The sequence below is a fragment of the Panthera onca genome, chromosome A1 (genome assembly GCF_046562875.1).
Source record: "Panthera onca isolate mPanOnc1 chromosome A1, mPanOnc1 haplotype 2, whole genome shotgun sequence".
NCBI classification, from domain to species: domain Eukaryota; kingdom Metazoa; phylum Chordata; class Mammalia; order Carnivora; family Felidae; genus Panthera; species Panthera onca.
The window spans coordinates 115,272,655-115,849,370 of NC_138339.1; the positions used below are offsets into that span (position 1 = coordinate 115,272,655).

Sequence of the window (576,716 nt, forward strand, 5' to 3'; positions counted from 1 at the left end):
AGTGAGAGTGCCACCCCAACATTTTTCAAACCAGTTTTCCTTGTTGTCCGTGGGATTCAAGCACGTGACGACAGTACAGAACACTAGCCAGAAGGGCCTGTGTAAAGAGACTGATAATGGGAGGTCAGCCCTTTCCTATGTGACCTCTGGAAGTGTAAAGACTGCAGGAGATGGCGTTCCTCGTCCTCGATGCCTTTAAACGTCAGGGAAGCATCCCACACAGGAACCAACAGCAGGCGGCAGAGGAGACAAGATTTGCGCATCTTGACCGCCCCACCTCCTAAAGCCGGGAGTGGGGCTGGGCTCTGCGGCGAAAGGCGCGTTGGCTCTCGCAGAGGCCTCTGGGAGTTGTAGTCCTCAGGGGCGGGAAGTTTGGCAGAGGCGCCTGGCTCAGTGCGCTCAGAACTCCATCCCCCGCCGGTCCCCGCGGCCGAGGCTGTTGTCTCTTCCTGTCCGGGGGAGGAGAACCCCTCCTGCCTCAAGTTGAGTGGATTTAGGAAAGGGTCTCCGTTTTCTCGCCCATTTTTCCCAGATTGAGGGCTTGGCCGGTGCAGGTAGGCCTTGTTCCCTAGTTTTTCAAAATCACCCCTCGGGAGGGGGCGGGGAGTGGGGGGGTGGGAGGAACAGAGGGGAAGCGGCGGGAACCGCTGAGCTTGCTGAGGAGCCGGCTGTCACCGGGGAAGTTCTTTGGTGAAATGCGCCCAAACAGTTGCTTCTTGGGGGAGCGTTGAGGCCAAAGTCGGGACAGAGGAGACCACCCCGGAGGGGAGACGCGCGCTCCTCTCTGGGCTCTGGTGACTCCCATCCGATGGGGGCTGAGAGAATTCGAGGGGCTGTGGGGAGTCGGTGCCTGCTTGAGCCTTAAGGCAAGGCTCAAGCCTGTAGGTAAACACCCGGGTGAGGGGGAGAATTGGGGTTATTGCGGCAGTGGGAAAGCCTTTCCCTGTCCCGAGTAGGGAAGAGTTGGAGAAAGCAGATCAGGGAAGAAACACCCTTGTGCCTTGAGCGAGGACCACAAATGGGTTGAGGGCCGAAACAGTTAAATCCTTGCCACACTTTTCCTCGGCTCAAATGTGAGACACGGTGTCTTGATAGTAGGTGGCTTGACATCTTAGCTGTCTTAGAATAATAGAGCTGGAAGAGGCCTTTTAGAGTATCTAGTCAAACAGGTTCTCCTCACTCTACAGATGAGGAAACTAAGGTCCATCAAGTTGGAGGAACTGCCTCCCTTATCACCAAATAGCCAATTAATGGCCAACTTGACTAAAACCTAATTTTCAGGACTGTCAAGCAGTGCTTTAATCTATTGCTGAGATCAGTAGATCAGCAAATTGTAACCTGTTGCTTCTCCTTTTTTCTTTTTAATGCTGACATATGCAAAATAACAAGAAATCCCTGAAGGGAACATTTTGAAACTTCTCAATAGGTCAAAGAAACCCTTGTCTGAAGTTGAAGAAAAATCTCTACAAACTTAATAGTAATATAAAAGGTTGGTAGTAAATTAAGATGTCACCTTTCCTTTCTCAATGTATGCCCACTTGAGCTCTGAGAACTGTAGCCTTAGATTTTTTCTTTCTATCTTAAATGCTGAATATCTCAGTCATATAAAAATAGTATGCTAATTGACAATACCCTAAATGTTTACAGTAAAGGGTAAACAGCATGGGAATACCAACCTGAATTACAAAATAAAATAATAATTTATAGTATTTTTTTGAAAAGGAGATATCATAAAACTTAAAAAAAATCATTAGGAGGATAAAAACTTCTACTAGGACTGCATTTTATAATACACTTAAATTTCACTTCTCCATCAGCGTTCTTTCTTATTGCCTAAACATAACTTGAAAGCATTTAGTGTTCCCATTGCGGGTTCTTTGGTGCAATTGCATTGCTCTGGCTCTGGCTGCTAATTTCTTTTATTAGACTACATTGCCCTCCAGCACTGTCAAATTTAACACCTTTTGAAGCATTTATCGATCAGTTTGGAAACATGTTTCAATAGTCACATCAGAATTGAAGCATTACAGTTCTTATTGACTGACCATTAACTGATTCATACAGAAGAAGTTTAGATAAGTTTGTTACTGGACTTTATAGCAGGTACAGACTTACATAGAAGAAAACACATATACACAAAATAACTTCTTTAACCAGGCTGCTTTTTTTATGATATGGTTCCATTGGCTTTTATATTGGCAATACAGAGGTGGGTAAACTATAAGCATTGCTATGACCATTGCCGCCAGATGTATTTATTTTTTATAAAGTTTTATTAGAACACAGCCATGCTCACTCATTTGTATATTGTCTTCCGTGCAAAAGGACATAGTTGAGTACCTGCTGAGATCATGTGGCTCAGAAAACCTAAAATGTTATCTGGCCTCTTACAGAAAAAAAAATTTTCAATGCTTGCTCTGTTAAACTGAAATGTAATTACAGTATCTGAAACTACCATATGCAGAGGTAATAGTACTAATTTTCAGTCTCTGAGGAGGAACATATAAATACTTGTATAGTGAGTGGGTCCACAATACGATTGACTCTTTTTTTTTTTTAATTTTTTTCTTTAACGTTTATTTATTTTTGAGACAGAGAGAGACAGAGCATGAACAGGGGAGGGGCAGAGAGAGAGGGAGACACAGAATCTGAAACAGGCTCCAGGCTCTGAGCTGTCGGCACAGAGCCAGACGCGGGGCTCGAACTCACGGACCGCGAGATCATGACCTGAGCCGAAGTCGGACGCTTAACCCACCGAGCCACCCAGGCGCCCCGTGATTGACTCTTAAATAACACAGGTTTGAACTGTACAGGTCCACTCAGACATGAATTTTTTACAGTATAATACTATAAGTGTATTTTCCTTAAGATTTTCTTAATAACATTTTGTTTTCTCTAGCTTATTTTATTGTAAGAATACAGTATATAATACATACAACATACAAAATATGTGTTAACTATGTTATCAGTAAGGCTTCCAGTCAAAAGGAGTTATTAGTAAAGTTTTGGGGGAGTCACAAGTTACATGTGCATTTTCAACTAGGGGCGGGAGGGAAGTCGGTGTCAGCAGCCCAACACCTGCTTTATTCAGGGGTCACCTCTACATTTCTTTGGGCAAAAATGAGTGGGTACTATTACAGATTGATCCTAGCCTCTTGGCCAGATACTATAGCCATCCTTTTGCAAAGAATTGTGAAAGGACATTTCTGAGCCTAGTGTGGAAAAAGCTGACATCCTTTGAAATGTACTGATATAGTCAATACCTTTTGAAAATAGTGTCATATAAACTTTCTTTGGTTACTTCCTATGTCCTTTTTATGGAGAAAAGTACTTTTCAGCACAGGCATCAGCAAGCAGGTCAGTAAACTGTTATTTTCCTATTGAGACCCCATACTGAAACCAATTTTAAAGTCCATGATTAGGGACTCATTATTAAATGACTTAGCTTTGACATTAATAGCCTTTCTTCTGGGACTTTGTTTTATTTTATTTTCTTTTTAAGTTTATTTATTTTGAGAGAGAGGGAGAGAGAGTGCACATGCTGGGGAGGGGTAGAGAGGGAGAATGCATGGTCAGGATAGAGTCTGACCTTGCTGGAACTTCCAAAACTGAGATCATGACGTGAGCCAAAATCAAGAGCTGGACAGTGTAACTGACTGAGTCACACAGGCACTCCTGGAACCTTGTTTTCAAACTCAGAGGACTGAGTGAGATACTGGAAGTGAATATATCTGTATATGTCATTTTGCATGTTTCGCTCCCTATTATCAGTGTTAGGTCTATGGCAAATTGATGGTATAGAGCTTTTTAACATTTCAGTTAATCATTGATAGCACTATTCTGTGTTATTATAATATTAGCTGTGGATTGCTAATTTACCTCTCAACCTAATTTATCAAACTTCAGATTACCTAGTAGTTCTACTTATCAAGACTTTCAAAAAGGCATTACATTTCCTTTGAAATAGCATTGTTGGGATATTTGAAGTTCAAGCTAATTGACTAATTGAGGCAACTGAAAATTACCAATTTCCTTACAATTCTTGGTATTTACTTGAATGTTATTAAATCTTTTATTGAAAAGCACTAGGGACTAGATCATTAAGATATCAATTTTCTGCTTGTTTGGAATAAAGAGCTGATTTGACAATGCCACAAAATTTCAGATTTGTTTAGAACAAATAGACGTAAGTGATTAAACTGGAACCTTTATATCAAATCTTGTATGCCCCTTGTGTGTTCCTTAACTTTGATTTTCTTTTTTTGGTAAGACTGACTGAAGTTGAAGGATCTTTCTAGATTTTTCTCATTCTGGAGGCGCTTGGGTGGCTCAGTCGGTTGAGTATCTGATTTTGGCCCAGGTCATGATCTCACGGTTCCTGAGTTGGAGACCCACATCAGGCTCTTTGCTAACAGCTCAGACCCTGGATCCTGCTTCTGATTCTGTCTCTGTCTCTCTCTCTCTCTCTGCCCCTCCCCCACCTCAAAAATAAATAAACATTAGATTTTTCTCATTCTGGGTTTCCTAACATTTAATCTTAGCAAAAGTATTATCTCCAGGAGTTACTAGAATCCTCTCTTCCTAAACTCAACTTCATTCTCAGTTTAGCATAGGAACCAATACCGCAGAAAGTATTGGTTAAAAACATTAAGTTGAGGGGCACCTAGGTGGCTCAGTTGGTTAAGTGACCAATTCTTGATTACATCTCATGTCATGAGCCTGCAGTTAGTGAGTTCGAGCCCCTCTTTGGTTTCTATTCTGGCAGCACAGAGCCTGCTTGGAATTCTTTCTCTCTCCCTCCCTCCCTCTCTCTCTCTCCCTCCCTCCCTACCCCATTCATGCTCTCTCTCTCAAAATAAATAAACTTTAAAAACAAAAAACATTAAGTTCAGGCAGACATTGCAATATACTGGAAATAACATATGGGACCAAAGTAACCTGGTTTCCATCCCAGCTATGGCTTCATTAGCCAAGTAATACAGTACAAGTTATTTCTGAGCTTCAGTTTCTTTTTTTTATAATTTGAAGGTTATATATACATCTTCCCAAATTCTAAGGATTAGTTGCATTTAAACATTTAAAACTTAGGCCAGTAGTAGGTGTTCAGTAAATAAAGGTTAGTTCCAACTCCCATTACTTATTTATTGGTGTGTCTTTTTCTCAGTTTTTCTCCAAAGTGACACCTAGTTTTCTTCTTCAGAAATTAATTATTTCCTTTAGGTCTGTTCTCTTTGTGACAGTTCAGTAATCCTTCGAAGCTCAACTTCTTTATCTTTCTTACCTTACTGAGTTTACTTACTGTATACTAAAGGCATGTAGATATGTCAGCTGATTTTATTCAGGCCACTAAGTTAAGCCAAGATATAATTTTGAATTTTGTTAGTTACTTTTAAAAAGCCAAAAAATAAAATGATAGTTATATTTCTTGAATACTCATTGTGAGCAAGGTGCGTTACCTACATTATCTCATTAAATCTCCAACTCTGTAAGACTAGTACTTTTATTATCCCCCACACCAGTGAGGAATTTAAATAAGTTGCCCAATCTTAGAAGAGCCAAGATTCAAATCCAGGGAGTATGACATGAGCTTTCAACTACCACACTTTACTTAATAAATCAGAGTAGGCCATGCCCCAAATTAACCATTGTATATAATTCAAATAAAGGAATACCCTGGCAATGCTTTCTGAAGATAATTTTATCAGTTTTTGGAGATTGAGGAGCAATAAGGTTATGTTTCCTTATCAATATTAAATTTTTGTCTCTAGCATTTCTTAGCAATTCTATTGATCACTTTTCTCCCACTGTATACAGATTTCATTAAGCTTAGTTTTATTAAGTTCAGAAATAACAGCAAATTTCTGTACAGAGTTAAGCAGTGCCTGGCATGCTTCTAAATGTTTACACAAATGAATTTATAGATTTTTAGAAAAATTTTTATGTGCCTTAGATTTTCTTGAATGAATTTCCCCGTTTTTTGTTTGTTTAGAGAGAGAGACCACAAGCAGGGGAGAGGGGCAGAAAGAGAATTTTTAGCAAATTTCGTGCTCAGCGTGGAGCCCAACATGGGGTGTGTTTTTCTCAGTTTTAAAACTGATCCCATGACCCTGGCTTCATGACCTGAGCTGAAATCAAGATGCTCAGCTGACTGAGCCATCCAGACACCCCCACCCCCAGTTCTTATATTCTTTTTAATAAAAGGATACTAGTTGTCTGACAGTCATCTTTTCAATTCCTAAAATATTTAATTTTTGAAATTTGAGAGAATGTTTTAAAAGTTCTGTAAAGCTAATAACTTGGTTTTTTTCAGGAGGCAAATTAATGCTGTGACTGAGATTGTATCTGACAGGGGTTTGTTTAAGATAGATTCACTGTGGGAATTTCACAAGCCAATAGTATACAGGATAATGTCTCTTAATAAGCCAATAAAGAAATTACATACTCCAAATCAATGATAGACTATCACCCTGTTGTTCAGGACAAGGGGGGCATGAAAGGAATAAAGTCCAAATTTAGTTAAGGTATATGCTTTGGAGTTGGTACTTGGGAAAGACAGCTTAGTCAACCAGAGCTAATGTCCTTCTGCCTGCGCAAAAGTTAAAGTCTCCTGTTAAGGCGCATTGCTAAAGAGGGTCATTGTCCCTGTTAATGGGAAAGATGATTTTCAGCACTGCTGTACCAGGCTTTTGCCACTACAGATAAAAGTGGCCTTTACCTCAGCAGGAGCTAATTGCCCCCAGGTGTTTGGAGAGCTCTTTTAGATCAGCAAAGGGCTGCCTTGCCTACAGGGAACATTCTGATAGTCCTTACATACTTGCTATTTACAGTACAGATGTCCCCATGCCATAGTTGCTTCCTCATAGGTTTTTATTGATAAGCAGCTGAGCTAATGAGTTCTTACCAGTGAAAACAGACAAGATGATGACATCCTGACACAATTACTTCATTCTTCTATCAAAATGACTTTACTTCTAAAACTTTTTTTTTCTTTGTCATAAAGGGATGGATTAAAACAAGTTTACTTAGATTGTAAATGCGTAGATTTGAAATCATATCAAACCAATACACGACATAACTTCTCTACAATAGCTTTATTTCTTTCCCAAGTTTTTAATACCTATGTCCACCTTAATTCAGTATGTATTCTTCATTGATACATTATATAGAATATCTTCTGTCTATATCCAGGGAACAACTTTTTCAAGTTAATTTGTCACTGCAGTTTTAAATTAAGGAAATTTGTTAGGACTATTACTCCTAGTTTTATAATTAGTAGTTCAAAATAATCTTGAAAACTACTGCTTATTAGTTTTAAAATTTTAAACCAAACAAGTCAATTGAATTATTAATTAGTTTTATTATGTAAAGGAAGGAACTGAAAGATTAAGTTTGTGTTTTTGCTTCTCAACTAACTCTGTTTTGGTAAAATTACTTTGTCTCAGTTACTTTTATCTTAATGAAATTTTAATAACAATTACCATTGAATAATGTACACTTGATATTCAGGATCATTTCTGATGCTTCACATCCAAATATGTAAATTGTGAATCTGTGTTTTTGCCATAAAAAAAAATATTGCACTGATCTATTGCAAAGCTAATTTGGGAGCTAAGACCAACAATTGGTGTAGATTTTAATTAGAAGTGAAATGATGAACTGCAGGGTGCCTATGTGGCTCAGTTGGTTAAGAATCCAACTCTTTGTTTCAGCTCAGGTCATGATCTCATTGGTTTGTGGGTTCAAGTCCTGCGTTGGGCCCCATGCTAACAATGCGGAACCTTCTTGGGATTCTCTCTCTCCCTCTCTCTCTCTGCCCCTCCCCTCCTTGCTCTCTATCCCCCTCTCTCTCAAAATAAATAAATAAATAAACATTTTTTACAAATCTTGCACTGATATATTACAAAGCTAATTTGGAAGCTAGGACCAGCAATTGGTATAGATTTTAATTAGAAGTGAAATGATGAACTGAAAATCAGAATGGTAATTAACATCTTACTAGGTTTTATTATGTAAGTGATTTAGGATAAGATGCCTAATTTCTAGACTTCTATTGGGCTGGATAATATTTTTTAAGTTTATTGAGGATGGGAACCATGAGTTAAAATTTAGGGGCGCCAGGGTAGCTCAGTCCATTGTGTCTGACTTTGGCTCCGGGCATGGTTTCACAGTTTGTGAGTTCAAGCCCCACATCAGGCTCTGTGCTGACAGCTCAGAGCCTGGAACCTGCTTCATATTCTGTCTCCTTCTCCCTCTGCTCTTCCCCTGCTCGTTCTCTGTATTTATCTCTCTCAAAAATAAATCGTTTTAAAAAATTAAAAATTTTTGGGGCGCCTGGGTGGCTCAGTCGGTTAAGCATCCGACTTCAGCTCAGGTCATGATCTCACAGTCTGTGAGTTCAATCCCCGTGTCAGGCTCTGTGCTGACAGCTCAGAGCCTGGAGCTTGCTTCAGATTCTGTGTCTCCCTCTCTCTCTGCCCCTCCCCTGCTCATGCTCTGTCTCTCTCTGTCTCAAAAATAAATAAAAAACTTTAAAAAAATATTAAAAAAAAAAAATTAAAAAAATTTTTTCCCTTGGTACCTAAGTACATTGTAGAGGCTCACTGAGAAGTTTTGAATGCATATATTGTTCAGAGTTTGCCATTACTCAGTATTTTAGTTGTCTCATCTTAAAATAATCATTTTTACTTGTGTACTCTGTATAGGAAGATACAGAAATAAAGTCTTTTATGACTGGAGATGGTAGTATTTTGATTTCTCTTTTTTTTGAAAAACCACCATTATGTAAGGTACTTCTTTAACATTATTTGTTTGTCTCTAGTAAGACTAATAAGTTAATGAGAGCTTTGTCTTAAATGCTGGGCAGGAGAGCAGAAAAGAGAAATGGAAAGAAAAGACAGAGGAAAGAAAATGCACATATTCTGGGAATAGAATATGTTGCCAACATCCATGTCAAACTTATTAGTAGCATTTGACAACATTTGCCTACTTCTCTCTACCTCATTACTGCAGAATTTTTCACTTAGAAAAAAGAAGAAAACCTCAAGAGGCTGCATATGTAAAAACACAAGTTTTGTCATTTGTTTTCAGAGAGGAATAATAATGTGTTGGAACATTTAGTTTCCCATTACAAAGTATTAAGTATAATATTCATTAGTTCATGTAGTTTTCAACCACACTAGTGAGGTAGATGTTATTGTTTCAGTTTTACACATGAGAAAATAGATTCATGGCAGTTAAATGGTTAATCTTAAATTACATAGATAGTGAGTGACAGGTAAGGATTGCTTACTCAAAAACCATGTTTTCTTTCTACTCTGTCATATATATATATATTTAGAAAAATAACAACAGCAGACATAGGACCATTAAACAACTACAGCACCAATAAAACTTTACTTGTTAAGTCATCTGGTAATAAGAAACAGAAGAAAATGAAAGAAGACAGAGAAAGGGCAAAGAACAAGAAAGAAGCACAGCATAGTGACAAAGAGTACAGGCTCTGAGCTTACACTGCCTGGGTTTGAATTCTAACTCTTCCCCCTACCTATTAATTTTGTAATTGGTTAACTTCTCTGTGCCTTGTATCCTTATTTATAAAGTGAGAATAATCATAATAACTTATAGTTGAGGAATAAAGGTAAAGCACATGCCTTTAAATGTTAAAGCCTATTTATTTCACTTTACGGAGTTTGCTGTTGTGTGTGTGTGCTTTGTGAAATATAGCATCCGTACAGAAAAGTGCTTAATACATGTCTAATTGTAGAGCAGATGGCCATATAACCAGAATCAAGTTGAACAATAGGATTTGCCATCACCATATAAGGTCCCCTATAGTCCCTCCCTATCACAACCTCTTCTTTTACCCCCCAGAGCAGGATTTCTCAACGTCAGAACTATCGACATTTTGGGCTGGATAATTCTTTATTGTAGGAGGTATCTTGTTCATTGTAGGATGTTCAGCATCCCAAATTTACCCACTTGGTCTGATAGCACTTCCCCCAGTGATAAAAACCAGTTGGGTGAGATCAAATGCCTTAGTGTATCACTCTACAACTCTCCCTTCTATGTACAGAGACTCTAAAGGGATAAGGGTAGAAGCAGGGAGCTCCATTAGGAAACTGTTGTAGAAATCTTGGTAACAAATGATGGTGGTCAGATCCTGGATATACTTGAAGAGAGAACCAACACTATTTTCCTAATAGATTGAATGTACACTGAGAAAAGAAGTCATGGGAAATTTGAAGGATTTTGGCCTGATTAACTGGAAGAATGGAGATGCCATCAATTGAAATCAGGAAAACAATGGGTGGGGTAGTTTTTTGGGAAAAAATTAAAAGTTCAGTTTTGGACATACTGGTTGTCTGTATATCCAAATAAAGATGTTAAGAAGTATGTATACATATATCAAATCATTGTTATTCATCTAAAACTAATACAGTGTTGTCAATTATATTAATTTTTAAAAAGCCTGTTAAGTAGGAAGTTAGATATACAAGTCTGATATACAAGGAGAGAAATTCTGTTTAGAAATGTTAACATGGAAGTGGTCATTGTCTAGATCAATAGAACTTTGTACAATGATGGAAATGTTTTATAGCTACACTGTGCAATACGGTAGCCACTAGCCACATGTGACTATTGAGCACTTCAAATGTGGTTAGTGTAACTCAGATACTGAATTTTTAAAAATTTAATTGTAATAAAAAATTAATTGTAATTAATATAAATCTACATTACTATAAATTAATATTAATAATACTAATATTAATAACCATTTAAATTAATATAAATAGCTACAAGTGACTAGTGGCTGCTGTATTATATGACATAAATGATGTTACATGAGATTGGGTAACTACCTGTAAACTGAAGGCATACAGAGAAGAAAACCTTGGGACTCTGCAGTTTTAAGAATTCTGGGACATAAGAAGCAAATAGTAAATGAGACAGAAGGAGGAGGGACCAGTGAGATATAGAGAAAACCTGGAGCCCTAGTGAATCTAGTTTATTAAGGAGGAGAGTGATCCCTTATGGGACTTATTTCTGATAGGGCAAGTAAATTAAAGACTAACAAAATGACCAGTGGGTATAGGTCATTGGTACTGTAGAACACTTTCTGTGTAATGATGGGGAAGATAGCCTGATTAGCATGGGTTTAAGAAAGAATGGGAAGATCTTACCTACTTTATGTTTTCTACTTGTCCTACCTCTTTTATGTTTTTCTTCTTTCTTGCCTTTGTTTAGGTCTGCAATTTTTTTTTATCATTCTCTTTTCCTACTCTACTAGATTTTAAGTTATATACTGTTTTCTATTTTAGTAGTTACCTTTAAAATTACAACATGCATTCAAAGTACAGTGTTGATCCGGACAATACAAGGACCTTAGAACACTGTGAGACCACTTGACTTTTTTTCCCTTTGGTCTGGAATTTTAATTCTTTTTTTCCCAGTCTTATGATAAGATTGTTTATGAATTCTGCATGGGATTTGTTAAATTTCTTGTTATCTTTTATGAATTCTGGAAAATTCTGAGCCTTTATCTCTTCAAATATTACCTCTGTTATCTCCTTTCTCTCTGTTTCTCCAATTTCATGCATGTTAGACCTTCTTATTCTTTCTCACATGTCTCTTAACCCATCTTCCACATTTTCTGTCTGTTTTTTTCTCTCTCTGCCCTTCTGGATAGTTTCTTCCGATTTATCTTCTAGTTCATTAGTTTTGAACTTTTTTTTTAATGATTATTTTTGAGATAGGGAGAGTGAATGGGGGAGGGGCAAAGAGAGAGGGGGGCACAGAATCCGAAGCAGGCTCCATCCCAGCTCTGAGCTGTCAGCACAGAGCCTGATGCAGGACTGGAACTCACGAATGGTGAGATCAAGTCAAGTCAGATGCTTAACCGACTGAGCCACCCAGGCACCCCTTAAATAAAAAATTCTTAATAGCAAGTTGACAATAGAAGGAAGAAACCCTCTTGAATTTAGTTTCTATGATGAGGAAGACATTGTGCTTACAATCTTTTTTTCTTTGTTTTACTTTATTTTATTGTTTATTTTTAAATTTTAATTCCAGTATAGTTAACTTACAGCATTGTATTAGTTTTAGTTGTACAATATAGTGATTCAACAATTTCGTATTTAACTCAATGCTCATTAAGATAAATATACTCTTTAATTCCCATCACCTGTTTCACCCATCCTCTTGCCCACCTCCCCTCTGGTAACCATCTGTTTGTTGTCTACAGTTGAGTCAGCTGGGGCAACTGGGTGTGTCAGTCACTTAAGCCTCTGACTCTTGATTGTGGCTCAGGTCATGATCTCACAGCTCCTGAGATGGAGCCCTGCCTCGTTCGGGCTCTTATGCTAAGTGTGGGAACTTCTTGGGATTTTCGCTCTTCCTCTCTCTCTACCTCTTTCTCTCTCTCTACCTCTCCATCTCTCAAAAGTAAATAAATTTTTAAAAAAGGAGGTTTTTTGTTTTGTCACTTTTTTCCCTTTGTTTGCTATTTTGTTTCTTAAATTGCACATATGAGTGATAGTGTAAAATATTTGTCTTCCTCAGACTGACTTATATTGCTTAACATTACTCTCTGTAGATCCAACCATGTGGTTGCAAATGGCAAGATTTCATTTCTGGGGGGCTGAGTAATATTCCACTGTATGTATATCTACTTTGTCTTATATATAAAAATAGGTAGCATAATTGTTTTCTGATCTTGTTTTCATAACCCCTAAAGTTGAAGTCTTTATGAATCTATGCTGTTGTTTCTTCTGGTTCTTATGAATAGTACTTTATTTCTTTGCATACTAGGTTATTTTTGACTGTGTGCTGTTCATTGTCTTTGAAAGATTATTAGCAGGTCTTCTTTGAGGCATACGATTAAGTTGTGTCCTCTCAGAAAAGATTTACATTTGTTTCTAGCAGTTACTTAGAAGCCCAATTAGGCAGGTTAACTTTAAATTATATTCACAGCTTTAAGTGTTTTGACCTCCTTGCAAATCCACATAAAGCACAGTTTGTGGTATATAACACTTCCCCCTCTGAAGATGCATGCTTGTGCGTGTGCACATACACACTGCCTGTGGCAGTGTCAAGAAATCTTGTTTGTAGTTCCATTGTGAGGGAGTGAGACACTATTACCGCTTGTTAATCCCTAATTTGATGGTAAAGCTCTTTGTACTCCCAGCTGTGTTATTGGAAATAGAGGGGATGGTGTCTTACTATATCATTCCTTACTTTGGGTGAATCATAGGTTTTATCTTCTATTTCTCTAATACTTCACATGGCCTTGAAAACCTCAGTCCCTTTTCTCCTGGTACAACAAATACTCTCTGGACAGAAGCATTTTCTTGAGCTGTTTTTCATCATTATTTTTGATGCTTTTCAAAAGAGGTTTTCTGTATTTTATGCAATAATTTAAATAGCTTTCTGCAGGAAAATGGGCCCAAATAGGCTACTCTGTTTTATTACCGGAAATGGATTGTTCCACTTATTTTTAGTTAATCTGAAAAATAAACAGTAACTCCATTTCAACTTAGCAAATTTCTGATAAAATATTTTAGGCATATACCTCATTAAGTAAGGTATCATCAGCAAACTCCTATATTTTTCCAGTATCTTTATACATGCAAATGTATTACTAGTAGCAAAATAATTTTTAATTTTTTATCCATTCTGATTTATATAGGACTGACTTCATCCGTGCTTAGAGACTAAGAAAAATGGCAAATATGGATAGTGATTCTAGGCATCTTCTCATCCCTGAAGTAGATCATGAAATAAATCCTGGACCTATGAATATCCAGTTTGATTCATCAGATCTAAGATCCAAAAGGTAAGTGTTTAAAATAAAACATTTATTTCATAATTAAGGTTTTATTAAACTAGATCCAATTATATAACAAAAATGTATAGCTTTGAATATAAAATATCCAGTCCTTTGAATATAAAATATCCAGTTTCTTAATAGCATCTGTATGTTTGTATGTGGGAGAGAAAAAATGTGAATACTATTTCCTCTTTTGTATCCGATTTTTTTTGACTCAGCTTACCATCTATGTTGTGGGAGGGGTTGGAGTAAGATTTACAGTGAGATGCATTTATGTAACAAATATATTTTGATTACCTGCTTTGTACAAGGTAATATGCTAGGTGCTGAAGATAAAACAGTAAAATTAAATAGTCTTTATCTTCACTGAGTTTAAATTCCAGCAGATAGTTTAAGATAATTTGAGTTTAAATTTTGTTTCATTGCATACCTTGAAAGCCCAAAAGAATTCACTGAAAAATTATTATAAATAGAGAATTCAGTAAAGTGGCTGTTTACAAAATAGGCAAAGATGATGAATAGTATTCTAGTAAGAAAATGTAATAGAAGAAAAGAAAAAATATATGAGTAACATTTACATGTGCAAAATTTGCATGATAGGAACTTTAAAATACTACTGAGGGATCTAAAGTAAGATTCAGAGTATTTTTTTCAAATCTGACATGCTGATTATGAGTTGAACTGTTCTTTTTTTTTGGTAATACAATACTAAGATAAACTGCTACCAGTACATCAGATGTAATAGTCTCTTAGGACTGAGAATGTTTTTTTTTTAATTTACTGAAAGAACTCTTGAGCTTATTTTTTTATTTTTGGTTATTTTATCATCTATCTCTTATGCAATTATAAAAATGAAAATATAAGCAAAATGTATCAGTTAAGATATTACTAATGCTTCACATTTCGAATCTGATTCTTTGCGATCAGTTTTATAATTTGGTGTCGTCAGAATTGGTTTTTTCCCCTCCCACACACAATTGTCCTTTGTACCATTAAGAACATTAATAATGTCGGGGCGCCTGGGTGGCTCAGTCGGTTGAGCGTCCGACTTTGGCTCAGGTCATGATCTCACGGTCCCTGCGTTCCAGCCCCGCATCGGCCTCTGTGCTGATGGCTCAGAGCCTGGAGCCTGTTTCAGATTCTGTGTCTCCCTCTCTCTCTGCCCCTCCCCTGTTCATGCTCTGTCTCTCTCTGTCTCAAAAGTAAATAAACGTTTAAAAGAAAAAAAAAAAAAAAAAAGAACATTAATAATGTAGTATTTGTTGAAAGAATTTTGTTTCAAATCACTGACACCTTCTTTTAGTTTTGATGCTTGCACTTTCCTGATCTTACCAGAAGGTGTCACCAAAGGTTTTCTGGCAATATCATGGCTTATATTTCTTCTTAAATGGTCCTTAAATGGTTTGATGAGTGAAGTGACCAGGAATTACAGTTACCTGTCATACCATCAGGAATAATTACTTTTATGACTGCCACCTGGCTGACAGTGATTAAAAGGTCTATGGGATTATGAGATGCATTCGTATTTTAGAAATGTATATATGTTAGAATTGGTAAAATATGACATATAATGAAAAAGCATAATTTGCACTCAGTGGAAGGATTCTAAAATACATTGTCATGCTCTTTAATTTTAGTCCATAATTTAGTGTTTCCCCCAGCCCCAAAATGCCAGCAGCCAATTCCAAAGTTTATATGGCCCAGGAATTTCACTACTTGTAAGCATGAACTCACGATGTCAAATAATATATGTACAAGGTTGTTTAATGCATTATTTTATAATAATAGTAAAAGATTTAAAACCATCAAAATGTCTTTTTTTACAGGACTGAATAAATAAATTTTGGCATATTGATACAATGGAATATTTTCCCCCATTAAAAAGAAAGAAGTGGCTTTATTACATATTAAAATGGAACAAGTCTTCAACTTTGTTAAATCAAAAAAATGAAGAATAGTGTGTATAGAGTACCATCGTTTGGGTAAAAATAAATTTAAAAAACTGTATATGATACAATATGTATAAGTGACTCTGGAAGAGTAAGTAGTAAACTGTAAAGAGAGGTTGCCTCCTCAGAGAGAGAGTTAGGAGGTGGGCGGTGTGGCAGATAGACCGAACAACTATTCAACCACCCTACCTATTCCTTGCCAACAGGATTTTAATTTCGTTGACTGTGGCAATAGGTTCCAATCCAGGAGATGTAGGAGGATTGGTTTAAACTAGTCTTGATAATCCTATTTCTATTATCCAGACACTTAGTTTTTCAGTCTTTCTTGAAACTAGAGATGGCAATGTGAAAATTGTCTTATGAGAAATATAGTAGCCATCAGAGAAGATAATGAAACGAGTCTTACAATTTTCACTTGTTTATTCCAACATCAAGTGAATACAAGAACTCATGAATGCTTATTGAATGCTCAAGATGTTCTTAAAACCTCTAAATTCTATGATAATTGACCACTGTGACAATAGAACATAGGTCATTAAAGTGCATTCCATTGCAATAAGTTGGCAGGAATTCAGACAGTTCTGTGAGAATTTGTTTAACTGTGTAGATTAAATGGAAATATATTTTCTGTAATAAAACTTGTCAAAATGAGAAAGAATCAACTATTGACAATCATGGGATAACTACATAGGTAAGCATGTTTTAAGGAAGGCAAATATTTATAGAGACTTAGCAGTAATGAATGATAATTTCCCTGTGAAATAATTTCTCTTTAAAAAAAACAAACTATTATTTGATGAGAAAAAAAGTAGGAGTACCTAAAAACTTTGTTATTTCTATAAAAAGATTACTTATATGCATAAAAAATACTCATACTGAGGGAAGTTATCTTCTATCAGAAGAACCAACTTAGACAACTATTTCTAAAACATTGGTCATTTTTGAGTCACTGTATAGTTTTGATGGTGTCCCATTATAGTATTACCTGTGTAATATAATTTAGATATATTTTAAAAATCTATACTTTTTAAAATTAGGCTTAATTTACCCTCATCTTTGCATGTTTGTGAAATCATGTGTTTTAAGTATTGTTTATACTTTATTCTAACGTGCATTGTGGTAAATATTAAGTAGTTAAGATAGCATTCATCCTTGTGCCACCTAAAAATCCTTACATGTAGCCACCCTTTGGGAAACTATGTTAGGCTGTCAGAGTATAGCAAACAACTATTGGATACTTTTAGATTACTTAGCCTCAGTTCAGCTTGTGATTAATTTTATCTCCACTAGGTGGCAAGCAAAATCATGTATCAGTTCAAAAGAGTTCTTAAAACCGTTTCACCAATCACATTGGTGGAAGTGGGATCTAAGTAGTCAGATGGCCGAGGAAGCATGTCACCATAGAGTAGGAATACATGACATTACCATTTGGATCATTTGAGGAACGTCTGCAGACTACAGACTACATGTGTACACCTTTCTCTCTACACACCTCTCCTCCCCCTTCAGTTTCCACCTGGTTTGGGGTGGAGTTAGGAATGTGGGTGGAGGGACAGAAAGGTTTAGAAATCTCCTATGCCATATGTGATATATTCCATTGGCAATCACTCATCTAAGAGATTGTTTTCCTGCTTTTCCCAGACTTTCTGGAACCCAAGATAGAGCTGGTATTCAGGATTGCTTCATACTGTGCTGCGACTCTGGGATTATGCCCTTTGGGAGTTGAACAGTCCAGCCAGCCTGAAACCAAATTGTGAAGTGGTTAATTTGTTTTGAGCTCTCCTTTTTCAGTTTTTTTCTACCAATATTTCCTTTTCCATTTTTCCTAGGGCCTAGAGCTTTCATGCTCTTCTCTGTATGCCCTGTGTTCCCCAGAGCAAGAATTCACTCAGGAGTTTTCTTTTAGGCAATGCTTGGTAAACCATACTTTTCCTTAGCCCTTTTTACCAGTACTTATCTGTCCTGTTCTTGTAGGGATCTGTTCTCTGTTTGGTGTTTTAATGGAAAGCAATCTAATGTGTCAGAGATTTAGTCTATTATCTTTCTATGGCTATTTGCATTTTAATATGGTAAACCTGGAAATACAAAAGCATAACCTAAAAGTTAGATTTTTGTAATTGATAACATTGCAAGAGGTCTGGTAAGCCAGTGGAGTAGAAGTAGATATTTAAAATAAGCAGCATTCTAGGGCATCTGGGTGGCTCAGTCATTTAAGCGTCCAACTATAGCTCAGGTCATGATCCCGCAGTTCACTGGTTGAAGCCCTGTGTGGGGCTCTGTGCTGATAGCTCGGAGCATGGAGCTTGTTTCAGATTCTGTGTCTCCTTTTCTCTGTGCCCCTCCCCTGCTCAAGCTCGCTCTCTCTCTCTCTCTCTCTCTCTCTCTCAAAAATTAAAATATAAAAACATTTTAAAAATTAAAAAAATAAAACAAAATAAGCAACATTCCTGATGTCTTACAATACATGTTGCTATGGCCCCTGGATTTTTAGAATGTGAACTAGTTTGCACACATGTAAGCTAGCCTCTTTCTGTTTCATCTGTCAATAATACTGAATAGCAATAATTGTGGTTTTAGGGGAGAGAAGGACTGACAAAGCAAAGTGAGGAGTTTATTTGTAAGGGTAGATCCTGGCCCAATAATAGTGATTGGAAGTGGTTACTGAGCCTTAGTAGTTTCATAGTTTGGGATTATGGAGATGTACAACAAAAGGTAGAAAAGTAGTTTTCCCAGGAAGATTGGTTTCCAGACCTGCATAAATTACATTTTGAGGAACGTGCCGTCTGTGTTAAGTAGATGAGACGAGGGATTTAGCAGAAGCATAGAGCAGATGGCCACCATGCTGGTTGTAGCACTACTTTCTATACTCTCCCTCTCTTCCTTCTTTTTCCTCCTACTCTCTTCCCTCTGCTTTCCCTCTTCAGTCCACTTCTCTCACCCTTCGCCCTATGTTCCACTATTTTTTTTCCCCACTGGAACACTTTTTTGCTAAATGCTTAAAGAGAATGCTTTTTAAGCTAGAAATGCTTTAAATGGGATCTTATTTCAGGGCGCCTGGGTGGCTCAGTCGGTTAAGCGCCCGACTTCGGCTCAGGTCACGATCTCACGGTCCGTGAGTTCGAGCCCCGCGTCGGGCTCTGTGCTGATGGTCAGAGGCTGGAGCCTGTTTCAGATTCTGTGTCTCCCTCTCTCTGACCCTCCCCCGTTCATGCTCTGTCTCTCTCTGTCTCAAAAATAAATAAACATTAAAAAAAATTTTAAAATAAATAAATAAATAAATGGGATCTTATTTCTAGTCCCATTGGAATCCTTTTATTCTCTGAAATATTTGTTCTTATATATTTTTTCCTCCTTCCTCTTTTTCCAAATGTCTGTTTGCTCAACTTCTCTGTTGTATCCCTATCTGCTTACATGATTTGCTTCCACTTCTTTTCCTAGATCTTTCTGTTTTCCCTAGATCTATCTGTTATATCTGATCTTGCTGTTTGTTGCCTTGGAGTTAGTTCTGCTTTATTTTCTTCCCTTCCTCCCTCATTAACGTTATTTGGAGAAGCCTGAAGAAAGAAGTATCCCAGTTGGTTTGACTGGTGCTCATTAGGGTCAAGTCCAAGTAGGTCTTATTGGGAGGAAAGGGTGTGAAGAATTGGATTGGCATCTTTCTCTGTCTACTCAGTATTTTTAACATATCCAAGTATATGGTCAAAAGGCATTTAGTGCAATAGTATAATTACTGCAAAAGTGATGAAACCAATTGCAGGTATACAACTAGAGAATTGTTAACAGACTTAACAAACAGACTTAAAACCAGATTCCCCACATTCCTAATCTTTCTTTGTTGAAGTTACTCACCATGTTCCCTTTGGGTCTGCTTTTTCTAGGTAGAAGAAAGGATGGAGTGTGGTGGTGTTACTGTTTTACTTCAACCTAGAGAAAAATTGAAGAACTATATATTAGTATTTATATACAAGTGCTTCTAACTTGAAATTTTTTAAAATTCTTTTAGCCTCAATTCAGTGCTGATACTAAAAACAAACAAAAACCCTCACATTGCTGTTACTGCTCATTTTGTGGCCCTAAAAGAATTGTTTTTAGGACAGTAGAATTAAAACAATTTACAGATTCTCTTAAACCAAAATGTGAAAGCTTGAATTGCATTGAATTCAAGAATTTTGAAATTCATTCTTAGCAGAACCATATTTAATTAAGATACACAGGCCTGAGAACTAATATTCAGGTGAAGTTCTGTGTCCGTATGGTATTGATGAAGTTCTTACAGCTAAATAAAGCTTAGAATGCTAAAATAAGGAACCCATAACTTTCAACCAGGGGTTAATTAACATTTACTTTTTTCATCATACCACCCTTATCAGTTAAAAAATAAAATAATCTAAAAATAATGGGACTGAATATGTGTATGTGTGTACATATGTGTGGGTATTCATTTGCAAAGTATGTACTTATACTTCTGAACGTTATTATGTACATTATAAAACAAAATAGAAATTATAAGATATAATCTTGATAATTAAATTTTATTTATGAACAGTATATTAAAACTTATGTGTATTATCAATAATAAGTGAATGTGCTCTATTACTTTAAAATATTTTATAGTATTTTGCTACACAGTAATTCAAACTGATTTGAAGTTTATTTGTGTCTCATCCAGCAATTATGTGGAAGTTTTTGTTGAAATTTACTTGGTAGATTTCATCCTCCCTGATGTCACTCAGTTCTTACATTGAGTGATTGCAGTGCTGTTTTGTATATTCTAGTATCCCATGCTATTTTTAAAGTCCAAAATACTAGTGTTTTTTTAATACTGTTAATTTGAAAACAACCAGTACTTTTGTTCCCCTTTTTTGGTTCCCTCTCCAAATTATCCCCCACTCTCTCCTCCTTCATTTCTTACATCATTCTAGCTCTACTTTCTGCTCAGTTCTAGCATTTACTCCCCAACATATACGCACCTGGAGAAGGTGGGGGAAAGACAGTTGCATCTTCAGAGGTGGCTAATCTCTCTGCTGGGGAAGGGGAGAACTTAATAGACAGAACTGTCCCTACCAAGTTAACTGTGGGAGAAATCAAAACTGCTACAACTCCGTAGCTTCCGGCCAGAGTGGAGGAGCTGCCCACCTAGTCTGAACACTCCACTTAAGGGACACTAAATATTTGAGGAAGGTCTTGAAGTTCTTCTGGATCAGTTTTTTCAGAAGTGTCAGTTTGGAAAGTAACCAGGGTAGAAGGAAGCAAAGGGGAAAGAAACATTAGATATAGTCTTATCTAATAATTTATTTTAGAATTATAACTTTTTTAAATGTTTATTAAAAAGTTTATCAACTTTTATAGCTTTTTATAAAGCTTATAAAAAAGATTTCATATAAAAAAACCCGACTCGGTCGTTCACTCGGTTAAGTGTCTGACTTCGGTTCAGGTCATGATCTCACGGTTTGTGAGTTCGAGCCCTGCATCAGGCTCTCTGCTGTCAGCAAAGAGCTTGCTTTGGATCCTCTGTCCCCCTCTCTTTCTGCCACTCCTCCACTTGTTCTCTCTCTCTCTTTCAAAATAAATAAATAAACTTAAAAAAAAAGTTTTATAAACTTATTTTTTATTTGAAGATTTATATTTGCAAATTTCCATATTTGAAATATTTTGAATGTTTAACTTCACTGATTTTTAAACATTTTGTACTCTATAAACACTTTTTAGTGAAAATACTGATTGATACTTGTATTACATGAAATACAAAGATACTAACTAGTGTTGTCATTTGCTCCATTAAAATTATTATTTTGACTTTTTTATATTTAATAACAGACTTAAAGACCATTTACATACTTTGGAAGTTTTTAAATATTAAAAAATTTTCATCCATGTATGCAAAATTACAGGTATGAATTTTTATTGGTGACAGACATCATTTTCAGCAATAGAATCATGTAACAAATGGAAAAATTTCTAAACATCCATTATCAGAATATTCTGTGTTCAATGTGAATTTTTAAAAAGCAAAACTACTTTCTCAGTCATTGTCAAAATATCATCTGTGCCTTGAAGGGAGATAGATTAAGTATGTGAGGGCTTTTTGGTTTTTAAAATTTTTTTAATGTTTATCTATTTTTGAGAGAGAGACAGAGTGTGAGTAGGGGAAGGGCAAAGAAAGAGGGAGACACAGAATTTGAAGCAGGCCCCAAGCTCTCAGCTGTTAGCACAGAGCCGGATGTGGGGCTCCAGCTCACAAACCACGAGGTCATGACCTGAACCAAAGTCAGATGCTTAACTGATCGAGCCACCCAAGCATCACAAGGCCTTTTTGGTTTTTAATATATGCTCTGTACCTATGTAGCATGCTGTTGATAGCAACTTACCATCACAATAGGAATTAACAAATTTGGCACAGTTGACTTTTTTTTTTTAATTATGAAATTTATTGTCAAATTGGTTTCCATACAACACCCAGTGCTCATCCCAACAGGTGCCCTCAATACCCATCACCCACCCACCCCTCCCTCCCACCCCCCATAAACCCTCAATTTGTTCTTAGTTTTTAGGAGTCTATTATGTTTTGGCTCCCTCCCTCTCTAACCATTTTTTTTCTTCCCCTCCCCCATGGTCTTCTGTTAAGTTTCTCAGGATCCACATAGGAGTGAAAACATACGGAATCTGTCCTTCTCTGTATGACTTATTTCACTTAGCATAACACTGTCCAGTTCCATCCATGTTGCTACCAAGGGCCATATTTCATTCTTTCTCATTGCCATGTAGTATTCCATTGTGTATATAAACCATAATTTCTTTATCCATCCATCAGTTGAGGGACATTTAGGCTCTTTCCATAATTTAGCTATTGTTTTTTTTTATTATATGAAATTTATTGTCAAATTAGCTTCCATACAACACCCAGTGCTCATCCCAAAAGATGCCCTCTTCACTGCCCATCACCTACCCTCCCATCCCTCCCACCCCCCATCAACCCTCAGTTTGTTCTCAGTTTTTAAGAGTCTCTTATGCTTTGGCTCTCTCTCCCACTCTAACCTCTTTTTTTTCTTTTTTTTCCTTCCCCTCCCCCATGGGTTTCTGTTAAGTTTCTCAGGACCCACATGAGAGTGAAAACATATGGTATTTGTCTTTCTCTGTATGGCTTATTTCACTTAGCATCACACTCTCCAGTTCCATCCACGTTGCTACAAAAGGCCATATTTCATTCTTTCTTATTGCCACGTAGTACTCCATTGTGTATATAAACGACAATTTCTTTATCCATTCATCAGTTGATGGACATTTAGGCTTTTTCCACAATTTGGCTATTGTTGAGAGTGCTGCTATAAACATTGGGGTAAAAGTGTCCCTATGCATCAGTACTCCTGTATCCCTTGGGTAAATTCCTAGCAGTGCTACTGCTGGGTCATAGGGTAGGTCTATTTTTAATTTTTTGAGGAACCTCCACACTGTTTTCCAGAGAGGCTACACCAGTTTGCATTCCCACCAACAGTGCAAGAGGGTTCCCGTTTCTCCACATCCTCTCCAGCATGTATAGTCTCCTGATTTGTTCATTTTGGCCATTCTGACTGGCGTGAGGTGATATCTGAGTGTAGTTTTGATTTGTATTTCCCTGATGAGGAGCGACGTTGAGCATCTTTTCATGTGCATGTTGGCCATCTGGATGTCTTCTTGAGAGAAGTGTCTATTCATGTTTTCTGCCCATTTCTTCACTGGATTATTTGTTTTTCGGGTGTGGAGTTTGATGAGCTCTTTATAGATTTTGGATACTAGCCCTTTGTCTGATATGTCATTTGCAAATATCTTTTCCCATTCCGTTGGTTGTCTTTTAGTTCTGTTGATTGTTTCCTTTGCTGTGCAGAAGCTCTTTATCTTCATGAGGTCCCAATAGTTCATTTTTGCTTTTAATTCCCTTGCCTTTGGGAATGTGTCAAGTAAGAAATTGCTACGGCTGAGGTCAGAGAGGTCTTTTCCTGCTTTCTCCTCTAGGGTTTTGATGGTTTCTTGCCTCACATTCAGGACCTTTATCCATTTTGAGTTTATTTTTGTGAATGGTATAAGAAAGTGGTCCAGGTTCATTCTTCTGCATGTTGCTGTCCAGTTCTCCCAGCACCATTTGTTAAAGAGACTGTCTTTTTTCCATTGGATATTCTTTCCTGCTTTGTCAAAGATTAGTTGGTCATACTTTTGTGGGTCTAGTTCTGGGGTTTCTATTCTGTCATTGGTCTATGTTGTTTTTGTGCCAATACCATGCTGTCTTGATGATTACAGCTTTGTAGTAGAGGCTAAAGTCTGGGATTGTGATGCCTCCTGCTTTGGTCTTCTTGTTCAACATTACTTTGGCTATTCGGGGTCTTTTGTGGTTCCATATGAATTTTAGGATTGCTTGTTCTAGCTTTGAGAACTAGAAGCTATTTTGATTGGGATTGCATTGAATGTATAGATAGTTTTGGGTAGTATTGACATTTTAACAATATTTATTCTTCCAATCCATGAGCATGGAATGTTTTTCCATTTCTTTATATGTTCTTCAATTTCCTTCATAAGCTTTCTATAGTTTTCAGCATACAGATCTTTTACATCTTTGGTTAGGTTTATTCCTAGGTATTTAATGATTCTTGATGCAATTGTGAATGAGATCTGTTTCTTTATTCTGTTGCTTCATTATTAGTGTATAAGAATGCAACTGATTTCTCTACATTAATTTTGTATCCTGCAACTTTGCTGAATTCATGTATCAGTTCTAGCAGACTTTTGGTGGAGTCTATTGGGTTTTCCATGTATAATATCATGTCATCTGCAAAAAGTGAAAGCTTGACTTCATCTTTGCCAATTTTGATACCTTTGATTTCCATTCATTGTCTGATTGCTGATGCTAGAACCTCCAACACTATGTTAAACAACAGCAGTGAGAGTGTACATCCCTTTTGTGTTCCTGATCTCAGGGAGAAAGCTCTGTTTTTCCCCATTGAGGATGATATTAGCTGTGGGCTTCTTATAAATGGCTTTTATGATGTTTAAGTATGTTCCTTCTATCCCAACTTTCTCGAGGGTTTTTATTAAGAAAGGATGCTGAAGTTTGTCAAACGCTTTTTGTGCATCGATGGACAGGATCATATGGTTCTTATCTTTTCTTTTATTAATGTGATGTATCACGTTGATTGATTTGCGAATGTTGAACCAGCCCTGTAGCCCAGGAATGAATCCCACTTGATCATGGTGAATAATTCTTTTTATATGCTGTTGAATTCGATTTGCTAGTATCTTATTGAGAATTTTTGCATCCATATTCATCAGGGATGTTGGCCTGTAGTTCTCTTTTTTTACTGGGTCTTTGTCTGGTTTAGGAATCAAACTAATTCTGGCTTCATAGAATGAGTCTGGAAGTTTTCCTTCCCTTTCTATTTTTTGGAATAGCTTGAGAAGGATAGGTATTATCTCTGCTTTAAATGTCTGGTAGAATTCCCCTGGGAAGCTATCTGGGACTTGACTCTTATTTGTTGGGAGATTTTTGATAACCAATTCAATTTCTTCGCTGGTTATAGGTCTGTTCAAGCTTTCTATTTCTTCCTGTTTGGGTTTTGGAAGTGTGTGGGTGTTTAGGAATTTGTCCATTTCTTCTAGGTTGTCCAGTTTGTTGGCGTATAATTTTTCATAGTATTCCCTGATTATTTCTGAGGGATTGGTTGTAATAATTCCATTTTCATTCATGATTTTATCTATTTGGGTCATCTCCCTTTTCTTTTTGAGAAGCCTGGCTAGAGGTTTATCAATTTTGTTTATTTTTTCAAAAAACCAACTCTTGGTTTCATTGATCTGCTCTACAGTTTTTTTAGATTCTATATTGTTTATTTCTGCTCTGATCTTTATTATTTCTCTTCTTCTGCTGGATTTGGGGTGTCTTTGCTGTTTTGCTTCTGTTTCCTTTAGGTGTGCTGTTAGATTTTGTATTTGGGATTTTTCTTGTTTCTTGAGATAGGTCTGGATTGCAATGTATCTTCCTCTCAGGACTGCCTTTGCTGCATCCCAAAACGTTTGGATTGTTGTATTTTCATTTTCATTTGTTTCCATATATTTTTTAATTTCTTCTCTAATTGCCTGGTTGACCCATTCATTCTTTAGTAGGGTGTTTTTTAACCTCGATGGTTTTGGAGGTTTTCCAGACTTTTTCCTGTGGTTGATTTCAAGCTTCATCACATTGTGGTCTGAAAGTATGCATGGTATGATCTCAATTCTTGTATACTTATGAAGGGCTGTTTTGTGACCCAGTATGTGATCTATCTTGGAGAAGGTTCCGTGTGCACTCGAGAAGAAAGTACATCTGTTGCTTTGGGATGCAGAGTTCTAAATATATCTGTCAAGTCCATCTGATCCAGTGTATCATTCAGGGCCCTTGTTTCTTTATTGATCCTGTGTCTAGATGATCTATCCAATGTTGTAAGTGGAGTATTAAAGTCCCCTGCAATTACCACATTCTTATCAATAAGGTTGCTTATGTTTGTGATTAATTGTTTTATATATTTGGGGGCTCCCGTATTCGGCACATAGACATTTATAATTGTTAGCTCATCCTGATGGATAGACCCTGTAATTATTATATAATGCCCTTCTTCATCTCTTGTTACAGCCTTTAATTTGAAGTCTAGTTTGTCTGATATAAGTATGGCTAGTCCAGCATTCTTTTGACTTTCAGTAGCATGATAGATAGTTCTCCATCCCCTCACTTTCAATCTGAAGGTGTCCTCAGGTCTAAAATGAGTCTCTTGTAGACAGCAAATAGATAGGTCTTGTTTTTTTTTTCCATTCTGATATCCTATGTCTTTTGGTTGGCGCATTTAGTCCATTTACATTCAGTGTTATTATTGAAAGATATGGGTTTAGAGTCATTGTGATGTCTGTAGGTTTCATGCTTGCAGTGATGTCTCTGGTACTTTGTCTCACAGGATCCCCTCTAGGATCTCTTGTAGGGCTGGTTTAGTGGTGATGAATTCCTTCAGTTTTTGTTTGTTTGGGAAGACCTTTATCTCTCCTTCTATTCTAAATGACCGACTTGTTGGATAAAAGATTCTCGGCTGCATATTTTTTCTGTTCATCACATTGAAGATTTCCTGCCATTCCTTTCTGGCCTGCCAAATTTCAGTAGACATATCCGTCATGAGTCTTATCAATCTCCCTTTAAATGTTAGAGCATGTTTATCCCTAGCTGTTTTCAGAATTTTCTCTTTATCCTTGTATTTTGCCGGTTTCACTATGATATGTCGTGCAAAAAATCAATTCAGGTTGCATCTGAAGGGAGTTCTCTGTGCCTCTTGGATTTCAATGCCTTTTTCCTTCCCCAGATCAGGGAAGTTCTCAGCTATGATTTCTTCAAGTACACCTTAAGCACCTTTCCCTCTCTCTTCCTCCTCTGGAATCCCAATTATGCATACATTATTTCGCTTAATTATGTCACTTAGTTCTCTAAGTCTCCCCTCATACTCCTGGATTTTTTTATCTCTCTTTCTCTCAGCTTCTTCTTTTTCCATAATTTTATCTTCTAATTCACCTATTTTCTCCTCTGCCTCTTCAATCCGAGCTGTGGTCACCTCCATTTTATTTTGCAGCTCATTTATAGCATTTTTTAGCTCCTCCTGTTTCTTAGTCCCTTGATCTCTGTAGCAATAGATTCTCTGCTGTCATTTTCTGTTATATTGCTTAAATCGTTTTTGATCAATTCGTTAGCTGTTGCTACTTCCTGGAGTTTCTTTTGAGGAGAATTCCTCCGTTTCGTCATTTTGGATAGTCCCTGGAGTGGCGTGGAACTGCAGGGCTCTTCCTCTGTGCTGTCTGGAGTAACTTGTGTTGGTGGGCGGGGCCGCAGTCAGTCCTGATGTCTGCCCCCAGCCCACTGCTGGGGCCACACTCAGACTGGTGTGTACCTTATCTTCCCCTCTCCCAGGGGCAGGACTCACTGTGGAGTGGTGTGGCCTCTGTTCGGGCTACTTGCACACTACCAGTCTTGTGGTGCTGTTTCAATGGGATCTGGCGTATTAGCAGGGGTGGATCTACAAGGCGCACAGGGGCTGGAGGGGTAGGCTCAGCTCACTTTGCCTTTGGTGGTCCGCTTAGGGAGGGACCCTGTGGCACCGGGAGGGAGGCAGACCCATTGGAGGGATGGATCCGCAGAAACACAGCGTTGGGTGTTTGCATGGTGCAAGCAAGTTCCGTGACAGGAACTGGCTTCCTTTGGGATTTTGGCTGGGGGAAGGGCGAGGGAGATGGCGCTTCCCAGTGCCTTTGTTCCCCACCAAGCTGAGCCCCGTCCTCCTGGGCTCAACAACTCTCCCTCCAGCTCTCCGAGAAGAGCTGTTGACTTATAACGTTCCAGGTGTTAAGTCCCACTGGTTGTCAGAACACACTCCGTCCAGTCCCTCCACTTTTGCAAGCCAGACTTGGGGGCTCTGCCTTGCCGGGTGTGCTGGCTGCCCCTCCACTGCCCTGGCTCCCTCCCCCCAGTCTGTGTAGTGCGCATCGCCTCTCTGCCCTTCCTACCCCCTTCCGTGGGCCTCTCGGTCTACACTTGGCTCCAGAGAGTCCGTTCTGCTAGTCTTCTGGTGGTTATCGGGGTAAATTAGGCAGATGTGGGTGGAATCTAAGCGATCAGCAGGACGCGGTGAGCCTAGCATCGTCCTTTGCCGCCATCTTCCTGCCCTCTTCCACAGTTGACTTTTTATAGCAAAAAGTAGATAACTTGTATTTAAGTTTGACACTCTTTAAGGTATTTTGCCAAAAGATAACCAATAAATTTCTTTTTGTGTGTGTGTGTTTAATTATTTATTTTTGAGAGGGAGACAGAGAATCCTAAGTAGTCTCCGTGCTAGCAGCACAGGACCTGATGCGGGGCTCAAACTCACGAACCGTGAGATCATGACCTGAGTCCAAATCAAGACTCAGATACTTAACCAACTGAACCACCTAGGCACTCCTATAACCAGTAAATTTCTGTATGATACAGAAGATGTTATGGTCCCTTTTGATCTCATTACTAAATTTTGAAAAAATGTGTTAAAGGCCTGTTTTTAAAGTCTTTAATCACATATGTGTACAGAAGACTGTATAGCTCTTAAGTACAATTTTAAAGATAATTATAAAGCCAATACCTGTACAACCAACACCAAGGTCTAGATATAACAGCACCTCATATGTTCCTCATATGTCTTTCACCAAACACTCTTCCTTCCTCTGTAGGTAAACACTCTTCTCCCATTTGTGTGACCATTTCCCTACTTTTCATTATTTATTGTCTCTGTATCCCTAAAATACTGAAACCAGTTTTACATTTTTGTAGACTTCATGTAAATGAGATCATACTGTATGTATTATTTTGGAATTTTTGTTTATAATTTTCACCCAAGTTGTGTGTAACAATAGTTCTTTCCAGTGCTTTCTGGCATTTCATTCTATGAGTATCTGCAGTTTATGTATACATTCTACTGTTGTTGGACATTTGAGTTGTCTCCAGTGTGGAGATCTTACAAATAGCATTCCTATAAACATTAGTCTATGTGTATTTAGCATACATGTGCAAGAACTTCTCTAGGATAAATTCCTGGGAGTGCACTTGCTTGGTAGTGGTGTGTGTGTATATTCAACTTAACTGGATAATGCCAAACTCTTTTCTACAGGAATTCTATCAGTTTACATTTCCACTATATTGTATAACAGTTTCCATTATCTCCTACTAGTGCTTGGTATTGTCAGATTTTAAAATTATAGCAATTTATAATTTTAAAATTATAGCAATGGAATCTCATGTTTTCTTACAAGAGAATGAAGCCATTCATGGGATTACAGGTGATTGTGTTTGTTATGCTTTTTTTATACTTTGTAGACTATTTACACATACCTCTTTAGCTACCACTCCATTTCTTTTGTTCCTTTTTACAGAAGACTCTTTGCAAGGATTATTTATACTCATCGTATCCAGTTTTTCTCTTGATCCCAATTCAGACAGGCTTTTGCCCTTACTACTCCACTGAGACTACTCATATCAAAGTCACTGGTGGTCATTTCATTGATCAGTTCCCATCTCATTTGTCTTTGCAGTAGCACTTGACACAATCATTCTGCCTGAAAAATTTTTAATTGGTTTGAGGATAACTCAAATTAACCAGATTAACACCCTAAGTTGATTTTTATACAGGTTGCTTCTCATTTTGTACAGTATTTGATACTTTGATTACTCCCTCCATCATTTCTCCCCCCAAGTTTTATTTTAAATACTTTAAATGTACAGAAAAGTTGAAAGAATTATCCCCATAATTTTTCATTCACTTTTTTTCTGATTATAAAGGTAATACAAGTTTCAATGGTTGTAGTATGGTTATATAAGATGTCATTGTAGAACCTGAGTGGAGTGTTAATGGGAATACTTTCTGTACTATATTTCTAACTTCTATATGACTCTAATTTATTTCAAAATAATGGGGCATTTGGCTGGCTCAGTTGGTAAGTGTGCGACTCTTGATGTTGGAATCATGAGTTTGAGCCCCACGTTGGGGATAGTTTACTTGAAAAAATTATTTCAAAATAAACTTTTTTGTAAAGTGTTACACCATACTTTACTCATCGTATTCTAATGAGCTTTTAATTTTTTTTTAATAGTTGTGTATTTTTTGAGGCAGAGAGACAGAGAGACAGAGTGTGAGTGGAGGAGGGGCAGAGAGAGAGAGGAAGACACAGAATCCGAAGCAGGCTCTAGGGTCTGAGCTGTCAGCACAGAGCCCAACGTGGGGCTCGAACCCACAAGCTGTGAGATCATGAGAGCCACCCAGGTGCCCTGTAATGAGCTTTCACAATATGCCATGTACTATTCTGTGCCCTGAGAATATAAGAGTGACCAAATTGACTAAAGTCCCTCCTCTTGTAGATCTTAATTTACTGGAGGCAATAAAATATATTTACCAATAATAAATAAATATATATTGTGTTGGGGAGTATAAATGCTAAGGAGATCTTGTAAAGCAGAGAAGATCTATGAAATGACAAGGGTAAAGAACTGGGTTGAAATTTTAGCTATGCTGTCAAGGGTAGCTAAATACCTTACTCCACAAGTGAGGAAAGACCTGAAAGAAGAAGCCATGCAGGTATTTAGGGAAAGGCCTTCAGAGGCTTTGTTTTTACCTGAAATTACTAACAAAGATCCTGGAGCAGGTGTTTGTTTATAGTGTTTCAGGAACTGTGAAGAGGCTGGTGTGATTAGTATGGTAAGCATTGAAGTCTAAGAGATGCAATGGGTGGGAGAGTTTGGCTAAGTCAGTTGAGTGTCTGACTCTTAATTTTGGCTCAGTTCATGATCCCAGAGTAATGGGATCAAGCCCTGCTTGATTCTGCTTAAGATTTTCTCTCTCTCTCTCTCTCTCTGTCTCTGTCTCTCTCTCTCTGTCTCTCTCACTCTCTGACTCTCTGCTCCACTCATGCTTCCTCTCTCTCTCAAAAAAAAAAAAAAAAAAAATTCAGACTGGAGATAGTTTGAGTGCCATCAGCCTATGCATGATATTTAAATTTATGTGACTAGATGAGACCACCAAGACCATGACTCTAGATAGAGAAGAAAAAATGCCACTGGATTAAACTCTGGGTTACTCTGATATTTGAGGGTTGGAATTAGAGAAGGAATCAGCAGAAGAGTCTGAGACTGGGGGTTCTTCCCTTTTGGATCATATCCTTCATTGGCATGTGAGGTCTTCTGTGTCCTGGCCCATGTTTGCCTTATATATTACCACTTTTCCCACTACTTACAGTTTTCAAAAACACATCATGCTCTCTCTCCTTGTTCTTTCTACGTGTTCTTACATATTTTTTGGAAACACTATTTCTTTCCTACTTTTTCCCATATCTGTCTACCTCTGTATCTTTTAGGATTCACCTCAGGTGTTACTTCCTTAGTGGTCTGCCAGACATGGGTTAGCTTCTCCTTCTGTTTGATCACACAGTACACTGCACGTACCCAACACCACACAAGTCTGTCCACTCTTTCTTGCTCCCACTGTTTTTCATGAGCACTCACTCTCTTTTTCTATTTTTCCCCCTGGACTGGGATTGCTTACTTACCTGTCTCCTCCAGCAGATTATGATCCTTCAGTTTCTATGTCTTAGTTATTATTAAATGTTTAGAACTATGCTTAACTATGCTTGGTTGGCACTTAAATAATATTTAATAAATTTTGAAAACCAGTACAAAATAATTAACCATAGTAGAGAAGATCCTTAGGCTCAGCCTTTGGTAATATTGAGTGAAACTGGAATGTAGAGCAGGATTTTTGTGGAAAAGGATGTTGTATAAGCACCAGGGAAAGCGAGAAACACATCAGCAAGTTGGAGGTTACCAATATTTTTGTTGTAGCAGCAAGAAATTTCTAGGTACAGTGACTTGATTAACTTCTTTTCTGTCTTCATTGAAAATCTGCCTGTCAGACATAGCATTTTACCAAGGAGGAAGAAACAAGTACTGTGGGTTCATTATTTTGAATGTTTATTTGCTTGAGATTTTTAAATACTTGATTCCCTTTTCATTTTTTAACAAACTACCCCAATTTGGCAGGTGTTGGAAGGCTTCAGCTTTCATGGAGATGTGAATAAAGGAACAAACAGCTTTATGTCATAGGTCTTCACATTGAGTATGAACCTTAAAAGTCAAGGAATTGTTATTAACTTTCAGAGGAGTATAACTGGTCAGTAGAAGGGTGGAGACAGATTTAAAAGCCAAAAGTTTTTAAGGAATGTAAGGAGTGGAACCTAGAAAAGGTGTTAGGTAGAAATAACATTTCTCTGTTTATAAGTTTGTTAAATGAATATATGGGATTTTGAGTCACATTTCTAAATATTTTAAAAATTTTGCTGAATGTTTAAGGTACTTTTTTTCTGTAGCATAACCATAAATATTTATAAGGTAAAACAAATATAACTTCTACATGAAATGTCATAATTTATTTTCGCTGTGATACAGTTGAGCTACACTTCAAATGGGAAGTAATACTGATAGGGAGCAATCATGTGAAACTGTGTTCAAAAGAAAAAACCCAAATTTCAAAAGTATTTAATTCTTAATACTGTTCTCTGTATAATACTAATTTTAAAAATGTTTTCAGATCCAACTAAAGTTCAATTTAGAAATGTAATGTATATTTTTTGCTCTCAGATGAAGCTTTAACATATGTTTCTAATAATTTAGTTAAGATATGCTGAGTTGGATATTTTTAAAGAGAATCTGTTTTGAAAAGATTCCAAAATATTTGTTTGAACAGGCACTCAGCATCTCGATGAAAACTGTTGGAAAAGAAAAACTTTCAGAGTCATTCTGCTCTCAGAGTACCCAAGCCAACTAAACTGGTACAGTTAACACTTTTGTTAGATGCCAGAAGCCAAAAAATGTAGCACTTCCTGGACTGCTTTTCAGCAAGGCCTTCAAGCCAATTTAGTGGTTGATATTAATACCATTGAATTTTCAGAGTAAGAAGCTACAAGTAGAATATTTATACTTTTCTATCACTACCATTCTTGTTAGTTTCTTTTAGTAATCCTTGATTAGTTGCATTCTCTCCTTTATGTTGACTTTAAGCTATAGTTCTTTCTTGAACTTTGCGGGATATCATTCTTACAAAACAAGAAATGAATGCTCTGTAGATTGTGACCCCAGGTATGATTAAACTGTTTCCTGGACATAAATATTTTACATTGCTTTTTAGTACTACTGATGCAGTAGATATGCAAATTATATAAAATACCATAGTGCTTTGGGAGGATTGGTAGTTACCTCAGACTACCAAGTAGGGATAGTTTATTCAGCCTTTGACTGTTTCATTTTCTTTATATCCCCTTCATATTTATTGACATCGCTTAGTTCACTTAGTAATGATATGCTTAGTGTAGATATAATGTCACGTTGATCTCCATATCCATATTATTTGCTCTAGTAAGTGCTCTTCTTTAAGATATTTGGTGTATTGAATTGGAGAGTACCTGTCCTACTTAGGTGCTGTGGTGGAGAATAAATAGCAAAAGGAAGATTCAGAGATTCTGTATACTAACTAGAGAGACAAGATTAAATTTAACATCTATACTACGATTTCTCTTATAGCTAGTAGTTGGAAAAAATAGCAGAAACTAAAATTTCAGTCACTTGGTTTTTCAGGTGATTCCACAGGACCAGATTAACTGTCTCCACAAATGACTAGCATAAATTTTAAGCTTCTTTCAGAACTATAAATATAGAAGAGTTATATGGAACCAGAGAAATCTAGTTTTTTTTTCCTTCATTACTTGGATCTGTATGTAATCTGAAATAGCATATTACATGCAGTTTGGGGCACAGTATCATTTGTGACTTTGAGGGATCTGAGAGTCAGTGGAGGAAAGCAGTCCTTTTCATGCTACTCTGCCTGGTCTTTCTGTTTTGGAGTCCATTACTGGAAGCTTAGAAAGCAAATGAAAGGAGTTTTGTTAGGAACTGGCAGGGTTAATGACTGAAAATGATGATTGAAAACCAGAATCTACAGTTAATTGGGACACAGTTATGGGAAGGGAGTATACACATAAATAATAACATAATAGGATTTGTTACCGAAATCCAAGAGAAGTAGAATGAGGCAAAATATCTCTGGTGTCTTGATGTTCCATTTGACAGTACTTTGGATAAGTTTCACAAGGGAGATGGTTGAGATCACTTATCTGTATTTTATTTGTCATAGGAAGTAACATTGGCCCGCAAAGAAGGAATAGAGACTGTTGAGTAGAAGAACATTTATGTCAGTAATTTCTCTGATTTAGTGCCAAAAGCCTTTTGAGAGAATATTCAAAGTTGTGTGGATCTAAATTTCATTGTTGAAAACTGACAGCTGCTATATTTATTTTTAATAATTGATTGAAGCTCTTTCTGTTATGTCTCCTCTATTGCTAAATTCCTAAAGACTAGAAAAGAGTGTTTATGATAGTATTAGGAGACAAAAGCTTTATTCTGTGGATTGGATAATGCTTCTTTTGTAAAATTTTCTTTTCCCACCAAAAGTGAGAAGTGAATGTCTTGCGGTGGTGCATCTCATTTCTAATGGAGGACAAGAAGTTATTTTCTTCAATGGCTGACTTCCAGAATTTCTGCCTGAATGTTCTTTGTCAAGTGTATATTCCCTTCTCTAGGCCTTTCTATATAGAGCCCACAAACATCGTCAATGTGAATGATGTCATTCAGAGGGTTAGCGACCATGCCTCTGCCATGAACAAGAGGATTCATTACTACAGCCGGCTCACCGCTCCTGCAGACAAGGCACTGGTAAGGGGAAAAACATGGCTAATTGTCTAAGGTTACATTGAAATGAACAGTGAACAGCATAAGCCAGGGGAACTCCCAGTGATTGAATTTTTTGCTGGCCATATTCCAAGGATGGCATCATGGAAAGTCAAGATAGTAATTAACACATGTCTTACATCTCAGGCTAGTTCATTCTTATCTAGCATAACTTAGAGATTTGGAACAACCTCTCTATGTTGACAATAGCCTAAGAGATTTGTTGGATTAAATTCTGCTAGTCCCCAGTCCTAAGAGCTCTTTGGAGGACAAACTACTTCTGAAATACTTGACGTTATTGATTAAAAACATAAATAATAACAAGTCTGGTTGGTCTGTTCAGTTTTTAAGTTTGAAGCTACGAGGGAAAGATGTTTTTAGAAATTTTCTGCAGGAATGGGAAACTGAAATACATGCAAACGTATAATATTTTTACTATTTAGCACTGTCCTTTTGTAGATAAAATACATAGGTCAAAGAGCAGATTTTAAACATTTTAGGCTTTGTGGGCCCCATACAGTTACATATTCTTCACTTTTATTTTATGACCATTATAAATATAAAAACCATTCTTAGCAAAGGGGCTGCAAAAAATTGGTTTGAAGGCCAGATTTGACCCATGGACTATAGTTGTTGACTCTTGATCTTCTAAAATCTATATTATTTTAGGATCAGAAACATATTGGAAATAATTTGTTTGCTTATAAGAATTATCATATATGAGATATTCGGAATCTTAAAGCTTAAAGAAAAATGGAAATTTTAGATATTTACTAAAGGGCAATGAGGGGCGCCTGGGTGGCTCAGTCAGTTGAGCGTCTGACTCTTGATTTCGGCTCAGGTCATGATCTCACAGTTTGTGGGTTCGAGCCCCATGTCGGGCTCTGTGCTGACAGCACGGGTCCTGCTTGGGATTCTCTCCCTCCATCTCTCTCTCTCTCTCTGTTCCTCGGCTTGCTTTCTCTCTCTCTTCCAATCTCAAAATAAATAAACATTTAAAAAATAAATAAATAAAAATAAAGGGCAATGATTAGGATATCACTTGAACATAGATATCTCACTAAAGCCTTCTGAGGTATTACGATCTCCTTTTGTATAGCCAAAATAAGGACATCCCACATATTCTGAGTGGTGTCATTTTTTTTCCCCAATTTTTTCACTTTTTCCTCCCCCAGGCATTTATATCAGTAGTTACAGTAAAGTCTTAGTTCTATAACAGAATTATCTCAGCCCTCTGTGGAGTAGAAGTAATCTGGTATCTCTGGGTCTAATTCAGACCTCCTAGGGGTTCTGCTTGTGGAAGCAAAGTTCAGAGATACTGACTGGGCCAGTCTAGGCCTGAATGGACATTGCTTGCCTGGAAATTAAGTCAGCATTGTACACCAAATTGAATACCTTTTGTTAACTGACAGTGAAATAACTCTAAATCAAAGTATATAAACAGCGGTCAACAGAGATTAAAAGGTAACAGTGTGATATGACCATTTTTAATGAATATATGTATACATCCATGCTCATTTTCTGAGAATTCCAAAATTATTTTTCTTAAAAGATTTTTAAGGGCAAAACAATGTGAAGCCGTAAGTGTCAGGATTTTATAGAATTAAACCTTTTATTTCTGAAAATTTCCTCATTTACCTTAATATTTTTATTCTAAAATCAGGAAGAGAAGAAAATTGTTTGGCTGCCAACATCTCCTAGATCCTTGTTAATAAAAGCAGGGCCTGCACAAGCCAGCAGTATTGGCATCACTGAGAATTTACTAAAAATACAGAATCTATTCTTTACTCCAGACTTACTGAATCATAATCTGTGCTTAACAATATCCCTGTGTCAATCACAGGAAAATTCAAGTTTGAAAAGCACTGCCCTAGATTACTCTCAGAGTGTGGGATCCAATTCTCCATTTTTTCTGTAATTCCTAAGAGTTGGGAACTTCTTTTTTTTTTTTTTTTTTAATGTTTATTTATTTTTGAGGGAGAGAGAGAGACATATAACATGAGTAGGGGAGGGGCAGAGAGGGGAGACGCAGAATCCCATGCAGGCTGCAAGCTGCAGGCTCCAGGCTCCAGGCTCTGAGCTGTTAGCATGACTTGACCTGAAGTCAGATGCTTAACTGACTGAGTCACCCAGGGACCCCAAGAATTTGCAACTTCTTAACTTCTCTAGCGTGTAATCCTGCCCCCTATAACTTTTGATTTTCACTTTTTCTGACCTTTGCTCATGGTTTATCTCCTGACTGATGCAAGCATGGCCCTTCCCCTTTTTCTTTTTTATTCCCAGGAGGAATGAGGATAAAAGAGAAGGCAACAAACCCATTTCCATATATGCCTTTTCATTCTTAAGTAGGCTTAATACTCAGTGTAGAGCCAAATGCAGGGCTTGAACTCATGACCCTCAGATTAAGAGTTGGATGCTTAACAGACTGAGCCACCCAGGTGCCCCTCCATAAATGCCTTTTTATTTCTCAGAAGTAGTTGTTTCCAAAGCCACACCAGGCATAACATTTGAGACATTCTTTTCCTACAAGATACCACGAATCATATGCATAAATAGAGAATGATTCGACACTTTCTTTTTGCACCAGTCCATATCTTGTCTTACTACTGAGGCCCAGTGTTCCATCACTTCCTTGACATCTTCCCCAACTATTCTAGTCCCCGTTAATTTTTTGTCATTCCTTCCATATAGTATCCCACACTTAATTTTTTTTTTTTTATCTCTGATAGCTTTATCTGATTGCTTCATGTATCTTCCAGCTGGAATTTAAGCTTCTTAAAGTTGTGGACTGTATTTTTTTTCTTGAACACTAAACTTAGCACAAAGTTGTAAATTTACTTACTAGGTGCTGAATATAAAAGATTGTTGATTTATGCCAGACAGCTCCTATGTCTTTAACTACTGTACTACTATATATAGGACTGCATATTCTCAAGAGCTATTCTCAGGGAGATGGGCATAGTTATACCAGAGTACTGTAATATCTTCCCTCCATAGGGAGGTAGAATTCAGAATATGTATGAGGGGGCAAGGTGGGAGCTATGTGTATAGGAAATATATTATCTGTTCAGTCGTCTGTGTGCTTTCAAACTCTCTTAGCTCCTTCCCTCTTGCTTACATACTCCATCTTTAAGAATTCTTGCTTTGCCTTTCCTTAGGCTGTGTTAGCTCACCTTTTTTTTCTTCTGCTTTTTAAATGCTTTAGTAAGCATTTAAAAGAATGGTCTATATTTATTTTTCCATTGTTTATCTTCTATTGACTCTCAATTCTTTTTTTTTTTTAATTCAAGGTAGTTAACATACAGTATAGTCTTGACTTCATAAGTAGAACCCAGTGATTGATCTCTTACATATGACAACCAATGCTCATCCCAACAAGTGCCCTTCTTAATGTCCATCACCCATTCACCCCATCCTCCCATCCACTTCCTCTCCAGCAACCCTCAGTTTGTTCTCTGTATTTAAGAGTCTTTTATGGTTTGCCTCCCTCTCTATTTTTATCTTATTTTTCCTTCCCTTCCCCATGATTATCTATTGTGTTTCTCAAATTTCACATAGGAGTAAAATCATACAACATCTGTCTATGATTGACTTATTTCGCTTAGCATACTCTCTAGTCCCATCCACATTGTTGCAAATGGCAAGATTTCATTCTTTTTTTATCACAGAGTAGTATTCCAGTGTGTGTGTGTGTGTGTATACACCGCCTCTTTAATCCATTCATCAGTCACTGGACATTTGGGCCCTTTTCGTAATTTGGCTATTGTTGATAGCACTGCTATAAACGTTGGGGTGCACATGCCCCTCAAATCAGCAGTTTTGTATCCTTTGGATAAATACCTAATAGTGCAATTGCTGGGTCATAGGGTAGTTCTGTTTTTAATTTTTTGGCTTTCAATTCTTTATAATTTGAGTTCCCTACCTACCTCTTTGGTAAAACCAGTCTCACAGAGGAGTTCAGTGGCCACTTGACTCTTGAAATTCCCCTAACCTAAGGTCCAAATCTCCTCTATCTAGAATTCTTTAATCTCAGTCTTTGCTGACTCTTCTTTATTTCTCATGAAAATAAATAGAAAAATATTTTGGCAGTTGTGTATTTTTAAGAATTCATTCTCATTTCACATGAACGGTTTATTATATTCTTGAAACTCTTTTCCTTTAGATCTACTATATTTGGAAAGGATTTTTTATGTTAATAAATCAGAAATACGTGTTTATTTGTTCATGATACTTAGAAATGTGTCTAGAGTCAGGTAATCTGATGTATAGAAAATATCCTGTTTTGCACATTTACTGGTTCTAACATTTCTCTGTGTTTCTTCTCTTACTAGATTGCTCCAGATCATGTAGTTCCAGCTCCAGAAGAGTGCTATGTATATAGTCCATTGGGTTCTGCTTATAAACTCCAAAGTTACACTGAAGGATATGGTAAAAACACCAGTTTAGTAACCATGTGAGTAAACTTAATTTTTGGAGCATTACTTAAACTATAAATAAATGAAAATTACTGGTTATTTTAATTTTTGTCTTAATTAAGATATTTGAATAGTTAAACTCCTTATTTTTACTGCTGTTACTCTGTGTTTTCAGTTTTATGATTTGGAATACCATGATGGGAACATCTATACTAAGTATTCCTTGGGGCATGAAACAGGTAATATAATTTTTCAGCATGCTTTTTGCCTGAATTTTTTTCTCTTCATATTGTAAGCTTTATAATAAAGGTTTTAATAAATCTACGTAAAATTTATTAAAGAAAATAGGTAATTATACTTAATTTTACATTGTCAGGTTTTTATCATAATTGTTTAAAGTAACATAATATGGTTGCATATGAATTTATTCTAACATGATATATGTTCTTTTTGTGTTTTTAAACAGGCTGGCTTTACTACTGGAATGTGTGTCATCATGCTGATGGGCATTTTAACACTTTATTGCTGCTATAGAGTAGTGAAATCACGAGCTATGATATGTAAGAGTTTGCCATGATAAAAATAGAGTAGCTATTTGGGTATTAATAAGTATTTCCTGTTACAGTAGATCATTAATGTGTACATTCCATGTGTGTGTTAACTATTTTGTGCCTAAAGATTTACTTGTCTTATTCATAGCATTCAGCTGAACTGATAAGTCAGTGAATTAGTGACTGCCTTTAAATTCAGAGAGGTTTGTAATTCTTTGCAGAATGCATTTACTTTGGTGCTAATTTCCTCATAAGAATAATTTTAAAGGTCATCTTTTAAAAATAAAGTCTTTTTCAGAACTAAATTGAGAATTCTATGATTCTTAACAGTTAATGGTAACTTTTGATCTATCCCTACCAAGAGATCTAAATGTTGGAATTCCTTAAAACTAGAAAATGTAACTAGAAAAATATGAAAATATGAACGTGTCCTTTGTAGTGAATTTGCAAAGTTTATTTATACGTTGCCTCTATTCATCTATAAATTCTGGATCAGAGAAATACCATTTTACATTGTTTTAAAATAGTTTAGGACTGAAATAGACATATATTGTTTCAGTGAATCTTAGCAATTCTAAGTCAAGAGACCAGATTTTGCCTTCAATTTTTTTTGGTGGGGAGGGGGTCTCTTAAGCACTGGTATATTTTCTCTTAATTTTATTTATTTATCCCAATCCCATTTATCCACAAGTCTCTTGGTGTTCTTATAGATCTGCTAAGTGCTATATATGACGTAAGCGTTAGCCTTTTGGCTGTTATTTCATGTCAATTTCTTTTCCATTCAACAATTTAATGGCTTTAGTGTTATATGAGTTTGTTTATATCTGCCTGTCTTTTCCATTGTAATTTCTTTCTTCATTTGATAGAAAAGGGTAACCTTTCAGTGTCTGTTTTTACATTGTCTTCTAACTTTTCTGTTATTTAATTTTTTAATTCTTAGCTCAATTGTCTGAAATTATCATGTGGTATAAAGTATGACTCAGGAAAATTTTATTCCATACTGTTATTTAAGTATGACAAATATTACTAGATAATATCTTCTGACTCTCACTGATGATTTTGTCTAGCCTTGATTTATCATTTGTTTTTATTAATTATATGATACTATAATCTATTTCTTATATTATCTATACTGTTTCATTGATCTATATTTCTTTTTTATGTGTTCTGTAGTTTTTTAAGTTTTTTATATGTTTTATTTATTTTTGAGAGAGTGAGAGGCAGAGCATGAGCAGGGGAGGGGCAGAAAGAGAGGAAGACACAGAATCCAAAGCAGGTACCAGGCTCTGAGCTGTCACCACAGAGCCTGATGTGGGGCTTAAACTCATGAACTGCATGATCATGACTTGAGCTGAGGTCAGACGCTCAACCAACTGAACCACTCAGGCGCCCCTTAATTTTTTTTTTAATGTTTATTTATTTTTGAGAGGGAGAGTGAGAGAGAGAGCATGCACGAGTGGGGGAAGGGCAGAGAAGAGTCAGAGGATCCAAAGCGGGCTCTGTACTGGCAGACAGAGCTCAGTATGGGGCTCAAACACACAAAGCGTGAGATCATGACCTGAGCTGAAGTTGGATGCTTAACTGACTAAGCCATCCAGGTGCCCCTGTTCTATAATGTTTTTATATGATTTAATATCTAATATTTGGTGGTGGAATATTCTTAATATTTTGTTAAATATTTTGAGTTAATTGAGGGAACACAAATTATGATTATGGGATGTATGATTAACATCTAATTTTATTCTTTCTTTTATGTTTATCTAGCATCAGTGGATACCACTACCTGGGAATATCCAGATGTCTGCAGATATTATTTTGGCTCCTTTGGACAGTGGTCAAGTCTCCTTTTCTCTTTGGTGTCTCTTATTGGAGCAATGATAGTTTATTGGGTGCTTATGTCTAATTTTCTTTTTAATACTGGAAAGTTTATTTTTAGTAAGTATCTATATCTTTAACATTAGTTACTTTTAGATACAGTAACTACTGAAATGTTTTAGTTTCAGCCTTAAATTCTGGACTTGGGATAAATAAAGCAAAAAGTCATTTTGTAATTCTGAAAAATATAGTTGATTCAGTTTGTTTTAATATCACAGATATACTTTTTATCCATTTATGAACTGTATATATATTTGTGCTTTCTATGTAAAAAGGATAAGGGATCTTTTTTGCCCCCTAGGTACAAATTTTTTCCCCCTTGGGAGCAATATTATTTCCACTGAAAAAACATGATCTATGCTTATATCCACTCTGCACCCCAATTAATTACTATCTTATATACAATTCTCTTTTTTACATAGAATTTAAATTCATAGAAACACGTAAATCTTAGCCGTATAATTTTGACAAATGAGTACATCCATGTAACCCACACCCCCTTCATGAAACCATTCCATCTTCCTAGAAAGTAGTGATAATATTTTTTTATTATAAAAATTCAAGTTATTTGTTGCTATTATAAAAGAACATAACTAATTTTTAGATGTTTATCTTGAATCTAGCAGATGTGTTGAACTCTTACTGATGCTAATTTTGTAGATTCACTTTGGATTTTCTGTTAAGATAGTTACCTCCTCCATGAGTAATGAAAACTTCCTAGCCAGTTATTACTTTCTAAGTGATTCATATGTGTATACATACATTTGTATTTATGTATGCCATACCCTTATATTTATATATGTATATACATACAAACACATACAACATATATATGTGTATATATATGTATATACACATATATATAGACATGCTTATCTTTTTCAAAGTATAAAGTTGTATAGATGCAGTGCTGGTAGACATCCTTATATTGTTCCTGTGGAAATCTTTCTGATGTCTCACCATTAAATATTATGTTTGTTGTGGGATATTGGTTACACCCTTTAGCAACTTAAAGATATTGCTGCCTATTATTTTCTTAAGCAGTTTTATTCATGTGTGTTGGATTTTATCAGATGCTCAATAATCTTGAGATGATCATAAAACTCTTCTTTAAATTGTTAATATGGTGAATTAAATGAATACATTTTGTAGTATTTAAGTCATTCTTAATATTCTGTTATAAACTTAGTTTAACAGTCATGATGTATATTTTTTAATTGCTTACTGGATTCAGTTTACTTTTGAAAGGAGTGTGGCTACTGTTTTATTTAGGACCTTTGTGTCTTTTCACAAGAGGTATTACCCTGTGTGTGTGTGTGCCTGTGTGTGTGTGTGTGTGTGTGTATTTTTTTTTTTTTTCTTTTCTCACACTGTCCTTGTTGAGACTTAGGGCTGCTGTAAAAATTACCGTGAACTTTTTGGCTTAAAACAAGAGAAATTTATTCTCTCAGAGTCCTGGCAACCAGAAGTCCAAAATTGAAGTGTCACTAGGGCTCCACTCCCTTTGAAGCCTTTAGGGAAAGCTCCTTCCTTGCCTCTCCTAGCTTCTGGTGAAGAAGCCATAAAATTCATTTATGGCTTACCCTAACCAATACAACCTTATCATCACTTGATTATATCTGCAAAGACCCTGTTTCCAAATAAGATCACATTCTAAGGTTCTTATGGGCATGGATTTGGGGGGAGACTCTTCAACCTAGTATACTCGGTATCAGGGTTTTACTAGCCTTATTTAAGTCTTTGGCATCACGATGTATATAAAGATTGATAACTTCCAATCTTATCACTAATAACCCTTGAAGATCGCATAAAAACCTAGAGCACTAAACTCCTCCTTTTATCTTGAGAAGCATACAGTGGAAGTGAAGATGAATAATTCACATACTTTACTTTATGACCTGAAAATCTAATCCAACATTTTTATCATCACTTTTTAATGCTTATTAAGATTATAAAAAATTAATATCAAACAGAATAAAGTAACAAGAAAACACATTCTTTACCCATTCTCTCATTAACTATAGAATAATATGAATGCTCAGATATCTGCATATGCTTTTGACTTTGCTACTTCCTTTGGTGTAATTTAGTGGTTCTTGTGAGTAATAATTACTGTATAACCGTCAGTCTATAAAAGCATGTAGTATACTTTCTAAAAACTTTAAGTGGTTCTCCTGATAATCTTGGCTATTATAAGTGTTGGTTTTCCCCTTCTTTATATAAGGTGTAACTATACTTACATATAAATTAGTGTGGGTAAAAGAAAACAGTTGTACAGTTTGATTCCAGGGCTTTAACTAAATTCTGATTTGTGGCTAGATTTTTTTTTTTTTTTTAATCCTCAATCGTGAAAATTTTCCATAGTGAGAACTCTGAAGTCAATGGCATCATTACTGTAAGTACAGAAAGCTGACAAAGGCGAAGCTGTGTTAACAATGAAGCAGTCTTGGTTCCTTGTACTAGGTATATTACCCCATGCTAGATCTTAAAAGATTTTTATAGATCAAAGATTTTAGAGGGTGATTGGTTTAACAGCTTTTATTTGGTATTAAAATGTATTTTTTTCTCTAATTTTTAGATTTTATTCATCACATTAATGACACAGATGCTGTACTGAGTACCAATGATAGCAACCCGGGTAAGTAGCTTAGAATTTGAAGCTTAGCTTGTTTTTGTTTTGTTTTGTTTTGTTTTTAATGTTTGTTTATTTTTGATTGAGAGAGTAACAGAGAAAAAGAGGGAAAGTACATGCATGAGTAAGGGAGGGGCAGAGAAAAAAGGGGACAGATGATCTGAAGTGGCTCCGACCTGACAGCAGAGAGCCTGATGTGGTGCTCAAACTCATGAACCGCTGCCAGATCATGGCCTGAGCTTAACCAGCTGAGCCACCCATGTGCCCCTGTTTTGTTGTTTTAAGTTTATTTATTTATTTTGAGAGTGAGAGGGAGTAGGGGAAGGGGAGAGAGAATCCCAAACAGGTTCCATGCTCAGCGTGGATCCCAACATGAGGCTTGAGATCACAACTGTGAGATCATGACCTGAACCAGTACCAAGAGTCAGATGCTTAACCGACTGAGCCACCCAGGCGCCCCTTAGCTTGTTTTGTTTTGTTTTGTTTTTAATTTTCTACTTCACTTCAAAACGGATTTAAGGTAGAATATATTGCTTTATCTTAGGTAAATAATTAATGTAATATCATTATCATTATGTTAACTGAGCCACTATTAAATTTTCAGCAACTGGTGTCTTTATAAAAAAACACACTCCATAAAACGTTGTGTTAATGTAAGCTAAACAAGGTTGAGTTCATATTATGCAATTCACAATTGTAACTAACATCTATAAAATCCATATTTGCCTATAAATAGTCAATACTTGTTTTTAAGAGCCTCTATCTCTGCTAATTGTTTCAGAAGTCTAAAAGCATAGTTCTCAGTTTGTTAACTTTTTTAGATGTTTATTGTATTAGTTACTAATATTTAAGATACACAAAACTGTATGCTACAGAATAATTAATTTCCTGATGAACAAAGGTTAGTAAATACAGAAAAATAAACTGAAGGCTTAGCAAAAATATCTTAATTTCTTGGAAAAGTTTCCTTCAATTAATTTATTTACAATAAATCTTTGTAGCATGTGGATTTATCCATGATGGCAGTCACAGGGAAGGTGAATAACAAAGCTATGATAACCTTGTTAACGGTCTCACTGTTAAACTTGTACATCACCTAAGGCTTTTATGTATTTAGATTTCAGAGATACCAAATTGATATAATTTTTTTAAAGTTTTTATTTATTTTGAGAGAGAGAGAGAGAGAGAGAGGAAGAAAGAGAGAATCTTAAGCAGGCTCCATGCTGTCAGCACAGGGCTCGAACTCACAAACTGTGAGATCATGACCTAAGCAAAATCCAGAGATGGATGCTTAACTGACTGATCCACCCAGGAGCCCCCAAGATGATAACATTTTGATGGATGAATGCATTGATCTCTGAGAAGACAGTTCATTCAATATATATTTTTTAAGCCTGTGTCAGGAACTGTTCTAGACTTTGGGGATGTAGGAGACAGGCAAAAGTCTCTCTCATGAAGCAACCATTTCAGTATTTACTATTCAGTATCTTACTTTGCTCTTTAATTAAACCTATTAACCTGTATTTTGTTAACACTAGCAAATGAGTGAGTGAAGTACCAGCTTTTTTCTGGACACGCACACACACCTTTGAATAATTATCCTAAAATATTTTGGTATAATTTTAAAATCTCTTCATACACTGATGATTTCAAGAACACCATCAGCAAAGTCAATTTACTTTGCATAGTGGTATGTTGATACTAGCACTTGCTGATTCATCTGCTTATTTTGAAGAATGTATTAAATAGTAAGAGTATGAAATAGTCCATCTCAGTTAATATAAAATTACAGCTGGCATTTTTGGATACTTACTGTGTAGCAAGCATTAGTCTAAATGTTGTACAGTACCTCTTTGCTTCACTCTCTAGATGCAGAAACCAAGGAAGGCACAGAGAAACTAATGACTTGCCCAAGGTTACATAAGTATTAAGTGACAGAGTCACGGTTCATTATTTAGTCAATTTATCTCCATAGCCTGTGCTTTTTACCACTGTAATTACTAGCACAAGAAAAATTCAAGTTAATTTACTTCTGTCCAGACATAACAGAGAAAAATACATGTTGAAATGCTAAGTAGGGACAATGGGTGCCTCAGCAGTTGAGCATCCAACTTTGGCTCAGGTAATGATCTCACAGTTCATGAGTTTGAGCCCCACATTGGGCTCCCTGCTGTCAGCACAGAGTCTGCTTCGGATCCTTTGTCCCCCTCTCTAGGCCTCTCCCCAGCTGTGCTGTTCCTCTCTCTCTCAAAAATAAAATAAACATTAAAAAAAAATAAAAATGCTGACTAAGCAAGAAAACTAAGTGGCTTTGTGGCATGCCAAGAAACAGATAGAGAATAAAATTAAAAACAGAACTTAAAATGAACGTATCGTTTTCTCTTTGACTAGTAATGAGTATGAATGTTGCTCAGTAGGAGTATTTTTCACCAGCATTAAGAGTTCTTTTAAAAAGAGCTGATTATTAAGAAAAGTACTATTGTGAAAATAGAAACACAGAATGATGTGTATTGCCTCTCCTTAACAAAAGAAATTACCATTTGAAGATCAGTGTTAGGAAAAATGTTTTACTCAATTCCCACTTCTCTGGATATCATCTAGGCTCTTAGGCTGCTGTAAAATGTGATAAACTTACGGAAGAATTATCCCAGATTGCTGGAATTCAAGGATTCTTAAGCCATAACCAACAATTCAGTGTTGGAAATACTGTGTCAGCTGTTTCAATGATGTCCACTTTTTATTCCAACCCGATAGATTTTGTTAAAAGAAACCTGCTCTTTGGCCTTTGTGTGGGTTATTAACATAAAAGTAACAAATCACCCTGAATATTTCTTACATCATTGTATAAATGAGATCAAATACCATTCATCCCAAAATTTTCTCTCTGGCAATGGAACCAAAGGATAGTTGGTGGGATATTTTATAGCTTCCCATAAAAATTAAGGATATACCTCAGAATTGTCTAAGATTCTACCACCTTTAATTGTTTGCAGATAAAAGAGTCCTATCCTATATCTAAATATAACCCTCCATTTTTTCCAGAAAGGGGAAACTTAATATTCATGAGACAAGTTGAGGTTGGTAGAACAAGTGTCAGTCTTTTGGGATACTCATTGTCTGTTCTTTGTGGTCTTCTCTTATCTGATGCTTTCCTGTTGCAGTGATTTGTCCAAGTGCTGGGAGTGGTGGCCACCCTGACAATGGCTCTATGATTTTCTATGCCAATGACACGGGACTGCAGCAGTTTGAAAAGTGGTGGAATAAGTCTAAGACAGTGCCCTTTTACCTCATAGGGCTCCTGCTGCCACTGCTCAATTTCAAATCTCCTTCATTTTTTTCAAAATTTAATATCCTAGGTAAGCCAAGGCATTGTGTTATAGAGCTTCTGTGTAGTGGAGTACATGTTGGATTCTGTGGATGCAGTCTGGCTGGGGAGTTACCCACCAGGCCTGTTCATCTATGTTCAATTTGTTCATTTGTATGTTACCCTGCTTTTTGGTTTTCTTTGTGGAGTTTGGCACAGAGGAAAATGTAGATGACCATTTTAAGTCTATGTTCTTTTTTTTAAAGAAGAGTTACTGGATTTCCTGTTCTATCCTTACTGAAACACTATTCCTCGTTTCTTCTGTGGGTACAATTAGAGGAAACATTAAGATTTCAGGAGGAGAGATCCATACTGGATATTATAGGAATTCTCAATCCTAAGGATTGGAATCATTAGAACTTACTAAGGGAGGTTATGGAATATTTTTTTCCTACAGTTTCTATTTAAGAGTATAGCACAGAATTACCACCTTCCGACCTGGGATATCATTTTTTATCTAACTCAACCTGCCCAGCTTTATTCTGCTTTTGCCATCCTCCTCAGTGCTTTCTCTCTACTGGAGAGAAAAGGCCTCTTTAAAGGAAGAGACTTCTTACTGTGAGCCCTGTTTTACGGAAATTTCTGAAATCACTGAAGAAATTTCAGAAATTTTAGCATCGTTAAAGGAATGTTTTCACTTTTTTTTTTTTTTTTTGGCAGCACTTTTGCAACACTGAGCTTTTAGACGGCGAAAGGAACCCCTAATGAAAGCTTAGATCTGGTTAGCTAAAGACAAGGATAACATTCATAAAAAATTGATAACCCCAAATAAACCATAGGATTTCACCTCCTCCCTATAGATCTGATCTCCTGGTAGGCCCTAGAGTATAAAATAATTAGATTACTCATCACATCAAGGAGCTAGCTTTTTGAGTTTCAGAAAACCAAAGTAGGAGGTAAGGGTATTTTTCTATACCTCTCTGTCTCACAATAGGATTCACTGCAAGACTGCCATAGACACCCACAGAGAATGAAAAGTTGTGGTTATATAAGCTTTGGCCTCTTGTTTTTATTCTTTCTGAGTCAGCTAATCTGCAAACCCAGAGTAGCTCATTTGTGGTTTCCTGATTTGCTTGCCGACTTTCCTATGGAACAGATCTTTAAAAGTTGGCATATAAATTTATAGAAATATTTGCTAAACAATCACAAAACTTGTAACCAGGTTGATTATTTTCCACCTCCTTAAGGATATTTTGCTTTTGCCCTTTTTCTTGATACTCTCCCTTTTAAAACTGTAGCTTCTTTACAGAAATTTTTATCTAATTCTTAAAGAAAGAAACCTACTTGAATTTCCTGACTCTACTCCATAATGACTGGATTTAACTCCTTAAAGGAATAATTCTTTAACTTCTAGATTACCAGAAGCTGTGAATGTCCACCTCACCCTGTGTATAAATACCTATGAGTAGAATCTGTAATCTTTTCATCTAATAGGTAGTACTGCCTAGTTGAAACCTTATCCAGATACGACATCAGAGTGTTCATGGATTATTTGGCTTATCACCTTTCTCAAATAGGTTTATAATCCACAGTCACTACTTTTCTTTCTCTACTTTCTTACCATCTTTCAGTAAATACTGTGGCAGACTTTTCCTGCTTATTGACTATCTCTGATATTTCCAATACAAAGAATAAGAGTCAGTTTGATGTTGGTTTTTTCTCCTATGTAACCATACAGTTTTGTAATGAATTCTTTGCATGTATCCTCTACTTAACTCATAAATAAATTAGACAGTCTTGGCTTCTTCAGTATATGAGCTACCTTCATCTAGTTCTTAGGCCCACTATATAATGTTTTGCTTTGTTTTCTGAAAACTCACATAGCTTGTTTCTGTTCTTTAGATCACACCTGGGTTTTAGTGGGCATAATCCATGAAGGTAATAATTTTCCAAACTTTGCTGAGAATATAGAAACAAAGCTTAATTTTAAAATAGTCTGTAAAATACACAAAAATGATCAATGGTTTCTGAATTTTTTCTCACAGGCACAGTATCTGTTCTCTATTTGATTTTCCTTGTCACCTTGAAGGCCATTCGCTTGGGATTTCATTTGGAATTTCATTGGTTTATGCAAACAGAATATTTTGTACCAGGTGAGCTGTTTTGGTCAAATAAAGAATCAGTAAATTACAAAAAAATGTGACCTTTAGTTACCTATTGTTAAAGTATTGCTATCATAAAACAAATAGTGGTATTTTTTGAACAAGCACTGTTTATCAATGCTTAATATTAAGCTAAAAACAGGGGTACAGTTGAAATATCTCTGCTTTTCTTTCAGTTAGGAGTAACCAGGGTCTGTTGTCCTTTCTGCTTTAGAATTGAAGTTCACTGAAGTTATAATGCAATTGAAAAATCAAGAACTCATTTTCTAGACTTTTCTGTGAAAGTACACCCTTAGAATTTCAGAGATTTAGAACCTGGTCAGTGTTAATATATGTAGATAATACTCTTCATTAACATCATTGTTCTCCTCATGGTTTTTTTTAAATTGTTTTTCAGGCTAATTGAGATGATAATTTTAAGTGTTCCCTCCCTCCTTTTTTCTCTCATGGTTATAAATTGGGAATTTCTTAAGTCACTCAAATTTAGAGGATTAGGAAGCAATGAATGGATAATGCTAAATGAGAGAACAGATTAAAAAATAGAAGTGAGTATTATACTAGTCTCCTGGAAACTAATGAAGAGAAAGTAGTACAAAATCCCCTTGTTTAGGGGCACCTGGGTGGCTCAGTCGGTTAAGCAGCTGACTTCGGCTCAGGTCATGATCTCACGGTCCGTGAGTTCGAGCCCCGCGTCGGGCTCTGTGCTGACTGCTCAGAGCCTGGAGCCTGTTTCAGATTCTGTGTCTCCCTCTCTCTCTGCCCCTCCCCTGTTCATGCTCTGTCTCTCTCTGTCTCAAAAATAAATAAATGTTAAAAAAAAAAAAAATCCCCTTGTTTAGAGAGACTGCTTTCTTTCCATTCTTCACCTGTTAATTCAGGCAGTCTAGAATTCAAATTTATTTAGTATCTGATGTTACTCTCTAAAGTCAGCAATTATAATTGTCTACCACTCATTCTATTTCTCTTGCTACAACATTCCTGGGTTTCCAGGTGTATTGAGTTGGTATTTGTTGAAAGTTGTTTGTTATGGTTACTTGTTTTCAGATCATCTTGGTGCATTAGCTTTGATTTTTTTATTTCTATAAGAAGTTCATAAGTCAGTGTCAATTTGGGATAAAGGAAATATTGGATCTTGAAAGGCATCCTTCTCTTTCAGTTTGTATTTAAAATTGAACACAGATGAAAATGGCAACATTAAGCTAGTGCTTCCATTCATTGATAAAAATAGTCCAGGATGTTTTTTTCTAAAATTAGATCCATACTGATTTATAGTAAGAGTCTTAGTGATAAATGTTTCTGCTAATGATAGGACATGAGAGAAATATGAATGAAAAAAAGAGAGTATAAATATTTAGAAGATGAAAAGGAGAACATATTTAAAAAGAGGTTAAGCCATTTATTTCACTTTTTTTTTTTTTTTTTTGAGAGAGAGAGAGAGAGAGAGAGAGAGAATGAATGGGGAGAGGGAGAGAGAGAAAGAATCTCAAGCAGGTTCCACACTCAGTGTAGAGCGTGACCCAGGGCTCTATCCCACAACCCTGGGATCGTGACCCAAGCCAAATCAAGAGTCGGACACGTAACCAACTGAGCCACCCAGACATCCCTCACTTAATTTCACTTTTAAATGCTATGAAGGGAGAATCATGAGGATTAAAGAGGCTTGTGTTAATATTTATGGTCCTGAAACTGGTTACTTTATCATGATTGAAGAATTTCTTAGGAATGAAAATATAGCATAAATCTTTTTCAGTAAATCCTAATTTAATTAAGAGTCAGGGAACTTTGGAGGGTATGACTCTTTACTGTCCTGATGAAGAATTCACATAAACTTGTATTCTGATTGAATCTTTATTTATATACTTTTGTTACTTAAAATTCCTTTCTTAATTTAGTGGATCCCATTACTCTTCTTCCTAGGTAATTAGAAAATAATGAGAAAAAAAAAATCTCCTTATGTATTTCATCCCATCCTGCCTGCCTCCAAGACTTTATTTCTGTAGTTATCCCTTCTGTCTTTTTAATCGTATCATCAAAATTTTCCTTTACTCAATTATTCCTATCAGAATATAAATCTGTCTTTCAGTCTAAAAACAAAAGCTCATACGACCCTGCATTCCCCTCTAGCTGTTGTTTCCCTTTAAAGAAAAACTCTTTGAAAGAGTTTTCTGTGCTGTTTCTACTTCTCCTTCCATTTTGCCTTGAACTCATGTCTGTTAGGCTTTTGCCCCAGTCACTCCACTGACAACCAATAACTCCTTCTCTTCCTGCTCAACCTATCAGTAGCATGGGCACATTTGGTCACTGCTTCCATCTTGAAACGTTTTCTATACTTAACCTCTAAAACCCCATTTTCTCTTGATTCTTCTACATGACCACTCTTTCTCATATTTCTGACCGGTGAATTACAGAGTTATCCAGGGTTTTACTCAAGCCTCTTTTATCTCTACTCTTATTCTCTAAGTAATAGCATGTAGTCACCTGGCTTTATATATTGTCTATATGATGACTAGTCCCAATTTTATATCTCTAGCCCAGATCTCTCCCCTGAGATCCATACTCAAATACCTACTTGCCCCTTCTACATCTCCCCTTGGATGTCCACTGGGTATCTCAAATTGAAATTTATGAAAAACAAATACTTGTTTTATTCCTCATCCACCCCCATCCCTCCAACCTGATTAATCTGCTCTCCCTGGTTTCTGTATTTCAGAAAGTTGTAGCTCCAGTTTTCCACTTGCTCAGGCCCAAAACTTTGGAGTCATACTTGACTGTTCTTTTTTTTTCCCCACCCTACATGTCTGCAAAGCATGTCAGCTGTACTTTTAAAATAAATCGAGGGCGCCTGGGTGGCTCAGTCGATTAAGCGGCCGACTTTGGCTCAGGTCATGATCTTGCGGTCTGTGAGTTCGAGCCCCGCGTCGGGCTCTTTGCTGACAGCTCAGAGCCTGGAGCCTGTTTCACATTCTGTGTCTCCCTCTGTCTGACTCTCCCCCGTTCATGCTCTGTGTCTCTCTGTCTCAAAAATAAATAAACGTTAAAAAATAAAATAAAATAAATCGAGAATCTGACTACTTCTTTTTTTTTTTTAACGTTTATTCCTTTTTGAGAGACAGAGACGGAATGTGAGGGAGGAGGGGCAGAGAGAGAGAGACAGAGACAGAATCTGAAGCAGGCTCCAGGCTCCGAGCTGTCAGCACAGCTGTGCGGGGCTCGAGCCCACAAATTGTGAGACCATGACCTGAGCCAAAGTCGGACGCCCAACCAACTGAGCCATCCAGGTGCCCCGGAGAATCTAACTACTTCTTACCCTTTCCACCAAAAAGAATTGTGTCAAGATGCTAATTTCTCATCTGGATTTTTATAGTAGCCTCTTAACTAGTCTCACCCTTTCTACTCTGTCTCCCCTTCAGTAGTTTTGTTCTCCCCCTAGCAGCCAGAGTGATGTTTTTAAAACACAACGTCCATAAGCCTCTAACGGTTTCCCTTCTCATTCAGAATAAAGCAAGTCTTTATCATAGTCTTGGTCCTATATGATCTGACTCCTGGCTTTCTCTCTGCTATCATTCCCTACTACTCTCCTACTTATTTAGTCTACTCCAGCCACACTGTCTTCCCTGCTGTTCCACAAGAATGGCAAGCATGCTTGTGTCCCCAAGTCCTTGCACTGTTAACTGTGTACACAATGCCCTTGTCTTTTCGCAGGTATCCATATGGTTAGTATCATTAGAGAGGCCTTCCATGGCTTCCTGCCCACTCCCACCTCTACCAAATCTTATATGCAAATATTCCTGGTCATCTATATCTTTTAAGTTCTTAATTCTGATACTGAATTGGCATATTAAGGGGTATCTGTTTTTCTAATCTATTTGGGTCCTGAGTTTCAGATAGAAAGTAGCGGAAGTTAAGATAACAAACATTTCTAAAAATGTTTCCAAATTTATTTGTTTCTTAAATTCAGAGATTGAAAGTTCACTTGGTAAGGAATACCTGTTTTTTTTTTTAACCTGTGTATCTGTCTCCCTTAAGAAGAATATTAGCTCCTGAGAAAATAAATGTTTCTTTGTTTTTGTTTTCTATAATTCTCTATTACTATTGTACCCCCAAGGCCTATAATAATTCCAAGGGCATAGTGAGTAGTCACTAAACAATGTTGAGTGAATAAATGTGTTTATCCCTACTCCTCCCTAAATGTCATTAAAACAACAGTAAAGAAGTAACAAACAAAGGGGACTGTAGAAGAGACAACAGCAGGCAAGAGATAGCAACAGATTGTTAGATGCTGGCAAACTGGAAGATGGTTAGACTGACAGCAAAGTAGACAAAGCTGAAATGTAAGTATCTATAGAGAGGGATTCCACTACAGAGGAAGCCATTTTGAGCTACACATTGAAACCCTCAGTGTTTGAAGGTTTTTGGGTCACTCACAAAGCAAGAGTAAGGAAAAGGGCCTAAAATGGATAGAATTCCCTGAAAGTTTACATCAGGAGTAGTTGTATTATAAACCCCTTTCCTCCTCAACCTAGCAAGAAATGGAAGACTGAATAGTCAGGCTCAGAACTCAGTCCCTCCAAATACAACAAAGGGTGGAAAAAAGGCTCTAGTCTGAAAACAGGGACTAAGCGAAAGTGTATATGCTGAATGGTGAGAAGGTCCTGCCTCCCTGTACCCCTCCAATTCTCTTCTCTTTACTCTTTGGCTCCCAGAATGCTGACAACATAGAATAACAAAGGATTCTCCTCTGTAGAAACTGACAAACCCAAGAGGAAAGACCTAGAGTCTTGGATATTTGGGTTCTCCCAAAGAAATGGCAAGTACCTTGCTTGTATCAGACCATTTAGATGTTTACTAAGTATACATTTTTTTAGTGCTTCACTTTTAAATATTAAAAAATAGACAAAGATCACTAGATATTTGTGGAAAACCTCTTACATGAAAACAAAACTGGGGCAAGAGGGAGGACCTTGAAGGGACAAGAAGAATAAGTGGGAACAAAAGAAAAAACTTTCAAAAAATTACCTTCTCAAAGTGACACAAGACAGTGATATATCCATGAAATAGTATTTGGATGCCAAGGAAGGAAAAAAAGAAGGAGGTACCTTGGTCTTAGAAACCAAAAATATAGTAGATGGGGCGCCTGGGTGGTTCAGTCAGTTAAGTGTCAGACTCTTGATTTTGGCTCAGGTCATGAACTCATGGTCCTGAGATTAAGCCTTGTGTTAGGCTCTGACCTGAGTGTAGAGCATACCTAAGATTCTGTCTCCTTCTCCCTTTGCCTCTACCCCACTCTTGTGTGCGTATACACACACACACACACTCTCTCTCTCTCTCTCTCTCTCTCTCTCAATCTCTCTCTCTCTCTCTCTCAAAAAAAAAAGAAAAGAAAAGAAAAAGAAACCAAAAATATAATGGAAATTAAGAATGCAAAGAAAATTTGGAAGATAAAGCTAACTTCCCAAAATTATATTAGAAATCATGGATGTATGGGAGGAAAAAAGGGAGAGAAGAAGGAGGGAAGGAAGCAAGGAAGGAAAGGAAAGAAGGAAGGAAGGAAGGAAAAACAGAAAAGATAAGAAAATTAGAGCATTAATCCAGGTAGCCCAATAATGAAAAATAGTTCCAAGAAACAAAGAATATGAAGGGGGAAGAAATTATCAAAGAAATAATTAAACTTTCCTGCAAACCAAAAAACATGAGTTTCTAGATGTACAGGACCCAAAGTGCCCAGCACTGTGAATGAAACCCATACCAGAGCATATCATCATAAGATTTTAGAACACCACAGATAAAGAGAAGACCCTGAAAGCTTCTATGGATGAAGGATAGGTCTGTAAAAAAGGTCTGGGTTCAGAATAGTATCAGACTTTAATAACTCCAAAAGCTAGAAAAGCGTCATGAAGGTCTCAGAATAAATTATTTTAACCTAAAATTTCAAATCCTACCATACCCTCACTGAAGTTGTAGAGTACAATAAAGCTATTTTCAGAAAATAAAGTCTCACAAAATTTTACCTTCCAGGAACTCTTTCTCACAAAAAACTGCAAAATGTGCTCCACCAAAAAGCAGTAAATTGCAAACTCCTCTGAGTGGCAGTGAAGGGATAGCCTAGGAAACAGCTGTACAGCAGGCCTAGCGAGCACCCTGCCCAGACCACAGCAGCAGACAGAGCACCCCTGGAAGCAATTTTTCCAAAAGGAAAATGAAATGGAAAAGATTGTTTGATGTGTTGTATGGATAGAGTGGGTAAAGTTTTACCATTCTTCTGGAGAGTTTGGGGAAAAATTAGTGTTAACTAGACAGGCAACCAAAAAGTAAAAACCTCCATATCTCCATAAAAACAGGCCAACAAAAGTATTTTTATATAAGAAAACATAATAATAACTGAATAGTACAGAATAACCATGAAAATTAAAACACTGAATATTGATTTTGTAAAATCAAAATTTGAATTGTGATTTTATGGAGGGGTTAGAGATGGGAAAATGTGAGTGATGGTAGTAATAGAAAAGGACTAAAGTCTTCAGGTAGAAAAGCAATGGATTATGTCTAAAATTTAAAAAATAAGGGAAAAGGAATATAAGCATATTAAAGATAAGAAGTTATAATTAGTTCCCTCTAGGAAACAGGATTTAGGATGGGAGGTATGAAGCAAGAGAATACTGTTATTTTGTTGGGAGCCCTGTAATACTATTTAACTTTTAACAATTAGCACACATTTAAGACTGCTGTTAAGAATACATTTTAACAATGAAAACCTATTAAATGCTTTGGAACTGATTTCACAAAGATTTCAGACACTGATATTCAAGGATTATGGGGTGATTGTCCATTTGATAGCAGCATTGTGTTCATATGCAACCAGAAAAAAATAATTTTCTAACTACATATGATTTAAGTAGTTTTGTTATTAATGTTATTAGAAGCAGACTGCATTCTACTGTGCATTCATCGATGCTTAATAATGTCTCCAAACATAATGGAATTTTTCTTTTCATATTTTTAATGTGTAGGCCTTACCATTTTTTTGTTTTTGCTTTTGAACTTTTTATTGAAGCATAACATCCACATATAAAAGTGCACAACTCATAAGTATTCATCACAAAGAACATACTAGATACCTAGCACCAGATAAAAAACTAGCACTCCAGAAGTCCCATTCAGTATGCCTACCAGCCACTGTCTCCCTACAGTGATAACCACTGTTCTAACTTCTAGCCCTAAAGGAGGTTGTCGGTTGTTTTTTTAACATCACGTAAAAGGAATATAGAACATACATTCTTTTGTGTCTGGCTTCTTCCAATCAACATTATACTGTGATACTGATCCATATTATGTCTGTTTGTAGTTCATTCATTCTCACTGGCATCTTACTATATAACTATACATACCCACAATTTGTTTTATCTTTTACTGTTAAGGGACATTTGTCTCCAGTTGTTTAGTATTATGTTTATTGCAGTACTCTATTCTCCTACATATCTTTGATGAAAATATGCCAGCTTTCTCTTGAGTATTAACCTAGGAGTGGAATTGTGAGGTCAGAGGGTATGCGTATACTCTGCTTTGGTAGATATTACCAAATGGCTTTCCAAAATGGTTGTACACTTAAATGGGTGAAGTGCATATGAATTATGTATCAGTAAAACTGTTGAAAAGAATTTCAGCGTTTTTTTCAAATGTTTATTTTAGAGAGAGACAGACAGGATGAGCAGGGGAGGGCCAGAGAGAGGGAAACACAGAATCTGAAGCAGGATCCAGGCTCTGAGCTGTCAGCACAGAGCCTGACACCGGGTTTAAACTCACGGAATGCAAGATCATGACCTGGTACAAAGTTGGACCCTTAACCGACTGAGCCACCCAGGTGCCCCTCAGGTTTTTAGGAAGGATGCTCAAAAAGAGTTTTTGTTGGCTAATTGGAAAAAGCTGGATATTTATTCTAATTTGACAAACAACACTGGTATCACCTGACATAGTTAGAAAAGGATCAACTAACAAGTTGCTTCAGGAAGCATTTAATGGTAATAGGGGTTGACTGCTTTGAAAAACAGGAAAGATTAGCTATACTGAAGAGAGCTTATTGAAAACTAATAGATCTTAGCAAAAAGCAAAATCAGTTTGAAGAACAATTTGAAATCAAATTTTGACCACTGATAACAGCTGAAGTCCTTTATTCTGAATAGAAATTAATACCTCTGATTATGAGTCATACATTGTCAAAAAAGACATGGCTCACCGCCCTCCAGGAGCTTACAGTTGAGCAGTAAGACCAGTTTGTGAATTAATGATCATAATGCAGAGATATATAAAAAAGACGTAATAATATAGAGAAATTTCATGTAAATAAGAATTAGAAATCAGGGGCACCTGAGGGTGGCTCAGTCAGTTGAGCATCTGATTTTTGAGTTTGGCCTAGGCCATGATCCAGGGTCGTGGGATCAAGCCCCGAGTCATGCTTTGCTCTCTCTTTCTCCCTCTGCCCCTCTCCCCCACTTGCTCTCTCTCTCTAATAATAATAATAATAATAAAGAATTAGAAATTAGATATGGGTTCTAAACAGAGAATGTTTTAAGGGCCAAGGAGTTCTTTAAATGAAGAATTGGAGGACGGGGTGTGTTCCACATCAACAGAACAATATGTTTAAGCAATAGCTAAGGCCTGAGATAACATGACCCATTTAGGAAATTACAAGAATTTGGGAGGCTGCAGTGAAAGAATACTTGTTGGGGAAGTGACTCGAGATAAGGATAAAGAGGCAAAGCCCAATTATGAAGAGCTTTCTATTTAACTTAAAAATAACTTTAGTGGGGGCGCCTAGGTGGCTCAGTCGGTTAAGCAGCCGACTTCGGCTCAGGTCACGATCTCGTGGTCTGTGAGTTCAAGCCCCGCGTCGGGCTCTGTGCTGACTGCTCAGAGCCTGGAGCCTGTTTCACATTCTGTGTCTCCCTCTCTCTCTAACACTCCCCCGTTCATGCTCTGTCTCTCTCTGTCTCAAAAATAAATAAACATTAAAAAATAAATAAATAACTTTAGTGGCTCAAACCATCTTTCTGTTTTATTTAAGGTTGGCTGAAGTAGGAGATAGTCCTCTATGTCTCCAGGAGGTCAGTAAGGTAGAGGAAAAGTAGTCATATAATTCCCTGCCTAAACATAGGATTCATAATGGAGCTGCTCCAGTCAAATTACTACTACTATTAATAATAATAATAATAATTAAAGCTGAGGTCAGAGGTGCTAAAGCCTCATTTATTCCCTCTCTCTGAATCAACAATATGTAGAAAAGCAGTGTTAATGAAAACACTGTCAGAACCTGGGGATATAGCTAAAGTACTGCTGAGGTGATAATTCACAGCTGGGTGATGAGTGATCTAGTTTGTATATTGTTGGCTCCTTTGACATAAATGAATTGACCATAAATGTGTGGATATACTTCTGGGGACTCTTTTCTGTTCCATTGATCTCTTTGTCTCTTTTTTGCCAGTACCATACTGTTTTGATTACTATAGCTTTGTCCTGTAGTTTGAATCTGAGATTGTGATGCCTTCAGCTTTATTTTTCCTCAAGACTGCTTTGGCTTGGGGGTCTTTTGTGGTGTCATATACATTTTAGGATTGTTTGTTCTATTTCTGTGAATAATGCCATTGGAATTTTAATAGGGATTACACTGAATTGCTTTAGGTGGCATGCATATTTTAACAATAATAATTCTTCAAATACATGGAGATGGCATATCTTTCTATTTCCATTTGTGTCTTCTTCAATTTCTTTCATTACTCTCAGTTTTACCTTATAGGCCTTTCACCTCTTTGGTTAAATTTATTCTTAAGTACTTTATTCTTTTTTGATGCTATTGTAAATGTGATTGTTTTCTTAATTTCTCTTTCTAATGGTTCATTGTTAGTGTATAGAAGTACAACAGGGGTGCCTGGGTGGCTCAGAGTGCGACTTCAGCTCAAGGCATGATCTCGTGGTTCATGAGTTTGAGCCCCACATCGGGCTCTGCATTGCACTAACAGTGTGAAACCTGCTTAGGATTCTCTGTATCCCTCTCTCTCTGCCCCTCTCCCACTCGCACTGTCTTTCTTAAAAATAAAGAAATATAAGCTTAAGAAAAAAAGAAATGCAAGAGGTTTTTGTGTGTTGATTTTGTATCCTGAAATTTTACTGAATTTATTTCTTAGTTCTAACAGTTCTTTAGTGGAGTCTTGAGAGTATTCTATAGGCAATATACTGTCATCTGCAAATAGGGACACTTTTACTTCTTCCTTCCTGATTTGGGTGCCTTTTATTTCTTTTTCTTGTTTAATTGCTGTGGCTAGGATTTCTGGTACTATGCTGAATAAGAATGGTGAGACTGAGCATCCTTGTCTTGTTCCTAATCTTGGTGAGCAAGATTTCAGCTTTTCATTGTTGAGTATGATGTTGGTCATGCCCTTTATTACATTGATGTACATTCCCTCCATACCCAGTTTGTTGAGAGTGTTTATCATAAATGGATGTTGAAATTTGTAAAATGCTTCTTCTGCATCCATTGAGATGACCGTATGATTTTTTATCCCTTGTTTTATTAATGTGGGGTATTAACTGATTGATTTGTAGATGTTGAACTCTCCTTGCATCCCTCAAATAAATCCCACTTAATCATGCTGTATTATTCTTTTAATGTATTACTGAAAACAGTTTGCTAATGTTTTGTTGAGGATTTTTGCATCTGTGTTCATCATGGAAACTGGCCTGTAATTTTCTTGTAGTGTCCTTGTCTGGATTTGATATCAGGGTAATATTGCCCTCATAAAGTGAGTTTACAAGTGTTCCCTCCTCTTTTATTTTTTGGAAGAGTTTAAAAAGGATTAATATTAATTCTTCTTCAAATATTTGGTAGAAATCACCAGTGAAGACATCTGGTCCTGCCTAGACTTACTTGTCTTTATTGAGAGATTTTTTATTACTGATTCAATCTCCTCAGTAGAAACTGGTGTGTTCATATTTTCTATTTATGATTCAGTTTTGGTAGTTTGTATGTTTCTAATAATGTATTAATTTCTTCTAAATTGTCTAATTTGTTGGTGTGTATTTGTTTACAGTAGTCTTTTATAGATTTTTATTACTGTAGTATCACTTGTGAAGTCTTCTCTTTCATTTATGTTTTTTTAATTTTTAAATTTTATTTTTGGAGAGAGAGAGAGAGAGACAGCACATGAATGGGAGAGAGGGGCAAAGGGAGAGAAAGAGAGAGAATCCCAAGTGGGCTCCACACCCAATTTAGGGCTCAATCCCTAAATCCCATGACCCCGAGATTATGACCTGAGCCAAAATCAAAAGTCAGACAGTCAGCTGACTGAGCCCCCCAGGTGCCCCTATTTATAATTTAAGTCCTCTCTCTTTTTTCTTGTTTAATACAGCTAAAGGTGTGTCTGTTTTGTTTATCTTTAAAAAAAAAACAGCTCTTAATTTTATTGATCTTTTCTGTTGTCTGTTTAGTGTCCATTTCATTTATCTCTGCTCTCCTCTCATTTCTACCCTCTTGTTATTTTTACTTTCTTCTACTACTTGAGGTTAATTTGTTCTTTTTTCTTATTATTACTTGAGGTATAAAGTTGGTTGTTTATTTGAGCTCTTGTTTTCTAATGTAGATGTTTATTACTATAATTTTCCCTCTTAGAACTGTTTTTGCTTCATTTTTTAAGTTTTGATATATTGTGTTTCCATTTTCATTTGTCTCAAGATATTGATATCTCTTTTGATTCCTTCTTTGGCTCATTGGTTGTTCAGTAACATGTTATTTAATCTCCACATTTGTGAATTTTCCATTTTTTTTTCCTGTAATTGATTTCTAGTTTCATACCATCATTGGAAAAGATGCTTGGTATGATTTCAAGCCTCTTAAATTTGAGATATGTTTTATAGGCTAACATGTGATGTATCCTGGAGATGTTCCATGTGCACTTGAGAAGAATGTGTATTCTGTTATTGGATGGAATGTTCTGGAAATGTCTGTTAAGTACATCTGGTGTAATGTGTCATTTAAATCCAATATTTCCGGGGCACCTGGGTGGCTCAGTCGGTTAAGCGTCCGACTTCGGCTCAGGTCACGATCTCGCGGTCCGTGAGTTCGAGCCCCGCGTCGGGCTCTGGGCTGATGGCTCAGAGCCTGGAGCCTGCTTCCAATTCTGTGTCTCCCTCTCTCTCTTCCCCTCCCCCATTCATGCTCTGTCTTTCTCTCTCTCAAAAATAAATAAAACGTTAAAAAAAATTTTTTTTAATTAAAAAAAATAAATAAATAAATCCAATATTTCCTTTTTGATTTTCTCTCTGGATTATCTATTCAATGTTGAAAGTGTAGTATTGAAATCTTACACTTTTATTGTATTATTATCTATTTCTCCCATCAGATCTGTTCATATTTCCTTTATACGTTTAGGTGTTTTTATGTTGGGAGCATAAATATTTGCAAATGTTATACCTTCTTGATGAGTTGATCCCTTTATTATTATATAATGACCTTCTTTGTTTCTTATTACAGTCTTAGATTTAAAGTCTATTTTGTCAGATATACATATAGCCCTGCTTTCTTTTGGTTTACATTTGCATGGAATATCTTTTTCCATCCCATCACTTTCATTCTATTTGTATGCTTAGTGCTGAAGTGAGTCTCTTGGAGGCAGCATCTGGTTGGGTCTTATTTTATCCATTCAGCCACTCTGTGTCTTTTGGTTGGAGAATTTAATCCATTTACATTTAAAATAATTATTGATAGGTGTAGACTTAATACTGCCATTTTACTAATCGATTTCTGGTTGTTTTGTAATTTCTTTGTTTCTTTCTCTTTTGCTCTCTTCCTTTGTGATTTGATGACTTTGAATTTTTACCGAAGAGTTTTTCTATTGTTTCTCTGCAAAGAATATGGTCATGTGAATAATATTTTATCATCTTTCTAAAAATGGTACCTCTGTTACTATTACATAAATATAATGCTGACTATTGATCTGAAGTGATGATGTTATCCTTGAATGCACAATTTATTAAGAGTTGATTTTGGGGGAGGGTGCCTGGCTGGTTAAGTCAATAGGGTGTGCAACTCTTGATCTCCGTGTTGTAAGTTCGAGCTCCACGTTGAGTGTAGACTACTTAAAAATCTAAAAAACTTTTTTAAAAAGCTGATTTTTTTAAAGCAGAAGTTGGAGTTACCTCCACATTTTATTTTATTGGTTACATGTAAAAAATTTTAAAGATTACAGGCAGTAAAGGGGAGAATTTTCTTAAGAAAAATATACTTGGAATTGTTTCCACAAATAAAAATTCAGATAAAAGATAACAGACCAACAAAAACTTAATAGAAAACTAAAGTGTATAATTTTTAATATCTTACATCTTGATTTCTTTTAGAAGCTAGTGCTTAATTCTTATTTTCTTTGCTAAAATATTATGGCAAAAAGTCAGTAGACTTTCTTTTTTTGTTTCTACTTTTTACACAAGGAATCTCCCCAAGATGACTTGTTCTCCACTTTGTCATCTACTCTGTCCAGATCTAGCACTGTTTTCATGTAAATCAAGGCCTTATTCCCCCTTACAGTATTTTTTTTTTCATTTTTGTGTTAGTAGACCTCAAAGACAGAAAATAACAATGCTTTTGAAATATTGTCTTATTATTCTTATTTAATCGTAACTTTGGACTTATTGTAGAAAATTAAGAGAATATAGGTAAGTGTTTAATTTAACATAAATTCCACTAGTCATGGGGTGGCTCAGTTGGTTGGGCATCCGACTCTTGATTTCACCTCAAGTCACGATCTCATGGTTCGTGAGTTCAAGCCCCATGTTGGGCCATGTGCTGACAGCATGGAGCCTGCTTGGGATTGTCTCTCTCCCTCTCTTTATGTCCCTCTGCCACTTGTGCTCTCTGTCTCTCTCTCTCTCTCAAAGTAAATAAATATTTAAAAAATAAAATAAATCCCATTAGTCAGAAGTAACCACTATTTAAATCTTTGTGATTATCTCTCCATTTTTTTTCTATGCATATATATATACATATATATGCACAGAAAATATTTTAAATAAATGTAAAATCATACTATGCATGCTACTTAAATCATGTACATTTGCCTTGGTGTTAAATAATTATCTAGAACATAATTCATACATACTGTATACCATTGAGCAACTGTATCATAGTTTAACCATTCCCCTCTCTGTAGACATTTAAATTATTTCTAGTATTTTTAAGAAATGCTTTTTTAGATTAGCCTTTGAAAAATTTTAGATGACTAATTCTCCCTTTTCTGATTCATTTTCTAAAAGTGTTTTTCTGACAGATTCAAATATTAGAAGAGGAAGACCTTTAGAGTTAGACCTAAAATTGAATCCTGCTTCACCACACATTAGTTGTGTGACCTCAAACAGGAATATCTGATATAAAGTACCCTCACAGAGTAGTCTTCTCTTGATTCCTTTTTTGTTTTGTCTTGTTTTCAAGTACTTTGCTCAAGTATAATGCTAGACTTGAGGAACTTTGTAAAGGCATTTTAATGTTATTATTCCCTGGATAAAGCAAAGACAACTAATTTTTCATAATCAACTTTTGGCCACTAACATTCATTTTCTACTTGTCAGTTTTAATGTGAGGTTTTTTCACTCTCTTTTTCTCCTAGAGATAAGATTTCAGTTTCCACAGCTGACTGGAGTGCTTACCCTTGCTTTCTTTATTCATAATTGTATTATCACACTCTTGAAGAACAACAAGAATCAAGAAAATAATGTGAGTAATTGTCAGAGGAATTACATTTTGTTATTGGATCTTTATTCTTAAATTTAAACCATAGAGCAGTGGTCTGAGCAAACTTTTTCTGTAAATGTTTTGATGGTAAATATGTTAGGCCTTGTGGGCCATACAGTCTTTGTTACAACTACCTAACCCTGCTGCTATGTCATGAAAGTAACCACAAACAATATTTAAGCAAATGGATGGTGGCTGTGTTTCAAGAAAACTTTATTTACAAAAACAAACAGTGGGCCAGATTTCATCATGGACCATAGTCTGTCAACTCCTGCTGTAGAGTAATTACTAAAAAAATAAAGAGGCATGCTAATAGCCAACAGTGGTGATAAGTCTTTTTTATCTAAAAGATCATGGAAAAAATGAAACAAAGAATAGGTGGGACAAATGGAAAACAAATAGCAAGATAATAGATTTAAACCCAGCCATGTTGGCAATAACTTTAAATATAAATGGTGTAAATGCTGCAATTAACGGATAACAGACTGGGGATGCCTAGGTGGCTCAGTCACTTAAGCATCTAACCTTTGATTTCAGGTCAGGTCACGATCTCATGGTTCATGAGTTCAAGCTCCACATTGGGCTCTGTGCCGACAGCGCAGACCCTGCTTGGGACTCTGTCTCTGCCTTTCTCTCTCAGTCTCATAATAAGTAAAAACTTAAATATACATACATACATATATATGTGTGTGTGTATAATATATGTGTGTGTGTGTGTGTGTGTGTGTGTGTGTGTGTGTGTGTGTGTGTGTATGTATATATATTACACCAAACTGATTAAAATACAAGACCTAACTACAGTTGACCTTGAACGGGGGTTAAATAAAGAGTGCTGATAGCTACACCCTCCACCGCCATAGTCATAAACTTGTATATAACTTTTCCCCAGAGCTTAATTGCTAATAGCCTACTGTTGACCAGAAACTTCATTGATAACATAGTTGATAAACACATATTTTATATGTATTATGTATTTTATACTGTATTCTTATAATAAAGTAAGCTAGAGAGAGGAAAATGTTACTAAGAAAATCATAAGGAAGAGAAAATACATTTATGTTACTGAACTGAAACTGTTGGAAAGAATCTACATATAAGTGGACGTATGTAGTTCAAACCCCTGTTCCATGGTCAACTGTATGTGTTGTCTGGAAGAAACTTAGTTTAAATATAAAGATATGCCATGCAGACACTAGACATAAAAAAGGCAGGGTAACTGTTTTAATATCAGACAAAGTCAACTTTAGAACAAGGAGTATTGCTGGAGATAAAGAGCAACATTACATAATGATCTTTAGGGATCAGTTCATCAAGAAAACATAGTAATCATAAATATGTATGCACCCAGTGACAGAGCCTCCAAATAAATGGAGCAACTGTCAAAACAGAAAGAAGTAGACAAATCCGCAATTATAATTGGAGATTTCATTACCCCTCCCTTAATAATTGATAGAATAGAAAATAAATAAGGATATAAAAAGCCAAAACAGTATTAACCTACTTGATGTAATTAGCATTTTTAAAGGTCTTCTCTCAAGCAACAACTCAATGCACATTCGTTTCAAATGTTCATGGAACATACAACATAGACTATATGCTAGGAAATTGAATAAATCTCAATAAATTTAAAAGGATTGAAATCATACCAAGTAAGTTCTTTGACCACATTGAAGTGAATTTAAAAATCACTAACAGAAAGAAATTTCGAAAATTGACTAAATACATGGAGGAAATTAAATAACAGCTTCCTAAGTAAGCAATGAGTCAAAGAAGAAATCACAAGGAAAATTGGAAAGTACTTTGAGATTACTGAAAATGAAGGTACAACATAGCAAAACTAATGGGATGCAGCCAAAGCAGTGCTTAAAGGGAAATTTATAGCTATAAATATCTACATTAAACAAGAAGAAAGATCTCAAATCAATAACCTAATCTCTACCTTAAGATAGTGAAGAAGAGCGAACTGAACCCAAAGTAAGCAGAAGTTAAGGAGTTACTTGTGGCCTTGTCTGCAGATTCTGAACTCAGTTTGATGGCTTCTAACCATGTAAATGAAAACCATGGTGAAGCTCTATTAGAGGCCTATATAATTGTTACTGAAATAAAAAGGAAGAAGAGTTCACTGTGCCTGGGAATTCTGAGAAGGCTTCAAGTAATGTTTGGCAGAGTCATTTTGAAGCAAAAATCTAAGTAGAAGGAAGTTAGTTCTCAAATTAGAGCAAAAATATAAGTCAGGGTCTCCCATTTTCATGTTTACTATTAACTGGTAACACATCTGGCATATTGCCTGTAAATGGGATTGAGTAAATCTAGATTTTCCAAACTTTCTAATTTGGTGACCTTCAATTTGTTTTGATATGTAAAAATAGTATTATGTGATACCTGCCTCTCAGGGTTTTAATCACAAACATTATAAAATAGGAAAAGTATTTAACATGCTGTGGTGTACAGTAGGAGCTAGAAATTTTTTGTTTCTGTGCCCCTCCTTCTTTTTCTCCTGACATTACATACCGTGGATCTCTCAGCTAACAGGGGAAAGTATTTTCCCATGCAGAGTCTTTCCAGTACTTTAAAACTTGTTTTGTAATGAGAACATATTAATTCTTCCTATAATGTTAATAGGGTAGATCCCCAGAAAAAATATATAATCGAACCATGTCAATTCGTTCTTTATCTATTCTCTCATCACTGAACCAGATTTTAATTTTAAAACTGGCTTTTCACCAAGGGTTCATAGTAATACAAGAAAGTCATGTGTAGAATGTTGCTTCATTGTTTAATAAGAACCATAATTGGGATATTCTTTATTAAATTGCTTACCATCTTTCATGCACGGGCTGTAGAGAATTATTTCTTTGTGTTCAAGACTAGGAAAAGTTTCTCCTAATGAACTCATTATTTGACAAGGATCATATAACTACTCTTGTTTCTGTTTTTGCCATGACTTCTGGAAAACTTAAGAATTATCATTTGGTATACCTTTTCTTAGACACAACTTTTAGAGTTTTTATCTTTCCTCTCACATTAGATTTAGTTTTTATCTTGAAAATGTTTAGTCTCATTATACTTATACTTTTGTCATAAACAGTTTTAAATCTTCCAAGGGAATAGGAAAAATAATCTTATTTATCCTAAGTAAGTATTTGGAACTTTAGGATATAAGGGGAAATTGAATATATATTTTTAAAGTTCTCTACTTTTAAATCCCTTCCTTCTTCTTCACAAGTTCCCAGACTAATTGCCACTTGAACAAAGCTACCTACTCCAAGTTTTAGGAAGTTTATAAATATATGTGTAAAATATCTGCTTCAACTCTGCAGGAAATCTGTATATCTCATTAACAGTATGTTCCTTGGTGCTCACTAAGTCACGTATCTATACTAATCAACTCTTCTCACACCAACTTAGACCAAGTGCCCTAGAAACCCACTTGGTGAGGTGTAGAATTCTCATGTATTGGATCATTCTATCCATAAGGCTGTGCTTCTCAAACTTTACCACTAAAGTCTCCTAATGACAGAGAATACCTTGTATACCTGGGAATCTGTAGGTGAAGAACACAACTTCGACAAATTCTCATGTTTAATTTTAAGCATGCATGTACATTTTTATTGTACTCTAAATTATTTTGTCTTACTAGAAAAGTCTTAAAATCATGAGTTAAGTTATAAACAGACCTCACTTTACACACTTCCTATATGCATGACTTATAGTTACTTTGGTTTAGTTAAATTACCTCAGTCCCCCTAACAACATGGTTCAAATTCCAATTACCACAGGATTTGAACTATGAATACTTACATAAACTAGTAGCTACCTGCCTTTCAGTTCACAAATCACTACTGAAATAACAGGCATATGTCATGATTCATTACCATTCACATCACTTCTTTCAGAGTCTGTCAGAGATTGGTCACCACACATCTCTAATTCACTTTACACACAGACTGCCAAGCGGATGGTTGAGTTGCCCCCTTGTAACCTGGTCGTAAATCCAGATAATATTTTACAAAAATGGAAAATTGAGAGAGGGAATTGGCCAAAAAAGGTGAAAGTGCAATAATGAACACAAAGTGATAATACTGGAAATACAATTTGAATGAAACATAGATGGAGTCATAAAGGAAACATCTGCTTGTGGAAAGGTAGACACTGCTGCCATTTGAGACCCTCCAGATGGGCAGTCACAGGAACTTGGGGAAGATGAACCTCTCAATGTGAATGAAGGAAATGGTTGTGATGAGAAGAACGAAGTTGTTCCCGAGGAAGTGACACCAGCAGAAAACTTCACACTGAAAGAATTCTGAGATACTTCACAACTTTGAAAGCACAAAAGATGAAATGGTGGAAAGCAATGCAACCTTAGAAGGAAGGAATATGACAATTCACTAAGGTGTGGAAAAGATGGTTGTTGTAGATTGTAATTATACTATGAGAAGGAGGAAACAGTTCAAACTGTCCTTGGTAAGTTTTTACAAATAAATAAAACACTTTAATTCTCATTGTTTCTGAGGTTTTAAAATAGTATATTAAATAAATAGTACTTTTACTATCTTTTTCATTTCCTTTTAAATTTGTAACCAATGGAGTTTTTAATGTTTTGACAAAAGTTGTTAAAGATCATGGAACAATCATAATTTTTCTCATATATTATTGTGATCGCAGTGCACATTTTTTTTTAACATCTGATAATTTATTTCTTTATTTTTTATGTTTTATTTTTATTTTTGAGAGAGAGAGTGAGAGGGCAAGTGAGCAAGAGGCAGAGAGAAGGAGAGAGAGAGAGAGAATCCCACAATGGGGGGGGGGGGGGGCGGTATGGAGAGGGAGAGAGAGAAGCGGGGCTCACCCAAAGCAGGGCTTGACCTCACCTAATGTGGGACTTGAGATCATGACCTGAGCCACTGTCAGATGCTTAATGACTAAGCCACTCAGGTGCCCCAACAACTGATAATTTATTGAAATCATTGGTGTCAGTATCTATAATAGTGACTTTGACCACTTGATATTTAATAGTATCTGAAGGGCTAAATAATCTCTGAAGGACTGTGCAAGTCAGTGAGTGGCTTATGGATCCTCGTCTGGAAACGACTTTGGAAAATCTTAGGAATCTTAGTACCTTCTGCCCAAGGAGTTTTTCTTGTAGTGACTCTCAGAGTCCTGGTAGGCCTCTAAACTGGTTCTTTGATATTCTTTTCCTTTGTGCCTCAGATTGAGTCAGCATGAAGCTTCCCCAGGGAATATACATTGTGGCTGATTAGGGTAATTCATATTCGATTAATTCCCACCTCAGGTTTTTTGGGAGTCTTTCCAGTGTCTGTAAGCCATGGCTGCAGTGCACAACTTTCGGACTACTTGTTCCTGGGTGAGAGCGAACAGTGGTAAGACAGGAGCAGGTGGACCTCAGCTGTGCTGCAGCTGCCACCACATCTTCCTCAAAAAGGTGTCCAGGCAGATTTAGTCTCATCCTACTGTGAAAAGACAGGACAGCCTATACTTAGCTTTGCATTTCCTAAAACTCTTATGTAGAATTGCGTTTCTGGAAATGCACACCAGTGTATCTAGAGGTGAGCATTCCCCAGTGGGAGAAACTCAGCACTGCTCAGAGAGATAGACTCAGTTCATGGTTTCCCAAGGATTATAGAAGAGTTTCTGCCTTTCCTAGTGGAACACTCAGTGGACCTCAAAAATCTGTTTTTTTATGTAAATACCATAAAATGAGTTCTTGTTTCTGCTGAGTTTTGGGACTAGCACTTTGTAGAACTAGTATGTGAGGTTCAGCTGATAATATTTGACTCAAGTTTTATCCTTTGTAGGAAATATTTTAAAAAGTAAAAGCTTAAAAGTTTAAATGGTCGATGGTTTCTTACTGTCTTAATTGAAACTATGGTATGAAATGTGGTCTAGCTTTCAAAAAATCAGACTTCATGTTAACTTCTTAAAATGTTAGTAACTACTAACGATAAACATTTGTGAAGCACTTGGTGCCAACAAAATTCTAAACACTTTAAATACATGTAAATATATATACTCTCGTTTTGATTATACTGAAATTAGCTTATATACTTGCATAAGCTAAGCTAAATGGGTACTATGTTCTGAGAAAAAATTGGTCATTTGGTTTATTTAATGACTATACTTTTCAGTGGGTTTCAGTAAGGAATTTAACTCATAGAAGTCCTGTTAATATTATGATTTATTTTCTTGAGATTTAAGCCAGAAAATGTGAAGCTTGTCAGGGACTCTGACTTGTTAATATTAATATTATGTTAGTCATTCAGAGCTCAGTAAACAAAGGGTTGAAAGTAGAGAAGAAGGGGACGCTTGGGTGGCTTGGTTGGTTGAGCATCTGACTTCGGCTCAGGTGATGATCTAACCATTCCCAAGTTTGAGACCTGTGTAGGGCTCTATGCTGACAGCTCAGAGCCTGGAGCCTATTTCAGATTCTGTATCTCCCTCTCTGTCTCTGTCCCCTCCCCCGCTCATGCTCTGTCTCTCTCTCTCTCTCAAATAATAAACATTAAAAAAATTTTTTTAATAAAAGAAAGAGAAGAAGGCAAAAGAATAAAAGGGCCTCATTTTGTTCTGTATAAACTACAGTCGGACTTGGATGCAAAGACATTTGTGAAGGAGAGCAATGAGGCTCCTAAACAGGTGTAATGATCAGATTTTTCAGGTTTGTTAAGTTTGATTTAATTTCATGGTTTTTTTTTTTCACTAAACATAATTTTTTTTTATGTGTAGCTAAATGGGATATAATTTCTATTCTTTAGTAAGGCATTCCTTACCAAAAGAAAACCAAAAAAGTTGTAGAGTTGAAGATCATCCAACTCATTCTTTTTCTTTCTTTTTTTTTTTTTAAAGTGTATTTATTTTGAGGGAGCAAGAGTGGGAGATGGGCAGAGAGGGAGAGAGAGAGAGAATCCCAAGCAGGCTCCACACTGTCCACGCAGAGCCCAACTCAGGGCTCAACCCCGTGAACCATGAGATCCATGACCTGAGCAGAAATCAAGAGTCAGACGCTTAACAGACTGAGCCACATAGGCACCCCTCAACTCACTCTTTTTCATCAGAATATGTCGTCTCTGTAACCATCCGGAAAATGATCCTGGATTTGTGGACTAATCTCTTGGTATTTCCTTATGATGTTTGAATTAGAACGTACACAGTGCTTTTTGTTTGTTTGTTTTGCCTGTCTTTATTTAGTTTCACACCCTGCTAGTTCTTTAAAAATAATTTGAGATGGTTTCTATCTTAATTTGTTATTTACTTTTTGCTTCTTCATATTAATCTGTGTAGTTTACTTAACACTACGTCATCAGAAGTTTTGATGTAAACGTCTGGGGTAGGTCTGTGTGGTCAGTTTCTGTCATTTTTGTTAGTAAATGCTCCACTGGATAGTATTTTCACTATGAACAGTATGTGGAACAAATTATAAACCATAATTTGAGAAGCAGAATGTGCTTCCAGCACCACTTGTGCCTCCTTGTAAAGCTGGTCCTCATTCTGAGGTGGCGTTCTTCCCATCATTAATTAGTTCCCTACCATTGCCCTGCCAGCCATTGCTCATTCATGAGGCAGAGTAGGTTACCTAATTAATGTGTAGGATTCGTACTGTCATTTGTACCTCTTTTTAAACCTATTTTTTACTTTGAGACTTGCCTAACAGATAGCTTTTTTCTACCCTTTTCCAATAAATGGGCTTTTAAGAGGCTATATCTCCAGGCCAAGTACAGTGATGGCTTGTATTCAAGCCAAAGAATAACAAAACCCACATGTGTGCATGGTATTCATAGGTGGCATGTTTCCCAGGATCGTGCTAAACCTCAGCTGCTTTCATATTAAAACATCTTTTCTGTTCTTTAGAGTAGTTTCAGATGAAAACAGATATGCAACTCTTGACCTAGTTCTATTGAATGTACATTTCAACTACTATAAAATGGACTTTTCTGATTTTAATATTTCTCTTGCATCTCTGTGTATTCAGTTGTGTCCTTTGTTACTCATAACTTGTTACCTCTTTATCTTTGTTCTCTGTATTATTTACTAACTACGACACAAATGCATTCAAGACTGATCATTTCTCCATTGCAGTAGTAAGGGCATGCAATTTGGAGCTATAACATCTTTGATTTGAATGCTGACTTCACCAGCTACTTTCTTTGTAACCATGAACAAGTTTTGTAACCTTGCTGCACTAGTTTACTCATCTATAAAATGAAGAAATGTATCATACTTACATTTAATGAGATAATACATATAAAGGGCTTAGTGCATAGTGTAACACCTAGCCAATGTAATAACTGCCTAATAACTATAACCAGCTTAGTTATTATTTTTTCTGTACATTTACTAGGTTCTACCTGTGTGCCTCGTATTGTCCTGGGCATTGAGGATATAAAGACGAAAAAGACACAGTCCTTGTCCTCAGGGATCTCATAATCTAGTAATATGGAACAACTTATACATAGAAAAATTAACATAACAACATAATACAAGAACCATTAACCTTGGCTACTTTTTGGGTGTTGAGGGACATTTTGTTTCCACTTAAGATCTTTCATATTGTGAACATATATTACTTTTATAATAAAAACTAATGACAACTGCAATACACTCTAAAAGGTGCTGCATTTCAGATATGTATTCAGTGCTATAAGAACAGGAAAGCAGGGGGCACCTGGGTGGCTCCGTGAGTTAAGAGTCTGACTTCAGCTTAGGTCATGATTTCACAGTTGGTGGGTCCAAACCTTGCACTGGACCATGTGCTGATAGCTCAGAACCTGGAGCCTACTTTGGATTCTGTGTCCCCCTCTCTCTCTGCTCCTTCCCCACTCATGCTATCTCTGTATCTCTCAAAAATAAACATTAAAAATGAAAATTAAAATAATAATAATAAAAAGAACAGGAAAGCAGAAGGAAAAACTATCTGTTTAGGAAGCTCTTGCATCTTAGACTTTTCATCTTCATCAGACTGTCCCCAGAGTCTACTAAGGTACACATCTTTTTAGAAAGCCTGGCCAAAATAATGTGGCAATTAGGTGCTATTATATAGGCTGAAGACTGTATAGCTGTCTCTGACACAGCCATCTTGGCCTCCCGAGATTTTGCATTTTATAAGACTACCTCTGTTTTTGACTGGTGTTGAGTAGGTTGAAAGTAGGACTTTTTTTTCTTTTAAGTTTACTTATTTATTTAGAGAGAGAGCACGCAAACATGCAGGAGGAGCAGAGAGGGAGAGAGAAGATCCCAAGCAGGCTCCATGCTGTCAGCACAGAGCCCGATGTGGTGCTCAAACTCATGAACCACGAGATTGTGACCTAAACTGAAACCAGGAGTCAATCACTTAACTGACTGAGCCTTCTGGGTGCCCCAGTGGTAGAAGGACTTTTAAACATCATAACAGGAGACTACTACCCTTTGCTATGAAAGTTAGAGTTGCCAGATTCATTTCTGTTCATCTTATACAAGACCATGAGACAACCTTAGGAGTGACTGAAGGCTAGCCTGAAATGGGCCCTAGGCTTCGTGAACTTTAAAGAGGAAAGACTCTGAAAGCCCCCTGGAGTTTTGGTAAGCCACTCCTTCCGCAACCCTAAACAGTTAGAAGCTTTTTGAGAATGCTAGAATCATCCTGCATAGTCTAAGCTCCTGTAGCTTCTTAGGCCTGTCCACCATGTAGTTCAGGGTAGAGAATCCTGGTTTGTTTTCAAGTTGACTGTCTACTTAGACCTAACATTAGGATTTCTCATAGTTTGTTACTTGCTTTTAAGTGAATTTATCAACATTCAAGTTTATAAGTTTCTACTATTGCTCAACCCATTTAAGGAAAGAGTCATCCAAAAGATCAGTAATGTTCCTTAATGCCAAATGTTCACTTTTCTTATAGTGTTATCAAACTAAAGTAAAATTGTATATAATTTTTTTCTTATCTGTTTTCTTAGCTTTCAAAGCAATTTGTGTTTAAAATGAAAAATGAATAGGCTTCTTGCCATAATTTAGTTGTGCTGAATTGTTTGGCTGTAACTTTAGTGGTGATGGAGACCAGATTCGTGAGCTGTGGGATCTGTTCTGTTTGGATCTGACAGCTGGCTGCGTTAAATATCTTGGAGCTTTTTACTTCATATGGGGGTAGGAGGTCAGGAGGGTAGGAGCAGCAGTGGAAGAAAGCAACCCACTTGATTTAATATGCTGCATTTGTTTACTGCTTCCAATAATAACATTGTGCAGCTGTTTGAACAGCTGCCTTTTGATTTCCTTTTGTTTACTGTTTAGGTTTATTAAGCTTGTCTTTGATACCTGCTTACTGTCTGCTCTTTAACTAGCATTTCTTCTTTATTAAATATATTTTTTAATGTGTACCAGTTTCTTTCAGCCTAGGCATGCTTTGATGGTTTAACACAGTCATTTTACTAAAAGAAGGAATTTTAATTCTGTCGGTCATACTGAAGATGGCTTATTTTGCTTTCTTATTGTCCCTTAGCTTTATTATTTTTAGTGAAATGTTTTTATAATTAGGTAAATAAATTACCTTAGAAATTAGTCATAATGTTCTGTTGAGTCACCACTTATGTTAATTTACTAAATCTGCCAACTTGTAGCTTAATCTGCATACTCCAAAATAGTAAAAAAAAAAAAAAAAGTCAGGTTAATTGTAAAGTATGTGAATTTTGTTTTATTTAGTTTCTGTGAACAGATTGGATACCTGGAAGGCACATACACACAAACACACATAGCAAAAAGATAAATCTTGTATTTATTTGTCAGTTTTCTTATTTAGTCTATTCAGGCAGACTTAACTGCAAATTTATTCAGTATCATGGGAATTTTGTTCTCTTTTTACAGGTGAGAGACTTGTCCATTGCTTATATGCTGGTGACATTAACCTACCTCTATATTGGAGTCCTGGTTTTTGCTTCATTTCCTTCACCACCATTAACCAAAGATTGCATAGAGCAGGTAAGGCACTAGGTACCCTCTCTTTGTGATTGTTTATACATTCATATCTGCAAAGCAGGCAGGGTGAGACAGTAGCAAGATACAATACCAGACAGACCTGGGTTTGAATACCATCTCTACTATTTACTGTACATGTGAGAATTTAGGCACCTTCCCTATCCTTTCCGAACTTCAGTTTTCTATCCCATGAAGCAGTGTAATACATACACCATAGATTTTTAAAGAGATTCTTGAGAAAGCATACTGTATGCTGGCCTCTTTTGGCACTCAAATAGATGATTCCTATTGTGTGCATACTATTATTATTGTTTGGAAAACTGTTACTAGTGCTATTCATGAATTTATAAAACCTCCACTGAGAATACATTCAATCTCCTTATTTTGCAAAGCCCAGATCTGGAAATGTCCTGGATAATCTGATGTCTTTGCTCATCAGTCCCCAATAATAGGTCTAACACTCATTTTGTACTGCATGGCAGCCAGTAAAACAAAGAAAGACTATTTAACCATTAAAAAGAGAGGGAAAGACAGAATGAATAAAAGGAAAAAATTACAAAAAAGTTGCTATAAGTAATACTTTATTTGATTTGGCCTATCATAAATTTAGGAATAGTATAGTTTCTAGTTTAATGTGACTGACTGACAGATTTCTCACAAAAATAGCATTTTACAGATGGCTTTTTTCTAGTCTCCAATTCCTCCAATAAGAAATTCCTCCAATAAGAGTGTTGTGGAATATACAGTGTGATTTATTATGGATGAATTATAAGAGTTATTTCAGCATAATAACATTAATAATGTTCTCATCTTTATAAGAGAAATAAGTTTGAGTTATTACTGTTACGATAGCTTGAAATGTTCTTCTCTTGATTTCCTTGATTCCAGAAGTTCTTTGGCAGGAAGATGCTTGCTGAAAATTCCCCCAATGTGAACAATCCCATATAAAGGTCACTCCCTTGGGAATAGGAATAGCTATGGTATTCTTATTTGAAAATTAAAAAAAAAAAATTCTGATTAACTTTTTTTTAGATGCCAAACTAAAATGGATAAAATCATGACAGGAAATAAAAATAAATCCTTCTTTTAGTTATAGCCTGCAAATAGTAATGATACAAGGTGATCCAGAGCGAAGGGGAAGGTTTCTTTGTCATTTGTTTTAATGTCAAATCAATTGAAGACTGATACTTTTGTAAAACTGAATAAAAATGCGGCAATGTCAAATTTGTATCAAAGTTTCTAAACACTTATTTCAATTTCTGTACTTGGTTCATCGAAGAATAATAGTTAATGTAAACAGTTTGTGGATGAGCAAACCACAATTTGAGTTGCACATATGTTCAACTCAAAATGTCAAAAACAGACATTCCATTATATAAATTTGTATATACTGAATTGATTTTTAACATTACTTCATTATCTTTCTTGGATTAGAATTTTTTAGACAACTTCCCTAGCAGTGACATCCTGTCCTTCATTGCAAGGATATTCCTGCTGTTCCAGATGATGACTGTATACCCACTCCTAGGCTATTTGGCTCGGGTTCAGCTATTGGGCCATGTCTTCGGTGACATTTATCCTAGGTAAGGGCTCCTCTTCTCTTGGCCAGCAAGATGTGCCAAGCAACAAATGACTGTGCAAACAGGTCAGTTTAAAATGTGACTGATCCTTTTGCTATAAAAATTTGCCTAATGAAAATGGTTACTAAAGATAGGTCACTGGTGTTCTTTTCCCTGAAGAGCTTTAAAATTAGAAGCTACTTCCTTGTCCAGATTGATTTAAAGATAATCCCCTTGGGGCACCTGGGTGGCTGGCTCAGTCAGTTAAGCATCTGACTTCAGCTCAGGTCATGATCTCAAGGCTCGAGCCCCACATCAGGCTCTGTGCTGACAGCTCGGAGCCTGGAGCCTGCTTCTGATTCTGTGTCTCCCTCTCTCTCTCTCTGCCCTTCCCCCACTCACACTCTGTCTCTCTCTCTCAAAAATAAATAAACATCAAAAAAAATTTTTTTAATAAATAAATAAAGATAATCCCCTCTAGTTTAGTTATATTAGCTCTGATATCAGTTATGTTTATCTTACGTTTTAGCTGCCAATTTATTTACACATTGCCAGGAAGTTAATAGTATATAGTACCTGTATTGGCAATGTATGGCTAATGAGAAGCAACTCTTTTATTTTAGTTATTGATTATTAATATTTACTCATATATTTATTAACATTCATGCATTAAAAAAATTTTTTTAATGTTTATTCTTGAGACAGAGAGAGAGAGATGGAGCATGAGCCAGGGAGGGGCAGAGAGAGAGGGAGACACAGAATACGAAGCAGCCTCCAGGCCCTGAGATGTTAGCACAGAACCCGACACAGGGCTCAAACTCATGCATGGACCGTGAGATCGTGACCTGAGCTAAAGTCGGATGCTCAAACGACTGAGCCACCAGGTGCCCCTAACATTCATGCATTTTTACATAAATCATAATTGTTTAGAATTGAAGGTGAGATATATAACAAGTTTAAATTCCTATTTGTTCCTGTAACTACTGCTATAGTTTTCAGTCTCTTATTGGTGATAGAGCAGTTTTGAGTCCTTTTGAAAATCTGTTCAAAGCTAATCACCCTCATCCAAGAGAAATTTTCATAAACTGCTTCAGTGTTTCCCTAGAACTTCATGCTGGATTCCTGGTTAAGTCCTGCTAACATTAAGTTTTAGTATAGATTCATCCTCTTAAAAAGTACCTAGTCCTAACCTATTTTACTTGAAATAAATGGTCTTAAATGAAGAAAACTTTCATACAAAAAATTTTGTAATTACATTTACAGTAACCAGCTAAAACAAGTCTTCATCAGTTCTTCTCCAAAGTGAACTAATGCAGTATTTTCCCTCATTCACTAAATAATTAATATAAATATGTTTGTTTAAAAATAAAAAATCTATGAAAGCAAAAGTCCAGAGGTACCAGGTCTCTAGCATTGATAGTAGCAACAGCTACAGTTCTAACATTGCTCATCTTGGATTTCAGTACATACAAGACTCCTATTGTGTTTATACCCTGTGTTGTATTTACATTCACCAGAATAAAATAAATACAATGAAGACATAGATGAAAAAAATTCTAGGTAAATGAATTATTCCTGTTTTCTGCCATTATTTTACATAATGGTGGCTATTAGAATGTTTTTTCTTCTTGGAAATAGTCTGAAATTTCCCTTTCATGTTCACATTGCATTTCTTTCTCTACCACCAGGAACACACTACCATTTATCCTGCAGTTACAAGTCCTCTACAGACTGCATGATTCAGAGCATACTTTTTTGAGCTCAGTACCTCCTTTATACTCTTAAAGTTTATTGAGAACCCCCAGGAACTTTATTTACCTTTTGTGAGTTATATCTATCAATATTTAACATATGAAAAATTAAAACTGAAAAATTTTTAAATATTAATGAATTTATTCAAAAAACATTAGTAGGGTGCCTGGGTGATTCAGTCGGTTGAGCATCCAGCTTCGGCTCAGGTTATGATCTCATACTCCGTGAATTTGAGCCCCACGTCGGGCTCTGTGCTGACAGCTCAGATCCTGGAGCCTGCTTCAGATTCTGTGTCTCCCTCTCTCTACCTCTACACCCCCCAAAAGTAAATAAGCATTAAATAAAATATTTTTAAAAAGCAATAATATAAAACTATTACTTGTTTTAAAATAACATATTTATGAAAAATAATTGTTTCCCAAAAAACTTTTATTTTACATTTTCCAAACTTTTTAAAGTTTTATTTATTTAAGTAATTTCTACACCCCACATGTGGCTTGAATTCACAAGCCTGAGACCAAGAGTCACATGCTCTTCCAACTAAGCCAGCAAGACACCCCACATTTTCAAAACTCTGATTTGCTAGAAGATAATTGGATTCTCCTACCTTCTGCATTCAGTCTGTTAAAATATGTTGTTCTCATTAAAATCTATGAAGAAAATCTAGCCTCACATAGACATGTTGTTGGAAAAGCAATCTTTTAATAGCCTTTTCAGACTATTGTGCATATTCTTCTTTGATACTTTGCCAAATTTTAACAAGTGGTAGTTTCCTATAAGTTAGTCAAATCAGAAATTCAGTTATATTAAAACCCATTGGTCTGTCTTACACTTTGGATCCTTTACCCGTGATGTTTTTGTAACATCATGTTTAGTCACCTGGAAAATATCATTTCACTGATTTCTGCAGATCTTCCAAATGTTGACACACTTCCTTATAATATCAAAACCCACTTTCGTAATATTGCCACCAATTTCATTATAAACCTCTTTAAATATTGAAAAACTGTCAAACTGAGGGTGGCAAGTACAAGCTGTCCAAAATTCTAATTTTTACTTGAAAGCTCAAATTTTATCATTGACAACACATACACATGTTTTCCTTGAAGTGACAAGATCATAAGCTTTCATTTTTAAGAAAATGTCCGTCGGGGCGCCTGGGTGGCTCAGTTGGTTAAGCGGCCGACTTCGGCTCAGGTCATGATCTCGCAGTCCGTGAGTTCGAGCCCTGCGTCAGGCTCTGTGCTGACCGCTCAGAGCCTGGAGCCTGTTTCTGATTCTGTGTCTCCCTCTCTCTCTGACCCTCCCCCATTCATGCTCTGTCTCTCTCTGTCTCAAAAATAAATAAACGTCAAAAAAAAAAAAATTAAAAACAAAGAAAAAGAAAATGTCTGTCTAATATCCGAGTCTGAAGAACCACAGTTTGTCTGCCTTTCAAATAAAAATAGCATTCCTTGGAAAAAACGGCTAGGTTGCTCTCCAGCTCAGTTGCACAAGTACTTTTCCTCAAGACAACCAATATACCTCACCGTGCAGCAGATAAGCTGTATTATGTACTTCCTGTTTAATCACACAGAATAGCAAAAAGGTGTGTGTCGAAAACATGAAAGTTAATAAAACTAATAACTTTTACTTTTTTATGAAGGATTTGCTTGAGAGTGTTTTGCAATAAAGCATACAGTATAGAATACAAAATGGTGCAACTGTCTATCCATGCTAAGGGACCAGCAGTTTTACCTACAATTGCTTTTGCAAAGCAAGTAATGCCTTTTATGATTTGAAATTAATTTTTACCTCAGTGACTTCCTGAAAAGGTATTGGGAACTTCCCTGGGGTTTGTGGTTACACTCAGAACCACTTCTTTGGAAAATACACAACGTTATTTCCTATTATAACACAGAAATAACAAAAGAGCCATTGTCTCAAAGCTCTGGAGCAATTTTTAAAGTTGGAGTTTCTAGATAAATAATAAGATCTGGAAGCCTGAATACCTTTGTAATTCATGAGGATGTAGGACTAACTGCTTATTTGTATAAATATTTTTCCTTATTCTCTATAATCTTTATTGGGTTTTAATTACCTTCTGATAACCTGGGCTCACAAGGTTGCTTTAAGGTATAAATTTGGCTTTTAAGAATCAACTTTTTGGGAAATGGAGTTATTTCTTGAGCATCAAATTTTATGTCCATTCTTTTTCTTTTTCTTTTTCTTTATTTATTTATTTTGAGAGAGAGTGAGAAAGAGCACATGCATGGGAGGGACAGAGAAAAAGGGAGAGAGAGAATCCCAAGCAGGCTCCACGCTGTTAGCACAAACCTGATGTGGGGCTTGAACTCAAGAACTGTGAGATCATCACCTGAGCCAAAATCAAGAGTTGGATGCTTAACCAACTGGGCCATCCAGGCACCCCTACATTATTTTTCTATTCATTATTTTCTATTCACTGAATATCTTTAAGTGACTGAACCTGAAGGATGAAAACCTGCCCGTTTTGCCTTTTCCCTTAAAGTAAATAAATACTTTACAGAAAAACACATAGAAAGTTTGTTAAATACAGAAAAGGGGCAAAATTACTCCAAATCCCAAATCATAACACAATTATTACTGCCTTTTTAGTATATTTCCTTCTGATATCTTTTCAAATGTTTTCAGATTTTCTGTAGTAAAAATCTAGCTAGCTTTTTTCCAAGTTGTCTAGATGACTTTTTACCATCTAGGTAACAATTATAAGTTATTTTGAATACTTTTTAATATATCCCATCAGTTAAATTATTACCTTGCTGTATATCTAGGATACTTCTGGTTTTGCCACAAATATCTTGAAGTTAATGACTTTTTCATATTTTTGTTTATTAAGAAATTCCAAATGCAATTATAGACCAAAGGGTGTGAACTCTGATACATACTAGTTTGTTCTGGCAAATCTTAGCCTATTCATATATTTACACAAAAGGACCAAGGTCACTGTCCTGTCACTATCATTGAGTACTATCATTGCCTTCAATTTTTGCTGCAATTTTATTGTCAAGTTTAAGACATTTTCATTTTAAAAATATTAGTAATGAATTTTATTCTCATATTAATGGTTATAATTTGCCTGTTTTTATTTTTATCTTTTCTTCCAAACTCCTCAACTTCTAGCATTTTCCACGTGCTGATTCTTAATCTAATTATTGTGGGAGCTGGAGTAATCATGGCCTGTTTCTACCCAAACATAGGAGGAATCATAAGGTACAGCCTATAAGGAAACTCTGTCCCTTCATATATTGGCCTTTATTTTTATGGTTTTCCTGTTGATATTGTCATTGTTGTTGTTAATTTAATTATATGAAATTATTGTATTTAAAACTGGTAACATTCAAATGTAGTTCTCTGCTGTCAAAGTGCTCATTATCTTCCATCACTGCTTCTTCCTGATTCTAGAAGCCCCGTTATCCCTTGGGCATCTTTCCCCTTCTCTTTTTCTTTTATACCTTTTTCTCTTTATACAAGATAAAAAATTTTTTATATAAAATCTGTAACTTCTTGGAGTACCTGAAGATCTCTAGTATGTTAAGGCTGTGTTCTAAGTTTTTAAATCCATTTCTATCAAGAACATGTTTCACTGTGAGTTGCAGTCAGAGAGTAAGAGTTGAGATGGGAGTTTAGATCCCATATGGCTCTTTACTTAATATATTTTCTCTAAAAATGTTGTGATGGGTTGAATAGATGGGGAGTGAAGTTGTGACCTCACATTCTCATGGAATACTGGGCTGATTTCTCTTCCTTGACTATAGAAAGCAGGGCTGAGTCACTTTTTTGAAGACCCTTACCTAAGAAAGTAGCAAGAATCAGGAGAGAGCATTGGCCTGATGCTTATTGAATATAATGGATTTTCAAGTTTCTGTTAAGCTAAGGATAGGGTAAAGAAGAAGAAAGTGCGGATCTGACAGTCTTTTGTTGAGGTATTTTTGTTACTATCTTTGATAATTATGCTGAACACCACAGAGATACTCATCTGTTCTCCTTCTCAAGCAGATGCTAGCAGTCCTTCAAAGACTCAGAATGCATAATTAGTTTATAAAAGATCAAAGATAGGAAGCCTGTCTCCAGATGTTTCTGAGGAAGCAGCCACAAACATGGAGACATAGAAGAACTATGGAGATTGGAAAGATGCATAAAAAACTCTGTCAAGCAGATGCTATAAAGATGAACAGGAAATAATATTTTATATTAGCTTAGCAAGTAAAATGTTTTCAACTGACATGCATTATGTCTACAACACTTGAATCAAAAATAATTTTGTTGCCTTATTAGACTAAAGAGGGTTTAAATGGTACTATATTTACCTTAATTGTAAATCAGCAAAAACAAAATGCAAGATTAATATTAATCCAAAAAGTTTTTATTTCACAGGTATTCAGGAGCAGCATGCGGCCTGGCCTTTGTATTCATATACCCATCTCTCACCTATATAATTTCCCTCCACCAAGAAGACCGTCTGACATGGCCGAAATTAATCTTTCACGTTTTCATCATCATTTTGGGCCTGGCTAATTTGATTGTTCAGTTTTTTATGTGAAATACTCAATGTTTTCTCAAGATCTTTTGTGGTATTTTCAACTTTGACAACAATTCCACATAAATTCACTTGTAAATGGTGTTATTGCTGTAATTCTAAATGTTTTCCTAAGATAATTTGGGGGAAAAAAAAAGGAAATGGAGGTCCATTAATAAGTAATTTTGATTAGAGTGGAAAAGGGGGCAATGATCTTTATCTCTTTTCATATTCACCACCTCCTCATTCTCACTGTCTTTTCTGAGTAGAAGCGTAAGCCCTTAGGAAAAATCACGCTGGTTTTTGCTTTTACAGTTTTAAGGTGCATAAGTTTATTTTGACTACAGTAAAGATTCTCAGGGTGTCACAGCAACTATTGCCAGATGCTATTTCTGTTTTATGTTTGAATGTATTCACTTTCATTTTATTACTTGCTAGATCATTTCTGCAGTTTGTCCAAACATTTACTGTTTGGGACAGTAAACCAAATACCTCATTTTTAAAAAGAAATTTCCATGGCATCAGTGTTAATAGAGTGAACTCTTAACTGCATCCTTAATCTCTGTTTAAAAGAGAGAAAGAATGTCAGTATAGGCTTTGTGGTCATGAAATTTACACAAAATAAAAGAACTGGGAGAGTTTATTGCTGTCTGACTCCTTTTGTTTCTAATCTAGTACCAGTGACTTAGGTCAGAATTCTAGTTCCCCCAGCCACATTTTGCATAGGAACCAGTATGGTTGTCTCCATCAACCCAAGAGGACTCTTACTTTTTAGATTTCTGAGCATTGCATAGGATGTCATGACAGGACCAATGGGGAAGAATATAGGAAACCTGGCAAAGAATGTCAGGTGCATGAGTCCTTATAAGAGAGAAAGGAAATGGAGAAGGGACTGGAAAAGTGAGGCTTCCTTCCTAGTGTGTTGGGGATTAATCCAGGAAACAATTAATTCTGTTTGAGGTAAGACTTCCAAGAACTGGTTCCCCAACCACTCCACCGCTTACTTCTTAAATGGCAGAGAAGAGGTTAAATCCCTGAATCTGAGAAAAGGATTAGGGAGTCCGAATTTTTAAAAAAAAAATTTTAATGTTTATTTATTTTTTGAGAAAAAGAGACACAGAGCGTGAATGGGGAAGGGTCAGAGAGATAGGAGGACACAGAATCTGAAGTGGGTTCCTGGCTCTGATCTGTCAGCACAGAGCCCAATGCAGGGCTCAAACTCACAAAGGGTGAGATCAGACCTGAGCCAAAGTCGAATGCTCAACTCACTGAGCTGCCCAGGTGCCCCCTCCTTTTTTTAAAATTCAATTAGTTAACATACAGTGTAGTCTTGTCTTCAGGAGCAGGGCCCAGTAATTCATCTCTTACATATGACACTCACTGCCCATCCCCACAATGCCCTCCTTAATGCCCATCACCCATTCAACCCATCCTCCCACCCACCTCTCCTCCAGCCACCCTCAGTTTGTTCTCTGTATTCAGGAGTCTCTTATGGTTTGCCTCCCTCTCTGTTTCTATCTTACTTTTTCTTCCCTTCCCCTATGTTCATCTGTTGTGTTTCTCAAATTTCACATAGGAGTGAATCATATGTTATCTGTCTTTCCCTGACTGACTTATTTCGCTTAGCAAAATATAATCTAGTTCCATCCATGTTGTTGCAAATGGAAAGATCTCATTCTTTTTCATGGCCGAGTAGTATTCCATTGTATATAGGTACCACATCATCTTCCCCTATTCATCAGTCAATGGACATTTGGGCTGTTTCCATAGTTTGGCTATTGATAGTGCTGCTGTAAACATTGGGGCACATGTGCTCCTTCAAATCAGCATTTTTGTATCCTTTGGATAAATATCTTGTAGTGCAATTGATGGATCATAGGGTAGTTCTATTTTTAATTTTTTGAGGAAACTCCATACTGTTTTCCAGAGTGGCTGCACAGGTTTGCATTCCCACCAACAGTGCCAGAGTTTCCCTTTTCTCCACATCCTCACCAACATCTGTTGTGTCCTGAGTTGTTAATTTTAGTCACACTGACTGGTGTAAGGTGGTATCTCTTTGTGGTTTTGATTTGTATTTCCCTGATGATGAGTGATGTTGGATATCTTTTCCTGTGTCTGTTAGCCATTTGGATATCTTCTTTGGAAAAGTGCCTATTCATGTCTTCTGCCCATTTCTTCGCTGGAGTATTTTTTTTTTTTTTTTTTTTTTGGGGGGTGTTGAGGTTGGTAAGTTCTTTATAGATTTCAGATACTAATCCTTTATTCAAGATGTCATTTGCAAATATCTTCCCTTCTGTCGGTGCCTTTTAGTTTTGTTGATTGTTTCCTTTGCTGTACAGAGGCTTTTTATCTTTATGAGGTCCCAATAACTCATTTTTGCTTTTGTTTCCCTCACTGCTGGAGACATGTCAAGAAGTTGCTGCAGCCTAGGTCAAAGAGGTTGCTGCCTGTTTTCTCCTGTAGGATTTTGATAGTTTCCTATCTCACATTTAGGTCTTTCATGCATTTTGAATTGTTTTTTGTATGGTGTAAGAAAGTGGTCCAGTTTCACTCTTCTGCATGTCGCTGTCCAGTTCTCCCAGCACCATTTGCTGAAGAGACTGTCTTTTTTCCATTGGATACTCTTTCCTGCTTTGTCAAAGACTAGTTGGCCATATCTTTGTGGGTCCATTTCTGGGTTCTGTATTGTGTTCCATTGATTTATGTGTCTGTTTTTGTGCCAATACCATACTGTCTTGATGATTTCAGCTTTGTAATACAGCTTAAAGTCTGGAATTATGCCTCCAGGTTTGGTTTTCTTTTTCAACATGACTTTGGCTATTCAGGGTCTTTTCTGGTTCCATACAAATGTTAGGATTGTTTTTCTAGCTCTGTGAAGAATGCTGGTGTTATTTTGATAGGGATTGCATTGAATGTGTAGATTGCTGTAGGTAGTGTCAACATTTTAACAATAGTCTTCCAATTCATGAGCATGGAATTTTTTTCCATATCTTTGTGTCTTCTTCAACTTCTTTCATAAGCTTTCTATAGTTTTCAGCATACAGATCTTTTACCTCTTTTTACCTGGGTTTTTTCCTAGGTTTCTTATGAGTTTTGGTGCAATTGTAAATGGGATTGATTCCTTGATATCTCTTCTGCTCCATTATTGTTGTATAGAAATGCAACTGATTTCTGTATATTGATTTTATATCCTGCAACTTTGCTGGATTCATATATAAACTCTGGCAGTTTTTTTGTGGAGTCTTTCAGATGTTCCATGTAGAGTATCGTGTCATCTCCGAAGAATGAAAGTTTGACATCTTCCTTGCCAATTTAGAGGCCTTTTACTTCTTTTTGTTGTCTGATTACTAAGGCTAGGACTTCCAACACTATGTTGAATAACAGTGGTGAGAGTGGACATCCCTGTCATGTTCCTGACCATAGGGGAAAAGGTCTCAGTTTTTCCCTGCTGAGGATGATATTAGCAGTGGGTCTTTTGTATATGGCCTATATGATCTTGAGGTATGTTCCTTGTATTCCTACTTTCTTGAGGATTTTTATCAAGAAAGGATGTTGTATTTTGTCAGATGTTTTTTCTGCATCTATTGACAGGATCTTATGGTTCTTATCCTTTCTTTTGTTAATGTGGTGTATCATGTTTATTGATTTGCAAATGTTGAACCAGCCCCACAGCCCAGTAGTAAATCCCACTTGATAATGGTGAATAATTCTTTTCATATACTGTTGAATTCGATTTGCTAGTATCTTGTTGAGAAGTTTTGCATCCATGTTCATCAGGGATCTTAGCCTATAATTCTCCTTTTTAATGGGGTCTTTGTCTAGTTTTGGAATCAAGGTAATGCTGGCTTCAGAGAATGAGTTTCCATTTCTATTTTTTTGGAAAGGTTTGAGGAAAATAGGTATTTAACTCATCTTTAAATGTCTGGTAGAATTCCCCTGGGAAGCTATCTGGCCCAGGACTCTTACTTGTGGGGAGATTTTTTGATAACTGATTCAATTTCTTTGCTGGTTATGGGCTTGTTTAAATTTTCTTCTTTCTTTTTTTTTTTAATGTTTGTTTTATTTTTGAGAGAGAAAGAGAGACACAGCATGAGTGGGGGAGGGGCAGAGAGAGAAGAAGACACAGAATTTGAAGCAGGCTCCAGGCTCGGAGTTGTCAGCACAGAGCCCGATGTGGGGCTCGGACCCATGAACTGCAAGATCATGACCTGAGCTGAAGTCGGATGCCCAACTCACTGAGTCACCCAGGCACCCCTCAAATTTTCTTTCTTTCTGTTTAAGTTTTAGTAGTGTGTGAGTGTCTAGGAATTTGTCCATTTTTTCCAGATTGTCCAGTTTGTTGGCATATAATTTTTCATAGTATTCTCTTGTAATTGTTTGTATTTGTATGGTAATTGTTGTGATCTCTCCTCTTTCATTTATGATTTTATCTATTTTGGTCCTCCCTTTTTTCTTTTTGAGAAGTATGGCCCGGGGTTTATCAATTTTGTTTATTCTTTCAAAAAACCAGCTCTTAGATTCATTGGTCTATTCTATTGGTTTGTTAGTTTTTGGATTCTATATCATTTATTTCTGCTTTAATCTTTATTATTTCCCTTCTTCTACTGGCTTATTTGCTGCTCATTTTCTAGCTTCTTTAAGTATAAAGTTAGATTGTGTATTTGGAACCTTTCTTACTTTCTTAAGATAGGTCTGAATTGCAATGTATTTTCCTCTTAGGATCACATTTGCTGCATCCCAAAGGGTCTGGACTTTTGTCTTTTTATTTTCATTTGCTTCCATTAATTTCTTCTTTAATTTCCTGGTTAACTCATTCATTCTTTAGTAGGATATTCTTTAACCTCCATGTATTTGAGGGCTTTCCAAATTTTTTCTTGTGGTTGATTTCAAGTTTCATAGTGTTGTGATCTAAAAATATGTGTGGTATGATCTCAATCTTTTTGTAGCTATTAAGGGCTGATTTGTGACCCAATATGTGATTTATTCTGGAGAATGTCCCATGTGTATTTGAGAAGAATGTATATTCTGTATGAAATGTTCTGAATGTATCTGTTAAGTCCATCTATTCCAGTTTGTCTTTGAGAGATGTTGTTTCCTTGTTGATTTTCTGCTTAGATGATCTGTCCATTGTTGTAAGTGGGATATTAAAGTCTCCTACAATAATGGTATTATTATCCTTAAGTTTACTTATGTTTGCGACTAATTGATTTATATATGTGGGTGCTTCCAAGTTGAGGGCATAAATATTTGCAATTGTTAAGCTCTTCTTGATGGATAGACCTCTTAATTATGATATAATGCCCTTCTTCATCTCTTGTTACAGCTTTTAATTTAAAGTCTAGTTTGTCTAATGTAAGTATGGCTACTCTGGCTTTCTTTGGCAACCATTAGCATGATAGATGGTTCTCTGTCCCTTCATTTTCAATCTGCAGGTGTCCTCAGGTCTAAAATGAGTTTTTTGTAAGCAGCATTTTGATGGATTTATATTTTTATCTATTCTGATACCCTATGTCTTTTGATTGGAACATTTAGTCCATTTACATTCAGAGTGATTATTGAAAGATATGAAGTTAGTGCCATTGTGTTATTTGAAGATTTTGTGTTTCTGATGATGTTATTGGTCCTTGTAGTCTTTGCTGCTTTCCACTCCGAGAGTCCCCCTTAGAATTTCTTGCAGGGCTGGCTTAGACGTTACAAACTCCTTTAGTTTGTGTTTGTCTATGAAAGTCTTTATCTCTCCTTCTATTCTGAATACCAGCCTCGCTGGATAAAGGATTCTTGGCTGCATATTTTTCCTATTCAGCACATTGAAATTTCCTGCCACTCCCTTCTGGCCAGTCAGGTTTCAGTGGACAGGTCTGCTGCTAACCTTACATGTCTACCCTTTTGGTTAAGGACCTTTTGACCCTCACTGCTTTCAGAATTCTCTCTTTATCTTTGTATTTTGCAAGTTTCACTACGCTATGTTGTGTTTTTGTTGATTTTAAAGGGAGTTCTCTGTCCCTTTGGACTTTGATGCCTGTTTCCTTCCCCAGATTAGGGAAGTTCTCAGATATAATTTGTTCAAATAAACCTTCTGTCCCCTTTTCTCGTTCTTCTTCTGGAACTCATATGATAGGGACATTGCTTCATTTCATGGAATCACTTAGTTCTGTCATTCTCCCCTCATGATCTAGTAGTTTCCTTTCCCATTTTTTTTTCAGCTTCATTATTTTTTGTAATTTTATCTTCTATTTCACCTATTCTTGCCTCTGCTTCTTCTATGTTGTCACTGTATCTAGTTTATTTTGCATCTCAGTTATAGCATTTTTAAATTCATCCTGATAAGTTCTTAGGTCTTTGATCTCTGAAGCAAGTATTTCTCTGGTGTCTTCTGTGCTTTTTTAAGCCCAGCTATTAGTCGTAGGACTGTTATTTCAAATTCTTATTCAGATATAATATTTATACCTCTTTTGAGCAGTTCTCTGGCTGTGATTTCTTCTTGACCTTTATTTTAGGGAGAATTCCTCCATCTTTGTTATTTTGGCTAAGTTTCTATCTTTTGCGTGTTTTAAAAGCATGTTATGTGTTCTGCATCTGAGAGTACTACTGTATTAAAAAGGGGTCATACACTGTCCAGGGCCTGGGACTCCAGGAAGTGTTTCTGCTGCATGCTGCATGCACTCTGTTACTGTATTTTGGCTGCTGTGTCCCACTGGTCAGTCGTCTGCAGAGGTCTTCCTTGCTTGCAGTGGTGGTGTTTAGACCTTTAAGTAGGTGTGCTTTGATTTGTTTGTTGGGGGTGGGGGGGTGGGGAGCCTGATCTCATAAAAAGAGAAAAAGGAAAGGGGAGAAAAGAAAACCAAACAGACAATCAAAAAACTATAAGGCTCATTCCAAGGAAAGGGATAGGAAAGAAAAGGAAGAAAAAAAAGTAGAAGAGAACACACACACACACACACACACACACACATAGGAAATGACAAAAAACAAATCAGAAACTATGAGCCTGATTCCAAAAGAAAAAGGGAGGAAAGAAAGAAAAAAGAAGAAAAACAATTTTTGTCTGTTGTTGCTTGTGGCTATACTGGTCTGGAATAGAATCTGGCTACATTGGGTCAGTCAGTCTTCCTCTAGTAATCAGTTGCCAGGCACTGAGGGACAGGGTTTGGTGTAAGTGGGTCCCACCTCCACTGGGGTCCACTGTGCTGCTCTCTGAAGCCCCAATAGTGTTTTGGGGAAAATGGCATCACCCCAATTTCTCCTCCCCAGACTGGGAATCTCAGCCTGTGCTGTTCAGGCAGCCTTCACAGAATGGCGAGGGTGGTCAGCTTGCCCTGCGCCCCAGTTCTGAGCCTTACCCTTGGTGCTTGGCTGGGATTCAAAACCCAATGTATTAAAGGACTCTGTACCACATCGATCTGTTCCCCTCCTCCAGAATAAAGCCTCTCCACCCTGCTGATGAAAGGCCTTTGGCTGGCACCTGCAGAGTCTTTTGTCCTTGGGGAGGCCATAACCCCTCTTCCCAAAGTACTCCAGGAAGGGGTCTCTCTCTCCTAGTGTGCCCCTGAGATCGCTACACTATGCTCTGCACTCCTGGGCCAGCTCCTTCCTCCGCAGGAGCACGTGCCACAGCTCCACTCTAGAGAGAGAGTTACACACCTCCAAAACCTCCAAGTTTCAGCTCCCAAGGCTGTTTGCAAACACACACACACACACACACACACACACACACACACACACACAAAACAAAACCTGACATCGTCCATAGTTAGTTTCCCAGTCTGTAGTTTAGGGAAGTTTTCCTCTTGTGCTAACTCTGATGCCAGACTTTCACAATCCCTCTCTCTTTCTCTCCCTTTTGTCTTTCCACAGAAAGTGTTCTCTCCCCTCTGTGGGTATGCCATTTTATCTGTGCCAATTCACATACACACCCCTTGGTCCTGCCAAACTGTCTCCCTTCATCTGTAGAGATCCTTCTGCTGCTCCGCAGATTGATTTCCTGGGTGTTCCAAGTGATCTGACCTCAATACAGCTGTGTCTGAGGGCCAAGAAAAATCCTGGTTCCCCTACTTCTCTGTCATCTTAACTCCTCCAGGGAATCTGAATTCTTAAAATTAACACTCTCCTCTTTTTCATTCAAACTAAAATCTAAACCAGAATTCAAACCCATGTCTTCCATGTAATAACAGACTTCATGTTCAAATGCAAAAGTTAGATTTCTCTAATTTTAGGCCAACATTAAAAAGTGCATTTTGTTAATATATATCCCACATTCCAGGAAAGTGTGTAGATCTATGTTACTTCCTTCTTTTGAGAAAGACGGGTAAAATGGTTTTTGAAAGATGGACGAAGTAATCTTTTTTAAGCCTAGTAAGGACCCCAACATTTGAGACCAGCAATACTTTCTTTCATGAAAGTTTACTGTCCCATCGATAGACCCATACCTGTATTGATGAGCTGTATTTCTTAAAATTCTTTTACGTAAAAGTCTCATGAAAATTCTCAAGCATACACAAAAGTAGAGAAAACAGTAAGATAATCCTGCCACATCCCCATCCCCTATATTAATTATAAAACTTATGCTGCATTTGCTTCATCTATCCGCTTTTTTCCTTTTCCACTGTAATATTTTAAAGCCAATATCAGACATGTGATTTCATCTCCACAGACATTAATATGCAGTAATTGCCTTTTGAACTTACCATTACTTTTGTTGATGGAGGCAGTCTGAAAAGTTTTTGCTAGCAGAAACTGCTGGTTGAAGACAGGTTAATTAGAAGATTCTGCGTTAAGTTTCTGTATCCCTATGTTAACCTCTTAGAGTGGAATATTCACATTGAGGAGGTGTCTCAATGCTTGGGATCTTCTGCCTCTTTGTGATTTCTTCACAGAAATCTTCTTCACTTCAGTGTGAAGTCTTCTTCAGTTAGAGACATAGGAATCAAAAGCTACACAGCAACTTGAGACCCACATTTAATCCCTTCTTATCCCTAGTCACCACCCTTGTCTTTGAAAACTTCAGAGACAGAATTTTCTTTTGTCTCTTTTCAGTAATGTACTTGAATATTTTAACACATGGAAAAATGACTTGGTATATTTTTGTCCATGTAATGATCAAAGTGAATATGACAATGAATGCAATATTTACTAAATTAAAAAGCAGTGTGGATATTTGCTTTTTGTTTTCTTTAAAAGACTTGATAATTTAGAGCTTCTAAAATCCTACAGGAAGCTTATGCTGGATAACTTTGCCTTCTTAAATTTCTTTTCATGAAACTGACACCTTTGGCTTGTTATTTAGCTTGGCCAGAATGTTCTTTGTGTGAGTGTGTATGTCCTGGCTCACACATTAGAACAATGAAATATGAATTCATTCAGATCACATTACAATTAATTTTATACTTTCTCTACTGTCATCTTTTTAAGTTTCCTAATTAAACTTATGTTACTTTTTACTCTGATGTGGTTAACCTCAGTTTCTTGGAATTTAGCTTATTTAGCACACAACCGAGAACATTATAAAACTTAAAAAGGCTTGTGTAGAGAAGTCATCCCTAGAACAGTTCTGGATGAAAATATGGTATGCTCATACTAGGCCAGAAAGAACAAAGAAATGTCCTTTGACATTTGATATCTGTGGGTAATCCAAAATCAGTTTCATCATCACACCCAAAAAAATGTATTACAGTAAAGAATAAATTTACCCACAAAAAGGGACTGTGTTAAAGGAAATCAGTCACTTTACTTATATTATGTTTTGCAATCTATATTTTTACTTATTTGTTTCCATAAATAATTGAGTAAACTACCACATTCAGTGCTTTGGAGGAGTCAAAGATGAATAAGATTTCATTCATATTCTAAAAGAACTTTAATCTGGTAAAGAACTATGTGAGTAGTTAACTATAAGGCAAGGGACCATTAGAAAAAAACAAAACCCTTTCCAGCTGGGATTCTCAGAGAGGACTGGTAAAGAAAATGTGGGGTAAAGCAGCAAGAATCCATTTTCAGGTTCCTCCTAATATCTGTCCAAAATGTTATATATTTGATGTATTTTGATACATCATGGGATCATGTAAAATATAATCTCCTCTATTTTGGCAATGATATAGTATTATTATATTATATTGTTATAAAAGTTAAATATATTATTCTAAGAAGTTTTATGAAAAGTGTTTAACTCCTTCTGTATACTAATTATTGTTCTCTTTGCATTCTTCTTTAAATGTTTTATTTATTTTTGAGAGAGAGAGAGAGAACATGAGCAGGGCAGGGGCAGAAAGAGAGGGTGACAGAAGATCCGAAGCAGGCCCTGTGTGACAGCAGAGAGCCCAATGGGGCCTCAAACTCCTGAACTGTGAGATCATGACCTGAGCTGAAGTCATACACTTAACCGACCAAGCCACCTGACTGTTCTCTTTGCGTTTTTAACACTACATTTTTCACTACTTTGAATCTTGGGACAGGAAAGCACAATTGTTTAATAGGAGAAATAAGTAGTAACATATTAGGCAGTACGAACAGAGAGATTCCATAAAATTTTCTCTCCAACTATTAGGATTCAAAATGTCAAATGTTTGAGTTTTTGGATAAAAGCAGAAAACATTGATGCTGTATGTCTCCTTTATTTTATTTTATTTATTTATTTTTTTTGTATGTTTCCTTTAGAAAGCACTGCTTTTTGAATCTGGTGGTGGCAGTTTGTTTTCTTATCCCAATTTGAATGTCAAAAACAAAATCCAAATCTAGTTGACACTTAAACAATAGATTGTTACATTAGTCTGTGATCCAAAGTGAAATGCGCACAAGGCGGCCTGGCTGGCCCCAGTTTCACAGTTGACTGCCGACTTCACTTCAGATTATATAAACACGTATTGCAAAACAGCTCTGACGGGAACCTCATATCCTAAACAGTATTCTCTGAAATGTAATTTGTTTTCTTTTTATATAAAAGAAGAAATTAAGTCAAAATTATTTTGAAGAAAAACAACTCCAGGATTTTGTGTAATTGAATTTCCCAGGAAATGTTATTGCCTAGTAGCACAGACCCCAGGGTAGAAAGAAGCTTGAGTGCCATATTTTGCAGAGTCAAATTTCTCAAGTGACTTGACGTGTGTCAAGGAGCCCTCCTTAGGGCACAAACCTAACCAAAACCTAAAATGATCACCCCTTTTGAACAATAAAGTGTTGTGATCCCTTGCTACCAGAACATTACAAACAGAACATGGCACTTCAGGTAAGTTTAGCCCAGTTTCTGGCAAAGAGCTCCCCGTGTCATAATCTTCCCAAACCATTTAAGGGCAATGAAGAGCTCTATTTTTCTGCCTTTCCTAAGTAAAATTTCTTTTTTTCCCCCAATGTCATTTTTGTATGTTTTCTTACTCTTCTGCAAGAGAAAATAAGGATGTCTTTTTAAAAGATTGCAAACTTCTCCATTCTCCTTATTCATCTCAGGCCATAAGGTAAGGATTACGATTGGGATTGGGACTGAAAAGAATATCAAAATCTCCACATATTTCCTCCTTTGGCCCTCTCTTGATCCCAACTGATCCAATTATGTTTGGTCGTAGCAGACACTTACTATACACTTCAATTAATTAATGAGACAGATTCAACATTAATGGACAACAATAAGTTAATTGCTATTTTCTAAAATTTTGTTCTATCATCATCCCTCCTCAAAAAAAAAAAATCTGAATTGGTTCAGTCAGATTCGGGATTAGTCCCTCAGTCAATGTTTAAGTACTTGACTGAATGCCAGACCCTGTGCTAAGCATAAAGCATACAGTAGTGAACAAACTGGATGTGGCCCTGGAAGTTTAGCATGTTGCCCACCCTCCTGTGTATGAGGCATCTGGTCATTTTCCCTCTGAAATGCCAGGCATTGACCCTTTCCTGCTGCCCGGTCTGCACTGAATGCTGTGATGTAGCCACATCATCCACGTTTTCAAGAGATGAGTATAGGATAGGTGCGATAAATGCAACTTTATGTTGCATGTTTATCAAGATAAAACTTTTTAAGATCCTAGGATAATTATAATCACATAAAATTATGTAAACATATGGACAAAAACTGGAAGGGGCCAGAGGAGAATGAACATGGGTGACCTGTTGAGGTGACAGCATTCCAGGTAAATCATTTGTATTGTCATTTTATTATTTGCATAACCTATTTTCTTCCTTTTTTTAAAAAAAGTTTGTTTTTATTTATTTTGAGAGAGATAGAGAGCAAGATGGGAGAGAGGGAGAGAGAGAGGGAAACAGAACCCCAAGCAGGCTCCACACTGCCAGTGCAGAGCCCAATGCGGGACTTGAACCCAAGAAACGCAAAATCATGACCTGAGCCTAAATCAAGAGTCGCCTAAACTACTGAGCCACCCAGCCACCCTGCATAACATGTTTTCTAAAAGGATGTCTAGGAAAAATCATGCAAAAGAAGGCTTGCAGAAATCAAGCTACATTCAACCCATGAAGTTAAGAGCAAGCCACAAACAACTTTTGGAACAGGTGAGTGAGATCTTTTATTATAGGGGCAGACCCAGGTTTTGTGGGTCCAGAAAATTTTTAAGGAGATACATGCAAAATTAGGAAGGCAACCGGGCAAGTGAGCTGTAACTTTAGCTTCTTTAGCTTTTAGTTAAATCATCCACAACTGCTCCAAGAGTGGGGCATTTAGGAGGCTGAAGGAGGTGTAATGAAGAAAAGGTTTATGTACTCCAATATGGGAAACTGAGTTTCTGTTACATTTAAGAACTCTAACTTCTACCAAGTCTGAGCTTTTATTTCTGAGTCAAACAGGGTTTAGCAAAATAGCATGGGGTACAAATTCATTAATGGTCAACTTGGGTTCAAAATAGGACGTTTTTAAGTTTTAGAGTTTTTACTTGGTGGTGGGTCTCGCAGTGGTATTTTTTGTTGTTTTTATTGTTGTTGCTTTTAATTTTTGCAGAGATAAAGAGTTCAAAGAATGCTGTTTAATTGTCCAATAGCTATTTAATGAATCTTAGGGATGAGGAACTTTTTTTTTTTTTTAGTTGATTTAGTTTTTGAGAGAGAGAGAGCAGGGGAGGGGCAGAAAGAGAGGGAGAAAGAATCCCAAGCATTCTGACAGTGCAGAGCCCAATGTGGGGCTTGAACCCACGAAACACGAGATGATGACCTAAGCTGAAATGAAAAGTCAGACACTTAACCAACTGAGCCGCCCAGGAAGAGGAACTTTTTAAGGGCTCTCGATGAAGAAAACATGCTACCAAGAGCAACATTTATTTATTTACTCTACCATGTTCCAAAAAGGATATATTTCTACTAAGGTAAAATCAGTTTTTAAAGATTAACTTGAACATTTTTTAGAAAATAAATTAGAAATTTATGACACTCCTTATGTACAGGAAACTAAAACAATTCAAATAAATTACTCCTTGGTGCCATATCATAGTTTTTTTTTTTTTTGTATGTAGATGATGCCTAATCCAATGCACTAAACTTTTACTGATTGTCCTAGATTTGGAAATGCAGAGTCAGTCTTCCCAGTGCTGCCAGAATTCTGTATTTAATATGACAGTGATTATGTTCTTCTGTAAAATCATTCAGTGCTCCAATAGAAAAATGGACAAGGGCCTTTGGAGCAGACAGTTCTCAGAAGAAAAACTGCAAATAAACATGAAGAAAAAAAGCTCAGGGTCAAACTAGTGATCCATGCTAATGGATAATCTCAAAAACATAGTGTAAATGAAAGAAGCCAGCTGCCAAACACAAAATATTGTATGGTTTCATGTATGTGAAATGTCTAGAAAGGGCATTTTATAGGAACAGAAAGCAAAACAATGGTTGCCTGGAAATGGGAGTGGAGGCCGGATTAACCTTAAACAGTATGGGGTTGCGGGGGGCGCTTGGGGAGCTCAGTCGGTTAAGCATCAGGCTTCAGCTCAGGTGGTGACCTCAAGGCTCATAAGTTCTATCCCTGCTTAGAGCCTGGAGCCTGCTTTGGATTCTGTGTCTCCCTCTCTCTCTGCCCCTCCCCCACTCACACTCTCTCCCTCCTTCAAAAATAAATGACCATTAAAAAAAATTTTTTTTTTTAAGAAACAGGTATGGCGGAACTTTCTAGGGTGATAAAAATGTTCTTTTAGCCTCTTGAAAACTGAGAACAAACTGAGGGTTGGTGGGGGGGTGGAAGGGAGGGGAAGGTGGGTGATGGGTATTGAGGAGGGCACCTGTTGGAATGAGCACTGGGTGTTGTATGGAAACCAATTTGACAATTTCATATTTAAAAAATAATAATAAAAAAATTTAAAAAAAGAAAAGAAAAAAGAAAAAGGGGACATCAAATTAAGAGTCAAGTAATAGTGTTAGACTGCATTAATACTTTCTCCAAAAATATAATTGAAAGGCTATTTCTTTTTTTTTTTATTTTTTTAATGTTTATTTATTTTTGAGAGAGAGAGAGACAGACAGACAGACAGAACACAAGCAGGGGAGGGGCAGAGAGAGAGAGGGAGACACAGAAACTGAGGCAGGCTCCAGGCTCTGAGCTGTCAGCACAGAGCCTGACACGGGGCTCGAACTCACGAACTGTGACATCATGACCTGAGCTGAAGTCGGACGCTTAACCAACTGAGCCACCCAGGCGCCTTGAAGGGCTATTTCTAATAAAAAACAAGTAAATTAAAAAAAAAAAAAAAAAGTAACTATGTGAAGTTATGTATATGTGAATTAGCTTTGATTATGGTAATCATTTCACAATGCTGACTGTCAAATCAACACATTTTAAACCCTAAATATGTTCAATTTTAATTTGTCAATTATATCTCAAAGCTGAAACAGAATAAATTTTTTAATTGGTCTCAAAAAAAAAAAAGAAATGTTCTTTTAAAAAAATTGTTTTTAATGTTTATTTTTTGAGAGAGAGATTGACAGAGTGTGAGCAGAGGAGGGGCAGAGAGAGAGAAAGACAGAATCTGAAGCAGGCTTCAGGCTCTGAGCTGTCAGCACAGAGCCCGACGTGGGCCTTGAACACACAAACTGTGAGATCATGACCTGAGCCGAAGTTGGACGCTAAACCAACTGAGCCACCCATGCGCCCCTAGAAATGTTCTCAAAGCAGATTGTGGTAATGGCTACACAATAATTTCTAAAATCATTGGATTATACTCCTACATTGGTTGAATTTTATGGTATATATTATCCCTCAAAGCTGTTAAAGAAAAAAAGTTCAACCTTACTAGCAAAAAAAAAAAGAAAAAGGAAGAAAGAAAGAAAGAAAGGAAGAAAGAAAGGAAGAAAGAAAAAAGAAAAGTAGGGACATCTGGGTGGCTCATTCATTTAAGCATCAGACTTCAGCTCAGGTCATGATCTCCAGGTTGGGGGTTTGAGCCCCGCGTTGGGCTCTGTGCTGACAGCTCGGAGTCTGGAGCCTGCTTCAGATTCTGTGTCTCCCTCACTCTCTGCCCCTTCCCCACTCATACTCCCACACGCGCTCTCACTCTCTATCTCTCCCCAAAATAAATATTTTTTAAAGTAATTTTAAATGCTTTCTACTTGGCAAATACTAAAATAATAGTAATATCCTGACAACAGTGTGGAAAATGGACAGTGAAACACACATGGTAGGTTTATAAGTGGGCACAGACTTCCTGTAAGTTATTTGGCAATAGGCACCAAAGCTTCAAAGTGAGCCTTTAACTCACTTCCACAGGTATATCCTAATGAAATAATTGGACAAGTGTTGACATACATACACAGAGATGTTCATCTCTTTATTCTTTCTAGTAGAAAAATTAAAAACAACCTGTTGTCCAACAGTAGGAGATGAATTATGGAATAGCCATCTAACAGAATATTATGTAGCTATTTAAGTGATGATGCAGATATATAAATGTAATGTCAAAAGACATTTATAAATATTAATAGCGATCATAATTCACTATGTATAGAATTAAAAAAATTTATACATATATAAATATATATGCATTTGTATATCTATAAAGGGCTGGAAGTTTATATAAAAAATATGAACATTAGTTATCTCTAGATGTTAGGACTACTTGGTCGTTTTTTTTAATTGTCTTTTCTTTATCTGTATTTTCTAAAGTGGTAAAGTAAAATATATCATGTTTTCTGAAAACAGCAATAAAAGCTGTTTCTTAAACAAATATCTTTCATGGGGTGGCTAGGTGGCTCAGTTGACTAAACATCTGACTCTTGATCTCAGCTCAGGTCTTAATCTCAGGGTCATGAGTTCAAGCCCCATGTTGGGCTCTTTACTTGACATGGAGCCTACTTAGTAAATATCTATCAAGGCGCCTGGGTGACTCTGCCGATTAAGCATCCGACTCTTGATTTCTGCTCAGGTCATAATCTCATGGTTGATGAGATCAAGCCCTGAGATGGGCACTTGCTTCATGGAGCCTACTTTGGATTCTCTCTCTCCCTTGCTCTCTGACCCTCCTCTGCTCATCCTCTGTCTCTCTCTGTCTCTCTCTGTCAAAACAAATAAACTTTTAAAAATAAATTAATTTAAATAAATAAATTAAAATACCTTCACTGCAGTGTCCAGGTATGTTTAATCAAATATCTGAATACCATGGCCTGACCAAGCTGATACACAGTTAACCATCACACTCACCAACCTACAAACCACAGCAGCAGGTAGCACATCATTTCCTCTCCTTTTTCTGCCAGTTTTCCAGGAATTCCCTAAAGCTATGAATATCCAAGGTGCTTCTGAACTTGGGTGTTAGGGAAACAAGATGTCATATAATGGCAGAACCAGCAGATAGCATCTCTGAAACCCTGAGGGATGAGGCCCAACTGGAACAGCTTACACAGACCAGGCAACCCTGGGACCTAGAATGAGGTACATGAATGGATTTCTGGTCAGGCCATTGTTCAAGGCACAGCAGGAACAAAGCAATTCTAACCCCTGTCCATTGGACTCAGCACCTCCCAGGCCTCAAATGAGCCCAAAAGGCAAACTCGTGGGGTCAAGTTTAGGCAACAAATCTCTCATGGGATGCTCAGAGCCTCTCTGATGACAAGTGAGATTGTTTTCTGCACATTTACTGGTCATTGTGAGGTTTCCTTAAATTGTTTATTATGTAAAAGCCAAGTCTAAATCATCTCAGATATCCTCCTACTCTGAATCCTGATTTGTAATCTAGGTAAAGGTATATTGTTGTTTTTCTAGGTCCTTTTTAATATAGCTCTCTTGGTTCCTTTGTTTCTCATGACTTTTTGCCTGATAGCTGGAGTATGAGTAATGTTCTATGGTTAATCAGATTTAGCCTGCTGCAGAAATCATTTCAGTTTATCAAGTTAACTCAAGGAGATTCTCTCAAAAAAATGTTAAGGTTTGGAGGGGTTCCAGTGGTTCTCAACCCTGACCTAGTTTACTCGGCTCAGTAAGGCACCCAGAACAGCCAAACCACCTTCTTTAGTACTCCTCAACTGTGTGGAAATTGCCTATTGTTATAGCTCTCTCCCAGCGAATGGGAGGCAGGTAGGAGCACAAAAAACTGAAAACTTGAATAGATTAATTTTTTTAATGTTTATTTATTTATTTTGAGAGAGAGAGAGGGAGCAGGGGAGTGACAGAGAGAGGGTGGGGCGAGAGAAAATTGCAAGCAGGCTCCATGCTCAGCACAGAGCTCAATGCAGAGCTCGAATTCATGACCATGAGATCACAACTGCAAGATCACAACCTGAGCTGATATCAAGAGTAGGATGCTTAACCAACCGAACCATCCACAGACCCCTAGATTAATATATATTTTTTAAAGTTTTTTTTTTAAGTTTATTTATTTTGAGAGGGAGAGAGAGAAAGCACATGCGAGCAGGACAGGGCAGAGACAGGGAGAGAGAGAATCTCAAGCCAGCTCCACACCGACAGCGTGGAGCCTGATGTGGGGCTCGAACTCATGAACATGAGACCATGACCTGAACCGAAATCAAGAGTCAGATGCTTAACAGGCTGAGCAACCCAGCCGCCCCTTAAAGATTTTATTTTTAAGTAATCTCTACACTCAACATGGGGCTTGAACTCACATCCCCACGATCAAGGGTTGCATGCTCCACTGACTGAGCCAGCCAGGCACTGCTTTAATAGGTTAATATTAAGATATTCTATACAAATAGGTACAGATCAAATATATTTTATTATTTGAAGGGTGTAACCTACATGGAATCCAGCAACACTTTATTTCAGTCATCCATACCATCTGTGAAACAATCATCAGTAACTACAGATAATAAAATCACTTGTATTATGGATACTGCTTTTTATTGGGTTTTGGTTTCCCAAAGGTCCAGAGGGAAAAATAGAATGAAGCACCAACTTTGTCACATACAGCCATGTAATACAAATAAAAATTTCTGACTTAAAATCTTTTCTCTTTCAAAAAACTATCAGTTTAGTTTATAGGGCACCTGGGTGGCTCAGAATGTTAAGTGTCCAACCTTGGCTCAGGTCAGGATCTCGTGGTTTGTGGGTTTGAGCCCCACGTTGGGCTCTGTGCTGACAGCTCAGAGCCTGGAGCCTGCTGTGGATTCTGTGTCTCCCTCTCTCTCTCTACCCTTCCCCAGCTTGTGCTCTCTGTCTTTCTCTCTCTCTCACTCTCAAAAGTGAATAGATAAACATTTAAAAAAATTTTTAAACAAAAAACTATCAGTTTATTCTGAGTAAAATTTAATAGATATTTTATCCTTAGCATGGGCCTCAAAACTGAGAATAATTATAAATCAAGTCAGTTTCAGAATCCTTTTCTTGCGTGCATATGCATTTTTGCGCTCTCCCTCAGTCTCTCTTTTTTTTTTTTTTTTTTTTTTTTTTTTTGCTTGCTAATCATAAGCCACAACGTAAATTTCTGCAAGAGCCAGGATGCCATGCCACAAAAGATCAGTCTGGCTTCAGAGATTCTACTTATTTTCCCTGCGTAGAGTACAGATGTTTTTTTGTTGAATCGGGACCATAATTTGCATCTGGTAGGACAATGGGCCATACATATTCTCTTCTCCTGTCCACACACAGAGCTGCATTGACAATAGCAAGAGTTGCTCAGAGATAGAGGCAGAATTTGACTCTGCCAGTGCAAAATTCAGCCTGATTTTAAAGAGTAAATGGTCCAGTTAACATTTCATGAAGAGCAAAGCAGCTAGTGTATTTGGAAGTTTCCTGTAAAATTTCTTGAAATTTTCCTTTGAAATTTCCAGCCCAGTGTATGAAGTAATTCCAGACCCTAATGAGCTTCAGAGGCCTTTGGGGCTGTAAATAAGAACCAAAATGATTGTCTATATTGGATCCAGGACTTTCTTAGCCAGTGGATAATTTATTGTTATGCTCTATGTCCTGGTTTTCCCTCAGAGATTGATGTGTTCTCTTCTGTTTCCAAAAGGCTTTTCTAGCATTCACCTTTCTTCAAAAGTAACCCTGAAAGATAAGTCAAAAGTTCCATACCTGTTTTCCATATGGGGAAGACTAGGGCCCAGAAAGGTTAGGCAAATTTTTTACTTGTGCAACAAAGGAACTCTGGGTTCTCAAGTGGTTATGGAAATATAGTCAAAATGGAAACGAAACTTCTGCTTCCTTAAGTTATCTTTCCTGTTTGTTTAAAATGGAAATCCTTTCATTTTACCAAATTTATCAGTTCCTAGGAGATTGCTTTTTGACTGATGTATATTTGGAATCCCCTCTAATTGGAACCAGGACATCCTAGTCATTCATGAGGAGCCTCTTCTTAAGCCTCTCTTCCCAGATACAAACACAGCCCTTTTCTGGCTGAGCAGATCACTGCTGATAGATTTTACCAGTATTGTACAGAGAGTTTAGAGAATGATTCATTTAATTGCCAGCTCTGCAGTATATTATCTTTGAAACCCATGCATTCGGGTTTGTTTTTTTTTCTTAATAAGACTTTTGATATCTACCTCCAGAGTTTCCTTATTTGCTTTTAGGCTCCAAGACGTTTTGGTCCTCTGAATTGAGAAATAAAGTAGATTTAACCTTGAGAAGGAGAAAAAGTAGAGGGAGTTATTGGTTTTATGAATTTCCAAGGAAAAAAAAATGAAAAAGGGACAATCTTATTTTTTTAAGTCCACGAAGTCTTGAGCTATATGACATACTTCCCTTTTTAGAAGTAAATTATAAGGAATCATAGAGATTTTTTAGTTCAATCTTCCCATCTTACAGATGAAGAAATTAAATTGAAATGAGTGTGATATGTGTAGAGTTATTTCCATGTCAATATGTACAAATTCATTCTTTTTTAAAAAACTGTGTACCTCTAAGAATGCACCTTAATTTATTTAGCCATTTTTCTTTGGGGATTATTTTTTCTTTGAAGAATATTTTGTTCCAGTTTTTCACTATTAGAAACAATGCTGCAGTGAATGACCTTGTACAATGCGTGAGTATTTTTACCTGATAGATAATCAGAAATGAAGTCAAAAATTTAATAGAAATAGTTCTGTGAAATTGTACCCATGACTGCACATCTTTGCCAACACTGGATGTTATCAGACTTTTAAGTTTTAAAAATCATTTTGGTCTTGAAAAAAAAAACAATAATTTTTATCTTTTACGTTTAGCTCATTAATCTATCTGACATCTATCTGAAATACATGCCTTCATGTATTTTGTGAGGTAGGGGCCTAACTTAATCATTTTGTCAATATTTAATATGAGAGGAGCAGAGCACCTGAAGCATGTGAAGAGTAAGGATGGCAGCCAAACTTAACCACTACATAATCCACTCAGCAAAGTAAACGTCTTGCAACCTACCAGATCTGTCCCCTGTGGCCACTTCTGAAGGCTACATAGGGGCCATGTGCTGTTACATCAGAGTTGGATCAGGTACGCATTCTAGGATTTAACTATACAGGCTTATAACTTTCAGAGGGCCCAGATACTATGGACTTTAGGGCATTTTAAGAGACCTGTAAGTGTAATTTTGCCTACAGTAATTTTTTTTTTCCTTCCATGTCAACAAAAGAACCTAGATTGCCCCACGCCCCGTCCAACAGATACACCTAAGACATGCCTAGAGCAAGCTGCCTTTTGTGTCCCTCACGCACAGTCTCCAAGGATCTTACAAAAATATTCCTTTCAATCACATATATACACATATAGTATGCTTCTGAAAGGACATTGGAAATGCAGTTTTCTCCACTTAATTAGGTTTGGAGTTTTGAAGTTTTCCAATGACTTTTTTTTTTTTTTTTTTTAATACCCCTTATGGATTGGTACCTACCTAATCCATAATCAACCTACTGTTTCTCCCCAAGATTTAGAAATCTCAGTAGAGTGCTCTGGGCAGCCACTACCAATTGATGGGAGTTGACACAGTGGTGGAGTCAGTTTACCATCTCTGGTCTAGGTTTATTTATTTATTTATTTATTTATTTATTTATTTGTAATGTTTATTTTTGAGAGAGAGAGAGAGGGTGTGAATGGGGGAAGGGCAGAGAGTGAGGGAGACACAGAATCTGAAGCAGGCTCCAGGTTCTGAGCTGGCAGCACAGAGTCCAATGCGGGGCTCAAACTCACAGACCATGAGATCATGACCCGAACGGAAGTTGGATGCTTAACCAGCTAAGCCACCCAGATACTCCTAGGTCATTGTTAATAAAAGTCTCATGGTAGTAGTGGGAGATTTTTGTCTTAAGTGTAAACATTTTATTGCCATGATGTCTATCAGTGGCCTTGCCCATAAATGGGAGATGAAGATTACTGGAGGAAGAAAAATAAGATGTGGCTCTTTGGGGAAGAAGGCCCTTCCTTTTTCCTTTAGTGTCTGAGGAATGTCACAGGTCTTCCTACTTTCTATATTGAAGGGAAAAGTCAGTGATATGATTTCGTATCAAGACTTGAGAGGTTGCGGAGGGGGTACAGCAGATGCCTTTGGTGCTCACCCACATCCTCTAGCACTACTTGTTATCATAAAAGCAGGTGGCTTCTGTGGCTCTGCCCGAAGACACTCTGGCTACAGGAGCTCATGTGGCTTATGCACAGGGCTGGTGGCAAGTGCTGGGCGATGGCTTCAGGAGCAGAACTCACTCAGCAACAGATGAGAATTGTCCTGCAACACTCCAAGAGGTAGTCTTTGCAGTCTCCTAGGAGTCTCCCAGCTGCCCCAGTGGTAGTGGGCTCATTTATGCTTCCTCTCTATAGGCTGTTTTTCTTCCCTGTCTCAAATCCCCAGTCCAAATAACCTATTTAACCAAAAAACCTAACAAGATCCCCTTCCAAATAACCTACTCGAACTCCAATTCTTGTATCAGACTCTGCTTCTGGGAGAACCCAAACTAAGAAGGACACATCACCTTTGTAGTGGGGAATGACACAGACTTTTGAGAACTAATATTAGCTAACAAAATATTATAAGGAACCCCTATTAAGTAATACAAAATTTTAGTTCTCCACTCTATAAAGAGAAGCAAAGCCTTCTGGGAAGGGCATCTGTTTTTGCAGAAGCAAGGGAGCTACAAAAGGGAGGAACCCTGTCATACCTGCCATCCAGCTAAAGCGGGAGCATGCTGGGCTTGCTCAGGGAGCTCCCCAGAGCCCAGGGACAGGTGCCAGGCTCAAGCACCAGGAACAGTATCAGAGGCAACAGTGATAAATAAAATACTATGTTGTGATTTCTCCATTTGAAAATAAGTTTATAAATATATCATTTTTTCCAAAAAAATATGTCACTCGTGATTGCCAAATGTCGTTTGAGGGCAAGACTGTCACTGTTCTTAAGAACAGATTTTATCCTTTAATTTAAAAAATTGTTAAAATATTCATGAACAACATGATGAAATGATGTTGATAGAAGATACTATTTTTATATAATATTTTTATTTGGCTGAATTAAAAGCTGCCAACCATTTGCCAGTGCCCCTCTTTTTGGGGGTGGGGGGGTGGGGACGGTTCATGAAACCCTAAAATCTGGGAACCACTGATCACAAATCCAATTGGGTATACATTTTCTGTGATGCAGGGGTTTATACAAACTAGCCATATTGTAAAGCCAGTGTAATGGCTGGTCCCTGACATCATAGGCCAGCCCATCTAATGAATTTTGGGGTGGTAGCAGAGGTACAGATTTCTCACAGAATGTTTTTCTGAAGCTAACTGGCTACTCCCTCATGCTCAGTGGTTGTCCTTGTGTTATTCACATGTCTGCCAGGATTTCTCTGTGATGTTCCTAAGCTTTCCCCAAATAGTATAATTGCTTTACTCTACCTGCCTCTCCCTCAGCACCTAGACATAAGGGAGAATAGAGTCTTCTCGTGTCCTCAGTCAATCCCTAATCTCCTAATGCCCCCTTTAGGGGGCTCTCACTTGGAAAAGAACCTGCTTTAATAGTACAGGCTATTGTTATTGTTGATGATATTGCTTTAACTCCAATGAGGTCAGTCACACTACTGGGAGAAGTTATCTGTATCACTCCATTCTTCAAAGGAATTCCCCCAGTAACAAAGTGCCATGGTTTACCTGCATAAAAATGAAATTCAAGCCACTTCTTAATTTTAAATTGATAGAGACCAAAGGTACCATTAATAAGAAATAAGGAACACAACTTTGTACATAAGAGAAGAGGAGAGTGGCTAAGCTAAGGATGTTCTCACAAAAAGAAAGGCTGGACAATTTTTTAAAGAGATTGAGACAATTATATAAAAAGAGAATCCCTATCTCCATGGGCTCTGGGGAAATGAATTACATGGGGACAGCCTTTTAAACTGAGTAGGATGGAGGTTGGTAGGGAACATCTTCCTCTCTCTATTGATCCCAGCACGGAAGATCAGAGATGTTGCTCTTCAAATTCTTAGATAAACATTCCTGCCTGAGTACTCTTGTTTTCTGTAAATGGTAATTTCATAGTGTATCTCTAGTCTAGGGGGCATTGTGTTTTGGGCAAGAGGGTCAGGAGACCTACCTGACATGGCCATTCTAGAACTAAGATTCCAGGTGTGATAGTTTGCTGGGGCTGCTCTAACAAAGTAGCACAAACTGGGCGGCTTAAACACCAGAAATGTATTATTGTCTCATAGTGGTGGAAGCTAGAAGTCTGAAATCAAAGTGTCAGCAGGATTGTTTCCTCCTGAGGCCATGATCTGTTCACGGCCTCTCTCTTTGGCTTGTAGATGGCCATCTTCCTGTTCACATGCCCTTCTCCCTGAACGTGTCTCTGGGTCCAAATTTCTCCTTCTCCTTAATCCAATATGCCAGGGTGCCAGGCACATTGGATTAAGACCCACCCCAGTGACCTCATTTTAACTTATACCTCTGTAAAAACCCTATCTCCAAATAACGTAACATTCTGAGGTTCTGGGTGTGAATTTTGGGGAGACACAATTCAACCCACCACCAGGCAGCCATTCTGGCTTCAGTTTCTCTGGAGGAGAATTTTGGCCTTAATGTTTTTAAGGGCTCTTTCAATCCCAGCTTTCCAAAATTCAGCCCTTAGGAAGCTGCCAAACCTACCCACCCCCCACTAGCCCTTCATTCACAGGACTATAAATATAAGAATTTTCCTGACCCAGGACTGCCAGGAGGGCGGGAAATGAGTGGGGAAATGCTGCAAGGGTGGAGTTTTCCTTTAACCTTTTGTCATTTGCATGAGTTCTGTAATCAGAGCAACATTCAGGGTGTGGTAAACTGTGGGTCCTGACATCCTAAGGCAAATGAGCAGACTCAATGACATTTGTTCTTTTCCAAATCCAGAGGTCTTCTGTGCTCCAACTATAGATGACAAAATAGTTCCAGGAGAGCTGCAGTGTTTTGTTCTCCCTGCCAATTCATTAGCAACAGAACGGTTGCCAGGCTATAATCCAGCCAGGCTGACATCAGCTCCCCAGTAAAAGGACAGAACTGGAGTTGGGTTGTGAGGCCAACAGGGATCAGGAGGGCTCAGCTGTATTGACGCATGGCGAAAGAAAGAAAGAAAGAAAGAAAGAAAGAAAGAAGAAAGAAAGAGAGAGAGAAGGGAGGAAGGAAGGAAGGAAAGAAGGAAGGAAGGAAGGAAGGAAGGAAAAGAACATAAAAGGATGGAAGGGAGGGAGGGAAAGATGGAGGGAGAGAGGGAAGGAGGAAAGAGAAGAAAGTTGGGAAAGCTTATAGAAATGAAGAGGTCACCCACCTTTTTAAAGGGACTTAGACAGGAAGATAGGATGGAGGGAGCACTAGGCATGGTCATAACACAAGTTAGGGTCTTACCAGGATTGTCTTCAGTGAGCATTTAGAAAAATTAGGTTTTGCTTGACCTGTAAATAAAAACCATGAGTTTTAGAAACCTAAACTGAGAGCCTGGGTGTAAAAAGAAACCTATATAAGGAAGCTGAGCTGGACTGTAGTTATGGGAGGCCCAGGAACAGCCCACTTCCTTTCTTTGTGCCTTTTTTATTCATCTCTAAATGTGGGGATGGTAATACAATTGCACTCCTCTCAACTTAAAAATACTTTTCTTCTGAATCACCTGACAAGGCTTTTTTTACCCCTTCACAGTGCTTATAACCATTACGAGATCTTCCAGAGCCATTTTATCAGTCTAGCAGATCTTGCTGGAAGCTTCTAGCACTCCAGATGCTGAGTGCTCTGTCACTGAACGCTCGCTATCCTGCTTGTCTTAATAAAGTGCCAAAACTTTACATCTAATCTGTGTTTTATTAGGAGCTTCCTGGGCTTTCTTTCCATGGCATTTCTCCATCTCTACTTCTGGACTTTCTTCCCAGGTTTTATGATGTTAGACAGCGAGCTTCGGATGATGCTTTATAGCTGGATGTTATAAGTGTGTCCACATCCTACCTCTGTTTCTACCACATGCAGCAGGGCAGGGGAGGAAAAATAATCATCCTGGTGGCCCCATTCCCAGCTTCGTGGAGGCAGAACGTGTCCCTGATGGGGTAGGCACGTTTCTGGCTCTGCAAGGGTCGGACAAGAGATGTCTGCATGCAGAAAACTAGGACACCAATGAGCTCATCACAAAAGAAAAGTCTGGAGTTAGGTGGATTGAGAACAAATTATAATACATTCAGCAACTTACTGTGCTTCAACCCCATTTTCCAACTGGGTTATCCTTGATTTAAGTATCCCAAAATGCTATGTTCTGCCATCTCTCCCCATCTATATCCTCAGATGTTGACTCTCAGATCCTCCCAATTAAATTGAACTCTTGAATACTAAATGTGGTCCTACTTCTTTAGAAATAATATCCATTTATTTATCCATCCATTCATTTTTTCAGCAGCAAGGGTTGGGTATCTCTCATCCACCAAGCACAGTGCTCAATCAAAACAGTAGGAAAGGCTTCCTACCCTGTAGGAACTCCTAGTCCAAGGTCTCCTCCAATCAATGAAGGTTCTGGATTTGGGTTTTCACTTTGACTTTGACTTTTTGAACTTACAGTACGTGTGCTTCCTTTCCAAGGAGGAACTTGGCTTCCTTGCTAATGCAGAGCATGGATATCTGCCAAGTCCTTGTACTCAACCAGACATCCAGTCTCCATTCCTTCTGGTCCTTCCGGTCTCTCTGAAGCCCAGCATGATAGTCCCTTTTCCTACAGATTCTGCTTGCTTGAGTCCAGAAGTTCTATCCACCTTCTGAAGGTTATACACCAAAGCCTTTGGGCCTATAAAGCCTTTCAGATGTGACTTTTGTAGAAATTCTTCCCTGTTTGTTTCCTCTTGACCTACCACTAGACTATGACAGAGTTCTAAGACCCCAGTGTATCTGGGAGTTCATCTGTGACAATTAAAAGTGAGATCCAAAAGGGAAAGTCTAGCTGTTTCCCTTCTGAACCAAGCCAGTCTGACTGAACTGTCAGAATAGTGTCTGGTGGCAGCTCCCTGCCAGGCGCTTGGGAGCCCAGGCAAATCTGCCCAGCCCAAATTTCTTGGCCACCCTTACAGTTCTGCCTTCTGCTGGGGGTGGGGGGAAGATGGTCATTGTGCAGTGATGTGCAGAGGAAGATAAGTGGACATTGGGCACAGCCCATACCTAAGAGGCAGTCATATCTAGAGGATATTTCTGCCCAAAATGCTGCATGTGCAGCAGTGCAAGGAAGGGAAAAAGGCCATCCTTGTGGTCCCACTGTATCTAATCTAGAGGAGATCATGAGACATCCAAACTGGACATTCTACAAAACAGTCATCCTGGACTCTTCAAAAATACTGACGTCAAGAAAGATGTTTTAAAATGCAAGGGAGCTGTTTTAGATCAAAGAAAGCTAAAGAGACATAACAACTAAATGCAATGCATGATCCTTGATTGAATCCTGAATTGAAAACAATGTAGCCATAAAGGATATTAGTGGGACAATTATGCTGTGTGTGTGTGTGTGTGTGTGTGTAGAAAGAGAAGGAAGGGAAAACAAATATGGTAATCTGCTAACAATTAGTAAGTCTAAGTGAAGGTATGTGGCCATTCGTTGTACTGTCTTCTCAGCTTTGCTGTTGAAATTTTTCAAAATCACAAGTGTAGAATTTGAGTGTAGCCTGATGTGGGGTGAATGACTGTAAGAGGGGAAAAGACGGTTGAGCAGACTTGGCAGGAGCCAGGAGAGGTATGGCAACTCCAGACTGCTTCTGGACCAGATTCCTAGTCCCAGTGAAAATCAGGCAAAATTCTAAGCTGCCAAACTGGCAACAAACATGGGACCTGCAGCTTAGTGCACACCTGGAAGCTTTGGGTCAGCCCTACCATCTGGGGACCAGATGTGGGTGCAGCAGACAAATTCCAGGCCTACTAACAAGCCAAGAACTCCCAATAATGCCACGTGTAGCTTTCAGAGGCTCAGGACTGAGAAATGCTGAATGATCGACGGTTGGCTGTTGTTCCAGAGGCCAGACAGGATCAAGGCCAGCAGGAACTGACACGTCTGCCTGTTGACCAAGGAGGCCAAAAGCCCGCCTGAGGTGAGGGTTGGGGCTCATCAGGAGCTCATCAGGGAATAAATGGTTCTCTTTGCTCTTAACTGGTTAAATTTTACATTGCCAGATTAAGTTACTGATTAAGCTCACAGATGTCACCCTAATTTCCTTTTTTTCCATATCTTTCTTCTATTCTTTATTTGTAATTCTTGCTAGCTGTCCCTGTACCTCTCCTGGTTTTATGCCATTATGATGTATGGAAAACATTAGAAGACTCTCTACAGTGTCTTAAAATGACTGAGTATAAAGATGCAAAACAACAAATAAAAAGCAAAAAACCAAAACAACAACAACAACAAAAACGCCAGCCAAATATCAAAGCTGGTTTTGGACTCAGTAGTGTCCACGTTGTTTCACATGTTGTTTCCAAAGGTCAGGGAGCTAAGTGCTAAAGTGACCCAACATTCAAGCCCTCCCTCTAGCTGTGTCATCTTTTGGCATTTCTGTTAAGTTTATGGCCCTTAAAGGAATGGCTGACTTCTTCTTGACTCTCATGTAATCTCAGCTGTCCTGAGCAGAGCTGCTCAAATTCTGGACAGGACCAGCAGTTCAACTGCCCCCTGTGTGAGGCTCCTGAGTTTTCTTCCCCTCTACGTGGAGATGTACACCATGAGAGGTCAGCCAGGGGTTGGTGGGACAGACCCAGCCAAAGGGCTCTGCTGTTTCCACCATGCAGCTCAGCTCAGTCACAAAGCAGCCATGACAAGCAGTGCCAAGACCATCTGTTGGGATCCAGGAATAGATGAATTCCTGGTGTGAGTAAGGAAAACAGCAACAGAGTCTGCTACAAATGTGATTAACACACAGGATCCAGCCAGGCGAAGCCTCCTCCTGAGAAACCATAACATTTGCAGAAGTAGAGTTAAGCAAACCCCAGTGTATTTCACTCTCACTCTCAATCTCTTTCTCTTTCACTCTCTCGTGCTCTTCCTCTCTTTCTTTGAGAAGCAAATCCCTATGTTCCAATATAAATATTAAACAAGAGCCAATATACAAAAGATTTCGAAACTCAGCCAGTCTGATTGGACCTATGTGGCTCCTCCCGTCACCTCAGGATAATTTCAGGATAGTTAGTGCTCCACCAAATCCACAGTTTGAAAACCATTGCTTCGATCTCTCTTCTCCACACACAGAGGGAAGATGGCGTCTTCTCCAACCATGCCTTCTTGGGTATTTTACAAACACCTCCCCACCACTCCTTGACCTGTTTTTATGCTTCAACACATACCAAGAACAGGTGAGATCTGTTATATTTCTTTCTTAGAAGTCTGGAAACTATTCTTTGATGGAAAAAGAGTCTAATGATAACATATGATTTCTTCAAAAAAGAGCATTAGCCTGAACTTAATGTGTTTCATCCTATTGGAAAAATAGAGGTCTGATCGCATGGTTTCATTTCCATGGGGTTGAAAAGGTAACATTTACGGGAGCATCGGGTCAGTTCAGTCGGTTCAGCATCAGACTTTTGATTTCAGCTCAGGTCATGATCTCACAGTTCATGAGATCGAGCCCCGTATTGGGCTCTGCACTGACAGTGCTGAGCCTGCTTAGGATTCTCTCTCTCCTTCTCTCTCTCTGCCCTTCACCCACTCTCCCCTCCTCTCTAAACAAATAAAAAAAAATCTTTAAAAAAAAGAATAGGTAGGATTTGTGGATTCATCCTTCAGCTTCCTTATGAGATGGGAGAACCCCAGGGTGTGGCTATCCTCACAGGTTCTGTTGCGTTGGTTTTATGTTAACTCAACATCTTTGTATCCAACTGAGGTTGTTCATTTTTGTTTTGTTGTTTTGTTTTGTTTTGTTTTATCATTACACATTGTATTAGCTGCTTACTTTTCCTGCCATTGACCACTAATTACCTTTTCATCTATAACCTCAAATGTCATGAGACAGAACACTGTGGGAAAGTTCACCTCTGAAGCAATGGAAAGTTCCTGAATGTGAGAACAACATAGTAACCTACAATAGGAAAGGCCATTAAACAGTATTATTACATCAGTTATCACAATAACAAAGACTTCTGAAGTGGAAAAAAAATTTATTTTATAGGACTACCTGTCATCCCAAAAGAACGATGTGTTTTTAGTCATTTGTTTCAAAACCATTTGGCTCATTCCTCAGCTACCTAGTTATTTTTTAAATTTTATTTCATTAATGGTTAGACTCTATTGTCCTAAGCCACACCAGCCAAAATGCTATACACTGTCTTAATATACAGATATTGGTGATCCACATGTATCCTGGTCTTTCCTCATCTCTAGTCCCCATCAGTACCCCTTCTGGAAATCACTAGAGAGCATATCACCTGGGCTCACCAGAAAGTTCATGGGCTACCACCTCTGCCTGCTTCTGCCCTGCCCTTCTTCAGTGATGTCAACTGCTTACATCTTCATTACTCATGCAGTTGTGGGAACTTGTCTCACTGCAACCTCCGGTGTCACCAGCCAACCACCCCCTACAGGCCCATTTCCCCCCTCACCACCCCTGAAACACGGGGCCTTCAGTGTACCAATATGGAGATGAATATGCTGGAGGTCGTGAAGTCTCTCTCCCTTTTGTGTAACATTATTTCTATGAGTAGATTACTGAGGCAGTATTACCTTTCATCCATTGTCTTAGAGCTTCTAGTGAAAACAGTTGTCTTAGTCCATTTGGACTGTTACAACAGAAATACCATAGACTGAGTGGCTTATAAGCAACAGGAATTTATCTCACAGTTCTGGAGGCTGGAAGTCCAAGATCAAATCATGTTGGGTTCTAGTAAAGGCCCTCCTCTGGGTGGTACACTGCCGGCTTCTCACTGTGTCCTCACATGGCAGAGGGGGCTAGAGAACTCTATGGGGTTTCTTTTATAATAGCACTAATCCCATTTATGAGGGCTCTACCCTCACAACCTAAGCTCTTTCCAAAGGCCCAGTCTCCTAATATCATCACACTGGGCTTAAGGATTTCAGCAGAGGAATGTGGGGTGGAAGGGACACAAACATGCAAAGCATAGAAGCGATGATTTCAGATTTTATGCACAGAACTTTCTCTCCTGGGACTGAGTTCTGGATAACCTGGAGGCAAGACTAGGGTTTGGGGAATCCTGTGTATTTAGAGCTATGATTCCCTCTAAAGGCTTAATAAACTTTTTTGCTTGAGTCTCTCTTCCCTTAAGTAAATTATCTTTCCTGAGTTTATTGGCCTCTTTTACAAATCAGCTTCTGGCAGCACAGTCCATTGAACAGGCCCAGACACATCTGAATCCCAGCAGGGGATGGTTTAGGCTTAAGCAGAGGCCACTGCTGCATAACTTTCAAATTTAAATTTACTTCAGGCTCTTTACTGAATATGCATGCTTTAAAAAAAAACAAAACAAAACAAAAAACAGATAACTCTGGTTACATCAGTCATTCTTTCCTATGTTAGTCATGGTCTTTTCTTTTGCCTTGTCCTTAGGAGCTCTTAGATGTCAAATGGCAGGTTGGTAAGGTTATTACTGAGTATTTGATTCATACACATTAATCACATGAGTAGAAAGTGTATCATTCCTATTTCTCCAGGTCAGCATTCTGTTTGCCTCAAATAAATTTAAGTCAAATGAATCTTCACTAGGATGTGGAGATATTGGAACCCTCATACACTGCTGGTGGGAATGTAAAATGGTGCAGCCACTTTGGAAATCGGTTTGGAGATTCCTCAAATAGTTACTGAGCAATTTCATGCGACCCATCAATTTCACTCTTAGGTATATAGCTATGAGGATTGAAAACATAGGTATACACAAAAATTTATGCACTAACATTTATAGCAACATCACTCATCATAGCCCCAAAGTAAAAACAACCCAAATGTTTATCAACTGATGAATTTAATAGTGGAAATGGTTGCACAATCTTGTAACTGTACTTAAAAGCACTGAATCACACACCTTAAAGGGATGAATTTTATGGTATGTTAATTATATCTCAATTTTTTATCTTTTCTACATAGTAAGCATTCAGCACAAAAAGAGCCTGCCTTTTTATTATTATTATTAATTAAAATTCAGTCCAGTCTTTATTCAGATTTCTTTAGTTTCTATCTAATGTCCTTTTTCTGTTCCAAGAGGCTTTTTCTTCAAAAAGTAGTCTATGTTTACAACAAAGTGAAGCTTTCTTGTGAAAGGCAAAATCTTTCTAAAGCCCAAGTAGAAAAATGAATGCTTCTTTTATTTATTCATTCAACAAATGTTGAGAACATAGTATGGCAATATGCCAGTCACTGCAGAGATAATGGTGGCCAATGCAGATATATCCCTGCCTGCACAGGGAGATACAGGAAAGTCAATACAATTTGACAGAAGCTGTGCCCACGAAAGCACAGAGCTCTGTGGGGGCACATGGGGGGAACACCCACTCAGTCCTGAGAAGTCACGGAAATCTCTCTGGAGCCCTTTATTTCTAATAGAGACCTGAAGTTGAGCCAGAGTCAGGGTTGCAAAGAGCAGAGGGAGGAAATGTTCCAGAAAAAGGGAACAACATATGCAAAGACCTTGAAGTGGGAGAGAACACAGCATATTCTGGGAAAAATTCAGAATGGCTCTTGAAAAAGAGAGCCAATCTAAACATTTGGTGTGAACAAGTCCAGACTATTGTGTTTAGGATTTCAATACATTTGCCAGGGTTCCAAATTGTTCAAACTTTACTCTATGTGTCTTAGAATGTTTTCAGCTGCAAGAAACAGATATTTTGACTCCCACAGGCATAGTGAGTTAGGGCATTTATTATTTCATATGACAGAGAGAATAGAAGTACGGCAGACTTTAGGAGGTGTGTTCAGTGGTTTGATAATTTCACTAGGAACCCAGGTATCTTCTGTCTTTCTCTCTGCTACCCACCCATTTAGCTTCTTTCTAAGGCAAGTTCTCCACCAGGCCACAAGACCTGAGGCAACAGCTTGACTGTCCCCTTTCATTAGGAGAGACATTTACTTTGCTTTTCTCCAGTAAGCCTTTCCTAGCATCTCACTGGCACAAATTCCTGAATAGAGAGCTGGCAGGGGAGTAAGTCACCATGAGTGGGTCAGATTAATTATTTTCAATGGCTTGAATGTTGGGGCATCACGTGACCACAATGGGGGCCCTAAATACAGGTGGGTGCTTTGGGTTGGCACTGCTTTTACCAGCACCTGCCTTGGACCAAGACTATGTCCAAGTTCAACTTCAGAGTATGATAAGCAATGTGTTTTTTTTTGTTGCCACAGGTTTTATGAAAACTGGCATTCATACTGACAAACTTCCTAAAAATTATCTTTAAGCCTCTTTCTCTTTCCCCAAATTTCCTCTCCGTACCACGGGCACCACATCTCTTTCCCTCTTTTCACCACATCTTCCTCTCCAGACCTCTTTCAGCCAAACCGGTTGTTACCTCTTTTTTCCACTCCTTTTCTTTAAATCATTCAGTGTGCATTTTCCACCCAGCAGAAACCACCCCTCTCTACACGAAGGAAAAGACTTTCATGTCACCTACTCTTCCTCCTGCATTCTCCTGAGGGTCTCCATTTCCCCTGCCAGGAATTCAACAGGGATCTAGAAGTTTGTACTATTGTTTCTACACACAAAAATCTGGATCGTGATGGTTCCAAATGCTTTTATATTTTTTTCTTAATGTTTATTTATTTTTGAGAGAGAGAGAAAAGACAGCGAGTGGGGAGGAACAGAGAGAAAAGGAGTCACAGAATCCAAAGCAGACTCCAGGCTCTGAGCTGTCAGCACAGAGCCTGATGCGGGGCTTAAACTCATGAACCATGAGATCATGACCCGAGCCAAAGTCAGAAGCCTAACCAACTGAGCCACCCAGGTGCCCCCCAAATGCTTTTAATCAACACGCTTATTAATTATCAATCATTATTAAAATTATGCATGGTCACACAGAAATTGTTTTACATGGGAAAAAAATAACTTCAATATGGTTAAAAATACCCAAACTATGAAAAATATAAACTATGTCCGAAAACAAACAAAAAATTGGGAAATGTTTGTAAAATACGTGACAATTTTCTTAGTGTAGATAATTATTTTTACAAATCACTAAGAAAAAGACGAACATCCCAAAGCAAAAGATATGAGCTGTCAGTTGAAAGAGAGATAACATTTATTTTAATTTTTGCCTATCAGATTGGCAAAGATTTTAAAACTTACTAATCCCCAGTGTTGGCAAGAATATGGAGCAATAAACAGTGTTGATGAGAAGGTCATTGGAACAACTTTCCTGGAAGCCAATCTGCATTTGTATCAATATTTTAAAAATATTTCCTTTTGATTGATGAATGCTTCTAGGAATTTATTTTAAGGAAATATTCAAGTAAGTGCACAAAAATTTATGTACAGTATATTTATCATAATTTTTTTAAGATTTTATTTCTATTTATTATTTTTATTTTAGAGAGAGAGTCCATGTGGATGCAAGCTGGGGAGAAGTGTGGGGAGCAGGGAGAGAGAGAGAGAGAGTGAGAATCTTAAGAAGTCTCCACACTCAGCATGGAACGGGACATGGGACTTGATCCGATGACCCTAGGATCATGACCTAAGCTGAAATCAAGAGTCAGACACTCAACCAACTAAGCCACTCAGGTGCCCTTTAAGATTTTATTCTTAAACAATATCTATACTCAATGTGGGGCTCCAACTCACAACCCAGAGATCAAGAGTAGCACGCTCTACCAACTGAGCCACCCAGGCACTCCCATAGTCTTTTATAATAGCAAAATTGAACAACTTTACTGTCCAACTAATTGACTTAATAATGGTAAATTTGTTTTTGCAACGACTTGCTTACCTCTGATTGCATCTCCACAATCTATCTCAGTGTCAGGTCCATATATGAATATTTATTAAATGAATGAACAAATAAATATAGTAGGTATTCTATAGACATTAAGAATGATGATACATATTTACTTTTATTGAAGTTGAAAGCTATCTGTGAGCTATTATTATTATTATTTTTAATAAATGCAGTTTTATTAATATTCATATTTTTTCAAGACACCATGATAGGGTGATCAATAAGAAATGTTCAAACACAGGATAACATTCTCTAGGAGATGGGGAATGAAAATAGAGTTTTCAAGAGGTAAAAAGCTTTTTCCCATTTTTTTTAAAGTTGATATTAGGTATCAAATTAAATCATTCTGTTCTATATACTTTAAGCAGTGAGGTTAGAGTTTCATTTTATTTTTTTTTAATGTTTATTTATTTATGTGGGTTGGGGGGAGCAGAGAGAGAGAGAGAGAGAATCCCAAGCAGGCTCTGCAATGTCAGCACAGAGCCCGATGCAGGGCTCAACCCCACAAACCATTTGATCATAACCTGAGAGTCAGACACCTAACCAACTGAGCCACCCAGGTACCTCGAGTTTCATTTTAATCTATCAATATTTATAATACACAAGAAATAACATAGTTTTCAACTTATTAAATTAAATGAGTAACTACAATGGAGGAATCTGAAGGACAGTATCTTAACCAAGTGACCAAAGTTAACAGACCAACAATGGGATGTGAGATATTATTAAGAGGAAAAGTATATCTGGCGTGCCTGGGTGGCTCAGTCAGTTAAGTGTCCAACTTCGGCTCAGGTCATCATCTCATGGTTTGTTAGTTTGAGCCCCGCATTGGGCTATCTGCTGTCAGTGCAGAGCCTGCTTCAGATCCTGTCTCTCTCTCTCTGCCCCTCCCCCACTCGCTTGTGCGTTCTCTCTCTCTCTCTTTCTCAAAATAAATAAACATTAAAAAAAAAAAAAAGAGGAGAGGCACCTGGGTGGCTCAGTCAGTTAAGCATCTGACTTCGGCTCAGGTCATGATTTCATGGGTTTGTGAGTTCGAGCCTCGTGTCAGGCTCTGTGCTAACAACTCAGAGCCTAGACGCTGTTTCGGATTCTGTGCCTCCCTCTCTCTCTGCCCCTCCCCTACTCTCACTCTGTCTGTCTCTGTCTCTCTCTCTCAAAAATAAATAAAACTTTTCTTAAAAAGGGGGAAAAGCATATCAACAAAAGAAAGGAGAAAAACGATGTGATCATTTCAATAGATGCAGAAAAAGCATTTGACAAAGTACAATATCCATTCATGATAAAAACCCTCAACAAAGTAGGTCTAGAGGGAATATACCTTAACACAATAAAGTCCATACATAAAAAACTCACAGCTAACAGCTTCCTCAATGGTAAAAACCTGGGAGCTTTTCCCCTAAGATCAGGAATGAATAAGACAAGGGTGTCCACTCTCACCACTTTATTCAACATATTACTGGAAGTCCTAGCCATGGCAATCAGACAACAACAACAAAAAAATAAAAGCCATCCAAATTGGTAAGGAAAAAGTAAAAATTTTGCTATTTGCCAATGAAATGATACTATATATAGAAATCTCTACAAACACCACCAAAAAACTACTAGAACTGATAAATTAACTCAGTAAGGTCTCAGGATACAAAATCAATATACAGAAATATGTTGTATTTCAATGCATTAATAATGAAGTAGCAGAAATTGAAATTAAAAAAACAATCCCATTTACAATAGCACCAAAAATAATAAAATATCTAGAATTAAACTTAACCAAGGAGTTGGAAGACCTATACTCTGAAAACTATGAAATACTGATAAAAGAAACTTAAGATGACAGAAACAAATAGAAAGATATTCCATGCTCATGGATTGAAAGAACAAATATTGTTAAGTTGTCCATACTACCCAAAACAGTTTACAGGATAGATGCAGTCCCTATCAATCCATTTAATGCAATCTCTATCAAAATACCAACAGCATTTTTCACAGAACTAGAACAAACAATCCTAAAATTTGTATGCAACAACAAAAGACCCTGAATATCCAAAGCAATCTTGAAAAAGAAGAGCAAAACTGGAGGTATAACAATCCCAGATATCAAGATACACTACAAAGGTATAGAAATCGAAACAGGAGGGTACTGGCACAAAAATAGATCAATGCAACAAAATAGAGAGGCCAGAAACAAACCTGGGATTATATCATCAACTAATCTTTGACAAAGGAGGCAAGAATATGCTTTGGGAAAAAGACAGCCTCTTCAACAAATGGTATTGGGAAAACTGGACAGCTACATGCAAAAGAATGAAACTGAACCACTTCTTTACACTATACACAAGAATAAACTCAAAGTGGATTAAGGACCTAAATATGAGACTTGAAACCATAAAAATCCTAGAAGAAAGTACAGGGAATAATTTCTCTGTCAATGGTCGTAGCAACATTTTTCTAGATATGTCTTCTTGAGGCAAGGGAAACAAAAGCAGAAATGAGCTATTAGGAATATACCAAAAAAAAAAAAAAATCTTCTGCACAGCAAAGGAAACAATCAACAAAACTAAAAGACAACCCACTGAATGGGAGAAGATATTTGCAAAAGATATCTCTGATATCTGATATATATTTTGGATACTAACCCCTCTAATTTTGGGTTAGTATCCAAAATATATAAAGAACTTATACAACACAACACCTAAAACACATATAATAAATAATCCAATTTGAAAATGTTCAGGGGTGCATGGGTAACTCCATCAGTTAAGTGTCTGCCTTCAGATCAGATCATGATCTCATGGTTTGTGAGTTAGAGCCCCATATCAGGCTCTGTACTGTCTGCACAGAGCCCGCTTCACATCCTCTGTTCCCTTCTCTCTCTGCCCCTCCCCACTTGCATGCTCTCTCTCTCTCTAAAAAAAAAAAAAAAAAAACTTAAAAAAAAATGTGCAGAAGACATAAACAGACATTTCTCCAAAGAAGATTTACAGATGGCCAGCAGATACATGAAAAGATGCTTAGTATCACTCATCACCAGGGAAATGCAAATCAAAACCACAGGGAGATATCACCTCACACTTGTCAGAATGGCTAAAATCAATAACACAAGAAACAACAGGTGTTGGTGAGGATGTGGAGAAAAAGGAATCCTCTTGCATTGTTGGTGGGAATGTAAACTACCGCATCCTCTGTGGAAAACAGTATGGAGTTTCTTCAAAAAATTAATAATAGAATTACCACATGATCCAACAATTTCACTATTGGGTATTTACCCCCAAAATGTGTAAACACTGGGGTGCCTGGGTGGCTCAGTCAGTTAAGCGTCCAAATTTGGCTCAGGTAATGATCTCTCAGTTAGTGGGTTCAAGCCCCGCTTGGGGTCTGTGCTGACAGCTCAGAGTAGCCTGAAGACTACTTTGGATTCTGTGTCTCCCTCTCTCTCTGACCCTCCTCCACTTATGCTGTCTCTGTCTCTCTCTCTCAAAAATAAATATATTTTTTTAAGAATATGAAAACACTAACTCAGGAAGACATATGCACCCTTATGTTAATTGCAGTATTATTTGCAATAGCCAAATTATGGAAGCAGCCCAAGTGTTCATCGACAGATGAATGGATAAAGAAGATGTGAGGTATATAGATAGATAGAGATATATATTAGAATATTATTAGATAATGGAATATTATTCCTCCATAAAAAGGAATGAAATCTTGGGGTGCCTGGGTGGCTTAGTTGGTTAAGCGTCCAAATTCGGCTCAAGTCATGATCTCACAGTTCATGGGTTCGAGCCCTGCGTCAGGCTCTGTGCTGACAGTTCAGAGCCTGGAGCCTGTTTCAGATTCTGTGTCTCCCTCTCTCTCTGCCCCTCCCCTGTTCACACTCTGTCTCTGTCTCAAGAATAAATAAACATTAAAAAAAGAAAAGGAATGAAATCTTGCCATTTGCAACAACATGGATGGATCTAGAGAGTGTAATGCTGACTAAGTCAGTCAGAGAAAGACAAATACCACATGATTTCATTCATATGTGTAATTTAAGAAATAAAACAAATGAACAAAGGAAAAAAGAGACAAACCAAAAAACATACTCTTAACTATAGAGAACAAACTGATAGTTACCAGAGGGGAGGTGGGTAGGTGGATGGGTGAAATAGGTGAAGGAGATGAAGAGTATACTCATCATGGGGCGCCTGGGTGGCGCAGTCGGTTAAGCGTCCGACTTCAGCCAGGTCACGATCTCGCGGTCTGTGAGTTCGAGCCCCGCGTCAGGCTCTGGGCTGATGGCTCGGAGCCTGGAGCCTGTTTCAGATTCTGTGTCTCCCTCTCTCTCTGCCCCTCCCCCGTTCATGCTCTGTCTCTCTCTGTCCCAAAAATAAATAAAAAACGTTGGAAAAAAAAAAAAAAAAAAACGTTGAAAGAGTATACTCATCATGATCAGCACCGAATGATGTATAGAATTACTGAATCCCTATATTGTACACCTGAAACTAATATAACGCTGTATGTTAACTATACTGGAATTAAAATAAAATTTTATTTTTTTAAGTAGACTCCATGCCCAATGTGGGGCTTGAACTCACAGTCCTGAGATCAAGAGTCACATGCTGTAACATCTGAACCAGCCAGGCACACCCCCCTCCTTAAAGAAAATTTAAAAAGAAAGAAAGAAAGAAAGAAAGAAAGAAAGAAAGAAAGAAAGAAAGAAAGGCACATTACAAAACTACATGGATAGTGTCAAGTATACTTAAAAAAAAAAACCCACAAATGACACATCATCTCATGTTTGTATAAAAAAGCTTGTGTATGTGTATCCACAGAAAAAAAAGGCTAGGAAGATATATACCAAAATATAAATCGTGGTTCTTTCTAAATGGTGAGATGTTAGGTGTTTTTTGCATTCTTTCTTATTCCTTTAAAGAATGTCCAGATTTTTTTAAATGAGCACTTATTACTTCTTTATGAGAAAAAGAAAATGAATTAAAAAATTTTTTAACAACAACAAACATTGCTCTTTATGAATGTATGTGCTATTGAAACATACATACATGAAAGCATGAACTACTTTGCAGTTTTACACATCTTGCCTGGATAACCTGAAGATGACAAATCCTTGTAGCAACTTGCTGCGAGGAAAACTCAAAGACTTTTCAAAGAAAATACAGACAGAAAAGTCACAGAGAGCAAAGGGAATGAGGAGCCGGCCAGAGTCTGACTTTCTGGTGTCCCCTCATTCCAGTGTGGAACTTGGAGGACTCTGTTACTACTGAATTGGAAGCCAGCCTTCTGGGTCATTATGAAGGTAGGCTTGTAAAGGTAGGAGGATAAAATATGTTATTTACAGTATGTTGGTTTGATTTATAACTTTTAGATATTTAGACACATGGTACGTGGCTCTTCATTTGTATTCTTGCCATGGGTTTCACAAATGTTAGGGACAGGCCTGGAGTCAGAGAACAAAAGTAAAGAGACCAGTTTGTCATCTGACGAACACTAAATGTCATATGCAGGCATCTACAGAACAGTGTAGATGGTACTCTCTAACCTCACGGACAGCTTAGACCTATATCTACATCTACAGCTTCCCATAGGCTCGCTGGTATCATCTGGACTCTCTGTGACTATGTGAAGCAGAGAATCAGTGGTGAAACATCTAGAATATACCCAGTACGTTGGTGGAAGCAACGTTTATTAAGGAGCAATTGACAGGCCATGCACCTCCTCAAAATGGACAAGAGGATTCCCAAGCCCTCAGGGTCTAGAGGCATGGAGATACCTGAGACTTATGTGGAAAAGAAAAACTTCCATCCAGTTTTCTAGAAAAACACTGCTTCCTGGTAGCTCTGGTTTGAGCCTACTCAGAGAGTTCAAGGCAGAGTCAAACATAATAACACAAAAAATTCATAGAAAAGGCAATGTAAATATATTCTAAATATATGAAATATATACATTCATATATGTAAACAGATAGGTAAGCCTATATGTATATAGGTTCACAATAAGAAAAAAATTAAAGTGTGCTTTTCACATGCCCATTATCAAAGATCAAATGATTTGATAATATGCAGCATTAGGTTTGATGTAAGGCAATCATCAAACTCATGCATTTTTGATGGAAGTGTGAAGTGGTACATCCTCTTTGAAGTTATGTTTTGGCAACATTCAGCAAAGAACAAAAAGGACGTTGTCTTTGACACAGCTCTTTCAGTTCAAGAAATTTATCAGATACACACCTGCTTGTATGTGTGTACAAAGAAATTTGCACAATACATATGTGTGTCACAGCAGAAGATTGGAAATAACCTGAAAGTTCATTAATAAGTTACTACTTAAGCAAATTGAGCTATTGGAAATAACCTGAAAGTTTATTAATAAGTTACTACTTAAGTAAATTAGGCCTCATCCATCCAGTAGAAGCTACATGAATCTAACAAAAGAAATACGCTGCTTTACAAATTGCCCCAAAGGTAGTATTGGGACAACTGAAAAAATCTTTATTTGGACTGTGTATTAGATAATAATATTGTATCAATATTAAATTTCCCAAATTTGATCATTGTATCAGGGCTAGGTAAGAGAATGTCCTTGTTCTTAGGAGATACACAAATGAGTATTTAGGGATAAAAATATCTACAACTCACTGTGAAATGGTTCAGCAATCATAATTTTAACAATAACAACAATGATCAAAATTATATACATACAGAGACAGAATGCAGTTATGGCAAAATGTTAATTGATGAATCTAGGTGAAAGGCATACAAAAGTTCATTTTACTATTCTTGGGGTGCCTGGTGGCTCAGTTGGTTAAGTGTCTGACTCTTGATTTCGGTTGTGGGATCAAGCCCCAAGTCTGGCTCTGTGCTGACAACTCAGAGCCTACTTGGGATTCTCTCTCTCTCTCTCTCTTTCTCTCTCTCTCTGACTCTCACTCTCTCAAAATTAATGAATTTTTTTTAAAAAAGAGTTCATTTTACTATTATTGTAACTTTTCTGAATATTTGAACTTTTAAGGAAAGAAACAGTTTAAAAAGAAAGAAACAGAGGTACAGAGCAGTCTAGTGTGTTACCTTTTGGGAAAAATGCATATGCCTTTGGAAGCAAACAGAAGAAACTGATACTACTGGTTGCTCCGGGAAGGGGAGTTCCTCTGGGGGATGTGGTCAGAGGGAGGTTTATTATATTGTGTACCTGACTGTACTACTGGGACTAAATTTTTTTTTTTTTTTTACCTTGTGTACATATCCTCTATACAAAATGGGAGAGAAGAACAAGTTATTTAAAAAGCAAACACAACTACTAACTAAAAGATACTAATTCACTTCCACTGTACAAATGGTTATGGAAACTATCACTTTTCCTAATCCGTTTTAGGCATTTCTATGTACCCTGATCAAAATCAGTCAATATCATTTTTTTTAAATGAAGAGCAGAACAAAAAGCTGCTGCCCAGAGAAAGTCACTGTCAATATTTTCCTGTCACCTTGTAGTCTTTTTCTCCCACACACATTTTTTAACATAGTCAAGATCCTACTTAATATATAATTTTATGATTTCCCTTTGTTTTTGTTTTAATATTGTGTCAAACATCTCATGTCCTTAAAAACTCTTTAGACAACAAGTTTGTTTGTTTTTTAATTTTTTTAATGTTTATTTATTTTTGAGAGAGAGACAGAGTGTGAGTGGGGTAGGAGCAGAGAGAGAAGGAGACACAGAATCTGAAGCAGGCTCCAGGCTCTGAGCTGTCAGCACAGAGCTGGATGTGGGGCTTGAACTCACATCCCTGAGATCAAGAGTTACATGCTCTACTGACTGAGCCAGCCAGGGACCCCACGGACAACAGTTTTGATAGCTGCATAATGTACTAGCCTATGATGCCTTGTAATTTAATGATTCCCTATTGGACCTTCCAGTTGTTTGCCCTTTTTTTTTCTATTATAAGTAAATGTGCAGTGAACATAATTACTTAAAATTCTTCATCTGCATTTCAGTTATTTCCTTAAGCTTGATTTCTATCACAGAAACTACTGGGTTGTGGGATAATAACACATTTAAACACTCTTGAGACATATTATCAAATTCCTTTCTCAAAAGATTGTTCCAGCTGCTTCTTGCAGCGCCAAGGACCTTCTTGAACTTGTGGGGACAGGAGCCTCCCTCACAGCGAACTGGACTAGAAGTCAGGAGAGCTGGTCTATGGTCCCTGCTCTGCCACAAATCACCTTTGTGATCCTGAGAAAGATATTTAAAAAAAAAAAAAAAAAAAAAAAGTTTTTTTAAAAAATATGTGTAGACCTTACTTTTTTTTTTTTTTAAGATTTTATTTTTAAGTAATCTCTACATGTACCATGGGGCTGGAAATCACAAATTCAGATCAAGAGTCACATGCTCTACCAACTGAGTTAGCCAGGCACCCCAATGTGTTTTTTAAATCAGTTTCACATTTCTTTTTAAACCTCACAACCACCTCCCTGAAATAACAGGGAGGTATTATTCCCATTGGAAAGATCAGAAAGCAAGGCTCAAAATGGTTAAGTGATTTTTCCAGGGTCAGACCTGGTAAATGACATGAAATGTACAACTTCTGGTTCCTATTTCAGGATAATTTCCATTATCTCACACTGCCTCTTTCTTTTCAACTTGTCAGGCAATCATTTTGGATCTCAAGGTGGGAATTGTTCTGTGCTTCTCAGATTTCACCTTCCACACAAATTGCCTGAGGAACCTTGTTAAAATGCAGATTCTAATCAATAGATCAGGGTAGTGTCTAAGATTGTACATTACTAACAAACTCCTGGATCATACAGGGCTGCTGGTTTGTGGACCTCGCTTTGTATACGTGCTGCCGAAGCAAGCACTGGACTCGCTTTGAATAGCAAAGTACAAGACAGTCTTTTACACTCCTTTTGGCAAAAATATTGCATATTTGTGTATTTTTCACGTAGGATAAAATTGTATCATATATAAAAGCCATTCATCATATAGAATTCACCAGGTTCCACACTGTATCCATCAGTGGATGAGGATCAATAACTAACTACAGCCTGGATTCCATAATTTTTTTGCAAGTTTCATGTAATAAAGCTTTTAAAAGTTAAGTCTAATAAAGAAGTTCTTCAAAACCAAGAATCTGGATTGCAGGAGCAGTCCAGTACTGAGCATGACATTTGGCTGGAAAAGCAAAAGCTTTCTTGTGTGGATACACAAGAAATTAACTAAGAACTCCAGGGTGCCTGACTAAATACTGGCAAGGGAGAGCATTCCAGGAAGGGGATACAGGCTTGGAAAAGCAAAGGAAATAGGAATGGGTCAAATGTTTTAGGGACAATGACTAGACTCATTTGGGAGGAATGCATAATTTATGAAGGGAGATAAGTGCAACTCCAGGTCAGATTTTTATAGCTTGTAGATAGATGCTTGGTTGAATTTAGATCTTTGTTTAATGGTACAGAGGTAATTGCCACTGAAAGCTTTTGAGTGAAGGAATGATAGAAAAGGTGTTAGAAAGGTACATCTTCAGAGGGCAGTGACTAGAATGTTAAAAGGCCAAGTCCATATTTAGGTGTCAGAGAATGGCAGTGAGAGTGAATATGAGAAGGTACAGATACATTAGATGTTGTGAGAAAAACAATGTATCTTGATTGTATTGGTTAATTACATGTGGCAAGTGGTGGAAGAGTTTTAGGTGAATCTTTGAAGTTCCAAGGCTGGATCATAGGAAAGTAATGGTACCATCAGCAAAAATTGGGATGTCAGGAGATAAGTAAACTACATAAATAACCACAACAACAATTGCCTACACCAACTTTAATATCGTGGCATGGCCCAGAATGCTATGATCGCAATAGCAGAAGAAAGGTTATTTTGAAATAATTTTGCCTGAATCATCTGATTATTAGTTAAAATTCTGGGGTTTTTTTTGGGGGGAGGGGTAATGCTTACTTATTTTTGAGTGGGGGAAGGGGCAGAGAGAGAGGGAGACAAAGGATCTGAAGCCAGCTGTGTGTTGACAGCAGAGAGCCTGACGCGGGGCTAAACTCTCGAACCGTGAGGTCATGACCTGAGCCAAAGTTGGACACCTAACCGACTGAGCCACCCAGGCATCCCAATTAAAATTCTGTATTTTGATGGAAAAGCGCTTATATTTGGTTTTCCAGGAGTGGTGGGTATGCCTAAATTTTTGCCTCCTTGCTACCCATGCTAACAATTGTCACAGTTAACACAGTTGACTAGGAGTAGAAGGAAATTTGTACGCTTGAATCAGGACCAAACTGGGGTTCCAAATCAAAAGGGGGCGGCACCATAAATTCCTGCCTTCTGCCTGCTCTCAGCACAAATCAGTACATAAAGGCACTAATCTAATTCTGATTTTATCCTGATTTAGTGCAGTCCACTGGAAACTTCCTTTCTGGAATCTGAAGTTCTTTATAACTGAGTTCAGCTCACAAATGCACTGGCTTTGTTGCCTTATAGAGGCCTTGATGCCCTCAGAATAGCAGAGTTATTTGTAGCAAAGGGCAGACCTTTGTACTCCATTGGCAGCTTCTGCTCAGTAGAGGTTGTGGGAGCCCGAGAGGAAGAAGCCCAGACATGTATGCAATTTCCTCCCCTGTTCAATTCACTCCATTGTCTTTTTGGTGGTTTGACCTCTTATGACAATTGTAAGGTGTCTTGGAAAATTCTGAGATATAATTCATAGCTCTTGCTGTACAGAGAGAAGATTTTTAATTAAAATGAAAGCAATAATAGAACTGTTTTTTCAAAGAGGTTTGGGTTTTGTTTAAGCTACATGTCTTCATCAAATTCCAACTGGGATAGTCTCGTGTGGATTTTTTTTCTTCTCACTTCTTATCACAGATAATAAGAATTTGTAGGACACCCACTCTGTTTAGAGTGCAATAATATGCCATTGTTTAGAGTTCAAAACAAGATGCTAATTCAACAACCCCAATTAAAGAGGTTTCTTTCCCCCCATTGTAGTGGCCATTTTTATCTGAGAAATTGACTGTATTTCAGTGGTAGAATTATGTGGTATAATATAGCATGATTTATCATAAATTTGCAGTTTACTATGAAATGAGATGGGGCAGTGATCTGCAGCCAACAGAAAAGGGTTTATCTCCATTCCTCCCCTCTCTGGGGTGAGAGATGTTCCAAGCCTGAAGGAAACACAGATGCAACATCACCATCTGGCACGGCAAGGTGTGTGATGTGTTCTCAGGATCATTCTGTTTTTGTCTGGTTGTAAAAACCTGCCCTGTGTTTTTATTACTCAATCACTTCTTGGGCCGGTAAGCCTGGTATAGGTGCAGAAATTAGTTCAGATATGTCTTTAACCACAGGATAGCCTTAGCAAATTAGGCAACTGATTCAGAGTAACTGATTGTTTCAACCACAGTCACACAGCAGAAAGATCACAAAACCAAATAAGTGCCCTCTATCTTGTATAAGAACAAATGCGCACAGAAAGAGAAGATAAATCTCTGCCGGAAACCAGCTAGATTTCATTTGTTACTTCAGCTGTTTGGCAAGATCTTTTCGACACATGCTTTTTAGAAGGTTTTTCGGTTTTTTGTTTTTTTTTTAAATCTATGGAACTGGCTGAGTTTTTTGAAATGTCACTTCATCTTGACATTTGGAATGATGATTAAAGCTTAGCTTACTGGCCGTGTCCAAACACAAGATGAAGGGAAGGATTTCGGTAAAATCTCTGGATGATTTGGGCCAAAAAGAACTCTTGGTAATCTGGGGCCCATTTCTGTTGTGTTTCACTTTCAGTAATGGGGTAACAGGGTCAGAGACTAAACAATGTGTGTCGCTTCAAGCTTTGCATTTACCTTTCGGGATTTTGTCCTAAATCTTTCAGAATATCTGATTTATTAAGTTTTATAGAGTCAAAATATCATTTGAGGGTAACATAGCTTTTACTTACGTTTATAAAGTTAAATCCATTGACATCAAAACCTTAAACTATTAATTTTTACATCCCTAGAAACGTGGTTTAAAATGTTCAGTATGATATGAATATATCCCTATTTGATTTTTTCCTCATCTTGCAGTTAATATAAGGGTATCATAGAAGGTAGTCTCAGCATCAAGAGCAAACTGAAATTTTAATGGAGGTTATTATAAATCCACATGCAGTTGTAAGAAATAATACAGTGAGATCCCTTGTACACTTTTCCCAGGTGCCCCAGTGTTTACAATTTCTTCTTTTTTTTTTTTGTATGTTTTCATTTATTTTTGAGAGAGAGAGAGAGAGCAAGCCAGGGAGGGAAAGAGATAGAGAGAGAGACACAGAATCTGAAGCAGGCTCCAGGCTCTGAGCTGTCAGCACAAAGCCTGATGGGGGCCTGAACTCATGAACCACAAGATCATGACCTGAGCTGAAGTCAGACACTCAACTGACTGAGCCACCCAGGTGCCCCAGTGTTTACAGTTTCTAAAATTGTAGTACAAATTGGGGTATTGGCATTGATACAATCCAGTGACCTTATTTGTATTTCCCTAGTATGTGTGTTTGTGTGCTCATTTACACCACATTATCATCTGTATAGTTTTGGGTACTTAGCACACATACTAAGATATACACAGTGCCATCACCTTAGGGATTCCTTATGTTGCTTTTATTTATTTATTTTTTTAATTTTTTTTTAGCGTTTATTTATTTTTTGAGACAGAGAGAGACAAAGCATGAACAGGGGAGGGTCAGAGAGAGAGAGACACAGAATCTGAAACAGGCTCCAGGCTCTGAGCTGTCAGCACAGAGCCCGACGCGGGCTCGAACTCACAGACCGCGAGATCATGACCTGGGCCGAAGTCGGCAGCTTAACGGACTGAGCCACCCAGGCGCCCCATCCTTGTGTTGCTTTTAAATAACTACACACACTTCCCCTCCACCCATCCAAACTGTATTAGGTTTTAACCCATCAAGTAGTTCTTTACATAGATTGGAAAGCCAGTATATATAATGATTAATACATTAAGTCCCACTGCCTGAGTTTCAATCCTGGCTCTGCCACCACATTAAATAACTTATCTACCTGACCTTATTCAAGCCTCACAAAAGCCCTGTGAGATAGACATTCTTGTCCTATTTTAAATGAGGAGACTGAGCCTTAGAGAAATGAAAGGCAACATAGGGGGTGCCGGGGTGGCTCAGTCGGTTGAGCGACTGACTCTTGATTTGGGATCAAGTCACGACCTCAGGGTTTGTGAAATCGAGCCCCATGATGGACTGTATACTGTCAGTGCAGAGTCTGTTTGGGATTCTCTCTCTCTCTCTCTCTCTCTCTCTCTCTCTCAAAAATGAATAAATAAACATATAAAGAAGAAAAGAAATATATATATATATATATATACACACACATATGTAACGGCAATACAGTATTTGCCTAGAGTAACATACACATTTGAATTAACATTCAAACCCACATCCATCTGACCCCAGAAGCCATGCTTTTTCACAGCAGAAAACGTATTAATTTCAGGTGTTCCAGTTAGACAGTGTGCTGGTTAACCATTTGTTCCAGCCTCAAACTCACACTTCTAGTCCCAGCTTTGTGATGCAAAACACAATTCTCTTTTGCCAAGTTTGTTCTTCATAGGTTCTGCCAATAGGAGATGCTGGGGAACAGGTCACTTGCTCTTTCCTATTTGTTTCCTGTTTGTATCAATGCCACCTTGCAAACAGCTCTTCACCCTGACAATGGCAGTTCCTTCTAGTAGCCACAGTTAATTCCAGTCTGCAGGTGGTCCACATTCCCAGAATTGGCTCCATTGCAGTCCTCAGTGATACCACACCATCCAACCACGACCCCACTTCAGAGATCTGGCTCCCAGTAACTCTGGGAGTTACTGAGGAGCCTCCTTCTAGTTCCAGAGGCATCTTAAATCTTCAGTCTCTGCCCTCTGAGCATCTAAATTTTAGTATTCCAGCCTCTCACTTTGTCCCTCCCCATCCTGAAGTTACTACTTCTATGATTATCTTAATGTTCTCTTCTTGTGTTTCTAGGTCTCCAGCACTTGATAAACAACTCTTTATATTAAATAATGGGTCAATGATTTACTTATTCCAGTTGTTTATTAAATGAATTATTTATTAAAATAATTGGTATCGTTTCTGACTCCTGATTGGGCCCTGGCTGATACAAGTAGCTAGCTCATAATTTGGAAATTCATTTGTGAGATTGACCAAGAGTGTAGCAAGATTATTTGGCAAATAGGGCTTTATAATTTTAACAAAAAATATTTGAAATTTTAAAATATGGTGAAAAGATGACAGTGCATCTGTTATTTCAGTGTCACACCATCATTGTCTAACAGACCTACCCACAGATTATATTCTTCTTTACTGCAGTGCGCCTGTGTTTAACTTACTATTTATTATTGCTTAGAGCCCACATTCTATGAAATTAGACATAAACCTGTAGAAGATTGGTAAGTGGCAAATGTTTTTTCTTTTAAAAAAATATTTTTTAATGTTTACTTTTGAGAGAGAAAGAGTGTGAGCAGGGGAGGGACAGAAAGAGAGGGAGACACAGAATCCGAAGCAGGCTCCTGGCTCTGAGCTATCAACACAGAGCCCAATGCCAGGCTCAAACCCACAAATCATGAGACCATGACCTGAGCCAAAGTAGGACACTTAACCAACTGAGCCACCCAGGCACCCCTGGCAAATTATTTTTCTAGAGTAGAGCTATAAATAATTTCTGTTTGGTGGAAAAAGGAATCTCAAAGGTTATAGTATTTTTAATGTTTATTTATTTTTGAGAGAGAAAGAGAGAAAGAGAGGGGAGAGTGAGGGAGAGGCAGAGAGAGAGAGGGAGAAAGAATCCCAAGCAGGCTCTGTGCTGTTAGCACAGAGGGGCTCAAACCCATGACCTGCGAGACCATGACCTGAGCTAAAACTAAGAATCAGACACTTAAGTGACTGAGCCACCCAGGTGCCCCTCAAAGGTTATAGTTTCATTATCCTACAGGGCATTCAGCGCTTTTTTTTTTTTTTTTAATTAATGGGTTTTACTTTTTTAGCAGTTTTAGATTGACAGATAAGCTGAACAGATAGTACAGACAGTTTAATGTATCCTCTCTCTTTTACTCAACTTCCACTGTTTCCCCTATTAATAATACCATGCTTCATGTGGAAAATTTGTTACAACTGATGAACCAATATTGATCCATTATTATTAACTAGAGCCCATAGTTTACCTTGTGGTTCATTCTTTGTGTTGTACATTCTATGGAATTTAACAATGTGTAGTGTCACTTACCCACCATTCATGTATCATATGGAATGATTTCACTGCCCTACAAGTCTCCTGTGCCTTACCTATTCAACCTGACCACCTCACCTGAATCCCTGCGAACCACTGCTATTTTTTTCTATAATAATATCTAGTAATTTTTATTTGTATTAATTTAATGAGTTTTTCTCCAAAATTATTAAATTAATATGTGTATATCCAAGGCATAACATAATGCAAAAATATGAGAGGCAAAAGTTAATCTGCATCTTCTATTTCTCATTTCTTGTCTTACTCCTCTTCCTGGAGAGAACCATCTATCTCAGGTGTGCATTCTTCCCTAGTTTTCTTCTGGTTTTCACAAAATCCAGCGTGCTTGTGTGTGTAAGAACCACTGATCTTTTGGGGTGCCCAGGTGGCTAAGTCAGTTAAGCATCTGACTTTGGCTCAGGTCACAATCTCACAGTTTGTGAGTTCAAGACCTGCATCGGGCTCTGTGCTGACACCTCAGAGCCTGGAGCCTGCTTTGGATTCTGTGACTCCCTGTTTCTCTACCCCTCCCTCACTCATGCTCTATCTCTCTCTCTCTCTCAAAAATGAGTAAACATTAAAAAAAAAAAAAGAAGAAGAAGAACCACTGATCTTTTTATTGTCTCTACAGTTTGCCTTTTTCCAGAATGCCATATGTTTGGAATCATATAGTATGTAGCCTTTTCAGTATGGCCTCGTTCATTTAGTAAAATGCATTTAAGGTTTCCCCATGTCTTTTTGTGTCATTTCTTTTTAGTGCTAATATTCCCTTGTATGGATATATCACTTTATTTTTCCATTCACCTCTTGAGGGTCATCTTGATTGTTTCCAAGTTTTGGTACTTACAAATGAAGCTGCTGTAAATATTTGTGTGTAGGTTTTTGTGTGGACATGAATTTTCAACTCATTTATGATTGCTGGATCACATGGTAAGGGTACATTTAGCCTTGTGAGAAACTGCCAAACTGTCTTCCAAAGTGGCTGTACTATTTTGCATTCCCATGAAGTTTTAAAAGAAAATCTAATTTAAAAAAAATTAGATGGGGGTCAGGCACCTGGGTGGCTCAGTCAGTTGAGCGCCTGACTTCATCTCAGGTCATGATATCACGGTTGGTGGGTTCGAGCCCCGCATCGGGCTCTGTGCTGACAGCTCAGAGCCTGGAGCCTGCTTCGAATTCTGTGTCTCCCTCTCTCTCTGCTCCTCCTCTGCTCATGCTCTGTCTCTCTCTCTGTCAAAAATAAATGAACATTTAAAAAAAAAAAGTAACAAAACAAAACAAAACCCCAACATTTAACTTGGCAATCTTTCTTTCATAAACCACATATATTCAGTCTCTTGAATTCTCCTATGAACCAGTTTTACCATCTTGATGGTGCCCCAATTAACAAGGTAAATAAATATTCAACATGTGCTCACTTAAATGTTCGTATTAAAGGCCAGTTTTCACCTTTTAAACATTTTACTTTGACAATAAGAGCCAATGATATTTCCTACATGGAAGATGGCCCTACTGATTAACCATAGGAAGAAAACCCTTTCATCTTTTTTCTAAGTTATGGTAATGACCTTCACAGTCACACTCAGATTCCTCAGGGTCAACTCACATGTAAACTGGCTCAGCAACCCTATTAAAGGCTAATATTTTATAAGTGCGAAAGAGTAGCTGGTGAACATTCCAGTGAACTGATCCATAGATTCATTAAAACAAAACAAAAAAAAATGTTTCAACTTGAAAACCAATTACTAGATAAATGCTAAGTCACCCTGGTATAAATCTGATTAAAGTGAATTTTTCAAGTCATGCAGTCTCCATTTTTCTATATATTTTTAATTTGGTGGCTTCTGTTAAAGGAGAAGATTGAAATCAACCCTCTGCAACTAGGTCTTAGACTTATCTTTAAGAAATAGAATCCTCACAGTGTTTTGAGGCCTACTGGCCGAATTCTGACACTGCACAGAACTTCCCCAGGCGTAGAGACAGAGTAGAATTACGAGTCTGGTAGGCAGGGAGGCTAGGGTGTGTGGTTTGAATGTCAAGGGCATTCTCGGGCTTGCTGCAAACCTCATGCTGATTCGTCCATTCTCAGACTTTTGAGCTGAAGCCTACTTCTCTGCAGTCTCAAGTTATTCCAGACCGTGTATAGAATGATTTTCTCTCTTCACCTTCCTCAGATGTGGAGCTCCAGCAGCGGCTGGCACTGTGCACATGTAACCTGCACGCCACACATCCCCCCCTCGGTTAATGTAAAGGCCCCAACATAAACATTAGTTCTCTTGAGTGTTCCAAGGATTTTAAAGGGTTTGGTGTTGTAAAAAAATATTTAGTCAGCTCGTGACAGCTACAATCCTGCTCCTGTTTCAGCTTTTAAAAAAAGAAGGAAGAAATAAAAAAAAGGAAACCATACTCATTTCTTCCTTCCACAGCTCAGTGACGTTCCAAAAAGTAGAAAGAATCCCTTAGCTTGCCTCACTGGTAGAAATGCCTGGTTGGGACATTCCTTTGGCCACTTTAGCTGAAAGCTGCATACCTCGGGGACTGAAGCATCCCTGCTTTAGTCTCCTGTCTGAGAACTGACTGAGAACTGTCTACAAAGATAGGAGAACTCTGTGCAAAACCCCCGGAGAAAGCAACCCCAAACCACACCTGAACCCAGATGGAGGCCGCATTCCCAGAGAGAAAACACAGCCACTGAGATAGTGGAACCACTCAGGATCCCTTTTTATTTTGACTGTTGAACAGGTAATTACTGTCTTAGGAGTGTTTGTTTCCAACATATCGAAGGAAACTCTTTTACCTGGTGAAATGGGGCAGTTGTCATTATGACACACTGTGGTAACCTTCTCCAAGAAGGCATCCTTGCAAGCGAAGGAAACTGCCCTATAGGAAATGGAAAAGTTGGCCTGTCCTTTTTTATCTAAGATACTCATGTTCCTGGCCCTTTTGCTACAGTAGTTTGTGCTTAATTCTTTGTTGTGTTTGGCAATGAGCTGGTGAGAAAAACAAGGGTATTAATAATGATAATAGACATTTGAACTTCCTGGGTACACTATGTGCTTGTACTCAAGTGCTGAATAGAATTTTTTAAAAAGATATTTGTGTGTGTGTGTGCGTGTGTGTGTGTGTGTGTGTGTGTGTGTGTGTGTGTGCGCGCGCGCGCGCGCCATGAGACTAAATTTTGCCACAAACTTAAGTCATTCATTTTCCTTTGTCCCGGAAAAAAACACATTTTTGTCTCTGTGGCATTTGAATCAACTCTCATTTCCTACTTTTGGCATTTGAAAAGGTTTTATGACATAAAGTCATTTTATTTATGTGTTTGGCAACTCATGCCACAAAGCCTTAGGGCCTGCCAATTAAAAACACAGCAGCAAAGGAGTGAAGCAGTTTGATGATTTTCCATAGATGGGAAAATGGTTTTCCATCATCAGCAAGCTCCCTGCAATATGATACTGCTGTTCAGTGACTCAAATGCTATAAATCTGGTTGTCTTTCTGGTTTTGTGGCAAATCCCACCTGCTGTGGTCTTTGTTGGTAACTTGTGGATTTTGGTCTGATTGCCAATTATTGATCCCTCTTCTCTATCCCCCTCTTGTTAGAAAGGTGGAAAATCAAGGAGGAAGAGGAGGAGGAGGAGGAGGAGGAGAAGGAGGAGGAGGAGGAGGAGGAGATAGACAGGAAGAAAGGTGGAAAATCAGCAAGAATTGTAGGTGCTGGGAAAACAGGGGTCCTGGTAGGAGTCCCCTATGGGTGGTACCATTTATGAACTATGATCTATAGAATTCAAATTCTAGGGCAATTGAAGTCTGCTGCAGAAGTTTTCTTGGCATATTAAAATTTCCTGCAAGAGAATTTACCAGAAAAGGCATACTCGAGGTGAAGAACTGGTGTCTACATCTTTGCCTCAGATGGTCAAATTTCTGGGAAAAACTCAGCTGGGAGCTCTTCTGAGAAATAGGCTGACATCACAAGGTTGAGGGACTTATTGCCTCAAGACTCTAATGCTCTATAAATTTGCCAAAGTCACTATTTGTTTAAAATTGACTCTAGGGGTGCCTGGGTGGCTCAGTTGGTTAAGTGTCTGACTCTTGATTTTGGCTCAGGTCATGATCCCAAAGTTGTGGGATCGAGCCCCATGTCAGACTCCATGCTGAGTGTGGAGCCTCCTTAAGATTCTCTCTCTCAGCCAAAGCATAAGAGACTGTTAAAAACTGAGAACAAACTGAGGGTTGATGGGGGGTGGGAGGGAGGGGAGGGTGGGTGATGGGTATTGAGGAGGGCACCTTTTGGGATGAGCACTGGGTGTTGTATGGAAACCAATTTGACAATAAATTTCATATATTGAAAAAAAATAAAATTAAATAAAAAATTTAAAAAAAAATTAAAAAAAAAAAGATTCTCTCTCTCCCTCTCCCCTGCTCACACTCTGTCTCTCTGTAAAATAAAAAAAGAAAAAAGAAAAAAGAAAAAAATTTTACTCTGGCTTGTAATCACATGCATTGATGGTTCCTTACATACAAATGGAGAAGCAGTGCTCCAGGAGTGAATGTCCTGTACTGTGAGGGATTCCAGTGCTAGCAGTTTATATGATTAATACAGTGGTAAGAACACATTTGGTGGAAGCCTCCAGCAAAAGCAATTTATATATTTATCTCTGATGCCTTTTCTCCCATAATTTGGCCTTCTTAAATAACCTGATTCACCAAATTGCACTTTGGGCATTCTGAAAATTCAACATTATCACTGACTAAACAGTAAATTGAAACCAGAAGATGTTTAGGTGTTTAAATGACCTAATCTAATCCTTGACAACTCCTTCTCTAACTCCCTACCTTCTTTCTCTTCCTCTTTTTTTTTTTTTTTATTACAGAAGTGTGGCATTAACATATGGAATAAGAGTTATACATGGAATTATTACAGCACAAAAAATTTTTTTAAATCTCTCATGGTTCTATCAACAATCATTACAGTCATATTATTGTGTTTCCTTCCAGTCTTTTTTCAATACTGAAATTTTATGTATTTTGTATCGTAAATTGCATGTATTATACTATAATGTATTATAAATTGGCATGCTTACCATAAACAATTTATATGCAGAAATGAATAAAGGAGAAGCTAACATTTCCTATGATCCCAACCCACAAGAGTCATAAAAATAATTACTGTGAAAAGTTTGATAAAATTATCTATTACATATATCAAGTTTATATATGCATTCTATATTATGTTATAATATATAAGTTGATATGTAGTATCTAATATGTTATCTATTATATATGCTGACTTGATATTTTTACCAAATGGTTTATACTGTATATTCTGTTCAATAACTTGCTTTTTTTTTCATAACAATACATCTAAACATCTTTCAGAGTCCAAATATGTGTATCTCCTCCATTTAAAAAATGACTATATAGTATTCTGTTGCACGGATGTACCATACCTTATGTAATCCCTACTGATGAAGATTTTTTATTTCTAACTTTTTGCTTTTATAAAGAATACAGTGGTCATTGTATATTTATCTTTGCACACCTGTTTGTGAAGTGGAGTTGTTGGATCAAAGGATATTGTGCATATATTTTAAAATATGATCATAATTACATTGTATGTAATTATGTCTTCCATTTCCACTAAAGATTATATCATTCATGATATCATATTAACTTTGTAAGAATCATTTTAATAGCTGTGTAACATCTCACCAAGCAAACTCATGCTTCTGAGTCATATGAATATTGTACACATGAAACACTTATCCCTCACTGTTTTTAACTATATGAAACACTTACCCCTCACTGTTTTCAACTACTAACACTACTGGCTGGCTTTAACCACATCTTGAGTGGAACTCAATATGACCATAAAACATGTCTTGCTGGAGGTAAATAATAGCTAACCAATTTTTTAAAATTGCATTATGTCTTTGAAGGTAGAAAAAAGACACAACAGAGTCACATTGCCTAATTTCACTAAAAGAATAAACCAATATTTCAAAGATAAAAAATTCCTTTTTTTAAGTTTATTTTTATTTATTTTGAGAGAGAAATAGAGAGCAAGCAGGAGAGGGTCAGAAAGAGGGAGACAGAATTCCAAGCAGACTCTTCACTGTCAGCACAGAGCCCAATGCAGGGCTCGAACTCACGAATTGTAAGATCATGTCCTGAGCCAAAATCAAGAGTCAGACGCCTAAGTGACTGAGCCACCTAGATGCCCCCCCAAAATTATTTTTTGATGGCAAATCCAAGCCACCTAAGGTTTCAGTGAAAAATCTTTTAAAAATAGTCATTAAAAACAAAATAGTCCTGTCAGAGCAAGAAGAAGTTTCTAAAGTTAAAACAGTTCATTAGTATTTAACCTAGGTAATGACATTTTCTGACCACATGATGTTTGTTGACCCTGTTTCTCATCCCCTGGTTTATACATACATTGTTCCTGGCTGATGGCTGTCAGATAGTTTCATACCATCATCAATAAATCCTGTAGGTAATATGCAGACTAATGAGCTTGTTCAGACTTATGTCCCCAATCTGCATTAAATCACACCTCTATGAAGAGCCTACTTCCCAGAAACATCAAACATAGAAGATTCTGCAATTATGGAAACTTTTGTTTGTTCTATGTGAAGAATTGTCCAGAGTCCAGGATTTTCAAAAATGAGTAAGTGAAAGCTTTTTTTTTCCACATAAAATCGTATATGAAACCTAATATGCAAAACATTAAAGAAAAATCTGCTCATGTCCAAGCTAGATCTGTGCTCAGAGCCCCACTTCCTCAGTTCTCTCTTTCCTCCATTATTGTGTGGTTGTTGAGATACCTCCTCAGGTTGCAGCTGGGTCTACAGTAAGAAACAAAACAAAGTAATAGAGAAGATATTAGTAAGTTATGAGAGAGACCAAATATGCAAGAAATGAATCCTATCTTCTGTACACTTGATCTTAGCCAAAAGGCTGAGAAGCAATGAATCCTGTCTTCTATAGATACGTGGTTCTGATATTTAGTGCCTTTTAAACTCTGTGAAATATACACAATTATGGCTAAAGTCTATATGGCCAATCCCAGAACACCTGGGAGGCTCAGTTAGTTGAGCATCTGGCTTCCGCTCAGGTCATGATCTTGAGGTTCATGCATTTGAGCCTCACAGCGGGCTCTTTGCTGACAGCATGGAGCCCGCTTCAGATTCTCTGTCCCCCTCTTTCTGCCCCTCCCCTGCTTGCACTCTCGCTATCAAAAATAAACAAACATGTATTTAAATAAAATAAAATGGCCAATCTCATTATTAACTAAAATCCGATGACAGAGAAAGTTTTCTTTTTAATGCCAAGTTTAATTCAATTTAAACCAGAAAAACAGTATATTCACAGACACTGTTGGACATAATCTGGTTATAAGAATGATACTGAAGTTAATCTATCATGCAGATTTTAGTGATAATGTAAATATAAAGTTTGGTATATTTTTATGTATTAAACAAGTGTGTTTGGAGAATACCCTCATTCTACAGTCCAGCTTGGCATGGCAGGTTTCATTCCACCAGGATGAAAGCAAATTGGAAGATCTAGAAGTTTGGAATTAGGGTGGTCCCATCTTTTAGCACAATTTTAATTTTTTAAATTTGTTTACGTTTGAGAGAGAGAGAAACAGAACATGAGCGGGGGAGGGGCAGGGAGAGAGGGGGACAGAGGATCTGAAGTGGGCTCCACACTGACAGCAGAGAGCCTGACGGAGGGCTCAAGCCCACAAGCCAGGAGATCATGATTTGAGGGGAAGTAGGACATTTAACCGACTGAACCACCCAGGTGCCCAGCACTACTTTAAAAGTGAGTCTAGCAGTGGCTCAGTCGGAAGAGCATGTGACTCTTGATCTTGGGGTTGTGAGTTCTAGCCCCACATGGGGCATAGAGATTAAATAAATAAACTTTTAAAAAAATGAGTCCAAAGACTGTCTACATCAGAATCAAGTTGAGGTGTTAAAAATATACGTTTTTCTACTTTATCTCCAAAGACTCTTATTCACTATCTGGGGAGAAGTCCAAGAATCTGTACTTTTTCAAACCGGCTCCATGTGATTCCAATATGGACTGAGGCAAGAAGCTAGTGATGGGGAGTTCCAGCGAGAGATAATACGAATTTTGATATGTGAATGCACAGAGTTCAGCTGCAAGTAAATATAAAGCAGGTAAACTATAAAACAGGTAGGTGACATCCAAGATGTCTCAGAATGGTCCTGTTAGTCCTGGGTTACCCATTCTCAGATCTATTCTTTCAGCTCTTTGTCCTCTCTGCTCAGCATAGTAGGGTGCCTGGTTCTTGCAGGCTGTTTCCTAGCCCCATTCAGCCTGTCGTTAAGTGGGAATCAGGCACTGGCATAAATCTGAAGGGCAGAAGAGAGAAAGCAGGGCATTTTCCCTGCTTTTCTGTCTTAACCTTCTCTGGCAGCAATCGTATATTCTTCATGATTTCCACTTCCATCAGGCAGGCCCATTGTGGTTCTTGCTCCCATTAGCTGATTCCCACCAATGGGGGCTCTAATCGTATCATTTTCTACCCTTTCTCTCTAGCCTTCAGGTGGTAGTGCCTTCCTTCTGCTGCTGCTAATATCTGGGATACCTGAACATCCCATATTGGCTTCTCAGCTATTTCATCATCCACATAACCAATTCCTTTTATTAGATTATATTTTACATATTCAGAAGTTTCTTTTTTTAACACTTTTTCAAAATGTTTAAAGTTTATTTAGTGTGTGTGTGTGTGAGAGAGAGAGAGAGAGAGAGAGAGAGAGAGAAAGCAGCAGAGGGGCAGAGAGAGAGGGAGAGAAAGAATCCCAAGCAGGTTTCTCACTGTCAGCGCAGAACCCAATGCGGGGCTCGAACTCACGAACTGTGAGATTATGACCTAAGCCAAAACCAAGAGTCAGATGCTCAACAGACTGAGCCACCCAGGTGCCCCAGAACAGCTTTTGTTTCCTTGGTGGATTCTAACTGCTGCAGGGCTCCAGCCACAGAGCTAGCTAGAGTTCAGAACCAGGTTTCCACTTGCTACTGGAACAGGTGGGCAAGAATAAGGCAGAAAGGTCCCAGTCGTGCTGGTGGGGTCATGGGGTGTATGCCTCAGGATTCTCCAAATTATACCCCATTACACATTACAAATGTGTAATGAAGCTTGGTGCCTCCCCAAAGGCTGCATCCTGTGGTCTTCGACAAGGTCACAAGGGTACAATGTCTTCTGGAAGCCATATGACTGGAGTACCTAGCATATAGTAGGTGTTTGATAGATATTTATTGATTGGATGTGTATAGTGTGCAAGGGAAATTATCTGATCAGAATTAGGGGAAAGAATTTGAAAGAGATTCTTTTTAACACAATCCAACAAATATTTCTGGTGTGAAAAGGAAATTATAGGTTGTTTTTCTGAAACTATTTTTATTTTTAAGGCCCCAGAACTTTTTGGTGAACTGAATATTTTATAGGGATTAAGTCAGTGTTTTTTAAAACTAGAAAACCATGCCTATGAACTAAGGTTTTATTTTTATCTACCTGGCAATGAATATTAGTCACTATCTTATTTTTGCAAAAAAAAAATACATGTTATGAGATAAGGAGTTTCAGATGCTTATTATGTTAGATTTCTACCACAGTTTTGTAGCAAAGTGTTATATTCCTAGGAAAGCAAAAATCTAGTATTACTGGAAGAACAATTAAGACTTAGGAGAAAGTAAAATGTACTGAGATTAATAGATTAATTTTTCAATGTAGGTTGGTACATTTAATACTTTTATATTAATAAATGAAATGAAGTCCAAATTTCCATGTAATTGGTCTCACTCAATTACCATGACATGTAATTTTTTTTCAAAGTCAAACATCAAAAGGTCATAAAACATGAATTAAGTATCTTTGTTGTGGGGTATTGAATTATGGTTGACTTTTTTCCCCCTCTGATTCCTTTTTCATTACCCATATATTTCTAAAATGAGTATTCATCCTATTTTAAGTTGAAAAAGAAAACAAATTTAAAAGAAAATAGAAGACAGCTTTTTCTTTGCTTGTTTGTTTTATTTTGTTAAGAAAGGACAGCAAAAATGCTAACCATAAAGGGAGAAATGGGCAAATTGGTTTGGACTATGTTAAAATTAAAAACTTATGCTCATAAAAAGACAACCCACTGATATAGCCATCAAAAAGATTGTTTCCAGGGGCGCCTGGGTGGCTCAATCCGTTGGGCGTCTGACTGGGACTCAGGTCACGATCTCGCGGTGAGTTGGAGCCCTGCATTGGGCTCTATGCTGCCAGATCAGAGCCTGGAGCCTGCTTGGGATTTGGTGTCTCCCTCTCTCTCTTCGCCTCCCCCACTCATGCTCTGTCTCTCTCTGTCTCTCAAAAAAGAATAAACTTTTAAAAAAATTAAAAAAAAAAGATTATTTCCGGAATATAGTAAGGCCTCCTAAAAATCTATAAGAAAAAGACAATTGAATAGAAAAATGCACAAAATGTCTGATAAATGTATACAGAGATGCTCACCTTCATTTGTCATTAGGGAAATGCAAATCTTAACCATAATGAAATACCTCTACACACCTAGCAGAATGTATATAGAGAAAACTATAGGCTATAAAAAAAAAGTATTGGTGAGGATGTGGAATAATTGAAGTTCTCATACATTGCTGGTAAGAATGGTAAACTGACTAATTTTGCTTAGCATAATACCCTCTAGTTCTATCCAAGTAGTTACAAATGGTAAGATTTCGTTCTTTTTGATTGCCGAGTAATACTCCATTGTGTGTATATATATATATATATATATATATATATATATATATATACATATATATATATATATCATATCTAATTTATCCATTCATCCATTGATGGAAATTTGGGCTCTTTCCATACTTTGGCTATTGTTGATAATGCTATAAACATTGTGGTGCATGTGCCCTTTTAAAACAGCATACCCATATCCCTTGGATAAATACCTAGTAGTGCGATTGCTGGGTCGTAGGGTAGTTCTATTTTTAATCTTTTGAGGAACCTCCATACTGTTTTCCAGAGTGGCTGCACCAGTTTTCATTCCCACCAGCAGTGCAAAAGAGATCCCAAGATAGTCTATATTGTTGAGAGTACATACTAGGGGTGCCAGTCGGTTAAGCGACTGACTGTCGATTTCGGCCCAGGTCATGATCTCATGGTTCATGAGTTTGAACCCCACATCAGGATTCATGCTGATGGTGCAGAACATGCTTGTGATTCTCTCTCTCTCCCTCTCTCTCTCTGCCCCTTCAGTGCTCTTTCTCTCTCAAAATAAATAAATAAACTTATCCATTGATATTAAGTTGAAATGTATACAAAATTAATTTATGATGCCAGAAGTTAAAACAGCAATTACTCTTGACATGGGTAATGACTGGAGAGGATATGGGGAGGTTTTCTACAGAGTGGTCAATATCTTGTATCTTTTTCTGGGCACAGGTTACAAGGATGTGTTAGTTTATAAAAAATTTATCCACCTGTACTCTGATAATAAGTGCACTTTTATTTATGGAGATTATATTTCATTGCTTCTTGGTCTTTTGGCTAAGATCAAGTGTGTGGAGATTATACTTCAATAAAAGGTATTTTTTTAGGTTTATTTTTATTTATTTTTGAGAGAGAGAGCATGAGCAGAGGAGAGGCAGACAGAGAGAATCCCAAGCAGACTCCAAGCCACAGCTCAAAGGCTGACACAGGGCTCAAACCCATGAACTATGAGATCACGACTTGAGCAGAAATCAAGAGTTAGATGCTCAAATGACTGAGCCACCCAGGTGCTCCTCAATAAAAAGTTTTAAAGGAAATGCTCTAATGGGTCCTCAGAACAACAATTTGCTTATATGGCATACATGCCTATAGCTCTTGTTACTAAATAAGCATAGTATTTTTTCTGTATTTCCCTCTTTAAACAAATCTGTGGTAAGAAGAATGATGCTCCCCCCAAAAATGTCCATGTCCTAATTATCAGAATCTGCAAATATGTTACTTTATATGGCAAGAAGGACTTTGCAGATGTAATTAATTTAAGAATCTTGACAAGGGGGATTATTCTGGGATACCTGGGACCTAAAATCACATGTGTCTTTAAAATTGAAGAACTTCTGGGGCACCTGGGTGGCTTAGCCGGTTAAGCATCCTCTCTTGATCTTGGCTCAGGTGATGATCTCACTGTTCAGTTCGTGGGTTCGAGCCCTGTGTCGGCGGGCTCTGTGCTGATGGCATGGAGCCTGCTCGGGATTCTGTCTCTCTCTTTCTCTACCCTCCATCCCTCAAAATAAATACATTAATTAATTTTTAAAAGTTGGAGAACTTCTCTCAATGTGGTCAGAGGGAGATGGGACTATGGGAAAATGGTCAGAGAGATGAACTGTTGCTAGCTTTGAAGAGGGAGGAGGGAAACTTTGAGCCAAGGAATGTGAGCAGCCTTTAGAAGCTGAGGAAGGCAAAGAAATGGGTTCTCCTTTACATCTTTCAGAAGGGAGCACAGCCCTGCCAAGATCTTGATTTTAGCCCACTGAGATACATGTTGGATGTGACCCACAGAACTATAAAATAATCAATTTGTTTTGGTTTACACTACTACGTTTGTGGTAATTTGTTAAAGCGGCAACAGAGACTAATATACCATCCTCCTGATTGCTGGAAATGCAAAATTTTTAAAAATCTCATGCTTTTATACCTAATGGGCTGCAACTGTCAGCAGCAGCAAAAGAGACCTGGAATGTCAGGAGTTTGGCAAGATTGAGTTACGAACTATATCGAATCAAACAGATATGCAAAGAGTAAAGGGCACAGGGGACTTATCTGTAGTTCAACCCCTTAGGTGTTCTTGGAGCCTCTGTCATGAAGAAAAGTGCTGTTTCTGCAAGGTGCAAAGGCCAGGGCAATGCTTTTACATAAACATGCTTTTGGTAAAACAACAAAAATAGCTTCATAAACAGGGAAATCATTCCAATAAACACATGACATGCCAGTGATCTTAAAAACCCGTTCAGGCATCTAAGAACTAGTTATACCTCCCTGACCTCCCTGACCATGGGCCAACAAGATGATCTCTCCATGGTTTCCAACAGCAAGAGAATAATACAAGGAAGCAGAGGACTGGATCAGTTGTGATTAGCAAGCCTGCAAACTAATAACCTGAAAATGTGTCCATGATTGGCAACCCACTCTCTCCACCAACATTCTTTGATAGGGACCTTTGGTGGTCTTTTTCCCCATTGTTTTTTAAGTATCATGTAAATATAGCTTCAATACAAGTTTCCTAAACCCTCCTATACAGAAATTTTGGAACCACCACTGGAACTAATATTTGATACATGACATTGGCACATCCTCAGTAGAAAATAGTTTGGCATTACCTTCTCAATTTGTACGTATGCCTACCTGTATTAGTTTCCGGTGTCTGCTGTGGCAAATCACCACAAACTTGAGGACTTAAAACAATAGTAGTTTATTCCCTCACAGTTCTGGAGACCAGAAGTTTAACATCAGTTTCACTGGACTGAAATCAAGGTGTTGGCAAGGTACCTTGCCTTCTCTTCTGTCTGAATTCAAATCTCCTTCTGGCTCCCACTTTATAAGGACAGTTGGATTGCAATTAGGGCTCACTAGGATAATTCAGGATAATTTCCCTATCTCAAGATCTTTAACTTAATTACATTTGCTAAAACTCTTTTTCCAAATAAGGTCATAGGTTTGAAGGATTAGGATGCGGACATATCTTTGGGGGGCATTGTCAGCCTACCCCAATACCCTAGCAATTCCACTCCTATAAAGTGCTCCTTTACACTCCTGCCTAAGTGTATTTTGTAATTTTTTAAAGTTTTGTTTGTTTGTTTCTTTATTTATTTATTCATTTTGAGAGAGAGTGTGAGTGGTGGGGAAGGGGAGAGAAAGAGGGAGAGAGAGAGAATCCCAAGCAGGCTCGCACTCTCAACACAAAGCCCAATGCGGGACTCAAACTCATGAACGGCAAGATCATGACCTGAGCTGAAATCAAGAGTCAGACGCTTAATGGACTGATCCACCCAGGTGCCCCCTAAGGGTATTTTTTGAAATACATTTTAAAACTCTAAAGGAAACCACCAGATGCCTATTGACAGGTGAATGGATAAGTAGAATAGCATATTCACAGAAATGGAAATTTATCCATCAGTGAGAATGATTGATGTAGCAACAGGAAACAACATGAATACACTAGAAATAATGGTGAGTAAAAAAGCAAATCCTCACTAGTGTACATAGTATGATACTGTTTTTATAAAATTCAAAACATATGGGGCTCTTGGGTGGCTCAGTTGGTTAAGCATCTGACTGGCTCAGGCCATGATCTCGTGGTTTGTGAGTTCAAGCCCCACGTTGGGCTCTGTGCTGAGAGCTCAGAGCCTGGCACCCGCTTCAGATTCTGTGTCTCCCCCTCTCTCTGCCCCTCCCATGCTCATACTCTCTCTATCTGTCTCTTAATAATAAATAAACATTAAAAAATTAAAAAAATTAAATTCAAAACATATAAAACACTGACTAGGGACAAATATGTGGTAAAGCCATGATTTTCTTTTAAATAAAGGCAGTGATAAAGGCAAAATGTAGAATGTGGTCACCTCTGTGTTGGAAGGGATGGAAAATGGAGCAGGCTGGGGGTATGGGATTGAGAAGGAATAGCCAGGTAACTTCAATATGGGAGATGTTTTAGTTCTTATGTTGCATGGCAATTCCTTAAGTGTAATGTCACAAGTGTTGCTTTAAATGTATCACGTATTGCATTTTACAAATCCCCAAGGTAATTAGTGGTATTGTATTGGGCATTTTTTGTAGCTAGGTACAGACTCATGCTTGCTAGGGAAAACAAAGATTGATCACAAGGATTCATATGCATAGGAACTGGAAAGCATCTGTGATTTGAAGAAGCCTGAGTACTCTGTCCTCCACTGTTACATGCAGAGGGTAAAGAGACTGCAGCAGGAAGTCTAGTTCAGCAAAAAATAGATTCTCTGACCAATTCTTCACTTGCAGATAGCTTCATCTTTGAGACTGGTATTTCCTCCCTAAATATAAAAATAATCCAGACTTAATGAATCATGATTTCCAAGGAAGACATCAGATCATCTGCATATTTGATAAGCATACTAGGTTATTCTCATTATCAGGGACATTTGGAAAATTTCTGGAGCATGCTTCTCAGATGTGCATGTGCACAGGAATCACTTGGCATCTTGTTGAAGTGCAGATTTTGATTTAGTCATTCTGGAGTGCAGTCTGAGTCTGCCTGAGAAGTCTCAGGGAATGCAGGCATTGCCAGTCAAGGGCAGTTTTTGAGAAGCTAGCTTCTAGAGTTCAGTAGAGTGTTACAGACCCCCTTTGAGAATCTGGGAAGAGCTCTCTATATATCTGTTTCACAGGAGAATGCATGAAGAAAATTTAACATAAAATTGCAAAGGGTTTGGAGGGCCCCTGAACACTATTCATAGGCTAATAGGACACACCATCAACCTGGTTCCGATGAGGAGGTGACAGAAATCTTCAATTAATAATGTCTAACATTTATTGAGTACCTATTATGTGCCTTGGCACTGTGCTAGGTGTTCTAGACATATTATCTCATGTAATCCTCACAACAAACCTATAAGGTAGGTCCTATTTTTATCATTCTTATCTTACAGGTAAAAAAAAAAATGGTGCAGAGAAAGTTTTTGGTAATTTGGTCAAAGGTATTCTGCGAGCCTGATTCCTGAGCCCAGGTGTTTAATTACTACGTAAGTACTGCAGTCTTAATGTGTTATAATTACATGAAGGAAGTAATTTTATTTTATTAAAAATTGTCTGGAGGGGTGCCTGGGTGGCTCAGTCGGATAAGTGACTGACTTCAGCTCACGTCATGATCTCTCGGTTCATGGGTTCGAGCCCCGCGTCAGGCTCTGTGCTGAACACTTGCTCAGAGCCTGGAGCCTCCTTCAGATTCTGTTTCTCCTTCTCTCTCTGCTCCTCCCCTGCTTCTGTTCTGTCTCACTCAAAAATAAATACATGTTAAAAAAAATTGTCTGGAAAGTGAAAATGTGGGCAAACTAGACCTGAGGTTTTCAAATTCTGATGGGCATCAGAATCTCCTGGGGAATTTGTTAAATATGATAACAAAACAATGTTTGGGTTCCACACTAGATCTTCATCTTAAAATCAGAATTTCTGGATTGAATGTATTCTTAAATGTAAACAGGATCTAAGGCAACACTTCCAACACTTCATTCAAGCTATAGGTGGCAACAGATGCTATGACAGGGAATCCAGAAGTTTAAACAGGAATGGAATTTAGGATTACCATTGCCTCAGGCACAAGGAACAGCTTACTTTTTACCAGATTTCTTAATTCTAACTGTGGCAGGGGGCCCTTCCCCATAGCCTGCATTTTTAGCTCCTTGAGTTTCTTCTCCTCATTCTGTTTCTGGTTGAATGTCTTATCTCGTCCATTTCCTTGACCTGCTTCTTGGGCTGCTTCAGGGGCTTCCTCTTGCCACCTTCAGAGCCCCACATGGCGCCTGCTACCTCTTTCCCCGACCCTGCCACCGGAAGCCTGTTTAACCAACACCCCAGATGATTTCAATGTGCAAAGTTTGAGTATGACTGCTATAGGTGTTAGACAGGCAGCATTTTAAAAGTGCAAAGGAGGGGCGTCTGGTTGGCTCAGTGGGTTAAGCATCTGACTCATGATTTGGGCTCAGGTCATGATATTTGTCAGGCTCCGGGCTGAAAGCTTGGGATTCTTTCTCTCCCTCTCTCTCTGCCCCTCCCCCACTCGTGCTTGCTCTCTCTCAAAATAAATAAATAACCTTAAAGAGTGCAAAGGAAAGTTAAATGAAATCTGTTATGTGAGAAACTCTGAAAGGGAAGGTAGCCCCTAGAGGGTTAGGAAGTTCTTAGAAATGCTTTACAGGCTCTGATCTTAATAAGGAAGAAAAGCAGGGAAGCACCTGTAAGTTTCCTTTGCTTTCCTTTGCTCCCTTGACTTCCATTCAGGTGTATTCCATAACATCTTCACTTAGAAGGGGATAGATCCACTTTTAAAGTACTTCATATTATCATGGACACAAAAAAGTGCTTATAAAGTGGTGTCATGGACCCGTAAATAAAGTGGCAGGAAAATTAACCCTACTCCTCCCTTTCCCTCCAGACAAGCTTAAATTTGGGGGTAAAATACTAAAATAACAGGAAAAAAGGGTGGGAGGCACAGTTTGACTCTCTTCTGAACTCTTATTTATTTTCCTTTTTCTCATTCATTTGTTTATTCAAGCAATTTTTTTTTTTTAGTTGCATGTGACTTCATTGTGCCAAGTACAACTCTAGAGCTGGGAATACAGTGCTGAAGGATGCCTACTGCCATTGCTTAAGGAAATGAGTTAGGCAGTCATACCCATACAGTCATGGGTTGAAGAGAGGGACAAGTATAATGTGAGAAGAGCACACCCATGGGTTGTGAACAGAAAAGGAATCAGGAGAGAAGGGTGGATTTTATTTTGTTTCTAAAACAGCTGAAGAAGGTAGATTCTGAAGAAGAGCAGGAACTAGATGGCAATCCTATTCAAGATTTTTTTTTTGTTATTGAAAAAAATTTTAATGTTTATTTTTGAGAGAGAGAGAGCTCACGCGCGCGTGAGAGCACGAGTGGGGGGGGGGCAGAGAGAAAGACACAACCCAAAGCAGCCTCCAGGCTCTCAGCTATTAGCACAGAGCCCAACCAGGGGCTCGAACTCACAAACTGTGAGATCGTGACCTGAGCTGAAGTCCGATGCTTAACCCACTGAGCCCCCCAGGCACCTCAAGAGTTTTTTTTTAAATAACAATATACGTGTTGGCTTTAACACTATAGATATTTTATAGGTAATTAACTTCTGTATTTCTGGTGATACATTTTTAAAAAGATTGTTAAAGAAACAATTTGTGAGCATCGTAGAGAAAAGGAAGTGGTGATCAACAGAGCCAGGTGTGGATTTACTAAGAACAAGTGACGTCACACCAACCCCCTTTCTTTGGTAGATTAGGGAACTATGGTAGATTTTGGGTTGAGTGGGTGGTAGGGAAGCAAAAATAATGGAGGTAGATTCACAGAAATCTTTGTTTTTGAAAAAAATATGTATTGTATGTCTGCTTAGATCAGACGTTTGCTAGGCAACTTACACTTTCGTATTTGATCATCACAGTAAGCCTATTAAGAAGATCTTGTCTTCCTAAAAATCAACTGATGACATAAAACACAGGATCTGCAACACTAAAGGAGAGTGTTGGTGGGAGAAGCTGGTTTGCTCATCCATGAGGCCCCCAAAACTGATCCTAGAGATTCACCTCCTTCCTATAGTTCCTCACACTCGTGCACTGGGCCCAAGAGTTAACAGAAGACTTTAACCCCAATACTGTGTAGCAAAACTGTAAAAGGGCTACAAACCATAAACAAGATTTTAGGAAAGATGGAGGGTAATAAAATGGAAATAAACATAGAAAACAACTTGAAACTGAATAATGCAGTTTACAAAATAAGGTTTGTCGTCTTCAGTTTATAGACTTCAGAGATTAGAACTTCTGCTCACTACTAGATTACCTGTTTTAAATGACTTTTTGTCAAATCACTATGCATTTTCAGTGATTCTTCTTTGCCTCCAGCCACACTTTTAAGCTATAAACTGCTTTAACCTTCCTTTTAGAACCTTCATTTCCACTAATCCAACATGTGAGCGTTTTCACCTCCTTTCTCACTCAGAGGCTTCAGAATGTGCCATTTATTTTGTCTCTATGCTCAAACCATTCTTCAAAGTTCATTCTCCTTGAGCCGTCTTTTCTCTCTGCCCCAATTCTTTCATGTAGGTCTGTGTGGTTTGAAGGACCAGTTTCAATTAAGTTAGCTCAAGTGAAAGGTTTTCTTAGAGTAATATTACATGATTTCTCAGAAATAGTACTCAACATACTCTTTAGCCTTCTATCAGTTGTGATATTTGAGGCTTAAACAATTGTTTTGTTTATTTTTGTTTTTTCTCACATATGGAGAAATCTGGAGGTAGCTAGCTGCTGATTGTTTTAGTGGCTCAACGTTTAAAGACCAGTGGCACTACTCTTCTTGGCCTTTTCTTCACCATCACAAGATGGCTGCTATAGCTTAAATATCACATCCAAGTTCAAAGAAGGTAGGAAAAGAAGGGAAGCCAGTCTTTTCCTTTGATTAGGATGGCAAAAACTCTCAGAGAAACCTGCCAGTAGACTTCTGCTTATATTGCATTTGTAAGAACTCTGTAACCCAGCTGCTCATAAAGAAAGTGAAATCACAAGCCACAAGTGATTACTATTGAGACTATAGAAAGAACTTCTACACTTTGATAAACATGAGGTATACAACCGAATAGAAAAAATATGCAGAAGGCAGGAAATTGGTAGAAGAAGAAATATTTTTGGTGAGCAAATTGAAAGATGCTCTATCACATTAATGATCAGGCAAATGCAAATTATGACTACATTGTGATAGCCGGTCATTATGACTACATATTATCCACCGAATTAACAAGAATTAAGACCTCTCAAAAATAAGTGTTGACAAAAATGTGGGGCCGTCTCCACGGCTAGTGTGGGTAAGGTAAAATGGTACAATGACTTGGGAATACAACCTAGGATTATCTAGTGAAGTTGGATGTGGGCAGATGCCTTGATGTAGCAGTTTCACTGCTAGTGATTCCACACAGGAGACATGCATGCCAATGTTCACAGCAGTATTTTTTGTAACAGCAAAAATGGAAATAACCCAGATGCCCATTGTCAGAAAAACGTACAAAGGATATATTCATATAATAGACCTACAACTATTGCAGTAACATGTATAAATATAAGAAATACAATTTTGAGAGGAAAAAAAAATCAAAGGGAGAAGACTACATATATCACATAATGTTTTTAAAAGCTAAAAACAAGAAGGCTAAGCAATATATTTTTAGAGATACATACATATATGGTTATATGTTTTTCAACAGAGAAATAACAAAGCAAGAACAAAATAAACACAAAATTCAGGATAGTGGTTAGCCCTCTTGAAGGAGGGACATGGGATACAACACCCAGGTGAATTCAATGATCCTGCAATATTCTAGGTATTAAATTCAGTAGTGGATTAATAGTTGCTCATTTTATTATTATGCTTCATAACTTGTATTTCATATATTATATATTTATATGTCAAATATTACATAATAAGAAACAAGAAAAAATAGCTTTGGTAATAAGTATTAAAATAATTTTAACACATCATATTGCAAAAAACATGTTGGAGGGAGGCACATGCTCTGGTCAACCAGACATTTACAATTTTAATTGTTTTAGCTTTACAATGATATTTTAGTATAATAAAAACTGTATTTGCTTCAGTTCAGGTGGGAAAAAGAACATAAGCACATACAAACACAAATGCTATAGGGAATTTATTATTACCTTGCAGCAACTTTGGGAAATAAATAAGTAGTTGAGACAAGAAGCAGGGTGATAACAGAAAGAGAGAGGCTTAATAATTTAATGTTAAAGAACAGTGCAAGTAGAGGAGTGGCAACAGAAGTGAGAACATAGCAACATGCAAAGAGAAAGTGGAAATGGAGGATGTAGATTATAGTGTCCTTTTCAAAATGCTTAGCAACAAAAGAAGAGAAAAAATTAGTTTCTGTCACCTTCGGGGACTCTTCAGGACTATTCTTCCCAAGCCCACTGTGTTTTGCTTTTGTTTAATGCCTGTATTAGACAGAGGAACATGCAGGCCCAAGGATAAACTTTGTTAGGCATTTAAGAAAGCTTCTGAGGTTTCATGCCCAATCTAGGGACACATAAGTACCTATCCCCAAGGGTAATAGTGTCATTATTCAATCAGTGTTTCCTTTTTATTATTTTCACTATCATTTCAAGGTTATTTAAGTTATTCTCAATTCCAAATATTATACCAGAATCCAATCATGACAATAGACCAAAACAAATACCACCACTCCCAACAACAAAAACCCCAAAAGAAAATGACATTTCTTAGACATTCTCTCAATAGAGGATTTATTCATTGCTTATAATCTGCACAAATTACAGATCCCATTTTAAAAAACAGGGAATGACTTAATACGTTTTAAAGGACTTTGCTTTGTTGATCTATTTTTATTTATTTAAAAATTTTTGTAATGTTTATTCATTTTTGAGAGAGAGACACAGCATGAGCATGGGAGGGGCAGAGAGAGAGACACACACACACAGAATCCAAAATAGGCTCCAGGCCCTGAGCCGTCAGTACAGAGCCCAACGTGGGACTCGAACTCACAAACTGTGAGACCATGACCTGAGCCAAAGTCGAATGCTTAACCAACTGAACCACCCAGGTATACCTTGTTGATCTATTTTTAAAGCAATTATCTGTAACTCCTCCAAAGGGCAAAAAAATTTGTTAATATATTAACTGTTTTCTTTACTTCCTTCTCAGCTAAGAAAATCTGTTCTGGTGTTGGGAAAGGACAGGCAAGAACAATCTATCACCTCCCTATGTAGTTTTTCCAGAGTTCCCAGGTAAAATGCTTATTCCTGCTTTATGTGCCTGTTGTACACCAACAGACTTCTATCACAATATTCATTCAATTACATGCCAGTCTTGTTGATCAAGCAGCAGCCTCCCAGAGGGCAGAGGTCTTTTCTTGCTCATCTTAGTCTCTCTTTAGTGTGCACTGGGTCTTGTATATACTGGGGACTCAATAAATGTTGAATGAATGAATGAACAAACAACAATTATTAATCAATAGGGTTTTTTGAATGTTTACTTTTGAAAAATCATTTTAAAAGTAAATGTTTATTTCAAAAGCTGTTTAAATAAAGCACTCTCCCTAGATTATGTCCAGCATATAATCACAATAAATATTTCTTGAATGAATACCAAATACGTAGATATCACAAGTAATTTCAATTTGTTATGGCCTTGCACTCTAGGAGCCTTGTAACTCTGGAAGTAAGGGAAGCCGTATAAGCAATGGTACATTATTCTCAGTTATAAACTGTTTAAAACTTTTTTAAAGTTTATTTTTTATTTTGAGAGAGAGCTAGCGAGCACAAACATGAGCAGGGGAAGGGCAGAGAGAGAGGGAGAGAATTCCAAGCAGGGTCTGCACTGTCAGTGCAGAGCCCAATGCGGGGCTAGAACCCACCAACTGTGATATCATGACCTGAGCCGAAACAAAGAGTCAGATGCTTAACAGACTGAGTCCCCTAAATTGTTTAAAACTTTTAAAAGATATTCAAACAAAGGTGAAATACAGAATTTACTTTAAAAAAATTTTTTTTTTATTTGAGAGAGAAAGCGTGTGTGAGTGAGTTGGGGACAGGGGCAAAGGGAGAGAGAAAGAGAATACCAAGCAGGTTGCACGCCCAGTGCAGAGCCCAATGTAAGAGCTCAATCCCACCAGCCTGGGAACATGACCTGAGCCAAAATGAAGAGTTGGATGCTCAACTGACTGAGCCACCTGGGCTTCTCAAAATTTACATTCTTTTTAAAGAAGAAATGCTTCTTCAAATACATTTTTGCTTGTGGGATATCACTTGGGGCTTTATCTTCAGAATCATTGAGGGAAATGTTATCCCTCCATTGTTTTTTTTTTACCCCTCTGTTTTTTCAGGGGCATCTGGCAGTTAAAGTCAGAGAAGTAGTAGGTACAGTTTTTGATTTGCATCTTACATCTTTGTGTAAGAAGATATGAATAAGAAGAAAACACACCAGTCTTTAACAACTGTAGAGGTTTTGACCTTTTATAGAACATTTTCCTATTATTTTTTTCCAGGCTTCACCACTTCTTGACCAGAACACACAGCAGGGATTATCATCCCAATTTAACAGGTTAGGAAACTGAGATTACTAAATCTCTGCTAAGGTCCTCCTAGAATCAGGGATGAGAAGACTGCTCATTTCAGTTAAAGAAAAATTATTTATTGACACTTGTTAAAACGGTGAGGAAGACTATTACTAAAGAGGGTCAAAATTACTGCAATAGGAGAACAAAATTGTGCTGAAATTTGAATAAAAACAGCTGGGAATACACAGCCAACAAACAAGAAGAGTGACTGGGTCAGTGGATGGAAAATTACCATGGAGAAACAGTAAAGCAGGCCAAAAGTGGAGGATAAGGAATTTGATCACGTATCAAAGGCATCAGACATCAAGAGGGGGATGACTTAGCAGGATTCATACTAATACTGAGCTCAGCCAGGCCAGACTTGAAGGCCTAGGTGGAATCCTAGACAAGTAGAAGGTTCAGAGGAGCCTAAGAAACGCTAGGACGTCTTTTGTCACTGCCTATCTTGGACCTCTTTATTATCCAATCCCTATGGATGAGGATGGCTGGCAAGGAGCCGACGCTCTAGGATCGAAGGTCTGGAGTCTAGGTCTCCCTCCCAGGCAGGAGTAACCTGCTGCCAGAGCTAAGGAGACCACGTCCCGCGACCACCGGACCCACGTGGGTCGGAGCAACGCCCCTTGCCTCAGACCCGAGGCGCCCCCAGAGTCGGCCCAACAGGCAGTGCAACCCACTTCAGGGGCGGGCCCTGCAGGTCGGGCGGGGCGGGGCCGGCACCCTTTATTTGCTGGTGCTCTTGGGCGGGGTTCCAGGCCCCGCCCCACCGCCCGTTACTGGCCGCATAGTCTCCATCTCCCTCCCCTCAGCCAGCGAAGGCCAGCGCTGGTCGGTCCCGCTCTACCCAGCGGGAGGGGCCGAGCCCGCGTTCCTCCTCCCTACGGGTTTCACCCTTAAAGCACGAGTCTCGACGCTCCGCCTGTTGGAAAGGGTGCCGGGATCCGGACAGCAATCTGCCAGGGCAGGCCAGGGCCTACCGAAGAGGGCCTGAGACCAGGGAGCAGCCCCAGCTGGCACGCGAGCGTCTCGGCGGGTGAGAGCTGCGAGGGCAGGGGTCCCGGGCGCCATTGCTGGCCGCCAGAGCGCCGCCCGGACCTATTCCGCCCTCAGCTGCTCTACCCGCGCCGGGAGGAGCCGTAGCTCGGGGTCGTCGCCACCCACTGGCCCCGTGTCGTAAATCGTGTGCCTCATCTACCGCGCGCTGCGGGCCGTTGGGACCGAGACCATGTTTGACAAGACGCGGCTGCCGTACGTGGCCCTTGATGTGCTCTGCGTATTGTTGGGTACGTACGCGCCGCCGGCCTGAGGGGCGTGTGCGTGCGAGCCCGGGGTGGGGTGCCCCGGTGGGTACGGGCGTGTGTCTTCTGGGAGGGGACTCGCCGAGAATTGCCCACGGGCGTGGGGGCGGGTGTGTGTTTCTGACGCGCGCACCTTTGCGGGGCGAGACTCGGGGGACGGCTTCCGCAGCCCGGGGATCCCGCTTTGCAGCCTGCACCTCGGTCCGTGTGTGGCTCCCACTGTCTTGTCTGTCGCCCGCCGGTGTGCTGAGCCTAGCCTTGCTTGGACGCTGTTCACGTCTCTGCGCTCCGTCCCTTGCTCCTGTCCTCTGTTTCCCGTTCCACTTCCAGCAGAGCCAGGTGGGCTCCTCCCCTCTCTGCTGTAGGGAAGCCCGGTCACTGGCACGTCAGGATCTGTAGAGACACTGGAGGTTTGATTCACTGGGTATTCTCAGTAATAGGCGCCCCGCCTGGTTTATCTTACTTGTGGGAAGCAGTTTAATTTTTCGTCTATAAAAGACTAGAACCTTCCTAATTAGAAGGTGTTACCAGGTTGTAAATTGTCAGGTTGCAAGTAGGTGTGAGGATGTCAAATTTCTGCGTATGGATCTGAAGAAACTGGCTGTTTGGTTGTGTATGCGCGCGTGCTCCAGACCTGCTGTTTCCTTCTCTGTACAGACCTTGCCATGGTGTAGCTTTCCATCTCCTGTGACAGCCCACAAGGAGCACTACACATTCTTTGGCTGCAGCAATTCTGGCGTTGGCTTCCTAATGGAAGAGTTCATTTCTGGGGCTTCAGGTTCCCAATTGCTCCTTGCTTTTGACAAGAAAGAATTGAAGTCATCTGGATAAGGGATAGGCATCTGGATAAAGGATTGGAAGGAATAACTGTCACCTTTTTAATATGTATTGTGTGTAAGGTAATATGTTGAGAACTATTTAGACGTTGTGGGGGAAAACAAACAAACAAACAAAAAAGCAAGAAGACCTGCTCGAGGTTTGGGTAGCCAGAGTCAGGTATCAAAGTAATGGTACTGGCAACACCTCAGTGTTGGAGATCTGTTGACTGTGGCATCCTTGGTGCAGGTGTGCATAATGGCTTTCACCGATAGGAAATATCCCCGATTTGAATCCAGTATTCCACTTTTCCTGCCTCAAACCTGACGATTTAGGCGGCTGCAGTCTTCCTGAATTCTTATAAATTCTGTTTCCTCTTTTTTGAGGTAAAAACCCTGTATTATTTATGAAATATTTTTATTGTTGACCGAGAGCTCTTTTAGAGCTCCACAGTGAATTTTTGGAGTTAAGTTCAGAAAAGAGAAACAGAATTTTGGAACACTATTTTTTATAGAAACAGAAGTAATTCTTTCTCTCTTTCTTTTTTTTTCTTCCCCAACCCCTTTGGAGAACAAATTCTTCAAATGTCAAAACATACTAATAACTACATTAAATATGTTGAAATTTATTTACAATGAAAAATTTACCTTTGGTAAAGACATTAAATTTTATTGCAGTTTTAGATTTTTCTTTTTTTTTTTTCTTTTAATTCCAGTGTAATTAACATACAGTGTTATATTAGTTTCAGGTGTACAATATAGTGATTGAACAATTCCATATATTTCTCCGTGCTCATCATGATAAATGTACTCTTAATCCCTTTCACTTGTTTCACTGATCTCACTACCTACCTCTCCTCTGGTAAGATGTTAAATTTTAAAATGTGCTAAAGCACAGTGTCACTAGGGCATTGTTAAATGTCACATATATTTTAGTGAAGGGAGAGGAAAATGTTTGGTCACAAGTAGTTTTGATAATTCTAATATATTGGATATTACCTGCCATTGCCACAAATTGTGTACTCTCAGAATTATATATCTATTTCCTCTTCTCCCTTGTGAGAGTTAATAATTTGTAAAACAAATGTCCTGTTTTTTTCTGTGGGCCAAGCACTGTACTAGGATAAGTGAAACCTCATACTACTTTAAGTTAACCAAAGTTAATATTAATATACACAGTCATATGGTAGATCTGTGTTTTGTTTCTGTGTTTTAAAATTCATCTAAAATGGAGAACCCATTTGTAGTACAGTTTTATAAATTATAAGTTCTTCTGGTCTGTGTTTTCAACATGATGCAAAGATCACATAATTTTACTGTAGAGGTAATAAGAACAGTTTTATTGCTATAATTTTATTGACCTGACATTTTCAGGATTTATGATGGCTTTCAAAAAGATGAAATTGTGTTTTTGATTTTAAGTGTTTTTAATGGTTTTGGGAAAAACTTGCTTTGGGGGCTTAGGGATTAAGTATGTTTTAGAAAAAGATACCTGGTCTATTGAAACATGTTTTATCTGTTATTGTATTGCTCAAGTTTCTTTTAAAGTAATTCAGAAGATTTTCGTGATGAGCCCAAAATTCCCTTTCCCTAAACAGAAAATGAAGTACTAATTTATTTTAATTTGGTAGATAAGATGACGTTAAGTTTAACAATGTCAACTCTCCATTACAAACAGCAATGAAGGTGCTGGGATACAAAAGTTTTTCCTACTGGGTTTTGGAAGGCAATACATTTTTATAGCAAATTCACCTCTTGGAGTCTAAAGGTTATTTTAAATTTGGCTTTTATTCACTTTACTGACAGCAGGAGATTGACAGACTAAAATTATGGTAGCTTGAAGAGGGTTATCAATTTGGAATTAACTTTATTCTTTTTCTGTGGAGTATATACAGTTAAGAGTTGCCTATACCAACAAAAAGATGATTAAACACTTCTTAAATACAGGGTTATATGAAAGTGACTCATAATTATAATGTGAATATGTTCCAGGTTCTGTTAATGACCACCCCAACATCATACAGTATATCCATTTTAATTTGATGATGTAACATGATTGTGTCACATGACTACTTTATAATTTTATGGAGTGTGATGTCTGTTGAAGTGATCATTAAACATGTGCTGTGTGTGTTTCTACCTCTCAGTCATGTTTATCATGTAAAACATGAATTCCTCCATCTCATAAACCAAATGATGAGTTTCTTCGGTGGATCTGGTGAGTTCTTAGAAAAAGTCAGAATTTTGAGATATAATGTGTATTTGAAATGGAGCATAGTCTTGCCATTTTTCTCTAGATCTTTTGATGATGAGTTCTGTCATTGTAGAAAAGACTGGCTGTAAGTATCTAAGCACACAAGAAAAGCTGCTGGATAGGAAATGATAGCAGGCTGGTATGAAGGGAACTATGTTTTTGCTCATTGTGTTAAATGATGTCCTGAATAAAACTTGCTAGTGTTTAATTTCTGAGAGTCATTCCACATTTTATCCCCTGTGGCATAAGGCTGCCAGTTATGGACGCTGAGTCCACTGATGGATTCTGTGCACATAGGTTGAAGGCTGATTCTGTCAGGTGCATGTTAGGTGCTAGCGATTCAAAGTTGATTAAGACAATCCTTGCCCTAAAGGAGTTCAGGGTCTAATGAAGGACAAATAAATGGCTTATAGTACATCCTAATAAGTGTAATAATTGTGGTATGGAATAGGTGCCCTTTGAGTACAGAGAAGGGACTTGTCTTAGATCTGATCCATTGCAAATAAATGGTTTGTCTGTTTATCCTTAGGGATGCAGAAGGGACAAAAATTACCTAGAATTACTTTTAGAATCTTTTTTTTCTTGCCCACCTTGATGTAGGGCAGTAGAAACCCAAGTAGGTACCCTACATTTATGACTTTTTTGTAGACGGTTCCATGGTGTCTAAAAGATTTAGGAGGAACTGGCAAAAACTTTTTGTATACTTGTATTTTGCTGTGTGGCAGTCATTTAGAATACCTTTTTGTGCTCCACATTCTCCTTTTGCCCCTCCAGATCTGTTCCCCACCTTTATCTGTGCTCTGGGAAGCAGATTCTATGAGTTATATCAACTGACCTCTTGGTTTCTGGTTTCTGGTTTGCCTTGGTTGGTGGTGTGTCAGTAGGAGGCCTGGAAGAGCCAGTTCCTTCCTGCTGGATTTGTGTTGCTAAAGCCGTTCTGTGTTTTGTGAGTAGGTCACAGCTTCTATTAAATGGCCCTCTTCTGCCAGCCAGCCACAGTTACAGATCTTTCTGGGTTCTGGTAACCCCTTACTTGCCCCTTTAGGCCTAGTGATGATAATGGCTTCCTGATGTTGCTGGCATGGGAGTTTTCCACCATCCCTTGCTGCTTTTCTTAAATCCTGCCTCTGCTTTTGAAGATGGTTCCTTCATTAAATTCTGTTGAATACCTTCTTTGAATGTGCTTTTATTTTGTTTGTTTGTTTGTTTGTTTTGGTTGGGCCCTACTGATAACATTCATCCATGTCCAAAACAGATCTGAAGTAGCTTCCCTTTCTTCACTAACATCAGTTACAGCTGCCCATTATAGCAGGTGCAGACAGGAGCTCATGGGCTCCAGTGTTGGCTTTCTTGGAAGAAAGGTTGGTCATAGTTTCCTTACCATGCTCCAAATGTGGTATCATCATTATGTCAAATCGTAGTCAATAGATTAAGAATAAAATCTGGCAGCAAAAAACTGGCAGCCGATGATAGTAGGCGGTTGTGGAATCCCTGTTACTTATTCTTCCCTGGTAATTATCTCAATACTGATGTCATATGTCATTGCTGTAATACTGACATCTGCACCTTAAGTATTACCTCTGAAGAGTGATTCCCTTTCCTTTCCCTCATTCTGAACCCCTTTCTCAAGGGGAAAAAAAATTAAATATTTAGTGAAAGATTTTCACTTGCTAAATAGTCTGCAGCATATTGTGCCTTCCCTTTTCTCCTGACATTCATTCATTCATTCATTCATTCTTGAACATGTGTTTGCTTAGATGCCTGGCATCGTGTTGGATGCTGAAGATAAAAATAAATAAGTAGGACAAAATGCTTACCTGATCACTAGCCATTTCAACCTCATTTAACTTGTATTTATTTTTACAATGTTTTTTTAAATTTATTTTTATTTTTTTAAATGTTTATTTTTGAGAGAAAGAGAGACAGCACAGGCGGGGGTGTGGGCAGAGAGAGAGAGGAGACACAGAATCTGAAGCAGGCTCCAGGCTCTGAGCTGTTTGCACAGAGCCCATTGCAGAGCTCGAACTCATGAACTTTGAGGTCATGACCTAGATGAAGTCACATGCTTAGCCAGTGGAGCCCTGGGAGCACCTATTTATTTATTTTAGAGAAGAGAGTGTGCACCTGTGTAAGTGAATGCAGGGGGTGGGACATAGAGAGAGAGGGAGAGAGGGAATTCCAAGCCAACTTGGTGATGTCAGCACAGAGCCCTATGTAGGGCTCAAACCCACAAATTGTGAGTTCATGACCAGAGCTAAAATGAAGAGACACACCCTTAACCAATTGAGCCACCCAGAACTTCCTTTAACTTTTATTAAGCAAACCTCTTTTGCTTCTGATGAAAGGTAACTGGGTTTGTGTTTTTTTCATATAACTTTTCTATTCCCAGCTACAGAGAGAGGGATGGAATCTCAAAAAATGATCAAAAATTCGTTAAACTGGCATATTCTTTTGTTAGACTGGAATCCTGCCGCAAGAGTTTTTCTACCTTTAAAAGGCCAGTTTTGAACAAAAGCAGAGACCTGGAAGAAATTGCTACTGTTTGACTCCAGTTGGTTTTATACAGTTGAATTTTAACTTTAATTTACCTTGCTTGGAATAAAGTATGGAAATGTTCAGAGAATGTTCTTCTCTATAGATTTTATGAAATGTAAATTCTTCATTTATATTCTCTTTGAATTACATCCCTTTGGAAACTCAGGGGCGTGCTATGGATCTTGATTACTCTTTTTTTGTTTAGTCATTTTTGGCTGAGCTCTACCAAAGTTTCCTATGTATGCTCAGCTTGGGGGATTTTTTTTTTTTTTATTGGATAAGAAATTGAAGTTTAAGTTGTTATTGTTTACCCTAGTAAAAAAGAGAATTTGGAAGAAAGTCACTAAACTCCCAGATTTTAAGTGAACCAGTTAAAATATAGCTTCAATTTTATGGAAAGGAATTTGGAATGTTAATTGTCTGCTTCCTCCTAATTTAGGTGGCTTAATTCAGCATTTGGGATGGAAATACAGTCTCTGTAATAAGCTAGTTAAGGATTACATAGACACTGTCTTGTCTGATTTTCATTTTAAAAAGCATTCACCATTCAGATATTATGAACAGTGGATACAAGTAGCTTTCTCTTCTCTTCCTCCTCCTTCTTCCCTTCAGCCTTCTTGCTGTCTAGGTTTAAAGCCTAGATGGCTTATAATTTTTTGTTTGTTTTGTTTTTTAATTAAAACTAGTCTAACATTGGAAATGTCTTGTTTTTTATAAACAATTAATTTTCCTTTAAAATATTAGAGAGGCAGCATAGTCTAACGATGATCTCTGGATCCAAATTGCTTAGGTTTACATTTCACTTCCTCCATTTACTAACTGTGTGACCTTGGGCAGTTTTCTTCTTTGTGCCTCTCTTTGCTAATAAAAGTACCTACCTTATATGGTTGTTGTGAAGCTTGAGTGAGTTGTATGTAAAGAGCTTAGAGCAGTGTCTTGCACTTAATGTGCATGATACATTTGTGAAATAAAATCAATCTTCTGTAATCCTACTAACTGTAACATAATTATTTTCATAGCAGTAACATCGGCTAGTTTTGTATTAGGGGCAAAAACACTCTCAAACTTTGAAACATTTCTGATGCATACTCATTGAATGTCTTTGAACCTTACAGAGCATATTGAAATAGTAGTGTTGTATCAGTCATGTGTAAAAGCCACATATATGATCTCCAAGTAGTGGTAATCCCAGCAGTGGTGGAAATTAATCTGTATAGGTCTGTGGTAGAGAGTAATTAAACAAATAAAAAAACTTTATACCATGCTAAGTCCTGAATTTCACCTTAATCAAGAAAATGGAGTTATCTGTACTCTGAGTCACCTTCACTACTTTTATTGCCCAGGCCATGGAAATGGTCATTCCCTATAAAAAGTGAACTTCATATTTTCAAAATTTGTGAATGGCCTTCATTGTACATCCTCATTTGTGCAAATTCTATTATTTGAATTCTTCTCTGCAGTTAAATGGACAACAAACAATTGTTGTGTAATACCTCTCCATACTCTCCTCTCCATCTTGTTAATTTTTTTCATTTATTATACTCTTTAAAAAAAAATTTTTAATTCAGGAGTAGAATTTAGTGATTTATCGCTTAAATACAATACCCACTGCTCATCACAAGTGCCCTCCTTAATGCCTATCATCCATTTAGCCCATCCTCCCATCCACCTTTCCTCTAGCAACCCACAGTTTCTTCTGTCTAGTTAAGAGTCTCTTTTGTTTTGCCTTACTCTTTGTTTTTATCTTATTTTATTTTTCCTTCCCTTATGTTCAACTGTTTTGTTTCTTAAATTCTACATATGAGTGAGATCATACGGTATTTGTCTTTCTCTGACTTTTCTGCTTAGCATAATACACTCTAGTTCCATCCACATGGTTGCAAATGGCAAGGTTTTATTCTTTTTGATGGTTGAGTAATATTCCATTGTATATACATCCACATTTTTATCCATTCATCAGTCGATGGACATTTGGGCTCTTTCCATTACTCTTGCTTTTTTCAGTCAGGTGTTTCTTTTGATGTATATTAATGTGAAATTTGTGTGTGTGTATGTGTGTGTGTGTGTGTATAGATGTGTGTGAGAACAGTATTAAGTTTTTTAAATATTTGACTTTGCATTATCTTCATTAAGCACCTATAATGTGCTTAATACAATGTTAGTAGCTATAAATATTACTGTAAAAAAGATAACATTTCTAAACTAATATTTAAGACAATTACAGATGTTTGTAAATGGCATGAAAGAGTTCACACAAGGTAGAAGAGTGTCAGATGGTGGAGGGTGGCAATCTCAAAGAAGGCTTCTCTGAGGAGGTGATACTTGAATTAAGATTTAAGGATGAAAATAAGGAGGGTATGGAGGAACTTGAAGAAGATGATTCCAGATGATTCCAGGCACAGGGAAGAGCAAGTGTTGAGGGCCAAATGGTGAAGAGCATTTTGTAACAGGAAAGAGGCCAGTGTGACTGGAATATAGTATGCATCCATGGTATTCTTTCATTTCTTTTTTAAATTTTTGTATTAAAAAAATTTTTTTTTGTTTATTTTTAAGAGAGACAGAAACAGAATGCGAGTGGGTTAAGGGCAGAGAGAGAGGGAGACACAGAAGCAGAAGCAGGTTCCAGGCTCTGAGCTGTCAGCAGAGTCTGATGCAGGGCTCGAACCCACGGACCATGAGATCATGACCTGAGCTGAAGTCGGACACTTAACTGACTGAGCCACCCAGGTGCTCCAATTTCTTTTTTCTCTTCTCTTCTCTTCTCTTCTCTTCTCTTCTCTTCTCTTCTCTTCTCTTCTCTTCTCTTTCTTTTGGAGAAAGGGAGAGAGAACATGAGTGGGGGAGGAGCAGAGGGAGAGAGAATGAGGGAATCTTAAGCAGGCTCCATACCCACTGCAGAGCCTCACTTGGAACTTGATCCCAGGACCATGAGATCATGACCAGAGCCAAAATCAAGAATCTGGTGCTTAACTGACTGAGCCACCCAGACCCCTCTCCATGGTATTCTTAATAGTGAATTTTGTAACCAACTTCTAAATGTCAAAGTGGATAATAATAATAACTGACATTTGTTTAGTGATTACTAGGCCCTGTGTGGCCTGTAAGGTCTCTTAACAACTTGCTCAGGGAGGGTAGTTTGGTCATCTCTATTCTGTAGGTGATAGAACTGAGGCCTAGAATATTTGGGAAACTCTCCCAATGGAACCCAGCCAAGAAGTGATATAATTGGGAATTGGGAAATGGATTTTTAAGGATTATAACTTTTGAATGCAAATTGGTCAATATTTAAGAAAGGTACTAATAAATGGAGAAGTTGACAAAGGAGAGGTTTAGGAGATTAGTTGATTGTAAAAACAATGATTATTTTTAGGTAGCCTAACTGTTTTATGACTATCTTAATTCTATATGATGTGACTGCAGAATCCATTTCTACTTAACGATATTTTGAGCATGTGCCTGCTATACCCAAAGGAGGCACTTTAATTTTTCATAACTCAAATTCCTAATTACTACTAAGAGTTTGCCGAGACAGCATATCATCCTTGAATTTGCCCTGTTAAGTAACATACCCACAGACTTTTTTTTCAGGTAGCATTGTTGTTGGCATTTCTATACAGGAAAGGAAGACTTTTGGTCTTCACTATATTTCATGGGAGTCATGTGTGTAGAGTTCAGAGTCACCTTTGGGAACTCATTATAGCAGATATAGTTAGAATCTCATGGTTTAGTTCTCATTTGTCACTGTTTGGAAATGTTTCCTGAGTCTTTTTCAGGGTGGGGTGCCCAGGAAAATGACATATAGGAAATGTGTCCTAGATGAGCTCTTGAGTTAATTGGCAGCTTGTTAAGTGAGGTTCTGCCTTGCCTTTTGGTACATTTACATCAGCAGTAAGAGAGATGGGTTGACTGCCTAGGCGCTTGAGGGGTAAATGAGGAAAAGAGAAGAAAAACATTATTCATTGAATGCCTAAACGAATCTTTTGTAAATTTCTTACATAAGCTCAGGCAATCATCATAAAGCTCTGAGGTTTTAGCCTTACTTTATGTCACAGCATTGGAATACAAAAATGGGCGAAAAAAGTAAACAAAAGCCTTGGTTCTCAAATAGCTCTTGTTTACTGTGGAAGACAGACTCATAAGAAACAGTGACAATACTGTATAGTAAGTTGAATGCCTGATATTTTCTAGCTCTGAGGTTACTAAGAGTAAGACAGGGTCTCTACACTGAAGAGATATGCAAAGGCTTGTAAATGGAGATTGGTTGGTATTTTAATGAAGTCTATCTGTATTTCAAAATGATTTCTTCTTAAATGGTTGCTTTTACTTTCCAGCATAAATAATGTGCACCTTTGGGCACATTACTTTTGTCTAGTTCTAAATTCTGTAAATAATTCCTGTGGAAAGTTCAGGCCCCATTTGTGTTGCTGGATAAAGACACAGGAGGTGGGTGTTCAGAAGGTGTGTGGCACATGGTAGGCATTCAAGTATTTGTTACATGAATGAATAGGCAATACACTTGAGTCAGCTACTCTTCCAGGGTTTGAATTCTAGACCCATCTATTAATAACTGTATGACACTGGGCAGGTCACTTCACCTCTATGAGTTTTGTCATCTAATGAGGAAAAAGATGATGCTAATAGGGCATTTTTCATAGTGCTGTGAAATTAGCTGAGATAATGTATGAGACAATGTATATGAAGTGTTTAGCACAGTGAAGTGTTAAGCATAGTCCTGGCCTGTGCTGCTGTTATCATTATTAAACTAAAAACCACTTTGGTACCAGTGACCCAGTCTGTTATTTAAATTTGATATCATGTGCTGGTGACTCTTGTTTTGGAACATTTAGTGTTCTAGTTTCAGTTAAAATTTTTTTTTTCTTAACGATTATTTTTGAAAGACAGAGAGAGACAGAGAATGAGCAGGGGAGGGCCAGAAGGAGAGGGAGACACAGAATCTGAAGTAGGCTCCAGGCTCAGAGCCTGACTTGGGGCTCAAACTCATGAACTGTGAGATCATGACCTGAGCCAAAGTCAGATGCTTAACTGACTGAGCCACCCAGGCGCCCCTAGTTTCAGTTTAAATGAATTAACATTGGAAACTGGTTTGTATTTCAGTTTTTAGTGCCCAGATCACTTTGGGAAATGTTTTTATTACTTCTAACCTATTTCTCTGTGGAATCAGCTCACAAAGATCTTCTGATTTTGCTTCTAGGTGAGCAATATTCCCACAACTCATAGGCAAGGTACCCAAATGAATGTGGCTGGAGAGAGAACAGTGTAATAGAATAGATGTGTGAACTAATAAGAGCATGGTTTGGATAGTCCTAACTCCTCTTAGTACCCATTTCCTGAAACATGAAGGTTTTATTTGTTAAATATAAACTTATCAAGACCCAACTTGAGGTTGAAGGAGCTAAACATAACCAGTTCTCATCATAACTTCTTTTCATCAATAAGATTTTGTATTTTCTTCTTTCCAGAGTTTAAGAAATAGGTATATATATATATATATAGTGATCACACCTGTCTGCAGTGTTCTGAGATAGCCCTAACTTTAGGTAGTAGCCTTCTTCAGAGAGACAGTTTGTTAAATATATTAACAAATGTAATTAAAATTCATACTTTTATGATATTTAACTTAAAAACTATGTTTTTGAGGCACCTGGGTGTCTCAGTTGGTTAAACGTCGGACTCTTGATTTCCTGATCTCATGGTTTGTGAGTTTGAGCCCTGAGTCAGGCTCTGTGCTGATAGCATTGAGCCTGTTTGGGATTCTCTATTTCCTTCTCTCTCTGCCCTTCGCCGATTCACACTCTTTCTCAAAGTAAATAAACTAAAAAAAATGAAAAAATAAAAAAAATAAACTTAAAAAAAAGCTCATGAGTTTTCAGTCAACATGCACAGCTGTCATCAGAAGGACAAAGGTAGTTTTCATACTAATGTGTGAAGAACAGAAAATAGCTGGTTAATTATTAAATCCCCCCTCAAAAATAAGTAAGTAAAATTAAAAAAAACCTGTTTTTAAAAAAAACACAGATTTTCAAATGACATCGTAATTTGATTGGGAAAATATACCTAGCATAGTTAGGCAGTGTAGCAGAAGCAAGTGATGTTTATTGTATTTTACTTTTTTTTTTCAAATGGCATGGATAAGAGAAAGGAATTTTAAATGGACTCCTTTCCAAATATGTATTGTTTCTAACTCAATGGCTCAGTTGGGAAAAGGTTTCTTAAACTGTGATGTTATCAAAACTTGCTAGGCAGGTTATGGGTAATATTCAACTTTATAGCTAGTGTTGGATATCTAAATTAATACTAACTTTATGTCTCACAGTATGAGTGAGAGTTTAAGTGCTGTCATTGAATGTAGTCTAATTATGAACCAAATCTAATTACAAGTAAGTAAATTACCTTTTATGGAGATAGGTTTTTAAGTGGGCCTTCCCCCTTGTTTAGGATTTGATATAGTGGAGGTTTTGTCGTGAGTGGCAATTTGTTTTTGTAACTTTATTTAAATACTTTAGAGTATGATCTAGCAGTGAAGGCAGTTGGTTTGGAAGTCAGATTCTGGTTTTGCTTCTGCTATTCTTTCTGATCACATGGGCAAGATCTCTTGGGCTGCTTCATTTATTTATGTGTAATTTCTAATGAGAATAATGTCTGCCTTGCCTATCTCTCAGGATCACAGTGGTAAGCAAACCGTGCTGATTAAGAAGAGTCAGTTGCTGCAGAATATATTAACAGCATTTGACACCAGTGGACTCAGGGTAGGAAGACAGAGAGCACATAGTATACGAGGGGGTATTTTGAGCAACTGCAGCAGACCTGTAGGAGATCAATTATAAGTCTAGTCTGGTGAAGAATGGGGTGAGTGTTATTGTCAGCAGAAAGTAGGAAAAAGCTGAAAACTGAAGTGTTTAGGAAGTAGTGATAGGCACTGATACAAAATAATGTAGACCACCCCCCCTCGTTTCCTCTTTTGCCACACTTAGGTACACAACTTTATCAGTGACCAGGTGGCTCATGAAATCCTGGAACTAGTTCGTTATTCTTGCCTTAGTCATACTGTGACAAATGGGAACATGTGCTACCTTGAAAAGCCATTGTAAAATATAATTTGGTCAGACTGAAATTTTAATGAAGGGATTTTTATTTTTTAAAAAAGGTGGAGATTAGTGTTCACCTACTATTTAATTAAAAAAGGAAAGAAACTACGATTTTAATGTAGTCTGCTGAATATCAGATTATTGTATCAGTAGTAGTTTGTCTTCAGTAAAGTCTGTCAGATTCTTTTGGCAAAGATCTAACACACCAAGGGAATCTCTTCTAACATTGTAATCGGCCTGTGCTATGCTCTATTCCGTTGACCTGCAGAATAATAAACAGGTGAGAGATGTTCCTTGAAATAGAGTAATTACATTTTCTAAGATTTTCAATTTTTCTCAGTACTAGTCTTGCAGTTCATTAGCTGATTAATGATTGGAATGGTAACACCTGAGTGTTACTGTGTAGCTGTAGCTGGCTGCCTGATGATTACTATGTGGGGCGTTGGGACCCATTGGACCCATTGGACAGGTAAGGAGTTTCATCTACCCTACAGCCATGGAAACTCAACATCAATTAGAAGTATGGCACCAGAATTAAGGTAACATGGCCAAAGTTATGAGAAAATCTTGACAAAATTGAGTACTATTTAAGAGCTTATTTTTTTGTTACCTAATAATTTAAAACATACATTTAAAAGCATTGAATTATTCAATAGCCATTACTGAAATTTTAAACTCAAGAGAGCCTCTTGATATGGCCCTGATGTGGGCTTTCGCTAAATAAATTTATTCTAATAAAAAGGGAGGCAAAAAGAATGAGGAAAAAGAAAAGAAATGAGGTAAATATTGCTGGATGGTCTGTTTTTGTTTGCCTTCAAATGGGAGTTCAGGAGAGGATGAAGCTTCTTCAATAGGAAGAAGGTTGAGAAAATTAATCATGAGGATGTGTGCTTCACAAGGTCTGAGATTGCTTGCTGCCCAGTAAAAAGACTGTGGTGGAGATTCTGATTTTTCATTTGGAAAATATAAGGATCACATAAAATAGATAATATAAAATTAATGAAGTAAAGAGCTGGCCTTTAAGTTGGTCAGTTAATTTAACCTATGTTTAGGATTTACTAAGGGAAAAAATCAGATTGCTGGAAAAATGCTGTGATAGTTACCATATTTCACGTCCTTGGACTTTTCATGATTACGAATGATATACTGGGATAGGGAGACTTTATAAGTTGGTCGAGTATTTTTTAAGTTAAAGTCTTAGTAAAAGTAGAGGAGTTTGAAATTTTGAACTATCAGAAAGAACAAATAATGAAATCTTACAATTCATACAGGTGCTAGCCATAGACATATTTCAGTGTGTCTTACCTTGTAGTTTCAATATAACTTTATTTAAAAAAAAATGTATTTTACCAATATAGGAAATGATTTCCATTTGTTTTTAGTAACATATAAACATTTTTAGAGATTTTTTTTTGATTTATGGGATGCATTTTAAGTTAGGTGTGTGGACACTGGAAACATACAGGTTTGAGTTTGAATTCCACTTCTTTCACCTACAATTAGGGTAAATCACCCATGTTCACAGCTTCAGTTTCTTTATCTGAAAAGGGCTGTGTCTTTATCTGTATATTCTCTTAGGCTTATTTATTCTCCATTACATAGGAGTCATCTATTCCACAAGTATTTGTCCCTCACATATTGTGTGCCACACTCTTAGAGGAGATGTGTATAATCAGACAAATAAATATAAAAATAAACTAATAAGTGCTATAAAGGAGAGAGTTGGGTACTGTGAAGGTTTATAAAAAGTTTTGAATAGGGGCGCCTGGGTGGCTTGGTCGGTTGGGCGTCTGACTTCGGCTCAGGTCACGATCTCACGGTCCGTGAGTTCGAGCCCCGCGTCGGGCTCTGTGCTGACAGCTCAGAGCCTGGAGCCTGCTTCCGATTCTGTGTCTCCCTCTCTCTGCTCCTCCCCAGTTCATGCTCTGTCTCTGTCTCAAAAATAAATAAACGTTAAAAAAAAAAAAAAAAAAAGTTTTGAATAGAAGCATGGGGTAGCTTTTTAAAATGATGACTTTGGATATAGGGTAGAATAATAGATTAGGGCTGGAAAAGAATGGATTTAGGGAGATGAGTTAGGAAGCTGTTGAAATAGTCCAAGTGAGGAGCACCTGGGTGGTTCAGTTGGTTGGGCGTCTGGCTTTGGCTCAGGTCATGATCTCACAGTCTGTGAGTTCAAGCCCCGTGTTGGGCTCTGTGCCAACGGCTTGGAGCGTGAAGCCTGCTTTGGATTCTGTGTCTCCCTCTCTCTCTGCCCCTTCCCCACTCACACTCTGTCTCTCTCTCAAAATAAAATTAAAAAATGTTAAAAAAGAAAGAAATAGTCCAAGTGAGATAATGGTAGTAAGACTAATGAGTGGTGCAGATGGAGAAAGGTGGATGGATTTAAGAAATATTTGGGAGGCAAAATGGACAGGTTTTGGTGAAACATAGAATGTGGGGAATCAGAGAGAGGGAGATAACAAGGATAGTTCTGAAAGTTCTGTCTTGTTTAATGGATGGATGTTAATTGCTGCCAGATAATGAGTTGGGGGGCATTAGGAGAGAACATGACCTGATATAGGAAGAGGGGTAGAGAAGAGAGAATGATTTTGGTTTTGAGCACCTTATGTTTAAGATGCTTTTGAGATTTTGAAGAGGAAGTCAAGTCCTTGTTTGCACAAATGGAGTAGTCTGAGGAGTAGTCTGAGTATGGGGAGTCACTGACATTTTCATGGTAATCAAAGTCATAAAAATTGAAATCTCAAGCAGGAGTTATAAAGTGAGGAGAGAAGGTTTCAGACAGAGCTTTAAGAAACACCAGCATTTCAGATTGTTGGGAAGGAAGGAAGAACACAAGATGGAGAGGAAACCCTAATAACTCGGAGAATGTTTCCAGAAAGTCCAGTGAAGAGAGTGCTCCAAGGAGAGAGTGGTAACAATGTCTACATTCTCCTGAAATGTCAAGTAAGATAAAGTCTGTAAAGTGTACAGTGGGTTTAGTTACACAAATGTCATTGATAGCCTTTTCTTATGTAAAGAAAGCAGTTTCCATATTTGAGTGGTCTGAGAAGTGGGTATTTGGTAAAGAAATGGAAATTGTGGGTATTGGTAATTACTTTAAAATGTTGGACTGAGAAAGGAGAGTATAGTAGAGAAGATTCCAAGCACTGGCCCTAGCAATCATTTCGGAGAGTGGGAGGAGATCAGTTAGGGGTATCAGCTGAAACACTAATAGGCTGGGATAATAGGTTCTTGTGGTTACCTATGACATGCTGGATGGGGAAGAATGATCTTGCCAGATACAGGAATACCTTTTTAAGAAAACAACTGAATTCCCAAGTGTGTGTGGTGAGGGGGAGGGTGGGGGGTAGGTGGGTTTTACACCTAATGTGGGGCTTGAACCCAAGACCCTGAGATCAAGAGTCACATGCTCTACTGACTGAGCCAGCCTGGAGCCCCTAGGAATACCATTTTTAGATATATGGTACTGTGTAAGAATAGTTGGACTTCTTAAAGAACCCTCTTTGTTGAGAAGAATGGATTACTTGGTATCCTTGTAGCTGGCAGCACGGAGCCTGATGTGGAGCTTGAACTCTTGAACCATGAGTTCATGATGTCAGCTGAAGTTGGACACTTAACCAACTGAGCCACCCAGGTGTCTCTATTTTTGCGAGAGAAAGAGACCACGTGAGTGGGGGAGGTGCAGAGAGAGAGGGAGAGAGAGAATTCCAAGCATGCTCTGCACTGTCAGCACAGAGCCCAATGCGGAGCTTGAACCCATGCATGAAAACATGAGATCATGACCCAAGCCGAAACCAGTGCCCCAAGCACCGAGTACTTATTAGGCACTCAACAAACTAATGTCTGCGTGTCCTTTTTCTTGCTTCCCAGCTAGCTGCTGTTTATTGTGTAGTTTCAACATTGAATGTTTGCTCTTACTCTTGAAGTAATACTTGGTGGGAGTACCTCCTTCAGTTTATCTTCTGTATAAAATAACTTGAGTGGCACAAACATACATTTTTGGGAAAATGGATATATGATTTGCTACTGCAGTAATCATAACCATTAAAAAAAGAATTTTACCAGTTTTTTTTGACTTGTGTGCATTTAAAAAAAAGTGTGTGTGTGTGTGTCTTAAACAAAGCTTACTAATTTAGATATGCCACTTTGGTGACTTCCTGCCAAAGTAAGAGTTCTTATATTTTTCTTCAGAGACACATCTTAGTATGACTATTTTTAGTTTTTGGATCCTCGCCATTTGCCGTAATTTCAGACTAGACATGATGGATCCACATAAATACTTCTAAGATTTACATTACATGATACATTTTTTAAAGGGGGACATGTGAACTGTTAAAAGCAGGTGAGGTCTCAGGTCTGGATTTTATTTGGTTTATTTAAAATTTTTGATTTATAGTTTTGATTCTTAAATTATTTCTTACTCATCTTTTGAGCATCGAGATGACTAATTTTGTACCAAAATGGTGAAATCAATTTAAGTTGCTAAAGCAGTCTCCTGAAAGGTTTTTAAATCTGCCCCCAATCACCACCATACATAACCTCTTAAGTGGCATTTATGCATTACCTTTCTAGAAGATGACTGTCCTAGAAATTTTAAAAGCATATCACTTTGCCAGCTTTATTCAAGAATCACTATAATAATGAACACACACTTGTTATTGTTTGGAATATAGACCTTATCACTGAGTGGGAGAAGTTGACCAGCTACTAATATAAGAGACTTTGTTGGTTAAGCGAAGTTTGTAGATGGGATTGCTGAGACTGGAAGTCTCATTGTAAATTCAGAGAGAGAAGTAAATTAACCATGTGTTCCCATCTGAACAACAGAGGCGTTGTTTTAAAAGCTTAAATAAAAACCAGATAGAACCCTATAGGTCATAATTTCTTTAAAGACTAAATAAACTCTTCAAAGAGGAACCTCTTCAAAGAGGTAGCTTTCCCTTGATTTACTGTCTTACACTGTTTTGTGAAATTTGTTGGCTATTGACAAGCCTTTGAAGAAAGATAACTAAAACACATGTAGTAAGGGGAACTGGGTGGCTCAGTTGGTTAAGTGTCCAGCTTTGGCTTAGCCCATGATCTCATGGTTCATGGGTTCAAACCCCACATTGGGCTCTGTGTGGACAGTGCAGAGCCTGCTTGGGATTCTGTTTCTCTCCCTCTCCCTCTGTTCCTCCTGCACTTGCACACGTGTGCTTGGGCTCGCTCTCTCAAAATAAATAAACAAAAAAATAAAAATAAAATACAGGTAGTTACTTCATGAAGTCCTCTTGTATATGTGTTGATACATTTTCCAAGTTAAAAATTACTTTTTCATTAGAGGCAGTAGGCAGAGGAGAAAGATCAGGGAATAAGCATTTATTGTCTTAATGTGCCAGGTGCTATGTTAGGCACATTACTAGGCTCTTAGTTCACAACTGTTCTGGGAGGTATATAAATAGTATTTATTTGCATTCACCATGTGAGAAAATTGAGCTCAGATAGGTAAGTAATTTGCCCATGTTCATTTAAATTTAATAACTGGGAGAATGCCAAAAGTAAACCCAGCTCGGTGGAAAAGTCCCAGTTCTATGCAGGACCTCACCTTGCCACACCAAAGATTTCATGAGTAGTTATATAGAAGCTAGAGTGGCGACTAGATGTTAGCTAGGTGGAAGGGGTGGGGTCATCATGTACAGTGTGGCAAGAGGTTTGGAACAGGTGAGGGGAATAGAGAAACAGGGTATGAGGCTTAAGTCAACATTTAGACTTAAACAAAATTTATATATAGCAAAATTCACTCTTTAAGGATACAGTTCTTTGAATTGAGACAATTTAGACGTCAGAGTTATGTAACCACCACACAAGATACAGAACTGATTTATTACCCTAAATTTCTTCTTGCTGCTCTTTTGTAGTGAACTCCTCCCACCTCCTACACCTCTGGCAACCACTGATTGGTTCTCCATCCTATAATGTCATATAAATGAAATCATGCAGTATGTATCCTTTTGAGTCTGGCTTCTTCTCATAGCATAATGCATTTCTAATTAGGGAGCCATTAATGATGTAAATGTTACTGTACAGTTTTGCTACAGTTTTTGGCCTTGAACTCTCAAAATGATTATATCATCCCCAATTCCAGTTTCATGTAAACATAATTTTTTTTCAGCTGAGAAATGATTATAGTTACAGCTTCAAATATCAAAGAAGCCCAAAACAGATTTCTGATAAATGCCCAGGAGAAAGTAACATAGAAAAAAATTAGCTGTCTTTCCCCACACCCTATTATGTCCACCATCTCCTTGCCTTTTGAACATAGAAATCTGCATGGAAAGATTGCTACTGACTGTGACCTTTGCCAGCTTGAAAAAGAAAGGGAACAGCTGTTACCATGAGAGGGTGGAAGGAATTAATGGTCCTGGCCAGTTGGCACTGTGTGCCTTTTGGGAAGGGAACAACAGGTGACCAACTTCTTGCTTTTTATTTTTGTTCGTGTATAAATAAATAGGCCAACATTTTTTTGTGTGTGTGTGCAGAAATCTGAGTCCATATTAAAATAACCTGTCCTTATAGTTCTGGGTATTTTTTTTTAAAAGCTGTTTAAATATATACACACATTTATTTTAAGTATCTTAATGAATGAAGACACTCCAGGGTTGAGTATATTATAGGTCGTTAGTGACAAAAAAGCACAGAAAGTAAAATTCTTTTGTAAATGTCACTTAGATCCAAACTGCTTTTTCTCCCCTTTGTCCCAACTTAAGTACAAAACAAAACCCAGCAAGATAACTGAGTACTTTTTATAGTAAAACCGTCAGCCACAGAGATGTGGTCACTTTAAGCTGGTGACCAGAGTGCAGGTGTCTCTAAAAGCCGAGGGTGCACTGTTCTTTGAACTCGTGGCCCTGGATACTTCACGTGCCATCTCTGTGAATCATACCCAAACATACAGTTCTATCACTGATCCCTCCTGCCTGACTCAGGGCTCTTCCCCTTTTCCACCTCTACTTTGCATAAACTCATCTTCCTGCAGTACAGCTTTCACCCAGGCGTTTCTTGATCAAGAGCCAATGCTGACTTTTCATTTATTTTTATTTTTATTTATTATTTTTAAAAAATTTTTAAATTTTTTTATGATTTTTCATTTCTTATTGAGACGTATCTAAATTACTGACCTGGAACAAAACATCCTTATACTGCAGTTTTGTTTTGCTCATTCATATTTCTGTTATTTTTCAGTTCCCTCTACTTTCGTTGGATCATCCTATTTTTTTTTAGATTGCCTGGCAACAGATTGAACTCAGTGATGAATCCTTTTTTTTTTTTTTTTTTTTTAGTGGTCAATCTTAAATGCATTTCTAATTCCATTTCCCATTTCAGTTGTTATGCCATTAGTCTCTTTATTCCATTACAATTGCTTTGAATGTTTTTCTATTTTTTTTTTTAATGTTTATTTATTTTTGAGTGACACAGAGAGATAGAGCATGAGTGGGGAAGGGGCAGCGAGAGAGGGAGACACAGAATCCGAAGCAGGCTCCAGGCTCTAGGCTCTGAGCTGTCCTCACAGACCTCGACATGCAAACCGCGAGATCATGACTTGGGCCGAAGTCGGCGCTTAACTGATGGAGCCACCCAGATGCCCCAAAATGTTTTTCTGTTCTATTAAAACCTCCATTTGTCCTCTGCTCTGTCATTTTTTAGCAAATGGTACTACATTTTAGCAAATGGTACGCACTTCATTTAGAGGATTTTGGGGTTAAATAAATACATGTTTGAAACCTGGATGCAACAGTTACTATCACAGCTGATAGCCAGTAGTGTATATCTGAGTCTTACCTTTTCTAGCCCACAACCCTTCATTGTCCTGGTCTCTTCATTGTCCTAGTCCCTTCTATGGACCTCTTTAAGATCCCACAACTGAAAGATTGAAGCAGAACCCAGCTTTAGCACCAGCTGGTGTCTGTCCTGAATGGCCAGTGCTGGTGCAGCACTAGTTGTTAAATACTTTTAATTTCACCCTTATTATATCTATGACTTTAATTAAGTTACTTATCCTTTCTGACTCATCCTCTCATCCTTAAAATGGGGATGATAATACCTGTTTTACAAGGTGACTCTGTGCATTCATCCAATATTTGTTGAGCCTGCCCTGTTGTAAGCACTGACTTAAGTGCTTAGGATATATCAGTGAACAAAAATGTCCATACCTAATGAAGCTTGTGTTCTAGAATTGTTAGGATGAAGTGAAAATTAATGTTAGATGTTCAGTATGGTGCCAAATACATAGAGGTGTGTACGGTGTTTTAGTCTTCTTTATTCCCCTTTGCTACACTTTTCCATCAGGGCCAAAGGGCCAGGGGGATTATGGCCGCAGGGAAAGAGTGAAGCCAATAACTAATAATTAGGTGTGGCTTCTCCAAAGGGGACTTGCTTTGTGACTACTTTGCATAGCAATACAAATGAAATAGGAAGCTTTTAAAATTTTTTGTAAAAAAAACCTCTAATTGACCCTGTTTTGGATGGTCTTTGTTGTCTACCTGTGCTTTCATTTCCTCCCATCTACCATGGATCTAGTTTTGTCCATTCATCCATATTGTCAAGTCCCCTCTGCATCCCACCCCGCCCCCCCCTCCACCCACCCCAACCCATTCTATCACCTCAGTTCACTATCCTACCTTTTGTGCTACAGACAGAAAGAAATTGTTAGCCTTCTTCTGCCTTATTTGTTCTTCAAGGTATGGACCAAGTTACCCTTTCCTTCCTTTTTGTCCAGAGGACATATAAAGGTCACCTCTACCCACTCGCTCTTCACTTCTTAAATCTTGTCAGTCTTTCTGTTCCCAGTCCAAGTGCGGCAATTCTTCTGTCAGTGACCTCTTGTCTGTTCCTTTTCTGCTCAACTTCTTTATAAGTGGCATTTGTTAAGACCAGGTGAACTCAGTGGGTGCATGGCCTCATTGACCTGGGTTCAAATCCTAATTCTGCAACCTTTGTGGCCTTGGGCAGGTTTCTTTATCTTCAAATCGATATAATAGTACTTACCTTTTCAAGTTAATTGAGATTAGAAAAGTGCAACACGTACCATACTGTCAGGATATAGGGTAAGAGTTAATTAAAAAGTAGCTACTGTTACTGGTATTTTTTTAAAGTGCCCCTTCATTTTTCCTGGCATTATCTTTTCTTTCATATTGTATCCTGTTTTCCTGGTAGTTCCTTCCATGTTAGTTGGCTTTGTTGACTTTGTGTTTTCTTTCCAAGATTATGACTATTTGTCTCTTTCACTGAGTGATCTTAATAAAATCTCGTGGCTTCATCTCTCCCCTTTATAATTGATAATTTCATATATTCATCTTTTTTCTTTTTTTAATATTTATTTTTTAGAGAGAGATTGAGAGAGAGCACGTGTGTAAGTGGGGGAGGGGCAGAGAGGGATGGGGAACAGAGGATCTAAAGTGGGCTCTGCATTGACAGTAGCGAGCCCAATGCAAAGCTTGAACTCATGATCTGTGAGATCATGACCTGAGCTGAAGTTGGATGCTCAACTAATTGAGCCACCCAGGCACCCCCAGATATTCTTTTGTCTTCATTCTCTCTTGAGTGTCAGCTATATGAGTCTAGCTGTGTGCTAGACATGAAACATTTGTCAAATGATGAGGAGTAATAATTAGGAAGGGGTGCATTGAATCTGTAGAAGAAACCATCCATCTTACCTGCAAACTTACTAGTTTCACTTGTTAGAGAAATTTTGAATGATTCTCTTTACTTTTGGACATTTTTGTTTTAAACATTTGTTTATTTTTATTTTGAGAGTGAGTGAGCAGGGGAGGGGCAGAGAGAGGTTGAGAGAGGATCTCAAGCAGTCTCTGTGCTGTCATCATGGAGCCTGATGCTGGGCTTGATCCCATGAACTGTAGGATCATGACCTGAGCTGAAATAAAGAGTTGGACACCTAACCAACTGGGCCACCCAGTGACCCTTTACTTATGGACATCTAATGATCTTTTCAAAGGAGGGGTAGAAAACTTCTGTTCAGATGTAACATATAATGTGTCAATTAGCAGGAGGATTTTTCATGTGATTCTGGAAAGAACATGCAACACCTGTTTGCAAAGAAAGCAAGAAAAATACTGTATCCCTCTCTCCTCCCCATGTATTTTGTTCAAATTTAATTGGACACCAAATAAAGAACATTCCTTAAGTTTGGAATGAATACAACTTTCTATAAACTGCGCAAGTAACACAAAATAGTAAAGAGCCAAAAAGTTTTTATTTACTTTTAACCTAGGACTGCTAAAAGGAGAAAATGAAAGGGTTTGTAGAGGCACATTTCACAAAAGTAACTGTAGACTTACTTGTTACACTCAAGTATACTATATGTAGAAAAATACACAAACATAGTTAAATTTACATATGCTGGATTTTTTTTTTTCTTTTTGAAAGGGAAAATATTTTTTACATAAGGGTTTTACCCACTACCTTTTGGTAAACCATGAACCCCTAGAAGCAGTTCCCTCACTGTTTATTTTTCTTGTAAGTTTTGCTGAAGTTTCACATTTCTGTAGTTTACAGCAAAGTAGACTTAGACTTTAGGATGGCTCAGTCAGCCCACGTGTAGTAGATTAAGATGTATCCTAGGTCACACAGAGCAATTCCACCTTCATACCCAGTCCTACTGAAAGAAATCAATTGCCTGTATGTAGACCAACTTAGTTTCTAAGAATCATGAACTTGACTGAATGGGACCTAAAAGAAAATGTTTTTCTTCTTTCTCGTTTGTAGAGCAGGGAAATGGGACCCTGGTGGTTAGACTCCTTTCCTAAAAAAAATTAAAAAAATTAAAAAAAAAAAGGTGGTATGATGTGGTGAAAAGAAGAGGAACTTTTTGTTGAAATGCCGGCTCCCCTGCTTACCACCTGTGTAATAGTGGTTATTTGCCCTAGTGCATACCCACAAGCTGTGTACTCTTGAGTTAATTAGTATCTCTGAGTTTCTGATAAGATTTAGCCCAGAGATAGAGGTGGTACCTTGTTAACAGTTTAATAATTTGATGTATTTGTGTTTTTCTTTTTTTCTTAAGCCTTTAACAAGACTAATAATTTCATTAACCTGCAAAAACTGATGTAGTTAGTTGATCTGACTTTTCCTTCGTTTTCCATTTCATTCATGTTTGATCTATATTCTTGTCACTTTATTGAGCTTTTAAAAAATAAGTTATTGAAAATACTTTATTGTATTGAATGCTTATTTCATCACTTTTTTTAATGTTTATTTATTTTTGAGAGAGACAGAGACAGAGACAGAGACCGAGTGTGAGTGGGGGAGGGACAGAGAGAGGGAGGCATACAATCCAATGTAGGCTCCAGGCTCGAACTCACAAGTTGCAAGATCATGACTTGAGCTGAAGTCAGATGCTTAACCAACTGAGCCACCCAGGCACCCTCTCTCTTTTTTTTTAATGTTTATTTTATTTTTAAGAGAGAGAAAGAGCATGAGTGGGGAGGGTCAGAGAGAAGAGGAGACACAGGAGAGGGTTTATTTAGAGAGACATCTTCCTATAACACTAACTTGAACACAGTATTCTCCATTACTATCCTAAAATATTATTGAAAATTATCTCTATGGCAGAGAATATTCCATTGCTTTTTAAATAGAGGTGTCTGTTTAGGGGGATAGATATGCTATGGTGTGTGTGTGTGTGTGTGTGTGCGTGCGTGTGTGCATGCGTGTGCCTGCCTTAGTCTGCTTGGTCAGCTGTAACAAAATGCCAAAGATATGGTGGCTTAAACAACAAATTTATTTTCTCATATTTCTGGAGTCTGGAATTGTAAGATCAGGATGCCATCATGGTTGGGTTCAGGTGAGTACTCTCTTCCTGGCTTATAGATGGACACCTTTTTGTTGTGTCCTCTCATGGCCTTTCCTCAGGCATGCACACTGAGAGAGAGATCTCTCTTTTTTCCTCTTCTTTTAACTAAAATGTTTTTTTTAAAGTTTTATTTATTTTGAGGTCTTGAAAGAGAGCATGAGTAGAGGAGGGAGAGAGAATCCCAAGCAGGCTCTGCACTGTCAGCACAGAGCCCGATATGGGGCTCTAACCCATGAACCATGAGATCATGACCTGAGCCAAAATCAGGAGTCAGACAATTAACCAACTGAGCCACCCAGACACCCCCCATCTTTTCCTCTTCTTATAAGACCAGTCCTATTGGATTAAGTCATTGGATTTATGACCTCATTCAACCCTAATTACCTCCTAAAAGACCTACCTCCAAGTATGATAAAATTGGGGGTTAGAGCTCCAACATAAGAATTCTTTGGGGCACTGAATTCACTTCATAGGGATGTGCTTCTACACATGTGTATATATAAAATATATGAGCAGTAGAGATAATAATTGTGATATATTTAACCTGAAGAAAGAGATTCATGCTTAGACAGTGACAGTCCAGTATTGAAGCTCATTATTGAAGATTCTTCATAAAGATATTGGAGTGTTATTGCAGGTGGTATAATATTATCATAAAAGGGTGGTTACCTGAGATACCCTTTTTACTCAGACCTCATAGACTACTCAGTTCTCACTCTCCTTAATGTCTCAGTATTTGACATTTTACCTTTCTAGATACAGGCTTGATACTCTTACCTCTGTTGGCTTTTGTATCACAACATTGCCCTATTTCTCTGTTGTTCATTCTTTGCCAAGAATGGCCAGTGTGTGCTGCTGAATGAAACAGACACAGCCCCTGCCCTCTAGAGCATGGAATCATCTTTTCTTCCTTTCTCTCCTACAGTCTCTGTTCATGATTTCACTATGGATATTAGTCATTAGCTGATTGTTTTATCTCTGTTAGTTTTGATTTTGGCTGTTTCTGAACTGTTTGATTCCCCTGGCTTAAGTTACCACTTCTAATGCCAATAACTTGCATATTTCTCCCTACTTCTGATTGTTATCCATTATTCATTTAGCCATTTAGTGTCTTTTCATTTAGAGCCAACTGTGTGTGTGCCTGGTGCAAAGAATACGAGAATGATAGCGTCTTTGCCTTGAAGTTGCTGACAGAATGTCAGAAGCAATATGTAATACAGTGTGATAGATGAGTCTATAAGGTGCCATGGGACAGATAAGTAAGGCATGCCTGCCTTGTACTGAAGGGGAAATGAGAGGGCAAGTATCCCCATTAGAAGGATGAACATATATGAAGGCACCTAGGGTTTTGAACACATAGTATGTTCAGGTAACAGCAAATGGTTCAGTGTGATTGGAGTCTTAAGGGCTACATGGGGAAGAGTGAAAGATGAGGCCAGGCTAAGAAGTTACCAGATTACCCCAAAGGCAATATTCTCAATAATACTAAACTAATTTTGTTCCATCATAAACCACCTTCCACTCCTAACTTCACATTTCTGTCCGTGGGACCACCATTTTATTTCCAAACCCTGAAGTTCATCTTCAAGTCTGCCTCAGTAATTGTGACTAGGTGTGAAGTTGAGTCATTTCTATATTCAGAACACTCTTTCATGCATCCTTCTCTATTTTCACTGTCAACACACTACTTATCAGTTAGTTCCTGGATTGTTTCAAAGCTGTATGAAATGGTCACCTTTCTACTTTTTTTTTTTTTTAAAGTGAATTTCTCACATCCTTTATCTTACCCTGTTGCTGATCCTGTCTGAACAAAGAGCACAGTGATATTTTACCTCCTATAGGAAAAGTCCTTTTTTAGGCCAGTATTTTAAATGCTTAATTCTTTCTATTAAACACAATAATCTCAAGCACTGTTTATCCCCCAAAAAACACCCATAATTGAAGAATTAAGAGTAATCTGTAGCAGAGAACATTTTATTCCATTCACTTTGAGTTTTTTTATGAACATAATAAGTATTTTATACTGAACAAGATTTCCAGACAACACGTCTCCTGCCTCCCGGTCTTGCCTTCTTTTCACAGTTCTAATCTCTTAATTTATCCAAATCACTGGCCTCCTTGGGAGGCCATATATACATTGACTCTGGAATCAGCCTGTGTTGGAATCCTGGTTCGACTATTTATTAGTTTCAGCAAGGTCTGCATTTGTCTAAGCCTCATAATAACTTTGTGTGAAAAATGGGAGAAGTGGTATTACCTACAGGGTTGTAGGTAAGGATGGAGTTACTCTGCATAGCATAGTGCCTGTCATGTGTGAGCATGTAATACATGTTGGCTATAAAATGTTATATACCTTGAAAAACCCCTTGCTCATTCCCTGTCTGCTCTTGTTAGTGCGACCTCCTGCTATGCATGCTTCCTTATACCACGAAATGCTCTCCTTGAGCCCCTCCCTATTGCCTATAGTTTACCTGCTGTTACAAGTTCAATTCAGTTGCTTTTTAAAAAAATCGTCTTTTCTAATTACTTTGGTTCACGTTGACCTCTGAATTCCTATAGGACCTTTTATACCATTTAAGAAATTAGCCATACTTTCTTTTTATGGTATTTCTTTGTAAATTTGCAAACAGTAAGAGTCATTTTTTGTCGTACATTCTGTGAGTTTTGGCAAATGCTTAGAGTTATGGATAACCATCACATTTAAGATACAGAACAGTTTCATCACCCCCTAAAAGTTTATCTTGGTATTACTTTTTAAACCATTTCCTCTAGTGTACATTCTGTGTCTACACGTACAGTTTAGGCTCTTGAACCCAGGGTCTGTTTTATACTAGTTGTGTCTCTCTGTATGGCCTAGGCTAGTACTGAGCTAGTAGTGAGTAAATGCTTGACTGTTTGAATTATATGAAACAAAGCATAAAAACATGGTAAACTTGAGCCTATTACAAAGCTACTAACTTATTTAACTTCTCTTTGGTCTCTCATTTTATTTGGGTGAAAATTTCATTTTTCCTGTATAACTTACTAAAGTGATTTGGAGCCTTGCCAGGGCTAATAAAAATCATTTAAAATTTATCTTGAGGATAAAGACTGAAAGACTAGTTTCTTTCAGTTTTTATTATCAGATGTACTTATGGTTTCTATTTTCTTTCTTTCCCCTCGACTATTTTTGGCTGTTATGATATTGCTCAAAATTAATGTATTCACAAAGTTTTCCCTTTTTTTTCTTAAACATATTTAAGATACTGAACAAGTCAATTAAAAATAAATTAATTGCAAAATGTAAAATATAAATCCTTCTTGTTTTTTCAACTTTATTTTTCCATGGGCCAATTCCATGGGGATTTCTTTATTGTATGTTTTTAAAATCAGAGGTCAACGCAAGTAAGAGAATTTATACTTGATGAAGGTGGGGCTGATATGGACAAGCTAATGCTGCATGGTTTCCTTTATCTTCACTCTTGGGTATTTTGGAATATTGATCCTTTTCAAAAAGTACCAAATATGGTTAAGATTTGCATCCCATTCAGTAGACTTTACTTCCTAATGAAGTGAACTGAATTTAACCATGTGTGTCTTTTTTTCCCTTCCCCAACAGCTTCCATGCCTATGGCTGTTCTAAATTTGGGCCAAATATATCCATTTCAGAGAGGCTTTTTCTGTAAAGACAACAGCATCCAGTATCCGTACCATGACAGTACCGTCACATCCACTGTCCTCAACATAGTGGGGCTTGGTTTACCCATTTCCTCTGTAAGTAAATTAATAAGTAGGTAGTGATGGGTATGTTGTGCGGAGGTTGGATGAGGTGATGGAGTTGGGGTGGGAGCAAATCTGTAGCACTGTCTTCACCAGTGTTGATATGGTGAATGACTGAGGAGGACACCCACTGTTTTAACCTAGAGACATTGTTACTTCAGTTACAGGGGGATGTTACCCACCAAAACAACTTGATGTCATCCTGAAGAATTAGAGAATGATTATTTTACAGTGGAAGGGTTCATTTAAGTCATTTGGACCAACCCCTTTCAGTACATCAGTGAAGAAACTTAGGCCCAGAAACTTGCTTAAGCCCAGTAAGCTGTTTTATGGCAGAGCTATAACTAAGATGATGCTTATTTTATCCTATTTTAAATGAAAATTGAAGCTATAAAAAGGAGATAGATTTATTTATTAAAATTGAGAAAACACTTCAGCACAAAGAATATCAATACATATGCAAAATAAAATCCTCGGAATACATTAAAACTTACTATTTTAAAAATAGTATGACCTAGATAGTTTATCGGTTTATAGGATAATTTTGGTTTTCATTTTTTCAAATAACTGGAAACTTTCCTTCTAGGTTAAGTTTCACAAATTAGGGTTAGGATTGACCAATGAGATTTTGTGATTACTGTCTTTTATTTATTTATTTTTTTCATGATTACTTTTTTTATCCTTGGCTGTGATTCCTGAATCTTGCCCTTTGCTGTTTCTCTTTATGTGACTTGGAAATAGAAGAGAAGGAGCAAAGATTTACCTCATTGAGTGTCTTGGGAGTGCAGCAGTTCCTGATGTATTTCTCCTTTTGACCAGTTGTCTTTTGGCAGTTGGCTTCCCCAGATGGTTGACTTAAAAATTTTGTCTTAGCAGACCTCGCAGGCTTGTTTCCATCATAAGACTGGCTAGCTTTCTTTCCCTATTTTGCCCTGATGGCTAAGAATAATAACCTAACTACTTCTTTGGTTTTCCATTTCATACCTGAGTTCTTTTTTTTCTTTTTCACTAGCAGATTTTTGTGTTGTTTTGTTTGTTTTTGGATGGTCTTTAGCACTTTATTGTGGAAGGTAAAGGGTACTGGGTTTTTGTAATGTATCAAGATATATTAAATATTTCCTTTTATTGTCTACACATTCTAATTTGATTGTAAGTACTTTCATAGGATTAAAAGAGGAGAAAAATCTGGGATTTACTTTAGGGAAATAATTAATTTTTCCCTAAAAAGTAATTTCCATCATAATTGGTAAGGTTTATTTTAGGCTTCAAGCTTTTGAAACATTGTGCAGCAAAGCGTATAGTATTGCTACTTAGATGAAAATAGACTGTACTGTCTTACGGTAACTGTACTTTGTATGAAGTGCAAGGTGTTTATTGCAGCTGTTATTTTGAGCAGCTATAACCAGATAAAGTTTTTAAAAACTATCCCTTTCCTTGAGGAGATAATTGTTTGACTATCAGGAAGTTACTTTTAGTTGTTTGACTTGGTACATTTTATCTGTTTCTTTACAAAGGTTAGTTATATAAATAATAGATACTCATTTCTGAGTTTAAGAAAATCTGTTATATAAAGGAAAAAGAAATCACCCTTAGTTCTACCACCTGAAGACAGTTAATATTTTGATGTTATTTCCTTTAGTTGGACATTTTTTTTAGATCATTATGAACACATTGGAAATTCTGTTTTGTTCCTTGTTTTTTTTTTTTTACTAGTTTAATAACATTTTTTGAGTTATTAATAAATATCAAGCACCTTTTAAGTTAATAGCAATAAAGCTAAATTTTTAAAAAACAACAGGAAAAGACTTAGATAGGAATCCTTGGGTTCTTCAATACTAATTCGCATAAGGTTGCTATTGAGTGAAATGACCTGGTATAGAAGACAATTTTATTTTCTGTAAAGTGGTTTGTGTTTGATGTAACTTAATATGCATACATACTTTATAATTGGATGAGTACTAAGATTTTAAACAGTGACTTTATTTTACAATTTGAGGTCTATAATCTTTTTTAAAAAATGCGTTCTGTACTTTTTATCAGCTAATCAAAAAAGATGCAACATTCAGAAAATTATAGATTTCTATGTTTTTGGTCTTAAGGTTTCTTTTTGGGTTTTAAGAATCCACTTTTTATATGACATTTTTTTTTTCCTCTCCTTTTGACTTCAAGTAGGTTTATCTTCTCCCTCTGTAATTCCTCATACATTACTTTCGTAAATTTTTACATTTCTAGAAAGTGGTAAAATCCTGAATTTTCATGCAGACTTTCAGAGTAATGATAGTAATGATAAAGTAAGTGTTAAATCCCAAATCCCTGTGTTACAATGAATTAGTATACTTTTTCTAGAGTTTAAAATGTATACAGTTTGGGAATAGAAAACTATTGTCTGTGTTTAATGGGTTATTTTACATTGACTTGAGTAGTGAGTGTGAGTAGTTGCTTTTTTTAAGTCTTTTTTTTTTCTGGTTGAAACTTTTTTTTAGGTCTTGATTGCTCCATGGTATAACCTTGTAGTAAAAATGTTTAGCCTAAAGTAATGGTATAGACTATTTTCTGTGGCCAGCTTATAAAAACTCCTGAAGAGACACTGTATATTATTCAGTGATGTCAACTGCATCATGACCAACTATGGGTATATTTGGATATATGTGAAAAAGGCTTAGACTGTTTATATATAAATTTTCTTATAAATTAGTGAGGAACAGATGAATGCCCTAAAGTAAAGTGAGCAAAGGACATGAACAGAAAGTTGTCAGTGGAAGACAAAAATTGCCAAAAAATATTTTTAAAAAGATGTGATTTTTTAAAAAAATCAAAGGAGTTCATTTTAATTTCATTTATTTATTTTGAGAGAGACAGAGTGTGAGTAGGGGAGGGGCAATGAGAAAAGGAGACAGAATCCCAAGCAGGTTCTGTGCAGTCAGCATGCAGATCCCGAGGAGGGGCTCGAATTCATGAAAATGTGAGATCGTGACCTGATCCACAATCGTGAGTTAGACGCTTAACTGACTGAGCCACCTGGGTGCCCCAAAGGAGTTATTTTAAAGCAACACTGATAAAATGGTTTGGCCTGTTACATTGGCAAAGGTAAAATCTTTCCCTAGCTTGTCAAGTGTATAAAACAAGTATTCTCATATCCAAAAGTGGGTAGGATTATAAATTCATGTTAGATGAATATATGATTAGACCTAGAAGTTATGTTTCAAATAGTTTACCCTAAGGAAATAGTACCAGTTTCTTGCAGAGAATTAGTTACAAGAATGTTTATTACAACATTATTTTTTTGTAGTAGAAAATTGGAAATAAATTAGTTCAGCTTTAGGAGACTGTTAATGATTTACCCCAGTGATGAAATACTGTAATATCCATATATTTTATAGTTTTTGATATTTGTTATACTAGAAAGATCTCTTTAATATATTAAGTGGGAAGGAGAAACAGAAGAGTGGTAATGGTTCTCTCTGAATAGTGAGATTATTAGTATATGAGATTATTTCATTTTATCTCTCATATTTCCTATTTTATTTCCTCCCATGAACACATACAATTTTTCAAATAAGGAAGGCTATTTAGAAAATTTTTTTTAATTTAGTAATTTTAAAACCCACTAGAAAGTTTCCCATTTTCATTTTGATAAACATGAAGCTTAACTGTCTGAACTGTATACCCATTTTCACATAGTTTTTCCAGAAGCTTAACTGTTCAGGTGGTTGGGTTTAGTTTAGTCTGTCTCCAAGAAAGTACCAAAATAAAAGATTTAAATAATGATATTTATAAAAATATTCCTTTTAATGTTTATTTTTGAGGGAGAGAGAGTGTGAGTGGGGGAGGGACCGAGAGAGAGGGAGACATAGAATCTGAAGTAGGCTCCAGGCTCTGAACTCTCAGCCCAGAATCTGATGTGGGCTCAAACTCATGAATTGTGAGATCATGACCTGAGCCGAAGTTGGACGCTTAACCAACTGAGCCACTCAGATGCCCCTAAATAATGATATTTTGAAGATGCATAATAAATCAAAATAAAAATTCCACTCCTTGTCCTTGTTGGGTTGTCTGTGGACTTGAGTGGATTTACTGATAAACCCATATCTATCTCCTTAAAGACAGAAATTTTGTCTTGCATGTAGCGGTATACTATAATCCAATTCTGACGGTAACCACCCAGAATTGGCATTAGATTCCACTAGTTTAAGGTCATAGTCTCCAAAAAGACTGTCCTTACTTTAGTTGTCAGATGTAAGTTTGAGGGTCCGCAGGTCACCCACACTTCTAACCAACTGGCTACAAATCTAGAGGATTTCCATGACTTTCTACCCCTACAAGACTGCCCTCACTTGAGATAGCAGTCACAGGTTTGGGGGTCTCCAGGCCACCTATACTTCTCATCAATCTACTACAAATTTGGAGGCTCCCAGGACCTCAAGTTCCCTTGAGGGAACCCTTGAGGTTCCCTTAACCCTCAAGAAATGGGGTTAGGGGAAGCCTGAATGCAGAACTTCTCTGCCCTCTCCCAGTGGAATCAAGGCTTGTCGCCCTTCTAGCACTCTGATGGATTCATCAAGCTTCAACTGTCTGGTGTTTTTATTGGGGTTTCGGGGTTTCATTTATTTCATTCATATTTGATTAGGTATGATTTACTGAATCATCGGCCATCTGATTAAGCCTCAATCTTCAGTCCCTTTGGCTTCCTTAGGGCTCTAAGCTCCATCCCTCTGATCACTTGGTTGATCTTTCTGGTGACCAGGACCCTACTGTGAGTCATCTTGTCAGCATAAACTCAGGTGTGATCTAACAGGTTCATGAATAACAAAGATACTCCTGTGACTTAGGAAATCCCAGGAATTTAGTCTCCTCTTAAGCGCCAGAGACAAAGGCCAAATTCTGTGTTATAGACACATCTTTCTATCTTTAACTCTATGGACTTGGTGTCTTGAACACAATTCTGCACTCAGATGTTGATAAAGAGTAATCTTTTTAAATTTTTTTTTTTAACATTTATTTATCTTTGAGACAGAGAGAGACAGAGCATGAACAGGGGAGGGGCAGAGAAAGGGAGACACAGAATCCGAAGCAGGCTCCAGGCTCTGAGCTGTCAGCACAGAGCCCGACGAGGGCCTCGAACTCACGGACCGTGAGATCATGACCTAAGCCGAAGTCAGACGCTTAACCAACCAAGCCATCCAGGTGCTCACCCGATAAAGAGTAATCTTAAGAAGAAGTTTTAGGTTTTCCTTTTCTTTCAGTCTCCCAAGTAACGTTTACTGAGGAATTTGATGTTTTGTCCCTTACAGGATTTCTATTATTAAAGGAAACATAATGCTGACCCTTATTAAAATGGTGATGAAGACTTTATTCAAGATTATTGCAATAGGAACAAGAGATGGAGTTCATCTCTGAATACAACAGAGGCAGACAGTGTGTGAATATCAGGAGATGGAAAATTACTAAGAGAATACTTCAAGGGTAGTGGGATTCCTGCAAAACTGACCTGACAGGATTCTTGTTCAGGGTATACCAGGAGCTTTTCATGCTATGTTTGAAAGAGGTAATGTGTAAATTTGGTATATTAATGATTATACATCCATTTAACAGAACACTTGAAAATATTTTGATAAATCTTAATTTATATTGGATGTACTTAAAGGTAAGAAAAGTTACATAAATATTGAGTATACACTGCTGATTATGAAAACTGAAGTTCTCTTAGTTTCATAGTAGCCAAACTTACTGAATTTCACTGTTGTTTTCCTAAATGCTATGTCTTTTTAAGGGATTCATTGGAAAAAATATCTTGTCATAAAATCTTAAAAATAGTTTCAGGGATTGTTATGGAATGCCTTTGCTAAAGTTAAGGGATGAAGAACTATTGCTTCACATGCTGGGCACAGCTCTACTAAATTAGTGGACATTATTTTCTAACTTAAATAGGTTGAATGTTATTTCAAGACGAGAAACCTGATTTTTGAGAAGCCCTAAAATCTACTACATGAATTTCATCAATGAATTATATGTGAGAAGAATATTGAAATTAAAATGTTGATTTTGCTTACCATAGAAATTAAGTCGTCTTAACCATATAAATTGCTTTCAGAGTTCTATTTCCTCACCACACTTAGATCTCTTTATCACCCCTCACTTTTTCAAGCAGAAAGGACATAAATTTTTATTTAAATGTTTATTTGTTTTTGAGAGAGCTAGACACAGAGCACAAGCTGGGTAGGGTCAGAGAGAGAGGGAGATACAGAATCTGAAGCAGCTCCAGGCTCAGAGCTGTCAGCACAGAACCCGATGGAGGGCTCAAATCCACTAACCATGAAATCATGACCTGAGCCAAAGTTGGACGCTTAAGCGACTGAGCCACCCAGGTTCCCCAAAAGGGACATAATTTAATTTGGTGAACACTGAGTTGGCAAAATGGCCAAATACAAATGTATTTTTGATGGATATAATGACATTAGTATGCAGTTATATTAAGATATATAAAAAGGTCAAATTTATCTTTTTTACATTTGTTTTATACAGTTTATTTTGAGAGAGCGAGCGAGAGAGTGATTACAAGTGGGGGAAGGGCAGAGAGAGAGGCAGAGAGGGAGAGGGGCAGGAAGAGAAGGAGAGAGAATCCCAAGCAGCGACTGTGCTTTCAGTGCAGAGTCCAACACGGGGCTTGATCTCAAAACTGTGAGGTCGTGACTTGAGCTGTAATTAAGAGACAGATGCTCAACTGAGCGAGCCACCCAAGCGCCCCAAATTTATCTTCTTTATGTTAACTCTCAACCTTTTTGTAAAACAGACCATTTTTATTTTGCAAACTTTTCATCTCTGAATGTATGAAAATATTTGCATAGCAATACTTGTATTTTTTTCATTATGGACTAAAGAGTCTGAAGGCAGAGTATGTCAGTATGACTTATTTTGGAAGTATCATCTGACATACTTAAGATAAAAGTGTAAGCATTTGGGGTGCTTGACTGGCTGAGTCAGTGGAGTGTGCACGAGGTGATGAGTTCAAGCTCCATGTGTGGCATGGAGTTTACTTAAAAAAAAAATGTAAGCATTTGTGTTAGTATTTCATTAATTTATTTTTTTCTTTCATAAATAGTGTTTTGAAAACTATAGATGGGGATGTTATATACTTTTTTTTAGGTTTTAAGAAATTGGTTAAACTCATGACCCTGTGTCTTTGAAAATTTTTTTGTAATTAAAAATAAATTTATACCTTGGATTTGGCAATGAGTTTTTAGGTAACAATACCAAGAGCATGGTCCTTGAAGTAAATAATGGTAAGTTAGGCTTCATTAAAATTAAAAATTTCTGCTCTGTGTATAGTATAGCAAGACTGAGGGAAAATATTTACAAAACACATATCTGGTGAAGGACTTTATTTGAAATATACAAAGAACTCTTAAAACTCAACAATATGTAAATAAATAGCCCAATCAAAAAGTAGGGAAAAGATCTGAACAGTCACTTCACTGAAGTAGATATTATATAGATGGCAAATAAACATGAAACAATGGCCAGTATCTTAGTTCGTTAGGGAATTGTAATTTAAAACATTGAGATACCACTATACACCTATTAGAATGGTTAAAATTCAAAACACAACAGCAACTGCTGGTTAGGATGTGGAGCAACAGAAGTTCTCAGTCATTGCTGTTGAGATTGTAAAATGCTTTAGCCACTTTGGAAGATAGTTTGTCAATTTCTTGGAAAAGTAACCATAATCTTATCATATGATCTAACAGTCGTGCTTCTAGGTATTTATCCAAATGAATTAAACATTTTATGTCCACAGAAAATCATACAGTATTTACAGCAGGATCTTTATTCATAATTGCCAAAACTTAGAAGCCACTGAGATGTCCTTCAGTAGGTGAATGGATAAACTGTGGTATGTTCATATGATGGAATATATACAGTGTTAAAAAGAAATGAGCTATCCAGCCATAAAATGACATGGAAGAACCTTAAATGCATAATGTGAAATGAAAGAAGCCAATCTGAAAAGACTACATACTATATAATTCCAACTATATGACATGCTGAAAAAACTCTGGAGACAGCAAAATGATCTTTGGTTGAAAGGGGTTTCAGAGGAAGGATGAGGGATTGGTGTACAGAAGGTTTTGGGGACAATGAAACTCTTCTGCATGATGTTTTTGTGGTGGATGCCTGTCATTATGTGTTCATCAAAACGCATAGAATGTACAACAGAAAGAAACCCTAATGTGAACTATAGAGTTTGGTTAATAATAATATATCCATAATATATCCGTATTGGTTCATCAGTTAAAGACATTGATAATGGAGGGAAATTAACGGTTGTGGTTGTGGAGAGGGAATGTTCCTGCTCAGTTTTTTTTTTTTTTTAATCTAAAATTGCTCTAAAAGATAGAGTGTATTAATTAAAAAAAAATGTTTAAAGAAAAAAATTTGTTCATCAAGTCTAGTGAAATGTCAGTGTTCTTTGGCTAAATATTAGTAATGATTGCTAAAAATGATTATCCTTGTAGTTAATGAATATTTATATATTCATTGCTAGGAGTAGGATTATATGGTAGGAAACTAAAATTTCAGGGCTATGCTTCATCTTATTTATGTTAACTCATAGGAGTATTTTGACTTCAGATTATTGGTTCCCAGGAAAGGAGTTCAAAATTGGTTGACAGTTTAATAAATAAAATAAAATGTTTTACTTTATGACTTAGTCTGGCAAAGACTTAAATTTAGAAAACATGAGTTACTTACAAATTCAGTGCAAGCTTTCAGTTTTTATAATGAAAAAATAAGGAAACAAGTCTTGTGACACAGTCCGATAATTAAGAGAATACATGTGTGGGAGATGTTTAGTACATTTTATGTAAGGGATCATTGCTGTTTCAGGTTTTATTATGTAATAAAACTCAAATAATTTAAAAATTTTTTAGCATCCTGAAAACTAATAGGTTGAATTTAGAAGCTTCTTTTCATAGTGAAGATGTTATCTAAATACAGGTTCACAGTCCATTATCCCAAACTCTTGGAGTCAAAACTTTTTGAATTTTTGAAAGGTTGTGTGATTTGTATATCTTATGTAGTGTTCTCAGCAAGAGTCTAACACATATTCAAAGACCTTAATATCTGTATAATGAAATATGACTAGTCCCAATTAAGTGAGGTAAATAAGGACCAGAGTCATTCCTTCATTTGTTCAGGTTGGATTTGGATACCAAATGTTAGGAAAGAACTAGGATTTTGAGGGCCTGGGATCTTAGAGTAAAGGATCTTTAAGCCCTTTAAAGAAAGCTGACTTAAAATTATTTAATTTCTTGGTCATGTTACGTGGTTACTTTAAACAAATATTTGAAAATCCTAAATTTAGTTTTTGTTGGAAACAGGACTTATGTTTAAAAATGTAAGCTTAAAACTGCTTATGTGAAACTAACTCATTTGTGATGGGAGTGCAGGATTGGTGATGTAAGTCCTAAAAAATAAGTGTATCCAATGCAGTAGAGGGATTTTGAATACTACCTTATTCAGTAATTGTGAAGCATGAGCAAAAATAGTGTCTGTAAAGAAGTCACTCGTGAAACATTTTGGTGTTTCCTATAGCTATAAATAGTTTATGTCATTGTATCTGGCTTTCTACAAGATCACTTAATATTTTATTGTAGCCAAATTCCTGTGGGCTCCTTCTTTAAATAAGAATTAGAAGAAATTCTCCAACATTTTTATTAATTATTTTTAAGCTTTCATATTTGGAATGAGAATGAGAAAGGGTCTTAAAAATGACAATTTGCTGCTTTTATCATGAACCTGTGTTTCTAACATGACAAGAAATAGAATTCTGTATTACTTGTAGAAACAACACTTGTGTTTTTACTTGTGGTTTTGGCTTGTGAACAGTCAACACCAGTTCAGAGCATTGTGTCCGAATAGCTTCTTTTTGGAAAGCAGGTCCCAGTTGCTGCCTTATCAGTAGCTGCTCACCGCAGTGGGTAGCAGCAGAGAGGAGTCTTTTTAATTAAGCTACTTTCCAATAGCTCTTCCACAGGTGTGGTTGTCTTGGCTTAGAGGGTGGGGGTGGAAATCCAATTTGTGATCTTGTTGTATCTAGAGGGATTATAAGCAGAGGTCACTGGCAGGGCAAGAAAAGTGGGATGCATGGTCTAGTGATTCAGTGATTTTCTCAGTAGAACATGTGGTAGTTTTGAAGCACAGTGTACAAGTTGTGTGTTTAGTTAAATACACATACGTGTTCTATACATTCTTACACTTGAATGTTAATCTTCTGATATACCTAAAAGCATTCTTCGAGGAGCTCTCAAAATTTGAGAGAGAGAGAAAAAATATTTCTGTATAATTTTTATACAATTTCTCTGTAACTTGGGGGTGGGGAGTATACCCTTGTTTAATTTTAGCAGATTATCTGTTACCTGTTATCTCCAGCGTGGAGATTATTTCTGCTTCATGTGTCCCAATAAGAAAATCATGGGGCAAGGAGATGAAAAGAGTAACTGACTGGGTGCCTGGGTGGCTCAGTTGGTTAAGGGTCCGACTTCAGATTAAGTGATATCTCACAGTTTGTGAGTTAGAGCCTGGCAGAGGATTCTGTGCTGACAGCTCAGAGCCTAGAGCATGCTTCAGATTCTGTGTCTCCTCTCTGCTCCTCCCTCGCTTGTGTGCGCGCGCTCTCTCTCTCTCTGTCTCTCTCTCTCCCTCTCATAAGAAATAAATAAAAAAAAAAGAGTAACTGGAAAGGCATCCATTTTGTTTACTATAGAATTTTGCTTATTCTCTTTGAAATTATTGTAGTTTGGCTGCTTATTGTTTGGCTTAGAATTTTTTCCTATAGGGTAAATGGAAGGCTGTGTTCTTTTGTGGCTTTTGTGTATGAATTATTACAATGTTAGAGATTTTTAAAAATCTCCTCCTAGCAGTTCTCTGAGGCTTGTAGGTGTTTTTCCTTTATAGCTACCAAGGGGTGGAGTTGGGATATTAACCTCAAATCTACCTTACTCTGTAGATCACATTCTTTTTGACAGTACTTCATTGTCTTCAGTGTGGAGTGGGTCTGTTTTGATGAAAGTGGGTAAGCCCAAAAGAGTTTTTTGATTTGATTTTGATTTTGATTTTCTTTTATTAGTTGTAGTTATAAATGTGAATGTGAATCAAGGTGGTGAAGATTAGATTAGGGAAGAGTGGCAGGAAGCTTGGGTTAGTGATAGCCACTAAACCTTGCAGTGAAGCTTGTCTGTCTATGTTGACTTTATCTGCTGGAACAGTTTCTGAATCCTCATCTAAACTCTTTTAAGAGTGAAAATGTGAATCTGATTCTTTGCTCCATTCCTGAAATTCAGTGTGACTTTATGTAAGTCACTTAATCTGTTCATATGTATTTCTCTAACTTGAAAAAGGATGCTTTTGTGTCTATCAGAAAGCCATGAGAAGAGGGCTTGTTTCACTGATGCAAACATCATAGTGGTTTCAAAGTCTGACCTTGTTCTTAAGGATAGGGTTAACTGATTTTGCTCCTAGTATAATATGTAAACCACTTTGGTGTTGTATTTTGGAGAAAGGTACTCTCAATTATTCACCTTTTAAGTGGAAGCAAAATGCTTTGCATGTATTTTTTTTCCTCAATCGTTTCCCATTGTCTAACTTTACTACTTGTTTAGGGCTTTCATAAACTTTACTGTAGACCTTTGAGCAACTCTAGAAGAACATCTGGTGGTTTATTGTACTTGATATAGTTCAGTAGCCTCCTTGAGAATTTTTGAAGAATAAGCTGATCCTCCCCCTCCCCAAATTTGGTAAGAAATTCTCAGTTCCCTTAACTTTTCAACTTCAAAGATCCAGTTCATTGTCTGTTTCAGCCATTTAACTTCTAATTTTTTTTTAATATAATTTATTATCCAATTTGGCTAGCATTACAGTGTGTAAAGTGTGCTCTTGGTTTTTGGGGTAGATTCCCATGGTTCATCACTTACCTACAACACCCAGTGCTCATCCTAACAAGTGCCCTCCTCAATGCTCATCACCCATTTCCCTCTTTCCCCCAACCCCTCACCCACTCTCAGTTTGTTCTCTGTATTTAAGAGTCTCTTATGGTTTGCTTCCCTCCCTCTCTGTTTGTAACAATTTTTTTGCCCTTTCCTTCCCCCATGGTCTTCTGTTAAGTTTCTCAAGATCCACATATAAGTGAAACCATATGATATCTTTCTCTCCCTAACTTACTTCACTTAGCATAATACCTTCCAGTTCCATCCACGTTGCTGCACATGGCAGGATTTCATTCTTTCTCATTGCCAAGTAGTATTCCATTGTATATATAAACCACATCTTCTTTATCCATTCATCAGTTGATGGACATTTAGGCTCTTTCCATAATTTGGCTATTGTTGAAAGCACTGCTGTAAACATTGGGGTACATGTGCCCCTATGAATCAGCATCAACCGTTTAACTTCTGTGATCATGTCCTAGTTGATGCCATTTCCGATAGCTTAAAACCCTCCACAGTTTGAGTTTTAAGCATTCTGCTCTCTAATCATCACCTTGATGGAAACAGTTCCTGTCAGTCACCAGCAGTTTATAAATTGTTAAGTCTAGTGGTCTTTATCTTACTTGATCTATTAGCAACATTAAAAAAAAACACTTAAAAATGTTTTATTTTGAAATAATTTTAGACTCTCATACGAGTTACGAAAATAGTTCAGAGTTCCCTCTTCCCTTGACTTAACTTCCTCCAATGATAACTTGTTTGATAACTGTGATAAAATTCTGAGTATTATTAACTAATATACACTCCTTAATCAGATTTCACCAGTTTCTACATGCAGTTTTTTGGTGTGTGTGTGTGTGTGTGTAAAATTCTATGACATCACACGTATAGACTCGTGTAACTGTTCAGAACTGTTGATCACCCCAGAGAAACTCCCTCAGACTGTTTCTTACTAGTCACACCCTCCCCCAGTCCCTAATACTTGACAACCAGTGATTTATTCTGCATCACTATAATTTTGTCAATCATGTTATATAAATGGATTCATGCAGTATATATCCTTTTGAAATTGACCTTTTTTTTTTTTTTAATCCCTGGTATGCCCTTAAGATCTGTATAAGTTGTTGAGCGCATTGATAATTGATTTTTTTTACTTTTGAGTAATACATGAATGTATCGCAGTTTATTTTTCTGTTTGTCTGAGGGACATCTTGGTTATTTCCAGTTTTTGACTATTACAAGAAAAGCTCTATGAGGTTCATTTTTTTGTATCTGTGTATGGATGATCAATTATTTATTCCAACATCATTTGCCATAAAGACTCTCCTTTCTCCATTAAATTGCTTTTGTACCTTTGTAAACAACAACAAAAAAATAGTTGGCTATACTTGAATGGGTGAATATAAGTTTTCATTTTTCTAGGGTAGATACCTAGTAGTGGAATTGCTGAGTCTTTTAATAAATGTATGTTTAAATTTCTAAGAAACTGCCAAACTATTTTCTGCATCATTTTACATTCTTAACAGAAATGTATAGTCCACTAGTTCTGCATCTTCCCCAGCACTAATGTTGTATTTTTATTCTAGCCACTTTTTTTTTCCTTTTTTTAATGTTTGTTTATTTTTGAGAGAGAGAAAGACACTGAGTGGGGAAGGGACAGAGAGAGAGGGAGACATAGAATCTGAAGCAGGCTCCAGGCTCTGAGCAGTCAGCACAGAGCCTGATGCATGGCTCTAAGTCAAGAACAGCAAGATCATGACCTGAGCTGAAGATGGACATCCAGCCCACTGAGCTACCCAGGCGCCCCTATTTTAGCTATTCTAATTGGTGTGTAGTGATGTGTCCTTGGGACTTCAGTTTGCTTTTCTCTGATGGCTATTGATGTTGAACGTCTTTTCATGTGGTTGCTGCATACCCATGTATCCTCTTTGGTGAAGTGTATGTTCAGTTTTTTGCTCATTTTCTGTTGAGATTTTTATTTATTATTATTATTATTATTAATATTTTTAACTGTGGATCTTCATTTATTCTGGGTGCGTAAAGTCTTTTGTTGAATATGTGATTTGCAAGTATTTTTCCCCAGTCTGTATCTTGTCTTTTCAGTCTCTTAAATGTCTTTTGAGAGTAAAAATTTTAAATTTTGGAGTATCAAGTTTACTGGTATTTTTTTCTTTTATAGACTTGCGTTTTTGGTATTATGTCTAAGAATTCTTCACTTAATCCTATTACAGAGACTTTTAAAAATATTTTCTTCTAGGGGTGCCTGAGTGGCTCAGTTGCTTAAGTATCCGACTCTTGATTTCAGCTCAGGTCACGATCTCACAGTTTGTGAGATTGAGCCCCACCTTGGGCTCCACACTGGGCATGGAGCCTGCTTAAGATTCTCTCTCTCTCTCTCTCTCTCTCTCTCTCTCTCTCTCTCTCTCTCTCTCCCTCTCCCTCCCCCTCCCTCCCTCCCCCCCCTCCCTCTCTCTCCCTCTCCCCTTCAGCCCCTCCCCTGCTCACACTCTCTTTCTCTCTCTCAAAAAGATGTTCTCTTCTAAAAGTTTAGAGCTTTCTGTGTTGTTCTGTATATCTCTGTGATCCATTTTGTGTAAAGTTTTATATGAAGTAAGAAGTTAGATTGAGGTTCATTTTTTTTATGTGTGTATGAATAACCGATTGTTTGAATATCATTTGCTGAAAAGACCCTCCTTTGTCCACTGACTGACTTTTGTACCTTTGTAAAAAAAAAAAAAAAAAAAGTTGGCTATACTTGTGTGGATATATTTCTGGACTTTGTTCTTGCTTTATATATATATAGACATATATAGATATAGACATAATATCTATAGATATAGATATAGATTACTATATATAGATATCTATATATATAGAGAGAGATATATATCTATATATAGAGAGATATATATACATATCTATATATAGAGAGATAGATATAGATATCTATAGATATCTATATCTATAGATATCTATATCTATATATTATATCTATATCTATCTATCTATATATATATATATCTTTCCTTCCTCTTATACCACATGTCTTACTGTAGCTTTATTTTGGGTGGTAAAAATATATATTGAGTAGCTAAAAATCAAATGGAGAAAAAAATAGGTACATTTTTCTCAGTAAATTTCAGGAAGTGTGAGTCCTCTAGCTTTGGGTTTTTTTTTTTTTTTTAGACTTGTTTTAGCTGTTTCCCTTGTCTTTCCACATAAATTTTAGAATCAGTGTATCTACAAAAAAAATATGGCTGGAATTTTGATAATAATTGCATTAAAGCTGTAGCTCAATTTGGGGAGAATTGACATCTTGAACTTGTTATATCTTCCAATCCATGAAGATGATGTCTTTCTATTTATTTAGGAAAAACAGTCCTTCATCAGTGTTTTGTTGTTTTCAGCATATAGATCCTACATATACTTACTTAGGTTTATAACTTAGTATTTAAGTTTTTTGAACTGTTATTAATGGTATTGTTGGCTTCTAATTGTCCATTGCTACTATATAGATTGTGATTGACCTTGCTACACACACACACTAGTTCTAGGAGTTTTGGGATAGATTCTTTGGGATTTTCTATACTCCCCTACTTTTAATTCAGCCTTACTGGCTGCCTTTTCTCTTTATTCTTTTCAAGTTCCTTCTCCTCCTGACTTTTTAATTTTGGAGTGCTCTGGGTATCAGTTCTTTGGTCTTCTTTTCGATCTGTACCAATTTCTTGGTGATCTCATCCAGTTTCATAGCTCTGAAAACCACCTCTGTGACAAATTTATATCTTCATTTTGGACCTCTCCCTCAGTGGGCTTACTGGCTAACTGTCTACTGGATATGTCTACTAATGAGCACCTCAAACTCAGTACATCCAAGTTTCAACTCTTGGAGCTATCTGTTGCCCGCTCTGATATTCAGTCTCCAATATTCCCTGTCTCAATTAATTTAACTTTATTGTTATTATTTTTTAAGATTTTATTTTATTTTATTTTATTTTATTTTTTTAAGTAGGCTCCACACCCAGTGTGGGATTCAAGCTCACAATCCCAAGATCAAGAGTCACATGCTCTACTGACAGAGCCAGCCAGGCACCACCCCCCCCCCCTCACCCCTTCCCCAAGTTAATTTAACTTTAAACTTTTGGTCTCTCACATGGTAAACTTCAGCGTCATTCGTGATTCCTCTTTTATCACACTTATATCCAGCCCATCCTTCATTAAATACTATTGGCTCTACTTTCAAAATGAATCCAGGGGTGCCCGGGTGTCTCAGTCAGTTAAGTGTCTGACTTGGGCTCCAGCTCGGAGCCTGCAGCCTGCTTTGGATTCTGTATCCCTCTCTCTCTCTCTGTCCCCTCCCTGCTTGCTCTCTCTTTTTCTCTCTCTCTGAAAAATAAATAAACATTAAAAAAAAAATAAAGGGCACCTGGGTGGCTCAGTCACTTGAGTGTCCAGCTTTGGCTTAGGTCATGATCTCACAGTTCTTGAGTTAGAGCCCCTCATCAGGCTCTGTGTGGACAGCTAAGAGCCTGGAGCCTGCTTTAGATTCTGTGTCTCCCTCTGTCTCTCTGCCCCTTTCCTGTTCTGTCTCTCTCTCTCTCAAAAAGAAAAAAAAAAATCAACCAAAATGAATCCAGAACTTGACCCTATAAGATCTGTGCTGAATCTTGGTTCCTCCTTGCCTCAAACTAGTGCCTGGTACAGAGTAGTAGGAACCCACTTAATTGTTGAATGATTGCTTGTTTATTAAAGAAATGGTACTCAAGGCTTTGAGATTTTACCTTCTCTATTTGAATTATAATATCCCTTAATGTTGACAAAAATAAGTTATTTTTATATCTTCCTTAAATTTCTTGAATTCATAAGACTTCTGTTACAGACGGAATTCTTTAACATTTTGATTTGTATACAGAATTGTGTTCAAATGTAGTTAATACTAAGCTTTTCAGAGTTCTTTCTTTAAGATTTAGTGGTAGTTTTAAAATAGGAAAATGTTCTAGTTTCGGTTAATTTAAGTTCTAATTTATTGTGTTGGTTAAATTATTTTTAATTTTTAAAAAAACCATCTCTTCAGTAAAGATTAATATTAATGAAATATACTCATATCAGTGCTCTGTTAACATGAGGGTATGTTATATATAAGGTGACTGTTCTGAATTGTTTACAGCAAAAGAGATTCAGTGCTTTAAAAAAACTGATCTTCATTTCCTTTTCTTGACTCTTGTTTTTTTGGTGTAGTTCAGTAATTGTTTTTGTTTCTAGTTCATTCCCTCTCTTTCCCAAACTTTATTTTATCACGTACTCCCATGTACCCAAGTACACTTTATTATATGTGTGAATGGGGCAGAGTGCCTTCACAGGTTCTCTTGAATAGTCACCACGGTTTCGTTCTCGTTAAATTTTTTTTTTTAATGTTTACTTATTTTTGGGAGAGAGAGATGCACACACAACACAAGCAGGGGAGGGGCAGAGAGAAGGAGACCCAGAATCTGAAGCAGACTCCAGGGTCTTAGCTGTCAGCAGAGAGCCTGATGTAGGGCTCTAACCCACGAATCGTGAGATCATGACTTGAGCCGAAGTCAGAAGCTTAACCAACTTAGCCATCCAGGCGACCCTCATTCTCTTTAAATATATGCAGAAGGAAAAGAAATTAAGCATTGACATATTCTTTTTATTATCTTTTTAAGTACGATTATATTTTAGGTCCTCACTAGCATCTTTGGCAACTGGTATTTTCAAAATTGACTCTTTCCTACTTGGAATTTTCCCCATTGGTAAGTAAACAAAGGTATATTTTCAAATGACTTAATAAAGAAGGTAGACTAAATGAACACACACCTCCAGGGGCACCTGGGTGGCTCAGTTGGTTAAGTGTCTGACTCAGGTCATGATCTACCAGTCTGTGGGTTCGAGCCCTGCATCAGGCTCAGTGCTGACAGCTCAGAGCCTGGAGCCTCCTTCAGATTCTGTGTCTCCCTCTCTGCTCCTCTCCCACTAATGCTTTGTTTCTCTCTGTCTCTGTCTCAAAAATAAATAAACATAAAAAAATTTTAAAAAACAGTGTGAGGTATCAAAAATAATAATAGACCCATTATCCTGCAGTTTAGTCTATACCTTTCGGTTCTTTACATTTCCTGTCTCCATCTCCATCCTTCCCTTCTTGTTCAGGAATTAGGAGAAGAATATGATCATTGAGGTATTTCACAAAAGGACATCATTCTCTCTCTGTTTGGTGGTATCTTATATCTCCCAGTGGGGTCTGTTCATGTTCCAGGCTGTTGAGGTATGGTGCCTGACATCTTTGTGTCAGGATTTTTCAGACTGATGCCTAATGCTCTTAGCCTTGGGGCAGTGTACCCCTTAATGATTTGCTGCTGTGGACTCAGGAGTTGCATGCCACTCTTTCCTGAGCATCAGATAGTTTTATATCCCTGTAATGTAGTACCATTCTGTAGTAAAAAGGAACAGGATCTCAGTCTATGCTACACCATGGATGAACCTTAAAACATTATTTTATGGAGGCATTTGTGTAGTTTTCACTATTAGAAGAGCTCCCTTTATAGTAAAAAAGTTCTTTTTTTCAAACTTGTTTTATTTTTTATTTTTTAAAATTTACATCCAAATTAGTTAGCATGTAGTGCAACAATGATTTCAGGGAACAGATTCCTTAGTGCCCCTTACCCATTTATCCCATTCCCCTCTCACAACCCCTCCAGCAACCCTCTGTTTGTTCTCCATATTTAAGAGTCTCTTATGTTTTGTCCCCCTCCCTGTTTTTATATTATTTTTGTTTCCCTTCCCTTATGTTCATCTGTTTTGTCTCTTAAAGTCCTCATATGAGTGAAGTCATATGATATTTGTCTTTCTCTGACTAATTTCACTTAGCATTATACCCTCCAGTTCCATCCACGTAGTTGCAATTGGCAAGATTTCATTCTTTTTGATTGCCGAGTAATACTCCATTGTATATACTCACCACATCTTCTTTAGCGATTCATCCATCAATGGACATTTGGGCTCTTTCCATACTTTGGCTATTGTTGATAATGCTGCTATAAACATGGGGGTGCATGTGTCCCTTTGAAACAGCACACCTGTATCCTGTGGATAAATGCCTAGTAGTACAATTGCTGGGTCGTAGGGTAGTTCTGTTTTTAGTTTTTTGAGGAACCTCCATACTGTTTTCCAGAGTGGCTGCACCAGCTTGCATTCCCACCAACAATGCAAAAAAGATCCTCTTTCTGCATCCTCGCCAACATCTCTTGTTGCCTGAGTTGTTAATGTTAGCCATTCTGACAGGTGTAAGGTGGTATCCCATTGTGGTTTTGATTTGTATTTCCCTGATGATGAGTGATGTTGAGCATCTTTTCATGCGTTGGTTGGTCATCTGGATGTCTTCTTTGGAAAAGTGTCTATTATGTCTTTTGCCCATTTTTTCACTGGATTATTTGTTTTTTGGGTGTTGAGTTTGATAAGTTCTTGATAGATTTTGGATACTAACCCTTTATCTGACATGTCGTTTGCAAATATCTTCTCCCATTCTGACATTTGCCGTTTAGTTTTGCTGATTGTTTTGTTTGCTTACAGTAAAAAAGTTCTTAACTACAGTTTCTCAGTTTTGCTGGACACCCCACCACCAGTCTTTCTAACTAACACTGTTGTTTATATCATGGTTTTGAGATTCTGAGTACTTGTGCAGAGGAAGTTAAAGATGGTGTGTGACCATGTTCTTATATTGTCTTTTCCTATCTCTGATAAGGGATGGAGAAGTGGTCTTGTGGTATTTAGTTGTTGGAAGTGGTGAGCTACCATATCACATACCCTCTTTTGAACTATGATAAGTATTCACTTGTAGAATGCTGTACTTACCTGTGGGTAAGTATGGGTTTACCATGCAGAAAATCTGACTCTCACATGGGCTAATATGACTAGCCACATGGGCATATTAAAAAGCAGAGTGTAGGAATGTAAAGGGGTAGAGCCATTTGGGAAAATAGTTTGGCAGTTTCTTAATAAGTTAAACATGAACCTAAAACAGAAATATATGCTATATGACTGAGCCATTCCATACTTAGGTGTCTACTCATTAGAAAGGAAAATCTATGTTCACACAAAAACATACACATAAATGTTTATAGTGGTATTAGTCATACTAGACAAAAACTGAAACAACTGAAATATCCATTAACTGGTGAATGGATAAACCAAATGTTGTATATACATATAGTATGATACTATTTAGCAATAAAAAAGGAACAAAGTACATGGTACAATGTGGATGAACCTCAAAAAATTATGCTGAGTGATGTGAGGACTTAGAAAATACTACATATAATATGATTCCATTCATTGGAAATGCTCAGAAAAGGCAAATCTATGTAAACACAGAAAACAGATGAGTGGTTGCCTGGGGTTGGTAGTGGGAGCAAGGATTGAATGCAAATGAGCTCATGAGAATTTTTAGGGTAATGAAAAAGTTCTAAACCTGGATTGTGGTGATGGTTGTGCAACTTTGTAAGTCTACCCAAATCACTGAATTATGTATTTAGAGTGGATGAATCTTATGGTATGTAAACTATACCTCAGTAAAGTTTTGTTTTGTTTTTTTCCAAAAGGAAATGAAAGTGAATTTTGCAAACTTAAGTATTAGGAGAAACATGGTTTGACGAATGTAGTCATCTGACTAATGATGAAAAGGGATTGTTTTGGAGATGTAATCTTTGAGGTAAAAGGAAAAGGGTGTTTGATTTACATTGACAAAAGGGTAAGTGGAACCCTTTTGCCTAGAAATGTACGGTTAATACTGAAGATAGCATCATAAGTCTTAAAATTTTGCACTTCTCCATATTTATGTACCCTGTGGCTGTTGGAGTAAATTGCTATTATGTAGAATAACCTTTTCGGAGCAGTTTGTCAAGGACCTTAACATTTATATCTGTTTGCCTACGATTCCACATAAAAAATATATTCTCAGGAAATAATTAGAACTGAAAATAAGAATTAGTATTTGGAAATGTTCACTGTAGCATTATGTAGCATAATCAAAAAATTAGTAATCTATATGCTGTCAGAGTAGGAAGAATGTTTATAATTATTTTAGTTATGGCTCTGTTGTTTGCAAGGAGATTTCCTTTCTAACTAGCTTTTGTTGAAAGGATACAAGACACTCAAAGGTTCAAAACAGCAAGATGGGTGGGACCCTTTGACAATGCTGAGCCAAGACTGCTTTCCCCATTTCTCGCTCTTAGGGGCCAGGCTGGTCATTCTGTCTTCCTTGCAGTCCTGCTTTGTCCTCAGCATTTTCTTTTGCCAGTCTTTCTTGTGCATGGTTCAGTGCTGCTTGCCAGCTCTGACTGAGTCAGTCTTTGTTCCAATGCCAAAATTTCCAGAGGACGAATCTGGACGTGGTCACTGACCCTAAGTGGGTCAGTGAACAACTGGTTATTTGGTCTTCTCCATTCCCTTTTTGGGCTCTACATTCAGTTTTAGTGAAAATGAAATGGTGTTGGATAATGGCAGTGATGTAATAGATCTCATGGACTTATATGAGGGATTGCAAATATTAATTTGGAAATATTTCTAAGGCCTTCTGTGATACAATTGCTTTTCTTTACTCACACTCTCAAAAGAATAGTGTACATTTGTGGTATATTCCTGCTTATTGTGTGTGTGTGTGTGTGTGTTTTAATCATTCCTTACTAAAATCTCTGTGGTTTGGTTACCACCCTTTTTTCCTTATTAAAACCACTTCTACTAAGTCTGGTTGTTAAAAATGTGTTGGATGCTGTGGACCAGTTCACCACCTCCTGAGATGCTCTCTCTGGACTTGGCCTCAGTGATGTTATTCTCTCTTGACCTTTTTTCCGCCCTCCAGGTTTGCCTCAGTGGATCTTCCTCCTGTGCTCATTCCTTTAATATTGCCATTGCCAGGTGCCTCACCCTCCACTTCTTTTCACTTCCTGTCTGTCCTGCAGAGTTTCTCTTACCCTGTGGCTTCAGAAATCCTTTATATCCCCAAATCTATCTTTACCAGACAATTTCTACTGAGATTCTGATTGTGGTTACCACCATTTTTTTGAATATTATCAAAGCTTCTCTTTTGAAGCTTCATAGCTTTTTGTACCTCTTTTTATTCTCTGTGACAGTTATGTATGTATTGTGCCTTACTCAGTTTTGTATTCCTGGTAGCACCTACCAGAATTCTTTGAGAATGGATTCACTCAATATTTTTCCATTTGTGTATTCCTGTTTTTAAAAATGGACTAGTTATACTTGTATGTGATTTTGTTTCCTTCTATACTAAAAAAAAAAAAAAATACCACAAACCTTTTTTCTAAATCTAAAAATAATTTTCAACATAATCTTTGTGGTCAGAGGGAAAAAAATCAACTTGGTGGATATGCTTGCTAAGAACATTTTTCAATATATTTGGGTTTATTAAGAGGAATTTTTCCTGAGAATAAGGACATAAAGTCTACTGCACTTTGGACACTAATTATATGTGGATTTAATTTCCATACTAGATATCTTGTCTTACCACAAAAAAAGAAATCATTGAAAAATTCAACTAATTCAGAAATATGCAATGTAGAGAGTGAAAATTTCCATTATTATGTGTAGATTTGAATTGTGGACATGGTGATTCTTTGTGAATACAAAATAAATTTGCTCATTGGGTAAGAGTATGGCTATTGAAGGATGAATGTTTTGTTACTATATGGGGCAGGCAATAACTGAAATCATCGATCTGCTTATTAACCTCCACAGTGTGTGCTAAGTATAAAATATTTGTGCTCACCTGTGGTATCTGTATTAAAGTCTTGGGCATTTTGTCACATTCCTCTGAATGCAGACGGGTTGGTGAATCAGAGGATAGTCTGAAATCAGATATGAGAGGTGGTATAAGGGTGTTAGCAAAGTCAGTTGTAGTTTAATTTTCTTTCTTTCTTTTTCTTTTCTTTTTTCTTTTTTTGGTAATTGTAGCATTTACTATAAGTATGCCTTTGGGAACCTTGTGAATGTCTTAAAGACTTCTAATGGGTGGCCACTCTTGGCAAATAGCTTAATACAGAGATATAAACTTCGGTTTATGTATTCAGGGTATAAATGAAAAGCAGGAAGATAAATAACTCCGAATGTGCTTTTTTTTGTTAATTTTTTTAAGTGTTTGTTTACTTTTGAGAGAGAGACAGAATGTGAGCAGGGGAGGGGCAGAGAGAGAGAGAGAGACAGACAGAATCAGAAGCAGGCTCCAGGCTCTGAGCTGTCAGCCCAGAGCCCAACATGGGGCTTGAACCCACAAGCCAGGAGATCGTGACCTGAGCTGAAGTTGGACGCTTAACTGAATGAGCCACCCAGAGGCCCTCCTCCCCGCCTTTTTTAACGTTTATTTATTTATTTTGCAAGAGAGAGAGCACAAGTCAGGGAGTGGCAGAGTGAGAGGAGGAGAGGGAGAATCCCAAGCAGGCTCTGTACATAGTGCAGAGCCTGACACAGGGCTCGAACTCATGAAACCCTGAGATCATGACCTGAACTGAAATCAAGAGTTGGATGCTTAACCAACTGAGCCACCCAGGCGCTGTAGAAAGTGCTTCTTTTCATTTGGCCCTTTTAGATAGAACATACTTGATATTTGTAGTAATGATACTCAGGCAGGGGGGCAGAGTTATAGTTGTCATTCAGCCTTTGGGGCGTTAGTGGAGTTAATGAGAACTGTAAATGGTTGTCAAGACTTGTAGTTTCATGGAAAGAACATTTGAATATATAGTGAGTGTGATAGCTTGATGGTGATGGCATTACTGCTGGGAGAATGGGTCTCTGAGGGAGAGAATCTTCCGCTCTTGGATAAATCTTGACACAGACCTCATGTAGAAGGTTTTTGCTAATTTAACACTCTTACAGGACATTCCTAATCAGTATGCTTCATGTTAATCAGTATGTGTGCTTCAGTGAAGTAAAGGAGAAATGAATTCTTAAAGTTGACTTTTAGGGAAGAGACATTTTAATTTTAGGAGGTGTGAGACATGATCTTCAGGGAAAACAGTGATGAAACCAGAGAGAACAGTCTTTTGGAGTTTTTGTACTTGACTCCATTGTCTGTTATTTCTTAAACTTGGTTTAAGTTCAGGTCCTTTTCATAGCAGCTCTAAACTTGCTGTAGACGGTATAGAAAAGAGTGGATAACACATTTTTTAGATACTCTGTAGCTTAGCCATGACCATGTCCTGTCTAAATGTGGTAGTAATGTAGAGACAAAAAGGGGAATATCAAAATTCTGTTTTCCTTTTGGAAGCAAAGTGTGTGACAAATTGGTTTGGGAATAGTGTTGAAAGTCCTGTGATTAAACAGCAAACAAGAGCATGAGAAGGGAATTGTTTTGTTTTGTTTTTTTTGTCTTCCCTAAAATCGGCTTAGTTTATTTGGGTAAGAAGAAAGGAAGAAGATGCTCTTCGTTAAATTGGTTAAGCATTGTTCTTTCTACCTTCTTAATCTAAACTGTAATCTTTTTAACTTCTATTGCATGCATTGCTGCATTTCCTTTTTACGTGTGCTCTTATTTATTTTCATGGCAAATGCATTTTTAAACAGTCTCTGGGATAATTATTGCCATTAATTTTCATATTTCTATTTTAATGATATTTTCATTTATTCCTTTTGCTAGCTGGATTGCCTTTTGCAATTCTTACTTCAAGGCATACCCCCTTCCAGCGAGGAATATTCTGTACTGATGAGTCCATCAAGTACCCTTACAAAGAAGACACCATACCTTATGCGTTATTAGGTGGAATAATCATTCCATTCAGTATTATTGTTGTAAGTCAAATCCACTTTTCCAAGTTTATCACTTTTGGGCAATTGGCTTAATTTTGTGTTAATCTGTTAATTATTGAATGCATAAATGTCCAAAACAATGTGTGTTTTTTCGAACCTTTAATTGAAGGTGTTACTTGATCAAGAAAATCTCAGCTGTTGTAAGTGGGACCAAAGGAGTAACAATGTATAATTAGAAGAACCTCACTGAAAGTGTGTAGCTTTTATGCTAATCTTTTTCGGAGTCCCTGTGATGTGTAGAGCTCTCATTTGCTATTGGTGCAGTAGTCACGAAATAGATGAATGTTATAGCAGTGTGTTTTTAGCATACTTTATACCCTAGGGTATTTTATAATTTGCGGAATCAATGTATATATACCTACTTTCTAGTTACTGAGTTCTAAAAAATCACAAGTAACTAATCTTAAGACTTCATTCTAACCCATGTTACTTTAAAGAATTTTTATTTTTTAGAAAACTTTTTTTTAACATTTACTTATTTTTGAGGCAGAGAGAGACAGAGCGTGAGCAGGGAAAGGGCAGAGAGAGAGGGAGACAAAGAATCCGAAGCAGATTTCAGGCTCTGAGCTGTCAGCATAGAGCCTGACGTGACGCTCAAACTCACAAACCATGAGATCATGACCTGAGCAGAAGTTGAATGCCCAACCGACTGAGCCACCCAGGTGCCCCTAAAGAATTTTTAATTTTTTTTTTTTTAACGTTTATTTATTTTTGAGACAGAGAGAGACAGAGCATGAATGGGGGAGGGGCAGAGAGAGAGGGAGACACAGAATCGGAAGCAGGCTCCAGGCTCTGAGCCATCAGCCCAGAGCCTGATGCGGGGCTCGAACTCACAGACCGTGAGATCGTGACCTGAGCCGAAGTCGGACGCCTAACCGACCGAGCCACCCAGGTGCCCCCCTAAAGAATTTTTAGATAATGGCACAAACTAGAGAGAAAAGCCAAAGTTCTATATATGATTAGCAGTGAACACAAGAAGTTTTATTGGTACTAAAACATAATAGCAACTATTGTTTTTAGAATTTCAGGTGGGAATGTTTAGAGAATGTGCTCCAGGGAGTAGACTTCAAGTGATTGGACTAGATTATTTTATAATGTCTTGACCTAGAGAGTCTGTGACTTAGATTAAATAGTTTTATGCTCCATAACTTATAACTTTAGAAAGAAGATTTATATGGTTTAAAGGAAAAAATATGGTCCCATTCAGGAGATAGGCTAACAAGATAACATATATGTCTTGTCTGTTTTGGAGTTTATTGAAAAAAAAACCCTTAATTTAGAAATGTAATGTGTGTGTGTGTGTGTGTGTGTGTGTGTGTGTGTGTGTTGTTTTTTTTTTTAAGTTTATTTTGAGAGAGACAGAGGGAGTGTGAGCAGTGGAGGGGCAGAGAGAAGGAGAGAGAGAATCTCAAACAGGCTCCATGCTGTCAATGCAGAGCCTGACATAGGATTCAATCTCACGAACCCCATGAGATCATGACCTGAGCTGAAATCAAGAGTCAGATGCTTAACTGACTGAGCCACCCAGGTGCCCCTAGAAATTTAATGTTTTATTCAAGAATAATCACAGTTCCTTATTAGCCTTGAGAATTAATCAACTCATAATTTGTGGTACATAATTAATAAAAGAACACCTTCATTATAAACAAGTTTGTTTCATGAGACTGTGAGTTCCTGTTCTTCTGGGTACCGTTGCTGCCTGCCATGGACCTGGGCATGGTGGATTCTGGCATGTCCCAGGTGCTCAGATAAAATAAGAGTAATTGCACAGTAATACTGGTTGGCTCTCCTGCAGTATGCTGAAGTTCTAAGAAATCAGCAGATCCCTTTGATCTAGATACATCTTAAACTGAATTCTTACTACTAAAAGAAAGAAAGTCAGGCCTATATGATTGTTCCTTTAAAGAGGCAGTAAGAGTAGTTTTTTATTTTTAAGTATATATGTTTCTGAGATACTATTTGAATATAAAATTTTTAGTAGGACACTTAGTTGCAAATATAGTTGACTCTTTAACAAGGTGGGGATTAGGAGCACTGACCCCCAGTGCAGTCATAAATCCATGTTATAGCTTTTGATGCCTCCCCAAACTTAACTAATAATAGCCTACCGTTACCTGGAAGCCCTACTGATAACCTAGTCAATTAACACACATTTTGTATGTTACATGTGTTACATACCATATTCTTACAATAAAGTATGTTAGAAAAAAGAAAAAGTAAGAAGATCCTAAAGAAGGGAGAATACATTTACAGTACTGTATTGTATTTATCAAAAATATCCATGTGTAAGTGGACCTGCTCAGTTCAAACCTGTGCCGTTTGAAGGGTCAACTTAGTAGCCGAGTTCATGCAGGATTGTCCCTTGGAGTACTCTAATGCTGCTGCAGAAGTATTTGTCTTTCATTTCTACTTGACTTCGCGTCTCGCTAAAAGGGATGCTGCACCAACAGAACTACAGAAGATCCATTACAGACCAAAGGCCTGCAGCAGGAAAGGTTGCTGACTGCGGGCAGCAAGTGTGGGGGTATGGTCTGCCCATCGAGGGCAGTGCCTGACACAACACTTAGTAAGGACTTGTTATTTACCTTTCATTAATTTGGAAGTTTTGACTCTTTCATCATGAGCTGTGAGAAAGTTATCTTCATGTTTAATAAAACAAATAAATTGAATATAGGTTTCTTTAAAAAAAAAAAAAAGAACATACTGTTTAAAGGTGCTATCAAAGTCCTGTTTTCATGTCAACCATGTCAACAAACACTGCACAGAGCAGTGTTTTATGTAGTAATTAAACAAAAAATTAACTTTGTTCATTAACTCCACTTCCTTCAGGCAGCACTTGGTTAAACGTGTAAACATTTAATTTTATTTACTAGAAAATCTATCAGTTCTTTAACAAAAATCAGGACTGTGATTCAGACTTCATACCTGTTCAATCTGATGAGACCATTTTGACTTTTCATACCCGTTCAATCCAATGAGACCATTTTGACTTTGGAAAAATATTCAGTAGAATAACGGGAACGAAGGTAGTTAGAGATATTTAGGAAGGAGTAGAAGTACACCAGTGATTTTAGACTACACCTTTGGGAAGGTGGACCCTGAGTGGAAGACACATAATACAGGGACACTGTAAAGATGTATAAATCCTTTTGGTTGATGGATTTTTAAAGGCGATGGTGAGAAAATAGTGTGGGGCATAGGTTATTTTGAAATGACTGAATTACATGTATTTAGGTAATTATTAGCTTTGATCTTTCAGAGTATTTGGTTTTAGTCCCCCAAACTTACCTTTATTTCTTTAATAATTTATCATATCTTTGGAGTATAAATAATGTGTAACAACTGATCCCAGCTCTAAAGTAAGACTACAGTTAGCTTACGTGTGGACTTCAAAAGGCTAAGCATTGGCATAAATGGTTCAAAGGGCAGAATAACATATTAAAATGAAACAAACATGGCTGTCATGTGTAGTGAAATGCACAGACACATCCCAACATTTAATTTGGAAAATCAGTTTAGAACTCGTCTATTTCCCTCAGTTAAGATAGAGGGCATAATAAAAAATGATGTACACTAGCCTAGTGTTTGTCAGCTTTAGCGCCCCTCTGCCCTTCCCCACCATTTAGGGTTAAGTTTCAGCTTACACTACTTCTGTGAATCAGTTTGTCATCTGTGCCCAGTACTCTGAATTCTCCTAGTGAGCTGACTTGCTGTCATCAGTGTCAAGACCAGGGTTTGGGTGGTCCTAAAAAATGATCATCATGCCTAGGAAGACTCCCAAAGATCAAGAGTTGGAAAATGGTTGAGTGCTTATGCAGGATGAACAGCAGACAGCTGAGGTGGGGATATTTCAGCTGCTCAGATTGTGGTTGATTAATAAACTTGGTTTATATTTTAAATGATCAAAGAACAATTCCATAATGAAACATGAGAGAAGTATTTTCTTGCTGTTGATCTATCAAGGCAGTTGCTGGAATATCTTAACAGTCAGAGGAGACAGTGTATACTTTAATACGGGGCTACCGGAGGCACTTGGGGAGAACCCTAAGCAAAATTGCAGAGGTGTGGTATCCCTAGAAGTGCATATGGTTTTTCTCTCCTGAGAAAAGGATCTGATTAAGTCATTCACATTAAGCACTATAATGAGGAATGTATTTCTGTGGGGCTTAATGTTGAAACTAAGGGTGTTTACCTTTTACCCAAGAGGCAACACTTTTAATTAAAATTTATTAACCATCTGCTCTGTTTTAGGCCACCGTGGTGGTACTGGCTTTCTATTCAATGACTAAAACTTCGTTCTTGCTTTTATACAATTCATAGTCTACAATTCACAGTTGTTAGAGTTCTAACATTCTAATTATGGAATCCTAGGAGCCATGGAGACAGATGAAGAAATCTCTTTCAGAAGACAACCATTTATTTTACCTATGATAAGGCTGACCCTGAAGATAATTGGAAATTATATCCACTACATGGAAATGTTTGAATTTTCTGTAAAATTGTTAATGAAAATTTAAGACAAAGCCATGAAACTAGTTTGTATCTTAAGCACAACTTTGTGACTTGTGTCTCCCCACTTCCACCAATATCAGCAAGCTGACTCTTGTCATTTAACTATTTATTTTGGTCTCAAGTGGCTAGAACGTGGATTATTTTATCAGAAAGTATGAATTTTTTTATAATTTTGCCTTTCAGTATTTTTTGGATTTCTTAGGGTTTTGGTCTACGAGCTTGTCAAGTATTTGGAAGCCTTTTTATGCCTTTAAACTCACTACCAATGGCCTATGCTGACACATGCTCTACTGGAAGCAGTGGGGGCGGGGGGGGGGCTTTTTTGTCTCCACTTTTAGTGCAAAACAAAGTCAGTGAAAAATAAAGAGGAAAGAGTCACTTGAAATATTTTCTTGGAGAAGGAGACCATCAAATGTATGTTTGATCGGTTAATGAGACTTGCTAAGAAAGCCAGGCCTACAAGTCTGTAGAGGCAGGACTGGCAGGCTGTGTGTCAGCTGATCTCTGCCCTCTGTACCCTTTGGCCTCCATGTTAGATCTCTGCTTTTATATTAGTTTACTCCCTGAAAGTATTTTACTTTTTAAAATATGATGGATGTGTTTGATTCAGAGGAATGTTTGATAAAAATGAAGACTGCCAGAAAAAGTACTATATAAGGGATATTCTAATTGGGGAAGTTTGTCTTCTTTTAACAAACCATGGTTTTTGTTCTCTGTGATACATCATTGCGTATTAAAACTCACTGTATTTGAGTACAAGAAAAAAAGTAAGATCGTATTGTTTCAGGTAGAGTTTGAAATTGTTTTGGCCATTGCTTTTTAAGCAGTATCCACAATTCATCTAGCACCTTTTTTCATAGTTTAGAATTAGCTATCCTAACTGACTCTCCATTTGCAAATGGAAAAAAAAAAAAGGTGGTGTTTTTAAAATAAAGATTTTATTGTGATTTATCATTTTATTTTCTATTTTTTATTTTGCTTAAGTGCCTGGTTCCTGCTTTAACATACTATTTTTCTGTTTGTTTTTCAGATGATTGTTGGAGAAGCCCTGTCTGTTTATTATAACCTCTTGCACTCGAATTCCTTTATCAGGAATAACTACATAGCCACTATTTACAAAGCCATTGGAACATTTTTATTTGGTGCAGCTGCTAGTCAGTCCCTGACTGACATTGCCAAGTATTCAATAGGCAGACTGCGGCCTCACTTCTTGGATGTTTGTGACCCAGATTGGTCAAAAATCAACTGCAGTGCTGGTTATATTGAAAACTACATATGTCGAGGGAATGCACAAAAAGTGAAGGAGGGCAGGTGCGTGTTAAATCCTTAATGTTTGTTTTATCTTGTGTATTCTTGGGAAATAAGGTTCCAGAAACTGGAGATGAGTTAGCCACTAGCTTAAAGAGAGAACTAGTGTAGCTACTGGGACGTGAATTGAGACCATTTTTTGACCTATTATCTTATTCTTTTTTCCCCATTTTTGCCCTACCTTCTATTTAAGAGCATTTTAATGCAAGTCTTTGCATGTCCAATGAATAATAATGTAAAATGAACTTGGTATGTCATATAGTTCAGGACCAGCAAACTTTTTCTTAAGGCACCAGGCAGTAAATATTTTAGGTTTTGTGGGCCATTTGCTTAATTTGACAACTGTCCAGCCGTACTTGTACCAGGAAAAACCCATCACAGACAATCCTTGAACTAATGGCTTTGGTTATATTCCAATAAAATTTTATTAACAGAAACAGTGGCTGCTCCAGGGGTTATAGTTTGCTGACTTTTGATGAAGTCCAGTTGTGTATTAAGTTCTGCTCAGTCTCTTAGTATTTTTCGAGAATATTTTTATAAGGACACTTTATATCTTGACAGCTTTTGGTCTTAGGGTTGCCTTCTTTTAATATCCTTCGTGGGCTCCTTTCTATACCTGGAGCACTGTTAGGAATGAATGAAATAGATGTGTGGAACCCAAAAGGTCCAACTCTTTTAATGTAAAGATGAGGAAACGGAGGCCCAGTAACATTAAATAAAATCACTAATTAGTAGGAGAGCCAGTTTCCCATCTCAAGTCTCAGCATTGTCACCTTTATTTTTTCTATATGGTTGACCTTGTAATTTTAAAGTAGCTATCACTTTACGTTAGTTATTCATCATCCAACAAAGACTTTTCTCTGGGTAAAACATCCTTTGACTGTTTCTCATATATGATTCTCAGACGTTTTATTATCCCTGTTGGTTCTCTTATAAGCTACACAGGCCTTATAGTAGCTCCTAATTTTTAAATTTAGTAGAGATGAAAAAACACTTTACTTAACTAAGAGTATACACTGTGCTGTGTGCAGGAGATTCAGCAGTGAACTAGAAGGCTGTGATTCTCATCTTCATGGAGCTTAGTCTAGCATGGAGGACTTATATTAAACAAGTGATGGCAGTGGAAGAGAACCTCCTTGTTGATAATGAGGCCAGAGAATAGAGAGGCTATTGAATGGCAAGCTTTGAGGTGATCATAGGAGGACTGATACAGGGGTATAAAGTCCTAATGAATGAAGGAGGGAGAAGTGACTAATGCAGTAGGGAATTGAGAAGTAGATAGTAGAAAGTAGTATTGTTGAATTTACGTAAGCAAGCATTTTTATGAGGGCTAGAGGAAGAATGGTGCAGAAATGGCTTTGAGGAGTAATGAAATTACCAATACCAGCCCTGGGCTCTTAGGGTGTGAGATGTGGTGATCTCATTCTCTGCTCTGAAAGCACTATAGTGTCTGAGGGAAAGTTCTCAGATTTAATGACTAGGAGGTTAAGCGACCTTTGGTGAAGAGTTTGAAGACCCAGGGAAATACAGAGGACTATCCATGCTTGTCTCTCTAATATCTCTCCTGCATAGAAAAACTCTAATGTTTTCTCTTGGCCAGGGGATTCAAGAAAGTCACCAGGTAATAAGGGTTTACCTAAACTCCAGAAAATACCATTATAAATGATTCTTAAAGGACACAGACTCTTCACACATGTACTGTTTCTCTGGTTCAGGGGCATAAATCTTGGCTCAAAACTTTCTTGTAACAATATGTCTTTTTTGTAAATTTTTTTAAATGTTTATTTTTGAGAAAGAGAGCACAAGGTGGGGGGAGGGGCAGAGAGAGAGAGGGAGACACAGAATCTGAAGGAGGCTCCAGGCTCTGAGCTGACAGCACAAAGCCTGACACAGGGCTCAAAACCCACGAACCACAATATCATGACCTGAGCTGAAGCCAGACGCTCAATTGAGTCACCCAGCACCCCTGTAACACAACAATATATCTTATTGAGAGGTTTTTCTTTCTTATATAAGCCATTTGGACAAAATGTGAAATAATATAATTTATTTTAAATAGCATAAAAGTAATTACATTTTTCAGTCTATACATGTCCAATTATGTATCTCTTCCTAGTGTATCTAAATTGGCCAGCATGTACCATTATACTCTGATGACTTAAGTACATGTAGGTTTTTTAACACTTTACCCTTTAAAGTTTCTTCAGCAACCCACATTTTGAAGGAGAAGATCTGTTGGTAAGCTTTCGGGCTCTGAAATAAGGAAAATCAAACCTAGAAATGAAATTTTAAGAAAATTTTGTGTGTTCTGAGAAAAATGTGATTTCCATTAATGTTTCCAGCATAATTTAGGTGTTGCTGCAGTTTCATAGCTTTGTAACATTGGTGCATAACTGTGGCTTTGCTTTGCTCTTCTGTTGTGGAGCATAATTTGGTTGGATTCAGGCTTTCCTATTGCTTTTGTTGAATTTTACAAGTCAGGATGCCAAAAACACAAAAACATTTCAGTCTAGACATTGTCTGTAATATATTAGGATTATAGTATAATCTCCTTTAATATGTTTCTCTACACAGCCTGCCCCCTGTACTTTTAATTATAAAATTATAATGCTTAACGTTGGAGAGAAGGGAACATAAGCACCCGAAATGAGTCATTTTTGTTGACAATAAATGAATCACAGTTACATCTAGGGGTGAGAGTACTCTTCTACAATTTTGGCTTTTAGTCTTGATTTTTTCCCCCATTTGTTCTCTTATTTTCTTCTGTTCCCTTCTACTCCTTCTGCCCTTCCTGCCTGTTTGCACGGTCTTGTGGTCTCATATCACTGATGGACTTTTACCAGGCTTCATTTGTGGCCTTGGGTCCTAAACATAGAAGTGAGAACATAAATGGACTATAGTGGAATACTTACTCATTGTAATATCCAGAGAACTTCTCTTCATTTAAATTTAAATATTAAATTTAAAATTAATACCTGGGGATTTACTATAAATGAAAAGGGGCTATACTTGTAACTGTGGGACATCCAGCTGCCATTGCTTATGCCAAAGAGAATAGCATTACTTTAAGTCTGTGAAAAGAAATTACTCAAGAGCCCAGGTAGTTCAGACCTGTAGCACTCTGCCCAGGTGAAGATTCTCTTCAGAGAATCCTAAGGAGATGCTCTCAAAGAGAATCTTTAGACCAATGGCTCTTAAATGTTAGTAATTCATTAGAATCACCAGGAGGGCTTGTTAAACTACAGATTTCTAGGTTTCATCATCAGGTGTTTAATTCGCGAAGTGGAGGTGGAGGCTGAGAAGATGTGTTTCTAACACACTCCCAGAGGCTGCTGCGTCTGTGCTTAATCTCAGGACCACACTTTGTGAACCAGTGCTTTATATCCCCTGGATGATGGGAACACAAGCTCGCATGACGTTTGTTATCTCAGGATGTAATGCAAGGTGAATTTCAGGTTGTGTACAACTAGCTTTGTTACTGAATGATCTATCACTGGCCACTAACTCAGGGAATGAGTGGGTGAGCCCTGGTGCTACTGGGGCAGATTGTTCTGTGCCAGGAACCCCAGGGGGGCTGGACAGCTCCTGGCTAGGTTTGCCAACACTGACCTCTCTGCCAGCAAGATGGACACCTACAATGTTATAGGGAGAGGTTGGGAGCATACATGCAAGAGAGCAGGCAGGGAACACGTGATTGTGGGTTGGGGTCAGTATAGGTTCAGCCCATGATCCATGGGCAGGGAAGGGGACGTGTGGGGTATGGTCATTCTGTTGCTATCAAGGCTTTTCTGGTCTGGCGGTTGGGCTATTCAGGTCTTTGCAAAATGTCTTTGTCAGTGACTTAAGAAAGTGTGGTTAGAAATAAGCACTTTGGCTTTTCATTAGAACATCAATTAATCGGTCTTATCTATTTCTGGTTTTAACAGTTGGGCTGTATAGTGGAGCAAGAGAGCTCACTAACAGCTGCTCTATTTGTGATAATACAGTATAGAAACTGTTGTTTTTAAGAGATTCACTTCTCTTTTCTGGCTTTATTTATTAAAAAAATATTTTTTTAATGTTTGTTTATTTTTGAGAAAGGGAGAGCATGAACGGGACAGGGGCAGAGAGAGAGGAAGACAGAGGATCTGAAGCAGGCTCTGTGCTGACAGCAGAGAGCCTGATGGGGGCTAGAACCCAGGAACTGTGAGATTATGACCTGAGCCAAAATCTGACCTTCAACCAACTGAGCCACCCAGGTGCCCCTTTTGGCTTTTATTTAAATTACATTTGCTTAAGCATAGCCTCAGTGTTCCTGATCATTTCTGACTGACTGGTCTTTGGCTATATAAATCAGATGTTCAGTACAAAGTCATTTCTTTTGGATTATGGCCACTTTATATTACGTAGATGTTTACTCGTGATATGTTTGGTCGAATGTGAGACATAATTTTCCTTTTGTCTTTCTTTTAAAGCAACCCCCATGCAGGTAAATAAAGGTAAATTTTGAGGGAGTGCCTCAGTAGTGAAAACCCATTATAATTAGACTGATTAGCTGTGGTATAAAGTATCTGGTAAAACCTGCTTTACACTCTGAGAGAATGGCTTCTTCTGTGTGGTCTAATTGTAGACATTACAGGATAGTTTATCTTTCAGAATAATTCAGGTTTATCTATACTTCTCATGTGTATCAGTAACCTAGAAGACAGCCTTTGTCTTCGTCTTATATCTACATGGTAAAAGCAATATATAGAATAAAAGAGGGAATGATTAAAACAAATTTTTTTTAAGTTTATTCATTTATCTTGAGAGAGAGAAAGTACAAGCGAGGAAGAGCCAAAGAAAGAGGGGGAGAGAGAGAATCCTAAGCAGACTCCATACTGACAGCACAGAGCCCGAGGGGCTCGAACTTGGCAAACCACGAGATCATGACCTGAGCAGAGACTAAGGCTTAACCTACTGAGCCACCAGGTGCCCTGAAAGAGGGGATGATTTTAAAAGATCCTCCACTCTGTGAAAGGACATTAGGTATTAGTGCATTTAAAAGGAGAGTGACTTCAAGGCCAGCACCTCTTTCCTGCCACCTCCTCTGTTCTGAATGTTAGTATGTGATACTTTCAGTTGTAGCTGTGACTATTACCTCACTCTCACACTGACTCTTTTTGCCCCATTGTTTCTTTTTTTTCTTTCTTTTTTTAATGTTTATTTATTTTTGAGAGAGAGTGTGAACAGGGGAGGGGCAGAGAGAGAGGGAGACACAGAATCCAAAGCAGGTGCCAGGCTCCCAGCTGTCAGCACAGAGCCCGATGCAGGGCTTGAATCCATGAACTGTGAGATCATGACCTGAGCCAAAGTGGGATGCTTAACCGACTGAGCCACCGGCCGTCCTAAGCCCCATTGTTTCTTACACTTTAGTCACATTGGAATCACATGGAGGGTTTGTTAAATACATAGAGCTGGGCCTCAGCCCTAAAGTTTCTGATTCAGTGGGTCTGGGATGGAGCCCAAGAATTTTCATTCCCCAAACCTTCCCCGATGGTGCTGTGGATCCTAATCTGCGTATCACGGCTTCAGCCTATCTCTGAAGTTACTAACTTCAACTACTAATTAGTCCTAGTCACTGTGGAAGCTACGAAGGTGTGCAAGTTGCTCTCGTGGTGTTGTGCGGGGGCTGTGACATGTTTGGAGATTATGTGTGTGATAGAATGGATACAGGCTTGAAGGTGTAAAGATAAAACCCTCAATGAAATCAGAGGGTAGTCATACCACTTCTAGTAGAGGAGGCAATTTGGAGGGTAAGGTTTGAATGTGTAGAATTAGGGTGGGGTATGTATTCAGGTCCAGGAGCGACATGATCAGAGGCAGGCAGGCAGGATTAGGGTATATAGGCAATATTTTAGTAGACTTAATGTACTGGTATCATTTTAAAAGAGGGTTTTGTTTGTCAGTTGTTAATTTATAAAGGCAATCTGGGGCATTTAAGGCTAAGGAAACTTTTACTTTGTTCAGAAATAAAAACAAAGTTACACAACAGGATACCTAGTTAAATAGCTAAATATATTCTTACACATAATTTTGATTTAGCCTGTGTTGCATTTATGCATTCCATATAATTTTGTTTTAGTGTGGAATAAAAGCAAAAGATTTTTTTCTCTCTTGAGATTTAACTTGGTGCCTGAATCTCTTTTATGAATGCAGAATTAGTTGCCTTGACATGTGACTTTATTTTGATTGATGTGCATACTTGCAAAGATAAGATCCCTTCTTTACATTTAGTGACTTCCTACCACGATTTATTGGTAGATATATGTACGTCATAATGTATTTTAAAAACAGCCCTCCCACCCCCAAAACTAATAACAGTCATGCCATCCACTTCGCCCTTTTTAAATGGTAATTTAGAGAATTAATTATGAACAAATATATCAGCTTTGGGCGCTTTGCGAAATTGTCCTTGGATTTTCTTCTTAGTTTTTGAGTTAGAATGTAGGAGGCAGTGGATATATTAAGATGAAAGAAATTCTTAGGTTTTGATAAATCAAGCAGTGCTGTGCATTAAATGTTAAAAGGTTACTAACTCACATGAACACATCATCAGCTGATTATTTTATCTTGATGCTTTGTACCTTCAGCCCTCAACAAGTACAAAAAGATCAAGATCATACTGTGCATATTCTTGATGCTTTGTACCTTCACCTTAGAACTCTTGAATTCCACATTGTCAGCTTTGAAATATGAAAAAAAAAGTTTCCTAGATATATTAGTGAGTACTTTTTCCAGATTAAAATATAATGATAAATCTCATAGATGGAATGGTGTAAAGCTTGAGTTTCCATGCAGAATAAATGTGAACAACATGCATTAAGTATTTGAATTTTATTAGAAAATAAGTATTTTTATTGAGAGGTTAGGATGTGAGTTGCATTTGTGAATAGTAAAACAAGCATGACTTTGGGGTTGTGTTGGCTCATAATTCAGAGATCACTGAAATCTTTCTTCATGTGATTCTTTTTTTAAAAAAATATTTAATTTTAATTTTTATAGAGAGAGAGAGACCGTGAGTGGGGAGAGGGAGAGAGAAAGAATCTTAAGCATGTTCTGCGCTGAGTGTGGATAACTATGTGGTGCTCCGTCCCACAACGCTGGGACCATGACCTGACCCACAGTCAGGAGTCAGACACTCAACTGACTGAGCCACTCAGGTACCCCTTTTCGTGTGCTTCTTAAAGAAAACAGTATTTTTCTGTTTTAAGTAGCTTTTGTATTAAGGCAACAGGAAGACAGGAAAAGCATCAGCATTGGTTTGATGTGACTATCTCCACAAAGTGTCCAAACTATTGACTTAATTTTAAGAGTATTCCTACTCAGTAAGTTCAAAATTATCTTTTTTCTCATTCCTCTCCCTTTGTCATTCAAAGAGTGGTCCTCTGCTCTGACCAGCAGGATGGACATCCCCTGTGAGCTTGGTAGAGAGGTGTAATCTTGGACCTCACTGCTGGCTGACTCAACAAACCTTATTTTATGTAATGAATGAACTTATATATGCACTCAAGCAAGATTATAGGATTGGTTAACCTTTTTCTTTTGTGTTTGTATCCTGTTAACCATTATTTTTTTTCTTATGTAATCTATTGCAACTGCAGTGTTTTGCTTCTGAGGTATTGTTTGGAAACTTATGAAGATGGGGAGCTTTCAGAATTTTTGGTTTATTGATGGATAGAAATGAATCCTTTAAAAATGGAAAAAATTTTCCTCCAGGCAGTGGAAAGTAGGATTCAGACAATATCTAAAACCCTTCCCTTACTCATCATCCTTGTTTTTCTTTTGTGAATGTTCTTTTCTAAATAAAATTTTTAAAGATTTTATTTTTAAGTAATCTCTACACCCAGTGTGGGGCTCGAACCCATAACCCCGAGATCAAGAGTTCCATGCTCTACCTACTGAGCCAGCCAGGTGCCCCTGAGAATGTTTTCAAAACTTAATTTTTTTTTTTAATTAACAGCAGAATATATCTGTTACTTCTTCATTTGTGGATATCATTTGTTCCACTAATCCAACTGCCTTTGTTCATAATGTAAAAAAGATTTCTGGGCATTTTACACACATTATTAAAATGCTTGCCAGATGTATTGGGAAGAGGCCTTAGGTACACTGCATGTTTAAGCTGACACACATTGACACTGCTCACAGTTTCTTACAGAAGGGTGAAAAGAGCAGGGTATTGGATTAGACTTCCTAATTCTCCTGACCTGTGTTGATAAAGTCAGAATTTGTAACCACTGTAAGGGGAAAACATATCAGAGGTAAGATGATAAAAGCAGATAACTTACCTCATGTGGCTTGCTGTGATTACTGGCATAGACTTAGCTAAGACATATGCAGAGATAACATATGTCCTTAGTTTTCTTTTATGCATTTTTTTACAACTCAAAACACAAGATAGTTAAGGTGTACTTCTTGGGGAGCCATTAACCCTCTTGGTCCTTTGGTGGAGGTGGACATCAGGGGAGGCAGGGGAGGTAGATTTGTTTGTGACGTTTAAAATATGAAAAGTAAAAAAAAAAGATAAAATATGAAAAGTAAGAATTTTATAGTTTCTGGCATAACTACATAAAAATCCATTTATCATCAAGACATTAGATTCAGTTTTAGCTTAAAAAATGTATTGAGCACATACTTTATAATTTATGGTTGATGTAACAGTACTGGGTGTTAGGGCTACAACATGTAGTAAGATGGGATCTTCGGTGCACCTGGGTGGCCCAGTCAGTTGAGCATCCGACTCTTGATTTCAGCTCAGGTCATGATCCCATGGTCGTGAGATGGAGCCACGCATTGGGCTCCACACTGAATGTGGAGCCTGCTTAAGATTCTCTCTCTCTCTCTCTCTCTCTCTCTCTCCCCCCTCTCTCTCCCCCACCTCCGTTGTCGCACACACTCTCTCTCAAATAAAAAATAAGGAAAAAAGATGGGATCTCAGGGAGGTTGGGAATTTATCAGCAGTTTTTCTTTTGATTTGCTGTACCTTCTGAATTTTTCTAATGAACATCTGTGATAATTAAAATAAAAAACCCAGATATTCCTATTTATAAGTCTTGTCCTGTCCCTACCCAGATTTGGGTGGAATGGAGGAAGAAAATACTACAACAGATGATTTACTGTAGAAGGTGGATTCAGGGATAGATGTGTTCACTGATGATAGACATCTCTTTCCTTTTTGAAGAAAGGGAGATAACTTCACCCTAGCTGCTGAAGAAAGGTTTCTTGGAGGAAATAGTGGCTGAGTTGACTCTTGTGAAGTAATTATCAAAGTTGGGAGGCTCATTCCAGGCACAGTGATGAAGAAACACAGAGACCATGAAACATGGTGTATATTGGGAATTGTAAGTAGTTGGGTAGCAGATGATGATGGTTCCACAGTAGTTGGTGGGCTCAGGAAGAGTCTATTACTCTAAATCAGCAGTTTGTGCAAGTGAAAGACCTGAAGCAGGAGAGTAAGGTGGGTGTGGTTTTGTTTTTATACTTGTAAAAAATATTCAGCTTTCCTCCACTCAGTTCTAATCTAAATACACTAACATGGATACCTAAATATTGTATGACCTCAGCTTTGTTTTCTTCTAATGCAGAAGAACTTCAGATACTAAAGGAAGTGTGACTCTCCTGCTTTGTCCGTTGGGTAGAAAGGTTGTGTGAGAAGTGCTGTGGCACTCTGCTAGTCTTCTGGTAACACGAGCTCTAGTGCGATGTCCCCTGCTCTGTTCTGAAAGGAACGGAGAGTGACCTGTCTGGCCAGCTTCCTTTTGGGCTCTAATAATTTTATATTTGTGGGGGCTTTTCCCTTTTCTCTTGCTACTGGAAACATCCACATCAGTGCACCTCATCCTTCCTGAGCCCAGTGACAAAGAGTTAGTGGTGATTTTGTGATCTGCATCAGGGTGGGAAGTGGAGTGTGCTAGCCAGGTGGTCACAGGGTTTGCTGGCCTTCAGGTTTTCTTTTTGGGAAAGGCTTGAAAGTAGAGGTCTTGCTCGCAGTCTTGTCTCTGGCTAGCATTCTTCCCCTTTAAAAAATACCCGAGCACTTGATTTAGAACTGGCTTTTCCTTCTATCTATCTCGCTCTGAAATCTACTTTTTAGTGAGGGTAGTCTTCTTTGTTCAGTGTGTTTAAAAAAAGGCGAGGGGGAGGGTAGGAGGTAGGTAAAGCATTACTAGTTGCTGGCATAGGAATGCTTCAGAGTTATGTCCTCTGTTTAATCTACCATTTGCCCTTTGTTTCCTTTTTAAGTCTTAGGTAGTGCCACTGTGGTGATTTGGAGTCTTTGTACACCAAGTCATCAATTTTTCTCTCATGCCATAGGGAACTTGTGACCTCTCTTCCCCTGGTCAGTGCACTTAAGTATGTTTTACCCTTCTGTCAGTAACCTTTGTCACAACCTAATCTCTGCTCATCCGTCAGAGACACAGAGTTTCCCTGTTCAGAGTGTAGAACCATTTATGCCCCAGTCATCTGATTTTCAAGACACACCCAGTTTTACTTTATCTCAGAGTTCTCAGCAACTTCGTACTTTTTAGGGTCCTGCCTTCCATACGAGTCTCCCATAAACAGAAGACACATGATCATTTGTTTTTAATCATCAGTTGGTTTTTTAAATCATCACTTGGTTTATTTAATCAAGAGTTTAAAATACCCTGTACACATACGAATTGTGTCCTGCTTTCTCCCCTTTTTTCCTTTCTCACAGTCCTGCTGGTTTCTCTCCTTTAAGGTTCATGATGTGGTATCTACAGATATTAATTAGATTGTTTGGTATATGGTTCACTGATGTTAGTGGCTATGAAGTGGTATTTGATGCTGATGCATTAATATTAATGAATAAAATAGGATACTCACATCTGTTTTATTTCAGATAGGCATGTCACTTTAATATAATATGGCTTGGTTAAAATTGATGCCATATAAATTCATTGTAGCTTTAAATGGAAATATAGTAAAAATCATTGTAAAAAATAACTCAAGAAATATATGACAGTTTTTGCTGCTGTGAAATAATTTCTCAGTCTTTGGTTGGTTCAAGCAAATAAGATGAATTTACCTGATTTTTGCTGTATTTTACTTAAATTAATTTTGGTTGGGACCATCTTATATTCTTTTGCCATTTATTACCTTCATCTTTGTCTCTGTAACCTTTGGGGGAGAGCTATCCTATGGTTCTTGTATTTCTAGAAATCTGATTTTTAAAAAAAATTTCCCCCCTTCCAAACACATGTATCAAAATCACATGTTTATTGGCTCTGTTACTTGTAATAACCAGAGTTCATATGCTGAATTTCAGTGGTATGAAATTATTTGCAAATATGTTTCTAGAAACACTTGTGATATTTAAAAATACACATAAATGTCAAGACATTTCATTGAGAGATGTGAGAACAAGCTTCCAGGGCTCAGGTCACTGCTGGGCTCTGGGCGTGAATGGAAGGCGCGGTGCGTGTGTTCAGACACTGCTGTTTGGGGAGAGGAGTTTGGGTGCATGCATGCGTGTTTGGTGTGGAAGAGGTTTGTAGGAAATGTGTAAGCAGGCATATCAGATATTTTGATTATCATTGTTTATATTTATATATAAAATATAAATATATGTAAAAATAAAAATGTGTGTTGTGTGTTTGTGTGTGTGTGTGTATGTAAATAATCCCTGTAATACTAGGTTGTATTGTCTGGTAATATTACTGTATTATTACAGTATTACTGTATTGTATACACAGTATTACTGTATTATTACAGTAATATTATCACTGTAAAATGGGAAAGATTAAAAAAAATTTTTTTTTAACATTTATTTATTATTGAGAGACAGACAGACACAGAGCACGAGCAGGGGAGGGGCTGAGAGATGGAGAGACACAGAATCTGAAGCAGGCTCTAGGCTCTGAGCCTGACAGAGCCTGACACGGGGCTCGAATTCACAAACTGCGAGATCATGACCCGAGCCAAAGTCGGACTCCCAACCGACTGAGCCACCCAGGTGCCCCTGGGAAAGATTTTTTTTAATCTCCATGTGATTCCTTTCCTTGTGACAGTTTGTATGTCCTTGTTTTTCTGTGTATTGTTACATTCAATGTGAAGGTGTATGTTTTATATGGCGTAAATAAATGACATATTTTAAAATGTGCCCTGGAGATAATTTGTCAGTTCACATAGAGTTAATTTAATTCATTTTAGCTAACTTAGAGTATTCAGAAGAATAGTGATAGAACCATTGTCTTCGAGTTGGTGTAGCTGTGTTGCAGCAAACATCTTTGCACTCATGCATGTTTTGCTGGCATAGATGCCCTCAAGTGGAATTACTGAGTGGAAAAATAGGGTGGGTTTACATACAGATAGATATTGTCAAATCACCCTTTGAAAAGTGTGCACTCACATCAGTGCATTTTGAGAGTCCCCATTTTCCCCATTCACTGCCTACTTGACTCCCCCGGTATCTTAGATGTGAGATTTTTAAAGATAACAGCCTGAGAGCTCATTACCTGAGCATTTAGCACAGCTATTGCTTGTAAAAATCCTTTTGAAATAAAATAGTACTAATACTTGGGAAACTGTTCCTTTGTGCATTTGTTTGGGACATGTTTTAACTTTATTACAGGGTCATTCTATGTTTAAAGGTTACCGCAGAAGGGAAATTTATCATGTCCTTCAAGTTAATTTGCTATTGTGTACACTTTGTAATCAGGAAATAACATTTGGAGAAAATGCCTCATGTTGCAGTTTGACTTCCTTTTACTTGGCCTTTAGAGTGGACAAAGGACAAATTAGTATTCTCTGAAAATAATTTACATATTGACATTTGGTTTTTCATAGATTATCTAAGTTCTTCTTTACATTTTAACTTCACACAAGTTGCCCTGTGTAAGCTGTACTCCTGTTCTTTCTAATGACTGCTCCCAGGATCCCTCGGGAGATGGCAGGATCAGTGCTGCCTCTGGGTCTACCCTGCCTTCCATAGGAGTGGGATCATGGCACAGTGGGAAAGAGTTGTGAGGACTCAGATTTAAGCCTCAAAGTGATGTGATTTTTGAGCCAGTTAATGAACCTCTGGGAGGTTCTCTATGTACAAAATAGGATTGACAGCCCCCACCATGGGGATTTTTATAGAGTGGAAATACTGTGTATTAAATACCTGCACATAGAAGGTACTAGTAGCTAGTGAAGTGGTGGAATAGTAATAATTGGAAACATTTATGAGCATTGACCCCTTTGTAATGAAAAACAAACTCTTTTTGCCAAAGTATATGTGTCCTAGTAAAGTAGCTGATACTAGATAACATTTTATTAGTCCTCATTATTGTTTTAAAAAAGCCTGCCTCTATTTCTGGCCATATGGAGGATTAGAAATACTTAATGATAGACTTACATGTGCTGGGTAATATATTACACCACATATGCATATGTTGGTATGTATTATGTATTAAAACATATATAAACATAAATAAATAAATCTTTTTAATACATAGCCATGCTTATGAGAAAGTAAAGGAATTTTCCTGAGGTTGGGATTTGTTAATACTGTAAACCTGATATGTGCCCTGAAATTATGTGCCACTTTCTGGTAGCCTAGACTGAGTTTGGATGGGCTCTGAACATGGGGCACAAGAGATAAAGGCTGAGGCCAGTGCAGTGTGGGCAGAGGGGAGACTCCGGGATAATTTAAGGACTCCCAAAGGGCAACATCCTCCTGGGGGGTGGGGGGGCTGTCAGAAAGAATTTTAACTAGAGGGCCACAGTCACACTGTTCTGGGGCCAGAATTCATACTATGTATGTGGCTTTAAAAAAAAAAAAAAAGAATTTTAAAATGGATTGGTAGTGAACCCATCAGGAGAGAACAAACATCTGTGGAAGAACTCTTTTTAAACCAAGGCCTCTACAATTCCCCACAGATAGAGTTCCAAGGACACGAGCTCATAAGAATGAACATCCATAGAAGAAAACTATGAGAGTCAGGAGATAAGACAAACTACAGAAGCTCTCAAAGGCTGTGGATATTAGAATTACCATATGGAATATAAAATAAGTTTGTCTACTGTGTATAAATAAGAGATTGAGAATATAATGTAGGATAAGGAGTGGAAAATGACCATAGGTTTGAAAAAGAACCAAAGGGATCTTTTATAAATGATACATAGTAATGTAAATAAATAGACTGGTTAAGCAAATTAGACACAGTGAGAGGGCTCAGAGCTGAAATGGAAGACAGACCAAGATTAAAAGTATAAAAGAAAGGTTAAGAGATACGGAGAGATAGGATGAAAATGTGTCACATGTTGAACCTGTTGAATCTCAGAAAAAGAGAAGAGCATGGAGGAGACTTAACAGTCAAAGAAAAGGTATGATGGCTGAACCCTGTTCAGCATTGGGTGAAGTATACAAATGAGAAGCCAACGAATACTAAATCAGATAAAGAAGAAGACATTCCTACTAGACACATGATCGTGAGACTGGAGAATAGTGGAGACTTCGGTGTGGAGGTGCTGGGGTCGGGGGGCAGTTTCAAAGGATGGGTAACCCAGAAGGGAATGGCAGACAGATAGCTTCTATTTTAATAGAGAAGTAGAAACCAGAAGATAATCTAATGATACCCTCAAAGTAATGAGAAAAAAAGCATTAACCTACAGTTCTGTATTCAGGAAACCCATCATTCAACGTTGAATGCAAAGTAGACATTTCAAACTAAGAGAATAGCTAAAGATATAATTGGTTTGTGCCTTTTAACACTGGGGTGTGGGAGGAGGAAAATCTGAGGGAGGGCAAGGACATTGAGATGATTTAGGAGGTTGTGATTCAATTTCCTCATGAGCCCCAAAATACTTCGTAAATGCCATGTAAAAAATGAAGAAACGCTTTATGTGAGTTGCTTGCTTCTGATGACTGATACAGGTTGGATTTGGCTGTTTTTGCCTGTTTGCCAGTTGATAAGGCTGAGCATTTATGTAGATGTTGGAAAACTGAGTTGGAAGAATGATGGCTTGAGGAGGGGGAGCTGACAGACACAGTAGGGGTGGATGGCTATAAGGCTATGACTTTGGGATTCAGGCCAAGTTTAATGAGCTCTCCCAAGAGAGAGAAAATCCTAAGTTTGGCATTTGGAATAGAATCCCATTCACAGTAAGTTGTATTGTCAAGACTTGTCTACACGCTCAGTTTAATAGTCCATGCCTGAGCTAGTGAAAATAGCTGCATTTCAGAATATATATATATTTTTCTGTAAATTTTCTCTCTGAAAAGACTTTCTTAAGCTTTGATGGAAAGCTGGTGTAGTTATTTATCTGTGTACATTCATTGGAGGAATTATAATGAAGTCCGATGGTAGCCTAGGATTGGTGGAAATCTAAGAACAGGGTGGTGTTTGGAGGCCAGGACCAATATCTTAAACATTTCAGTGAGGTTACTATGATGAAAACATTCTGCATTTTCACTGCATTTGAGATCTTATTTTATTTTTATTATTTTTTAAAGATTTTATGTTTAAGTAATCTCTACATGCCACATGGGGCTTGAACTCTCAATCCCGAGATCAAGGGTCTCGTGCTGTACTGATAAAATTATTTGTTCATTTGTGAGTTTCAGACATAAGACCTGTATCTCCGAAAGATTCCAGAAAAGAGATGTATATGGAATATGAAAATAATTTTATTTTTTGGTGTTTTATTCTGTTTTTAATGGTAATAAAAGTCAGTATTACCATGATCTATTTGATCACTTACTGTGGGTGAAGAAGACTTAGAGACTGAGGTCAAATAGAGTTCTTATTTGTGTCTTTTAATCCATTTGTTGAAGTCACAGGTTATTGTTTGGCTGATTCTATACTGAATAAAATGTCTGTTTATGCACTTAGAATAAAAAACCGAAACCATTTTGTTTTCAACTAACGAAATCTGAATGAATCAGAACTCTTTAAAACTATCACATACTTTTGAATTTATGACTTTGTAGCACAGTGTACAGTGAATACTCTGAACATGAAGTCTTTGTGAAACTTTGAACTTGCTTGGCTTTGAAAACATTTCTTTGATCGTGGTTGTGTTGGCTTGATAGGATTTGACAGTCCTTGAAATTGGCTTTTATTTACTTATAGCCTTGTCAGTATAACTTACTGAAACATAAAATGTACAGAACTCTGCTCTAATTATCTGATTTAAAGTAAGGATTTGTATTGATCTGTTCTCTACAGCCAAATAGTAAGGCTAAAAGTAATTTATTTTTCTTGTTTTACATAGATTAAATTCACAATTATCAGATTTAATTACATAATTCTTAGCTGGTACAAGAAGTGAGAATATTCATTTTCTTAGAGATGTGTCTGATTATGAAAAAGACTATCATAATTCTTGGTAGATCATCGCCAATACAGGCTTAAGAAATCTCTCCTGCCACCCACCCTTAGTTGCATACACAGATTGACATTCTGATGTTTTAAATTCTCTTCGCTGAATCCAGGGAACCAAATTCCTTTTGAATCAAGCAAGGTGTAATAAGTAAAATACTTAAAAGCCTGCCTTTCTTGGTTTTGTTCTTATTCTATGTAGGAAAACATCCTAATTATTTGCTTGATACATCTTTTGCATTTGCATGGAGTACTTTTACTTTGTCAGATGTGTGTGCTTGCCTTTTCTGCACCACTGGCCAGTACTATGTAAGCAGAACTTAGATCATGAATGTTAGTGAGATTTCCCCTTTTCAAAAAGTGCCATAAAATTAAGTTTTGCAAGCATTCTGTCATTTTTAGGTGGTAAATATTCACATGTTTATAGAATATAATATTGAAAGAGGATTCATCTGGTACAGGACTGTCAGTGTATAATTTTAAAATACATGTCAAACAAAAGCACTTTGGTGGGAATTCTAAGGCAAGATGTGTGCCTGTTTAAAATGCTAAAATGCCACTTTTAATTTTTTAAAAGTGATTTTATTTTTGAAAAGGTAGTCAACTTCTGAGTGTTCCAAAGGAGGTACTACTAGTACTCAAGGACAAACTCTGCAAGTAGAAAATAAAACTTAGATCATGGTCAGTTAAGTTTATATGTCATGAAGTCAGACCATTTATACTAGTTATGGCTTGTCAGGTATTAATTGAGAAATGTTTGTCTCTACCCTGGAAGTCTCAGTAATAAGACACCCCGTCCCTCAAGACTACAATGTTTCTGTCCTAACTGTCCCTTTTCCCCACTCATCTGATTTCTAAGGTGAGGGGAAAGAGATGTACTTATTATGGCGTAAGATTTAGGATAGCATGACTGTTACCTGCCTCTAGGAAGGAAAATTGACATTTCTCTTCTTTCTCTTCTAGATTGTCTTTTTACTCGGGCCACTCTTCATTCTCCATGTACTGCATGCTGTTTGTGGCAGTAAGTACTCTGTTTATGGGGGATTATGTACCGCATACAATTCATGTGTTCAGCCTGGGTGTCCTCTCCTGTGTGGCCACCCCTGGCATCTCATCAGCTGTGCTCCATTGCTGGCCACAGTTGAGAGAATGGATGCCTGTGCTTCTGCCAAAGCCAGTTACAACTGTTCAGAAGTATTTTTGTCCTTCATTTAAAGGTAACAAATGGACACAATTAGGGAGCAGGTTGCAAATTGAGAACCTTCAGGACTGTAGGGAGTCTTCACTGTTGAAGTAGGTTTTTCCTGACAGCGGTAGAAACCTAATCATCAAATCTGTAAACCTGGTGCTAAGAATTGGTTGATGTGTGCCCTCACTTTGGGACATATTTCCTGGAACGTAGCAACACCTTCTGTGTAATCACAGCAGGTCACTGATCTGAAATACCAGGCCAAGGTGACCGCTGCTGTGATAACCTTACCCTAACTGGGAGCCCTGGCCCCCTGTGCTTGGCAGGAGGGTGCGGCAGCCTGGCCTCTTTCCTCCTGGCGGCTGCTGGGTTTAGGAGTTGAGTTTTGATTAGCTGATGTGATGGCAGTTGTTGCTTCTTTTTGAGTACGTTTTATTTTCCTTTCACCTTCTGAAGTATTTCATTGATGTCTTTCCACAGGACTAGAAAGGTTTCGGCTTCTGGGAGAGGCAGTTGCTGCTTCAGGAGCTTTTCATGTGTACGGTTTTCAGGTCCACTTCTAATTGCTAGTCCAGAAAGCAGCATGGCCATTTGCACCTGCAGTATACAAAGCTGACGGTGAAGAGTTAGAAAATATTTGCATCTACATTCTTCATATCTAGAGACAAATGTGTATCCAGAGTAGCTTTAGGAAGACCCAGCTTTAGGGCATATACAAGGAATATGTATGTATGTATGATTTGAGAGAGAGAGAGAGCAGGAGCAGGGGAGAGTGGCAGAGGGAGAGAGAAAGAATCTTAAGTAGGGCTCAATCCCACTACCCTGGGATCATAACTGGAGCTGAAATCAAGAGTTGGGCTCTCAACAGACTGAGCAACCCAGGTGCCCCTACAAGGAGTCTTTAAAGGTCAATTCAGTTGACTTATTTTTTATAATGTTCCCAGTTTCCGTCTGTCTCTGTCTCTTTCTCTCTTTATATAAAGTTAAGAACAAATTTCCAATAAATTCCAACAAAGTTCCAACAAATTTTCAACAAAATTTGTTAGAAAAACTCTTAAGAGAGGGGGAGAAGATCTTCACCCTAAAGGATCAGCTGTAACTTTTAATCTTATGAATGGACTTTTATATAGTTGTGTTCTATGTAAATTTTTTCTCCCCCTTGGTCACATTAAGTGCTATAGAAGTATTTAATGCTTACATGTAAGTCCATGATATGTAATATTAAGACTAGACTGCTGGGAGTTAATTTGGTCTCATTTAGAGAGATTTTAAAATCAATTTTTACCAGAATCCTGCTTTTATTGGAAAAACCAAATTTGAAAAGTCAAAAGAATATAAAAATTACAGATGTGTGTGTTATATAAAATTCAAACCCACAATTTCACAACCATTTCAGTAGAACTAATTTTGGCTTCTTCAGCATTTCTGGATTTTAAGTCTTTTGTCTTAGGTTAATTTAATTTTGTGAGGAAGCAACAGGGTACTAATTCAGCAGAATTTAGGGCTTCTTTTTGAAAACACACACCCAAATGTTTCTGAAAACGTGCCATGAGGAATGTGACTTATTTGAAGGGAGTAACAAGAAGTACTATTCCAATATCCTCTGTTCATTTATCTTACTAGGAAAAGTTAGCATTCTTTCTAAAAGGAGCCACTGTATATTTTTCTTTTTAAATAGGGCATAGAGACAGGGGGCGATGAAGGCTAGAGCCATTAGTAGCCTGAGAAATCTTCCCAAAGCACAAGTTTGTGACTACACTGATGGCTTTTGAACGTTTGGATGGGATTTGTATGGCCACAGCCGACCTCACCAGGGTAGGTTTTGAGCTTTGTTAGGTCCTTCATCTGCATGTATCAGTATCTTTTCAGGGCTTAAGGAGAGAGACTTAATAATTTGCACCTGGGTGCTCCAGTTGGTTGGGCCCCCCACTCTTGATTTCAGCTCAGGTCACAATCTCAGGGTTGGTGGGTTCGAACAGTGCAGTTCGTTGTGGGTTCTTACTGTGCAGAGCCTTCTTGGGATTCTCTCTCTCTCCCCCTTTCTGCTTCCCCCTCTCAAAAATAAGTGAACTTAGAAAATTAAAAAAAGATTAAATAAAAACTTGAAAAAATAAATACTAAAGAAATAAATAAATTTAAACTAAATAAATAAAATGTAAAAAATAAAAAGAAAAAAAGAATCTGAGGTTGATACAGATGATTTGCATTGATACTACTTTAATTGTTGACTCTAGTAATCCTCATGAAGTAGAAGAGGGATGGTTGCCACCCTTTTTATAAATGGAGAAGTAGGGGCCTTGGGAGGCTATTAAGGTCTGTAAGCTCTCTACTGGTCTCTTATTTATCAGGTTCCCTTGCTTTGCTGATTCTCTGCTTGATCTTAACCCTAGTCCAATTATTTTGAAGGTCAGGTGATGACATACAACTTTTACCACCTGTTTTTAATTGTAAAGTATATTCTTAGATGTATCAGCGTCCATATCCTATAGTTTACTGTTCATCTTTGCTCCTTTGACCCTTCTCAAAATAGATGTATATTCAGTCAGATATAAACTTTTACTGAGGGCTCTTCTGTAAAATATAAAACTAATGTACAGAAGACAAAATGATTATTTAGAGGGCCTCAGTGGTAAGCCTGCTCTGTGGACACCCAGGAGCATATGAGGAGGCAAGTTAGGGCTATAAGCAGAGGGAAAATTACCGACACTGTAGTTTAATAATTGGGTATGAGCTATTAGATATAAAGTTATAATGAAAAGTTCCAATAAATATGTTTCTCAGAGACCAAGGCCTTTCTGGAGAAGAAAGTTGGCCAGAGCAGTCGTGCACTGCATTTCACTGACTCTAAGCAGTGGAAATATTTACTTGATGTGGATGTAGGCCCAAGCTTTTATTTCAGCCCCTGAACACACAGATGGCTCCCGCTTTCCAGCTTTCACATTTATATACAACATTTAACCACTCCACCTCCTCTGCCAATTCCTTAGGCAATGACTCATCTTGTTTCCCTAGGCATCTTGGCATCATGGGCCAGTCCCAGATTTGGGTGGAGATGTACAGTCATTTAAATTCTGAGGATGGCTTTTGATAGTCAAAATTTGTAAGGAAATCCTGACACCCAGAAATTAACTTCTACTTGAAGAAGTATCTTAAGAGAAGATATTCCTGACCATTGTTGTTCACCTCTGGCAGGCAGCCCAGCCCTGCACTTCACACAAGTGCCAGACAGTCAGCACCCATGAAAACCACCTAGGCTGGCAGGAGCATATGGCCTGGCTTCTTTGCACATAGCTAGTTTCTGTGCTTAGTGATGTCTGTTGAACTAGGCTGAATGCCAAAGATTCCAAATTTACTTGACTGTCCAGGAAAGAACCATGTTATGAGACTGTTCTTTTTTCAGTCCATATATATAAATGGAATGTATTGGAATATACTAAAGGAATGCACTAAAAAATTCTCCCAGCACTGTACTATTGAGCCTGAAATCTCAGATTGTTTATGTCACTGTCTTTTATGAAATTCCTGTATAAATTACCATAGTGGGGGCCCAAGTACCTTAGTGTCAGTGCTTCAGCTAGACCCCCTTCCTTGCCACAGAAAGGCTTGTGTCTGGGTCTCACCACCCCCACCGCTGTGTTTGGATAGTGTTGCCCACTTGTCTGAATCTGGCTCTTTGATTTCCTTAAGATTTGTACAACCCCTTACCTCTCACTCACCATGTATTACCTAGTGGTATTTCATGAAGATGTTTTCCAAGTTGTGAATTAATGCTGAGCATTGGGCAAGTGAACAGAGCCCAGGAACTACATGGATCTTAATTGTAACATGGGATTCTACATCTAAATTTAGGAACTCTGTGAATCCTAAAGATGGTGAAATTGAAGCCTAGAGAAGACTAAACAGAGGTCAGTCTTAGGGTGTTCTCCTGGCCAGTTCTGTCATCAAATGTAGGTGGAACAATATATTGCCTGGCTTAGGCTTAGAAGCTGTATTTCAAATAAGTAGAGCAAGGAATATCTCTTTGTGTTGAACATGCTACTGTTGGTCTAGTCCAGGAGTCGGCAGAAGATTTCAGTAAGAGGTCAGATCATAGTTAGGCTTTGTGGGCCACATGCAGTCTCAGTTGCATATTCTTCTTTTAAAAAGTCCTTTAAAATGGGGAAACTATTCTTTAAAAATGTTCAGTTGTTTATGTAGAGAACATGATCACAAGTGGGGGAGGGACAGAGAGCGAAAGAGACAATTGCCAGCAGGCTCTGCATTCTCGCTGCTGCGGGGCTCGATCCTGAGATTCGGGAGATCACGACCTGAACCAAAATCAGAAGTCAGATGCTCAACCTAGTGAGCCACCCAGGCACCCCGAATGTGAAAACCATTCATAGCTTGCAAGCTGGCCCACCGACTCTACTTTAAAATTGAAAAAAGGAAAAAAAAAATAGCCCTCTCATTTTAAGAAAAGGTTAAGAAACTCTTGTGAGACAACAGCATTTGCAGTTAAGTGTTACAGGATCAAGGAAAGGCAAAATAAATCCGCTTCAAAAAATATTTTGATTAGCAATCAGATTTTAAAATAGCAATCTGTTTTAATAGAATAGTTTAATAGAAGCTAATATTTTTTTTAGAAATTTTAGGCAAAAAAAGGCTATATTCTACCCTTTGGGGATAATAAAATAATCAAAGAATACCAAAGTTGTGTCAACAGACATTGAATTTCCTTATTCAAAAAAGATGTATATATAATAATTTTTACAAAAAAAAAAAGAAAAAAGAAAAACGTGTACCTTCTAATTTTGTTCCATTGTGGCCCTGTACATTGAAAACTCCTATTTATTTTGACCAGGTCTTCATGCGCTCTATAAAACCATCATGAGGCTCTTCATAGAGATTCAGTGTTGGGTTCTCTCTGGATTAGGAGGAAGGCCTCTCTGGACTTGTCAGGGAAGCATTTGCTGCCTGAATGGTAGAGTGTCTTCCTACAATCCTCTCTGGGTTTGACTATCTGGTTATATTGAGCATATCGATTCCTCTGTCCTTGTTGCCTTAAGGAATAAGAAATTGCCTTTATGAGTCTCTAGTAAGATCTCCACTAAGAAGCTCTTATTTCTTTTAAAAAATACTGGGCGTAGTAACTTATTTCCATTCCATGTTCAATAGGTTTTTTGTTAAGAGTGGACACTTTATTTTTTAATTTTGTTTTTTATTTCTTAAAATTTACATCCAAATTAGCATCATTAGTGCAAAAATGATTTCAGGAGTAGATCCCTTAGTGCCCCTTACCCCTTTAGCCCATCCCCCCTCCCACAACCCCTCCTGTAACCCTCAGTTTGTTCTCCGTATTTATAAGTCTCGTCTGTTTTGTCCCCTTCCATTTTTATATTATTTTTGTTTCCCTTCCCTTATGTTCATCTGTTTTATCTTAAAGTCCACGTATGAGTGAAGTCATATGATTTTTGTCTTTCTCTAATTTCACTTAGCATGATACCCTCTAGTTCCATCCACATAGCTGCAAATGGCAAGATTTCATTCTTTTTGATTGCCGAGTAATAAGAGAGGACACTTAAAAAAAAAAAAAAGATGCTGGACATTTAACCCTACATACTGGCCTATGTACAATCAGTGGTTGTACCTGATGTGCTCTAACACAGTGTGGTCAGGTTCAAATAATAGTTCCCCTGCTGCAGACAGGGAGGAATAGAGATAGGCCTCACTGGTTTCCTTTTGAGCCCTGAGGTTGATTTCCCCTCCAAGTCCTCCTGTGGTATATAGGTCTATCCTGCCTTTTTCAATAGATGAAAATGGGGGCAGGGAGCAGTGCAAAGGTTAGTTAAGTGTAGGATAGATCTTTGCTTTTCCTATTAGTACTTCTTTATGCTGTTTGTGCCTTATGGAAACCCACATGCCTCCTGCCTTTTCCTCGATGTGACAGCAGGGGTGACCCTAGTGGTAGGCTCAGGTGTTCCTTCAACAAACACGACTGTTGTCTTTGCTTCTGGGGAGTACTTACTTCTGTGACCAACTATACCAGCTGCAGGTTATGTCTTGCAGGTAGAAAAGATTTGGCCTTTTCTACCCTTTCTCATATTTCTAGTAGTGAACTTTCCACTTTGGAGCTTCCTTCACCAGAAAGTTGGATGTTTAGGATCAGGAGGGATCCAGAGGCTTAGAATCTCTCTCATTCCGCAGGACTCCATCTCCCACCAGCTGACCGAAATACTCATTGGCCAGGTGAGGCCAAACTGCACCACTCTCAGAGAAGAATCAGAATGGGCCAGAGGAGACTGAAGGAGATGGTAGATAACTATTTGGCTTATGGTAGAGGCTCACACCTTATAGTGTATGTAGAAAGAAGTCATGGAAGTAAATCCTGTGCTTAGTGCCAGACTTCTCTTTCAATGGACATTTAATGGACTCTTTCAATGTCCACTTCAGTGGACATTTAATATGTTTGTTTTCATGGGTTTTATTTTTTTTAAGTTTTTTCTTGCTATTTGAACCCAGGTGTATAAACATGGTTTTCCTTTTCAAATTGAAACTTACCTATTTAAAAAGTGAAATTTCATCATTTGAGTCAGAATCCAAATTAAAACAAAATGAGATTTTGGTTAAACACACAGGAGTGGCTGGTAATTGGTTTTTTTATCTTTTGGTTGTATGTAAGCAACTGACTCATTTCGATCTCCCAGAGAAAAAAAAGGTTGATAGTAAAGACATAACACAGTCCAGAACTAGCCTCCCACCAGGAACGGAACTGAACTTGCTCAGTTTCACTGGTCGCCTGGCTTTTCAGTGTGGCTGCCATTCTGATCCATTTACTCACTGGCTTGCTGTCATTGCTGAACCATAGCTTTTACATCCTTATAAGCTGAGTTTGCAAGTAGCTTATCCTGTATCCTTTTAGGTATCCTTTCTACACTTCTAACAAAAAAGAGAACCCTTTCATCCTTCCAGTGTAAATTCCAGAGGGAGAATACAGTGCAGATGTCTGGGTCAGGCATGTCATGGGTCATCTTCAGTGTCCTCTCAAAAGTAAAGGCAGAGCTGTGTGGTTCAAATGGGGCTTCCCCTTCCCCCTTCAACTGTGTTGTGGGAAGACAGTGCCCCCGCCCCCCCGCCCCGGAGGGGAATTTGTAAGATTGCCACAGAGTCTGTCAGGACTGTACACAATGTTGGATTAGAGTTCTGTAGTTCTTCTGAGTTTTACAAGATAAGGAACGGACTTCCTTCCACCAATGTGTGTGTGTGTTGTTTAAATGTTGATTTTGAGCAGGGAAGGGGCAGAGAGAGGGAGACAGAGAATCCCATGCAGGGCTTGAACTCATGAACTGTGAGATCATGACCTGAGCTGAAACAGAGTTGGATGCTTAACAAACTGAGCCAGACAGGCGACCTTGAATGTGTTTTAGTGCCTATATGATTGGCATATGCATGTGTGGGGACGGGGGGTAAGAATGGAGTTTGCAAAGGCAGGGACTTATAGAGCCTTCTTATTGTCAGATGTGGCATTAATCCATGAGCTCTGTCCCTATATCTAGGACTAGTAGAACAGTGGTGAGAGCTTCAGACATTGTTTCTCTAAGGCAGTTAGGAACATATTCTTTCCTTGACAGAAACTTTTTAAAGGAGCATATGCTGTTCTCTTTCCTCTTAAAGGACAAGCAACAGAATAAAAGGTTATAAACCCACAAAGTCAAAGAATGCAAAAGGAAACAATAGCCAATAGGTCATGATTTTGGGAAGCAGTTAGATGAGTGGTAGAACTCAAATGTCTAGTGCCTTCAGAGGGTAGGAGCTTAAGAGATCTGTACTGCAGAACCTGAGAAAGGCTTTGGACATGGAGCCACCAGGAAGATATGGTGAAGCTGCCTGGCAACATGGGTGGGGAGTTGTCAAAGTCTAGACTTGGCAAGTGATCCAAAGTCCAAGAAACTCAGTATTTACCCCTGGAGGTCTACTGAAATGGAAGATTTTTCATGGAGATGAACAGGGCTATAGGTTAAGTGATGCCTGACCTTCCCAGAGCTCCCTTGAGTATCTTGGACTCAGGGAAACACACAGCAGGCAAATACAAAGCACACTCAATTAGCCAACCTCACCCAGAGCTATGACCACTGTTCTGACCACAGCCTGCATACATGCCACAGCCATTAGTCATCAGAGGAGCCAGAGCCTAGAGGGAGGGCAAAGTTAGGTATATAACCACAATGGGGCGGGGGAAGGATTCCTAGTACCCCCTTAGGATGAAGTAATCTTTGGATCCCCAGAGATGGGGGTAACACCTATACTGGGGTAGATCTGTAAGGGGAAAACTTAAAGGGGTATAGGTTTCATCTGAAGTATATTGAACCTTGTGTTAAAGTCAGGGTCTTTGGAAGGAAAATATTGTTTGAAGATTTTAGAATCCTAAGTGAGGAAGGACCTTCAGCGTCCTGAGTTTACTTTGAGCTGAAAGCACAACATAGGACTAAGTGGAAGTTCCATTTTAGAGTTGGTACTGTTTTTTCTTGCTATGTCCTTAGCAGAGACAGGTGCAAGTCTCCCTAAGATACACTCATAGAAGGATTTATAACTCATAGGTATATGTTTTTAGTCTGCAGAACCGATGCCTTTAACAATTATATGAAAAGGCAGAGGCAACTAAATAACCAGAATAGGGACAGCTGCACTTTTAGGCAGTAATATCCAAACCTGGCTTCAGCCTCACTCAAGGTACTGTTATCCTGAAAATGAAAAAAAAAATTCCAATTAAGGTAGAACTAGTGAGGGGACTCTAACTGGCATGTTTGTGTCGCCAAATTGGCTTCAGCTGCCAGATGCAAACTTTGATTCAACCAGAACCGACTTTCTTCTCAACTCCAGAATGTTGAGACAAGCCTCTTACTATTTATGTTTTTATAGCTTCAACAACAAACAAAAAAGGAAAGGAGGGGCTCTGCAGAAAGCCAGTAGGACTTTAAACCAGCTAATGAGTGCAATTCAGTTGAACAACTCATGTTCTTTTACAACCATGTTGTACAACCATGTAAAAAACTTGATAAAATTAGATAACCTCTGAGTCTTTGCCAGCTGCTGAGAACTGAATGCTCACAGCAGTGGTCAAAGAGCTGGGAATGGATTGTGTATCTATTTCAAATAGGCAGTGCCAATGCACACAGCCAACATACATTGTTTTCTGAGGAATGCATTTGATTAAGTGTATGAATCACAAATTATCAAACAGAATTTTTGAAATATACTTTGAAGGCATATTCTTACTAGATAGAAATAAGGCAAAAGTTTTTTTTCAAAAAAAGAGACCAGATTTGCTTAAAGGGGGGCAAGTCTTTAGGGATGCACCCAAAGTCAAAGGCAGGCTGACAGAGAAGAGGGGAAATTCTCACCTGATTGGTGTAAAGTCATGGAACTAAAAGGGTGTATAGGTGCTAATCAGAAAATGTATTTCATTGTTGGATCAGAGAACCTGTACTTATTTAGGCAGATTACTGTATTATAAATACAGATTATTTATTCTTCGTTATCCTTTAAAGTAATCTGAGGATTGTGGAACTGTCAAGTAAACTGTTTGAATGAATTAAACTTAGTCCCTAGATAAACAGGGCAGAAAACTTAGTAGGTTGGCCCAGAATAAGGACAACCTTGTGTTCAGAATGCTAGCAGTTTATCCCAAGACTTGGAACTAATGATAACAGTTGCCTCTTAATCAGAATTATAACACAAAACACAGGAAGAGGCGCTGTCAACAATTGTCTTTTTTACAATTTCAAAAGTAGTCTAGATATAGTAATAAACTCTTCTAAAAGTCAAGTTTCTTGGGCAATCACTTTTTGTTTTGCTTTTTTAAAAACAAACTTTTTAAATGTTTATTTTTGAGAGAGAGAGACAGAGCGTGAATGGGGGAGGGGCACAGAGAGGGAGACACAGAATCCAAAGCAGGCTCCAGGCTCTGAGCTGTCAGCACAAAGCCTGATGGGGGCCTGAACTCATGAACCACGAGATCATGACCTGAGCTGAAGTCAGACTTAACAGACTGAGCCACCCAGGCACCCCTGTTTTGGTTTTTAAAAACATTAACTTTTCAGGTATTAATGAGCATGAGAATGCTTGCCTAAAGCCCTATTCCATATATAATTTATACTCTGATTATTCAGTGGTTATTAATGGTAATGACTATTAACATTTAATGACTATTAATCATTTCAAACACCAACACTTTAGGGGTGTAGTGATACTAAAGTTTCTAGTTGGTATGTTAAACTCTTTATTCTTATCTTTTCTATTAGCTTTACCTTCAAGCCAGGATGAAGGGAGACTGGGCAAGACTCTTACGCCCCACACTGCAATTTGGTCTTGTTGCTGTATCCATTTATGTGGGTCTTTCTCGAGTTTCTGATTACAAGCACCATTGGAGTGATGTACTAACTGGACTCATTCAAGGAGCTCTGGTGGCAATATTAGTTGTAAGTATACAGGACGGCACCCTATATGTTGATACTGATAAACACTGGGATAAATAAGTAGAAAACATGTGCTATTGAAAAAAACTATACAAAGGAAGATACTGTGGCTTAGTAATTTTTACTGAGTAAGAACACCGATGTTACTAAGTCATGTTAGGACGGACAGCAGATAATAAACTATGCTGCTTTTCCTAAAAGTTATAAAAACTTACTACTACATGTAGTTTTGTAAAAGGCTATGCCTACAGCGTTTTGGGTTTTTTTTGTATGAACTGAAGAATACCTTAAGTGCTAACAGAGTAAAGCTGTACTTAAGACCTAACTAAGCAACTCCGAATTTTAGAAGAATTTCCTTTAACATTAAAACTTCCTGTTGGTCACTAATTTTCTGTACCCTTTAACATATGCCTTTTGTTTATATTTATTTTTTGCAAACTGTTACAACTATGCATATGGTTTTTAAAATTAAATTACATCATTAAATACTTTTGTCCCATTCTAAGTAGAATTTGTTCTCTATAGGTAGTGTATGTATCAGATTTCTTCAGGGAGAGAAATTCTCCTTTTAAAGAAAGGAAAGAGGAGGACTCTCATACAACTCTGCATGAAACACCAACCGCAAGCAATCACTATAGGAACAATCACCAACCTTGAAGGTAGCAGAGTGCTCAGATGAAGCTGGCCCGCTTTCTAAAGGAAAATGATTGCAACCAGAAGGCAAGAGGATGCGTTTTCTTCATGGTGTACAAGCCTTTAAGGGACTGCTGCTGCTATACCTCTTGGATGCCCACTTTACCTGTGTGTATATAGTTCCCTTTAACACAGTGGTTATCTAATAGCTCTGAATTCATTTAAAAAACTTTAAGCCTTTCACTAAAACAATGCCCACCTGTACATTTTTTTATTAAAAAAATGTAATGCTTATGTACAAATGTGTATGTAATGTATGCTCTCTTAGCATGATGCCTGATTTAAACATAATACGTATTAAAATGTTTGAACGACTGCCTTGAGATGAGAGAACCAAATCAATACTTGTGTAAGCATTTGTATGTAGTCAGCTGTAATCAGGTGGTGAAAACTTTAAAATCCCACATTCATTTCGCTGGCTCTTTTTACAAGTAGAGGCTGGCAGCAAATACAATATCTCTCTTGATTTTGGTGATTCCTACAAGAAAAGGAAATAAGATTTAAAATTTTAAGACCACAAAGATCGTGATTCCCCTCTGGTGCGGTTTTAACACAACAATCCTGATGGTACAAGACCTTGTTGGTCTAAAAGATACCTGGAAGAGTCCACAGCCACCTCTGAGAGGGGGGAAACATAAAAACTTAGGCTAGACTCTGAAATGCCCAGTAGGTCTCCGTGTGTGTATGTAGGGGGTGGGAGTGGTTCAAATTATTCACAAAGACTTATTACTGAGGAAAGGACTAAACTGTCAAAAGAAGTTATTGGCCCAAAAGCGTGTACTTTCAGCCTACGTCAGGAGATCCTGTATTTTCACTTACCATGTGAAATTCTTTCTGCGCGAAGACAGGACAAATCTTATTATCTAAAAATGTTTAGGGGCGCCTGGGTGGTTCACAGTGAGTTAAGCATGTGACTTCAGCTCAGGTCATGATCTCATGGTTCATGGGTTTGAGCCCTGCTTCGGGCTCTGTGCAACAGCTCAGAGCCTGGAGCCTGCTTCAGATTCTGTGTCTCCCTCTCTCTGCCCCTCCCCTGCTTGCACTCTCTCTCTCAAAATAAAACATAAACATTAAAAAAAAAATAAAAAGTTTATATAACGAGACTTAAACTCGGGTTGATGAAATAGGTCTGCCCCATCGAGCATAAGGAAACATAACTCAGTTTCTGAACACCTCGTCTCAGGACACTGGTTGTGTCAGATGGAACAAACTGTAAACATGTTAGACCCACCGCCCACCTCTGTCACTACCACCTCAGACTGGCTATCCTTCCATGATCTGGTCTCCCTGCTTCCACCTTGCTCATCTACAGACTGGCCTACAATGCAACAGCAAGAATTGCTCTGAAACCCAAGCCAGTGCACAGCACTCCTGTGTTCAAAACCTCCAATAATCATTTCAGGAAAAAGGCCGGGGCCTAGGGGTTAAAATGATAATTTCTTTTCTCCTTCATACTATTCTACTCACTGCTCACTCTGCTTTAGCCACACTGGCCTTGTGCTGCTGCTTAAGTCTATCAAGCATAGACTCCTGAGTGGGCCTTAATGCCACCTCCTGAGTAGGGCCCCCAGGCATCTCATCTATCTCTCAATTCCTATTGTCTCTTCCTCTTTTTCTTCTGTAGACTTATAACCACCTGAAATATTTTAAGTGCTAACTTATTTTACATCTCCCCACACCAGAATGTAAGCTTCATGAAGGCAGGGATTTGTGGGTTTTTTGGTTCACTGCTGTATCCCCTAGTGCTTAAAACAATGCCTGGCACACAGTACTCAATAAAAAAATCTTACAAATGATTATACATAAAATCCCAAAACTTCTTCCCATACACTCTAAAAGTTTCTTTAAACACTACTAGATAGCCCTCCATGGCATTCCATTGGAAAGCATCTGAAAAAGTCTTCCTACATTGTGGTCAAGAACTCAGGTCTCACAGGATTTGCCTTAATTATTAGAAAAAGCTTATAGACTGGATACTGACCTTCTGCAAATTTGTTTTCCAGCTCAGTATTTCCAATGGCTTTTGCTGCTTGACACATCTGTCTAAGCAGTTCTTCCAGGCGCCTCATACAACGAATTATGCTGCCTATAAAGAAAAGGAAACAAATTACTTATAAAATGGAAATAACCAAAACAGTAGAACTTTTGTTAACAGGCAAGATAGGAGAACATGGGATGATTAACTAACAGTACTTTGAGGGACTTCCCATCCAGTAAATCAGGTAGCAAACTTCATTGGCTGCCTGGTAGGCACTAGGAAGGATATAAAAAGTTAAATTTCCCATTCTTGACTAATGCTAGAGAGTCATGGACTTATAATGGGTTGACATTTGCTCTTATTTAGAAATAAACAAAATGCTCTGGGAGCAGGGGAGAGAGCAACTTTGGGTGAAGGCCAGCAAAGACAACATATAACCAGGGTCTATTAAGAATGAGGAGGTCTCTGTCACAGAGTAACAAGGGATGACCACTGAGGCAATGCAGAGAAGTCTGACAAACTGCAGCTACTCAAGGAAGTGGAGTGTGGCCTACTAGGGATCTGGATACCATCCTGTGAAGAGAATGCAGAGATTTTTTTTTTTTTAAGTTTATTAGGACAAGCAGGGGACGGTCAGAGAAGGAGAGACAGAATCCCAAGCAGGCTCTGCACCATCAGTGCAGAGCCCTAAGTGGGCCTCGAACTCACAAACTGCGAGATCATGCCCTGGGCCGAGATCAAGTGTCAACTGCAGAGAATGCAGAGATTTTTATGTGGGGGAGTAATAAGAGGATCAGACTTGTCATTTCAGAGGTGCATCCATTCTTCCTGACCTTAAACAGACTTTCATCAGTGCTTTCTTCACACAGTGTGCCTCAAGGGAACACAAAAGAGGAGATAAGCCTCCTTCCACTGTATTTGACTCCCTGAGACAACTGTTTGTATTAAAGCTGAAGCTGTAAACATCATTTCACATCTGTCTCACTTCAGCAAGAAGGGGCCTGGGATCCTTTCTCAAAGAGCTATGTGCTCAAGTTTACAACTCTTGGGAGTTTACTTTTAATGTCTGATATACATTAGGAATACCTGTCTGACATGCCAGCTAGTAACTCTTAAGCCCTTACTTCTATTCCTTGTAACACTGAAATAATTCATCAGCATTAATCAAGTTCTTGAAATATACTCACTGTTCGGGGCTGAGTTTTCCTTTTTTTTTTTCCTCCCCTGAAGCCACCTATGGGCCAGAGCAATGAAAATACAACAATGCTATTGCACATTCTGTGAGTTTTGTTGGGATGACATTGGTAATGAAGAGGACCAGCACACAGGTTACTTTAAAGACAACTGGGGATAATACCCTTCCATCTCTTATATACAGGATGTTCATAACTTTAGACTTGGTTCAAAGGACTGAGCTGACGCACCAGCTCAGAGCAAAGAAGAGCAAAGACTTGATGGAGACCTGGGTTCTAGCCCAGATTCTGCCACTAAGTAATTAACTCTGTGATGTAGGCCCTTACCCTACTCTCATTTCTAAGGTATGTACAACGGTAGTAAATGCTATTTAAAGAAAGGGCTCGCTCTACCTAACTCTGGATGGTATCACTTGAGATAAGAGATACATAAATTCTTTGACATGGGCAAAACCGTAAAGGAATATAATGTCATGATATAACTCTTTACCAAAATATCCAAAGTCCATAGCCTTTTTCACCCTTCTCTCATTAAAAGGTTTATGGAGTTCTGGGGGGAAAAAAAACTCCACCTCTCAAGTACACCCTATTTCTACTACACAATTCTGTCAAAGCTATTTAGCACCTAGCAAGGTACTTTATTAGATTCTGAACACTTATTCTGTGGCAAGTCTGTAGTGTGTATTTTATGTAAATCACCTTGTTTGACATTTACAATTCCACGAGACAAGCACTGTCATTATCCTCATTTTCCAAAGAAGGAAAAGGGGAGAAAAAAGTTACAGACATAACGTGAACAAGGTCAGAGCTAGGAATAAATGATGGAGAAATTATGTCAAAGATCATAGAAGTGAGATGTTTTCTAAATTTTCTCAATGTGTATTACTTTAGAAAATTTCTATTTATAATATAGTTTACACATTTAAAATAATTAAAAAATAAATATTTTATAAGTTTCTTAGGCCTTACTGTAAAGCTCTTCACTTGTGTAAAAACCTTCATTGCCAGGTAGTACCAAAGAATTTACCATTAATGAGTTTCTAGAAACAGTAAGTGGTAAAAACCAGCAAGTAGGATCTAGTCAGATAAATGGGTGTTTTCTGATTTTGGCAATCAGAAAGTCACTGGTGATTTGTAGTAATTTCAACAAAATGAGAAAACACATGTCCCCAACAGAGCGGGGGAGCAGACGCTTGACACCCTATGTCCACTGTCTCTGGAAGTGTACAGACCAGGGATTACATTTCGTCTATGCCATTTACTATGTGAGGGACTATATTATAAGCAAGTGAGGAGTGACTTCTTGTGGGTGGTAAAAATATTCTAAAAATAGATCGTGATAATGGTTGTACAGCTTTGAATACATTAAAAACCACTAAATAATACTCTTAATTAAAAGGGTGGATTTTTATGCTCCATGAATTATAATCTCAATGTTGAGTTCTTTCTGGAATGGTGAGGTAAACCTGAGTTTAAAGGTCAGTGACATTGAAATGGACATTTAAAATGGTGAATTTTATGTATATTTTGTCACAATTAAAGAAAAAAAAATTCTGATTACTCAGAATTCAATGTTGCTTCCTACTCTAGACCCTGGCCCATGGCAACCATTAATCTACTTCCTGTCTCTATGGATTTGCCTATTCTGGACATTTCATATAAGTGGAATTATACAATAGTTGCCGCTGCCTTTTTTTTTTTTTTTTTTTTTTGTTTTGATTAAAAAAAATTTTTTTTAGGGTTTATTTTTGAGAGAGAGAGACAGAGTTCTAGCAGGGGAGGGCAGAGAGAGAGGGAGACACACAGAATCGGAAGCAGGCTCCAGGCTCTGGGTGTCAGCACAGAGCCCGAAGTGGGGCTCAAACCCATGAACCATGAGATCATGACCTGAGCTGAAGTCAGATGCTCAATGGACTGAGCACCCAGGCTCCCCTCTATCTGCCTTCTCTTACACCTAGAACCTTAAGGAGTTCAAAGTTCATTCACATTTTAGCATTAATCAGTACTTCATTCCTTTTTATAGGTGCTACTACATGATACTGACATACCACCATTTAATTATTCACTGACTGATGGACATTTGGGCACACATGCTTTAAAAGGCAATTTTGTAATCACGAGGCTCATCTGGTTCTTGAACAAAACAGTATGATTCGCATTGAGGATGGAAAGTAACACCTTTCTCTGAACAGTATTTCTACCTCCAGCTTTCTGGTATTCCACAAAGTGGTCCCCATAGTTCATGTTCTGAATCTGATTTCATACTCACATGTAAGTGGTTTTAATGAGTTTGACCTGAGGTTAGGATCACAAATGTATTTTCTTGCAACTATGTATCACTGGATCGCAGCTCAGGCCCAAACCCTTTCTGGAGGGTAGAGACGGCTGCTCACAAGGCACCAAGCACAGTACCTGCTCCCTTACCAGGGTCTCAGTAATTATTCACCAAATGCCTAAGAATCAAATACTAAGTAATTTAGTACTAAAATTTTGCCAGAAATGAAACAGACATAATACATGTTACTAAATGGTCACCCTATTATTATTATTAGCAAAAGTATTTCTAAGAACAAATCCATTGGAAAATCCCTAGTGAGAGTGATGTACCTTGACCTAGGGAAGGGTAAAACTATGCATGTTGAAAGGCATTTTGAGAAGAGCTTGTAGTGGAGGCAGAGTGTGTGAATGCACTACACAGCATTTGTTTTAAAAACTTGTGGCAGGCAGAAACAAACATTTCCAGTGATAGCACTTGTCATTAGAAACCTCCTGTGATGAAATAAGTGAAAATTAAGTCGTTCATGCACAGTGAAGAGTACAATATTGTTTCTGTATAGACAAAATTTAAGGGCCTCTGAAAGCTTACAATGGATCTATTACATGGAGTAATAGATTGAAACTCCAGACCTTAGCCCCTACAAATACTGTTTTGAATTGCTCTTCCAATTTAGTTTGATAGAAATAAGAAAAAAAAAAACCACATTATACCGTTTTGTTTTCAGGGTGATACAAAGGAAGTAAATATTTGTATGAAGTCTTCAAACTTCCTCAATTGAATCACAGTATAAGCTCCTCTCTTGCATTAGGCATCCCTTCAAACACATGGTATTTATCATTAAAATGTTAACTTGTGCCAGTTAATGTCTGAAAAATAGTTAAAACTACCTCTGAAATGACATGAAAGGATCACTTTTATTTTCATATAAAAAAAAAAAATTAAGGGGCACCTGGGTGGCTTTAGTCGGTTGAGCTCAGGTCATGATCTCATGGTTCGTTGGTTCGAGCCCTGCTTCAGGCTCTGTGCTGACAGCTCAGAGTCTGGAGCCTGCTTTGGATTCTGTGTCTCCCTCTCTCTCTGCCCCTCCCCTACTCATACTCTGTCTCTCAAAAATAAACATTAAAAAAAAAAAAAGATAATTAAGAATCAAACTAGTAACAAATATGTTTTCAACAAAGTGCATTTTAAATTTCCAATGCAATCATTTTGTGCCCATACAAGACACAATATACTATGGGCTAGAACTCTGGTTACAGTATTTTCCCAATCATATAAAACATGTACTATAACAAGTTGAGAGAATAGCTATTCTGAAATGGAAGAACTAAATAACAGCAGGGTAAGTAAAGGGCGGGAGTGGGGGGGACACACAGTATGCTGGAAAAAGGATGGACTATCCTAAGTAAATCAAGGTTCTCAGTTATTTTTCTGCTGTTTACTTACGTTTTATTTTTAAGAGTTAATATACAGTCTATCCCAATTTTACAAAGAAAAAGTATAGCTGATATAATGGCAACCAGACTAGAAAAACATGAAGATTACACTGATGTCAGACCCAACTTCAAGTTATAGTTATAAACTGAATTCCTCAGATTTTCAAACTTAGATTTCTCACACAAATTGTGATGTACAAATAACCCCAAGGAATTGGAAAGGGGCAAAATAGATTTCAGGAATGCTGGTATGCTCTAAGACACCAAACTGTCTTCAATTTTAGCAGTTTCAGATCTATCTCCGATACTGTGATAATTCTTCCATTTAAGTACAAAGAACAGAAAAATAATGCACAAAGACAATTTTATAGGGCTCTCCAGATTTGCAGATCTCCTGCCCCTTGATTTTTCTTCAAACAAAACAAACTATCTGCTATGAACCACTATTATGTCATTGTGTCTGACTTCTCAGAGAAGCAGATATTCTATAAATATGAGCATAATAGCTTGGAATTACCTACGCATAGAACAGTCATTAATTTCAGTCTTATGTTCCAAAAAGATGCCAGACAAAGAGTGGTGGTGCCGTATGGCAGCTTTACACTGCGCAAGTGCTTTTCACTGCGCAAGTGGTCACACACATACCAAGTTTCCTGTGTGTTATGCAGTGTTCACAAGTGAAGTGTGTCACGCTTTCCTCTTCTCACATCCTCAGCTATGGCTACTCACCATAAAACTGTTATAAATACCCTCTTACCATTCCTACAAGCATGAAGTGTCAGTGGATGGAGATGGTGCAATCTAGGTTAAGATTTAAGAAGTCTCTAGATCCGAAATTCAAGGATAAGACATTAGGGTGCTTAGATGCAGTTATAAACTATCATGTGATTTGTAATCACAGAGGCCGAGGTTCAAATCCTAGTACCATCATATACCACACCTCCATGACGTTGGGAAAATTACTTTTTAAAAACTCAGCTTTCTTGAACAAAGAAGAAATAATATCTACCCTGAGTTAATCACTTTGGTGATTAGATGTAAATTATATAAAGTGTTTACTAGCACAATGCCTGGCACACAGTAGTCACATAATAGAGCAAGATTCTAGAACAATATCACTAAATGATCATTTAATGGAGGCTTAGAAATAAACTTTGTGACACCATATACACCATGTAACAGGACACCATAATAAAAAAATGCTATAAACGTCAACATTAAAACTTAAAACCAATGAAGTTCAATGTAGTATAGTAAAGGCTCTAATATTCTGTTGCAGAGATGTTTGACCTTTGCATCATAAAAAGCAATGATTCATCGATTAATAGTCTTTAATAATGTTAGTTTAAAAGCATATAATATTGGATGTCCCAAAATATAATTTCTCTTAAAAATAGTAACAACAGCATTTAAAATATTATTATAATAATCTCTACAAACTGCAAGCTCATTTACTTTCATTTTTAAAGAGTTTAACGTAAATCTCTAATTTGATAAATACCATTCACCATTATAAATATCTACATAAGCCAATATTTTTGAAATGAATAAAACATTTCTAAAACGGTCTTCTTTAAATACTGTGGGTTTTTTTTTGCTTCTTGTAATTCTTCTTTCATATTCCCTCTGCCATTTTTTCATTTAAAATGTCTGTTCAGTTGAGTAACAATTATCTTACAGTCTTTAAAAATTCTGCATATTAATCTGATTCATGCTGAAGTAACATCTGACTGAGGCCAAGTTTGTTATTAGAAATGCAGTGATGGACAGCATTTTCAGCTCTTTTAAGTGGAATCAATACAGCAAGCCTTGAGGTTACTGCCAAGCAAATAAAACCAAAGAGGAAAAAAAAAAAACAAAAAACACCACACAAATATGACTTAGTAGGATCATCTGTTTATCTGTGATGGCATTATTCCATTTTATTACCGAAAATTAAAAACATTATTCTTGTTGGGGTGTGCCTGGGTGGCTCAGTCTGTGAAGCATCTGACTGTTGATTTCGGCTCAGGTCATGATCTTGTGTTCATGAGATCAAGCCCACATCAGGCTCCACATTCAACGTGGAGCCTGAAGATTCTTTCAAAAAATAAAAAATATCATTTTTGTTTAGTTAAAACACTGCCATCCTGAGTATATAATTTCCTATCAAAAGGAATGTATGTAGGGGCAGCTGGGTGGCTCAGTTGGTTAAGCATCTGACTCCTGCTCAGGTCATAATCTCATGGTTTGCGAGTTTGAGCCCTGCGTTGGGCCCTTTCCTGTCAGCACAGAACCCCCTTCAGATTCTCTGTCCTCTCTCTGTGCCCCTCCCACGCTCGTGCTCTCTCTCTCTCAAATAAATATTAAAAAAAAAGGAAAGAAATGTATGCATATAGGATTTAAACATACCTTCAAAGACATCTGTCATCTTGCAGATATGAGCAAATGTTGCTCCCATTGCCCAGGTATACACTACATCCATTAAGTGAGGTTTGAATGAGCTTAGATAAGTTTCCTCATCAATTTCCAATTTGGCTTCTGCTGAAACTTTTGCAATTCTTTTAGCACATTCCTTTGAAGATAGAAGATTTACTTAGTATTTTTTACTTCTGACCTCCCATATACTTTCTTTCTTTAGATTTCCAAAGCCAGAATTCTACAAGTTCCCTTTTTCTTCCTAGGTTAATATGCCCACAATTTGGATATTCTGTGCTTCTAAGTAGCTACAGTTCCTTTTCCACTGCTAAGTGTCAAGTAATAAAATTTCTCCATTACACTGAATTAAGAAAAATAGATCATGAGTGTGTTTTTCACCCAGTTACACCTTTAAAAAAAAAACAACCAAAAACAACCAGAAACTCTTCACTAAAATTATTCAAGAGTAGCATTTAACTAATCTCTAAGTATTTTATTAACAACCCCCAAACCCCAAAGACATCAGTAACAAAACAGATTTAGAAAAGCACAAATCCTATGGCAAAAAAATGCTTTTCCCCAACAATGCTTTAAAAAATATAAATCTTAATTTTATTTTTTCCCCACAAAGAGAAATTTAGATCCATTCTTTCCTCCAGGGTAATATAAAAGGTCAAAAACCACCAAGTACTATATAAACTTCCCTGGTTCTGGAAGTTTAAATTTCTTAGTAACAAGGGATGTTAAATGTTCCACCGAAGAGACTTTGTTATAATTCACTCCTCCTCTTTTGCAGTGTCATATAGTTCATCTTTCCCTGTCTTTCTAATGTTGAAAAGGTAGATAAAACAGTTTATCCCCAGAAAATAAAACACACAATTACTATAAGCTACTGTGACTTTGAGGACTCAGGGATAATTAATTTCTGAGGATAAAACATATTTTAAAACTTTGTTGTAAACTAGAATGGAAAACAATACACAAAAATTATGCTAACTAAATCCTAGTCCATCAAGAAGCAGTTCTTAACACCGAGGAAAACAGTGCAGGCACGGAGTTGCTGATACAGCCTATGTGATACATTATTCCATGTTAAATCTGCACTCACAGCAACTCAATAAAACTTATTACACTGGTGGGGGAGAATTTAATAGCATTTAATAGCATTAAATGACAAGACTAACATCAAGTAACATATTTAATCCTGAAAGAAGTGGTCTCTGGAATGATAAATACTAAGACTATGAAAAATGTTTATTTTACATATTCTATTCATAAAATATACAGTTCAAAAAATTTCTACCTGCATTTGACGAAGTGGTCCTGCTAACTGCTCAGTTAATTTGGGCATCTCACTTGACTATAAAAGAAAAGGATAAAACCCAAGTTTAAAATGTAGTATATACTTCTTGCTGTAACAAAGAAAACAGAGCTTTCAGGATATCCATCAATAGCAAATTATAAGACCTTAGTTATTAGCATTTAGAATTTTTAATCACCTTAGTTGACGTAAGCAACCTTTCATCCTAAATTATAAAGTTATTCTATTTCAGAGGAAAATATTACACTGCTAAATTTATTATTTTCTGTGGCCACAAATGGAATGGAGGGAGAGCAAATATTATAAACATGCAAAGTAGTTTAGTTACATCAAAATTATTATAAGCTATTTTATCATAGTCAGATTTTGAAATAGTTTTGGTTCCCAGGAAACTCTTAGTCTGGAAACCGAAAATTTGGGGTAAAGAACATTAAGTAGTGCCCTCAATTTTTATTTTACCCAGGTATTTCTAGCTCTCTAACAAAGTATGGGATAGTTAAAAGTTTAGTCTGAGTTGTAGTGTTCTTAAGATTGCCTTCCCACTAATGAAAAGTTCATCACTTGTTTTCAGTTAGAATAATAGGAGTTTTGAGGCCTATTACCAACTGGGCAAATGAACTTAGACAAGTGGTTTGAATTCTGTGTGTTGGTTTTCTACCCTGTCAGAGAGAAATAAAAGGTCAGATCCTGAAAACCTATAAACTTGTGATTACAATAAAGACATTATTTGTGAACAAAATGTGATAAAGGCAGCCACAACAAAAATAAAATCATTGTAAGAATGGTATATATGTATGTGTGACATACGTATGTATCTACCCTGGATTTAAATTATATGTAAATTTTTTAAAAAAGCTCTTGTAATAGCTATGCCTTTACTTTAAGCACCAGTATTTACATAGCACTGGTTTTGTTTTGCATGTCATATGTATTATTAAGTGATAAATCATAAACTAGATTGTATATATTATTCCTGTCCAAATAAAAAAATGATGAATGGGGTGCCTGAGTGGCTCAATTGGATAAGTGTCCGACTTTGGCTTAGGTCGTATCTCATGGTTTGCGAGTTAAAACCCCTGCATCAGGCTTGGCACTGGCGGAGCGGAGCCTGCTTGAGATTCTCTCTCTCTCCCTCTCAAAAATTAAATAAACTTATAAAAAAAAAAATAATGATGAATGAAGGGGCACCTGGTTGGTTCAGTCAGTTAAACATCTGACTCTTGGTTCTGGCTCAGGTCATGATCTCATGGTTCATGGGATTGAGCCCCACTTCTGACTCAGCGCTGACAGAATGGAGCCTACTTGGGATTCTCTCTGCTCCTTACCTGCTTGCATGTTCTCTCTCTCTCTCAAAATAAATAAATAAACTTAAAAAAAAAAAAAAAGATGAATGATGAGAAAACAAAATGGCCAAAAAGAACTCAACATCTCAGTTTAATAGTGAACTCAATACTGCTTATCATCTTTGATATTGTGTCCATTCATGACTGATTAACAGTTACTGATCATTTCCTCTCTGGTCATTATAAATAGAAGGCACTGGTCCTCACGTAAGCAAGCTAAGTGTCATTTCACCAATGCTCTCCCATAAAATATATGCACAATTTATTCCTTCATCTCTCTTTGAAGTCTCAATTCAAATTTCACTCCATTGGTGAGGCCTTTACTAATCACCTTGTTTAAAAGAGTAATCCTATCCCCATGATTTCTGTCTGCCTCCTCTGCTTCACTTTCCTCTAAAACCTTCATCACCATTTGACATAATCTGTATTTTTTTTCTTCTTTACCTTCATCTACTAGCATATAAGTATCAGGAAAGCAAAAATTACTGCTGTACCTTAATGCCTAGGTCTGGGCACTGCACACAGGGGATGCTTAATACATATTTAGAGTCAGTTGATATTTATATTCTAAAGATTGTATTTAGTCTTTAAATTACTTTTAATATAAAAAATGTAGGGACACAGTTTTAGAACACATTTCTAAAAAGAAGTGAGCATATTAAGCAGACTTGTTCATATTTATAACAATTCCATGTGACTTTTAGCGTAATTTTTCATTTTCATATTGAAAGGCACCACCACCACAACTGATACTACATATAATACAGTGTGGTTTCACTGAACAAATCTTAATTAACCACCTATAGTGACATCTTCTCCCCAAATTAAGAATTATGGTTTAGTTTAAGCCCAACTCCTTTGAAGAGGAAACATACTTGGGCTCTCAGAAAACAGTACTTTTATAGTGCCACATTAGAAAAAAAAAAGCAAATGCAAAAAATCAGCTCTAAGACAAAGTTGGACACAGGCAGAAGGGCAGCAATCCAGGTCCTAACTTAGGTCTTTTCAAAGAGAATTTGACAAATACTTTTAACAATTGTCTTTGAAATTAATGTAATGTAAAAAGAGAGTAAAACACAATATTTTGTAAAGTAATGTGTTCCTCATATGCAAATTGCTTCACAGGTGAATAGTGGACACTCTCAGAGGAGATAAATTGTTTCTGGATTTTTGTCCTATTTGTAATCATTGCCACATCAGCTGTAATTCTCATCAATAATTAGGGAGCTGAGAGAAAAGCACCTACTTAAGTCAACAAGTAATGTATTTGATCTGCTTAATAAGGAAATAATTAACAGATCAATGGCAGAATGGAAAAAAAATTTGTCTTCTACAGTTTACTTGAAAGTTGCACTAAATGTATATAGTAAAAGGTCTTCTAAAAATTTAGATATCAATATTAAATTATTCTTAGGAGGCAAATGTCTTTGTCTTATTTTGTCCACTTCATCCACCATGAATAAAGTTTGAAATGTAAAACACACATTTTACTTTTTAAAACAAATCATACGGCGGGGGGGGGGGGGGGCGGGCCCTGGGTGGTTCAGTCAGTTAAGCGTCCAACTTCAGCTCAGGTCATGATCTCGTGGTTCACAGGTTCAAGCCCCGCATCGGGCTCTGTGCTGACAGCTCAAAGCCTGGAGGCTGCTTTGGATTCTGTGTCTCCCTTTCTCTCTGCCCCTCCCCCGCTTGCACTCTGTCTTTGTCTCTCTCTTGCTCTCTCTCAAAAATAAACATAAAAAAAATTAAAACAAAAACAAAACCCAAACCATATCGGCTTTTGGAATAAAGTACAAGACTCGTTCATGTTCTTGTGGTATGCCATCTAGCACTTGTTTTTGATTTTTAAGAGCTGCTGAAAGGGAGCTCTTGCTAAACCAGCAATCAGAATCCTAGAGCCACCACCTCAAACATTGCCTATGAAGATTTTAGCCTCTAAGAGGATCAGCTGTTTCAAAGTTGTTCTCCATTACTGGAAGGAGAGATATTAATTTAACCTCCCCTTTCATTTTCACTCTTTTGCCTCCCTTTATTTTCATTCATTCATCTTTCTTTCCAGGACTACCTGACTAGACCAGACTTCAAACAATGCACTGAGTTACAGAACAAATTTAAAACTTGGAATGTGATTAATGACTATCTAGAAATAAAATCCTATTTCACTCTCCTTTCTGATAATCATATTTAATTATTTACAACTTCTCTTACTATATTTGTGTTGGAGTAGCAATTTTTTTTTATTAAATTCTTTTTTTTCCTTTTAATGTTTATTTTTGAAAGAGAGGGAAAGAGAATGAGCAGTGGAGGGGCAAAGAGAGGGGGGGGGGGGGACACAGGATCTGAAATGGGCTCTGCGCTGGCAGCAGAGAGCCTGATTCAGGGCTCAAAGACACAAACTGTGACAGCATGACCTGAGCTGAAGTTGGATGCTTAGTGGACCCAGGCACCCAGGCTCCCCAAGTAGTGTTGATTTCTAATTAACATTGCCCACATGTAAACAGGAAATAGTTTCATAATTAAAAATATCCATAACCACTAAGTTACAGGATATATGAATTAATAAATAAGGTATATTAAATCTATTAACTCACATTCTCTTGAAACACGAAGCAGCTTAGTAGTGCCGTTGCCTGTTCTGCAGACAGGTCATTGAAAAGGCCATTAAACATCATCTCAGTTAGAAGGAGTTCATCAGCACTAGATCACCACAAAAAAGAGAATAAATTTCAAATGTTATAACATAAAAACACACATATGTTAACATACATGTTAAAATGTAACAAGTTGTTTTCTTAAAATATTTATTTTGAGAGAGAGAGGGAGAGAAGGGGAGAGGGAAAGGGGGAGAGGGAGAGAGGGAGAGGCAGAGAGAGAGAGAGAGAGAGGGAGAGAATCCCAAGCAGGCTCCGAGCTATCAGCCCAGAGCCTGACACAGGGCTCAATTTCACGAACCATGAGCTCATGCCCAGAGCCAGTATCTAGAGTCAGAGGCTTAACCAACTGAGCCAGGTGCCCCAAAATGTAACAAGTTTTTAAATAAAGCCTATTATTTGACCATGATAAGTAATCAACGAGGATGACAAGGATTTATTTAAGAAAATGGCAGGTCTTATATTTATTAACACATCAATAATAAATGTAAAATGGGAATTTCATGTAAAAATACCATTCTAGCAAACACCAAAATGCAAACATTTACTGAAATAATTTTATTTCTTAACTCTCAGCATACCAGGAAAAAGAGTCATCACCATTTTTCCTCTGGGTCCAGGGTTCCATTTAATTGTTTTTAAGTTATTTAACAAATAATTTATAACAAAAAGGGATAATGAAAAACAACTTCATTAGAAATCTTAATTAGAATGTACCCATAGTAGCCACACATTTTATTCCACAGTCTCCCAATGTTGAGAATGTGTATAACCCAGATGGGCAATGGTCTTTAAACGCTACAAATTGCTGTTCATCAACTATCATCCACAAATCTGGACTATATCCATGTAGTATACGCAATTCCAAATTTCTTTTCTTTTTTTTTTTAATGTTTATTTATTTTTGAGACAGAAAGAGACAGAGCATGAATGGGGGAGGGTCAGAGAGAGGGAAACATAGAATCTGAAACAGGCTCCAGGCTCTGAGCTGTCAGCACAGAGCCCGACGCGGGGCTCAAACTCACGGACAGTGAGATCATGACCTGAGCCAAAGTCGGCCACTTAACCGACTGAGCCACCCAGGTGCACTGCAATTCCAAATTTCAAATACATCCCCAAGAGGTACTAGCTCATCATCATGTCTGGTTTTTTTCTTGCACTTAATATTATCAAAATATACTACTGACAGCAGATTTTAAATACATCTCCTTTAAAGGTTCTAGCTTATTATTTTTGGTTCCTCTTTTGGATCATCAAAATACACTATTTTTAAAAATTTTGACAACTTGTAATTCTGTTGAAGAGAGGAAGGCCATCCTCTTTGCTGCATAATTATTGTACAACATTTTCATATTCAGGTTTATATTATACAGATTAGAATAATCGGGATGCCTGAGTGGCTCATCAGGTAAGTGTCCAACTTCAGCTCAGGTCAGGATCTCATGGCCCGTGTTGGGCTCTGTGCTGACGGCTTGGAGCCTGGAGCCTGCTTTGGATTCTGTGTCTCCCTCTCTCCAAATAAATAACAGTTAAAAAAAAAAAAAAAAAAAAAGATTAGAATAATCAATCCAACCAATTTTTTTTCTCTCTCCAACTTTTTCTTGATAATTTCCTTATATTTACCACTGTTTTCAGTATTTGATCATTTAAAAACCATATCAAACACAATTTAGCAAGCAAATCATAAAAGATGAAAGACAGTTATAAATCCTTCTAGTAGAATGGGATGATCCAAGTTCTTAGTACAAAACATCACATAACTCCTTCTTGAACCGAAAGAAAAGTAAAATAGGAATCGTAACTTTTTCTTTCTGTCCTTAGAGATCTATTATTCCCTTATTGATTCTTCAGTTTGAGAATTTACCTATAGTCTAAGATTTTGCTTATATGACTTCACTATCATCACTGTGTCTTATGATTTGTCTAATAATTGGAAAATATCTTTCTTTTTTTTCTCCTTGCCATCATGGGTAGAAAACAAAAAATTATAAATTTTTAGCTGTGTTCAATGGAAGCTACAAAAGACTACAAAGACAGTGTTTCTAGAATTCTGTAATCAAGGTTCCATAAAGTCTCTTACATTTATAAAACAGTAACCATGAGGGTGTTAACTCTATTTTTATTAAAACATTTTTTTTTAATGTTTATTCATTTCTGAGAGAGAGTGAGACAGAGGGCAAGCAGGGGAGGGTAAGACATAGAGGGAGACAGAGTCTTAGGCAGGCTCCAGTCTGAGCTGTCAGCACAGGGCCTGATGTGGTGACCTGAGCAAAAGGGGGATGCTTAATGACTGAGCCATCCAGACACGCTCGGTATTCAACTCTATTTAAAAAAAACAAACAAACTTTACTTTGACTTCTAAAAAAGGATAAAGTCTCTATCAATCTTTATAAATAATTTTAACTATTCAAAAATAAAAACTATATTTGGGCTTCTGATGGTAAAAGGAGAGTTAAGTCAAACAAAGAGGACAGTACAAATAAGGCAAGACAACTTAAGGAACTACATGTTACTATATACACCCTACAAAAGCAGACAGGAAAGATTACTAGATCATAGGAGAGTGATCTAACAGGTTATATAGGCAATTATGTAAAAAGAAAATTGAGAAACTCAAAATAAGACTGGAGACATTCATAGCAAGTTTCATAACATCTAGGAAAAATATGCAGGAATGAGCAGGATTTGAGGTGGGAGCGAGGGAAAAGGTCATGCTAAGAGAAAGAAATATGTGGGATATGGCTACAGAAGAAGGGCAACAACACTAAATTATGGAATTTATTCTAAAAGCATTAGGGAATAACTGACAGACTTTTATCAAAAGATTGACATGACAGGATTTGTGCTTTGGAAAGAAAACTCTGAAAGCAGTATAAAGGATGGGTTATAGACACTCAAGATAGGAAGCAACAAAAATGAGGGCTTCTGTAGTACCCTAGCAAGAAATAATGAAGGCCCACTAGTAGTCAGTGGGAACAGTTAAAGGGGCACAGATGTGGAGGAAACCGGAAGATGGGAAGAGAGAGAGAAGGAAGAGAAGTCTAGAATGACTCCCAAGTTTTCTCTTCAGAGGCTGGGTCTTATTCAGCAAGACAGAAACCAGAGGGAGAAGCAAATACAGGGGGAAAGGTAACATACTTTCATATGTGATAGTGTTACTTCTATCTCTCTACCTAGTCTGTTTTAGAATATAACCAATACCATTCTCCCAAGACTAAATCCAGCTATAGATACTTAAGAGAAATTAATTTCTATGTTGTTAGATTCTATATAATATTACAAAGAAATAATTCCAATAACATTATTTTTGGCATATGAATTAGTAGACCAGTGTCATGGTGAAGCTTTATTCCTGGGTAAATTATTAACCTTAAGGTGCCTACAATTCTTTAACGACAAAGTAGGAAAGTAGGTTTAAGGAAAACTAGATGCTGACATGCCAAATCTAACTTGAACAAATGATATATTTGGCCCAGACAGTGACTAAAAAATTCTGAATTAGCTTGTGAACACTTAAAAAACAAGGGATTTCATTTCACCTAAAAATCTGGATTTTTGGCTTTTCTAAATTGAAAAATCTGATAACACATTATTCCATAATAACAACTATTTGGGGCTGGGTTGTTGCTGCCCCCTTTTGGTGGCCAAGAATTGTTCTGGTTTACCACAGTCTCCTCCTGGCTGGCTCCTATAGGCACCAGTTCTTAACATCCGAACTAAATGATCAATAAGAGTAATATGAATAGGCCTGCCCCAGAAACGTCTGAAACCATATACAAGGCCTATAATTCTCCAGCTCCATCCATTAGAGCCACGGTGAATATACAAGTAACTGTTTCAAAAACATGAACTCATTGAGAATAATGGTTGTTAAACCATGGACAAAACAAGATATATCTTCAGGCTAATGGAAATCACATAGAGACCTTGAACCAGAACCGTTCAGTAGGCCCTTCCTGAGTTTCTGACGCACAGAAACCACCAGAGACAATGAAATGACTGCTATGGTTTCAAGTCATTTAGTTTTAAGGTCATTTGTAATATGGTAAAAGATCACCAAGATAGATAATATCTTATATCCAGTTTTATGCTGTGGCCTATAATATGCTATGCTGTAATTCCCTAATTGTTAGCCCCAAACTTTAATAACAACTCTAATATATATAAAAAGCAAATGGTTATTACACTAAAATTTAAGGTGGGAATATGTCCATAATTGTAAATAAGAATTCAGTACACAAAACTGTGTATAAACTAAGATTAGAATTATGTAAAAATCCAGAATGCATTAACAAAAAGAAAAAAAGGATTACATCAATATGCCAATTGCATTTGTATTAAATAGTAGAATGAGGGGCGCCTGGGTGGCTGAGTTGGTTGAGTGACTTCAGCTCAGGTCATGATCTCATAGTTCGTGCGTTCAAGCTGCAAGTCAGGCTTTGTGCTGAAAGCTTGGGCCTGGAGCCTGCTCGGGACTCTCTGTCTCCCTCTCTCTCTGCTCCTGCTCTGTCTCTCAAAAATAAACATTAAAAAAATTTTTTTTAATTAGTAGGTGGAAGAAAATTTTTTTAATGTTTGTTTGTTTATTTATTTAGAGAGAGAGAAAGCATGAGCAGGGGAGGGACAGGAAAGAGGGAGAAAGAGAATCCCAAGCAGGCTCCACACTATCAGTGTGGAACCATGAGATCATGACCTTCGTCGAAATCAATAATTGGACACTTAACTGACTGAGCCACACAGGCACCCCATGAGATTTTTAAAATTCTTTTTCTAATTTCTCTATTTAATTCTTTTCTAATTTCTCAATTTCATCATCAAAAACTGCATTTACTGGGGCGCCTGGGTTGTTCAGTTGGTTAATGTATCTGACTCTTGGTTTCAGCTCAGGTCACGATCTCACAACTTGTGAGTTTGAGCCCCATGTCAGGCTCTGCATGCTTTGTCAGCACAGAGCCTGCTTAAGATTTCTCCCTCCCTCTCTCTCTCAAAATAAATAAATGAACTTAAAAAAAAAAAGTGCCCATTTAAGGTGCCTGGGTGGCTCAGTCAGTTAAGAGTCCAACTTCAGCTCAGGTCATTATCTCACATTTTGTGGGTTTGAGCCCCGCGTCGGGCTCTATGCTGACAGCTTGGAGCCTGGAGCCTGCTTCGGATTCCGTGTCTCCCTCTCTCTCTGATCCTCCCCCACTCGCACTCTGTCTCTCTCTCTCAAAAATAAACATTAAAAACAACAAAAAAAGTGCCCATTAAAAAAAAAAAAAAAAAAAAACACTATCTCATTTTAAAATCAGTTTTCTAGAACAACCAGGTTTTACCTGCTTATCTCACAAGCCACTCGTCCTTTCATCTCTATGACATCAGAAGAAGTAGCAAATCCCAACCTCCTTAAAACACGTTTGCGGCATTTGAGCTCATCCATTTGTAGGACAGTTCTTGCTTTCTTTAGTTCTCGCTTTGCAGATTTAATATCTATTGCAATCTAAGGCATATGAAAGTATAAAGAAAGTTCAATAAAGTAAACAAAGTAAAATGAAATTTACTCATGTAATGAAATAAAAAATCTTTCATAAAGATACCTTACAAGGATACCTGGAACTTCTTAGATACTTACCTAGGATATTAGAAAAAAGGAATAATACATCTGTAGTTATTAAATACTTGTAGAAATGTTAACTATATGGAAATATAAAACATCCATTTGAAAAATGTAAGGCAACTTAGGGAGATATAGGAGTTGATAAAGTTTAAGAAGTTGGGGAACAGAGTATGATTCTTGCTTAAATAAGGAGCAAGGAGAAAAGTCTAGAAGGAGAGTTGGACAGCCAGCAGCTAGATAAGGTAACCTGCTGGAGGTAGAAAAAGTCAGTGGTAAATTAGAATAGGCTTTCCCAAGATAAGATTTGACCATTAATCATGCTTCTAAAGCAGCATCAGCTCCAGCTTTTCATCCTTAGAAAATGTGGGGGTAGTTTAGAGAAGAGCAAAGAGGAGATATATGAATCTTATTTCTTGGCTACTAATATTTCCCCCATGATGTGTCCTGAAAGGTGTTCCTTTCTGTTTGCCTTCTAATTCTATCATAAAACTGCCAAAGCTGGAAATGGCTTTAGCAAAGAGAACAGGTCTTTATTCTATATTTTAAAAGGAAAATGTATTTTTAGGTCATCCTTCAGAGTGGATGAGTTTTAAAATTCTATTTATCAGTAAATATTACATACTTTCAAACTGTGACAAGAATATCATAGTACAAGAGCAAGACAATACTGGATTCCAAGGTTAGGGCTTCAAGTTCAGAAAAAGACTGGCAAAAAGAAAATTTTAGGGAACAGAAGTTAAAATTCAAAGATTCTGGAATTTTACAGATTTATTAAGACTCAGTTGAGGAGCAGAAATGATAAAGGCAAAACAGTGGTCAGTAATGGATATTTACTGACAGCTAACTATGTACCCTATTTTCAGTGCTTTACATTATTTATTTTTTTTTAAATTTTTTAATGTTTATTTATTATTTTGAGGTGAGGGGCAGAGAGAGGGAGACACAGAATATGAAGCAGGCTCCAGGCTCTGAGCTGTCAGCACAGAACCTGACGCAGGGCTTGAACTCCTAGATTGAGAGAGATCATGACCTGAGCTAAAGTTGGATGCTTAACTGACTGAGCCACCCAGGTGCCCCGAATTTATTTTTATTTTTTTAAAATGCTTATTTGAGGGGCGCCTGGGTGGCTCAGTCGGTTAGGCGGCCGACTTCGGCTCAGGTCATGATCTCGCGGTCCGTGGGTTCGAGCCCCGCGTCGGGCTCTGTGCTGACAGCTCAGAGCCTGGAGCCTGTTTCAGATTCTGTGTCTCCCTCTCTCTGACCCTCCCCTGTTCATGCTCTGTCTCTCTCTGTCTCAAAAATAAATAAAAACGTTAAAAAAAAATTAAAAAAAAATAAAAAAAAATAATAATAAAATGCTTATTTGAGAGAGAGTGAGCGCCGAGTGGAGGAGGGGCAGAGAGAGAGGGAGAGAGAGAATCTCAAGCAGGCTCTGCACTGTCAGCACAGAGCCTCATGGAGGGTTCGATCCCACAAACCATGAGATCATGATCTGAGCTGAAATCAAGAGTTGGACACTTAACTGACTGAGCCACCCAGGTGCTGCTACATTACTTCATTTAATTCTTAGAGCAATATGTAGGGTAGGTAACTAATATTAAATGCAAATTTTACAAAGATAAAAATCTGAGACAGAGATTACTAAGTAATTTGGTCAAAATCACAGAGCTAGTGATTAATAAAGATGGCATTCAAAACCACTCTGCCAGCCATCAGAATCCAATCTCTTAATGGTTATCTACACTGTTATGAACAAATGTGTTGTCATAATGCTATGAGGATAAAAAGAATGCTTTCTATGCTGGACAATTTTCTGCATAACTAGCATAGCTATACTAGCATAACTCATCAGGTCTATTATATTAAAAAAAGTTGTTTTCTACAGTGTCTTTGAAAAAGGATGTCCTCTTTAGGATGACCTAAAAGAGAAGAGTGATAAGTACTCAGAGGCATATAAAGCTTACCAGTTAGTAGAAGACAGCCCCCTATTAAAGATTTTTTTCCTCAATAAATTTTACTGAAATGTACTTTGGATATACTGAGTTAAATAAAATATTATTAGAATTAATTTCACTTTTTAAAATGTGGTTACTGGAGAATTTGCTTTTTCAGACCGTGCTACAAGAACATACTTGTACTACCTCACCTTGGAGTCTCAATTCCTAGAAGCAGGAAAACTTGGTCAGATGTGAGCACTTAAAATGATGACAGCTGAGGGATCAGATTTTTGTCTTCTTAGGCAGGGTTAAGGGATGTGAAACTTATCCTTCAGTCAGTAGGAGGCCATAAAAAGACTTGTTTTTCCTTCCCTAAATTGTTAACTCTTTGTAGTTTTCTTTCATTATAAAATGTTATAGAAGCACATTACAGACAATTAGGGAGCAAAAAACAGGAAGAAAAAAACACTGCTATAATCTCACTGCCCAAACAACCACTTATGGTTTCCCTTTTTGTCTTTTTGGTATATGTTTTTATTTTTGCTAAATTATAATCATAGTCCACATCAATTTCAGATCCAACTTTTTATATTTAATGCTCTTGTGTAAGCATTTTTCCACGTACTGTTGAGTTTTCACAACAAGATTATTTAGTCCCTTAGCCAGACACTAAGGCCTTTTTCCTTTATGTCAGAACAGCTCAGGTAACACCACTCTCTGTGGCTTCGCACCGTTTTCTTTGTGGACGTTTTCCGGTCATTATTAAACCAAGCTCAAGTCTCTTTGTTTTTGTGTTGTGGAACTGCTAAGGGTGACTCTCTGGTGGAAACAGAGAAAGTAAATGTAAGAAGGTAGGTTGCTGATGCAATGGTCCCAAGGAGAGATGAACAGGCCAGGATCATGGGTATCCTTGTAGAAGTTACTAACACTTTTGGTTTCTCAGTTTCCTCATCTTGAGCAGTACCTTCATGGTGGATCAGAGCATGGTGCACTACACGTCCACCAAGAACACAGCTGCTGTGCCCCACCGCAGCCCAGGGCCCCATTATGTTAGTTCACAGAAAGCTAGAAAGAGTGTTGTAAAACTGTGAACTAAACATACTACTCTGTTAAGCCAAGAAGTTTCCACTCACACACTTGTTCAATAAATACTAGGTATCTATTTTATAAAGAGATCACTTGGGATAGAGGAGAGTACAAGAAAGCTAAAATGAAATGCCTGATCCTAAAGAGTTTAAAATAATAGTTTGTGTAACAGGAAGACTAATGTGATAAAAGTGGCATGCGATTAAAAGCTGAAAAGGCTTAACAGCAAGGAGCTGTAAGTTTGAAGGCGGATGGAACATTTCTAGAGTACAAAAGATTCTAGTTGAAGAGAAGTATACAGTGGAAAGGAATGTCTTCACTTCAAAAAACTTTTCCTAAATTCATTATTCACAATGAATAATGTATCTGTGAGGCAGTACAAGTATGTTCTTGTAGCACTGTCTGAAAAAGCAAATTCTCCAGTAACCACATTTTAAAAAGTGAAATTAATTCTAATAATATTTTATTTAACTCAGTATATCCAAAGTACATTTCAGTAAAATTTATTGAGGAAAAATATCTTTAATAGGGTGCTGTCTTCTACTAACTGGTAAGCTTTATATGCCTCTGAGTACTTATCACAGTCTTCTGCTCTTTTAGGTCATCCTAAATTAATTATCTGTAAATTAACTAGCTTTTCTGGTTAGAGACTACAGCTAATTACCCTAAAAGCTGAGCTATTACATACCACTAGGAAGGCTATAATCAAAAACACAGACAATAACAAGTGTTGGTGAGAACACAGAGAAATAAGAGCTTTCATAAATTGCTGTAAATGTATGTATGTACATTTACATACATGTAAAGTGGTATAGCCACTTGGGGAAAAAGTCAGCAGTTTCTCAAAAGGTTAAGCCTAGACTTACTATATGACCCAGCAATTCTACCTAATTCCACACAGGAGAAATGAAAATATCTTCACACAAAACTCGTACATAAAAGTTGGTAGCAGGGTTACTCAAAACAGCCAAAAAGTGGAAAAACCCCAAATGTCTATCATCTGTTGAAATGTTAAACAAAATGTGGTATATGCATATAATGGAATATTTTTCAGCCATAAAAAGGGGTAAAGTACTAATTCATGGCTACCACATGGATGAACCTTGAAGACATTATGCTAAGTGGAGAAAGCAGACACAAAAGGCCACATACTGTAGGATTTTACTTATATGAAATCTCCAGGATAGGCAAATTGACAGAGGCAGAAAGGAGATTTGTAGTTGCTAGGGGCTGCAAGATGGGAGAAATAGAGTTGACTGCTAATTAGTATAAGGTTTCTTTTGGGGATGATGGAAATGCTCTGGAATTGTGACAGTGGTATGGTTGCAGTTATCTGTAAATATACTAGAAACCACTGAAATGTATGCTTTATTTATTTTTTAAATTTTTTTTTTTTTTTTTTTTCAACGTTTATTTATTTTTGGGACAGAGAGAGACAGAGCATGAACGGGGGAGGGGCAGAGAGAGAGGGAGACACAGAATCTGAAACAGGCTCCAGGCTCTGAGCCATCAGCCCAGAGCCTGATGCGGGGCTCGAACTCACGGACCGTGAGATCGTGACCTGGCTGAAGTCGGACGCTTAACCGACTGCGCCACCCAGGTGCCCCTTTTAAATTTTTTTTAACGTTTATTTATTTTTGAGACAGAGAGAGACAGAGCATGAACAGGGGAGGGGTAGAGAGAGAGGGAGACACAGAATCTGAAACAGGCTCCAGGCTCTGAGCGGTCAGCACAGAGCCCGACGCGGCGCTCGAACTCACAGACTGTGAGATCATGACCTGAGCCGAAGTCAGACGCCCAACCGACCGAGCCATCCAGGCGCCCCTGAAATGTATGCTTTAAAAGGGTAAATATTACTATACATGAATTATATTACATTTAAAAAAACTTAAGAAAAACCATCAAATACCAAATTATAACAAAATGATCTTCATCTTGTCTTGGTGATAAGAGGTGATGGTCTCCTCAAAAGATAAGGAGATATTTCCCTGTGTTAGCTGATGAAACCAATAGGAAAAGAAAATAGAAAACACATAATCATCTATTTAGTAAAATATATAGAATTTTATGATACAAACTAAGTTTCTGCCATACCTGTGCTTTTTTTTCACAAAGAGTATACACTGTTTCCAAATTTGGATCATTGTGAAGTGGATGAGAATACATTCTATGTTCAAAAGCCTCTACTTTCTGGATGACTTTTTTCAGCCCTTGATCTTGAATGCCCATATCATCAATAGGATCTAATAAGGGAACACCATCAGGAAAACGTTTCTGAACTTCCTGAAACAAAAAATTTATAGACAAAATTATTTAAGACTAAATAAATATTTCCTTCTATGTATTTCTGGGCACAAACACATTGATAAATGCACTTAAACTGGACTGCACTTTTCCGTTGCATTTGGTTTTGAAACCTCCTTTTGAATCATACCATGATATACCGAAACAGGGATGTGTTAAATTTATTAATAATTTTAGTATTTAGAGCTGAATAGTTCTAAGTGTGGTACAACTTATTGATAAACACATTATTGTACATTTAGGTTGTTGTAACCTTTCACTGTCATAAATAATCCTATATTAAACAACCCAGGTGTAAATGGTTTTCAGTTTTCACATTATTTCCTTGGGGCTGATTCCTAGGGGAGTGGGGTACTACTGAGTCGAAAGACATAAGTTTTTTAAAGGGTCCAGATTCCTGTCATTAATTTTGTGTTTTGGGGTCTTTTCTTTTTTTTTTTTTTTTTTTTTACATGATTTAACTGTTAAATATAAGAGCATCTGAGTTCAGAGAAGGGACAGCTCACTGTAGGCTGGTACTGCCCTGGGAGACTTTCAAGGTCTTGGGATAGGCCTTAAAGGTAAAATAGAATTTGGTGAGTTAGGGATAAAACAACAACAACAAACAGTTTATCCACATAAAAATTCTATAAAACTGTCAAGACAATTATTCAACTCAGAAAGCCTGCCTAGGACCACAGCTTGAATGTTCCTGCTCTACAATGAAAGCATCCTGTTTGTTTTCTCAAATTCAAGTACAGAGCCTTTGCTGATCAGTGAATGATAATCCAAATGTTTGCTGACCAAATAACTAACAAAATTCCATTTTCTTCCCCTACTGGAAAATAGATTTCTAGAATGTCATAATTTTTCTTATTGAAAATAAACTAAAAAATGGTTAAAAGTCCTGGCACATGATTTTTATACATAAAATTTTTAATGTGGTCTAGTTATTTTTACTCAACAAATAAAGCAAAACATTTTGCATAAAACAGTAGCTATGTTTTCCTTTTTGGGTTCTCCCTTACTTCTCACTTTTGGTATATTCAAGGAGTGGACAATCTATACAAAAATCACGAACTTCCACTACTGGCAGTGTTTATAGTTTTTTTTTTTGTTTTTTTTTTTTAAAGAAAGCAATATATTTTAAAGCATTTAAGCTGTCTTGTTATAAATTCTATTTATCTTTACATAAAATTTATATTTAAATTTATAAAACTAATACGTGTACCTGTATTGACTTTAAAACACTCTGTCTATTATCCACTGGCCGAAGGTCTTTAGGAATATAAAGCCTAACACTGCTGATAGCAGACAGGAGGTGCACCAAAACTGGAACAACCTACCAAGAAAAAGTTACAGAATGCTACAATTAAAACTGCACATTTTCAAACTCTGCCATTTCCCAAATTTAGCTTGAATCCTTAAAACGAAGCTGTATTTACAATTTGTAGCACATATGATTAAGTAGGTAATAATCACTATAGAAGCATATATCTTACCAGAAACTATATTTCAAAAGTAAAACCTAATTCAAACTTCTAAATAACAGGTAAATAAATGGTACCTAAAAATTAGTTATTCCCTCAACACAGAATCCATGCTTTATTTATTTGCATGTACTCATTATTGGCACTGTTTGAATATCTTAAAATATAATAGCACTACACAGGAAGGAAAGACTCCTGTTTATGGGTGAGTAGGATTCATGTAAGCTCTAGATAGGTTTTTTGTTTTTTTTTTAATTTTTTTTTTTTTTTAACATTTTATTTTTTTTTGAGACAGAGAGAGACAGAGCATGAACAGGGGAGGGGCAGAGAGAGAGGGAGACACAGAATCGGAAGCAGGCTCCAGGCTCTGAGCCTTCAGCCCAGAGCCCGACGCGGGGCTCGAACTCACGGACCGCGAGATCGTGACCTGAGCCGAAGTCGGACGCTTAACCGACTGAGCCACCCAGGCGCCCCACTAGATAGGTTTTAATGAAGAGATGAAAAAAAGTATTTCAACCACAGAAAACAGTATACTCCATTAGACATAATATTCAAGAATCACCTATCTTCATGTGAAGATATTTCTTATTCATATAGATATGAATTTATTCATATTTATATGAATATTCATATTCATATTTATTCATTTCTATTCAGAATAGATATTTCTATTTCATATTTCTTTCATGTTCTCTCCTGATACCTTTTCCTCACCATGAAGTATACCATTTTGCTTCCTTTAAGGACACTGACTTTAAATTTAGAGGTTGTCTGTACACTGAGAAGTTAACACTTTTAAAGGTCCAAATTCATCAGTGTATTATTCTCAATGGCTACCTTACTCTGATCGCTACTAAAAAAAAACAGCTGCCATTGGCTTGCTGGTTAACAAATATATTCATAGTGTTTTATTGAATAAAATGGTAGAGCAGTTGAGCAGAGTTTCTAGAGTCAAGACTGCCTGGGTTTTGATTCAGTTTTCTGCTAGTTTTGAGACCTTGAGGAAGTCCAAATTTTTTAGGCTTCATTCTTCCTATTTTAAAAATGGAGATGAAATTGTATCTATCTCATTAAACTGTTGTGAGAATTAAATGAAATAATGCATGTAAAGTGTTTTAAAATAGTTAATAAGCACCTTTAAAAAATGTTATTTAGTGTAAAAGCTAAAAGAACAGAGATCATATTCAAATACCAAAGAGAAAAGAAAGAAAAAATGGAGAAAGTATGTATTGTTTAAAGCAGACAACTACAACTTCTTATTCAAAAGTGACTAAAATAATAATACAACAAACTGTCCACTGTATTTTCTCAACTAGATCTTTCCAACTGTTAATAGCTTGCCATACGTGCTTTTCCTCTTTCTAGTTAAGACTTTGGGATTTTGGTGGGGGAGTGTTTTTCTTTCTGCCTTCCTTTTTCCTATTTTAACCATTTAAAATTAATTTGCAGATAACATGTCACTTCACCTCACCAGCAAATACTTCATCATGTATCTTCTAAGAATTACCTCATTATACCATAAAAATTTAATAATAGAATCTAATATACAGTTCATATTCAAATTTCCCCAAATGACTCACTAATGCCATTTATAGATACTACCACCAGCTTTATTTTTTTTTTTAAGTTTATTTTTTTGAGAGAGAGAGAGAGAGAGAGAGAGAGAAAGAATAAATCACAAGGAGAGTTGGCAGGATTAGCGTGGAGCCTGATACAATGCTCGAACTCATGAAACCAAGAGATCATGACCTGAGCCAAAAGTGAGTTGGACACTTAACTTGACTGAGCCACCCAGGCACCCTGATACTACCACCACTTTTGGATCTAAGATCCAGCCAAGGATCATTTCTTGCATTTAGTTGTCAGATCTCTTTAGCCTTTTTAAATCTAGAATACTGCCTACTTTGTTTTTATGGAATTGACATTTTTATATAATTTCAAGTTTTTAGAAAAGTTACTAGAACAAAGAGTTCCCATAAACCTTTATTCAGATTCACCAAATACTCACATTTGCCCCATTTGCTTTATCATTCTCTCTCCCCACACATATACCACATCCATAGTACAAGTATTAAAAGAGGGAAATTTAATGTTGAAACAATTATTATCTAATCTATAATGCATATTAATATTCCATCTACTTCTCCAATAATGCCTTTTATACCACACTTGTTCTCTTCCACCACTCTACGTATCCAAATTAGGATGATAAATTATGTTTAGTTGTGATAATTCTTTATTTTACTTTAATCTGGAACAGTTTCTCTTTTGTGTGTGTGTGTGTGTGTGTGTGTGCTGCTCAGGACACTGACATTTTTGAATACACTAATTATTTTATGAATGCCTCTGAATTTGGGTTTGTCTAATTATGATGAATCATGAAATTCAGGATATGAATTTTTGGCAGAAATGATGTTTTTTGTTCTTCCTGTCTACTGGTCAACATTACTAGTGATATTAATTTTTATGACTTGATTCAAGTGGTTATCTCTGGCATTCTCTAATGTAAACTTACTACTTTTCCCTTTACAATTAATAAGAAATTTATAGGGATATTCATTACTTTGTAAATATCCCATTCCTCATTTAAACTTTCAACTCACTAGTTTTAGGATCCATGGATTAGTTATTTGGTAGTTGCCTAATGGTGACTTTTCTAACATATTCGTTCCTTCTATATTTTACCTACCTACCTACCTACCTACTTACCTACCTACCTCAGTGTGGATTTGGGGCTGCTTTCACTTGATTGTAATATTTTAATATAATTATTTTTATTTTCAAGTTGTCAATTTCATGTTTAAATAAGACATTATGAGGGCTGAACTGGTTACTGAACCAGCAATTTGTGACCCTTGCAAATAACAGATGCAGTGTCTGAATCGAAAGAGAACACTGACATGTATGTACATTATTCAAAATGTCAGAAAACAACAACATCCAGGAAGACATCCAGGTGGCTTACAGACACATGCAAAGATGCTCAACGTCACTCATCATCAGGGAAATACAAATCAAAACTATGATGAGATACCACCTCAAACCTGTGAGAATGGCTAACATTAACAACACAAGAAACAACAGGTGTTGGCCAGCATGCGTCGAAAGGGGAATCCCCTTGCACTGCTGGTGGGTATGTAAACTGGTGCAGCTACTCTGGAGAACAGTGTTTTGGAGGTTCCTCAAAAAACTAAAAATAAAACTACCCTACAATCCAGCAATTGCACTATTAGGCATTTACCCAAAGGACACAAAAATACAGATTTGAAGGGGTACATGCACCCAATGTTTATAGCAACATTATCAACAATAGCCAGACTATGGAGGGAGTCCAAATGTTCACTGATGATTGGATAAAGAAAATGTGGTATACATATGCAATAGAATATTACTCAGCCGTCAAAAAGAATAAAATCTTGCCATCTGCAACGACATGGATGGGGGTAGAATGTACTATGCTAAGAGAAATAAATGTATCAGAGAAAGATATAATGAGTTCACTCATGTGTGGAATTTAAGACACAAAACAGATGAACATATGGGAAGGCTGGAGGAAAGAGAAGAAAGGGACACAAATCACAAGAGACTCTTTAATGATAGAGGATAAAATGAGAGTTGACAGAGGGAGGTGGGTGTGAGATGGGCTAGACTGGGTGATGAGTATTAAGTAGGGCACTTGTGATAAGCATTGGGTGTTGTATGGAAATGATGAATAACTGAATTCTACTTTTGAAACCAACACTGCACTGTATATTAACTAATTAAAATTTTTAAAAAGGAAAAAGATAAGCAAATGATAAGGTAGCTAACATCAGAAGTCAGTAAGTTTAAGTGAATACAACCTAAGTAAGTTTCAGATGATCTCATTTCTTCAAATCAAGGACATTACCTAAAATATAATTTTTGAATTTTTCATCCAGAAAAGATACATGTATTTTTTTTTTAGTGTTTATTTATTTTTTTGAAGGAGAAAGAGACAGAGCATGAGCAGGGGAGGGGCAGAGAGAGAGACACACACACACACACAGAATCTGAAGCAGGCTCCAGGTTTCACGCTGTCAGCAAAGAGCCCAACGTGGGATTCAAACTCACAAGCCATGAGATCATGACCTGAGCCTAAGTTGAAGGTTTAACCAACTGAGCCACCTGGGCACCCCCAGAAAAGATATTTTTTGAACTAACTACATTTTAATCAAGTCCAGGCCAAGTTATTTAAACCAATATGTTTTATTAAATTTTAGATTTATAAAAACTAAATGTGTGCCTTGATCTAATTTTCCTTCAAGAACTCTGGAAATTAACCAAAAGCTTGCAGCAATCCAAGAAGCATTTAAAAAGCTTAATTTTGTATCATACACACTCCAAGTTAAAAGAAAGAAAAATGACTATGGAAATGCCACTTCCTACTCATATTTCATGCAAAGGAAATCTGGTTTAAACCTATCCAGAGTAGTGTTCACAGTAAGTGCAGTTGAGAGATGAAATTTCCTTATAAATTGTCTATGAATCCTGTGTCCAGGATTCCTATTCAAAATATTAATTTACAGAAGTGAACAATATTATATACACACACTATGTCTTAAGGTATAGTCCTTCTCTCTGTTTTACTAGTATGATCATTCAATAGAACTCAGAGTTCTTTTTAAAAAGGCATGTTTCATGCTCTGTGTATGTTGCTTTCTCAGCTGGAAAAGCAATTCTTGTCTGAAAAGATCCTTACAAGTCAGTTTTCTTTTTTAATATTTTTTAAAATGTCTATGTAGTTTTGAGAAAGAGAGAGGGAGCGAGCGAGCGAGCACACGAACACGAGCAAGGGAGGGGCAGAGAGAATGGTAGACACAAAATCCAAAGGAGACTCCAGGCTCTTAGCTGTCAGCACAGAGCCCAATGTGGAGCTCGAACCCATGAACCGTGAGATCATGACGTGAGCCTAAGTTGGACACTTAACTGACTGAGCCACCCAGGAGCCCCAGGTCAGTTCATTTTCTTAATACTTCTTTTATAAAACCTTTATTGACTTCCCCCCACCAAACACACTCTACTCCAGTTGGAGGATACATTTTTGATGTTCACTAACTTGAGCACAAAATTTTCTCCCCATTAAGCTGTAAACCCCTTGAAGTCAGAGACTATATATATAACTTACACTAATACATCCCCACTTAATTCCTGGAAATAAACTGAAAAAATGCTATATGCTGGGGTGTCTTGGTGGCTCAGACGGTTAAGCATCCGACTCTTGTATCAGCTCAGGTCATAATCTCACAGTTCTTAAGTTTAAGCCCCATGTCAGACTCTGGACTGACAGCACAGAGCCTGCTTGGGATTCTCTCTTCCTCTCTCTCTGCTCCTCCCCCACTCATCATCTCTTAAAAATAAATAAAAATTTTAAAAAATGTTATGCATTGGGTGACTCATTCAGTGAGGTTCTTGATTTTGGCTCAGGTCATGATTTCATGTTCTAGAGACTGAGTGAGCCCCCTGTCGGTGTAGAGCCTGCTTGGGATTCTCTCTTCCCCTCCCCCGCTCACTCTCATGCTCTCTCAAAATTAACCTTTAAAAAAAAATTATACTTCAATTATACCCCAGTTTAAAAAATGTTATAGAAGGAAAGACGCAGGTTGCCTAGGATCCAGGGGCATCTACCCTGCACAAACCATTAAAATGAGACAAATCATGATCATTATGTAGTACAAAGCTTCTCAATATCTTTAAGTAAAATGGGCACAGTGACTAAGCTAAATAAAATCTGGGCCAGAAGCAAGATAGACAACAAGTAAGTTTTCCTTAAAATACTAACTCCAATGAAATTAGTCATTAGATCATTATCTTAAAGAGTCAAAACCTTCAGTGAAAGAATGTCATGACTTTTCATCGATGTCTGTCAGGAGAGAAAAAGAATGTTGGCATGTGTGCCACATGCTTGCCATTGCAAGCTGCAATAACTTCAAAGGTCCTTTTGAATACAGTGACTATCAGCTAAATTGTGGGAGTTTTACTCTCATTTACAGTTAAGCAGTCAACTGTAAAATACACATTATGGAAAAAAAATCATACAAGTTATAATAGGGCTGAAGTTTGAGCAATGAAATTATAAGATTGAATTGAAACCAAATGTTAGGTGGGATTCGGAAGTAATTATACTTTTAATTATCACTCTAAAACATTTAATAATGAATAATATCCTTCAATACTGCCAATTCTAAATTTCACTGTCATTTGAAATGATCCAAAGCAGCATCCTCTGATGCTGCAACGGCAGATTTTAATTTTGATAAATCAAAGGTTATTATATCATATATCATCACAAAGACATTTCTTAAAATTCCTAGGAATACACCACATACTTAATGTTTTAAAATAACAAAATTCCAGTATATCTGCCTTCAAATACATACTTGGAATCTCAGTATTGAGGTTTTACCTGCAGTAATTTTGTCCTAATTATTAAAAGGGGGGGGTGAGATATTCAAGAAATACAGGTATCTCATATGGCAAACTGAATGTTTTGCAATTAATTGAAACCACAGGTAAACTGAGGAGCTTGAGAAGATGGCAGAACAAGAGGATCCTGAGCTCACCTCCTCCTATGGACACACCAAGACCTTAACTACAGTGCAGCTCATTCTGAAAAGGGACCAAAGACGTATAACAGCTCTTCCACAATGAGGATAAAGAAAAAAGGCCATACTGAGAAGAGTAGAAGGGGCAGGGACACAGTTGGGAACCAACTCTGTCAGCATGGTGACCCACAAACAGGAGTGATATCACAAGCACACAGTTCCACCTGAGGAGTGAAAGGATCAAATCCCACATCAGGTACCCCTACCCTGGGATGTGCATCAGGAAGAAAAGCCCTCTTATAACATCTGGCTTTGAAAATCAAGGAAACTTCACTCTGGGAGAGTCGGAGGGCTAGAGGAAACTTAGAATCCACTCCTAAAGTGCCAGTGTACTCATTCAGTTTGAGACCCAACAGAAAGGCAGCAGTTTGAAAAACATACAAGTTATTAAGTGAAGGAGATCTACTAAGTAATTTTAGGGTGTGTGCCAAAAGGGCTGGAAGTGTAGGAATTTTCTCGAGAAATAAAGTCTTACCAGGTGCCATTTTTCTTCCCCTCCTGTAGCCTAGCTGGCCTGATGCTTGCAGAAGCCAGTTCTGACACTCTCCATTTACCTTCTAGCACTGCTCAACCTGCTCTGGTGTTCCCCTGTGGATCATCCAACCCACCTGCCCTGACAGGAGTTCCCCCCAAAGTGGCTCATGCCATACCATACCCACCAGGCAGCCTCAGCTAGAACCTGTGTCCACCCAAAGTGACTACTGCCAAAATAACTAGTGAGCAGCAGCTAGAATTGGTATCTTGCCTGCCAGCATGGCCTCAACAATTATAGCTGGGCCTCACTAATTAAAACAAAAGAAATGAATAAATAAAATAAAATTACTCTCACTGACTAAAATAAAATAAAATAAAATGAAAATGGAATAAACACTTCAAACAAAAGATACAAACACTGACTAAAAGGATAAAAAACAAGATTCATCTACGTGTTGCCTACAAGAGACTCCCTTCAGACATAAAGACACAAACAGACTAAAAAGTGAAGAGATGGTAAAAGACATTCCATGCAAATGTAAGTGGGGGAAAAAAAGCTGGGTAGCAACACTAAGACAAAACAGATTTTAAAACAAGAAGTGTAATAGGAGATAAAGAGAGACATTATATAATAATGAGATCAATCTAACAAGAGGATGTGACAATTGTAAATTTCTGTGCATCCAACAGAGAAGCACTTAAACTTATAAAGCAAATATTCAGAAACACATTGGGAGAAATTGACAGTAATAAAGTAAGAGTAGGGGACATGAACATTTACATCAATGGACTGATCACCCAGATAGAAAATCAGTAAGGAAAACAGTCGCTCTGAAGAACACATTAGACAGCATAAAACAAACAGATATATACAAAACTTACCATCCACAAGACAGAATAATACACATAATTTTCAAGTGCACATGGAACACTTTCCAGGACAGATTACATGTGAGGCCACAAAACAAGTCTCAATGAATTTAAGCCTGAAATTATATCAAGCATCTTTTCCAACCACAATGGTATGAAACTAAAATTCCATTAGAAAGAAAAACTGGAAAAAAAACACAAATACAAAGACTGACTTCAACAATACATTTAAAGTATCATTCACCATGCTCAGGTGGGATTTATTCCAGGGATGCAAGGATGGTTCAATATCCACAAATCAATCAACAGGATACACCACATTTACAAAAGGAAAGATAAAAATCATATGATTTCCACACATAAAGGAAAAGCTTGTAATAAAATTCAACATCTGTTCATGATAAAAACTCTCCACAAAACAGGTACAGATGGAACATACCCCAACAAAATATGGGACACATAACAAACCCACAGCTAATACCATCCTCAATGGTAAAAAGCTGAAAACTTATCCTCTAAGATTAAGAAGAAGGCAAGGATGACTACTGTTGCCATTTTTATTCAACATGGTACTGGAAATCCTAGTCACCGCAATCAGACATGAAAAAGAAATAAAAGGCATCCAAATTGGTAATAAAGAAGTAACACTGTCACTGTTTGCAAATGACATGGTATTACATACAGAAAACCATAAAGACAACACCAAAAATTGTTAGAATAAACAAATTTAATGGAATTGCAGGATCAATATACAATTATCTGTTATGTTTCTCTACATTGATAACAAGCTGTAAGAAAGAGACATTAAGAAAATAATCCCATTTACAACTGCATCAAAAAGAATAAAATACCTAGGAATAAAGTTACCCAAGGAGGTGAAAGTCCTGTACTTTGAAAACTGTAAGATAATAATGAAAGAAATTGAAGATGACACAAAAAAAGGAAAAGATAGCCCATACTCAGGGACTGGAAGAATTACTACTGTTAAAATGGCCATACCACTCAAAAAATCTACAGACTGAATGCAATCCTTATCAAAACACTAACAGTATTTTTCAAAGAACACACAATCCTAAAATTTGTGTAGAATCACAAAAACCCAACAAGCCCAACAACCGAAGTAATCCTGAGAAAGATAACAAAGCTGAGACTCAACACAACTCCAGATTTCAAACTATACTACAAAGTTATAGTAATCAAAACAGTATGGTACTGGCACCAAAACAGATCAATGGAACAAAAAAGAGAGCCCAGAAATAAACCCATAAAGAAGGAAGGAAGGAAGGAAGGAAGGAAGGAAGGAAGGAAGGAAGGAAAGGAAGGAAGGAAAGGAAGGAAGGGAAGGAAAGGAAGGAAGGAAAGGAAAGGAAGGAAGGAAGAAACCAACCAACCCATTATATGGTGAATTAACCTAAGAAAAATGAGGTAAGAATGTACAATGTGGAAAAGACAGTCTCTGCAATAAATGGTACTGACAAAACTAGACAGCCACATGCAAAAGAATTAAACTGGACCACTTTCCTATACCATATGAAAAAAATAAACTCAAAATGGATTAAAGAACTAAATGTAAATAAGAACCAAAACCATAATACTCCTAAAAGAAAACAAAGAAAACATTGCCTTAGCAATATGTCTTTTCGGACTGGCCTCCTCAGGCAAGGGCAACACAAGCAAAAATACACAACAGAGTCTACATCAGACTAAAAAACTTTTGCACAGCAAAGGAAACCATCCACAACATGAAAAGGCAACCTACTTGAAGGAAAAAGATAATATTTGCAAATGATATATCCACTAAGAGGTTAATATCCAAAAAAAAAAAAAAAAAAAAAAAAAAAATTAAAGAACTCATACAACCAAACACACACACAAGATCTGATTAAAATTAGACAGAGGACCTGAATAGATATTATTCGAAAGAAGACATTCAGATAGCTGACACACACATGAAAAGATGCTCAGTATCACTAATCATCAGGGAAATGAGAATCCAAGCCACAATGAGATACCACCATACACCTGTTAGAACGACTAGTATCACAAAGATAAGAAATTAACTGCTGGTGAGGATGCGGAGAAAAGGGACCCCTTGTGAACTGTTGGTGAGAATGTAAATAGGTACGGCCACTATGGAAAACAGGCAGCTCGTCAAAAAATTAGCAACAGAAATATCATATGATCCATTAATCCCACTTCTGGTTATCACCCCTAAAAAAAATGAAAACACTAATTTGAAAAGATATATGTACCTCTATGTTTATTGCAGCATTATATACAAATACAACAGGCAAGATATGGAAGCAATCTAACTGTCCATTAACAGATGAATGGATAAAGGTGTGTTTTACACACACAGGCATAAAAAAGAAAGAAATCTTGTCATGTGCAACAACATGGATGGACCTAGAGGGTATTATGTTAAGTGAAATAACTCAAAGATAAATACCACATGATTTCACTTATATGTGACATCTAAAAAACAAAAGTAATAAACAAAAAGCCAAAAACAAACTTATAAATACAGAGAACAAACAGACTGGTGGTTGCGAGAGGGAAGGCAGGTGAGGTGATGGATGAAACATGTGAAGGGGATTAACAGATACAAACTTCCAGGTAGAAAATAAGTCACAGGGATGAAAAGCACAGCATGGGAAATAGAGCCAATAATATCATAATAACTTCATATGCTGGCAGATGGTAGCCACACTTATCACGGTGAGCATTTTTTTAATGTTTATTTATTTATTTTGAGACAGTGTGCACATGTGTGTGAGTGCAAGTGGGGGAGGCACAGAGAGAGAGGAGAAAGAGAATCCCAAGCAGCCAGACACAGGGCTGAATCTCAGGAACCCTGAGATCAGGACCCGAGCCGAAATCAAGAGTCAAGGCACTTAACCAACTGAGCCACCCAGATGCCCTCGTGGTGAGCATTTCTTAATATATATAAATACATAAATGTCGAATCACTAAAATAATATTGTATGTCAACTACACTATAATTGAAATTTTGTTAAAAGCACATGTAAATTAAATGGTTCCAACTAGGGAAACTTATGAAGGAATTTTCAATTATTAAAACACTGCTTTCATATTTCAAAGGAATATAATAAACATGAAGTAACACTGTAAAATTATTTGATCATAAAAAAGATAAAACATATTTAGTAGTCCCAGTAAAATCCAGCTTCATGTGAAAATTTAAATTATTAAATTCTCTTTATCTTTCACTTCATCTTTGTTTACCTGACCACAATTTGATACAGAAACAGAGAGCTTAAATCTCATTAATCATCCTTTTGATATTTTAGATGGCTTTAATATACCTTTAAAAACTCTGAAAACTTACAATTTTGACATCAAGTATGTTCACTATAATCATATGCAGGAAATATAGTGATTATAAATAATTCAATAAGTACTTGAAATCTGAAGATGATAAATAAAGTCCAAACCTGCATCTCTCCTTTCTCATCAGGCTTAGCTGGTTTTGCAGCCTCAGTAGCTGAATTTTTCAAACTTTCTTTGCTACAGCGCAGAAGTACTTCTACTACATATAAAGGATCCAGTTCACCAGAATTAGGCTAGAAAAAAACAAGATAAAAGGAACTTATTATGTCTTAAAAACTGATGGAAAAATTTTAAGTTTTATATGTACATGGACTATGTTCTCAGCATTTAGCATTATGATAATGGCACATACTGCACAGTAAATATTTATGTCATGATATGAAGGCTGTCCTTCTTTATCCTTCAACATGCTCCACTGGATGAGAAAACATAGAAATTAGTTGAAACTTCAGAATTCAGATGAGATTTTATGTTCAAGATGGTATGGCTTGACACTTATGAATTTAAACAGTATGAGTTCTTAACTATGACATAAAATGCCATTTCAAGTTTCTAATGATTAATCATTTTATTATATCAGAATTAGAAAAATAAACTGTAAGAAATTAACAGTGTCAGAAAACAAATCTGTTATCTTCAAATTATCCTAATTAAACAACATGAAAATTATCCTCATAGCACCTCTACAATGTGTTTTTATACCATTGTATTAAGACTTTATTAAAAGACTTTTGTCTTTTATATTCTCTAATAAAAACATGATTGTTGAGATACAAGGATTAATTGCATGTGCAATTTATGATAATTTGTTTGACAGCAATGTCTTTCAAACAGCAGTAAGACCTTTTTCTTCAGTAAAGAATTCCTCTCTGCTTTTTAATTCAACACGTGAGTGATCTCTTTTGCATAAAATCAATAAAAGGAAAGTTATTTTGACTGAGGAGTGAACATGTCAAAGAAATGACTGCTTAGTATCCCCCCAAGCACAGTTACTGTTCAAAACTGGAAAACTTTTAAGAAATAAACCCATACCTACGATCTATTTCTGTAATCAACTACCAACTGCTTAACAATGGTAAAATATACTTCCAAATACAAACCAAAAATACAATCACAGTTATCTTAAATTACTGAGTTCAAATTTCTGAAAGCATAAGCTCCATTCCTCAAGAAAACCCAGTTTTTTTTCTTCAACTGGGTTTTTTTTTTCCCCCTCAACATACTTTTTTTCAAATTATGGTTATTTTTAAAGAAGTTTCAAAACATTCTCCACTTCGGTATAGACACAAAAGCCGAATAGTATTTTCAATTAGGTCTGTAACTGCAAAGATTATGTATTATGTAGAGCTTAGTCAATATAAAATAATTTTATAAACAATGAGCCAAATAGTTATGACCCAACTGTTAATTCTTCCAGGGGACAAATGACTGTAAGGAGAATCAAGGACTATTATCTTTAGTTTTCCAGACGGGAAAAAACCCACTGTGTGAGACACATTCTACAGTCTCATTAATGAACTAACTCCAAAATGTTAGATGACAAATAAGTATTTAAACAAAAATAATCTAAGATTTATCAACAATCTGTAATGTAGAGAATTTAAAACTGTCTTACTAGGTTTAGCTCCAACTCCACAGATTTTTTTCAATTTAATATTCTCCCTCTGTAAGCTATATCACAGAAGTGACTGTCAGAACTCAAGTATATCATATGTAATTTTTGTAAAGCTATCAAAATCACTCTCAACATTCCAGAAATATTCCTTAAGTGTTATGACAGAAGCACACCTCAAAAACTTTAGTGTGGCATCAAATGGAAATTTGCTGTTAAAAATATTTCTTAAGATTACACAACTGCTCTTTTCAATGAACTACTTCTAAGCTCTGTACTGTGGTAAAGATGGGTAACATCGTCCTTCACATAAAAGAGAAAATAGTTACTCAGATGTTCTATTTGGCTTTTCAATGATTGTCTTAGTATAAATTCTTTATTTATTTTTTTTTTAAGTATAAATTCTTTAAATTTGTATGACTATCTCCTTATTTTTAACTTCTTAATCATATAATTGAACTATATTTTTCCTAACTTTTCATTCTTTTAAAAATATGGCTAATTTCCTACTATAAATGGAAATTTTCAGATTAAAATGTAATTTTGACTATCTCAAGTTTGTAGAATGTAAACAAATAATATAAAATAAATGTTGACAAGAACATTTGAATCTCTTTAAAATGCTTAAACTATTTTCTTTTTCAATGTATATTCTTCCTCTCTCTCTACCAAACCTTATTAACCTATAAAACTCTTTGACTTAGTATTCTGATAGGTTACATAATCAATAAGAAAGTAGTCCATGTTTTTAGTAAACAAATGTAAGCAACTTAGTGGGAAAATCAGTTTTACCATCAATTTAAACAGAAAAAAAGTGAAATGTGTTCTTCTCTATTCCCCATTCCATATTTGCCTAAAATAATTCTCACCAACCCGCACCACTTTTAAACACGGATTAAGGACCAAAAGAGAAATCATTTAAAAACTTGTTTACTGTGTGTATAAATGTAATTATGTTAGGGATAATTTTTCTCCCTTAAAAATATAAAACCTGAAATCAACTACCAGCATGACAGCACGAGGAGTTTTTACAAACCCACCTCACGAGCAAACTTAAGAAAGTTATAAAAAACCAACCATGTAAAGATGGTTTTGGAAATGGTTCTAAAGACATACAGCATATGAAGAAACATCTATTCAAGAAAATACACTAAAATTCGTTAGAAACAACGTAAGTCTGATATCTAAGCCAAGATCACTCCCACTTCATTCTTCCTAACTCAGCAAGACAGAAACTGCAGACTACTGAAGGCAAAAAACATAGCAAGGCTCCCTTCTCCCCGAAGCTCTCTCAGTTGGAGGGCAATTTTCCGAAGAGGGGTAGGATGGCAGCATTTCTTAACTTGCTCCCACCTACCCATTGCTGAGGCTAAGTTCTGGGCAAGTGAATCTGAGAAGTAGGGGTTCCCTTCTTCTGCCCAGCCACCAGTGGTTGGCCAGAGACTCTATCTTACATGTGTGGGACTGCTGAGAATGCTGGGGCCTCAACTGCTCTTGCTTACCTGACCGTTAAGGCACTGCTGTCATGCTGGGAGAGGCAAGCTGTAAATACTTGAGGCTACTGCCTCCATGCTTTACCTGCCAGGTCCTTACCTAAACACTTTAGGACATGCTAGGTAAAGCCAGTTTTGGGGGGGGGGGGGGGGTGGAAAAGACTGCTTGGGATTCTTTCTCTCCCTCTTTCTCTGCTCCTCAATCCAGCTAATCACTAACTTAATAAACAAGCAAATAACAATATGCCTGTGAGAGGGGAGGGAAAGAGGGACCAGTACCAAGAGTACTACATTATTTAAAATGTCCAATTTCAAAGAAAAAACGTTAAGACATGAAAAGAAAAGTATGATCCAAGACCTATGTACCAGAAAAAAAGCAAGAAACAGAATAAAGTACCTATCAGAGTCATCAGATGTTATATTAAACAAAGACTTAATGGTAGCCAGTATGTTCAAACAAGTAAAGGAACCATAATTAAAGAAGTAAAGGAAGGTACAATAACAATATCATATCAAATAGAGTATCAATAAAGACAGATATGATAAAAAAACAAAAAGGAAATCCATGAATTCATTATATACAATGCCTGAAATGAAAAAAATCACTAGAAGGGCTCAAGAGATCTGAAGTAGAAGAAAACAGCAGCACATCTGAAAACAGGCTGACAGAGATTATGCAGTCCAAAGAACAGCGGGGGGGAGGGAAAAGGTGACAAATGAACAGAACCTCAGAGAAATGTAGGATAACAATAAGTACAACATACCCATATGTGAGTCCCAGGAGAGAAAGGGCTGAAAAAATATTTGATGAAATAATGGCTGAAAACTCCCAAATTAACTGAAAAACATTAATCTACATATCCAGAAAACTCAATGGATACCAAGTAGAATGAATATAAGGAGATGAAAAAACAGACACATCACAGTAAAAATGCAGAAAACCGGGGCGCCTGGGTGGCTCAGTCGGTTAAGCGGCCGACTTCGGCTCAGGTCATGATCTCACGGTCCGTGAGTTCAAGCCCCGCGTCGGGCTCTGTGTTGACAGCTCAGAGCCTGGAGCCTGTTTCAGATTCTGTGTCTCCCTCTCTCTGACCCTCCCCCGTTCATGCTCTGTCTCTCTCTGTCTCAAAAATAAATAAACATTAAAAAAAATTTAAAAAAAAATGCAGAAAACCAAATACAAGGAGAAGACTCTTGAGAGCAGCAAGAGAAAAAGGACTCATCTCTCACAAAGGACCAGAACAAGATTAACAGCAGAAACTTCTCAGCACAATGAAGAACAGAAGGCAGTGCATTGGCATATTCATAGAAAAACACTTGTTAGCCAAGAATCTATTTATCCAGGAAAGTTATCATTCAATAAAGACATTCCCAGAAAAAGAAAAACTGACACAATATGTTGTTAGCAGATCCGCTTTGTTAAGTGTCCGACTCTTGATTTCAGCTCAGTTCATGATCTCACGGTTTGTGAGATCAAGCCCCATATCTGGCTCTGCACTGACAGCACAAAGCCTGCTTGGGATTCTTTCTCTCCCTCTTTCTCTGTTCCTCCCCTGCTCGTACTCTCTCTCAAAAAAAAACAAAAACAAAAACCAAAAAAAACTTTAAAAATAATTAAAGAATTATTTCTTTTTCTATTAAATGATTTAAAGGTAAAATCAACATGTATATATTGAATTGTTAAGTCTATAATATATAGAAACGTTTGCCAATAATTTGCCAATAATACCACAAAGTAAGTGGGTAGGAGCAAAGTTGTACTGAGCTAAGGCAGTAACTCCAATGGTAACCTGAATCCAGAGGAACCAATAAAAGGTACCAGAAATGATAAATGATGAGATTAATATAACAAAAACTATAAATACTTGGTCTCCTTTTGTCTAGAAATTGCATTATTGCCCCTGCCCTGAGCCTCACAAACAAATAACCTATCAACTATACTCACTATAGCACTCCTACTAATTTGTCTCTAAGCTTCTTTGTACGTCATAAAACTATATTAATAACTGTAATGTGTATTGTTGGGTTCATAACATTTGTAGACTATACCACAAAAAAGAGGGAAAATGGAATAAATGCATACAGGAGTAACAGTTCTACATCTCACTGGAATTCAGTATAAATCTGAAACTTATCCTATTAACTTAATATGGAAATATTAAATATTAAATATTGAGCCCTAGCAACCACTAAGAAAATAACAAAAAAAAAGAGAGAGAAAAATATAAATTATAGAAAAAGAAATCATCAAATAAACTGAAATGTTATGTTAGAAAATAAGCACTGAATGCAAACCTAAAGGAGTAGAAAAACAAGAAATGAGACTATTGAAAACAAAAAGCATAATGAAAGACACAAATCCAACTATATCAATAACAGTAAAGGTGAATGGATTAACCAATCGATTAAGCAACCCAATCAATAAGCAGAAATTTTTCAGAATGAATAAAAAAAGATCTAACTATGCAGTCTGTAAGAGACAAAGTTGAACCTCAATGACACAAGATTTAAAATAAAAAGATGGAAAAAGGTGTATCATGTAAGCAACAAAAAAAGGTGACATAACTATGCTAATTTCAGATAAATTTCTACTTTAATAGAAAACAAAAACACATAAAGCAAAAAATGACAGAAATGAGAAGAGACATAGACAATTCAAAAACAATAGTTGAGGGACCCCTGGGTAGCTCAGTCAGTTAAAGCATCTGACTCTGGATTTCAGCTCAGGTCATGATCTCCCTGCTTAGGATTTTTGCTCTCCTTTTCTCTCTCTCACTCTTTCAAAATAAACTTTAAAATGAAACAAAAATAATAGTTGAGACTTTAATGTCTCACTTTTAATAATGCATAGAACAACTAAACATAAAGATCTGCAAAAAAAGAAACAGAAGACATAAACAACACTATAAACCAACCAGACCTAATACACATCTATAGAATATCTCAACCAAAATATACATTCTTCTCAACTGCACATAAAACATTCTGCAGGATAGACCACATGTCAGGCCATTAAACAAATCTCAATAAATTCAAAAGGAATGAAATAATACCAATTATTTCTCAGTAACAATGGAATGACATTAGAAATCAAATATAGGGGGCACCTGGGTGGCTTAATCAGTTAAGTGTTCGACTTCAGCTCAAGTCATAATCTCACAGTTCGTGGGTTTGAGTCCTGCATAGGGCTCTGTGTTAACCAGAGCCTGGAGCCTGCTTCAAATTCTGTGCCTCCCTCTCTCTCTGCCCCTCCCCACCCACCCCACCTCCCTGCTCAAAAATAAACATTAAAAAAAAAAAAAAAAAGACATAAATTTGGGAATTTCACAAATATATGGAAATTAACACATTCCTAAATAACCAGTGAGTCACAGAAGAAATCAAAAGGGAAATTAGAAAATACCTGGAAGTGAATGAAAATGAAGAAACAATATACCAAAACCTAAGGGATGCAGTTAAAATATCTGCAGGGAAATTAACAAGCATAAATGCCTATATTAAAATGAAAGAAAGACCTCCAATTAATAACTTAACCTCCCACCTTAAGACAATAAAAAAGAACAGCAAACTAAACCTAAAGCTAACAGATGGAAGGATTAATAAAGGAGCAGAAATTAAGAAAATGAAAAATACAAAAAAAAAAAAAAAAACAACCCACTGAGACCAAACAGCTGGTTCTTTGAGAGCAACAAAATTGACAAACGTTTGGCTAGATGAAAGATTCAAATTATTAGAATGAAAAATCAAAGACGGACATTACTGGCCACCTTATGGAAATAAATTGGATTACAAAGTAATATGATGAACAACTGTGTACAAGTAAATTAGGTAACCTAGATGAAATGGACTAATTTCTAAGAAAGCAAATCAATGAAACGAATTCAAGAAGAAATAAACAATCTTGAAAAGACCTATAAAACTGACTTAGTAATCATAAACTACCTACAAGGAAAAGCCGAGGCCCAGGTGCCAAATTCTTCCAATTAAAAAAAATAATAACATGAAAAGATGCTCAACGTCGCTCATCAGGGAAATACAAATCAAAACCACACTCAGATATCACCTCACGCCAGTCAGAGTGGCCAAAATGAACAAATCAGGAGACTATACATGCTGGAGAGGATGTGGAGAAACGGGAACCCTCTTGCACTGTTGGTGGGAATGCAAATTGGTGCAGCCACTCTGGAAAACAGGGTGGAGGTTCCTCAAAAAATTAAAAATAGACCTACCCTATGACCCAGCAATAGCACTACTAGGAATTTACCCAAGGGATACGGGAGTACTGATGCATAGGGGCACTTGTACCCCAAAGTTTATAGCAGCACTCTCAACAATAGCCAAATTATGGAAAGAGCCTAAATGTCCATCACTGATGAATGGATAAAGAAATTGTGGCTTATATACACAATGGAGTACTACGTGGCAATGAGGAAGAACGAAATATGGCCCTTTGTAGCAACATGGATGAAACTGGAGAGTGTGATGCTAAGTGAAATAAGCCATACAGAAAAAGACAGATACCATATGTTTTCACTCTTATGCGGATCCTGAGAATCTTAACTGAAGCCCATGGGGGAGGGGAGGGGAAGAAAAAAAAGAGGTTAGAGTGGGAGAGAGCCAAAGCATAAGAGACTTTTAAAAACTGAGAACAAACAGGGCTGATGGGGGGTGGGAGGGAGGGAAGGGTGGGTGATGGGTATTGAGGAGGGCACCTTTTGGGATGAGCACTGGGTATTGTATGGAAACCAATCTGACAATAAATTTCATATATTGAAAAAAATAAAAAATAAAAATAAATAAAAAAAAATAATACCAGTTCTTCAAAAACTCTTCAAAAAACAGAAGAGAAGGGGAACACTTTCAAACTCATTATGAGGTCAGCATTAATCTGTTACCAAACTCAAAGACATCAAAAGAAAACTACAGACATATATCTCCTGTGAATGTGAATGCAGAAATCTTGTGCAATATACCAGCAAACTGAATCCAGCAACACATAAAAAAAAAATAATAATAATAATCCCCCTGGCAGGATTTACCCAAGAATCCAAAATTGGTTTAACAGGTGAAAACCAATTAATCTAATACACTGTTATCAGAATAAATACAAGATAGAATAAAAAATAACCCCATGATTATCTGAATAGGTACATAAAAAGCATTTGACAAAATACAACAATCTTTCATGATAAAAACACTCAACAAACTAGGAACAGAAAGAAACTTCCTGAACTTGTTAAAGGACACTTACCAAAACCCAAAGCTAACATCATTGTTAATAGACAAGGCCTGGACATTTTCCCTCTAACTTAGGAAAACAACAAGCATATCTGCTCACTATTAATACAGTACTCAAGGGTTTAGACAGAATGATTAGGCAAAACGAAAACAAAACAAAAAGACCTAAAATGTATTCACACTGGGAAGAGGGAAGTAAAACCATCTCTATTTTCAGACACAACAGGGCCCTGTATACAGAAAATAAAGTGTATAATTCATACTTGAAAAACAATAAATTACTAATTAAAGAATACCTAAATAAGAGGGAAAATATGCTACGTTCATGACTGAAACACTTATTATGTTAAGACAGCAATATTCTCCAAACTGATCTATAGATTCATGTGCAAGCCATCTGAGAAACCCAGCTGACTTCTTTGTAAAAACTGACAAGCAGATAATCAAATTCATGAGGAATTTTAAGGATCCCAGAATAGCCAAAACAATCTTGAAAAAGAAGAACAAAGCTGGAGAACTCCTAAGTCTACTTTTTTGAAACTTAACTACAAAGATACGGTAAATGAAGACAATATGATACTGGCATTGGGACAGACACAGAGGTCAATAGAATGGAACTGAGAGTCCAGAAATAAACCTATGTCTATGGTCATCTGAGATTTGATAAGGATGACAAGATTATTTAAAGAGGAAAGAATTTCCCAACAACCAGGGTTAGGACAAGAATGGAGCTGGATCCTTACCTTATACCACATACAAAAATTAACTGAAAATGGATCAAGGGCCTAAATATAAGGGCTTAAACAATAAAACTCTTAGAAGAAAACACAGGGGTACATCTTCATGACCTTGATGTTGGTAGCAGTTCCTTTCTTTTGTTTGTTTTTTAATGTTTATTTATTTTTGAGAGAGAGCAGAGAGAGCGAACAAGAAGAGACAGGAGGTGGGAAGAGCGGGGTGTGTGTGGATAGAACAGAGGATCTGAAGCGAAGTCTGTGCTGACAGCACAGCCTGATGTGGGACTTGAATTCATGAACCATAAGGTCACGACCTGTGCCTAAGTCAGACACTTAACTGACTGAGCCACCAGGTGCCCCCTGGCCATAGTTTCTTATATAGGACACCAAAACTATACGTAACAAGAAAAAAAAATTGATTAATTGGATTACATCAAACTAAAACCTTTTGTGCTACAAAGGACACTATCAAGAAAGTAAAGACAAGACAGAAAACGGGAGAAAAATATTTGGAAATCAGGTATCATAAAGAACTCGTAACTTAGAAATAAAAAGAAAACTCAATTTCAATTTGAGCAAAAGAGCTGAAGACATTTCTCCAAAGAATATACAAATGGCCAATAAGCACATAAAAAGAGGGGTGCCTGAGGGCTCAGTCGGGTGAGCGTCAACTTTGGCTCAGTTCATGATGTCACAGGCTGTGGGTTTGAGCCCCCATCTCAGGCTCTATGATGATAGCCTGGATCTTGGAGCCTGCTTCAGATCCTGTGTCTCCCTCCATCTCTGCCCCTTCCTTGCTTGCACTCTGTCTCTCTCTCTCTCAAAAATACATAAGCATTAAAAATAAATAAAAAATAAAATCTAAAAAAGCACACAGAAAGATCCTTGACAGTATTTAGTCATCATGGAAATACAAATCAAGACCACAACGAGATACCATTATACATCAAAAGTAATAAAAAGTTAGGTATTAAGGGTTGATGAAGATGTGAAGAAATCAAAACCCTCATACACTGCTACTGGCAATGTGAAATGGTGCAGACACTTGAGAAAACAACCTGGCAGTTCTTTAAATGGTCATACAGTATCCATAGGACCCAGCAATTTCACACCCAAGAGAAATGAAAACATATGTCCACACAAAAACTTAGACATGGATGCTTACAGGCACATTATTCATAATAGCCCAAAGGTGGAAACAGTCCAAGGATAAACAAAACATAGTGTATCTGTACAATGGAATGCTATTCAATCATAAAAAGAAATGAAGTGCTGACATATCCAACATGCTTAAACCCTGAAAACATTATGCTAAGCCAGACACAAAAGACCACATACCACATCATGATTCAATTTAATGAAATTTTCAGAATAGGCAAATCTATAGAGAGCAGATCAGTAGTTGTTTAGGACTGAGGGTATGGGAAGATAGGGTGGGATGACAAAAGTTTCCTTTTCCTTCTGAGGTGATGAAAATCTTCTGAAATTGTGGTGATGGTGAATATACTAAGTCACTGAGTATAGTGTGTAAATACTATCTCAATAAAACTGATGAAAAAAGAAACACATGCAATATGTAAACCCTGTAGTGAAAAAAAAATAGCACTTCAGTACAGTGTAGGTAAAAATATTCTGCCCTAGCAAATTCCCTTAAATACAGACAAGTTATAGAATGAATAAACTGGCAACGGCTTTTCCATCATGAGTTATCTAAGTATGAATGGAACCACAACATTTAGCATTTACTGCCACACTTGCCAATGTACACAGAAAACAGAACTTAACAGCTGTCAGAAGTTTCAATAAAGACTACCATCCTTTAAAGTGCTTCTCAAGGAAAATCTTATCTATGTTACTAATAATTATTCCTAAAGAAAATAATGCGTGTGTGTATGGAAAGGAGAAGAGGTAGGCAAGCATTTAATAGTTTCTCATAGCTAAAGGTAGTGAAATAGAAAATATAAAAGGCTCTAAGTCAGAGCTAGTCACAACTCAAATGAATAATACTGATGCAATCTTTGTCAAGGTTAAAATCCCAAGCTTCACTTCATTATGTGTTTTTAAAAAAGGGGAAGGACAGAATGAAAGAGGCAACTTTATCCAGTTTAATACTGTTAGACTCAATAAAGCCAACCTTTTTTGAAACCTTACCATCACTAACACTCCCCCCAACTTCCCACACAAGTCTGTCCATTTTAGTTCCTCAGTCTCCACCATGTGAACCCTTCTATTACCATCCTCCTTCTGACTCACTCCTGAAAGAGTAAGAGTCTCCTTAAATTGACAAACTTGCGTCTACTATGCTATCTCTTCCAATATCCTTCAAACACTGTAACAATACAGTAACTTCTGATCAGATCAATCCCTCCCTCAAAAATAAACATTAAAAAAACTAACAACCAAACTAAATGCAAGCAAACCAATCAGCCAACCAACTCATCTTCAAACATATGTTCTACCATTGTTTTCACATGTTTAGATTGAGACCCATTATACTCAAATGTATATTTTAACTATTTTCCATGATTAACTTCAATACTTTTAAAAATTTTACTCTTTAACTGAAATGTTCTGGGCCTGCTGCACATCGCTGCTCCTCCAGTGGTAAATATTCATTAAATGAATACTACTCTTTCTTCAAGGTTCCTTTGAAAGTTTCAATTATCTTCCTAATTAGATGCCATCTCTAATAGCTCAGACATAATTTCTTCTTCCTCTGTGCTACAAATGCACTTTACTTACATCTTTACTAAAATACTTATACTATCCTGCCTTTTATTTTAATTATCTGCTTTCTGCTGTTCACCAAAAGATGTAAGCACAGAGATTTTGCGTGTGGCCAATGAATGCTTATTAAATTGGGATCCAAGTGTGACAATACTTAAAAAACAAATCTTATAATTACTAATGAAGATGGTAATTTATCAAAATGGTAAAAACAAACTGAATATCCTTAAAAAGTTCTTCAGTGGGATTAATCACAGATCACTCACAAAAACACCCATTACAAACCTATGAACTTAATTGTTTCTCCAAAACAAATGCTTCAGTATCTCCAAATTCATTTACATTTATCAGGAATAACTTCCAATCCGAAAGCTTAATTCCTACATGTTTTATTCACAGGTGGGAAAAAGAAGTTAATGACAATAAAATCATAATGGTAAACCTCATGAGAATGCAGATACCATCTTATGAAAACTATTCATTTTTAAAAATAAGGAAAAATATACATGGAGACACAAAATATCTTGCCTGAGGTTACACACTGACAGAAAACATAACAGACGGAATGGCTAACTTAATTTCAAGACAGTCACTGACGTAACAAGTTAACAAAATCTTCCTTGATTTTATATACAAATAATCTTTCCAAAATATTTATATAAATAATGACCAAAGTAAACTTCATTACTGTCTTCCTTTAGAGGGAATAAGTAAATCTAGCTCTTCTAATACCTTTTCTTCAAATCTGTATTATATACCTGAATCAAAATTCTAATTTTCAGTGTCAGAAGATAATTTTTTTCTAATATTCAGTTTAAAGAGTAAAATTATAAAAAGTACTAATGAATTCAGAGAAGACATGCATATTGTAATGAAATTAAAATCTGTGGTTGTTAGGAAAACAACCACAGCACTTTAAGGATAAAATTTAAGATAATTCAAAACCTTAATTCCTCATGGTAGAATTTAATACAGCTTCTCTTAAAGTAATGCTATCTCTACTTTGATCAATTTCATGAGTCTGAAAAAACTTCACGAAAAATTTATATATGATTCTACCTCAAGGGAAATGGCTTACCTTGACATTTGACTTTTTGGAGAAATTTACCACTACTCCCCAGCCAAAATCATCTCCTTCATTCTTTACCTAAAAAGAAAAGGAAGCAAGTAAACAAGAACATTTATGTCAAAAGACAATTGTAGACTTCCATGCCCATGTTATATATAGGCTAAGAAAACTTTGCGTTTTCCTGGTAAAATATTTGTTGAAAGATCACTATTAAACATAAGTAAAAAGATTATTAGCCTTAAAGAAAGAAATCACCACCAAATTTCACAGGCCTCTAGAATAGCAATAGGAATCTCTCAACTGGCAATCAAATTTTTAAAATGATATGATGCATATGTTCTGAAAATATCTGAAATCTTTCTATATTTTATAGCTAATGACTTCAACCAGTTCTTAAAACTACCTACAAAACAGCTTCTATTTTTTGATTACTGGAAATATTTTATTTCCAAAAGTGTCTACTTCAATTTATATCCCCCAAGATGAAAATCAGTGTAGATTAAAAGGTCTTCACCCATGACCCTACCCCCAATCAATCCCATGTGAAATGTGTAAAAACAATATAATTAATACAGATCAAGTCTTGTAGCAGGAAGCATTTGTACAAGAAAAAAAAAAATTAAGGGGCGCCTGGGTGGCTCAGTCGGTTGAGCGTCTGACTTAGGCTCAGGTCACGATCTTGCGGTTCAGTTCATGAGCTTGAGCCCTGCGTCAGGCTCTGTGCTGACAGCTCAGAGCCTGGAGCCTACTTCGGATTCTATGTCTCCCTCTCTCTCTGTCCCTCTGCCACCCCTCTCAAGAAGTAAACACTAAAAAATTAAAAACAAAAAATTAAAATCTTGATCCAAAAAATATTAAATACTGAAACATCCAAATAATTTACAAAAAAATGACATACCTTTACCAAACGACCTGGCTGTAGAAATGGTAAGCAGTATTTTGGTTTGTGAATATATTCTTCAATTTCTTTACCCAGTTTGGCAAGCTGCTGTCTAATCTTATAATAGATGACAACACTTTCCTCATTTGGTATTACTATTTTATTATACTGTTCTTCTGAGTTCTTTACCTCTGTAAATAAAACACATACAAAATATTTAAAAAATATACTTACATAAATTTTATAAAAGATACCTCTGTTTTCCTACTACAAATGTGGAAAAGAAAGTCAGCCTGCATTGATAACTGTAAGTCATCCTGTGTCTTTTCTCCTTTCTACATTAAGGTGCCACATTAAAGTTCCTCAACTCACTAACTGTCAATCCTCAAAGTGAGTCTGAATTGGCAGACATGTGATAAACTGTTTCACTCCTATGGATGTGGGAAGGGGGTTACTTATACTAGGCCTATCCTGCTCAATACAGCACTGTCCTGTAAAACTTTCTGTGTTGGTAGAAATGTACTTTGTCAGCCTTTTCCAATATATTGCCAGCAGACACTAGCCATATGTGGCTATTTAAATTAAAATTAATTCAAAATTAAATATTTAGTTCCTCAATAGCACTAGCACCATTTCAAATTCTCAACTGCCATATGCGGTTACTGACTGACTTCTGTACTTGAATAGCACAGATATAGAACATTTCCACCACTGTGTAAAGTCCCACTGGATAGAACTATTTTGGATCTTTTAAATAATATGCTGCTTTCACTTTCAGCAAGAATCCAGTTTGCTACTGACATCAGACTTTTACCACCACCAGGGTGTAGGTCGCTAAAACTGAGGACTGGCAATTCAACTACAGTTCTTTCTCTACTGAGTCAGTGGCCAAAACAGAGGCCCCTTTCCAGAAGTGTCCTCTCAATCTAACCATTTGATACCACTCCCTGCTCTGATTCTTGCACCTAGTGCTGACTTCCCTTCTTCACTCATTTCATTACACCTCCATCCCATTGTGAACAAACACTATTCAACTGGGGTAAAACACACAAACCATAAAACTCACCATTAATACATTTACTACATTCACAACATATGCAACTACCACCACCAATCACTTCTAGAATATTTTCACTCCTCCAAATGGAAACTCCATACTCATTAAGTAAACACTCCTCATTCCCTCCTTCCCTTAGTCCTTGACAACCTTTCTATCTGTATGGATTCTAGATATTTCACATATATGTAATCACATATATGTGCCCTTTGTGTTTGGCCTCCCTCACTGAGCGTGTTTTCAAGGTTTAACCACACTGTAGCACAGCATGTATCAGTACTTCACTCCTTTTTATGGCTGAATATTATTCCACTATATAAGTATACCATTTTGGTGATCTGTTTATCAGTTGATGGACATTTGGATTATTTCCACCTTTTGGCTACTGTGAATAGTGTTGTCATGAACATTCATGCACAAGTTTTTGTTTGAAAATACTTTTCTGTTTTTTTGGTTATATACCCAAGAGTGCAAGTGTTGGATATTATAATAATTCTATATTTAACTTGTTGAGGAAGTGAACTATTTTCCACCATTACCATACCGTTTTGTTAATTATCTTAAAAAACAAAACAAAACAAAACGGGGCACCTGGGTGGCTCAGTTGGTTAAGCATCTGCTTCAGGTCGGGTCATGATCTCACAGTTCATAGTTCAAGCCCCATGTGGAGCTCTGTGCTGACAGCTCAGAGCCTGCAGGCTGCTTCAGATTCTGTCTGTCTCTCTCTGCCCCTCCCCTGCTCACACACACTCTCTCTCTCAAATATAAATAAAACACTAAAAACAATTTAAAAAACAAAAAACAAAAAAACCCAAAACCTATCCTAGTGAGTGTGAAGTGGCATCTCTATGTGGTTATGACTGGCATTTACCTAATAACTAATGATATTGAGCATCTTTTTGTGTGCTTGTTGGCTAATGGTTTATCCTCTTTGTGGAAAAATGTCTATTCAAACATTCTGTCCATTTAAAAATTACATTATTTGTCTTTTCTGTTTGTGAGTTATTGAAAGTTCTTTACATATTCTGGATATTAGACCCTTATGAGATATGTGATTTGCAAATTATCTTCTCCCATTCTGTGGACTTTACTTTTTACTTTATTTACTAGTGGTGTCTATGAAAGCATAAAAGTTTTTAATTTTGATGAAATCAAAATTTATTTACTTTTCCTTTTGTTGCTTCCACTTTCACTGTCTTATATAAGAAATGACTGCCAAATACAAGGTTATGGGGATTTATATCTATGTTTTCTTCTAAGAGTTTTATGGTTTCAGCTCTTCTTTCAGGACATTCATTTAATTGTAGTTAATTTTTGTATATGGTGCGTCTATTTCATTTTTTAAATGTTTGTTTATTTTTGAGAGAGACAGAACGCGAGCAAGGGAGGGGCAGAGAGAGAGAGACACAGAATCTGAAGCAGTCTCCAGGTTCTGAGCTGTCAGCACAGAGCCCGACACGGGGCTCAAACTCACAAACCATAAGATCATGACCTGAATCGAAGTCAGATGCTTAACCGACTCAGGTACCCAGGCGCCCCTCATTTTTTACCTGTGGCTATCCCATTGCTCCAAGAGCATGTGTTGAAAATCAAATGATGAACAAACTGAGGGTTGATGGGGGGGTGGGAGGGAGGGGAGGGTGGGTGATGGGTATTGAGGAGGGCACCTTTTGGGATGAGCACTGGGTGTTGTATGGAAACCAATTTGACAATAAATTTCATATATTGAAAAAAAAAAGTGAGTCTATTTAAAAACCTAAGTTTTGTTTGTTTTGTTGTTTTTCAAAAAAAAAAAAAAGAAAAAAGAAAATCAACTGATGACAGGTGTATGGATTTACTTCTAGACTCTCAATTCTATTCCATTGATCAAACTCTATGTAATCTGCATGTTTTAATTTCTTTATCCACAAAGTGAAGATAACAAGAGCACCCATTCTCCACAAGACTGTAATTAGAGATTAACTGACAAAAGATACGGAAGGAACTTAGCTAAGAGTATAACATACAGTACACACTCAGGGAGGATATTACAAGTTTCATTATTATTTTTATTATCATCTTCAACATTCTCACAGACTGTTCCCTCAAATTTCTGGTCTTCTGCATTTCCTTAGGCATAATACATCATCTTAAGTTATTTTTAAATAAATGCACGGCTTCTTATAAGAACTGTACTACATTCAATGAAGACTAGAAGCAATTCTTACCACATATATGGCAATAAATATTATTAAAAAAACAATATAAGACTATAAAAGAATATTTGACAAACTAAAGTGAATAAGCAGTTTTATAAGGGGCAGGGGGCACCTAGATGGCTGAGTCAGTTAAACATCCGACTCCTGATTTCAGCTCAGTTTGTGGTCTCACAGTTCATGAGTTCGAGCCCCAGGTAAGGCTCCACACTGACCATGCAGAACCTGCTAGGATTCTCTCTCTCTCTCTCTCTGTCTCTCTCTCGCAGCCTCCACACTGACCATGCAGAGCCTGCTTGGAATTCTCTCTCTCTGTGTCTGGTCACCTTCCCTCTCTCCCTCTCAAAAATGATAGACTTAAAAAAAAAAGAAATTTTGTAAGGAAAACGACACAGAAATGTTAATCCTGCTGCCCCATTTAAAGTTACAAAGTAACACTGGTAGGCATCAATGAAACACTAAGCACTGACAGAATTTGTTTATGGAGACAATAGGGGCTTAAATATTGTTCCCCATCCTCCACTCCAAATCACTTCTGTGCTCAGACCACTTAACTAATGAATCAAAAGTCTGAGACATTTTAAGAAGTCACATGCATTTTGTATCTAAGATTCTAATTACAGCCATACAGAACTTTGTAAGTGTAGAGAAACCTGAGTATAAAAAGCTGGTTTTACTACAGTGCAGCACCATAGGAAAGCCTCAGTATCTTAGGAAACAGCATGTGACAGATATTCTCATAAACTGTTAAGACAGTTAGCAACCAATTTCCTCCTTTTGAGGGAGAGGCAAGGTGGTGGTTCCAAAAATATATTAATATCCTATAATATGTGCACAGATATAGACCTGGGAGTGATGGGGAAAGGACTGCTATTCCCAGTATTGAGCAAATTTTCTAAAAGATTAAAGTTTAAATGGCTTTACTGATCTGTATAGCAATGTTATCAGTAATTAAAACTACTAGATGAGCACTTAACATAAATTATCTCACTTAATTCTTATGAACTGGATGAATTAGATATTATACAAGTGGCTGATATGAGCAAACTTAAGGCTCAGATAGTCTTGAATCAAACCCATATTTAACTTCACAACTCTTGCTATTAACCATTGCATTATCTATTAATGACACTACACAGAAGATTAAAATTGATTTAGCATTTTCCCTTTCAGTATAAGAACAGTGAAATCCTAGAAGTTTTTCTCTATAGCCCACTGGAAAATCTAATGTGGACTCAGTAAATCAAAATGAAAACATCTCATGTACGCCAGCCATCTAAGTTTGCAAACCACAAGAAGGTATAAAGATTAATTCTATACTTCAAAGACAACAGTCTCCATTTTCATTTGGATATATTTAATATGATGAAAATAATACCAGCTCTCTTGAAAAGGTTCTAGCAGTATCAATAGCAAAAGGAATTATACCCTTCTTCGTAATAACTGAAAATGAGAACAAACTGCATTTAAGATGTATTCTGCAATTTTAAAGCACACAGCATAGCCTTTATCACCTAAAACCATCTTCTCCTACACCAACATGACTCTTGGGTCATACCACTCAGTCCTGCAGACTGTAGCAAAGGTGGTACAATTCTGTCATCAATTCTTTTTCAGTACTTAAATTTCTACCTCTTTCACATTAAACTTTTCTACTCAACACTTAATCTTTTTATTAGTATCAAAAGGTCAGAAAAAAAAAAAGGTCTTTCTCCTTTAAAAACATAGGTAGGGAAAGCAGGGATAATTCAAGTACAGGAAGAATCCAGTGTATGTATCGTAGCAATACCAGGAGTTGCAGATTATGTTATTTACAATCCCTTTAAAAGGCAAGTCAGTCAGAACCACCCTGAAAATAACAGCAGCTAGGGCTCAGAGAGACAGAGAACAGGGGATTGAGAAATGATGGTAATGTTTAAGTTCACAGAGTAGGTAGCAGAGACTTTGTCAAAGTCATATTTAATAATCTGAGTCCAGTGAGAAGTCATAAAAAGGGGTTTAAATAAATGGGAAAATACTGAGTTCTCACTCTATCCCCCATCATATCTGGCATACTTTCTAAGGAATTATAAAAGAATAATATAAAGTGAAATTAAAAAGAATTTGTTGGTTGTTAGAATACAGTATTTTTATAAAGAAAAAACATGAAAGGTTGGTGCACCAATGTCCCTCCTATTTCTCTTGGTTATTCAGTAACTAAACCAATCTAACTAATGGCTGTGTATGTGTGTATATAATTATCCCATTCATGCATGACCTAGCGGCAACTGCTTAGTAGGAATATTTAAAAAAAAAAATCTTTTATGTTTGTTTATGAGAGAGAAGGAGAGACAGAGCATGAGTGGGGGAGGGGCAGAGAGACAGGAAGACACAGAATCCGAAGCAGGCTCCAGGCTCTGAGTTGTCAGCACAGAGCCTAATTTGGGCTCAAACCCATGAACCATGAGATCATGACCTGAGGCAAGGTCGGACACTTAACTGACTGAGCCACCCAGGCACCCCAGTAGGAATATTTTAAAGTTTAATTCTTTTTATTTAAAATATTAAGCTGGCTTGTAACCGTATATGTGTTTCAAAGGCAGCATCGGAAATTTCTACATATGAAGCAAAATTAATGAATGTCCTAATCTGATAAAAATACTTAATTTACATCCAAATCCACAATGTACTTAAATCTTACTGATACTGTTTTTTATTCTATTATTATATATAATTACTTTGCAGGAGAAAGATTTATAACGCTTTTAAAAATATGCTTCCTTGACAAAAGAGAATCATTATTCTCTTTGCTAAGGTCATAATTATTCACCAAGACAAATGGCATCAGATACTTAACAAGAAAATAATAAATATAATCTGAAATTACATACATTTGCCATTAATTTTATAAGGTGTATTTTAAAAATTCAAGTTTTGTTTGTGGTATTTAAAGTAAAGGTAAGTCTTAAAACCAGCCAGCTCAGGGGCACCTGAATGGCTCAGTTGGTTGGGCATCTGACTTCAGCTCAGGTTGTGATCTCAAAATTTTGAAGGGGATCTCTCTCCCCCTCAAAATAAATAAACATTAAAAAGTTTTCCCAAAATATAAAAAATAAAAAACCAACCAGCTCAAGTTTCTTTAATCACCTTTTTTTCAGCCTTGTATTTTTCAGTCAGAGAAGTTACTGAATCTACTCTTACCACATTAAAAAAAAGAATGACCTATGACTTAATAAAAACAGCTTAGCTTAGCAGCACGAGTCCAAGATTCTAATCCTAATTATGCCACCAATCAAACGTATACCCACAGATATTGAGTTAAACTTCCCTAGACCTTTATTTATTCTTAGGCCTTTATTTTTTTTTTTTAGTCTTCAAATATTTTCATTAGAAGGTCATGTGTTGCCTTCATTTATTTTATTTCTAATTACTGTACATTTACTTTTATGAAAACAAAGCCTGCATTTTCTAATACAAAAAAAAAAAAAACACCCTAAAAATTGTTTCAGGAATGCAGAGAAATATCCAACTTACATAGTGAAAATGTATACCATAAATACTGCTGCAGTGCAGTCATATCTGCATTTCCCTTTATTTATTAATTATCTTGTCTGGGATGTCTGGGTGGCTCAGTCTGTTAAGCGCCTGACTCTGGATTTCGGCTAAGAGTCACCGTGGATTTCTCACAGTTCAGGAGACTGAGCCCCCACATTAGGCTCTGAGCTGTCAGCACAGAGTCTGCTTGGGATTTTCTCTTTCTGCCCCTTCTTCACTTACACACGCCTGTGTGCTCTTTCTCTGCATAAATAAATACATAGTTTTAAAAAACTATCTTGTCTGAAAACATAGAAGATAAAGAACAATTACGAAAAACAGACATTTACAGATACTTCTCAAGTATTACTCAAAATAATCTGTTGGCACTGGATAGCCAATCATAGCACAGCCACAGTAGCAGGATACGCATATGCCCTTTGGTTCATACTACTGTGCATTATTTGGAATATTACTTCCATATTGCTAAGTGCTATCATAACCATTCTGGTAAGTGCCCATTGGATTACCAGTCCTAAAACTGGTAAAGAGACACAAAATTACTTCCAAAGTTCCCACAGGTGTAGACTGCAGCACTATAAATACCATTCTGACTTTTTGCCCCAAAATCTCTTAAGCAGACTACAGTAACCTCTGTCCTAATTTTACTTCTCTCTAAAGGTATTAAATCCACAACTTTTGCCCAGAGAGTATCTGTCCCAACGGTGATCCTTCATGCCTCCTCTACCCCTGGAACAACCAGAACCTCTGTCTTCAAACAACAGAAGCAAACTGGGAATAAGTGCTCTTGATTAGATTGAGGAAGCACAGACATAAGGTCACTCACTTGCTTTATTTTATTAGGTGTAAAAAAAAGTGTATGCTGTGCCTGTTTTGTGCTGTGTACTGCGAGCAGCTCTTCCAATTTAATGAACTCCTTTGAGGAGTTAGGGTAGTCATATCCAATGACAAATTTCACATCTTCCACAACTAGTCCTCTGGAGGTGACATCTGTAGCAACCAGAATAGGAGCTTTTCCATGTCTGAATTCATTTAGAACCCAGTCACACTCCTGCTGACCCTTGTCACTATGGATACCCATGGTGGGACATCCATCTCTCATTTATCTAGTAAGCTCATCACATCTTTTTTTGGTTTCAACAACAACAAAAATGGTCTTATTGTACTCCTCTCTCATGATCTCTTCTATTAGACGAGTAAGTTTTTCATCCTTTTCTGCATCATGACACACACCTACAATGTGAAGAATGTTGTGGTTTGCACTCAGTTCTAGTGCACTAATGTTTATACGAATGTAGTTCTTTAAGAGAATCTTTAACATGCTGTCTTACTTCTTTGGGCCAAGTCACACTCCACATTAGGGTTTGCCTGTCAGGTCCTATCTGATCCACAATCTTCCTTATTTGGGGCTCGAAGCCCCTATAAGCATTCCATCTACTTCATCAAGGACAAAGTAGGTGGTTCTTCTCTGACTGGTTTTCCACACTCTAAATAGTCTTCCAGGTAATGCAATACAGATTTCCACACCTCTCTCCAAATCACAAATATGTGGTCCCTGAGGAGCACCACCATAGATGCAAGTGGGCTTCCAATGACATGCTCGACAGTATTCAGCAGCTACTTGCTGTACATGTTAGGCCAGTTCTCAAGTTGGTGCCAGCACCAAGCAAACAAACCCATCAGCTCTCTTTAGGAATGGCTGATGGATGTGGAGGAGAGCAGGCAGCAAATAAGACAATGTTTTCCTGGATCCAGTCTGTGCTGCTCCAACCATATCCAATCCACTTGGAGTTAGGAGCTATCACTGACCTTGTAACAGCAGCACGTTCAATAAAATTTGATCTTACAATGACAACCATTACATTTGCAGGCAAGTTTGCCTCATAAAAATTCAGAATGGACTTTGGGCACTTGTGACCTCTAACTGCAATTTGTAATTTCCTTATGCCTTCTATATGTTTCTACCCCTTGCACAGTGTGCCTCGCCAAACCTAAAAATTTGTCTCAAATTTGGGCAGCTCATCAAGATCCCACTTCTTTTTTTGACTAGGTTTCCCCCAGAATTTCCAAACTTCTTTCCAGATAGATGCCCTGTCCTACTTTCCCTCAAATCAAAGTGCACCAAACCTGTGGGTTTCTACTACTTGTTCACTGGCTGGTGACAAGTATTGTTTTACAGTGATAGTCATTTTGTAAGACAATATTTGGAAAGTTATTTCCTCAGTATCTCTGGTTAAGGACAGGGAATGGTATCATCCAAAACCAGATCTGCTTTTTTGTGGCCATCAACTGGGGTTGCTGGGGACAGGACAAACAAATGTATCTGGGGGCTCAATCTTCCAGTGATTGGCGAATGACTGGTCCCACATGGCTGGTAAAGTCTAATCAGAATCTGAAGGGGAAGCCATGGCACTTAGCAATAAGGATACAGGGATTCAGGGAGAAGGGAGTGCTAGGTCTTTAAAACAACTTGTAAAATGATCACAAAGCTCCTTCCAGTTTTATAGTTTGTAATGAAGAACCCTCTCTTACTTAAGACCTGAAAAATTAACATAAGAAGAAATAACTATGATCTATCATCCATGTAAAGGTAAAGAAAAGAAAAAGAAAAAATAAATTAACACAGTTGGATGTTTTCAGCCTTTTTCCTTTAAGGCACATTATTAAAATTCATTTACTTTTGGCTACATAAAAACTGAACTGATATAAAAGTATCTCAAATTTGCCTTTATTGTTAAATGTATCATAGCACATTTATAAAATGGAAATGTTATGTAGTTATAAATATCATACTTTCAAAAAATACTGGAAATTAAATTTTAAAAAGCCAGAGCTGGTAATGAATGTAAAGTATTAACACAGGGGCGCCTGGGTGGCTCAGTCGGTTAAGCGTCTGACTTCGGCTCAGGTCATGATCTCACGGTCCGTGAGTTCGAGCCCCGCGTCGGGCTCTGTGCTGACAGCTCAGAGCCTGGAGCCTGTTTCAGATTCTGTGTCTCCCTCTCTCTGACCCTCCCCCGTTCATGCTCTCTCTCTGTCTCAAAAATAAATAAACGTTAAAAAAAAAAAAAAAGTATTAACACAAAGCCAAGGCATAAGGTAAATATTTAACAAAAGGTACTAAATGTAAATATCATTGTTACTTTTATAAAAACTGTATACAGCCATCTTCCCCCTTATCCACAGTTTTGCTTTCTGTGGTTTCAGTTACTTGTGTTCAAATGCATTCTATAAACAGATGATCTGTCAGAAGGTCAATAGTAGCCTGACACTACATCACAATGCCTATGTCATTTACCTCACTTCGCCTCATCAGGTAGGCATTTTATCATCACAAGAAAGGTGTGTACAGTATAATAAGATATTTTGGGGGTGGGGTATGGGAGGTTGGGAGGGAGGGACAGAGAGAGACAAAGAGAGACAGAGACAGAGAGAGAGAGAGAGAGAGAGAGACCTTATTCACGTAACCTTTATTACAATATGTTGTTATAACTGTCTGTGGTTTCAGGTATCCTGTGGGAATCTTGGAACACATAACAATGGTGGTTAAGGAAGAACTAATGTACTTAATCCCACTTTAAAAAAAACATTTGTATGAGAAAGAAAAAAACTCTGAAGAGCTACAAAGTGTTGTGGCTGGCTCTGTAGGAGGTTACAAATGATTTTAACTTTCCTCTTTATCTTCCACTCAATTTTCTGGGGGCTTTTTCTTTATGACTATGTATTATTTTTGTAAGATCTACCCAAAACAGTATTTTCAATCTTTGCCTCTGTTTTGGATTTTAATCAGCTCTGATGATCAGCCAAAATATCCTCTAAGAATCAATTCTACTTGAAAAGAGTTACCACAGAACACTTAGTTTCTCAACTTCAGAAAGCATTATCATAATAGGAGCTAGAAATTCTAAAAAGGCTGAACTCAAATCCCAGTTGAAGTATTAAATTTCCTTAATCATTTACAAACCTGTGCTGTGGCACTCTTTTATATTGAGAAAACATACAAGGGCAAGGCTAATACACACATGCTTCTTACAGGTCAAATTTTAATATACCAGGCTTTTTGTTGTATCATTATTCATCAACATGAGCTATAACGTAATATGACTATAACACTAAACTATATTAAATTTGAACCAACTATAAAGGTATTCTGACAGAGTTTTCTTACTTTTATTTTAAAATGTTCTAGTTGGTTATAATAATCAGATTGTAGTACTCACTTTATGTAAAAACCAAGATATAGCTAACCAGAAAATAAACAATGGCCTAGCAGCCAATAATGCAGTAATTATGCTATTACTCTACTAGCTAAATAGACTGTTACAGTAATTTTATACTTACTCTCTACTACTCCTGGAATTGCTCTATAATGTTGAAACTGGTAAAAGGATTTTTCCAACATGTACTCAGGATTAATTTCTTCTACACGTAGCAAGTTCAAAACCATGTTGTAGGTCAAATGGAAAGCACTATTTAGAGGATCAGCTGAGCCCTAAGAGGAAAAAAAAAATGTCAATGTTGTAACTTTTTCAAATAAATTTATACAGATGCCAATTAAACTGTCTAACAATTTAATCCATGTTAAGGAATACTATAGAAATGTATTAAGTTATTTCCTTTAAATGACCAACACAAAGTGATAAAACAGTTGAGATTTGGGAAAGGGAAGGGGGAAAAAATCCACTGACTAGGAACAGCAGTTCTTAATTTTTTTTTTTTAATGTTTATTTATTTTTGAATGAGAGAGATATGAGAATGTAAGCAGGGGAGAGGCAGAGAGAGAGGGAGACACAGAATCTGAAGCAGGCTCCAGGCTCTGAGCTGTCTGCACAGAGCCCAACGGGGGACTCAAACTACAAGACGTGAGATCATGACCTGAGAGCCAAGGTTGGATGCTCAACCGACTAAGCCAACTAGGCACCCCAACAGCAGTTCTTAAAATACTGTTCTTGGGGGGCCTGGGTGGCTCAGTCGGTTAAGCGTCCGACTTCGGCTCAGGTCATGATCTCACGGTCCGTGAGTTCGAGCCCTGTGCCAGGCTCTGTGCTGACCGCTCGGAGCCGGGAGCCTGTTTCGGATTCTGTGTCTCCCTCTCTCTCTGACCCTCCCCCATTCATGCTCTGTCTCTGTCTCAAAAATTAAACGTTAAAATTAAAAAAAAAAAATACTGTTCTTAAAATAAAAGCCAAGTATGTTTAGCTGTCTGCCTTCTAGGTACTTCATAAGGTTACACTTTCTGGACTCCTGGTGTGTGGGCCAATAAATTGTAGTGATGTGTCACTTTCTGGCCAAGTATTTAATTGCTGGTGTGAAAATCCATCTTCTTCCTTCCCGAATTGTAGTAGACACTGTGCTATTGAGCCATATACTGCTCGCTACTCACTTTCTGTTCTATGTATATATGTAAATAGATTCACCAAGTTTAAAAATGGCCACATCTACAAAGCATTTGCCAATCAATATACTAATCACTTTCAATAATAAGTTTTCAATTCACAATATTCCTAACAAAACCAATTTACTGTCTTAATTTTAAACAAGAAACAGGTTCAGAGATGTGAAGAAATTTGCTCAAGCTAAAGAGGTAGGAGGATCCATCTTATGGAGTCTGTGGGCTAAAATCCTCCTAGAGGGCAAATTAAATTGCAACTTATTTCACATCCCTATCTTTTCAATATTCAATATTCACATTACTAAAATTATAGGAACCCTCAAATATTGATCAAGTATTTCTCAACTTTTTATATATTTAATTTGATCAGCCAAATTATAAAATTTTTAAATCATGTATCAACAGAAAGCCTAATAAAAGGGTCACCTAAACTTTAACCTGGAACAACGGTAGCCAATACTAAGTAGTTTTTTAAGCATTATTTTACATTTATTTATTTTTGAGAGACAGAGAAAGATACAGCACTAGTCAGGGAGGGATAGAGAGAGAGGGAGACACAGAATCCGAAGCAGGCTCCAGGCTCCGAGCTGTCAGCACAGAGCCTGACGCAGGACTTGAACTCACAAACCGTGAGATCATGACCTGAGCTGAAGTCAGACGCTTAACTGACTGAGCCACCCAGGCTCCCCTTAAGGATTATTTCAGTTGACAAGTTGCTCACTGAAAGGTAGTACGATTAAGAGAGCTACATATCAATTTTCCAAAGCAGATTTGTAATACTACCTTTCGAATGGTATTCTACTTTTAATGATTTCTGAAGTTGTAGAGTGCATGGTTCATTCAGGCAAGGAGTATAAAAAATTGCCACTCTATTTTTGCTTTTTGAACCATAATAGTGGAAGACAGAAGAAAATGCATAAACATGGGTCTTTCCACTTCTTCAAAAAAGGTCCATAAGAAATCACATACTCAAGGTATGTTCTTCCTAAAGTTCCAAAAGCTTTGAAAAACCAGGAAATAAATTTCATCTTCCTTAGCCGTTAACAACATAATTCAGGTTGAAATGAACACACAACCGTTTATAAGCAGAAAGCCTGAATAGTCTCTTACAAGAAGCACAATATGTTCTGTAAGAAACCATTAAGTTGAAATTTCATTTCAGAAATTATGGAATATATATGTTTTTGTGATTATACTGGAGAAATGTAAAGGATCTCTTAACTGCTGAAGAATAAAAGATACATTCACCAGTCTTTCTGGATATTATACACACACTTTCTGTCTGACCCAACTTTTTATTTAAGAAAACACTATAATGAATAGTTGTTTTGGGTTTTTTTGTAGCTCACATCAAGTATATACAAAAAGAACAAGCTCCTGTCTTATGTCAAATTCTATCTGAACTAATAGATAAAAACTCTGACCATAAATAAGCAACAGATGGAGGGGAACCCGGCTGGCTCAATCAGTAAAGTATATAACTCTTGATCTAGGGGTCATGAGTTCAAGCTCACGTTAGGTGTAGAGATTAATAAATATACTTAAAAAAAAAAAAAGGCAACGGGGGCACCTGGGTGGCTCAGTTAAGCATCCGACTTCAGACCCCGATCAGGGTCATGATCTCCTGGTTTGTGGGTTCAAGCCCTGCATCCGGCTCTGTGCGGACAGCTCAGAGCCTGGAGCCTGCTTTGGATTATGTGTCCCTCTCAGCCCCTCCCTTGTTCACACTCTCTCTCTCTGTCAAAAATAAATAAACATTAAAAAATAAACATAATAAAATAAAAAGTTTTAAAGGGCAATGGATATGAAGGTATTGGATAAACAAAAAGAGGACACTGTAACAAGAGCCATTTTGGAAAGTTGAATACGTTTTTATAATGGGTGGTAGAAAACTAGTCAAGCCAAAGAGGCTAAGAAAGAAATTACTAAAATATTTTAAATGTAAGATCATTAAATGATTTACATGCACAAATATAGAACTGTGTATGCATGCTAAGATACTGTAAATTGCCACAAATAACCTTTAGCCAACAAGCAATGAACAGATGTATTCTGTCATCTTTCTGGCTAAGACTACTTAACCTAACAAAAGGAAAAATGATTAAATATGACAAACAGATCCAAATTTTACCAACGTACAAAGCATACTAATTCCTTTAGCATACAGTGACTCTGAATAATCTATGTATTTTAATTATTACTTGAGAAAATAAACATTCCATTCAGTAAAATCCTATTACTTAAGGGCGAATCTCAATTATTGACATTTAAAGGAAAATAAAACAGACCTAAGGTTATAATGATTTATAAGTTCATATACTGTATTAAGTATGTTAAAAGAATAGGGCACCTGGGTGGCCCAGTTAGTTAGGCATCCGACTTTGACTCAGGTCATGATCTCACAGTCTGTGAGTTCGAGCCTCACGTCGGGCTCTGTGTTGACAGCTCACAGCCTGGAACCTGCTTCGGATTCTGCGTCTCCCTCTCTCTCTCTCTCTCTTCCCCTCCCTGGCTCACACTCTCTCTCAAAAATAAACATTAAAAAAAAAAAAAAGTTTGTCAAAAGAACAATTTGGCATGTGCTGTCATGCCAAATTCTGTCTGAGCCAGTAATTGAACAATCTATTTGCATGAAGTACTGAGAAGCAGTAGTAGCACATGGTGGTTAGGAGCATGGACTCTGAAATCACATTGTCTTACTTTAAAAGCAGGATTTGCCATTTAACAACAAAATGACTTTGGAAAAAATTCTTAATTTCTGTATGCCTTATTTATTTATAAAATTGGGATAGTGCCAGTAATTATTTCCATGCCTAAAATATGTAAAATGTTCTAAAACTATTAGTTGCTATTGTTCTGAATAAGTTGCCTACAAATTCTTTAACAATAGTAAAACTACCTGAAAAAATCCTAGGGGACAAAAAAAAAGTAGTAGGGCAGTTAGTCTCAATAAATATGTCCAGAAACCTAGAAATGTAGACACATATTTGCTTATGTAACTGCAATATTATCAATAAGCAGGTACTATACCCTTTCAACAAGTCAAACTATACAGTATTCTAAGTGAGAGGTACCACTAGTACAACATTCACTAGTATGATTATAAATCAAAAGGACAGGTAATAACAAGTGTTGGCTAGAATGCAAAGAAATTACAATCCTCATACTGTGCTGGTAAGACTGTAAAATGGTACACCTGCTGAGGAAAAACAGTCTGCCAAGTCCTCAAAAGGTTAAACATAGAATTACATATGACGTTGCAATTTTACTCGTAGGTATATATGGAAAAGAAGTAAAAACAAGTTCACCTAAGAACCTGTAAAGAAACATTCATAGCAGCATTATTCACAATAGCCAAAACGTACAAACAACCTCAATATACATCTGCTGATAAAGGGATAAACTGTACTAAATCCACACAATGGAACAATATTCATCAATAAAAAGGAATGAAGACCTGGTACATATTGCAATATGGCTAAACCTTGAAAATATTATGCTAAAGAAATGCCAGATACAAAACATCACATATTATCTGAATACATTTATATGAAATGCCTAGAAAAGGCAAGTCTATAGAGACAAAGAATAGGTTAGTGGTTTGCTTAGGGGAAAGGAAAGGGGAAGGAAATGGGGAGTGATTGAATGGATATAAGATTTCTTTTTGGGCTGATAAACATATTCCCAAACTGATTGTAATGATGGTGGCAAAACCGTGAATATATTAAAAATCAGGAATATTGATTAATGTATGCAATGTGAATAATATCTCAATAAACCTGCTTTAAAGAGTTAATTTAAGAAATGATGGAGCGGCATCTGGGTGGCTCAGTTAGTTGGGCATGTGACTTTGGCCCAGGTCATGATCTTGCGGTTCCTGGGTTTGAGCCCTGTGTCAGGCTCTGTGCTGACAGTTCAGAGCCTGGAGCCTGCTCCGGATTCTGTGTCTCCCTCTCTTTCTGCCCCTCACCTGCTTGTCCTCTGTCTCTCTCTCTCTCTCTCACTCAATCTCAAAATGGACGGATATTTTAAAAAATTAAAAAAAAAAAAAAAAAGAAAGAAATGATGGAAAGGGGCACCTGGGTGGCTCAGTCCGTAAGCATCTGACTTCAGCTCAAGTCATGATCTCACGGTTCGTGAGTTCAAGCCCTGTCTCAGGCTCAGTGCTGACAGTTCAGAGTCCACAGCATGCTTCAGATTCTGTGTCTCTCCCTCTCTCTCTCTGCCATTCCCTAACTCTCTCTCTCTCTCTCAAATAAAATAAACATTAAAATAAAAATGATGGGAGAAATGGGAACTCTTGCGTACTACAACGGTCAGAATGGATATTCCTCAAAAAATTAAAAAAAAAAAAATAAGAACTACATATGATCTGGCATTCTATTTCTGGGTATTTAACCAAAAGAATCAAAATTAAAATGGTGACCAGATACTAACACTCCTATGTTCAGTGCAGTGCTATTCACATAGCCAAGATGTGGAAATAATCTAAATGTCCATCAATAGGTGAATGGATTAAAACAAAGGTGGTATATACATAAAATGGAACACAACTGAGCCTTAAAGAAAAGAATTCTGCAATATGTGACAACATGAACTTTGAGGACATCATACTAAATGAAATAAGCCACAGAAAGATAAATACTGCATGAATCCACGAATATGATTTTTCTGAAATAGTCAAATTCATGGAATCAAATAGTAGAATGGTGGTTGCCAACAACTGAGGTGGGGTATAAAAGGTTAATTACTAATCAAAAGTCATAAACTTTCAGTCAAGCAAGATAAATAAGCTCCAGAGATATGACATATGATAGTGTACCTATAGTCAACAATAATATATTTTGAAATTTAAAAATTTGTTGAGGGTAGATCTCAACAGAATATTCAAGAATTAATATTTTTTTCCACAACAAAATTTTTGAAATGAAAGAAAAAAGAACTTTTAAACTTAACAGGTGCACTTTACATGCAGAAATACCAAGTAAATGGAATGAAAAATCTGTACTAAAGGAACCAGATACTGTCATTAAAATCCTGCTTCTTACTATTTAGCAACCTGATTCAATTTTTTCCATATATAGATCACAAGGAAAGAAAAATAATGTTTATTATATCTGGCACAATTTGAAGACTAAAAATACAAATTTCTAATCTTGTGTCATTTTCTCTACATGAAGAACTAAAGTTACATGGACACTTAAAAACAGGTTTCCAAGTGGTAATCTCTAAAACACCATATGATGGCTATGAATATGTACAGATAAACTTTGTCTTCAAATAAAAAAAAAACATATACTCTTACATATATTTGCTTTAGCATATAAGACTTCCCACACCCATATCTCAAATTCTCCTTGCTTGCTGTTCCCAAGTCTTAGAAACTGAAAAGGGTCCATTTCAGAGATAATGACCCATGTATGAAATTAACAAGTTTTGAAGCTTTAGCTAATGATCTGCCAGTTAATTTTATATTTTTAATTAATGTTGAGTTTCCCATCTTACTAACAGTTTTCTCTAGGAATTTTTAATAAGTTCTTACTGCATGGAGGAGAAGGAAAGCAACCAGGCCAAACTTCCCTGAGAAGTTCTCCAAGATAAAACAAAAATAAAACCCTTAAGACAATCCAAAACAAAAATACTAAACACGCAAAATGAACAGGCTAATTTGAAAAAAGCTTAAAAGTTGAACTTTGTTTGTTGGGATATTTATGATCCATCAATAGCATTAGAATGCTAGACTGCAGAATTAATTTATTAAGCTATGTGGAGTTACAAAGCTAGGGGAAGGTAATGGCCCAAAATACTGAGAGCATGTGCCCTACTCAGGAAGAGCAATTTGTTCAGTGGAGAAGGCAGTTAGGGAAAGTGTCTTAAATTGGGAGGGCAAAGTAAATATTTCTGCCTTCTGTGGGGATCTTTACATTCCCTACCTCACATGAGTTGATCTTTACTTATTATAACAGAAAGTAGGGTACAAAAGTAGGGTACAGCACTTTGAGCAGTTACTGTCTTCTACCTTTCAAGCACAAATGGTTTAGTAGATTAACTCATCTACTTAGAAAGGTATTGGAACTGACACAACTAATTTCAAGGTACCTCCTGAAATAAGTTTCTCAAATTCCTGGTGACACCACAGAATCTTAACTCAGTTACCTTAAGTAGCTGTTTTCCAATCGTTGGGCTCATCTTTTCATCCACCATAAGAATCACAATTCCTCTATCATCCATTCCCCTCCTTCCAGCTCGACCAGACATCTGAATGTATTCACCAGAGGAAATCTGAGTGAACATAATTAAAAACACAGAGTTTAGGAGAAAACCTGGTGAAAAACATATTCTTAAATCAGAAAAATACACAAAACACAAGTTAACACATTCCAAAAAAGGGAACGTGACTGAAAAAATCACCTTTTAGGAGTTTAAGTGAAAACACAAAAATGCAAATATTACAAGGGCACCTAGGTGGCTTAGCTGGTTAAGCATCTAACTTTGGCACAGGTCATGATCTCACAGTTCATGAGTTCAAGCCCCACTATGGGCTCTCTGCTGCTAGCACAGAGCCTGCTTCAGATCCTCTGTCTCCCTCTCTCTCTGCCCCCCTCCCCCATGCATTCTCCCTCTCAAAAATGAATATGTGAACATAAAAAAAAAAAAAAAAAAAGAATGTTTAGCTCCAAAATGATCGCATATACCATAGCTAGAGGTAAAGATTGGCTAATCCATGGACATAAAAAACATCTTTGAGCTAGACGTTCTGGAATAGTAGAGTCTAAGAAATAAGAAAGTAAACAAAGACTCAAACTCTACTAAATACCAATTTTTACTTGATTGTAATAAACTTTCTTAATTTGCAAAATTAAATTAATATAAACTTATTTTTCAAGTACAGTTCTTATTTTTTGGTATACATTCTTAGAATTCAGGAGAGTCCATTCACCATTAAGAATAGAACCTAATGGAGAAAGGTTAGAAGTCATTTCAGGGTGACATTCAACCACAGAGAGAATGGACAAAGTTTTATCTGTAAGTGTCTCTATACTATTCTCTGATGGAAAGGGTCCACTGTTTTCAGATTCTCAAAAAATATCTGACTCAAAGAGTTAAAAACCAGTATGCTACAAGAATGCGTATTAATGACAGCATCAAAAACAGACCTAACAACCAGGAAGCAACAAAGGCACCAGAAAAACATAACAAAAAAGCCAATCCTAAAAAAAGATCTGATAAGAACATTCTGAAAAGGCAATCCAAGAGAATTTCCGTAGGGCCCAAGAGTATCATTACAAGATTATGGTTGGTTATGATTTTCAGGTTTAATAAAATGATCCTGACTCATCAAGCTTGCTTTCTTAAGTTCAATAATCTATCATACACTGCAGTCTTACCCTAGAGTCCTTGAGATGCCAAGAAGAATGTAAAGTCGCAAAACACTTATTTACACATTTTCTTGTGGCATCAATTGTATTTGGAGACTTAAGTAATTTTAAACTGATAAATTATAAAGATTTTTAAAACTTACACTATTTTAAAATATAAAACATGAAACTTTTAACTGGTTTACAGACAAATCACATTCTACAGGAATTTTTAAAAGTTTAATTTTAGAAAGTTACAGGTTAGAGAAAGTTTCTGAATACTATGTAAAAATTTCTAAAGAGAAATGGCACCTATCTCACTGTACTTCTATTTCTTTTGTATAGCATTCAATAAATTTTAAAACAAATAAAAAAAAAATGCCTTGCCTTTACAATTCTACCATGAGTGCTTTTCAGTGTTTTGATGATCAGTAATTACTGTCAGAAACTTCTCTAAGCAGAAAAAAATCACTTTCAAGGACAAAAGGTTAAGTAAAGAAATAGCTAACTACTGAAAAATTTCTCAAAACCCAATTTACCTGAGTCTTCTTGGCTTGTACTGGAACTCAAACTAGAAATTTCTCATCTTCTACCTGCTTTTCACCCCTGGGAAGCTCCCCTGTGTACTGGGTAAGTAACCATTTGCTGCTGTTTCTAAGTATAAGGATTGCCCTCTCTATGAAGTGTCTTCTTTCATATGCTTTATTCTTCTGTACATAACTTCTTAGAATCCGTAACACAACATTTTATTATACTCTGCTAACTAAGTTTATTTAGAGATTGGGTTTAACAAAGTTTAAATTCAGGAACCGTTTACTGAATGGGTTCCTTGTCCCTGATTAAGAATTTACTTTTTATCCAAATTCACTGTTTTACGCATGATTCCACCTTTCTCTCCTTTCTTGTGCCTTAGAAAAGACATTACATCTAAACCTATTAAAACCTCTATTTTATTTATTTATTTTTTTAAATTTTTTTAACGTTTATTTATTTTTGAGACAGAGAGAGACAGAGCATGAACGGGGGAGGGGCAGAGAGAGAGGGAGACACAGAATCAGAAGCAGGCTCCAGGCTCTGAGCCATGAGCCCAGAGCCCGACGCGGGGCTTGAACTCACGGACCGTGAGATCGTGACCTGAGCTGAAGTCGGACGCTTAACCGACTGAGCCACCCAGGCGCCCCAAAACCTCTATTTTAAAAGTGAAAGGTTAAATAATGAGGAGCAACTGCAGTCAGTACAGACTGGGTGCTTTAAATACCCTAAACTTTAAAAAATGAACATTCTAGATATATTTAAATGCTTTAAGGGCGCCTGGGTGGCTCAGTTAAAAATCTGACTTTGGCTCAGGTCATGATCTCATGGTTTGCGGGTTCAAGCCCCACGTCAGGCTCTGTGCTGACAGCTCGGAGCCTGGGGCCTGCTTCGGATTCTGCGCCTCCCTCTCTCTCTGCCCTCACCTACTCATACTCTGTCTCTCTCTCTCAAAAATAAACATTAAAAAAATTTTTTTTAATGTTTTAAAGCATTCACGAATCATCTGCACACTTATCCCTCATCGTCAAACTCTTTCATCAAGAGAGGTTTTTGTTTTTGGCTAATGGATAGAAATGAAGGATCTCAAGTGTAATGTTGATGAACTCGCTTATTGGCTCGGGTACAAATTCTTCAGATTTATAACTGAAAATCTCAAAGATTATATAAGCCCAAATCACTTTAGGTAAAACAAATGGTAAAATAAAAATTATTTCAATACATTGGGGCACGTGAGTGCCTTAGTTGGTTAAGGGTATGGCTTCAGTTCAGGTCATATCTCACAGTTTGTGGGTTCAAGCCCCGTGTCGGGCTCTGTGCTGACAGCTCAGAGCCTGGAGCTTGCTTTGGATTCTGTGTGTGTGTCTCTCTCTCTGCCCCTCCCTGCTCGTGCTCTCTCAAAAATGAATAAATGTTAAAAAAAATTATTTCAACATGTTAATTATTTTACTTACCCATCGGAAATCTTTCCCATCAAATTTTCGGGCATTTGTAAATAAAACAGTTCTAGCTGGCATATTAATTCCCATGGCAAAAGTCTCTGTGGCAAATAAGGCCTAAATAAATGAAAAATTTACATGATTAAACGTACATTAAGCTAAAAAACTAGTTTTGTAATTTTCAAGTACAAACAAAACATTACTTTTCAAAATTAGTTATTAGAGATTGCAAAAATAAGACCACATACTAGTCCCAGATGTGTTTCAGTATTTTAAATATAAAATGATTAAATAGTATCTAAAGTCCCTTGCATCCCAGAAATTTTTTAATTAGGGAAAAGAAAAGTTTTTCCTAAATTCCAGTGGTGCTAACTTGAAGAGGATACTACCGGTCTAATGTACAAAGCATGAGGCTGTAGATTACTTTTCTAAACACAGAAAGTCACATTTCCTGGCTCTCCAACTAATGATACCACAGTTTTGGAGCCATCTTCAGGATCTCTGAGGGGAGAAGAGAGTTACTGGCTAAGTTCACTTTTAAGACTTTACCAACAAAAACTGGACCACACAAAAAACTGTATGGTTTAAGCACACAAAGATGTATACATACAAGTAAAGTCACTGAAGTATTATCAATCTAAATTTTCACCAATAAAATGAAAATTAAAAAATCTTATTTCATCAACTCAAAAGAATGCCATTCACTTGTTAAAAAGAATGAAAAGCTATGCATATGACAAAATCTAGTAACATGGGTAGTACAATTTTTGTCTAAAATATAAGTCATCAGATGTCTGGGTGACTCAGTCAGTTAAATGACTCCTCATTTCAGCTCAGGTCGTGATCTCATGATTTGTGAATTCGAGCCCCGCATCAGCCTCTGAACTGACAATGAGGAGCCTCCTTAGAATTCTCTCTCCCTTTCTCTCCCTCCCCAACTAATGCTTCCTCCCTCTTCCTCTCTCTTTCTCTCGCACTGTTTCCCTCTCAAAATAAAGAAATAAAATTAAAGGGGCGCCTGGGTGGCTCAGTCGGTTAAGCGACCGACTTCGGCTCAGGTCACGATCTCACAGTCCGTGAGTTCGAGCCCCGCGTCGGGCTCTGTGCTGACAGCTTAGAGCCTGGAGCCTGTTTCGGATTCTGTGTCTCCCTCTCTCTCTGACCCTCCCCCGTTCATGCTCTGTCTCTCTCTGTCTCAAAAATAAATAAACATTAAAAAATAAAAATAAAAAAAAAATAAAGAAAATTAAAGAAAAGTCCTGTATTATTTGTATGTATGTTAATGGGTATTCCTGAGAAGTGAAGGGGAATATGGTCTTCCATTTTTTGCTTTATTTGCAATCGTTCTATTTGACTTTCACCACCACCAACTATCACTTAAATTTTTAAGAAAAGATTCTTTAAAATAAGCCTCAACAATAATCAACAAAAGAACATCAACAGGGCCTTACCAGGACCCAGGTATAAATAGTAACCAATTTTTTATCTAAAATTCCTAAGTTATGTTCTTAAATGTGACTAACTTTTTAAATGTTCTACTAGTGCTGAGATCCTCATAACTCTGATTTTTCAAATTCTAACCTGAACATTAAACATAAAATAACTTATGAGTCATATGCAGGTTTATGACTACATTTTGAATTTGTTTCCCATTTTTAACACCTTATTTTTGGGTACAAACATCAACATAACCTTTAAAATTAAGTTAGACTCCCTGCAGTTTAAAATAGCATATCCTGAAAAACTCTTTTGTAAGTCTACCAGCAATTCTCCTGTCTTTTCTAATTGTTTTAGTCTGTATATAGAAAGGAGTCCACTAAGAATCAATTCCATTTCTGATAATTAAATAGCACCTTCTGAAAAACCCCACACTGTATAGTGTTACCATTTCTTACTTGAATAATAGGAAGAAAAACCAATAAAATTTTACCTATAAACCTGAATGAATTATAACACTATATGTAAAAATCAACTTCAGTATTTAAGTCATTCCACAGGACCTAGTTTAAAAACATATATATGTAAATATTTACTTTTAAACATTTTTTACATATTTTACACATTCATATGTATGCACATATATGTAAAGCTGCCTAGAAACAGTGTTCTAAATAATTCTCAAACTGTTGGGACACCTGGTTGGCTCAGTCAATCGAGCAAGCAGCTCAATCTCAGGGTCGTGAGTCCAAGCCCCATGTTGGGTGTGGAGCCTACTTAAAAATAATAATAATTTTCAAACTGTCCATATGACACAATTCTAAGGCATAATAAATAAAAATAAAATCATACCTTTATCAATCCTTCAGAAAAGAGAATTTCTATAGTTTCTTTCAAAATAGGAAGTAAGCCACCATGGTGAATACCAATTCCCCGCTTCAAAAGAGGAAGTACATGTTCGACCTATGTTTGGAATAATGTTTATTTTTCAATAATGTACAGAAAAGGGACATCAAAAATGTTAAACCGAAGAAAAATGTGTGATCAAGAAAGAAGGCTGTTCAAAGAAATGTTATATAACCTTTTCAGAATAAAAGCCAAAACTAAACCCATATTCCCAGATTATTAAACTCAAAACTCAACATAATTCTGTCCTAGCTTTCCTTAATGTGAATGATATGTTTTAAATAAAATTCATATATGCACTGCTGCCTCATTCAAATTTTCCAGCATCACTTCACCTTGTCCCCAAAAACTAAGTCATAAGGACATTTATATCTGCACAAAATAAACTTAAAAAAATAATAGCCAGCTCCTACTAAAAATAAATAAATAAACACAAGGCATACTCAATATAAATATGTACTTCACCTAAAACCAATTGAATTACTGAAGAATTCATCCTCATTAGCACTTTAACAAATGGCATTACATGTCTACTATTAGAACTATGCTAAGGTAACAAAAATGTATCAAGACATAGCTCAGCCCTCAAATACTAGTAATTCAGGTTGGAAGAGAAATTACAAGAAAATCTTGTAAGTTAAATACTATTTTAAACATCCTACTGCAGTTTTACCATAAATCCCTTATATATCAGAGCAATCATTTATAAGCAGAGTATGACTGACCTCTGAACTTTCTTTTCACAAAACAAAATTTTCATATATTAGGTCATACTACAGGAGTTCTCAGGTTTGGATGCACATCAGAATCACCTGAAGAGCTTCTGAGATTCTAACAACCACAACACACACCAGACCAATGAAACCAGAACTTCTGAGAGGGGCACCTAGTCATAAGTAGATTTTAGAAATTCCAGGCATTTCCAATAGTCAAAAGAGAAGCCACTGGATTAAAAGCAGAGTAGACATTAAATTCCTTGCTAAACACATGATTTTCATTACGTGTTTTGTTTGGTAGTCCTATGAATTAAGAAATTTAGTGACTTGGGGTACATGGGTGGCCCAGTCAGTTGTGTCCTACTCTTGATCTTCAAGCTTAGGTCATCATCTCCTGGTTCCTGAGTTTAAGGCTTGTGTCAGGCTCCTTGCTGACAATGCAGAGCCTGCATGGGATTCTCTCTCTCTCTCTCTCTCTCTCTCTCTCTGCCCCTCCCCCTAGCACAGGCACTTGCTCTCTCCCTCCCTCCCTCTCTCTGTCTCTAAATAAAATAAAGAAATTTAGTGACTTAAAACTAGCACTAATAATTCTGTAGTATTAGGAACTGAAGCAGTAATTTCCAGACCATGCTAGTTTTTAGTTCCCTTAGGCAGCAAATCTTTCCTACTGTCATCTTTTCAGAAGTGTAAAATAAAAATCAAGGTATTATTTCTGGGTACAACGCAACATATTTAAAGCAGTGCATAAACAGTGCAATATATAGTAACAAAACCAAGAAATGCGAAGTGAAAGTACCCTACCACACTTAATACCCACACTTAGGGACACTAAATCATACCTGAGGGAGTTTTTTATCTTCATCAGACAAGCAGTCAATGGCATTACTGAATACTTCTTCAACCATCTTCTTTTCTTCATCTAAGAAAAAATTCAAAGGTACATAAATATCTAAATGAATCAGTGATACCAAACCTCACACACTGCAAAGAATAAAAATCTATAAAGAATAAAAGAGTATTTAAGGCAGTCAAAAGGGAAAGTGGATAAAAATTACCATTTAATAAAATTCATTGCCCTTCAAAATATATCTAACAGAATTTATCCATGAATAAAAGTACTATCTTATAAAAATAACAAAAACTACACTAAGTGCCGTATACCCAATATGTAAGACTAACAATTATAGATCACAGGGACTATTATTATCCACTACTGAGGAAAGTGAGACTAACTCCAAATGATGGAAACTGCTATTAACTGTTAGAGGAGCAATTCCAAAGCATATGCTCTTAACCTTTATACTGCCTTCACATATAGCATCTACTAAATAATAGGAAGCCGATATATATTTGCTCAATTAAATATATGACCCTGCGACATTAAGCAAATTCAGCATTAGCAGTTAGAAGAAAACATTTCTAAGCAGAGCAATTTCTCCATTAAAAAATAAAATATCACTAACTTTAGGAGTTTATGTGGGTTATCTGTTATTATCACTTTGCTTATGGATAAGTAAAAAGATAGCCCTAAAATGCATGGGTTTAGTTCTGTGCCTTGGTAATGAAAGCAATACAAATGACATTTGATTTTGGATGACTGAGGATATTATTCACTCCTCACAATACAAGATTACATATGTAAAAGGATGAAATGAATAATAAATGGGCTGGTATTCAGTATGCTGAATTTTTGGATAGGCTGTGCTACTACCTAGCTGTGTGACTTTGGGTTACATTTACAGATAATATGTGGGAATAATTTATTAATCAAATACAAGTAACTACTTTATTCAAAAGATTATACCACGGTTAAATAAAGGGCAAGCCTTCCTGGTTTGGATTTCCAGAAGAATGAAGCACAATACTTTGTTTTCTTTTTTAATGTTTATTCATTTTTCAGAGACAGAGAGAAGACAGAGTGTGAGCGGGGAGGGGCAGAGAAAGAGACAGAACAGAATCCGAAGCAGGCTCCAGGCTCTGAGCTGTCAGCCCAGAGCCCAACGTGGGGCTCGAACCCATGAACTGTGAGATCATGACCTGAGCCGAAGCTGGACACTTAACCAAATGAGCCAACCAGGCACCCCGAAACCACAGCACTTTCTATATAGAAAGTGATCTGACCAAGAAACCTAACCTTATGTAGTCACACAGAAAATCCCCAAAGCAAAGGAGCTTATGGCAATGAAGTATAAGGGAATATAATTCTAGTATTTTTCAGTAAGGGTCTTTGGATTTTACACAGAGCAATGTACTTTAAACCTCCCAGTAAAAGAAAACAAAAGAAAGGAAAGGAAGGAAAGAATAAAACAAGGTCTTTTTTAAAGATTTTATAAGGTAATGAGTACTTGTTACTGTGACTGTAGGGGGAACTGCATATCCTAGCAATACACAATAGATTAATCACAACATATTGATCTTCTTACTAGAAACAGATATACACTCATTTACACGTAACATTAAAACTATGCTGAAATTACATAGTACCTGTGTTAAAATCTAATTTGGTCATCTGAAGTGCATAGGCTTCACAATCTTTCTTACTAAAGCTGAAAATAATTACAGGTTGAAAATTTCTTTCCATAATCATCTTCACAATCTTGAACACATTTGATGGTCCTGCAAAAAGAGTATATAAACATATGTAAAAATTACCTCCAAATGGATTATAGACCTAAACATAAAGTACATAACTATAAAATTCTTAAAAACTATATAGAAGTAAATTTCCAAGATATGATATTAGGCAAAGCATTCTCAGGTATGATGTATAACAAAAGAAAAAAAAAACATAAACTGGATTTCATCAAAATTAAAAACATTGTTTTGAAGGGGGGAGGGGAAGGGCAAAGAGAAAGAGAGTGAGGAGAGCAAGAAGAGCGAGGAGAGAAAGAGAGAGAGAGAGAGAGAGAGAGAGAGAGAGAGAATATGAATCCCAAGCAGGCTCCACAAGGTCAGTGTGGAGCCCGACGTGGGGCTCAAACTCACAAACCATGAGATTATGACCTAAGTGGAAATCAAAAGTCAGACGCTTAACCAACTGAGCCACCCAGGGGCCCCAAAAGACACCAACAAAAAGTGAAAAGACCACATTACCACAGAATGGGAAAATATAGATAAGGGTCTACTATCCAGAGTATACAAAGAATCCTTATAGCTCAACAACAAGACAATTTCATTTTTAAACTGGCAAAAGATTTTGAGTATTTCTCCAAATAAGATATACAAATAGCCAATAGGCACATGAAAAGATAAATGAACACCACATTAGCCATGAGACAAATGTAAATCAAAACCACCCTCAGATACCACTTTATTCCATTAGGATGACTATATTCACATAGATTACAGTAAATACTAGCAGGGATGTGGAGGAAATAGAAACTTCAGACCCTTCTGAAGCATGTAAAATGGAGCTGCCACTTTGGAAAATAATCTAGCAGTTATTCAAAAATTTAAACATATGAAATACCATATGACTCAACAATTCCACTGCTAGGTATATGCTCAATGAGAAAAGAAAACGTATGCTTACATAAAAACTTACAGAACACAAATATTTACAGCACTATTCACAATAAGCAATAAAGAGAAATAACCCAAATGTTCAACAACTGATAACAAATAAATAAAATGTGGCATATTCATATAATGAAATGTCGTTTGACTGTAAAAGGAATGAAGTACTGACATATGCTATAGAATGAATGAACCTTGAAAACAAGCTAAGTGAAAGAAGAAGCTGCAAAAAAACACACAAATTGTGATTCTAGTTACATAAAATGTTCAAAAAGGAAAAAAGAAATAGAAGGTAGATTAGGGACTGCCTAAGGCTGAGGGGTGAGGGAAGAGGTGAGGAAAAATGAGGAATACTTGCTAATGGATACAGGGTTTCCTTCTGAGTTAATGAAAATGTTCTGGAATTAGATAGTAGTTGCACAAGTTTGTGAATATACTAAAATACACTGAGTTGTACACTTAAAAAAGGTGATTTTTATGGTATATGAATTATATCTTAATAAAAAAACTATGTTAATGATTGCATAATTCTGTTAATATACCAGTAACCATTAAATTGTACATTTTAATGGATGAAATGTATAGTATGTGAATTATATCTCAATTAATGTCATATAGGAAAAAGAGATGAACCTTTATCCAATTTTATCATTTACTATCTAGATCTTTATCCAGCTTCCTGAGGGAAAAAAGTTAACAAAATTTCAAATTACCTTTTGTTCCTCCTTTTCGCCCCTTCTGATCTCCTTTTGCCAAATCACCAGCATCTCGAAGTACTTGCATTGCAGTATTAAAATTATCTTCTCTGAAGTCACCCTGGAATCAAATATTTTTCTACATTACTTCAGTAAGATTTAACCAAAATCCAAACATTTTTCATACCTCCAAACAAACCTTCCTCAAAATAAAAATAATTTAATACGATAATGATAACAAAGGTCACTAAAAGAGTTAAAACATGTTGTACAGGGACACTGGGTGGCTCACTCAGTTAAGCATCTGACCCTTGATTTCAGCTCAGGTCATGATCTCACTGTCATGAGATGAGCCCCCTGTGGGCAATGACCCTGGAGCCTGCTTGGGATTCACTTTCTCCCTCTCTGCCCCTCTCCTGCTCACAGGCGTGCTTTCTCAAAAATAAACAAACATTAAAAAAATTGTAAAACAAAAAATACAAAATAAAGTTGTGCGTAAGGTACAATAAAAGGTGATAAAGAGGTACTAAAAGGGGGTAAAGCAAAACATAACATATCTGAAACACATCCTAAATCCCTATTCTCCAGGCATTTTAAAATACCGGGAAAGAAGAAAAATCTTAATTCATGCACAAGAGAAACAGAGAACCAAACACAAGTCTTAAATATAATTTTTGAAATAGAAGTACACACAAACCCAACAATTCTGGACTATAAAACTACTTACGAAAGAAAAAATGAACTTCTATCCTGACACTACAGATTAAGAATCACCATTACTCCCTTACATTTTCATCAACCACAAGGTGCAGGCCATCTCCCCCTGCTGGAAAAATGTAGTGCTGCAATGGTGTAGGCCGATAATCTGTGTAAATTACATGACAAGGCTGTAAAAACAATGAAAAACAATTAGGCACATAATATTTAATTTCTTCAAAATAATACTGTGTATTTGATCTAAGTAAAAGACCTTGGGGAAATACACTTTTGAATTCAACACCCCAAAAAGAGAAAAACTAAAAATTTTTAAAACAAGGCAAGAGAAAAATGTGGAAAAATCAGCTCTCAAATGACATTACCATCTATTCAATTTTATCAATACCCTAATTAGGACCAGATATATGATTTGAGTTTCAATAAAGACCTTGGATTCATACCCTAGACTTGTGATACTAAAATTAAAGAAGATGCTGTTACTACACTGCAGTGGTATGGTGAAACAGAATGCTCCCTGAGGTAAACGGGACTTGTCTGACCCAGAGTGAGTTTTCAAAGCTTTACTAAATCAGCAGGTTGAAGATCCACTAGGTTTCTATTGTACAGAAGCAACATAGGTGTTAGAAAAACACAATTAGAGACCTTATGAACAGATAATACTTTGTAAGAATATTGGTACAAAGGAAAAATGAGGGCAGGAAAACAAAACCAAGAATAAATTTAGTACACATAAACAAATGTTTGCCATAAGGCCCTATACTGCTGCAAAAGTTGGACCACAAAAGCAAAAGGAAAACATGTGACTGTGTTCACAGAAAAATCATATCACATGCTCAGGAAATGCCCAGCTTTTTCCTGGTACTGAGGTCTTAGAGGAAATTCTCTTCTCAGAGGGCTCACTCTATGAATAAATGCATTAGTTTCCAAACCTGGCAGACCACCAGGATCAACTTGGGAGCTTTTAAAAGTCAGAGCTCCCAAGACCCTACTCCAGGAGATGCTGACATATTGGGTTTAAGATGGCACTCAGAAATACAAACTTAAGGGGCACCTGGGTGGCCCAGCTGGTTAAGCTTCCAACTCTTGGTTTCAGCTCAGGTCATGGTATCACGGTTTTGTGAGTTTAAGCCCTGTGCTGGGCTCTGTGCTGACAGCGCAGAGCCTGCTTGGGATTCTCTCTCCCCACCTTCCCATCTCTCTCTGCCCCTCCCCCACTCATGCTCTGTCTCTCTCAAAATAAATAAATAAATTTAAAAAAAAATACACACTTGTAAAAAGCTAGTCAGTTGATTCTGATGAGCTTGCTTGACTTGAGAAGTAATTTCACATTAAAAGGTTTTCTTAATTCTAGGGCAGTATCAAGAACAAAGTATATAAGATAGCAATCACAACTTAACATTTTAAGTATTGAAGACTTCAAAAAACAAAGAAAATACCTGTTTATGTAAATGGCAAATCCATTCAGCAAACTGTCGGGCATTTGGAATAGTAGCCGAAAGAAAGACATAGTGGACATTGTCAGGAAGCAAAATAATAGTTTCTTCCCATACAACACCACGCTCTGAAAAAAAAAAAACAAATATACCTTGGAATTCAGAGTCACTTTATTGGTAAGTAATCTAAAATTATCTTATCCCAAGCTCATTAATTAGAAATGCAGATCACTTTACACAAATATTTTTAGCTACAAATCCCTACTGAAAACTACTATGGTTCTTACTGTGAATTTACCCAGTAGAAAAGTGGGAGACTAAATCACTAAAAGCACAATGTACTCTACAATTACAGCCTCTGGAGTAGCTCCAGACTGAAACTTCTCACACAGCATAAGAGTCCCATGACAATGGAAACAGTATTTCCATTTCATTTTGAGAAAACAAAGTTAATAACTTTTAGAAAAGTTATACAGCAACAAATTTCAAAGACACACTGTTACTTTACTCTAAGGCAACTTTCATCCAAATTACCCTCATGATCTCTAGATATGAAAGATTTAATGAGCAGTAAAATCATGTCAGTTTTTATTTAAATGGAAAAAAGAATCAGTGTGAGAATTTTCCTCTAAAATAAATGTATCAATACAGGATTCAGAATTTTATTAAAAAAAAATTTTTTTTAATGTTTATTATTTTTCAGAGACAGACAGAGTAAGCAGGGGAGGGGTAGAAAGAGAGGGAGACACAGAATTGGAAGCCGACTCTAGGCTCTGAGTTGTCAGCACAGAGCCCAACGCAGGGCTCAAACTCACGGACTATGAGATCATGACCTGAGCTGAAGTCAGCCACTCAAATGACTGAGCCACCCAGGCACCCCCAGGATTCAGAATTTTAAAACCAAAACAGACCTATTCAAAACCTACTTTTATGAATTTGTTACTTCTACTACAAATACAGGTTAACTCAGTATTTTAGTTTAAATAAAAACTGAATTTTACTTTAATTGTGTACATACTAAATATTTAACTTTTAAAAGTAACCATTAGCCCTCCCAGCTCCACTCAAAAGTCCAAGTATACCTACTAGTCCTTACAATAGTGTAATAGTTCAAGTAAAGGGATAATTATAATTTTTTCTCATTTTTATTTCATAATCCTTAGTATTTTTTTTTTTACCATAACCATGCATTTCTTAGTTTTTAAAAACTAAAATAGTAACGAAAAATCAAGAAAGTTAACTCTGTAGGCTAAAAGTTTTAAAAATTCTTTAACAGTTATTTTGGAGCATTGTCTATTAAAAACAAACTAGTTTTAATTCCAATTGTTTTGTAAGAATTTGCATTTTTTCTTACCTGATTACTATTTAAGAAACTAAAGTTAAATGAGATCCTATCTGAAGTATTATATCATGTTTCTCACAATGTAGTGGAAAATCTATTAGAACTCTAGCCACATGAAAATTCAAAGCAAAATTTAACTAGTTCTTCAAAATTCCTAATGCCCTTCTTAAGGAAAATACATGGCACACATCTCAACATGGCAGAATATACCTGAATCTCTCATGTAATGAATTTCATCAAATATGACCCAAGCAACTTCTCGCATAACTTCAGAACCTCTGTACAGCATACTTCTCAAAATCTAAAAAAAATATAAATGATTTCACAAAATTGTGACACAAGTTCTTTCTAACAAGAAATTTTAGAAATGCTTGTTTAATAGAAGTATTAAAATAATTTTAGGAGATTACATCTTAAATACATTTCATAAATCAAATAATATTCCTTCTCTCATAAAACCAAAATAAATGGCTTTTCAATAGTTAGTAATCAGGTACAATCCATGGAGAGAATTATCACTCCTATTTCCATATATCTCAAGTATGAAGCCACTTCATTGTACATACAACACTCATCACAAGATCCACACTATGTAGCATATGAGAGTAACTTAAAATTATCTTCTATCCAACACATGGTACCTTATGCTGTTTACTGATTTTTTCTACTTCATCTCACAACATGGATGCTCTCTGGCAACCAGTATCCTGATTTTTGAGTTAAAGAAAATCTTCCACACATGGGAAAAAGTTTTGAGAGTGGAAACTTACTTTGGGAACCAAAATGAAAAGTGAGCAATGTTTTTGGTTGACTCTGCAGACCAGAAGCTAATTTACACTCTGTTGTACCATGTCCTTATAAAATGCAGGGATATAAATCAAGTACGTATGAAATTACTTGGTATAGCAAAGATAACTGATTGTATTCAAAACATAAGATATAAACATATAGGTTTTAAGTAAAACTTAACTGCTATTATGGGAGGAAACTAAACTGGGCATTTTAAAAGAACTTATTTATGTATTTGTATCAACACTAAGATACAAAAATAAAAAGTGGAAGGAAAAGCCACTACTTATATGAAACTATGTATACAAAACTCTATTTTCTTTTTATTTAACGTTTATTTTTTGAGAGAGCACACACACACAGGTAAGAGCGGGGGAGGGGCAGAGAGAGACTCCTAAGCAGATCCTCACTGTCAGCACAGAACCCCATGAGGGGTTGGACCTCACAAACAATGAGATCATGACCTGAACCGAAATCAAGAGTCTTGAGGCTTAACCGAATGAGCCACCCAGGTGCCCCTCACCAAATATTTTTAAAGACTTATTGTCAGTGACATGAAAACAAATTGACGGGATTACCCGGGGAGCTCAGTCAGTTAAATGTCTGCCTCTTGATTACAGCTCAGGTCATGATCTCACGTTTGTGAGATCAAGCCACACCACTGGCTCTGTGCTGAGTGTGGAGCCTGCTTAATTCTCTCCCTCCCTCTCTCTCCGCCCCTCCCCTGCTTGCGAGTGCACTCTCTCTCAAAAGATAACGTTTTTTAATTAAAAATAAAAATATTTGGTGAAAAAAATCTATATCATATGACAAATAATAGAAATATTAAAATTTACAACTAAATTTATGTAATTACTAAAAATAGACCTTTAAGATGAACTTTTTTCCCTGTCAAGTAAATCTCAGAAAATAAAGCATTACATTTTGTTTATATAGAGCAAGTAAAAACGCATTAGGTGTACTAAGTGAATAAATACATTAATTAAATTTAAAAGGAAAGACTGGATGAGGCACCATATAAATTACCTCTGTGGTCATAACAAGACAAGATGCTGTAGGATTAATAGTAACATCTCCGGTCATCAAACCAACATCTTGAAACTCTTCATACATTTCTCGGTATTTCTGGTTACTCAGAGCCTTAATTGGGCTAGTGAATATTACACGCTGTTTTTCCCTTAAGGCCAATGCAATGGCATACCTAGAAATGGGAAAGCAAATAAGAATCAAGTATTTACAAAACCTTTTCTTTAAAGTATGTAATTTAAAAATTCTGTTAATATATAAATTGTCACAACTTCCCCTAATTACTTATTTTCAATGGACTTGGCAGAACATGAGTATCTTGTTCTAATCACTACTGACAAACTATTAAAATAATAATTATAATAAATCTGAAATGTAGTGGTCTAACCAAACAAGAATATTTAACTCTGGTCTCTTGGAGTTAATGTAACTTAATTATTAATACCAAAAGATTACTAATGGTTACCCTATTTCTTCCAAGTAAAACACTTTTGGTTCTATAAATGAGCCTCCAAAAGTTGAGAGCCTCTGCCTGTCTGTTTATACACACATAGAGCATAAACAATTACTGAACATTGGAAAATGAGCTTTGCTCTTTTGAGTTTCAAAAATAAGTTCATCCATATGTATTTATTCCCACATGTAATAGATACCAAATCAGTCCTTGCCTGGAATTATGGTAGGTCTAATTATGGAAAAGTTCCTCCATAGCTATTAACAAAATGCAATAAAGTAGTTTTGGTTTTCTAAAGAAAATTTAATTAAGTATTTAAATATAGACCATGATGACTAAAGTTAGCATTGTGGTAGAGTCTTCCTGTTTAAAACACAGTCTGGCCCACAAAAGGCTTATAACCTATTTGAGGAAATAATAATATCACAACCATATAACCATATTTCTCGAATAGTTAGACAAAAAATTAAAAGCTGTCCAAACATGATCAAACACAAACTTTGGGAAAGATATGAAAGAAAAAAGGATATAGAGATGCTACAATATATTATCTAAAATGTCCACTTTCGAACAAAACATTAGAAGATAAAAGAAACAGGGAAGTATGATCCATCCTTAGGGAAAAAAGCAGTCATGAGAAACTAATTCTCAGTGGGCCCAGATATTGGACTTAGCAGACACAGACTTCAAAGCAGCTATCAGAAACAAGTCCAAAAAATGGAAGGAAGCCATATTCTAAGAATTAAAGGAAATAGAGGGTAATTATTCAATAAACAGGCCATCTGAACAGAGAGATATTGTGTTTATACTTATACATAAATGAAAACCCTACAGGTGAAAAGTATAATAACTGAAATGAAGAATTCACTAGATGGGTTCAAGAGCAGATTTGAGATGACAGAACAAAGTATCAGTAAATATGAAGATAGATCAACAAAAATTATCAAATCTAAAGAAAGGAAAAAAGAGACAACCTCAGTGTCCCAGTGGAAGTTTCAAAGTGAGGAAAAAGAAAAAACTATGTGAAAAAATAACAGTGAGAAACTTCCTAAATTTGTTTTAAAAAGAAATATATTAATCTACAGATTTGACATATACAATAAACCCAAGCAGGAAAAATGAAAAAGAATCACACCTAGAAACATTATCAAACTGAATGACAAAGACAAAGCAGTAAGAAAAAAACAATGGAAAAAATTAAAAGACCCAAATCAAACTCGTAGAGATGAAAAATCCATTGTGTGATTTGAAATACACTGGATAGAATTAAAATCAGATTAGACATGGCGGAAAAAAAGATGATTAAACTTGAAGACCTAACAAGAAAAACTGTCCAAAGTGAAAAACACAGAATAAACTCCAAAAAACTCCAAAAAACCCACAGTAAGTGGGCTGTGAGACAACTTAAAGAGGCATGATACAAGTTTAAGTGAAGATCCCAAGGAAATAGGAGGAAGGGGAATGTTTGAAATAAAAAATTGCTGAAATTATCCCAAATTTGATGAAAACTATAATAAACCTACAGATCTGAGAAGCCCAACAAACTCAAGCACAAGAAACATGAGAAGAGCTATGTAAAGTCACATCATAATCAAACTGCTCCAAGACAGTGATGAAAATTAACAGCCAAACATTCCATCAAAACAATATGCAGGAGAAGGAAAATATGGACCTATAACGCAGGGAAAAGTCAATCAAAACAGATTAGAAGTAACACAAATGAAAAAAGCAGTAACAAAGACATTTAAACAGCTTGTAAACAGTATTCCATATGTTCAAGAAGCTAAAAAAAGTAGTAAGACAAATGGGAAATAAAACAAAAAACAAAAAAAACCACCACACATAAAAATAAACTTCCAGCAAGGAAAATCTGAGCTAATAACAAATAACAACATCTGAGATAAAAATACGTGGAATGGGATTAATGACATATTAGACAATGCAGAAGCAAAGATTAATGAATTGGAAGATACAGCATTAGAACAGGCCCAAAATGAACACAGTATCAATGAATCATGAGGCAACTTTAAGTAGCCCAATGTAATAGTAATCAGAGACCTTAAAGAAGAGAAGCCAGAGGCAACATGGAAAAACAAACCCAAAGTCCAAGAAACATGAAAAAAACTACATCAAGCCTCCTCATAAATTGGTTAAGGGGTGACTGGGTGGGTCAGTGGGCTGAGTGCCTAATTTTGATTTCTGCTTAGGTCATGATCCCAGGGTCATGGGATGGAGCACGGCTCCAAACTGAGCATGGAGCCTGCTTATGATTCTCTCTCGCCATCTGCCCCTCTCCCCAGAGCTCATGCTCTCCTCTCTCTCTCTCTCTAAAAATAAATAAACTGGTTAAAACCCTGATAAAGATAAAATCTTAATTAAAAGTAGCCAAGAAAAAAATGATACATTATCTGCAGAGGAACAAGGTAAGGATGACAGGGATTTCCTGTCATAAACTATGCAAGTCAAAAAATACTCTTAGAGGAATTAGAATTCTTTATTGACTGCAAGTATCTGTCAAAAATGAAGGCAAAGAAAAAGATGTTTTAGATATACAAAAGGTGGAAGAGTGGCACCTGGTTGGCTTAGATGGAGGACCATGCAACTCTAGTATCTTGCAGTTGGGCGTTTGAGCCCCACATTGGATGGAGAGATTACTTAAAAATAAAATCTTTACCAAAAGAAAGAAAAAATTAAAAGAATTTTTCATCAAGAGATTTGTGCTACCATTAAATGTAAAAGTGTTTCTTTAAGAAGAAGAAAAATGACGCTGTTCAGACAGCATCAGTTTAGCAGACTAATCTGTAAAAAAAACAGATAACGTTACCCTGATACCAAAACCAAAAAAAGATACTACAATAAAACTACAGACCAAAATCCTTCATGAACATAAGCAAAAATGCTTACCACAATTTAAGCAAATCTAATCCAATAATGTATCTACCAACATGAATTTTGGGGGGATTCCTAGACCCAATTCAAACATGGGAGAGGGTCCCCCACTCACAACACCAACCAATTCTCAGGCACTAGCAGGGTGTCTGAGAATTCAACTAAATTCTGACACTCCCCAGAGACAGCCTCAGATTCTACATATTAAGGGCTCAGTTAACACTGTCCTCCAGCCCCCACTTCAGATGCCAGTAGCAAGCTCCAGGCCAGATACCTGTGCTTTTGACCAAGTGATTTCAGATAGAGGGTTCCAACAACTTCCTCCTTGGTTCAGATTAATTTGCTGGAGCAGTTCACAGAGCTCAGTAAATATACTAATTATATTTGCCATTATATTAAAGGATACAAATCAACAACCAGATGAAGAAATACACAGGGCAAGGTATGGGGAAAGGATGAAGATCTCCCAATGCCCTTCCTATCCAGGTGTGCACTATTCTGGAACATCTGTTCCCAGAACATCTGCATATGTTCACCAACCTGGAACCTCACTAACCTGAGTCCTTTTGGGTTTATGGAAGCTTCACATCACAGTCACGGCTAAATCATTGGTCAGTGGCTGATTTAACCCTCAGCCCTCTTCCCTCTATTCTACAGGGATCACATAGCTGATTCTCCTGGCAACCAGTCCATCCAAAGTCAACTCATTAAAACCTAACAAAAGACCTTTATTGCTCTTATCACATGAAATTCCAAGGGTTTTAGAAGTCTTGACCCAGGAACCATGGATGAAGACTAAATACATACAAGAAACATATTTGGTCATCAAAATGACTAAATATGTATCTTATAAATCACAATACTGCAGTTTATTACAAGCGTATGTATCATAACCTTGTGGTTTATCTCAGGCTGGTTTATTATTTGAAAATTAATGTATTCATTATATTAACAGAAAAAAAATTGGACAAAATACAATAGCAAAATATTCTATAGGCATATAAACACACACAAGCAAACTCAGAAGTGAACTTCCTTAAAATGATAAAAAGCATCTAAGAAAAACCTATAGATAACAACATGCTGATGAAGACTTAATATCAGGAACAAGGCAAGGATGTCCTCTCTCATCTCTTCCATTCAACATTGTACTAGGCTGTGCTAGTCAGTTCAAAAAGGCAAGACATTAAAAGTATTTAAAATAGAAAGAAGTAAAACTGTCTTTACTTGCAAAAATCAAAAAAATTTCAACAGTAAAAAGAATTTTTTTCTTAGTTTTTATTTATTTTTGAGGGAGAGAGAGAGCAAGCGAGCGAGCATGCTAGCAGGGGAGGGGCAGAGAGAGGGGGAGAGAGGATCTGAAGTGGCTCTGTGGGAGCCACTCCACAGCAGGGAGCCCAACACAGGGTACAAACTCATGAACCCGGAGATCATGACCTGAGCTGAAGTGAGACGCTTAATCATCATCTGAGTCACCCAGGAGCCCCAAAATTTAAACTTGTAAAGGGTGAGATTAAAAAAAAAAGTTATTTCAAAAATTCTTTTAAAAAGTACACAGTAAAACAAGAATGGAAAAGAGGAACACAAAACAGCCAGAAAACAATTAATAAAATGGCAATAAGTACATATCTATCATTACTTTAAATGTAGATAGACTAAATTCCCAAATAAAAAGACACAGAATAGCTGAATGGAATAAAAACCACAAAACTCAGCTATATGCTGCCTAAAGAGACTCGCTTCAGATATAAGGACACACACAGACTGAAAGTAAAGGAACGGGAAAAGGATACTCCATGCAAATGGAAACCAAAATTAAGCAGGGAAGACCACACTCAGATCAGACAAAATAGACTTTAAAACGAAGACTATAATAAGAAATTAAAAAAGGACATTATATAATAATAAAGGAGTCAATCCAACAAGAGAATATAACATCAGAAACCAGCAAAGGAACAAATATTAACAGGCCTAAAATTTCCTTTAAATAGAAAGCTACTCACTCAGCGCATACAGTTTTTCCTGCTGATGTATGTGCAGATACTAAAACAGACTGATTATTATCAACACACTGAATGGCTTCTCTTTGAAAAGCATCAAGAATGAACGGGTATTCCTATAAAAGAAAAAAACAGTATTGGCATGAAAATATCTAGCCATATCAGAACACACTTAAAATCAAGAGATGCTAGCCCCCCCAGAAGCATTCTGGGAACACTTCTTTATGATTCTATTTAAAAATTATGCTACCCACCAGAGAAAATCAGGAAGACTAAAAAAACATCTTTAAACAGCACAGAAGCTAATTCTGCTATCTTTCAATTTACTATGCTAACATACACGTTATATTAGTTATAACAGAGTAACACTGCCATTTGTCCACGTTTTGTGGTAGGCACTGTGCAACACATTTTCCATATATTATTAACCTTCACAGCAACCCCTAAAATAGGTATTCTTTCCATTCGGATGGGAACTCTGCTCGAGTTCACTTAAGTTCCCTGAGCAGAGGCAGAATAATACATCTACTAGACTTGAAGAAATGCTCCGTTTTTCATTCAGAGAAAAAAAATGACTCTGAATTATCATTTAAGGTCTACCAGTACTTCAAAATCAATTTAACATAAGCATTAAAGTTTCATTAAAAGCTTGTTAAACTTCTCAAACTATATGTGTGACATTGCACACATGCTTTTTTTCTAGAGAAAGATTGACATATTTTTCATTAAATTCTTTAAGAATGTGGAGAATCATTACTTTCATTTTTAAAAATCTCATCACATCATGCATGATTTTCTTCATGGTAGTTTACTGATTTGGTTCTCATTACATTTGACTTCAGGTAGCTTCTTCTTGGTATACACACACTGGGAAGTATAAAAATCTCATTTGAAAGAATTTATCTTTAAGATTTTTAGAAAAGAGACACAAAACTGTACAAACTGTATTGCCCAAAGTACAGACCTTTGCAGCTTTTCCAACTCGAGGTTTAAGTGGTAAATAATCTTCATCTGCAGGAAGTGCAACCTAATGTTAAAACAAAAATCACCAACTTACTATTCGAGAACTGATGAACATTCAACATTCCATAGTTAATGCTGGCTTGAAAAGTACAAGTGATAGGGTCTGCTACAGTCTTAGACACTATAAAATTAAATAACTGCTTTTAAGAACAAGACAAATGCTAAAGCTACAATAATCAAAAAACCTCTACTTATGTTTATCTAACGGTAAGGGGATTAAAACCCTTTAAGTCCATTTCCCTAAAGAAATTGTGTTTATTAAGGTCTAGGACCTATCTTAGCTATCTTTGTATTTTCCACATGTAATGTACTGCCTAATATTAAGGAATGCTCAAAAAAGCTAAATGGACATAAAAACGGATGCTGTCACATGAAAGAAAACCATGTAGAATAAAATAATACTCCGTATTTCCTAAAGCAGAAACTTTCTTTTTCTCCAGTAAAGAAGGTTAATATCTGGAGAGCAGGGGCAACTGGGTGGCTCAGTCGGCTGAGTGCCCAACCCAGCTCAGATCATGATCCCAGGGTGGTGGGATCGATACACCTCTGTCAGGCTCATGCTGTGCATAGACCTGCTTGGGATTCTCTCTCTCCTTCTCTCTGCCCCTCTCCCTAGCTTGTGTGGGTACTCACTCTCTCTCTCTCTGAAACCTGTGTCAGGCTCATGCTGTGCATAGAGCCTGCTTGGGATTCTCTCTCTCCCTACCTTTGCCCCTCTCCCTAGCTTGTGTGGGTACTCGCGCTCTCTCTGAAATAAAAGTGTAAAAAAAAAAAAAAAAAAAAAAGATCTGGAGAGCAGCAGTTCATAATGTATCTAAATTCCCAAGAATTAAACCATTTAGTGTTTAAATAATGCACAGGGGCAAAATAAGGTACACACTAAAATTAGAAATAATTTATAAGAGCAAAACCTAAATAAGCAAGTATTACATGAGATTATCCACCTTAGAAATACTAAGAAATCTTCAGTAAATTTCCAACTCAATTACAGCTGACCCGTGAACATGGGGTTTGGGGCAACAACCCCCCCTACCCCCCATGCAGTCAAAAATCCACGTGTAATTTCTGATTCCCCTAAAACTTTGCTATCAGTAGCCTACTGTTAACCAGAAGCCTTACTGGTAATATAGTTGATTAACACATATTATATACATGTATTTTATACCGCATTCTTATGAAAAAGCTAGAGAAAATGAAATTAAGAAAATCCTAAGGAAGAGAATATATATTTACAGTACTGTATTTATAAAAAAAAAAAAAAAAGTCTACATTTAGGGGCACCTGGGTGGCTCAGTTAAGCATTTGACTCTTATCTCAGGGTCATGAATTCAAGCCCCAAGTTGGACTCCATACTGGGCATGAAGCTTACTTTAAAAAAAAAAAAAAAAAAAAAAATCTGTATTCAAACTCATGTTGCTCAGGGTCAAACATATAACCACAATGTGGATTGTATTTAAAAAATGAATAACTAGACTCTGATCGTAATTTAAAATAGTGAAACTTAGTAAATTATGAAACCTAATGAATATACCCAATATAATGAATGTGTTAGAAAGACTGTGACATTCTAAATGTAATCTATAAAGGTGAGATAAGTAAGAATGTGGTATTTTATCCTGCATACATTAAGAAACACTTATCAAGTGTTTTTATTAATGAATGAATACTTCTGGGGGACAGAATAGTTTTCACTAGTCTTACCCTTAATACTGTATATTCCCCTTTATTAGTATTCTAAGAAATTTACAGGTAGTTTGATAGTGAGAAAACTACTTATGCTTTAAATTAAGGAAATGACATGTTTTTGTATACCTCCATCTCTTATGAATATGACAAAAGTGAGTCTATCCAAGAAAGCACAACTGTTGGTACACTGAGAAAATCAAATTTCTGGATCTGAAAATCTGAAGCCTAGACTCCAAATCATGTTATGATCCCCAATAAGATATGATTAACCTATATGGCTGTATCTGATCAGTTGAGTGACCCTCTCACATCTCTTTTGGTACTTTCTATGACATGAACCAAGAACATCAATGTGAAGCAATTAAGATTTTAGCTTCTATAAGATTTAACAGCAGCAAGAATAATAGGTTATGTTTCACATGTATAAGAATCAAAAAGTTTTTGTTTTTATTCTCTGAGAACAGTCTGGGTAACACTAACGTGTAATAGGCAGAAAAGAGAGACTAAGGAGTCAGATAAATAAAAAACCAGCAAAATGATCAAGAGTCAAACAGACATACTAAATAGTCATTGGTGATTCTTGTGACAACAGTTTGAAAGAAATGGAGAAAGAAGAAATCTAATTATAGTGTATTTATAAAAATGAATGGCAAGTTAGTCTAGCAGGGATTTTCCTAGCAGAGCACTCAATAGCAACTCTCAAAAGTAAGGGATCACATCTCTTCTATTTCTTTATACTTAGTGAATCATACAATGTTCCTGGCACTCTAAAGATATATACTGATTAAATGACCACAAAAGGGGGAAAAAAAACAACATAGTGGCTGAAAAGCAACCTAGAATAAGAGAATCTTCTGAATATTCATATGCTGATAGGGAAGGGCAAATACAGAAGAGACTCAACTCTAGAAACAAGGGAAAATGAAGGCTTCTAGGTCATTGTGAAAGCATGACAAGTTACAACTAAGAACACTAACTGAACAAGCCTCCTTAGCATTGCCTTTTCCTTTTAGTGGACAGGACAGGTGTGAACAGTCTTGGTGAAGAAGGTTATAAACAGAGGACACTCCAATGTGATAGCCTCAACCCTCTAAATGAAGTAAAAGGTAAAGTTAGCTGCTAAAAAACTGAGAAGTGACAGAAGGAGGGATTGTGGAGAATTGTGAAGGACAGCAAGAACTTGTGACCTCTTAAGAGCAAATTGTGTGGCCTCCCTCCCCTCATCTTTTTTAATACCAGAGCATTGAATAGGGTCTAACATAAGTACTGAATGATCAAATGGGTATTACAAATTCCAAACTAAGTGCTATTCTAAAGGAATACAAAGGAACTCATAGAAACAAGTGCTAAAAAACAGGTATTTAAAAAAATAAGGTTATAAATGTTTATCAAAAGTCATTTTAATTCGGAATTACTCTGCTTAGTCAATAAAGACTTTTAATAAGATTTTATTAGTATAAACAGTGTTACAGTTCTCTTAACGTTTTTTAGTCCCTTATATTTATAAATTCTTCTAAAAGGGGTACTACAAGCTATCAGCGGTTACCACATTGTGGCGAATAATGAAATTGCAATGTATCAGTAATCAGAGCAGGACATGAGAAAGCATGTGACCTATAAAATGGCACTATTACTTGACTTTAGGAGTAAGGGGATGAATGGGTATTGAACACCTACTCTGTGCTGGGTACCTTACACTAATTTTCTTCTATAATCTTCACAACCAACACACTATTCCAAATTTAAAAATTTTTAAAAACAATGTCAAAAAGGTTAAGAAATTTGGGGCGCCTCGTGGCTCAGTTGGTTAAGCATCGAACTTTGGCTCAGGTCATGATCTCACTCACGGTTCATGAGTTCAAACCCCAATATCAGACTCTGTGCTGACAGCTCAGAGCCTGCAGCCTACTTCGGATTATGTGTGTCTGCCTCTCCCCCCTTGTGCCCTGTCTCTAGGTCTCTCAAAAATAAACATTAAAAAAAAAAAAAGGTTAAGAAATTTATCCAAGACTGTAGTTAGATAAAGTGCTGTTCAAGATAAAGTGCTGTTCAAGATACTAGCTCAGGTTAGGATACAAAACCCCAGCTCCTTCCACCTGACTATATACCCTACAGAAACTGTAATTGTTTCTAAAGCCCCTGAGGCTAAATGGCTTGCTGATCATATTAGATAGTCCAAAGCAAACTTCCATTTATAACACCAACTTCCATATACTGTTTGTGCTTACCTCATGTGTACATCCTTCAACAGTTTCAACTGATTGTACCTTGACTCTGGGCATCAAGTCAGCCAAACTTAAAAAAAAAAAAGTATTAAAGCTGTGTTAAAATACATTATTTTTCTATGATTAGATAATAAGCCTCCTGTATGAATTGCTAAGGAAAAGGAAACTGCCTAATTATGAGTATTACAAGTTGGAAAAAATCTGGCTATTAAGAATATTCAAAAAAGTTTTCACATTATTCACATATAGGCTGAGAATTCAAAATCAGTTAACATCTATTTTACAAATACAGAACAGATGCCAAGTGGATTATTCAAAGAATTATGTTAGCTGAATTCCAGTAACTATTTAAAAAAAAAGTACCCCTTCCAAAGCACTGTCACTACTTCAAAACATGAAGCTCATTATAAAAACCATTACATGACAGAGAGTACAAAATAAACTAGCTTAATACAGACATTGCTATAATTAACAGAAGTGTTCCCTATTCAAAATCTTAAGTTATACTCATCTAGGTTCTGTTTAGATTCTGAAAGGACATGACTGTGGACAAAGTAAAGAAAAATAGATGTATTTTTATACTAGATTATTCTTATTTACTTTTGATTTTTATTTAAATCAATAACCAATCATACTTTGAACAAAACCCAAGGGTTACTATAATAAGCAACAATGATTTTAAATTGCCACTATTATACTGTAACCTATTCCACTAGCTTTGGAAAACGGTGTATCAGAAATATTTCAGTGACACATCTACCACCATTTACAGTAGTAACTTCTGCTAACTACAAGAGCTAACTAGTTTAAAAAATTCAGAGTAAATTCTTCATGGTAGTGCCAAGCCAAAATATGGCATAAAAGAAGAAAGAAGCTGTGAAGATCCATCACACAATAACAAACAGGTTAACCTAAGTAAATGACACCAACTTTTATAAAGAGAAGATAAATACCAGCTATTTCAGTCAGAGAAATCCATGGTCTCCCTCACTGATAGCAGTCTTGAGATTCAGAGCCACTCTATTCCAACACGTAACAGTAAAAATCTAATTCCTCTTAACATTCCTTTTCAATTACTTTTTCCATTGGGTCAGTTTTATTCTTTCCATTTATTCCACTCTCTGTGTTCCATCCTATTCTTTGACATTAATAAATAAAGGAAATGTGGGGTTTTTTTCTTAAAAAAAAAATCAGACTTCACGATTCTTTCTCACAAGTTGGATTCTAAAACATTAAAAGATGACTCTTCTATATTGTCTTCCATTTCCCCAAACTTATACAGATGTTCTATATTTTTGTATGAATGTATAACTAAAATACATTTTTCATTTCTTGAATTTAACACTTTCATAAAGTAGCATCATTTAAGTAATTTTCAAAACTTCACGCAACCATTTAAGAGTTACTGACATTTATGCCAATGGGAATACTACCTTAAATCTTCATTTATTGATTCTTCTACCCTAGGCTTCTTTCCAAATATGGGTTCATCTGTGCCCTCGAAATCTGCATCTCTCTTGGTTTTTGCAGTATTAGTTGACTCCGATTGTAATTTACCATCAAAACGTTTCCTGAAAAGTAAATGGTTAAAAATCAGTTCTGCAGTTTTTAAGGATGATTCCATAAAATATTACTCCATGTATTATATATGTCATTAACAGAAAAAGGCATGGAAGGAGATGAAACAAATCAAAACTGGCTAAAGCCCAGAATACCCTAATAAAACCGAATATCACTCCTTTGATATTTCAAACTTTCTTGGAAGTTTTGCTTTAAAAATATTTTACAGCTCACACTAACTTAATATTTTTAAAAACCATGAATTAAAACAATGTTAAACATTTACATACAAGAGGACCTTCAATAAACATTTAATACTTTTGCTTTTACCAAAATATTACAGTTAAAGAATATTTTTTGTGGTTGGATTCATTGGTCAAAAGTAATGACAATAAATGGCACTTGGTGGACTAGAAAGCCAAGGGGAATTTAATCTGACCCACATGCTTTTACATTCAAAAATCAATCACATGTGGATTTTAGATATAACTGTGAAAGGCAAAACAACACAGCCTCTAGAAAATAAAATGAGAGAATTATTTTTATATTTTACTAAATAGTACATAAAATTATTAACCAAAACTTAAGTTTGATAAATCAGAGTGAACTAAAACTAAGAATTTCTGTTAATCAAAAAATATCATTAAGGGAGTAAAAAGGTTGGTGATGACATCGCCAAGGCAACTGGTGATTGGAAGGGTCTGAGGATTACAGTGAAACTGACCATTCAGAACAGACAGGCCCAGACTGAAGTGGTACCTTCTGCCTCCGCCCTGATTATCAAAGCCCTCAAGGAACGTCCAAGAGACAGAAAGCAGCAGAAAAACATTAAGCACAGTGGAAATATCACTTTTGATGAGATTGTCAACATTGCCTGAGAGATGCGGCATGGATCATTAGCCAGGGAACTCTCTGGAACCATTAAAGAGATTATGGGGACCACTCAGTCTGTGGGCTGCAATGTTGATGGCCGCCACACTCATGACATCATAGATGACATCAATAGTGGTGCAGTGGAATGCCCAGCTAGTTAAGAACTACAAAGTAAACTATTTTAATAAAGGATAAGTTGACGACCAAAAAATATATATGTGTGTGTGTGTGTGTGTGTGTATATATATATACATATATATATATATATATATATGTATATATATATATCAATATATATATCATTAAGAGAGTAAAAAGGCAAGACAAAAGAGTGGAAGAAGATATCTGAATCACATATAACTGACAAAAGCTATGTAACTAAAATAGAGTGAAGATGACAAATTTAAAAATAAATAAATGAACAGAAGACTTCAACAGGTATTTTATAAAAGAGGATATCCAAATGGCCAATAAGCATACAAAAATAAACTGAAAACAAGTGCTCATCGTGAAAATATAAATTAGACTATACCAAATCAGTGGCTCTCAAATTTTTGGCCTCAGAATTATTTATTGTCTTAAAAATGATTAATTCCAAAGAATTTTGTTTATGTAGTTATACCTATTGATATTTACCACATTAGATAATAATATTGAACAATTTTCTTATTAAAATATTTACTTATTAATTCATTTTAAGATGGAAACAATGTTATTTTAACATTATGTTAACATTATTACTGTTAGATTTAATATAAATGACACTTGATAAAAAAATAAGTATTTTCAAAAATAATCTTTAATGAGAAGAGTGACATTGTTTGTATTTTTGCAAATCTCTTTAATGTGTGGCTTAAAAGTATGCATCTGGACTCTGCATCTGCTTCTGCATTCAACTTGACATAGCTACTGTCATGAATTTTATGAACAATGTTGAGCCAAAGCCAGACACGAAGGAATGTATTCTAAATGATTCCATTTACATTACAGTCATAAACAGAAGAAAAACCTAACACATTATCAAGACAGTCACTTTTCCGGGGGAAAAAGAAGGATGTCTGAAATAATTCTATTTTTTGTCCCAAATGGGGGTTACATTGGTGTGTTTATTCTATGAAAATTCAACTTATGGACTTTCACACTTCTCTTTTTATGTTTTACTTAGAAAGTTGTTTTTTTTAAATAAGAGTATCAAATAGTGGTAATGATGTGAGGTATGCCTGAACAATCTTTCGCTAACAAAGGTTCTTCTTTGATGCTTAGCAAAACTTGAAATATGTAAACCCAATTCCTCCCAATTTAGTGGAAAAGGTAACCATTCTTGCCCAGTCTATTTATTGCTAACTACTTACATGAATCTCTTTTGGACAAGCCATCAATATCCTTGGTCCTCAGTAAAGTAAGACATTTGGAAGATACTGAAGATCCCTTTAGTTCTAACATTCCACTACTCTAACCCTGATTTAGTAAGCATCTACAAAACCACTACACTTAAAACCTACTAGCAGCTGGTGACAACCATAAAACAAAAAAATTAATTCCTAGACCTTTGAGAAACTTAAAACCTAAATTTATAGAATACCTTCCTTCAGAAGTGCTATATTATTCTTTAAGACTGTTATGTTAGAGTTCTAGGTCCCCAATTATTTATTTCTCTTACAGCTTGGTATGTATGTCACATGTGGAATTTGCACCCTTGAAACACCTGAGTTAAACAGAAAGATGGAAATAAAGTGTCACATATAACAAGCTTACCCTTTAAGAGTAAGTTTTTTATTACTGAAACCCCATGAACATATGTTATTTCTAGACATGACAACCACATCATGGAATCCAACATAGACCCCTTTTCTTATAAAGGATATTAAAGCAATTGGCAAAATATGACTAAGTGTATAGATTAGATAATAATACTGTATCAATGTTAATTTCTTAATTCTGACAATTATTCTCAGGATTGAGACAAGGACATCATTAAGGGGGAGAGGGAGATGAATCATTTGGCCTGCCACACCATTGAAGACAAAGGTGTATCGCCTGTGGAAAAGAATTTGGCAACACCTAGCAAAACTACATACATTTACCCTTTAACCTCAAAATTCTACTAGGAATCTGTGCCAAAATAACATGGCAAAAAATTTTTAAAAATTTCAAAAACAGACATGTACAAGGCTATCTGTAACAGTAAAAAACTGAAAATAACCCAATGTAAGAGTTCTATATACTAACATGGAGGTATCTGTATTTCATCATGCTAAGAGAAAAAAGATGAACAGTTTTTAAATGGCACCTTTTGCATAAAAATGAGTGAAGACAGACATGCACATGTGTATTTTCAGAAAGAAAATAATAAAAAGAGGGGCGCCTGGGTGGCTCAGTTAAGTGTCCAACTTCAGCTCAGATCATGATCTCACGGTTTGCAAGTTTCAGCCCCAAGTTGAGCTCTGTGCTGACAGCTCAATGCCTGGAGCCTGCTTCGGATTCTGTGTCCCTCTCCCGCTCTGCCCCTTCCCTGCTCATGCTCTGTCTCTCTGTGTTTCTCTCAAAAATAAACATTAAAAAAAAAAAAAATTAAAAAAAGAAATAATAAAAAGAAACCAAAAACTCAAGGAGAGGGAACAAACAGGACAGAAGAGGCAAAGATAAAATCAAGAATACTGTTTTATACTTTTGATTTTGGAACCATAAACTGTTTTACCATGATTTAAAAATTAAAATTTTAGCAATCCTTAAAATGGAAAATAAGTTGAAACAAGTGAACATAACAGGTATCAAATTAGTAGCATAAACATTTCAAAAAGGAACTATTACAGAGTATTTTCACTGTTGGTGTGCTACATTTTTTCTAAGGACAAAAAGAACCATGAACTAGAACCACAATCTATTCAATATTTTATTCTGAATTGCAGTATTATTATGCACTGTTATTTTTTTAAATATTATAAGAATACATAAAATAAAGTTTATGTAATATTGTTACGGATGAACATTTTCAGAAAAAAAAAGGATAAAACTATAAAAACCAAAAAAGCCAAATAAAGACCCTATAATATTAATTGTATTGTAAATGTCAGCATGAACTCTTTTTCTAAAAACAATGATTCCCCAGTTCTTTCCATAGTAAAGACCTAAAAGCAATGAAATCCTGTACCCAAGAGCACTCGAAGCCCTAAAGAACATTTCCCACTATAAGGAACTAGAGACCCTTTGGAGACACCAGATTCCAGGTCTGGGCTGAAAATGTATACTATGAGTCAAGAGTATCTTTTGGCAAAAAGCAGAGAAGCTATCTAAGACTGATTAAGCTTGTCAAAAGGAGACAAGAGCCAACACGAAGAATTAGCATTGGTAGGACTATGAAAAATAATAATGCAAATGATTCAAATGTCCGTCAAAAGATAAAGGTATAAACATATATGGTATATCCATAAAACTGAACACCACTCAGCAACAAAAAGGAACTGATGATATACACCACAACTGAACAAATCTTCAAAGCAATGAATATGAGAAACCAGACCAAAAAGGAATATATACTGTAGTATTTCATTTAAAATTTAATTCTAGAAAATGCAAGCTGTTCGCCGGTGCCAGAAAGATCAGTGGTTGCCTGGAAGGAGGACTGGAGAGAGGGGTGCATCACAAAAAGGCATGCAGAACTTTTGGGGGTCTTGATTGTGGCAGTGATTTAGGATACTTCAAATATACCCGAATAAAGCTTAAAAAAGGTAAAGAAAAATGAGTGCAAAGGAGTGTAACACATCAAATCATGAAAATCCATTCATCAAGAAGCTAAACACATAATCATACACCCATGCTGGTCACCATTGGAAGTTCCTTAGGACACAACTAATCTCTGTTAAAATTGATAAATTATCAAGCATTTTTCCTATTTCTTCTATGCACTGTATTTCAAGGTAACAGCTGGTATGAGAGTGTTCTTTTTTTTTTTTTATAGATGGATGTGAGGTAATAAACGTAGAAAGGACAAAAATAGAAAAACTGCCATTTTGCCAACCACCAACAAAATAATGGAGCTAGGCAATCAACATAGGTGTGTGCTAAACCCATCATGTGAAAAGTTGAAGAGGAGTAAGATTGATCTATCTTAACCCAATGATCGATCTTAAAAAGTGTGGAATAACACTACATATGTCTCATGATGTAATCTTATGATGCAATGCAATTGGAAGTACATGGCACCACTATGAATTATTCCTATCTAAAACTGAACCTGAATCTAATCAATTCTATCAGAGCTATCTAATATATACATATATAATGCAAGCTACACACATAATTCTAAATTTCTAAAAACCACATTAGAGTTAAAAAGAAACCAGTTTTACAGTATTTCATTTAACCCAATATATGGAAAACATTATCAATTCATATCAATTCATTACATATCAAGATAAAGATTCATGAGGCAGTTTGTGGTTTTTTTTTTTTACACTAAGTTTTCAAAATCTCATATTACATTGAGAGCATTATCTCAATACTGACTAGCTACAGTTTAAGTATGCAATAGCTACAGTGGTGTAGCGGACAGTGAAGCTTTAGATATAAGGACAATTTACAGTAAATACTTGAGGATACAGGAACTAGTTAAATGACAACCTAAGAAAGAAAATCCAGGGGACGCCTGGGTGGCTCAGTTGGTTAAGTGCCCAACTTGGGCTCCGGTTATGATCTCATGGTTTGTGAGTTCGAGCCCTGCATAGGGCTCTTTGCGGTCAGCACAAAGCCAGATTTGGACCCTCTGCACCCCGCCCCCCAACTCCCCTGCTCGTGTGCACTAACACTCTCTCTCAAAACAAATAAGTAAACTTAAAAAAAAAAAAAGGAATGTTGTTAGTAAATAAAATCCCTTAAGTCCCTAGTGTTCTGTATTTTCTTATGTATTTCCCTTCTCTAATGTTCACATATTTCCTAATAAAATTAAAACGTAAATTTGATTATTTTTGTATCCTACAAACTCTTCCTTTAGAAGTTCGTGGAAACAGCTTACCACTAGTACAATGCAAAGTGAATTAATTTTACCTTAGTAATTTTGAAGCACGGTATTTACTAACGTGGGAAATTACTTGTGTATTATCTTCATTATATTGTAGTTGCCCAAACTACAGTAACTATTAATTATTCCTATTCGGAAAAAAAATAAAAGCAAAGAACCTGTCTTTCTCATTTTCCCTTAAATGTTCCCCCACCCTCTCCCAACTCCTTTTAACTCAATGACAAAGACTATTTTTCTACTGTGTTTCATTCCCATTTACAAGACATTTCACAGTGATTGTTCTGCTATCCCTCTAATCTTTGTCTTCATCACTGTACTTGCCCAAAGGATCTCCAACTCAAACACTACCAATTCAAACATCCCTATATGTACACATAACCTCCTGTTCTAAGGTTTGCCCAAACCCTAATTAAAATTGCCCACTGGATACCTCCATTTGGATATAGTATTATCACTTCCTTCGTCTCAAGTCAAATTAATTTCATTTACAAATCACTATCTCCTGTAAATTTCCATAGTTTTCCTCTTCTTGTTATCCAAATTCAAAATCTTTTTTGAGGCACCTGGGTGGCTCAATTGGTTGAGTGCCCGACTTCAGCTCAGGTCACGATCTCGAGATTGTGGGTTCTAGCCCCACATCGGGTTTACTGATGCCAGTCAGCACAGAGCCTGCTTCAGATCCTCTGTTCCCCTCTCCGCCCCTCCCATTGCTTGCTCTCTCCCCAAAATAAATATTTTTTAAAAATCTCTTTTGACTCCTTTTCCATTGTTCTGACCTGCTTCATTATTAACACACATCAATTTTTTCCTTCACAGCATTTTCCACCTTTCCTTTTCCTTCCTTCTGCTACCTCCTGAATTGAGGTTCTTTTCATCTCCTAAATGAATAAACTGAAATACTTCCCTAATTCCCTTTCTTATTTTTATTATCTTTCCTCCTTCAACATACTCTGACAGCCGCTATCACATTAATTTTCCTAAACTACCACTCTACTTAACCAATCACCAAGTTAGGAAAAAATTCGTGGTATTAAAAATGAAATTAAAACTCTCATGCTTGACATTTAACATCCTTCACAGTCTAAATAAAACCAACTTTTACTGTTTTATCTCTTGTCCCTAAACAAACACTCCCTCTAGCCCGCCAGTAACAAATCATTTCCTCTCCCCAGAATAGCCTCTTGCATGTAAGAATCCCTGAATGACAGGGACACCTGGGTAGCTCAGTCGGTTGAGCAGCCGACTTCGGCTCAGGTCATGATCTCGCGGTCCGTGAGTTCAAGTCCCGCATCAGGCTCTGTGCTGACAGCTCGGGGCCTGGAGCCTGCTTTGCATTCTGTGTCTCCCTCTCTTTCTGCCCTTCCCCTGCTTGCACTCTGTCTCTGTCTTTCAAAAAAAAAAAAAAAAAAAAAAAAAAATCCCTGAATGACACAGAGATCTCTTTTGGAACTGTACGGCACTTAACTGTATACACAATTTATTTTATCTCAATCACCTACTAACCTTTTAAAACATGTACCTGGTTTTATACCTCTTTACCAGGACTAAAAATTCCTTGAGAAAAAAATCATGTCTAATTTAATCCTATTTACTGAGTATCTCCCTTAGCTAAGAGTAAATTCTGTTAAGAATGAATCATCTTTTTAATCCAAATACCAGCTTTTCCTTGCTCTACTATAAACAATATCGTACACTTTACGATAGTTCTATGCGTCAATCTAGTACATATGTTTAGAAACCATTACGTTTTAAAAATTTTCTTAGTAAACTCAACGATAGCCAGCTTTTGAGAATCTATTACGTGATAAGCACTGTTAGGTGCTGGTACATAGGTGCATTCACAGTCAATCCTCACAACCTTAGTAGTAGACACGTTTCTTTTTTAAGGGCAAAAAGCTACAGCTTGGAGATTAAATCTCTCCTGAGTCCTCCTGTTGCGATTTGCCCGTTCCAAGTCAATTCAAGTCACGTTTTCTAAGCTCCTTAACCCTTTACTCAACTGGTCATCAGTTTCATCAAAGACCGTGCCAGGTATTGTGGGCCACAGAACCTAACAGATACACCTCACCTGTCCTCCCGACTCCACGGCGCACACGGGGGTAGAGTCAGCAACCTAGGCGTCAAGGAATTACTGTGGTAGGAGCTCACGCTGTCTGCGGGCACCGGGGACCGCCAAAATCCCAACTCACCAAACCAACATTCCTCCCCCCCGCCTTCAACATTCTCCCCAAAACCCTTCACTGCCCGATGCCACTCGGTCTGCACCACAGTTGCTCATGCTCTTCAGAAGAATATTGTATTTTCTCCCCTCAGCAATAAGAGGGAAAAAAAACAACATCCTGACACTTTTCTTACCCGCCCTTTTCCGCAGACCCTGGCGGCCCCTTCCATTTCCCCTTCTCCTTCTCTCTGTCGTTTTTAGTTCCGGGTGCGGTGGCCGAGTCGTCCTCAAACACGCTGAAGAGCTCATCCCCGAAAGCGTCCGCCATCTTTCCGAGCTGGGAGACCGAATCTCCCTCCTACCCACGATGCTCTGCGAGCGTACCGACAATGACGCCAAGGGAAACCTCAGCTGTACCCCATGGGAGACAAAAGTAGTCTAGTCACGCAACCCCATCCCCCAGAATTCTTCCTTGACTTCTTCTCTTCCGACTTTTCCTTTCCCACTACGACTAGATGGCCAGTTCGCTAACTTAAAGAAGGAGCGCGGCGAGAATGCCCGGCATGCGGTAGGCACCTAGAGGGAGGCGAGGAGGCGGAACCTTGGTGAGTCGCACCAATTGAAATTCAGCGGTCGCCAAGGCCCTAGAAGCCCGGATGAAGGACGCAGGGTGGCGGCGTGGGACCCGGGGAATGTAAAGAGCACTTGGAGACGGTGCTGCGGTGGTTCCGGGACTTACAGCAGCAGGGCTCTTTGCCATCGATGCAGTATGGGAGGCAAGAACAAGAAACACAAGGCGCCCGGGGCCGCGGCGGTCCGGGCCGCCGTGTCTGCTTCCAGAGCCAAATCCGCCGAGGCCGGGGCTGCTGGGGAGGCCCAAAACAAGAAGCCGGTGGCCAGGCCGCCCCCCGCAGCTGCCGTTAGCACCAGGGAGCCCCGAGTCAAGCAAGGTACGAGCGGTCCTGGGGCCCCGGGCTTTCCACCCCGAGCAGCTGCTGCTGTTTACGCGGTAGAAGCCAGCGCAACCTGGGCCGACCCTAGGTCTCAAAATTTGTGTCTTCCACACCTGCAGCTGCTAGTTTCTATGCGGTGGCCTTGTTCTAGGTTAGTGTAAGCTTTGGGGGACTCTGAAGTTATGACAGTAGTCCTCTTGCAGCCTGGCATCTCCCACTTAACCGTGCTTTTTCTTAACAGAATAAAAATTGCATTTGCTCCCGTTTCAGCAGGAATTAGTTTTGAGCCATTATCTAAATTAGCTAGGTTGATGCAGAGGGTAATGTGTGGAGTTCCTAACCTCCTGGAGTCAGGCCCTTTTTGTACTTGATCTTCGTATCATTTTCAACCACTGTTTTCATGTGTTATGGAAGAACCAGTAATAAGAATTTCAGTACTTAAACACCGAATATGGGTATAACCTATTGTGGAAATATTTCTAATCTTTACCACTGTCATGCATTCTTTGCTTACTGTGTAATTTAGTTTGATAACTCAGAGATTGCTGATTCTGGCTACAGATGAGCAGGCCCCTATATAAAAACTGATTCTAAAACATGTACAGGTATCCTCTATTTTGTTCTGTTTAGCTTGTTTGCCTATAGTTCTTATTGAAATGTTCGTCCAACACGTTTTTGAACACTTCTGTATCTCATGATGTTAGGGGTGGGATGAGCAATGTAGACAAATCACCTCTCAGAACTTTCTGATGTAATGGCGGACACGGGCATTAAATAATCCTACCAGCATTGCTTTATAACTGATAAGTGCCACAAAGAAAAACTAAGGAAGAAGGTTTAACAAGCTAACCTAATTTTTACTGGAGAGGAGGAGGGGTCGTAGATGGTCTCTTTGAGAAAGTGACTGTTAAACTGAGATCAGGAGGACTGGTAGGTGTTACCCTGTAAAGAATGGGGGAAATAGTGTAGTATTCCTGGCAGAGTTAAGAAACTCCATATGCAGAGATGGTGAGTGAAGAAAGAGCTTGGGTCCTGAGGTCCTCATGGAATGTAAGCTTTGCATAAGAGAAGATGGCACTAAAGAAGTATACACTTAACAAACTTTCACCTACAAGGTGAATAAATCTTTGCCCCACAGTTTATTGCAACATTTTAACTACCAAGTTTTGATGCTTGTAAATACAAATACATAGCATTTCTCTTTGACTATTATTCTGTGGCTCTTTTCCTCTGAACCAGCCTCTTTTGGATTCTGTTGTCTTTTCTGATATGCCTCTGAATTCTTTCAACTCTATAATCATTTGTTGTATTCTTTGGCTTCCTATTCCTCCTGCCCCAAAACATCACCCTCAATGAAGGTGTTAGTCTGTAACAGTATAGTTCTCCATCTACAGTCCTTCTAGGAGAGTACTTCCATTACTAATTCTGTCCTTTTCTTTGTAGATGATTCCTCACTCACTCTGTCTAGTCCTGGTTTTTATTCTAATCTCAAGTCAGCCATTTCCATATTTACGTGGACCTTTTGACCCTATATTGCAAGCCTCTCAAATTTAACATGGCTCATACTAAACTATCCTTCTCTCCTGACCCTAGCTTCTATGATCTCCTTGTTTTTGTTTTTCCATATTCCTTTTTATTCAATGTTAATAATTACTTTTAATGTCTTCTTTTCTTCCTCACATCGAATCTCTTGCCATGCTTTATACAATCTTCACTTACCTTCTGTGTACACCATTTTCACTTTTCAGCACTTTGTGCTGTTCATGCATCAGTCTAGGTACTCATGAATTCCTGGAGTACCAACAAAGCTTTCTAATGGGTCTCCCTACCTCTTATTTTTCTTCCTCTAGTTTGTCCTGCCTGCAGTCATCAGATTAATATTGAAGAAATGCTGCTTTGTGCATAGCACTTCTCAGTTTGTTTCACAGCGTCTGCACTGACTTTGTGATTAAGTCCAAACCATTCATCTAGCATCTAAGACTCCTTTTCCAGCCTTGTTACTAATTCCTGTATTTACCTATAGCAAATCTAATGTATTTTCATTGTTCCAAATGCAGGTATTGACTTTCTGCCTCCTTGTATTCTTGCCATTTTCTCTTAACGGAATGCCATCTGTCCCAAACACATCTATCCCAAATAGTGAAATCCAATAATGCCCTTCCCAAATGTCAAGAGAGAAAAAATGAGAGGTTGTCTATGAAATTTGTAGGAAAGATTTTATAACTAAGTTCATATATATAGCACTGAAAATAAATCTGCTGTGCAGACTGTGACGTGATTTTTTTTCTGTTTGGGTATTTTTATATAACATGATAGGCCTACTTTGTAGGAAAAAACATTTCTGAACTTGTTTTAGTTGTTAATGTAAGTGTAATTGTTCTACTTCCCCTCAACTCTTTTCAAAAATGTGAAGGATTGTACATAGCATTAGTTTCTCAAAATTGTCCTGTCACATAGAGGGAGAAAATCTCTTCTGCCATGAAATGACTCTTGGCACAATTCTCAGTATTCTCTCACTCCTGTTTTTTTCACTTCATTTATTCATCAGATAATTTTTAAATTGCTACTATGTTCTAGGCAAGACTAGGCCCTGGAGATACCACATGAACTGATCGAGGGAGAGGACTAACAACTGTAAGGCTGGCGTTTGTGAAAATCCTTAAGCCTAGCTGAGATGTAAAAATCCTAAGAGGGAAACAAGACTAGGGGGACTAATGTCATGAGTTAACTCATAAAACCATGATAAATATTTTTCAGGGTCATCCAAATAAAACAAAAAGTGCAACAAAAATCAGAAAAGTGACTTGGTAAAGAACGAATTAAATAGTAGAGTCTGTTTTTGCTCAGAACAGGGATGGCTTCCCTGAGGAAACATCTATGCTGAGGTGGTTGGAAGCATCCAGTTATTAGAAGATCTGAAGACAATGTTTGAGGCTGAGGGGACAAGGGCAAAGGCCCTAAGATGGGAACAAGCTTGGCATGTTAACAAAAAAAATAAAAAAAGAAGAAAGTCCATGGGTAGAATGAAAGAGAAGGGGCTAGTGTTGGCATTAAATGTAGGAGAGACCTTAGGTAGTTTACATTTTTAAAGGATTAGTCAGGTGGCTCTGGCAGTATGGACTTCCTCACAGACCCTGACTGCTCAGATTGTATCATTTCATCCTCATTTATTCTCTAGATACCCTGTATTTCCCTTTCGCAGTTTATTTGCATAGTTACTTAATGACTCCACTAGTAATTGAGCTCCATGAAGACAAGGACTGCGTCTTATTTATCCCTGTTTAGATCCCTTACCTGGTTCACATCCCCTTACGAATGTGTACTGTTGGTCAGAAAGAAACCAAAATGCCTCAGTACACCTGTCACCAGCGCTAGCAACTCAAAGTGAGTGTGTTAGCAATAGTGGGTCATTATAATCACTCCGTGATACAAAACAATACATTATAAAAGGAATATGTTGTGAAAGAAAGAGTAGTTGGCAACAACACATTGATTTTTTGGCTGGTGTGGTTTTTTTTTAGCAGAGTCATCTTGAGGAAATCACTTTTTCTGTGCTTCAACTTTAATAAATATTTTTTAAAATAGTGTGCTGTGTTCTATGAACTATCATTTCTAAATTTGAAATCAATAATACTTTTGCCTTGGATATACTGTACACTAGCATCCTTATTTCCAGTCAAATTTACAGTAACTCCCTCTGTCTGAAACAGAAAACCACAGTTTATGGAAAAATGTCTTCAAGTAGCTGTCCTAAATCCTGTACACTTTATTTGGCAAAAGAATGGGACCCATCTTTGTTCCATGGCCTAATGACTTAGAATTGCATTTGAAAATAGAGTTACTAATTTCTAAGTTTGAGTTACTATTTTCTTCTGGTGCCTTCACTTTTTGCTAAATAACACATTAGAATCTGGCAGTTACATGGACATTCTGAATGTTGGCAGCTGACAAGAAAGGAGACTACAGAATCACCAAGTAGAAAATTAGAGCAGTTTTGGAGGAATTGAGTAAGGTCAGTCTTCTTACTAGCTCTGCAGGTTTCAAGTTAAATTATAGATATTCATAATAACACATCATAAAAAGGTTTGGATTTTCTTGATAGTACTGTGTATATAACAGGAAGCATAAATATATTTTGGGAAGTTTTCCATCAAATTGTTTAAGATGCACTTCAAATTCTGAAGCTTTCGTTCACACTCATTAAAACTCTTATATAAACATGTTTTAAGAAGAAGAAGAATTCGAAATAGAAAGGGCCTTACTTGATTTAATTGGTACTTTCTCTGTGGCAAGATCTCATTGTTGCCTTAGTTCCTTGGCCTATTGATTAAAATGAAAACATATCCACTTTTAGAGACCTTTAATTGCACCCAGTGAATGTGCAGCAGTATCTGTGTGCATTCCCTCCCTGGTTTTCTGGGGACTCAGCACTTCTTTTATTTGCCCTCTGGAAGTTCACAATATAAGCTGACTTCTAAGAAGTGATATGGTTGTTTGTCTTAGGGAGAGTGGTTGGAGAAGACAAAGGAGAGCTTATTTCAATCTTCAACACAAAAAATTATTAAAGGAATTTATAATTTCACCTCCATCAGTAACACATCAACCTTGAATTGCTTCTCAGTATAGTCTTGGTAATAAACTGCTCTACCATCTGTACCTTTCCCAAAAGGGTTGTAATTGGATCCCCTCAGTGGTTTTTGGGACTTAGAAACTCTGATTAGTATGCAGAATTTGTGAATAAGTTTACTGCAAATGATGAGACTTCACAGAAATGGTTAAGGACTACTGATATGTACTCGCATTTATGACTATTGACTTGAGTTTATGAGCAAGGTTACTAGAATTAAAGTTTAAGACTACAAGATAAGGAAATTAACCATAATGTGCCAGAATTGTCCCTATCTTTTCATATACTCTAGGTAACCTTGGGTACTTCCTGTAGAACTAGCATAGAAATAATTCAGGGAACCACTGATGTCTCTAATTCAGACTGCCCAAATGTAAATAGTTACTCTGAAAAACTTTTTTCTTTTAAATTTTTATTTCAATGTTTATTTTTGAGAGACAGAGACAGAGCATGAGTGGGGGAGGGGCAGAGAGAGAGAGGGAGACACAGAATCCAAAGCAGGCTCCAGGCTCTGAACTGTTGGCACAGAGCCCAACGCGGGGCTCGAACTCACAAACCATGAGATCATGACCTGAGCCAAAGTCGGACGCTTAACCAACTGAGCCACCCAGGCACCCCAAAACTTTTTTCTTTTAAAATGGCTAATTATATTAAGTAGCATCTTAAAAGGAAAACTCTAAGTCAACAGAGACCCAAGTTTTTGACCTTTAAAATCATAATAAGCAACTTATAAATTTAATGTTTAGGTTTCTCTCCGAAAGTGAAAAAAAAAAAAAAAAAAAAAATCCTTACTTTGAGATTTATTAACAGCAGAGTAAGTAGATGTTCTAAGATTCTAGGAGTATTCTTATATAGTAGTGGTTTGTCAAGTGTGTTCAAGGGATCCTGTGGAATTCTTGAAACCTCTCTGTCAGGGACTCCATGAAATGAGAACTGTTTTCATTAATCTAAAATGTTATTTGCCATATTTGTACTCATTTTCTCATGAGTGTCCAGTGGTATTTTTCAGTGGCTACATGATGATAATACAGAAAATTGAATGGAGAAACCAGACATTAAGAGATTTGCAAAAACCCAAAACATTTTTTGGTGGGGTTTGGAAAATGTAGGTATTTTTCATAAGAAGTATTTATATTATAGTGGGTTTGTTCTTTTTAATGAATTAATGAGTATTTAAAAATTTTTCCTTTTTATAACGTGATGTGTATCAGTGTTATAATTCACATAAAAAGTATTTGGGATCGTCACTGATTTTTAAGAGAATAAACAGATCATGAGACTAATGGTTTGAAAATAATATGTGTTCCTTCATGGTTACTCGTTAGAGAACTGATGATATGTATAGTGTTTCTCTTGGCTGGAACAGACTTGACAACTGTAATGGATATAGTAGTATCATTCCCACTCCCCCACCCCCATCTCCCCAAAGTTCATTTCTACCTGGAACCTCAGAATGCAACCTTATTTGGAAATAAGATCCTTACAGATAAAATTAGTGAGGGATCTTTCATCTTGAGATGGAATCATCCAGTGGCTAGTGTCCAGAGAAAGGAGAGAGATATGTGAACACAGACACTAGAGACTAAGGCCATGTGAAGCCCCATGTGTAAAAGGCAAACAAGGCAAGCAATTCCTGGGATTACCAGAAGGATTACCAAAGGATTCTTGTCCAGAACCTAAAGGGAGCATGGTCCTAGCGACAACTTGATTTTGGACTTAAAGCCTCCAGAATTGTGAGAGAATATGTTACATTTGGCCAACCAAGTTTGTGGTAATTTGTCCTAAGAAACTAGTACAGCAACCCTTGGACTCAATAGGAGAAGATGAGGGGCGCCTGGGTGGCTCAGTCATTTGGGCATCCGACTTCAGCTCAGGTCATGATCTCACAGTTCGTGAGTTCGAGCCCCGCGTCAGGCTCTGTGCTGACAGGTCAGAGCCTGGAGCCTGCTTCGGATTCTGTGTCTCCCTCTCTGCCCCTCCCCCACCCATGCTCTGTCTCTGTCTCTCTCTCTCTCAAAAATGAAGATTAAAAAAAAAATAGGAGAAGATGACAGGAGCTGCTGCCTCATTTATACTTTAGGTGGGAGTATTTCTCTTAAAAAATAACCATCTTCTCTGCCAGGAATCTAATATCCTCTGAGAGATCTTGCTTCAGTTAAGTGCCACGCAGAAGAGCATCTGACTTTGAAAATATAAAGGTGAACGTAGATTTAATTTAAAAAATATACAATGCCTTTGCTCTTTGTAAGTAACTTGTTAACCTTGAGAATGCTAATTGGTAAAATGTTTGTGAAAATTTAGAGGCAGTATTGCTGACTTGTAGATTGAGTTATTTGGTGAAGTAGGGAAAAGAGGTGAAATCAAATATTTAATGTTTAGCAATTTTTAGAGAAAAAATAATGTAGTAATTATTAATGATTAAACTGCCTTGACTACTTGTTGTCTGTTATATACAGGTCCGAAAATTTATAGTTTTAATTCTACAAATGATTCTGGAGGTCCTGCAAATCTGGATAAATCTATTTTGAAAGTGAGTACTGAGGTCTTGAGTCATTTCAAGAAATGTTCTCTTTGAAAAAGAAAGAAAAAGGTATATTCTTAAATAAAAGAAATGGTGTATTTAAAATTTTTGTAATAAATTAATTGCTGATTTGTACTAAATAGATGTAAATCATAACATATATGTTGAAAGCCTATGGGAACTTAAGGAAGATGTGGGTAAGATCCAAATTAAAAAAAAAAAAATTTTTTTTTAATGTTTATTTTTGAGAGAAAGAGGAAGGAGAGGGGAGAGAAAGGGGGACAAAGAATCTGAAGCAGGCTTCAGGCTCTGAGCGGTCAGCCCAGAGCCTTATGAAGGTCTCAAACCCACAAATCATGAGATCATGACCTGAGCTCAAGTCGGATGCTTAACTAGCTGAGCCACCCAGGTGCCCCAAGATACAAATCTTTAAGGATAGCATATGCATCCTTTGAGACCTGGTTTAGTATACATTTCCAGCCTCCTTTCCATTATTCTTCTCCACTTAAAGTTTTAGTTTAAATCTCATTGTTCCTCCAAGTCCCATGTGATTTTATGACTCTATGCTTTTGTCAGTGAACTCTCTGCTTAAAGTGACCTGCTTCCCCTTCTCCATCTGTCTGTCACCTCTGGAGCCTCTAAGAAGTCCTTCATAACTCACCAGTTTTTCTTGTGGTCCCATTTTTTTTTTAATAGTTGCCATGCTGGTTTACAGTGTATCTTTTTATATAGGTTTCCTGTGCTAGACTGATTTCTGTAGTATATTTTTGAGCATAGATCATGGTAGGCATTCAGTAAAGATGTGGTAAAGGAAAGGTACATGTTTGTAGGTACATGTTTGTGTATTCTGAAGTTTAAAGTTTGGAAAGAACATATGAAACAAAAAAATGGAATGCAAAGTGGCTAATAGAAAAACAATATCAAACATTGGGAGCCAAAAGAATTTGTGTTACCTAATTATTACTATTTATATAGTATTTATTTTTGTTTGATATGTGTTCTTTTTAGTGTAACATCCATTCTTTAAAGCTGTTTGCTTGGGGTTTACATTAAGCAGATTCCTGGGCTCCATCCACAAGGATTCTGATTCAGCTTTACGATCAAGCTTAGGAATCGGTCTTTATGATAGCAATTCGAAGACAGTGCAGCTTCAGAGGGTTTGTAAGAGGATTTCTTCCTTGTCATATGTTGCTTTTTTCATATCCCATTTTTTCTTAAATATGTGGTACAGATATAGTCCAATGAGTGGCGGTCTAAAATATAATTATTTTACCTGATTTTAGCGGAAATTCTTGGATTGTTGGCAGGGATACAGAAAACTATGTGATTTTCTTCTAATCATTTATTTATTAAATATTATGTAATAATTTAGATTCTAATTGATAGGACCTTTTTGGCTTCAACAGGTGGTAATTAATCACAAACTAGAGCAAAGAATTATTGGAGTGATAAATGAGCATAAAAAGCAAAATAATGACAAAGGAGTGATTTCTGGAAGACTTACTGCCAAAAAATTACAGGTATTTTGCAAACTTTTTTTAAGTTCCGTATTTTTTTTATGTTTATTTAATATTTATTTTGACAAAGAGTGCATGCATGAGTAGGGGAGGGGCAGAGAGACAGGAAGAGAGAGAATCCCAAGCAAGCTCCATGCTGTCAGCACAGAGCTCAACACAGAGCTCGAACCCACAAACCATGAGATGATGACCTGAGCAAAAATCAAAAGAGACGCTTAACTGAGCTACTTAGGTGCCCCCACTAAGTTCCTTATTTTTAATGGAGCATTTTTAAGCCTGTTCTACGTTGTAAGATAGAAAAAATGACATTTTCAACTCTGTTGAGATTTTATGTAGATCATTGCCATCTGCAAAACTAGGGAAGGAATTGTGCCATATACAAGTACACACATTAAAATGGTGATGTGAAAACTAAATTACATTCCACAAATTATATTAGGCTCTATAGTGGGCACTTTGCTTACATTTTCTCTGACACAACAATACCAGAAGATACTTTGACCCATTTTTCAAATGAAGGAATCAGGGCTTGGAAAGATACTACATAAGCTATAGTCTGCAGTTGTCAATGAGTAAGTAGTAGAGTAAGCACAGTCTGGATTTGAACGAAATTCTCTCCAGCTCTGAAGATCATGCTTTAGAAAGTACATTAAGATGCTTTACTTTATAGATGAACATGTTCATTGACGCACTAATCGTAAGAAAAAGAGAAAACATCCTGAGTGGCCACTAATAGGAAAAGGTATGATTATGATACACCTACCTAATGAAGTATGTAACTCTTAGAAGTGATGAAGAGTTTCTGATAACTTGGGAAGATGCTAATGTTACAATGATTAAAAAAATTTTTTTTTAATGTTTATTTATTTTGGGAGAGACAGAGCATGAGCAGTGGAGGGGCAGAGAGAGAGAGGGAGACACAGAATCAGAAGCAGGCTCCAGATTCTGAGCTGTCAGCACAGGGCCCAATGTGGGGTTCAAACGCACAAACTGCGAGATCACGACCTGAGCTGAAGTCGGATGCTTAACTGACTGAGCCACCCAGGTGCCCTGCTTATGTTATAACATTAAGTGAAATTTGTTTTCACAAGATCAGAAAAATGACTGATAGGAAACACTACATTGCAAACAATATCGTTGGATAGTAAGAATATGAGCAGTGTCTCCAGGTCCTTTTATTTATTTATTTATTTTCTAGGTCCTTTTATTTACTGTTTTAATTTTTTTTAAAATGTTTGTTTATTTTTGTGAGCAGAGGAGGGGCAGAGAGAGAGGGAGACACAGAATCTGAAGCAGGCCCCAGGCTCTCAGCTGTCAGCACAGAGCCCAGTGCCAGGCCCAGACCCACAAACCGTGAGAACATGACTTGAGCCGAAACTTGATGCTCAACCAGCTGAGCCACCCAGGCACCCTTTGAGGTCCTTTTAAAATTTATCCATAGTTCTCAAATTCTCAATCTGGTAAGCATATTTAACTCTTCTAACTAGAAGAGAGAAAAGATATTTTTGAAATAATAATTTGTATCAGAATTTCTTGTTTAAAATGAGTGGGCTACTGTGTGGCCCAGTAGCTTAAGCATCTGACTCTTGATTTTGGCTCAGGTCATGGCATGAGTTTCAGTCTTGCATTGGGCTCTGTGTTGATAGCATAGAGCCTGGTTGGGATTCTCTCCCTCTCTCTCTGCCCTCCCCTGATTTCCCTCCCTCTCTCTCTCTCTAAATACATAAATAAACTTAAAAAATTTAAATGAGTGGGAGAGGGGCACCTGGGTGGCTCAGTCAGTTAAGTGTCCAACTTGTGATCTTAGCTCAGGTCTTGATCTCAGGGTTGTGAGTTCAAGCCCTTGATTGGGCTCTGCGCTGGGCATAGAGCCTACTTAAATAAATAAATAATAATAAAATGAGTGGTAGAATAAAATTAGTAATAAAAGGAGAGAAAATTGACAGAATGACTTTTTTGCATTTCCCTCTTACAGGATTTATACATGGCTTTACAAGCATTTTCATTTAAGACTAAGGACATTGAAGATGCCATGACTAACACACTCTTACAGGGAGGTGATCTCCATTCTGCCTTGGATTGGCTCTGTTTAAATCTCTCAGATGGTAAGTAGTATTATCATTAAAGTCTTTCATTTTCTAAAGCCCTTCTGAAATTCAGAATTTGTGATATTTGTATCAACCTCTACTTAAAATTTTTTCACTGTCTTAGAATTATTTTTTGAATGTTCTTACCCTTTTCTGCCCTTTGTAGTATATTCTCAGAGGTTGTAGTCCATGCAAGAAGAAATTTTTTGTGCATTACTTTCAGTTGTCAGTAGTCATTTTATAATGCACTTCATAGAACACATTTTTAAAGTTTGCCTACCTGTTACCTATCAGACTGTCTCTCCTGGTTTTGGTTTAGAAACTTGGGCCATCTGGCTTTGGATAGTTTTAATAACCAGAGAGTCAAGGTTGTCATCTTTATCAAGAACCTAGAGTGCAAATTGCTTGTATGACTGATTAAGGATCCTGCCATATACTGTAATAGGCAACCAAAGAGTTGGGAAGGGTTCAAATCTTTTTTTGAAAATTTAGGAGCCTAACACATTGAGAGTGAAATAAATGGCCAGTTAGAGGTGGGCTGTCATCTGATGAGTGTTCGCACTTTGACAATAAAGTCAGATTCATCATAGGATTTCTATTCTTGGGGAGATGAGCGTGGAAGAAAATTAGGTGCTCTTTGTTTAGCCAGGATTTTTGTGTATGATGAACGTGTATGTTTATGTTTTATATATCATCTGTATGTTTTTTTTTTAAATCCCAATTTTTAAGATGCACTTCCTGAAGGATTCAGTCAAGAATTTGAAGAGCAACAAACTAAAAGTAGGCCAAAATTCCAGTCTCCTCAAATACCAGCCACTGTTTCACCTCCATCGCAACCTAAAATCAAAAAACCAGAAGATACTAAGATTAAGGTAATTTAAGAATTAAACACATGAAGTTGTATAGAAATCAGAATAAAGTGCATTATAGCAGTTTATGAGTAGAAATACTAGGTTGCAATAATGTTTTTGCTTATTGAAGAGAATTAGTTTGCCAAACTTTTCTGTCACGGTTTCGGTAGTTTATTGCTGCATAGCAAACCACCCAAAAATTTAGTGACTTAAACCACCAGTTTATTTCTTTTGATTCTGCAGTCTGGACCCGGGTTAGCTGTTTAGTCCATCTGTTCCCCAAGTTGTCTTACTAGGCTAGAATATCCAAAATGGTTTCTTACTTATAGGGCTAGTACCTCAGCTGGGGGCTAACCAGGCATCCTTCTTTCCATGTGGCTAACTTATGTTTCCTCATATATGATGGTCACAGGGTGGTCTGATTTACTTGGCATCTGGCTTCTAAGACCAAGTATTTCAAGATGATAAGCCCCAGTCTATAAATTTCTTACCAAGCCCTAGCTTGTATCTTGGTAATGTTTCCTTGGTTGAAGCACATCACATGGCCAATTCCAAAATACGTGTGGAAGGGGATTACAGCAAGGAGTCAAGACTGGAAGGTGTACTTCATTAGGGTGTTATGCTTAAATACACTGCGTATCGCACCTAGAGAACATTATGCTAAGTGAAATAAACCAGTCACAGAAAGATAAATACTATAGGATTCCACTTAAGTGAAGTATCCAAAATAGCTAAACTCTTAGAAGTGGAGAATAGAGTGGAAGTTACCAGAGGCTGAAGGGAGGAGAGGGGAAAATGGGGAAATGTTGCCTAATCATTTAGTTTCAGTTACACAAGATGAGTAAGTTCTAGAGATCTTTGTAACATAGTGCCTATAGTTAACAGAACAATATTATGCACTTTAAAATATGTTCAGAAGATAGGTCTCATGTTATGTGTTCTCACCACAATCACCACTCCCTATCCCCACTAATCCATGTGCACATAAGAACACAAGGAAGTTTATAGAGATGATGGATATGTTTAGTATCTCAATTGTAGGTATCGTGAATGTACACATATGTCCAAACTCATCAGAATGAGTTTATGTATACATTATGATAAGTTAATATATAATTGATATATTAACATGTACATTAGATATGTACAATTTTTTAAAGTTTATTATTTCGAGAGAAAAAGCATATACATGTGAATAGGGGAGGGGCAGAGAGAAGGAGAGAAAGAATCCCGAGCAGGCTCCACGCGGTCAGCAGGGAGCCCGAGACAGGGCTTGATCCCATGAATGGCAAGATCATAACCTGAGCTGAAATCAAGAGTTGCATGCCCAACTGACTGAGCCACCCAGGCACCCCAAGTATGTACAGTTTTTAAATATATGAGTTATACCCCAGTAAAGCTTGAAAACAAAACAAAAACAAAAATCTGGAAGCATTATCCCCATAAAACCACTATTTTTAAGGAATAGCACTAGTTGGTTTTTTTGTTTTTTAAACATTTTATTTTTTGAGAGAGAGGGAGAGTGAATGTGTGATCAGGGGAGGGGCAGAGAGAGAGGGAGACACAGGATCCAAAGTAGGCTCCAGGCTCTGAGCTGTTAGCCCAGAGTCTGATTCAGGGCTCGAACCCACAAACACGAGATCGTGACCTGAGACGAGGTTGGATACTCAGCCTGACTGAGCCACCCAGTTGCCTGGAGTAGCACTAGTTTTTAAAGTTCTCCTTATTGTTTTGCCTCTTTATATAGACATACCTTTTTGATTTTGAAAGTTTAGACTTCTTAAAGCAAGGTGGAATTCGTTTGTCCTTCACAGAACAGTATATAATATGATTTTATGAGGTTTATGTGTCTACTGTTTCTGAGTGAAAAAAAAATAGTAAAAACAGGGACACTTGATAGTTTGACACCTTTTTCTAACTTTGGTTTTTCAGATATTTGTTTTTCCTTTCTAGCCAAAAAAGGAAGAAAAAAATTTGGAAGTAAATATGAAAGAATGGATTTTGCAGTATGCCGAACAGCAAAATGAAGAAGAAAAGAGTGAGAATTCTAAAAGTTTAGAAGAGGAAAAATTTGACCCTGTGAGTTAGAAATTTGTATTAGGCTTTTAGCTGGCTATTCATAGGCAACATATTTAACTTTTCTGTAACTTAGTTTTCTCATTTGTAAATTAAAGAAATACCCACCTCTAGGAGTGGGTGGAAAGATTAAGCAAAATAAAACCTAAAAGTAACAAAATAAAAATGGCACAAAGTAACTGCTCAATAAGTGTTACTTACATTTCTTCCCATCTTTAAACATATAATCATCAAGTATTTTGAAATGATTATCATTTGTAAGGAGTGTGCTAAATTCCTTGGATAATAAAATAAAGGCACATTTCGTTACAAAAAAATCCTTAGTCTGGTCAGAGAAACCTAGATATAAGAGAAACTAAAAATGTAAGGTTACATGAAAACAAGTTGTAGGAAGAAAATATTATAATACGTGTCTGACAGTAGACTTTAGAATTTATAAGGAAGTTTTCAAAGGACAACAGATACTTCACAAAAATAGACATATGGATAGCCAGTAAACATGGAAAAACAATTTCAAGATTACTAGTCATCAGAGAAATGAAGATGGAAACTGCAGTTAGATCCTATTGTATATTCATCAAAATGGCTACAATTAAAGAGATCAGTAATACCAAGTGTTGGGAGTGCATGGAGCTGCAGGAACACTCAGACATTGATTGTGGGAGTATAAAATGGTATATCCACTTCAGAAAACTGGCACTTCCTTAAAAAGTTAAACATACACTTAGCCATGTGACAGAACAGTTTCGTTCTTAGGTATTTATTCAAGAAAACTGAAAACATGTCCACAAAAGACCTGTACACAAATGTGCATAGCAGTTTTATATTCATAATAGGCAAACACTGCAAGCAACTTTCCAAAACATTATCCTTGAATGAAAGAAGGGAGACAGATGACTACATGTGTAATTATCATATTAAATTCCAGATAAGTCATCCTTGCTAAATCAATCTCTCGTGACAAAAGGCAGATCAGTAGTTGCTTGAGTCCAAGGATAGGGAAAGAGGATTGACTGTAAGGCAGCATGAGGAAACTTTTGGGGATGGTGGGAATGTTTTTTATCTTGATTAGGATGATGGTTAAATCAATATATATATTTATGAAACACATTCACCTGTATACCTAAATGGGTGTATTATGGTATATGTAAATCATACCTTAATAAAATTGGTTTAGAAAGAGAAAAGGGAAGTTGCAAAACACCATGTGTAGTATGATGAACCCATTTGTGTAAAAGAAAAAAATATATGTGTATTTTCATTCTATATGCACAGAAAAGATATGGAAAGATACACGAGAAGCTATTATTAGTGATTAGGACTGGGGTGGTAGAATGAGAGGGACACTTCTTTTTTTATACTCTTCTGTATCCTATACATATTTTTTAAACTCTGTGCCTATATTAAACTAATATAAGCAAAAAGAACTTAGGACAGTATGAGTCTCCATTAAGGGTCAAAGAAGAGGTCTCTTCTGATTAGAACATTTGGTCAAGACTGCAAGAAGAGAGGGGGAACTTGAAGGGTGCAAAGTGTGCATGGGCAGTAAAGGGAAGATGATCCATATGGGTAAAATAGTGTGAACAGTGTACAGAAGTGGATTGTGCAATGAGCCTTTGGGTATTAAACAATATATGAATATATACAGAGTATAAAATGTAGATGAGTACTGACAGGAAGGAGTAAACAAGTGAGTTTAGCTGAGACCAGAAGATTTTGATCCCCAAAAAATGAATTTGACTTTTTTTTCTTGGGAAGAGCTTCTCAAAGTTGGGGGCAGGTGAGTTACAAGAATTTGGTATTTTAGGTCAAAATTAAAGTGCTTAAAGTGGTTTGGAATATTTAGTAGCGTTCAAGGTGATTTGGAAAGGATAGGGAAGCCATTTGGTAGCTTTTGCACTTCCTCTGGTATGAAATAATAAGGCTCCAAATTGGTATTGGAATTGGAAGGCAACAGAAACATTTAAAGCAAGAACCAATAGAAAGTCTTGGTTTACTGAATAAAGAAGTTAATGAGCTAAAGACAGCAAGAGATTTGCAGGTGGAGGGACAGTGGTATCAATGGCAGAAATAGGAATGATGGAAGAATGAGTGTGATTTGGGTGAACAGGAGGTACAGACAGCTAACGCTTCTGTTTACACTGTATCAGTGTGTTCTACACAAAGTGGTTCCAGACTTCAGCTCGATGTGCTGCCTTAGTTGATCTCTTTTCCATTCATGTTAACAGTTGTGTTTCATAGCAGCATTATACATGCCCTTATCTTCACCTTGTGCATTGATGCTTCTCATCTGTACTTTGTTAACCTAAGGAAAAAAACAAATTTGAGTTTAATTTTAAACTGCGTTTAATGTTTGCTCAGCGGAGCTAGTCCTTAAGTTTTATAACACCCATTTTTACCAGAGGCCTTTTTTTTTTTTTTTTAATGTCCCTATTTTCTACAAGAAAGAGATTATGGAAAGGTAACTTTCAGATGAATATTATTATCTACACAATCCTTTATGTAAATTATGTATAAAAACAAAATACTTCCTTTTTACAGAAATGAGCTTACTTAACTTTTATTCTGTAGTTTTTAATTTTATTTAACATGTCAAGGAAATTTTCCATGTGGATCACCCTCATTGTTTTGGTACCTCATTTTTTTTTTCTAATGGCTGACAGATTTTCTCTGTAGATGAGTACCTTTGATTTGCAGTTTTTCCTCTTCTGTCACTACTACCTACAAATCTGCACCTTTGTATTGTTTCTCTGTGAAAAATTCCTAAAAGCAGATTTGCTGGATCAAAGAATAAGATTAAAAGATCATAGGTTTTTCTATAATAAATTGACAAATGACTTAACTGATTTTGTTCTTTTTTAAATTTCTGAATCAATATCTTCTTTGGAACAGAATGAAAGGTACTTGCACCTTGCAGCAAAACTTCTGGATGCAAAGGAGCAGGCAGCTACCTTTAAACTAGAAAAAAACAAGCAAGGCCAAAAAGAGGCTCAAGAAAAAATAAGGAAATTTCAAAGAGGTAAACACTTAAAAATTCTTAGGTATAGAGGCGCCTGGGTGGCTCAGTCGGTTGAGCGTCCGACTTCGGCTCAGGTCATGATCTCGCGGTCCGTGGGTTCAAGCCCCGCGTCGGGCTCTGTGCTGACAGCTCAGAGCCTGGAGCCTGTTTCAGATTCTGTGTCCCCCTCTCTCTCTGACCCTCCCCCATTCATGCTCTGTCTCTCTCTGTCTCAAAAATAAATAAATGTTAAAAAATTAAAAAAAAAAAATTCTTAGGTATATAAATGTCTCTTCTTTTTTTTGGCTTTCCTGGCATGGAGGTTGCCTCTTCTTGTCTACTCTTTCCTAACGGTTTATACCTGGGATTGGTAGGCTTTCTGTAACAAGGCAAATAATAAATATGGTAGGTTGTGTGGCCCATATAGATGCTCTCACAACTACTGAACTCTTCTGTCACAGCATAGAAGTAGCCATTGGTAGTATGTAAATAAATGGCTATATTCTCATAAAACTTTATGGATACTGAAATAGGAATTTCATATAAATTTTCACATGTCACCAAATGCTTCGTATATTTTTCAACCAGTTAAAAATACCAAAATCATTTTTAGCTTATAGGCTATACAGAAACAGGCAGCAGGGCTGGGTGCGACCCATGGGCCATAGTTTGTCAGCCTTTGAAATATACCATAAAATACCATCCTCATTCAAAAAGGAGAGTCAGGTACACTTCCATGAGCATTCATGTCTAATGAGTATGTTTTTCCAGACCTTCTACATCTGTTAAATAATTCATTTAAAACATTTTACTATATGATGTGAAAATAAATTGCCTCTGACTTCTAGCATAAATTCCAAGTAGAAAGTGTTGAATAACTGGCTGCAAGGAAAAAGAAAGAATGCTGTTCTAGTTTTTGTTGTTGTTGTTTTGCAGTTTTTTTGTTTGTTTTTTAACCGTCTCTGCAAAGTAAAGAGACATAAAAAACAAATACAACAAAGCACAATTCTTTTTTTCTTGGTAGAAATGGAAACTTTAGAAGACCATCCAGTATTCAATCCAGCCATAAAGATTTCACATCAACAGAATGAAAGGAAAAAGCCTCTTGTAGCCACAGAAGAGGAAAGGGCTTTGAACTTTAACTTATTTGAAAAATCTGTACCTGCTACTGAAGAAGAGAAAGGTAAAACAAAGGGAAAGGGTTTCGAGGTGAAAGTAGTAAACTGTCAGTGAAAATACAACTGAGAAATTGTTAGTTTCTAGCAAACTACATAAGCAAACATCTAGCAAACTACATAAGCTGGCAGTAAAGTTACGCTTCCACATGCTGTCTTGGAAAAATAATAATTATGATAACTTTTGTAGCATTTTGTAATTTTAAGTATCTTGTTTCAGCCTCATCTCTTTCCAGTCCATCCTCCAAATTCCTGCCAGAATTATTTCCATAACCTATCTAAATGTGATTTCCCTGTTAAAAACCCTCAATCAGTAGTAAGTCCATACTTATCACGGCATTGAAGAGCCTTTGCATTCTACCACAATCTGCCTTCCCACTTTATTCTCCCAGCTAAGTACTGTAGCCGCAACATTCTCTAAAACATGTGTTATTTCATGGCTCCATGATTTTGCTCATTCTGTTATCCCCTACTTGGCCAACCTTACCCTCGCTTCAAGGTTAACTCAAACAGCCCTAAGAGGACTCTGCCATGAGTACTGCCATGCCACTGGATGTGTGTAATGGTGCATTTATTTGTGCTAAGTACATTATTGATATAGCTTGTATGATATTTGTACTATAGTCAAGTCCTATGCTAAATTGTCAGTTTTTTAATTATATATTCTTTGATAAATATTTATTGAATTTTTTTTTTTTTTTCAACGTTTTTTTTTTTTTTAATTTATTTTTGGGACAGAGAGAGACAGAGCACGAACGGGGGAGGGGCAGAGAGAGAGGGAGACATAGAATCGGAAATAGGCTCCAGGCTCCGAGCCATCAGCCCAGAGCCCGACGCGGGGCTTGAACTCACGGACCGCGAGATCGTGACCTGGCTGAAGTCGGACGCTTAACCGACTGCGCCACCCAGGCGCCCCAAATATTTATTGAATTTTTATTGTTTATAATGTCAGTTGCTGTATGTACAGTAATTAACAAAATAACCTAGTCCTTGCCCTCTTCAAGTGTATGGTCTTGTAGGGGAGATAAGCATTAAATATACACAAATATTTAATTATAAATTGTGATGTATGCTATCAGAGCAAGAATACTGGTGTTTAATATTAGAGATAACAGTGGGGCTGTTGATTTGCTCTGAGATCTGATAGATGATTAGGTGTCAGCCCAGTGATACCTTGGTGGGAAGAGCCACCTTAGAAGGAGGGAGACAGTACATTGGAAGTCTAAGGTAGAGAAGACGTAGAGCAGACTATTCAACAGAACACTCTATGATAGGAATGTTATATATCTGGGCTATCCAGTGTGATAGCTACTAGCCAAATAGGAGTAATGGGCACTTGAAATGTGATTAATGCAACTGAGAAACTGAAAGTTTAATTGTAATTAATTTAGATTTGTTCATGTGTGGCTACTTCCTCTGTACTGGGCCAAGCAGGCTTAGAGCATTTGAGGAAGTGATTGCCTGCCTGTGTGGCTATAATAGAGAGAGCATGATAAGCAGAGATGGACCATGAAAAGGTTTTAGGCAGTGGTGAAGAATTTGGACTTCATTTTATACATAATGTGAAACCAATGAAGGTGGCGGTGGCGGCAGCAGCTGTTAAGCAGAGAAATGACATCTGATCTATATTTTTTTCAAAAGATTACCCTTCCTGTGTGGTAGCCTCCCAAATACTATAATTTAGAGTACCCTGAACAATTCATCACATGGTTAGTTATCATAGATATTTTATAAGAATGGATGAGTTACTCAGGATACTTTTTTTTAAAGATTCAGATATTCAGTGGTTTTATCCATTAAGAGGATTTCCTTACATCGCTCAGAAGAGCAAACTTTTTTTTTTTTTAAACCTATTCTCTTCTAAAGGTCTTTTCCCAAAATTGAGAGGACTTTGATCACTCAAAAGAGACTACACATTACCACATGACAATTTTTAAAAAAACAATCTTTGTCTATCATTTTAGAGAAAAAGAAAGAACCTCATGATGTAAGAAATTTTGACTATACAGCTCGAAGCTGGACTGGAAAATCTCCCAAACAATTTCTGATCGATTGGGTCAGGAAGAATCTTCCCAAGAGTCCAAATCCTTCCTTTGAAAAAGTTCCAGTAGGTAGATACTGGAAATGTAGGTATGTTTTTTTGGTTAATTGAATGAACTTTTAGAAAAATCTAAGATGGAAAATCTGTTTCTTACATGTTAAGTAGACATATTTAGGAAGCTTTCTTATTCCACATCTCAGGTTGATAGTGCTGATACGTTATCTAGTACAGTGTCTTCATTAGAAATATTTAATTAATTAATGTAAACTTAGGCTCAGTGTGAATGGAATTCTGACTTGTTTTTACTTCATTAATTTTATTTTAAAAATCTTTGGCTTCCTTGTAGGGTAAGAGTAATCAAGTCTGAAGATGACGTACTGGTAGTATGCCCTACAATCTTAACAGAAGATGGCATGCAAGCTCAGCACCTGGGAGCAACTCTAGCTCTGTACCGTTTAGTGAAAGGGCAGGTGAGACTTTTTAAATTGATGTGTCTCAAAAGTCATTCGTGGAGTAGTGCGTGTACTGTACTTTGCCAACATAAAACTATGAGCATATGGAATGTATTTAACGATGGCCTTCGGTGCCAGTTTTTACTTAGCCCTTCTTCAGATTAATCCTCGTTTAATGCTTACTTATGATTTTGACTGCGTCTTACCCCTAAACATAGCTTGGTCTTTCTGTCCTTAGACCAGAGGCTCTGAACAATTTCACTGGTCTAGTTTTTCAGGCTGTGCTATTTTATGGATTAAAAATAGTTGTTCTAGAGAAAGCAGGAAAAGACCTCTCTGACCTCAGCCGTAGCAATCTCTTACTCGGCACATCCCCAAAGGCAAGGGAATTAAAAGCAAAAGTGAATTACTGGGACCTTATGAGGATAAAAAGCTTCTGAACAGCAAAGGAAACAACCAACAAAACTAAAAGGCAACCAACGGAATGGGAAAAGATATTTGCAAATGACACATCGGACAAAGGGCTAGTATCCAAAATCTATAAAGAGCTCATCAAACTCCACACCCGAAAAACAAATAACCCAGTGAAGAAATAGGCAGAAAACATGAATAGACACTTCTCTAAAGAAGACATCCGGATGGCCAACAGGCACATGAAAAGATGTTCAACGTCGCTCCTTATCAGGGAAACACAAATCAAAACCACACTCAGATATCACCTCACGCCAGTCAGAGTGGCCAAAATGAAGAAATCAGGAGACTATAGATGCTGGAGAGGATGTGGAGAAACAGGAACCCTCTTGCACTGTTGGTGGGAATGCAAATTGGTGCAGCCGCTCTGGAAAGCAGTGTGGAGGTTCCTCAGAAAATTAAAAATAGACCTACCCTATGACCCAGCAATAGCACTACTAGGAATTTATCCAAGGGATACAGGAGTACTGATGCATAGGGGCACCTGTACCCCAATGTTTATAGCGGCACTCTCAACAATAGCCAAATTATGGAAAGAGCCTAAATGTCCATCAACTGATGAATGGATAAAGAAATTGTGGTTTATATACACAATGGAATACTACGTGGCAATGAGAAAAAATGAAATATGGCCTTTTGTAGCAACATGGATGGAACTGGAGAGTGTGATGCTAAGTGAAATAAGCCATACAGAGAAAGACAGATACCATATGGTTTCACTCTTATGTGGATCCTGAGAAACATAACAGAAACCCATGGGGGAGGGGAAGGAAAAAAAAAAAAAAAAAAAAGAGGTTAGAGTGGGAGAGAGCCAAAGCATTAGAGACTGTTAAAAACTGAGAACAAACTGAGGGTTGATGGGGGGTGGGAGGGAGGGCAGGGTGGGAGGGAGGGCAGGGTGGGTGATGGGTATTGAGGAGGGCACCTTTTGGGATGAGCACTGGGTGTTGTATGGAAACCAATTTGACAGTAAATTTCATATATTAAAAAATAAAAAAAAATAAAAAAAAAAAAATAGTTGTTCTAGGTTGGTTGAAGTAAGGAGAATTTTTAAACAGTTTAATGCTTATTTAAATGCTATGTCTCTCTTGAATGTTACATTTTTTTCTCACTTTTGAAAAGTTATAGAACTTAGTTCCAGTTTTCAATTTTAGAATATATGAACTATAAGCTTTCAGGTTTAAGAAAGACTGAAGTACTTCTGAAGGAAGCTTTTTTTTTCTTGGATTGTTGGATTGTCAACATTTCTTTTTTGCAGTAAATACATGTTCTTCATGGGAAATTAGAACCACTGGAAATTTTAGACCCTGATGAAGTGGAACTCCAAACGATAGTTCTTTTCCAGCTTCTGCCAGTAAAAATTTGTAATGTCTTTATTTCACCTATTTTGCAAAAAGGGATCATAAGCTAAGCTTAATTGATAGAAGTAACTCTCAGTGTTATAGAGATAATTGTGGGCTCTTTTATGACACAGAATTAGGACAACTTAGATTCACTTCACTGTAGTTTATTTTAAATACTTTGACCTGTAATATCATTTACCTGCCAGCATCTCAGAGGGAATTTTCTTTCAGAAATGCTTTATGGGTCACCTACATATTTACATAGTACCACTGCAGGAATAAATAATAAAAATGTACTCAGTAGTTTGCTCCAGCAATGAGCACTTTTCATGTATTAGAAGTTTACTTTAGAGTGTGTCTGTAAGGGAGATATTAGGCCCATTTTACCAATGTAGAATCTGAGACACAGAGAGGTTATTTGTCGAAGGTCACACAGTTAGTAAGTTTAGAAGCCTGAAATATGATATGCTATTTATAAATTTGCATCATATGCATGTGCATCTTAAAGTAGTAACTAAGAGACAAGTTACATTTTAAGAGGAAAATAGCTATCCTTCTAAGTTCCAGCCTATTGAATTTTAATATTAAGTAATTAGTGAAAATAACATACTGGTTTTTTTTTTTTTCCCCTTTATAGTCTGTGCACCAGTTACTTCCTCCCACTTACCGAGATGTTTGGTTGGAGTGGAGTGATGCAGAAAAGAAAAAGGAAGAATTAAATAAAATGGAAACCAATAAGCCACGTGATCTTTTTATTGCCAAACTTCTGAACAAATTGAAACAGCAGCAGCAGCAGCAGCAACAGCATTCTGAAAATAAGAGAGAAAACTCTGAAGATCCTGAGGAATCTTGGGAAAATTTAGTTTCTGATGAGGATTTTTCTGCACTGTCCTTGGAATCAGAAAAGGCAGAAGATTTGGAACCTGTTAGAGCCCTCTTTAGGAAGTTGCAAAGCACACCTAAGTACCAGAGACTTCTAAAGGAAAGGCAGCAGTTACCAGTGTTCAAGCATAGGAATTCAATTGTTGAAACTCTTAAAAGGCACCGGGTAGTGGTTGTGGCAGGTGAAACGGGGAGTGGCAAAAGTACTCAAGTACCACATTTCCTCTTGGAAGATTTGCTTCTAAATGAGTGGGGAGCTAGTAAGTGTAACATTGTCTGCACGCAGCCCCGAAGAATCTCAGCAGTGAGTTTAGCCACAAGAGTATGTGATGAGTTGGGCTGTGAAAATGGACCTGGAGGAAGGGTAAGATGTCGTTCAACTCCATCTCAGTGAGTGGTGACATTACTCATCTGTGCTCTTGGGATCCAAATGACACCTGTACAGTGTATGAGTTTTGACACTGCTACTGGCTATTCAGTAGCAGAATAACTGCAAAATATAGAAATTAATAAAATTGCTTAGAACCAAATATGAATTCCAGGTTGATACAACTCAGCTTAATTACACTTTGAATTGTTCTTTCTAGAGATGGTATTTAACATTTTTTTTAATGTTTTTTAATTTATTTTTGAGAGAGACAGAGTATGAGTGAGGAGGGGCAGAGAGAGAGGGAGGGAGACTGAGAATCTGAAGCAGGCTCCGAGCTGTCAGCACAGAGCCTGACATGGGGCTTGAACTGACAAATCACAAAATCATGACCTGAGCTGGAGTCAGACGCTTAACCGAGTGAGCCACCCAGGCTCCCCTAACATTTTTGCTTCTGTCTTTAAGATAGGTAACCCTTCACTAAAAATTTTTGTGAAACATGGTATGGATTTCTCTCATGGAATGTAAGAAGAAAAAACATAATTTCTATCTTATAAGGAACTTATGTTAAGAGAATAACAGACATGTACATACATGGCAAATAAAAGAATGACCTCAGAAGGGAGCCTGGCTGGATCACTTGGTAGAGCTTGTGACTCTTGATCTCAGGGTTGTGAGTTCAAGCCCCACATGGGGTGCAGACATTACATACATACAAAAAATTATTTTAAAAATAACTGAAGAAATAAAAAAATGTGATGAGAATAGAAGTCACCTCAAGATTCCCATGAGGCACCACTACTGGTATGAGACCAGTTTCTCTTTAACACTGGCAGCTTTTATGAAATCTTGACAGAAAAGTAGACCAAATTGTAGGAACTGCTCTAAATTTTTGTCCTGAGTACCTCAATATTTTGTTGCAAGATAATTTAATTAGAATACAATAATCAATCTTTGATGGTACCTGGAGTGAACAGCTTTTGTGTCAATCAACACTTTGAAAAGATCAAAAGTTTTTCTTGTTTAAAGTTAGCAAACCAGGGGCACCTGAGTGGCTCAGTTGGTTGGGCATCTAACTTCAGCTTGGGTCATGATTTCACAGTTCATGAGTTCGAGCCCTGTGTCAGGCTCTGTGCTGACAGCTTAGAGCCTGGAGCCTGCTTCGGCTTCTGTGTGTCTCCCTCTCTCTCTGCCCCTTTCCTGCTCATGCTCTCTCTCTCAAAAATAAGTAATTATTAAAAAAAATTTTTTTTTAAGTTAGCAGAACAAATTTTATAGTATTATACAATTGAAGATATTGGGACAATAATTTTAGTTAATTTGGGACACCTGGGTGGCTCAGGTCATGATCCCACTGTTTGTGAGTTCGAGCCCCACATCAGGCTCTGTGCTGTAAGTTCAGAGCCTGGAGCCTGCTTTGGATTCTGTCTCTCCCTGTCTCTCTGCCCCTCCCCCACTCACATTCTGTCTCTCTCAAAAATAAAAAAACGTTAAAATTTTTTTTTTTAATTTCACTAACTAGATTTCCTTAAACTGCCCTACTTAGTAGCAGGATCAGCACCTGTGCTTCATTTCTTAGCTCTTGTTTCCCAGATCACTTATGAGACTCTTATCTCAACCTTATGTTCTCCCTATAGAATTCTTTGTGTGGATATCAGATCCGGATGGAATCTCGAGCTAGTGAATCTACAAGGTTACTCTATTGTACAACAGGAGTTTTGCTAAGGAAACTTCAGGAAGATGGTCTCCTAACCAATGTGTCTCATGTTATTGTAGACGAGGTGAGTATATTCTGTAGTCGTGTTCAGATAAATTCTAAACAGTTTCACGTTGAAAGGATGCTATTTCTAATACTACCTAACATTTTCTTCATGCTTATTAAATGCCCCTGTGTATATAATAATTTAATTTTCTCTAACAAATATGTCTCATGTTAATTGTTTTAATACCATATGGCATTTGCTATATGCTTCTGACTGTATATATATAAATTCATTTAACCTTTCCTGAAATCCAGTGAAGTAGATACTGTTATCTCCTTTGACAGTTGCCCTGAGGCACAATGAGGTTAAAATACTATGTGTAAGTTCACACTGCCAGTAAGTTCTGCAACTAGGGGGTTCAAACTGAAGCCATCTGGATGCAGTCTGTGGTGTGTATACTGCCTCTTAACTACATTGGGTTGTTAAAGGATTTTCCTTAATTCGTACTAAAAAAAACCAAGAAATCTTCATCATTTACTCTATAGATATATCCCTCCTTGAATCAGATTTTTTTTTAATGTTTATTTTTGAGAGAGAGGAGCAGAGAGAAAGGGAGACAGAATCTCAAGCAGGTCCCACCTTGTCAGTGCAGAACCCAATGCGGGGCTTGAACTTACAAATGGTGAGATTATGACCTGAGCAGAAATCAAGAGTTGTATGTCCTTGGATAAAATTTTAATGCACACTTAAATTGAATGTTTAAATTGAAAATTTCCCCTTAGAATTATTTATTTTTTTTGAGAGAGAGCGAGAAAGAGAGAGCCTGTAAGCAAGGGAGGGCAGATAGCAGGAGAAGGAGAATACCAAGTGGGCTCCTTGCTCTTAGCAGCAAAGCCCAACTCAGGGCTCGATCCCAGGAACTGTGAAACTACGACCTGAGCTGAGATGAAGAGTCACACACTTAACTGAATGAGCTACCCATGTGCCCCTCCCATTAGAATTATTTTAAATGGTGCAGTAGCCTACCACATGTAAACTGATTTGCTTTGTACATGATTTTGTCAAGAAGAAGAAATGTTGTCTCTCTTCTTTTGTCAAGAAGAAATATTTGAAATGCTGTACAACATAGCATTTCTATTATACAAGAACTATTTAAAAAATTTTCCCTGATGCAAAGTTTTTATAAATGTCTGTTAATTCACTAAATTCAGAAGGAAGTATTAAAGTTCAGTCATTCATTGATTTTTAATTAATAGACTACATATAGATTGTTCGGTCATTTTCCTCCTTTTGCTTAGAAAATGGTACAAATAGGGGCGCCTGGATGGCTCATTCAAATGTCCGACTTTGCCGCAGGTCATGATCTCGTGGTTCGTCAGTTTGAGTCTCGCATCGGGCTCTGAACTGACAGTGTGGAGACTGCCTGGAATTCTCTCTTCCCCCCTTCTTTCTGCCCCTCCCCGGCTCATGCTCTCATACATATGCACTCTCTCTAAAATAAATAAACTTAAGGGGCGCCTGGGTGGCTCAGTTGGTTAAGCGTCTGACTTCAGCTCAGGTCACAATCTCGAGGTCCCTGAGTTCAAGCCCCGCGTCGGGCTCTGGGCTGATGGCTCAGAGCCTGGAGCCTGCTTCCGATTCTGTGTCTCCCTCTCTCTAGGCCCCTCCCCCGTTCATGCTTTGCCTCTCTCTGTCTCAAAAAATAAAAATAAAATAAATAAAATAAAGGTAAACTTAAAAAAAAATAAAATAAAACAAATAAACTTAAAAAGAAAATATTACAAATATGGCAAGATACAAAAATGAAAATAAAAACCTATAATCTCATATCCCAGAAAAAAAAATGGTTGACATTGAATATGCATATTTATATGTATATATATTTAATAATATGAATGTATCTCTTGTTACAGTCTCTAAAATTTGATCGCCTGATATAAGTATGGCTACTCCAGTTTTCTTCTGACCTCCATTAGCATGATAGACGGTTCTCCATCCCCTTACTTTCAGTCTGCAGGTGTCTTTAAGTCTAAAACGAGTCTCTTATAGGCAGCATATAGATGAGTCTTGTTTTCTTATTCTGATACCTTTTGTCTTTTGATTGGAGAATTTAGTCCATTTACATTTACAGTGATTATTGAAAGACAAAAATTTAGTGCCATTGTGTTGCCTGTACAACTGGCATTTCTAATGATATTCTCTAGTCCTTTCTAGTCTTTTGGTGTGTTTTTGTTTTGTTTCTTCTCCAAAGAGTCCCCCCAACTTAGGGGCGCCTGGGTGGCTCTGTCGGTTTAGCGTCTGACTTCAGCACAGGTCATGATCTCATGGTTCACAAATTTGAGCCCCATGTTGGGCTCTGCTGACATCTCAAAGCCTGGAGCCTGCCTGCTTCAGATTTTGTCTCCCTCTCTCTCTGCTCCTTCCCCGCTCATGATCTGTCTCTATTTCTTTCTCAAAAATAAACGTTTTAAAAAATGTAAAGAAAAAAAAGAGTTCCCCCCCCCCCCCCCCTCTTAAATTTTCTTGCAGGGCTGGCTCAGTAGTCACAAAATCCTTTAGTTGTTTGGGAAACTCTTTCTCTCTCCTTCTATTTTGAATGACAGCCTTGCTGGATAAAGAATTCTTGCCTGGACATTTTTGCGATTCCGCACTTTGAATATATCCTGTCACTTCTTTCTGGCCTGCTAAGTTTCTGTGGACAGATCTGCTACAAACCTGATCTGTCTTCCCTTGTAGGTTGAGGAGTTTTTTTCCCCTTGCTGCATTCATGATTTTTTCCATGTCTGTGTATTTTGTAAATTTGATTATGATATGCCACAGTGATGGTCAGCTTTGTTGAATCTAATGGGAGTTCTCTTTGCCTCTTGGATTTTGATATCTGTGACTAGGAAAGTTTTCAGCTATAATTTGCTTATGTAAACCTCCTGCCCCTTTTTGTCTCTCTTCATTTTCTGGCACTCCTATGATACAATGTTACTCTTTAATAAATCACTGAGTTCTGTACATCTTGTATCATGATCTTTAGACTTTGTTTCTCTCTTTTTTTTCTGCTTCATGATTTTCCACAATTTTATCTCCTGTATCACCGATTGGGTGCTCTACTTCATCCATCCTCACCATCACAGCATCCATTCGCAATTGCATTTTGGTTATTGCATTTTTAATTTTGGCCTGACTAGGTTTTAGTTTTTTTATTTCTGTAGAAAGGGAGTCTCTGGTGTCTTCTATACTTTTTTCATCCCTAGCTAGTATTCTTGTAATCGTGATTTTAAATTCTAGTTCACACATCATACTTATATCTATGTTGATTAAATCCCTGGCTGTCATTTCTTCCTGTTTTTTCTTGTCTGGTAAAATCCTCCATTGTATCATTTTGGAGGAAGAAAAAATTAATAAATTTAAAAATTAAAAATAAAATATTAAAAAAAAAACAAAAAATAAAGGAAGCTAGATCCTAGGTGTGTTTTGGTCTACTTGTTGAGAGAAGCTTGATAGAAAAGAGAAAGGGAAAAAAAGTTTTAAAAAAATTTTTAATTAAAAAAATATAAAAATAGAATTAAAAAATTTTTAATTAAAAAAATTTGCTCTTTCTGTATCCAAGAAAGAGAAAGAAAAGAAAGGAAAAAGAAAACAGAAGGAAAAACAGAAGCAAAGAAAATGAACAACAAGCAAAGTGAAACTTGAATGAAGTTATATCCAGTTTACCTAGAACTGCAATTTTGCAGCACGTTATATAGTCTAGTCCATAAGCTAAGCAGGTAGAAGGGATTTGTTCTGGTCTTCTAAGGGATGTCCCTGGAGGGTGCAGGTGGGTGGGGCTGGGTGCAATGGCTCCCTTCTCCACTTGGTAGTGCTGCTTAGCTCACTGGGGTCATCTGTGCATGGTGAAAATGGCTTTCCCCAGCTCTCTAGTCTCTGGTGTGTGAATTTCATGCCCTCAATCACCACTTTGTCTCAGGCTGCCACCCACTCCCCGCCTTTACCCTGTGTCCAAGCTATCTGATTGCCAGGTGGTGCCTCCCTCCAGAGTTTTATCTCAGATGGAGCTGTGTTTCAAAAATCCACTGCTCGGACCCATGCTGATTCTCTGGAGGAGGGTCTCATTGAGCAACAGCCTGGTGCTGTCTTGTCCCAGAAAATGTTCATGTGATCGCACAGCAGCAGAGGCTCTGAGTTTATGGTAAACCACAACACATAGCTTGTGCCAGGTTTTGCTGTATTCGTGTACATGGCAGCTCTCCAGGGTCCACCAGGACTTTGGCCTGGAGGGAGGCTGTATGGCCTCTACCACAGGCACTCCAAACAGGGGAACCGCTTCTCCCTATGTGGCACATGGACCCCTCAGACTGTGCTGCATGCTCCTGGAGATTCCCCCTACTTCCTCATTAGAGCGCCCCAGGCTCTAAGCTCTGAAACTTCAGACTCTGTGCTCCACTGTTTATAGAAGCCTGGTGGTATTGAAACCCTCTCCTTCCTCCCCATCAATAGTTTTGGGGAACAGATTTCTTGTCCAGTCTCCTGCAAGTGTTTTCACTCTATCTCTTTCTCTCCAGCTACTCTTAAAGGGAGTGCTTTGCTTGCGTGATCCCGGTGTGCTGCAGTCTTCCTCCTTTTTCTTTCTGTTGTCTCTGCAAGAACAGCTCCCTACCCTCCATGGCTCTGTGGCTTTTCTCTCCCCCCAGTTCACCTCTCTGCACCATATACCTGCCAAGTTCTCTGGCTCAAATTAGGCAGATTTTTGCATTAATTCTCAGATCACTTTCCAGGTGTTCAAAATGGCTTGATGCTAATCTAGCTATGTTTCATGGATGAGACAAACTCAGGGTCCCCATAGTGCTACACCATATTGTCACTATCGGAAATACCTATTTTTTCATATGTTATTTGCCTTATGTCTGACTTATTTCACTTAGCATAATAATCTCTTCATTCATCCATGTTGTTGCAGATGGTAAGATTGCATTCTGTTTTATGGCTGAGTAATATTTCATTGTATATTCCATTGTATATATACCATATCTTCTTTATCCATTCATCTACGGATGGACACTTGGTCTGCTTCCATATTGTGGCCCTCGTTAATAATGCTGCTGTAAACATGGGTGCATGTATTTTTTCGCATTAGTGTCGTTGTTTTCTTTGGGTAAACTCCCAGTAATAGAATTACTGGATCATTCTGTATTTCTGTTTATAATTTTTTGATGAACTTCAGACTCTTTTCCATAGTGGTTGCACCAGTTTACATTCCCCGAAAAAGTGCATGAATATTCCCTTTTCTTCACATCCTCACCAACACTTACCTTTTTAATTCTTGCTATTTTCAGTGTTTTGAGGTGGTATCTCATTGTTTTGATTTGCATTTCCCTGACGATGAGTGATGTTGAGCATCTTTTCATGTATCTGTTGGCCATTTATATATCTTAATTGAAAAAATGTCTACTCAGGTCCTCTGCCCACTTTTTAATTGTGTTTTTTTGGTGTTGAGTTGTTTTAGTTCTTTATGTATTTTGGATATTCACCCCTTCTTGGATATATCATTTGCAGGTATCTCTTCCCATTATTAAGTTGCCTTTCTTTTGTTGATGGTTTCCTTCACTGTGCAAAAGGCTTTTATTTTGCTGTCGTCCCAATAGTTTATTTTTGCTTTTGTTTCCCTTGCCTGAAGAGACATAATCCATAAAAATATGTTACTAAGACCAATGTCCATGAGATTACTGCCTATGTTTTCTGTTAGGAGTTTTATGGTTTCAGGTCTCACATTTAGAATTTTAATCCATTTTATTTTGTGTTTGGTGTAAGAAGGTGGTCTAGTTTTCCCAACACCATTTATTGAAAAGACTGTCTTTTCCCTATTATATATTCTTGCCTCAGAGTGAACCCTCATTGAAAAGCCAGACCAACTTCAGGAAGCTGTTCTTTCATGGTTTAGTATTAGCATTCTGTTACATGATTTACTGAATTGTGCTTAAGTGTAATACTGTTAACATCTTGAACAATCTGGTAAAAACAAAGAAAAAGCTCAGTGAAATTCATCATGTTAAATATAAGGATGTAACAGATGTCGGAACAGAGTTCATTATGCTATTCAGGACCTTTCTTTTTGGTAACACTCAGAATAGTACATCTACCTTATTCTTACAAATAGTTGTGTGATTTGTTTTAGTTTATGGTCACTATGTGCGTTAAATAGCTTTTCTTGCTGGTTGCTAGTATGTTTACAGCCAGATGTTGCCTACCTCTGCAGAATGTGCTTAATAACATACACATTTTTTTAGCTCTATTTTATGATCTACCCTTATTTTTCCTTTAAAAAAAATCATTTTCTGGGGCGCCTGGGTGGCTCAGTCGGTTGAGCGTCCGACTTCAGCTCAGGTCACGATCTCGCGGTCCGTGAGTTCGAGCCCCACGTCGGGCTCTGGGCTGATGGCTCAGAGCCTGGAGCCTGCTTCCGATTCTGTGTCTCCCTCTCTCTCTGCCCCTGCCCCTGCCCCGTTCATGCTCTCTCTGTCTCAAAAATAAATAAAACGTTAAAAAATTAAAAAAAATAAAAAATAAAAAATAAAAAAATAAAAAAATAAAAAAAATCATTTTCTGCATAAATTAACATCTGTTTGATGAGCTTCCTCAGATTTGCCTTACCATCAGGAAATCACTCATGAGTTTCAGACATAAATATCCTGGTAAAAGTAAAACTAGGATTATTCCTTCTTCCTCCCACATCCCATCACTTATACCAGTTGATTCTACTCGTTTCAAATTCATTCACTTTTCTCCATATTCAAATGGCATTGCCCTCATATAGACTACTATTATTTCTTTAAGTACTACAAAACCTCTATTTTAAACTTTTCTGTTGCTGTCCTCTATGACATTTTCCATATTATAGCCAGTTTTCTTTTTTTAAGTTGAACTCAGACTACATGATACCTCTGTGTAAAAAATTTTTTAAATTATTTTGAGAGAGAGAGAGAACATGTGAGCAGGGCAGAGAGAGAATCTTAATCAGGCTCTGTGCTCAGCACAGAGCCCAGCACAGGGCGTGATCCCACAACCCTGGGATCATGACTTGAGCCGAAATTAAGAGCTGGATGCTCAACCGACTGAGCTACCCAGGTGCCCCTTATTTTTTGTAAAGATTTTTAAGTAATCTCTAATCTGTATACTTAAAGTGGTGCTGAAACTCACAACCCTGAAATCAAGAATCACACACCACTGAATGAGCAAGCCAGGTGCCCCTAATGTGTTTTCATCATTGCCCCAACACATGAGGATAAAGTCTCAGGGACTTGCACAGCAGATTACCAAGTACCTCATTTGAAACATACAGCTTCTCTCTCCCTCCTCATGTGCTGACTATAAATATGAACTTTTAGTAGATTTGAGTGTCTGATTATTTTAGCCTCTTAGTAGCCCTTATATATGATTGTTTTTTTTGTTCCATTTTATACTAGGTTCATGAAAGAAGCGTCCAGTCAGACTTCTTACTAATTATCTTGAAGGAAATTTTACAGAAACGCTCTGATCTACACTTGATTCTAATGAGTGCCACTGTAGACAGTGAAAAGTTTTCCACGTATTTCACACACTGCCCTATTCTTAGAATTTCAGGAAGAAGCTATCCTGTGGAGGTAAGTTTTCTTTAAAACACCTATATGAACAGAAACTACATTCCTACCAGGGAGTTTCACCAGAAGACAGGCTGTAGTCATCTGAGCCCATACCTATTCCTACAGTACTGCAGGTCAAGAGAAAACTTGAAGATGGCTCGGGAATCAGATGGCTAGTGCTGCCTGGATTGAGGGTGGGGAGGCTGGAAGGGACAATTCTGCTGAAAGATACACCTGAGAAGTACAGAACGTAAAACACACTTCTGTGTCCAAACCATTATATCCAGATTGAAGGTGGCAGTAAGGAACTCCTTTTTCACCCAACTCTCAAATTTAGGCTTGTTTTTGAAGCTTCCTTTCTGCTTATTCTATTAATGTTTGTTCTTTGGGTTCAGCTCAAAAAGACTGCTCTTTTAGCCAGTTTTCACAAATAAAAAATATACACCATAATGTAATTTGTCCAGAGACTTGTAATTTGTCCAGAGACTTCTAGGGACAAACTCATCTATATCAACAAAGTTTTCCATTCCCAAATAATGCAAAAAGAAGCTTTTCTCATAATATTCTAAATTAACATTTGGTAACATTCAAAAGACAATGATCCCATTGTTCTCTTTAAAATGGTATTTACCGAAATGGATTTGAATTTACCATTCATATACCTTAATCTATGTAGGTTTTTCATCTTGAAGATATAATAGAAGAAACAGGATTTGTACTGGAGAAAGACTCAGAATATTGTCAGAAATTTCTGGAGGAGGAAGAAGAAATAACCATTAATGTTACAAGCAAAGCAGGGGGAATAAAAAAGTACCAGGTAAAAAGAAAACATTTTCAAAGACATCTGATAGTGATATCCAAAGTATAACATTCCATGAGAGGTTTAAAATCATATGGCTGGCACAGTGAATTCAAGTATAATTTGGGAGAAGAGGAAGAGATAGGATTTTGAGCAAAATTTAAAATAATCTTCAGTCTTTGGTTTACGGTATTTTATCTTCTTTCACTATTTTTGCCCTATAGATACCCGTAAAAAAATCAAGGAGCATATAAATAAGAGGCAACCTTTACTGCTTCAGAGCAGTGATCACTTATTTAGGAGTAAATTTGTAATGATTTTCTGTATTTTATCTGAACATCTTACGTGTTGAGGGTGGGGCAGGCCCAAAGTCGAGATCGATCCTTGCCATTGGTTCTCTCAGCAGCTGTCCTGGTACAGGCCAACCCGAGCTATATAGAGAAGCTGTCTAGGGCAAGCACAGTTCTTCCTAGAGAGTTCGTTTCAGTGACATGTTTGTTTTTAGAGCTGTCATAAAACTACATTAGCTTGCATTTTAGCCAGTGGTACTATATCCAGTATTTTTATTGGATCCACAATATTTCATGCTTATATCCAATCTGATGGAAACACAGAGTTAGTTACTTTATCTTCTAGTTAAGCAGATAAATCAAAGAAGCAAAAACTAAAATCTTTCCCTAAAATTCCAGAGTTAGAAATTAGAAACTAAAGCAAGACTTCAGAAAATTAAAGGTATTTCAAAAGAGGTGACTGGACTTTAGCAACCGAAATAGAATCTAATAGGAATGAGGCAGGTATAAACTACTTATTAAAGTTATGACCTCTCTTGATCTGCTTCTTAGTTGCCACAGAACAGTGCATACACTGTTCTGTTTTTCTTCCATTCTTTTTTAATTTAGTATGTACATGAAAAGATAAAAAGTTTTGCTGTACTTAAGGATGTTAAATGAAATGTGAAATTTAAAAAAAATTAAGTTTGAGAGAGAAAGAGAAACATTGTGAGTGGGGGAGGGGCAGAGAGAGAATCTCAAGCAGGCTATGCACTGTCAGCACAGAGCCCAACTTGGAGCTTGATCTCACAAACCATGAGATGATGACCTGAGCCGAAACAAAGTCAGATGCTTAATCGACTGTGCCACCCAGGCACCCCATGAGATGTGAAAATTTTTAATACTTTTTAATACTTACTAAAAATTGTACCCTTGCTGTATTTTAACAAAATAATGATAATAAGAAGGGCAGATTTGCATCTTTCTTTGTCTTATAAAAATATTTAATATTTTTGTTCACCATTTTCTGATTGTGTTTCTTTTAGGAATATATACCAGTTCAGACTGGATCAAGTGCTGATTTAAATCCATTTTACCAAAAGTATAGTAGCCGCACTCAGCATGCTATTCTCTACATGAATCCTCATAAAATCAACCTTGATCTCATTTTGGAACTTCTTATATATTTAGGTATGTATCTTTTACTAATCTGACTCTATTTGTTTTGATAAAACTTTTCTAACTGGAAACACTTTATTAATATGTTATATGCTATTCCTTACCTTTTTTCTTATGTTGAATATTGTTATCTTTTAAAAAATTTCAGACAGAAGTCCCCAGTTCAGAAATGTTGAAGGAGCAGTGTTGATCTTTTTACCAGGCCTCGCTCATATTCAACAGCTGTATGATCTCCTGTCAACTGACAGAAGATTTTTTTCTGAACGGTAACCACAGATCTTCATTATATTCCAAGTAGTTTTAAAATTAAAAAATGTTTTGTATATTAAAACTCTTAGAATTCTCAGTCTTTTTACCTTTAATTAAAATTGTCTAAAGTGAAGTAAGGTTTTTGTTTTTAACATTTCTATTATAGCATTAAATGTACTAAAAATTTTAGGTATGATTTCTACTTTTGTTCTGTGTCTTTAATTCATTAAACAGAGGGAATCCTGTGGTTCAGAATAAGATAGTGACTCACCTCCCCAACCCACTGGATAGTGCAAAACCCCTACAGAGTGCAACTTATCATTCAGATATAGGTATTCAGCTGTTTACTGTATCTGTTTTGATACAGTTTATTACTATCATGGTTATCACTGTAGTATCCAAGCATATTTTGAAAATTCTTTAAACCTTATATTCCATATAAATTCATATTATTTTCTCTTTGATGAATGTATATGGTTTCATTGTACCATTCTCATAACTTAGGTGTTTGAATTTTTTCATAATAAAAAATTTTTTAAATTGCTTTCTATTTGCAAATAAATTTTGTTATTCTTTGCAGTGTCTTCTAAAGAGAAACTCTTGCTAAGAACTATGATTTTAACTTTCAGATATAAAGTGATAGCTCTCCATTCTATTCTTTCAACTCAAGACCAAGCTGCAGCATTCACACTTCCTCCTCCTGGAGTCAGGAAGGTAAAATTCAGTACAGCAAATTTATGTGTGATCTGTTGAATATTTCATGAAAATGTAATTAAGTGTCTCACAGTTCATGGCAGACTCCAGATGCTCACTAGCTTAACATAATGAGAAAGTGAACCCAATACTTAAGTATTTGAAAATTTATAGTATACATTATTAAAGGGACAAGACTTTTAGGGGAATGACAGTTGAAAAACATGGCATCACTTTCGCTTGTGGGAAGAAAAATCACTACTTTTCCCATCCTTTTCATGAAAGATGTTGGATGTCAGGAGCTATTTGAATCCTGTACAGATTCATTGTTGTTCTACATGTATTCATCCTGGATTATTTTTTTAATGCATAGACCATTAGGTTAGGAAATAGTCTCAGTATTTTCATTGCCTCCTCTGTTGAGGATTCTGAATGAAGAGATACTTGGTAGACAGTTTCTCAAATTTAGAAGGGGATAAAGGGTACCATATAAGAACTGTAGGGAATACTAGAGCTCCCAGAAAGCCTAGACTGCAGTGCAGGAGCCTGGGTTCTGAGGCTGTTCTGATCTGTAACATTTTAGCTTCCCTCAAAGATTTGGTTTAAAGAAAAGAGTTCAACCTCTTTAAAAAAAAAAAAAAAAAAATTAGATGCTACTGAGGTAGAATGAGCACCTAGGTCCCATCTAAGTCTGAGAACCCAGTATTATTTCCTAGGTCAAATGAATGAGAGAAACAAGCATTCACTATCAAAATACAGAGTTGATATAGAGCAATATGCATTGAATATTTGATGTGAAATTCCCAAAATGTTTTCTCCAAGAATACAGAAGGAAAAATGCAAAAAGTGCACTATTCAGTCATCACCATTAAGAATTTTAGAACGAGAGGGGCAACTGGGTGGCTCATTTGGTCATGATTGCTGGAAGTTGTTACCTAATGTTTTCGCTTTTTCTTTATTTTCAGATTGTTTTAGCAACAAATATTGCAGAGACAGGTATCACTATTCCAGATGTTGTATTTGTAATTGACACTGGAAGAACAAAAGAAAATAAGTAAGTTTGAAAAGGGTTTGGGGCTCTTGAATTCTTAGGAGAAATCTCAGAATCATATAGGGAAAATCCCAATGTCCTAATTCTACCCAAAGCCTCAGAGAAACTATGGGAAACTTTCAAATACCCAAGAAAATCATGCCATGTGCTTTCCTGTAAGTAATGCCAGTGTTCTGCTTCTTGCAGAAAACTGCTCTCCAAGAAAATTTTCAGAACATAATTTTTTGTAAATTTGTTTGCAAAATAGCTTTACAGAAACAATAATTATTTGTGAGGTTATAACAGTGTGAGTTTTGGAATCAAAGTTGGATTTAAATCTCAGATCTGTAATCTTTACCAATAATACCATTAAATATAATCATCAGTTCCCTCATTTGTAAATGGGGAGCATGAATATTTTTCATAATTGAATGTACCTGTTATAATAACTGGCACTTAACCTTACCTGAATCTTCAGATTCAGATTACTGCTTTTTAAACATTTTAATGTTTATATTGCAAAAACAGAGAAGACCACCTTAGTAGTCTATTGTAATCCATATATACACTGTCCCTGTATTAGGAAAATTCAGCAATATTTGGCAGTGCATATGACTACCTAGAGGCAGTGGTCAGATTAATTTGGAAAAGGGCAAGTTAAACAAGTTTTTTCCTTGTGCCAGAGTTTTTAATTTGATAGTATGAGATTTAATTTGCAGTGTTTGCTAAATTATTTAAATATGAAACATGATTTGGAAAATATTGGTCCACAATTATGATAGACTATTTTAAGCCTGTCTTCAGTGTAATTTTAAGAGTCACATATTTACAGCTTTTAAGTCCTTGATCTAAATATTCTCTCCTAAAACTTTTTTTTAGGTACCATGAAAGCAGTCAGATGAGTTCTTTGGTTGAGACATTTGTCAGTAAAGCAAGTGCTCTGCAGCGCCAGGGCAGAGCTGGGAGGGTCAGAGATGGCTTCTGCTTCCGAATGTACACAAGAGAAAGGTACAACATAGCACTGGAAATTGAAAAACAAACGATTATAGTGTGGCATTTCTGATAATATGTAAAGTGTTTAATATTATTTTTCAGATTTGAAGGTTTTATGGACTATTCTGTCCCTGAAATTTTGCGTGTGCCTCTGGAGGAGTTATGTCTTCATATTATGGTAATTCTAAAGGAACTCAGGTGTTAACGTGTTCATTCTTTACCCCTTTCTAAAAAAAAAAAAAAAAAAAAAAAAAAAAGATGTAAACTTCCCCTCCCCTAGATTTCCAAGTATCTTATTTACTTTTTAGTAAATACCCCCCCCCCATTTTCTTTATAAGTAAACAAACCCACTGTGCTTTAATTCTACCAGAGACACTCAATATTTTGTAGACTAAAATACAGTCTCAGTACCTAGACCTTAGTTGTCAACTGGGGGCAGTATTGCTCACCAGGGGATAAGTGGCAATGTTTTCTGACATTTTTGGTTGGCAGAACTGGGAGGAGAGGGAGGCCATGCTATATGGGCATCTGGTAGGTAGAAACCAGGGAACTGCTAAACATTCTATAGTGCACAGCACAGTCATTTAAAGAATTATATGACCCCAAATAACAACAGTGTGGAGATTGAGAAACCCTGATGTTGACCAAGGGCTTCCTAGTCTGAAAGATCTATAATATCCTTCAGTTCTTAAGATTTTGACTTCACAAAAATCAGGAATGAAGAAACTAAAATACAGATTAGAAGATCTTGACCTCATGCCAGCCCTTAACACATACACAGTTTCTCACACACTTGGGATTATAACAGGATAGCTTTCCTCAGACATTTATCCTCTTTGCTCAAAATTTTACCTAAAGTTAGTTCCAATGTGACCATCTCTTTGGTCAGTTCTAACAACATACTGATTGATCGCTTTTTTAATTTGCAGAAATGCAGTCTTGGTTCTCCTGAAGATTTCCTTGCCAAAGCTTTAGATCCTCCTCAGCTTCAAGTGATCAGCAATGCAATGAATTTACTCCGAAAGATTGGAGCATGTGAACTAAATGAGCCTACACTGACTCCATTGGGCCAGCACCTTGCAGCCCTGCCTGTGAACGTCAAGATTGGCAAGATGCTTATTTTTGGTGCCATATTTGGCTGCCTTGACCCAGTGGTAAAATAAATGATGATCTTGCTTCTTCACTTTAACTATCATTTTGGCTGGGGAATTACTAAGTTTGGAAGCAATTCTTAACTTTTAATTTGATTTTTTTTTTTTTAATTAATAGAATGTCAGTACTAGCATTAAAACCAGGAGGTCTGAATGCTTGATGAGAATTTTTGAATATTTATTTTTAAGATCATAAATATTAATCCATGTACTTAAGTATGCTGGAGGTACTATTTTGTGAATGGGTTTGGCTTTTGCTACCAAAAATCGCACTTGAAATATTTATTTGAGTACACAGTAGATGATTCTTAAGGAGCTTTGAATCCCACAGATTTTTTTAAGTAGAATCAAAAACTTTCTCCTTCTCTGTTTCTGGATTATCTCTCTGAGCCAGCAATTACCAGCAGTTCAGTTTTACCTAATTATCTCAGAATTAACCAACTTTGTGCCTCTTGCTGAATCTCTGAGCTCATATGCCTGCTATTCCATTTCAACTTTACAGTTTCATCAGGCTGTGGCCTTTTCTGGGACTACAAATCAATGCTGTTTAAAAACAGAATGAAGACAGTGTAACATACTGTAGTCTTGTTTCTCTACTATTAGAAATACTCACCAGAATTGTGTTGAGTCCAAAAAATAACCTCTGTCATGATAATTAATTTGAAAAGCTGCAACAGGGGGCACCTGGGTGGCTCAGTCGGTTAAGCGTCTGACTTTCAGCTCAGGTCACGATCTCGCAGTCTGTGGGTTCGAGCCCCGCGTCAGGCTCTGGGCTGATGGCTCAGAGCCTGGAGCCTGCTTCCGATTCTGTGTCTCCCTCTCTCCCTGCCCCTCCCCCATTCATGCTCTGTCTCTCTCTCTGTCTCAAAAATAAATAAACGTTAAAAAAAAATTTTTTTTTTAAATAAAAAAAAAAAAAAGAAAAGCTGCAACAGTAAGAAATGGGTCATTATACACTCCAAATTATTTTTGAAGTATTTAAAGAGACTTGCAGGCATAGAAATCTAGTAGGCCAAAAGTCCAGATATAACTGTGTGACAGACTATGAATCACTATACACACATACAGGTTTTTATCTCCGATTCTGGTGATGTGACCTCTTTATAAATATGGTATAAAAGTGATATATTTTTTAAATTACATAAAATGAAGTCCAAAGTAATGAATTAAAATTGAATGGTAGCTACTGTAGAACACCATAAGGGTACTAAAGAAACATGCAACTTGAAAGTGGGATTATTTTATGATTTGCTTACTTTTACAAATCAGTCTTCCGTGTATACCTCCTTAATGATAAATTTTTTTGGTTATTTATGGATAGGCAACACTAGCTGCAGTGATGACAGAGAAGTCTCCTTTTACTACACCAATTGGTCGAAAAGATGAGGCAGATCTTGCAAAATCAGCTTTGGCTATGGCTGATTCAGACCACCTGACGATCTACAATGCATACCTAGGGTAAAGAAATAATCTGGGTGTTGTCAGTAAATCGATGACCTGAGGCTATTTACTTTAAAAAATTTATCTTTCTGGGGCGCCTGGGTGGCGCAGTCGGTTAAGCGTCCGACTTCAGCCAGGTCACGATCTCGCGGTCCGTGAGTTCGAGCCCCGCGTCAAGCTCTGGGCGGATGGCTCGGAGCCTGGAGCCTGTTTCCGATTCTGTGTCTCCCTCTCTCTCTGCCCCTCCCCCGTTCATGCTCTGTCTCTCTCTGTCCCAAAAATAAAAATAAAAAAACGTTGAAAAAAAATTAAAAGAAAAAAAATTTATCTTTGACTTTCATTAAAAAGATACTTCTAAGATTTACACTTATTTTTAGTTACTTCATCTGTCAAGGTATATTTTTATAATCCTTTCTAAATAAGAACAATGTACTTTGTATTATTGTATCTATATTACCTCATATTTGAAGTTAATCATTTACTATTATACATAAAAAATAACAGTATTGCCAAATTCTTATATTCAATTAGTAGCTCCTACAACAATCAAGACCCCTCCTCTTTTCAAATGATTGTACTTTAATTAAAGCTTACTTTGGTTACTACCTCTGAAAGAGACAGTTTGAAAAGAAAACATGTTGAACTTTGGTCATTTTATTTATCTAGATGGAAGAAGGCCCGGCAAGAAGGAGGCTATCGTTCTGAAATTGCGTATTGCCGGAGGAATTTTCTTAATAGAACATCACTGTTAACCCTAGAAGTAAGTCGTAATACAACTTTGTAATTCAGGGTTTTTTGGTTGACTGATAGGCTTATTTTAGGAAAATGCCTACAATAGTGCTTGACATATAGTATGGATTTAATATACTGCATTAATCTATAATTTTTTGTTTTGTTGTTTCTTCCAACAGGTAACTTTTATGTATTACACAGTGATTTAAAATAGTGTTTAACAATCATAATGTTAATAATCATAAAATGCTCCAAGGCTTGGAATCTTTTTTCCTAAGAGCCCTGATTGCTTCTCGTGAGATTCTCATCTCTTTTTCTAAATATTAGCCAGCTAGTTGCAGTGTAGGATGATAGTTATGGAAAGGCATCATACCCTGTGATTGACTGTGACCAGGTGTATAAAGCTGCTCTTGGGATGGGAAACCTGACAGCTGTGCCCATCACTCAGGCTTTGACTACTGTTGAGGACCAGAATTATTTCTTGGAAGACAGAGTTAAATAGTTAAAATATAAAGACAAGTGACTGCAAAAAGCAGGGCTCCTCCTCAAACACTTAATTTTCATGGTGCTTAGGAAATGGTGTTCATTATACCATTTAAGTGACTACAGGTTTTACTACAGGCACACTATAAAAGAATTCAGAAAATAATGTATCTCACAGAATTCCTCTATTCTCATATTTTAAAAGGTTGAATATTTTATTCTCCTATAACTTAACCCATTATTTTCTGTGCTTCAAAATAATGGCTGGAATAAGAGCAGGGACATCTCTGAGTGGAATGAATTTTGTCCTTCACAAAAGGATAAAGGGATAAACTGAAGAACAGCTGCCTCTGGGCTCACTGGGATTCAAGATGTGGAGAGCTAACACTCCTATGTCTCCACTCCACCCCACTTCCTTCCAACCTCCCAAGTTGCCTCTCAGCTCCTTCCTTCTGTGAGCCTTTTCTTCACCTTCCCTGGGCTGCATGGTTTTCCATCTCTTCACCTACCCTGTGGTGTTAAGGCAGCTGTTTGTCTTTTTCTCACCTGGAATCAAAGTCTCTTAAGCCCCAAATCAGAAACCCAAAGGAAATCCTAAATGTAAATGTCACCTTTTAATTGCTTATAGCCAGTTTACTTTGACAAATGCTTATCCTTCCTATAGGATTTAAGCTAATGGGCACTTGGTTACTAAACCTAGATAAAGTTTAAATGAAATTGCCATTGTTAGAATTAAGGTGAGACTGTCAGAGGCAAATGAACAAAGTATTTGCAATCCAGGATCAAGGTTCCTCTCCAATTCTTCTTCATTATTTGTTCTGTGTGATCATCCTCATTGAGTAAAATTGTGCAGAGTTACCACCTAAGTAAATATATTGAACGCAAATGTGCTCAGACACATTTTTATTGCTCTCCTATTTTAGACATTATGTTTTATGACATCTAAAGTCTGGGAGTAGTGGAAATAGATAACTCTTCAATCCTTGATTTGCCAGTACAATTTTTTTTTTCCTCCCTCATTTGATTTGGGCTGTAGGGAACTAAATAATAATTCGGTATCCTATCAATTTTGATAGGAAACAGCAATATATATTAAAGGGGTATTTGTCACTTTTTCTTTTTTACTCAATTCTGATCTTATCTCTTTTCAACATAAACCAATCTAGGATGTAAAGCAGGAGTTAATAAAGTTGGTTAAGGCAGCAGGATTTTCATCATCCACAGCATCTAATGACTGGGAAGGAAACAGAGCCTCACACACACTGTCCTTCCAAGAAATTGCCCTTCTTAAAGCTGTATTGGCTGCTGGACTATATGACAACGTGGGAAAGATCATCTATACAAAATCAGTTGATGTTACAGAAAAATTGGCTTGTATTGTGGAGACAGCCCAAGGCAAAGCTCAAGTACATCCCTCCTCAGTAAATCGAGATTTGCAAACTTATGGATGGCTCTTATACCAAGAGAAGGTAAAATGCTCATTCTTAATGCCACGATTCAGGGTATTCTAGAAGTCAGTCATAACAAGTTAGGATGCCCCAACAAGTTATTATTTTTGGTTATCAAACTGAGTTTATACATATTGATTTCAAATATGTACAAAAATATAGTTTTTCATCAAAAAAGCCCTATTTCTTTTACTTAATGAAAGAAAAATATTAAAACTTCTACTCTGACCATTATCTTTCTTACTTGAAATAAGACAATTATAGCAAATAGATATTGTTTAATAATGTATCCGTTCCCTAAGATTTCACCAAAAGGTGCTCTCTCAAAAGGGAACAAAGACCTGTTTTATGTGCATTCCAAATAATCATATGGGATAATATAGAACAATATATGCTATAGCAACACTTTGAGTCACAATGTAACCCAAGATAAGTTAACAGCAAATATTTATAGATTACTATTAAAACAGTCTTGTAAATCATAGCTTGCTAAAATAACAAGGATTCATAATTTCAAGGAGTGGCTCCCAAAACTTACATGTAGAGCATGAGAAATTACTAAAGGCCATAGCTAAACACTGGTCTAGAAACTAGACACTTTAAAACAATATTATTTTTGAGCTCATTATTTTGAGCTCATTAACAGCATTGGCATTATAAAATTGTTCATAGTTTCATTTATGTTCAAGAAATATAATTCACCCTTACAATTCATGTTTTAAAATGCCTTTCAATAGTATAAATGCACCAATGGTGAATGTGATTATTATAAAATTGGCAAGTTATGCACACAACAGAATGTAAAGGTAGCTTTATGAAATTTATGATATAAATTTTATAATAGTAAATTATAGAAAAATGCTTACATGGAACATAAATGAACTTCTTACATTTATAGGCTGTGAAGTTTTTTTTTTTCTCTTTATTCCTGTGCAGGTAAGGTATACCCGAGTATATTTGAGGGAAACTACCCTAATAACCCCTTTTCCAGTTTTACTTTTTGGTGGTGATATAGAAGTTCAACACCGGGAACGTCTTCTTTCTGTTGATGGCTGGATCTATTTTCAGGTACATGCTACAACTGATCTCATAACATTAAAATTTTCTTGTAGTACGTGCAGTACTACTGAGGTGGATTTTTTAAATTTTATTGGAGTTTGCATAATTTCTGCCTACAATTTGACTTAGAGTGGAAGACCTTCTTATTTTATCTTGCCTACATTTAAATCTGTTAAAATACGTTCAATCTGTTAAATATGAAAATCAACTCTATTGCTATTACAGATGGCATTTACTATCAGTAAAAATAATTTGCCATGTGCTGTGTACTTCAATAGTTTACATGGATTATCCCAAACTTAATACCCTAATAACCTTGTTCATTAACTTCAGTAGTTTCCTTTCTATACATGAGGCACTTAAGTTCAGTGAGAAGTTTATATAACTTTTCTTAGATTAAATGGATTGTTATTGGCAGAGCAAGTATTAGACCTAGAATTATTTGAACCTCAAACTTAAGTTCTAAAAAGACAAAGACAAATTCATAGCTTTTAATGAATATTGTCAAGTTTTCCTCTGGAAAAACTAGACTAATTTCTTTGTAACTCCATCAACATTGACCAACTTAAACAAATCTAATACATTCTGCTACTGTATGCCATCATGATTTGAGTAAGACTGGAGAGTAGATTTTAAATACAACTTTAAAAATGTATGCAGTTCCAAGAGGACAGGGTGGTAGAGGTCATCTGTAATTGGATTGTGGTAATAGCTGCATAACTCTTTAAATATATTAGAAATCATTAAATTGTACACTTAACCATTTAGTATATTAAAGTCACGATGTGCTAAAGCAGATCATAAGGTATACAGCCTTACCTTCATTTACTGAAACACATTCACACTCCAGGGGATTAACTTTGTCCAATCTGTCTTCTCTCAACAGGCCCCTGTAAAAATAGCTGTCATTTTCAAGCAGCTTAGAGTTCTCATTGATTCCGTTTTAAGAAAAAAGCTTGAAAATCCTAAGATGTCCCTTGAAAGTAAGTATTTGATTATAATGTAAGTAGAAAACCATATACCTGTTAAATATTGCAGTACATTAGAGCACACTGAAGTCTTCAAGTCCATGTGATTAAAAGCTGTTTTAGTAAAATTTATTTTATGGTGAATTCTATCAGACTCATAGACAGTGCTTCATTATTCACAACCTAATTATCCTCTTAAGATTGTTAGTTTACTCCTTCCTCTTTTAAGCTTCACTTCTAAACTGCTGGCCATTTCACAGAAAAAAGGATAGTAAAACTGAGCATTGTAAACTTGGATTATAAGGGACTTTCTGTGAAGTTTCCAGCATGTTTTTCTCCACAATTCTCACAAATGCTGAGCTAGTGTATATTTAAAAAGTACAACATCCTTCCAGCAGAAATCTGCAATAGACATGGAAAGTTAGATCACATTTTGATATGTTAAGAGATGTGGGGTCTTTTCTTAGGGATCTTAAAAATACTGTTTCTTTCTAGACCTGTCATTGTTTACGTTGCAACAAGTTATCTTTTCTTTTTTTTAATGTCATAGTAGCCCCCAAGAATTTGAATGTCAGGCCATGGTCCCAGTTATCAGAATTTCCCATTGCAACCACTGAAACTCAGGGCATTCCTTCACTGAAGTGTCTAATATAAAGAATTTCAGTATTACAGCCCTGATAATTACACCTAGTAAAAAGAGTAGTAAGAAGTTGTTAGGAAGTCACAGTATCAGAGCAACTGGTTAAAAGTAGAAGTTATCTGTTAACAAAACCTCCTTAGCAAATAATGTGGCCTCTGTTGCTCTGTTTGTCAAATTAATTGGTGTTTGATACCTTTGTTGTGTAGAGAGATCTGTCACCTACCTATTGACACCTCTTCAAGAGCACTTTGCTGTTAAAGGTAATTGTTTCATGTTTAGTCCAAAGGAAACAAACTATTTCCTTCCTCCTTGCCCATGCTGTGGAGATCCCTACATCTTCTGAGGAACATGGAACAACCAGTAAACCCTGCAGTACATCTCAGCCAGCACTCCTTCTCTCTCTCAAAATAAATAAACTTTTCAAAAAAACAACAACCAGGGGCACCTGGGTGGCGCAGTCAGTTAAGCGTCCGACTTCAGCCAGGTCACGATCTCGCGGTCCGTGAGTTCGAGCCCCGCGTCAGGCTCTGGGCTGACAGCTCGGAGCCTGGAGCCTCTTTCCGATTCTGTGTCTCCTTCTCTCTCTGCCCCTCCCCCGTTCATGCTCTGTCTCTCTCTGTCCCAAAAATAAATAAAAAAACGTTGAAAAAAAAATTTAAAAAAAAAAAAACAACAAAAAAAAACAACAACCATAAGATCTAAGTTTATTTATTTATTTTGAGAGAGAAGGAGAGTGAGGGAGAAAGACTCCCAGGCAGGCTCTGCATTAGGGCAAAGCCCAAGGCAGGCCTCAAGATCATGACATGAGTTGAAATCAAGACACTTAACCGACTGAGTCACCCAGGCACCCCTTTAAGGAATTTTTAAAGAAACAATTCCTAATAAAGGACAAATAGTTATATCACATCATCTCTTTGGGCCTTAAGCCTATTTTTTGTCAAAGTAAGGTGTGGAATAATGGTAACAATAATTAATAATATTTGTAGTGCAACAAATTCTATTATGTGGGCATCTCTTGTTTGAATCTTGTTGGAATTAGTATTGCATTCTAACTTAAAAGAATCTTTTAATCAAGTGTGCCTGTTGGTCACATGTGTATACATTGAGAATTTAGCCAGTGATAAATTTGTTCATGGTTTTTGTTTGTTTGTTTTACTCAGATGACAAGATACTACAGATCATTACAGAATTGATAAAAACAGAGAATAAGAACTGAAACTGAAAGTCATGGTCAACTGCTTTAAAAATTAAGATGAAGATACAGTCATGAAATTATGTGAAAATCGACCATCCCATTAAGTATTTCAGTACTTAAAATGTTGGTACTAGCCATAACTTAAAGGTGGTGGAAAAAAAGCACATACTTTAAACATGTGTAATTTTCTAGTTCCTTTTTAATGATGATTATTTGCAATGTATTTGCCACTACATTTACAATAAATTCTTTGGTATCATCCATGCTTTATACATCCTTATGTGCCTGCCTGTATAGATTCTGTAACTTAGTGTTGGGATTCCCTATGTATACACTCTATCCTCCAGCAGTCCTTCTCATCAGGAGAGTTTAGACCTTCTTGACCCAGAAGAGAAAATGAGCTTCAAAAGCAGTTGTAATGTAATTAAATTTCCATGAAAAGGAACAGCTTCAGAAGTCAGTTATTTAATATTTGATAATCAAAGTTAAAACCTAAATAAGTATACAGTATTAATAGATGCTATCTATCCACTAAGCATAAAGATGCAGTGCTAGAGAACAGGCAGGAATGGTTAATGCTACTGTTAACTTTGGGATGGATAGCTAATACCATTTACCTTTTCATATCAATGACCTTGAATCCTTGTTTGCACTCATAATTGGTAAAGTCAGTAAATGTGAGATAGTACTTGGATATTTTTTAGTGGCTTCAGTTGTTTCACTGAGAATCTTTTGAAACTCCATTTTGATTATGTAGAGGAATTTTCCCTTCATTTCTTATCAAGATTGTGGAAGAACTTCAAATATAGTCCTGTGTAGACCAAATGGCAGGAATTCTATCTGAAGGACAAAAGATTAGAATAGGAATCTAGTCCAAATGCTGGACTCTCATAATAGGTACTCAATATTTGTTGATGAGTGAATAAAAGAAGCTGTGACTTTCACTTTATGTGCAGGTGGAAGTAAAAATAAAATTAGAGATTGCTACTAAGTACTAACTTTCTGCCTGCAGTGTGATAAGGGAATTGAGAGCAAGTCAAATATGATTGCAGTTTGGAATCACTAGCTAGTGCCATTAATAGAACTGGAGACGTCAGAATAAAGAGTTAGTTTATATGCTGGAGGAGGATCAGTTTGTGACCTACGGAGACTGTGGAGTCCTACAATAGAACTAATGTTTCCCATCACCTGAGTGTGCAAGCTAGTGCCCAAATGTTTTTTAGATATTAACTCATTTAATCCTCACAACAACCATCACAATAGGTAGTTCATTATACCCTTTTTACAAATGAGGAGACTGAGGCACAGGTAAGTGAACTAACTAGCTCCAGATCACACTGATAGTAACTGGGCCAAGAACCATTTAAATTTCCGAAATGTAACCATTATTCCTTTGAAAATGTCAAACAGTAGCATCAGGATTAGGGCCAAAGGGCCCTCACCCATCACTTGGACCCAGGTCACCATCATCTTTCACCTACATCACTGTGGTAATCTCCAAACTAGGCTCTCCCCTTCTTACTCTTCTATAATCCATTCTCCTCCATAACTTTAAGAATAATCGTCAATTTTTTTTTTTATTTTTTAAATTGTAACTCCAGTATAGTTAACATACAGGGTTATTTTAGTTTCAGGTGTACAGTATAGTGATTCAACAGCTCTATGTATTAGTGCTCATTGTGGCAAGTGCACTCCTTAATCCCCATCACCTATTTAACCCATTCCCTGACCCACCTGCCTTCTGGTAACCATCAATTTGTTCTCTATAGTTAAGAATGTGTATTGTGGTTTGTGTCTTTTTCTCTTCTTTTTTGTTCCTTAAATTTGACATGAGTGAAATCGCATGCTGTCTTTCTCTGACTTCGTTCACTTAGCATAATACCCCCTAGTTCCATCCATGTTGTCACAAATGACAAGATTTCATTCTTTTATGGCTGAGTAGTACTCTGTTGCGTGTGTGTATACATGTGTATACATACACATGACCTACAAATTTCTAAATGATCTGTACCTTACAACTCTCCAACCTCCTTTTCTCCTGTCCCATTTCTCACAGTGCTCCAGCCACACCAGGCTCCTTTTGAATCCAACTGGCCTTTTCAACATTTGCACATGCTCTTCTCTGCTGTAAAGTACTGCTTCTGTTCTTTACCAAACAGAACTTATCCTGCATCATTGCTGTCTCCACAGACCACCCTACTGACTACCTCACTGACCACTCGTCCTGAAGTATATCTCCCCTTCCAATTGTTCTTACGACACAATATTTTCCTCAGCATGTAACATCTGCTTTTTGATTTCTCCCACTAGACTATATGCTGCACCATGACGGTGTCACTCATGAATGTATACTGAATACAATGCCTGGCACATACAGGCGTTTAATAAATGTCTGCCAAATGAATCATTGAGAATGAGGGAAGTGAGAACAAGGAGTCAAATAAAACCGCAGCTTCTTATGGAAGTCAAGAAAGATAATTAAGGGTGGCAAGGAAGGACATGGTCACAGGTCCCACAACCACCTACACATTCAAAGACTGACTAGGATGTATGGGACTCAGAGGCTATAGTTGATTCTAGAGAATGGATACACAACAGGATTAGCAAGGAAAAAAGACATCACATAGACTCTGGCAGAATCTACACAGGCTTCCCATACATGTTGTGCAGTCTTTCTACCCACAGAAGCCCAGTTGAGACTCAGAGTCCAAAAGTATTTTTCTGGAGGTTGCTCATGTAGGCACAAAAATCAAAACTGTAACTATCAAAATTCCAGACTCCCAGAAGAAAAGCAAGCATTCAGTGCCCCAAGCAGGCAAAACAGTGTTATCTGAAAAACATGCAACTTTTCAAAAGCCAAGCTCCCAGGCTCCAGCCAGGAGCCAACTCTGCAGGCAGGCTCTCCTAAAGATAGCAACCTGGGGGCTGCAATGTTAACCCTCCATACACACAAAGCCTAATTTTTAGGTAATGAATACAAACTCAAAGGCTGGGACACCAAATCAGTATTCTTTACAGATATGATGAAGAAACAAGGCTAAGAGGTTGAGGAATGAGATATTTTAGGATGGGAAGATCCTCACTGATTTGCAGACAAAACATATAACCAACAGAGAGACTAAGAATAATATTAGTATGAGGGGTGCTTGGCTCACTCAGTGGGTAGAACATGCAACTCTTGAATTCAAGCCTCAGGGGCATGGAGACTATTTAAAATGTGTGTGTGTGTGTGTGTGTGTAATATTAGCATCAGAGAGAACCCAACAAAGAACTAAACAAGATTATCAGGAACAAGTTGGGAAGGCTTTTTGGCTTTCCTCAGCAATGAATGCTTAGGATCTTGAGATGAACAGATAAAGTCGATAGTGGGCATCTTTTGCTCAGGTGACCATGAGATCTTAGAATGAAACAGACTGTCTCATTGAATCACTGTCCAAAAATGCTTACATAAAGGCAAACGGCACTAGAAGAGAGGCCATGGACAAGGAAAACGGAGAGGCTGAGGAATTAGAAGTCAGAATCTAATCCTAATTCATTGTGAATAAGTGAAAGGTAAGGAGGGTGATTAAGAAAGAGAATGTCAGAATTTATGTATGTATGTATGTATGTATATTTTGAGAAAGTGCATGCATGCATGAGCAGGCGGGAGGTGGGGGCAGAGAAAGAGGGAGAGAGAATATAAAACAGGCTTTGCACTGTCAGTACAGAGTCCGACACGGCTCAATCTCACAATACGATCATGACTTGAGCCAAAGTCAGGAGTAGGATGCCTAACTGAATGAGCCACCCAGGTGTCCCAACAATTTCAGGATTTAAAATTTGAGATGTAATTGTTGCAATAAGTAAACCTAATGCTGGTAGACAACAAAATAGACATGGGTATCACAGAAGATAGGTTCAGAAACAGGATGATCAATATGTTGTTTTATCAGTGTGGACGCAGGAAAAGGATGGAGAAGACTAGGCCAGTGCTATTGTGCTATGGTTGGTGGGAAAGCAGCAAAGTGCCGGACCTTAAATACAGGGCCCTAGAGATACACGGTGGCAGAAAGGAGGCAGAAGGGAGGGAGGGGATCGTATGAGAAAATGGCATTCTCTTCAGGTAAGAAGTTGTTGAATCCTGGTAGTGGTATAGGAATATTTCAACCTCTTCTCAAGGTACATCAATTCTTACATTCACAAGTAGAACAGTCTTAATTAGAGAAGATTAGCTGGAAGGAAAGGAAACATTAAAGGAAAGCAGATTTCTATTAAAAACTTTTTTCCAGGGGCGCCTGGGTGGCTCAGTCGGTTGAACTTCCAACTTCAGCCCAGGTCACAATCTCAAGGTTGTGAGGCTGAACCCCACATGAGACTCTGTGCTGGCAGCTCAGAGCCTGGAGCCTGCTTTGGATTCTGTGTCTCCTCCTCTCTCTGTCCCTCCCCCACTCATGCTCTGTCTCTGTCTCTCAATAGTAAATAAATGTTTAAAAAAATTTTTTTAAGCATTTTTTTCCATTAAAAATTTTTTAGGGTCTCCTGAGTGGCTCAGTTGAGGGTACAAGTTTGGCTCGGGTCATGATCTCTCAGTTTGTGCTTTGAGCCCACTGGGCTCACTGCTATGAACACAGAGCATGCTTCAGATCCTCTGTCCCCCTCTCTCTGCCCCTCCCGTTTGAGCTCTCTCATAAATAAAACATTGAAAAAAACTGGGCGGGGGGGGGGCACCTGGGTGGCTCAGTCGGTTGACGGTCCGACTTCAGCTCAGGTCATGATCTTAAGTGATCTTATTTTTTTAAGGGCTCCTGGGTGGCTCAGTTGAGCATACAAGTTTGGCTTGGGTCATGATCTCGAGGTTCATGAGTTTAAGCCCCACACCCGGCCGGCTGCGGTCAGTGCAAAGCCTGCTTAAGATCTTCTGTCCTCCTCTCTCTCTGCCTCTTCCCCGCTTGTGCTCTTTCTCAAAAATAAATAAATCTTCAAAAAAATTTTTTCAACTGAACATTATGTGATAAGCACTGAACTAAGAGCTTTATTATATTTTTGTTTAGTCCTGACAAAAATCCTAAGGGGAGACGGATAATTTATTTCCAATTTATAGATGAGGAAATTGAGGCTAAGAAGCTAAATTTTCTGAGGTCACTCAGCTAGTGAGGAAAAATGAAAAGACCATTCAAAAATAATCTGAGCAGTATACAGGCATAAGGATAGATGTATAGATCTATGGAACAGTATTGAGAATTCAGAAATAAACCCACCCATCTATGGTAAGCTGCTTTTTAATAAGTGTGCCAAGACCATCAATAGATAAAGAGCAGTCTTTTCAAGAAATGATGCTGGGACAAATGGTTATCCATATGCAAAAGAATTAATTTGGACCTTGATCTTATACCATATTCAAAAAATTAAGTGCATCATAAAGCTAAAAGTAAAAACACTGGTTCTTCAAAGGACACCATCAAGGAAGTAAAAAGTCAACCCATGTAATGCAACAAATTATTTGAAAATCCTAATAAAGGACTTGTATTTAGAATATATAAAGAAATGTTACAAGTCAATGGTAAAAGAGAACCCAATTAAAAAATGAGCAAACTAGGAATAGAAGGAAATTACCTCAACATCGTAAAGGACATAGATGAAAATCCCACAGCTAACATCATACCGATGTTGGTGAAAAACAAAGCTCTCACTCTTAGATCAAGAATGAGCAAGGATACCCACTCTAACCACTTTTATTCAGCATAGTACTGAAAGTACTAGCTAGAACAACTATGCAAAAAAGAGAAATAAAAGGCATTCAAATAAGAAAGGAAGAAGTAAAATTATCTCCATTTGCAGGTGACATATCATATGTAGAAACCCGTTACCTCTCTCCCTCTCTCCCTCTCTCTCTCTCACACACACACACACACACACAGTTAGAACTAATATTCAGCAAATTTGTAGGATTAAAAAAATTAACATCTAAAAATCAGTTGCATTTTTACATATTTAACAAAGAACAGTCAAAAAAAATTTAAGAAAACAATTCCATTTGCAATGGCATAGAAAATAATGAATTATTTAGGAAGAAGTTTAGCCAAGGAGGCAAAAGACTTGTGTACTAAAACACTGCTGAAATAAATTAAAGATGACACAAATAAAAGGAAAATAAATGCTTATGGATTGGAAGACTGAGTATTGTTCAAATGTCTATACTACCCAAAGCAATCTACAGATTTAATGCAATCCCTATAAAAGTCCCAATGGTATTTTTTACAGAAATAGAAAAAACAATTCTAGGGGTTCCTGGGTGTCTCAGTTGGTTGAGTGTCTGACTCTTGATTTCTGCTCAGGTTGTGGGACCAAGTCCATGTCAGGCTTGTGCTGAGGGTGAGGCCTGCTTAAGATTCTCTCTCTCTCTCTCTCTCTCTCTCTCTCTCTCTCTCTCAGGTCATGATCTCATGGTTTGTGGGTTTGAGCCCCACATCAGGCACTTATAGTGCAGAGCCTGCCTAGGATTCTCTCTCTCCCTCACTCTAACCCTACCTGACTTGCACTCTCGCTCACTCTCTCTCAAAATAAAAAATTAAAAAAATTATCTGTCTTCCTCTGCCCTTCTACCCTCCTTGCACGCTCTCTAAAATAAAAAAATAATAGGGTCACCAGTCCGACTTCGGCTTAGGTAATGATCTCACAGTTCATGAGTTGGAGTCCCACATGGGGCTCTGTGTGCTGACAGCTGAGAGTCTAGAGCCTGCTTCCAATTCTGTGTCGTCTTCTCTCTCTGCCCGCCCCCCCATTCATGCTCTGTCTCTCTCAAAAATAAATAAAAGCTAAAAAAAATTTTTTTAATAAAATAAAAAGTAATTTTAAAAAATAAAAATTAATAAAATTAAAAATTAAAAAAACAATTCTAAAATTTATAATGGAACAAATGACCCCAAAAGCCAAAACAATCTTGAGGAAAAAGAACAAAGCTGAAGGTCTCACACTTCCTGATTTCTAAACATTACAAAGCTACAGTAATCACAACAGCATGGTATTGGGATACCCAAGACAGACATATAAATCAACAGAACAGAATAGAGGGCACAGAAATAAATCCACACCTACATGGTCAAATGATATTCAAGAAGTGTGCCAAAACCAAACAATGGGGAAAGGATAGTCTCTTCAACAGAAGCTACTGGGAAAATTGGATATCCATATGCAAAAGAATGAAACTGCACTCCATCTTACATCATACATAATAACAATCAATTCAAAATGGATTTGGGGCGCCTGGGTGGCTCAGTCGGTTGAGCGTCCGACTTCAGCTCAGGTCATGATCTCACGGTCTGTGAGTTTGAGACCCGTGTCAGGCTCTGTGCTGAATCTCAGAGCCCAGAGCCTGCTTTGGATTCTGTGTCTCCCTCTCTCTCTGCCCCTCCCCTGCTCATGATCTGTCTCTCTCTGTCTCAAAAATAAATAAAACATTTAAAAAATTTTTAAAAAAATGGATTAAACACTTAAAGCAAGATCTAAAACTGTAAAGCTCCTATAAGAAATGTAAAGGGAAAGCTTCATAACACTGGTAATGGAAATGGTTTATTGGATAGGCCACTAAAAGCACAGGCAAGGGGGCGCCTGGGTGGCGCAGTCGGTTAAGCGTCCGACTTCAGCCAGGTCACGATCTCACGGTCCGTGAGTTCGAGCCCCGCGTCAGGCTCTGGGCTGATGGCTCAGAGCCTGGAGCCTGTTTCCGATTCTGTGTCTCCCTCTCTCTCTGTCCCTCCCCCGTTCATGCTCTGTCTCTCTCTGTCCCAAAAATAAATAAACGTTGAAAAAAAAAAATTAAAAAAAAAAAAAAAATAAAAAAAATAAAAGCACAGGCAAGAAAAGCAGGTAACATCAAAGTAGAAAGTTTCTGCATGGCAAAGGAAACACTCAAAAGAGATAAAAGGCAACCTACGGTACAGGAGAAAATATTTGCAAGCCATGTGTCTGAAAAGGGGTTAATATCCAAAATAAGTACTCCTACAGCTCAATAACAAAAAACAAACAAACAAACAAACAAAAAAAAAACCCAACAAATAACCCTAAATTATCTGATTTTAAAAATGAGCAAAGGACTATGAATAGACATTTCTCCAAAGAAGATGTAAAATGACCAGTAAGTATATGAAAAGATGACCGACACTGCTAACCATAAGGGAAATGTAAATCAAAACCATAATGAGGTATCACTTCACACCCGTTAGGATGGCTATTTAGAAAATAATGACTGTTAGCAAGGATGTTGGAAGTGCAAACTTTGCACACTGATGGTAGGAAGGTAAAATGGTGCAGTTGCTATGGAAAACAGTATGGAGGTTCCTTAAAAAATTAAAAATAGAAATACCATATGATCTACCATCATTCCCACTTCTGGATATTTATCCAGAAGAACTGGAATCACAATCTTAAAGACATATTTATACTTTCATGTTTCCTGCAGCATTATTCACAACAGCCAAGTAGAAACAACCTAAATGTTCAATGACAGATGAATGCATAAAGAAAAGGTGGTAAATGCATATCATGGAATATTTTTCAACTTTTAAGAAGAAGGGAATTCTGCAATATGTGACAACATGAATAATCATAGAGGACATTATGTTAAGTGAAATAAGCCAATCACAGGACAAATACTGCATGATTCCACATACATGAGGTATCTAAAGTAGTCAAACTCACAGAAACAAAATAGAGTGGTGGTTGTCAGGAGCCGGAAAGGAGGAGAAATGCGGAGCTGCTATTCAGTGGTATAAAGTTTCAACCACATAACATAAAAAAATTCTAGAGATCTGCTATACAACACTAATACCATATGTGTGTACTTAAAATTTATTAAGAAGGTAGATCTCACATGTGTTTTTCACCACAATAAAAAAAAAAAAAACAAAGGATGTGAATAGGCTTTTTTCCCCACAGAAGATACACAAGTGGCTAAAACTCATGGAAAGATGTTTAAGAGTGTTAATAATTAGAGAAATGCAAATGAAAACCCTAACAAGGTACTTCCTCACCACTACTAATATAACTAAAAAGGCAGACAATATCAAGTGTTGGTAAGAATTTGGAGAAAATGGACCCCTCATACATTGCTGGAGGAATATAAAATTGTGCAACCACTTTGGCAAACAGTTCCTCAAAAAGTTAATCAAAGAGTCAATACATGGCCCAGCAGCAATTCCATTTCTAGCTATATACCCCAAAGAAATAAAAACCTATGTCCACAGAAAAAGCTGTACATCACCCAAAGAGCCAAAGCAATCTTGAGAAAGAAGCACAAAGCAGGAGATACCAAGCTACCAGATTTCAAATTATACTACAAAGCTATAACAGTCAAAACAGTATGGTACTGGCAAGAAAAAAGACACACAGAGATCAGTGAAATAGGACAGAGAGCCCACAAGTAAACCCACATTTAGGAGGTCAAGATGCACTTGGGGCTTCATTGGTTGAGCATCCAACTTCAGCTCAGGTCATGATCTCACAGTTCATGAGTTCGAGCCCCGTGTCGGGCTCTGTGCTGACAGTTCAGAGGCTGGAGCCTGCTTCGGATTCTATGTCTCCTTCACTCTCTGCCCCTCCCTCCCTCCCTCCCTTCATGTCTTTCTCTCTCTCAAAAATAAACCAACATTTAAAAAAAATGAGAAGGTCAATTAATCTATGAGAAAGGAGACAAGAATATACCATGGGGAAAAGATAGTTTCAGGAAATGGTTTTGGGAAAACTAAATAGCTACATGCACAAGAATGAAAATGGACCACTATCTTACACCATATATAAAAACAAATTCAAAATGGATTAAAGACTTGAATGTAAGATCTGAAACCATAAAACTGCTAGGAAAAAGGACAGGAAATAAACTTTCTGCCATTGGTCTTAGCAATAATTTTTTGACCAGTCTCCTGAGGCAAGGGAAACAAAAGCTAAAATAAAAAATGAGATTACATCAAATGAAAAATCTTTTGGACAGTGAAAGAAACCAGTAACACAACAAAAAGGCAACCTACTGAATGGGAAAAGATATTTTCCAATCATACATCTGATAAGGGGTTAATATCGAAACTATCCAACCATTATAAAATGGGCAGCAGGGGCACCTGGGTGGCTCAGTCTGTTGAGCATCCAACTTCAGCTCCAGTCATGATCTTGCAGTTTTTGAGTTCAAACCCTGTGTTGGGCTCTTGGACTGACAGCTCAGAGCCTGGAGCCTGCTTCAGATTCTGCGTCTCCCTCTCTCTCTGCCTCTCCCCAACTTGTGCTCTCTCTCTCAAAAATAAATCAACATTAAAAAAACTGTAAAGAAATAAATGTTACAGGAATGTATTCTGCAGAATATGGGAGAATTATGTTATAGTCTAGAATGCAATTCTAAAATACAATCTAGAATGCACAATGTCTGGAACAAATCAGATGCTTCCTAAGCGGTTCACACATATATGCCTCTAAGCTGAAACAGAAACAGCAGATATGGTAATAATACAGAAATGTGGGCCATAATGCTGAGGAACACTGAGCATCTGTCAGTCTCTCCAAAGTACTAGGAAACACTGCTCCTGAAGGATACAACTTTAACATCCACACTTGCCACATGGGAAGAAAATAAATTCAGCCACTCCATCCATTCATTTCAAACCCACATAGCTAAACAAACTTAGAGAGTGGAGCCTGCCTCTCAACAGGGCACCTAACTTCCAACAGGGCAACCGAACTTGCTACTTGCTGAAAGCTTTTGTTAACTGCAGACCCTTGGTGGCTTTTCTCATAAATTCTAAGAAATATGTGACAAGGCAGCCCTCAACAGCTGCTCTGTTTTGATCTGCACCCTGTGATTTGACATTCAAGTAGCTGCATTACATATCATGTCCTTCAGCCTTCCCCTTTGTTGTTCTTCAATAGGACCAGCTTTGCTTTCCATTTAGGACAAAGGGTTATTTCACCACAGTCTAAAGATACTAATTGCTGCCCTCTTTGTTGTCTGTGTGGTAGGGAAAGAAAAGACACGATAGATCTTCCCTATTTAACAGAGGAGCCTGAGGTTATTTTAACATAGGATGCCCCACTGGACATTAAAAAGACCTTTCTGCAACCCGCAGCCTCATCATTTAAAATAATAAAAGTAACAATAATAAGCACAGAGATGTACTAGCTTTATCTTTCATGTGGTTGGGAAAAATTCACTGTGTACAGTGAGCCTACTTCAAATTCACCTCTTTGCCAATCACCTTGAGAAAACTACTTCAGGAGAATTTAACTATCCTTATCTAAACATTTGTAGGATTCCCTCCCCACCAGAAAACACTGCTCCCCAAACAAGGACATATCAATTGAACTGATATTTTGAGAAATCTCACTTAGGGAATGGATTTGCGCAACATTAAAAGAAAAAGACATTTTCACTTGTGAACACAAGCAGCACATGAGCATTGCTTTCCAAAAGGCATCCCTCACCATCTAACTGAAAATACTCCCCATTCACTCTCCAGGGCAGCACACTCAAATTGCTGCACAGACTTACTACGAGAGAGAGAGAGAGAGAGAGAGAGAGAGAGAGAGAGAGAAACACACACACACAAAGCAAGAGCTGGGGACAGGCAGAGAGGGAGGGAAAGAGAGAATCCCAAGCAGACTCCGTGCTGTCAGCGGAGAGCCCAACACAGGGCTCCTATGACCTGAGCCCAAATCGAGAGTCAGATGCTTAACCGACTGAGCCACCCAAGCACCCCTGATATCATTTACATTTTGTTCACTGTTTTACTTTCAGCCTCTCCCCTCCCCATTCTGTGCAAGCAGAGGCCTTGTGTATCCTATCCACTGCTGCAAACCTAGAGCAGTGCCCAGTACTTAGTAGGCACTTGTTAAATAATGGCTGTGAAATGGCAGAGAGAGACAACTACAGTATTTAGGTACAGTGATATTCTAGTAACAGATCTTTTTTTAAAGATCCTTTATTGGTTTGTTTTGGATCTACTAATTAATTTAAAATGCACGTTCACACCAAGAATGGAAGGTGGAAAGAAAGCTGAACATTTAAACAACCTATCAGTCACTGCTAAGGTACAAACCCACCCATTTTTTTCCCCTCACTCTTCAGCTCAGCTGCCTTTATGAGACCATCTCTTCACTCTGAGCAAGGCTGCCAGATAACCAAATTTGCCCTCTCCCGACAATTTAAACTTGTTTATTCAGCACCAGTGCTCTCTGTGAGAAACTAAGTCAACTGTCACTTTCTCATGTCATCACCTCCTAAGAGGTGGCTGGTTCACAGAAATCAGATACAGTCTGTGGTCATCACACTCCAAATGGCTTCACACTTCTCTTAGCGCTGAAGCCTTGCTTCTTTTTCCCTAGCTCAACTTGTGCCTCCTGGCACATGCTTGGGGTAGGGAACTCTGCCTGCCTTGCTAAACTACACCACAGAGCCTCCAAGTTTATCACAAAAAGGTCCAACCAGCTCTGACCCGCTGGGCTCCTCCATCTTTTGTGGACTCTATTCCCTCAGCTTTACTCTTCTTTCTAAGCAGTGGCCCAAGGGTGGACTCAAAGCCTTTTCTTGGTTGTCACTTAGCATTTAACAAACATAGAAAAGCATAAGGATGAATGTCCAGGCTAGAATCACAGACTTGGGTTTAAATCCTAATTTTCTTTAAAAAAAAAAAAAATAAATAAATCCTAATTTTCTGCTTACTAGCTGTGTATCTTCAAGCAAGCACCTGATCCTCTCTAAAAATTCTCTCATTTGTAGAATTGGTAAAATAACTGTACCTCTTTCGTACGGTTGAAGTGATGGTTAAATGCTACAATAAATAAAAGTGCAACATAACAAGACCTAAGAAGTCACTGAATGCTGGCAATAACAAGGTCCTATGTGATCTGGCCCCATGACCTCTCCCACCTCATCTGCTGCTCTCCTTTTCACTCCTACTCCAGCTACACTGGTGTCCTTGCTGTTCCTCCACATGGCAGACCTGCTCATGCCTTAGGGCCCCTTCATCACTATTTTCTCTGGCTAGGATGCTACCCCCTCAGATGTCCACATGGCCAACTCCCCCATTTCCTAGAGTTCTTCGCCCAAATTTTTCCAGTGAACTTTAACCAATGTATTAAATAATGCAATCTGGGGCGCCTGGGTGGCTCAGTCGGTTGAGCGGCCGACTTCGGCTCAGGTCATGATCTCACGGTCCGTGAGTTCAAGCCCCGCTTCGGGCTCTGTGCTGACAGCTCGGAGCCTGGAGCCTGTTTCAGATTCTGTGTCTCCCTCTCTCTGACCCTCCCCTGTTCACGCTCTGTCTCTCTCTGACTCAAAAATAAATAAACGTTAAAAAAATTAAAAAAAAAATAAATAACGCAATCTACCTGTGGCACTCCCCATGTGCCAGTCCCTGTATTGCTTGTCTCTCCGGGCACTTCCATCCCTATAAACTCCATGAAGACCAGGATATTTGTCTGTTCCGTTCATTGATATATAATCCAACTTCCAAAAGAACAGTTTCACTTATAAAGTTACAAAACTTTGCTCCCGGAGTACACAGGCCCTGTTCTACTCTATCCGCTCTTTCTAATGTCCACATATAATAGTGATCACCATTTTTCAGGACTAACCTGGGTTCCCTGTTTTCTAACTTCCAGGCCACATGCATATGAAAAATGCTATTTTTGAAACAGATTACACACAAATATAGTTCAAAATTCAAAAGATCATGACAGTGTATAGCAGGAAGACCCTCTCTCTCTTATCTCTGTCTCCCAGGATTTCTTCCCAAAGGCAATCAATGTTACCAGTTTCTTGTGTATCTTTCCAGAGAGATTCTATGCATATATAAAGATACATGTAGATATTCTCCTTTTTTTTTTTACACAAGTGACAATATATTTGACATACTGCTCTGTACTTTGCTTTATTTAACATTGTATTTTGAAAATCCTTCTACATCAGTCCATAACCATCTACCTCATTCTTTTTTTTTTTTTTAAGTAGGCTCTACAACAAGGAGCCCAACTTGGGGCTTGAACTTACCATCCTGAGATCAAGACCCGGGCTGAGATCAAGAGTTGGATGCTTAACCAACTGAGTCAACCTGGTGCCCCCTGCGTCATTCTTTTTAACAGCTGCATAATATTTTGTGTTTTAGAAGTCCCTTATTGAAGACAATCAACGTTTTGCTTTTAACAAGGATATTGTGATAAACACCTTTTTATAAAGTAATTTTGCACTGATGCAGACTAATTATCAAGGAGTGGAAATTCAGAGTTAAAGATTATGTACATTTTAAATCTTTACAGATCTTGCCAAATTGTCTTCCAAAATGGCTGTACCAATTTACACTCTCACCAAAAACGAGGTCTATTTCCCTAAATCCTCTTACCAAACGTTTGAACTTTTATCAATCAGATTATGTACAATATAGTATCTCATGATGGATTTAGCTTGCATTTTTCTTGTTATGAGTGAATCATGGAGGACTGTTCCCTCCTGACACCTTGGATCTACATGGGCAATTCTACCATCTAAAGGGAAAGGAGCAAAGAGAGCATCAGGCTATCACAGTCTGAAGAAAAGCTTTCAAGGCCCACTGAAGCAAGTCACTTAGTCTCCCGTATTTCAAAAGAGCTGGGGCCTGAAGTGGCCCCAAACAGAATGCTACTTTGCTTACTACTCTTTTACTTCTTCTCAATGTCCAATTCCTATCATATATGTAGGTATATCAGCAAAATTATGGCAGTTATTATTTTCTTCAGCCACATTGGATACCAGAAATTCACTTCTCTGACTTCAAGAATCCTAAACACTTTCCAATTTGGGCACTTAACTACATTAATAGAAAACAGTCTTAAGTAAATTTAATTTTTAGTGACCAATATAAATTTTAGTGACTTAAAATCAAAAGTGAGCTCAAGGATCTTGAGGTGCTAACAAAATAGTTCACATATCTGGTACCAACCCCAACCCACCTACTCTGTTTGCTAAACAAGGTATTGTTAGTAAATGCATTCCTCCTACCTCAATCACTGTCCAAGCCCTGGGGCAGGATGAGGGTTTTTCATTGAAGATGAAGTGCCAAACTGGAAAAAAACAAAACAAGGTAACTTTAGTTCTATGATATTAATACTCTCTTGCAGGTTCCAAAAACCACACCTGAAAATAAGCAGGGTCAAATCATGGTTAATCAACCTTCATTATAAAAGCCTGGGCTTAATTAGGTCCTACACTTTTTTTTTTTTTAATGTTTGTTTATTCATCTTGAGAGAGAGGTGAGAGAGAATCTCGAGCAGGCTCCACATTGTCAGCACGGAGCCCAATGTGGGGCTTGAACCCATGAGCTGTGAGATCATGACTTAAGCCAAAATCTAGAGTAGGACACTTAACTGACTGAGTCACCCATGTGCCCCTAGGTTCTACGTCTTTAAAGTATTTTAGATCTACCTAGTGCCTTTAAGGTGCATTGCACCCAGGTCTCAAATTAGAAAAGAGAAATTAATTTTAAAGACTCCTCATAAGAAAAATAAAAAGCCCTTAACTTGGACCATATTGTTCATACCACAAATACTGCATCTAAATGGCTTCGTCTTTTTCCCTACAATCCATTTTCCACACATCAGCCAGAATAATCTTTTAAAACAAAAGACAGATTTTCTGTCTTTTGATTAAGACCTCTTCAGTGGCTTCAGGTAAAGTCTTTAGCATTTAATGTACCTTCAAGACACTGCATGACCTTGCTGTTGAAACAGTATCATGGTGATTATGGAACAGGGAGCCAGGCTGAGTTTGAATCCTTGTTCTACCCTTTACTATCTGTGAGACCTTGGCCGAATTAATTTTCCTCTTACTCCTCAATTTTCTTATCTATAAAATGAGGACAATAATAGAATCTATCTCATAGAGTTGTCGTGACGATTAAATACTATAATAATATTCATATGGATCATAACAGTACCAGATATACAAGTTTTGGGTCAGTATTAACGATTATCTCACTTTTTCTCTCCCTTACAACTCTGTGTTCCAGCCATTCCTTATCAGGTAGACCCTAGAATGTTACAAGAGCCATAATTTCAGACCTTCCAACATCCTATTCCTTTTTGTGGGGAATTGTCACCCAAATCCCTCTTCTCTTCTTTCAAGCCCCCCACCTTCTGTCTTAGCTTAACCATCACTTGCATGGGAAGCCTTTCCAGACCAGGTCAGTTAGCTCTACCATGGGCTCCATGATACCCAGATGGGGCTGCCAGATGTTATAAGGCCCAGTTAAATTTGAATCTCAGATAAACAATAATCTTTTAGTTTAAGTATGACCCACAAAATATCTGGATATCAGATAAATAACAATCTGTCAGTATAAATGTGTCCCATGCAATATTTGAAACAGACTCATGCTAAAATTTATCTGACACTTCATTTTAACTGGGTGTCCGGTATTTTATTTGTCAAGCCTACACCCAGGAGATCCTCTATCACAATAATTTTTGAAATGTGACAAGTGGTTCTTTGTTTCTCCCACTAGAGTGCCAGCTCTGTGACGGAAGGACCCCAGAAACTTTTTTCTTTTCTTAATATCTACACCCAACTTGGGGCTCAACTTGAGATTAAGAATTGCATGCTCCACCAACTGAGCCAGCCAGGCACCCCAGGACTCATGAAGCCCTCATAACTGTCTTAGACCTGGCATCACAGGCAGTCCACAAATACCAAGAAATATATCACCCATCAGTACAAAGCTCAGGTACTGCCTGTTGGGAGTTAACTACAGACACTAGCCTCACATCCACAAGTGGATAAAATGACCCTTCTGCTTTTTCACAATATCTCCAGGGTGATATTGACTTCCCAATGAAGGCTTTAAGGTGACCCCCCTACTTCATGTTCAAAAAGGACTTTGAGTTTTCACTTATTTCACTTGACTCTCAAGCCAAGTATTAACAACCACATTTAACAAATGAGGAAACAGAGGCTCAGAGAATGTAAACAGCTAGCCCAGGATGACCAATAAATGGGAGCAACAATATTGACCCTAGAAGTTGACTTTGTGCTCCTTCCACTGTACCAAATGGACATCTGGGTTAATAAGAAGGCTCAAAATTCCTAGGTCCTTCCTCCTCATCCAGAAAGCTTCTCAAGGAAAAAGTCTGACATCTGAGCCCTCTCCACAGATTTAACTGCTCCTCCCATAATGGTCCCCCAGCAAAAGCTTGAGAGAAGACAACAAGTCCTAGCACCTGTATCTTGAAAGACCGGTGATTCTTACCTCATCTCTCAAGTTACAAATGACACTGTTTAGGTCTATAACTAAAGACCTTGTTCAGTTACAGGGAAATAGGAGTAAAACTTACCAGAACCCAAAATCTGTCTCTTTTCTCTTTCCTGCATCTCTACGAGTCAACACCCCCACATGCAACTAAATTTCTAGGGACAGGGATTTAAATTTGATTATACACATTTCTCTGCTTTCTTCTGACATGAGGTGGGAATGGCTCAACCTGCTCTTGCCTTACCTAGCAACCTCACTTCTTGGAGTTCTTCTGGAAAGTTCATCAAACTGAGGGTTGTGGGTTTTCTGCCACTGAGAAATGCCTACAACGCTGACTAGATGCTACTTGTGCCCCTTTTCCTCAGGATACGAGCCCCTTAGGAAGGTTCTCTCAGGCAGAGGACTCCAGCTTCTACCAGGACAGGAAGCTAGGAACCAAACCAGCAGTGCCCTGAGGAAACTGCCACATCCAGTCCAGTCTTTCCTGCCTGGGCACTCCGCTTCTGGTTCCAGCTTTATTTTTTTTAGCTTCCGAAGGAGCAAAAACGGAGAGCAGGGAATAATCAAGGAGGATTGAGCTGCCCCGGGGAGCGGGTTAGAAGCTAATGACCTAAAACAGAAAAGGCCGTGAGCAATTCGATCAAGCTAGCAATGCAACCCTCCAACCATGTTATGTTCGTAACAGCTCCAGTTTACTTGGTTTGGGGTGGCAAGGGCGGAGCAAATGTTATAGGACTGCAAATCCGCAGTCGGACGTTCGCGGGGCCATTTTTCTGGTTGATTTCAGCACTATTGCCTGCCTGGCTGGCTGGAGTAGCTCCCAGGATACGTAGCGCAGAGGAACTTGCGGAGGCTCTGCTCCCCGAGAGGGGCGCAAAGAGGGATACCCGGGTCCTGGGGTCCCGCCTAAAAAAATAATTACAAACGCAGTCGAATTAGAATTACTGCTTGTATGGGTTACTAAGAAAACTCCTGTGCTGACAGGATTCTAGTTGGAGGCTTCGTTTGGAGTTCGGAAGCTAACTTTTGCAAAATTACCAACCTGGATTAGAGGCTGCGTAGAAAGCGCTAGCACGTACGAGATTATCCGGACCAGGACTCGGCGACAGCCGCGGAATCTTTTTCCCGGGAGCAATTGAGCCCCTGGGCGGTACTCTGCGCTCTCTCGGCCAGGCCACCGCCCCGCCCCCACCCTTGGAGGCGCGCAAGCTCAAGCTGCTAACCTGGGTTACCTGGGTAACGCAGGACGCGCGCGGAGCTAGCAACTCCCCGCTGGTGCGCTCGTACTCGAGTAGCTCCTCCTCTCCCTTGCGGGCTGCGCAAGCCGGACGCTGCCAGCCGCTCGCTCCGAAGCGGTTCTTTAGCCGGGAAAACTCGGCCTCGTGCCGCTCAGTAATCAGCCAGTGAGAAGCCGGGGGTGTGGTAGAGGGCAGAAGCCCGCCGAGTACTTAGGGCCTCGCCGCCGATTTCGCCAGCCTATTTCGCACTTTCTTGAGGGCCTCCGGTTCCCCGCAGGTGGGGAATCACCGAGCGGCCACCAGACTGCATAATGGTGACCCCCTGCCCCACGAATCTCGTGAGCCCCGCCGCCCGGGCTAGGAGGCGGGACGACCAGAACCTCCGCGCCCCGGTGAAGAAGAACAGGCGCCCACGTCTCCGGAGGAAGCAGCCGCTGCAGCCACTGAGCCCGTGCCCACTCCCCGGAGACTCCGGTGTTTGCGACGTGTTCGAGTCTCCCAGCTCCGGATCTGATGGTGCAGATAGTCCAGCAGCTTCCGCGGCGCTAGGTTGCAGCCCCCTACCTGCTCCTGCCCAGCAGTTGGAGCAGCTAGATCTACAGACTTTCCGTGACTACGGTCAGAGCTGCTACGTCTTCCGCAAGGCGAGGGAGAGCCACTTCCACCCGCGGGAGTCGCTGGCGCGGCAGCCACAAGTGAGGCGCTGGTAGAGCGAGCTCCCCACCGCCTCTCCTCTTGCTCTTTCTTCCGCTGTTTGCTCTCCGCAGCGCCCCCGCCTGCGCTCACGGAGGTTCTCAGTCCAAGCGGGAAGGGGCTTTGTAGGACCGGGCCACCGTCCTCATTTTACAAATGGAGAAGAGTGGGGCCTAGATGGCTCAAGTGACTTGTCCGAAGTTTCCATACTGGTTAGCGGGGACACGGTAGAATGCAGACGAGTCAAGAAAGTTTCTAGGCTCGAGTAAGGACTCCTCCCGACCCCGGGCAAGCTATTTAACAATTCTGAGCTTGTTTCTTAATCTGAATAGCAGGGGCCCCTTCCTCTCACTGAATTGATCTGAGGATTACACAAGGTAATGTGTATACACACGCGGCCCGAGGGCCAGGTACGAATGTGAGCATTCCGGCCCCTTGCCCGTCCATTGCTCTCTGCGCAGCAGCGCTGCCCCGTTTTTCCCCAGTTACCAGCGCATTTACGTTTCTCCTTTGTGCCTTCCTCCAGGGAAGCTCCCTAGGTTTTTTTTGGCTGGTCCCTGACGCAGACCTTCTTTGCGCTAGGCTCAGCCGGTCCTCCCCCCACCTCCCTCCCGGCAGGTAACGGCGGAATCCCGCTGTAAGCTGCTTAGCTGGCTGATCCCCGTGCATCGCCAATTCCGTCTCTCCTTCGAATCGCTGTGCCTGGCGGTGAACACTCTGGACCGCTTTCTTACCACCACCCCTGTGGCTGCAGACTGCTTCCAGCTGCTGGGGGTCACGTCCCTGCTCATCGCTTGCAAACAGGTACTTGCACACGGGGTCTTATGGGACTGCCAAACTCTTGGCCACTCTCTGGTCACCACCTGGCTTTCCAAGTGCACACGACTTAGTGCTGGGCTTTCTGAATTAATTTTGTTATACATTTCCAAACGTATGCACCCCACAGCTTTAACTTGACAGTTTCCCCCCACCCCCAACCAACAGTCCTTTCACCCGGCCCCCAAAGAAATAGGCTGAAGTCAGTCCCAAGAGTAAGTCCCAACAGCTCTTGGTAGCCTTGTTATTCTAGTCTCCCCGGGGAGGGAAGTCTTTAAAACTTCTCAAACCTTTTTTTAGCTGGACTACTGTCCAGTTAGAGAAACTACGCTGGAACTATACCCCAGGTGATTAAAGTGGAAGTAACGCAGAGGCGACGGCCCAGCTATCTCGCTGGAAGGGATGGGGGACAGAGGGAGTGCTGGTTTTCTCCGGAATTTCATACGGGGGTGGGCGTCCGGCCCTGAATGCTGCTTTGCGGGGTCTGAACGCCCCTGTATTAACAGGTGGAGGTGCACCCGCCACGCGTGAAGCAGCTCCTGGCCCTGTGCTGCGGTGCCTTCTCCCGGCAGCAACTCTGCAACCTCGAGTGCATCGTGCTGCACAAACTGCACTTCAGTCTAGGCGCACCAACCATCAGCTTCTTCTTGGAGCACTTCACTCACGCCCGCGTGGAGGCCGGGCAGGCTGAAGTCTCCGAAGCCCTGGAGGCACAAGCCTTGGCCCGCGGCGTGGCGGAACTGAGCCTGGCCGACTATGCCTTCACCAGCTATACTCCCTCCCTGCTGGCCATCTGTTGTCTGGCGCTGGCCGACCGTATGCTCCAGCTCCCACGCCCGGTGGACTTGCGCCTAGGCGGGCACCCTGAGGCCGCACTGCAGGACTGCCTGAGCAAGCTGCAGCTACTGGTGGCCATAAACGAAACCTCCCTGACTCACATGCTGCCCTTCCAGATATGCGAGAAGTGCAGACTGTCCCCGAAATTGAAATGAAAGAGACCTTTGGTTTCCTTTTTTATCCTAGCCCAGCTGCTGGACCTCTCCCATTGCTTTGAAGGAGTACAGTTTTGGCCCACAGAGGGGTTCAGGGCTCCTACTTGATCACGAGGTCATCCTGCAGGTTGCAAATAGTGTAGCATCTCCTTGTTTATTTATTTTCCTAAGAGCACATGAGAGATCCGAGTTTTTCCCCAATAAAAAGACTATCTGTGTTGGTTTGTCTGAATGCTAGGATTGCCCGTGTTATCTCAAGGGAAGGAAGGTGAAAGCAGTTGGGGAATAGAGGCTGTCCTTAACGATGGAAGGGTCCTGCCTCACTCTGTAGTTAGCATACCTATGTGGGAACACCAGGTCTGAGGGTCCCTTATAGGCCTGTATTCTGTGACCCTCTTATGAGGCTGAGGACTGCTCATTCCCAGAGGTCCAAAGGGAAGGTGGGATGTGAACTTGAATAGAACCCACAGCAGGCCATGCTCTCTGGAGGGGCTGGGGTGCAGAGGATGCCCAGCTGGCAAGCTTTGGTGACTATACATGCCCATGAACTAGGGTAAAGCAAGAGCTACCCTGGCAACTAACAGATGTTGGGAATGAAGGCATTGCAGGCAGTTGTGACCACTATAAATACGGCCATTTACCCTGCAGTCACTTGGTTCAACAGTTTACATATGTCTTACACCTGCTGCATGTGAGCCCAGAATAACAATGACATAGTAATCATGGCTATCATTCAGTGCTTAAATGGACCAGGCACTGTGTTCAGCATTCATTATTTTAATCCTCCAATACTATGAGGCCGAGTTGATTATCCCATTTTCCATAGAAGAACACTGGCCCACATAGTGGGTAAAGAATAGTAGAGGAACCAGGATGTGAAGGCAGTTGATTGGACTCCAGAGTCCCACCCTCAGCCACACTGCTCAACATCCCCCACTTAGAGGTTTGTGGATATGCTCAAAAATAAAACCCCTTCTTCCTGAGGTAGGAGTGAGACAAGTTATCTATTCAGTGTCTTCCATTCAATAGAAACTATATAGGGGAAAAGCAAACAGCTCAAAGCAGATTTGGAGAAACTACCTTGTACGTGTTTTCACAAGCATCCTCCCCATCCTCTCCAGCACTAGGAGCACTTACTCTGAGCTCTTCAGATCCCTTCTCTGCCTCCAGGAACTTTCTCAGTGATAGGGAAGTGGTGATCCCCAAGCTGTTTGAGGAAAAGCTGGTCTGTGATGCTGAAAAGGAAAATCATATCATCTGATTCAAGTCCCAAAATATCTAGAGCCCTCAGTCGGGCTATTGAGGGTGGAGGTAGGGCCACTGGCTCTTCTACAAAAGAGTGACTTTGGGGAGAAGTTTTTACTCCATCACTCAGCCAACATTGATATGGGTGAGTTGGTGCCAGAATCATCTAGATTAGGAGTCACATATGCATGCTATTCCAGCTCTTTTTGCCACATTTTTGTGTACAATGGTTCTATTTTTATACTATGCTTTGGAACTCACTGATGAGAAATGAGTGTATTCAGCAAAATCTGGGATTGGTCTCCATGTGTAGAGATCTCCCCAAAATGCAATACTAAGAGCTCTCCTACTCCTCTTACAGATTGGGAAGTTGGAGAGGGATGGAGGATGGACTGGCTAGTGACTAGGCTACTCAGGAACCAGAAGAGCCAGGACTAGGTTGTGGGAGGCTAGAGGTGTAGCTGAAAAGCTTCCTTAAAACAACAGCAATAATATTAACTTACAAGCACTAGTTGCATGACATAAATGATCTCATCTTCATAGCACCTCTTTGAAGTCAGTGTTATGCTTTTCCTTTAACAAAAAAGATTGTATTTTTTTAAAGGAATCTCCACACCCAACGTGAGTCTCAATTTCATAAGCCCAGGATTAAGAGTTGCATGCTCCAACTGACTGAGCCAGCCAAGTGCTTTTCCTAAAGATCTGGGGTTCACTGATCTGGTGGATCCTGGTTCCAATCCTCAGGCACTCTGACCCTAAAGCCAGAGCTCCTCTCCATCAGTGATACCACACCAACTCTACCTGCCTAACCTCACCTCAACTGGGTCCCCACATCTATAGATGGGTCAAAAAAGTCTCTAAGTCTATTCTAATTCTATTGTAGAATCATCTCCATTAGTATAAGGGATGTCTTTATTAACCCAGATAATAGATGCAAATAAAAAGGATTATGCCACCTCAAAAGAAGATTTTCGCTAATATTAGTCCGTATAAGACACAAACAAGGTATGGTCAACTAACCTTCAACAAAGCAGGAAAGAATATCCAATGGAAAGAAAACAGTCTCTTCAATAAATGGTGTTGGGAAAACTAGACGGCAACATGCAGAAGAATGAAAGTGGACCACTGTCTTACACCATACACAAAAATAAATTCAAAATGGATGAAAGACCTAAATGTGAGACAGGAAATCGTCAAAATACTGGAGAAGGACATAAGCAGCGACCTCTTTGACCTCAGGAGGAACAATTTCTTACTAGATATGTCTCCCCTGAGGCAAGGGAAACAAAAGCAAAAATGAACAATTGGGACTTCATCAAGATAAAAAGCTTGCACAATGAAGGAAACAACAAAAATGAAAGGCAGCCTATGGGATGGGAGAAGATATTTGCAAATGACATATTGGATAAAGGGTTAGTATCTAAAATCTATAAAGAACTTATCAAACTCAACACCCAAAAAACAAATAATCCAGGGGCACCTGGGTGGCTCAGTATTTTGAGTGTCCGACTCTTGATTTTGGCTCTGGTCATGATCTCAGGGTCATGTGCCTTGGGTTCCACACTCAGCATGGAATCCGCTTGAGATTCTGTCTTTCCCTGCCCCTCTCCCTGGCTCATGCTCTCTCTCTAAAATAAAAACAAAACAAAAAAGACCCAAATAATCCAGTTAAGAAATGGGCAGAAGACACATATTCTTTGGATATCTTTCCAAAGAAGATATCCAGATGGCTAACAGATACATGAAAACATGCTCAACATCACTCATCATCAGGGAAATACAAATCAAAATCATGATGAGCTACCACCTCACACCTGTCTGGTCTAACAACAAGAAATAACAGGTGTTGACCAGGATGTGGAGAAAGGGGAACCCTCTTGCACTGTTGATGGGAATGCAAACTGCTACAGCCACTTTGCAGAACAGTATGGAGGCTCCTTAAAAAGTTAAAAATACAACTACCCTATGATCCAGCAACTGCACTACTAGGTAGTTACCCAAAGGATGCAAAAATACAGATTTGAAGGGGTGCATGCACCCAGATGTTTATAGCACCATTATCAACAATAGCTAAACTATGGAGAGAACCCAAATGCCTACCAAATGACGAATGGATAAAGAAGATGTGGGGTATGTGTACATATTGGAATGTGATTCAGCCATCAAAAAGAATGAAATTTTGCCATTTGCATTGAGGTGAATGGAGCTAAAGTTCATTATGCTAAACAAAATAAGTCAGTCAGAGAAAGACAATACCATATGATTTCACTCATGTGGAATTTAAGAAACAAAACAGATGAACATATGGGAGTGGAGAAAAAGAGAGGGAAACAAACCTTAAGAAACTTTTAAAGATAGAGAACAAACTGAGGGTTGAGGGAGGGAGGTGGGGGATGGGCTAGATGGACATTAAGGAGGGCATTTGTTATGATGAGCACTGAATGTTATATGTAAGTGATGAATCACTAAATTCTACTCCTGAAAACAATATTGCACTGTATGTCAACTAACTAGAATTTAAATAAAAATTTGAAAAGAAAAAAAAAAAGATACAAACAAGGTGCCCAATGGGAGGTTACAAAAATAATTTTAGATGATTGTTCAAATTGGATAGATATGAGTGGTCCTGACAGAGATCCCTCACCCAGGAATTTAGAGACGCCCCTTCCTGGGAGAGGCTTGGGGCTGGGAAAGGGCAGCCAAGACTTCCCAGAGCAAGCAATGTCAGCAGTACAGAGAACTTCCAAATGTGCGGTGGACAGGTGGACAGATAAGCCCTTGGGGGAGAAAGAGACTAGGGTTTTAGGGGATTTTGGATCGTCCAGTGTGCCATTTTCAGAAACGGGTGGAGAATTTGTAGATGTCGCTTTTCCTTTATTGACCCTCTTTTAAAGGCTGTACCCAGACGTCTCTGCCCCGGAAAGTGTGGGGCAAGGTATACAGAGTATCAAGCCCAGAGAAAACACGTGCAAGTCGGTAAATCAAGACCAGAAGTGCGCCCCCAGCCTTGGGGGAAGGGTCTTCTTTAATGTGGGGCAGTTCTGGGGAGTCCTGCCATCATTCTACACCCCCACCAAATCCTACAGGACGGTCTGGCTTTGGCGAGTGTCACTCTGCGTTTATTTCGTGCCTTATGGTTGGGGTGGGAAGAAAATGAAGTAAGAATCATTAACTTCTCCATCTCTGCTGCCCAAAAGCCGGAAGGCGGTGCCCAGTTAGGGACCAGTGGGGTTCCTCCGCCCTCATTCCCTCCCTTCCTCTGGCACAGCCGGGAGGCTGCGGCGCCAACGCTCACCAAAAGGGCGCTCGCGGGCCGGGGCCGCGCGCTCGCAGCTCCCAGGGGAATCCGCGTTGCCAGGTTAGGTTTAACGCCTCCGCCCGCGCGCAGATTGTCACGGGCCGAAGGCGCCACCTCTGGCGCTCAGGCGCGAGCTGCCCCTCCCGCTCGGCGAGTCTTCCCTCTCCACTCGGCCCTCCCTCCACACCTCTACAGCCACCCTTCGCCTCCAACCCGGCCACGCGCCTTCCCCTGCTGGCGCCAGGCGGAGCGCTGAGTTTGGGTCGCCAACCCAGCCCCTGTCGCCGCCTCCGAATAACCGGCACCTGGCTCCTGGGCCGAAGCGGCAGGGGAGACAGGATGCAGTCGTGCGGGGGCGCCGCGGCGGGACGCCGAGCCTTCGACAGCATCTGCCCCAACAGGATGTTGGAGCTGCGGGGCCGGCCTTTCAGCAAGCCCGGGAAGCTGGAGAAGAAGGTGGGGCTGCGGGCCGGTGCCGGGCAGGGTCCGTACGCTCCGGGTCCCCGGGGCTGATCCATGCTCACCGTTTCTGTGTCCGGTAGTTCGGCCCTCCGCGGAAGTTCTTGCCTGGTTGCAGCGGCGGCAGCCCAGTGTCGGTCTACGAAGATCGGCGGGACGCGGAGCTCTCTGCGCTGCCAGGTGAGCCCAGTGGCTCCCGCGCGATCCCTCGGGTTCCCCAAACCGGGTGGGTGGGGCACGCGTGGCTGGGAAGCGCTTTTCTTCCCGGGGCCCGGATGTCCTGGCGGGGATACCAGCGGCGAGACCTGGCCGGGAGGTTCAGGGTCCGCCGCGCGTGTCTCCGGTTCTACCCGCGCAGCGCTCACCACCATAGACCTGCAGGACCTCGCCGACTGCTCCTCGCTACTCGGGTCCGACGCGCCGCCTAGTGGTGACTTGGCTGCATTGCAGGTATCTCCCCTCACTCTGGAAGCCGAACAGCCCCGATTCCGACTCAGGAGTCAAGGGTTCGTTTTCCGCAAAGGCTCATCTCAAGTGGGGAGCGCAGGCACGTTTGGCTAGTGGGGGCAGACGTAGTGCTGGAATCTCAGCCCCAAGGACCGGAACTTCTTCCTGTCTCGTAGTCCGTGGCGACGGCCGTATTCTCAGAGCTGCTCTGACCAACCTGGAACAGAGGGGCTCACTTGGAGGACTACCCTCCTGGGAAGGGGTCTCCCGTTCTCCCCATCTTTTCCCTGGAGCTGTGACAAAGCAATGTGGAGATTGCGCACTGAGGAACCAGGCGAGTAGGTGGGAGCAAATTTAAGAGCTGGGTACCTGGTACCTGCCCTGTCAGTGCCCCCACATTCCCTTCTTGGCTATTCACTAACAGTTTTCATTCCCTGGGTATCTAAGGAGTGTGAAGATTGGAGGATAACTACTCGATCAAGACTGGAAAAGACGAAAAGAGTTTACATTTAGGGGAAGAGGGACCAAGTTCAAAGAACTCTGGAAGAAATCTGACAGAAAACGTTCCTCTTTGCAGAGATGGCCCTTCAGCAATTGGGCCCTTTATAAAAGGCATTTTCTCCCCCCGCAAAGGCTCGTATCACTTACCCTCATGGGGCAAAGACGTATTTTGACTTTTTTTTTTTCCTCGAAAACCTATTTTCTTCCTCCCATCCGACTTCTACCACTTGCCAGGGGTAGATGATGGAGCCTCCCAGCACTGGTGTCTGGGAAGCCAGAAGCTGGTTGGCTCATCAATGGGATAAGAAGTGCCCAGAAGGACAGGAGGTCTTAGCTACATGCAACGTACGGGAAAAGTGTCGGTTCCAGCTTCCCAGCAGCAGGCCCTTGGCACATGGGGTCCGTGGGGAAATGCCCAGCACTGAACATTTCAAAAGATATGACCACCTCCCAGAACCGAGGTTAGTGGTGGAACACAGCTTTCCAGGCTTCCCCTAAGTGCCTTTGGAATTGGGTTAGAGCCCAGATGGACTCAGGGTAGGTGACCACTGAGAGCAGATTGTTAAGGCAAGTGGTGAGAGTGGGCATTGCCCTGTAGATGCCATTTTATTTTTTCTTTTTATATCTGGATGCTCAAATAAGGAAAGACAAAACTTGATCATCTTTCAACTGACCCAGAGGCCCAATCACTCCCTTATTCTAACATGCCTATTTTGCAAGTAATGAAAACCAAGCAGGATCTTGTTGAATTTTTGCTTGAGTATTCACAACTTAAAATTTACATCATGTTGTGTATTAACCTCTTCCCCTGTCCCCCCGCTGCCATTGTAGTTTGGGAAAATGCCAGATTTGTATTTAATTGGGAAGGTAGGATTCAAAGTTTCAAGCACAGAGCTCCTACCAGATGAACCAAGAGGTCCAGAACTTTTCCTGGAGAAGACAGAGCTGGTACAGAAAGAAAGAGACCACTTAGAGGAAGATCCCCTGGGAAGACTCTGGGCAATGCACATTCAGGTCAAATTTCCTAGCCTCCTTCCTGCTGGGTAAGGTGAACAGAGAGAGGAAGCTCTCTAGAAGTATTTGATGTCCAGAATGAGCCAAGGACCTGGGAAAGCATGCAAGGAAGCATTTCCTGGGCTCCAGTTCTTGGGTTGGCCTCAAGTCTCCTCGTGGTAAGATCTTTAGCTGAATCTCTACTAAGAGGAGGACCTTTCCGCCCTTGGAAAATGAGTCTGGTTTCATTTGAGGCAGCTCCTTCAACCAGGACAGAATGTTTCAGGATTTGTCTGAGCCCTTTCTAAGCTACTTTGCCCCATATAGCCTCAGTTCCCAACTGGTGCTTGAGGCCTCCTGGATTGAAGTTTTCCTCCTTGAGGAAAGCTGATACTTGTACTTTCTTTGAGATGAGGGCCAGACTAGGTTCCTCTTCTCAGCAATATTTGAATAGTAAACAAAAGCTTTGGGGAGATGAGTATGATTAACCCAAAGGAATCAATCAATCGATAATAGTGGAATCAATAGAATAGATATTTCTTATGGGCATATTAGATACCTTCCCTCACACCATGTGCCTTGAGAATCTTCTTTCCTCTTCTCCAGTGCTGTGTTCATTGGAAGCCAGGCTCTCCTTAAAAAAGATGAAAGCTAGAGGCAGTGAGGCATAGAGGAAAAAAGACTGAACTAGTCACCATCATTCTCTCTGGTTACATTTCGGAGTTGGATGACTTGGGGCAATTCAATTTCTCTGAGCTCGAGATTCTTTATCAAAGGGGTTGGAGTCACTTCCTGGGCCCTGCCTGCTTCCTACATTGGCATGGAAATTAACATAGGGACTCTGTGTAAAAGAGTTTGTCAACTCTAAATGTCTACGAATTAAGGGAATAAGAATGTCCAGGGGCTGCCAGCCGCGCGCAGGCACCTTGCAGGAACCAGGTGTCAGGATGTTGGGGTGCATCACAGTGTAAAGGAAAAGTAAACTTCTTACTGAGAAACAAAAGAGCAATAGAGTCCACACTTGGGTGCTGAACAGAAACGGTTTCCATACCATTCCTGCCCCTTCTTCATAGCCTACCTTTCCCTCCCTTATGGGGAGAAGGTGGTTTAGCTGTGACCGAACCTTGGCGGGATATATAGCCTCAAGTTATTTCTTTGGAGACACTCCACGCTGTAGGGTCTTGGGAGGAAAGACGGAGCGTACGCACACCCACTCTCTTAGGGCACTAGCTCTGTGGCGGGTCGGAGGTAAGTTGAACTGAGGTGCAGAGAGAGCTGGAAGAACTCAACGGGCCAACACGGAGACAGCTGGTTGTCTGGTGGCGGGCCAATGAGGCGGCTCAGGGGCAGCGGGCTGCAGGAGGTGGGGACGGGGGCAAGACGATGCGCGCGGAAGGACCCATGCCTCAAACAGCCTGCACAGTTTCGGCGCCCTTCGGAACCCTCTGGAGCCGGGTCCCTGCTTCGAGTCACCCGCTCCCCACCGTGACAGTGCAAGCCTGCTGGATTCCAAGCCTGGAATGGGGCTTTGATTTGCAGGTATGAGGCTTGGCTGCGAACATACGAGAGGGCGTGCAGACCCGCTGCCAAGTCCGGGAGGACGACACTCGGTCTGGAACGAGTTTCAGACCTGCTGGAATTGACATTAACTAGTTTACACCTCCGTTTTTTTTCCAGAACCAGTCCCTGCAAACTGCTGCGGACTTTGATCTGCAGGATTTCAGAGACACAGTGGATGATCTCATTGCAGGCAAGTGCAGTCTCCTTGCAGTTAAATAAAGGAGGCAGAGGTGTTCCCCCACTCCGAAAATCAAACTAGTTCAGATTTCGGTTTCGTGGCGGCGAAGGCGGTAAACCCAGCACCTGTCGACGTCGTCAGTAACTCCTCAATGGGTCAGGCCCTTGCGTATTTATGAGACTCCACCCTTTCTCACTGAGAAGATGAATCGCTGCATCTCTAGAGCTTTCTCAGCTTGTCGGTTTGAGATCTGGGAGAGGGAGCCCTACGCTGTGATGTGGTCAGGGAGAGGCTGGGTGACAAGAGTGTACAGAACAGCGGACCGGTGTGACTTCGGACAGGTTTGTCTTGGCCACGGTGGCGATTCTATTCAGATCAGCTCAACAGGCATATATTGAGTGCCTGCTGTGTATGAGGAAGATATTAGAAAGGGCCTGGGAATCGTAGGGATTGCAGAGTGAGGGGTACTTTACTTAACAAGATCTTCCCACAAATCCTACATCCGGAGTGGCGTCTTGTCCCTGTAGCTAGCTGGGCACGCGTCTGAGGCTGCAAACCTAGCTCCCACTCTTCCTCAGACTCATCCTCTTTGATGTCGCCTCCTCTGACCGGCGGAGACTTTCCCTTCACTCCTGGCAACGTATTGCCATTTGGGCCCTGTCTCTCTCCGCCGCTGGACCCAAGGGCACTGCAGTCACCGCCGCTGCCCCCTCCAGACGTGCCCCGGCCGGAGCAGTACTGGAAGGAAGTGGCCGACCAGAACCAGAGGGCATTGGGGGACGCGCTCGTTGAGAATAACCAAGTAGGGACACTGGGCTGGCTTCCAGGAATCCTGGGGTGGGGACTGGGTATGGAGCTCCGGGCGGAAGTGGGGGTGGCAGGAGCTGGCAGGTGTCCCTCCGTGAGGCAAAACCAGTGGATGGGCGGGGCGAGGGCTTCACAGAACTGCGATTGCTCCAGGGCCTCTCCTGTTGCCAACCGCAGTAAGTGGGAATAATCCTGCCAGACACCAGTATTTAGTGCAGCATTCCTATATGCCTGATATTGTGCTTATCCATTTACTTTCTCTTCTCATTTAATACTTACAATCACTGAACAAGATAGTAGTCCCATTTCTCAGATGAGGAACCTGAGGTATAGGAAGATTGAACTTCTGAGGCAGAACCTGGATCTGCTTGTTGCCCAAGTTCGTCCTCTTCACCACCACAGTACACGGAGGATCAAGATACATTTTGTCCAAGTGCTTTGTAAAACAAACAAAAGTCAAATAAACAAAAGCGATTATTATTCTCACCAGTGTAAATGCCCTTCGGCCCCCAGTTCCAGATTAGATGTTAGACCCCTGGTATAATTCATGCAGAGTATACAGATGAGACCGACCACAGTGGCCTACCTTTTAATGTTTGGGTCTCCTCTTGCAGCTGCACGTGACGCTGACCCAGAAGCAGGAGGAGATCGCCTCGCTCAAAGAGCGGAACGTGCAACTGAAGGAACTTGCCAGCCGGACCCGGCACCTGGCCTCGGTGCTGGATGTAAGTGGGGCGCGGGAGTGTGGGTCATTGCAGGACGTCGGAAATGTTCCTGTGCACCCCTCCCCCAGTCCCCAGAATTGGGACCCAGAGAGAGTTGGGAGACAGGTGGAGGCTGCTGGGAGCTTGCTGAGCCACTGGCAGCTTGCATCGGAGTCCGCGGAGTTCGAAAGGGACCCAGGTCTTCTTTGCGCACCCCGCACCAAGAGAGTCCGGCTTGCCCCAGCTTGGCGCCCCTCCATCTTTTGTAGAAGCTGATGATCACGCAGTCCCGGGATTGCGGGTCGACAGCCGAACCCTTCCTGCTCAAGGCGACAGCCAAAAGGAGCCTGGAGGAGTTGTTCAGTGCTGCGGGGCAGGATTGCGCGGAAGTGGACGCCATCCTGAGGGAGATTTCCGAGCGCTGCGATGAAGCGCTGCAGAGCCGCGACCCCAAGCGGCTCCGGCTACAGCCGGAGCCCGCGAGTAGGGATGACATGCCAGGGAACCTCCACGGCACCTTCCGGGGGCTGCGCACAGAGTGCAGCCGGAGCGCGCTAAACCTGAGCCGCAGTGAGCTAGAAGAGGGTGGCTCCTTCAGCACCCCCATCCGCAGCCATAGCACCATCCGCACCCTCGCTTTCCCCCAGGGCAATGCCTTCACCATTCGGACCGCCAACGGGGGATACAAATTCCGCTGGGTCCCCAGTTGAGCTGGGATGATGTTCCCCCAAACACTGCCCTGTATCCGGACTGAAGCGCCTGGAGGCTAATTGGGAGGCTAATTGGGAACTGTTTCGCGAAACTGGCTTCAGAAGGACTCCCTCTGCTGGGCGAATGCCACCCTGAAACTTTTTTTTTCAGACACCAAAACGTCTCGATAATGATGTCCTGCACAGTCCTGGTATAAAATACTGTATATTCCCTTCCCTTCCACAGTGTGTGCTGTATGTGTGCGTGTAAACACACATATAAATCTCAATTTTAAAAGTATTTATTTTAGTAGCTTTGAATTATGTACTTCTAGAGTGGAAAGGACTTAGAAATCACTTAGCTATTTTATATTTATATAATGCCCTAGTTTTATAAGAAGGGAAAGGAGCCTGTAAGAGATTAAGTAATTTTCTATAATAAGAAGCATTATTGGGAACTTCCAGGTTTTCTCACTAGTCGTTTAAAGATTGTAGGTCCAATGCATAGGGGCACTTGTACCCCAATGTTTATAGCAGCACTTTCAACAATAGCCAAATTATGGAAAGAGCTTAAATATCCATCAACTGAGGAATGGATAAAGATGTGGTTTATACATACAATGGAATTCTACTTGGCAATGAGAAAGGATGAAATCTGGCCATTTGTAGCAATGTGGATGGAACTGGAGAGTTTTATGCTAAGTGAAATAAGTCAGGCAGAGAAAGACAGATACCATATGTTTTCACTCATATGTGGATCCTGAGAAACTTAACAGAAGACCATGGGGGAGGGGAAGAGGAAAAAAAAGTTACAGAGAGGGAAGGAGGCAAACCATAAGAGCTTCTTAAAAACTGAGAACAAACTGAAGGTTGATGCGGGGGGCGGGGGGGGCGGGGAGAGGGGAAAGTGGGTGATGGGCATTGAGGAGGGCACCTGTTGGGATAAGCACAGGGTGTTGTATGGAAACCAATTTGACAATAAATTATATATTAAAAAATTAATAAAGATTGTAGGTCCAGAAGCCAGGCTTCTGGGTGATTGTTTAATTACATCACTCAACTTCCCCTGGTCCTAGAAGGACCCTTAATTTTCTTACTATTGAAAACTTTTATCCTGGCTGGAAGAATAAAAAATTAGGAGAGACAGCTAAAACACTTGCCTTAGGGCGATAAAGTAGAGGCAATGAGCTACCTACAAAATAGGTGCTAAACACATTTGTTTGTAATGATCATTCATATAATTTTGTAAGATTTATGGTTTATTTTATATTAATTATAATTTTATATGTCTGAACAGAATAATCACACAAAAAGCAAACCTTGTTGATAAAAACATAAGCGATTTTAAGAAAACGGCATATTTCATGTGAAAAAGTATATATATTTGTGTGTGTATGTATATATATAATATGTATATATATGTATGTATATATATGTATATATATAATATGTATATTTGTGTGTGTGCGCACATGCACACATACGCACCAGAAACCAGTTGGGAAATCTTGGTAAAAACAAAACTATCTATTTGAATTCCATAGATAAAACTGAGGTGCACATTCATGTCTTACATTTCTAAGGTTGATCTTCTAAGAAAAACTTACATGTTACATAGTGCCTTCACTTTGACTTTTTTTCTATTTCCTTTTGTGTGGGGTTCCTTTTTCCACTGGGTTGTGAAATTATGTGAGTAGCGTATGTCAAGTAGTGATTTGTCCCAACCTTTGCCGTTCTCAACCTGAGAGCTACTCCTTGCATTTGTGGGTTCAGCTTGGGGGAGTTTCCAGCCGTGTTCCACCACATCGCCCATTCTGTCATCTAAGTGGTGATATCAGGTAGCAGGGGAGCTGGGCAGGGTGGCAGGACCTGCTCCTCCAGTTTGTCCTAGGCACTGTTATCTGTATTTAAATAGCCATTTAGAAACAAAGCAAAAAAAAAAAAAAAAAAAAAAGTGATAGAATATACCACATTTCCTCATATTTTGTCTAACAAATGGACTCTTAAAAAGTACACTGGACAGTTCAGAATTCCTTTCATCAGCTTCTATATAAAGTTACTGCAGTTGAGCTTCAGAAAAAACAAAAACAACGAAAACCTTAGCTTGCCCTGAGGAGCGATCAGCAGAAAGTCACTGACATATAAAGAGCACACAACCCCTCTCCTGTTTTCCCAGTACAAAGAGGAGGGAGAGCTTGGCTTAGTGCTGAGAGTGGAGGGGTTGGTGCCTGCGTCAAACAACACTTCTTCAGTAATTTCAAACCTGTAGGAGTAACCAACAGTTTCTTACACTGAAGTCAGTATCCTGTACTCCTGCAGGATAAACTCCCCTAAGAACACATTTACAAGAGTCAGAGACCTTATGGTACCACTGATTTTATTATTCTATAGCTTAAAAGTTTTCCTTTTTGCTCTTCTTCTTCTTCTTCTTTGGAGTTGTTTTTTGAGAAAATGATAAACTTTAAAAACTGCCGTAGCTTTAATGTTTCTTACTACTTGTGTGCAATCAAATCTCAGCTGCCTATTGTAAGTCTTCAATTTCACTTAATTCCAAGGGAAATAATGTGTCCCTCAACTTTTAAAATATGACACAGACAATGTGGCTTCTGTTGACAAATGAATGTGCTACTTGGTTTGACATAAAGTATGGACGTCAAACATGTGCTCTTCATCATGGAGGGGCCATGCATACGTGCTGCAAAATCAAAGCCAGTCCATTACAAACTTGGATGCCTCCTGCTCGTGATTTGGTGTGAATAGAAGGACATTTGTAAAGCTGTGACCCAAATTAAGGCATCTTCTCCTTGTGAATATTAATAACACTTGAAGAAATATAGTAATCCAAAAAACTTACTGTTGACTGGCTTTCATCATTCACTGTATTTGGGGTCAGCAGACAGAAGGGAGGGAGATGTTTTCCAAAGGTCACTAGGTTGAAATAGGTGTCATCCTCCCCATGAACCTCTGTCAATTTAGTGTCACTGGAGATTACACAGCATACAACAAAGAATAAGTGAGAAATTTTTTTTGAACAAACCAAAAATTAATCTTTCCCAAAACATAGAAAATTAGCAAACCATCTACTATTTGAAAGTAATACATAGGTTACCTGGGTGGCTCGGTCAGTTAAGCATCCCTGAGGTCATGATCTCACAGGTTATAAGTTCAAGCCCTGTGTCGGGCTCTGTGCTGATAGCTCAGAGCCTGGAGCTTGCTTCAGATTCTGTGTCTCCTTCTCTCTCTGCCCCTCCCCCACTTGTTCTGTCTCTGTTTCTCAAAAATAAATAAATAAAAACATTGACAAAAAAAGCAGAAAGTAATACACATATAGAGTTATTTCTACACATGAAGGTTTATGGCATGCCTGGGTGGCTCAGTGGGTTAAGCGTCCAACTTTTTTTTTTTTTAATGTTTATTTATTTATTCTGACAGAGAGAGAGAGAGAGAGAGAGAGCATGAGCAGGAGAGGGGCAGATAGAGAAGGAGAGACAAGGAAACAGAGAATCCCAAGCAGGCTGACAGTGTGGAACCCTACATAGGGCTTGAATCCACAAACCAAACCCGCAAACTGTGAGATCATGACTTGAGCAGAAATCAAAAGTCTGCCACTTAACTGACTGAGTTATCCAGGCAACCCTAGGATCTGACTCTTGGTTTTGGCTTAGGTCAAGATCACACAGTTAGGGAGTTCAAGCCCTTCTTTGGGCTCTGTGCTGACAGAAGGAAGCCTGTCAGAAAGAGGACTCTCTCTCCTTTTCTCTCTCTCTCTGCCCCTGCCCCGCTTTTTCTCTCTCAAAATAAATAAATAAACATTAAAACATATTAAAGTTTAATCTTTTTATTTTTTAATTTTTTTAAATGTTTATTATTTAGTTTTGAGAGAGAGAGAGAGCACAAGGAGGGGAGGGACAGAGAGAGAGGGAGACAGAATCTGAAACAGGCTCCAGGCTCTGAGCTGTCAGCACAGAGCCCATTGTGGGGCTTGAACTGTGAGATCATGACCTGAGCTGAAATGGGACACTTAACTGACTGAGCCACCCAGGTGCCCCAAAAGTTTAATCTTAATGTCTCCATCTTCCCTACAAATCTTTAGATTTTATAAAAATATTTATGAGTAAGCAAGTATAAAATAAGAGCATAAGACCTTAGAAAACAATAAAGCCTGATTAATCAATGTAAAATGAGCCTTGAAAATTGCATTGTATTTCATCTTTAACAACTAAACAAGGAAAATAATTTAAGCAAACATGAATGTGGACACCACATTCACTCTGATTTATATATTTATATTAAAAATACATTATTTTTCTTTTTATAACATCATACATTATACTATATTGTAATGGTAATACATATTTATTATAGAAATAGGGACACCTGGGTGGCTCAGTCGGTTAAGCCGCCGACTTCGGCTCAGGTCGTGATCTCGCGGTCCGTGAGTTCGAGCCCCGCGTCGGGCTTTGTGCTGACAGCTCAGAGCCTGGAGCCTGTTTCAGATTCTTGTCTCCCTCTCTCTGACCCTCCCCTGTTCATGCTCTGTCTCTCCCTGTCTCAAAAATAAATAAACGTTAAAAAAAATTAAAAAAAAAAAAAGAAATAAAAATAAGTCCAGGCATTTAACAATTCACTAATTTAACCGGTATATACTGAATACCTGTTGTGTGCTAGGTATTAGGTACATACTGTTAAATACAACAGGTGTGGATCTGCCCCTTTGGAGCTTAGAAGCTAGGGAGTGAGACAAACAATAACCTGCAAACACATAAATATATAATTTAAAATTAGAATAGGTGCCTTGATGAAAACAGAGATCAGACATAGAGAGTAACAGTGGAGAATCCACGTACATGAGGGAACTTGGAGACCACACCTCGGAAGAAGAAGTTTTAAGTATTAAATTTGAACTTTTATCAAAGTGATATACACACGGTTAAAAAAACTTAGAGAACTTATGTGAAAAGTAATGATCTGCCTCTCCCATTGTTATTGTACTCACCAGGTGCAACCATTTTTTTAAATTTCTTTTGGCTGTTTACCTTGCTAGTTGCTTCCATGACAAAATCACTGGTTTTTAACACTGGCTCTCATGAGAATCCCCTAGGGAGGTTTTGGAACCAGTACCAAATATGTGGGCCTTACCTACAAAGGTTCTACTTTAACTCTTTGTAATGACATGAACGTTTAATTCTTCTTTGGTTAAAGAACATACTATTTAAGATTTGGATCTTTTGAAATCTACTGAGATTTGTTTAATGGCATGCTTATGTTCTAAGTTGGTGCATGTAACTTATAATTTGAAAAGAATGTTTATTTTCAAGTTACTGAGGGCAGTCTTCTTTAAATGTTAATTAGATTAAGGTGGTTGATATTTTTGTTCCTATCTTCTATATCCTCACTTATTTTTGCTTTTTCTGTCTTATTGTGTTATCAAATACTATGAAAATCCTCAACCGTAATTTTGGAATTGTCTATTTCTTCCTTTCATTCTGTCAACTTTGCTTCACATATGGTGAAGTTTATTAGGCACATATATTAAGGCACATATTTTATGCTATTATATATATTTAAATGTATTGGCCCTTTCTATTATTATGGTGTTTCTCTTTATCTATGGTCATATTCTTGTCTTGAAGTCTACTTTGCCTGGTATTAACATAGTTACCCCTGCTCTTCTATATATAGTGTATGCATCAAATATTTTCTCTTTTGTTTTGTTTCCAACTCACCTGTTATCTTTATATTTAAGATATGTAGAGAGCATATATGAGGTTCTTACTTTTATATCCTGTTTGACAACATCAGCCTTTTTATGTAATGTTCAGTTCGCTTATGTTTAATGTAATTATTGTTGCAGTTGAACTTAACTCTGCCATTTTGCCATCTGCTTTTTATTTGTCTTATATACACTTATTTTTGGTTCCTCTGTTCCTTATTTGCCTTCTTTTAATAATTTTTTTTAGTATTCCATTTTAATTTCTCTGATGGGCTTTTAGCTGTATCTTTTTGCATCTTTTAAGTAGTTGCTAATCTAGGGATTAAAATGAGCCTCTTCACTTTATTATAATCTACTTAATGTTGAGTGACTACAGATAAAACTTCTAAAACTCTGAACAGTATAATTCTGATGATTATCTTCTTATCCTTCTGCTACTTTTATATATACATTTCATCAATATGTATAACTATAAACCTATAAACCTAACACTACAGTGTCTCTCTCCCATAAAAATTCTCATCTATGAAAAAGCTCATTTTTAGGTAACAGTGTACTGGAAGTTGTAGCCAGTTTAATAAGGTAAGGGAAAAAAAAGTCATAAGGATCAGAAAGAGGAAGCAAAACCAATGAATATGGTTTCATTTTTACTGCAGCTGAGCTAACTTCTCTAGAAACAATATTCAATCTTCTGAAAACCTTATAAAAAGAGTCATTCAGATTTTTAGTACACACTCTGAATCTGACTTAATTAACTTAATTTTTTACTTTATTTAATTTTCTTTTACTTTCTTTGGTATCAACAAGACACAGACATAAATGAGTTGAACAGACAGACATTATCTGTTGAATTTAGACTATGATATTTTGACATAATTTGCTCTGGCTTGACATATGAAATATTTATATATATTTTTAAATAGACTTTTAGAGTTCCCAGATATCCCCTGGGATACAGTTTCCCATATTAACACATATAGTTAGTATAGTTAACTATAGTATAGTACGTTTGTTAACAATTAATAAGCCATATTGATAAATTATTATTAACATGAGTTCACACTTTATTCAGATTTCCTCAGTCTTTACCTAACATCGTTTTTCTATTCTGGGATCCCACCCAAGATACCACATTACATTAGTTGTCATGACTCCTTATACTGACTTTGTGGCAGTTTCTAACCCTTTTTGTTTTTGAGGCCCTTAACAGCTTTAAAGAACACTGGTCAGGTGTATTTTAAAATGTCCCCCTCTACTGAAATGCATCTAATGTTTTTATCATGATTAGAGCAGGGTTATGTGTTTTGTTGGAGGAAGATCCTATAGGTAAAGTTACGTTTTCATCATATCATAACAAGGGTACATTCTATCAACATAACTTATGACTGTTGATTGTTGCCTTTGATCACCTATGTTGTGTTCATTAGGTTCCTTCACTATAAGGTTACTCTTTCTCTTTCTTCCTTACTTCCCTGTGAAAGTCTAGTACATGTAACCCACCCTTAAGAAACAGAGAGTTGTACTGTTCCTCTTTTGGGGTAGAGTATCTATATAAATTATTTGGAGTTCATCTGCATGAGAAATTTGTCTCTTTCCCCCATAACAGTTATATCTAAATGCTGTCACTCTCTCTCTTCATCCATCTATCCATCCATCCATTCATCCATCCATCCATCCTATCAGATATTTCCTTTTAACGTTAAACAAAGAAAAAAGTAAAAATTATCTTGCTCTTTAAGACTCAGTATTATTTCTAAATCTAAACTGACATGTCTTTCTTTTTTACTTTAAATTTTTATTATTTATTTATTTTTAAATTCCAGTGTGGTTCACATACAGTGTCATATTAGTTTCAGGTGTACAATATAGCATTTCAACAATTCCATATGTTTCTCAACGCTCATCAAGATAAGTGTACTCTTAATCCCGTGACCTATTTCATAGATACCCCACCACCTCCCTTTTGGTAACCATCTGTTCTCTATAGTTAGGAGTCTGTTTTTTGGTTTCTCTCTCTCTTTTTGTTTATTTTGTTTCTTAGATTGCATATATGAATGAAATTATACAGTATATGTCTTTCTCTGTGACATGTCTTTTTTGGTCTATGCCCAAACATAACTGAGCAAAATCATGTTATTATGTTTGTTTTCATTTTACTAATATTTGGCTTTTACCTGAAAATTTACAGTGAGATTCTCTACACCTTATTATTTATTTTTGTAATAGTTTAGTGTATATGCTAATACTCTTATTACAGATGAATGAAAAAATGATTCAATGTCATTAAGTTCTCATAGCAAAACTGCCTCTACAATTGATTCCTAGCTTTGCCCCCACTTCAGTGAGTCTTATTATATTTAGTTTTCTCTACATAAATTTTAAGACATTATTATTTTTTTAGATATTTATTTTTGAGAGAGAGGGAGACAGAGTGCAAGCAGGGGAGGGGCAGAGAGAGAGAGATGGAGACACAGAATCTGAAGCAGGCTCCAGGCTCCGAGTTGTTAGCACAGAGCCCAACGTGGGGCTTGAACCCACAAACTGCGAGATCATGACATGAGTTGAAGTTGGACGCTTAAGCAACTGAGCCAAACAGGAGCCCCAGTAAATTTTAAGACTTTAAAGAAAAAATCCTTTCCATTTGTTCCTTCCTTTTGATTCTCTAATTTAAACGTTTCCTGTCTTTGAATAATAAAATTTAAAATTAATAGACTGGAGGGGAGAAATTAAAGCTAGATTTTTCTGCAATGCTTAGGAAAACCATCAATTAGCAAAAACTAAAAAACTAAAAAGTAAAATCAGAATGTTACTTTGACAACAAGATGAACACAAGTATTTTTTTTTTTTAATTTTTAGTGGCAATCTTTTGCCTTCCTTTAAAAACATTTGGTTTTTTTTCACCTTTATTTTATTTTTTTATTTTTTAAAATTTACATCCAAGTCAGTTAGCATATAGTGAAACAATGATTTCAGGACTAGATTCCTTAATGCCCCTTACCCATTTAGCCCATACCCTTCCCACAACCCCTCCAGCAACCCTCACTTCGTTCTCCATATTTATGAGTCTCTTCTGTTTTGTCCCCCTCTCTGTTTTTATATTGTTTTTATTTCCTTCCCTTATGTTCATCTGTTTAGTCTCTTAAAGTCCTCATATGAGTGAAGTCATATGATTTTTATCTTTCTCTGACTAATTTCACTTAGCATAACACCCTCCAGTTCCATCCATGTAGTTGCAAGTGGCAAGATTTCATTCTTTTCGACTGCTGGGTAATACTCCATTGTATATATATGCCACGTCTTCTTTATCCATTCATCCATCAATGGACATTTGGGCTCTTTCCATTGTTGGCTATTGTTGATAGTGCTGCTATAAACATGGGGGTGCATGTGTCCCTTCGAAACAGCACCCCTGTATCCCTTGGATAAATGCCTAGTAGTGCAATTGCTGGGTTGTAGGGTAGTTCTATTTTTAGTTTTTTGAGGAGCCTCCATACTGTTTTCCAGAGTGGCTGCACCACCTTGCATTGCCACCAACAATGCAAAAGAGATCCTCTTTCTCCACATCCTCGCCAACATCTGTTGTTGCCTGAGTTGTTAATGTTAGCCATTCTGACAGGTGTAAGGTGGTATCTCATTGTGGTTTTGATTTGTATTTTCCTGATGATAAGTGATGTTGAGCATTTTTTCATGTGTCAGTTGGCCATCTGGATGTCTTCTTTGGACACGTGTCTATTCATGTCTTTTGCCCATTTCTTCACTGGATTATTTGTTTTTTGGGTGTTGAGTTTGATAAGTTCTTTATAGATTTTGGATCCTAACCCTTTATCTGATATGTCATTTGCAAATATCTTCTCCCATTCTGTCGGTTGCCTTTTAGTTTTGCTGATTGTTTCCTTCACTGTACAGAAGCTTTTTATTTTGATGAGGTCCCAGCAGTTCATTTTTGCTTTTGTTTCCCTTGCCTCTGGAGACATGTTGAGTAAGAAGTTGCTGTGGCCAAGATCAAAGAGGTTTTTTTCCTGTTTTCTCCTTGAGGATTTTGATGGCTTCCTGTCTCACATTGAGGTTTTTCATCCATTTTGAGTTTATTTTTGTGTATAGTGTAAGAAAGTGGTCCAGGTTCATTCTTCTGCATGTCGCTGTTCAGTTTTCCCAGCGCCACTTGCTGAAGAGACTGTCTTTATTCCATTGGATGTTCTTTCATGCTTTGTCAAAGATTAGATGGCCATACGTTTGTGGGTCCATTTCTGGGTTCTCTATTCTGTTCCATTGATCTGAGTGTCTGTTCTTGTGCCAGTACCATACTGTCTTGATGATTACAGCTTTGTAGTGTAGCTTGAAGTCTGAGATTGTGATGCCTCCTGCTTTGGTTTTCTTTTTTAAGATCGCTTTGGCTATTCGGGGTCTTTTCTGGTTCCATACAAATTTTAGAATTATTTGTTCTAGCTCTGTGAAGAATGCTGGTGTTACTTTGATAGGGATTGCATTGAATATGTAGATTGCTTTGGGTAGTATCGACATTTTAACAATATTTGTTCTTCCTATCCAGGAGCATGGAATCTTTTTCCATTTTTTTTTTTTGTGTCTTCTTCAATTCTTTCATAAGCATTCTATAGTTTTCAGTGTATAGATTTTTCACCTCTTTAGTTAGATTTATTCCTAGGTGTTTTATGGTTTTTTGTGCAACTGTAAATGGGATCGATTCCTTGATTTCTCTTTCTGTTGCTTCATTGTTGGTATATAGGAATGCAACCGATTTCTGTGAGTTGATTTTATATCCTGTGACTTTGCTGAATTCGTGAATCAGTTCTAGCAGTTTTTTGGTGGAATCTTTTGGGTTTTCCGTATACAGTATCATGTCATCTGTGAAGAGTGAAAGTTTGACCTCCTCCTGGCTGATTTGGTTGCCTTTTATTTCTTTGTGTTGTCTGATTGCTGAGGCTAAGACTTCCAATACTATGTTGAATAACAGTGGCGAGAGTGGACATCCCTGTCTTGTTCCTGACCTTAGGGGGAAAGCTCTCAGTTTTTCCCCATTGAGGATGATATTAGCGTTGGGTCCTTCATACATGGCTTTTATGATCTCAAGTATGCTCCTTCTATCCCCACTTTCTTGAGGGTTTTTTATCAAGAAAGGATGCTGTATTTTGTCAAATGCTTTCTCTGCATCTATTGAGAGGATCATATGGTTCTTGTCCTTTCTTTTATTGATGTGATGAATCATGTTGTTTTGTGGATATTGAACCAGCCCTGCATCCCAGGTATAAATCCCACTTGGTCATGGTGAATAATTTTTTTAATGTATTGTTGGATCTGGTTGGCTAATATCTTGTTGAGGATTTTTGCATCCATGTTCATCAGGGAAATTGGTCTATAGTTCTCCTTTTTAGTGGGGTCTCTGTCTGGTTTTGGAATCAAGATAATGGTGACTTCATAGAGTTTGGAAGTTTTCCTTCCATTTCTATTTTTTGGAACACCTTCAAGAGAAGAGGTGTTAACTCTTCCTTAAATGTTTGGTAGAATTCCCCTGGAAAGCCATCTGGCCCTGGACTCTTGTTTTTTGGCAGGTTTTTGAATACTAATTTGATTTCCTTACTGGTTATGGGTCTGTTCAAATGTTCTATTTCTTCCTGTTTCAGTTTTGGTAGTGTATATCTTTCTAGGAATTTATTCATTTCTTCCAGAGTGCCCATTTTATTGGCATATAATTGTTCATAATATTCTCTTATTATTGTTTTTATTTCTGTTGTGTTGGTTGTGATCTCTCCTCTTTCATTCTTGGTTTTATTTGGGTCCTTTCCTTTTCCTTTTTGATCAAACTGTCTAGTGATTTATCAATTTTGTTAATTCTTTCAAAGAACCGGCTTCTGGTTTCATTGATCTGTTCTACTGTTTTTTTTGTTTCAATAGCATTAATTTCTGCTCTAATCTTTATTATTTCCTGTCTTCTGCTGGTCTGGGGTTTTATTTGCTGTTCTTTTTCCAACTCCTTAAGGTGTAAGGTTAGGTTGTGTATCTGAGATATTTCTTCCTTCTTTAGGAAGGCCTGGATTGCTATATATTTTCCTCTTATGACCGTCTTTACTGCGTCCCAGAGGTTTTGAGTTGTGGTGTTATCATTTTCATTGACTTCCATATACTTTTTAATTTCCTCTTTAACTGCTTGGTTAGCCCATTCATTCTTTAGTAGGATATTCTTCAGTCTCCAAGTATTTGCTACCTTTCCAAATTTTTTCTTGTGGTTGATTTCGAGTTTCATACAGTTGTGGTCTGAAAATATGCACGGTATGATCTCGATCTTTTTTTTTTTTAATTTTTTTTTAATGTTTACTTATTTTTGAGACAGAGACAGACAGAGCATGAACAGGGGAGGGTCAGAGAGAGAAGGAGGCACAGAATCTGAAACAGGCTCCAGGCTCCGAGCTGTCAGCACAGAGCCTGATGCGGGGCTTGAACTCATGGACTGTGAGATCATGACCTGAGCCGAAGTCGGCCGCTTAACTGACTGAGCCACCCAGGTGCCCCTGATCTCGATCTTTTTGAACTTACTTAGAGCTGATTTGTATCCCAGTATATGTCTATTCTGGAGAATGTTCAATGTGCACTGGAGAAGAATGTATATTCTGCTGCTTTAGGATGAAATGTTCTGAATCTATCTGTTAAGTCCATCTGGTCTAGTGTGTCATTCAAAGCCATTGTTTCCTTGTTGATTTTTTTATTAGTTGATCTGTCCATTGCTGTGAGTGGGGTGTTGAAGTCTCCTACTATTATGGTATTACTGTCAATGAGTTTCTTTATGTTTGTGATTAACTGATTTATACATTTGGGTGCTACCACATTTGGCGCATAAATGTTTACAATTGTTAGGTCTTCTTGGTGGATAGACCCCTTGATTATGATATAATGCCATTCTGCATCTCTTGATACAGTCTTTATTTTAAAGTCTAGATTGTCTGATATAAGTATGGCTACTCCGCCTTTCTCTTGTTGGCCATTAGCATGATAGATGGTTCTCCATTCCCTTATTTTCAACTGAAGGTGTCTTTAGGTCTAAAGTGGGTCTCTTGTAAACAGCATATAGATGGATCTTGTTTTCTTATCCATTCTGTTACCCTATGTCTTTTGATGGGAACATTGAGTCCATTGATGTTTAGAGTGAGTACTGAAAGATATGAATTTATTGCCATTATGATGCTTGTAGAGTTGGAGTTTCTGGTGGTGTTCTCTTGTCCTTTCTAATGTTTGTTGCTTTTAGTATATATATATATATATATATATATATATATATTAATCTTTTCTCCCCTGAGTCCCCCTTAAAATTTCTTGCAGGGCTGGTTTAGTGGTCACAAACTCCTTTAATTTTTGTTTGTCTGGGAAACTTTTTATCTCTCCTTCTATTTTGAATGACAGCCTTGCTGGATAAAGAATTCTTGGCTGCATATATTTCTGATTCAGCACATTGAATATATCCTGCCACTCCTTTCTGGCCTGCCAAGTTTCTGTGGATAGGTCTGCTACAAACCTGATCGGTCTTCCCTTGTATGTTAGGAACTTTTTTCCCTTGCTGCTTTCATGATTCTCTCCTTGCCTGAGTATTTTGTGAATTTGACTATGATACGCTTTGTTGATGGTCAGTTTTTGTTGAATCTAATGGGGGTCTTCTGTGCGTCCTGGATTTTGATGTGTGTGTCTTTCCCCACGTTAGGAAAGTTTTCCGCTATGATTTGCTCGCATAACTCTTCTACCCCTGTTTCTCTCTGTTCCTCTTCTGGGACCCCTATGATTTTGATGTTCCTTTTTAGTGAGTCACTGATTTCTCTAATTCTTAAATTGTGCTCTTTTGCCCTAATCTCACTCTTTTTTTCTGCTTCCTTATTCTCTATAAGTTTGTCCTCTATATTGCTGAGGTTCTCTGTTCTTCCTCATCCATCCTTACCGCTGCTGCATCCATCTGTGATTGCAGCTCAGTTATAGCATTTCTGGCTATTTTTCACTTCTTTTATCTCTGCAGAAAGGGATTCTAATCTATTTTCGACTCCAGCTAGTATTATTATTATCGTGATTCTAAATTCTGGTTCAGACATCTTGCTTGTGTCTGTGTTGGTTAAATGCCTGGCTGTCGTTTCTTCGTGCTCTTTCTTTGGGGGTGAATTCCTTCGCATTGTCATTTTGAAGGGAGAAAAGGAATTAATGAGGTAGAAAAATTGAAATTAAAAAAATTAAAATTAAAAAAATATTAAAATTAAAAATTAAACACACACACACACACACACAAATCGAATAGATGATGCTAGATCCTAGGTGTGTTTTGGTCTGGATGTTGAAAGTGGTTTGGCAGATTAGAGAAAAAAAAGGTGGGGGGAGGAAAAAAAAAAGGAAATCATTTGAGAATTTGAAAAAATGAATACACTGAAGTAGACTAAAATGAGATGATGGGGGTAAAATAGAATTTGAAAAAATATACATAAAAGAAAGAATATAGTAGAAAAAAATTAAAGAAAAATATTTGTAATAAAAATTAAAAATAAATATGAATTTTTTTGTGTATTCAAGAAAAAAGAAAAGAAACAAAAAAGTGAAAAAGATGAAAAAACAAAAAAAAAGGAAATCATTTGAAAATTTGAAAAAGTGAATATACTGTAAAATAAAATGATGGAAGTTAAATAGAATTTGAAGGGGCGCCTGGGTGGCTCAGTCGGTTAAGCGGCCGACTTCGGCTCAGGTCATGATCTCGCGGTCCATGAGTTCGAGCCCTGCGTCGGGCTCTGTGCTGACAGCTCGGAGCCTGGAGCCTGTTTCAGATTCTGTGTCTCCCTCTCTCTGACCCTCCCCTGTTCATGCTCTGTCTCTCCCTCTCTCAAAAATAAATAAAACATTAAAAAAACTTTAAAAAAAAATAAATAGAATTTGAAAACATTTACATGAAAGCAAAAAATATAGTAAAACAATTAAGTAAAGATATTTTTGATAGAAATTGAAGTAAAAATGAAGTTTTTCTCTTTCTGCATTCAAGAAATAGAAAAGAAATGAAAAAAAGAAAAAAGAAAAAAAGGAAATTGTTTGAAAATTTGAAAACGTGAATACACTGAAGTAGACTAAAATAAAATGATGGAAGTAAAATAGAATTTGAAAAAACTTACACAAAGTAAAAAATATAGTAATAAAAATTAAAGAAAAATATTTTTAATAAAAGTTGAAAATGAAAATGAATTTTTTCTCTTTCTGTATTCAAGAAAAAGAAAAGAAATGTAAAAGATGAAAAGAAAAAAATATTGAATAGATGAACCTGCTGCTGATTCTGTGGTTCAGATTGTGCAGATTGTTGTGTTAATCCTCCAATCAGTTTTCTAGGTGTGTAGGACGGTTTAGTGTTGGTCTGGCTGTATTTCATGGACACGAGACACACAAAAAACTTCCATGCTGTTCCACCATCTTGGCTCCTCCTCCCAAGATGAACACAAGTATTGAGCAAACAAAACGTAAAACAGCAAATTCAATAGCAAATAAAGAAACTTTCAGGTGTTACTACTTAGAGAAACTTTAGCTTTAGGTTCTTTGTTTCTGGATCGAAAGCAAGACATGTATGCATTTACTTTTGGAAAGTTTTGCGGATACCTATTCTTAAGAGTAAACACTCCACAGTAAGTGGCTTAACCATAACGCATGTATACCAGGAATGGAGACCTTTGCTATGTGGAGGGAATGGAAAGATGATAACAGTGGAGCTGAATTTGGCATGAAAGAGAGGCTGAGGGAATGGGGTTATGTGTTACGCTTACTTTTATGGGAATTTTAAAATGAATTCAAAGTTGCTAAGTGAATAATGAATACAGCTACATTATAGAAAAATCTTTATGTCATTGTAGTACAAAGAAATTTGAACATCTAAAAGTCACATCTATAACAGGAGAATGTTTTTAGTTTCAGAGTTTAGTTTTACAAAGTGATGTACTCAAGAAGTATTTCATCTTCTGAACCAAATACTTAAAAAAAATTTTTTTTAATGTCTATTTATTTTTGAGAGAGACTGAGTGCAAGAAGGGGAAGGGCAGAGAGAGGGGGAGAATCCAAAGCAGGCTCCAGGCTCTGAGCTGTCAGCACTGAGGTGTCAGCACAGAGCCCAGCGTGGGGCTCGAGCTCATGAACCGCAAGATCATGACCTGAGCTGAAGCTGTACGCCCAACTGACTGAGCCACCCAGGTGTCCCTGAAACAAATACTTAAAGCACCCGAAATCCAGCTATGGGTTGGCACAAAAATATTTAATAGATTGATACTAGAGGGAAAAAAAGTTTATAGTTATGTTGAAAATCTTTCAACTAAATGGAACTCCTAGATTGAATTAGAATGACAAATTAAAGTTGTCCAAATACAAAAAATACAATCTAGTTTTTGTTATATACAAACAATAATGTCCTTATTCTATTAAATGTATATTTATTGGCATTTTTATCAAACTATCTTATGGAACCTACTTTGAGTTCATCAGGTAAATTAAATAGTGGCATAACCTAGGTTTGTTTTTATTTAATTTATTTCATTTTGTTTGTTTTGTTTTTATTTACTTACAGTGAAAAGATTTTGGCTGAACATAAGATATTGTCCAGGATGGTATCTATGAATAGCTATTGGCTCTACTCATTTAGAGTAAAAATACCCAAAGAGATTCTCTCTCTTTTTTAAATTAAATGTTTATTTATTTTGAGAGAGAGAGAGAGAGAGAGAGTGAGAGAGAGCAGGGGAAGGGCGGGGTGGGGGGGACAGAAGATCTGAAGCAGGCTCCATGCTGAGGGCAGAGAGCCTGATGCCAGGCTTAAACTCACAAACTATGAGGTCATGACCTGAGCCAAAGTTGAATACAACAAAATGAGCAACCCACGCATCCCAGAGATTCTCTTTTTTTTAAATTGCACTTTAGTTGACATATATTAAATTAGTTTCAGGGGTACAACATAGTGATTCAATAATTACATACATCAAGAAACACTTACCACAATAAGTATATTATAATATTATTGCTTCTATTCCTTATACTGTACTTTTCATCCCCAAGACTTACCTATAACTGGAAGTCTGTACCTCTTAATCTCCTTCATCCATTTTATCCATTCCCTTACCCCCTTTCCCTTTTGTTCTCTGTATTAAGAAGTCTGTTTACCTGTGTGTTGTTTGTTCATTTGTTTTGTTTTTTAGATTCTTTCTTTAATGTTTATTTATTTATTATGAGACAGAGAGAAAGACAGTGCAAACAGGGGCGGGGGCAGAGAGAAAGAATTCCAAGCAGGCTCCACTCTGTCAGCACAGAGCCTGATGCAGGGCTTGATCTCACAAATGGTGATATTGTGACCTGAGCCGAAATCAAGAGTCGGGCAACTAAACCAAATGAGCCACTCAGGTGTCCCAGTTTTTTAGATTCTTTTATCTTGAGAAGTTATAAAGAAAACTGCCTGAAAAGAAGAGAATCTACATTCTATGAAGTAAATCATACATAAATTACAAATAATTGTATACATGTCTACAGGCAGATGACAAAGGGCCTATAGCCTCAGTGTGTATTTGCAGTTAACAACTTGTCATTTCTCAGGAGGGTGATGACAAAGCCCTGGGCCAGACTGCTTCATGTAACCTATTCTTGATCAATCCTTTTTTTTTAAAAATCCATTTCTGTATTTCTTGATTATCTATACTGGACCATGTGAAACTGATTAGCTCTTTGTATCTGAATTGATAGGCTAACTGCAGAATTCACAGTCTGTTTTCATTTGCTCTAAAGTTTAGTCTTTCAGATATAGACTTTCTACCTCAACCAGAGAGACTCCGTTTATTACACTCTATAGTGCTGGCTGTTTCTAGTCTTGTTTCCCATTATGCCAATTCATGTGATGTAGGAAATGCAGGTAGTGTGATGCTCCCTTAAATGAAATACATTCTACTTGGGAAAGCTTCTTAATACTTGTGCATACCTTCTGTGAAATGACTGACTTACAAAGAATGTCAGGAGTGTAATTCAGCACACATTTTTGGAACACCTCTACTGTGCTGAGAAAGTCTCCAAGATGAATGAAATGAGGATCCTGTTGTCAGGAGCTTGATCTTTCCCAGGTTAGGGTCTTTCCCATATTACTATCAGCTCAGGTCTTGATTTTCTATGTTTTATTTATTTATTTTTAAAAAATGTGTATTTAGTTTTGAAAGGGAGAGAGAGAGAGAGAGAAGGAGTGTGAGAGGGTGAGAGAGAGAGAGATCTGAAGCAGGGGAGGGGCAGAGAGAGAGGGAGAGAGAGATTTCCAAGTATGCTCTGCCCTGTTAGTGCAGAGCCCGAAGAGGGGCTCAGTCTCACGAACTGTGAGATCATAACCTAAGCTAAACTCGAGTCGGACTCTTAACTGACTGAGCCACCCAGGGGCCCCTAAGTTTTAGAAATAATCATATCATGGCATATTAGGAAAAGATACTCGACATCAGTCACCATTTGGAAAATGCAAGCAAATCAAAACCACAATGTGATAGATACCACTTCATACTTACTGGATTTGGTATAATAAAAAAGACACATAAAAAGGGTTGGTGAGAATATGAAGAAATTAGAATCCCCATATAATGCTGAGGGCAATGTAGTGTGGTACAGCCACTTTGGAAAACAGTTTAGCAGTTCCTTAAAGGTTAAACATAGAGGCACCATATGACCCAACAATTCCACTTTTAGATGTCTACCCGAGAGAAATGAAAACATGTCCATAAAAAACTTTTGCATGAATGTTCATAGCAGCATTATTCATATAGTCAAAAGGTAGAAACAACACAAATGTCTACCATCTGATAAATAAATAAAATGTAGTGTGCCCATGCAATAGAATATTGTCCAGCAGTAAAAAAGAATAAAGAAGTGATATATGCTACAATGTAGATAAACTTGGTAAACATTCTGCTAAACTTAAGAAGCCAGTCAAAAGAGACCATGATGAATGAGTCTATACTTAGGGAATGTCCAGAATTGGCATATCCATAGAGACAGAAAACAGACTAGTGGTTGCCTAGGGCAACCGTTGCCTAGGGGGAACGGGGTGACTGCTAAAGGGTAAGGGATTTCCTTGGGTTCATCAAAATGCTCTAAAATTGATCAGGGTGATGCTTACACAATTCTGCGAATATTCCAAAAACCAGTGACTTTTAAGGGTGAATTTTGTGCTATGTGAATTATATCTCAATAAAGCCATTAAAACAAATAAACAACAACAAAAAATACCATAATGCCTGTGAAGAAAGCAACAAAAAACTTTAACATCTACATTTAAGCAAAAATACTAAGAGCTGTTTTGGAGCAGACCATCTGAGTCTTAGTCCTAGCTCAATCATTTACTAGCTGTGGGATCCAGCACATTCTTTAACCTCTCCATGCCTCAGTTTCCTATCTGGAAAATGGAGACACTGGCAGGGCCTACTTCACTCAGAGGTGGATATCCATAGGTTTTTGCATAATTGAATGTTAATGGGAACAAGTACAGTGGTCACATTAGAGTTCAATAAATGTTAGCTATTTGTAGAGAGCTTTAACATTCTTAAAGTACTCTTACAAACATTTTCTCACTTGATAATACAAGTACTCAGGAAATTTACATTCCCTCTGCCTCAGTAAAATTTGAGCAGCTTGTTTTTGGCCCTCAAAACTCCTGATGCCTGTCATGCTCCTTACCCCTCCTTCACTTCGCCATGCCTAGGATTTATCTCTATTTCATTCTTGCTTTTACCTAATTTGTGCTAAGATGTCAATAAATATCACTTAATAATGTGACAAAGCCAAGGAATTTCCATGTTAAAAGAGAGATCTTAAAAAGCAAAAGAACTTGTAGAATCTAAAGGGAAGGCAACTCTCCAATTGTATCCTTATGTATAATTATGTATCAATTAGGGACACAGCCTGACCTGCCCACTCTGAGCTGGGATCTGATTTCTACGATGAGTAGCTTGTGGTTTAGTCTGTAAATTTTGTCTATTTTAAAATTGGCTGGAAAGTCTTAAAAATGTATGAATTCTCTTGTATATACAATTTCTACTTCTTTAGATTTGTTAGGCATTATGCTAATAAACAAAGATTCTAAAATTTCCTTTAATTCTGAGAATTTTATTACAAAATGAAGCATTTTTTTCTTGTTAAAAAATCAATAACTGCAAGCAAAAAAGAGTAACAAACACCTGTATTACCCTGCTTTGGTGGGAAATTCCATTTTTGTATATATATATATATATATATATATACACACATATAAATACATACTTGAAAGAACAGAAATCATACCCCATTGTACACTCATTTTTTTTCCTACCCAACAATATGATTCTTTTGTGGCTTTTATTTCTGAAATACTTTTTAAAAGGTAAACTCTACACCCAACATGGGGCTTGAACTCACAACCTGGTTATCAAGAATCAAATGTTCTAAGAACCATATGATCTTCTCGATAGATGCAGAAAAAGCATTTAACAAAGTACAGCATACATTCTTAATAAAACCCTCAATGACGTAGGAATAAAAGGAACATGCCTCATCATAATAAAGGCCAAATATGAAAAACTCATAGCTAATATCATTCTCAATGGGGAAAAACTGAGACCTTTTTCTCTATGGTCAGGAACAAGACACAGATGTCCACTCTTACCACTGCTATTTAACATAGTACTGGAAGGTCTAGCCTCAGCAATCAGACCAAAAAAGAAATAAAAGGCATCCAAATTGGGAAGGAAGAAGTCAAACTTTCACTATTTGCAGATGACAGGTACTCTATACAGAAAACCCATGGGGCACCTGGGTGGCTCAGTTGGTTATGGGACTGGCTCCAGCTCAGGTCATCACCTCATGGCATTAGTTTGAGCCCAGCGTCAGGCTCTGTGCTGACAGCTCAGAGCCTGAAGCCTGCTTCGAATTCTGTTTCTCCCTCTCTCTCTGTCCCTTCCCCGCTCCCATTCTTTCTCTCTCTCTCTCTCTCAAAAATAAATATTAAAAAAATTAAAAAAAAAAAAGAAAACCCAAAAGACCACAAAAATGCAATAAAGTCACAGGATACGAAATCTATGTACAGACATCTGTTGCATTTCCTTTTATTTTTTTTTAAATTTATTTATTTATTTTGAGGGAGAAAGAGAGCACGTGCAGGGGAGGGGCAGAAAGAACCCCAAGCAGTCTCTGCACTGTCGGTGCGGAGCCCGACGCTAGGCTTAAACTCATGAATCACAAGATTCATGCCCCTATGTTGCATTTCTACACACCAGTAATGAGGCAGCAGAAAGAGAAATCAAGGAATCAATCCCATTTGCAATTGTACAAAAAACCATAATACCTAGGAATAAATGTAACTAAAGAGGTAAAAGATCTGTATTCTGAAAACTATAATACACTGATGGGTGATTGGCATTAAGGAGGGCACTTGTGATGAGTACTGGGTGTTGTATGTCAGTGGTAAATCACTGAATTCTATTCCTGAAACCAATATTGCACTTAATGCTAACTAACTAGAATTTAAATAAAAAGTTAAAAAAAAAGTACTGATGAAAGAAACTGAGGATAACACAAAGAAATGGAAAAACATTCCATGCTCATGGATTAGAAGAATAAATACTGTTGAAGTGTCTATACTACCAAAGCCATCTACACATTTGATGCAGTTTCTATCAAAATACCACCAGCATTTTTCACATAGCTAGAAGAAACAATCCTAAAAATTTGTATGGAACACAAAAGACCTAAATAGCCAAAGTGATCTTGAAAGAGAAAAGAAGAGCAGGAGGCATCACAATTCCTGACTTCAAGTTATACTACAAAGCAGTAGTGATCAAGACAGTGTACTGGCACAAAACAGATGCATTGGGGCACATGGGTGACGCAGTCAGTTGAACGTCTGACTCTGGATCTTGGCTCAGGTCATGATCTCACAGTTCATGAGTTTGAGCCCCATATTGGGCTCTTCACTGATGGAACGGAGGCTGCTTGGGATTCTGTCTCTCCTTCTCTCTGCCACTCCCATGCTCGTGGTTTCTCTCATAAAATAAATAAATAAACTTAAAAAAAAATAGACACATGGGTTGGTGGAACAGAATAGAAAACAAAGAAATGGACCCAAGACTATATGGTCAACTCATCTTCAACAAAGCAGGAAAGAATGCCAGTGGAAAAAGACAGTGTCTTCAATAAATGGTGTTGGGAAAAGTGGACAGCAACATGCAAAAGAATGAAACTGGACCACTTTCTTACACCATACACAAAAATAAATTCAAAATGGTTGAAAGACCTAAATGTGACAGGAAACCGTCAGAATCCTAGAAGAAAACACAGCCAGTAAACTCTTTGACACTGGCTGTAGCAATTTCTTACTAGATATCTCCTCTGAGGAAAGGGAAACTAAAGCAAAAATAAACTATTGGGACTTTATCAAGATACAAAGCTTCCACACAGTGAAGGAAACAATCAATAAAAAAGGCAACCGACAGAATAGGAGAAGATATTTGTAAATTTCATATCTGATAAAGGGTTAGTATCCAAAATCTATAAAACTTATCAAACTCAACACCCAAAAAAAACAAATAATCCAGTTAAAAAATTGTCAGAAGACATAAATAGACATTTTTACAGACATGCAGATGGTTAACATACACATGAAAAGATGCTCAACATCACTCATCATCAGGGAAATACAAATCAAAACCATGATAAGATGTCCCCTCACACCTGTCAGAATGGCTAAAATTAACAGCTCAGGCAACAGATGTTGGCAGGGATGTGGAGACGGGGGAACTGTCTTACACTGTTGGTGGGAATGCAGACTGGTGCAGCCACTCTGAACAGTATGGAGGTTCCACAAAAAGTTAAAAATAGAACGACCCTATGACTCAGCAATAGCACTATTAGGTATTTACCCAAAAGATACAAAAGTATGGATTACCAGGAATACATGCACCCCAATGTTTAGAGAAGCATTATCTACAATAGCCAAACTATGGAGAGAGCCCAAATGTCCATCAACTGATGAATGGATAAAGAAGATAGGGAGTGTGTGTGTGTATGTATGTACATATATACACATATATATACATATAACGGAATATATATAACAGAACATTACCCAGACATCAAAAAGAAAAATTTGGCCATTTGCAGTGAGGTGAATGCAGCTAGAGTGTTTTATGCTAAGCAAAATAAGTCAGTCAGAGAAAGACAAATACCATATGATTTCACTCATATGTGGAATTTAAGAAACAAAACAGATGAACATGGGGGAGGGTAAATGAGATAAACCAGGAAACAGGCTCTTAACTATAGAGAACAAACTGAGGGTTACTGGAGGGGGACCCCAGAAATTGGATAAATGGGTGAAAGGTACTAAGTAAGGATGGCACTTGTTGTGATGAGCACTGGGTGTTATATGTAAGAGATGACTCACTAATTCTACACCCGAAGTTACTATTATGCTGTATGTTAAGTAACTGGAATTTAAATAAAAACTTGAAAAAAAATCATAATAGTGAAACGTGATAAAAACAAAAAGAATCACATATTCTACCTACTGAGCCAGCCAGGAGCCCCATATTTCTGAAATATTTTAATGACTCCATCTCATTATAGAGATGTGGAATGATTTATTTAAGCAATACCCTATGGCTAGATATTTAACATATCTTCATGGGATCATGAATATTGTATAATTACTTCAAAAATAAACAAAATGCTAGGAATTTAAGGGAAGTAAGGCATTTCTTCCAATTTTCAGCCTTGGGGCCTTTATAATGGTGGTATAGTTTGGAGTTCTATAATCAAAGATAATAATATTGAAACCTGAGGATTCAGAGGAGGACAGTAAACAAAGCATTGAGAAATAAGAATTGAAATTATTTAATCTTAGGAAGACAATGCTTACAGATGACTGTACACTTATTTATATAAAAAGACTATCCTGTAAGTACCTTGAATTTTAATTTTATCACACAGACCGTGAGTATCAGAATTATTGTGTATATCTCCACTTGTAGCCTGAGAGTACCAGAGGCATTTCATTTTACCATTTGCCCTGTAGTGTGTACTGTTTGAAGAATAAAAGTCTGTTGAACAGGAGTTGAACATAATTATGACATTTCAAAGGAAGAGAGAGCATTGATACTTTAGTCCTGCGTACATACAGTGACTTTGCAAATTTCCATATACTTCTACTAAAGAAAATTACCAGCCATATGACTCTGTAAATATCACTAGTATGCTACTGTGTGTTTCCTATTCCCATAAAGAAGAATTTAAGACTTTGCCTCACTGCCTTACTCTAGTAAATCAGGTCCTTGCATATAATATTACTGAAATGTAAACACAATTGTGTTAAAATTATGACCCACTTGCTAATTTGAACAGTATGAAATGTTAACTAAATGCTTCTGTATTTACACAGGTATGTTTGCTTACTGGGTAAGCATAGTTGGAAGTGTTTCATTTTTTTTTTTAAGTTTATTTATTTATTTTGAGACAGAGAAATTGCATGCATGCAAGTGGGGGAGGGGCAGAGAGAGAGGGGAGAGAGAGAGAATCACAAGCAGGCTACTCGAGGAGAAGCTCGATCCCAAGGAAACAGAGATTTTGACGGGAGCTGAAATCAAGAGTTTGATGCTTAACTGAGCAACCCAGGTGCCCCAGAAGTGTTTCATTTAAGTGTGATGATCTGACGGTCTTATGGTGCAGCTGAGGAGCAAATTTTTCATTATAGTTATACAAATCAGATTTTCTGGGCATTTGTTGACTAAATATCTGGGCATAAAGCTGTGGAATCTCTACAGAAAACTTAAGAATACAGCCATGGCACACAGTCAATCTATAATGCATTCAAATAATGTGGTCTCAAAGTGGAAGGTGTAAGATTTTGCTAGGCTGTTGAGTAATAAGGTAATCTAAACTTTCAGGTTGTTTGAATCACAATTTATCATACTTGATGACAAAATAATTTAGGAGGCTTGTGCCATGCTAAACTAGGTCTGATTCTTGTCAGGGCTTGTTGGGGTTTGTTAACAGGAAACAGAAAATGTCCTTAATGAGATCTTCCCTTCCCTTCCCTTCCCTTCCCTTCCCTTCCCTTCCCTTCCCTTCCCTTCTCTTCCCTTCCTTTCCCTTCCCTTCCCTTTCCTTCTCTTTTTCTTTTTCTTTTTCTTTTTCTCTTTCTTTTTATAGCAGTTAACAAAATAAAGGCTCTTATTTGGTCAAGTCTCTATTTAATGAAGACAAACATATCTTATCTCCGTACATGTTATCCTCCACCCCAAAAGCAGAGAAATAAGTTTATAAACTCTTAATTTCCCAGTAAAATCAAGTAGGTTGGAATTGTGGACATTAAATATTCTTTTAAAATGGTTTTTCTTTATTCCACTGCCAAAGTTTGTAGAAAAGTGCTTATAACGTATTTAAAGTGCTTAGGACATTGGCTAAACATAGCTGGCATTCAATACATTTTAGCTATTAGTTTTTGTTTTGTAAAGAAAACAATATCTCAATATAAAAACTTACAAAGTTAATGGGCACAATTACAATTGACAGTAATTTTGAGCTAAAAAAGGAAAGTGAGAATAATCAAAATGAAAGAAAAAAAGCAATTAGGATTATGAAAGTCATCAAATAACCAAGATGCAGGTTATGTTGTATGTTTTTTAAAATCTAGTAATATAGTCCTATAGTTCCTGAGTAAGTTCTATAGTGAACAGTGCTAATAATTACTCTTCCTTGTTCACAGTGCCACCTTCAGGAGGGAGAAGTTTCCTTAATTTAGTGCAAGTGCACTAAATACTGGATTGAGCAAGGTCAAGTACCCAAAGATCTGGCATAATAAAGACAATGTATGTTTTAATTTAATTGATTATGAAGAGAATGTCCACTCTGATTCTTTCCATCTGACTGTGTTCAATGCAGAAGACCAATCTGTGAACTTTTTTTTTTTTTTTTTAATGTTTATTTATTTTTGAGACAGAGAGAGACAGAGCATGAACAGGGGAGGGGCAGAGAGAGAGGGAGACACAGAATTGGAAGCAGGCTCCGGGCTCTGAGCCATCAGCCCAGAGCCCGACGCAGGGCTCGAACTCACGGACTGTGAGATCGTGACCTGAGCTGAAGTCGGACGCTTAACCGACTGAGCCACCCAGGCGCCCCAATCTGTGAACTTTTACATTGTGATGTGGGAAATTTAAAAATTGATTAGAAATGAATGCATAGGATTTATAATTGATTTTCTTTTGGGATACCACACTTAGATCATAATATATAAATCATGCAATTATTACATCATCACCAAGAGATTTTAGCAGTCTCCCTTGATATTTTGTTTCTTTAACCAGTCTCAGAAGGAAATACTCGAGGGGTGCCTGGGTGGCTCAGTCGGTTAAAGTGTCCGACTAGGACTCAGGTCACCATTTTGCGATCGGTGAGTTTGAGCCCTGCATCGGGCTCTGTGTGGACAGCTTAGAGGCTGGAAACTGCTTCCGATTCTGTGCCTCCCTCTCTCTCTGGCCCTCCCTTGCTTCCACTTTGTCTGTCTCTCTCTCAAAAATAAATAAACACTTAAAACATTTTTTTTTAAAAGAAGGAAATATTCCATATTGAGTAAAAACTAGAGTTAAGTAATTACTTCTAGTACTTAAAATAGTACCCAGTCCATGAATAATTGGTTGAAAAAGCTGAACAAATGGTTGAAGAAGCTGAAGTAGGTCAGATCGACAACCTGACAGAGGAAAAGGGGTAGAGCCATTGGAACTACTAGAAGTGTCTAAGGCTACACTGTCCAAAATGGTAGCCACTAGCTATTGAGGACTTGAAATGCAGATAGTATGAATTGAGATGTTCTATAAGTGTAGAATATACACAACATTTTGAAGACTTAATAGAAAAAAATCATAAAATACCTCATTTTTCATATGGATTACATGTGAAAATGATGTTTTGTATATATTAGGTTAAATAAAATATATTATTTAAATTAATCTCACCTACTTATCTTTACTTTTCTTAGTATGTCTACTAGGAAGTGTAAAATTACATATATGGTTTGCATTATATTTCTACCAGGCAGTGCTTTCTAGGCCATACAAATCAGTGTGGCAGCAGCACTTGTAACAGATTTACTGAGCACATACCATGTGCCCGGCACGTATGAAGTGCCGATAAGATTTTCAGGTAAAGTTCCATGATCACTTGTGTTTTTGCCTGGGTATTAAAGCTGGGAGATCAAATAATTGCCCCAGATATTACAGATAGTAAATGGAAGGGGGGTTATTCAAACCAAATTTGGCTGTACTCCAGAGTCCACTTCTGTAATACCTACACTATACTAACTCCTGGGATACCCTTTACTTGAAATTACATCAGAACAATGTAGAGAAGGTAGAGATTTTTTTTAAAGTTATTTTTAACTTGTTTTTAATGTTTATTTTTTAGAGAGACAGAGACAGAGACAGAGAGAGAGCACAAGCAGGGGAAAGGCAGAGAGAGGGAGACACAGAATCCAAAGCAGGCCTCAGGCTCTTAGCTGTCAGCACAGAGCTCAACGTGGGGCTCCAACTCACAAACCATGAGATCATAACCTGAGCCAAAGTTGGACACTTAAGTGACTGAGCCACCCAGGTGCCCTGAGAAGGTAGAGATTTTAATTCAAATGTTTAGTTCTATTGCAGGAAAAAATGAGGCTAAGAGAAGTTAAGTCATTCCAAGACTTCTTGCAGTAGAATCACATAGAGCTTATCTCATGATTTGGGGTGGGGTAAATCAAAATAAATCCTAAATGGTAAAAGAAGAGGGTGCCATGAGAGCAAATAATTAGGAGGTAGAATATGGCATGAAAAGTTAGATAAGGAAGTAATGTTTGAATTAAGATCTAGAATAAGAACAGAAGTTAACTAGGTCAAGGAGGAGGGGCAATAGGAAGAACAAAATACAGTTGACCCTTGAACAACATGGGTTTTAAACTACATGGATTCACTTACACACAGACTTTTTCCCATAAATACAGTACAGTACCGTAAATGTATTTTTCTTATGATTTTCTTAAAAACATTTTCGCTTCTCTAGCTTACTTTAAGAATATAGAATATAATAAATATAACATACCAAATATATGTTAATTGTTTATGTTATTGGTAAGGGTTCTGGCCAACAGCAATAAGTAAGTTTTGGGGAATCAAAGTTATATGCAGATTTTCAACCATGTCGGGGACCAGTGCCCCTTAAGCGCTTCACTGTTCAAGGGTCAACTGTATACACAGAACTCAAGGTGAAGGAGAATGGCTTGTTTAAGGAAAAGTGCTTATAAAAAGAATGCAAGGAGGTGGGTGGTTCCAGGCAAAGCTGGAGAGAAAGGTAGAGGCCAGATCATTTGGGGAATTTTAGGCCTTATAAAGGTTCTGGTTAATGATGTGGCTAACTTCATACAAGTAGTAGGTGGAAAAAGCTAAGCTTCCAAAACCAAGTCTTCAGGCTCCAAAGCCTGTGGTCTTTTCACAACTCCATGCTATAAAGGAGCAAAAAGACAAAAAGGAACACATTCTGTGTCATTAATAAAAATAATCCAATTAATAAAATTAACAACCAATTTAATAGTTTATTTAATTATCAATAATTTATTAATTAATAAATCCAATTAATAAAAATAAAATTGGATTAGGAACAGAAACCTTAACATTTATCTGGAAGATACTCCACAGTGGAGTGGAGTGGAATTTCAAGTGGAATGAGTCTCTCACATTCCTGCAGGTTTGCTAAATATACTAAGGATCCGAGCTCTGGAGGACCCTTTATCTAGTCTATTTCTCAGAACTGATTTGCAACAAATAAATTTGAGTGGTGAGTTAACCTCTCCATCTGGGAAAAAGAGCAGGCTTGCTTCTGCTTACTGTAAAAGCAGTGGATTCCCCAAGCTAAGCATTCTTTTCCTCTCATGCAACCCACTATGGGGGCAGGCATCTATATGGGCCCTCTGCATTGCACCTCTGAGATTTGGAGGCATGGTGAATTGATGTAAGCATAATGCTCCTGCTGATTGCTGTGTTGTGAGTAATAAAGTCCTTTGTCTCTGACCCACAAGTCTTGTGTCTTCTACCAGCATCTATGAAACAGCAGAGGCTAACTTCTTAGATTGTAAATAGGATAAAATCAAACCCTAGACTTGAAAGTTTACATCTAAATTACCAGTGGCCCCTGGAAAACTTGGGAAAAAAGGTGTAAGAGTAAGCAATCTTAAAATAGGTAAGAAGAAACAAAGACTGATTTTTAAATTAGCTTTTTGCATGGGTTTATTTAAACTGATCCTCCAATTCTTCACCTTCTGGCTTTATAAAAAGAAGCCCTGACTTTAGGACTTAAGGCTCCAAACTGCCCTTTGGTGGTACTCTGCTTCCTTTTATGTTAAGCTCTAGAAAGCTAACTTCTCATGTGCTGGTGGGAACTGTGGCAGGGGGCTTTCGCATTGCTGTGATCAGACACAGTGACTGAAGGAATGGCTGATTTCAATCAGTTTCCCTGTTGGGGGATACCATGTGGAGGTCACTTTGGTGGGTAATTTGTCAACCGTATGATGCAGAGGTGAGAAATATGTTAGCATTCGCTCAGGCTACTCTCTCCTCATTTTGTAATTTGACTTCTTGTGGGGAGGAGTAACTTGGCCAAAACCACACTGTGAATGAATGGCAGAGTGGAATTCCACTGTTCTTTTCACCACTCCATTTCTCTTCCACTTCTCCAGAACTGTCGTCAATTCATTGCAATTATGTGGTACTGACTTACCAAGCTCAAATCTGGTGAATAAATGAGAATTCAATTCATTTACAATTGCAGATATATAACTGTCTAGAGTGGGATCATTTCCATATCAGGGGTAAGACTTCCCAGACTTAAGCTTAAGTCATAAATCAAAAAGTTGCCTGGTGAGCAGAGAATTGGAACACATTTAAAATGTGTATTCTCCAGTGATATAACCATCAAACTAGAGTAGCCATATGGATTCCTCTTGATTTAGTGTATTACTACTTAGAGAACTGGATTGGAGTTTGGAATTTGTTCACTTATATATTATTTCTTGACCACCTACTATGTGTCAGACACCTACTATGTATAGGCTCTGGACCTAGGGATACTAGCCTCTGGCCAGTGCTTTATAGAGACATGTTTATTATCCAAATACTCTCTTAAATTACCCATCTAAGTATCATTACTTCATCTCAAAGAAAAGAATTTTTACTTTCAGGGATTTTATAATATCTCTCTTGAACCTCATTATCAATCTGTATAGTAGGTAGTAATTATCATATTTTACAGAGGAGGAACCTGAGACTTAAAGGGGTGAAACAACACGTTTCAAGTTACATGCTTAGCAAGTGGCAGGCCTAGGAAGACCCAAATCTACCTTAGTCCAAGCACCTTTGCTTTCCACTATACCCTTTAACCCATAATTTTCTTAAAATTGGGTGTATTACCTTCTAGGAATAGCCATATTAAGGTCTTTCTTTTGTGACTCTACAATCCTAGTTCCAGGATTTGTGAACGGTTCTAATCTCATCTACAAATCAATTCTGCCAACGGTTATTGAATATGAACTATGTACAAAGCTTACTATGTACAAAGCATTGAGCCATTCTCTGGAGGATACAGAGATGAAAAAGACCAGATCCTTGTATTCTTGGAGCTTACAATATACTTATACAAATACAAAACCTGGAATTAAGCTGACTAAAGATACAAACAAAATGCTACAGGAACATAGGGAAGAAAAAGTTAGAATTAGGGAGATTTGAGAAGGGTTTTGGAACAGGTAACTGAAATTTCAAGGGTAAGATTGCTAGAAGACATGAAAAAAAAAAACCCTCAAAAGTGAGATGGCTGCCTGGGTGGGGTGCTTCACTGACTCAGCCCCAGTAGAGCATGAGCCCCACATTTTCCTTGCAAGAAAATAAATAAACAAACAACAACAAGAGAGGTAGCCTGAAGGCAGGAGAGGGCTGGGCATCACCTACATTGTGGGGAACAGAATATACCAGTAGTATCATCGCAGATGATGCAAGAAAGGTAGGAGGAAGTTGAATTGTAGAGGGCTTGCATGTCAGATATAAAGTTTGGAAATTAATTCTGTGTGTAAGGAAATCCTTATAGGGATTTGGGGCAGGGGAGAAATCCAATTCAGTAAAGATAATGCATAGTGACTTTTATAGTTTTGTCACTGGATCCTCACTGCTTTACATGGTGTTTGGAACTTGTTCTGTGCAAATAAACATGTTAAATGGAATTAATGGGAATTAATTAATAATAAACATTATTAATGAAAACATATTAATTGATAATAATTAATTAAAATTAATAATAATTAGTAATAATTATATTAATAATAATCAATATATTATTAATAATAAACATGTTAAATGGAATTAATGGGAATAGACTAGATATTGAATTATCAATGAGGTTACTGTAATAATAGTTCAAGAAGAAGGCAGATGTAATCTTATGGGAAGGGAAAGTGTTAAAGAAGGCTGACTTTGACTCTATTCCACAAGTAAGATAGGGATATTGGGAAAAGGGTGCAAGTAGGCAGAAAACAGGCTGTTTGTGGTGAGGGGGAATAAGAAGGATTCTTAATTCTGTTTTGGATTATGTTGTGTTTGAAGTGCTGCTAGGATATCTAGTAAAAGGATTTTTAAGTCTACAGCATTCATGAGCCCTCTTTGAGGGGGTACCATGTTCATATACCTCACTTTATCCATAGCTTATACAGATTTGTACTGATTTCAGTTTGGTATTTTCCTTACATTCCTTACAATTCTGGAGAAGTATCTTATTTTAGTTAGTACCCTACGCAAGAGCTGCCTTAAGCAGAAAGAGAAGGGGAAAATGCATAAAAGAAGATGAATAGTTGGAGGCGAAGTGATCTTCAGATTTCACGCTTTAAGCTCGGTAAATTGTACCCTCCACCTTCATTAGCTCGGGTATCATGGACTAATATATCTTAATAAGGACAGACCGGGTACTTAGAAGCCGGGCGGTAACCGAAAAATAGGCATGTACAAAAACCACTTATAACTGAAAAAGTGGTAAGTCCATTGTGACCAGAGGTGACACGGTAGTTTATTGAGTACTCTTCTGACTGAGGCTTTTATTTGGTAGAATCTTTACAAATTATTTTCCGAGCCCGGCTGCTAGCCTGAATTATAAGGGATTCATTTATTCCTTCCCACGTGCTATTTTGAGCTATATATGATTGGGAGCAGACACGCTCAGTTTATTTGGCCAGAATGTGATGGTCTCCTTCCCTTTCTTTCCCCAAACTTCACAGCTAACTTCCCGACTCTACCACAGTGCAGCTATCCCAAACTCTCCCCTGCATCCAGGCTTTCCCATCCTACTTGGAGTGGAGCTGAATGGATCCTGAATGGTAGGCACTTCCCTCCTACTCCCCACCCCCTACCCGCACCTGGCGGGGACGTGCCCCAGGGACGGTTGGAGCGCACTGCAACGGTCCCTTTTGTCCGGTAGGCGGGCGCCAAAGTGGTCTGGCTGGCGCGGGAGGTGGGGGCGCAAGCCTAGCGGGAGACGCCGGGCCAGAGGGGCGTGAGAACCGGCAGTTGGAGCTGGGGATGGGGAAGCTCTCCGGTTTGCAACTGAATACAGCGAAGTAGAAAAAAGCAAGGTGCAAAACGATAAGTATAGTAAGATCATATTTACGTAGGAAGATGCACAGCGTCAGACTGAGTACACACGTATGTACGTAAATGCATTGGAAAAGGTCTGACAGCTCTGTGGAAAGGAGAAAGCTGGGAGGGCGGATGAAGGGAGCTGACTTGGTGCATTGTGTATGTGAGATTCTTAACATTATTATTTAGGAAGAAAATGTGATCATGTAATTGAAAAAATCTGCACTTGGCAAGTTTGTTTCTCCTCTTGGCTTCCCATCGGTAGAGACCTGTTCAGACTCAGACCGCAAGCCAGACAGGAGTCAAGAAAAACGCCTTTCTCCCTTCTCACTGCTTCACCACTTACCCCCCTTCACCTTGACACCGTTGGAATTGGCCTTGGCTTTTGTGGAGAAGCCTTCCTCACAGCCCTGGTCCTTATCACAGATCTGCCTGCAAAACCCTCTCGAAAGGAGGAAACACTTTGAAGAGAGTAAATCACACACAGGCACATAAATACATCAATTAGACCCTATTCCTAAACCGTACTTGATAAATATTAAGATAAAATGTTTACAGGATATATCAATTTTATCTTAAACAGTTGTGCCATATGTCCTATTAATATGATCACATGATATTAATTTCTTATTTTGAAATAATTTTTTACTTAGAAAAATGTTACACAAATGGTACAAATAATTCCATTAAATCCTTCACCCAGCTTCCCCAGACGTTAGCATTTAACACAACTATAACACAATTATTATAAGTAGGAAATTAGCATTACTACTACTCTGTTCACTATCTACAGATATTATTCAGATTTCTACAACAATTGTTCCTCCCCCTCACCCCAGTCCAGGATTCAATCCAGGATCTCACAATGCATTTAATTGTTATGTTTTACATAGATACTTCTAATTGGTGATAGTTTCTCAGTTTTTCTTTTTCATGACTATACTTTTGAAGAATACTACTCGCCATTTTGTGAATGTTCTTCAAGTTGGTTGGTTTAGTATTTTCTCATTATTAATTCAGGTTATGCATTTTTGGGCAAAAATATTAAATAAGTTATGTTGTGCCCTTTCTAGTGCATCATATCAGGAGGCACAAGATGTCAATGTGTCCTTAATGGTGAGGTTAATTAAAATGGTGTCCTTAATGGTGAGGTGGTGGCTGCCAGGTTTGTCCAATGAGAAGTTACGATTTTCCTTTTTGCATTGGGTCATAGGAGGCAGACACCCTCATCATATGTACCTCAGTTTTACCATTCATGATCCTTGACTGCAACAGTTAGTACTAAGGTGTTTGCCATGGTGATTTTTCTACTTCCATCATTCTTACTAAATTTCAATATGAATACTTAAATGCACAATAACTTTTTAAAGGAAAATACTTTTACTGCTTTAACCTAGGGGGGAAAGGCATTTGGAGATTGTGTGATATGCTGTGGAATTAGTGGCTAAAATGGAATTTATGAATGCATTACAGATAACTGAATTCTAAAAGAATAAAACACTATTCTTAATACTTGTAAGGGCATGGATTCTAACATCACAGTTTACATGGATTTAGAAGCTCATTACTTGAACTGGATTTATTACTCCTGTGTTTGTGCCCATCACTGACCCTTTTGAGGATCTGTTATCTATGAATCCTTTCCCTGCTAAATGGTACAGTAAAATGGTACTTAAAAATAGAACAAAAAGTCTTCGATTTTATTTCTAATATGCTGCTAATTTTAGCTGACATTTGCAAAACTGATCTTTAAATTAACAATACAGTTGAAACTCAGCCAATATCTCACTTTATTTAGCCTCCGTGTTTGCTGAAAAGATTTACTGGAAGTCAATGCACTGTAAGGAGGTGAAATTCTTGTGGGTGAAACTTACATATTTCAATCCATTCGCCTATCAAGCATTTTGATAAGCCTCATTTGATTATGTTACCCTGTGCAGCATTTTCCCTAACCTTTATTACTGTAGATGGAAAACTGGTCCCAAGATTGGGTCTCAGCCTTGATGTCAATTTTTCTTGCTTTCAGTAAGAAGGAAAACAGGAGAGTAAGTTTAGAGTTTTTGTTGTTGTTGTTTTGTTTATAAATCACTGACCCTTCTGAGTATCTGATATCTATGAATCCCTTACCTGGTAAAATGCACAAACACACATGTTGCATGAGAGCACAAGCAGTCCCATGTCAAACGGGGGGAGGTAGGGAGGTGGTTATGGGGAGGGAAAAGCTGACTGTCAGAAACTTCCCAGACACGGTTTTCCCTCCTGCCATATGGCACAGCCAACCTCTCTTGGCAGCTCAGGTGGGGCCGCTAAGGCTACACAGCCCATCTGTCTCCTTGTCATTTCCATCTAACCCCCTCCCTTAACCCCCAATATCATCCTCTCCTTTATTACTTAGCCCCCAGTCTGCTCAGCTTTCTTGCTGGCTCTTCACTCCTCATGAGGTGCTCTCTGTCACCAGCTTTTACCAACTCTTTCACCTCGCTCACCAACTCTTGTTTGGGAAGATAGCGCAGAAGCTCAAGTGAGAGAACCTGCCCACTTCCAAATGGCTGCAGCAGAGAAGCACTTGAGTGAATGTCAATGCTCTCCCTTCTCATCAGCACAGAACGCTTGCCACGTTTCCCTGCCTATCTGAAAGTGGAACAAGAGCTGATGAACACGTTGGGGGGATACGTCTAATATCTATGGCTTACACAAACGGTCACCATTACCAACGGAGAGAAAGTCCCGTTGTAACAAAACTTTCTCTCCCCCCCCCCCCCCCCCCCCCGCAAACGGAAAGAACGTGAACTCACAGAACCCGCTTCTTCGCCCGCCAACCCCCTCATCTCCTGCTGGCGTGACAGCCCTCGGCGCCCGGCCCAGCTCAGGCCCGCCAAGGCTCGCGGCAAAGCTTGGCGCTCCAGTGCGCGCCTCCGCGGACAAAGAGCAGGCGGCGGCGAGGCTGGGCTGGAAGGTGGAGGCAGGCCGAGGGGCGCGCCGGGGGGAATCCCTCCCGACCTCTGACGTCACCAAAGCGCTGGCCAATGAGAAGCGGGAGAGGGGGATTCCCGCTCCCGCTGCCGCCCCGCCAGCTTTTTAAACAGTACCCTGGGGAATACTCTCTGGGAGCAGTGGGAGGAATGGGGGAAATGGAGGTTAAGAGCGAAAAATGATGGTCCTGGGGGATGAGACTAGAGGTTTGACGATTAGGCGTCAAGGCTGGCTTAGACCGGGGGGAAAACCAGAGCCGATCGAGGTGAGGCCGAACACCCGGCAGGGGAAAATCCTCCTGAGATGGAGTGGAAACTGGAGCGCACCGCCCCGCGGAGGGTCCGGACGGAAGAAGAGATGCTGTGGGTGAGTAACGCCCTTTTGTTTCCCAGCCCCGACTCCCTGAAGGGGACTCTGCCCGCTGAGGACCAACAGGTAGGACAAACTCTAAACCTCGATCCTTCATTTTGCGATGTGTAATTTAGTTGTGTTCTAGAGGTGCCTGGCTGGTAGAGAAAATGAGTAAATGGGGTTGGACAAGCTGAGGATCTAGAAACATTCCGCGCCTAACATTATGATTTTTCTCTCCATATGTTATATATATTTTCCAAGGAGAACGTCATGCGGGTGCTCGCCAAAGACATGAAGCAAAAGAGAAGTCAAGGTTCTCCCAAGGTAAGTGTCTAGTGCTTACTGTGGTTCTCTTAATTCTGATTTTGAACAAACTAATTTTTCCTAAAGAAGGTACTTGTTGGAAGTACGGCCTGGTCTAAGAATATGAAAATTTAAAAAATCAGTCTCCTAAAATATCACTAACTGCAGAGTCTAATTATACACCCTCCCCCCACATTTCTATAAGAAACTGAAGATCCCTGACAAGAGTAATTGTTTGTATATCCATGGGGCTTTCTAGTTTTTGGCTCAACAGAAAAGGATGAAGCTTGGATGTAGGCAGCGCATTGCTGGCTGGCTGTTACTATTTCATTTTAACAGTTGCGAATTGTACTTTCCTCTGTTGCATTTAAAAGCTTGCCCCCCAAAGAAATGGAAATGGTGCCATCTTGTGGATAATCGGGAGAAGTGGCCTAATCCAAGGTAGATCCTCACGTTAAAATTGATCCGATGTATTACTTTTTCTCCTTCAAAGTCTGAAGCCAAGGCCTGTAGCTTCTCTCTTCATCAGTGTAAGAATAAAACAAATATAAACGAGTCTTTCTTATTTTTACTACATAAACATCCCTCATATGCTTTAAATCTCTCATAATCACCATTCACCTTGCTTCTCTCTACACGAACTTGTTCTTATTCCTCTAAACTTTACTCATAGATTCTAGTTTCAAACCCATTAACATTTTTACAGATTTTTCTTAATCTTTTAAAAATCTTGCAATATTTAAGTGGTGACACAACAAATCAAACACATAACAGCCCTTTCAGAATGCAATGGCTAATGTTATTTATAATGGGGGACAAAATAATGACAACTTAAGTCCCTAAATACTTTAAGAATGATTTTTTCCTTCCAAAATAGCTACAGTTTTCTTTTACACCAAAATTATGCACTTCCATGACTCCTAAATATTTTCCTTCCTAATACAGACAATTGGTCTTTTGGTCAGTAAAGAGAAAATATTTCTCAGTAAAGAGAAATAATTGGAAAAGCTACAGTTAAGTATAACTTTGTTAATTCACTTGTACTGCAAAACCATATTTTGATATCCAAGCATTTACTGTGGAACAGCTAAGTGCAAGTGTTCTGAAAGTTTGTCTTTTTAAATTTTTGCTGAGATTTAAAAATAGTATTTTTCTTTTTTTATAATAATTTTGGAGTAACAAGTTTTATTTATGAGTTTTCTTTTCTGTGACTATTAAGATTACAGTTCGGCTACTGTGTTTCATATTGCATACAGTAGCTTCAGTGACTTCATGGGCCATGAAAAGCAGCAGTGACCTGAGTCAGGTAGGCAGTGTATTGTTAGCTGGCTGCTTTGGGTCAATGTGGCAGCCACAACTACCCTGCCACTTGCTTCTGGACAAATTCTTCTTGCTAACAAGCTGCACTGGTTTCCTGTGTGTGATGGGTTGGCAGTGTATTGTTAGCTGGTTGAAGATGTGAATGACATCAGCTAACATGCAACTGCTATCTTATTGCATATACAATGAACATCAGAGTATAATTGATTCTGTAATTAGTGTGTGTGTTTGGTGCATATGTATACTTTTTGCTATGAACCAGGGCACTGGTAACCATAATACTTGTAATTGCTCTTCAGTCACTCAATTATAACACCATAGACAGTGTTACAAATGGTGAAGAAAGCAATACAATTAATTTTTTTTAATTTTTAAATATTTATTTTTGAGAGAGAGACAGAATGCGAGTGTGGGAGGGACAGAGATGGAGGGAGACACAGAATCCGAAGTAGTCTCTAGGCTCTGAGCCGGCAGTACGGAGCTTGACATGGGGCTCAAACCCACGAACTGTGAGATTATGACCTGAGCTGAAGTCGGATGCTCAACTGACTGAGCCACCCAGGCGCCCCCAATATAATTAATTCTTAAAATTTTTTTCCAGGTAATATTTTTGGAGTCCTGGGTACACAGTATGAAAGTATTTGTGAAATTATTTTTTTTAGTATTTATTTTTCATATAAAATTTAGAATACAATGACAATTTGAAATGGAAAGCCTAAACTCTTTCCCCCAGTTTTCAACTAAGTCTATAGTATTCTTTCTAGATAATCAGCTTCTTAATATGCCATTAGAGCAGGTCTCTGTAACCATGTGTATGTACCAGCTGAAGAGAGAATTGAGAGGTAACTTTGAAGATGAATCAATCAACTCAAACATTTTCACTTGAAATATCAAGAAAAGTGGAAATTTTGGGGTGTGGTTGGGGGATGTGGTTGAATTGTTGGCAGGATTTGCCTGAATTTTTCACTTCATTTTCTGTCAAGTCACAGACTCATAAAATATTTGAGCATGATATTTAGCTTGTGAAGTGGGAAGAACTAACTGTACCATATGCTTTTAAATATTTTCTGATTCCTGTGGAGGCCATTTTGACCCATGCAACAGTATTCAGGAACTTGCTGGGTCCCAGATAAACAGTGACATCAGTGTCCTCATGTGGGCATTTGCAGCAAGTTCGCGAAGCTGACTTTAGGTGGTCTGGTCAATTAGTTATATTCTAAGTGAGATGTGAGAAATATATTACAGTCCACTGTAGTGAATTACAAATTACTGATTTAACAATTTTTATTCTTATTTAAGTTTAAACATTTCAAACCATGGGAGATTTATACCTATAATTTGATTCTTTATGCATTTTGCTACTTTCATATCCTCTTTTCATTGTTGCCCATTTCATTTTCAGCATTTTTCTGTGTGTGTTTAAGGATCCCTCCCATGTAAATACTGTTTTCATCATTTTTCTTACAAGGCTAAATTTCAACATGTTATTTTTTATGTAAAGCCACTGACTTGTTGATAAAAATAAAACCTACTTAATTTAGAAGGCTTGGCCTTTGTGTTTTAATTTTTTTACACTAAAGAATGAGACATAAAATGCAAACATTTATACTCAATAAACAATACATATTTAAAGCTGTTCTTCACTTCCATATTCAGGAGATGATGAGAAAGAGAGAGAGAATGGAATGCATGAAAGATGAATTAAGGAGATCAGTGGGTAAGGAGGAGAATGAATATATATATTCAAATGAAGAATGTCTCCATAGGAATCAGAGGGAAAGACAGGGACCCACAACTGGGACATCAAAGCCACTCTATTCCTTTCCTCCAAAAAGAGAATGCTTCACTCTGCAAGGTATGGCCTTACCAGTTCAGCGAGAGGAAGGAAGAGTGGGGAGGAGTGTGGTATGTTAGTTTCTAGGCGTGACAGTTATTAGAATTTTATTATTCCGTGGGAAAGATGAAATCAAGGTGAGGAATACACATGGATAAAGTGTTCACATTATAGCCACGCCCAAACATCCTTTTTTCCCCCAAAGAAACACTATGAATGAATGTAATGTTTTGTACAGGGACCAACCAAGACTTCTTAGCTTCTGCAAGGTAGTCTTGAAAGAGAGTTAATATGTTGAAAATATAGAGAAATACAGGTTTTGTTTTTCTGCTTAGGCTTTGTCTACAATTTTTTTTTTTTACAGTAGTATTTTCCTACCTGAGACTACCTGCAGACAATCCAGTGAAATCATTAGATTTTACTGTGATTATATAGCATATTGTTAGCAGCTTTTCATATTTCAGGGACTGTAGTTCCACATTTTCACATAAGCCACCAAAACAGTATATTTATAAAAATAAATAATATATGTTTTTGCTCTAGATTGAGCTCTTTGGAGATCCTTATGATAACCTAATCAAGTCTGATTTTTAAAAGTTTTTGTGTTCTGGATCCAACGTAAAGTGGTTTGTGCGAACTGAGTGTTAAATTTTCAGAAATCTGGCATGCCAGTTATTAAAGCATTGGTAGCTGGAAGTTGGCCATGTGGGAGCATTTATACCACGGAAATTGGCAAATGCTGCAAACTGGAACCCCTCCTCCAGAGAGGTGGTTGTTACTTCCCAGCCACCACTGTGTGCAGGCTATATATACTACAATCGCTAGGAATTCTATATAGGCACATATATACATTAAGATTATACTAATTATTAAGCATTTTTGAAAATGAAGTATGACTTTCATGGTATACTTCAGGCAAATTCCTATTTATTCCAATCTCCCAGCACCACGGCTATGTCTGCTATGAGATGAAGATCAGGAGTTAGAAGGAAGTACTCCTTTCCACCTTCCAAATACACCAAAACAAACTTCAAGCCAACGAACTACTGACCACAATGAAATGAATTTGATTTTGTCCCTTTGTCCATGAGTACCTTTTTATATGATGCCAGCTATTTTTCTGTTATTCTGTTCAATTTAGACAGTAGCAGTCTATGTCCAAGGCTCTTTGATGCCGAGACAGGGAAGAAAGGCTCAATTCAAGAAAGATGCAATTTTTTCTCTTTATGTATATATACCTGGCGGAATTCATATAAGACACTGGAGTTATGGGTTGAGCAGTACATCAGCAAATGGCTTCACACACTCTTTAGTACACAGAGGCTAATTGTTACAGAACCCTGAATGGACACCTACTTGCCACACTTTCAAATCCCCACCTGCCTTCCCTGCATACCCAAAGGGGAAGGGGAGAGAACCAAGCACTGACTATAGTAGAGACTGTAGGTTGAATAAACACGGAGGATTGGAGATATGTAAGTGAAAACCCCCTTTATATGGCTTTGGAGAGAACTAGTGACTTTGGGCAGGATGGACATCTGAACTGCATTCACTGGGACAGTCCTGGTCATTCCCCACCACAGCAGCAGTCTTGTGGCACTTGTAAATGGGGTGTATGGCAAAAATGCTCTGAGAACAATACTTGGAAAGTTTGCCCTTAAAATTTTGCTTAGAGGCTCAGAATTCAAACTGCTTAGGCTCAGAATTCAAACTGCTTCTATGTTCTTGGGGCAAAATTGCAAAGGACACATAGGCTTGTTAGGTGGCTTTTATTTCTTCAAAAATAATTCAGATTACTGATTCCAGTCCTGATCACATAAAACACCTTGTCAAGCACGATCATCGACTTGGAAGGTTGGAAGGGGCTCTTTGTTCAGTCTGACCTTCCTAAGTTTATGGGTGAGGAAATCTGAAAGTAGTCGTGTGATTTGCCCAACATCATACAGCTGGTGAGGGGTACAAGCAGGTTTGCTGACACACTAACCTGGCATTCTTGAGGCTATCCTTGTGAATCTTCTGGACCTCTAAGAGAAACTGTGCCTCCCCCCAGCCCCCAGATATCTTACTAAACACAATCAGAGCTGTGTGGCTGGATATATGCTTTGAAGCAGAAGGTGTTCCAGGAAATATTTTTGGTTTCTCCAAGGACTTTAAACACTTGCAAAGAACTATATGCTGAGGTGGCATTACTGACTTCACCATAAAAAAATCTTTACTTTCATTAATCAGGACAGTATATGGGAGCCAGCTCACAGCTATTTAGATTGGGTCTTTCTTCCTTGGCCAAATTTTACATAACTGCCTTTTTACTTTTTTTTTTCTTTAGCCCTAGTATTCCTATTCATTTCATGAAATGAATATATATTTAGTGGGGCAAAAATTAGCCTTCATCAACTTGGCAAGTTGCTTTATCAGCCAATAATGAGAAGATGGACAGAATATAAAGGTTATGATAAAGGAGAAAAAGCATGTTGTGACTCTGTCAAAAGGTTTAGTGATTGCTGATGCTTAAGACTGGTGTAATTAGTCCCTCCCTTTTTTACCTTCAGACCTTTGACTATTTAGAGTTGATTCTTATTATTTTAGCCATCAGAACGATGCAGCACTGAATTCTTTCCAAAAGGTTAATCTAATCTGAATAAATTAGCAACCAGTATTAATATATAAAGAATTGAGCTAAATAATCATATACTCATAGCCTTTTTCTTACTCTTTGGATTTTTACTCAGCAATTAATATTCTATTTATAAAATTTGAGTTTCTTCTGGAAAATAATAGAGAAATATTGACAATGATGAAGGTTTTTCAAATGTTAGGATAGTGTCATTTATAAATGACTATTTGGGCAGATACAGTAAAACATACTATGAACCTGTACTTAAAAAAGAAAACAAAAAAAACAACTAAAGAAACAAAATAACTGTGCCTGAAACAAAAGTACATAATGATTTGAATCTCTCTATATATTTAACATTTTTTCAGTGTTTATTTTTTATTTTATTACATAAAAATAGCCATTTACAGTTAGTTAATCCAGAAAATTCAGTCACACAAAGTGTCTTGAATTCAAACAGAGGTCTAGTGGATTGGCATTTCCATTAAGTACAATCCTGAAAATGTCAAGTCGAACAACAGGATATTGAAGCACATTGATGACTGTATTTTGAATTATTTAGTGTGATCTGATGAAATACTTAGTATATTTCATTTTGATTCTTTAGATACTCTTTATTTTTGTTTTGGGTAACATCTCTGTCCTGGGGGCATTATTCATTACCACTCACTGGCAAGGTATCATAAAAACAAACAAACAAAAAATCCGTCAGTGCCGTATTTAATTGTCAGAGTATTTAAATTGAGACCAAACCCCCCCTCCCCTTGACATTTCTATATTCCGACTACGGCATTTGAATGACTCACTGGCATTTTCATAGGTCCTCTTTCTTTTTTATGATCATTTGTCTAATCAGAGCTGCTATCTCAGGCCTGATGACTTCAATGGGTTCCTCTGGCCTCCAGGTTTTCACAACTTGACCCTCAGGGTTGACCAGATACTTCCAAAAATTCCACCTTGGTTCTTTCTTTGAAGAATCTAAAGTACCAGAATATATTTTCATAAGCATAATTTTATTTTTTGTCAAGATTTTCATTTCTATTAGTATCTATGTAAGTGATAACTTAAGAATCAAGTTCTAAGATTATCATAATGTCAAAAGCAAAGCAAAACAAAAAATAAAACACCCAAACAAGGCAAAACTCAAGCTCCAAGTAACCATATTTCTGTACATTTGGTGACTTCACTGATGATTCTACTGGTCCGGAATCATGAAACAAAGTGGTTTATTCTGGATTTATTGATCTAAATAACAAAAAAGTTGGGGCGTCTGGGTGGCTCAGTCAGCTGAGTGTCTGACTTCAGCTCAGGTCATGAGCTCACAGTTCATGAGTTCGAGCCACACGTCAGGCTTTGTGTTGAGAGCTCAGAGCCTGGAGCCTGCTTCAAACTCTGTGTCTCCCTCTCTCTGCCCCTCCCCTGCTCATGTTCTGTGTTTCTCTCTCTCTCTCTGTCTGTCTCAAAAATAATACACATTAAGAAAACTAAAAAAAACAGCAACAAAAAATTTACCTTGTCACTAGCTCAAAACTTTCAGTTTCTTAACATTTTTAAAGATAAAATGATACTCTATGGTCCTTGGTAATGGCCTGTACGGAATTCTTTACATATTAAATATACCTATGTTTTTAGTATTGTTACATATTATGTAGAGGAAAACAGAAAGGAATTCTAAATCACATTATTTTTGTTTCTAAGTTTTTATTTTAATTCTAGTTAGTTAACATACAGTATTAAGTCATATTGGGAAATTATGTGGTCCTTTTGAACCATCTTAATGTATGTAAGAAATGTAATGTTTTTTCCATTTACATTATCCAGAATTGATGTTCATTATTGACTAACATGTGAAAAAAATATAAACAACTACTTAAAATGTATCTAGTGTCTACTATGTGCCCAGGAATGTATGCTCATTGCTTTAAATGGATCCTTTTGTTGAATCTTTACAGCAACCCTGTGAAATGGGTATTATCATTAACCCCATTTTGCAGATGAGAAAAATGGAGTCTTAGACTCGAGGTCTTGTGGCTAATGAGCGGTAGAGCCAGCCCTGATATCTAGACCTTCTACTCCTATACTACCCACTCCTACTTCCTACTCCAAGCAGATTTTAGGAGGAAGATGACAAATTCATTTTTTTACAGGAGGGGATTCAGGTGTATGTGGGACATTCTGTCAGAGGAGGCAGGTGAATATAAGGCTTTGGGGCTTAGGAGAGAGAGCTCAGTCAGGGAAAGGGGATAGAATAAGAAGAGCTCCAGTGGGCCGTGGCACAGTCCTGAGAATCAGCACAGTTAAGGGTGGATGGAAAAGAGGAACCTGAAAAGAAGAAAGAGAAGGGCCCAGAGTGGCAGTCACTGGTACCTGCTAGGTTCAAGAGATTCATGGAGCAAGAAGCCAGACACAGTCATCTAAGAAGGTAATTGAGACGGGGAGGCAGAAATTGTAAGTATTAACTATTCTTTCAGAAATAGCGATGAAATTGGTAGAAGGAACACACTGTCTAGAGTTTTGAAGGTGTGGAATGCTTTGCTTTGGGCTGGGAGAAAGAAGCAGTCAGGGAGCATAGGTTAAAATTAAGAAATAAAAATAAAAAGTAGCCTGATTACTTATATGTGTTTTACTTGGAGTACTGTGCCAAGCATTTCAATTTATTTCATTATTAGAGAAAAATATTTTTGACTAGAGCAAACATCAAGGACTCCGTGTGAGCATCCTATTATTACATGAAAGCCATCTTAACATCATTTTGCAAAATTGCTCTTTTCTATAATGGAAAATGTGTCTCTAAAGATAATGCCCTCCAGGGCAGAGCTCTGTCTACCTGACATAAACATCTTTGCGAGTTAGGAAAAGGCACTCTTCCAGGCCGGTACAGTCCCCCAGCACATGCCTTGCTATGGCTGAGCTTCAGCCCGCATTTGCCTCCCTGCCCAGATGCCCTGTTTAGTGACACCTGCACACATGTGCACTGTGATCACATGATCAGTTACTGTCAATTTTGGCTAGTTTTAAAAAACTCATTTCCATTTGGCTATGATCTCATAGTCTTCATCTCTGGAGCTTCATCTAACTTCATTGAAACCTTAAATCACTTACTTTTTTGATTACACAAGGGTAGGTGGAACATTATGTTGATTTTCCCCAGAAATTTAAAGTTTTAAAAAGATTCTGATTTCACACTTAAATTTTGTAGAACATCATGAAGTGGCTTACTAGACTGGAAGCTTGATTGCCTGACTGAGGTCACTGTTTTATCAAAATTCAAATTATCTGCAGTGAGAATAGGGACTGAGGGTATCATCTGTATAAGTCAGATGAGAGGACATTAACTGAATGTCCTTTGTTTTTTATCTATTATGATTAAAAAAATTTTTTTTAAATCTTTATTCATTTTTGAGAGAGAGAGAGAGAGAGAGACAGAGCATGAAGGGGACAGGGGCAGAGAGAGAGGGAGACACAGAATCCAAAGTAGGCTCCAGGCTCTCAGCTGTCAGCACAGAGCCTGAGCTGAAGTTGGATGCTTAGCCTACTGAGCCACCCAGGCGTCCCTGAATGCTCTTTAGAATAGTGTTAGGCACAGTGTAAGAAACATATAAATACTTTACGTCTATTAACACACTTAATCCTCCAAATTATCTTATATTGATAATCTTATTTTACAAGTGAGGAAGAAGGCACAGAGAAGTTAAGTCATGTAGCTGAAGCCACACAGCAAAACTAACACTTGAATCCAGGTAGGTTGCGGCTAAAACCTATTTCCCTAGTCACTATACTTTACTACTGTTATGCTAACTGACCCAGGAAAATCTTTAAACAGATTTCTGTAGCTAGCCTAATTTTAGAGACAACGTAACACTATCGTCCTAAAAAAAAAAAAAAAAAAAAAAAAAAAAAAAAAAAATTCTTATATTCTGTTTTGAATTTTAGCAAAAACAGAGATATTATTCATCCATGAAGACAATATCTCAGACAAGGGAACTTAAAATTAATCACAAAGATATGTCTAATAATGCCCAGCAATATTCATGAGACATGGATAGCATTGGTAATGGGGAGGGACATTTCCCCAAGTGCCAGTTAAATAAGAGAGGAATTAAGGTATTTTGTGAAGATAGCCATGACCACAGTTCAGCTAAATTCTTCAGGAAAGTGATCATAAGGAAAAGAATACACCGGAGTCGACTTATTTTGCCATTCAAGAAGTTAAAACATTGATTTCAGAGAAGCATAACTTCTAGAAAGTCACAAAGGATGAGATTCTGGCTTTCTGATGGTTTTACCAAACTTTCCCACTTAAAGCATTTCACATGAAATAGAAAGCGTACGGTCCTGGTACATTTGTTTTAAAAATGAAAAGCAATTGAAAACATTAACTTGATGAGGCAAAGTAGATATTTACCAACAAGAAATCTGAATGCAGGTTCTGCTTCAGATCCTAGAATCTTAATCTTGTGGAAGATGGGGAATGTCACGCCGTAGTTATTTCTTGCAAAAGATACAACTTCCTTGCTGGGGCGGGGCTCCGATTCTCCAAACTGATTGCACGGAAAAGCCAAGACGCTGAAGTGGAATGGTCCAAACTCTTTGTGCAGTTCCTGCAGTGCTAAGTAATTTCTGTCTGTGAGTTGGCAGTCACTAGCCACGTTTACAACTAGTGCAACCTCCCGGAAAAAGAAAAAAATCCAACCGGAAAGTGAAGCAAATAAAAAGATTTAAAAAAAATATTCTGCAAGTAGTTAAAATCCTAAACCATTTTGAAGCTGATGGTTATTTTATATTTTTAGACATACCCAATTTTGTTGAAAATCTTAACCTGGATGCATGAGTTAAGACTCTGAAAAATCACTACCATTAAAAAAGCATCAGGTAAAACAGTTTAAGATAAAAGAAAATACGATCATTGATAAGAGTGCTTTTTAATGTTGCTAGTTTATGGAAGTAGTATTTTTTAATGTCTCCATATTCACATTACTAATTATAAAAATTTCCTAAACAACTTACAGTGTTAATTTAGCATGCCTCTGAAAACAGGATAATCAGCTTATCAATTAGAAGTACTGTATATATACACCATGAGAACTCTGATGGTCAGAGTGATATACTAATTACATTACTTTGAAAACTAAATTATAACTTATGACCCTTTATCAACGAAAAATTGATTCCATTAAAGTAAACAGAGAAATCAACAAGCAGTAGGAAAAAAAACAACAAAAAACAGAAGATACAACTTACTTTGCCTTTAAACTTTTCCAGAGAAACCGTTCTTCCTTTTGCATCTTTCACTTCAAAGGCATAAAAGCTGTTGATTTTAGGTTTTAGGAATTTTAGTTGTAGAAGAAATAACATTACTGTGCATAGAACCATAGACAGTAAAACTGCAAATACCTTTGCTTTCGGCCCCGAACATCTTAAAGGGTAAGCTGTAAGAGGCTCCATTTTGGATGATTCTAGAGAGAAGTCTCAGCAGGCTGGAATTCAAGGAGGAGCTGAAACTTGAAACCAGCTCAGTTTAACGGAAAACCAGGAAGGACAGATGGGGTCCTTTCACTGCTAAGGAATAGAAAGACCCTTCTCAGATGGGGAATGGAACGAGACTCCTGGATAAAACAGAGTGCTAAAGAATTTCAATGTATTTATGATGCCTATTGCAATCTTCGCTAGGAAGATCAGGACTGTTTCGAGAGCTCTTTAACATTCTCCTGACAAAATTTTTCACCAGAAGATGGTGCCCTTGTAGGGTGAAAGCTGGGGAGTGAATGCTCCCAGTAACTGGGCGAATGTAGAGGAGTGGGTTAAATACCATCCAGGAATAGTTCAGAGTGTAGATTAAACGTGCTCTATTAACATGATGTATAACCTGAAGGGGTTTAATATTATGTGTATGGATTAAACTTGCTACACGAGTTCAAGATATTTACAGTGGAAAGGGCAGAAAAATAACTGAAGTGGCTACTTACTTTGACCTCATCTCATTAAGGCAATGCCAGGTGAATATAATAAAAATAAATAGATTAGATACAATGTGAAGGCTTTAAAAAACCCTCCTCTATCATAAAGCCAACTATAGGCCAGTGTTTTTCAAATTTTTGATCCTGACTCCCAGTAAGAAATGCACTTTATAATTTAACTCAGATGCATGTAACTGAGAAGTCTGATTAAATGATCCTTCCTTCCCCTTTGAACTTTGATACGCCTGTGGCAGTTTTAAAACAGCCTGGCTCTGACCCCTGACAATGAAGGATTTCAGGGTTCACCAATGGTCTGCAACCTGTAGATGGAAAAATACTGCACTTGATAATAAATCAGGAATTTAGCAATTAAATAAGACAATTCTACCAAGAAGGCAAAAATGAACAAGGAAGCCCTCCAAACCCACTTCTACCTTGGTGCATCATCTAGTTGCTTCTTTTTTTTACCTTCACTTTTCCTGTGGCTGTTGTCTCTTACAGGAGGCTTAACTTTACTGTTGAAAATTATAGGGGTAGGTGTGGACAGGAAATGGAGGTAGCTGCATATCCTGAAATCCATGGTTCCTTTAGTCACCTTGGACTCTTCCCCAAGACACACAGCAAATTTCAAATTAAGGTGCCTCATTCTACCTGGTCCTGACTCTTGGTGTCGCTCAGGGGGCTGGTAGCTCTGCCTCCGGAGCCAAACCCACAGCTTAGGCATATAAAACCTGTCAAGAGACTGATAAACCACTTGGCTCCCACTCTTGCAGCCTGATAATAAAGGATACAGTAGAAAAGTATTCTCCTGTAAACCTAATACCCAGTAAACAACAAAAAAGTATACAAAACACGTTGTATCACCTCTTCACTATGATAATTTTACTTTGATGCTCTCTGGCTGAGTTACTGAGAAAGCCAAACTTCATATGACACCCGGACTTCAATTCTCTGACCTTGCTACGCCAAGGTTCTTGGACTTAAAAGTGCTGCCATCACCTGGTGCTTGTTAGAGACGCAGCTATTCAAGCCCCACCTCAGATTTCCTGAACCAGAATTGGCCTCCTGACTCAAGCATACATTTGAGAAAATTTAGACCTCAGTCTTTTTTTTTTTTTTCTTTGGTTTTCACTGTGACAAGCCTCTTTAGTTTCCGTTTGTGTAGGCTGTTGAAGGACATGGCTCAGGAACTTGAGTTTTAATGATTAATTAAAAAAAAATTAATTCATAGAACACCTGCTGTAATTTGAACCATGTAAACCCAGCCCATGATAACTGCTTTGAGGGAGATGACAGAGGGTTCCCTTGGAGGAGGATGCTGATTGACTGTACCCCAGGCATGGCCCCATAGGGTGATGTTACTTTGATAAAATCATTATGATACTTTCTAGTTCAGTGTTTTGTAAGTACAGAAACTCCCATCAAGTGATCTACAGCTTGGTCTTTGAGAATATCAAAATTATGCTTACAAGAGGTTCTGTATAAGCCAACATGCCAGTTATTAACCAGAAATAAAAGGCTTGTACCAGCCTGATATTTCATGTTGGATTGTCCCAAAATTTCATGCTATATTAAAAGTACTTTGAAAACTGAAGTTAATCTCTTGTCAAGGCCAAAATCAAAGCCAGTTTGTTAATTTTACAATTCTTAAGTTTTTTTTGTTTTGTTTGTTTGCTTGTTTTTTTTTTAAGTGATTGACATCTTTGTTGCTTTGGAGGTAGGGGGCAGGTGCTCAGGAGCTCTTGGTGGGGCAGGCCTGATTCCTCTTCACCATCATAGGCTTCTGGCTGTGCAGGATGGCGCTGGCTCTGCAAATGGCAGCCATGAACAGACCTGGGCGGTCCATGTTCTTGTGGATCCTGTGCCTGATGCTGCTAAGGGTGGCCAGGGCATTCTTGTTGATGTTGGTATGCATGTAGGAGGTGGTAGGTTTTCACTGGTCAGATCTCCGCTTCATCACCATCATTACATTTTTGCTGTAGGCCTCTGGATCCATGCCTGCAGTCTTGTGGTAAACCAGGCCATTGTAGTGGAAAGAGTTGCAAGCCTGTTGGGCTTGGTGCTTTATGTCTGCTTGTCCCTTTTGATCAGGATCAATTCCACATGACCATCCATTGCAGGTGGGGGGACATGGTGGCAGCTCCTCTCACTAAGGTGGCTGGCGACAGAAAGAAATATATATGCTTTTATAACATATATGATTTCATATATGAATGATATATAAATATCCTTATAGGCCCATTAATCAGACATTCAGCACAGGAGTTTGGGCAACTCCCAGCCTGGATGTTTGTGAACATAGATAGATTTTGGCCCTTAGACATTTCTTTTTTTCTTCATTTGTCAGAGTCTTTTTCTGTATATGTTGTGATATCATCATTTCTTAGTTTTCTGGGGGATCTGTCATCAATGTTTCCATGTTCTGTCTATACTAAAACCATTCTCAAATTATAATTATATCAACACTGCAATTTTCAATGCATAGGAGATAGTATGCTAGAAAAACCAACAGCACTCTTTCAGGAGATCAAGGAAGGTTTGTTAAAGGAGGGGAAGAGAATGATGAGTTGAAGGTCAAGGGAACCTACTGGGCCAATAATGGGACAAAGCAGTTGACTCTGTTAATCAAGCACCACAGGCACTGAAGAAGATACAAATAATGTCTGTGATGGAGGCAGCCTCACATGAGCTTGAAATCAGTTTTGGAGAGGAGAAAATACACAAGAAACATTTGGGGAACAAATATAAGGCAGCAAATAACTGAGCACTAAATAAATGGCTTATGTTTGTAGAAAGCTTTATACTGCCCATGATTTATTTATAAATCAGACACATATATACACATATTAAAAGCAATCACATGTAGTATAAAGGTCTCTACCGGCAGAATGCAATAATGCTTTCAAACAGGAAGAAGTTAGTAATATCCCAATCACAGAACAAGTAAGTAGAACAAGCAAGAAGAGAGTTTAAGACTTTTAACTTTATAACCCAAAGTATTTCAACTACATTCAACAGTTTCTCTGTAATAGAAATATGTTTACTTAGAAAAAAAATGTGGTGGATGAGATTACTGTAGTACTGTCTCTGGTAAGGGGGTTTTATTCATCAGGAGACATTTAGTTTTATGAGAAATCACTGTTAGGGTCCGAAGAGGAGAGGGAGTGGACTACCACAACAAAACAACTTGGCCATATGTACTGAAGTTGTCTGGAAGGAGTCACAGAGTCTGCAGAGTAACAAGTCAAGATGAGAGAGAATAGTGTCTTAATGAAGGCCGCTTTGGTCAGCCTGATAGAAGGGAGGGATAAATGCCAAAAACACTCTGGAGCCCCCAGTGGCAGGCATTGGCAGTGCAGAACAAAGCGACCAATACCTGAAAATAAATGCTCTCCAAGTGTTTGCTTGGTTTGTATTGGCCAATACCAGGATGAGGACACATTGACGGTGCAAAAATAAGAGGGACATTTTGATCTTCATGATTAATTTGAAATATTATTACGACTCCAAATTTGAAATGTCTTGCTGCCTTGTTGGACTGGCGGTGGTGGGGTTGGTAGGGGAGGGGCAGACATTCAGAGGCTAAGGAAAGGGAATTGGGATGATATGCCTGAGAGCTGATGGGCCATCTTTGTTAATTTTGTCTCTGCCATAACGTTCTAGAGAGACCCTGGCATCATCAGCATGTCTTTCCTTGGAATGTTTAGGTTTCTCTTACCTGCTGAATATTTGTGAGTCACATAATTTATCACTATATATGTTTGTTCTATTTTCCCAGTTGTTTCATTTGGTTACTTCCTGACTTTATTTTTAAATTCTCTAGGCTCCTTTCTATTTATTTTTTTGGCCCTGGTGCTCTGAATTCCTCCCTATTTAAGGCCAACACCATGTGAACTCTGAAAAGTAAACAAGCCAAACTGATGTGCTTAAAGTATCCAGTCATTCATTCTTTTCTCCTTTGTCTTATTTTTCTTATCATCCTCTTTCTCTTTATTGATACATAGGCCAGTCATTTAAAACTATGTAACAGGCATTTCCCCAGCAAGAGATAGATCCTGGAATAAAGTTTAAAAACAGTGAAGATGAAATATCACATTCTACCACAGCGTTCCCTAAGCTGTAGTCATTTGCATACATGTCTGTGATTTTTCCATCTGTGCCATTTGCTAGTTAACATTTTTGGTTCAAATTGGCTCATTTATTTTACCAAAATACATTTTTTTTAATAACAGAAGACTTTATGTCCACATTGAAAATTTTAAAACATTTAAAAATGCACATTAAAACACATGAGTATTTAAAAAATGTTCATCTGTACCACTATGAGCCACATGTCCTTGGAGGAGGAACTGACCAAAAACTGTACTACGCATTCAAAACATGATAGAAAATCATGCTGTAACTCTTTGAAAGTTCTTTGTGCTGAATAAAAATTTGTCTCCTCCCATTCACTGTTCTCAATTTTGTCATAGGGAGCAATACAAAGTAAATTTTTCTTTGTTTCATAAATTGCCTTCTGTTTCATATTTGAAGATGGTTCCTTACGGGTGTTCTTTCCTGTAGACTAAATACCCCAGAAGCCCTCACTCCATTCATGTGTTGCTCTATTGCTGTGTTCCCTGACCTTGTATCATTGCAGTCCTTTCCTCTAAATGAACTCAGGTTGGGGATCCTGGCTTGCTTATCTCCTTCTTACAAGACAGATTCAAGACTGGACCCAGTTCTCCAGCAGATGGGTCCTGACCAGTGCAGAGACAATTGGGTTTTCCTTGTTCTTGTTTTGGACACTGTCTTTCCTTTAATGAGACCTAAAATTGTATTGCTTAAAAAAGGTCATTGCATTATGCTATTGATTCATATTCTGGTGGTGGCTGTCTAAAACTGCCAGCCATTTTCACTGCATATCAGCTGTCTCTCATGTCTAATGATAAAGCATCATTATTGCATTAGGATTCTCTAGAGAAGCAGAATCAATAGAGTATACATAAATATATATACGTGAGGCTCACCAAATTATGGAGGCTGAAAAGTCCCACAATCTGCCATCTCTAAGATGGAAAACCAGGAAAAGCCAGCGGGATAATTCAATCTAAGTCCAAAGTCTGGGGAGCAGCTGGTGTAAATTAAGGAGTATGAAGGTCTGAGAACCAGGAGCTCCAGTGTCTGATGGCAGGAAAGAAATGGACATCCTAGTTTAAGAAGAGAGAAAATTTGCCCTTCCTTTGCCTTTTTGTACCATTTGGGACCCCGGTGGATTGGATGATGTCAACCCACAATGGTGAGGCTGGATCTCTTTACTCAGTCTACCAAATCGAATGCTAATCTTCTCTAAAAACATCTTCCCAGCCACATCCAGAAAAAATGTTTTACCAGATCTCAGGGCATCCCTTAGTCCATCAAGCCGATGTATAAAATTAAGTATTGCAATTATTTAACCTACCACAGGTGGCCTAATGGGGAGTTTGGAAGGGGGAGGAAGGTAATGGAATGGAGAGGAAGGTAATGTCAGAGACACCTTCGTGATATGATGGCTGATTCCAGTTGTGAAGGTGGGCTAGAAGTTACCCTGGCAGAGAATTGTGGAAGAGCATCAAGCTGGGGAGACAGTATGGAGGGTATGACAGGAGATGAGCCAGAGAAACACACAACTGCCAAGACAGTGTAAGATTGTCAATAAGAAATTTCTTGATCATTTTTAACTGATACGTCATTTGTGAATAAACAATTATATTATATATAATATATGTATATGTACACACATAAACATATATCTTCCACAATTTGCTCATCCATTTTTTTGCTGATGGACATTTGGGTTATTTTACCTTCCAACTATTGTGAATAGTACTACCGTGAACGCCCATGTACCTGAGTTTGTTTGAGTTTGAGTACCTGCTTCATTTCTCTTGGGTCTGTACCTAGCAGTGAAATTATTGAATCATACAGTAATTCTAGGTTTAATTTTTTGAGGAATTGCCAACTGTTATCCACAGTGGTACCACTTTACATCCTCATAAGCAATGTGTAACGGTTCCAGTCTCTCCACATTCTTACTAACATTTGCTATCTATCTATCTATCTATCTATCTATCTATCTATCTACTTACTTACCTATCATCTATTGCCATCCTAGAGCGTGTGAAGCGGTACATCATTGTGTTTTGGATTTGCATTTCCTTAATGTATGTCCTAATTTCTAATGGCTGCAGAATATTCCCTTTTAAGGATGTCACAAAAATCTACCTCATCAATTCTCTACTGGTAAACATTGAGTCCTTCCCGTCTTTATGCACCATGTGCCTCCTTTTTCAATGCTAATTTATACTCCACCAGCAATATATGCCAGTGTTTGTTTCTAGAACCTTCAACCTTGGGGCTTGTCATTAAAAAATACCATTGCTAGCATCTTGTTATTGTTTTAAGTTAGCATTTCTTTGATTACTAGCAAGGTTGAATATTTTTTGAGCATTTAATTATTTCTTTTGTGCATTGCCCGTTTAGGTCCTATGTTCTATTTTTTTTCTATTTGGATTGTAAATTTGTCTAAATTTCTCTGACAGTCCTTTACACAAGGGTAATAACCTAACATGCCCTACATCTTATTAAAAATATAATATATTTTGGGGTGCCTGCGTGGCTCCGTCAGTTAAGCATCCGACTTCAGCTCAGGTCATGATAACGCGGTTTGTGAGTTAGAGCCCTGCGTTGAGCTCTGTGCTGACAGCTCAGAGCCTGGAGTCTGCTTCAGATTCTGTGTCTACCTCTCTCTCTGCCCCTCCCCCGCTCATGCTCTGTCTCTCAAAAATAAATAAATGTTAAAATTAAAAAAATATATATATCATATTTCCAGTTTGTCATTCGCAATTGAATTTCACACATAGATCCATGGTATGGTTTGCCACCGTAGGATCTGTAATACCAAACTCCTGGGATTTCTCAGAGGGAATGAGATAAATGTTGAGCAATTAGGCCTCAGATCTCTCATCTGTGAAATGAAAAGTTTGAACTAGGGAATTGCTATGTATTGCCAACTGGATCCAACAATACATTAAAAGAATTATTCACCACCATCAAGTGGGATTGATACCTGGGATGCAGCGCTGGTTCAATATCTGCAAATCAATCAATGCGATATATCACATCAATAAAAGAAAAAACAAGAACCACATGGTCCTCTCAATAGATGCAGAGAACGCGTGTGACAAAATACAGCATACTTTCTTGATAAAAACCCTCAAGAAAGTAGGGATAGAAGAATCATACCTCAAGATTATAAAAGCCATATTGAAACACCCAACACTAATGTCATCCTCAATGGGGAAAAACTGAGAGCTTTCCTCCCAAGGTCAGGAACATGGCAGGGATATCCACTCTCACCACTGTTATTCAACATAATATTGGAAGTCCTACCCTCAGCAATCAGACAACACAAAGAAATAAAAGGCATCCAAATTGGCAAGGAGGAAGTCAAACTTTCACTCTTTGCAGATGACATGATACTGTATATGGAAAACCCAAAAGAGTCCACCAAAAAACTGCTAGAACTGATTCATGAATTCAGCAAAGTCACAGGATATAAAATCAACGCACAGAAATTGGCTGCATTTCTGTTCACCAATAATGAAGCAGCAGAAAGAGAAATCAAGGAATCGGTCGCATTTACAATTGCACTAAAACCCATAAAATACCTAGAAATAAATCTAACCAAAGAGGTGAAAATTCTACACAATGAAAACTATAGGAAAGCTTATTAAAGAAATTGAAGAAGACACAGAAAAATAGAAAAATATTCCATGCTCATGGATCGGAAGAACAAATATTGTTAAAATGTCGATACTACCCAAAGCCATCTACATATTCAATGCAATCCCTATCAAAGTAACACCAACATTCTTTACAGAACTGGAACAAACAAACCTAAAATTTGTATGGAACCAGAAAAGACCCCGAATAGCCAAAGCAATCCTGAAAAAGAAAACCAAAGCTGGAGGCATCACAGTTCCAGACTTCAGGATGTATTACAAAGCTGTAATCACCAAGACAGTATGGTACTGACTGGCACAAAAACAGACACTCAGATCAATGGAACAGAATAGAGAACCCAAAAATGGATGCACAAACATATGGCCCACTAATCTTTCACATGCAGGAAAGAATATCCAGTAGAATAAAGACAGTCTCTTCAGCAAGTGGTGCTGGGAAAACTGGACAGTGACACGTAGAAGATTGAACCTAGAATACTTTCTTACATCATACACAAAAGTAAACTCAAAATGGATGAAACATCTAAACATAAGACAGGAAGCCAACAAAATCCTCGAGGAGAAAGCAGGCAAAAACCTCTTTGACCTTGGCTGCAGCAATTTACTCAACACATCTCTGGAGGCGAGGTAAACAAAAGCAAAAATGAACTATTGGGACCTCATCAAGATAATAGCTTCTGCATGGTGAAAGAAACAATCAGAAAAACTAAAAGACAACCAGCATAATGGAAGAAGATATTTGCAAATGACATATCAGATAAAGGGTTAGTATCCAAAATCAATAAAGAACTTCTCAAACTCAACACCCAAAAAATGAATAATCCAGTGAAGAAATGGGCAAAAGACATGAATAGACACTTCTCCAAAGAAGACATCCAGATGTCTAACAGACACATGAAAAAATTCTCAACATCACTCATCATCAGGGAAATATAAATCAAAACCACAGTGAGATACCACCTCATACCAGTCAGAATGGCTAAAATTAACAACTCAGGCAACAACACATGTTGGCTAGGAGGCGGAGAAAGAGGAACTCTTTTGCCTTGCTGGTGGGAATGCAAAGTGGTGCAGCCACTATTGAAAAAAAGTAAGGAGTTTCCTCAAAAAATTCAAAATAGAACTATCCTAGGGGCGCCTGGGTGGCTCAGTCGGTTGAACGTCCGACTTTGGCTCAGGTCATGATCTCGCGGCTTGCAAGTTCAAGCCCCGCGTCGGGCTCTGTGCTGACATCTCGGAGCCTGGAGCCTGTTTCGGATTCTGTGTCTCCCTCTCACTCTGCCCCTAACCCACTCTCACTCTGTCTCTGTCTCTCTCAAAAATAAATAAACATTAAAAAAAATTAAAAAAAAAAATAGAACTACCCTATAACCCAGCAAATGCACTACTAGGTATCTATCCAAAGGATACAGGTGTGCTCTTTTGAAGAGGCACATGCACCCCAATGTTTATAGCAGCTCTATCAACAATAGCCAAAGTATGGAAAGAGCCCAGATGTCCATCGATAGATGAATGGATAAAGAAGATGTGGTATATATATACAATGGAGTATTACTTGGCAATCGAAAAGAATGAAATCTTGCCATTTGCAACAACATGGATGGAACTAGAGTGAATAATGCTAAGCAGAATTAGTCAGAGAAAGGTAAATATCACATGATTTCCCTCATATGAGAAATTTAAGATACAAAACAGATGAACATAAGGAAAGGGAAGCAAAAATAATATAAAAACAGGGAGGGGGGCAACACATAAGAGACTCTAAAAATAGAGAACAAACTGAGGGTTGCTGGAGGGGTTGTGGGTGGGAGGCTGTGGTAAATGGGCAAGGGACGTTAAGGAAGACACTTGTTGGGATGAGTACTGGGTGGTATATGTATGGGATGAATCACTGGATTCTATTCCTGAAAGCATTATTACACTGTATGCTAACTAACTTGGATGTAAAATTAAAAAGAGAAAATAAAAAAAGAAAATTACTGTTTATTTCCAGATTTGCAATTTTGTGATTTTATATGAACATGTGATTTTACATGTTCAATATAAATGGTTATTTCAACTTCATATTTATATTGATATGTAATTATAATAACTGTAAATATAATCACTCCATAAGCTGCTTTTATATATCTTGAGAATCTTGAACAGAGGCTGTAAGTATACACACACATACATATTTATATATGTATAAAATAACATTCTCTCAGGTCACGAAAATAAAAAATCTCATATATAATTTGTGTTGTACTAAATGAGTTGTTAATAATTCTCCTTTTAAGGAATATTTAATTTTGCATCGTTGAGGCCACTATAAATTACGGCTTTTTTTTTATGTTAAATAGATATTTGACGGAGTTAATACTACATATTCTAACTTTAAGAGCAACTTTGTGAAGAGACTGTCGGCAGAGGTTCCCGTTGCCAGTAGCCCAATTACCACCAGATGGCGGCAAAGCCAAACCAGGGATCTGGCAGTTGATTCCTTTGAGGAAGAGCGTTCAACCACTTACCTCCCAGAAGCTTCTGGATCCGTGCTGAAGATAACTCCTGAAAAAGAGACCTTGATTCTAGGTGAGGTAATAGAAATTCCACAGGCCATTTAAAAAATGTCAATGAAATAGAATTCCTCAAAGAATCTCTGTAGCATAGAACTATCTAGTATCACATTTAGTCAACTGCTTTCCTTTTCTTCCTTCCTTTGAATAAGAAATTTCCAAGGTGGTGGGGAAGGGGCAGGAAAGGAAACAAGAACAAAAGACAGTATGTTGTATTTTAGATGCATTTCTGAGATTTACATTGGTATATGATTCCTTTTGTAAAGATTACATATGTAAGATTTTTCAGTGGTCCTTATTAGCTCCTCTGTTGAACAAGTGATATGAACAAAAATATACTTAGTTTTACAGGATGACTTGGCAAGGTTTTCTATGCAATTAAAAATCTGGTAAAGGGCTTTCTCAATCTTGAGAAGAGAACAGATATGAATAATAATGATGCAAATAACACTGACTTTGCTATCACTTTCACTTAGAAAGTATTTCACTACTGTCATCTCAAAATACCCTTACAGCATCTTTCTATAACAGAGAGATAGAGACGCAAAGTGATTTGCTCATGATCATAGAGTGGATGCCAATGTTGGGAAAGCAAGCATCCCATAGTGATTTCCTGGCAGAATGATCATAGCTTGGGCAAACCAGATACCTTTGCTCCATCACTTTAACCCATGGAACTGTTTGTATCTATTCTTCAGATGTGCAAGTATGTTCTTTCCATTCAGAGATAAAGCATTTATGCTGCTGCTGCAGTTGCAATCAGGTCTTTAATCTTGGCATTTCTTACAGAGGCCACTGAGGCAGTGCTCACTTATGACCCTGGCATTCTCGACAAGGCCAATCTTTCCTCTTTTACCCCATCTTCCGTGGTTTTTAGAGAGGTGTGGTCCTGTGCTTTCACATTCTGTTGTGAAAGACACCATGGGTTGACTTCCAACCAAAGTGATTATCTTGTTTTGAAGAACAAATTAAAAACTAAATGTTTTTCTTGCAGGGTCCTACAAAGAACCACTGAAGACCCCCGTCAAAGGGAATTTTGAAACAAATAACTCAGCTCTCCATTTTTGCAAGGCACCTCATGCACTGGGCAGAGGCTGGAATGAAAATGTTGCCTCAAAAGGCCAGGTGGGTAAAGACAAAAAACTGAAGATCTCATATCCTGACAGGCTCAGACAATTGAGTCCCAAATGTGAAGAAAGAGCTGGCTTAGCTGCTCTTACACGTCAGTAAAAAAATGATGGGTTCCTGATAGAAAAAATGAGTGAGTTAAGGACATGAATAAGGGCACTTTGTAAAAGAAATATAATACAAGTTTAGTTAGTCTCAATCAAAAAAGTGAAAATGAGACAGCAAAAAGGTAAAGATTAAGATGACAGGATACTATGTAGAGAAAACCCTAAGGGGTCTACCAAAAAACTAATAGAACTGATAAATTAATTAAATAAAGTTACAGGATATCGAATAGGTATACAGAAATCCAGTGCATTTCTATTCACTAATAATGAAGCAGCAGAAAGAGAAATTAAGAAAACAATCCCATTTACAAATGCACCAAAAACAGTAAAACAGATACCTAGGAATAAACTTAACCAAAGAGGTAAAAGGCCTGTACTCCAAAAACTATAAAACACTGATGAAAGAAATTGAAGAGGACACAAATAAAAAGATATGCCATGCTCATGGATTGGAAGAAGAAATATTGTTAAAATGCCCATACTACTTAAAGCAATCTCCAGTTTTAATGCAATTCCATTCAAAAGATCAACAGCATTTCTCACAGAATCAGAATAAACAATCCTAAAATTTGTATAGAACCACAGAAGACCCTGAATGGCCAGAGAAAACATGAAAAAGAATAAAACTGGAGGTATCACAATCCCAGATATCAAGATATACTATAAAGCTGTAAAAATCAAAACAGTAGGGTACTGGCACAGTACAGACACATACATCAATAAAACAGAATAGAGTCCAGGAATAAACCCACAATTGTATGGTCAATTAATCTCCAACAAAGGAGGCAAGAATATGCACTGGGAAAAAGAAAGCCCCTTCAACAAATGGTGTTGGGAAAACTGGACAGCTACATGCAAAAGACTGAAACTGGACCACTTTCTTACACCATACACAAAAATATACTCAAAATGAATTAAAGACCTAAATGTGGTTCCTGAAGCCATAAAATTTCTAGAAGAAAACATAGACAGTAATCTCTTTGACATCAGCTGTAGAAACATTTTTTTTAAAGATATGTCTTCTCTGACAAGGGAAACAAAAGCGAAGTTAAGTGATTGGGACTACACCAAAATAAAAAGCTTTTGCACAGTGAAGGAAACCATCAAAAGCCATCAAATGGGAGAAGAAATTTGCAATATCCAATAAAGTACTAGTATCCAAAATATATAAAGAACTTATACGACTCAACACCAAAAAATCAATCCAATTAAATGAGAAGATATGAACAGATATTTTTCCAAAGAAGTCCTACAGATGCCCAAAAGACACATGAAAGCATGCTCAACGCTACTCATCATCAGGAAACACAACTTAAAATGACAGTGAGATATCACTTCACACCTGTCAGAATGGCTAAAATCAAGACAAGAAATAACAAGTCTTGGTGAGGATGTGGAGAAAAAGGGATCCCTGTGCCCTGTTAGCGGGAACGCACACTGGTGCAGCATTGTGGAAAACAGCATGGACATTCTTCAAAAAATTAAAAATAGAATTACCAGGGGTGCCTGGGTGGCTCAGTTGGGTAAGCATCTGGCTCTTGCTTTCGGCTCAGGTCATGGTCTCACAGTTTATGAGTTCGAGCCTCACATCGGTCTCTGTGCTGATGGTGAAGAGTCTGCTTGGGATTCTCTCTCTCCCTCTCTCTCTGCCCCTCCCCTGCTTGTGCCCTCTCTCTCAAAATTAAAAAAAAAAATAGAATTACCATATGATCCAGTAATTCCACTACTAGGTATTTACCCAAAGAAAACAAAAACACTAATTCAAAAATATATATGCATCACAATGTGTATGGGAGCATTATTTACAATAGCCAAGATATGAAAGAACTCAAGGATCCATCAATAGATGAATAGATAAAGAAGATGTGGTATATATATATGTATATATATATATATATATATACACACACACACACATATCTATATGTACGTACATATAGATATGTATATATACATATGTGTGTATATATATACATATGTGTGTATATATATACACACAAATGAATAAATAAATAAATAAATAAAATATATATACATATACATACAATGGAATATTACTCAGCTGTAAAAAGAATGACATTTTGGGGCACCTGGGTGGCTCAGTTGGTTAAGCATCTGACTCTTGATCTCAGCTCGGATCATGATCTCACTGTTCATGAGTTTGAGGCCCACGTTGGGCTCTGCACTGACAGCCGGAGCCTGCTTGGGATTCTGTCTCTCTCTCTCTCTCTGCTGCTCTCCCACTCTCTTGTGCTCTCTTTCTCAAAATAAAGAAATAAACTTAAAAAAAAATGTCATTTTGCCATTTGAAACAACAGAGATGTAGCACAAAAGTATAATGCTAAGTGAAGTAAGTCAGAGAAAGGGAAATACCATATGATTTCAGTCATATGTGGAATTTAAGAAACAAATGAACAAAGGAAAAAGTGACAAACCAAGAAACAGATTCTTAACTACAGAGAACAAACTGATGGTTACCAGAGGGAGGTGGGTGGGGGGCATGGTTGTGATAGGTGATGGGGATTAAGAGTACGTTTATCATGACGAGCACTGTGTAATGTATAGAATTGTTGGATCATTATATTGTACATCTGAAACTCTTATATGTACGTTAATTATACTTATATTACAAAAATAAACATTAACAAAGGTAAAGATTAAAAATATAATAAAATTACACATATTATGGTATGTTTCCCCTCAGCCAAAAGATCTCTTGTACAATCATTTCCAACTATTCTGTGACTTGGTCTGGCATCTGGGGTCACTCAGGATACATTCTATTCTTCCTCTACAAGATGGTCTTTTAAATATTTCCCTTAAGTCCTTTTTACTGTTTTTTTTTTTTTGTTTCTTGACTAAGTTAATTTCATTCTTTTAAGTATCTTATTTATTATGTGTTTTTAAATGTTTATTTATTTGTTTTGAGAGAGCGAGAGAATGTGTGAGCAGGGAAGGGGCAGAGAGAGGAGACAAAGAATCCCAAGCTGGTTCTGTGCCATTAGCTCAGGGCCTGACATGGGGCTCAAAGTCACGCATTGTGAGATCATGACCTGAGCTGAAACCAAGAGTTGGACACTTAAACCGATTGAGCCACCCAGGAGCCCCTTTATTATGGTTTTAAGATCTTTGAGGAATCTGACCCAAATCTTAGGGCACATGAAATATCAATAGCATATTTTTGAGTGTATCAAATCCAACGAAGAGCTTCTGAAGGAATAAAGGTTTAATTTAGAAAGCGTTACACTAGGAACGTCATAAATTCTTAATTTAGGCAGTTTCTCATTTAGTATGTGCTTTCAGTGTTTGGCATATATATCTTGCTAGAGGAACAATATCGTGAATGTAAAATTTAATTATTTGAAATAACATGCAAAGTGAAAACAAATATCTTAGAGCAGGTCTTTTGCTGAGTGCTCTACTGTTGGTTAAGGGTTTGGAAGTGCAGAAGGTTAGAGAGTTCTGAGTCAATGGGGAAATGTTGACTTTACATCCAGGCCAGGTTATTAGCACCATTGCCTTTCCACACCCTACGTCTTGCCAGTTGGAGTTTGTACTGCCTTGATCTTCAGAACTTCCTTTTACTCTCTCCCTTAGGCTCTATAGTAACTGGTGGCAGTAAGTAGGTGGCTCTGTGCGATCACAGTGGTGTTGGCAAACTACCATTGTTACAGCAATTGTAATCCAATCAGAACATTGTCCCAGCATCACTGGAAAACCTGAGAAAGGGATAATGGAAACTGTTTGACTATTTTATGTCAAGCATTTGTTTAATGACTGATTAGAAATCAAGCAGCATCAGGAGTAGTGCAGATACAGTGAGGTCTTTCGCATTGACAGTAAATGTGTGTCTTCATGTGGTCCTCAGAAGTCATGTGGGGGTGTTTCTACAACAAGGGCCTGCATAGCTGGGGAGATGTTCAAAATTATGATATATAGTCAGCTCTAGGCCAAATTGTTCATTAAAGTAGTTAATAGATCTTACCTGGGGTAGAGCACCCTTGGGGACATCAAACAGAAGCACACTGTGCCAGGTAATGTCTTGGGCAGCTTTGTGCTGACTATAGATACTGGAGAAGCCAGTCGATTTTAGGAACATTATTTGTTATCAGTAGTTCTCAACTGGAGGTGATTTTGCTCCCCAAGGGACATTTGGCAATGTCTGATTCTTGACTATCACAACCTAGTGAGAGGGTATCTAGTAGATGCAGGCTGGGATACTGCTAAATGTCCTATAAAGGACAGAACAGCCCCCCACAATAATGAATTATCTACTACCAAATGCCAGTGGTGCTGAAAGTGGGAAACCCTGCTTTATACTGAATTGTTCTAATTAGAATACCTAAAAATCCATGATTCATTGACTGACAATGCCTATTATGTGGCATGATATCTGGGCAGAAAACCAAAATCTCAAAATGATGCCCGTGAGAGAGACATCTGTGTGAATTATGGTGATCCCACAATTGTTTTATATGTAAGATTAAATATATTATCATGAAGGAGAAAAAAAGGAATCATCTCTGCTTTAACTGTTTGCTAAAATGTTTCTAGGAAATTTCTGCAAGTACTTTTCTTTATACTTGTAGTAATTTTCTCATCTGTTTTTGACTGAAGTTGGATGTAAGAATGTCGGAAGTGCTTTTTGTATACTGGTCCAAAGAAACAGCAATCCGATTTTTGTGTTCGTGGAAACTGAGGTATGTTATTTAAGATCCCAGTGATTTGGTGTTCCCATTTCTAACAGGTGAAGGTGTTAATGGAAAAAGACCTTTAGGATGATTAGTTCAATCTCAACATATTACAGAGGAGGAAAATTAAGACCCAGAGAAAATCTCAGTAACAGACTGAAAGAGCACCTCCAGGTTAAATGCTGAGAGGCATCTTTTGAAAGAAATCTTTCTTGAAAAAGTAGCCTTAACATACAATCAACTTTATCATCTTGGGGAGGTCTTTCAGTTTCACAACGTACCAGAAATATCATGACATTTCAGTTCTTGCAGGCTTTGATGATCTCACTGGCCTTTTAGTTGGTTTGTGGGCTAAAAAGATTTTTAGGCTAGAAGAGTAAAGAAGATTTTATTCTAGCTGAGTAATACCTGCCCTATGGAGTTGTTGGGGAGATTAGAAATAATACATGTAAAATGCTCAGCACTGTATTCACTACATGCTGGTTAGGTAATAAAAAATAGCAATTGTAGTGTTGGTTTTGATAATGTGGAAACTTTGAACTTGCTGGTGAATTACTGGTTTAACACTATGTCATGCATAACATCTGAGATGTGCATATATGTTTCTAAAGAAGTATTTATTTGTTTTCAGAAATGCCTAAACCAGCTATTTTTGACCCAGAAGGTGGCTCAGTGGGTTAGTGGGAAAATGCAGCTCTGTGAGAAATCCCAATGTGTTTGGAAAGGTATGGGGCAAAGATTTTGTTTGTCCTTCTTTCCTACCCTTCTCTCTCCCTGCCTTCTTCATTTCTTTTTTATATTTATTAGACTAATAAACATAATTATAAAATTCAGATAATTCTCTCTCCCTGCCTTCTTCATTTCTTCCTTATTCTTCTTTATCCATTCATCATTTGGTGGACATTTGGGTTCTTGCCACGGTTTGGCTCTTGTTGATAATGTTTACAACTATTTTCTAAGTAATATTTGTAAACTGCTCTTTTTTGAGATTTTAGACTTTATCATAACTTTCTAGCAGAGTAGATAACAACTTAGTTCTCCTGCCTCATTCACCTCCTTCAATCTACTTATATCACACTTCTAAAAAGTAAACAACCCCTCAAACAGTTGAAAATCTGTATATAACTTTTGACTCCCCCCAAACTTAATTGCTAATGGCGTATGGTTGACTGGAGGCCTTAATAATTTGGACAGGTGATTCACACATCTTTTGTATGCCATATGTATTGCATACTATATTCATACAATAAAGTATGCTAGAGAAAAGAATGTTATTAGGAAAGTTATAAGGGAAAGAAAATACATTTATATTACTGTATGGTATTTATAAAAAACAATCAGCATATAAGTGGACCATAGCAGTTCAAACCCATGTTGTTCAAAGGCCAATTGTATTCATTTCAGGTATAAAACATAATAATGTGATATTTGTATATATTGTTAAATGATCACCACAGTAATTCCAGTTAACATTCATCACCATGCATAGTTACAGAATTTTTTTCTTGTGATAAAAACTCTTAAGGTCTACTCTCTTAGTAATTTTCAAATATGTAATCCAGTATTATTAACTGTAATTGCCATGCTCTACATTACATCCCTATGACTCTTATTTTGCAACTGAAAGTTTGTTAAAAAACAACCTGTTTTTTAAAAAACCTTTATTGGCGGTGCTTGAGTGTTTCCAGCAACCTTGCAGTTTTACTCACAACTGTAGCTCTTCATGGCTAACACCAAGGCTGGGAGTACTAATCTACTTCTTGGTTTAGCACTGTGAAGCTCTTACGCTTTTATCCAAAGGCATGTGGTCATAGAGACCACAAATTACTTGGGTGGTCTCAACACCTATTCATTTATGTCATTTTTAGTTTGATCACAAGCCAAGTGGTTGTACGGATGAAAAGACAGTGGCCTGTGGCTTATACTTAGTTGGGTCTTTGGATGAGAATTAAAACTGAGCCCAAGATATGACCCTGACCTCAGATATTCACAGGTAAAACTAGCCAGAAATAACTGCATGCTCTGGTACAGAACCAGTGAGACAAAGAGCTGAAATAAATGAACCCACAAATGTTTACTGACAAAAACTCAGAGTAGTGCTTATGTCTATCAGGTAATTGTTGATGTGACAGACAAATGGATATGCAAAAATTACTTTGATTTAAAAATTTTTTTAACATTTATTTTTTCTTTTTTTAAAAAAATTTTTTAAATGTTTATTTATTTTTGAGACAGAGAGAGACAGAGCATGAACGGGGGAGGGTCAGAGAGAGAGGGAGACACAGAATCTGAAACAGGCTCCAGGCTCTGAGCTGCCAGCACAGAGCCCAACGCGGGGCTCGAACTCACGGACAGTGAGATCATGACCTGAGCCGAAGTTGGATGCTTAACTGACTGAGCCACCCAGGTGCCCCAACATTTATTTATTTTTGAGAGACAGAGAGAGACAGAGCATGAGCAGGGGAAGAGCAGAGACAGACACACACATGCGTGCACACACACACACACACACACACAGAGTCCAAAGCAGGTTACAGGCTCTGAGCTGTCAGCACAGAGACCCATGCAGGTCTTGAACCACGAACTGCAAGATCACGACCTGAGCCAAAGTCTGACACTTAACCAACTGGGCCACCCAGGCACCCCCAAACTACTTTGATTTTAAAAACTCAAGTGATACGGGGGCACCTGGGTGGCTCAGTCGGCTAAGCGCCCGACTTCAGCTCAGGTCACGATCTCACAGTTCATGGGTTCGAGCCCCGTGTCGGGCTCTATGCTGACAGCTCAGAGCCTGGAGCCTGTTTCAGATTCTGTGTCTCCCTCTCTCTCTGACCCTCCCCCGTTCATGCTCTATCTCTCTCTGTCTCAAAAATAAATAAACGTTAAAAAAAAATTTTAAAAACTCAAGTGACAGAATAAATATTCATAGTATGATATAAGGTTTCTGTGTGCTTTCCACAAGGTCTGTTGTCACATTTGGGTCTGGCACTCAGGCTTTTTATTAAAAAATGCCATGAAATGTTTTTTAAATATAATTTATTGTCAAATTGGCTTAGAGACAATACCCAGTGCTCATCCCAAACCACGAAATATTTTTAAAATTTTTGTTTCAATGAATACTGAAGTCTTCCTTTTTTCCCTTTCCTTCTCCTGCAACTTGTAATTCAGTTTTATCAGGAGGACTACTTTCTTTCTTACTCTGTTATCTCTTAATCCCTGCAAGGATAAATATTATGTTCCTGAGATCATAAAGATATGTAGATGTGTTTGTTTCTTGTAGGCTGCAGAGATGGAGTCAGAGATGAATCCTTCCATCTTAAAAGATTCAGTGGTATAAACTATTCCATACTGCAACCAGAGGTGAAATTTCATCTTACTGGTCTTCGAAATGACTATTGTAAGTTATTTTTAGATCATTAATTAAAAAGTAGAAGTGACACATTGTATCCAATGTGGTGGCATGAACTTGAAATTTGATTTTGGAAGAACCTGATGGTCCTTGTGCCTCATGTCCCAAAGCTGTACCATCCAAATACCGTTAATATAGTTTGCCTTTTCCTTGTACAAATTTCATGTTTGGAATGGGTACTGTTGGTGTTGGGAGGGCATGAGCAATATACATATTTTTTACTGTATTAAAATGAACTGAGAAAATAGTGGCCTATTCTTATGCATATATTTTAAACATAGATAAATCCAATCAGTCAACAGCCACATGGGGTCTTCTCGTCATGTGCCTACTTTATAATCTAGTTGGGAAGACAGGACTAACTCACATGGAACTTCTAGCAACATGCCAGTGTAGAATATAAATAATGAATTGTGGGATGAAAGGAGCTAGTTCAGTGATCTTTGGATCTTTGTCTAGAAAGACTTTGTGGAGATAATCACACTTGAGCTGGGTCTTGAAAAATGGGTAGGACTTGGAGGGGTGGAGGAGAGAAGATAGAACATTTTTCAGCAATGTCGTTAGTTGGTAGTTAATGGCAATGAAGAGGATACACTGGGGACTGGTGAACAGGTAGGTAGATGCAAATTTTGTAATCACATAGGTCCCCTCCACCCTCCTTCCCCACTTTTTTTTAGGTTACTGTAGTTGTTCTGCATTTTATGTCTACGAACATTGAAAACTCTACTATTGCTATAAATTTTACTCTAAAAGTCCATACATATTTGTATTTTAAATAAAAGAGGGGACAATGGTCTTTATATTTACCCAGTATTTACCAATTCTACTCTTCTCTTTCATTCCTGAAGATCCAAATTTCCATCTCATATGATTTCCCTTCAGCCTGAAAAGCTTCTGTTAGCAATTGTTTCAGATCCGGTTAGTTGGCAAAGGCTTCTCTTATACTCCATTTTATGATATTTTTGCTGCATATAGAATTCTGGGTTGCCAGATTTTTTTCTTTAAGCATTTAAAATATATTATACTGACTTCTGGCCTCCATGGTTTCTGGTGAGAGGTCTAAGGCCATTTGAAACTTTGTTCTCTTGTTTCCAGGACCTGACTCCACTTACACATGTGAGAATCTTTGAATATTATTCCACAGGACCCTGAGGTTTTGTTCATTTCTTTTTTCAATTTCTTTTCCTATATGTTCTTCAGACTGGATAATTTCTGTTGATTTATATTCAAATTCAGTGACTCTTCCCTCTGTCATTTCCATTCTGCTATTGAGCCCATCCAGAAGATTTTTCAGATATTGTATTTTTCAGTTTCAAAATGTCTATTTTATTGTATTTATGGCTTCTATTTTACTTTTATAGTTTCTATTTTTCTATTCCTCTGCTTCTATTTTCTATGTTTTCATTCATTTCAAGTAGGTTTTTCTTTGCCTCATGGAGAATAATCTATTCTATTCTGCTCGTATATTCTATTATAGCTGCTTTAGCATCTTTATCTGATAATTCCTATAACTGTCATTTTAGGTTTCTCATCTATTGATTATATTTTCATTTTATATATGCCCAGTGATCTTAAATTGTGTCCTGGACATTGTGGATTATATGTGGTATTAACTCTGGGTCCTGCAGAGAATGTTGTCATTTTTGTCTTAGTTAGGTTTATTGGTCTTGCCTTTTGTGGGTGGCCTTTTAAGTCTCAGATCAGTTTCTTCAGCCTTGATTATGATGGTTTGGGTCTATCCCTTACATATAGGGATCAGAATCCAGGCTGAGACCTAAATGGAGGCTTCAAATCTCAGTTCAGCTCTAAAAGTCTTTGCTAAGCTGATTTGAGTTTTCCCTGTCCTGACACAAATTCTGGGATAGGCTGAGATGTGTGTGGGTTCCTACTTTCACCATTAGAGGGTACCTTTCTGTGTCTCTCTCCCCTCTAGGACTTTCTCTACACACTTTGGCCACTTCAGGCTTCTTTCCCTGGCTCCTCTAACCAGAGATACAGTGATTTTTCTATTGGAGTTTGGGCTGCTGGTGCTACTCCATGACTGGGGCCCATCCTCTGGCAAAACCACGTGAGAAAAAAAGTGAGAAACTCACCCCTCAGCAGGTTGCTTCTTCAAGTTTTGACTCCCTTACTTAGTTTCACTGCTTTTGCTTATTATCCAGTTCTCAATGGGTTTTTTTTAAAATTTTGTTCAGAGTTTATGGTTGTCATCATTGGGAGAGGTAGGTTATAGGTGGCTTAGGTCACTATAGTGAAACTGGCGTGCTTCACAGTTTTGTACTGATATGTATCAATCAGGATAAGAGTTTTTGTCTTATAAGAAATAAGATAGGGTCATATGTCAACTACTTCAATTAAAAATAAATAAGGTAGGATACATCAAAATTTTTTAATGTTTATTTATTTTTTGAGAGAGAGAGAGAGAGACAGCATGAGCAGGGAAGGGAGCAGAGAGAGAGGGAGACACAGAATCTGAAGCAGGTTCCAGGCGCTGACCTGTCAGCACAGAGCCTGACATGGGACTTGAACCCATGAACCACGAGATCATGACCTGAGCCGAAGTTGGAGGCTTAACTGACTAAACCACACAGGCACCCCTTGGTAGGATACATTTTAGAATGTGGTCATACAAATATGGTTTCTTTTGGCAGTTAAAGAGTTCTTAGAGTATAAGCTGGAGAATGCTGCTAGGAACTTTCAGGTATCATATATAAGTCAGTGACCATTTCTTCTAGATATACGTAGTTGGGTGGTATTTTGGTTAGAAATGATGGTGGCATCTATCATATGGATATTGTAGGTTCAAGGATGTCTCCATAAGAGTTATGTGCCTTCCCCTTATGTTTATTGCAATATTATTTACAATAACCAAATTATGGAAGCAGCCCAAGTGTCCATCAATAGATGATGGATAAAAAGATGTGATACACACACACACACACACACACACACACATACATGTATATATATATATATATATATATATATATATATATATATACATATCTATATACATATGATGAAATATTATTTAGCCATAAAAAAGAATGATATCTTGCCATTTACAACAGCATGGATGGATATAATTTTTTTTTTTGATGGATATAACTTTAAGTGAAATAAGTCAGTCAGAGAAAGACAAATACCATATGATTTCACTCATATGTGGAATTTAAGAAACAAAACAGATGAACAAAAGAAAAAAGAGACAAAGCAAAATCAGACTTTTAACTATAGAGAAGAAACTGATCATTACCAGAGGGGAGGTGGGTTGGGGGGTGGGTGAAATAGGTGAAGGTGGTTAAGAGTACACTTACTGGGGCGCCTGTGTGGCTCAATCAGTTAAGCGTCCGACTTTGGTTCAGGTTGTGATCTCATGGCTTTTGAGTTTGAGCCCCGCGTTGTGCTATGTGCTGCTAGCTCAGAGCCTGGAGCCTGCTTCAGATACTGTGTCTCCCTCTCTCTCTGCCTCTCCTCTGCCCATGCTCTGTCTCTGTCTCTCTCTCAAAAAATAAATTAACATTAAAAAAAAAGAGTACTCTTACTGTTATGAGTACTGAGTAATGTGTAGAAAGGTTGAATCACTATATTGTACACCTGAAACTAATATAACACTGTATGTTAACTACATTAGAATTAAAACAAAAACAAAAACAGAACGAAGGGCCAGATAATTTCAATGAAAAAAATTTGTGGACTTTTAATTTTTAGTGATTTGTTAGAGAAGGTACATGGGTGGTAATAATGGTAGATGAAACTTGGAAGTTCTCTAAATGACTCTAAATAAATATATTTGATGTAAATAGTAAGCATTATTACTTCTTTGTGAATCTTGACACAAAGTTGTAGTTTTTATTTTTGAACATCTAATGATCTGCTTGCATGGGTGATTCTATTTTCCAACTGACTATGGGAAAGGTATTAAATTTGTTCATCTACCTATAAAAAAGTTGTTTATTTGAAAATTACTTTTATTTGGTTGAATAATTACCCTAATATGAACATCTTTTCTTGTAGATCTCAATATTCTAGATTGGAATTTTCAAAATCTTGTTGCTATAGCCCTTGGATCCTCTGTGTACATCTGGAATGGGGAAAGCCACAATAAGATTGAAAATATAGACTTCACTCTCAATTGTAACTATGTATCTTCTGTGTCCTGGATAAAAGAGGGAAACTGCCTGGCAGTTGGCACCAGCGAGGGAGAAGTACAAGTAATGGATGGTTTTTTTCTCCAAATGTGCTCTGTGTAATTGCTAGATGTCTAAAATTGACATTTAATAGTAAGTTAATACACAAGAGAAATTATATTAGTTGTGTCATTTGAAACTATGGAGAGTGAGTTGCCTAGGTGGCTCAGTTGGCTAAGTATTGGACTCTTGATTTTGGCTCAAGTCATGATCTCATGGCTCATGAGATCGAGCCCCACGTGGGGCTCTCTGCTGACAGCACAGAGCCTGTTTGGGATTCTCTCTCTCTCTGCCCATCCCTCACACACACACACACACACACACACAGACAGACACACAGACACACACTCTTTCTCTCTCAAAATAAATGCAAAACAACAAACTACGGAGAGTGAGAGTATACACCATTCTGATTCTTTTCCGAATGTCATTTAATGAGGACTTAAGGATACTCTAGATCATGACCTGAACTGTAATCAACAGTCAGATGCTTAACCACCCAGGCAACTCTATATTTACCTTTTTTAAAGTCTTTTCTCTGTTTTTTTCAAATTAAAGTTGGGTTTGTAGACACCCCAGTGTTACAACTTTGGAGAGATGAAGATAACCTTCAGCTTTTCTTTTCCACCTCAAGCCATGATCAGGAGTAGAGTTACTTAAAATAAATGAATTTTTTCTCTGATAGCCTCTCTGAAGTGTGAATTTACCAGTTTTAATCTATTTACTTTCTCATGTATTATTATTATTATTAGCAATAGTGTAAACAATATTGCTCATGTGTTCAATGACTTTGGAGGGCCATAGATGGCACTCGCTACTTTCTCACCTCTGCGGTGATATTGGATGCTATGAAGGGTATGTCATGATTTCTTCTTATAACAAAGTTCTCTTTCTCATATGGGTCAGAATATCATTTATAGTGGCAGAAAAGGAGTTTCTTAGCCTGTCGGTGGATTTCCAGATATGAAATTCCCACAATTTAGAAGAAACTATAAGTATGAAAGCCATTTTCAACATGTGGCTTCCCACTGAATTCACCTGGGGAAGTTTAAAATAAATACCATATCCACAGACTCTACCTCCCTCATTAAATCAGAATGGCTAGCATCCATAGCATGCTCCCTAGGTGATGGAATATACAGGCAGTGTGGAGAAATGCTGCCCAACGTTAAAGGTGCTCACCGAGCTTTCCTTTAGTACAAGGACTGGCTATATCAACATTAATTGGCTGTCAGGCCTTTGAGAATATAGTGGGCTGTGAAAATTTTAATGCTATATACTCTCCTTGTTAATTTTTTTAATTAATTTTTTTTTTTAAGCTATGGGATGTGGTAACTAAAAAGCGGCTGAGAAATATGCTTGGTCATTTGTCAGTGGTTGGGGCTTTGAGCTGGAATCACTATATTCTTAGCAGGTAAGAAGCATCTTACTGCAACCAATTAGATTTATATCATCAAAGGATTATGGGGGCTGAGTGAACAGAACTATAATATTTGAAACCAAAACCAAAACAAACCAAAACAAAGTAGGCTATTAGTTAGCAGTTATGACTCTACCCTCTCAGATATTCTGATCTTCTGGTGATGTGAGTGGTCCAGTGGCCACAGGTACCATGGTGGCTATGCACCTACGCCATATGCTAGTACTGGAAAGTGAGGCTCAGGATTCAGTAAATTGTTCAGACAAAATGTAAAACTGTTTAAGCAAAAAGTTTCTCTGTACCAAGTAATACCTACTAGAGGGATATTTTGTTGAAATCAAGTATTTATTCCTATCAGGATCAAGACTTTGGAATATGTTAAGCTTTCTGAGGTACATTTCCAATTCATAGACCCACAGACGTCAGAACTGGATGGAACCTCATAGAGTAGCCAGTTGTGTGGTTCTCAAACTTGAGCATGCATCAGCACTACCTGAAGGGCTCCTTAAAGCACAGATTGCTGGCCTCGGGGAATTTGATACAGTAGAGCTGAAGGTGCACTGATAATTTGCATTTCTAATTTTCAAAGACATGCTGATGCTTTATCATTTTTGAGAACTACTGGTTTAGTCGGACTACTTTTTAACCAGAAAAGTTAGGTGACTTGTCCCAGTGATCCTAAATCATTGATCTGAATACATATTGCTTTTAATAATTGCCATTCATCTTTTTACTGTAGCTTTTTTTAAATGTTTATTTATTTTTGAGAGGAGGGTGGTGGTAGGGAGGGGTAGAGAGAGAGGGAGACAAAGGATCCAAAGTGGGCTCTGTGCTGATAGCAGAGAGCCCAATGCTGGGCTCAAACTCACGAATCGTGAGCCAAAAGTCAGATGCTTAACCGACTGAGCCAGCCAAGTGCCCCTATACGGTAGTTCTTAAGATAGGTTTAAATTAAATAAATTCCAAAGCCTTTTTATAATTTCTTTAAGTGGCTAAGATATAAATTTGAGATTTTAATACCTTGTGATTATAAGCCCAACCTAAAAACACTTAAAATACCATATAAAGGGCTAATCATTTACTGTGAGAGATTGTAGTGAGGTCAGTTCTATATTTGAATTCCTTTCATGGGCTGCATTGTTTAAGTTTAATTTTATTATCCATGAGGAAAATGAACAGATCCTTTTCTTATAATGATAGCAATGAACACTTTTGGAGTACTGTGTGCCAGGCATTGTGCTATACTGTTTATGCGTGTAATTTTGTCTTAATCCCTGCAACAACGCTATAAAGTGTTTTCTAATCCACCTCCCCCCACCCCCAACCTTTTCTTAATGAAGAAACTAAGACACTAGCCTGAGGTCACATGGTTAGTAAAGGGGGCAGAGTCAGGCTTTGAACCCAGGTTGTCTGGCCACAGAGCCCATATTGTTCATCAGAATGCTATTCAGTGTGGTGCCTGAATGGTTTTTAAATATGATACTGGATTTTGAGAAATTTCAGAAATAATTGAAGGTAGTTATTTACTTGCTCCTTGGGGAAAATTAAACTCATTCAGAAAGAGTTCATTAACTTTGATAGAGTGATAGGATTTTTACCATTATTTGGATCCAAATCACTAAGACTGAGTAGACATTATCCACTGATTTTGAATCACATTGCAGTTTTTCTGTGACATTCAGATAGTTTTATACCCTTTTAAGATATTAGTAACATTAACAAAACTAATAATGGATTTGTAGCTTAAGAGAAAAAGGACATAATACATTTCTATGTCTGACATTTTACTATAAATATATAAATATATTTACTAAAATATATTTAGTATATATACTCAAACTATTTCATTGGGATAATAGGAAATATTCTGAGTTCCAGGAAAGTACTATTTCCTAGGTTTGGTACAAAGACTCCTTCCTGAAAAAATAGGTAATCTTTTAAATTTATCTTTTCTATAGCTGCCTGCATCATAGTAAAGCCATTAGAAATATCTATCAAAGGATATCCTCTCGATACCCAGATTTGAAAGTCTGCCCCACAAATTTTTTTCACTTGTGAAAACAATAACCCAGGCAGAATCCTCTATCGTGACTAATACAAAGAATGTTCAAAACCTGTGTTGTGAATCTGTCCTGAGGGGTCTCTTGGTAGTGTGGACTATGCTTTCCTTCATGTTTTCAAATGCTTGTTAGCAATAGGGCTCAAGTTTTCTGCCAGAAACCTACCCCTTTACCTCCGTGCAGTGGGTCGAGGCTGGGCCGTGTTTATCATCATGACGTTCGGGTAGCCCGGCATCACGTTGGAACACTTCACCACCAACAAGCTGTGTGTGCTCTGAAGTGGTCGCCTGACAGTAGGCTGCTTTCCAGTGGCTGTAGTGACGGACTGCTGACTATATGGCCCGGTGACCTGAGTGCAAAAGCACAGGTTCAACCACTGAAAGTCATACCCCAACCTACAGCAGTCAAGGTAAGAGCATCAATCACTTTCCAAGTTGCTCTTTACGAAGAGATCACTGAGTATCCTTTGCACCTGAGAACAAAGCCATTAAGCCAATGTTTTGAGATTTTCTTCGTCCAGAATTTGTTTTGGATTTTGCCATCACTCTCCTCAAAGACAATCCTATTTATACTTCCCATGCATCAGGTTTTGTGGTTTGTAAGTGACCGAAACCAGAGTTAATCTTGAGCTTCAGCAAAAAAGTAAATATATTTTCTCTTACAACTGAAGAGTCCGGGATACATACAGCTGTTTCAAATATTGTCTGGATCTAGGGCCTTAAATAATGTCGTTAGAGTTCTGTCTCTTTGGCTGTTGGCTCTGCCTGTCTCTGTTTCAATTCATTCTTTATTCAGAGTCCATTCTGTGGGCAAGATGGCTCTTATCAGCTTTAAATTCAGATTCTCCCAGATGGGAACTGGTGAAGAAACTACCGTTCCCTGTAACTCTGGTAGAAAAGTACCAGGCAGGACTCTGATATGAACTTGGACACATTCTCATCTCCCAACAGATAATTGCGGCCAGAGAGATGGGTACACTGACTGGTGAGGCCTGAGTCATGAGCTCACACCCATGAAAGGAAACCCGTTACCAGAAGGAGGAGGAAGGGTGCTTCACACTTAAACCAATATTCCACCATGCTCTGTATAATATATATTTTTTATTTCTCTGTATTTTAAATCCTTATTTCTAGTGAAAAAAATCCATACTTTCATTCCTTTGGTGACATAGAGATATGTGTTGGCTTCAGTCTAGTCCCAGGATATTTATCACTTATAGAGCAAAGAAATGGTTCTACTTTACTATGAGCAAATTTATTGGAATGAGAACTTAAAACGTTATCATGGAGTTTCCTGATAGAGGGTTTAACATAAAATACCTGCGGCTAAGGAATAGTGGTGGCCCAATACTCTGGCTTGTGGATTTTAATATCCACAGAACATTAAGAATGATTTTAAGTCCAAATGCCCATTCTTAATGATTTGAAAAAAATGTAGGAAAAACGTATGTAAAATGTTCTGTCAGCAAACAAAATATAAAACAAAATAAAGCAAAATAGAAACCCAGCATGTGAAAAACCCAAGCCAAGCCAAACAAGTTACTTTCTTATACGCCTTGTTGTCAGAAATACAATGAATTCAACCAAGAGTTTCTGAAACCTGAGCAAGTCAAGCTTGTGGCAGCCTAATACCAGGATGGATCTATAGATATCTATATACAGATAAGTAGAAATGAAATATTTGTTAGAATGTCCTTTAAAATGACTATTACTCATCATTTGAATTATCAGTAGAAATATGAAACACTAAATCTTATTTTTCAGAATTAACTATAGTAATTTATAAATAAGTAAATCAAAGGCAATTTTATTTCCTGAAACGTATTAGGAGTTGAAATGCATGAGAGCTTTTGAGTTGCGAGCAATCATGTGTGGCTCCATTTTGTCTTTTCTTCTCTGACCTAGAACCTAAAGACACAGGGAGACAAATGAGAGGAAGGCTGCATTTCATAACCAGATTCTAGGGGACATGTCAACTAGTCCAGCAGTGGAGTTTTGCCACATAGGACATGTTGAGTGTAGTTTTCGGAACATATTATTGGGTGATTTTTCTTTGTTTAAAAATATTTGCAATTGTTATCAACATTTAAGGAAGGCACCTAATAGGTGGTCTCTAGTCCCTTTGGAGTAACCTCTAGAGATTGCCATTGCTCCTGCCTTTAGATCAGGGGTCCAGGAGAGCTGTGGCGTGTGCAGACCTCTGGCACTTCTGCTTACCTGAGCAGGCACATTCCCAAACTCACTTTCTCCAAGGCTGACCTGCCTGTGTGCTTATTTGAACTTTAAAGGCCATGGATTGGTGTCCCTGGCAGTCTGCAATCCTTGCTGTTGGAGGCGGAATGAAGGACGGACACTTACATATCTTGGACATAAATACTGGGCAAACCATCCAGACCCCAAACATGAACTCACAGGTAACAGTCTCTGCTGGAGTTGACCTTCACTCTGATATTCTAGAATCTTGTGAAAATGATTCATGAGAGAGCCTAGGACCCAAACACACCTCTCTGTACTTGCTGAGCCTATTGGGATTTCAGTTCTCGAGAGTTTCTCTTTCTAAAACCTTTATCTGTGAGTCGAAAGTTAATTTGTGTATCCTTTTCCCCCCAGATTTTTTCCACATTTCCCTTTTTTCTCGGCACTGCTTTGACTGTGTGCCAGTCTACTTAAATTTGTTGGTTCATTGCAGCTAAACCTATTTGTGTATTTAGTCCTTTGTTGGCTTGGGATAAACTTTCCTAGAACTCATGTCATTCCTCTAACACCCTAACCCCAGCTGCGGACTGGAGGATGCACGTGGACAGAACACACTGCCTAGAATCAGTTTGAAACACATTCATAATGAATCAGACATTGCCATAATTCTGTGTTTTGGGGGCCATTCTTACAGATTTGTTCCCTAATCTGGCTCCCTAAGACAAAGGAGATTGCAAGTGGCCAAGGTACTCCTAAGAACGATGTGACTGTGTGGGCCTGTCCCGGTCTGGCCAGGTCGGCTGGATTTTTTGGTAAGTAAATAGGTGAGTAAAATGCCATGTATCTATAGCTAAGTGAGGTGTCATTGGCAGGAAAAGCCCTAAATGAAATATTTCTCCCCGCTGGCTCTTTGAAATAGATATTTTGTCAGAGGAGAAAGGCCTACAACCACCTCGGGGTGTGTATAGATGAGTGCTTCTGAATTTGACTAAGGTTTTTCATCACTTAAAACTGTCATGTCTTCTCCTTTTTGCATACCTGTGTGGATGAAGCAGTGATGATCAGGGACAGTTCCTAAACTATGTTTTTGAATTCTGGAGTTAGTATCATAAATCGTCTTACCTTACTTTGCAGAAGAACCAGCAGTGCTGGAATGTGTGGGAGATAAGGAAAGATGAAAAGGGTGAGATGTTGTTCTCTGAGGGGAGACCACTAAAGATCAAGAAGCCCTGGTGCTCCCCTGCCCCTTCAAGGCAGAAAATGGTTCTTTCTCAGTTTAGTTCTATAAACATTTACGGGGTGTTTCTTGAGAAGAAGATCCCATGATGGGGAGCAAGACTCAGGTTTCATCCTTGAGGGTCTTAAATCCTCTCGGGGGCAATCTGGAATGTTCAAGGGGGTTCATGGGTGAATAGGTATCCCCTTCTACCCAGCCCTGGTAAATATGAAGATAGAAATGATGGTTGGTGATGGAACAAAGTATGGCATCCAATCTCTTGTAGGCTTCTGATAACATATCCTGTCTTCTTCCTCTTCACATGCAATGTGTGTCCTGGTCAGTACCTGGGATTTATTTATTCAATGCCCACTTAATGTGCATCTAGCATGTGTGAGGCACTTTTTGGGGGTGTTGGGAATATACATGTAAACAAGACAGACATTATCTTTGCCCTTATGGAGACTACACTTCTGTGGGAAGAAACAGACAAACCCCCAAATATATATCCTGTTAGACAGAGGTAATACTTTGACTCTCTTTGCAGATTCTGATAATGTCATTTGGCAACAACAACAAAAAAAAACACCCTTCACAGAAAGACTTCCTGCTCCTGCTGGTCAGTCTGACTGGACCTCTGACTGACCTTGGGATGACCTTTATATCTTTATACCGTGTGATTTGGTGAATAAAAATGTAGGCAGTTCTTGATAGAGTTACTTGGGGGGCCAGCCATGAGTGTAGGATGGACATGAGTTGATCCTTTGCATATTTTAAATCATAAGACGTGCAGTGCATGGGATGTTTTCTGATTAGAGAAACATTTTTAATCAAGCCTTAAACCTGATTCTTCATAAAACTACAATTCCAGTAGCTAATTAGATCCTTCAGCTAGGTTAGGACATCTGATAGCTACTCGAGTAAATTTGCTGATACTTGGAATAAAGAATGAACTTAACTGGTACATTTTCTTTTTTCTCTAGCTTTAACAAACCATAAATTCTTGGGGCACGTGAGTGGCTCAGTTGGTTGAGCATCTGACTCTTGATTTCAGCTCAGGTCATGATCCCAGGGTCTTGGGATCAAGCCCCACATCTGGGCTTTTCACTGATTATGGAGCCTGCTTGGGATTTTCTCTCTCTCTCTCTCTCTCTCTCTCTCTCTCTCTCTCTCTCTCTTCCTCTGCCCCTCTCTACTGCTCATGCTCTGTCTCTCCCTCTAAATAAATTTTTAAAAAACATTAAAAAAAACAAACTATAAATTCTTTAGCATCTTTAGTAATGCTTTGTGAATTTCTTTCACTGATATTAGACAGAATTCCAAAGAGTGCATTTAACCTTTTCTCCTCTTAACATGTTTATGGTCAGAGAAGATGCAGTTACTTTTGAGGTCTTAGACACTAATTCTCATCTCTGATGCAGTAGTATCTTCCACATGCGATATTTCTCAAAAATGTTTAGCAGGGTGGGTGTTATACAAACACACGTCAGGTGGTTAGCATTAAAAAATGAAATAGAATAGAATAGAATGGAAAAATGTATATGTAGGTATTATTTTGCAAAACTTTTGTTACGCTGTGCAGTACAGATATGTGTCTAATATGGGGTTACTACCTAAAATGTAGTTTTGAACTGTGAGTTGTGGTCAGAAAATTTGGAAAAAGACTTCTAGATTCTGGCCATGCCCTTCCTTAGTCTCACTCTGTTAACCACAGTCATGACTTTCTGGGGGGAAAATTCAGTTAAAGAAGCCTCACCCATATAACTTCAGAAGAAAGAAAGCTTACCATTTTCCTTCCCCTCATCCCCCCCAAAGGTGTAATTTACAAGCTTTGAAGCGGGAGTGGGTAACTTTCTAGCCTGTAAGTGAGATCTGACCTTTGATTTGGTTTCATCAGTCCATAGCACATGCATCGATATGTGGTCTCCTTTGTAATGATAGCTGCATAAAGAAAAAACTTTCAATCCTTTCAGTGATAATATTCTTAGAATTTAGGGATATAAATCCTAAAGGATGACTTTTGGCTGAGATAAAGATGGCATTTCCCACTTAACCTAGTAAATTAAGATTGTCACTTATGAGAGAAGTATTTCGAGAATGCCTTTACTTCTGATACAAACTCCATTTTCCTAACAAATTCTGGAAGTAGCTGTCCATTTTTTTAAGTTGAGACATTTTTCAAAGCCTGCTTTAGAAAAGATATGGAATTTTTTTCTCTGTTACTCCTCTTCTACTTTCTTTCTTTTTAAAAAATGTTTATTTTTGAGAGAGAGAGAAAGAGAGAGAGAGTGAGCAGGGGAGGGGCAGAGAGGTGGGGACAGAAGATCCAAAGCAGGCTCTGCACTGACAGAAAAGAGCCTGAAACAGGGCTTGAACTCAGGAGCTATGAGATCATGACCTGAGTGGAGATCAAGAGTCAGACACTCAACTATCTGAGCCACCCAAGCGCCTCTCTTAAGTTTAATTTGAAAGTATTTATGTAATGTTATTTTTTTAAGTTTGTTTGTTTGTTTATTTAGAGAGGGAATGAGTGCATGGGTGGGAAAGGGGCATAGAGAGGGAGAGAGAGAATCCCAAGCAGGCTTTGTGCTGTCAGTGCAGAGCCCTATGCCGGCCTCAATCTCACCAACTGTGAGATCATGACCTGAGCTAAAATCAAGAGTCAAATGCTTAGCCAACTAAGCCATTCAGGTCTCCTGTGTAATGTTCTATATTTATGCTAACTAAATTAAGTGGCTTTTCATTTATATTGCTTTAATTTTTAAGTGTTTAATTAAAAAAAATAAGGGACAGTGGTCTTTAATAGGAGAAAAGATTCTTCTTTCCTCTGGGTTTGGAGGATGGGCTAAATGTTTAGAGCATTGGATTTGATGATAGTTCTGGTCCTGCCATGAATTAGCTTTGTGAACTAGGACAAGACCTTTGGTATTCCTGAATTTTTTTTTTCATGTATAAAATAAGGGAGCTGCTTTGTATCTATGAATCTACACTTTTTTAATGTACTGACACACCTGCAGCCAATCCCATGTCACCATAGGGGCGTGTGTGTGCACACGCGTGTGAACATGCAGGAGAGGATTAGGAGTGATGTGTGTGGATGGAAATATTCCCAAGTTTCTAAGATATGTCTCCTTTGGGAGTGGAATAGTATATTTGCACTTCTTGCTGCTGAGAATCAGGTGTCAGAACACAAGATTATTTCTGAAATTCCAGAATTCACTTGAGTTGTAAGCTGTACTGGTCCTATGAGGAGATGACCACTCACCTACTTAGATTTTATGTGTGCCCCCAATTACTTCCTCACTCAAAAGCTTATCCAACCTCGTTCCTTCCCCCCATCATCCCAGCCTCAGCCTCCTTTCATGGAGTCAGTTTTGCCTGCTTTGGCCTGAAGTTTTGATTGTTACAGTCACTGTTGGGTTAGGATAGGTTTTGCCAAGTATTTTCCAAGGAACAGGAGCCATGTGAGATGCTTGCATCAAAAGGACTCTCATAAAATATGTTTCAGAAATGCTGCCTATTATACTCTCTTCTCCCAAATATAGCAGTCTTAAAATAAGGAATCCTGTTTCATTCTTTTTAACCTGGAGCTCCCAAACTCATGTGAGCATTGACACTTTTTCCATATTTAATACCCATTAACTTCATATAGAACTACTGTTCCACAAAGTGGTTTTTTTTGGGAGATGATTGGTTACGTAACAAAAAAGGGGTATTGTCTCCAGAATTAGATAACTAAGACTCATATTTGCTTTGCGGGAGAGGTTTTTGGGTCCTTTTCTATTAAGCTGAATCAATTTATTTGATTAGCTCCTTGAAATCTAGATCCCAAGGGGAGGACGTTTTTGGAAAGGTTAAGAAAAGGGATGGTATGGGAGGCAGGAGCACAGCAATAGCAATTGCTGGGTGTTGGTGGATTAGAGAAGATAGAAGTGATAGTGGTTTGGGGCATGAAGGGTGTGGTGGGCTAAAAAATGATTCCTAAAGGCATCCTCCTCAAATTCCTGGAAGCTGTGGTTGTGATCTTATTTGGAGAAAAGATCTTCGCTGATGTAATTAAGCTGAGGATCTGGAGATGAGATCATCCTGGATTATCCAGATGAACCCTAAGTCCAATGACAAGTGTCCTTACAAGAGACACACAGAGAACAGACACACAGAATAGGGGCCATATGACCACAGAGGCAGAGAATAGAGTGATGTGGCCCCAACTCAAGGACTGCCAACAGCTAGAAGAGGCGAAAGTTGGAATCTCCCCAGGAATCTCCAGAGGGAGGCAGCCCTGTCCACGCCTTGATTCTGGACTTCTGGTCACCAGAACTGTAAGACAGTAAGTTTCTCTTGTCTCAGGCAGTTTCTGGTAACGTGTTGCAGCAGCCCAAGGAAACTAATACAAGGGGGAAGAGGTCTGAAAAGGAAATGGTGAAGCAAAACCTCAGCCACTTTAGGGTACTGACCATAGTTGGCTCTGTTTACCACAGCACAGGCTCAGTGGGAGCATGAGCTCCAAACTCGGCAGGTTTTGGAGAAGCCTTCATCCTGGGGTGGGATTTGTGGCCCCACCTCAGCAACAGCTCTTGTCATGTGGGACATTAACTGTCTTCCCCTTTTCCCACAGGCCACAGGGGCAGAGTGCTGCACCTGGCTTTGAGTCCAGACCAGACCCGAGTGTTTTCTGCCGCAGCCGATGGCACAGCCTGTGTATGGAACTGCTGTGAGTCACTCAGCCCCTCTGTGAGCTCCAGTTTCCTCACTTTGAAGTGAGAATGATGACATTGGCCTTGTCTTCTCCATGGGGTTGTGGTGAGGATCAAATAGGATAAAGTGCTTTTCTTGCGGTGAATGTCTGTTTTCCTGACTTTCTTTCTCAGGTTGCTTTATTTTCCTCACTTCCTCCTGTTGGATTTCCCAGACATTGTCTTGGCCTCTTTTCTACTTTCCTCTCCCTCCTGCTCCTCTTCTTCCTCCTCCTTTTTCTCCTTTTTTCTCTATCTCTTCCTTGTTAGAGATGCATTTCCACTGCTCTAGTCAGAATATCTATAAAAGAGATTTCTAAACTCCTTTTTCCCACTTGACTTTCCAAGCTCCAGCCTCACCCTTCTTTGTGCCTCTGGATATTTCCTTTCTGAGATCCTTTCTTATCTTTAGCTCAAACTCAGAATGTTAAAAATACATACAAATAATATTTTGCTTGAAAAATATTGATTAAAATCCTACTGTATGGTAGGCAGTATGTTAAGCATGCATATTATTTCCTTTCAAAATGAGATCTTCCATAGGACTTCCTTGTCCCCTTTCGTGGTCTCATCCTTATCCTGGTCATCCCGTCACTCAGGAAACATGCAGATTATTCTGCTCCATGTTTACTCCATTTACCTTTTGTTCTCTTTCTCTCCCTTTTGTTTCAGCCTAGGCATGTCCTGAATACCTGATGACCACTCTGTTGTAATTCCTTCTGTTTTTCCAATCTTTATTCTTCATGGGTCTCCACACCACTGTTCGGTTACATTTTTTTTTTTTTTTCAACGTTTTTTATTTATTTTTGGGACAGAGAGAGACAGAGCATGAACGGGGGAGGGGCAGAGAGAGAGGGAGACACAGAATCGGAAACAGGCTCCAGGCTCCGAGCCATCAGCCCAGAGCCTGACGCGGGGCTCGAACTCACGGACTGCGAGATCGTGACCTGGCTGAAGTCGGACGCTTAACCGACTACGCCACCCAGGCGCCCCTCGGTTACATTTTTATAAGCACTGTGGTGATCTTCTTAGGCCCCTGCTCAGAAACCTTCAATGACTCCATATTACCTTAGTCCCTCACCTCAACCTTCAGGTCCCAAGCCCAGAACCTGAAGTATGATAACTGTGCTTACCTTGGCTCTGCCATAAACTGACTGAATGGCCTTGGGTTTGTTATAACATTTATAAGAACAGGAATTTGGATTTGATAACTGCTAAATTGTTTTTAGGCTCAATCAGGCCATTGTTCTTTTCTTCAATTACCTTTTTAAAAAATGTTTGTTTGATAGAAAGGGTGTGATCAGGGGTGGGACAGAGAGGGGGGGGGGGGACAGAGGATCTGAAGTGGGACTGTGTTGACCCTGGGCTAAGTCTTGTGATTTCCTGCCTTGATGCCTTTGTTGGAGCTTTTCTTCTAGTCTGGAATTCCTACTTTCTTCATTTTCTTTGCTCATCTGCTAAGTCCAAACCTCTCCAGCAAGTGTTTTTGAGATGATGTTACCTAGGTTTGAACTCTTGGTATCAGTCTATACCACCCATTTGATATTAATATACTATTCAGATCAAGATACGAACATTTATTGTACCTTAAAGACTTCCTTGTACCCACTCTTAGTCAACACCTCTCCATTATTCTGACATCTATCCCTATAGTTAGTTTTGTCTTATGCAAACCTTCAGATAAATGGAATCACACACTATATATTCTTTTTGTTTGACTTCTTTCACTCAATATTAAGGTTGTAAGATTAATTCATATCATTACATGTATCTGTAGATTCTTTTTCTTGCTGTGTAATATTCCATTGTATAAATGTACAATTGTTTATCCATTTTATTGATGAATATTTGAGCTATTTTTCAGGTTCAACTTTAAGAATAAAGTTGCTGTGCACATTCTTAAACATGTCTTTGGTGGACAAAAGCACTCATTTCTGTTGGGTATATACTGAGGTGTGGAATGGTTAAGTCATAGAATATACGTCATTGACAAATTTCCTAAGAAGTATCAGTTTACACTTCTACCAGCAATGAATGAGGATTCCATGCAAGTACTTTTTAAGTGGACTTCTAAACCTGTAATATTTCTGGTAGGGACTGTTCCATCCTCTTGTTGCTGTTAAAATCCTAACTAGGAATTAGGGATGATAGTAGGTATCTACAGGATCATCCTAGTGACTCTCTTAGAGCCTCTGTTTTAGATACCAGAACCAGACCTCACTTTTTAGTGTAGGGATTCCCATCACTAGCTGCATATTTGTATCACTGTGGTGATTAGATAAAGAATACTGTGTCCTGGGTCTCACTGAATACAATTAAATAAAAATTTCTAGAGGTGGGGCCTGAGCATTGGTAATTGAGCTAGGCTTCCTTCTTTGTTTTAAGAAGCTGTCTCTTAGTGTTGATGTGTGTTCTTGGTTTGGGTATACATTGTGTGTGCATGCACACACATGTATATTCCTAAAGGAACTAATGGAAAGTGAAGAAATCCATTCACCTAATCACATCTTGAAGGGGCTGCTGAACTGATGACTATCCACTGAGTTCAATGTGATGAATAACAACATGGAATTTTTTCAAGGAAAACTTTGAGCACTCACTCCCTAGTATGTGATGGCAGCCACTGTAGCCACCATGTTGATTGGCCCTACCCAGGCTCAGAGACGAAGAGAACCAGGAAATCACCTAGATAATCTAAGGCTTAAATACCAACTAATGAGAAAGGGGGGTGACTTTCTCTTGTATACTTTTCTTGTGTGTCCGGGTGTTTCATTTGTGTCCCCTAAATTTTAATTTCTATTTCTCACTTGCCTTTGGAAAAACACCATAAGGCATTTCCTCTTCTAACTCAAATGCTCCAGACTGGCTGTTTCTGTTTCCTGCAGAATTGCTGGGTCCAACACTGTTTTTGTTACTAGACAGACCTGACCTTATTGTCACTCCTGATGGGTCCCACTGAGATGCTGAATAATGCAAGCAAAGTATGATTGTCACTTGACACATGGATGACACTGTGACATTGGTTTCCTCCTGTCTCCATTGCATTATCCACAAGGTTACTTTGCCAGTGCAGATCTGCCCACTAAAGTTATAAGAGAAATGGATACAGTTACACAAATTGATTTTATTTATGATAACATTAACAAGTGATGGCAAATGAAATGAAATAGTTATCTAAACTGCCCCTTCATAGTCTTATTTATCCAGTTGAGATACTTCTGTGAGAGAAGAGTATAGATGCCAGGTCCTCGAGGGTCTCCGCATTTCCCTGGAAGGCCAAAGGCAGTAATGCCTCTATAAGTACCCTCACATATCAAAGGGCTTCCAGAATCTCCCTGGAGGAAAACAAGATGGGTAGTGGAGATCAGCATGGAACGTGATCACTAGTGGAATGGAAGAGGTTCCATTTAATGTGGAGCATTCAATGTGGAGTTAAGACCAACCTTGACTTAAATGAAAATTAGTGCTTAAAAGTTCAAAATGTTGGGAAAGATTTTAATATTTTGAAAATTGGCTTACTCAACTTATTTATAAACCAGTGAACATGAAATAAAATGTATTATTGTTCACGTTATCTACTAATTTTGAGACTGATTGTGCTTTAGAAGGAAAACCCTCCTGGGGCACCTGGGTGTCTGAGTCGGTTGAGTACCCGACTTTTGATTTTGGGTCAGGTCATGCTCTCATGGTTCAAGCCCTGTGCTGGGCTCTGTGCTGACAAAACAGAGCTGCTTAGGATTCTCTCTCTCCTCCCTCATCTCTGCCTCTCCCCTGCTTGCACTCTTTCTCAAAATGGATAAATAAACCTTAAAAAAAAAATAAGGGAAACCCTCCTATTTACATTTTAAAAAATGTTTGTTTATTTATTTTGAGAGAGAGTGACCATGAGTGGGGAGGGGTAGAGAGAGGGAGAGAGATAATTCTTTTTTTTTTTTATTAAACAAATTTTTTTAAATGTTTATTTATTTTTGAGAGAGACAGAGTGTGAGTGGGGGAAGGGCAGAGAGAAAGGGAGACAGAATCCAGAGCAGTCTCCAGGTTCTGAACAAGCTGTCAGCACAGAGCCTGAGGCGGGGCCTGAACCCACAAACCACGAGATCATGACCTGAGCCAAAGTTGGACACTTAACCAACTGAGCCACCCAGGCACCCCAGGAGAGAGAGATTTCTGACATGGGGATCTGTCCCACAACCTGGAGGTCATGACCTGTGATGAATCAAGAGTCAGATGCTTAACCGACTGAGCCACCCAGGGGTCCCTGTCATTTTCTTAAAATGCTTAATAATTCAAGAGGTAAAAGAATCAAATGCAGATGGGATGTTGAGGCAAAGAGTAAATACCATGTTTTCTCGTTTCTCCAAGCAGATAATTGTTTTCCCAAAGGAACAAAACCAAAGCAAATTTTCCCTTCATCCTGTCAAATAGAAATTTCTCCCTCAAGTCTCTTTGGAGCATCTGACACTAGATGGGAGGTCCCAGAAGCCAGTGATCGCACTTCAGAGCTAACTGCCTCCACTAGCAGAGCCCTTTCAGTTAGCTGTGGGTCAATGCTTTATGCATCCTGTGCCACCAGCTGTGTGATCCTGTTTTCTCTAGTGGAATTCTAGAATCAGCATATTTAAATGTATTTGAGATCCAGAGTCTGAAGTGGCCATTTCACTGCTCTGGCTTTAGGAAAGATTGTTGGTGTTGCACAGAGGGCCACTGAGGCATACGCATGGAGCTCTGCGAGCGCCAGGTCTGAGGGCCCAGCTCCTTCTCAGCCATGTGAAGGCATCAACGATCCCTCCTGTTCAGGCAAAAACTAGCCTTATGAGCGTATGAACTAAGCAACTATGTGCAAGCCTGGGACCCCTCCTGGAATGGTGTGTTTCATGCAGTGCCTGAAATTTTCATAATTAGTCCCTCAGGTTTAATTCACCCATAGCCACTTCTGAGGGGTCTTGGGCACTGAGGGAACGGGAGAAGGACTGCTAAGTTTTGATGGTAGAGGGTGGCTGTTGAGAGGCAGACAGGCATACTGGGATGCTGCCATGGCTTTAGGGTGTTGCGTGTGGTCCCAATGGCATGAAGGTTCTGGGTTCCTGGATTTCCAGAGTGGTGGCTGAAGGGAGGGGAGGGAAGAGGGAGGGCAAAGGACAGGAAGTGCAAAGATGCAGAAGACAGATGTCATCTTTTCCTGAAATTTGCTTAGCCTTGTTCCTGAAATCAAGCCATTCAGATTCTGCCGGTGTTTGGACAAACTTGTGAAAAGAGCAGAGACCTCTGGATCTCTCAGTCTCCAATTTAAACTCCCAGACCACCTACACGGCAGCTCCTTCTCTTCAGAGGAGGCTCTCTCTACAGGGTCTTTGGGAAAGGTGAGAAATGATAAACTCAGAGCTGAAAACTTTATGAGGTGTCTCTTCTACTCCTGTCTTTCAGCAGAGCCCCGTCCTGCTGCTGCTCAGGGGACTCTGGTATGGACACTTGCACATTCTCTGTACTGGGAGTGGAGGCCCTAGAGGAACCCTGACTTCAGCTCTCCTGGATGTCCCAGATTTTCAAATTTAGAGCTGTGTATGTTCATACGAAAAATGAGAAAAACATTGCTTCTCAGTGTTTTTCTTTCTTTTTTTTTTTTTTTTTTTTTGTAAAATCAAGAAGATGTACTAGATCAACCCATGCCTTAGCAGTGAACTTGTTTTTGATGAACAACTTACTTAAGCTGAGAACATTAAGTTTTTTGACTGGCATCTTATCAAACTTCTTTAAAAAAAGCACTAGGACCCTACAGAAGCCAATGCCATGACAAGACAAAGCATGATGTTACATGTTCTATATCTGCATGAGTAATTCCAACAGCTCAAACATGGGATCTTATTTCACTTACATTGCACGAGTCTTTTCCACCCTTGAGGCTGCCGGCACAAATCATATTCAGTCCAATCACAGGATGATAATCATAGTGCTTTTGATCATTGCAGATTCTTCTGTTTATGACGGTGATATTGACTTCTCTCAGAGTATCTGACTGAGATGAGTTATTATGAATTTTCCCCCAGCCTGCAACTTGGCACATGGTTCCTGGTTTCACATCATCCCCCTTTTTAGGAAGACGGAGGGTGCTCACATTTTTATTAATTTTTGCCTTTTTGGTCAGCTGTTAGAAGACAAGCATGAAGACTTAACAAAATGAGGTAATCTAGATGGTCACATTTTTACTTAAATTCTAGCCCAACCATCGAGGACCCCATTATGTAACTATAGTCTATAGCTCTAGGGCACCGAGGAAAAAATTTCCATTTGGCAGCCAGAACGTAGGAGGTTCTATGACTTTTAAGTCAACCAAAGGTACATACCTGTAAAAGTTTAAGATCACCTTCATGCGTGTCCTGGTCAAAGCACGGATAGGGATATTGTTTCTTAACAAACATTATCTGCTTTTCTGGCTCGTTCTTGGTTATTGAGTGAGCTCCAAGAATGACCTGGGACGTTCTGTTCCTGAAAACAGACACAGTATATTAACAGGATTTACTCTTTGTATCAGTAGCAGAGCATGTTAAGTGATCAGTTTCACTGTCTCATTTGTAAGTATACCTGCTGTGGAAATACTTGTTTATGGCTCAGAAAGAAAAAAGTGTACGTTGAAGAATAAAAAGTTGCTTGTGAATTCATCGTTATTACCACCAGCTTCTTTATAACATGCTAAACTAGGTTCATTGAAAAGTAAATAACAAGAGAATTCCATAGCAGCTAAGCCAAGTCTTGGGATCATGTGGGTTGGGGCTTTAGTGTTGTATCCCTTAACCCACCTTGAGCTGTGATAGAGAATTTGGTTGCAGAATACTGAAACACAAAGTTCTCAGTGTTCTAGAGACAGAAGCAAAAGGCACTGGATAGTTTAGAGAAATGCACTGGAGGGATCTTTGTAAGATTTAAGTTTGTAACAAACTTAAATGGGCAAACTTCCAGAAATATGACTGCCCAATGAAGGACCCTATTTGCATGGCACTGAGTGTGTGTATATTGGGGGTGGGGGATGGTGATCTGAAGGAGGGGGCCAGGGTTCTTTTTTTACTCCATGCTAAAGGTTCATTTGGTTAATAAAATCAAAATACTCAGGGGGCTCCTTGTTGGCTTAGTCAGTAGAGCATGTGACTCTTGATCTCAGGGTCATGAACTGAAGTCTCATGTTGGGTGTGGAGCCTATTTAAAAAAATTTCTCTGGTATATTAATAATTAAGTGTCAGTCACACTTAGTGCCATTCACAACCTAGTATAAACTACACTAAAGAGATAGTTCCAGTGATTTTTCCCCCCATCACACACTATTATTCCATTACACATAGTTTTCTTCCATTACATCAGCTGATGTGAGTTTCACTCAAGAGGCTAGAACTGTACTTCCAGTAGAGTGCAAATGGATGATGAAATGTTCTATACATCTGCACTGTCCCATATGGTAGCCACTAGCCACATGTGGCTACTGAAAATGTGAAATGTGGCTAGTGCCACCAAGGAACTAAACTTGCAATTTTATTTAACTTCAACTTAAATTCATAGAGCCGCATGGAAATTTACATAACCAATATGACAGTGGCTTTCACAAGGGACAGCCCAGGTTTACAGGTTTGATTTAGAGAATGGAGGAAAACCCAAGCCTGGCAGAGGTTTGAAGGTAGTAGTCAGCAGGTGTTAAGAGATGGCTGAAGTGTGAGAGAAGTTCACTAGGGGAAACGGGAAGGTTTTAGACACGAGCTTTCTCTACTTGACTATTGTGCTCAGGATCCTGAGGGGACACTTCAGTTTTATCCTTCCAGACTGTGGTTTATTCTCTCTAGTCATTGAAGTCAAGGCCAGAAGCAAAGCCCTGCAGCACCTGGACCCAGCAGCTCCAGAGGAAGTGTGGGTGCTCACTGTGGATTCCCCATTGGTCTGATTCTGTGGGCTTAACTCCCTGCTGGGGTACAGCAATTTCCTGGAGACTTCAGTGATATGAAGTTACACATGAACTTCCTGTGGTTTTAGTGAGATTTATTCTCTTTGTTAATATTCCCCCAAATGAGAATATCTCCACAAACATTTTTTAAAACCCAAGCACTTACAGGACACAGTGAGCTGCAGTCAATACCCAGTTTTTTTCAATCAGAGCCCCGGCACAGATATCTTCTCCTTTAAGTAGCACCATGTAGGGTCTTGAATGAGGAGTCACTTGATTTCCTCCAATAATTTTTACACAGAAATCTGTGAAAAAGGAAAAGGCAACTTAAGTCAGTGCCCACCCCAAAGAGCTCTACCTCAAGCCATGTTTCTAAGACCAGACAAGCATTTCCTCCTTGGAGAGGAGACAGATGAGAGCACCTCCAAACCCCACGCAGGTGTTCAGATGTCTGAATGTAAAGCCCATTCCTATTGGACTCCTGAGAGGGTCCTGCCGTTTCACCCACAGAAACCATGCCATTGGCAGTTCCAGGGATTATCAGGCTGGAGATCTGTCACAACCAGTGACCTCAAGCCTCAGGGCTTGCAAAGGGCAGACAGCTGTGCATTGGTCGGCACCAGTAACAGTTACTACCGGAGATGCTAGTAACGATCTGCACTCCTCCCTCCTCCCTTCCGGCTATTCATCTGGGGAAGTGGAAAAGCTTTTAGAAGACTGAGAGCCGCCCTTGTCACCTAAAGCCCTTGCAAAAAAACACACCTTACAAACTGATATGGCACCATTTAGCTCTGCCCTCACCTACGAGTTCTTTGGTCATTGGGAGCTCTCTGTTTATTGAAACATGTACTCTCCTCATTCCTAAGCTGAGAGAATAATACCTGTTGCACCCAAGGCTCCCCTTCAACCTGCAGACTCAAACACATGGTTTCATGAAGGCTTTCTCCAACGAGGGAGGAGAAGGAAGAAGATGCTATAAGGAGAAAATGGTGCCTTAGTCAAATTTCCTTGATGACAGAGCTGGAGTATAGTTTCATTACTAGAGAACAGGAGACCTACACACAAGGCTCATGATCCATGCTGGTTTAGTGATGGATAGATTTAAAAGGTGCGTCTTTAGACCTTCTGGGCTGCAGAAATCATAAAGTCAGTAGACTACTTCATTTTTCAGGGTCCCCTGTTTGGTGCACACATACACTGGCCTCAGAAAAAAGGTCAACATCTCCTGCAACCAACCACTCCTATGAGGGTCAGGAAAAGGGTTTAGAGCAGGTGAGAAGTTTGGGAAACTAGCAACTCTTGGTCTCCACCCAGAATCAACATGAATGAGCATCTCTGGAGCTGGGGCTGGATGCGAGCATTGTTTAAAAAGCCCTCCAGAGTATTCTAATGTGTAAGAGGGTTGAGATCGCTGGTCCAGAGCATCATGTGATCTGCTGTGTCTGTTCCCTTTACGGGCCCACATTGCTCTCTCCGACCACAGGAAACAAAGCAGAGCAGAGCAAGCTGCTTTTGTTGTTTCCTTTGAAGAAAAGATATCATTGGATTTTTCATCTGCTCTGTTTTCGCTGTTGTCGAGGACTTAACAAGCCCGAACACAGTCATCCTATGCCACCCCTTTGTCCCCCAAATGCTTCAACCTTGTTATTTAAAAAATTTCTTCTCATTTTTAGTTGCAAGGTAAACCATAGAACTTCCTTGTAAATTCCTGGTGAGATAGGTTTTCCATCAGCCCCTGCCCACCATTCCCACCTCCAGAAGCTGATGGACCTGGAGATAAACACATGACTGGTCCTTAGCATCAGCACAGTTCAGGCAGCCCCAGACCAGTCCTCACTTTCTTGAAGGATTTCAAGGAAAACCTAGAGCCACCCAGGGGCTACAACCAGTCTTGTGATAATGCTGTGAGTTTCACAGCATTTCAAACTGGTGCCCGTGTAGCTCACACAAAACCAGGTAGGTTGGTTACTAGGTGGTGTACCCAAGACTTAGCTTAATACTAAATACCATAGCACTTCCAAAGAGTCAAGGTGGCAACATTCTCAATGACACACTAGCCTAGGGAAATGATACAATTTCAAATCATTTCTAATTTGTTTTGGGTGACTAAGTCAGGTTTTTGATTATTTAAAACTATGCATTGGGCTGCCTGGGCAGCTCAGTCTGTTGAGCATCTGATTTTGGCTCAGATCATGATCTCACAGTTTGTGAGTTCAAGCCCCACATCGGGCTCCCTGCTGTCAGCCTGGAGCCTGCTTTGGATCTTCTGACTTTCTCTCTCTTCCCCTCCCCTGCTTGCATGCTCCCTCATGCTCTCTCTCTCTCTTTCTCTCTCAAAAGTAAATAAAACATTAAAAAAAAAGTATCTATGCATTTTCTACAGAAAGGCTGAATACCACTATTCCTTTCCAGAAAGGTATATTTATTTTCCTAACCCAAGAGGTTTTTTTATTTTTTATTGTTTTAACATTTAGGCAATTTTAGGGGGCAATTTTCAAGGTATAAATTGGCAGTATTAAACCCTGGTGGTTCTATTATTTCTTGTGAAGCAATTTTAGAGAAGAAAGAAGGATGTTTTTCCTTTTAAAATAAACAGCTAGAATGTAAGAAAGAATGTTAAAGCTTGAGGAACAAAAAATCTGCTCTTACCCTGAGCTAATATTGCCTAAAGTTCACTGAGAGTCTGCTCCACTTTGCTTAATGGTTATAATGGAAATGATGAGAATCAGTCTTACCTCCAGGAATTAGCAGGAGAAAAATGGCAATCAAGAGAGAGGATGCCAGAAATGTATAGGAGTTCCTCATTGTGGCTGGTATCCCCACCTCAAATCAGTCAACATGAAAATCTGTGTTAGTTCTTCACCGACACTATATATTGAGGGTACAAAGGATGTGGTTTTTGTCTTTCCAATTTGTAACTTGAGCGTTAAGAAATGAAACACAACTGACAACAATGAATAATTGCTCCTTACCCTTGGGCATGCTTTCCTTTGCTAGGACTGCTAAGGCAAAGGATGGTAATTCTATATTGTGGATGGGGGTGAGAGGACCTTGTTGTCCTCTGAACATATTATACAAGGGGAGACTTTATTTTTATTTATTTATTTAAAAATTTTTTTAAAATGTTTATTTTTGACAGAGAGAGAGAGACAGAGCATGAGTGGGGGAGGGGCAGAGAGAGAGCGAGACACAGAATCCAAAGCAGGCTCCAGGGTCTGAGCTGTCAGCACAGAGCCCAATGTGGGGCTCGAACTCACAGACCATGAGATCATGACCTGAGCCGAATTCGGACGTTCAACTGACTGAGCCATCCAGGTGCCCCTACAAGGAGAGACTTTAAAATGTCTCAGCAGAAATTTTGAGGATTTTAGTTTTCATCAATAGCAGAACTATCTTCTGTATCCACTAATGGCATCTGTTAAGACTTAAATTAGAGGTTGGAAAAGTGTCCTAAAAATTGATCACCAATCATATTTTTTTTCTAGTTATCTCCTTGGGTTATGTAAGGATTAATAGGACAAGGCCCGGTAGAGGTGCATAAGGAAGTCTTATTTGTTAGGAAGTTCCTCCCTACATTTTCCTTCCCCATTTTGTGGAGGATAATTTATTGTGCTCTTGTCTGAAGTCTGTGGCAGGTATGGAGACAGAGGGAGGTGGGGGGAGGAGGTGGTGGCTCTTTGCAGTCCTCTGTGCTTCCCCTGATTGCTTGATGATACAACTTCAGAAAGATACTGAGTTTCTCCTTCCCTCTCTCCCTCTTTCCTTCTCTCTTTCCCCCCACCCTTCCTTTTCTCCCTCTCCCCCTTTCCCCTCCCTTTCTTCCTTCTTTCTGGATTTAGCTAAAGAAGGAAAATGGTAGACATGGCTATTTTGTTCTAATATATTAAAAAAAAATTTTTTAGTGTTTATTTATTTTTGAGAGAAAGAGACAGAGTGCACGTGGGGAAGGGCAGAGAGAGAGAGGGAGACACAGAATCTGAAGCAGGCTCCAGGCTCTGAGCTGTCAGCACAGAGCCCAATGTGGAGCTCGAATCATCAACCAGGAGATCATGATTTGAGCTGAAGTCAGACGCTTAACTGACTGAACCACCCAGGTGTCCCATTTTTGTTCTAATATTGAAGAATGTCTTTAAGACAGATGAACCTCAGTCCCTCAAGGAAGAATATTCTGTATTCTTTCTATTAGAAATATCTTATTCTTCTTTTCTGAGCTGAGGATGTGGTCTTTACTATAATACATATGTTCTTGCAGGATGTTTGGTGTTACACCAACCATCCCCAGAGTTAACATGCTGATAACTTCAGACCTGGTGGTTACTTTTTCAGAAATCACATGACCTTATTATAAGGGAGTCACACTGAGACCCCAATGTTTCCTTTTCCCCAGATAATACTAGTGCATTAAAGGTTTATCGTGAAAGGTTATCATTTTCAGTAACAGCAATGGGATACCCAGCTTCTGGTTCTGGCAAGTAATTTTAGTTCAGACTTAAAAAAAAGCTGGGTCTTGATTGCCTATAGCTACAGAAAGTTTCCTAAAGCAAACAGTGACAATTCTGTTCTTTTTACGTGAATGTGGTTGCTATTCCCCCATTCGTGTTAACTTTTAAGAGCTTTACGAAATATAATTTACATACCATTAAGTTAACCCATTTAAAGTTTATAGTTCAATGGTTTTGAGTCTATCTACTGAGTTGTGCAACCATCACCATAACTCATTCTAGCACATCTTCATCATCCCCAAAGAAGCTTTGAACCCATTAACAATCCTTTGAACCGATTGCTCTCCTTCCTCCACAACCCTGCCCTGGACAACTACTATTTCAATTTCTGTCTCCATTGGTTTGCCTATTTGGGACATTTCACATACAAAGAACTGTAGAATATGTAGTCTTTTGTTACTTTTAAAAAAATGTTTATTTATTTTGAGAGAGAGAGAAAGAGAGAGAGACAAGGTGAACATGAACGGGGAAGGAGTGGTGGGGGGGGTGGAGACAGAGAGAGACAGAGAGAGAGGGAGAATGAATCCTAAGCAGGCTCCTCTCTGTCAGGGCAGAGCCCAATGCAGGGCTCCATCCCATGAACCGTGACCTTATGACCTGAGCTAAAATCAAGAGTCTGATGCCCACCCAACTGAGCCACCCAGGCACCCCTCTGACTTCTTTCACTTAGCACAATGGTTTTGAACTTCATATTGTAACATGTATCAGTATTTCATTCCTTTTTGTTACCAAATAATCTATCACATGGATATACCACATTTTATTCATCCACTCATCAGTTGATGGATACTGGACTATTTCTACTTTTTACTTATTTTGAACAATGCTGCTATAAACATTTAGGTATCCATTTTTGTATGGATATGTTATCATTTTTTTGGGTATATACCTATGAGTGAGATTACTGGGTTATATGGTAACTCTATGTTTAGCTGTTTGAGGAACTTCTCAATTGTTTTTCAAAGTAGCTGCATCATTTTACATTCCCCTCAACATTGTATGAAGGTTCTAATCTACAACACTGTAGAAGGTTTCTACATCATTGGCAGTACTTGTCGTTGTTGTTTGACAATTGCTATTAGAGTGGGAGTGAGGTAGTAACCACTGAGGTTTTGACTGTCGCTTCCTTAATAACTACGAGCTTCTTTTCGTGTGCTTACTAGTCATTTATTTATCTTTTTAGGAGAAATGTCTATTCAAATATTTTGCTTTAAACAAATTGCGTTGTATTTTTATTATTGAATTTTAAGTGCTCTTTATATATCCTGGATATGACTCCCTTATAAAATATATGATTTGTTACTATTTCCTCCCAGTGGAGGGCTTGTCTTTTATTTTTCTTGATGGTGTTCTTTAAAGTACAAAAATTTTAAATGCTCACCAACCTCTTTTGTCTGGGTCTTTGTTGTCACATCTAAGAAATCACATCCTCTTTCATCTCAAAGCACAATTTACAGATAGAAGATTACTGATTAGACAGGAATATCTAACTCCTTTCACTCCCACCCTGAATGTGAAGTCTTATTTCCCCTCAGTGAGATTTTCCCTTTCTTATCTATTGGTGTCTTTATCACAGGAACTGAATCAGTCCCCAGAATCATCAACCCAGAAATAATAAACACTAACAAATTATTCGTCATTATCCCTCCTTTCTCAGATTCTGGTCTGTGTCACTTGCATGTTTTTTGGTCTATCACCATGACATTGACTTCTCTCAAGGTATTCAAATTTGTGCATGAGTCTCTTTTGGCACTTTCCCATTCTGCTGCATGACACTGGGTCTTCTATTTTTTGTAGCTTAAGTATTTCTATAGCTTTGGTTACAGTAACTTTACCTTCCAGTTAGAAGACAGACAGGAGATGCAGTTTTGGGCAAGAAAAACAGGAACACGACCCAGAAAATAGCTCTGATTAAAATAGGTCTTGCTTATTTAATATGTTCTAATGAAAGACATGACTGAAGACACGTTCTGACCTGACAATCCACAATTGATTTTTAAAAAGTCACAGCATAGGATAGGTGTGTTATGCTAGGCTAGTCTAGGTTAACTTGAGTTCAGTTGGCCATTTAGTGATAAAATTATATTGGTGGTGGCTGATAGTTCTGGGTTTGAAAACCTGTAGTGGGGAACTCAGTCACCATTCAGATGGTCTTAGGTTTGTGAACTGACTGGTAATGAGACCTATGGAAGAAAACCAAGGCTCCTGGTACAGTGGGGCAGAGTAGAAGAGGGGCCAGGGTTAGTGGAAATGTGGCTTTCCCATTTCTGAGCATGTGCAAGCCAGCCTGAGGGTCTCACCTGCCTTTGAGGGCTCACCCACACTCCATTCTTTTCTTTCATTTGCCAAGCCCTCTTCTTGGCTCACTACCTTGCTCCCTTTTAAAAAAGTCAAGACCAGGAGAGTACAGAGTGTGATCAAGTTTGAATATACAGAAGAGGGAGCCAATTTTAGTTCTTTTCATCTTTTCATCATACCTCAAGCTCAGTTTCAAACAGCCGAGGGTCTTGGTATGATGGACTTTGTAAAAACAGAGGACAACAGAGTAGTGGCCAGTGTCACATTCTCATCATTGCACTGGGTTCAGCCCTTACTTCCTGACATTTGACTGTCCCCACTTCCTCAGTGGCTCCTCCGAGTAACTGGTGCTCCCAGGCCCATCTTGCTAACATTTAGAAGCTGAAACAGCCACAAGGGAAAGCCTTTCCATAGAACATGGCATCAGATGCCCACATGCACCTTCTTTCCTTCTCTGCCACTCATGCTTTCTCATGGCCTTCATGCTTGTTATCTGGTTGGATGGACAAGGGGGAAGAACTCTTTTTTTTTTTAATGTTAATTTTTTTGAGAGAGAGAGAGAGAGAAAGCACAAGCAGGGTAGGGCTGCAGAGAGAGAGGGAGACACAGAATCTGAAGCAGGCTCCAGGCTCCAAGCTGTCAGCACAGAGCCCAACGAAGGGGCTGGAACCCATGAACCGTGAGATCATGACCTGAGCTGAAGTGGGAATCTTAACTGACTGAGCGACCCAGGTGCCCAGGTGCCCCAAGGAGGAAGAAAAACTCTTAAAGAGACTTTTAATCTTAATGAATGGACTCAAGTTAGAATCTGAGAAACATGTATCTGTAAGGCAGATCCTCTCAAGCTCTCTTGTGCACAAGCACACAGGAGAGCAATGAGCATGCCAGTATGGTGGACCCTGAAAGGGTAACCATGTTAAAGTCCTCACACCCTCTGTGTGGTTTCTCTAGCAACATCACCTCACTGGCCACAGTGGCAGAGGTGAGAGGGAGATTCACAACTTTACTCTAAGAATACAAACCCCTCACCTCTCCTATTGTTCTCCCCCTCCTTATAAAGACAAGGATGGTAGGTCCTGAAGGAAACCTGGCTACTTCTACTACTTTCTCAAAACCAGAGCCCCAAATTCTCTAGCCTTCCTGTGACTATCTTTGCCACTGTCTGGATTAATTCCATCCCTTATTCAAAATTATTTGGGAAATACTTACGGAGGGCCTGTTATGTATGAGGTACTCTTCTAGGTGTTGGAAGGCAGAGAAGTAAAAAGACAAAAATACCTATTCTGTGGAACTTTCATTCCAGTGAAGGAGGCAGAGAAACAAACACCATCTAAGTTTATCAGATGTAAATGATATGAAGAAAGAGGCAGTGGGGAAAATAAGTCAGGGGAGGGAGTTGCCTTTCACTACCCAGGATGCTGGATGGGGATTAGAGTCTGGGGAGGAGGGGCGACCTTGAATGAGAGGTCCCCTTGATAGTCCTAAGGCAGACGGTGTAGGGAGTCATGATGTAAGTAATGGGGGGATGGGGAATATGGGAGGAGAGCTCTAGGGCCCTCTCTTTACTTTTGAATTGGGGGGTGTGGGGATCCCCAGAGCTTTCTCTTAACTCCTGCTGGGGAAGTTCCTTATCAGCCCCCTTAGGACTAGTGTGAACCTTCTCTCTATTCACACTCTGCCTCCCAACCCTGCCTTCTCTAGCGCGCTTTGTGCAGGGTAGCAGATAATCATTTTAAACGCAAGTCTGATCACATCACTGTCTGGCTTAAAAGACTTTCCCCTTTTCTTCCCTGTATAATTTGAACTTCTTACCATGGTTTACAATGCTTGGCTCCATTGTCCTCTGTCCTGTGTCCCCTCTTTCTCAAATCTCAAGAGAACTCTTTTTTCTTCCACTTGCTCCAAATGAGTTTTCCACAAAGACTCCTCTTACACAAGCTGTTCTTCCTGCCTGCAAACTCCTTGCCCTTTTCCTGCTTATTGCTGCATCTTCTCTATGATGACTTCCCTGACCCCCTTCTTGGTTATCTCTGTCACTGATGAGAAAAGAATCAGGGCTGTTCATTGATTTTGTCTCTCCCACTAGCCTGAGAGTGCCTTTAGGGCAGGACCTCAGTACTCTTTATCTTCCGAGGAAGAGAAAAGCAGACTCAGCCTCATAGTTGGACCCTGATTTTTCTTGCTGATCACAAATGTTCTCAAAGACCACCAATATCAGACAAGGCAAGAAAACTCAGGAGTCATGTTTGAGCAAAAGCAAAAAGCAAAACAACAACAACAAAAGCAAATGAAGATGAGTATACCACAAAAGTGACCAAACACCCCAAGGTCACTGCTACTTCTTTAATAGAGTCTCTCTCCATTTTTTCCACCTCGTAGGTAAGTGAGATTAAGATGCCCCAGTCAGAGAATTGCCCCACTTCTTGACAACTCTCAGTTTAGAGCTAACTCGTATCCTCGAACCCTCCCCCAAACTGCCTGACACAAGCCCAAATCCTATGATAAGCTCCATCCAACACTCTCTTACTGAGCCACCTCGTGGGTCCTCAGGGTGTACAGGTCTCTTGCTGATCAAGTTTCAGTAAGCCCAGTTTGGTTTGACTGTAGGGGAGTTCACCACTTTGGATTGCCACGTCCTGCACGTTAGGACTTTTCTCACTATCTGTTTAATTGCATTGAATTTCAAGAGAGGGAACATCTGTAGCAATAGTGCTGGGTCACACCTGTGGTTCGTACCCATATTCTGGCATCAGCTGACCTTGGCTGTGAGGCCCTGTGTGCGGAAACCACTTTCAGGTGAAACTGACAAAATTCAAAAATGATTACTGGGAAAAAAAACCAGGAAAAAACATTGAGAAAAACCACCTGAAGGTGCTGAAGAACCCCTTCAAATGACTGTGGATCACAGCATGGATAGGAAATTGCCCTTTTAACGGAAAATATTTGGGATATAGGGTGGGCCCCAAGAAAATGTTTGCCCTCAATGTTTGCCCTTCTTGAAAAAAACAAGGACAACATAGTATTTATATGAGAGAATGGATGAAAGTAAGCCATGAACCTAGTTTATTCAGATTTGACCAGTTCTTTCAAGGGCTTCCTCTTCCCGCGCCCGCTATTTTTTAATGTCTAACAGTCTAATACCAGTCATTTCCTATGGTTCAACCCAATGCAAAGGAACGTGGGGTAACACTAATTTTATAGTAACAAGTCACTTGTAATCATAGAGGACACATAATTTGCTTGACTATGTTAAACATGCTTATGAAAAAGTCTGCAACAAAATATAGCCGAATATTAACAGTGATTGTGTGGGGTTGATAATATTAGAATGCTATTGTTACCTTTCCTGTTTTTCAAAATTTTAATGTTGCTATTTAGAGTGAAAAAATATTTTAAAATAATAAGCGAAAATGGTCATGCATTTCACTTATTGGATAGGATCTGGTCTTTGCTTATAGACATAAGTATCATATAGATATAAACATTAAAAGATATGATATAGATATTAAAAGATACAGATACGGTAAATACTGTAAATATTATAACAACATGACACTGAATGTTCTGGCCCACTTTTTTCTCCAGCCCTTTTTCGTTTTGGACGTCAAAGTCATTTTCACAACCCTTCCCACCGCCCCCACCCCCACTCCCCAAAGTGCCTTGAGAAAGAGGTGCTCAGAATACTAAGAGGTCACCCTGAGCAGTTCTTTGATTAAAGCTCCTACCCAGATTTCCAGCTCTTTGATTCAAGTCGTGTAGTGTCTTTTGTAAGGTGTAAGGCGGCATTTCATGTCCTCCTATAATCTCCCCCAGGATTCTGGAAAAACTGAAAGTGATCCAGAGGGAAATCCTATCTTCCCCCGCCACACTTTGCTTCAGGAAATGTGGCTATGACTACTGGTTTACCTTGAACACAGACGTGTGCTCTGCGTCAGGAAGAGAGGGTCAAAGCAGTGCAGAGGCTTGCTGCCTCTTCCGGCAGCGTTCTCATCTGTAATTAACATCTCCTGTGGGGCTCACACCCTTGACAGTGTTTTCTCATGATAATGTAGTACTCTGTATTCAGGTGAATTTTATCAAAAGCAAACATTCCTATTGTGTTTAGGTTTTTAAATTAGTTTTTCTGCCACAGGTCTAAATTGATTTCTCTCTCTGTTTTGAAATTGTTAGGGCAAACAGGAGACATATATGGAAATGCTTTTGTAATTAAAAAAATTTTTTTTAACATTTATTCATTTTTGAAAGACAGAGCACGAATGGGGGAGGGGCAGAGAGAGAAGGAGACACAGAATCCGAAGCAGGCTACAGGGTCTGAGCTGTCAGCACAGAGCTGACACGGAACTGGAACTCACCAACTGTGAGATCATGACCCGAGCTGAAGTTGGACACTTAACCCACTGAGCCACCCAGGAACCCCTAGAAATGCTTCTTTTTTTAAAAAGTAATGGTTCTCTAACTATAGTGTCATAATAGCTCCTCAGAGCGCCTACTTAAAATGCAGGTTGTCTAGGCCCACTGCAGAGACCCTGGTTCAGAGTCTTAGAGGGGATCCTGGGAACCTTCATTTTAAGTAAACACCTCAGGTGATTCTGAGGCAGGTGGTCCCCAGAGAAGTTCTGAATTTATAAGGCTGTGACCAAGTGTTAAAAAGTAGTGAGTTATCCTACTTTAGCTCTTCATGCAGGCATTTCTCTCAGAGGGCATTTTACCAGCGGCCATTTGATCATAGGTGTGAATAGGTAGCTGGAGGACAGAGTGGTCAGAGGCTAAAGGGCTGGAGTGGGATGGCCCAAGGCTGCAGTGGTCTTGGTAGGACACCCACGCCTGGCTCTGGGCCCCAAACAAACCTTCTGGTCCTTCTTTTGCACGAGGGACAATTCTCCACCCTCTGATTTGGCAGCTAGAATGTTCAGACCCTGCTAAGATTGTTACAATTGAAAAAATGCCTTATTAGTTACAAAGGTACCTGTGCAAATACAGGCACGGTTTCATCTTAACCCCTGAAAAAGAAAAAGTGACCTTTGGGGCGATTGGTTACATCCTGGGTATTCTGGCTGGACACAGAGACTAAGGGGAGACTTAGTTTCCCTCCTTCTTCCTCCCTCCACCTAGCTCCTTCTAGGTAATTCCTGGGCATGGAGAGGTTCTAAATATGGCTGGAGAATTCACATTTCCCCCCATGTAAGCCTGAGTGATTTATAAAGAAATAAAGCTCACTGCCTTAGTTTCGTGAGCCTCACGTTAGCTTAGCTCACCAAACCGGTCTGGTTCTGCACTGAACACGATGGTATACCTGAAACATAATAAAGTTACAGGTTTTTAGTGGCTTTTATTTATCTTTCTCTTTTCCCCCTTATTTGTTATTATATATACAGAAAACAAGGCAAGGCAGATGAGCTAAAATAGGGGTGGGGCTATAAATTATATGTTGTAGCCCAACAACACATGTTGACTAATGTCCCCAGGGGAAAGGCAAATAGCAAATTCGTTAAGTTCACTTTTGCTTGTACTTCTAATTCCAGAGGCTGAAATCACAGCAAGACCTTTTTCCTGAGCCATTTACATATTATTTTATTTTTTTCTTTTTGTGCCATTATTCCACGACTATTTTTGGATGACTTCTGCAAAGGTGAATAAAACATAGCCCTTACCTTCAAAGAGCTAAGTAGTAGAAAGATACAGAAGACAAAGCTGTGGACAAATACACAAATGATCACAATGCTACACAGTGTGCTGAGTGCCTTGGGAGTATAAACGAGGAATGCAAAGAATTCAGAGACACAGGAAATACTATTGGTAGAGAGCCCGGAAGGTCTTCAGGAAGAATGCAGATTTAATTGCTTATTTATTTCTGAGGGAGATTGAAAACAGCACAAAATTTCAGCAGGCGAGGCTGGAGAGGACTTCCAGTTCAGGTAGAGGTAAGTAAAAGGCAGACAGCCTGGGATCATGAGACTGACACAGGTTGCTTACAGAGAACTGGTAAACAGATCTTAATAATTTATCACATTTAAATGCCTTTAGAATCTAGGCTTGACACTTATCTACAAGCCAGTCTTTAAAATGAAAACTGTTAGCCATGTGATATTTTTAAGGCCCCAACTTGACTTGCTATTATTCTTTTAATTGTTCAGGTTCAATTATTTTTTATTTTTTTTTTAATATTTATTTTTGAGACAGAGAGAGAGAGAGGGACAGTGTGAGCAGAGAAGGGCAGAGAAAGAGGGAGATACAGAATCTGAAGCAGGATCCAAGCTCTGAGGTGTCAGCACAGAGCCCATTGCAGGGCTCGAACTCACAAGCTGTGACGTCACGTCCCAAGCTGAAGTCAGATGGGTAACTGACTGATCCATCCAGGCGCCCCAGGTTCAGGTTTTTGTAGCTTCTACAATTTCCCATGGTATCTTTGGATAACAGTGTCTTGATGCTTCTCTTCGCCAAGAATTCAAAGCACCTTTCTCTGTCTTTCCTATCCCTGGGAAGTAGGAAGTATCAGGCAATAGAGTTTCTTTTCTTAAAGCTCAAAAAACAAAAAGATTAAAGACTTAACCCTACGTCACACAGAGCAGAGTGGGAAGAAATCCCATTCTCCTATTTCTGCTGTTCCTATTCTGTTCATTTCCTTCTACAGGCTGCATTGTCTCAGTCTCAGGTTGGACATTGTGTTATTCACATTGAAAATCTCACAACATTCCATGGCAAGATTATAATTTGGACTGGTAGCTTAGTAAATTATATTAAAGAAAACAAATCAACAACTATACTACTACTAGTAAAAAACTTATCTATGATTTTTTAGGCACTGGTTAGCTCCAGACATTGGTTCTAGTGTTGACTATAATGCAAGATGGGTGTTATGATTCCCCATGTAGAGATAAGGAACATGAAGTTTAGATACGACAATTAGTGTGCCCAGGTTCATATAACTAATAAATGGCAATGCAGTGTTCTTTCTTTATTTATTGATTTATATTTTAGAGAGAGCGTGTGCAAGTGCAGGAGAGAGGCAGAGGGAGAGAGAGAATCTTTTTTTAATGTTTATTCATTTTGAGAGGAGAAAGTTGGGGGGAGGGGCAAAGAGAGAGGGAGAGAATCCTAAGCAGGTTCTGATCTTCAGTGATGTGCCGAGCTCGGGGCTCAATCCCAAGAACTTTGAGATCATGACTTGAGCTGAAATCAAGAGTCAGATGTTCAACCAACTGAGCTACCTGGGTGCTCTGGCAATGCAGTGTTCTAGCCCAATTCTACATCATGTAAAAACCATAATCTTTGGGGTGCCTGGGTGGCTTGGGAGTCCCACTTCAGCTCAGGTCATAGTCTTGCGTTTGTGAGTTGGAGCTCCACATCGGGCTCTGTGCTGACAGCTCAGACCCTGGAGCCTGCTTTGCATTCTGTGTCTCTCCGTCTCTTGGCCCCTCCCATGCTCGTGCTCTGTCTCTCTCTGTCTCTCAATAATAAATAAATGTTAAAAAGAAAATTTAAAAAAACGATAATATTTTCATTGTGAATTACTGTTTTCCTAAAGTAGTGACTCTTTAACATTTTTATTTTTTATTTTTGAAATACATAGACATTTGAGAATCTGATAAAGTATAGACACACATATGCACACAAATACTTGCATATTTTTGGGGGGAGATTCACAGACTTTTTCATGTCTATCCATGACCTTGAAGGAGCTCATGGATCCCATGTTATGAATCCCAGCTCTGAAGATACCATTGAACTGTAAGATATCACAGTGTGTGGTTAAGAGCATGAACTCTGGGCTCAAATCCCAGGCCTAGCAGTAGATGACTTCAGTAAATTTAATTAAGCTCTCTGTGCCTTAGTTTTCTTATATATAAAAATGGAGCTGATAACATTGATACTTAAAAAAAAATTAAATGTTGGAGTGCCTGATTGGTTAAGTGTCCCACTCTTGATTTTAGCTCAAGTCATGATCTCATGGTTAATGGGATTGGGCTCTGCTCTGACAGCATGGACCCTGCTTGGGGTTCTCTCTCTCTCTCTTTCTCTCTCTCTCTCTCTCTCTGTCCTTCCCCCACTTGCGTGCATGTGCTCTCTCAAAATAAATAAATAAATAACTTAAAAAATTAAATGTTAATATAAGTAAATCATTTAGAATGCTGCCATGTTTTATTGTAAGTTTTATTATTAAATGTTAGCAAATATATGTATATTTGGACTGGATTATTTTATAATGATATTATTTCTTTCTTCACTCCCCCCACCACTGGAAAAAAGAGACTTGCGAACTCATTCTGAAACCAAAAGTCTTGAGATCTATCTATCTGAGAGCTATGACTAATCAGTGTATTTGTATGACTGAATGAGTCATCTATATACCCCCAACTTAGTGGCTTTGTTGATCATTCACTTAAGGGTTTTGCTCTATAGATCTGGCCTGAATTTAAGATTGTCACCAGATACAGTCAATGCTTTCTTATTTTACTGTAGACGTAAAAGGTACATTTTCATCTTAAAAAGTCAATATGCCTTTGAGCTAGCAAAGACAACTAGTAACATTAAAAACTATTGGAAATGAAGTTTTGATTTCTTTTTCCCTTTTACACAATGTTAAACATAAACTAAAGCAACATAGAATTCTATTTTCTCATGAATAAAACTAAAAAGCATGTGAAAATGTGTCTTACTTCCAAGTAAGGAGAATGAGGAGACACATGGAGATAGGGAAAGCAAAAGGAAAAGAATGTTCGTGGCCTCTGTTACCCACATAGGGAGACCACTTTGTTTCAGGTATGGACATTAGCAATATATAATGAAACGCAAGGATGTGGGTTTTTTTCTTTTCTTTTTTTTAATTTCTCTGCTATGCTGTTAAAGATTTTAGTGTTATGTTACTTGGAAACATAATCTTATTTTAGCGATGGTGTGGTTACTTATTTGTCTCACAGACAAAGTCATTTCCTTTGGGCTTAGCCCTCTTCTACCCTAAAGGGTAAGCTGTGGAGACTGATAGAGTAAGAGCATGTGATAGAAAATTGCTCTCCTTTTGACCACTTCTTTCACTTTCAAATACGAGTTTATTTTAGAAAGCTGAGAATTCAAATCTATGTCAGAAATTGCTTTGAAATATCATCTTTAAACCTAAGGATATATATTAGATACATTCATTGTTGAGGCTGCTGGGTGACCACCAAGGAAAAACTGAAGCTAGAGTCTTAACTCACATCATTCAACCATAAAAGCACTAAATGAAGATACAGATAAATATTCATATACGTGTAGAAATGAGAGACTTTGAAATATGGCATCAAGGAATTTAGAAATCAAAATGATTGATGGACTTAATCATAAAAAGTTAAAGCTTCTGCCCCTTAAAACATAAAACATAAAGTCAGATTGCACACATTTTCCATAGATGTAACATAGATGGGTATTTTCACAAAGCGAGAAGAAAAGATGAACACCTGAAAAGACAGATGATCAGAGAATTTGAACTAGTAATTTCCAGAGAAGATGTAAAAAAGGCTGCTATATTCCTACTCTATGGAAGAATGCATTGGCACACAGCACAAATTATCGATAATAAAAATGCAATTTAAAACATTTGGGTACCATATTTGCCTGTTAAACTGGTAAAAATTAAAAAAAAAAAACGAAAAGAGTACTCTGTTGGAAATTCTGATGTGTTGACAGTTATTTCAAACTGTTACTATCTTTCTGGAAGGCAATACATGTAAGGGTTATTAAATTATGCATGATCTTTGACTCAACAGATCATTTCTTGGAATTAAAAAAATTGTGAAGGTGCATAAAAATTTAGCCATAAGGAGTTCCATTGCCTTATCATTCTGTGACAAAGAAAAGTTGACAGTAATCTAAATGCCCCCAAATAAGGAATTAAGTCCCTTAGTTCCTCATTGCTACTGTAACAAATTACCACAAACTTAGGGGCTAAAAAAAACAATAGTGTATTATTTTACAGTTGTGTAGGTCACAAGTTTGATGTGGGTCCCGCTGGGCTAAAATCCAGGTGCAGCAAGGTTGCATTCCTTTCTGGAACCTCTAGATGAGCATCGATTTTCTCACCTTTTCTAGCTTCTAGAGGACACCTGTGGATCTTGGCTTGCAGCCCCCTTCCCGTTTCAAAGCCAGCAATGCCTGGGGGAGTCTTTTCTCACAGTGCATCACTTCTTTTTTTTTTTTTTTTTTTTTTAAATTTTTTTTTTTCAACGTTTTTTATTTATTTTTGGGACAGAGAGAGACAGAGCATGAACGGGGGAGGGGCAGAGAGAGAGGGAGACACAGAATCCGAAACAGGCTCCAGGCTCCGAGCCATCAGCCCAGAGCCCGACGCGGGGCTCGAACTCACGGACCGCGAGATCGTGACCTGGCTGAAGTCGGACGCTTAACCGACTACGCCACCCAGGCGCCCCAACAGTGCATCACTTCTACATGGACTCTTCTGGACCAGTTGCCTCCACTTTGAAAGATGCCTGTGATTACATTGGGCCCACCCAGGTCGTCTCCCTATTTTAGGGTTGAGCTGATTAGCAACCTTGATCCCACTTGCAACCTCAATCCCCCTTTGCATTGTATACATGTTCACAGGCTCCAGGGATTGGGATGTGGGCATCTTTAGGAGGGTGGGGAGCGTTATTCTGCATGCCATAGTTTGTAAGTTATAATTCATCCCTACAACCGTTCTGTGCAACTATTAAATAACATGCAAAGTGATCATAAAATGTTGCTGTATCAAACAACTCTGTGGTGTCACCACAGATCCTCTTGCCTTGTGTCAGTTTGTGGATGTCAGCCACTTGTTCTTCAGCTACCCTGTGGAGACCCATTCTGTATGGTCTGGGACTGTCTTCACTGGGCACCACCTGACAGCACCTTGCCTCATGCCTGCTTTTGTTTCTTATGACTGGGCTCTGCCTCTGCTGCTGAGACTAGGATGCAGCATGACCCAGAAATACAGGGAGTTTAAGCCTTTTTGGGAAATCCATTGAATAGCAGGAGATGGAATCTAGCAGATGAATTCTCTTCTCCTCCTTCCTCCCATAGGGTATTCTTTGAAGCAGTAATTCTTACAGCTCTTGAAAGACTGAGCAATCAGTTGTTCTTGTTGCCGAGATGTTTTCTGCCCAGCTCTGTGCCCTTGGACTGGTACTTCTCCTCAATACTCCTTTTCTCCCTCCACACACCCCCCACCCCCTCATCAAGTATTCTGATCTCTAAGAAAATGGTAGCACATCATCTCTCCTCCCTGGGAGCTCTGGCCAAGAGAGCTGGGAGTGGTACCAGGAGTGGGGAGTGGCCTTGTAAACTGGACCATCACAAAATAGGATTGGGTTTTCACATATTTATCTCAATGGTGTATGTAAATGTTAAGACAAGGTTTACAATGAAAATACTGTTTATATAATTCATGTAAGCACACATTGATTAACCCCTCATGTATCTGTTGAAAACTTTCTGTTAGACTGTGTTCTGAGCTCCAAAAATGCAATGAATGAAGACATGTTCTCTGCACTCAGGAACTTAGCCATCCTGATGGGGACCTCTCCTCACATCACATACCTTCTCTCATAGTCCTTCAGTTCCTTCCATGTACCCAACCATTTAGCCATCCATTCATCTGTCCATTATCCATCCATCCACCTGTTTAATGAGGGAACTGTGTTCCAGGAATTGGAGTAGGCATGCAAAGTGCATTTTGCCTTAGTTAGCATGGTAGGATAAATATGGCACTTCCTGGGTATTTGAGGTGATGTGGGCTAATTTTCCTGACATATGGGATTGATACAGAATATGATTTTAATACATACATTCAATACATATTTAATTGTTTCCTAAATTCTGGGCACTGTGCTAGTTGTGTGATAAATGCTGCCCCTCATGACCTTGATTTCTCAGGTAACTAAAAGTAGCTCAGTGTTTCAGGAACCTGAGTGTGGGAAGTAGTGGAAGATGAGGGTAGAGAGTTGGGAACTTTATGGAGCAACCTTAGACCACGGTAAATAAGTATGTGGACTAGGCCAGTGACAATGGCAAGTCAGCAAAGGGTTTTAATCAGGAGAGGCTCAGGATTCTGTCCTCATTCAAGTGAGGCCACTCTGGCACCACTGTGGGTAGTGGCAGTTCCAGAATGTTTGTATATAACAAGATTAGTAAACAGCAATTTGTCAGAAGGTGGGGATTTGGAAGTTGTCTTGGAATGCTGTTTGCCTAGCAAGACCTAATTTTTACCTAGAATGAATGCTCACTGAGGAGAGATTGCTAAATGGGAGAAGATAGTCACAAATTCATGTTTGGGGTGTGAGGCTGACTGCTTCCAGCGATGGGGGAAGGAAGGAGGGAGTCAACAGACAGGGAGGCTAGTTAGGAAATTGTTGTCTAGGTCAGAATTGACACTGTGGGGATGGAATGGAGGGACAGATAAAGGGGATTAAAATTAGTTTATTTAGTGATAAGGGGTGCCTGGGTGGCTCAGTCAGTTAAACATCAGCTCTTGATTTCTGCTCAGATTGTGATCTCACAGTTGTGAGATCAAGCCTCGTGTCGGGCTCTGTGCTGACAGTGTGGAGACTGCTTGGGATTCTGTCTTCTTCTCTGTCTGCCCCTCCCCAGCTTGCACTCTCTCTGTCTCTCTCAAAATAAATAAACTTAAAAAAATTAGTTTATTTAATGGTAATGAGTTTTCCACAAAGGGCCAGGGCAGAGAGGCTGGGCTGGAGAGCAGCAGTACAATGGGCACTTGCCCTTGTACCCCCGTACCCCTGCAGTTCGGGGTTTGGGCGCCCCCATCCCCTGCCTCCCACCGAAGACGGATGTGTGGGAACAGGATTTCCCCAAAGTGGGGCAGGTGGGAGAGGGATAACTGTAACTTCTTTGATTTCTGAACGTTGTCATGAGAAGAGACTTTTAGGAGGTACCCACCACAACTTTCTGGCTGTTAATTCTGTCAGTTAGATGTGGTCTAGGGCTACAGGTTTCTACGTCATGGGTTTTCTAGGTAATGAAGCTAACAGACATCCCTCCCCCTGTTCCCCAACCCCCAGCTCTGTGTCTCATGTGACCCTGCTAGATCAGTAACATCAGTAACCACCTTACTGCCATTTTATCTACTACTACCACTGGGACCGCCCCCCCCCCCCCCATTTCATTTCTTTCTTTTTAAAAACCCCTTTACTGAGGTATCTAATTTATATACCCACTTAAAGTATACAATTCATGTTGTCACAAAGGGCAAGCTCTCATTTTTTTTATGGCTGAGTAATATTCCACTGTATGTATATGTGTATATACATACATATATATATATATATATATATATATATATATATATGCTACATCTTCTTTATCCCAAACAAACATACAAAAAACAAAAAAAGAATCATAAATACGGAGAACACACTGATGGCTTCCAGAAGGGAGGGAATTGGGAAGATGTGTGAAATAGGCAAAGGGGATTAAGAGGTACAAACTTCTAATTATAAAACACATAAGTCATGGGGATGAAAATTACAGCATGGAGAATACAGTCAGTAGTATTATAATAATGTTGTTTAGTGACAGATGGTAATTACACTTATCCTGGTGAACATAATGTACAGGCTTGTCAGACCATCATGTTGCACACCTGAAACTAATATAACATTGTATGCTGACTATACTTCAATAAAAAATGTATAGTTCAATGGTTTTTGATATATAGCTATTAATTTTTAAAATTGTGATAAAATATACATAACACAAAGTTTGTATTTTAACCATTTTAAGTGCACAGTTCAGTGGCATTAATTATATTCATAATGTTGTGTCCTATCTATTTCCAAAATTTTTTAGTTGCTTTCAACAGAAACTGCAGGTCAGCTGAGAAGGCTGAGATCTGAGGGTTGATAGATACTTCCAAGGAGAGCTGGGGCTTGCTTGCCTGGAGTAAAGCATGATAGGAAGAGGTACTGGACATCATAGAAGGTGATCAGAAGAATTCAGGCAAATTTTAACATGAGTTGCTTAAGGGCTATGTGCCAGTTAGCGGACAGATAGAGAGCCCTTTGGAACTATAGACACAAGGAGAGTTTGCACTAGCTAGCAGGTTTTCTTTGTGGACCTCACCATGAGAGATCTAAGAGGTAAGGCAGAAGACTGGGGAGAACCCCTCTTTGATGCCAGGAGCAGAGCAGTCACCACTGGTGGGAGGGGGGCAGGCAGGGCGCAAAACTTCACCAGGATGCTTTACTCCTATTTTCTTCACAAACACCCTAAGCTGCTGAGGAAAGTTCAGCAAATACTAACCCTCGGGGCACCGGTGAAGACACACTGTAGCCCTGAGAAGGGAAGGGATAAAAACCAACACTCTATTTCTATTTCTTGGGAAGAGACAAGAAAAAAGTCGTCTGCCACTAGGGGAGGGGTAGGATCACTGACATGGCCCCACACCTGAGACCAAGGTATATCATGTCTGCCTAAGATAGGGGCTGAATATGGACATGAGAAAGTGTCTCCCCACTTCCCACCTTCAGGACATCAAGAACTGAGTAAAAAATAATAGCAGTCTACTACTGAGGGGAGGGGAGGAGACAAAAGTGAGGACAGAGAATCTCACTAAGGTTCAGGCTAAGGCTAAAGTGGAACAGAACATTGAGAAACACACTCTGGTAACCCAATCCCAGCCATAACACAAGGTAATGCCAGAGGAATTTAAAGCCTGAGGAGTACCAATGGTAACTAGCAACAATAAATACAAACCCAGGTTAACTCCTGACTAGATTGATTCATTTCCTCACAGTAAATGCCTAGAAAAGGAAGAGTTATCCACATATCCAGACATGAAACTATTTACCTCAGTGTCTTCTGTCTTGAAAATTATGACACTCACAAAGAAGCAAAGAAAAACATCACATGGTCAAGAGACAAAGCAATCAGTAGACTTGAACTCAGATATGCCTCAAATGTTAGATTATCATAAAAAGAACTTCAGTAATTATGATGACTATGTTAAAGTCTCTAGCAGAAAAGATGGATGACAGGCATGGCCATATGAAGGATATCAGCAGAGACAGAGAAAGTACAAGAAAGGACCAAATAGAAAGGCTAGCGATGAAAATCATGTTGAAAGACTAAAAACTTGGATGACTCATTAGGAGACTTTATTCAATAGGAAACATAAAGATAGGTCAGTAGAAATTGTCCAAACACAAGTACAAAGACTAGAAAGGAAGGAAGGAAGGAAGGAAGGAAGGAAGGAAGAAGGAAGGAAGGAATGGAGAGAGAGAGAGGAGGGAAGGAAGGAAGGAAAGAAGAAAGAAAGAAAGACATAAAGGAAGAAAGAAAGAAAAAACAAAGAAAAGAAGGAAGGAAGAAGGAAAGAAACCCAGAGGAGTTCATCTAAGAGTTGTGTGACACACTGAACTAACCATCATGTAATTGGAATCCCAATAAGAAAAGAGGGACAAGGTGGCAGAAGAAATACTTAAAGAAATAATAGAGTGAGCCTTTTATCCCTCCTGAAAGAATGGAAGACTTTGCACTTTTCTTCGTTAGACTGAGATGACATTTGCAGTCTGATTCTTTCACTAATCTGGGCTACTTGGACGTAGTTGCCTCTTCAATTCTAGGAACTGAAGCGCTGGCAAAGAAGCACGGATGTCATGTGTTACCCCCGACACAGTGGGCACTCAGCAAATGTTAGCATTCCTTCCATATCTACCTAAAGTCTCCTCCAGATTACAGTCTTTGCCAGACGCAGCCCTGGCATTATAGCTGATTTCCTTTTTGTTAGGCCTGGGGGTGGGGGAGTGAGTGGAGATGGAAGAGAAAAGATCCACTCAGAGTGAGTCAGAGCCAGGATGGGCTGGAGCTGCCTGAGGCTTGTTTCCCAGGAGTGTAGGAGGTTAAACCTTTATTTATTTAAAAAAAATTTTTTTAGGGATGCTTGAGTGGCTCAGTCAATTAAGCATCTGACTTCGGCTCATGATCTCATGGTTCGTGAGTTTGAGCCCCGCGTAGGGCTCTGGGCTGACAGCTCAGAGCCTGGTGCTTGCTTCAGATTCTGTGTCTCCCTCTGTCTGCCCTCCACTGCTTGCACTCTGTCTCTCACATTGTCTCAAAAATAAATAAGCATTAGAAAATTTTTTTAAATAAAAAAAATACATAAGTTAAAAAATTTTTAAGTTTATTTATTTTGAGAGAGACAGAGAGAACAAGCAGAGGACAGGCAGAGAGAGAGAGAGAGAGAGAGAGAGAGAGAGAATCCCAAGCAGCCTCCACACTGTCAGCACAGAACCCAATGTGGGGCTCGAACTCGCAAAGTGAGATCATGACCTGAGCAGAAATCAAGAGTCAGATGCTTAACCAACTGAGCCACCCAGGCACCCTGGAGATTAGACCTTTAGAATCCCTCTCCTCAGCTTCTCTCAGCATCTGGAGACTAGGGACTTGAACTCAAGGCCACACACTTCTGCAGTATACCCTTGGCCAAAACAGATAGTGCTTCTCATTCCTCTGAGACCTAATTCAGTCTTTCCTCTGCCTCACAACAACCAAGTGCTATTTTGTTGTTGTTGTTAAAACATATACTTTAGTATATGATGGTATAAGACATAAATAAACCTACTTTTCAAAAGTCCTTGAATTGGCAAAATTTGATAATTAACTGGTGAAGGGGTCTGGATGATAGATATGTTCATATATGATGGGTTCACATATTATTCTCCATACTTTTGGACATTTAAAAATAGAGTCCTTGTTGGCTTTCCTTTGTTGTCTGTATTGAATTTTACCTTTGACAGAAGAGTGATCTTGTAATATATTCTTACCACTCATAGGGAGAGGTATCCTTGAACTTGGCCAGTTTACTAACTATCACATATGAACACTGCAAAAGGATTTGGCTAATTACAATGAGTTACAATGTAAAAAAAGTATTTAAACTTCATTTTAGTATATTTGAATGCTTATTCTATTTTTATTTGGGCTTTTTTTTTTTTTAGTTAAGTAGACTCCACACCCAATGTGGGATTTGAACTCATGACCCTGAGAGCAAGAATCTTGTGCTCTACAGGGGTGCCTGGTTGGCTTAGTCAGTTAAGCATCTGACTTCGACTCCGGTTTGTGAGTTGGAGCCCCACATCGGGCTCTGTGCTGACAGCTCAGAGCCTGGAAACTGCTTCAGATTCTGTGTCTCCCTCTCCTTGCCCCTCCCCTGCTCACGCTGTCTTTCTCGTCTCGTCTCTCAAAAAATAAATAAACGTTAAAAAAATTTTTTTAAAAAAGAATCTGTACTCTACAGACTGAGCCAGCCAGTTGTCCCTGTTTGGGCTTTTTTGAGTTATTTTACTGATAGTCTGTGAGATAGATGATTTTTGGGGGGGAGGGTCTGGGTGAATCTGAAGGAACATAGAGGTTTTTTGTTTTGTTTTGTTTTTGTTTTTTACTTTTTACAGCATTCACAGATTGAAGCATAGATGTAGTTTTGTGGTTGTATACTGAACCACTTGAAAGCACAGCTTCTGGGCAGGGAGTGGTAGCTCCCCAGCTCTGTGAGTTCGACACATCCCATCCTAGTAGAGTAAATGGTTTTCAGAAGCTGGAAACCACATCTTATGTTGTGGGAAAATAGAGCTAATTATTGGGGAGCTCCTGTGGGCACCAAGCAATTTGGGTTATGTTTTTTTCTTTGTCTACCAGGCCACTTTGTTTGATTAATTATCTCTCAAGAGGTAGTTGAGGGTAAATGGAAGATGAGAACTTCTTAACTGACACCTGGAAAGGGATGTGGTGGGGTCCCAGGGTGCCCTGGGCAGTGGGATGTCGGGTGAGGTGTAGAGGGACGCTGTGAATTGCAAGAGTGTGTGTGTATGTGTGTGCAGTAAGCTGACCATGTATTAACGCAAAAGCTTGATTAAGAAGTCTTAAGTTAGAATGAAAACTTTGAACTAACCTGAGAAAATAATGAATGGGGTAGTTTTACTAAGATGTTCAGTAGGCACATCTCCAAAGCGGCACTATTTTTTAAGAGTAAGATGAACAGCAGTTATCATATGGCTGACCTGTAGGAAAGAGCTTGTCTTTAATAATAGCTACTATACATGCTGCTGTGATTATCTCTTGCAATTTTCTCAACTATCCACTTTACACATGGGGGAATCTGTTCCCTAATAAGGGACTTATTATTATTATTATTCCCTAATAAGGTGAAGGAACTTGACACAGCTGGTTAATTGTGTGCCTAGAATGCGAATCCGGACAGACCCCAGAGCCCATTCTCTTATCCACTGTGCAACAGCAGTGTCTCTGCATAAGCATCTGTGCAATAGAGAGGAGTGTGCATAGGTGACGTATATGTGACAATAAAGTTTGTGCAAAGGTGATGTCTGTGCAAGAGCACTTGTCTGTACAAAAGTGATGTCTGAGACTATCTCCCTGAAATGAGAGAGCTGGTCAACTTAAGTTAGCCATGTTTACAGTGGCGGGGAGAGCAGCAAAAAATCTGGATTCTAGCCCTGACTCTCCCTGTCCCCGTGGATTGCCCCCACAGTAATGCATTTATCTTACCTGGCAGCTCCAATTTCTATCTCTTAGGTAGGCGTATACTCACCCTTGGAGGACTTGTACTACCTCTGAGGCTAAGCGAATGCCTTGCAAAATTAACTTGCAGAATATAGTTTTGGGCAAATATACACTAGTCTACATTTTCTTTGTGACTTTGTCCTGGGCAAAGTGAGGGAACATCTGAGGAAGTGTGGAGGGGACCCTGCAGTCCAGGGGACAGGGAGGAACCTCTGGAGGGAGTGGCTGAGCACGTGCCTGAGGGGGACGTGTCTGCCTTTTGTGGAAACTGGCCAGTAGACTGGCAGTTAGGGGAGTTTCCTGCAGAGTGACTTGATTCCAGGGCTTGATTACAGCTGAGTGACAGCATGTTGACGGAGATTTTGAGGCAGTGGTAATGGCGGATGTCTCGGGGTGATGGAGACACCTGGTGTTTGTTTTGAGGAAGACACAGAACTTTTCAGTGCTTTGAATTCAAGTGTCTTTGTGGGGGGTGGGGGTGGGGAGCATTCCAAGGCCTGCCATCCCAGTTTCCTTCTTGGAACCTCAGGGCTCCAGGGAACAATTGGAAAAGTTGTGATCTATACTCAGCCTCCTTAACTGGTGGATTCTGGGCTTTCATGTTTGAAGTGACTGTGAGGCACGGGGATGGATGTGTACAGAGAGGGGCCATGGGCCTTACTGTTTCAGAGGCTCAAGGGCTAGAGACAGAGGTTTGAAGATGATGACATATCCTCCCATCATAGCCTCTATTTCCTGCAGAGGTGAGAGGGGCAGGGCAAGGCCTGAAGCAGGAGCGTTTGAAATACTAATGGTTGGTGGCACAGCTTTTTCCAGGCTTGCTGGGCTTCTCTGATAGGATTTCATGCATCCGTCCATAGGTTTATTCATTTATTCAGTAATTTGTGGGATATTTACTGACTTCCTATTATGAGAAAGATGCTATACTAACATTTTGTGGGGCCGGGGTCGGTTCTAAGGTAAATCAGCAAGAGACCCTTGCTTTGAAGGAGTTTAGTAAGGGAGATAAGGTAAAAATATCAATACACAAACTACAAGGTAGAAAATGCTAAATGCCAAAAACTGGACATCACTAAAACACTATGGGGTTCTGGAAGAGGAAGGAATCATGTGACAACTGTGAAGGTTAGGTAAGGAATCATGGAGGAGAGGGTTGGATTTAGACGTGTGGAGATTGGAGAGAGAGGGCAAAAGGGTCCTCCTGGTGAAGGAAAGCTCATGCACAAATGCAGGGAGGTGGGAAAGTGTTTTGCGAATAGCAAGCTGTTGAATTTGGCAGGAGCATGAGGTAACTGGGTGAAATTAGAAGGATTTCCTCTCAGTGCCCCCCCCCTCCCTCCCCTGCCACATTCCACACCTTTAAGAATACAGAGGAGGACATCAGGCCTAAATCTTGCCTCAATTAGTACTACTGAAAAAGGAATTAGAGGGCCACCTGGGTGGCTCAGTCAGTTGTGACTCTTGTTATCAGTTCAGGTCCTGATCTCACAGCCATGAGATGAAGCCCCACATTTGGCTCTGCTCTGGGCATGGAACCTGCTTGAGATCCTCTACTCTTTCCCCGGTCATGCTCTCTCTTACTCTCTCCCTGAAAAGAAGAAGAAGAAGGAGAAGAAGAAGAAGAAGTAGAAGAAGGAAAAGAAGAAGAAGAAAAGGAGAAGAAGGAGAAGAAGAAGAAGGAGAAGTAGTTAGGGATGAAAGCCATGTCTGTCCTGGAGTCTTTAGGATCCTATCAAGGGGATAAGTCAGTCAAAACAACAACTTGAAGTCTGCCTTCCTTGACGGTTTCCCGAATGGATTCTGACAGCGATTCTGAAGAGGACTGGCTAAGCCACTCTCAGCACAGACACCACTGGCAAACCTGCCCTGCCAACTCTTTCTGGATGTTGAAAGTCCTAGTTTCTTAAGCTAACTCCTTTCACAAACACTAGAAACATATAACAGTAAGTGAACTGTATCTTGGAGCACTGAAACAAAAGCATTCCATTTTTGGGTCTAACACTGCCTTTATTCTGGCATGAGGAAGATCTTGGGTGTGTACCAGTTTAGAGTAAGGATGAGGAGAAACAGTATCCCCAAGATGGCTATCGCTAATGTATTTTCACAGGCTCTAGATGCTAATTTCCAGAAACTCAGTATGTACTGTATGGCAGATGTTGAGAAACTTAATCAACATCTTTCAGAAAAAAACTCATCCGGTTTGTTGCATTTAATAGTACTTCATTCCTTTATTTTTTTAAATGTTTATCTTGTGAGAGAGAGGGGGGTAGAGAGATAAAGAAAGGGAGAGGGAGAATCCCAAGCAGGCTCTGTGCTGACAGTGACATGGGGCTTGATCTCAAGAACTGTGATAGCATGACCTGAGCTAAAGTCAAGAGTTGGAGACTTAATCGACGGAGCCACCCAGGTGCTCCTAATTCCTTTATTTAAAAATTTTTTTTAAATTTCACAGGATTTTTTATTGCAGTAAAAAAATATATGTAACATAAAATTGACCATTATAACCATTTTTAAGCATGCAGTTCAGTGGTAATAAATACATTCACATTGTTGTGCAACCTTCACAAATATCCATTTTTAGAACTTTTTCCATCCTTCCAAGTTGAAACTCCATACTCATCAAACCCTAACTCCCCATTCCTCCCTCCCCCAGTCCCTGGAAGCCACCATTCTACTTTCTGTCTCTATGAATTTGACTACTTGAGGTACGTCATGTAAGTGGAATCACAGTCTTCATTCTTTCATAACTGGCTTATTTCACTTAGCATAATGTTTTCAATGTTTATCCATTTTTGTAGCTTGCGTCAGACTTTCCTTCCTCAATAATATTTCCTGATATGTATGCACCACATTTTGTTTCTCTGTTCCCCCGCTGAGGGCCGCTTGCTCTGCTTCTACCTTTTGGCTATTGTGAGTCATGCTGCTGTGAACATGAGTATGTGAATATCTGTTTGACTCCCTGCTTTCAATTCTTTATGTGTATACCCAGAAGTGAAATTACTGGGTCATACGATCATTCCATTTTTAACTTTTTGAGGAATCATCATACTGTTTTGCATACTGGCTGTACCATTTTACATTCCACTAATAGATCCTAGGAGTTCTAATTTCTCTATGTCTTTGCCAATACTTGTTACTTTCTGCTTCTTTGATAGTAGCCATCTGAAGGGGTGTGAGGTGATATCTTAGTTTGATATTTATTTGCGTTTTGAAAACAACTTTTTAATATGAAATTTCTATAAAGAATAAGGTCATGAAATTGGCTGAATGCTTTTTTACAATATGACTCAAAAACTGTACACTCCAGGGGCGACTGGGTGGCCCAGTCGGTTGAGCATCTGACTCTTGATTTCGGCTCAGGTCGTGATCCCAGGGTCATGGGATTGAGCCCCACATCAGGCTCTTCACTGAGAATGGAGCCTGCTGAAGATTCTCTATCTCCCGTGCCCCTGTCCCCTGCTCATGTGTGCTCTCTCTCCCGCTCTCTCTCTCAAAAAAGTACATTCCAACAGATATTTTCATTAAGAATTAATCCTAAAGATTTTAAGCAAAGAAATAGCCCCTACATAGATCACACACTTCAATAAAACTGTGAAAAAAACTTTTAACCAAAAATGAGCATGCTTGATGTACTGTGTATGGCAGGTTGCTACTTATTTTCCAGTAGTCAATCTACATCTCTGTCATCAAAATTGGGCTTGAAATGATCATTTGGCCACTTAGCTAAAAGCTGTTCTTGTTAGTTGAGAGACGGAAGGAAAAGGAAAAGCATCAGACTTTCACCACCAATGGATATCCTAGTATCATCTGGCATTACTCACTCAACTCTTGATTTATTCGTGAGAAAGAAAATAATACAATAAATACTTCCTAAGCCTTAGAAATCTTGCAGTATCTTTGAGCACATTCTTTTTTTTTTTTTTTTTTTTTTTGGAAGTTCATCGATTGACTCTGGTAATTTTTATTTTTAGCTCCTATGTCAATAACAATCTAAAAATATTATAATGAAATAAGGCCAACAATTCCAGTGCCTGCATTTCTTTTTTTTTTTTTTTATTTTTTTTTTTTATTTTTTAATATATGAAATTTACTGTCAAATTGGTTTCCATACAACACCCAGTGCTCATCCCAAAAGGTGCCCTCCTCAATACCCATCACCCACCCTGCCCTCCCTCCCACCCCCATCAACCCTCAGTTTGTTCTCAGTTTTTAACAGTCTCTTATGCTTTGGCTCTCTCCCACTCTAACCTCTTTTTTTTTTTTTTTCCTTCCCCTCCCCCATGGGTTTCTGTTATGTTTCTCAGGATCCACATAAGAGTGAAACCATATGGTATCTGTCTTTCTCTGTATGGCTTATTTCACTTAGCATCACACTCTCCAGTTCCATCCATGTTGCTACAAAAGGCCATATTTCATTTTTTCTCATTGCCACGTAGTATTCCATTGTGTATATAAACCACAATTTCTTTATCCATTCATCAGTTGATGGACATTTAGGCTCTTTCCATAATTTAGCTATTGTTGAGAGTGCCGCTATAAACATTGGGGTACAGGTGCCCCTATGCATCAGTACTCCTGTATCCCTTGGATAAATTCCTAGCAGTGCTATTGCTGGGTCATAGGGTAGGTCTATTTTTAATTTTCTGAGGAACCTCCACACTGCTTTCCAGAGCGGCTGCACCAATTTGCATTCCCACCAACAGTGCAAGAGGGTTCCTGTTTCTCCACATCCTCTCCAGCATCTATAGTCTCCTGATTTCTTCATTTTGGCCACTCTGACTGGCGTGAGGTGGTATCTGAGTGTGGTTTTGATTTGTATTTCCCTGATAAGGAGCGACGTTGAACATCTTTTCATGTGCCTGTTGGCCATCCGGATGTCTTCTTTAGAGAAGTGTCTATTCATGTTCTCTGCCCATTTCTTCACTGGGTTATTTGTTTTTCGGGTGTGGAGTTTGATGAGCTCTTTATAGATTTTGGATACTAGCCCTTTGTCCAATGTGTCATTTGCAAATATCTTTTCCCATTCCGTTGGTTGCCTTTTAGTTTTGTTGGTTGTTTCCTTTGCTGTGCAGAAGCTTTTTATCTTCATAAGGTCCCAGTAATTCACTTTTGCTTTTAATTCCCTTGCCTTTGGGGATGTTTGAGCACATTCTTTAATTCATTCAATTACAAAATTTAAGCTCTTATTAATTAACTAAACAATTAAGTTCTTATTGCCTAGCTTTCATGACCATAACATTAACCTTGGGCGTTTCTAGAATTCAATTTCCCAGACCTCCATTTCTTGGAAATTTTGATTGTCTAAAACAGAAAGGACCCAAGAATCTGTATTTTTGTTAAACACTCAAGTAACATATTACTTGTTCACCTCTGAAAATTGCTTTGATAATAGTTGCCAAAAGTATGCACATGTCTTAACTCATGGCTCAGTTAAAGAAAGGGTATTTTATTTTACTTTATTTTTAAATTTTTTTAATGTTTTACTTATTTTTGAGAGGAAGAGAGAGAGAGCAGGGGAGGGGCAGAGAGAGAGGGAGACACAGAATCCAAAGCAGGCTCCAGGCTTTGAGCTGTCAGCACACAGCCCAATGCTGGGTTCAAACTCCCAGCTGTGAGATCATGACCTGAACCGAAGTCATAGGCTCAACTGAGTGATCCACCCAGGTACCCCAAGAAAGGGTATTTTAGAAAGATAACAACAATTAAACATTTTAATGAGTTAAACATTTATTTTTTTAATTATGCTACTTTTTATGCTATCAAACATGCAGTTAAGACATTAGTTTTTCAAATTATCATTGAATAATTGAACATAGAGAATTAAAAATCCTGAAATGACAGGAACGTAGAGTTGGAAAAAAGTTTAAATGCTCTGTATTTCATCTTCTGTTCACAGGATGTACCTGGTCATCTATGAATTGAAGGCTCTGATTGAGAATATTCTAAATGGCTGTGGAATGTATCACAAAATGTGATGACAATGAAAGCTACAGTGTGATCAATATTCAACAGTAACCAAAATGCGCAAAATCAAATTTGTCACCATTTTTCCTGTAGAGAAAGCAAGAGACAGGGGAAAAAAAAAGTAAATTAAAAAGTTTTAGGAAAGAAATAAAGTGTGCTACATTTAAAAAATGTTAAAAAAAAAAGAAGTACATTAATGGAAAAGGTTGTGAAATCCAAAAAAATCCTGTAGGTTAGTTAATAGTGATATAACAATGTTAATTTCTTAGTTTCGAGAAGTTTGCCAGGGTTCTACAAAGTATTAACCTTAGGAAAGACTGGATAAAAGATATAGAAAATTGATACTATCTCTTAAATTCTTCTGAAAATTTAAAGTTATTCTAAAATGAAAACTTTATTGAAAAGAGATCTTTTAAACTCCCCGGGTAGTATCACTGAAGACAATACCTTCATTGCTATAAATGTGATCATTGGTTGCACAAATTGGATCCATTTCTATGGTGGAGAAAGTCAGATGATATGCATGCAGAATATAGTTTGTATGTGAAACATGATGATAACAAAGCACTTCTCAATAGGAGGGGTTTGAACATGGAACATGATTCAGAGCCTGTGCACCACTTCCGGAAGCAGCTGGGTTTGGCTACTAGGGTCTGGCCCATGTCCTCTTCCCCTATTGGGTTGCTTGACTCTTCCTACATTCTGAGTCAGTTTTGACTCAGTCTTTGGGGATGCACCCAGATCTGAGAGAGGAGATAATGGAGACTGTCTTAATAGTTCTCTGGAAGCAGAGGCCAATTTAGGGGCTTAAATGTGCAAAGATGTGTGAAAGCAAACACCTGTGAGAGAAAATGAGGGGGGGAGGTGGGAGGGTTGGACAAACCAGCCATCAGACGGCAAACTTTTTCAGAGTGAGGGGGACAGGATGGGAGATTTGATGGGAGTGTTCCAGAATGCCCTGCCCTCCAAGGAAGATATTTGGAGGCTATCCTGGAGTTTATGAGACAAACTTGGCCATCAGAGGAGCTTCTTTCTAGATGAATGGGCCCATTTTGATGGATTTCAAACTGTAAAGGTTAGTTCAGTTTCTTGCATGACTATGCTCCCTGCAGATAGAGGTCTGCAAGGGTCAGGATCATGGCCACCTCAGAGATCTAGTGTTCTGCATCTGGGCTTTGGAATTACATCATAGTGATTGCTAGTCTGTCATTAGTAATTCTCAATTAAGTTCAATTAATTGATTTATACCTTTGCACATTATGAAGCAAAATTATAGTGAGAGCTCAAATACAAAATTAAATTTCAGAAACAAGAACTTCAGGGAAAGATACAAGTGTGGCCCCTAATTTTTTACAGGCATCTTACAGTTACTGTCTATATATGTTGTGCCTAGGTTATTGGCAACATGGATTTTGTGATCCTTTTGTGATGGTTTCTTCATACTTTTGAAGAGCAAATATTCACTATTGTGTACTTACTTCTTTTCCCTGCAGAAAGTACATATATTTCCATAAGTTTTTCGATTGTTCGCACAGATTGGATCTGATTCTCTGGTGCAATAATCTTGCTCATCTGAATATGGTCTACATTGTGGCTGTTAAACATAGAGATACAATAGAATTTATCAGGGAAAGAAACTCTAAAATTTTCTTTAATCTTCATATGAAATGCTACACATTGGGATGCCTGGTGGCTCAGTTGGTTAAGTTTCAGACTCTTGATTTCAGCTCAGGTCATGATCAGAGCCCGTGCACCACTTCCGGAAGCAGCTCAGGATCCTCTCTCCCTCTCTTTCTGCCCCTCCCCTGCTTGCATGTGCACACTCTCTCTCCTCTCTCCCTCCAAATAAAGAAATAAACATAAAAAAGAAAGAAATGTTATGCATCAAAATTAAAAATTATAGTCTGTAGGTAGTTTTGAAAACAAACATCTATAACACTAACACCTATAAGAATGAAGACATGCCACTTAAAAAATAAGATATTAAAATGTCTTTACAAACGTGTAAACAAAGTTTACAAACTTTTTTTAAAAGGTCTTAGAACTGGCTGAATGTGGTTTTCTAATTTAGTGACCACCATCTTCACTTCCCTTCACGTCTTTCTCCTTCCAAACTCTAGAAGAAATCATGAAACTGAATTTTTCTATTTATCACTCCCCTGTCTTTCTTGATAATTTCACTATGTATGTGTGTGTCTGTGTGTGTGTTTGTGTGTGGGTGTGTATAAACATACGAATATAAACGCAATTTGTTTAGTATTGACAGTATTGGTAATTTACATAAATAAACAATATGTGTGCATGCTTATATCAGCTTAAATTTCTCTGTTTATTCATATACATAAATCTGTAGTTTAATTTTTCACCTCTATTTGATATTCCACTAAGTATATATATCATTATTTGATCCACCCTTAAAGTGCATATTTTGGTTATATATTTATTTGTGTCTTTAAAACCTTCGTTTTGCTAAAATGAACACTTCTACTGTCAACACCATTTGACCTTTCTCAGATGCTTGTATGACATATTTGTGCACATTAACTGAATTTTTGTGTAATGGGAGATGAACATGTTTGTGTTGTCTGGGTAATGGTTTTATGTGGCTGCTACATTTCTATTTCTTGACTTCAGTGCAATAATGATACTTTTTTTTTTTTTACTTTTTGAAAGATCTCCTTGTACATTTGTTTGATGAATTTTGCTATTAAAATTTATAATAAAATAAACTAATTATTTACTTTATTTTTTCCAACTTCCATCCTTTTTCACTTACTGTACTTCTGGCTTCTGGCATACGTGCCAAAGAAGTTTCTGCAACCAACAAATAGATGAAAAAATTAAAAATTAAGAAGAAGAGGAAGAGGAGAAGGGAAACGAGAAGGAGAACAAGGAAAGAAGAAGGAGAAGGTGGAAGAGGAAGATGCAGAGGAAGTGGGGTGGGGAGGAGGAAGAAGCAGAATGGTCTGTGGTAAACAGAGCTCATCTCTTAATAGCAGACACCTATGTGAATTGCTACTCAACACCCAGCAAGTAATGAGGCAAGACTTTTGTGCCATTAGCAAAATAAAAAATCCACTGAACATTATCACATTTGGAAATTGTTTGAAATCCCCAATTATTCTCACTCTTTGAAAAATAATTTGATGTATAATTTTTAATAATCCCTGACATCCTTTTTTGAAGATAGCATTGTTTTCCCCCCAAGTTTTGTAGACGACACATCCAAGACAGAGAAGACAATGCATTAGAGTATGTCACTTAAATATGAAGAAATCAGTTAGTGCTTAATTAATCAGTACTCTGACCTAAATGTGTGCATCTATCCAACAGAACACAGATGCCTTCTTCTGAAATTCATGGTCTATCCTGAGCTTTAAGAAAGATAACTTTTACCAGAGGAGTCAACATGTCTCTCCTTAAACAAAGGCCTATCTTCAGGAACTCAGTGAGTGGTCAAGAAGACAGGATATTAACCAACAGCAGACCCAGAAGAGATCATTCCTCCTCACAGTTTGTATTTATCAACCATGGAATTTGACATCCAAAAAGGGGGAAAAAAAAAAGGATTTGGGTCATGGTCTTTAGTCAGAGATGAATGAAGAGCGAACTTCTGCTGCCCATTCTAACCCATTATTCTGTCTTCACCTGTCCAAAATAGGAAGTGAGGAAAAACAATCCACTGACACAATTTTTAAAAGACATTTGTAATGTGCCTTTTATCGCTTCATCAGTTTAGATGTTTCCAAAAAGCTCCCTCATGCCTAGATTACAGCGGTTATTTCCTGCATTTTTCTAAGATATGAAATATTTCACCTCGAATTGGAAAATACACTCACCAGAATAAAGAGGAAATGCCAAGGCAATGATGAAAATAGCTTTGATCCACGATGAGAAGAGAGACATTTTGTCAATTCTGTGGAAGGAAACTTTGGCAGGTTTATAACACACGGCACAGGGATAAATTTCCTATTTCCAGATAAAAGTTTCTGACTGACCCAGAAACCCCTCCCACCCCACTGAATTCCTAATTAATTAATTAATTCTTAGATTCCTAATTAAGGTAGACCATGCATTCTCATTTTCCTTTGTCCAACTCTCATATTCAGTAGGACATATATGTGAAAAAAAGGCCTTCTAGAGACATGATAGCAATCCCAAGAAAAATCCTCTTAGCACATTCAAGAAGGAGCTGCTTATTCCCAGATGCTTTGGCACAGCCCACAAGGAACCTGGCTGCCATTGAAGGGAAAAGGTACTTTGGAGTCTCAGTTTTTCCAGAGAACATGGAAATAGTTATTACAGGAAGGAGTGACCTGGAACAATCCTCACAGCAATGCTGTGGACCACGGCTACCTTTATACATGTCCTACTTCACTGACCGGAAGCAGAGAAGGCAGTGGAGAGCATAAGGTCCACATCTCTAGGGACTGTGTCTATTTTGCTCATCTTTTTTTCTCAACCACTGCCACCCAGCAGAGGAGTCTCCCTTATGAGCCTATTGGTGAGGAGCCAGATGGGCTAAAACAGATGATCCCTAGTAGGTAAGACCATGAAGTATTCTGTGTTCTGTGTCATAAAGATGTCCCAGTTGTTCCCTCAGCAAGAGGCTTGGGACAATTTGATCTTGATGAATACACAAGTATGAGGTTGGGAAAAGGTAATAAGAATAATCATAGATACTAAGATAGAGAAAATACATGTAAGCTTTCCAAGCTATTGAGTTGGAAAGGACAGGAGAATCAAAGCCAGCAAAGACAAGAAGTTTTGTGAACCGTAATTTGATACTTGCCTAGACCCTCAGTATTTTGCAACACCAGAGCACATAGACTCATTTGGAGATTTATTTTATATTTAAGCTCTCCTGAAAGTTTATTTATTTATTTAAAAAAAAATTTTTTTTTTAACGTTTTATTTATTTTTGAGACAGGGAGAGACAGAGCATGAACAGGGGAGGGTCAGAGAGAGGGAGACACAGAATCAGAAACAGGCTCCAGGCTCGGAGCTGTCAGCACAGAGCCCGACGCCGGGCTCAAACTCACGGACCGCGAGATCATGACTTGAGCCGAAGTCGGCTGCTTAACGACTGAGCCACCCAGGCGCCCCATAGGCTCTCCTGAAAGTTTAAATTTAAGCTTTTTGTTTTGACATACTTATAGAGTCAATACAGTTGTAAGAAATGATACAGAATTCTCCTACATTCTCTGACCAGTTTCTCCCAATGAAAGCATCTTGTGAAACTATAGTACAAATTTCCAGCCAGGAATTGATATCAGCTAGAGACCTTTTATCGCTGTTTGATCTCACCGCCGAGAGTGTGAATCAACTGTTTGTACCCAAAGCCTGCGTGATGGTATGTTTGAAAAACTGCCAGAGGAGCAATGGTGTAGCCAGCTTTGGACCCTCGCCTAAAGGATAGGATGTGTATAGGAGGCACAGGAGAGACCGACTTCCTGTGTTAATCATTTCTCAATATATATTTGTATCCAATCATCACATTATACATCTTAAACTTACACAATATTATATGTCAGTTCAATCTCAATAAATCTGGAAAAAAATAAAGAATATTCACAGGAATGAAACTGAGACCACATGGGGGCAATGCCTTAAGTTATATAAATAAGGTAAGTGGGTAACATTGGAGGTTTTGAAGTAGGGTTAAGATTTAATCAGCCATTGTCTTCCTAATTCACTAATCTCCTTCACAATCAGATTTCTGGAGTTGTGGCAATTGAAACTTGATTTCAGTTCCCATCTACCACTCAGTAATCATGACACAATATTTAGATTTCCTAATATACAACTTCTTTAAGTGTGGGAGTAACAATCCCTGTGTCTCAGATGTAAAGAATAAAATATTAAAACAGTTTGCAGTCAGAACTGGGTGTTAGGCTTGCCTTTGCCACCATTATCGAACCTGTCTTTTTTAAACAGTGGCAAAAGCTAGGACTCAGAAAGGAAACTTCAAGTGTAGCACTGTTCAGTTCCAATTTAATGGAAGAACATAAAATCTGGCGAGTGCAGAAAGCGCTCCATTATTCTAGTTAAGTGAAAATTATTCTGACAGTGGCTCTTTGAATTATTGACATAGACACCATCAGAAGCTTCTGTGACAGATCAGTTCTTCTGATGCAGGACATTTGAGGAAAAAGGAAACTGAAGCCTACAGTTGAAATTATTGTGAAGCCCTTCATGTCTCTTACACTAGACCTCTCCTCCTATATGTATTCATCTGCCGCTATTAAGAGCAGGAGAGACAGCCTGTAAATCCCAGAAGGCCACAAGACTTTTTTTTTTTTAAATTGTCCAGTACAAGGGATGTTAGATGTGTGAGTTAAAAGTTCCAGTAAAAAAAAAAAAAATGAAGATATTATTCAACTTGCATCAGAGGTAAGACAGGAAGGAGAAGACTGTATCTTTAACATAATAGAGATGTTAAGGGAGAAGGAAGGAATTAATGAGAAGTAAGAGCAGTTCTCAGTCTCTCAGTGCCACAGCCATATAAATTGTGGGCAAAGAAATCCACTATTTTGGGCAAAAACAGCGAGTTACCTGAATTTTACATAAATATGTAAAACACCAACTGAGACATGTACATGAACTCCACCACCGGGTCGCTGAATAATGTTGTGTGTGTGTGTGTGTGTGTGTGTGTTTAAACTTCATACTGTTGAAAATAGAGTAACAAAAGTTCACATTTGCCCGTATTTCAAGGAAGACTGAATTCCTCCAGTTCACCTTCTGTCTCAGAAGAAACCGAAGGCATTTTGCAACCTATACCATACTTTAAAAGATGTCTCTGGCAATGATCAGTACAAATGTATCTGGGCCAGAGAATTCTAGTCTAACTTGTCCAGGACAGAAAACTCTTAAAATGTTAGGAGAATATTTGTTTTAATACCATGCTATTGTAATTCTAAGCCCTACATTCTTATAAGAATTTTATTTATTTCTTTTTTTTTTTTAATGTTTATTTTTGAGAAAGTCAGAGCACGAGCGGGAGAAGGGCAGAGAAAGAGGGAGACAAAGAATCCAAAGCAGGTTCCAGGCTCCGAGCTGTCAGCACAGAGCCTGACGTGGGGCTTGAACTCAGAGCCATGAGATTGTGACCTGAGCCGAAATCAAGTCACTCAACCAACTGAGCCACCGAGGAGCCCCAAAGCCAAAACTTTTAAAGAGAGGTGATGACCTTATTTGGCCTGTTGAACAAATTATATTCAGTTATAACAACATCTAATCTAACACAGGTGAATCATTAATTATAAAAATACCAAAAGAGTATTACTGAACAACATTTTACTTTAAGCACATTTGGGACATAATTTTCTTGTAGGGGTTCAGAAGTGCCATCAAACACTTGTAACTGTATAGAGCCACAACTTTGGGTTGTCACACCATGAAAGTTTATTTGATAAAATTCAGCAGGCCTAGAACTTTCAAGTCTATTGCTCCAAGCTTAAAAAATTGGGGGCGCCTGGGTGGCTCAGTCAGTTGAGCGTCAGACCTCAGCTCAGGTTATGATCTCATGGCTCATAAGTTCAAGCTCCGCGTGGGGCTCTGTGCTGACAGCTCAGGGCCTGGAGCCTGCTTTGGATTCTGTCTCTCTCTCTCTCTCTGCCCCTCCCCCACGCATGCTCTGTCTCTCTCTCTCAGAATAAATAAACATTAAAAAATTGGTCTTTTTATATTAGATATAGAAAATATACCGAAAGAACTCAGTCCATGAAAGACTTAAGTTGCAGATGGCAGGGCCCCATCCAGCCCAAGTCTATCCATTCATCTTGGAGCCATTACATTAAAAAAAAAAGTAAAATCACAAATTATTTAAAGCATATTTAAGTGCTATACTCTTTTTTGCCTCTGAAATGTTGGCTTCACCTGTACCTTAAAAAACACAGCAACTCCCGCCCAAACTTCTGTACAGAAGCTGTATTTCTTTCAAATGTCAGCACTTCTTAGGACTAACAGTGTCTGTCAATGTTTGCCTTACTATGGGTTCTTGCTAAAATTTTAGGTACAGGACATTTGTCCTGGAGATTTTGATACAACAGAACAAGGATGATCTAGGTTATCTATACTTTTTATATGTGCCAAAATCAAGGGTGGAAAATGTTGCTTTAAGTAATGTAGTCTATGTTATGCATAATTTCCCTTCCTCCATGTTGATAGACTCTAGAAAACTCAAATCAGACAAGGGTACATTTCATGTTCCTTGAGTGTAAGGCCTTTATTAAGAATAACCAAATGGGCTTTGAATATTTTAAAATGGTTATTAATCTCCTGACAGAAGCACTAGGGGATTTTTCTCTAATTTTTATCCTGAGAACCTATTGGGTCTCCTGGAAGTAAAATACATGACAGTATGAGAGTTCCCATATGTGTGGGCACTCAGAGTTTTTCTTAACTCAGAGCTAGTTAACATTATCTCTAGCAATAAATAGGTCAATTATCCTTAGAGACCTCTTGCTAGGTGCCGGGTCCAGCAGTGACTTTTGCCACTCAATTACAGTGGCTGTAATTCTCTACATCAGCCAGTCTTTTTGGGTTTCAGTCAGTGGTTTCCCTGTGATCTCTGACAGACCTAAGTTATTCATTTTCAGTTCATTCAGATTCTTTTCTTGTTGTGAAGATGTGGGTGACACCTTCCAAGCTCTTTACATGTTGGACCAGAATCCATCACTGATGCAATTTTTAAAAGGGTTTTTGAAGCACTCTCTTTTGTTAACCTATTGAAAATGTCAGAGCTAAGCATTACAAAATGGAACCCTCCCCCCCCTCCCCCCCCCTCCCCCCCCCCCCCCCCCCCGGTCATTCTCAAAGAATTCTGTAAAGAAACTCTTTAAAATGTTTATGACACACAGCCCCACTGTCTGTTTTTTTAATGGGCAGAAGACCTGGAACCAAAGACCATATCCTAGATCCTCCCCTTTGAGAAAGAACAGCTATAATTCCCTAACTTCTGAATTCCTTATTCTCCAATACAGAAGATTTTACCTTCTTTACTCTATCTCAGAAATCAGCAGAAAGTAGCATGTTAACAGATATGTGTTGGCAAAGCTAGGGGATAATAATCCTCGATGCAGCATTTAAAAATGCATGCGATTTTGAATATTCAATTGATCCTTCAAAGAAGCAGGAAGAGACACTACTAGAAAGATCAGGCCTAGAGCAGTCTGGGAAGCCATCTTTTATATTTCATAATAGTGTAATATTAGATTCAGGAATACAGTTGACTGATTCACCATTTATATATAACATGCAGTGCTCACCCCAACAAGTGCCTTCCTGAATGCCCATCACCCATTTAGCCCATCCCTGCCCACCTCCCCTCCAGCAACCCTCAGTTTGTTCTTACTGTTAACAGTCTCTCTTATGGTTTACCTGCCTCTCTTTTTTTCTTTCGCCTATGTTTATCTGTTTTGTTTCTTAAATTCCACATATGTGTGAAAATCTTACAGTATTTGACTTTCTCTGGCTGATTTATTTTGCTTAGAGTAATAAACTCTAGTTCCATCCAAGTCATTGCAAAGGGCAAGATTTCATTCTTTTTTATGGCTGAGTAGTATTCAGTTGTATATATGTATATACCACATCTTCTTTATCCATTTATCCATCAATGGGCATTTGGGCTCTTTCCATAATTTGGCTATTGTTGATAAGGGAAGCTATCTTACACACAAGTCACCATAACCTACCACAGATTGCCCATTCAGGAAGAAGAAAGGACAAAAGAAGACTGTGACTGTCTTGTTCACTCTTGCCTCATCAGCTAGCTCCACTATGTTGAGAAATCTCCTCTAAATATATTTGTGTAAGAAACTAGATGTAAGATAAACGATTATAGATAAGGCACTGGAGTACCTTTCATCCTGCTCAGATTGTGGGAACTTGCCTTATACAGATGGCATCAAATCTATTCATGCAGCATGCAGTAGGGGACAATTTGATCTGATAGGCACAGATGAATGGGGAGGGGAGAAAATAATGTGTAGTTATAGGTCCTACAACAGATATGTAGAATCTGTCCAAGCAAGTGTGTTGTGTAGGCTCAAAAGACCTAGGGCAAGAGAAAAAGAATTCTAGATCTGTAATTGCTAAGTATGACCAGATATGAGAATCACCTGAGGAGATTTATAATAATACCTGGGTTCCTTCCCTGAGATGGTGATTCAATTGCTCTATGTTAGACCCTGGGCATTGGTGGGGTTTTTTTTTTTGGTGGTGGTGGTGGGGGGGGGGGGGCACTGGCATTTTTTTTTTTTAAATGTCTATTTATTTTTGAGACAGACAAAGACAGAATGCGAGTGGGCTAGGAGCAGAGAGAGAGAGAGACAGAACCCGAAGCAGGCTCCAGGCTCTGAGCTGTCAGCACAGAGCCTGACACGGGACTCAAACTCACAAGCTGTGAGATCATGACCTGAGCCTGGAGTCAGACACTCAACCGATTGAGCCACCCAGGTGCCCCATGGCATTTTTAAAAGTAACCAAGATAGGGCCACCTGGATGGCTCAGTCGGTTAAGCATCTGACTCTTGACTTTGACTCAGGTCATGATCTCATGGTCTATGCTGATAGTGCAGAGCCTGCTTGGGATTCTCTCTCCTCTCTCTCTGACTTTTCCTCTCTCTCTCAAAATAAATAAATAAACTTAAAAAAAGTAATCAAGGTAAATGTGCAGCTACAGTGGGGGTAACTGGGACTTGACTCCCACAGTTTTCTACTATTCCAAACCAGAACTTTTATATTTCCTAGAAACATTTTATAAACTTTTCTGCAACTAGTTTTATTTACTTAATATCAGCTGAGCTAATTTTAATGTCATTTTATGCAAATCAGTTTATTTTGAAACACTGTATGATGCATAAAGTATTAATTAAAGGATATTTATTGATAGAAATTAACTAATTTCTCCCATGCTCAGAATGATCTAATTTTTTCAATTGCCTCTAGAAAGAAATAAAAATTCTTTAAATATCATTAAAGTTGTACATACAACTGCCCCTGGACTAAATTTTCTGGTGCTTCTACAAGCTCCATGAAGTCCCAGAAAATAATTACTATATCAGAAAACGCATGCCCCTTATGGTTCAAAGCCTTTGCTCATACTATTTATTTGCCTGAAAATTTTTGTCCTCTTTTTTTTTGGTATGTGATAAAGAATTACTTTTCCTATTCTCCTTTCCTTCCCCACCCCTGTGTCTTTCTGTCCTTGTCTTCCCATGACCTCTTACTGGGAAATTATTTTTTATGGAACTGGCTCATTTGCTTCTTATTAACTGTGCCAAGACTCTAGGCTTATCATTTGCTCCCAGATAGCCCTTATTAGGCAGCCCTAATAGTTGAAAGTTGTAGAGTTCATACTGTATGAGGTAATCTCTAGGTGGCAGGTTAGGGACTAGGACTTCTCAGGGCAATGGTGATAGGGATAATGTAGAACAATGGATTGCACTGAGGTCTCTTCCAATCTTTGGGATTTTTCTAACATCTCTGTAATTTCAGTTATCCCGAAGAGAATTAATCAGGGAGTAGTGGTGTCAGTAGGGGGGACAATACCATTCAGAAATAACTCAGGGTATATAATCTAGGCAGCTAAATATATTTACCTAATCCTGGACGATTTCCTATCTAAGGGGACTCTTTGGCTAAAAATTCTATCTCTATCGCTTGAAAATCAATGTTATTAGTTTTTCTGAAGTGTTCATAAACATCGAACTAAAATTTGTTATTTAAAAAAAATTTTCACCTATTTTTCTCAACCCAATTCCCCCACTTCAGGCAAACATCAATCTCTTCTGTATATCCATGAGTGCAGGGTTTTTGTTTTTGTTTTAGTTTAGATTCCACATATAAGCATGATCATACAGTATTTATCTTCTTTTGTTTTATTTCACTTAGCAAAATTCTTTCAAGTTCTATCCATGTTGTGGCAAATGGCAAGATTTCATTCCTTTTTATGGCTGAACAATATTGTTTAAAGAAGTTAATTTGAGAAATGTAACAGAACACCATGGGGGAAGGGAAGGGGAAAAAATAGTTTCAAACAGAGAGGGAGGCAAACCATAAGAGACTCTTAAATACAGAGAACAAACTGAGGGTTGATGGGGGTGTGTGGGGGAGAGGAGAAAATGGGCATTGAGGAGGGCACTTGTTGAGATGAGCACTGGATATTGTAAGCGATGAATCCTGGTAATCTACTCCCAAAGCCAAGAGCGCACTGTATACACTATATGTTAGTGAACTTAACAACAAATTATATTAAAAAAAAATGTTCCAGTTACAGTCACACATGAAAATAAAAAAATGCTTCCTTCTCATGGACATGATTCAAACCATCATGGTTTTCTGTAGTACTCAGGAGCACGTAAAGCTCTGATGGATTCTTTGGAAAATGCGGAAGGAAAGGGATTGTGAAAACACACACTCAGTGCTTAGAAAAAGAAGCATAGAAAGGAGACACAATAGTGGGGTAAGAAACACCAGGGAAATTGAATTCAGCATAATTGTCACCAGAGAAAGTGTCACAGAGAACTTACAGATACACCAGGCAGTGCGAAGAAATGGTCTGTCCTTTTCCAGAGGTGACCTAAAAAGCAGGAGAAAACCTATGTAAGAAATCCCGGATGAGAAAGTGTTCAAAATCTGGTTGAGTGCAGCGTTGGTGGTATAATGGTAAACATAGATGCCTTTCAAAATCTGGTTGGGTTGCCAAGAAACCTCAAGTAAATCTTACCAGGATCTTCCTCAATATCTAGTCACCAATGTAGAGCTTTGTAAAGCCACAAAGCCCAAATGGATACCAATTATCAGGATCAAGACAGAAGGATACAGGACAGAAAACTATCAGACTTTACAGACCTTAAGTAGACAATGACATTACTTGGTTTTGAGGCAGAGAAGGCTGGCTTTTATTCTCACAAGCACTCTTTTTCTGGTCAAAATGTGTGCTTTTCTAGAAGTGCTTTGAGCAAGCAAGTATGGTTTAAAGAAAAGAAGGATAACTATCGAGTCTGGACATAGGCAGTACCTGATCTTTTAAAAGATTTCGGGTGCATCTGGCTGGCTTATTTGGTGGAGCTTGTGACACTTGATCTCAGGGTTGTGAGTGTGAACCTACGTTAGGTGCAGAGTTTACTTAAACAAATATAAGAAAAAATAAAAAATAGATTTCAGCATGTGTAGGTGCTTAGATAAAACCCTCCTTTTGGGGGATCATGGTGGGCTCATGCATGATTTCTTATGTATTAGCCTACATGCTTTCTTTCTATTTTTTTAGACAGCATCATGACAACCTTAAAATAAATTATTCTTCATGATGTTTGCTTGTTGTAGCTTTATATGAAATGACTCCTCTTGTCCTTCCTATTTTGTTGAAAGCATCTAGGGTTTTTTCCATGCTTTTTACATATGGTAAAGAAAGTCAGCACACATAAAATCAGATCTGTATGTTCTTTGGATATTAAGGTTCAGAAATTTTTAAAATCAGTGTATTTCCTTTATATATTTTTAACAAATCTCCTGCTTTAGAAAACATAGGACATAAATAATTTTCTATGAAAACAATGATGCGATAGATAAAAAGGTTTAGCCATGCAGAACTTTCGTGTCTCTTGTATATTTTTGCCATTTCACTCTGGCTTCCTAAGTGGCTGAAGAATGCCATGGATTCTTAAGAGATCTATCTACAATTAAATGAGAACCAGTCTTTGTACACAGCTCTTTTGAGAAAACTGTATTGAAAAATGACTTCTATTTCCAGAAACATTATAGTCATTCAGAAAGCGATACAAATGAGTTTTGTAGTAATGAATGCTATAGATTATTGAAGTTCTTTTTTATGTTAATCACTAACATAAAGCCATGAATCACTTTATCTCAGGGTAGGAAAGTAGTGCTCTGTTACCTTTCCGTTGTATTATTTTGTTATGGAAACTGGTCTGGATCGCCCAGTGGAAGGACCAAGTGGCAATCGGAATTCTTGGAAGGCAGAAGGTTTATTTTACACTGCCGGGCTCAGAGGAGATTGCTTTCCAGAGGCCTGAGTCCCCAGCATAAGCAGAGGGGACAATTTATAGTCTGTTCTTGCGTGGCAAGTGGGGTGGGAAGAAAAACCTAGAAGGGGAGTCTTCAGGCAGCGACTGGAATTCCCCTATCAGTCCTGTCGGCCATCTTGTAACATATTTTTCCCTGTCACTTTGCCTTTAAGAAGGGGTAGTGCCAAAAAAAAAAAAAAAGTAATGTTTTTTTAATTTAATGTTTATTTATTTCGAGAGAGAGACAGAGCGTGAGCAAGGGAGGAGTAGAGAGAGGGAGACAGAATCTGGAGCAGGCTCCAGGCTCTGAACTATCAGCACAGATCCCAACGTGGGGCTCGAACCCACAAACTGTGAGATCATGACCTGAGCCGAAGTTGGGCGCTTAACTGACTGGGCCACCCAGGTGCCCCTTAAATGTTTTTTTAAACAAAGGTAGGGAAATTCTTGTTAATTAATATGTAATAAGTTAATGTAAGAAATAAATCAAATGAAATTAATTGATGTAATGAAACTGTGCTGAGCCTTTTGAGACTTGTTATTTCTCTTAGTCTTCATTCATATGTGTATTAAGTTAAATAAAAACTGTTTTCTTAAATAATGAAGAGTTGAGTCTTAAGGATTTTAAATATACTAAATGTGGCGAATTAGCTTAGGAATTCCCTGAACCTGCACTGATGGGTTAACAAGGCATAAAGAACTACAAAGCCATAGGATGCTCACACCCAAGTATGGGTAAACAAGATTAGGTAAATAGGTATGGAAAGGGCGGGGCAAAGGCCCCAGTATAGAACAAAAGTATATAAGGTAAACAAGATTAGGTATTCAGGGCAGAAATGCCCCCCAACTTAGTACTATAGCATAAAGCTGCTTTCACAGGAAGGAAGGACCAAATTAGATAAACAGGTAAATAGGGCTATAGACCACTGCAGGGCAAAGTTGACTAGAGTGGAGCTAATTAACAAAAGAAAGGTGCCTTGTTGACCCTGAAGTAGCTTGCTCAGTCTTGTCCCCTAGACCAGTTTAGGGAAATAGAGGTGGTGTCTCTTATCTGCTGTAAAAACCTTCTGCCCACCAGTGCCAGGATTTTGCTTTTATTAACCCCAACCCCTAACCCCGCATATTTTCAAAACCCCCTTTCTCTCACGTCCATGAGTTAATGTTCACGTTTCATTGTCTCTTTGTGCACGTCCATCACTATGTTTGTAAGCCTTCTGATCCTAATAAAAATGGAGCAAGGACCCTTAATTGGGGCTCTTGTCTTCTCCCGGACATTAGCCATCTCTCGAATTTTAATCCTGTGTCCTGCTTTCTTGCTAGAAAAGAAAGAACTCTAGACCCAGAGTCCACTACAACTAAAACATTCTATTCTGGTATGAAAGATAATTTTCTTAGCATGACTCCTCCTATGAAGTTAAGGAGCAGAAAGGCTTCCTAGAATGAGATTCCAGGTTGATCAGCTGAATGCCTTTGCCTTAACAGGGAAATTATGCCAGAGTGTGCATACAGGAGCAGAAGAAAGGTTCATATAGAGCCTCTTTAATGAGTATTATTTAATTTAAGGAGGTTTTTATCCCCCCACTTTAGTGATTCAGATAAATACTTCAATGATCTCTTTTATGCCATTTTAATTTTCTTTTTTCCCTTATCTTAATCTGAAATGACATTTTTCTTCAGAACCCCAACACTTCTTGCACAAACCCAAAAGGCATAATCATCAAACTTGCCTTTAGATCCACACATACTACTTCACTTCCTACAAACTGGATTCCGCTTAGCTGGGCCTAGAAAGCCATTTCTTCATTCCCCAGCTGGCCTCTGTCTATCTTTCTGGCCTATCAGAACCTTTCAGGGTACAAGATCTCAGAACATTCACTGTGTTATAGCGTTCTAAGATATGGGGAAGGTGGAAGTATTCAGTCTTCTATTTTCCAAATTTTCTGCATCCAAATATTATGGAGACAAGCTGAATCTGGGTGTGGGTGGCAAGCAAGAGGCTAAGGTTTTCTCAGCTCTGCTTCAAGCAGAGCAGACTATATTCTGTTTGTGTATTTTTAAAAAGTTTTTAAAAGTTAATTAATTAATTAATTAATTTACTTGGGGGGGGAAGAGCATGAGTGGGGGAGGGGCAGAGAGAATTCAAAGCAAGCTCTGTACTGTCAGTACAGAGCCCAACACAGGCTTGAACCCATGAACCTTGAGATCATGGCCTGGGTCGAAATCAAGAGCTGGATCCTTAACCATCTGAGCCACCCAGGTGCCCTGCTTTTTTATTTTAAAAAATATGAATCTAGGGGCACCTGGGTGGCTCAGTTGGTTGAGCATCTGACAATTGCTTGTGGTTCAGGTCATGATCCCAGGGTTGTGGGATTGAGCCCCGCATTGGGCTCTGAGCTGAGTGTAGAGCCTGCTTAAGATTCTCTCTCTCTCTCTCTCTCTCTCTCTCTCTTTCTCTCTTCCCTCTGCTCCTCTCCCCTGATCATGCTCTCTGTCTCTAAAAATAAAATAGAATAAAAATATTAATCTAGTGTGTGGCTTCCAAAGTTGGATGCTTAAAGATGGTCCAACAGAGACACAAGATTTGGGAAAGTCTAGAAAATTAACAGTACCAGAAATCAGAAGTAACTCTGGAACTGACTTTATTTGTTATGGAACAAACTTGAAAATTATGTAAGATCCATCATATCTGTAAGACTCTTGCTGACCTCAGTGGAACTCCCAAGGAAATCCATGGTTTAAAGAGAATTGAAAGTAGGTTTTGAGGTTCCAGGTAATGTGGTTGCTGTCAATGCTTAGCATTTCCCTTCATGGTACAGATTTAGTTTTCCATTATTCATCCTAAAAACAAGGTAATGGAAGACATCAAGGATCAAGAAATTGTGGCACCAACATAGAAAGAAAATGGGATTATTTAAAAATAACATGGGAGGAACCTCCACACTGGTTTCCAGAATGACTGCACTGGTTTGCATTCCCACCAACAGTGCAAGAGGGTTTGCTTTTCTCCATATCCTCACCAGCATCTGTTGTTTCTTGAGTTGTTAATTTTAGCCACTCTGACTGGTGTGAGGTGGTATCTCAGTGTGGTTTTGATTTGTATTTCTCTGATGATGAGTGATGTTGAGCATCTTTTCATGTGTCTATTAGCCATCTGGATGTCTTCTTCGGAAAAGTGTCTATTGATGTCTTCTGCCCATTTCTTCACTGGATTATTTGTTTTTCAGATACTGAGTTTGGTTAAGTTCTTTATAGATTTTGGATACTAACAGTGTGGAGGTTCCTCAAAAAAATAAAAATAAAACTACTCTACGATCCAGCAATAGCACTACTAGGAATTTATCCAAAGGATACAGGATTGCTGATCCATAGGGGCACATGTACCCCAATGTTTACAGCAGTGCTTTCAACAATAGTGAAATTATGGAAAGGGCCTAAATATCCATCAACTGATGAATGGATAAAGAAGATGTGGTTTATATATACAATGGCATACTATTGGGCAATGAGAAAGAATGAATTCCTGCCATTTGCAGCAACGTGGGTGGAAGTGGAAGGTATTATGCTAAGTGAAGTAAGTTAGTCAGAGAAAGACAGGTATTATATGGTTTCACTCATGTATGGATCTTGAGAAACTTAACAGAAGACCATGGGAGAAGGGAAGGGGAAAAAATAGTTACAAACAGAGAAGAAGGGAGGCAAACCATAAGAGACTCTTAAATACAGAGAACAACCTGAGGGGTGATGAGGGGTGGTGGGGCAGAGGGGAATATGGGTGATGGGCATTGAGGAGGGCACTTGTTGGGATGAGCACTGGGTGTTGTATGTAAGCAATGAACCACTGGAATCTACCCCCAAAACCAAGTGCACACTTTACACACTGTATGTTAGCCAATTTGACAATAAATTATAATTTTTAAAAAAGAGAAAAAAAATCACATGGGTAAAAGCAGCTGTAGTCTTGGGCTTGCCTGTTTCACACTGACCCGCTTTGAGAATTGTGACTTTCTGCCCACTACTTTCTTGGCTCAGATCTAGGTGCCTTATATATAAAGTGAGAGAATGGGTATCTGGTGTTTTTTCCAGCTCTAACTTTTATGGCTACGGGGCACACTTACCTTTAACATTCATTTATTTCTGCAGTAATGGTTTATTGAGCTCTTAATATAATACTGGCACTATCAAAAACAAGAGAGGTATAATTTTTACCTCCTCACTACCTTAAGAGGTGAGCAGTCATTAATTTTGAAAGCGGAGACGTCCAACTCTTTCTTAGTCACACATTCTAATTTTAAGCAGCCTTATAATCATCTTATTTCTTGTGGATGGACAGGAGTTCAATTCTTCAATGTTTGCATGGCTCACCAAATCCAATCTTTCAAGTTGTTACTTAAATTTAAAATACACTTTAATGGTCAATACTAAGTAATCTATAGGACTCACAGCCCTCCTTATCCTCTGATGCATTTTGTTTGCTGTCATCTGCAAAAACGAAAACTCCATGGAAGCAGGAAGCAGGAGGCAATGCTGTGTGTTTCGCTCACCAACTTACCTCCATGTGAGCAATTCCTGGTACACAGTGGATGTTTAATAAATATCTGGTAAATGAATGATTCAATAATAAATTTATTCCTACTTAAAAATCTGAATGTATCACATTCTTTCAGAAAATGATTGAATTTATTGTTCAAAGGTTAAGTACCTTTTATGTTTTCTTTGGACAAACACCCAAGGCACTACTGAGAGAAAACTACAGAGACACATGGAAAAATGTTCTTGTATTCCCTGTGGATCAGAGTGATAGTTCCTGATACAAATAAACAGAAAGTCATCTTACCTTTTGGCTTCATTAAATACACAGAGGTTACCATAGGTTTTTCCATCAGAACCACAGACTGGTTTGTAGATAGACTGACATTTTGTATTTCCATTTGGGTTCTTGCTGCTGGTACTGCCAGTCTGCAGTCATGTGAAAGACCATGCAGTAAATATAGGGAACTCAATTTAATTCTGATATTGTGATAAGACAATAGTCATTGCTCATTAGTTATTGATGAAGCATTGCACTAAACCTATCATTTTGTTAATCCCTTTTTTTTAATTTAAACTGCACAACAATTCTGAAAGAAGGATAGATTTTGCTCCATTGTATAATCGCAGGCATACAGTGCATTTAAGTGATAAGTCCAAGACCAGATATAGATTAAATACCCAAGTTGGGGTTCAGAACCTGAATGATGTGACTGCAGAGCCCTTGCTCTTATTAATGTCACACTGCCTCCACTTTAATGCTTTGTAGACAAGCCTTCTCCTGCCCAAGGAAACAACAATTCTGGAAAAGTTATAGTGGCAAATACAAAACACATGTGATCATCGTTTATTGAAACTTTCTTTTTCTTTGACCCATGAAAGAAAATGAGGCAGGAGGTAGGACTGTGCAGAGTGGAATTAAGTCCTACCTGAAGCACTTCCTTGGAATCAAGTTATAGAATGACAGAAGTCTGTGAACGGAAAGGAGTTTTGACAGCAGATTATAACAGAGACACTAAGTGAAACTGTGAGGATATTCAGTAGGTGGCTCAGTCTTCTCAGGACCAAGGAAGATGAACAAGTAGTTCAGTCTTTTCCATTGGTTGACACTCCACTACCATTTTCATACCAATTGAGAAAGTTTAAGTGACAATGTAAACACCCAGAAACACGCTGGTGGTGGCAGTAAGGTCTGAATGGCAGGGGTGTCCCTGGAAGATTACTACTTCATGCCAGCCTAGATGTAAAAACCAAGAGGGACAGGCGATTTTCATTTGCAAGAGTGCTGAGTAACGACAACTTATGATGTAAAAAATGAAGTTCCCATTAAGATAATGAGATTGAAGAAGTGTTCTACAAAACTGTTTTGGATGTACTAAGTGAGTGTTCAGGGTCAGGGTTAAATGGAATTAGGAGGAAGACAGTTGGGAGAGAGAGAGACTGGCAAGGCTTCACGGCAGGACTCAAAGGGAATATAGGAGTCATGGATGTGCACCTGATTACAGTGATGTCTCCCGTACATCATTTATTCACCTATCTGAGAAACAGTTCAAAAGAACCTATTATATGCCTGTCTTATACTAGAATCGGGGGATACAGATATTTTTAAAAAAAGGTATTTTCTTTAAGGAGTTCATGTGCTGATTGAACATAATGAAGATCAATTACAAAGCAATATGGTATATTCTATGATAAAGGCTATCATTGGTATTAGAAATACATTTGTGGAAAATCAGAGGATTCTGTAAAACATGGATGTGTGACTAAGAGTGCCATGAAATGTCCAATCATACATGGACATGGGATCCAATCATTAAAAAAAATCCTTAAGAATACAGGAGTACTGATGCATAGGGGCACTTGTACCCCAATGTTTATAGCAGCACTCTCAACAATAGCCAAATTATGGAAAGAGCCTAAATGCCCATCAACTGATGAATGGATAAAGAAATTGTGGTTTATATACACAATGGAGTACTACGTGGCAATGAGAAAAAATGAAATATGGCCCTTTGTAGCAACGTGGATGGAACTGGAGAGTGTGATGCTAAGTGAAATAAGCCATACAGAGAAAGACAGATACCATATGGTTTCACTCTTATGTGGATCCTGAGAAACTAACAGAAACCCATGGGGGAGGGGAAGGAAAAAAAAAAAGAGGTTAGAGTGGCAGAGAGCCAAAGCATAAGAGATTCTTGAAAACTGAGAACAAACTGAGGGTTGATGGGGGGTGGGAGGGACGGGAGGGTGGGTGATGGGTATTGAGGAGGGCACCTTTTGGGCTGAGCACTGGGTGTTGTATGGAAACCAGTTTGACAATAAACTTCATATATTGAAAAAAAAAATCCTTAAGGCCATGCTCAGGAGTTTGGGTCTTATCTTCTAGAGAGTATGGTGCTACTGAAGAATTTCGAGCAGGGGAGTAATAGATCGGGTCAGATTTGTGATTTAGAAATAAACACCACTTGAGTGGCTTGTAGATTATGGATGGGATGGAAATGGGCATGAATGTTAAATCTGGCAAGGGTAGGGACTCCGTTCACAAAGGTCTGATCTAGTCCAGTATAGGTAGAAAGGCTGGAGTGGAAGACAGAAGAAAGGAATGAGAAATGGAATGGAAGAGCATGACACTCATTAATGACCATAGGTATGAAAATAACCACCCCCAGATTCCTTCGCCTTTTGTTGAATCCGTGTCATCACAACGTGTGGGTCTTTAGTAGAGTATATTCTGTTAACAATTTCAAGTCTTGGAAAATTGAATAGTTGAGGTAAGTTGACCAAGGGGAAAAAAAAAGAGATTAACACCAACCTGAATCTCCATTATATTGGTATTCAAAGGGTTGCCCGCATTTTTTATTTCTTCTTGATTGTAAAAAGGCTTTGATTTCCCTTGTTGGCTAGACAATCCTGGTCTTCCTTGGTGGTTAGATGACCCTGGCTTTCCTTGCTGGCTAGATGACCCTGGACCCCCTTGCTGGCTGGAAGACCCTGGCTTCCTTTGCTGGCTAGATGATCCTGAAACTCCTTGCTGGCTAGATAACCCTGAGCCCCCTTGTTGGCTAGAAGATCCTGGTTTTCCTTGTTCATTAGAAGCTTCTGAATTCCCTTTTGGATTAGAGTCTCCTGAATTCCCTTGCAGTCTTCCAGGCTGATTGAAAACTCCTGGCCTTCCTTTCTGATTAAAATCCCCTGGTTTCCCTGGCTGGTTAGAATACCCTGGTCGTCCTTGGAGACCAGATATTGCTTGTTTTCCTTGGGTGTTGCCTCCTTGCTTATTAAATTCCTTTTGTTCTCCTTGATGGTTAACTTCATGTTTTCTCTGTCGAATAAATGCAGGTTCTGAACCCTCTTCTGGTTTAAAAACACTTGTTTTCAAAGCCTGGGTTGAAGACACTGAAATGATGCCATAAGCACAAAAATAAAAGTAAAGTCATTTAACTTTAAGAGTTTTAAATCAACAGCATTCATCCCAAGTTGTAGTATGTATTTAACACCTCTTTCAGTTGTTTTTAATCAAACCTCAGACAGAAGCTTCCCATAACTTCTTACAACCTTAATATTTTGGGTCCTCTATTTTTTTCTTAATTGTATTACATGGTTTCTAAAAATCACGGCGTTGGGGTGCCTGGGTAGCTCAGTGGGTTAAACATCTGACTTTTCTCGATTTCAGCTCACGTCATGATATCGAGGCCTGTGTCGGGCTTTGCTGACAGCTCAGGGCCCACTTGGAATTCTTTCCCTGTCTCTGCTCCTCCCCTACTCATGCTCTTTCTCTATCAAAATAAATTTAAAAAATAAATAAAAATCGTGGGGTCAAACTGGCTTGTCCCATTTCTAAATCAGAATCTGAATTACTTGAACGGAACTATCTGAGCTTCATACTACTCCAAATTCCTTGTAATGATTTCCTGAATAATCAAATAGACTCTGAGTTATGCTTATTATAAACTTTCCCTACATCACAAAACCCTTTCCCATATTCCCGACCTCACCCTACAGAAGGTGCTATCAGCAGTTTTCTAGACATAAAAACTGCCAGTCGTGAGTCCTCATTCCATATTCTTTTCTCATCTCTATATATGCTTTCTGTAGCTGTTTTCTTCCCACCTTGCCCCTGTTCCAAAGGGAACAGCCCACCATTTCCCATAGGGGTCCTAGCATCAACCCATCAGTCATACTCTCTCCAGTGGTTATTTCTTTCTTTCTTTTGTACTCAAACTATTCAAGGAAATGGTAGATATTATATGACTATTTCTTAATACCTACTTTTCATAACTCATCTATTTCTTGAATTTATTTTGGAAGTTCATCCATCACTATATATATGTATATGTAAATATATATACATCACTATATATATATGTACATATATACACATATATAGGTACATACATACATATA

The 576,716-nt window shown here is 38.0% G+C and overlaps 9 protein-coding genes, 2 long non-coding RNA genes and 2 pseudogenes across 24 annotated transcripts; 7 read left to right on the forward strand and 6 right to left on the reverse strand.

Moving 5' to 3' along the window:
* Positions 1-409: 409 nt before the first annotated feature.
* On the forward strand, positions 410-84,246 carry SLC38A9 (solute carrier family 38 member 9). 9 transcript variants are annotated; one of them, XM_060635770.3, is made up of 16 exons: positions 413-554; positions 1,390-1,489; positions 13,685-13,831; positions 34,948-35,080; positions 39,427-39,548; positions 39,686-39,749; positions 39,977-40,070; positions 41,826-41,996; positions 44,515-44,574; positions 47,730-47,924; positions 49,918-50,025; positions 64,677-64,783; positions 75,647-75,760; positions 77,192-77,340; positions 82,210-82,299; positions 83,464-84,246. In XM_060635770.3, exons 3-16 carry the CDS (start codon positions 13,719-13,721, stop codon positions 83,627-83,629), a joined length of 1,686 nt encoding a protein of 561 aa, XP_060491753.1. In that variant the 5' UTR covers positions 413-554; positions 1,390-1,489; positions 13,685-13,718; the 3' UTR covers positions 83,630-84,246. The 9 variants fall into 9 exon arrangements, 8 of the variants coding, with proteins under 8 accessions (XP_060491756.1, XP_060491753.1, XP_060491752.1 ...); XM_060635769.2 differs by lacking the exon at positions 1,390-1,489 and having other exon boundaries at positions 414-554; XM_078449801.1 differs by lacking the exons at positions 413-554; positions 1,390-1,489 and adding an exon at positions 33,060-33,144 and having other exon boundaries at positions 13,721-13,831; positions 34,820-35,080.
* A 73,028-nt stretch (positions 84,247-157,274) lies between these two features.
* Positions 157,275-245,734, forward strand: PLPP1 (phospholipid phosphatase 1). Of its 2 annotated transcripts, none has more exons than XM_060635778.2 (6): positions 157,275-157,770; positions 185,945-186,099; positions 216,457-216,737; positions 234,050-234,107; positions 244,553-244,729; positions 245,252-245,734. In XM_060635778.2, the coding sequence occupies exons 1-6, from the start codon at positions 157,713-157,715 to the stop codon at positions 245,381-245,383; spliced, it is 861 nt and encodes a 286-aa protein (XP_060491761.1). In that variant the 5' UTR covers positions 157,275-157,712; the 3' UTR covers positions 245,384-245,734. The 2 variants fall into 2 exon arrangements, with proteins under 2 accessions (XP_060491761.1, XP_060491762.1); XM_060635779.2 differs by lacking the exon at positions 185,945-186,099 and adding an exon at positions 210,745-210,896 and having other exon boundaries at positions 157,276-157,770.
* Positions 244,145-352,006, reverse strand: MTREX (Mtr4 exosome RNA helicase). Its single transcript, XM_060635775.3, has 27 exons — positions 351,645-352,006; positions 343,273-343,410; positions 341,843-341,909; positions 337,870-337,932; positions 336,909-337,021; positions 331,563-331,737; positions 329,958-330,048; positions 328,409-328,533; positions 327,044-327,142; positions 326,274-326,376; positions 324,529-324,660; positions 322,884-322,963; positions 321,275-321,385; positions 319,001-319,102; positions 315,814-315,939; positions 308,607-308,757; positions 297,498-297,670; positions 296,609-296,677; positions 283,828-283,956; positions 272,147-272,257; positions 270,727-270,915; positions 265,329-265,492; positions 259,954-260,059; positions 256,002-256,058; positions 254,693-254,855; positions 247,401-247,505; positions 244,145-245,897 (listed from the first exon to the last, which is right to left on the reverse strand). Exons 1-27 carry the CDS (start codon positions 351,776-351,778, stop codon positions 245,845-245,847), a joined length of 3,129 nt encoding a protein of 1,042 aa, XP_060491758.3. The 5' UTR covers positions 351,779-352,006; the 3' UTR covers positions 244,145-245,844.
* Positions 304,328-306,634, reverse strand: LOC132682363 (putative ATP-dependent RNA helicase DDX5 pseudogene; annotated as a pseudogene).
* Positions 352,007-352,036: 30 nt separating the features above from the next.
* On the forward strand, positions 352,037-399,719 carry DHX29 (DExH-box helicase 29). The gene is made up of 27 exons (XM_078449808.2): positions 352,037-352,400; positions 359,487-359,560; positions 360,958-361,071; positions 363,044-363,173; positions 363,885-364,027; positions 365,960-366,085; positions 368,975-369,101; positions 370,105-370,263; positions 372,220-372,385; positions 372,643-372,766; positions 375,200-375,808; positions 377,449-377,592; positions 384,966-385,142; positions 385,798-385,938; positions 387,236-387,380; positions 387,517-387,634; positions 388,247-388,331; positions 389,276-389,364; positions 390,220-390,348; positions 390,436-390,511; positions 391,263-391,487; positions 392,806-392,942; positions 393,591-393,684; positions 395,306-395,608; positions 396,524-396,655; positions 397,533-397,629; positions 399,415-399,719. The coding sequence occupies exons 1-27, from the start codon at positions 352,220-352,222 to the stop codon at positions 399,468-399,470; spliced, it is 4,101 nt and encodes a 1,366-aa protein (XP_078305934.1). The 5' UTR covers positions 352,037-352,219; the 3' UTR covers positions 399,471-399,719.
* LOC132681386 (uncharacterized) lies at positions 396,663-417,866 on the reverse strand. Of its 3 annotated transcripts, XR_013556757.1 has the most exons (4): positions 417,729-417,866; positions 414,442-414,503; positions 400,067-400,289; positions 396,663-397,536 (listed from the first exon to the last, which is right to left on the reverse strand). It is a non-coding gene; the product is annotated as an uncharacterized LOC132681386 (long non-coding RNA). The 3 variants fall into 3 exon arrangements; XR_009611038.2 differs by lacking the exon at positions 400,067-400,289; XR_013556759.1 differs by lacking the exons at positions 396,663-397,536; positions 400,067-400,289 and adding an exon at positions 413,179-413,249.
* Positions 417,867-417,943: 77 nt separating this feature from the next.
* Positions 417,944-420,643, forward strand: CCNO (cyclin O). Its single transcript, XM_060635777.3, has 3 exons — positions 417,944-418,619; positions 419,236-419,421; positions 419,940-420,643. Exons 1-3 carry the CDS (start codon positions 418,236-418,238, stop codon positions 420,423-420,425), a joined length of 1,056 nt encoding a protein of 351 aa, XP_060491760.1. The 5' UTR covers positions 417,944-418,235; the 3' UTR covers positions 420,426-420,643.
* Positions 420,644-425,208: 4,565 nt separating this feature from the next.
* MCIDAS (multiciliate differentiation and DNA synthesis associated cell cycle protein) lies at positions 425,209-432,164 on the forward strand. Its single transcript, XM_060635780.3, has 7 exons — positions 425,209-425,424; positions 425,511-425,607; positions 425,786-425,877; positions 429,046-429,118; positions 429,685-429,908; positions 430,528-430,638; positions 430,887-432,164. The coding sequence occupies exons 1-7, from the start codon at positions 425,308-425,310 to the stop codon at positions 431,325-431,327; spliced, it is 1,155 nt and encodes a 384-aa protein (XP_060491763.1). The 5' UTR covers positions 425,209-425,307; the 3' UTR covers positions 431,328-432,164.
* Positions 432,165-463,723: 31,559 nt separating this feature from the next.
* Positions 463,724-516,323, forward strand: CDC20B (cell division cycle 20B). 2 transcript variants are annotated; one of them, XM_060635782.3, is made up of 12 exons: positions 463,724-467,039; positions 467,286-467,348; positions 489,158-489,386; positions 490,365-490,495; positions 495,928-496,021; positions 498,577-498,693; positions 502,723-502,919; positions 504,215-504,309; positions 506,559-506,784; positions 508,663-508,788; positions 509,265-509,382; positions 514,405-516,323. In XM_060635782.3, exons 1-12 carry the CDS (start codon positions 466,977-466,979, stop codon positions 514,548-514,550), a joined length of 1,605 nt encoding a protein of 534 aa, XP_060491765.1. In that variant the 5' UTR covers positions 463,724-466,976; the 3' UTR covers positions 514,551-516,323. The 2 variants fall into 2 exon arrangements, with proteins under 2 accessions (XP_060491765.1, XP_060491768.1); XM_060635785.3 differs by lacking the exon at positions 508,663-508,788.
* On the forward strand, positions 468,845-470,190 carry LOC132681391 (uncharacterized). Its single transcript, XR_009611039.2, has 2 exons — positions 468,845-469,248; positions 470,050-470,190. It is a non-coding gene; the product is annotated as an uncharacterized LOC132681391 (long non-coding RNA).
* On the reverse strand, positions 473,444-478,737 carry GPX8 (glutathione peroxidase 8 (putative)). 2 transcript variants are annotated; one of them, XM_060635787.3, is made up of 3 exons: positions 478,490-478,737; positions 477,501-477,762; positions 473,444-474,073 (listed from the first exon to the last, which is right to left on the reverse strand). In XM_060635787.3, exons 1-3 carry the CDS (start codon positions 478,538-478,540, stop codon positions 473,910-473,912), a joined length of 477 nt encoding a protein of 158 aa, XP_060491770.1. In that variant the 5' UTR covers positions 478,541-478,737; the 3' UTR covers positions 473,444-473,909. The 2 variants fall into 2 exon arrangements, with proteins under 2 accessions (XP_060491770.1, XP_060491769.1); XM_060635786.3 differs by having other exon boundaries at positions 478,337-478,736.
* LOC132681390 (large ribosomal subunit protein eL28 pseudogene) lies at positions 480,785-481,184 on the reverse strand (annotated as a pseudogene).
* Positions 516,324-517,652: 1,329 nt separating the features above from the next.
* GZMA (granzyme A) lies at positions 517,653-525,298 on the reverse strand. The gene is made up of 5 exons (XM_060635789.3): positions 525,179-525,298; positions 522,610-522,748; positions 520,864-521,005; positions 520,395-520,664; positions 517,653-517,857 (listed from the first exon to the last, which is right to left on the reverse strand). The coding sequence occupies exons 1-5, from the start codon at positions 525,246-525,248 to the stop codon at positions 517,693-517,695; spliced, it is 786 nt and encodes a 261-aa protein (XP_060491772.1). The 5' UTR covers positions 525,249-525,298; the 3' UTR covers positions 517,653-517,692.
* Positions 525,299-576,716: the final 51,418 nt, after the last annotated feature.

What these genes read in the sequence shown, in the direction of transcription:
- GPX8 (XM_060635786.3), bottom strand. Translation starts at nt 478,540, where the DNA reads ATGGAGCCTCTTACAGCTTACCCTTTAAGATGTTCGGGGCCGAAAGCA. An exon ending in TGGAAAAGTTTAAAGGCAAA is followed by an intron (nt 477,763 to 478,336) that starts GTAAGTTGTATC and finishes TTTTTCCGGGAG; the next exon opens with GTTGCACTAGTTGTAAACGT. An exon ending in TGCATTCAGATTTCTTGTTG is followed by an intron (nt 474,074 to 477,500) that starts GTAAATATCTAC and finishes CTGGTACTTTAG; the next exon opens with ATTCTTCAAAGAAAGAACCA.
- MCIDAS (XM_060635780.3), top strand. Translation starts at nt 425,308, where the DNA reads ATGCAGTCGTGCGGGGGCGCCGCGGCGGGACGCCGAGCCTTCGACAGC. An exon ending in GTGACTTGGCTGCATTGCAG is followed by an intron (nt 425,878 to 429,045) that starts GTATCTCCCCTC and finishes TTTTTTTTCCAG; the next exon opens with AACCAGTCCCTGCAAACTGC. An exon ending in CGCTCGTTGAGAATAACCAA is followed by an intron (nt 429,909 to 430,527) that starts GTAGGGACACTG and finishes CTCCTCTTGCAG; the next exon opens with CTGCACGTGACGCTGACCCA.
- SLC38A9 (XM_060635770.3), top strand. Translation starts at nt 13,719, where the DNA reads ATGGCAAATATGGATAGTGATTCTAGGCATCTTCTCATCCCTGAAGTA. An exon ending in CTCCTGCAGACAAGGCACTG is followed by an intron (nt 35,081 to 39,426) that starts GTAAGGGGAAAA and finishes TTCTCTTACTAG; the next exon opens with ATTGCTCCAGATCATGTAGT. An exon ending in CCAAAGATTGCATAGAGCAG is followed by an intron (nt 75,761 to 77,191) that starts GTAAGGCACTAG and finishes TTCTTGGATTAG; the next exon opens with AATTTTTTAGACAACTTCCC.
- MTREX (XM_060635775.3), bottom strand. Translation starts at nt 351,778, where the DNA reads ATGGCGGACGCTTTCGGGGATGAGCTCTTCAGCGTGTTTGAGGACGAC. An exon ending in GTCTTGTTATGACCACAGAG is followed by an intron (nt 330,049 to 331,562) that starts GTAATTTATATG and finishes TATTTTTTTTAG; the next exon opens with ATTTTGAGAAGTATGCTGTA. An exon ending in TCATTACATGAGAGATTCAG is followed by an intron (nt 328,534 to 329,957) that starts GTATATTCTGCC and finishes TTTTTTTTTCAG; the next exon opens with AGCGTGGTGTTGTATGGGAA.
- PLPP1 (XM_060635778.2), top strand. Translation starts at nt 157,713, where the DNA reads ATGTTTGACAAGACGCGGCTGCCGTACGTGGCCCTTGATGTGCTCTGC. An exon ending in TGTGCTCTGCGTATTGTTGG is followed by an intron (nt 157,771 to 185,944) that starts GTACGTACGCGC and finishes CTTCCCCAACAG; the next exon opens with CTTCCATGCCTATGGCTGTT. An exon ending in TTGGTTTACCCATTTCCTCT is followed by an intron (nt 186,100 to 216,456) that starts GTAAGTAAATTA and finishes TTTGTTTTTCAG; the next exon opens with ATGATTGTTGGAGAAGCCCT.
- CCNO (XM_060635777.3), top strand. Translation starts at nt 418,236, where the DNA reads ATGGTGACCCCCTGCCCCACGAATCTCGTGAGCCCCGCCGCCCGGGCT. An exon ending in CGCTGGCGCGGCAGCCACAA is followed by an intron (nt 418,620 to 419,235) that starts GTGAGGCGCTGG and finishes CCCTCCCGGCAG; the next exon opens with GTAACGGCGGAATCCCGCTG. An exon ending in TGCTCATCGCTTGCAAACAG is followed by an intron (nt 419,422 to 419,939) that starts GTACTTGCACAC and finishes CTGTATTAACAG; the next exon opens with GTGGAGGTGCACCCGCCACG.
- DHX29 (XM_078449808.2), top strand. Translation starts at nt 352,220, where the DNA reads ATGGGAGGCAAGAACAAGAAACACAAGGCGCCCGGGGCCGCGGCGGTC. An exon ending in TGCTACTGAAGAAGAGAAAG is followed by an intron (nt 370,264 to 372,219) that starts GTAAAACAAAGG and finishes CTATCATTTTAG; the next exon opens with AGAAAAAGAAAGAACCTCAT. An exon ending in TCCTAAGATGTCCCTTGAAA is followed by an intron (nt 397,630 to 399,414) that starts GTAAGTATTTGA and finishes TGTTTTACTCAG; the next exon opens with ATGACAAGATACTACAGATC.
- GZMA (XM_060635789.3), bottom strand. Translation starts at nt 525,248, where the DNA reads ATGAGGAACTCCTATACATTTCTGGCATCCTCTCTCTTGATTGCCATT. An exon ending in TCTCCTGCTAATTCCTGGAG is followed by an intron (nt 522,749 to 525,178) that starts GTAAGACTGATT and finishes CCTTTTTCACAG; the next exon opens with ATTTCTGTGTAAAAATTATT. An exon ending in GTGGAAAAGACTCGTGCAAT is followed by an intron (nt 517,858 to 520,394) that starts GTAAGTGAAATA and finishes GTTTTCCTCCAG; the next exon opens with GGAGATTCTGGAAGCCCTTT.
- CDC20B (XM_060635782.3), top strand. Translation starts at nt 466,977, where the DNA reads ATGGAGTGGAAACTGGAGCGCACCGCCCCGCGGAGGGTCCGGACGGAA. An exon ending in GAAGTCAAGGTTCTCCCAAG is followed by an intron (nt 467,349 to 489,157) that starts GTAAGTGTCTAG and finishes TATGTTAAATAG; the next exon opens with ATATTTGACGGAGTTAATAC. An exon ending in CAGGTCGGCTGGATTTTTTG is followed by an intron (nt 509,383 to 514,404) that starts GTAAGTAAATAG and finishes CTTTTCCCACAG; the next exon opens with GCCACAGGGGCAGAGTGCTG.